Below are 465,328 nucleotides of genomic sequence, written 5' to 3' on the forward strand. Positions count from 1 at the left end.
ATGTTGCGAAATTTGGGGTGGGAAGAACTGGGAGAAAGGAGACGAGCTGCTCGACTGAGTGGTATATTCCGAGCTGTCAGTGGAGAAATGGCGTGGAATGACATTAGTAGACCAATACGTTTGAGAGGCGTCTTTAAAAGTAGGAAAGATCAAAATATGAAGATAAAGTTGGAATAGAAGAGGTCAAATTGGGGCAAATATTCATTTATAGGAAGGGGAGTTAGGGAATAACTTATCAAGGGAGATATTCAATAAATTTCCAATGTCATTGAAATCATTTAAGGAAAGGCCTGGAAAACAACAGATAGGGAATCTGCCACCTGGGCTACTGCCCTAAATACAGACTAGTATTGATTGATTGATTGATTGATTGATTGATTGATTGATTGATTGATTGATTGATTGATTGATTGATCATTACCTCCATCCTTCAATGAATGCGACGCCAGCGATTCGTTGACCATTGTAGGCCTACGTTTGTTACCGCTGTTCAAACTGCACTCGCCATAGCTCACACAGGTCCAAGACAGAGGTGTACAAACTCCGCAGTTAACTTGCCCTTGCTTGCTTGGAGAGCAGCACGTAAACAACTGTACAGGCAGGCTGCTTCACTCCTGGCCAGGTCAAGCTCAGCCCAACTTGGGAAGGCTACAGGTTAGCTTGCTTGCTTGCTTGCTTGCTTTCTTCTTCATGTTGCGTTAATCGATGTGTGCTCGTTCATTGTGCTGATATGAGACTCGCGTGAATGCAGGCAGGAAAAGGGTTGTTACATGACAGAATTTGTATAGGATTCAACACAAATATTATTTTATGTGGTTATTTAGTATTATGTTAATAATTACAAAGTCATGTTTAAATTCGTTTCGCAATTCAGACGTCTTATGTAACTAATTAACATACCGGTATAGTATTTCTCTCTGTCAAAAATAGTTACTTAATAAAAAGTATGTTCTCTGTACGAAATGTTTGAATATTTAAATAAACATAATGACAGTTGATGGAAATATGATCATAAATATAATGTATTATTTATTATTCGAGAAGATTAGATGCAAAGATATCCATAATGTAGGTAAAGGTCATAAATATATGTAAAAGGCTAATTTTATAGGTAATCTTTTTGAAATACGTTAAATAATTTAGGAACACCTTCCCCACAAAAACAAAAGAAATTATTATAATCCTAATCAGTTCAGAAGTGTAATTTTACCACTTGTTCCCTTAGTTCGTGGTCGCCTGATACTATGGATACGAACCAAACCAAACCAAACCCCATGGCACTACAGCCCTTGAAGGGCCTTGGCCTACCAAGCGACCGCTGCTCAGCCCGAGGGCCTGCAGATTACGAGGTGTCGTGTGGTCAACACGACGAATCCTCTCGGCCGTTATTCTTGGCTTTCTAGACCGGGGCCGCCATCTCACCGTCAGATAGCTCCTCAATTCTAATCACGTAGGCTGAGTGGACCTCGAACCAGCCCTCAGGTCCAGGTAAAAATCCCTGACCTGGCCGGGAATCGAACCCGGGGCCTCCGGGTAAGAGGCAGGCACGTTACCCCTACACCACGGGGCCGGCAGTATGGATACGGCATACCAATATTTAATGCATGGACACATTAACGTTTGTGTGTATTACTGTGAGGTCATTAAGTCTTTGCGCATGAAGGCGGGAACATTTTTCGCTGATTAAATTTCCCGAGCAACTGAAGACCCTCTCGCCTGGAGGCACTCGTAGCGTGTATGTTAAGCGATTTTTTCGCAACACAGGCATTATGCGAATTATTTTTCCACCACCGCAGAATATTTTCGTCACTAATAAACCCTTCTTGCAAGTACCTACTGACCTCCTCATGTACCATTGGCGAATTTTCTGCCCAATCGTCAAATTCCGCTTTCTTACGGTGCACTGAATTTTCTTCATTTGAAGGAGATGGGACTTCTTGTCTATTTTGATTGGTAGCTGCTCTGAAAATACATATGCCCAATATCTAATTTGCATAGGTATAATACATCATCATCATAATAATGAAGAAATAACCACAGAATCTTACCTTCAGCACACATTTCTCGAGCTGCCTCAAAAACAGGCATTTGTTCTCCTGCATTCAGTTTCTTTAATGTGATATTTAGGCACAAAAATGTAGCAGTTTTGTGTAACATAGTGACTTCCAATTTCTGCTCCAGGAATACACCACTGGTTTGTTTCAAAAGCTTCAAGTATTGGAAATTAATTTAGTATGAAAACATGTTTACATATAAATATCAGGAAACTCGCATTAAAATTTAAAAGAAATGAAATATTACCTGTTCATCGTCATCATGTAGAGTGCAATGGGCTTTTAAGGCATAAAACCGCGGGTGGACCAGATGTAAATTCGGCTCCTCATCACCATCAAGATCAATTGTGGCTTCCTTAAATGGCTTAAGAAATGTTATAAGCAGGCCAGTAATGTCCTATTCATAACCGAGCATTTTATCAGAGGCACCCTCCTTCTCTAAAATAATTCTCACGGCATGTATCTAGGAGTGAACTGATTGCAGCATGTCAAAATAACTGTTCCACCGAGTGGAAACATACCGTTTCAAAGATGATTGTAACCTCACACATAGGCCACTTCTCTTAAAGTACGAAACCAGAGATTTCACTGAATGGATAACCGCTAACACATTAGGAACACTTTCTTTCAAAAGGGGTTCGCTCAGAACATGCGCCAAGACCGTATTTATAATATGAGACATGTATGGAAGACGCTTGTATATGCTGAGGGCCTTAACAATATTGCTTCCCTGGTCTGTTACAAATGTAATTTTGCAAACATCTTCATGAGAAACGCCAAGTCCTTTCAAACGATCTTTCAATTCACTTCGAATATTTTCACCAGTTTTTGGACAGTCAGGGAAGGCCGAACACGTTAATATATACTTAATGAGAGACCAATCTGCATTTATATAATAAATTGTGACAGACATATACGTAGCTACACTAAAAACTTTAAGAGAAGTGGCCTATGTGTGAGGTTACAATCATCTTTGAAACGGTATGTTTCCACTCAGTGGAACAGTTATTTTGACATGCTGCAATCAGTTCACTCCTAGATACATGCTGTGAGAATTATTTTAGAGAAGGATGGTGCCTCTGACAAAATGCTCGGTTATGAAAAGGACATTGTAATTATCTGTCCACAGGTCAGAGGTACTCGGACAGATACCAGATTTAATAGCATGTGCTATATCGGGAAGCGTTTTACTGCGCACTTTGTCCGCGGAAGTTTGTACCTTCCTAGCAACTGCGCTTCGAGTGGGTATAACATTTTTAATATCCACCGAGCCATACTTTTTGCCCATTTCTATCAGCGTTTGCAATAAATTTAAACATTCTTCACCCTCAATAATTTTAAACGGTCTCAAGTCTTTGGCACACGTTTTTACGCACTTGTCAGTCACCAAGCCCTTGTCCTCTTTCAAAATATTTTTAGACTGTGGAAAAGTTGGGAAAATTTGCAGATATGTCGCAACATACTTGAGGTCCCTGAATGGGTGCTGAGTAGCTTTTTGCATAAATTGCAATGCGAGTAACCTACTGGCTTATTTGATACCTGTTCATAAACACATGAAAATTTTTCCCATGCTAGACTTGAGCCCTGTTTTAATGCTGGAATAAATTCACCACTTTTTAATTTTTCTTCGATTTCCTTTACGGTTGATTTGTTCATTTTCCTTCTGGTTGCACCTCTAACTACAACAGAGCTGCATTCGGCGCAATACGTAGCTACACTAACATACGGGGTCTTCATTTATGCTTGGCAGGGATTTTCTCGCTCAACCTTGGACGCCAGTGACGGTTTAGTTGCCGGTTACCACCCGTGCGTATGTACGGCAGAATACGGTGCTCAAAATCATGATCATGCATTTTATTCACCATGTTTAAAGTTTATGCTCAAAGTCATTATCATGCATTTATCATGCTGAAAATGTTCCCCATGCACTGCCAAGCATAATCGGCATCCCCCAATGAAGTTTTCGGTTGCTCTACCAAGTTCTTCAGCACTGATGGGTGCAATTGCAGCTCTTATATTGTCTTTAAGTTCATCTAGTGTGTGAGGGTTGCTCCCATAAACTAAATTGTTGAATATTTCCCACAAAAAATCACATGCCGTTAAATCTGGGCTACGAGGGGGCCACAGATTTTTATTATGATCCTCGTACCAAACACGCTTCAGTAAGGAGATAACGAACTTTATGTCTATTATTATTGTTTGCTGAACCTGTACGCTCGAATCTCTCGGCCAGTTGTTTTATTGTCCGATTGATAGGAATGGGTCTCCCTAGAAATTTTGCTCGAAAAGTTTGTCTTGTCCTAGCGCACGATTTTCTGCACTTAATGTAAGTATTGTGCAGATATACACGTTCACATAACGAATATTACACATACATTACAGCACTATACACAATCACAATAAACTACTATACAATACGACATACAGTACGCAGGTAGCTTCATTGAACACCCTACTATCACGGAGCTCAGCTCTCAGCAACTGCACTACTGCAGGAAATGCCGGAAACCGCGCGCGCCAGCGGTCGTTTATTGGTGGCCAAGGTCGAGCGAGAAAGTCCCTGCCAAACATAAATAAAGACCCTGTATAACGGCACATTCACGTCGCATCGACAGCAAACTTCACGTTCACACTTGTCTAGTCCGGCGGTCCGAAAGTGTCCCAGGCAACCTGTCAGGCTTAGGTAAACCCTGGTTTTGGTTTGATATGACTAACGCACTCTTGCTTCGCTGACGCTCAAGTTAAGCTGCTTTGCTTGTTGCAGAGCACCTTGGGGCAGGCAAGCCTGAAGCACAATTTGTGCACCTTCAGTCCAAGTATCTTTATTTTCAAAATAAACCCTTTTCACACTGGATACAATTCTTTACTCGCATCTTGTTTACACTACACTTATTTCCTATTATTACACAAGAGAACGGGGAGCTGTCTTCGCCTAAATCCTTCACTGACTCCATTTTCATGTTTTCTGCCTACGTTTCCCTTTAAGAAGGGAATTCCTTGAAGCAGTATTATTGGACTTTATGTTTTCTTGTATATGTATAAATGATATGAGTAAAGAACTGAAATCAGAGACAAGGCTTTTGCGGATGATATTATACTGTATAGAGTACCCTAATAAATAAGTTACAAGATACCGGTAGTGAGCAACTGCGAAAAGACCTCGCCGATATGAAGTGGGCAGCAGGCAATGGTAGGATGATAAAAGGCGTAAAAATTCAGGTTGTAGTTTCACTAATAGGAAAAGTCCTCTCGGTTTTAATTACTGTGTTGATGGGGTAAACGTTGCTTAAGGGGGTCACTGTAGTTGTTGTAATAAACTCGATCTGACTCCATACATTCAATATATTTACTATTTAAACTCAATAACAGCACATAATCGTGATAGATTACAGACTTAGACAACAACAATAATTCACTTCACTGGTCCAAGAGTCGCCATGACATGATACACAACCAAAAACAAAAGAGCGTCAAAATACTACACTGTTCAAAACAATTTAAATTCGCATCATTTCTCCCACCCTGAAATTGTGGGAATCATTTCAGTCACTTTGATATCACAAATAACTTATGCCTGCAAATATCACAGGACCGTTTCCCTAGACAGTCATTCAGTGAAACACGTTCTTCTGTCTTGCAGGATGCGTCGAAGACTGGACGAACAGGAGTTGCATTGCCAACTATAATTACAAGCCGGTGTCATGTAAGTTTGGCAACGTCCAGTGGAGGCCAAGGCGAAAGCGCGGGATCTATCCGTTTATGTTGATGTCTAGTGAACTTCATCTCGTGTTCCTTTTTTCACGGATAAGTTCGAGTAAATATAACAAGATAAGTGATAGAATAAGCATACGTAGAGCCTATTATCGAAATAATGTGAAGGCTAAGCAGGGCTCAGTAGCTTGGACTGCAGAGCTGGCTTCCTAAGCCTAGCTCTATCCGGTGATATTTGAAGGTGCTCAAATACGGTAAGTCAGCCACATGTCGGTAGATTAACTGGCACGTTAAAGACCTCCTCCGGGACTAAAACAGGATTCCTTGCGTCTCCCAAAAACCGTAAAAGTTGTTAGTGGGACGTTAAATCAATAACGTTATTATTCTTGAAGTTACGGACTGAATTTGTCTTATTAATACAATGTTTAGTGTATTTGTAGATGCCCAGAAAATGTTGTGTTCCCATGTATCGTAAAAACTATAGCATTAAGAAAGTTTTGTTACCTCGTTTAGCTTTCCTTCAGACGAGGAATTAAAACAAAAATGGATTTGTCATTTTAAACGGGATAATTGGGAACCTGGGAAGGATTCAGTCGTATGCATAAAACATGTCACACACGAAAGTTTTTCAGCAGGGGTAAAATTTGTGGTAGTATAGTCAACGTAACTTCACTACCACCTAAACCTAGTGAGCTTCTCCCTGATGCATGTCCAATTATTTTCCCAAATTTGCCAAAATATTTTTCATCGAAAGGTGTTAAAAGAAAAGATCCTGAAGGTAGGAGCCTGCAAGTAGAGAGTAGGGTAAACAAGAAGATGGATGATAAGCCAAATGTAACCCATTTACTCAAAATTCACTAAGATATGAATGTCGCAGTATATGTTAAAATATCAGGTGTTGGCAAACGAAATGACATGTTTAGCAGATGAAAAAATATCAAAGTGATCTCAACTAAATGGATATTTATTAAATTACATAGGAACCACTTCTTGTAGTGTGAGTGTTTAATGTGTACAAATAAATACACAAAATGCTTCACAATCTCATAGAGTATCGTGAGGTAAGCAGTGAAAGCACTCTCTTTGTCTTGCGTCATATTTTTAGGGGAACAATTCGAACTTTGGATTAAAAGGGCCGGGCTGAGTGGCTCAGACGGTTAAGGCACTGGCCTTAGGACCCCAGCTTGGCAGGTTCGATCCTGGCACAGTCCGGTAGTATTTGAAGGTGCAGAAATACGTCAGCCTCATGTCGGTCGATTTACTGGTACCTAAAGGAACTCCTGAGGGACTTAATTCCGGTACCTCGGCGTAAAACCATAAATGCAGTTAGTGGGACGTAATGTAAATAAAATTATTATTATTATTATTATTATTATTATTATTATTATTATTATTATTATTATTATTATTATTATTATTATTATTATTATTATTATTATTATTATTATTATTTGCACTAAAAGGAAGAAGAGTTAGGGCCTACTCAAGAAGTTTCGTTTGGAACTGTGAAAGCAAATTATTTACTGTCAAGAACGTTTCAAAGTGATAACTTAAAAAGAAGGTTTAGTCAGTAGGTACTTACAGCTTATTGGTTGTAACTTCAATGTTACTGCACTTCAAGTCATAGAACCGGAATGTGAGATGAAAATTAGATTAAGGGTGTTCTAGGGTTGCGGAGGTGGTGGTTATGGTATGGAAAAGTGACGCTTGGCTGTAGCCAATTAGAAATGTCTGATTCCATCAAGACAGATGTTATTGGGCTTAATATGGAAGTAGTAAACAAGTCAGACTCACACTTATCATGTTAATTTTTTGGTGGGCATTTTGAGATGTCAGGGGTAATATGCTGTGTATTTCTGGGTATACACTAAGGACAATATCCGAAAGGATAAGCTGTGACACTTGTTTAGGTCTCCTGCAAAGTAATGAAACAGGTGATCCCTATGTTGAAGCACTTCAGAGAGGTGTTGTGTTTTGTGTGTGTCTGCAGGACAGTGGATTGTGAAATTATAAAAAATTTCTGTTCTCTCTATCCTGAGATGCTGTAGGAAGAGATGGCAATCAATAGTTCTGGTTTGAACGCCGTTATTGTGGGCGTGACAATAATGGTGCGATAGACTGTTTATTGTCTATATTTTCCAATGTCGTGTTAAATATGTGCTGAAAGCAGGTGAAGAATACAAGCACTAATCGGAGGAAGCTGTCAACGCTCCACAATAATTGAGCTTGTGAGTACTGTTCATGAAGTGTTTTGTTTTAGTTCTTGTAAAATGTGTATTTCTAACTTCAGTGAATGCATTTACTGATGTATGTGTTTCTTAGTACCATTTTACGAAGAGTGTGCATTTATCATAATCATCGTGTTGGTCTAAGTGTAGTGAATATGGGTGAAGCCATTCAAAATAGAACACGCCCCCGTTTCCCTCGGCTTCCGCTTGACAGATAGATACAGCGTTGCCAAGCGTACCTTCCGATTTTAAGTGTACATGGCTCTGGGAGTTGTCAAGCTTGTTAATTTAATTACTGGCCAATGAGGAAGATAATGACAGCATCTTTCTAATTCTTCATTCGGTACCTCTTCTATGAATCTTTCTCTTTCACTCAGTGAAAATCTGATCGTAACTGGTGAATAGGTTTGCCTTCATTAGCTTGTCAGTTGTAGATTCAAGTCTTTTCTCTGCAATATGCTTATTGCAACCGATCTCGGGGTGACCATTTCTCCATGGGAGGTTTATTATATAGCGACCACTGCCATCTCTTTTAAAAGTGGTAAGGAGATTCTGTTTGACCTCTTCAGTCGTTTTGTCTTCTACCTTATCATAGATACCAATAGTCTCCAGGTTCCAGAGCTCAGATATGGTTCGCATATCATCACAAGCCATTGAGATGGTGAGGTTACTCAGATTAACATCAACAGATTGGTCTTGCCTCTCACCAGCCAAAGTCCATCCGAGTTTCGTTTCCAAGGCTAGGAGTCCTTTCTTCAATTGAACTGCCTTTCCTGTGAGAATCTTGGCGTATACATCCATTCCTATGAGGACCTCAATCTCGGGAAAATCATCACCCAGGTCACTAATCCATATCCTCTTCATTTTCAACACTTGCAACAAGACCGAATATCTTGACACTCGTGGAATCGGCTGACAAATTCTAGGATGATCCCGTAACTCTATTTCACAATTGAATTGTCCATCATTTCTTCCTATGTTGATTTTGTATCTTTTGTGTTTAATGCTAGAAGTTTGATCTCCACCAAACAAACCATGGGTTACTATTTCTTCTGCACAAGGTTCTAGCCTCAACTCTTTAACTGTACTCTGAAGGAGGTAACTTCGTTGCGAGCCACAGTCTAAGAATGCTCGTACTGTTTTCTGTTTACCATTCCCTTGTAATTTGACCATCAGTGTTTGTAGGACAACTTCATTTATACATGTATGGTTAGTTAGGTCGGATGTAACTTGAGATGGCTGCGTTTCCTTCTCAATCTTAGATTCACTCTTCTCAGCTCGTGATAAATCAGGACACATAACAGTAATGTGCTTATTTCCACAAAGTAAGCAGTGAACGGAAGACTTGCAGTACTTAGCTAAGTGGTTAGGTTTTGTACACAAAGAGCAACCACCTTTTCCTTTCATTTTTGATCTTCGGTCTTCTATACTCATCTTCCGAGTAAAAGAACCTTTATCACTTTCATGAGATTTACTACAGAAAATGCATGACACTGAAGATCTGTTGTTGTAAAGGGCGGCAACAGTACGAACGGGTCTATCTACAGGGTCTTTATTATGTTTCTTCTCCGACCTGGTAGAACCTAACCTCTTCTCATTCTTACTTTTCACAGCCATATTACTAAATCCTGCTTGAACTAATAGAATCTGCTGCTCGTTTTGGACTCCAGTACGTAGAAATTCCATGAGGCACTCAAGTCGAGGCCCAATTTCTCCATTTGTACTTCCTTCTTGTTTCGGGAGCCGACTTCTTTGCCAGGCTCGTAATGTCTCTTCTGCGAGGCTAGATTCGACTAATGGAAAGAGCCATGTACTTGGGTCTGCAGATGCTAGATTCAAACTACTGAGGGATCGAAGGTGAGACTCTGTCTTGATTAACAAGGTGGGTAATGGAAGCTTGTCCTCTTGCGTTGCATTTGAAATCACTAACTTCAGTAATTCCCTAACATACACTTGTAATAGAAGATCCGCTCTTCCAAACCGTTCTTGTAGATTCTGAATGACCTTCGGGTAATTTTCTGACGTCTGTGGATAACTAAGTACAATTTCATGAGGGTCAGTTCCTATTTCCATAACTTGCAATAAATACTGAAATTTGTCACTACCATGCAGACTATCATCTTCGTGAATCTTCCGAAATTGCGACCAAATATTTAACCACTCACGTAAATCACCATTAAATTTCTTAATTTCAATCTTAGGAAGTTTATAAGTTCTCCTCCTATCCTGACTATGACATGGCCTCTTCATGTGCCTAACTTAAAGAACTCTCTGATCTACGGTGCGTCAAAACATTATTCACCTGTACACGTATAACCTCTAATTCGTCGAAATACTTCTCGGAAGTTTCTTTTTCTGATACAATTACAGTCATATCATCAATGCCATCTAAAATGCATCCATTATTTTGCTGTCTAATTCACGAAGCTCCGACATTAATGCCTATAAATGACTGAAATTTGAAGGAAGTGCATCATTAGAATTGGGAGACGTGCCTGTTGCGAGAATTCCCTTTATATCGTTTATCTTCTTTGTTAAGCATTTTCTTACAGGTATCCTACCTTTCTTCAGTTTCTCCATATTTATTCCTTCTCGACTTGGAAGAAATAGTAACTCGGGACCACATGCTGTTGTACTTCAAATTCCTTCTCTTCTAGGACAGGAATAAACTCACAGCATCCATCACGTCGGGGGTCACCACTATGTTGTAATAAACTCGATCTGACTCCATACATTCAATATATTTACTATTTAAACTCAATAACAAAACATAATCGTGATGGATTACAGACTTAAACAACACTAATTCACTTCACTGGTCCAAGAGTCGCCATGACATGACACATAACCAAAAACAAAAGAGGGTCAAAATACTACACAGTCGTTGCCTACGCTATAATAGAAGGCCTGGACAAGCCGACACATTTCTGGGCGAACAAAGTAGTTCAGGCAATGGCCGCTTGGATCGCGTTTATGTTCTGTTGTTCTCATGTTTTGTCTAAATCCTTACATTGAAAATTCATACAATTACGTGAAATAATACATTTTATAATCATTATGTCCGGTGAGAATCAGATATAAATATATAAAACAACTTAGAACACACTACATATATTTCTTTCATTTTGCACTTGATTATCACACAAGAATAAAGAATAGGGAAATAGGCCTAAATAGAAGTAATCACACGACTTTTCCCTATTTCTATAATTTCAACACTTTTCTGCTCAGAGGCTCTCTCTTGAATTTGTGTAATAATTCACAGTCTTTAGTCACTTTCTTTGCATTAGTATCAAGAACAGGCCTGAAAATTTTTGTAAGTATAACGCATGTGATGTGTGCTTGATCACAGTCTCGGCACTGAAACGTCTCTTTAAACTTTGGAGCGGTACGGAATTTCAGCTTTCGGACAAGGTTACATTTTCCGAGATATTCTAACGCCTGCGTTGTAAATATTAATACATCTTTAAGAAGAAGACGAATTTGCGTCGGCACTTTGTCAGCGAGCAGAATTCCCCTCACTGTACTTACACTGTAATCTGATTCGACAAAGTGCAAGCTACATATTCTGGAGTTATCATTAGGAGCTCAAAGAATTCCTTTTCTGCTGCCGTGACGAGACATGGCAAGCCTCCATATGTCCCCTAAACTCGGATCTGTAGGAAAAAGATGAAAATTTATATTTGTGTATATTTCTTTGCTGTGTCAGATGTGCAGTTAGGCACGCAACAATAAACCACCTTAACCTACAGAATGGAAAGAGAAACTTGACGGCAATTGGACCCAGGGGCTCTGAAATTTGGAGCGTGGGTTGGCGACCACGGGGCACTTAGCTGAGTCCTGGAATTTCTTCCACTTACTTGTGCCAGGCTCCTAACTTTCATGTATCCTATCCGACCTTCCTTGGTCAACTCTGGTTCATTGCCGACCCTGACGCTATTAGGTTTCCGAAGGGTAGGGAGTCTCATTTTCACGCCCTTTGTGGCCTTGTCTTCCTTTGGCTGATACTTTCATTTTTCGAAGTGTCTGGTCCCTTCCAGTTTCTCTCTCTGATTAGTGTTATATAGAGAATGGTTGCCTAGTTGTACTTCCTCTTAAAACAATAATCACCACAACCACCTTGATGGTAATTTGGAAGCACATAACTAAACAAGTGTTAAGTGCATCTCAGCAACCATCCATATATAGCATATCGTGAGACCAAATAAATTAAAAAGGGACAAAACTCTTCATATTTCATGTTAGATAAGCCCTAGCCTTATAAAACGAATTTTAATATGTCATTTCTTCTCATAAAACACGTTGCAGTAACACACGTAATCATAGAATTCGCGTCAAACAACATAACATAAACGCTAACCTAGCGGTGGGAAAGAGAAAAACTAATATCCCGCTTTTAGTGAAAGAAATTGGCTCTCTGTCCAGGCCTTCTAGAATCTAGTAGGCTTTGACACAGTTCAAAATAATTTAAATTCCCAACATTAGAGAACGGGGAGCTTTCTTCGCCTAAATCCTTCACTGACGCCATCTTCATGTTTTCTGCCTACGTCTCCCTTTAAGAAGGGAATTCCTCGAAGCAGTATAATTGGACCTTTATGTTTTCTTGTATATGTATAAATGATATGTGTAAAGAACTGAAATCAGAGACAAGGCTTTTGCGGATGATATTATACTGTGTAGAGTACCCTAATAAATAAGTTACAAGATAGTGAGCAACTGCGAAAAAGACCTCGCCGATATGAAATGGGCAGCAGGCAATGGTAGGATGATAAACGGTGTTAAAATTCAGTTTCACTAATAGGAAAAGTCCTCTCGGTTTTAATTACTGCGTTGATGGGGTAAAAGTTGCTTAAGTGGGTACTGTAGTCCCTAGGTGTTAACATAAGGAAAGATCTTCTTTGGGGTAATCACAGACGGGATTTTAAGTAAATGGTACAAATCTCTGCAAATGGTAATGAGGGTATTTAGGGGTTGTAGTGAGGATGTAAACGAGAGGGTGCATAATTCTCTGGTAAGATCCCACTAGAGTATGGTTCCAGTGTATGGGACCCTCACCAGGAGTACTTGATTCGAGAAATGGAAAACATCCAATGAAAACCAACTCGAATTGTCGATGATTTTCGACAAAATAGTAGCAATTCTGCAAAGTTATTTCTGGGAAGATTTGTGTAGAAAGGAGACGAGCTGCGCGATTAAGTGGCATGTTCCGAGCTGTTAGTGGAGAGATGGCGTGGAATGACATTCGTAGACGAAGAAATTTGAGTGTTTTTTAAAAAGTAGAACAAATAACAATATGAATGTGCAGTTGAATTCAAGAGAACAAATTGGGAATGATGTTCGTTTATAGGAAGAGGAGTTGTGGATTGGAATAATTTACCAAGGGAGACGTTCAATAAATTTCGAAATTCTTTTCAATTCTTTAAGAAAGGACTGCCTGCGTAAAAGCTTATAAGAACCATGCCATGTGGGTGACTGTCCTAAACGCAAATTAGTGGTGATTGGTTAATTGATATACATACTCTAACTGAGACTTATCTGCCCTCTCCTCTACATTATTACTACATCCCCTATATACCCTCATTGCCATGCAAAGGGATTTGTAACCTTTCTTTAAATCAAATCAAATCAAATCAAATCAAATCAAATCAAATCAAATCAAATCAAATCAAATCAAATCAAATCAAATCAAATCAAATCAAATCAAATCAAATCAAATCAAATCAAATCAAATCAAATCAAATCAAATCAAATCAAATCAAATCAAATCAAATCAAATCAAATCAAATCAAATCAAATCAAATCAAATCTCTTTATTTGCAAATGAAGTGTCTACCTTGGTGGCAAATGGTACACTAAAATACATTATTGTCAAGCGCTAAATTTCAAATTAACAAGAGACGAAGAAAATTTTCCTAGAATACAATATTATAAAACTTACACTAATAATTTTTTCTACTAAACACACACATCATCGTTAATAAATTTATATTGTTTAAAAACTCTACTTAAAATATCTCCTGTACTTACAAACTCATATACAGTATGTGAAATTACTTCTAATAATACTATACAACTGGTATAAGATTAAAATGAACATTGTATTTATTTACATATTTATATTTTACCAATTTTGGAACTTAAGTAGCATAACGACCTGCTGCGTCTTAACCAGAGCCCCTTTTCCACCAATTTTCAGAGTTTCTGAAGGGCCTTCACAGCTACCGCAGCGGTCCCAGTGCCCTCGAAGTCCCCACTGTACTTCACCCCTACAGGCAGTCCCCTACTTGGGCTGTCCAAACTCCATAGGCCAGGGGATGGAATTAATTTAATCACACACATTTTTTATTTACAATATCCTGCACTGGTCGAATGCCCTCTAACATTTCATTTATTTCCTCTGTTGCTGTTCATTCTCTTCTTGAATATCTGTACAGATTTTGGAAAAGGATCAAACACTACCCCTGGTAAACTGTTCCACTCCTTCACTCCCTTCCCAATGAATGAAAATTTACCCCAATCGCTTCGGCTAAAATTCCTTCTAATTTTGTACTTGTGGTCAGGTCTGCCAATATAATTATTTTCCAACCGAAGCCTCTCACGGATTTCTCTCCATGCTTCTTCTCCTGTATAGGCTCTGTATAACCCTATAAGTCTGGTTTTCTCCCTTCTCTTACTTAAAGTTTCCCACCCAAGTTCCTTTAACATTTCTGATACGCTACTCTTTCTCCTGAAATCCCCTGTTACAAATCTTGCTGCTTTCCTCTGCACACCATCTAGTTCTTTTATTAGGTATTCTTGGTGAGGATCCCAAACACTGTTTGCATATTCCAATAATGGACGAACCATACTTAAGTAACTTTCTTCTTTTAATTCTTTGTTGCACCCTTTAAGTAGCCTCATTATGACATGTAACTATCTGTATGCTTTCCCAACAATGTCATCAACATGACCCTTCCAGTGCAAATTACTTTCAAAACTCAAACCTAAGTATTTGCACTTGCCATCTTTTGGGATAACTACCTCATCCAAAGTATATTCAAATTCAGTTTTAAAACTCCGGTTTGTAAATGTTGTAACAGTTGATTTGCGTCCATTAACCTTCATATTATTTTCTTCAACCCACTGTTGGATACTCTCAAGGTCCCTTTGTAATTCTGAACAATCCTCAATGTTATTTATTTTCCTATAAACAATTATGTCATCTGCATACAAACTTATTTTCGATGTTATATTGTTCCCTAAATAATTTGTATATACTAAGAAAAGTAACGGACCGATTATACTACCCTGTGCAATTCCCTTCCAAACTTTCTCTTCTGCGCCCTGGTGGGGGTGTGATAAGCGTCATGCAATTGTAATTATGATGAATTATTGAGGAATATATATTTCATTGTCAGAATAAATAGTATCCTACTGTACATACAGTAAGGACAGGCCAGGCCGAGATGGCAGGTTTCACCATACCACAGACTATTGTCTCCATTGAGATTAACAAACACAATGAGTGACAGAATTAGGATTCTCAGAAATTGTGACAACGAGGAAAGAGAGAGGATAACTTGTTGCCAAAGTTTTCATAGCCCCGGGCAGACTTGGTAGTAGCAACAGCGCAGAGAGCCGAGTGCAAATTTCTGAGAAATGACGTAGGGGTATCTCCATGTAACTAGCGGGAGTTGAACGCGGGGTTGGCACTGGAAGAAAAAAATATGAGCCTTCCCGGTCACGTGGTTTAGGTGGACCAATGGAAAAATTCACTTGACCAAAGCAAGGCGACAACTTCGTATTGTAAGAAGCACTAGCGAGGCTAACTCCGTGGATTAAACTGATAGAAGGAAGTGAAGTATCGATTCAGAATAAAGTGGAATTTAGGAGCCTTACTATACCATAACATTTATAAAATGTTTATAATTGCGGGAGATGGCATGGTGTAATTCTGAGAATTCACGGACGCTATTCGCTGATTGGCTAAAGGCAAAGGAAGCCACAAAAGAGCGCGAAACCCCGAGCCGGGATACGGCAGCTAAATTCGCGAATATATCCATTACCAGCGAACGATAATAGTTGAGAATTGGTATAGAGCATTTGAGAACAAAATTACATCATTGGATCATATATTAAAGCCACGGGCCAAAACGCAAAGTGTCGTATGAAGATATCGGGACTGCGCGTCCGAAGATGAACTCCGTTGAACTCGGAAGAGAGGGGATACAAGTATAAATATGAGGTCGTGGAAAAGGATTGGTAACTACTTTTGACAGTGTGTTCGAGCTGATAGCATGCCCGGGGTGCGCAACTACTTCTGACAAAATGTTCGAGCGGATACCACGCCAGTGGTGCGTAACTACTTTTGACAGTGTGTTCGAGCTGATAGCACGCCCGGCGTGCGCAACTACTTCTGACAAAGTGTTCGGGCGGATACCACGCCAGTGGTGCGTAACTACTTTTGACAGGGTGTTCGAGCTGATAGCACGCCCGGGGTGCGCAACTACTTCTGACAAAGTGTTCGGGCGGTCACCACGCCAGTGGTACGTAACTACTTTTGACAAAGCGTTCGAGCCGTGATTACGCCAGGGGTGCGAGTGTGTACTTACTCGTGGAGTAGGGTTCGAAGTATTATATTGTTACATAGTACAGTGATTTATGACGTGATGTAGCTCATATTACAGTTTTGAGCAGTATACTAGTATGAAGTGTTTCAAATAGACAGGACTCAGTAAAGCATAACTTACGGAGTGTGAGATTCTACCAACAGATTAGGAAGTGCGTTACATGAGAACGGTCACGAGTGTTTATGTCACCTAGTAAACAGTCGATTCTAAACTGATACCTGGTCAGCTACACGAACGTGAGACGGGAAATTCAAGTGCGCGCACGGGCCGTTGTAAAGGGAATCCCGAGGTATCCCATGTTCCTAGTGTCCGGGAAAGCAATGAAGAATGTATATCTACATTAAGTTGGCTAGATACAAGGCCGAGAGTGTAAAATTTGTGAATAGAATTTAGGGTGGAAATTATTCCAAAGTGCAACAGTTAATTTATTTGTTTTTATTCAAAATGTGTAAAGTTGAAAAGGGTCAAGGATCAATTCTTCAAGCTGGCATGAATACCAGTGGAATGCATTGCTAAAAACCGGAGGGGCTATGGCTTCTCGTCCGGTTTTAGCAGACTACAATGGCAGAGTTGAGTAACCTTTTAACATATTTGTAGATTGCTATCGTTAGGGGGAGGAAATCATATTAATTTATCATGGTAACTTGATTGTGAAACGAGCCGTTTACGGCTCGTATAAATTCAAAGATAGATAGACAAAGGGACAAATTAATATGTAGATTAGATCGAGCACTCATCATAATTTTGATTATTAAATAGAGTATAGTAGGGTTGAGTTGTTCATTCAAGTGCTTGAGTTGTTTGATATGATATGGAGCACGTTTCACGTAAGGATAATGTTAATATTGATTTAGAATTGCTTCCAAAGTGTTTTTCCGTTATCGGAACTTTTATAGATATTAAGGCATGTTGTTAAGATAATCCAGAGGTAGGATTGCCAAGTGATTTAAATTGTTGTGGGACGGAATGAAGTCCATTGATTTGTTTGTAAATATCGCGAAGTTCGCCAGTGGACAACATAATAATAATCTGTACAAGTGTCGAAGTAGTACATTAAAATTTGGTAATGTGTAAAGGCGTGTTTAATAATAATTTTTGAGAATAAAGGCACGGGCCTAGTTGGATAGAATGATTGCAAATTAAAGTAATTTAAATGTGGAGATCACATGTGCCGTGAATAATTAATTTGGGCATTGAATCCGATTTTAACACTAAGTTTTGATTTAACGTTTTTGGACTCCATAATAATCATAAAATAAATTGTGGTAGAAACGAGATAGGCATTTTGATAATATGGTCACGCCGTGTTTGAAGCCCAGAGTGATTTGAGCCAAAGATTTAGATTTGGAGTTTGTGGGACAGAAATCCGGCCCGAAATGAAAGTGAATTGTACTGATGTTGATGAAGAAATAGATGGATCTTAAGGCCCACATAGAGGTTGTATTTATATACCGGTGTCTTGAGTGGCAGAATAGAGTCCACACACCGAGGGTTAATTAGTGAAAATGTTTTGAAGAGTTCCAATGGACAAATGGACTTCAAAATGGAAAAGGAAGGAATAATTTAACACTTGCAGAGATTGGAGGTATTTGCCCAACTGCGAGGTGTTTTGGGATTTGAGAATTGTCTTAGGAGCATATGGTCTCCATGAATTGACGACAGTACGAAAATAAGGTTGCGGGTTAGAACACTATTATGTCCCGACCGATGTGAATTCGGATCTTGGTGATTTCTGTTTGGGAGAGAACGTATGTGACTAAATTATAAAGATGGGGAATAAAAATAAAGATTCTCGAAAGAATAATAATACTATTAATAATAATAATAATAATAATAATAATAATAATAATATTCCAAGTAAATCATATCTGGATTGATTAGTGCCAAAATAAATTGTAATTGTAAAAGGGGTTATGCGTTAAACATATTAAGAGTGGACTACCGTGAAACAGGCGAAAGTAATTTTTTAAAATTAATAATAATAATAAAAAACTACTTTTTTGAAGAAGAATTTACTTTTTTTTATAATTTGGGCATAATAATGATGTTGGGAGTTGAAATGAAAAATTTGAGATTTTTACCTATAATAATAATAATGAGAATATTTGAAGAAGGAGAAGAAGAATAATCAAAGAAGCTACTTTTATTTATTTCAGATGAAAAATAAAAATCGCGAAAAGTTGAAATATTATTCCGATGATGATTACGGGTTACGATAATCATGATCTCCACAAAACATAATGATAATAATAATAATAATAATAATAATAATAATAATAATAATAATAATAATAATAATATTTAATAAAATATTTTTTTATTTTATTTATTTTTCTTATTATTTCGGATGCTGATGATGGATGATACTAGGGAAGTCAGCTGGCGAATTAACGTAATAATGTCAATTGGTTGTAAATAACAAGTTAAGTTAATATTGGTAAAATTAAGGCAAATCCCTACATCTGGACCATTAGGTTAGAGTCCCTTTGTCGTATTCCTTCAACTAACGATTAGCGTATCTTGGTTAGGAACCCGGGGAGAGTTTGTAGTTTCCCGGGTTGGTCTCATCTCAATCAAAGTGGAGGCGATAACTTGGTCCATGTGATCGCGCCTACTTAGCCAACAGGTAATTGGTCCATGATCAAATAGGGTCATGGTGTTAACGAAGGTAAATCTGATACCTTCAGATATCAACGGTTCCACCACCCAAATGGAAGGGTGGTCAAAAGTGATAAATATTATATAATCATTTTTCAGGAATAATTTGCCAAATTACCGGCAAATCAAGGGTCAACAGATTTTGATTGTGTGTAAAATTTCATTTGTTTACTTAAATAAAATGCTCCTTTAGCATTTGCAAGGAAACAGTTCCAGGTTCTTGTTCTTGTAGAATAGTAAACCCTTGGTGACCGTTTAAATATCCGTCCCCATTCCTAGGACCGAGCCTTCATAATTTCCCTTTGATCTGAATATATATAATTTGTGTGTTTTATGATGAGTCTTAAAGATAAAGATTAGAGTGTCCCGTTCAACCCTGTAGTACTGATTGGATGGCGCCCTTACATTTAGTTTGAGACCTTATATCTCAAAATATTTTTTTTATTGAGTATTAGTTGCGATGGATTCGGACCGTAACACTCCCTGAGATAAATGCTGGTTGGGACTCAGACTTTGAGCGGGTACACTTCCTGTGCTATATTATTTCCTACTTTGACTTTCTGAACCCTTGAATTTAGAAATGTTCTTATCCAACGTATAACCTTTACGTCCAATCCTATTCCCTCCAATTTTTAAAATAATATTCCATGTTCCACTCTATCAAAGGCTTTGGCAAGATCTATGGCTATGCAATCTAACTGGCCTCCTGAATCCAACTGATCTGATATGTCCTGCTGCAATCCCACCAGTTGTGCCTCACAAGAAAATTTCTTTCTAAATCCATACTGGCTCCTCATGAACCAATTTTTATCATCACATATCCCTCTGATGTACTTTGCTATTAAACTCTCCAGTATTTTACAAACTATACTGGTCAGGCTGATTGGTCAGTAGTTATCTGGTTTCCTTTTATCACCCTTTCCTTTATAAATTGGTATTATTATAGATTCCTTCTATTCCTTTGGTATTACACTATTATTTATGACATAGTCAAAGAGAAATTTTAAATAAGGCACTATGTACCACCCCATTGTCTTTAACACCTCCCCAGTAATTTGATCACTTCCTGCTGCTTTTCCTTGCCGAAGCAGTTGGATTTCTCTGAAAATATCTTCATTTGTGAAAGAGAAGCTTCTTGTTTCCCTGCGTGTCTCTCCCTCTCTACCTTCTGCTACGGTTTCCAACTCCTGACAATCTTCTACTGAATCTCTGAATTCCCTACTGAATATATTTGCTTTCTCAGTATCTGTTAAATAGTGTTCACCCCCTTCTCCCACCATTGTAGGAATTTGGATTCCTTTTCCTTTTTGATTCCTAATATATGAATACAGCTTTTTCCATTTCCATTTGTGGTCATTACCCCCTTGAAGTATGCCATTAATATAATTCTCTTTTGCTTCCTTTTTCACTCTATGCAGTTCCCTCATTAGTTGTTTTCTAGTTTCTCTATTCTCCCTACCCTCTTTGATTTTTCTGTTTACTATTCTACATTTTCTTTTTAATTTTCTTATTTCCCTTGTATAATAAACAGGGTCTGAGGTCATTTTACCCTTCTTAACAGGTACAAATCTCTTCTCTCCTTCCCAAATGATTCCTTTAAATTTAGCCCAAAATGTATCCACATTATTCCCTTCACTTATCCAACAACTGAATTGTGATTTATGGTAAGTCCCAAATTCATCAACTTTAGTTTTTCTGTATAATTTCTTGTCTTGTGTGACCCTCTTATTAAGCATTTTTGGTACGAGTCCTACATCCATTATTACAGCCTTATGGTCACCTATTCCTTCAATTACCTCAGTTTTATCAAGAATTTCCCATGGTTTATCCAAAAATACATCTAGCAAGTTATTGAGACGAGTCGGTTCTTGTACTACTTGTGTAAATCCTCCCTCCCAAATTAACTTATTTGCCAGTTTCTGTTCATGGGCCTCACTTGCAGCGCCATTCCATTCAACTTCAGTCAAGTTTAGATCTTCCCCAATTATTACCATGTCATTTTTGTTTTTATGAGTATAATCTATTATTTCCTCAAATATTTCCATGTCTCTTTCCTCTCTTCCAGGCCTATACGTTCCTATAACTCTCACCTCCTTCATATTATCACAAACTAATTTTATCCCTAATATTTCATCCCTTTCATCAGTAAACCATTCATGCGAACAATAAGTTTCCTTCACCAGAATAAACACCCCCCTCCCTTTTTATCTCCTCGGTCTCTACGAGAGACTGTATATCCTTCTGGAAATACTTCTCTATTACCCACCCCTTCTCTCAACCACGAGTCCACTGCTATCACCACATCAGTATCATAAGATTCCATCAATGTGCCGAATTTTAATTGTTTATTTACTATACTCTGACAGTTTACCAAGAGCAATCTCAGACCCCCTTTCTCCCTAAAACTTGAATGTTGCAATTGGGTAACATTTGACTCATGAGTTGAGAACTTCCCTGGAACCTAGATCCTTGTACATAGATCTTGATTTAAGGATCTGGGTTTTCTGGCAAGTTTCCCTGTATGTGCCAGTTTAGTGATATGTGTTTTCTTAAGTACAGATTAGTTTGCAAATCTCTGTTGATAATTGTAGCAATTTGTCTACAGAGAGTTGCTTTTCTATTACCATTCAGATGTAATCCGTGCCTAGTGAACATTTGCCTGCCAAGACCTAAAGTATCTACTACATAGACATTTCTAAAACTCTTACATAATCTCTTGATTTTTATATTTACATCATGTACAGCTTTGTTCACACACGAGTCCTCTAAAAGGTCATACCTGGGTGGCACATTAACTACAATTACTTTTGAGTCAGATAGTTTGGAAATCTTACCTCTGAGGGTCGTAATTAGTTCCTCACCTTCATTTGCAGCAATGTCATTTGTACCACTCACAATCACCACATAATTGTCCTTCTCAAACTCAGGATCACAACTTGAAAGGAAGTCTTCAGTTTTTGCACCTGGTTTTATTAGTCCTAAGACCTCAGTTTCTTGATTCTGCAGCTCATCCTTGATGCCTTCTTCCACACCCCGCCCTTGGCTGTCTGCGTAGAGATGAATTTTTGGCGATCTTGACTTTCGGTTGGTTTTCTTTTTCTGTAGGTTACCTCCACTGGATTTCAAATTATTTGGAAAACTTGGTGCGTCTTCTTCTGGAACTCGTTGCAATAACTGAAATCTATTTTGGGACTGCAAAGAGTTTTTTCCCGGTTTTAAGTCGTACGTAGTTTCTCCCATATGTTAACATTAGACCTAAAATGGCTACGCGTCACTTCCGTCCACGGCGATCTTTCTTCTCCAATGTCTTTTTTATCTTCCAGTTTCTTTATTCTGTCCTTTAAGCTTTCATTTTCATGTTTCAGAGCGTATAAGTCTTCTTGTAGCACTCCTAAAATCTTAATTATAGTTTTGTACGTCTCTCTTTCTTGTTGTTCTGCCTCACTATCAATTTGTTTACACTCGGGACACAGCCACACACTTTCTTCAATATCAGTCCTAGTTACAGTATTTGCACAACGAAAATGGTACCATTCATCACACTTACGACACAGAATCCCATTTTTAACTACTCTTCTGCATTTGCCACAATTTGCACTGCATTTTACACCATTATCCACTACGGATGTCACAGACTTACACACAGTAGTCGCCATCTTGTCTCTTAAATCTCGTTAACGTCATTACCCTCATTGAAGATCATTTCATATATTTAGACCTAGTTACTTACCGTAAAATGGGGTGAATAGGAACATGGGGGTGAAAGGGAACACACAGTAGGGAATTTATTTTATGGAAGGTTTGCATCGTATGTAAGGCAATTCAGTGGGATTTTTTTCACCCAAAATATTCCCTATGCTTATTTCCCGCCATTTCTATGTGCTCTGAAAGGATAACAATAACTTTTAGCAACAATAGTGCCCAATAACGAAACCTTGAATTTTTTATAGCTATTAAAGACCATAAAATCTTCTTCTGGATTAGAAAATCACGTGGAGGTAAGTGCTTTTAATGTCTAGAATAAGTAACTATGCCATGTTTTGATACAATTAAACATAATTTTACCATGACATACAAGCACACTTTTCTACGTTAACACTATGCACAATTAATGAACAAAATCATTGAAAAATGGGGTGAATGGGAACACAGAGATGATGTGTAAAATGAGCTTAATTGTGAATACAGTCTTCATATAAATACTATTCGGTAATTCTATCCCTTATTTTATCTGTATTCCAGTTGATGAAGAAAGATGCCAAGGCAATATAAACCAGATCAGAGGGGCAAAATCCACAGGAAAGACCCACCGGAAACACTTACTGCTGCATTAGAGGATATTAAAAGAGGATTATCATACAGAAAATGTTCAGAGAAGTATGCCATTCCTACAACAGTGTTAAACAGACGTATGAAATATAATAAAAGTGAAGGAGGAATAGAAATATAGCCAAAAGTTGGACAGACATTGTTTAGATACTGAAAAGCATTTGGTTGATCAGCTGGTGATGTGTTCTCCTCTGATTACCTATTTGATGCATAACGACCTCCGCTGTATTGTTAAGGCTTACCTTGATAGAATGTGAGTCACTGTGAAGAGGTTCAGAAACAATATGCCAGGTTATGACTTTGCACTCAGTTTCCTTAATCGTCATGGAAATGTTTTATCTCAACGAATGTGTCTAAACAGAACAGAGACCGTATTCTAAGTCGCTTGCCCCGTTCATCAGCAGAAGAAACGGTGGATGATGTTGAAGAAAACAATGGTATCACTGATGACTGCATTGTTTCTGTATTCAATGATATGAGGTTCAGTCCTGGGACAGTAAAAAATAGAAAGAGAAAGCTAAACATTCCTCCTTGTCAGAGTGTGAAAGCTGACGACTTGGAAAATGATAGCCAAGAAGGACATCTGTCAGATGATTAGCAACAGCAGAAGGAGATCTCAAAATAAAATGAAGTTCCTACTGATAAACATGCTAGTAAAAGAAAGTTGCCAATCCCAACTAAAGGACGCCAGAATCAGAACCCCAAATCACACCTAAGGCAGGACTGCAACTGAGAACTACATCCGGTTGAAAAAATAATGAGAGGTGTGTACAAGAAAGCACGAATTGAAGAAGGTGTCTGGGTTATGGTAGATTTTACTTCTCCATCCAGATCATTAATCAAATCACCCAAATTCTTCAGAGTAATCCTATTTCATTGAAACAGTCACCAGTGTTGGACTATGAATGCTTCACAGTAACGTTTCTGAAGTAGGCCTACTGTATGTGCCAACTAAAGTTGAGAGCAGACAAATTTTTAAGTGGTCCGAACATGAATATGTCTGTGAAATTGATAAGGCAAGCGTTGTTGGTGTGGTACACCACCCTAATCGTTTTAGAAAGGGACTCCTGAAATTCGATGTAAATTTCCACGTATGGTAACATTTTGGAGCATGTTTTAGGTTGATAATTACCTTATTGTATTAGTTCTTACTGTTTATGCATTTTTCAGATCTTAAGTAACATTTTTAAAGGTTTTCAGTGTTCCTTTTCACCCCAGTATGAGGAGAATAGGTTTAGACGGGACACTTAAGTATCTGTTCCTATTGACCCCATATTTGGGGTGAATGGGAACACTAATTTTTCAGTCAATATCACGTAACTTTTTGTACCAATCTGTTCATTTCATGTACCATAACTAGCTATCTGACCTTATCAATACTGCTACACGAAGAAATTTATTAAATTATCTAAATCAAGAAAACAGCGACAGAAAATACTATCAAACCGTTCCCATTCACCCCATTTTACGGTACAGTGTTCTTCATGAGATACTATCACCCCACCAACATAGTAATTAAAACCGAGAACAGTGTTGGTGAAACTTACAGCCTGACTTTTCGTCCCATTTACCACCTGCTGTTCATCTCACACAGTGTCTTGGTCATTTTGTATTCTTTCACAATAATTCTGTATCATATTTTTTACTCTAAATTTAGTCATATTTATTTAGCAGAGGAGCACGAGGTTCTACATTTTACGCCTGTGTGATCTAACACGGCGTCTTACGTGGTCTTACCAAAGACACACAATAGTATATTTGGTCTTATTCCTGATCACGAGATCTTTTGTAAGGTTTGTTCTTACTCCTGATCACGAGGTCTTTCGTATGATCACAATGGCAGTGGCGTAAGTGACATTTGTAGTGGTGTTTAGTTTAGTATTCTATGGTTTGAGTGGTTTGTTTGTTTTTATATGTGTAAGTATTGTTATTTACTGAGGGATTGCTGTTGAGACGACTTGTAAGTGTCATTTGAGATTTTAGTTGCAGAATGCACCGTCAACGTTTCTATTTTATGTAGGTGCAGTGAATGATCTCCGTACGTATTTCCCCTTATCTCTTTAGTAATTAATAACCTGACGCTCCGTGTTGTCACATGACGGGCATGCCTGTGTTATGAAGTGTTCCCAGACACAGTGAATTCTGCAGTGATTCTAACATTTTGTTTATGCAAATAGATGTATGTGAATAACGAATAACGTTCAGTTCAACAACTAAATTGAGGTATTGATTGGATGATTTACAAACTATTTTTTGAAGTTTTGTTTACAGTTGTATTTGTCACAGTACTTATATAACACTTCATGTCATACTCGTGGTTAATTTATGGCTGTAGATATCTATATGATCGACTTGACATTTTGTATTAGACATCTTGTTTTATGTCTGAATTTGAGTGATGTAGGATAAGCATAAGCTTGCTTGTTGTTTAAAGGGTCTTAACATCTAAGGTCATCGGCCCATAAGTATGTCTTTGAGATGGTTTTAAATGTGCCGGTGGAAGTTAATGCTATGTACTTTTTTAATCATTCAGAATAGTCTGACTTGCAGTTTCGAAAAATTCGTAGTGTAGTCTTCACTTAGCCTATATGGCTATCCGTTTCATGAACTGTCCATGGGTATTGTAGAAGATATTGACAGAAATGCCTGATATTCCATTTCTAGTAGCTACTCCTCTTTCTGTTTGAATGTGTATTATATATATATATATACACTGTACTTATCCCTTAAAGTTGAACTTTCACCTGCTTATTCAGAAACAGGTGTCCGTGTTTGGAATGGAGTCAGTTTGAGAAAGTTTTTCACCTCGTAACAGTGACAGTTTCCTTTCTTTTTCAAATCAAAATATCCTTATTTGCAAATGAGGTGTCTACCTCGGTGGCAAATGGTACACAAAAATACATTATTGTCAAGCACTAAATATTAAATTAACCAGAGAAGAAAATTTTCCTATAATACAATATTTAATACAATACATTTATATTGTTTACAAAATTCTACTTATAATATCTCCTGTACTACTTTACAATATTTAATACAATACATTTATATTGTTTACAAAATTCTACTTATAATATCTCCTGTACTACTTACAAATATAGTCAACTGATATACAGTATGTGGAATTACTTCAAATGATACTATACAACTGGTATAAGATTAAACTTTACATTGCATTTATTTACTTTTTTTTTTTTTTACCCATTCTGGAACCTAAGTAGCATAACGACCTGCTGCGTCTTAACCAGAGCCAGGGTTGTTTTCTATCCCTTTATGGGACAGGATTGCTTTCTCATTTTCTATAAATCTTTTGGGAGAGGTTTCTTAACATACTATAGATTATATGTCACTGGTTATTTAGAATTGTTCAACAACGGGGTACTTTGTATGGTTAGCAACACACAGATGACTTAGGCTAAGCAGCAAATGTACCGTTTCCTGAAGGAGCTCCGTAACTGCTGACCTGTATGGGACTCTTAAGCAATGTAAGCTACACACTAAGAATTTATATACAGTAGAAGTTTGGGTGTTGTTACACCCAAGGCACCTAATAAATTGTGTTATTATAAATGAGTGTTGTAATTGAAAATTATGCTCAGTCGATTGAGGTGGAAAGTGATATAGAACAAAATGCATTTAAGCTTATTTAAATTGTTCATACTGTATTTACTTTAAGCTCTTAACAAAACTACTTACAAAGAGATTGACATATCTAACAGAATGCTAAATTCCTGAGGAACAGTTTGAATTTCGAAGAGGATGCTCAGCAATACACACAATCAAATAAATCCAAGACGATATTAAGGAAGCCTTAAGGGATGAAAGAGGCAAGCTAATGTGATATTTATTGACTATTCTAAAGCCTTTGACTAGTAAAAAAGAAGAATAATGCTAGGGAAGCTTGATTCTTTATTAGGGCAACAGAACTACATAAAAAGACTGATAAGGAATAACTTAGTATGAATCGACAAGAACAGAATAGAATATACGCACCTCAAAGAAAGGTTTTGCACCACATGGAGTTCGGAGTTTCTAGGTTGCTGATGACCCCAGGGTATCTGTGGGAAGCAAATACACGTTTTATATTAGGCATAACATGATTGATGTAAAGAAAAAGCGATGTCAGATGCTTCTTCGGCAACATGCATTCGCCTATCGAACATGGGAATCTGATTCAGCCTCTCAGTATGGTGTTACTCCATCCCATGCAGTGAAGCATAATTGAATCCATCGTGATATACTGTCCAAAAGGTAGTTGGGGCTGTCCTGGTTAATCCTGTCCCACTCTTCGACAGCAGCCCTCTGGAGGCGGCCAAAGTGAGCGGTGGATTCGTTTGTTGTCACACTGTCTGTTTTAACATATTCCAGGCATGTTCAATTTGATTCATATCCAGATGCACCGCAGGTCAGTCCATCCGATGGATGTGGGCTTCCCTGAGGAAGAGGTTCACAACATCGGAGCGGTACGGGCACGCATTGTCATCTGGCAGAATGACTCTATCGCTAAAATGTTGTCGGTATAGTTGAACAATATGCCCGAGTATTTTGTTCCGGTGTTGTGTACCAGCCCTGTACGACGATGTGTGGCGTCTGATGTCCATACATAATGCCGTCCCAAAACATGCCGTGGGATGGCGTACAGGACTTGTCTGGCGTTACCCTTGCTCTTTGCAAACTGTCCTCTGATAATTATTCAGCGTCAGAAAAATTCGGCACTCATCTGTGAAGAGGACCGGCCGCCATTTTTCCAGAGTCCAGTCCATCTGCTCCCTTGCTCATGTCTACCTGGCACCACGGTGTTGGGGTGTGCGTGCAGGTGTTCGCCAAGAAACTCTTGAGTATAGGTGGTCCCTATGGATATGATTTCTGATTGTCTACATAGACACAGCCCAATTATTTGCCTGCCGTAAGGCATTACGCAGTTCTGTTGTGGTATCTGCCGGGTTCCTGCGAGCCAGGATTTACACAAAACTGTTTTCACCCGCTGTTTTTGACCATGGACGACCACTGTGAGGACGATCTTCAACATTTTGAGTCACACATCACTATGTTGTACACCAACCAGGCTGCCAATTGTCCTCACAGAGAGACCTTACTGACACAGTGTTACATGTGCCTACGATCAGAAACTGTAATGACTCGTCAAGGCATGTTTAGATACTGAACAGGACACTAATGTGCTCTTGTCATGTTGTGTCCATAGGTGACATTAACAGCATACACTTCTGGACTGTTCTGAGACTACATGTATTACCTCCACGTCCACTAACTGGTAGTATTACATGTCATTCAGATGTCTGTTTGTCATGCAACAACTCTTACAGTGAATATCTTTCACGAACACAAAATATGCAGGTGGCGCAAAACTTTTTTGAGGTGTGTAATTATATTGAGCAAATGATTGTGGAGTGCTACAGGGGGGCCCAAAGAGCACCCATAGCAACCATCGATGTGACTATAATTATAGAAAATAAAGATGTCTCTATCTGCATGTACACAGATGGCATGGTGTTGACTCCACTTCAGTTGATAAGTTACATGCAACTTTTAACAGACTTGCAAGCTGGGCTGACAAAAATGAAATCAAATTGAACAAAGCTAAAACAGTGTTAATGACCTTTAGAAGAGGAAGCAGACTACTGATCAATAATCTATTAGGAAACAAAGGAAAAAGGCTAAAATCAGTCAATAACTTCAAGTATTTAGGGGTATTCTTCCAAATGCAAGGAGTCGTATTTACAAGGCATGTGCAAGACAAAGTTAACAGAGTGATGGGATAAGGAATGATATCGACAAATTGGAAAACTGTTGCCAGACACAGCAATGGCACTCTTCAAGCTGAAAATTTCACCAATAGTAGAATACACATTGGAAAATATTTGGGACAAACTGACCAAGAAGGACGTGATAAGAATTGAAATAGTGAAGACAGTGTTCTTAAAGAGGCTACTCGACCTCTCAAAATGAATTAGCTAAACAACAGTGTTAACTTATATAGAAGATTTAAGAAGTCTATGGATGCTGCTCTGTACTAGAGCATGTGATGAACTACTGAGAGAACTGCACGACTAGAGGAAGGATATATGGAGTGATTTTTCCAACACAGATACCATGATGACCAGTGAGTGGATGAACGTAAATTATGAACTCTGCCATACGATTATGTGACTAGCAGTGTAAGCCTATGGCTTTCATCATGAGGTCTGCACAGAAAAGAAGTACCACCAACTACATTTTAACTGCTTGTGTATATTGTGTGAGAGATATCGCGTTAGTTTGTAGTGAATGTAAGATGTCTCGAACAAAATTCTATACCAATTAATGCACGGTGTGCGATATCATTATTATATTTACTTTTTAAGCCTGACATTTAGGTTCAAAATTAGAGTGTGTACACAATAGAAAATACAGCATTAAATTTCATCAAGGGATGGGGGCAGGGGGTTATGTGTTGGGGAGATCTTGTCTTCAGCAATTTTTTAAATGTAGTAGACGGGGGGACTAATGAATCTATCCGGACACAAATCACCCAGCCCCAACTTATGAATGCTCAAGTGACAATAGAGGGCTTAAAATACTTTGGTTCTTATAAAATCCTAATCCAAACTGGGATTTAAAATGACTTTATGTATGAGGTATTTATTTGATGCATTAACATAGACTGAAAAACATTTACCTTGTGAGGAATATGTTAGTAGGCTACCACTGAATCCCTGACGCTATAGATGAGGTGTCACTACAACCGGAAACAGAGTTCTAAGGATTAATACTGACATCACTGCTGTCATATTACAGTAAATGGAGCACTTTCAGCTACTCTTTGAATGGCTGTCATTAGCAGCTGTCTTTTGGGGTCAGATTATATTGTGCATTTTAGTCTGTTAACCTACGTTGAAGTTAGCAGAACAGCTATATATGATGTGGTTATATTATGTGTCAGATTGTGTCTATTCATTGAGAATTGTCGTGCTTGGAGATTATATATACCATTGTGTTGATATATAGGCCTAATGCAAACATTACCAAAGAATTCTCAACATTTTTATGCAACTACAGAGAGAGTTTTTTCTTTCCATGTACCATATTCATAAATCCTAACACCCAGTATGAATATATTTATTTCTTTGTGGGTCTAAACAAATAATTTGAGAGATTTGGTGTGGAGTTTTAGAATATCAGCCGTTCTTCCTATTCACAATGTTTGTAGTCTCATATAGTAGTTCTGTTTCCGCAACATATTGTTCTAGGGATGGTGCTCCAATAGTTTCTGCTTCTATGCTTCAGGCAGACACCGCTATAACTCAAGTCTGCAAAGAACGAAGCCATTCCATCTAATCATTCGAGTACACCAGCTTTTACTGGCATTCATCTTCTATCGACTTTCCATTAGTAGCTCCATTTTGATCATTAACTCTTTACCTTTGATGCTAATTACACCCCATGAAATGGAAATGTAATTTTTTTCTCTCAGCTTCTGAATACCTTTCCTATAGAATTCGCCCTTAAAGCTAGCCATACACGCACAGGAAATCCTCAAAGAAAAAGCCTCCAGGATTTCCTTGAGATTTTCGGTGAGGAAATCCTCAAGGAAAAGGCCTTGGGGATTTTCTCAAGGTTCATCTCCAGGTCAACACAACAGTTCTGTTGACTGGTGATGGTTGTTTGTTTACATGGTGTTGTAAATAGTTTTCATCATGGCATCAATGGATGCTGATATTTTAGTGGCTGTCAGTTGTGTGATTACACGGGACTGCGTTCGCAAGAAAAGGCACAAAAGATGTGTATGGTGCAAGGAGTAGCTTTTGTAGAGAAGTATGTATTCCCACAAGAATTTAATTACTGAACTGGAGGTCTTCCCAAAAGATTTCCAGAATTACTTGAGGATGGACCACGATACATATTTGCATCTGCTTTTGTTGGTCACCCCTTTTATCACTAAAGAAGATATGGTTATGAGGCAAGCCATCTCCCCTCACGTAGGACTCATTGCAACACTGAGGTTTCTGGCGACTAGAAGGAGTTACGAAGACCTCAAGTATCCAACAATAATTTCTCGTAAGGCACTTGGTTGCATTACACCAGAAACCTGTGAAGCTATTTACAAAGTCCTACGAAAGTATTATTTGAAGGTGAGTTGAATACGGTAATTATAGAAATCTATAGATTTTATTTGACTTTACTTCAGCTTAAATTTTACATTTTCATGGATTAACATGAACATATTCACATTATACGTTTCCATCAAAGCGTGATAAATAAGGTGAAGCTGTATCATTGCCTTGTGGCACAAAACTGTACTGTACATTTGGATGAGAATCCTCATTGGGTCCAAGCTTTTGTTGAGGTACATGAGCCTCCTGGTTTTCAGTAGTTGCAGGGCTGGGGCAGGACAGTGAAGTGTAAGTGTAACTAATCACAGGGGAACCTTGGTGGGACACTGAAGAAAAGTACCTTGATGAAGGGTTTGCCCCCTTCAGCTTGAAACAATGTATCGTTCATTAGTTTTTCAGCTAAAAGCATTTGATCTTTGGGAAGGGCACGTAACTTAATAGCAAAACCTTTGCCGATCACAAAGAAACGGTCTTCATCATTTCGGGGCTTCTTGAAATAATCATGCACCTGTACCAACACATCCTTCACCATCCCTTCCGTGCCATCTTTTTTATAGCCACTCTTGTACAGTTGCCTTCGAGGAGTTGATGGTGCAGAAGTACTGGCACTTCCGACTGAATGACTTGAAATCCCTAAACAATTTTGAGTGGATTCATCCTGTTCCATCATTTCTTGTGTATTTGGCATCTGCAAAAAAAAAAAAAAAAAAAAAAAAAAAGTTTGGTTGAAATATTATATTAGATTAGAATTTTCCACAGTCTACAATGAACATGTACATGTATGTATGAATGTATGTAGAATTTTTTAATATTAGATATTTTTCTTTTAATCTGCTTGTAGTTTCCTAAAACCAAAGAAGAGTGGAAGGAAATAGCGAAAAGTTTCAAAATGAATCGGAACTTCCCTCACTGCCTTGCAGCTATGGACGGGAAACATATCACCATTGTACCTCCAGCAGATAGTGGATTGGAGTACTTTAATTACGAGGGCAGATACAGCATGGTACTACTCGGCATCACCAATGCAAACTATAGATTTATAATGTGCGGTTTCGGTACAAATGGCAGAGTTTCAGATGGTGGTGTTCTGAAGAACTTTTTTTTTTTTTTAGAAACTTGACAATAGTTTCCTCAGTATTCCTACAGCTGATAACATCAGAATGTCCTACGTATTTGTGGCGGACGATGCTTTCCCTTTGAGAGATGACCTGTTGAAACCATTCAGGCAAGTTGACACTACCTCACAAAAACAGAGAATATACAACTATCGCTTGTTGAGAGCAAGACATATTATAGAAAATGTCTTTGGTATTCTCGTTGCGCGATTCAGGGTATTCAGCACGGCTATAAACTTGAAACCACGTAACGTTGAATCCATAGTTATGGCCTGCTGTGTACTGCACAATTTTTTAATGAAATAGGTTCCTAGTGTTTACGCTCCTTCAGAATGCTTTGACCACGAAAATACAGACGAAGGTACAATATCTGAAGGAGGGTACGGTGCTGATAATGATCATAAATATGGCTTACAACGAAGCAATAGAGGAAACACAACCGTCTCAGCAAAACAAATAAGAGATGAGTTTGTCAACTACTTGTCCAATGAGAGGCAGGTTCCTTGGCAAATGAGCTTCATATGAAATGCTTACAGTAAAGATGGCGCCAGCTGCTGCTGTTGTGTGAAACGCCTCTCCAGTAAATCTCGTCAATTAGTAAGATTAACAGCCAACAAGTGCCATTTGTGACATTCTCAGTGTAACTAATGTCATTGACCTGAAGCATCTTTCAGTATGTCCGCTAAAGAAGCTATTCGTCGTGTAGCGTCTATTGAAGATGTTACGAAGGACTTCCAAGGCCGCTTGGAACACGTCGCAAGCTGCACCTGCCGCGTGGAAGAGCTGCAGCGGCTAAAGGCTGAGTTCTCCCAGTTCCAAGAAAGGGTGTCTAGTGAGCTGAAAGACATAACAAAAAAACTGGAATATACTGAACAGCGCCTCGAACAACAGGCTGAACTGCTTGATGAAGCTGAACAGTACAGCTGGCGGAACTGCTTAATGCTGCACGGTATTCCAGAGGAGCCGGCAGAGAACATTTACAATAAAGTTATCGGCACAATGAAGGGCAAGTTAAATGTAGATATAACTATGTCTGATGTAGATCATTGCCATCGATTAGGGGTGCTAAAATGAACCACAGCTCAGGTTGTTGCTACGGGTAAACACCCTATAATCATAAAGTTTGTGCGTTATCATGACTGGGACAGAGTTTGGATGGCTAAGCGGCTGTTAAAAGGAACTAGCCTTCTACTGACAGAATCTCGGACAGGTATCAGGAAAACTATTTTAAACAGGGCACATGATCACTTCGGGCTCCGACGGGTGTGGACACAGGACGGCTGCATTGTTGTTTTGAAAGACAATGGACAGAAAAGCTTTGTTAGCAGCATGGCACAATTAATAAGCCTTATGCGAGCGACGAGATTGACTGGGAAAATAACAATGAGTGGTATAATAGTGTATAAGTATAATGTTTGTGTATGTGAAAGTGATAGTGTGTGTGCGAGAGTGATTGTGTAAATATTTCTGGAGGTGCTTATGAAACAACTAGGGTGAGTAGTTTGAATTTTTCTGTTGACAATGGCTAACGTAAATGAGTCGGTTATTTATACCGAACAGCATGTCCGTGATGTCATTGACCATATCCCTCTTCATTGTTGACCGCCTTCACCCTTACCTTCCCCTTCACCAGCTGTGGCAGGAGACATTCTTAAGGAAAGGTTAGCTCCCCACCAACAATATTTTCAGTGTTGTCACATCAATGCACAATTGCTTCTTTGTCACTTTGACAAAATACAGGCTCTATTTAGAAACAGTAACTTGCATTGTATTTGTGTAACAGAGACATGGTTACAGCAGTCACTCAAATCTGATCTCGTTAAACTGAATGACATGACGTTCCATCGCCTAGATCGTTTAAATCGTGTAGGGGGCGATTGCGCTATATATTGCCGTATCGACTTAAAAAGTAAAATAATAATGACCTCAGATCCTAAGATTCCATTTCGGCCTGAATTCATGTTTGTTGAACTCTTGGTTAATAATCAAAAACTACTGATCAGAGTGGTATACAAGGCACCGGACGTACGACACATATCTGACCTAGAGGTGTCATTATCGAAGTTAACTCCACTGTACGAAAACATAATCATTCTTGGTGACTTCAATACTAATCTCCTAGTTACAAGTAACGAATCACCGGGCGAGTTGGCCGTGCACGTAGAGGCGCGCGGCTGTGAGCTTGCATCCGGGAGATAGTAGGTTCGAATCCCACTATCGGCAGCCCTGAAAATGGTTTTCCGTGGTTTCCCATTTTCACACCAGGCAAATGCTGCGGCTGTACCTTAATTAAGGCCACGGCCGCTTCCTTCCAACTCCTAGGCCTTTCCTATCCCATCGTCGCCATAAGACCTATCTGTGTCGGTGCAACGTAAAGCCCCTAGCAAAAAAAAAAAAAAGAAGTAACAAATCAACATACTTACAAAACTTATTCCATGGCATGGATTACAATATACTGACACTAGACGCGACTAATCACGTTCACAAAATAAACCACACGTCTTAAACACTGATTGACCTTATTATAACAAACAATCCGCAGAAAGTGGTAAAACATGGACAGCTTGCTGTACCAGGTATTTCCACCCACGATCTCGTATACTTATGTTACTCTCTCAAGGTACCAAAGTACAAAACCAGGTACATAATGCGAAGGGACTTCAAGCATTTTAATACTGAGATAATACGAAATGAAGCATATCAGCTGCCATGGAATGACATTCTACTGACTAATAACATTGATGATAAGGTTGACAGACTGAACTCTTTAATATTAGGACTGTATGACAAACACGCTCCGAAGAAGCAAATTCGAGTTTCTCACCCTTCGCCTCCTTGGCTAACAAATGAAATTAAGTCGGTCATGGCAAATCGTGATGCATGGTACAGGCGATTTAGGCGAACTGAAAGCACTAGTGATTTCGAAAATTACCGTATTCTTCAAAATCAAGTTAAGCAATTAATTCGTAACAGCAAGTATAAATATATTCAAGAGATAACAAACAGACGAAGTTCAGCACTAATATGGAAACATTTGCATCAGATGGCTATAGGTTGCAGCCTGACCAAGCAGGCACCCAGTATACCGCTTGATGATCTAAATTCTCATTTTACGAAAGCAGCATACACTAATAATGATATTACTAACAATAATGACTATGATAATAACTATCCTAATAATGATAATAATAATAATAATGATAATCATCTACCAGTTGATGACCTAACTGATGATGATGATATTAACACCATAAATACTCATTCCCGAGTAAATTAAGTAAAATTCACATTCAAAAACGTTGGTGCGAACGATGTGAAGCGTGTAATTTACTCCCTCAAGTCAGATGCTCCGGGTAATGGCGACATACCATTATCTTTCATAAAAATTATTATTGGTGCAATATTACCTATTCTGACGCATATATTTAATCATTGCCTCGTACAGGGAGTATTCCCAACTGTGTGGATGTACGGTATCGTCATTCCCATTCCTAAGAAGAATTCTCCTAGTTTACCATCAGATTATCGCCCTATATCCATTCTCCCACTCCTTTACAAAGTGTTGAAACGCTTGATACATGAACAAGTCCTCACTTTCTTGACTAACTACTCACTGCTTGACCCTTACCAATCTGGTTTCAAGAAAGGACACAGCACAACGACTGCCTTACTGAAAGTAAGTGCTGATATCCGACACGCAGTGGACACTCGACAAGTGACTGTACTAGTGTTGGCTACTGAATCCATGATTCGAAGCAGTGTATCGATTCATTCAAGTGTCCGAGTGAATCGATTCACGGGAACGGCGAGCTCACGGCACATTATTCAGCTTACTCCCAGCGGACAGTGCTGAGTGGCGCACTCACTGGACGTTGACGGGGAGCCGAGTTTCCGGTGCAGCGAGACAGTGAATCATGGCGCATCGAAAGAATCGTGAACGAGTGCGGCTCAGTGAGACACAAGATACGCACGGCTGCTTATCGACTCACTGGACACTGGCATAGAGCCGAGCTTCTGCTGCAGCGAGACATACAGTGAGCCATAGTACACTGAAAGAATCGTATGCTATACTGGACTCTCGAGCTCAGCTCATTTGAAAATAATACCCATTTGTATTCACTGTCCTCTTCTTACAGGGAGGTTTAAATAATAGATGGATTTATTTGCAGTGTTAAAAAGGTAGTCAAAACATTATTCTGAAGTAGGTAGTAACTTATTTGACATTTGGCAATTAAACTCGACTAGCCTGCCCTGTGCCTATGAGTCATGCTCATGACCACTCAAAAGTACCTGTTTTATATTGGAAAGAACGGCTCAATATTCTCTCAGTTCATATGTCACATCGTTGCACAAGACTTCAATCATATGTGGACAGATGCAATAACTTAACCAACAGTGTGTTGAATCAGAAAACCAGCGGGCTGCTGTACATCTTGGGTAGCCTATACAAAATATGATGATTTAAAAAAATCCTCAGCTGATAGAAAAATACATATTTTCAAAAATGACTGAGCGAGTTGTCGCGCAGTTAGTATCACGTAGCTATGCGCTTGCATTCGGGGGATGGTGGGTTCGAATCACACCCTCAGCAGCCGTTAAGATGGGTTTCCGTAGTTTCCCCATTTTCACACCAGGAAATGCTGGGACTGTACCTTAATTCAGGCCATGGCTGCTACCTTCCTTATCCTAACCTTTCCCACCCTGCGTCGCCAGAAACCTTCGATGTATTAGAGTAACTAGCATTTTTTTCTAAGAAAGGAGTTCATAGTATGAAGACCAGATGGCAGCAGCAAGCACTGAATGCTGTTGCTGCTGTCTTACCAGCACATACTACACAGATGCAGTAGGAGCGGTGACTAATGTGCCGTGAATCGGATCACTGTATCGATTCAGTAACGTGAACGGAATCAAATGAATCGAATGTCCCATCACTAGACTGTACTGGTTCTACTTGATTTTTCTAGTGCTTTTTATACTGTTGTTCCTCAACTGCTACTTTTAAAATTGGATTCATTAAATTTCAGCAAGACGGCAATAAACTTTTTCAGTTCGTACCTCAAAAATCGCCGTCAGTGTGTCAAAGTAAATAATAGCAGATCTGAGTGGCTTAATAAACCCCTCGGTGTCCCCCAAGGATCTGTACTTGGAACATTGCTGTTTGCAATTTACTTACACGATGTTGTCAGATCGATTACACATTGCAAGTATCATCTTTATACTGATGATCTGCAGATCTACTACCACTCAAGAACTGATAAAATTCAGAGTGCTGTACAACAAGTTAACGCAGATTTAAGTCTCATAAGTAATTTTGCATTGAGTAACAATCTCAAAATTAATCCTCTTAAAACGCAAGCAATAATCATTGGTACTTCAAAAAACTTACACGTCTTAAAACAATACGAAATTCCTCCTGTAGCACGAAACAATACCATTATTCCATATTGTGAAACAGTTATGAATCTCGGTGTGGCTATAAGCGAAACATTGAACTGGTCGCAAGATGTGACAAAAGTGTGCCAAAAGATATATCAAAGTCTGCATCCCCTGAAGCGGTTTAGAAATATATTTCTTTTGGTCTCTGAAAATAAAGCTCATTCAATCACTTTTGTTTCCAGTTCTCGAATAGTGTGATACAGTTTTTATTGATATCAATAACAAGCAAGGCATGAGACTGCAACGTGCCCAAAATGCATACATCAGGTATGCATTCGACATACGACCATATGCCCACGTATCCCCATACTATGGACAATTATCTTGGTTACAACTGAATGACAGATGTAGACTCCATGCAACTACTTTGGTGTATCAAGTGCTTTCCGAAAACACTCCTCCTTACCTATTCACCAGATTTCGCTACCTTAGTTCCCTACACCTGTTCAATACCCGGTCAGGCTGTACACTAGAAATTCCTGTGCATCAAACCGCAACCTACAGCAGATCGTTCACGATCACTGCCATGAGCTGGTGGAATGAACTCCCCAATGACATCAGGGAAGCTAAATCTAAGATAAAATTTAAAATCCTTTGCCAGCTTCATCTTATAAGCACTTCCAGTCTTTCTTGAGTGTGAATGGGATGCATGAATGAGAGCGAATATCGTTGTTTATTGTAATGTGTTCCTGTTTATACTTTAGTTATACTTTACTCACTTTAGTTAGTTTAGTTAGTGATACTTTAGTTGCTTTAGTTATACTTTATGTTGTAAAGACTTCATATGTTTAAATTTAATGTAAAAATTATATTGTATATACATGAAGTGGTTAAGTGCAAGAAAGGGCCAGCAGCCCTAACTTCGCCACAATAAAGACTCTTTAATAATAATAATAATAATAAATGCATTATTTTTTGTGCATACATTGATCCTATAATTTGTATCTAACAAGTTTCAGTAGTAAGTTCTCTGAACTTTAGTACTAATTACATAATTACTAATGTTTATTGAAAGGTTGTTATGTTACCAAATAATATATAATAAATATTACATCTGTCTCAAAAGTTTCTTCTTCATCTATACTATCGTCATCACTGTCCACGTTTGAATGAGACATTTGAGGAATGTCCTGATCAGACAGAAAACTAAAAAGAAATACAACATACGTTGAAACATTAATAAATAATAGTAAATCTTTATACAAAAAATAAATTGATGCGTTTAAATTAATGAACCCTTACCTCAACATTGAGAAGTACCACAATCTAGGCTTGTACACTGAATGAGCAGATGCTCCTGACTTCAGTGATTCCTTAATTTTTTTCTTTTCTTTTCGGAAAGCGCTTCTCATATTGTTAATTTTTTAATAACGTCGACTTTTGTTGCCTTTACTTTCACTTTTTCTAACAGTTTCGTGTACGTGGACTCCTTTTTATTTCTATCATGGTAATGTTTTGAACTCACTTGCCACGAGCAAGGTTCATTCTGGTGTATTTGTATAAATTCTGTTGAAAATTCTCTATACAAAATGAAATAGGACACTCCTGACAATCACTTTATTTCACAGATCCTCAAGGCCTACTGTTGTCAACACGTACACACAGCAAGAGACTAGGAAAATCCGGCCTGCTTGGCCTCAAGGCAGAAAAGAATTGAATTTTGTTTGTGATTTTTGGATCTCTTGCACCCAGCGCAGCCTTTAGGATGCTGCCACACACATTGGGAAATTCCTCAAGGATTGGACTTTTCAGACAGAACCTTGAGGAAATCATGCTCGTGTATGGCCATCTTTAGAAAGTTTCCTTGTCCAGCCATCAGCACAATACATTAGCTTTCATAATTCTGCATTTTCTAGTGGTGACTCAGTTTTGTGTTTTCTCAGCGTTATGTATTACCTCAAGTTTAAAACCTGAAGTGTGGTAGTTTCCTGGTCAACTCTGAATTTGTTTACCCAACGATGCACGCCATTCAGCACCACCCATTCTATTCAGTTGCGACCCCTCTCCAGCTCCTCGACTGAGTGTTTGGGGTCTTGGCCTTCAATTCTTGGGGCTCTGGGTTTGATTGCCATTCGGGTTCAGGGATTTTAATCTTAAACAAGTAATTCCATTGTTTGGGGGCTGGGTGTTTGTGCCATCTCCAGGAGTCTTGCATCTCGTGCATCACACGCAACACTATTATCACCACACAAACCCGGAGTATCCTATACACGGCAGATGCCATCCACTCTCATCAGAGGGTCTGCCTTATAAGGGTTGCACCAGGCTACCAATAGCTGCACTAACTTATTATTATTATTAGCTGTGACTCATGTGACCACCTAATCAAATTCTCTTTTCATCTGCCACAATACCTCCTACATGCAGTAAAAAGAAAAAAGTAGACGGGGGCAAAATCCACGTGCACTACTGATACTCTCTCGTGATGTTCGCCATACAGCATTATAAAAATCACTCACCTATGATAATTTAAATTGACCAAGCAAGTTGTCTGTGCAGTTTGAGCTATATAGCTGTTAGCTTGCATTCAGAAGGCGGTATGTTCAAACCCCTCTGCTTGCAACCCTGAAGATGGTTTTCCATGGTTTCCCATTCGCACATGAGGCAAATGCTGGGTGGGTACCTTACTTGACATCATGGTTAGTTCCTTCCCAGTCCTAGCCCTGTCCTATCCCATTGTCACCATAAGATTTATCTGATTCGGTGTGGTCTAAAAACCAATAAGCAAATTAAATAATTTTAAAAATGTACATTAAGCTTATACGTACCCTATAGTGCCAATACCGAAGTCTAGGGGTAGAGAGCCTTCCTCTTATCCAGATCCTCCGGGTTCGATTCTTGGCCAGCTCAGGGATGTTTACCATGGACTGAGGGCTAGTTTGATATGTACTCAGCCTACACAAGAACAGTTGAAGAACTAGCTGATGGTCCCTGCCTAGAAAATCAAGAATAACAACTGAGAGGATTTGTTGTTCTGACAAACTGTAACCTCTTAATCTGCAGGCCTTTGGGATGAGCAGCAATCACTTGGTAGGCCAAGGCCGTACCGGCGTAACACAACACACACACAACCCGAAACATGCAGCCTACTCACTCAGTGATGAAAAAATATGTCGTCTTTCAAAGAGTCACGTTCCCCGCCTTGAATCCCTGTACATTTGATACTAGATACCTTGAATATGCGTACAATAACTTTGATTCCAGTTGATTCCCCCATAAACAGATTTAATGTTGAAGCAATATGTTGTATGGTTCTTGGCAATATAAATAGGCTCCTTACTGGCATTTTCCCCTACAACTTTTCAAATTCTTAGTTTTTCAGCAACAATATGCACCCTCTCTCTTTTGTCCATTTTTACTGTTTACTCAAAAACGATCTAAACGATTCGAGAAACAAGGGCAGTGAACAAAAGTACACCTCAGGGTACCTAAGGTATTTCATGATTAAAGATCAATGTTAATAATGTTATTGGCTTTACGTCCCACTAACTACTTTTACGGCTTTCGGAGATGCTGAGGTGCAGGAATTTAGTCCCGCAGGAGTTCTTTTACGTGCCAGTAAATCTACCAACACAAGGCTGACGTATTTGAGCACCTTCAAATACCACTGGACAGAGCTAGGATTGAACCTGCCAAGCTGGAGCCAGAAAGCCAGCGCTTCAGCTGCCTGCGCCACTCAGCCCGGCAAAGTTCAGTGTTAGGATAGCTTGAAGATAGGAAACTTAAAAGGGTCCACCTTTTCAATATTTGTATTGAAAAGGTGGACCCTTTTAAGTTTCCTATCTTCCATTCTGGAGTGAGGTTGTCAGTACCAGGCATAGTCCTATATCTTCCTAGGAGCTGTAATAATGCCTGATCCTTGGCTAAAGCTGAAGATACGGCTTTCTTCATGTTTTTCTTGAAAGTTTGTATAAAACGTTCAGCTTCACCATTGGATTGTGGGTGAAAAGGCGGTGCCAAAATATGCCGAATACCATTATGAGTGCAGAAGTTCTGGAAGTTAGTGGCAGTAAATTGAGGTCCATTGTCGGAAGTGAGCACCTGAGGTAAACCTTCAGTAGTAAAACAACATAGGACGTTCTTGTCCGTGGCAAACCTTCTGGGAGAGAACGGCGCCGATTCCATAATCAGACGCGTTCGTGGCGAGAGTGAGTACCTTACCGGGCTGAAAATGAGTAAGCTTGACAGCGTGGACAAGGGCCTTGTTGATGGTCTGCCAGGCATGCTGACATTGCTGAGACCAATGAAATTTAGCACCTTTCTTGCGTATGGCATTCAGAGGAGCTGCTACGGAAGCGAAGCATGGAATGAACTTGCTGTAATAGTTAGCTTTTCCGATGAAGGAGTGTAGCTGTTTGATGTTCTGCGGTGCGGGCATGTTGACAATGGCAGAGACGTTCTGTTCGCTAGGTTGAATGCCATGCTTATCGATGATATGACCTAGGTATTGAACTTGAGGTTGAAAGAAGGTGCACTTAGCAAGGTTGGCACGTAGGCCATTTTCTTTCAGTTTGGTGAGGAGCAGGCGCAGATTATTCAGGTGATCATGATGATCTTTGCCGGTCACAATAATTGCAAGTTATGAATCTCATTCCGTATTGACGGTTATCACTTTACAAAAGAAAATATTTATAAAATCCTCCTATCAATACATTTCAAGTCATCTGTTAGATGAAGCAAAGTCTATACATGTTTCAGCCTAATCTCAAGGCCATCTTCAGTAGTAAAACAATTATTACATAATATACAAACAAATTTAAAAATGTAATGATGTGAAGTGACAGTGATCATGATAAGTGAGTTAAAAACACATTGAGGTGCAAAGTCCTCTCGTCTAATAGATCTTGCTGGCTGTTAAATAAAACATTATGCTGAGGAGTGTAGTGAGACCGTCAATACTACGAATAAAACGTGTAACATTTGTAACTAAAAGTTGTTGTCTCGAATGGAGATGTGACATTGACAAGTTCCTCATCTAATAATAGCTGTGGATATGCTTCTTTGAGATCCACTTTAGAGAAGAACTGTCCACCGGCTAAACGGCGAAATAAGTCTTCAGGACGGGGAATTGGAAAAACGTTGGTTTCAATCTGGGAGTTGATTGTAGAGCGAAAATCACCACAAATGTGGATATTGCCATTAGCTTTTTTAACTACGATGAGCGGAGTAGCCCATTTACTGGAATTGACTGGAGCTACGATACCGGCTGCTAGCCATCTCTGTAGTTCTTGTGTAACTTGATCCTGAAGTGCAAGTGGGACTGGACGTGCTTTGAAAAAGCAAGGCTTGGCATCTGATTTCAGCTGGATATGAGCTGTGTAGTCTTTAGCTGTGCCTAGGGTAGAGTCGAAAACTTCTGGAAATTGCTCTAGGAGATTAGTGACATCAGAGGTAGGTTGCAAGGCGGAGACTACATTGACGTCATGTACTTGAAATCCAAATAAATTGAAAAGATCCATGCCTAGAATGTTGGATGCAGTGTAGTTATTGACAACCAGTAAGGTAACTACCTTATGAATATCTTTATATCTTGCTGGAACAGTGATTTTGCCTTTAATATAAATTTTCTTCTTGTTAAAAGTAACAAGCTGAACATCAGCAGGAGAGAAGGACAGCAATCCTAAGCTGTGATATGTAGCAAGATTGATGATGGAGACAGGCGATCCAGTATCTAATTGAAAGTCAGTTGAATGATCTGGGAAAGCGATCTTACTAGAATTTCTTGTAGGAAGAGTGAGGTTGATTTGATCAACTTCCATGTCCTGTCGTGTCTTCTGAATAGTGTTCTTCACAGGAGGAGTACGGGCAGAGAGGGGCGAACTTTGACAGACAGTCTTGATATGCCCTATTTTATGTCAGCGATCACAGGTGGACTTGAAGAAGCGGCAGTCACGGCGTTCGTGATGCTTGAAACATCCACTGCAGGAAGGCAGGAGCTGAGGAGCTTTCTTAGGAATGCGTGTCTTCGTAGAAGAGCGAGAATGAACCTGTTGGGAACGCTTCGAAGTGAGTGAGCTGACCTGGCGGTTCGAAGGAGCAGCGTGCTTGCTGGCCGTATGAGATACGTGATCGACTTCATGATTGGTAGCAATTTCAGCTGCAGTCTTAGTAGTCATTTCATAGACCGTGGCAATACGCTGTACTTCTTCTAAAGAAGGTTACTACTTTTTACAGCGTCGAAACGGACCATGTCTCGAGGAGTATGGAGAATGACCATGTCCCGAATGAGCGAATCAGTGTAGGGCGTGCTACAACCATCCCTAGAACAGATAAACTTGCAACTCTTGGCGAGACCACATAATTCCGCAATTCATTCAGTGTGAGTCTGATGTGGTTTCATTCTACATTGAAAAAACTTATAGCTAGCTGCTACAATGTGAGGATCCTTAGCATAATGTTCATTTATGCGAGCTAGGAGCTGAGCGAAAGGAACTTCCGATATCTGCTCTTCTGGGCTTAATTTCTGAAGTAATTTGCAGGTTGCATTTCCTACAGAACTGAGAAAAAGAGCTTGTTGGCGCTTCTCGTCCGAAATGGAGTGACAGATAAAGTGCTGTTGAAGGCGAGTTAAATATACCAACCATTCTCCTTTCTCTGGGTTAAAGGCAGAAAAGGCTGGAACGGTAGTGTGCTGTGCGGATGAAGAGAGAGCCTGAATGGCTGTAAGCAAGGCTGACTGCTGCTGTTGCAAAGTCTGCAATATAGCTGCTATTTGTTCCGTACTAGCCAGGCTTGCGGATGACACAGTAAGCACAACATGTAGAGCAGGTTGTAGCAGAACCAGCTGGAAGCTTGACCTTCAGCGTGCGCCTGGGAGCGAGAGAGAGAGAGAGAGAGACTGTGTGGAGAGAGACTGTGTGGAGAACAGGTGCTGTCTCCGTGACGTGAACTGTTGGCCTGGTGTCCGCGGTTCGAACGGGGCGTACCGCTGGGAAGAATGCCACTGCACAAATGTGAAGTGTTGGCGATAGAATATCGTCCTAGTGAGCTGAGGAAATAATTAAGTTCTGTGAGAATGTTGTTGTACGGCGGTACTAACTTGTCCTGTTGCCAGATTGTTGGCGTGCCTAACTTGTTTCTCATCGCCAATGTTGTTGATATGGCATAACTTACTTTTTCCTCGTCGCCATATTGTTGATACGGCATAACTACTTTACCTCGTCGCCATATTGTTGTGTTGTATACAAGGAACTTGATATACAAAGCACAACATAAAAGTTTATTATTTAGAAATGTTCATACAGTATGTACATAAAAGAAACAAAATCTTTCTTGATGTTTGTACTGCTGCACACATTAATTGATAACTTAAATTAGCAGACTGATGGTCTGGGAATTATTTACAATTATATACACTAATACTTGTATGTACATTGAGTTCTATCTTGATCAGATAGGCTGCTCGAATGAATGATTGTCCGTGATAGCTGCGGACTATCTGTAGTACGTAGAATTACAAGTGGAACTTGTAGTAAAGTCTGTAGTAGCAGAATGCTAGTAGAAGTTGAGGAAATTGCAAGGAACTTGCGGTAAAGTTCATGAATTGCAGATTGCTAGGATTGAAGTCTGAGAACTTGCAGGGAACTTGTGCTAAAGTTCATGAGTAGCAGAATGCTAGGACGGGGTGCACGTCAGTGATACAGGAGGTAGCATACTTGAGGCGATGTCCTGAGGTGACACCTCCCGATCAGAGTTAGTCCACCTGTTCAGAACACTTATTTAAGAGGGTACCTCCGTGTCTGACATACGGTGTAGTCTTATCGCTGGACACTGTGGGTGTGCCTGGAGAGGAGAAATCGTCGCCCAATATATTGCGCTGGCTGACGTCACAGACAATTACGTCAGTGCTCTGCAGTCCACCTTGTGGTCTCTCGAAGTGTCGATGCTGTGCGGGCTGCGGAGCTTGCAGGCGGCGTAGGACACACACAACAGTATGTGTGAGTTTGCATTCGAGAGATGGTGAATTTGAATCCCACCCTTCACAACCTGAAGAAGTTCCAGCAGCACAAAACGTGAAGTAGTGTATTCCCATTAGTGTTTGTTTGCTCTGCAAAGAAAGTCAACCATCAACCAAGCTGGGTATTAAAGTTTTCATGTCTCTTTGGACTAACTATACTAGTCTAAGGTCAAGCATGAGATTGTAATCCGATATTTGTAAGAATGATCATGTTAGATTTGGTATGAGAGTAAATCAGCCAACCTGAATCATTTAGTGTGAGAGGTATTTCTTTCAAGCACTGGTCCACAACTCAAAAATATTTTAATATGCTTATTGTTTGAATTAATAAAAAATGATCACGTAAAATTAACTAATCATCATCATTTCCCCTTATCTAGCTCCTGCTGGGTCGGGGTATTTATGGCACTTCTCCATCTTCCTCTTTTGTTCCACCATTCCCCTTCCTCGATCTTGTCCCAGTGTAAATTTCATCTTCTTATGCCGCTCTTCACTGATTCAATCCACCTTGTTCTAGGTCTTCCTCTTGCTCTCTTGCCCTCGCACTTTATACTTTACATGTCCAAATCACCTTAGTTTATTCTTTTCAACTCAAAATTAACTAACTTAAATGTACAGTAATACAAAGCTTTATAATCATGGGGATGTGATAGCTGAGTAGCCTTATCATTGACTTCCCATCATGGTGGCTGTGCTTTGAATCCCGTCCAATGCATATGATATTTTTGAAATGAAAAATTCACGTCCCTGTAGTTCAGGTTCCACGTAAAACTAGAGATCCCATCCCTACAATCAAGATATCAAAAGTCGTATAAAACTGTGAGCTTGCATGCATTTGCTTTATAATCTGTACACGTCAGTTTTGCTACTCTATTCAATAAATTCACCAATCTACTCCCCCATATAGCCATGACTTGGATATTAGGACACTCAGCACATCAGTGGGTAGGCAGCAGCCAAGCAGTCTACACACCTGATTACTGTTTACGGAATATTCATGGTTGGAAACAATTATAAAAAACAATTAGCAGATTATAACCTCAAGAAACTGAAATATCATAACCTTCTCTTCAGTTAACTGAGCCCTTTGTAGTATACGTGGTGTGCCCTGTCTAAATGGCAGCATGGTACAGGTGCGCACGCTTGCTCATGGCTCTTCAGAGACATGGCAAGAAGTGCCACCTAGTGTGGAGTACATGTAACTGGCAGGGGCTGCGGGGCCGGAACACGTATTGATGATGATGATGCTTGTTGTTTACCCCAACACCTAAGGTCATCGGCCCCAGAAAACACACACATATTCTTTGGCCAGTAGAACATAGTCAGTGTGAGAGGTAGCATCACAGCACAGTGGAATGATGTGTGAAAATCAAGTTCTGCCACAAGTAGGGGAACATGGTGGCTATTTGCATGAAATGTTGGTGCAAGTTTTTGGGAAGGGTGGCGTGAGCAGAAAGTTTGTTTACAAGTGGAACAAACGCTTTCACAAAAGGAAGAAAATGACGTGAGGATGAACCACGTTTGGTTGGCTGTCAACAAGCAGTATCTCAGGAATGATCGAGCAAGGGCGACAAATGTTGGCACAACCTTGGTGACTGATTCTACGATCGATGGTGGGGCATTCGCTAGAACACAGTGTACACCGTCGTTCGCGATGATTTGGATAGGTGTAAGAGGGCGTTAGCAAGGACACAGTGTGTACCATCGACCGTAATGATTTGGGTAAACAGAAGACCAGTTACCGGTTTTTGCTGCATAAGCCGACAACTGACAGCTCCCCTGTGAATAGTGTGACCTTGCTGTGGTGGGGTGGCTTGTGCTTCCCAATGAAACAGACGTGGGTGCAGCCATATCGGATGGGTATTTGTCAGGCGGCCAGACTAACAAATGATTCATCGAAAGGCGTTAGCATCCTTTTGGAAGTTGCTAAGGCGGCAGTCTGGATGATTTGAGTTATATGGCCTTGTAATAGTATGTAACATTACTTAACTATGTGGATATTGCTACACGTCTGAAAGTAATGGGAAACTACAACTGTAACAAACACCCAAGTACATGCAGCTCTCTCTGTATGAATGATGTACTGATGATGGCTGCATGCCAGGTAAAATATTCCAGAGATAAAATATTCCCTCATTCGGATCTCTGGGTAAGGACTACACAAGAGGTGGAAATTATCAGGAAGATGGATACTGACATTCTGTGAGTCAGAGCGTTGAATGTTAGTAGCTTGAATCGTTGTGGAAGGTTAGAGAATCTGAAAGGGAAATGATAGACTACACCTCGTATAAGTGAAGTGCGTTGGCAGGAAGAGCAGAATTTTTGGTCAGGCGACTACACAATTATCAACACAAAATCAAACTGGAAAATGCAAGAGTTGGTGTAATAATGAATATGAAAATAGCGCAGCGGGTGAGCTACTATGAATAGCACAGTGAAAGGATTATTGTTGTCAAGATAGACACCAAGCCATTGAATGCCCAACACAGTAATGCAGGTCTAATGATTTGTATTCAGCAGATGATGATGATGAAATTGAAAGGATATATGGAGATAGAGAAGATCTAATACAATATGTAAAAGGTTATATTTAAGTTAATTGTGATGGAAGACTGGAATGCAGTGGTAGGCCAAGGAAGGGAAAGTAATGCCATAGGAGAATTCGGACTGGGACAAAAGAATGAAAGAAGAAGTCGGCTGGTTGAATTCTACACTGATCATAATTTAGTCCTTGCTAATATGTGGCTCAAACACCACAAACGATGGCTGTATATGTGGACGAGACCTGGAGACACTGGAATTCATCAAATAGACTTCATTATGATTGGGCAGAGATTCAGAAACCATGATTTGGATTGCAAGACTTTCCCTGGAGCAGACGTGGACTCTGATTCCAGTTTGTTGGTCATGAAATGCCATCTGAAGTTGTAAAAATTGAAAAAAGGAAGGAATGCAAGGAGATAAGATCTAGACAAATTGAAAGAAAAGAGTATGAGAGATTGTTTCGAGGAACATGTTTACACAAGGACTAAATGAAAAGGCTGAAGGAAACACAATAGATGAAGAATGGATTGTTGTAAATGATGAGATCAGTCGGGCTACTGAAGAAAAGTGAGGAAGAAAGGAAAGATCAACTAAGAATCAGTGGATAACTCAGGGATACTAGACCTGATTAACGAACGGTGTAAGCACAAGAATGAAGAAAATGAGGAGAGTGGAAAAGAATTCAGGTGATTAATGAATGAAGTAGATAGAAAGTGCAGGACAGCTAAGGAAGAATGGCTGAAAGAGAAGTGTAAGGATGTTGAAGGTTATATGGTAATAGGAAAGGTAGATGTTGCATAGTGGAAAATCAAGGAAAACTTTGAGGATGTATGAATATTAAGAGCTCAGATGGAAAACCACTTCTAGCGAAAGATAACAAGGCAGAAAGATCGCAGGAGCATGTCCAACAGTTTTCTCAAAGGAAAAAAGTACATGACAAGGTTCTGGGACAAGAAGAGTTTGTTGATGCTTTTAAAATGGGAGACTCAGTTTTTAAGTCAGAATTCAACAGAAATTTGAGAGACCTAAACAGGAACAAGGCACGTGGAATTTACTGCTGTGATTTCTTGATGGATACAGTACTTTTGTATCTGTCTCTTGGCACAGGCCAGAGCAAATTGTAGCTTCCACCGAAGTCCCAGTCTCATCCATGGCTGTAACAATATGGAAGCTGCTGGTGTGTGGGTGGTGCTGAGTAATGACTTTCAGAGTATAACCAATGTGTCTGAGTGTCATGAAAGGTGTTGCTCATAGGGTTAGTCGTGCTGCAATAGCGCTGTCTGGCCCAATGAGGAAAGAAATGGCAAACTACCTCACTCCTCGTCTTGCCTAGTACGCCTCATTTTGGTATTGCCATTGGTTTTTGTGGTTTCCCTATAACTGCATAGCCTTTGGTGGTGCTATTTGAGGATCCAACCAGCCTCTCGGCTGATGACATAACACAGACACCCTGAGAATTACTGATTGCCTTAGGAGAAACCTGCATGGCAAGTTTATTCCATTTATTATTATTATTATTATTATTATTATTATTATTATTATTATTATTATTATTATTATTATTATTATTATTAACAAATACATCACAATAGGGAAATATCCCAGTGGCAATGGTCACTTACAGTAGAGTGAAATAAATTAAAGTTAAAACATAATCACACAACAACAACAACAACAAAAGTACAACAAGCAATTCCATGGAAAGAAAATAATAGAAGAAATACTACTAGTTTAACATTCTAAATCCAGCATCATCGTATACAAATTCACACACAGCTCAAGTATTTTCAGTGCTTAACACTACGGCTTACAATACTATAGGTTGTGCTTACTACCAGCTTAACATTACAAGTGATAATAAAGTAAAGTTAAAAACATAATTTGCCAACAACAAGTGTACATGCACGCATATTAATGGTGTCCCGACATAAACAATCAACACTGCCTCACTCCAGTACTGAAAAGGAAGGGAGAGAGTAAAGGGATAGTGTTGAAGGCCACTGCAGTACTGAAAAGGAGGGGAAGGGAGTGAACAGGTAGTGCTGAATACACAGTGTGTGTATTCCGGCGTTATACTGTAACATTGTAATAAGATGGCTCCTATCCTATCACAGGTGAATCGAGGCCGTATTATTGGCATGTGTGAGGCTCACATGGTCCCCCAAGCAATAGCACAAGCAATACCATGCAGTCTTTAGACAGTTTGGAGATGGATAGAAATATGGCAAGAACGAGGTGAAGAAGGATTGGTAGGTCCAATATAACGCAGCTACAAAATATTCCTAACTAGTATAAAATACTTTTCGGTTAAAAACCTCCTTTACCTCTTAATACTGTAATTAACAGAGTAGGCTACTTTTTAATTTTTTAATGTTAAAATGCTATTTGTTTGGGGCGTCGACCTATAGAGTTCTTTTGCCCCTACTTGCACAACATATGAACCTGCATGTAATTGGAATTGCGGAAGTGTTGAGTGTTGAATGTGAGAAACGTTAAGGACGACACAAACACGCAGTCCCCAGGCCAGGGATATATTCATTTACAATTAAAACCCCCTGACCCGGCCGGGAATCGAACCCGGGGCGGCCGGACGCGTTGCCCTGTATACCGCGGGGCCGGACGAGTAGGTAACCTAATGCTGTACTTCAATACATCTGCCACTGTGCCCATTTCGATCACAATGAAGTCTTGTAGCGGGCTGTCTGCTGCATGCAGTCAATGCAGCAATGCGTTAAGCGAGAAGGTGAGTCATTGTGCCTTCGACACTACCCCTTCACTCTCTCCCCTTCTTTTCAGTACTGGAGTGGGGCAGTGTTGATTATGTCGGGACACCATTAATGTGCACATCTGTACAACAAGCAATTCCATGGAAAGAAAATATTACAAGAAATACTACTGGTTTAACATTGTAAATCCAGTATCATATACAAATTCACACACAACTTAAGAATTTCCAGTGCTTAGCACAATGGTTTACAATACTCTAGGTTGACTGAGCTCGATAGCTGCAGTCGCGTAAGTGCGGCCAGTATTCGGGCGATAGTGGGTTCGAATCCCACTGTTGCCAGCCCTGGAGATGGTTTTCCATGGTTTCCCATTTTCACACCAGGCAAATGCTGGGGCTGTACCTTAATTAATACAATGGTCGCTTCCATCCCACTCCTAGCCCTTTCCTGTTCCATCATCACCGTAAGACCTATCTGATTGCAAGTGACTAATCTCATGTTTTAATCCGTATTGAAATCTGTTGATATACAATAATAAAGTTTTATTATGAATCCACCTGTTCAATACATTATAATGTTGTTACATTTAAAATAACTTCATTAGTTAAAAAACTTATAACTTTTTAAAAAACTTATAACTTTTTAACTAATGAAGTTATTTTAAATGTATCAACATTATAATGTATTGAACAGGTGGATTCATAATAAAACTTTATTATTGTAGACCTATCTGAGTCGGAGCGAGGTAAAATATAGGTTGAGCTTACTACTTTATTATCACTTGTAACGTTAACGTTACAAGTGATAATAAAGTAAAGTTAAAACACAACTACAACAACAACAGGAATACAACAAGCAATTCCATGGAAAGGAAATACTACAAATTCGCACACAGCTTGAGTATTTCTAGTGTTTAACACCACGGCTTACAATGCTGTAGGTTGAGCTTACTACTAGCTTAACGATACAAGTGATAATAAAGTAAAGTTAAAACCTAACTACCCAACAACAAGAGTACAACAAGCAATTCCATGGAAAGAAAATACGACAAGAAATACTACTAGTTTAACATTCTGAATCCAGCATCATCATTTACAATTTCATGCACAGCTCAAGTATTTCCAGTGCTTAATACTACAGCTTAGAATACTATAGGTTGAGCTTACTACTACTTTAACATTACAAGTGGTGATAAAGTAAAAAACATAGTTAATTACCCAACAACAAGAATTACTATTACAACACAAGTATAACAAGCAATTCCATGGATAGAGAATATTACAAGAAATACCACTAGTTTAACATTCTAAGTCAAGCAGAAAATCACAAATTCATTGTTCATTTACAATTTTTACTTTTCACTTTACACTAGCACTAATGATCTTCTTAAATGTAATTTAGTGTGTAAGATGTATGGTACAGAAGAAGTGCCTTCCAATTTTAGATAGAATGTTATACCTGTTCCCAAGAATGTGGGTGCTGACAGGTGTGAAAACTACCACACCTTTAGTATCTCATGCCTGCAAAATTTTTCACATGGATTATTTACAGAAGAATGGAAAAGCAAGTTGACTTTGAGTTGGGAGAAGATCAGTTTGGCTTTAGAAGAAATGTAGAACAATGTGAAGCAATCCTGACTTTGATCTTAGACGATCAAATTAAGAAGGATAAACCTATGTATTACTCGCACACTTTTTAGTGATAGATGGACACCCTAGTTATGAATTGGTCGACCTCGGCAATCTTCGAGATTCATATTGGCAACCTTTGAAACACAAACTATGATTCACTTATGTATCGCTGTGTGACATCTGGCGTACTCTTTACATACTAGTACTGGTGTTGTTTACACAGCAAAGCCAAACTATAGAATTCATGCTAGGAACAAGATTTGAATCAAGAAATGTTATATAATAATGTGTGTGTGACACAGTTGTTGGCTTAAGATAATAAAGGTTTAGAGAATTTATATCGATCCATCATATTATCGATTCAATTCAGATTTCATTTCCATTCAGTTACCAGTATTACCGGAACCGGGAGAGCTCCCTCCTTGCTCCTCAAGCCGTACACAAATCTATCACTAAAAAGCGTGTGAGTAATATATGGCATTCATAGCTCTAGAAAAAGCATTCAATAATGTAGATTGGACCAAGGTCTTTGAGGTTCTGAAAGTGATTGGGATCAGATACCGAGAAAGAATAATTGTCTACAATCTGTACAAAATTACAGTTTATAAATTTCATTTCGGCTTCTGTATTGACATTGATGAGACTCATTTCTGTAAAAAGCTTTATTAAACAGTTCCACTTATTCAATAGGCCTACTTTGACCATAATGAATATATTAAAAGTTCATTTTCAATTTCTACATTATGAATAAATTACACATTAAAAACACATATAATTACAAATTAAAATGAAGAGCCACTTTTAAGACATTGCTTGATGTTTGTTGGCTTGAAAATGTTCTAATATAGTCTTTGGTGAAATTGAAAAGTTAATGTGAAAGTGCCACTGGTTGTTTACTGCATGTATTGTGGTGAATGCTGGTTAAAATGTGCTGGAACAGGAGGAATTGCACTTCTTTGAAATATTGTCATTCTTGTGTATGACAATGTAAGTTATTTAGCTTGTCAGTATGGAAAATGTTGAAGTTTAACATATACTGGAAAAACTCATAAAAATCTTTGTAAAGATTCAAGTAAGAACAATTTTTGACCGGCATTCACCTCAATACAAGTCGTAAATGAACAGTAGCGTCTTCTCATCAATTTTAATTCTATTTCACCAAAGACTATATTTGAACAGGTTCAAGGCAACAAACATCGAGCAACGTCTTAAAATCAGCACTCTATTTTAATTTGTAATTACATGCATTTTTAATGTTTATGCTTTAATGTGTATTTTGTTCATAACGTTCACTTTTCTAAGTGACCAAACAATTTTGATTTACCAAGCGATTTGGCTGTGTGGATAGGGCGCGCAGCTGTGTGCTTGCATTTGGGTGACAGTGGGTTTGCACCCCACTTTTGGCAGCCCTAAAGATGGTTTTCCATTGTTTCCCATTTTACACCATGCAAATGCTGGGGCTGTACCTTAATTAAAGCCACGGCTACTTCCTTCCCACTCCTAGCTCTTCCCTGTTCCATCGTCACCATAAGACTGATCTGTGTTGGTGTGACGTAAAGCAAATTGTAAAAAAAAAATAATAATAATTTAAAAAAATTGTTTTAGCTGAAGGTGGCCACAAAAAAGCCAAAACATGTTCTAGAAATTTAAAATGTAATTTAATATAATCATTACGATCAAGTATTTAATAGGCAGAACTGTTTAGTAACTTGTTTTGAAGAATTGGGTATCATCATCATCTGTACAAAAATCTGTCTGCAGTGATTAAGATTTGAGGGCTTTGAAAAAGAAGCAGCAATCCAGAAAGAAATGAGGCATGTCTGCATTTTGTCCAATCTTCTTTTAACTGTTTATATAAAACAGGCAGTAAAGGAAATCAAAGAAGAATTTGAAAAGGGAATTTCAATCCAAGGAGAGGAAATCAAAATTATGAATTTGCCAATGATATGATATTTTATTGGAGTCTGCAGGAGATCGAGAGAAATTCCTGAATGGTATGGACAGTCTTGGAGAAGGGGTACAAGATGAAAATATTTAAATCCAAAACAAAAGTAATGGAGTGCAGTCGAACAGTCAGGTGATGCAGGAAATATTAGATTAGGAAATGAAGTCATAAAGGAAGGCATAAAATGCAGACTAGCACAGGCAAAGATGGCCTTTCTTAAGAAAAGAAATTTGCTCTCATTGAACATTTATGTAGGATTTGGAAAGATGTTTTGAAGACTTCTGTCTGAAGCGTGGAAATGAAACATGGATGACACCTAGCTCAGAGAGAATAGAAGCTTTTGAAATGCTTTGTTACAGAAGAATGCTGAAGGCGGGATGGTGAGATACTAAGTCGAATTGGTGAGAGATCAATCGTTTTGGCTAAATTTGACCAGGAGAAGAGATAGAATGATACATCCTAGGACACCCACAACTTGTTCAGTTGGATTTTGAGGGAAGTGTTGGCAGTAAAAATGGCAGGGGTAGGAGTAGACCAAGGCATGAATGTGACAAGCAGATTCAAGTGGATGTAGGATGTAGTTTTTATGTAAAAATGGAAAGATTAGCACAGGATAGGGTGGCATGGAGAGCTGCATCAAATCAGTCTATGGACGGATGATGCAAACAACAATAACAACAACAGAAGCTGACAGATGAGTAGAAAGCTGAACGTATGAAAACGTTTGGAGATTTTGTTACCATGCGTGATCAGGATCGATTCTTTCTGCAAAACATCGTAACGGGGAATGAGAACTTGTGCTATTCGTTCATCCTTGAATCGAAGCAGCAATCAGTGGAATGGTTTTCACCGTCTTTCCTATGACCGGGGGGGGGGGGGGGGGAAAGAAAAAATATCGCCCGCAAAAGTATAAGGTAAAAACACTGTTGATTGCTGAGGTGGCACCTCTCCAAGTTTCTGCAAACCATCAAAACGGGGGGTGAGATCTTGTGCTACTGGTTTACCCTGGAATCGAAGCGGCAATCAGTGAGATGGTTTTCACCGACTACTCCATGGAAAAAAAAAAAAAAAAGTCTCCTACAAAAGTCTAAAGTCAAAACACTGTTGATTGCTGAGGTGGCAGCTCTCCAAGTTTGTGTGACAGCTGTTCTGTATTTGATTCCTAAAGAGGCCTTTGCTGACAGTTTCCAGAAGGTGTGTGAAATGTTGTCAAACGTAATGGAAGGTAATTATTTTGAAGGACAATAAAGGAAATTTATTTGTATCTTCTGTTTTGTTTGTTTTCCGATATTCACCAAACCTTGTAGACACACCACGTATAATGTGTATAAGATTAAGGTCTTCATATAATTATTTTGTTAGGAAAGAAATTATAGTTCTCACTGTAGAGATAGGTGTTGGGGTATTTTCAAGCCGCTTTACTGGGAAGTAGGATGTCTGAAGACTATGGAAAGTCCAAGCTGTCTTTTATAGGGAGGCCAGGCCTTCCAGATACTTCGTCAGAATAGAAACATCTAATTCTCCAGTTTTCTCTCATAACAATGGGGAGGCCAGCACTGAGATCACATGGTGACGTCCATAGTGGGGTCTCAGGGCTGACCAATGCACGATTGACTCGTTTCTGACTGGCTGATAGCAGAAGCGATAGGGCAGGGTACGACTTGGTTATGCTGCTCGCGGTTAGAGCTCACTAGCTTTCTCCCTCCTGTAGCTCTACTTTGAGATGGCAGATTCATCACAATAATAATCTGATTACACATGGGCGTATTTACATATTTTTTTTTTTACCTTGAAAGCTTCAAATAGAAAACTGGTAATAGTCTGAGTGACATCAGAAGGAAGCCACAGATATCTGACCATACATGGCAGAAGATTGAAGAGAGAAGATGGGTAAAGGCCTTGATTAACCAATGCGCAGACGAAGAACAGAAACAACAAAGTTCATCGGCAGGTGAAGAGGTGCGCAAGAGCTGATATAAGAAATCAGGTGGAACAGCTTGCAGAAAGGGCTCAGAAGGCAGCAGAAAGGGGTGACTCGAAAGAGCTGTATGGTATCACCAAACAGCTGTCCCGGAAATGTAAGCCATTGAAGTCGAAAGAGTTTGAGCAGTTGACTAATAGCGAGGAACATAGAAACCATCCCAGAAGATTGGAGGAAGGGAATCCTTATCAAGTTGCCCAAGAAAGGAGACCTAATGAAGTGCAGTTAATTGGCATAGCATCACACTTTTGTCAGTACCTAGTAAAATATTCTCAAGAGTTGTTCTCAACCATCTTAGAGGGCCAATAGATAGTAAGCTCAGGAGGGAACAGGCTGGTTTCAGAGAAAGCAGATCATGCACGGATCAAATCAACACCTTGAGGATTATTACTGAGCAATCCATGGAATACTGGTCTCCACTATATCTGGCTTTTGTCGACTTTGAAAGAGCCTTTGGCAGGGTGCAGCAAGAAGCCATGTGGAAAACAATGCAGAGCTATGGAGTACATTCAAAAATCATCAGTATTGTGAAGATGATGTACAGAGAATATACTTGCCAAGTGAAACATGATGGCAACCACTCAGAATCATTTAATATAGATTCTGGAGTAAGGCAGGGATGTCTGCTCTCACCGCTGCTGTTTTTACTGACGTGGGGAAGGTGACTCAACACAAAAGGAGAGGTACACAATGGATTCTAACTGACTGCCTGGAGGATTTGGATTTTGCAGATGACATGTGCATTCTGATCCCACACTTTTAAGGATATGAGTGAGAAGCTGAAGGAATTGGAAATAGAAGCTCAGAGAGTAGCATTAAAAATTAACACAGCCAAGACTAAAGAGCTTAGACTAGCGAAAATAAGAATGTATTGGCCATGAAAGAAGATGGGATTGAGCAGGTGGAAACCTTTTGCTACCTGGAAAGTATTGTTTCCAACAATGGAGGGGCAACAGAGGATGTTGTAAATAGGATCAAAAAGGCAAAAGAAGCCTTTGCGCTGTTGCGACCAATGTGGAGATCTTGTGAAAAATTATTGAAGACAAAGCTAAGGATCTTTGACTCAAATGTGAAATCAGTTCTATTTTATGGGTGTGAGACGTGCAAGGTGACAGTAGAGATTACAAAAAGAATCCAAACCTTCATCAATAAGTGCTTGAGGACTATAGTGGGAGTACGCTGACCAGAAGTTATCTCCAATGAAGAACTTTGGCAGCGCACCCAACAACACAAAGCTGAGTTATTCATAAAAGAAAGGAAATGAAGACGGATCAGACACACTTTGAGAAGAGGCCCACAACATATTCCAAAGCAGGCGCTGGAATGGAACCCTCAAGGGCAAGGCAGAGAGGTAGCCTGAGGACGACCTGGCGCAGGACCATTGAAGTAGAGGTGACAGCCATTGGGTACTCCTGGACTACCATCAAGAAGATGGCAACGAACAGAGTCAGATGGAGAGCTCTAACATGTGCCCTATGCTCCACACTGAAGTGAAAGGAATTAAGTCAAGTTAAGTCACTAGTCTGAGTACATATATGCCTTTTTACATAATAATTTATATTTGCAAATTTGGTTTCATGGTTTGAGGCAGATTTAGCTTGCATCCACATAAGGGTGGGTTTGAACCCCACTGTTGAAAACCCTGAAGGTGTTTTATTGTTACTTCCTATTTACACACCAGGCAAATGTTGGGGCTGTGCCTTAATTATGGTCATGGTCACTTCCAATTTCTCACCCTGTTCTATCCCATCATCACCATAAGACTTACTTAAGTTGGTGCAACAAAGAGCAAAATGATGTTAATAATAATATCAATAACCTGAGTATACAGGGCCTCTTCACATCATATTTTATCTCAGTAATGTACATAACGAAAGGTCTATCCCAGTTCCTCCCAAACATGAAACTTTCCTCAGAAAAACACTCAGTATATAAATAACTGTGGTGAGTTGGTTTACAAATCATTATTCTTACAGCTACTGTAAACTTCATTAAAACCTCTGGGCATTCGAAAGGAACTCTGTACGGTCTGTACCTAACATTGTGACATATCAATGTAAACATGTTCTTTATCAACTGATATAACAGTAAATTCTCCCTTAACAGATTCACAGGAATATGATGAATGAGAGTGATGAGTAAAATAAAACTGGATTAAAATATTCAAGTTCGAATGCAAATGACATGAAAGTAGAATGAATGTTGAATGACTACCCTGTGGAGGTGAATTTTCTTACCAATGTTTTCTTCAGTTTTCTTCTGCATCCTGTTCGTGCAGACTCTGCACAGCATAAAATTGTCATTTTCAGTCACAAGAGATGAATTTATTAATATACTCTTAACTCTTTTACTCATTTCCACTTAATGGCAGTGTAGCCAATACCGTATTTATAAACACGTGCTGGCATTCGTAGCTGCCATACTCACCTGGCATAACTAGTTTCACAGTGAGGCTTCACTTTTTGAAGCAACTTATAATGTCAGCAGTTCTTCCAGTTTACTGAAGAGTAAACAAGTAAACAAGACACACTCATAGTCTGATATTCACAAGAAGGAACACTATAAATTTGGCAGGAGTTGATAAAATGGCTGCTTGTTTGGTTCCTATAGGCTGTCAGGTGACACTGAGATGCCAGTTAATGCTGCTGGTATCACACAATCACTTTGTAATGTGCTAAAATTAGTACAGTAATAAATATGTAATTACTGGTCTGTCAATGTGGAAGGAAATTCCACCGGTTCTTCATAGTGAGCCTATACTTTTGGGCTAGCATTTGATTTGTTTCTATTATTAGTTCATTATATGTTATTACAGTATATTTTTAAATACCAATTACTATTGTGTGACTTGTAATGATGGCTATTCACAGAGAGATGCCTAGAATTCATCTCTACATGAGAGATTCTATTTATGGCCATGGTATCCAGATAATTCACACATCTTTTTTTTTCTTTCAGTTCCCCCAGTGTGTGAGGATTTGTTTGATACACTTTATCTTTCAGTTTACCCCACAAGTAAAAATCACACACTGTTAGATCTGGAGAATGAGGGGAGGAAATAGACCAGCATTGATCACTCTGTGTGCAAACACTTCTGAGATTGTAAAAAAAAGAATCATCTGCTGTATGGGCAGAGGCTGAATCTTGTTGAAACCGGCCACATGATTTTTTTTCTTCCATTAATTGATCGAAGAGCGGCGTCAAAATATCATCTTGGTACCCCTCTGCATTTACTGTTGTCTCGAAAAAAAATAGACCCAATTATTCATTTTGCACTAACAGCACACCAAACACCAATATTCCTACCATAATGAAGGACTTCATAAATTTTATAATTTTCTGCACACCAATAGTGAGAGTTATGACTGTTCACATGACCATTAAGATGAAACCAGTCCTCATCCAAAAAGAATAAGCTGTGGGTCGAATAAACAATCATTGATTGATTCAAGATACCACTCACAACATCTCAGTCTTATGGCTGGATCAGCAGGTTTTAAACAGTGGGCCCGTGCAGAGTTGTATGGTTTGATGTGTAACAGCTTTGTAGCTCTGTGTGCAGAAGAAACCGAAACCCCTACTTGTTGTGCTAATTTTGTGAGTGATTTATTCGGTGACCGTTCAAGTTTCGCACCAATTTCATCTAGCTTTTCCTGTGTTAAAACTGTTTGTATGTATGCATGTTTTTTATTGAGCGCTGAGCCAGTAGTTTCAAATTTATTTACAATTATGTGAATCTGTGCTCATGAAGGTAATTGCCAGGACATTGCTGAAAATATGCATCGCATTCCCGTCAACGGGACTCGTACTTAAAATAACTTTTACATACAAAAATACTGTGTTGCAACGATAACTATCTCACCATGTTAACAGCTGAGATTCAGACTGACAACTAATGCTTGCAAAGTCGAACACATGCACGCTGCTTGCAAGGTCAAGAACTATGCGTGCGCCTCCAATACTGCAGCTTACATATCGGAGAGTAAAAACGCCGCTTGGACAGTCCAGTAGCGTAGCCAGGATTTCAGTTTGGGGGGGGCCCATTCATCCAGAATTTTATTTTGATAGGTGTCCAAACTTCCATAGTTTAGGTGGTGTAGAATACCGAAAAAGGAAATGAGTGTCCTTGGATCCAAGTAAGAGTGGTGGATTCGTGCAGATTCCGGAAGCTAATAGTAATTTCCTTCTTCTTCTTCCCCCCTTTTCGCACATCTGTGGGGTCGCGAGTGCGAAGTATGTCGCACATGTGGATTTGGTCCTGTTTTACGGCCGGATGTCCTTCCCGACGCAACCCTATATAGAGGGATGTAATCAGTGTTGTGTGTTTATTTGGTGGTTGGTAATGTAGTATGTTGTCTGAATATGGATATGTTGGGACAAACACCCAGTCCCAAGCCAGAAGAATTATTCAGACGCGATTAAAATCCCCGACCCAGCCGGGAATCGAACCCGGAACCGTCTGAACCGAAGGCCTCAACACTGATCATTCAGCCAATGAGTCGGACTCCGGAAGCTAATATTAATGCACATTATATATAAAATACTCAATAAAAGAACTTTCGTTAAAACTCCTGGGGTGTCTGGAATACTTGGACGACAAACCCCTCGCCCCCTCGCCAACCTCTCTTACTCTCATCCCAGCATAACTGCAGTATTTCATATATTACGAGTACAAGTGAAATGAATGCAAGAATAAACACTTTGAGTAAAGATGCAATATTCTGGTTTAGAATAAATACGGTAATGTTATTATAATAATGGTAATGGGATAAGCAATAAATAAGTGACATTGTATACAAATAATGAGGCAAAGAAATATATGTACACACACACACACACGTCGAATACAGGTTTCTCGTCCTTCTTGTCCATGGCTAGATGATGAAACCAAGAGAATGATGGCCCACCGTGACTCGTTATTTCGACATTATAAACAAACCTTAGATGACACAGACTTCGAATCTAACCGCATCTTAAGAAATCGCACAAAGCAGTTAATCAGAAATTTAAAAAATGCATATATTTTCGGATTTCAGCTAACAACTTAAATTCTAATCGCGCATGGGACCAACTTAGAGCTCTGGAAATAGGAAAACATCAACAGAGACAGACAACTCCTGACATTCCACTTGACGAACTGAACGATTACTTTAGTAGAATAAATATTCAACCTACCCAAATTAACTGCACCGACTCACCGCCCTCCCCTCCAGCTAATCCGCCATTCACATTTCACAGTGTCACAGAAAATCAGGTTAAAAGGCTTTGTACTCGATTAAATCAAAGACTACAGGTGTATATGATATTCCTATTACTTTTATACATAACATTATGAGTAACCGTCAACAGCGTGTAACAGTAAACGACAAGACCTCTAAATGAAAAATGAAACTTAGTGTTGCCCCACAGGGCAGTATTCTACGGCCCCTAAGTTTTTGTATTTATATCAATGACATACCATCTGTGACAGGAAATAACACACATGACATCTGTGCTGACGATCTTTAAATAGGCTATATCGACACTGCAAGACAAGATATTAACAGGGACCTCCGACGACTCAGAGTATATGCACAACGAAGCTCTCTTATACTAAACTGCAAAAAAAAATCAGACAATTATAATTGGATCACGAAAATTACTGAGCTTCTCAAACAATGTCGCAATCCCGCCTATCCTACTGAATGGTAACATTATTCTCTACAGTAAAACGGTTAAAAATCCCGGCGTAATGATGAATGTAACAGTTGATTGGTCTGATCAAACGAAATACGTAAAAAGATTTTTGGAGTACTTCACCCTCTTAAACGACAGAGGAATGTATTTCCATTTGAGCTACAGGCCAAGAGACACTCATTCTCCCTATTCTTGATTATTGTGACGTTGTTTTAGTTGAGATGACGAGAGAAGAAACACTTAAACTTCAACGAGCACTGAATTCCTGCCTGCGATTTATTTACAATATCGAGTACCGTACGATTTTCATATCACCCCATACTATCAGGCTGTCTCATGGCTGATGTCTGATAAACGTCGGCAGCTGCACACTTTAACGATGGTGATCAGAGTGGTAGCTGAAAGTCAGCCAATGTATATTTCTTCTAAATTCGTCTTTTTATCATCATTTCACAACATTAATGCACGTTCTAGATCCATTCTTTCTATTCCACTGCACCGCACAAATAAAATTATTAGATCATTTGTGGTGACTGTCGCCAGATTATGGAATTCCCTGCCAGTTCAGGTCAGAGAAACTAGCTTTTTCAAATCACGATTTAAGGTCACCTGCCGAGACTACCTGCTGAGGACAGCTGACTGAATGGTTGAAATATGAATGTGTGCGTTCCTGAGGAATAGCCATGTTTAAGAGTTTTTAATATTAATTAGTTCTTATATTAATTTACATACATACATTATCATTATAGACTGTTATGCCTTTCAGCGTTCAGTCTGCAAGCCTCTGTGAATTTACTAAACGTCGCCACAATCCTCGATTTGCAACTAGTGTTGTGGTCTATACCTCTTATCTTTAAATCGTTAGAAACCGAGTCTAACCATCGTCGTCTTGGTCTACCTCTACTTCTTTTACCCTCCATAGCAGAGTCCATTATTCTCCTAGGTAACCTATCCTCCTCCATTCGGCTCACATGACCCCACCACTGAATATTTAGTACCTAAGTAATTTATTTAAATGTATTTTAAATTCTATTAATTTATGTAGTTTTAACTATTTTAAGAATCTCAGTATTTTATTTAAGATTTTGATTAGTATGTGGTTAAGTGTACAAGAGGGTCTGGAGCCCTAACTTCGCCACTGTACTGAAGGCACTAATAAACAGACAAATAAATAAATAAATAATAAATAAATAAATAAATAAATAAATAAATAATGTAAAGCGTATGGGTATAGATATTTTGTTAGTTGGTAAAGAAAAATACACGTTACAACAAATGCTATGTAGGATTTACCTTGTCCTGTTAGTTTCCAACGCGGTTAGGGCCACGCAGCTGTGAGCTTGCATCCGGGAGATAGTGGATTCGAACCCCACTGTCGGCAGCCCTGAAAATGTTTTCCCGTGGTTTCCCATTTTCACACCAAGCAAATGCTGGGGCCGTACCTTAATTAAGGCCACGGCCGCTTCCTTCCCACTCCTAGGCATTTCCTATCCCGACGTCGCCATAAGACCTATCTGTGTCGGTGTGACGTAAAGTAAATTGTTAATTACTTTTCCACACAAGTCTGGGATACAGAATATAGTAGTATAAAGTTAGAGTTTCGTGACGCTAATATTCGTATCTATAATTTTTATTAACGCGCCAGAAATCAACGACACTGAGCTGTTGCCATTTTAACACCCTTTTAAGGGTTACCGATCCAATCCGGGATTTGAACCTGCGAACTCAGACTCAGAAGGACAGCGACTCAACCAACTGAGCCACATGAAAAGGAGGCGTTTGTGATTATTGTTACAAATAGATGCAGCTAGTATTTTTACAAAGGTTTTATGAGGAGCATTTATTAAGGCGTACGTTTTCTTACTGTCCTAAACGCACGAGGCCGGACAGAAGAACTAGCTGGAAGCTAAGGAACCTTGCAGGGGTGTCGCTTCCTTCTCTGTTCACTTTTCCAAATTAAACTCCATGACGTAACAGCCCCGAAGCGCCATCGCCTACCAAGCGACGGCTGTTCAGCCCGGAGGCCTGCAGATTACGAGGTGTTGTGTGGTCAGCACGACGAATCCTCTCCGCTGTTATTCCTGGCTTTCTAGACCGGGGCCGCCATCTCACCGTTAGATAGCTCCTCAGTTATAAACACGTGGGCTGAGTGTACCTCGAGCCAGCCCTCAGATCCAGGTAAAAGTCCCTGACCTGGCTGGGAATAGAACCCGGGGCCTCCGGTAAGAGGCAGGTACGCTACCCGTACACTGTGGGGCCGGCTGGTACTTTTAGGTCTCCTTACTTTCGAATTTCACTTAAGACATCCTGCATTTGATTCCCGGCACTGACAGAGTGAAGAAAGGCATGGGGTGGGGAGGATACAGCCTTGTTTTTGGGTGCAGTAGAGTTTTCCTTGAGTCTCTCGTAATCGAAATATATACGGCCTGGAAGGTAGTCACCTTCACGGGGTGTAGTACCAAAGTAGTTCCTTTTTTTAAGAAGACAAATTAAATAAAGATTCTTCTTCCTCACAAACGAAGAACGATATTATCAATTTTACGAACAGTTTCAATAATGCAGCCGGTTTATGTAAAAAGTACAAAAGCTATGATTGTACATGGTAACAATCAAAACCAACAATATCTACTAAAGATCCGTCACCGCACTCGGTAGGACCGGCTTTCTTTTCATATTACCGGGCGAGTTGGCCGTGCAGTTAGGGGGGCACAGCTGTGTGCTTGCATCCGGGAGATAGTGGGTTCAAACACCTCTGTCGGCAGCCCTAAATATGGTTTTCTGTGGTTTCCCATTTTCACACCAGGCAAATGCTGGGGCTGTGCCTTAATTAAGGCCACGGCCGCTTCTCCCCACTCTCAGCCCTTTCCTTTCCCATCGTCGCCATTGAAGACCTACGGTGCGATGTAAAGCAAATTCTAAAAAATATATATATATATATCTTTTCACAACCCCTTCCAAGGGAAAGTTGTATCCACACTACTGGGCTGGACTTACACCCCACCCACTGAAATTATTTTGTGGGTACGCCACTGCATCCACTCACCATTTAAGGTACAAGGTAAGTCCGAAGAATGGTTGGATACTCAAAATACACCACCATAAATGATGCGGTTCTGGCTCAAAAGTATAAAGAAAGGTAAGGGACGGGATCTAGTGTTTTAAGTAGAATTCGTATCAATAGAACATGACTACCCATTTTAAAAATGTTTCATGTATCGACTGCGATTCAAGCCTGGGCCGTCCTGATGTGAAGATAGAAGCATTGGAACTGAGTTATCATGCCCGCCAATTATAAAGTATTTACCCGCACTTTTGATGGTGCCATTTGAGGTTCCAATCAGTCCCCGGGCATTTGACAAAATATATAGGCCTACCTATCGAACTTAGGCACACATCCGCGATTGTCTTGGCACTGTAAGAATTAAAAAAAAAAAAAACTTTTTCATAACTTACCGAGGATGCACATAGTGCTGGCTTTTCAGTGACAAAACGGTCCCTCTTCAAAAAATGTTACTTATATGGCACAAAATGAGGAACTAACGAGCAGATCACAATCCTGCCACAGTCTTCCCAACGCTGCAACTCAAACACAACACATCTCTCAACCACGGTGCAACCCGAGGATCCCTAGGACATTGTTGTTTCCTGGAACCGATCTGCAAAAGCTGACACGATGTTGTAAGCTTGCAGCTGTTTCTGGACGTGGCCCCCGTTATCTCGGTGGTAACGTTCCGGCCCCCTACTGAGTAATCCCTTGCTAATTGTCCCTTTCATCATGTCTTGACATTTGTCAATACACGGTTTCATTCCCAATACTGAGGCCTCTACAGGAATATATCCTCGCGCATCACAATCCTAAGTGTCTTCCTTTCATTCAAGCAGTACAAATATGGAGAATTATGTATGTCCCTATTGAGCCCTACTAATAGATTCTTGTCGCTACGTTAATTTAACATTTTGGCGTACTTTTTAAGTTGTTCGTACCGTACGTAAAACAACGGCTAATCCTCGCTCTAGTTTCAGGAAATATTTTGGGGGGGGCCCGGCCCCCTTGGGCCCCCTCCCTGGCTACGCCAGTGGGACAGTCTTAGTTTACGTGGGAGACTCTGTATGTTGTATTTAATTAAAAGTGTAATCATAATAAATCGATTTACCTGTCTATTAGTCTATTTGTCATCTTTCAACATTCTTCATAGAATAAAAATAATTTCCTTTTGTATGACCCATATTTTCATAAGGTATGAATTTCATTATGGTCTGTATTGACAATTGATCACTATCAAAGGGTAGAGAAGGGTCCTCCTATTCAATACCATTAGCTTGTATAGTGTCCTATATAACTTGGACTTGGGTCATCTTCAACCACTATCCAATTGGAAAACATGTGCTCACATTCAACCAATATTAAGAAAACAATCTGGTATGTCTGAACTTAAAATCCAAATTTAAAACATTGATGAAGTCCAACAACACATCCAAAATTGAAACCAAATGACATTAAAACTGCTGCAGTTGGTGCCGAACTATGTCGTCGCTCCTACAGCAACCAGATATTCCCGAGTTGATCTGGGAGTTGGCATTCCCCATATGTATAGATGAGCTAACTTGATTTATAAACTATGTTTTGTTCACTAGTAATTTTGTGTAATGGTTTGTATGTAGCTTAAAGGGGAACATTCATAACTTGAATGAATATTCCTTTTCATGTATCTGTATCTATATAGGACAAAACTAATGGTATTGAATAGGTGGACACTTCTCTACTCTTTGATAGAGACCCATATTTGTAATTGAGTAGACATGAAACATTGTCCTAATTCAATCCAAAATATGAAAAATAGGCGTAAGTGAATAAAATGTGATGAGGACTGCAATGAATGTCAATTTATCTGTTTAAGCACTTTTGTTATAAAAGATCAGTGTTTGGTTATTTTGAAATTATGCATCCTGCTGTGGATCTCCCCATAAGCACTTTGCATGTTTCTGCCCTGCAACACTATACTTGACTGCTCTGTGAGAGGCTTCACTTCTCTCCTGCCCAGCAGTTGTTCCGGTTTTCCTTGTCTAGTTCAGCGGAGCATGTATGGTGAAAGCAATGAGTATTGACATCAGCTCTGTAAGTGGGAAATTGATCTCTTGAAAGAACTTCCATTGAAGTACACTTCTAACAAGATTGGTCTGTTCTTTAATAAATACCACCGAATTGAAGAATGACATGCATAGGGGAGAATTGTTGTAGTGAAAAACGCAACACCAATGGGACAGAAAACTTCCTCCTTTACTTGTGCACAATTCATGAAGCTGCGATGTTTTCAAAATGTTGCAGCAATTTCTACAAAATATACGAACAGTAAGAAATTGTAGGTCATGGTAAGTGAAGATTGATTAAATGTCTAGGCAAGTTATTTTGGAGTTTAATTTTCTTAACTCATTGAATGCAAAATTAAATTTTAATTAGTGTGATGAAAACACTGTGGCATTATTTTAGTTTGTTCATGAGATATAAGCAGAAAACAACCACAGCGCTTGAGCGAGTGGCATCATTGTCAGCAAAATGCCTCCTGTGCGTCATTAGTAGATGTAACAGAATCGGCTAGAAGAAAGGGACCGATAGAAATGGGGAATGTAGAGCACAGGATAGGAAGAGGGAGAGGTGGAACAGGGTAGTGAGAGTGAGAAAAGGGAAGAGGAAGTGAGTTCTGCAGGCCTCAGGGAAATAAAGGGAGACTAGGTGTGGACAGGGTCTAATGAGGGGTGGGGTTGAGGCTCTCGTCATGGGTGACTCAAATGTCAGGCATGTGGATGAAATAGAACCAGGGTAGAATGTTATCCAGGAATCAGGTTAAGGCAGATGTTCAGGAAAATAGAAGAGAAGGAGGAGGGTAAGGAGAAGGTGGTAATGTTTCATGTTGGTACCAACAACGTGAAGTAAGCAGGAATTCTTACTAACATAGTTGGAGATGTTTGGGATGTGGTTACGGCAGCACGGAAGAAGTTTAAGGAAGCAGCGATTGTTATCACTGGGATACTGTGTAGGCGGGATACTGAATGGAGGGTAATTGGGGATTTAAATGAGACTTGGAATGGGTTTGTGGGAAATTGGGAGCGAGATTTGTAGATCCTAATGGGTGAGTAGGAGATGGGGATCTACACTCAGATGGCCTTCACTTGAACCGCAATGGTACATGTAAGTTAGGAGGTTTGTTTGGAAGAGTTATAGGGATGTACATTCAGGGAAACGGGGTGGACCAGGGAGCGGTGATGACAGTGTAGGAAGCATGAAGTCAAGTGAGAATGACATAAAATTGTTAGTGTGAAACTGTAGAAGTATTATAAAGAAAAGAATAGAATTAAGTAATTTGATAGATATATATTTACCAGATATTGTAATAGGAATTGAATCATGGCTGTGAAGTGATATTATGGATGCGGAAATTTTCTCACGGAACTAGAGTGTTTATCGTAGAAACAGGTTAGGAACGATCGGAGGGGGAGTATTTATACTGATGAAAGAAGAATTTGTAAGCTACGAAAAAGTTAAGGATGAGGAACATGAAATATTAGGTGTAAAACTCATCTCTAAAGACAATAGGCAACTTAATGTTTTTGGGGTGTACAGACCTGGCAAGGCTGGCACTGACGTTGATGCAGAATTATTTGATAAGGTAATCAGGTATGTGGGGAACGATACAGTTAGGAACATTATTGTAGCAGGTGATCTGAACTTGCCAAATGTTAACTGGAAAGGGAATGCGAATGACAGAATGCATGACGAACAAATGGTGAATAAGTTATTATGGGAAGGACAGGTGAATCAGAAAGTGATGGAACCAACTAGAGGGAAGAATATTCTAGACATGTTGCTGATAAAACCAGATGAACTCTGTAGGGAAACTAAAGTGATAGGTTGTATAAGTGATCATGAAGCTGTATTTGTCAGAGTTAAAAATAAATGTGTTAGAAAGGAATGCTGTAAAAGTAGGACTATTAGGCAATACCATATAGCTGATAAGAGTGGAATGGGGAAATTTAAAAAAAGCAATTATGATAAATGGAGAAAGGTAAATAAAAACGTAAACAGTCTATGGCAGGGATGGCGAACCTATGTCACGCGTCACTAGGTGACATATGAACACGATTTTGGTGGCATGCCACATGCGCATATTAACGTTTCTATATACGTCTTTTACTGTAGACTATACATATCTCGTGCATCGTATAGTCATAGTGTTTCAGGTTAAAGAAATAAACACTGAAAATCTAAATTCTAGTTCCGTTTCAACGTGCATTATAGCAACACTGAAACACTGATAGGTCCGGAAGTCAAGGAGATGAATGTCAGATGTGGTCGATGAGCCATTCGCTCACCCACATCCAGGGTGTGAAATCAGAAAGAAATGGTGAAGCGGGGGGAGAGGAACATAGTGCTTAACTAATATTGTTTATTTCAGGCAGTATCCGCTGGGAGAGGGATATAAAATTCTGCTGTAAGTAAATTACCCCCTCCCTCAGAAAAATGTAAATTTTAAATCTTTTTGTTAGAATTTTGTTGTTGTAACAAGAATGATAAACATTGGAATGTTATTGCAATCAGCTGAGTTTATGAGAAACTGTCCCTTTCTTAAGAAAGGCCAGATGAGGCAAGATTTTTTGTCCTGATTTATTGCTTTATTAGTGGAAATTTCCTCTACCAGGGCTATGTGCTTACTGAACAAATTTGTCAGTTTGTACACACCTTAAGTTAATATTGTCCTATTGACTACCTGTTGGAAACACACCCTCTTCAAGAAGTACAGGAGTGGTGTAAGCTCGAGCTACTTAGAGCGATGACAAGGGAGGAGGGCTTCAAATAATTTACATTTTTGCCCGGGCTTCAGTTGGACCTGCCAGAGTGAAACATGAACAATAGGCTGCAGGTGCGGTGTTGCCACCAGTACGTTGTTTTATTGCTCAAGGTCTGGCAGTCATTTGAATTATTGCTGATGTTTTTATGAAAATATGCACAGTAAAAATAATCAATTTCAGTAATAAATTACATGTGTTCTACATTTTCCTCATTATTTTATAATGAAGGAATTTCCCCCGCCCCCCCGTGGGCAATTTTAGTGGCGGGAGGAACCTTTGAGATAAAATCGTTGGTGCCTTCGCGATTTTGCACCTTGCCCAGATCAGTCAATTAGTGAAGTTTGGTTTGTGTGTGGTTGCCAGCATCACGTAATTATTCTTAGTGAGTAACTTTTTATTGTTTTGAATTTTATAAGACAAATGGTTGGCAAGAGATTATCACAAATTTGAGATTTGGAGAAATTATGGCACTTTATTTCAAAACCTCATATTGCACAAATGAGTGATATCAAGGTCAGTTATTTTGAGTGGTTAGATATTGACAGTTTAGAAATGGAGTTGACTGGATTTCAGGAAAGCAGTTCATGGATAAACAGAGTCATAGAACATGGTGAAGCACTGGTGAAAATCAAGTCTGCTGTTTATGGTGAATACTCTCTCCAGAAGCTGGGGAACTTAATATTTGAACAGTAGAGCAGCCTCGGCCATGAAGAAACTTACTATAGCGCTACATACTTTGTTGCAAGCAGCTGTCTTCTACAATGAACATCAACAGTTAGAAAATGTCTTGGTTCAGTTCTAAGCATTTCTCATGTGTTATTGAAGACAACAACTTACGAACCTAACATAAATGACATGACTATTAAGTATTTTTGCGGTATTGGCAAAATACGACCACGAAACATGCAGTCAAATGTATTAGTTTACAATGTATATTATTATTTTTATTATTATTAATAACTTTATTGGCCACACTGGACCACTTGAGTCTTCCATGTACACTTTTTATTTGAAGGTTGTACTGTTTTATTCTTCTTATTTGCTCAGTACTTCTTCGTTTGTTCTGATCACAGTGTTCTTAATTCGTCTGAAATATCTACAGGCCTTCTGTGCATCATTTCAGATGAAAACTTGTGATTGTTAAGAAGGGTGGTCATTTTATTCTTGTTCTCTGCATCTGTAATTTCGAGTCCAACTGTTTTCAACTCCTCTTGAATTTCTGTGATCCAATGCCCTCCTGTCTTCTTTCCCAGATTTCTCATCACTAGTTGTCGTAAAATCCTGTTTTCTGGTAATCGTAAGATGTAAAAGAAATAAGAGATTCTTTTCTTCTTCATTGTGCTGGTAACTGGGACAATCTCTCGATAGACAGATTCATTGGGAAGGATTCTCCAGAGCAGCTGTTTTCTACAATGAACATCAACAGTTAGAAAACGTCTTGGTTCACATTGAAGTGCTTCTCGTGTGTTGTTGAAGACAACAAGTTATGAACCTAACATAAATGACATGATTATTAAGTGTTTCTGCGGTATTGGCAAAATACGATCACGAAACATGCAATCAAATGTACATATATACATGTAATAACATATTATGAAAAGATGAAACATAATTTGGAATTAGCAATGGATGTCGGTGGTAGCGGGGGTGAAGGGGGTGTAGCCATTGCAAACGAAAATAACAACTGGCACAGTAGACAGTTGATATTAATAAAACCAGACTTAAAATGGCACACTAGTTGGAAAAGGTTTGCCATCCCTGGTCTATGGGATGGGTTTAAAGTAATTGTTGAGGGGTGTAAAAACAGATATGTACCTTCAAAAGGAGTAAGGAATAGTAAGGACCCATTATCTTATAACAGGGAAATAGACAGATTAAGAAGGAAGTGCAGATTAGAAAGAAATAGAGTTAGGAATGGATGCGGGAGTAAGGAGAGATTGAAGGAGCTTGCTAGGCAGTTGAATTCAGCAAAAAAATCAGCTAAGGATAACATGATGGCAAACGTAATTGGGAGCCACATGAATTTTAGGGAGCAGTGGAAGGACATGTATAGATACTTTAAGGTAGAAACAGGTTCCCAGAAGGACATTCCTGGGATCATTGATGAACAAGGGGAGTATATATGTGAGGACTTACAGAAGGAAGAATTCAGTCAGCATATCATTTACTGGTATATATATAAGAAAATACAAAGGTCCAATAATACTGTCCTATGGGACCCTCCTCTCCTGACAGAGGAGGCGACTGATAATGGTGAAATACTGAAATTTACCTATGATAATAAGGACATTTATAAAAAGATACAAAAGTTAAAAGTTAGAAAGGCAGCTGGAGTTGATGAGATTTTTGGGGATATGTTAAAGGCTATAGGTTGTGATATAGTGCCATATCTGAAATACTTATTTGATTACTGTTTGCATGAAGGAGCTATACCAAATGAATGGAGAGTTGCAATAGTAACCCCAGTGTACAAGGGAAAGGGTTACAAACATAAAGCAGAAAATTACAGGCCAGTCAGCTTGGTATGTGTAGTTTGTAAGCTCTGGGAAAGCATTCTTTCTGATTATATTAGACATGTTTGCAAAATTATGAACTGGTTCGATTAGAAGGCACTTCAGGTTTAGGAAAAAATATTCCACTGAAGCTCAGCTTGTAGGATTCCAGGAAGATTTAATAGATATTCAAGGTTCAGGAGGTCAAATGGACTGTATTGCTGTTGACCTATCCAAGGCTTTTGATGGGTAGATCATGGGAGATTACTGACAAAAATGAGGTCATTTGGACTAGACAAAAGAGTGGTTAAATAGGTGGCTATAATTCTAGAAAATAGAACTTGGAGAATTAGAGTAGGTGAAGCATTATCTGATCTTGTAATGATTAAGAGGAGGGTCCCATAGGACAGTATTATTGGACCTTTGTATTTTCTTATATATATATATACCAGTAAATGATATGAGCAAAGATCTGGAATCACAGATAAGAATATTTGCAGATAATGTTGTACTGTATAGAGTAGTAAATGAGTTGCAGGTTTGTGAGCAACTGCAGGAGGATTTCAACAATGTAGAGTGAGATGAACAGCAGACAATGGTATGATAGTAAATGGGATGAAAATTCAAGTTGTAAGATTTATCAAGAGGGGAAGTCCCCTCAGTTTTAATTATTGTGTTGATAGGCTGATAAGTATCTTATGGGGAACAATATAAGTGCCTAGGTGTTAATATAAGAAATGCTCTTCATTCTGGTAATCACATTAACGAGGTAGTAGAGAAAGGTTACAGATCTCTTCACAAGGTTATGATGGTTTGTAGGGGTTGTAGGAAGGATGTAAAGGAAATGGTGTACAAGTCTCTGGTAAGACCGCAGTTAGATTATGGTTCCAGTGTATGGGACCCTCACCAGGACTACTTGATACGAGGACTAGAAAAAATTCAAAGGAAAGCAGCATGATTTGTACTGGGAGATTTACGGCAAATGAGTAGTGTTAATAAAATGTTGCAAACTTTGGGGTGGGAAGACTTGGGAGTAAGGAGACAAGATGCTCGACTATGCAGTATGTGATAAACATGTTGACTCCCATAGGGAACCTGAAATGTTTGTTCCGAATGAGTAAATTTATAATACCAATATAGTTGGTCCATTATTAGACATTATAAATTTTCCAGCTAACTCATTCCTGGTTGCCAGCGTTTCGCCCCACTGTGCTAAGTTGGGTTCATCAGTTGGTAAATAGCACACCTAGCAAGACGCATGGCTTGTGCACAAGGTCACTGCGTAGGCTACTTGGAGCCACCGGCAGTGCCAATGCACTATAAGAGACTTTGTCTCATTTTCAAAAATTGATGCCTGCCTGGCAATCAGATGAAAAAGATGTTGATTCCCATAGGAAACCTGAAATATTTGTTCTGAATGAGTAAATTTATAATACCAATATAGTTGGTCGGTTATTGGACATTATAAATAAACGCTGGCAACCAGGAATGAGTTAGCTGGAAAATTTATGATGTCCAATAACGGACCAAGTATATTGATATTATGCAGTATGTTTCGAGCTGTCAGTGGTGAGTTGGCGTGGATTGACTTAAGTAGAAGAATGAACTTCAGTGGAGCTTTTAAAAGTAGGGAAACCGAGCTCGAGAGCTGTAGTCGCTAAAGTGCGGCCAGTATCTAGTATTCGGGAGATAGTGGGTTCGAACCCCACTGTCGGGTAGTCCTGAAGATGGTTTTCCGTGGTTTCCCATTTTTACACCAGGCAAATGCTGGGGCTGTACCTTAATTAAGGCCACGGCCACTTCCTTCCCACTCCTAGCTCGTTCCTGCCCCATCGTCGCCATAAGACCTATCTGTGTCGGTGCGACGTAAAACAACTTGTAAAAAAAATAACGTAGGAAAGATCATAATATGCAAATAAAACTGGAATTCAAGAGGACAGATTGGGGCAAATATTCATTTACAAGACGAGGAATAAGGGATTGGAATGAATTATCAAGGGAAATGTTCAATAAATTTCCAAGTTTGTTGAAAATATTTAATGAAAAGCTAGATAAGCAATTATAAATATGAGGTAAACAATTGATAGGGAATCTGGCACCTGAGTGACCACCCTAAATGCAGATCATTGATGATTGATACTACTCCTACAGAAGGACCTGCTCCGAGTGTCCAGATGACTTGCATAGCAGGCCATACTCTCATATGGAGATCCCAAAGAAATGTTAACAAAATTCTCCATGTTATCAGTTACATTAGCTAGGATGTACATAATGTGAGTGGGTTTTCCATTACTGATATCTTTGACATAGTGCATTGATTTATGAGCCAGACAACATTTTACAAAATTGTGGAAAGGTTCATTCGTTACCCCTGCTATTAGGCATTCGTGGGCTTTGCATCAAAGTAATAACGTCAAGCATTTTGTCATCTAATGATAAAGTGAGGATTGCAAGCGATGGCCAATAAGACAATCCAGGTTTTTGTGCAAAATGTGTAACGTATTCTGTGATGGACATCAGCTCGGAGGAAATTATTCACTTTGTTGTTCTGCAATGGATCCAAGTTTCTGGTGAGTGGTAAAAGTCTGTATGTGATGTATTATAAACATTTTTTGTCAGAAGGACTAAATATAGAACTACAGTTAAACTTCTATAACTCAAATGTCGGAAACTCAAATGTAAATTTTGTTTCCCAGTGGAATCATATATAATTCATGTGTTATATCTTTTCTATTACTCGAATTCTTTGATATCTCGAGTGATATTTCAAGGCCAGGTGTGAAACCTTTTTCTGTAACTTGAAGTATATGCAAAACATTACACTTATGCATACTTGATTATCCCCAGATACACTTAGTTCCTGTGGGAGAAACCTAAGTCAGATTGTCTCCTTAAAATACAAAATTAAATACACTCTACATTTTAGTCCGAGTGTATTATTTGTCTAGCCATATACACTTTGCAACCTTGAGTAGCCACATGCCAGAGTAGCTTAAAACCCTCCTTTCAGGCCACTTTGCAACCACCAGCAAGTGCTTTACAGTACAGGAAGACAGTCCTAAGTTGGTGAGGATGCACATAGTGCTGTTAGAGAATGTTCTAGAGGGCACATGACAGATTTCTTTCAAAAAATATGAATTTTAAAGTATTCTAAAATGAGAATAGATTCTTATGACAACATTTTTATTATGATAAAGAATATTATTAGATAATATAATTTGAGATGTTCACGAAAAGAACAGTGTAAAAAATTAGGAAGTAAATAACAGTACAGCTGATATTTTTTGCTGGAGCTGTAGTGGTATGTAGGTATTTCTGTACCTCGAATTTTTGATAGCTCAAAATATTTTCAGCCTCCGCAGGCACTGCGAGATATCAAGATACCGACAAGTCCATGCTGAGTTCAGTACCAAGAATGGATTTAGCAGGTAGCTGGGTTTGCACAGTAGTTACAGTAACTGTCTCTCCAGTCCAGGCAATGTTTATTGTTTGCTGCTACGTGCCACTGGACAAAGTGAAGAATCGGGTTAGTGACCTTCATAAGACTTTAAATAGAGTTACAACTGCTGCTAATATCCAAGACAGTATTGTGTTGTGTAGGGACTTCAATATTAGTCAATTAGAGTGGTCTCCAGACAGAACAGCATTGCACAACCAGTTATTAGGAGAGAGTAAAACTGTTTTGTATTTCTTGGTTGTTATCAGTGAAAATAATCTGCGTCAGGTATGTTGCTTCCCAACTGGGGAAAATAATTTTCTCGACTTAGTTTTTATTTCTGAACTTCAGGGCGGCAATATCTATTGCACAGAAACAGAAAAGGTTGTGAAATCTGATCACCGGGCAGTGGATTTTAACATCTCTCTGCCTAACAGAATAGTACCGAAGCCACCCAGAAGGACTGTATTTTTATGGAATAAGGTTGACTTTAGTCACATGCGGAAGTTGTTTCCTTTACTTCCATGGAAACTGATACATGAGTGTACTTCAGTAGCCGAAGTGCAGGGCTATTCTATGATTTATTTTATGCTGCTATCATTTCGAAGCTCGTAAATTCCTACTCTAGTACGACAGTGAGTTAAAAGTTAAACTGAAAGAGAAGGAAAAGGCAAGGAAATACTTTTGTGCATCAGCTCAGCCAAGCGATTACATACATTTCTCCACTTTGCGTAAAGAATTCAAAGCACTCCAGGCATTTAAATGTAGGGAATATGTTAAATCAGTCGAGGAGGACATACGTACCCATCCCAAGCAGTTCTGGAACTATATAAACAATAAAAGAAAGTCAAATCGTCTTCCGTTTAGGATGTTTAATGGCGATCAAGAAGTGAGTAATACTCAAGATATCCTGAATATTTTTGCAGACACTTTCAGTAAATACCACGCCCCATACGACTTGTAATTCACCGTTTGAATTTCTCAGTAACTCTGCGCTGGAAACCGTAGTGACATCTGCCAGTGAGGTTATGGAAATTCTTTCAGCAGTTATCAAGAATTCATATAGACTGGATAATATCCCTGGTGTTGTTAAAAATGTGTGCTCTGGAGTTAGCTATCCCACTAATCAGCCTACTGAACAAGTCTTTTCAAGCTGGATATTTCCCCTCCGAATGGAAGAGAGCCTATGTTTTTCCAGTGTTTAAAAAAGGGGATAATCGTAAATTTGAAAATTATAGGTCTGTTGTTTTGCAATCACTGTTTTCAAACGTGGCTGAGAGAATAGTGTATAGGAGGCTATAACCTGCTTGAACCAATATCTTTCGAATGAACAGCATGGTTTTATACATAAGCATTCCACGGTGTCAAACCTTGGCTTATATTGTAACTACATCTCCCAATCTTTGGACAGTGGCTCACAGTTAGACTCCATATTATACTGATCACTCAAAAGCTTTCAACACAGTACAACACAGCTCCCTGATTCTTAAATTATATGCGTATGGGGTGCATGGAGGGGTCCTAGAATGGCTGAAATCTTATCTATCCAGTAGAACTTGTCTTGTAAAATCTGAAGGATTTCTATCTTTTCCATACCACCCCAACCTTCTATTTACTTTGCTGATTAATAATTTGCCTTCTGTCTTTCAGTCATGCAAGTGTGTCTTATACACAGATGATTTAAAAATCTTTAAGATAATAGTGTCTGAAAACGACTGCAGACTTTTGGAATCAGATGCCGTTCGTATGAGTGAGTGGTGTAAAATTGGATGTTGCAGGTCAATGTCTCAAAGTGCAGTGAAATCAGCTTCACTCGTAACAAATCCCCTGTCGAGTATAATTACACTTTCAATGGCATATATTTAAACCACGTAGATATGATCAATGATTTAGGGTATGATATTAAGCAATGCAAATGGCCTCTCCTTCCAGGACCATATTGGTTATATAACAAGGAAATCTCTTAGGTTTCTGAGTTTCTTATGAGAAATTGTAGGGATTTTGTTTCTGTTTGAACCCTGAAAACTCTATACAGCCTATTATCTATATTAGGTCGGTTAGAATATAGTACCAAGATCTGGATACCATCCCAACAGTATTTAATTGACTCACTAGAGAGAGTACAGGTAAAATTTATGAAGTGGGTGAGTTACAGGGGCTTCGGAATTAAGACTATGTCTTCATTATATGATGAGTTTTGCCAACAGCTGCAAATGGAGAATTACTGCTGTATCGCAAATGTGCTAATGCAGTGTTCACAATAAAATGCAAAACAAATACAATAGATGGTCTGGAGCTTCTGCAGCTAATACCACTTTACTTTCCGGCACGAAACACGTGACACAGAGTCACCTTTCATGAGATCAAGTGTAGAACTGAACACCACAGGAGTTCGTGGATAGTTCAGTCACTGCAGACACTGAACAATGTTGCGGAATCTGTGGATTGCTTCTGTTCCGATATAAAGACAATTAGAAAGGCAGTATTACATATGGCAAAATAATAGATCTCTATGTAGTATTGTAAACTGTTAATATTTGAACATTATATTTTGTGATTATTTGTAAATAATAAGTTAGTTGTAGGAAATAGATTATAGGTGTCATACGCCGTCTGTAATTGGGTGTTGGTGGTTAATAAATCTATCTATTTATCCATCTATCAGGGAATTCAAAAACTTTTACGAACAAAGTGCCCTGGAGTCATTCATGAGTTTGATGTGTGGCACCTTGCAAAAAAGGTTAGGTTAAAAGCTGAAAGCAGTAGCAACCAAGGCATCTGCAATATTAGAATGGAAACACAGTATTATTAATCATCTTTGGTGGTCGGCTGTGACGTGAGAATGAAGAGCTTCTTGTTGAGGAATTTTTATCTCTTCTGAACCATATTTGTGACACACATTCATGGTTAGTAAACACTCAAATCTAAGCAGGAAGAAGTAATCAAAAATCCTGCAAAAAAACAAAGGGACTCAATAAGAATTCTCTAGACTGTGGTATCATAGCCAGCATTCTCAAAGATAAGCATTTTGTACAAGACTTGAAGAACACAAAATATTACTGTTACACTGGCTCCCTTGAAACTTACCATAACATCCAACTGAAGTACATGCCAGAAAGATCAGTTTCTCATTTCACAGAAAGGTAAATCAATCTTTGTTAGCAGTTATGGGTCACAACAACCACATCAACAACAATAATAAACATGATCAAATCAGTAAAACACTTAGATACTCTAAAGCATCAAAAAAAGTAGATAAACATCAAGGTCTACCATGAGAAAGAATATGGCTGGAGAACAGATATACTTCTCGAGGTAATTAAAATCTCAAATGGACAAAAGCTCATCACTCCCTTATAACAAGAACGCTGTTATGAGCCGGAGCTACTACAGTACATTGCCTCTGACCCTAGGTCCATGGTTAGAGTGCTGTGAGCTTGCACCCGGGAGATAGTGGGTTCGAACCCCACTGTTGGCAGCCCTGAAAATGGTTTTCCATGGTTTCCCATTTTCACACCAGGCAAATGCTGGGGCTGTACCCTAATTAAGGCCATGGCCGCTTCCTTCCCATTCCTAGGCCTTTCCTATTCCATCGTCGCCATAAGACCTATCTGTGTCGGTGCAACGTAAAACGAATAGCAAAATAAAAGGCATGGATAGAGTGTTCTCCCATTTCACCAGCTTTCATCAGCTATAAACATTACATAATACCATCATCTGTTAAAAATAACTGTATGTAAAATATGTAATTTAATGTAGATTTTTATTTTATATGTATCGGTATTCAGTTGTTGTAGGAAGTTTGTTTCACTTTGTAGTGTTCCTAACTCCTTTACTAACTTTACAAACATATAAATCTGCATTGAAAATGAAAACTATGAAAATTAATATTCGTCGGACCTTGTACTCACACTTAGTTCTTACCTGATTACTTACACATACGTTATTTGAAGGGTGCCAGCTACAACTCAGTGCAGCAATAAGAGAATGAGATTCTTGAATAGCTCTAGGGTGTGGGGTAATAAGCTTACTTTTGACAACATACCATAATAAGTTCTGAGAAAAGGAGATTGGCGTTCGGTTTCCCCATTAAATTTGAGATTAAGTAATTCTACTCTAGAAATGAAACGATAAATTAATTTGATAGAACAAAATATATTCTTGAAATAATTTCAATAAAAATAGTAAGAACTGTTGCAATAAAACAGATTAGAATATAAAATTATGACATTGCAACTGAAAGAAACTCGGCATTAAATTTGAATTCTTCTTGACCGGACATTTAACAATTATACATGAAATTTATCCCTCACTGGTTCACTTGACTGTACCTTCAACACTTTGAGTGTAATTACGATGTATTCCTTTGATGTGGTGTTTACTGTAGATGTATCAAGCCTACTACACCCTACTACAGTGGAGAACATGACGAAACTAGAGAGAGTTCAACGCCGAGCAGAACGACTAATTACTCAACACGGTCATTTAAATACAGCCAGGTCACTGCCCTCCATAACATCCCTCTGTAAACAAATAGATATTACTTTCCTGAGAAAATCCCTCTCAGGTAACATTCATATAAACCCTTTCAACCGCTTACAGCTGAACTATCGGTCCGCTCAAAGAGGTGGAGGTGTGTCCCTTTTCCCTCCATTTGCAAGAACAGCATCATCTTATATCTCTCTCTCTCTCTCTCTCTCTCTCTCTCTCTCTCTCTCATAGTTTATTATAATTTTAAGTGGTGATGGAGGCACTTTTGTGTATGTGGGGCTATGTCCTTTCTCCATTCGCCATCCCTAAATTGTTACTGCAATTAGTGGAAAATAAATAATAATAATGTGGTGATATATCCTTTTTGTTTCACTGACAACTAAGTATCCATGTGACTGCTTCTTGTCCATCCAGATGACTTCTTGGAAAGTCTGTCCTATACGACTTCATGGCAAGTTTATCCCTCAGTGTTCACTTATCCATTTGACTTCTTCACTGTTCACCCTCCGTTCTCTGTCTTTCCGAAATAACCGATGTTGGTGGTTCATTTTCTAGTTGAGATGTTGTGCTGTTTCGTTCATATTAATAAGGCTTCACTTTTTTGGACATACCTATTCATTCCAAACAATGTGTTAACACTGAGAAATACTCATAGATGGATGGAATTGGTGTATGAAATGCTATCGTCACTTCATTATTTCTTCATGATAAATTTGGAATGTTCTTCGAGATTGTTATCCAACTTTCGATGACTTTCTTGTTGGAAGAACACGTTTAAATTAGAATAGGATGACGTTCTTTCTTAAATCTGCTGACGGGGAATTGTATTGGATGAGCATTTAATTCGTGTGGTGTATGACTGTGTAAATATTGTAGAATGCTGTACATATTCTGTAGAAATTAGAACTTTGGTTTTGGTAGACGGTGATTGATTTTGATTTCCTTGATTGTTCCAGTCATTTCATATATGTTATTTTTGAAATAGTCAGCATCATTTTTACTTTTCCGCGTTTCAGATTATTTACTGTTGTGTTGTGAGAGCTGAGATTTTCCTTTAATTTATGATGGACCATTTGAATTGATATTTCACAACTTAAGTTTATGTTTTTTGATTTAATTGGACTAGAGGTGACTATAGTCATGAACAGATACTTATTCCTTTTGCGCTGATTCAGTTTTGGAATAAATTAACTCACCATTTATGTTTCTTAAATAATTATTGTAAATTAAAATCTCAGTAAGAGGGATTGAGAAAAGAATTTCGTACCGATTTTATTAATTTATATTTTCCAGATTTGATCAAGGGAACACAGATCTTTCACAATTAGATTGAATGAAAATTGTTCACTTAAATCTCAAGATGCAAAACATTGTATTTATTGATTTGTTAGGGTGAGATAGGGAAAAATTCGTCTGTACCATCCCATCTTGATATTTTTTCTTTGTACTTCAAGAGCAAGAATTAATTTTATGTTAATGATTATTTTCCATCATTGATAGCGTGGATGACAAATACATTTTATTTAAATAAACCATGCTATTATTCAAGTTTTATTAATTTTTCTTCTTATATGGCAAATCCTACGTTATTTCTATCAAGTATGCTAAATCATTACTGAGCACCCCTGAGGTGTCTCAATGTTCTATGACTGATGTTCTAACAGGTGTACTGGAAGTAGTAATAGTAGTAACAGTGTTTATGTCCCAGTTTAATATTACATAAAATTCACTCACATAATGAGTGCCCTGGTAATACAAGCATTGATGGTGACAGAAATTATATTTTATCACTAGTAGAATGAACTTCATCTTGCCTCCTGATTGTAATATTTGTTTATCACTCAACTCGCCTGCTGAACTTGACATAGGCAGTGTTAGCATATTGTTTTCAACCCTCTCGTAACTTTGATCGTAATCATCTCTTTTCCTTTTTACAAACGAGTTTATGTATTTGCCACCGACACAGCTCTATAATCTTGCGGCAGAGATCAGATAACCAGGAAGAAAATAAAAACAAAAAATGACAGCTCACCAAACGAGGGTGACACGTGTGCAAGGCCAGCTAACATGAAGGTATAACACTCTGTCCAAAGCACTCCATCAGACGTAACGAAACTGTCACATACACCCCCTAGGCGTATGCATTGGACGATATAAAAAGGACAAAATGTACTTATTATCTGAACAGTCAGGATGTTACATCATAATTCTTATATCCTTATGTGATAATTATGTAACTATTTTTCAATTTCAAAAATACCGCATGTGTAATGTTACAAAACACCATATGTTTTATTACTCTAATATATTTCAGGATGACCCAGTAAATGGACACACACACAATTCTATTCAACCATGGATGGCCACACTTACTAATTGCTGTCTATTTACAAGTCTCTCACAGCAGGACTCCAGCTGGGCAGTCTTTACCTAAAGGGTGCTATAAGCCTGATTGACGGACCTTTCACTTGCGTTCACCAGTCCAGTCACCCCAAACAGCAACTGTGTACAGTTGAGAGTTTGAACACTGGGCTACTCACCACACAACACACAAGAACTGTTCCTTGGTTCATCTCCAGAGACAGTCCAGTAAATCACACAGTCAAACGCAATGAACAACTAAACAGCAACAATTCAACCGTGCTAAACAGCAGGACAGTTCATCCCATAAAATGACCATTAACACTGCTCTAATTACAATCATGATGGCTGCTCCCATTGCTGACTCTACGACGATCCTCAGCACACTCACACACACTCACTCACTCTCTCTCTCTCTCTCTCTCTCTCTCTCTCTCTCTCTCTCTCTCTCTCCGTCACACTCAGCCCAGCCACCGAACCCCAACGCACCGAGTCTCAAGGTGACTCTGGCACTGACTGTCCATGGCTAGCCTGCCTTTTTATAGCTCGGATGATGTGTACCAGGATTTTCACGACATGGCTAGAGACAGAACATTATCGTTGCATCTCCCAGAAACTCACAGGTAAACCAGCCAACGAGAAAACACATGGAAAGGCCGGCCTCACTCTACAGGCTGGCTGGAAGATTCCTGGTCATTTGACTCACTAGCCCCTTCCAGGAAGTACCGAAAGGGACTTCCAAAGGGCTGGCACACAACAATGTCAAAAATTAATTTCCTAAAAGGAAACCATAATTTCATTTCATCAATTGCAAATGTTAAAAGCATTTAAGCTCTTTAATCATGAAATTACCAGCGTTTCGCCCCAATGTAGCAGTGGGCTGGCAGCTAGTGTGCTGTTGAGACACCACTGCAAGCCTCCTGTGTAGGACAATGCTCTGACAGTGCACTTGGGGAAGCATGTACCTCCCTTCACTTGTATAAATGCCTGCTTTTGGCCTTTATATATATATGTAATTGTATTGACCTTTTCTTCCTTTGCAAAAGAAAAATGTGATGAAAGCCATAAAGAATCTGTTGTAAAAATTCTCAAAAAAAGGATGTTTATGTACAATTGTGTATTTTAATATTAAGCCTAGTTTTAAAATAATTCAGGGTCTGTTTTGACAAGCACGCTGAGCATTTTGGAATCCAGTAACAGGCTGGCTATTGTCCAAGAAGTAAGGAAAGGAAGAAAATGGAAGTACAGTGTTAAATATACTGGTTTTACCTCTTACAGCAGATGCTGACCATATGCACTGCTGGTGTATCTGCAAGTAAAATTTCCTTAACTCAGCACAGTTAATCCTTATAAATCATTATTTCATGGTGACTAGTTTGTCTTTGTAACCTTAACTACGGTGGTTACACAAACAAGTACTAAACACAATAAAGGAGGGAAGTAAGAGCAACTACACCACTATCAGGAAACACCATACACACAGAGAAACATCAGCTGGCCTACGCAGGTCTCAGCCAACAACAACATAATACGAAATATCAGTAGGGCCAACTAGTGGATAATAAACCAGGAAAGTGGAAACAGGCAGGACCTACCGAGGGCATGGACATGGCTTAGATTGCAAATTCCAAAATAAATCGCTGTGATCCTTAAATTTGACAAATATTGTTTACAAGTGAAATTTTACAAGTACATTCCGAACAAAATCCACCAAATAACAACTTACGAACTATAAGCTCCGTAATACACATATCTTAAAGGTTCTTTGATAATGGGCTTCACTACGAGTTTCAAACTTCAAACCAACTATACAACTAGTTACAAATACAGGAGTACAATGCAAGTTAGTAGGTTAAAAGCAACGTAAAAACAATTACAATTGATCATGAAGTGAATGTACTCTCCTAAACTCTAGCGTATATCAAGTGACACTGAACTACAAGAGGCAAACCCCAAGGTAAATGTATTAAATCTCAATCTACATATTTAGTGAAATAAGAAATGGGAATGCCTCGAAAACAAATAGGGAACCCCAGCAGAAAAGCGAAGGCTTCGTAAATAATTCATTTGGCGAATCTAGGTTAGGCTAGGGCAGACTCCTATACGAAATAGCAACCGAACATTACGTAAATTTTAACCGGAACGGAAAGTAAGGGTGCTTACCCGAGGGTGCCCCATTCCGGAAGCGATGCTTAGCACACGACGCAGACCAACACAGACTAAAGGCAGATCAGGCCAAGACAAGACCGAATTATAGCGAACGCAGCCTCGCTCACTTTATATAGGAAAACTTTGGTCTTGGAGTAGCCAATCAGAATGCATGGGTCCGCCCATCCCCTCCTAGGTTCACCAATCACAATTCCTACTTCCGTCGCGAACTTTAACTAACATTCTCGAATACACACGTTCACGAATCTTCCATTTCCAGAATAGTTAGAAAATTCCTTCTAGAAAACATAACCCACAAAAGGCACACGTCCTGTTCAACAATTTTCTAGATACTTCCAGTAAGTACAGAATAGAAATCTACTATTTACAAATACATATGTTACAAATATTACACAGTACAGGTTAGGTCATTAGAAATAAAACATTATATCATACTTTACAAATAAAGTCTTCAAAAACACTTTCCACTTTATTGTTCACCTGTGACAGTCTTAATGATCATGCACAGGCTTTCATAGCTTGTGTCATTACTAGCCTCCCTTTTTATAGTTTGGGTGATGTGCTGGATAGATTTACACAACTTGAATGTATTATCTGCAGCATTCAAGAAGTGGTTCATTAAGTGCCCAGAAATATGTTTTTTGAAAAAGACTGATATCCATTTTTATTTGTCACCTTTCATCAAGACGGACACTTTTTATATGAACAAATTTTTGTCAACTTTTATATTATTTTCAATTTTACATCATATGTTTCTTTCCATTTTATTCCATTTCATTGTTTTAATATGTAGCTGAAGAAGGCCTAAATATTGGCCAAAACATGTTCCAGAGTTTTTAATCGTGACCTTTTTAAGTGTTTTTTAAAATATATTTTGTATTGACTATGGTGGATTTTAAATTTTTCTCATTTTTTTAAGGGAATTTTGTGTGTTACACATCGTCAATATGGAACATTGTATATATGAGATTCATAAACTGCTGTATCATTACTGTCGTCAAACCAGTTTATAAACAGTCAATTTCTTTACAATGTGTATGCTGTCAGATGTTTCACCATTGCTATGATGTTGCATTTCCAGTGCCACTGCAATTTTCCTCACAGGTCCAATGGATAATATTGGGGTTGTATTTTGGCTCTATTTTATATTTGTAATGACCCTGTCTTCTTACTTTCTCTGCTGCTTTTCCCACACTCTAATAAGTTACTGTTACTGTACATGTTTTTGCAGTGGTTGGCGGTGTTATGTTTAAATGAAGAGGTCCATATTAATACAAGTACCCAGTCCTTGAACTGCAGGAATTGACCAGATGCAACTAAATTCCCCAGCCCAGCTGGAAATCAAATCCAGGACAATCTGAATTGAAGGTTAGTGACCATTCAGCTAAGAATGTGGACATCACATCCCAGGTATTTCTGGGGTTGCTGGACCCACTCTGGCTCACTCTTCTTCTTTTCCTCTTTTTGCTATCGGTATAATATTGCACTAACACTTCGAAGATTTTTGGAGACGTATGTATGGGGAAGTGCTAAGATTAGGAAGGTAGCATCCATGGCTTAGGGTACAGCCTGAGTATTTGCCTGGTGTGAAAATGGGAAACCACAGAAAACCATCTTTAGGCTGCTGGTAGTGGTATTCGAACCCACTATCTCCTGAATGCAAGCCAACAGCTATGCGACCCTAACCCGCTCGGCCAACTTGCTTGGTTTTCTCTTCTTCTTTTTTTTCTTTCTTTTTTTCTGGCTGAAGGCTTAAAGTTTGTTTCATTTCCTGATGCCACATGATTTTTCGGGTGACCTTTACCTTAATTAAGTCGACGACAGCTACCTTCCCAATCCTAGACCTTTCCCATCCTTGCATCACCTAAAATCTTAGATATATTAGTGCAATGTTAAACTACATTTTCGGGTGAAAATTTTAACCCTCTGATCACTAGGGTTCGAACCTTACTGTCTGTGTGAAAACGAGCAGCTAATCCATTGTGCCTATCACATTAATCCCTATCTTCAAAATCTTCATATAACTGCCTTACATTCACATGCCTTGTGAACCGTCATGAATTTTTGATGGGACCATGTGTAGGCATCATTTCCTCTTCATCTCTTAGCTCCTCTTGAAATGTTTTTGAAAACAAGATCAATTGTATAATGCAGTTTTCACGAACAACAGACAATACACCCACTTTAATGCCACAAAGTGGAATTTTGTGCAAGAGTCTAGGATTTGTAGGTGATCAGTTTCTATTGGTTTGAGAATTCACTGTCTCACTTAGACTAAACCTGGTCTTGTTGGGAACTAAATTTTGGTGATCCTCTGACAGTTTGAACAGTATTGGACATACTCCAGTCTGCTGAGTTGTACAGCTGAGAGATTTCTGATGAGAACATTCATTCAAAGTTTGCACAGATTTCAGCCAACTTTGCACTTAATTTGCCACTTAAATCGTTCTTCCTTGCTGGGCCAAGTGGCTCAGATGGTTGAGGCCTTCTGATCCCACCTTCACAGGTTTGATCCTGGCTCAGTGTAGTGTTATTTGAAGGTGCTTAAATATGTTAGCCTTGTGTCGGTAGATTTACTGGCATGTAAAAGAACTCCTGCGGGAATAAATTCTGGCACCCCGGCACCTCCAAAAACCATAAAAGTAGTTAATGGGACATAAAGCCAATAACATTATTATATGTCCTTCCTTCTCAGAAAATGTTCCCGTTTCTTTTAGTTCCCTTGCAATTGTGCTCTTGGTTGGAATTCGAACATCCATAAATTTCAGGATGAATTTCTTTTACACAGATCCAGCATTCTTATTTTTTCACATAACAACCATGCTTGGATATTACGCACAGATGTCAATAATGTACTCATTGCCAGTTCTAACTAAAATTTTCACAGAATTAGAATGGTATTGACAGCTGCTTCAACACAAGTTCTCCAGCTGTAATACGGGTGGAGCAGGGAATGAGTTAGCAAGTTGTCATTGGCCATCACATATCACTAGCCACAGAAGAGTGCAAGTGAGAAAATAGAAGAAAGGGAAATGTGAAGACCATGTTCCTGTTCACCTCACGTGTGCTGCACGAGATTACTAGCTTTTGTCAGCAGTCTTTATTTTAGTATATCAATTTCTTAACAGTGAAGATCGCTTTGTATTAATGTCTCTGTGGCCACGTGTTTAATAGTAGTTGTTTCATTTCTAATAGTTATTATTTATGAAGGTTTTCTCTTAAAATATGTACGTTTGTTCAGTATAATAATTTATAGTTAATTTTTGGGTATTGTTTGTGTATATATGCCTATTTTAAAATTTTGATTCAGTGCCAGAAAATGAAGAGAGAAAATGTTTCGGCAAAGGCATTCCTATAAAGCAGCAAACTCAGGACGTTATTAGTTATGAACGAGAGTACTTTGAACTGGAGAAGGCTAATAATGGTCCTTTCATTCTGTAAATAAAGTGAAAAATAGAACTGCAGCTGTGGTTAGAGTAATCGAAAACAGTGTACTTTAAATAGGAAAAGACAGGTACGATTTAGAGTTAATCCAGCAAGGAACATCAGGTTAGGAGGACAGGGATAGAAACTCAAAATGGAGAAGAGTGTTACGAACATAGACTTTCCAACAGGATGCTGTATTACAAGATATTAGAATCATTCCGTATTGACGGTTTTCACTGTACACAGGTGAAAAAATGAGTGTGTCCTCCTAATTCAATTGACATTTATAAATATTTACTCTTCCTGCAAATCATATTTTTTATTTTGCTTTGAATATCTGGCTGAATTCTTTAAAATACATCCCTCTTATCTACTTCACTTCGCTAGAAGGAGGCCTTAGTTGGGTAACACAGAGTGGCAACGCCAAGCATCTCACTCTCTTGAATGCCAGTCCCATTCTAGTTTTGCATGGACTTTAGAGCACAGCTACTAAAAATGCCTTTTATCTCATCATGTGACAAATGTACCATGTTGTTTGGCCACACTTTGCAGCTTTGTCCTTGCAGGATATTCTGCACTTGTTGCAATTGCCAGAATTGACCATTTGCATAATGCCTAAGATGTTTCATTTTGTAAGGCAAAAAATAAAATGTAAAGTTTTTGTAGTCTTTGCTTACACCCCAAGTCTCAGTGATGGGAAGATATATATGCCAAATTTCAAGAAGATTGGCTAATATTTAAAGGTCGCATACTTGATTAGTTTAGTAAAAGTAGACACACACAAAAAAAAGCAATTATTCAATCATTATTTTTATTAAGAAAACTAGAGATCACAAACTTAAAATTAGACACTAAGATTACAATATAGTTTGATAGGCAAAACATGTGTTATATTAATCAACTTTGAACGATGCAATCCCTTCTTTTGTTCACTTGGTGATGACTAGACAGCGGAAGTTTAGACTCCAAAAGGTAATGTTTCAGACGCCTAAAATAGGCTCCTTAACTGCTATATTTAGGAAGCAGACCCAGCCAACAGCTGGAAACTGCAGATCATGATGATGATGATGATGATGATGATGATGATGATGATGATGATGATGATGATGATGATGATGATGGTGGTGGTGATGAGCTGCTATATTTAAGCACTGAAATGAATAATAGGCAGATATATAACTGAGCAGATATCAAGAAAACATTAAAACAATGACGTAAACAACCTTAACTTAATTTTAACGTGCAATATCGGTATTAAAAGAAACCAAATACATTTCACAATCGGCACGTATAGGCCTAACTCACAATTACAGACTGAGGTTAAACATCATGTCCGTAGTTGGCTTCACAGTAAATTGTCCATGGGAAAATTATGGCGTTTGTCACTAAGTATTAATTTGTATGCTGAGAAAGAGCGTTCAACGTCAACTGAAGACACAGGGCAATATTTTTTTTTTTTATGTGATGAACGGGGATTTCATTTCACCTTTCACTTTAGATGATTTTATTTTATGCATTACGTTTCCTTCAAGTAAACACGTTGAGCTCTAAAGACCAACATGTACCAGATGTGCATCTGTTGTTCTAGTGAAAGATGAAATTCCAAGATTTGACAAGGTTTTATTTATAAAGGTAAAGAGACTGGGACGTTCGTATTGTGTCACTAATTGCTGGGCTTACCAAAGCTGGGAAGGAGGAAGGGATTGCTCTTTGTCCTTGCAGTGTTTAACGAGGCTCATAAGAATCATAGTTGACCTTTAAGCTACAGGCTCTTTAAAAATAATGGTACAGTAGGCCATTATTATGAATAGTGTAAAATATCAAAATTGAAGAGGAAATTCAAATCTAACAAAGAAAAACTAGTCAGCCGGAAAGATTGACACTAAAAATAGACTTAGAATGGAAAATATGCACTAATGTCAAAATAGGCATTTTTAGGCATTGAGCTCTAGACGCCTAAAATAGGCTCCTTAACTGCTATATTTAGGCACTAAAATGAATAATAGGCAGATATATATATAACTGACCAGATATCAAGAAAACATTAAAACAGTGATGTAAACGACCTTAACTTAATTTTAACGTGCAATATCAGTGTTAAGAAAACCAAATACATTTCACAATCGGCACATATGGGCCTGACTCACAATTACAGACTGAGGTTAAACATCATATATTTTTACCTACTTTTACAAAACTGATCAAAGTATGCAACCTCTAAATATTATCCAGTCTTCTTGAAATTTGCTTTATATAGATCTTAATGTTCATGAAACATGTAAATTTAAAAGGTCAAGCATGTAGATGTTAAGGGAAAAAAATAGGCATTTGTCTACTTTTACAAAACTGATCAAAGTGTGTAACCTCTAAATATTATCCAATCTTCTTGAAATTTGCTTTATATAGACCTAAAGGTTCATGAAACATGTCAATTTAAAAGGTGATGCATGTAGATGTTAAGGAAAAAAATAGGCATTTGCCTAAAATACACTGTCTAGTGATGACTTTTCTGTGATGTTCGACTACACTCAACAAGAGTTTTTTTTTTTTTTTGTTCGTCCCTGTCCGATTCATTAAACTTTATCAGAGCAGTTCCTCTTTCTGTGGTATCATAGACCACCTGAAGAGTGTTCAGATGGCTTCTCATAGAATCACTGCAGTATTCTGTCATAGCGTTGATCCCAAACAATTCAAAGAACATCTTTGTTTTATTAGTAACGAAATGGCACAGTTCCTATCCTTCAAAAACTAGGTTTTTACCCTCTAATCATTTTATTTCCTTTTTCTTTGCACTAAACAGTTGAATATTCCTCAACGAGAATCGAAAGGAATGAAACAGGTTGCACATGTTGTCAGCATCATATATGTTCACTTTCAGCATGAGGCAAATCTAAGTCAATGGGCTGCAAAGAATGATTTGGATATGCTACATCTCCTGAGCACTGACCCAGATGCAGACTTCAAAAAAAGTGCTCTCACAGTTGGTAAGAGATACCATTGGTATCTGTCAGAAAGAAACATAGGATTGGCTTTTTTAGACGAATGTACTACTCATATTGTTAAGGAAAATATGACTAAAAATTTAGAATCCAAACCTGCAAAGAAAAAGGAAATTAAATGATCAGAGGGTAAAAACAAAGTTTTTGAAGGAAAAGTCCTGAGCCATTTTCTTACTAATAAAACAAAGACGTTCTTTGAATTGTTTGTGATCCACGATGTGACAGAATACATTACAAGTAATAAGCTTTAACAGCTTCAGAATATTGCAATGATTTTCTAAGAAGCCATCTGAATGCACTTCAGGTGGTCAATGATGCTGCAGAAAGAGGAATGGCTCTTATAAAGTTTAACAAATCAGTCAGGGACAAACAACAAAAACAATTCTAGTTGAGGGTAGTTGAGTAGCACAGAAAAGTCGTCACCAAGCAAACAAAACAAGGGATTGCATCGTTCAGAATTGATTAATATAACACATGTTTTGACTATCAAACTACATTTTAATCTTAGTGTCTAGTTTTAATATTATTTTAAAGTTGTGATTTCTAGTTTTGCTAATAAAAATTAGTAGTGAAAAATCATATTTTTTTGCCTACCTTTACAAAACTGATCAAAGTGTGCAACTTCTAAATATTATCCAATCTTCTTGAAATTTGGCATATATATCTTTTACATTGCTAAGACTCGGAGCATAAGCAAAGTCATATGAAAATCACATCTTTGGAGAAATGAAACAGCCTAATAATGCCTGATTCTCTCCTTCTAGGCAGTGCACTTTATCTACCAAAATGTAATTGTGCATGTATGATGGTAGATAATTTGGCTTGTATAGCCTTCATGTGTCTGAGCATTACCTGGAAAGACTTAACAGAACTGTAAAGTTGTACAACATTGCTCTTCTTCCTTTGCAATTTAGGATTCAAAGAAGTGAGATGCGACGTCAGATTCATCAAAAATACTAGATCAGCCAATAAGGTTTCAAAGAAATCTGCGTTGTGACCCGTACTCCATAAAAAGACTACTATTTCCCTCATATTGGTGGAATCATTTGATTATTCCTATAGTTTTTGTTATTGCCCCAATTGCGCCTGTTAAGGGTCAAGGTCTAGGGTTAATTAAGTGATAAGGGTGATTTGAATGTGGTACCATAATTTACTTCTCTAGGAATTTGTCATGTAATCGATAGTACATGTTATATTTGACTTAGGGTTGACTAAGTGATAAGGGTGATTTGAATGTGTTAACATAATTTACTTCTCTAGGAATTTGTCCTGTAATCGATTGTACACGTTATGTTCAAATTGGTTTTGTTTTCAGTTTGTATACTGCTGTCGTAAGATTTTATTTTTTATTTTTAGAATGATAATTTTCTTAATTTCATACTAGAATTTATGTCATGACAAAACTGTTCGCTTGCTAAGCCACCAGACTTCTGAATAGTTTTAGCAGCTATCTACATAACTTTGATAACTTTTAATCCTTAAGCACATAAGGCCTCTTGATAAATGATGCAATGAAGCTTAATGTGCAGTCCATCCTCTTATTTCACCATGTTGCTGATTAATTGTAATTGAGCAAAACCACATTTTGAACCACTTATCTAAGGAGCACTACTGGTAGTCGCACCATATGGATGGTTCCATTTGATCAACACCACAAACATACCCTGATGGAAAAAGAAATCCAAACAACAAGAAGACATTAGTTTAGAGGAGTGCAAATTGGGCTAAGCAACTGTCTACGTAACTTATTTAATTAAAGTTTCCAGGTCACAGGTTCAAGTACGTGCGAGAAGACATGTGACATGGTGGTACGTTAATAACCGCTGTAGTCGCCACAATCTTGAATGCAAGCATGCCAATGTGCATGCATTGTGTTGTATATGTGCCGTATGTCCTTTTGTGGGATGAAGTTCCACGTCTGTTACACTTGGTCAGTCAAATCAGCAACGCTTCATGCTGGTATTGGATAGTGCTAGAATTGTCGTCCGATTATCTATATATATAAAATAACTTGTCCTGACAGATTCATCATCGCCGAGCCGAAACTACTGGACATACAGAAATGAAATTTTGGGGATACATTCATATTAACGTGCAAGTGCTCGCTAAGGGCGGATTTTTTGATATTTCGTCGCTAAGGGGGTGAAAAGGGGGGTTAATTTTTAAAATGAGAATATCTAAATCTCAAAAACTTAAAGGTTTATAGTAATAAAAATTGGTATTTGGAATCTCCTTTAAAAATAAACAACGTATTTTTTTTGTTTTCGGAAAATACCATGAAGGGGGGGGGGAGGGGGTTGAGCACCTTTTATGAGGAAACTTATATCTCAAAAACTGAAGATGTTATAGTCATAAAAATTTAAATTTGGAACCTCCTTTAAAAATAAAGAAACACATTATTTTTGTTTTTGGAAAATCCAAATAATGGGGAGTGAAAAGGGGGGGGGGTGAATTTTTAAAATGATTGCATCTATATCTCGAAACTGTAAAAGTTTTCAGACGTAGAAATTAGTATTTAGAATCTCCTTTCAAAATAAAGAAACACATATTTTTTTTGTTTTGAAAAATCCCAATGGGAGGGGTGATAAGGAGTGAAAAATGGGTTGAATGCCTTTAATGAGGATACTTATATCTCAGAAACTGAAGATATTACAGACCTGAAAAAGGTATTTGGGATCTCCTTTAAAAATAAAGAAACGTTATTTTTTGTTTTTGGAAAATCCAAATAGTGGGGTGTGAAAGGGGGGGGGTGTATTTTAAAAATGAGTGTATCTATATCTCAAAACTTTAAAAGTTTGCGGATGTAAAAATAAAAGAACATGTATTTTTTTGTTTTTTGTAAATCCCAATAGGAGGGGTGAAAAGTGTGAATAAGGGGTTGAATGTCTTTAATGAGGATACTTTGAAACTGAAGATATTACAGACCTAAAAATTAGTATATGGAATCTCCTTTAAAAATAAATATATATTTATTTTTTGTTTTTGGAAAATCTAATTAATGGGGGTTAAACAGGAGTGACAAATTGGGGTGAATTTTTAGAAAGACTATATCTACAGTATATCTCAGAAACGTAAAATGTTACAGACGTAAATACTGGTATATGGAATTTCCTGTTAAAGTAAAGAAACAGGTATTCTTGGAAAATCAAATGAAGGGAGGGGGGAGGTGAAAAAATTGAAAAATTAATTGACTTAATTGTATGAGGATACTTACAACTAACAAAAACTAAAATTGTTACAGACGTGAAAATTGGTATTTAAATCTTCTTTAAAAATAAAACAACGTGTTTTGGGGGGGGAGGGTAGTCATCTTTGGGGGCAGATGTGAAAAGGAGTTGAATTTGTTTCATGAGGTCACATATCTCATTTACTATTTAAGAAACAAATATTTTTTGCCAGAAAATTCACTTGGGGGGGGGGGGGGGGGGAAGTGTGGAGAAAGCGTATGACAGGGTACCGACGGAAAAGATGTTCGCCATACTGGGGGTCTATGAAATTAAAGGTAGATTATTAAAATCAATCAAAGGCATTAATGTTGACAACTGAGCTTCAGTGAGAATTCATGGTAGATTGAGTTCTTGGTTCAGGGTACTTACAGGGTTTAGACAAGGCTGTAATCTTTCACCTTTCCTTTTCGTAGTTTACATGGATCATCTGCTGAAAGGTATAAAATGGCAGGGAGGGATTCAGTTAGGTGGAAATGTAATAAGCAGTCCAGCCTATGCTGACGACTTGGTCTTAATGGCAGATTGTACTGAAAGCCTGCAGTCTAATATCTTGAACTTGAAAATAGGTACAATGAGTATGGTATGTAAATTAGCCTTTCGAAGACTAAATGGATGTCAGTAGGTAAGAAATTCAACAGAATTGAATGTCAGATTGGTGATACAAAGCTAGAACATTTCAATAATTTCAAGTATTTAGGTTGTGTATCCTCCCAGGATGGTAGTATAGTAAGTGAGATTGAATTAAGGTGTAGTTAAGCTAATGCAGTGAGCTCACAGTTGCGATCAACAGTATTCTGTAAGAAGGAAGTCAGCTCCCAGATGAAACTATCTTTACTTCGGTCTGTTTTCAGACCAACTTTGCTTTACAGGAGCGAAAGCTGGGTGGACTCACGATATCTTATTCATTAGTTAGAAGTAACAGACATGAAAGTAGCGAGAATGATTGCTGGAAAGAGGTGGGAATAATGGCAGGAGGGTACTCAGAATGAGGAGATAAAGGCTAATTTAGGAATGAACTCTTTGGATGAAGCTGCACCCATAAACCGGCTTCGGTGGTGGGGTCATGTGAGGCGAATGGAGGAGGGTAGGTTACCTAGGAGAATAATGGACTCTGTTATGGAGTATAAGAGAAGTAGAGGTAGACCAAGACGACGATGGTTAGACTCAGTTTCTAACGATTTAAGGATAAGAGGTATAGAACTAAATGAGGCCACAGCACTAGTTGCAAATAGAGGATTGTGGCAACGTTTAGTAAATTCACAGAGGCTTACACACTGAACGTTGAAAGGCATAACAGTCTATAATGATAATGTATGTATGTATGTATTGTACCCTGATGAGATAGGCCCTAGTTTCATGATTTGATTTTGATATGAGAAATACAGATATATAGAAATATTAAATGAAATACAGTGTCAGTTTTGTGTGGACGGGATAATTTCAACATAGCTAGACATATCGCGACTCCCAGTCGCCACAGTAAGCTTGTCATTAAGGGGAAAATGTTTCTTGGCCAGAAGATAAGAGGATTAAATCTAGAGCTCACAACAACAGAATAATGACTTCGAGGAAGTGAAAGAGTATATATTTCGGACCAAGGGCGAGTAGATGTATCACCAATACCGAGAATGTGACGTGCCAGTTTTTCCACGCCCGAGGCATTTGGTGTTGTCAACGTTACAGGGAAGAGATTTCAAACTAACCGAAGCGGTGTTGACCAATGAGAAAATATATCACAGGCCCGCAGATAAACCAACATAAGAAAAACTCAGAGTGAACTCCAGTTAGCTTCTCCGATAACAATAATTAAATTATTCCAACCACATAATTGAATAGAGGGGATTTTTGTGATATCGTTCCCATGTTGAATAATTGTAATCGTAATAAATTAAAGTAATGAATTCGTGGAAATGACCCACGCTATCTCGCCATTGGTCGAGATGAGCACGCCATCAGGGACGCCGAGTTAGCGCGTGAAAGGTGGAGGACAGAAATTAAGTGATATTTCCATGATCACCGAACGATAGGAGTTCAGAATACGACACATGAATGTGTATCACCAGTGTATTAAGTAGGATAAAGCAAGAGATCCAAATCCACCTGCATATGCCGATTTAGGATAACCAACCCCCCTCTCCAGGAGTTGACCGCGGATGACCCCGGCGGGAAACCGTATCGTCCATAAAAGTCCAGAAGCGGACCTCACATCACTCAGTTCTTACCAGTACTCAGTTCTTACCAGTCACCAGTTGTTATCGGTCACCAGTCGTGTCAGTCGTAATGGAGTAGTTGAGACTCTGACACGTTGACTCTGTCAGTACCTCGGGACGCATTCGAAGTCAGTTAGAGCTGAAAGTACGTGAATTATTAGGAGAATGAATACGAACAGTGAAATTATAAATAGTACCGAGTGTGTATAATCAGTATAATGTTGAATTTAATGAATGTCATGTGTTTAAATAATAAATAACTAACGGAACGCCGATAGTACCTTTGGAAGGCAGTGTGCGGAGCCTGAAGTAAACACCTCAAGATAGACGGTGAATAACTATCCGAGCAGGGAATTATAGGAGCTAGGCGATTATCAAGACGGCTTAGAAATAAACCAGGAAGTGCCGATTGAAGACGCGATACGCGCCGGTTCAAATGAACGACATTTCGTCGTAATGTGCCACGACGTGTGTTTCGGGCGTATATGAAGATTATATTGTGCGAGTGTCAGGGGTCTAGGAGCACCTATAAGTGTTTTTTTTTTGTTATTAGTATTCCTGTGTAAAATAGTGTAATAAGGTATTAATCATGGGTAGTCACCCAGAAGTGTTTTATGGTGTTAAATTTGTATTGTGCGGCATGATGGACGAGTAGATCACCATGGGGCCGTAAGGCCTATATCTCCTCCGCTACGAGACAATGGAATTCTACATAGGAATGAGTACACAATTTTGATATTGGGGAATGTTATCGCGACTAAACGGGGTTCAGTGTAAATTAATTATGGTTACTTAACATGGTCCGCTTCCCGAGTCCATGATTTTTTTTGTTAGACGGACGAATTAATTTATATTAACGTAATAATGGGTTAGATTAATTAATTTGAGTATTTGTTTGTTGTATATAATGTAAATATGGGATATATTTCTTTCAATTAATGCATGCTGTTTGTAATACTTTGAATTAAGTTCATTTCAAGTGTTAAATTCTTTTTTTGTGCTAACCCATTTATTTGAATTTCATTCACTGCGGTGATCATTTGTATTTTAATTAGGAATAATTTCTATTAGACAGCCAGATTATGAAAGAGCCAGAGTATGTAAAATTTGTGTTGCGTACGGAAGGTCATTAAAATACTAATAATAATAATGTTTGTGAGTTGACAAAGGAAAGTAAAGTAATAATAATAATAATATTTATGCGTTTGCGAGTTAAAGTCTAATAATAATAATGACAGTGCTTCGTGAGTTAGCCAGTGCAAATATAATAATCAATGTGGAGATGACATGTAGCGTTAATGACTTCATTCGCGTAATCAGTTTGAGTTTACGTAAATTTTTGATTTTACGTTTTTGGGACTTTATTTTAACCATTAAATTTTGTTTAAAAGCGATAAAGGCACGTGAATTAGAATGGTCACGATATGTTAAAAGCCCAGAATGATTTGAGCCCATATTTAGAGTTGGAAGTCATGAGGGACGAATATCCGGCGTGAAATAAATTGAGCCGTATTGTTAGTAATGATGAAATAGATGAATCTCAAGGCCTAAGATGATATAAAATACAGATGCCGGTGTTATTAGTGGTAGAATCCACGCACCGAGGATTAATTTATGAATTAAATGTTTGAAGAGTTCCGATGAAAGGAAATGGACTTCAAATTTGAAGGAATAGTTTACCGGGCGAGTTGGCCGTGCGCGTAGAGGCACGCGGCTGTGAGCTTGCATCCGGGAGATAGTAGGTTCGAATCCCACTATCGGCAGCCCTGAAAATGGTTTTCCGTGGTTTCCCATTTTCACACCAGGCAAATGCTGGGGCTGTACCTTAATTAAGGCCACGGCCGCTTCCTTCCAACTCCTAGGCCTTTCCTATCCCATCGTCGCCATAAGACCTATCTGTGTCGGTGCGACGTAAAGCCCCTAGCATTATTGAAGGAATAGTTTAGCAATCGCCGGCATTGGAGGTATTTGCCCAGCCGCGATGTGCCATAGGTTGTGAGATGTGTCTTGGGAGGACAGGTGTCCCCATATAAAATTAACGCCAGTACGAAGTTGAAGGTACGGTCCCGAATACCGTGTTGTCCCGACCGATATAAAGCAGATCTTAGTGGTTCATAACGGGATTTAACATATGTGACTAAATTCTAAAGAGTGGAAATTAAAATATCATCTTTCCATTTTTAATAATAATAATAACAATAATCATACTCCAAGTGAATCTTGTCTTAAATCAAGTGCTTAGTGCCAAGATAAATCGGAATTGTAAAAGGGGTTATGCGTTAAACATATTAAGAGTGAACTACCGTGTAACAGGCGAAATTAAGTTTTTTTAAATAATAATAATAATAATAATAAAAACTAAGCTACTTTTTTTTTTTTTTAAGAATTAATTTTTTTATATTTTGGACATAATAATGATGTTGGGAGATGAAATGAAAGATTTGAGATTTTTAACTAATAATAATAATAAATAAAATATTTGAAGAAGGAGAAGAAGAATAACCAATGAAGGTACTTTTTTTTAATTTTTCTTTTTGATGAAAATAATAAGAGCGAGAAGTTGAAGTATTATAGCGAGGATGATTACGGGTTACGATAATCACGATTTCCACTATTAATAATAATAATAATGATAATAATAATAATAATAATAATAATAATAATGAAAAGTTGAAGGAGCAGAAGAAAAAGAACTTGCAATAGTAATTTGAGAATGATAATTATGATGAAAGGAAATTAAGATATTTAATGGGCGATGATTCATTGTTACGAATATAATAATAATAATAATAATAATAATAATAATAATAATATATTTATGAGGAAGCTGATCATTATATTGTGCGGATAATAATTAGGAGGAAGAACGACCCTTCGTTTGAAACGTCGGCAAGGGTTGGCATATAATCATCCCGGATGACAAACGATAATAATCAAATACCGGATTATAATTGAAATTAATGATAATAAGAAAATTAATTGATGGTAGTCAAAGTATATGCTAATGATCAGATAGAGAATGGTAATGATATTATTTGATAATCATAGGAGGATATGCTAGGGACAGTCATCCTGTGTCGAACTGCTCCGAACCACATGTTGGGTTTTCACGGGGAGATAGCGGTAGATACGTAAATAACCCACGGACGGCACATGTTTTCATGGTCAGAGCAGAGTAATGAACCTTTCCGTACGTCTTGTCGTATTGACAAGTGTAAATATTAAAGTAGCTTTTGAGTTAATGAACTCTACCTGGTGTGTTTGTGAATCTGGAAATAATAGGCTAGAGTTTGTCCGTATTATAAATTCCCGTTTTTTTTGAGGCGATAACATTTTTCAAGGTGGGTGTCCGGCTCACCAGAATGTACATACCGGAAGTGTCTCGTGTCCAAACGGAACGAGGAAACGACAGTAAAAAGTTACTGTCGTGCCTTCGTCTCCGAAAGAAGATCTCCAGCGGTGAAACGTCCAATCATACGGATGTGAATTCGATCCCCAGTAACCAATTGGGGCGAATTCACCAAATGTTTTACACTACCAGAGTAGTGAGGTAAAATCCAAGTATTATGTCATTTATTTTTCAGGATTAAAGTGTCCCAATGTAAAATTGTCATCATGTGTAGTATGCAAAATAAGTGAATAAATTGCTCTTCATTGCAATTTCAATAGGAAACAGTTTCCATATCTTTTCATTGTAGTTAGTCCAGTATGCCCATGGAATTTAAGTTGTCACTTCCCAGTCCTATTGTGGAGTCAAAAATTTGTATCCATGAATGAGTCGTCCCCCGTAACCTTAAATTTTCATGCCCCGTTCATCCCTGTGTTCATTTGATGCGCCGATATATATTTTTTTGATTATCTTTATATAAATTTTTTATCGTTTTCGAACTGATCACCCCTGAGATAAATGCTAGTCTGGGACTCAGGAGGTCGGCGGGTGCAGTATGTGTCTATGTATGTATGTATGTATGTATGTGTGTATGTATGTATCTACGTATTATATGCATATTACACACACATTAATGAACCGCCATTTTGACAAACATTTGGCTGCTTCATTAGCATGTCAACGTATTACCAACACAACAAAATAACAACACGAGTTCACTTGACTAACGACTTTTACTAGCAACTCTCACTAACAACTCTACTCCAACTCCCAAGACCGCTTCTTTATATACATTGCCTGGCCAGGCTTCTAGAAAAGTATGACACAACATGCTTTCTCGTAATTTCTAGATTCTACAGTAACCTATTTACAAATGGATCGATAGTTCTGTAACTCTCTGGTGACAAAGATACGTTGTTCCAGATTGTTACCTTGTGTTGGACAACATTACATTGGATTTATACATCATATTTACAGGTAATAATAAATGATACACTATTAACCCTTAACACTCATGCGGTGGGCCATGCTCGACAATGAGAATATCTCGCATAGATCCTATGTCGAGCAATGCCCAACGTGATTTTCTTCCCTATATAACTCCTTTGGCGGGTTACGTGTCCATGAATTACAGGTACAGTAAGCTACTGCAATCCTTTGACGACAAATTGAAGCCATGTATAGCTGTAATCTCTTTGAAATCAGGCTTTGTGCGCATTCTTTGAAGACCATGTGAGTTTGTAAACAAACGTTGCTTAGCAACATGGTGGCGTTCGAACAGCATGAGAAAGAAACAGCTAGACTTTTAGGTGAAAATGACGTTGATTTCAGCGATAGTGAGAGTGATTTTCAATTAACTGGTGAGGAAGATATTGCGGAACAAGATGGTGTTGGTGAGTTGAGTGATGAAAATCCTGATAATGAGAAAATTATGCTAACTGGCAATGCTGGTACCTCTGCTGATGGCTGGAGGAAATACCATGACACTGACTTGTACTTGAAAAGTCCATTCACAGATACGTCAGGTTATAAACCACCGCAAGGTTGAATGAACTTGACTTTTTCCAATTATTATTCTTGACTGATGAGTTATTGTTGGAAATTGTGCGGGAGACTAACCGGTATACTAGTGTAAACATTCAAAAGGTCACGCTCCTCACACGTGAGTCTATAAGGAGGTCGTGGATAGATGTTACTCTTCCCGAATTCAGAGCATTTTTAGGCGTATCCTAAATATGCCAATAAACAGTAAGCTTAAATTATGACGTTAGACTGTGTTTTTCAGCAATACTTGCAGAAAGAAGCCTGGGTTACATCCCGGCGAGTGTTTGGGAAGTTCCACACAATGCACTATTACAGGAAAAAAGTGACTGTCTGAGATAACTTCAGTTTTGAAAATGCTGAACATAGCATTTGAATACCATATTGTACTTGTATTATGTTTATTTTGTATTTGCTTTAGTTGTTTTTTATAAATATTCTGTCAATATGTTTGTACTCTCTATTATCCCTCTGCAAGCAAGCAGATTCTTAAATGGAGCTGGAGAGGCAGGAGTGTTCAGAAGAAGAGAAGGGCTAAGGGTTAATTGCGTGTTCTTAAATAAACTCTAATATACATACAGCAAACGTGCCGTGACTTTACCTCACATGTTTTGTTACACAAGACACAAATGATAAATGATATGACCACGATTTATACCAAATAAAGTCTGTACATAACTACATAAATAATAATAATTATAATAATAGATGTAATCTACTTCATAACCACACCTGACAAGTCATAATAATAACACCACCACCTGCTAATCGAGTTCGATATTTCTGTTTACCCATGGGTTTAAGAGAATTGTTATACTAGTCCATTACACTTGCATCAATATCCACCTTATAACTTGGAAACAATTTCAACTATTACACTTGTCGACTTGTCTTGGTCGTAGATTATATCTTCTTTCTTCCTCGACGTCGCTGAATGTGCTCTCGACCGGATCGTGCCTTGTCGGAGGTCGGTGTCACCTCGCTGCCAGCTTCCTCGTCGGTGGTAGTCGATGCGTTCTCCTGCTCATGACCAGATTATGCTGTGTCATCAGTAGCCTCTCCTCCAGGTGGGCCCGTGGCAGTATCAGGCTTACACTGTATGCGCAGCGGTTGGGTGACCCGCCACAATTCTGATGTGTGGACCTTGACAGGAGGGTTGGTCTTTCATAAGTAGACCCCGTGGCCAAGCTGCTTATCGACCTTTATGGTAACAACCCACTTAGGTGCGAGACCTGCATGAAACCCTCCAATCTTATTACTGACTGGGTGGTTACTTCGCAGCACTTGTTGGTCTGGTAGGAAGATCGGAGTCTCTGACATCTTGAGCCTTGGCCTGGGTAAGAGATCTCTTCTCAGCCAAAGCTTGCTTTTCCTTGATGTCCTGCTGCTGCTTATGCTGCCACTCTGCTAGGGAAACAGCTTTTTCATCTTGACCAGAAGTAGGTGGTGACGAATCTCCAAATCCCTGGTGCCGTATAGCTGTCGAACTAGGAAGAGCTCCGCTGGGGAATAGCCAGCGACATGGTTGATGCGTCGTTGCAGGGCAAAGTGTGACTGCAGTATCTGACGGTCCCACAGTCGATGTTCCTTGTCTATCAGGTGGCCCCGTAGAATCCTTTTTAGCTCCTGGTTCCGTCATTCATTTGGATTGGTCCTTGGGTTGTAGATAGGGGTTGTCCAGTGCTCCACACACCATTCAGTCATCATTTGCTGCCACTTCCTTGACGTGAACTGACTCCCGTTGTCTGACAGAATGCACCATGGATAACCATAGCAGCTGAATACCTCATCCTGTAGAAGCCTGGTGATGCGTCCCGTCGTTGGTTCAATCCATCTTGTGAAGAGGTCGGTGATTACTAGGAGCCCTGTTTTACATCTTGGTGTTCTATGGTAAAGACCCACCAAGTCCAGGGGTGTGACCTCCCAAGATCGTTGCGGCCGTCTTCCTCGCTGACTGGAATCTGCCTTCCTGCTGCTCGCGTTGGTGCAGGCACAGATGTAATACCCTTTCACATAGTCAGGGATGTCTTTCCGCATGTTAACCCAGAAGAATGTTCGTCGAATAGACTGATATGTCTCTTCACCTCCTGGATGTTCGGCTTTAGTGCTGTCGTGGAACTTCTCGAGGATGTCCGTCGTGTGCTGTCTAGGGGTCACCACTATTGCAGGCGTGTTGGAGAGGTGAGATTTGTACATCAAGAGTCCTCTGTCAACCAAGAAGTTCTTGTAGCACCTCTTGAATTCCCTTGGGAGGAGTCTACAATCGGTGTGCTGTCTCCTAATCCACTGCATCATGGTCCTACAGGGCTTGTCTTGTTGCCATTGCTTGATTACTCCCAGATCAAGTTCTTTCTTGATAATCATAAGAACAGATTCACTGGATTCGCTCTGGTGTTTTTGTGGAAACTCCCTCTTGACAATGTTGCTCCTGGCTTCAGGTTCCATCGTCGGGTACATAGATAAGCTGTCTGCTCATATGTTCATCGATCCTGGGACGTGACTCACATCAAAATCAAATTCTGCGATTAACAGATCCCATCACATCAGTTTAAATTTTGAGCTGGAGACCGAGTTCAACCATTTGAGAGATGCATTATCGGTGTAACTTCCCTCCAAGTAGCCTCTAAATTTGCCCATGGCCCGCACCACGGCTAAGGCTTCCTTCTCGGCAGTGCAGTAGCTTTGTTCAATGGGAGATAACTTTCTGCTGGCATACTCGATGTCCCTTCCGCCGTCACTCCTTTCCTGGAATAACACTGCTCCTAGGCCGGAGTTGCTTGCTGGCGTCCTTCTACTGGCACATCTTCTGTTGAGGGTTGGGATGGGCTAGACCGGGAGCGTTGCATATCTCAGCCTTAATGCCTTGGAATGCTGCCTCTTCCTTTCATCGAAATGGGCGGTGGTTGTGTAGTAGATCGGTGTGTGGTATTGCCTTCTCTTGAAAGTGTGGCACGAAACTGCTATACCATCCACACAAGCCAAGGAACTGATGTACTTGTCACTTGGTCCACGGGCGTTCAGCTTCCTTGATGGCTCAATTCTTCTCCGGTTGCTTTTCCAAGCCTTCAGATGTTAAGTCATGGCCAAGATATTCTGTGTGAGACTGGTTGAAGTGGCACTTCTCTAGTTGGCAGGTCAGTCCATGAATATTCAGTTGTTCCAGCACTTTCTTCAGATGCATAAGGTGTTCTTGAAAATTCTTGCTGTGGATTAAGATGTCGTCGAGATACACGTGGCAGAAATCTCCAACATATCCTGACAATACATTATCCATCAGTTGCATGAAGTTTGCTGGAGCATTCTTCAGTCCAAAAAGTATTACTGTATACTGGTACAATCCTCTCGGTGTCATGAAGGCGGTCAGTAGCCTAGAACATTCTTCGACCTCCACTTGCCATTATCTTGAGTTGAGATCCAGTCTGCTGAAAATCCTATACCCACTTACTTGTTTCAGCGAGTCTTTCAGATCAGGCATGGGGTAGGCGTCACTAACAATCTTCTCGTTCAGCTTGCGGAAGTCCACACATAGTCGATACTCCCCATTCTCCTTCTTCTTCGGTAGGACGATAGGCAAAGCCCAACAGGATGTAGAGTGTTTGATGAGACCTTGCCCTTTCATCTCTTGAATCTTCTGAATGACGAAGTTGCACTTATCCGGGTTGATTGGATATGGACGTTGCTTGATGGGCGAGGAAGTGCTGCATTCATTGGTGTGTGTTACAGTGATAGTCCATCCTATTTTATTGGTGATGACTTCTGGAAAGTCCTTAAAGGCGTATCTTAGCTCTTCTTCTTCATTTGGTTGAAGATGTGTTAACTGGATATCTCCCAGGTCTACATCGACTTCCACATCATTGCGAGTCCAGAGATTTCCATCATGCCAGGCGACTCTCAGACGTTTGTCTTTTCCTCAAAACACTTCATGAGCTGCATAGTCTAGGATCACCTTGTATTCTACCAAAAGTCATGACCTAATATAATATCAGATATTAGGTTCCAAATCACCGCAGCGTTCATTACAATAGGCAGGTCCATGCATTTAGCGGTTAGGTTAGTCTATCCTTGGATGGAATAGGTTACCCCGTCCGCTGCTCCTACTACTCTTCCGAGATAGTGAGACTTCATAGGCGGTAGTAATCCGGCAACAGTCCCACTTACGATTGAGTGGCTTGCTTGGCTGTCGAGTATGGCTGAAAAATTCTTGTTGCCTAGCCTCAAGATGATAGCTGGGGGAGGTTCGTCTGTTCTGCTCACAATCTGACCAATCCCTTTCCTACTTTTCCGGGGCTGCTTGTCTGTCCCGTCTTTAGGCACATTCCTGTTCCCTGTCCCATCCCTCCTCAATCCAGAATGGGCCTGACCTAGTTTTCCGTCGTCAAAGTTGGACATTTGTTCTTCAGGTGTCCCATTCTTCCACCCTGGTAGCATTTTCTAACCAAGCTGATCTCTTCCGTGGCTTTATTTTGTGTTCTTCTGCCAACTGGGCAATTATTCTATGCAGATCATCAAAGGATCTTGTTTGCGATACCTCAGTTAGGGGTCTAATCTTATCGTGGAGTAGCTCTACGATGTCTGGTAAGATCTCATTGTCGCTTTCTTCAGGATGCAACCGCTTGAAGAGCTACTACTTCTGGAGGATGAATTCGCTAGCTCTCATGCTGGTAGGTTGTGCATCAGTCAGTAGCTTCCTTTTCACAGAACTCTTCTCCCCTTCGGAATTAAACCTAGCAAGGAATTCCCTCTTGAAATCATTCCAGTTTAAGCCCTTCAAGTTATTCCACCAAGTAGCGGCTTGCTCCTTTAACTGCAGTGTGACGAATTGAACGAAGATGTCCTCCAGCAGATTAGTCCTTCCTAGTAGACTGACCAATCCCTCGATGAAGCTAGTCAGGTTTTCTTCCAGTCGCCCGTGGAATTCTGGAAGGCTCTCTATAATCACCTTAGGGTCTAGGTGTCCTGCATTGCCGGTTAGGTTTGAGGGTTTTGAAGGCATGGAAATAGGTCCTGTTTGAGTTTATCTATCTTCTACCGCGTGAAGGATGCTCGCTCTCATATTCTGCACATCTCCATTGATGGTCAAGATCTGGTTTTCTAACCTTCCTTCAACGGCAGAAATATGGCTCCCAAAATTTCCTTAAACGGCAAAGACACGGCTTCCAAAATTTCCCTCGACAGTAGAAGGCCTCCCCTCAACCTGTTGTTTGATGTCAGAAACCTGGGTTTCCACTTCCTCCTTGAGGTTCAAGATATCCCCTTCCAGCTGGCTTACCCTACTATCGATCTGCTCAACCCGCTCCAGTTTTGACCTGATGTCCGATATCTGCTGTGTTAATTGGTTGGTAAAGTCATTAATTTAGGATGAAATTTTATCATCTACTGTTGAAATTTTTGATTCTAGACACTGTTCTACTTTGTAAACCTGCATGTACATTTGAGATACTTGTCCGGATAAAACTATATTAGCTTGAGAAATTTTGTCATTTACCCTTCGAGTTTGTTCTGATAAGGTGGAATTGAGTGACTGTATCATGCTCATTAGGTTCGAACACATTGTAATCATATTTACCTCCTCTTCAAATGACGAGTTTTTAATGAGGTCTTCTCATAGCCGTTTCTTCAATGATCTCTTACTGCCGTTCGTCGGAAGATTTCATTTGCGAGTTTGTCTTGAAGTTGTTGTACAGACATATTTTCCAGTATCACGTGCGGTTTGTTCTGATTCCCACTACACTCTGATTCACTACCCAAATTTATTCTCACATCCTGTCACGGTCGCCAGTTATTGTAACCACAAAGATGCACACATGGGATGCTGTCAATTGTGTACACTATTTTATTTGCAAATTACATACACATTACACACACACACACACACATTAATGAACCGCCATTTTGACAAACATTTGACTGCTACATTAGCATGTCAACCGATTACCAACACAACAAAATCACAACATGAGTTCACTTGACTAACGACTTTCACTAGCAACTCTTGCTAACAACTCTACTCCAACTCCCAAGACCGGCTCTTTATATACTGCTTGGCCAGGCTTCTAAAAAGGTATGACACAACATGTTTTCTTGTAATTGCTAGAGTCTCCAATAACCTATTTACAAATGAATCTAATGTTCTGTAACTCTAGTGAAAAAGTTATGTTGTTCTGGACTATTACCCTGTGTTGCACAACATTACATTGGATTTATACGTCATATTTACAAGGTCCTCCCCTGCAAACCATGTGACCTTGCCACGGTGGGGAGGCTTGCGTGTCCCAATGAAGCAGATAGCCGAGCCGCAGGTGCAACCATATCGGATGGGTATCTGTTGAGAGACCAGACTAAGGAATGGTTCATCGAAAGGGGGGTAGCAGCCTTTCGGAAGTTGCAAGGGAAGCAGTCTGGATGATTGACTGATATGGCTTTGTAATAATACTCAACATGGCTTAGCTGTGTTGATACTGCTACACGGCTGAAAGCAATGGGAAACTACAGCCATAACTAACTCCCGAGGACATGCAGCTCTCTCTATATGAATGATGTACTGATGATGGCTTCCTCCCGGGTAAAATATTCCAGAGGTAAACTAATCTCCCATTCTGATCTCCGGGTGGAGACTACACGAGAGGGGGCAATCATCAGGAAGAGGGATACTAACATTCTGCGAGTCGGAGAGTGGAATGTTGGAAGTTTGAATCGTTGTGGTAGATTAGAGAATCTGAAAAGGGAGATGGATAGACTAAAGTTAGATGTAGTTGGTATAAGTGAAGTACGTTGGCAGGAAGAACAGGATTTTTGGTCAGGCGACTACCGAATTATCAACACAAAATCAAACAGAGGAAATGCAGGAGTTGTTTTAATAATGAAAGAATTATTGTCGTCAAGATAGACACCAAACCAATGCCCACCACAATAGTGCAGGTCTATATGCCTACTAGCTCAGTGGATGATGAGGAAATCAAAAGAACATATGAAGAGATAGAAGATTTAATATAATATGTAAAAGGTGAAAAGAATCTAATTGTGATGGGAGACTGGAATGCAGTGGTAGGGCAAGGAAGAGAAGGTAATACAGTAGGAGAATTCGGATTGGGACAAAGGTACGAAAGAGGAAGTGGCTGGTTGAATTCTGCACTGATCATAATTTAGTCCTTGCCAATACATGGTTCAAACACCACAAACGATGGCTTTATACGTGGATGAGACCTGGAGACACTGGAAGGTATCAAATAGACTTCATTATGATTAGGCAGAGATTAAGAAACCAGGTGTTGGATTGCAAAACCTTCCCAGGAGGAGACGTGGACTCTGACCACAACTTGTTGGTCATGAAATGCCATCTGAAGCTGAAGAAATCGAAGAAAGGAAAGAATGCAAAAAGATGGGATCTGGACAAGTTGAAAGAAAAGAGTGTGAGGGATTGTTTCAAGGAACATGTTACAAAAGGACTAAATGAAAAGGCTGAAGGAAACACAATAGAAGAAGAGTGGATAGTCATGAAAAATGAAGTCGGCAGGGCTGCTGAAGAAATGTTAGGAAGGAAGAAAAGATCAACTAAGAATAAGTGGATAACTCAGGAGATACTAGACCTGATTGATGAACGATGAAAATACAAGAATGCTAGAAATGAAGAGGGCAGAAAAGAATACAGGCGATTAAAGATTGAAGTGGATAGAATGTGCAAGGTAGCTAAGGAAGACTGGCTGAAGGAGAAGTGCAAGGATGTCGAAGGTTGTTTGATCCTAGGAAAGGTATATGCTGCATACAGGAAAATCAAGGAAACCTTTGGAGAAAGGAAATCTAGGTGTATGAATATTAAGAGCTCAGATGGAAAGCCACTTCTAGGGAAAAAAGACAAAGCAGAAGGATGGCAGGAATATATCCAGCAGTTGTATCAAGGTGAAGATGTAGATAATTTGGTTCTGGAACAAGAAGAGGCTGTTGATGCTGATGAAATGGGAGACCCAATTTTGAGGTCAGAGTTTGACAGAGCTGTGAGCGACCTAAATAGGAACAAGACACCTGGAATTGATGACATTCCCTCTGAATTACTGACTGCCTTAGGAGAAACCAGCATGGCAAGGTTATTCCATCTAGTGTGTAAGATGTATGAGACAGGAGAAGTCCCATCCGATTTTTGGCAGAATGTTGTTATACCTATTACCAAGAAAGCCGGTTCTGACAGGTGTGAAAACTATTGCACCGTTAGTTTAGTATCTCATGCCTGCAAAATCTTAACACGTGTTATTTACAGAAGAATGGAAAAACAGGTTGAATCTGAGTTGGGAGAAGATCAGTTTAGCTTTAGAAGAAATGTAGGAACACGTGAAGCAATCCTGACTTTACATCTGATCTTAGAGCATCGAATCAAGAAGAACAAGCCCACGTACATGGCATTCGTAGATCTAGAAAAGGCATTCAGTAATGTTGATTGGACCAAGCTATATAAGATTTTGAAGGTGATTGGGATCAGATACCGAGAACGAAGAATTATCTGCAATCTGTATAAAAATCAGTCTGCAGTGATAAGAATCGAGGGCTTTGAAAAAGAAGCAGCAATCCAGAAAGGAGTGAGGCAAGGCTGCAATTTGTCCCCCATCCTTTTCAGTGTTTACATAGAACAGGCTGTAAAGGAAATCAAAGAGGAATTTGGAAAGGGAATCACAATCCAAGGAGAGGAAATCAAAACCCTTGAGAGTTGCCCATGATATTGTTATTTTATCTGAGACTGCAGAAGATCTTGAAGCTGCTGAATGGTATGGACGAAGTCTTGGGTAGGGAGTACAAGATGAAAATAAATAAGTCAAAAACAAAAGTAATGGAGTGCAGTCGAACGAAGGCAGGTGATGCAGGAAATATTAAATTAGGGAATGAAGTCTTAAAGGAAGTAGATGAATATTGTTACTTGGGTAGTAAAATAACTAACGATGGCAGAAGTAAGGAGGACATAAAATGCAGATTAGCACAAGCAAGGAAGAGCTTTCTTAAGAAAGGAAATTTGCTCTTCAAACATTGATATAGGAATTAGAAAAATGTTTTTGAAGACTTTTGTGTGGAGCGTGGCATTGTATGGAAGTGAAACATGGACGATAACTTGCTCAGAAAGAAAGAGACTAGAAGCTTTTGAAATGTGATGTTACAGAAGAATGCTGAAGTTGAGATGGATAGATCGAATCACAAATGAAGAGATACTGAATCGAATTGGCGAGAGGAGATCGATTTGGCTAAATTTGATGAGAAGAAGAGATAGAATGATAGGACAGATCTTAAGACACCGAGGACTTGTTCAGTTGGTTTTTGAAGGCAGTGTAGGTGGTAAGAACGGTAGGGGTAGACCAAGGTATGAATATGACAAGCAGATTAGAGCAGATGTAGGATTCAGTAGATACGTAGAAATGAAAAGGTTAGCACAGGATACGGTGGCATGGAGGGCTGCATCAAACCAGTCTATGGACTGATGACTCAACATACATACATTTACAATGTAGTAATAAATTACATACTATTAATTACGTGTTCTTACGTTAAATAAACTCTTACTAATATGCACACAGCAGACGTGTCGTGATATAACCTCTCATGTTTTGTTACACAAGGCACAAATGATAAATGATATGGCCACGATTTATACCAAATAAAGTCTGTACATAACTATATAATAATAATAATAATAATAATAATAGGCATAAACGACTTCATAACCACACCTCACAGGTCATAATAATAATAATGATAATAATAATAATAACAACACCTACTAATTGAGTTTGATATTCTTACTCTTTACCCATGGGTTTAGAGGATTGTTTCCAAGTTATACTAGTCCATTGTACTTGTATCACCGTGAAACGCGTCTCTGGTCCCTCTCAGTCAGGATCTTTTTCCAACCTCAATTCTGACATTGTTTTTCATGGCCACGTGTAGTACACCACTGCTTGTAGACACATTGAACAGTCCGTTGCGAAACACCATCAAATCCAGCAACTTCACGCACCGTATGGCCGTGGGCATGGCCAAACACGATTGGCCCTTTTTGCCATTCTGTCACGTCCTCACATCTACCCACATTGACATACACTGTCCGCATGAAACATCGATGTCTCACTGATCGCTACTGCCTTATGCTCGCGTAGAGGGAGGGCACATATGGTTTAGCACGGGATTCGTTTGCTGCACCATCTATACTGGCTTAACAATCCATCTGTGCATGTGCACGAAGGTGACTAATTTTTTGTCTGGTGAGCTTAGTTTTCATGTACATAGATCGACACTTTCAGGTTACAGCAATTAATATCACTGCGTGCTAGCTTCATTTCATTAGCACATGTAGGCCTTCATATATTCCTGACTGTCAGTTAAATGTTGCTGGAAGCTACAGTCAAATAAAATATTACAGTAAAATAAGTTTATGTGGACATAAATGAAGTTGCTTTCACAGGAACCACAAAATCTTTAATTTGATAAGGAAACTCAGTCTAAGTTGATAAGTGGATAAATTGTGACACAGATACCATCACCAAGGAAACGAGAACATTTTAATGCATTTATTGATTAAAATATTTTAACTGACAACACATCTCACTTATTACTTGTGTTTACAATCGGCTGTCATGGTGGACATACTAGCGCCGCTGGAACGTATGAAACAATCTCAGTCAGCACACTTTCTCTTCTATTCATCATGCTTCTGACTTCAGCAATGAAATTTTAAACTACTTGGAATTGCTGAGGCAATTGACAATAATGGCTCAATAGCTCAGCATGTCATCGGCTAATTAGCTAGCCTGTCCATCACAGTTATAATTGTAGGTAGGTGAGGGAGCCAGGTGAAAGCTCTTGAACTGGATAACTTGTTGCAACACCGCACATCACATCCCGCAGAATGCTTTGCACACAAAAAGTAAAATGAGTACCCTTCATGTTATACAGTCCTTCAGGTCATCCTGTCTGGCCTATGGACCGTAGTTTGGGCATCCCTGGTGTAGACCATAGAGGCAACAGCTTTCCACTGAGTGTTGGAATAAGGTAAATAACTAAAGTTTGTAGAGGGCCAATGACGATTGGCTGTGAAGCTCTTAGTGTTGGATTAATGGCCGCTCATTGGATAAAATGATAGTGAAATCTATCATGCACTACAGTTTAACCTGTGTTATACTTATATCAACAGGTAACAGGCAGGGACCCTGTTAGAGGCAAGCCCTGCTCAGGGGTGCACCACTGCCTATGTAAGTCCTGGAGCATATTGACCCGGTGTGTAACATCTGGTAATGGATCCCAGCTCAAGGTAACGAGTGAAGACCTCAACGGCAGCAAAAGCGGAGAATATGATTTGGTACGGTGGAGCTGGCGGAGGAGGCAATCCGTTCCTCTGGGGGTAGTACAGATGGTATGTCTTTAAAATACTGGGACACCCTCTCTCCAGAGTACATAAATATAGAGGACCCTAACACAGGGTAATGTGCCTAATGGCAAAACAGGCAGAAGAGGATCCATTTCCAATGTTATGGTTTCTCAATGGCTGTGGAGGCGGAAGAGGATAAAGCCAGGCGGACTGGCTATAAAGGTGCTACTCAACTAATTTGGAGTCTGTGGCAGTCTGTTGCAGTTTTGGAGCTACTGCCTGTCTCATACTACATGTGCCGCGGTGAAATGTTTGGAAATCATAGTGTATGGGCCTGCTCCCTGCAAGTTGAGGTCCACCTTAAAGTCATGCTTATGGCATTTTCTCCTGCTTCTCCTACAAAGACCAATGGCGATGGGATAAGAATGGCGTCGAAGCAGATTTAGGGTGAAATCGTAAGCTTCTAGTCTGGACCTGTACATTGCCGGCAGAGGTGCGATGGTCGTCTTTCCTGAGACTTAGTGGCTACTCAGGGATCCGGTCCTGCATCTGTGTCTGGGCAGGCCTATTTAGGATCACCACTGCCCACCCCGAATGGGGAGGGCCCTAGAAAATGTGGGCTAAACATCGGTAGCCACACTCAGATCCCGGCTGGGAAACTGCACCCAGAGGGACACCCCAATTTTGCGGTCGTAAACATGAGAGAACTTTGATTATAGGATCGTGGAATATCAGAACTTTACTAGACAGTAATACCAGACCTGAAAAACGGCTCTTGTCACTCGTGACCTAGCAAGCTGCAGTCGCGTAAGTACGGTCAGTATCCAGTATTCGGGAGAGAGTGGGTTCGAACTCCACTGTCAGCAGCCCTGAAGATGGTTTTCCATGGTTTCCCATTTTTCACACCAGGCAAATGCTGGGGCTGTACCTTAATTAAGGCTACGGCCGCTTCCTTCCCATTCCTATCCCTTTCCTGTCCCATCTTCGCCATAAGACCTATCTGTGTCAGTGCGACGTAAACTGTTACCTCTACAACAGTGGTAACACCAAACAAGGCACAAACACAGTTTAAAAGGGGAAGGTAAGAGTACAATACACAATATAAGAAAACACTACACACTCGGAAAAACAGTAGCTAGCATACACGGATCACCAACAAAACAAGTACGTAACTATCAGTAGGGCCAACTAGTGAACGACAAAATAGGAAGATGGAAGGGCTGGGAACCTACCAAAGGCATGGACATGGCTTAGATAGCGGATTCCGAAATGAATCACCGTGATCCTTAGTTTAAAAAATATTATTTACAAGATAATTCTACATATACATTCCAAGTTATGAGCTATAAGTTCAGTGATATACACAGGTTGTTCGTAGCAGTGTAATTTCAAAATTACAAATCAACTGTACATCTAGTTACCAAGGAAATACTATTAAACTACAATATACATATTTTAGTGAAACAAAACGGGAATGACTCGGAAACGAACAGGTAAGTCTAGCAGAAAAACTAAGGCGTCATAAGTAACTAATTTGGTGAATCTAGGCGAGGTAGGGCAGACTCCTGTATGAAAAGCAAATCGGAACATTACGGAAATTTATTCAGGAACGGAATTCAAGAGTGCTTACCCGAGGAGTGTGCCATCCCGAAAACCGGAGGGACGTCATCCAGATAGGCTGCTCACAGACAGATAAACTGAGACCGACAGAATTCAGGGTACAGAATTTTTTCGAACACTACCTCGCTCACTATATATAGGAATTACTGGCCTTGGAGGCAACCAATCAGCATGCACGTGTTCCCTATCGCCACCTAGACTCACCAATCACAATCTTACTTTCGATCGAGAACTTAGGCTAACCTTCTAGAATACGCATGATCGCGAAAGTCGTATTTTTCCAGAATAAACAGAACACACTTTCTAGAACACATACCAACAAAGTAACACACCCAGTACAAAAGTTATGTAACTTTCTAGATCTTTCCAGGAACTATAGACAGAATTCTACTATTTACAAATGCCTATGTTACAACATTATACAGTACAGGTTAGGTCATTAAATTATCTTATGCTCTACAAATAACAGTACAGGTTAGGTCATGATAAATACAACATTATATGATACTTCGCCAATAAAGTCTTTAAAAAAATTACATTCCACTCATCCTACATAGTTCACTTGTAACATAAACCAACTTGCGGAAATAAAAAGACTTAACATCGACGTTGCCGCATTAAGTGAAACAAGATTACTGACTGAGGGAAAACTTACTGAATCTAGTTCAGGCTATACCATCTTCTGGAAAGGGAAAAATAAAGGTGAACATTGAATTCATGGTGTTGGATTTGCAGTGAAAACTAAACTGGTAAACAAGCTTAGGTTAAGACCTACTGCAGTTAATGAAAGACTCAAACCCTCCGCATACCACTCTATGGAGATATATTCATCACTCTCATCTCTGCTTATGCCCCTACTTTGGACAGCTCTGAAAATTCTAAGAATCAATTCTACCATCAACTGAATACAATACTTTCCAAAGTGCCCACCATGGATAAATTATTATTACTTCGTGTCTTCAATGCTAGAGTGGGTAGAGATAATCGGCTATGGGGTAATGTCATGGGCGGCAATCAAGGCATAAGAAACTGCAATGCAAATGGATTACTTTTTCTTGGTCTCTGTGCTGAGCATGAACTCTTCATCACCAACACACAATTCCGTTTACCAACCAGATACAAGCCTGCATGGATGCACCCACGTTCAAAACACTGGCACCTCATTGATTACATCATAACCCAACGTGACAAGAAAGACAGCTAGAAACATTGATGGCTGTTGGATGGATCATAGACTTCTTATCAGCCGACTCAGAATTTTGGTGCGCCAGAAACCACACACTCGTTTCACAAACCCTTCAAGGAAGATATTTAATACCTCCAGACCTCAAAATGGAACTGTTGCTAAAGAATTCCAAAATGCCATAACAGAGCAGCTGACTTCCAATCCAATCAAGACCAACGATGTGGAGCTGAAATGGGTCACACTTCAAACTATCATCAAAGATTCGGCAGAAATAACAACTGGCTACGAGAAAAGGAAGAGAAATGACTGGTTTGATGATAATAATGGAAACATTCTGAAACTAATTAGTAAAAAATGAGAAGCCTACTTATTCCTTAGACAAGACCTTTCGTCTGTAGTGAAGAAAGCACATTTCCAAGAGCTTAAAATAAAATGTCGGGCTGATATAAGACAGATAAAAAAATGAATGGTGGCAACAGAAATCCAAGGAACTCCAGACTTTGTCCGATACCAGAGACTTTCGGAATTTTTACAAAAAACTAAAGGGAATTTTTATGCCCCCTCACTTTTCATCAGGTGCGCTGAAAGCCATTGACAATGACACCATCCTTACAGACAGTGAAGACATATTAAGACACTGGAAGGAACACTTTAGCCTACTTTTGAATCGAAGTTCAACTGTTGCCGAAGACTTCCTCCAACATGTGCCACAATATCCTCCGCAACTGTGGATGGCAGTCCAGCGAACCTTCCATGAATTCACCAAAGCCCTCAAAAGTATGAAACCAAGAAAATCTCCCGGACCAGATAACATCTCTCTAGAACTTATTCAAAGTGGAGAACTATCTTTGAAGACCAGGATTTTCTCCCTAATTCTATTAATTTCGGAAACACAGAAGGTGCCTTCCGACATGAAAAATGCCACCATAGTAACCATTTTCAAGAAAGGTGATCGAGGTGTCTGTGGCAATTATTGTGCATTTCCCTCCTATCCATAGCAGGAAAAGTTCTGGCAAGGATTTTGTTGAACCATCTTCAGACTGTCTACGAAAAGGTACTCCCTAAGTCTCAAGCTGCGTTTTGGGCCTCAAGAGGTACCATTGACATGATCTTTTGTGGTAGATAAATCCAAGAGAAATGCAGAAAAAAAACAAGTCCCGCTTCTTTTGGTATTTTATGATCTAGAAAAGGCCTTTGATTCTTTTCCTAGAGAAGCTATGTGGATGGTATTACGGTGCTTTGGCTGTCCTGACCGTTTTGTAGGCTTAATCCAGGCTCTTCATGATGGAATGGTTGGACGAGTTCTTCACCAGATTGAGCTATCAGGAGAATTTCCTATCACAAATGGGCTTAAGCAAAGCTGCATGCTTGCCCCCACTCTTTTCGCCCTGTACTTGGCATTGCACGTTATAAATTTCATATTAGAGCAAGTATTGTCAAAGTATCAACTTGTGAAAATTTAGATGTAGTCTTTGTAATAAAGACAATTACAGTATTGTGTTACATGTGAAGTATGTAGTGCGAGTGGTATGTCCTTTTTTGAAGACTTTATTGGTAAAATACAATATGATGTTTTATTTTTATTGACCTAACATGTACTGTATAATGTTGTAACATAGGCATTTGTAAATAGTAGAATTCTGTCTATAGTTCCTGGAAAGATCTAGAAAGTTACATAACTTTTGTACAGGGTGTGTTACTTTGTTGGTATGTGTTCTAGAAAGTGTGTTCTGTCTATTCTGGAAAAATATGACTTTCGCGATCATGCGTATTCTAGAATGTTAGTCAAAGTTCTCGATCGAAAGTAAGGTTGTGATTGGTGAGTCTAGGTGGCGATAGGGAACTCGTGCACGGTGATTGGCTGCCTCCAAGGCCAGTAATTCCTATATATAGTGAGCGAGGCAGTGTTCAAATGAATTCTGTATCCTGAATTCTGTCGGTCTTGGTCTATCTGTCTGCGAGCAGCCTATCTGGTTGACGTCCCCCGGTTTCGGGATGGCACTCTCCTCGGGTAAGCACTCTTGAATTCCGTCCTGCTAAAATTTCCGTAATGTTCCGATTTGCTTTTCATACAGGAGTCTGCCCTAACCTCGCCTAGATTCACCAAATTAGTTACTTATGACGCCTTAGTTTTTCAGCTTGACTTACCTGTTCGTTTCCGAGGCATTCCCACTTCTTGTTTCACTAAAATATGTAGAATGTATTTTAATAGTATTTCCCTTTGGGGTTTGCCTCTGGTAGTTCTGTATTACTTTAGGGACGCTAAGTTTTGGATAACCTTTTTCACATCACTGTATATTGCATTGAACAACTACATTGGTAAATAGATGTATAGTTGATTTGAAATTTGAATTTACACTGGTACGAAATAACCTATGTATATCACTGAACTTATAGCTCATAACTTGGAATGTATTTGTAAAATTATCTTGTAAATAATATTTTTAAAATCTAAGGATCACGGTGATTTATTCGGAATCCGCTATCTAAGCCATGTCCATGCCTTTGGTAGGTTCCCAGCCTTTTCACCTTCCCGGTTTGTTGTTCACTAGTTGGCCCTACTGATGTTTACATACAGGTTTTGTTGGAGACCCGCGTGATGCCAGCTACTGTTTTTCCGAGTGTGTAGTGTTTTCTTATATTGTGTATTGTACTCTTACCTTCCCTTTTAACTGTGTTTGTGCCTTGTTTGTGTTACCACTGTAGTCTGAGGTAGCATATTGTAAAGGTGGAATTATAAAATCTAATATTTCACAAGCTGTACTTGGCAGCCATGCTTCACGAGACTTCTACTGTCGACCATGTGGGTGTGGAAATTAAGTTTCGGTATGCTGGCGAACTGTTCAACCAAACCAAGCTCCGTTCTCAGAGATTGACTCATAATACTTGGATAATGAAGCTTCAATATGCTGATGACAATGCAACACCTGCCCATACACCTGAGGAGCTTCAAACATCCATCAACTGTTTTAAGGAAGCTTATGAACAATTTGACCATCAACACCCTGTCCCTGAACTAAATGTCACCATAGCAGGAACACCTCTTGAACAGGTAGACCAATTCACCTAACTTGGTAGTATTCTAACTACACATTACAACTTAGAAAAGGATGTGGAAAATAGAATATGCTCTGCCCATGCAGCTTACGGCCGCCTCTCCCACCGAGTTTTCTTGAATAAGGATCTCAAATTATATACTGAACTAATGGTGTACCGAGCTGTAGTCATAACAACATTACTATATGGATGTGAAACTTGGACACTTTATTGTCGTGACATAAAGAAACTGGAACGCTTCTATCAGCAGAAACTTAGATCCATCATGAACATCAAATGGGATGACTACATAAGTAGTGTGGCAGTTCTTGACAAGGCACATGTGAACAGCATAGAAGCCTTTATCATCACTCATCGGCTTAGATGCGTTGGTCACATCCAGCCTATGAATGATAGCAGACTGCCTAAACAACTTCTGCTCTTCACCTTGATATAAGTATTGTCGGCCGCTACTCGTTTCCAAGAATGTGTTTTTCTCCTGCAGTTCCTCTTATGTTCAACTTCACATGACATTAAAACTCTACAGCGTATTTTCAACAAGATTAAAGAACTAAAGACATATAAAAGCTGGACAAACCACCATGTGTATAAAACAATGGAGTCATCATCATTTTTAAGAGGATTTTATACTAAAGTGCAATATCATCATGTACCATATTTTATTTAATACTCATTTATGCAGGTGTTAATGTGTGTTTTAAAATTGTTTGTTTGCCTGATTTGAATCGGCTGATGATGGCACGAGTTAAGTGCCGAAACTAGTACAACATGTGAACGACATGTGATCAATTCACATTAATAAATGTCTTTGTATTGAATAGGAGGACGCCTAATAATTTCAGTTACTGTAATACCACTTCAATACGGATCATGAAATTTCTAAATATCAATGTCACGAGTCTCCGCTACTTTTGATTAGTACCGTAACATGACAAATACCATGGTTCTACTTTCCTAGCGATAAGTACCATTATGAGGAGCCGATGACTTGGATTTTGGACCCCTTTAAACTAAAAACATCATCGATTCAGTATTACTGTTGTTTCACGTCAGTTTCTGTGAATGTGAGACATTGCGGGTCAGATCCACTGATTGTTTTAAATTCATAACCATCCATTCATTCTTCGTCCTCACGTTTTGAATTCTGGTCAGTGGAGGATTTTGGACTTTTACTTTGTCATTCCATTTCGTCACATCTTGTACCATTAGGGGCTGATGACCTAAATGTTAGGCCCCTTTAAACAAAAGAATCATCATCACAATTCCTATCCTCACCGCAAGATGGGGGCTTCATTCATTCCATCCCTGACCCAGTCACTGACTGGAAAACAGGTTGTAGATTTTCATTTTCATATATAATGCATGAGAAACTGTACCTGACGGATGGAGTTCTTGTCCTCATATCGGGTAGTGACTTTGAAGAAAATAAAGCCAGGAAAGATTTAACTCTGCCAATGCTGTGTCCAAATCCATAGATCTGAAAGGAGCTTGGGAAGCTCCGCATGAATGAAAACGACTGCTTTTCATTTCTTTCCTGCTTTTATAAAAATGATACTGGGGCTGTTTTCTAATTCCTTCTTGTTGAAGAGAACGGTGGCTTTCTCCAGCAGGAAGGACTGGTACTGGTCTGGGTTAATACAGCCTGTCCTTCCCATCAGCTTGCTATGCGCACCTCGCGTGAATTTCCCGTAAACTCTTGTTTGGTGGTTACTGTATGTTTTCCAGTATTTCTCCTGCTTTCTGGTATGAAACAATGCAGGGATTGTTGGCTGATGTATCCAACAACATTTGTTGTGTACTGAGTGCCTATGAATTTTGGTCATTGTGGGCATATAAAACATTAGCGTGTTCTGAGTGACATACAGTTGACCACAAGAATGTGCTAAATTCTTGGTAGCAGATCAGACATATATCTGTGCATTTGACCTTGGATTTTGAAACAGTGTGGGCCGTTGCTGGGAATCTGTTGCCGAGATGGAGAACATGAAGCAATCAACGTATAGGATCTAATATGCATGATAAATTGTTTATCATGTCCGGCTCCATGGCTAAGTGGTTAGCAATCTGGCCTTTGGTCACAGGGGTCCCGGGTTCGATTCCCGGCAGGGTTGGGAATTTTAATCTTAATTGGTTAATTTCGCTGGCACGGGTGCTGGGTTTATGTGTCGTCTTCATCATAATTTCATCCTCATCACAACTCGCAGGTCGCCTACGGGCGTCACATCAAAAGACCTGCATCTGGCAAGCCGAACTTATCCTCGGACACAGCCGGCGCTAAAAACCATACGAAATTTCATTGTTTATCATTAAATATTGTTTGTTTACTGCCGGCCCCATGGTGTAGGGGTAGCGTGCCTGCCTCTTACCCGGAGGCCCCGGGTTCGATTCCCGGCCAGGTCAGGGATTTTTACCTGGACCTGAGGGCTGGTTCGAGGTCCACTCAGCCTACGTGATTAGAATTGAGGAGCTATCTGATGGTGAGATGGCGGCCCCGGTCTAGAAAGCCAAGAATAACGGCCGAGAGGGTTCGTCGTGCTGACCCCACGGCACCTCGTAATCTGCAGGCCTTCTGGCTGAGCAGCGGTCGCTTGGTGGGCCAAGGCCCTTCAAGGGCTGTAGTGCCATGGGGTTTGGTTTGGTTTGGATTGTTTGTTTAAGTTGGTCATTCGTTCCTCTTGACGGAAAGTAAACCAATCTATTGTGATAGCAAGAGATGAGATGGCCTGATGTTCTCCCTGCTGAACATTTGGCAGCGGTCATAAATTTGAACCAATAGACTTGCGCAATGAGTGTTGACGAAGATGAGTGCCTTCCTTGACACAAACAGCTCTGAAAATGTACATGGGCAAAAGTGATCTCGAGACTATATCTCCGAGTCTCTGTAGGAACAGTAGTGTCTGTGGGGATCCCCCCACCAGAAGATATGGTCCAATATTGATTTGTATAGCAAATGTAACTTCCTAAGTTTGTAACATATATCTTCAAGCCATCAAGAAGTAGTCATTATCTCACCTGTAACACAACTACAAAATGTGTGATTTCAGACTTAGACTGTCATTCTTCTCATTGGTTTTAAGAAAAATGTAAGACAAGACTGGTTTGATGATAACAAAGATCCCTTGTTCAGGATCCATCTTCAGACGCAAAGAAAGACATAAAGAACAGCTTGTGGCAGCAGAAAGCTCAGGAACTGCAAAGTATGTCTGATGCCCGAGACCTGCATAACTTCTATGCAGGAATAAAGGAGTTATATGACCCAACTCGCTCCTCCTCCAGGACACTGAAAGCTGTTGGTAATGCTATAGATGGGAGCTGAAGAGAAGAGTTTCGCTAGGAATGTCGCCGGGAATGCGTTAGCCCTCGCTTCTCCCCTCGCCCCTGGCTTCTCGTCTCCAAGCTTGTGTATGTACTTGCATTTCTGAAAACGTTCGCCCTCGTAGTCGCAGTGTCCTCGGGTGGTCACTTCCTGCAAGGCACTCGATGTATTTTTGTATATCGCAGCTGGGTAACATTATTCATCTCTTAATAGACTACATCTGAACAGCGAAATATTAAGACAACGCAGTTTCCAACTAATAGTAATCTAGGCCTAGGTTATTTTACACTGACACTGGGAATTTATGCCATCTTCAATGTTAGATTTAATCACGGGCAGAGTCCATCCTCAAGGTGCAAATCAAAAGAGCTTCTGTTATTATTTTAATTTTCATATATATGCACTGTATTAATTATTATGATATTTTTTACATAGTTTTACAAAATTATCGCCAGTGTCCTATGCCGGTTACAGTACTAGAAGAAGACGATATTTATTTCCTATATTTCAAATGTAGTAAGTTACATGAAGTGAGCTAGGCAGGTCAATTTCGTTCGTCAGTGTGCCGAGTTACGAATGCATTCTCTCACACCATGTCCCGGCGTGTTCATTACGTGAAGATAATAATAATAATAATAATAATAATAATAATAATAATAATAATAATAATAATAATAAACCAGATTGAATATGTGCGCGTATAACAATTTTATGATTACGATCCAATCATGCAACTCATCCAGACATGCAGTCATTCACTCATTCAGCCATTCAGTTAATTTATAATGTCTATTGTAAGCTAAGGAAAAATCTGTTCGGACTCTTAAAAAACTTACACTAATTAATAATAAGAGTACCGGTAAGATACATGTTGTCCTAGACAATATAACACTGTTAATGTCTAGGACGAAAAGAAAAAAAAAAAAAAGAAAAAACTGCAGTTTAGAGATTGGGTGTAAATAGTGATTAAGAGTAATTATAATGTTATAATGTTGAGATTGTTGAGAACTATAAACGAGAGCTTGAGGTCTTGGAATCTTCGAATTGGGCCAAAATGGCAAGGAGGATACAAGAAGCAGCTGAAAAGACTATAATGATCGCCAAAAAGAAGAAACATCCATGGTGGAATGACGATTGTGAAGTAGCCTTACGGGAAAGGTCTAAAGCGTGGAATAAATGGTGTACTAATCACTAGAATTTCGAAGACTTCAAGGAACAACGGAAACACACAGCAAAAATTCTTCGGAATACGAAAAGAAAGTACGAGAAAGAACAGCTGCACAACATAGAAGAAGATTTCAAGAGAAACAACACAAGAGATTTCTATAGAACAGGGTCAGCCAACTGCGAGTACGTGTGATGTCAGGTAACACGTTACACACTCTGCTCGGGCAGCGAAACGAAGTACTTAGTACTGTAACTGAGAAGTGAAGGCTAGAGGGGCGAGGGGAAATGCAACTTAATTCGTAGAGGGAGGCCCAAGGGCTGCAGGTAGTACAATGCGGTATGTGTAGTACATATTTCTCTCCACATAATTTATTGTAACGTAACTTTGTTATGAATTAATATAAAAGTTATAAAGCAACTTTATTTCTACATATACAAATTAAACTAACTTTTTCCGGTGAATCTTCGGAACTGATATTGAACACAAAATTGCTGTGTTTTACAATATCACCCACTGTAAAAAATAGTGCTAATAGTAACAAACAGCACAGTTTTACAACAAAAATAGTACAGAGAGTAATCTGTAAACTCGAAACATACGTTTTATCTCATGATATCGATACTCAGTTGCCACTCGTTGGTTTCTTTGATTTTTGTAGTCTTGTTTCGTTTATTAGTTTTGCAATATTTGGAGTTAATGTTTGAGGAAAAACTAAGTTTAAGAGCACACTTCAAATCGTGATCTGACAACTGACTTCAATATTTTGGTTTTGTTGATTTAAAATAAGATTCGTTCACAGGCATACGTGGAGCCTAATATACTCAACATTCCCGCTGCAAACCTATGCAATCGGGGAAACCTTTCGTTTTAATATTATGAGCCCAACTACTCCAGAATTGCGCCCTACCATAGAAGGTGCACCATCTGTTGCTATTGAAACTAGTTTGTTCCATGACAAAGAAGCATTTTCAACAACACTTACAATGCAGTTGAGAATGTCGATGCCTTTCGTGGTGTTCTTCATAGGCACTAAATCCAGTATTTCCTCCCAAATTGTTAAGTTTTTGTCAACCCCTCGTATGAAAACGGCTAGCTGGGCCATGTCAGAAATATCTTTGCCCTCGTCAATTGCTAAGGAGTATGCCCGGAAGCTTTTTGTCAGTTCTGATAATTGTAGGTGGACATCATCAGATAGGTCTTGAATTTTTGTCGACACTGTGTGCACGGACAAGCTGGTAGCTTCGAACTCTTGAATGATATTTAGACATAACTCCTCACCTGCTAGAATTAAACATTCCTTTACGAATTCACCACCACTGAACGGTGTAAGTTTATTTGTAATTAAATATGAAATTTTATAACTCAGTTGAACTGCTGACTCACTGATCGAATGCTCGACATGGTTATTTATTTTACCTTTTAGTTCTGTAATTACACGTACCCTTTCCTCGCCTTGATACTGATCATAATCTGCAGCGTGATACAAACTTTTAACCACGTCATTTTCAGTTGTAGATAACGTTGATCTAGACCTAGAGTTAGATTTACAGTGTGATAGAGAACTACGAGATAAATTTTTAAATAAGAAGGATTTGTGTGGCTTTTTGTGAAAAGTGTCTATAAAAGCCATAGCCACCAGCATGTATGGCACTTCACGTGTTTACTACAAAGCGAGGCTGTCTCTTCGTCTCCAGTCTACGACAGCGGCCCCCCACTTTCTGCGCTCTTACGTCACATGGTCTCTCTACGACGTCACACGGTCTCTCTTACATCACATGCCAGCCAGTTGGCCGAGCCTGCTATAGAAGGTTTAAAAACAAAATCAAAAAATTCTCCCCTGGTAATCTATGTTTTAAAAGTGAACAAGGGAAACTCATTATTAGTGACAAGAAGAATTGCGAGTATCTGGCCAACTATTTCCAGAATCTTCTGAACTGTGAACCTCCCGAAGATGGATTGCTGTTTGGAGAGCCTCAATTCAAGTTGAAGGATTCATTACCACCAAATAAGGAAGAAATTAGGGACATCATTAAGCAACTAAAAAACAGCAAAGCTCCTGGGAAAGATTCAATTACTGCAGAGTTATTCAAATTTGCAGGTGAAAATATAGTGGAAAAACTAGATGAATTATTCGCTTTTATTTGGGAAAAAGAAGAAATACCAAGTGATTGGAAAAATGCACTCATTCATCCTTTACACAAAAAAGGGGACCAAACTAACGTCAACAACTACAGAGGTATCTCTCTTCTTCCTATAGCATACAAAATTCTATCCAAAGCATTACAGCGGAGGCTTGAAACAGATCTAGATAAACAAATTGGTGAATACCAGGCAGGGTTCAGGAAAGGGCGTTCATGTGCTGAGCAGATTTATATTCTAAAATCACTTATAAAAATAAGATCAATGAGAAATCAGAAGAGGACAATCATAACCTTCGTTGATTTCAAAAAGGCATATGATTCCATAGATCGTGGAGTGCTCATGAACGTTCTGCAGGAGTTTGGAGTGGATGAGAAATCTCTGGCCATAATTCGGCAATCTCTTACAAACACTTTTTCCCCGAGTCAAATTTATGGGCGAACTCTCAAATCCATTTGAGATAAAAACGGGTTTGAGGCAAGGAGACAGCCTTTCTCCACTACTCTTTAATTGCATTTTAGAAAAAGTTATTAGGGAATGGAGGCTGAGAATGACTGAAAATGGAATGAAGAATGGGGTCAAGTTAGGTTGTGGAAAAAATGCGATGATGTTGGATTGCCTTGCCTTCGCAGACGATGTCGATCTTATTACAGACAACTGTCAAACAGCCAAGAGACAAGTTGAAGAACTACAAAATGTTGCAGTCAAAACAGGGTTAAGAATCTCTTTCGAAAAAACAGCATTCATGGATTCTATAAAAAAAGGCGACACGGACAGACTTGTTACATTGTGTGGTGATATTCAGCGTGTGCAAAAATTTAAATACCTGGGAGAAATACTCACCCCCAATGGAGATGAAAAGGAGGGATTAAAGGAGAGGGTGAGAAGGATGGAGTTGGCATTCAGACTATGTCATGACACGTATAAGTCCAAGTCTCTCAATTCAGGCCAAGTTAAAACATTACTGCACAGTGGTTAGAACAGAGTAACTTTATGGAGCAGAAACCTTGACGAGGATGGCTGATCCAGTCCTTGAAAAAAAAGAAAGAAGATTCTTGCAAAAAATCTTAGGCCCTAGAAAGTCGACGAGTGACCCAAACACATTCCGGTTAAGATCGAATTTGGAGCTCTACAAGACAGTAGAAAGAATCACAATTGTGATGAGAAAAAGGAGACTGACCTTTTATGGACATATCAAAAGAATGAACCCTGAGAGATTGGCCAACAGGATACTTCTGCAGGAAAGGTGGAAAAAACAGCCGGGATGGCTTACACACGTGCACAATGACTTGGCAGAAATAGGTATCAAGGAGGAGGATATAAAAGAAAGGACATCATTTAGGAAGAAGGTTGCGGGATTGAGGGATGCGTCTGAAGAGCAACATGCGAAGCCGCGGTGGAAGAATGAGCAAGAAGAAGTCAAAACTCAAGAATATTTGGCGAGAGTGTAAAGAGAAGGGTATCAGTCTACGTGACAGAAGGAAGATTGTGTAAACGTGGCCCACAGGTGGCCGTATCGATTAATAATAATAATAATAATAATAATGTTTAATGTAGTAATAGATAAAAGAAAAGCATTCATATAAAAAATAGCAATAAATGATTACTCTGTCCCCAGTTCCAGGCGATCCGGAACTCGGGGATGGGAGTATTCTATTCAACTATTCTGTATAACAATGTTCTCGCTTGTGCGTCACGAATTCTGTGCCGCAAGGGTTATTTTACGTGTCGATAAAGCTGTCCACATGACGCTGACATAGTTCAGCACCTTGAAATACCATTGCACTTAGACGAAATCGAACCCACCAACTTAAGCTCAGAAAACCAGTGCTGTACCGTCTGAAAAGGTGGAGAGAGGAGGGAATTTATTCATTATTCGATGAGTTGGTTTACTGAAGAACTCAATTTTATAGAATTTTATTTAATCACAAAATATTTAAAAATACTGTAGGCCTATGTTATTAGTGGAATACTGTGTAGAAGGGATACTGACTGGAGGGTGATAGGGGATTTAAATGAGACTATGGAGTGGGTATGTGGGAAACTGGGAGTGAAATTTCTAGATCCTAATGGGTGGGTAGGAGATAGGGATCTGCGCTCAGATGGCCTTCATTTAAACCGCAGTGGTACGTATAAGTTAGGAAATTTGTTTGGAAGGGTAATAGGGAGGTACATTCAGGGAAACGGGATGGCCTAGGGAGCGGTGATAAGGGAACAGGGAACTGGAAATCAAGTAGGGATGACATAAAATTGTTAGTGTTGAACTGTAGAAGTATTGTAAGGAAAGGAATAGAATTAAGTAATTTAATAGATATATATTTACCAGATATTGTAATAGGAGTTGAATCATGGCTGAGAAATGATATAATGGATGCAAAAATTTTCTCACGGCACTGGAGTGTGTTATAATCTATTAGCTTCATTTCCGTATTGATTAGTATCACAGTATAAAGATAATTTAAAAGTCACCACCTTATCAATACACAGATTTATTTACTTCAAAATAGGTAAATTAGGTCAAGACCGGTTTCGACCTAATTTACCAATTTTGAAGTAAATAAATCTGTGTATTGATAAGGTGGTGACTTTTAAATTATCTTTATACTGGAGTGTGTATCGTAGAGATAGGATAGGAAGGGTGGGATGGGGAGTATTCATTCTGGTGAAAGAAGAATTTGTAAGCTACGAAAAAGTTAAAGATGAGATACATGAAATTCTAGGGGTAAAGCTCATTCCTAAAGATAATAGGCAACTTGATATATTTGGAGTGTACAAATCGGGAAAGGGTAGCACTGACGTGGATTCGGAATTATTTGATAGGATAGTCAGCTATGTGGGAAACGACATGGAAAGAAATGTGATTGTAGCGGGAGATCTGAATTTGCCAGATGTCAATTGGGAAGGAAATGCGAACGACAGGAAGCATGACCAACAAATGGCAAATAAGTTAATATGGGAAGGACAGCTGATTCAGAAAGTGATGGAACCAACCAGAGGGAAAAATATCCTGGATGTGGTGCTGATAAAACCAGATGAGCTCTATGGGGAAACTGAAGTAATAGATGGTATTAGTGATCATGAAGCTGTTTTTGTGGTAGTTAAGAATAAATGTGATAGAAAGGAAGGTCTTAAAAGTAGGACTGTTAGGCAGTACCATATGGCTGATAAAGCAGGCATGAGGCAGTTTCTAAAAAGTAACTATGATCGGTGGAAAACGGTAAATAAAAATGTAAACAGACTCTGGGATGGGTTTAAAGAAATTGTTGAGGAATGCGAAAACAGGTTTGTGCCATTAAGGGTGGTAAGGAATGGTTAGACCCACCTTATTATAATAGAGAAATAAAGAGACTAAAAAGGAGGTGCAGACTGGAAAGAAATAGAGTTAGAAATGGCTGTGGAAGTAAGGAGAAATTGAAGGAACTTACTAGAAAATTGAATCTAGCAAAGAAGGCAGCTAAGGATAACATGATGGCAAGCATAATTGGCAGTCATACGAATTTTAGTGAAAAATGGAAGGGTATGTATAGGTATTTTAAGGCAGAAACAGGTTCCAAGAAGGACATTCCAAGAATAATTAATGAACAAGGGGAGTGTGTAAGTGAGGATCTTCAAAAGGCAGAAGTATTCAGTCAGCAGTATGTAAAGATTGTTGGTTACAAGGATAATGTCGAGATAGAGGAGGAGACTAAGGCCAAAGAAGTAATAAAATTTACATATGATAACAATGACATTTACAATAAGATACAAAAGTTGAAAACTAGAAAAGTGGCTGGAATTGATCAGATTTCTGGGGATATACTAAAGACATTTGGTTGGGATATAGTACCATATCTGAAGTACTTATTTGATTATTGTTTGGTCGGAGGAGCTATACCAGATGAATGGAGAGTTGCTATAGTAGCTCCTGTGTATAAAGGAAAGGGTGATAGACATAAAGCTGAAAATTACAGGCCAGTAAGTTTGACATGCATTGTATGTAAGCTTTGGGAAGGCATTCTTTCTGATTATATTAGACATGTTTGTGAAATTAATAACTGGTTCGATAGAAGGCAATTCGGTTTTAGGAAAGGTTATTCCACTGAAGCTCAACTTGTAGGATTCCAGCAAGATACAGCAGATATCTTGGATTCTGGAGGTCAAATGGACTGTATCGCGATTGACCTGTCTAAAGCATTTGATAGGGTGGATCATGGGAAACTACTGGCAAAAATGAGTGCAATTGGACTAGACAAAAGAGTGACTGAATGGGTTGCTATATTTCTAGAAAATAGATCTCAGAGAATTAGAGTAGGTGAAGCTTTATCTGACCCTGCAATAATTAAGAGGGGAATTCCTCAAGCCAGTATTATCGGACCTTTATGTTTTCTTATATATATAAATGATATGAGTAAAGGAGTGGAATCGGAGGTAAGGCTTTTTGCGGATGATGTTATTCTCTATAGAGTGATAAATAAGTTACAAGATTGTGAGCAACTGCAACGTGACCTCGAAAATGTTGTGAGATGGACAGCAGGCAATGGTATGTTGATAAACGGGGTTAAAAGTCAGGTTGTGAGTTTCACAAATAGGAAAAGTCCTCTTAGTTTTAATTACTGCGTTGATGGGGTGAAAGTTCCTTTTGGGGATCATTGTAAGTATCTAGGTGTTAATATAAAGAAAGATCTTCATGGGGGTAATCACATAAATGGGATTGTAAATAAAGGGTACAGATCTCTGCACGTGGTTATGAGGGTGTTTAGGGGTTGTAGTAAGGATGTAAAGGAGAGTGCGTATAAGTCTCTGGTTAGACCCCAACTAGAGTATGGTTCCAGTGTATGGGACGCTCACCAGGATTACCTGATTCAAGAACTGGAAATAATCCAAAGAAAAGCAGCTCGATTTGTTCTGGGTGATTTCCGACAAAAGAGTAGCATTGCAAAAATGTTGCAATGTTTGTGTTGGGAAGAATTGAGAGAAAGAAGAAGAGCTGCTCGACTAAGTGGTATGTCAGATCAAAAATTGGATGAATTGGACGAATAAGTTTGAATGGCGTTTATAAAAGTAGGAAAGATCACAATATGAAGATAAAGTTGGAATTCAAGAGGACAAACTGGGACAAATATTCATTTATAGGAAGGGGAGTTAGGGATTGGAATAACTTACCAAGGGAGAGGTTCAATAAATTTCCAATTTCTTTGAAATCATTTAGGAAAAGGCTAGGAAAGCAAAAGATAGGGAATCTGCCACCTGGGTGACTGCCCTAAATGCAGATCAGTATTGATTGATTGATTGATTGATTGATTGATTGATTGATTGATTGATTGATTGATTGATTGATTGATTGTCACATTTTTTGATGATACACTAAACTGTGAAATAAAATAGCATTTAAAAAATTAGACTGTAGGCCTAAATTAGCTTCACTGATCCTTGTGTCCCTATGTCTCTTTTCTTGATACACAAAACTATAAAATAACATAACATTTAAAAGAATAGACTGTAGGCCCAATTAGCTTCATCAGTCCTTGTGCCCCGATGTCACTTTTCTTGATGATACACAAAACAATGAAATAAAATAACATTTAAAACAATAGATTATAGGCCTAAATTAGCATCATCAATCCTTGTGTCCCTATGTCACTTTCCTTGATGATACACAAAACTGAAATAAAATAACATTTAAAACAACAGACTGTAGGCCTAAATTAGCTTCATCAATCCTTGTGTCCCTATGTCACTTTTCTTGATACACAAAACTATGAAATAAAATAACATTTAAAACAATAGACTGTAGGCCTAAATTAGCTTCATCAATCCTTGTGTCCCTTTGTCACTTTTTTTGATACACAAAACTATGAAATAAAATAACATTTAAAACAACAGACTGTAGGCCTAATTAGCTCCATCAATCCTTGTGTCTCTGTCACATTTTTTGATGATACACTAAACTATGAAATAAAATAGCATTTAAAATAGACTGTAGGTCTAAATTCGCTTCATCAATCGTTGTGTCCCTATGTCACTTTTCTTGGTACACAAAACTATGAAATAAAATAACATTTGAAACAATAGACTTTAGGCCTAATTAGCTTCATCAATCCTGTGTCCCTATGTCTCTTTTCTTGATACACAAAACTATGGAATAAAGTAACATTTAAAAGAATATACTGTAAGCCCAAATAGCTTCATCAATCCTTGTGCCCCTATGTCACTTTTCTTGATGATACACAAAACTATGAAATAAAATAACATTTAAAACAATAGACTGTAGGCCTAAATTAGCATCATCAGTCCTTGTGTCCCTATGTCAATTTTCTTGATGATACACAAAACTATGAAATAAAATAATATTTAAAACAATAGACAGTAGGCCTAATTAGCTACATCAATCCTTGTGTCCCTATGTCACTTTTCTTGATGATGCACAAAATAATGAATTAAAATAACATTATAAACAATATTTCCTAAGGTGGGGACGGAGTTAACGTTACGTTTCTACACGAACGAATAACCAGAAACTCTAGGAAGAAGTGCTTGAAGAGCATCTTCGATGGGTCACTCACTGTCTGTTAGGGGATGAGCAAGTTCGGATTCGGACGAGGAAAACTGGTCATCACTAGATTCATTGGAGTCACTATCCAGAGATATAATGAATTCTTTGAGCATGCCTTCCATCAGTCCATAGTTCTGCCAGTACTCTTCCTCACTGTTACGAATGTGGGAACAATATCCTTCCCAGTCTTCTTTGCTAATAAGAGAAATTGCAGTTCTCATTACGGCTTCGAGCTTTGTCATGGAAATATCATCGGTAACATTGCTTTCCCATACAATACTCTTTGCCTTCGCCCAAGCCAGTTCAATGGCATTAAAACCCGTACATGTAAGGCGGCAAACGAATTACGTTATGCCCATGTGACCTTAAAAGCTCATCAATTCGGAAGATTTTCTCGGGACCTTTATTAATTTCAATCAAATGAAAGAGTTCCGTTTTTCTCATGTCCTCACCGTATGGCACATTGTTCCTTTCTAGCCAGCTTTTCATTTCCTTCTTAACAGCATACTTCGTGGGGGGTTTGTTCTGTTGCACACAATTATACAAAGCATTATCTAACACTATAAGGCTGTTCTTAGGGAGGTTAGGCAACAGCTTCTCACGAATCCACTTCTCAAAATTCTCTCCGTTCATCTGGCCATGATAATCTCCTGACGATTTCCCGGCCTTAAAAAGAAGCAACGCTCCTTCCAGGAACCCATCTTCACATCCCGCGTGTACAATTATTAAGCGGTTCGATGAGCTTCTGTTGGTCATAACACCAGGTTGATTGTCACTTTGCCAACACTTATTAAATGTTAAATTATTATCTACCCATGTTTCATCTATATGAACAATGGAATGATTATTTCTTCTGTAACACCGCATAGCTCTTAAATACCTGCAGCACCAACTGATGATGTTTGGGCGCTCCACCAAAATTTTTCTGAAATTCTGACACTTCTTCCATTTAAATCCCATATCTCTTAAAATTCGCCTCAAAGTATGAGCGCCCCACGGAAATTCGATTTTCTCCTTGATGGCACTCAAAAGCTTGGGGCATGTAGGCACTTTCTTCTGGACTACATAAAAGTCTTGAATTACTTCCCTTATTACCCCTCTGTTAAACCCATCACACTGCACTTTTCTTTCTTCGGACTGTGGGCGATGTTTCTCTGGTGTTAATAGTGACGTATTGCCAGCTGCTGTACTTTCCTTGCGAATTCTTCTCACTGTGCTGACTGAAATGCCTGTATAATTACATACACGCAAATTAGTTTGCCTCAGTAAGTGTTTCAGTTGCCCCTCTCGTGCCTCTTCATCACATTCTTGGATAACATGTCTGATAACCTCCCTAGCTCCGCTGTGGATAGTCTTTCCTCTCTTCCGGCAGGTTTCCATTCTAGTAATACAAAGTAGCACTATAATAACATAAATGTTTTATAACACAGTTATGTAAGTCTCAATATATAAATCGCTGTTCAACACTTACAACACACAGACAAGATCAACACTACCGAACTGTTGTATCATCAAAGGGAGACTGGCTGCTGGCTGGCTGACGATACTTTTAGGAAGAGCCATAGCCGAGACGACAGAGAGAGAAAGCTGCTCCCCCGTGTCCCACCTCACGTCCCGCTAGTCTTCTCTTCAGCTCGCATCTATACCACTATTACTGATAGTCAAGAAATCCTAGAACATTGGAAAGAACATTTCTCCACTCTTCTCAATCGGAGTTCAAGTGCTGCTGAAGACTTTCTTGATGATGTGCCTCAGCATCTACAACAACCATGGATGGCTCTTCCACCAACATTCAAGGAATTCAATGCTGCTCTCAGTAAATTGAAATCTGGCAAGGCTCCTGGCCCAGATAACATTCTTCTGGAACTGATTCAAAGTGGAGGTCTACTTCTAAAGACCAGACTTCATACTCTTTATCCTCTTAATATGGGAAACATGCAAAGTACCTGGTGACCTTAAAAATGCCACTATCGTTACTCTTTTCAAAAAAGGTGATTGTAGTATTTGTGCAACCATCGCAGTATATCATTGCTACCTATAGCAGGCAAAATTCCTTGCTAGAATTTTGCTCCATTGGCTGCAGATTATTTCCAAGGGGATCCTACCCGAGTTGCAGTGTGGTTTTCGGACGTCCAGAGGCACAACAGGTATGATCTTCTGTGCAAGGCATATCCAGGAAAAATCCAGAGAGCAACACACTCCTTTATACCTAGTGTTCTATGATCTGGAAAAGGCTTTCAACTCAGTTCTGAGACCAGCTATGTGGACAGTACTGAAACACTTTGGCTGTCTACAGCATTTTTAGATCTAGTCAAGGCTCTTCATAATAACACGTCTGGCAAAGTCTTTCATCAAAATATTATCTCTGATCCGTTTCCAGTCACTCACGGATTGAAACAAGGATGTATGCTTGCTCCAACACTCTTCGCTCTTTACCTAGCTGCCATGCTATATGGAACATCTACAGGCAACCAAGTTGTAAGGTCAGTTATCGCTTCGATGGGGGAGTGTTCAGTCTGGCTAGACTTTGCTCCCAAAAGCTTACTAAGATTCCCTCCGTTATGGAATTATGCTGCCGCACCTGCTCTCACACCTGAGAAGCTGCAACAGTCAGTCAGTTGTTTCAAGAGTGCTTGAGATTGTTTTGGTCTCTCCATTAATGTTCAGAAAATCAAAGTACTCTCACAGCCTGCACCTGGATCAAACCTCCCACCTTTCAGTATCTCCATTGCGGAGACTCCACTTGAACAGATCGACCACTTTCTATATCTAGGAAGTATCCTCTCAACAAATGCCTACTGCTCACAAGAAGTTGATAGGAGAATTGGTGCTGCCAACTCAGCAGTTGGACATTTATCCCATCGTGTGTTTATGAATAAGGACCGTACATTGCATACCAAGATCATGGTTTACCATGCTGTTGTTATATCAATACTACTTTACGGTTGTGAAACGTGGACTCTCTACCGTTACGATGCCAAAAAGCTAGAGCGCTTCCATCTGCAAAAACTTAAATCCAGCTTGAACATCAAATGGATGCACTTCTTGAGAAAGCACATGCTATAAGCATTGAGGCTACCATCATTGGCCATTCTCTCAGATGGATAGGGCACATTCATCGCATGAGTGAACCCAGTAGTATTGATTGGCTGATTAAATATTAACTTTTATTTGATATTAACACATAACCATGTTAATCAGGAAAATGTATTTTCTACTTAAATCATACTGTTGTCCTTGTAATAAATTTTAATTCATATTCATAAGAAAGAGAGGATAATGGGTGTTGTATGTATTTAATTCTTGGTACTTTTCTTTTCAGATCATATTTTGTGGAACGTAAAACCCAGCAAAAATGGTTGATATGAATAGCATTCCAGACGCCCCGTTAAAAGTAAGAAAAAATTGTTATAGTATATGAAGTAATTATTTAAACTATCTGAAACCGTAATGGATTTCTACAGTTCGGTCCAAAAAAATATCCCCCACCTACAAATTTTACTTTATGCATGTCAAAACAACAACAAATAGGCTATTTTGGATCGGTTTACTAAACATTTTTAGTTTCAAAGTTAAATTAAGTTGTACAGAACATATTACATCAAAATCAACTTACAATAATATTTTGTGTGTCCACATCGTGCCTTTTTACGGGCCTAAACCTGATGTGTCATTGACTCAACAAGTTTTTCACATGTACCAGGTGGAATTTCATGGTACCAGATTTGAACAATTTTCTCAGTTTACGCTACTCTACTTGTACAACAATATTTACTTCGTTTTTGAAACATACTTGCCCACAAATTCTCAATAGGGTTCATTTCAGGAGAATTTGGGGCCCAGCATAACCTCTCAATATCCAGATCTGCGCAACACTCCTGGACAATCCTGGCACGCTGACAGCTAGCACTGCCATATTGGAAAATGAAAGGCCCAAGATTTTTTCCACTGAAATGATCCCTTGCTGTAGTTAATACCTCAATGGATATCACAGTATTTTAACCCTTTAATTGAACCTGTGCAAACCTTAATTCTTCCCACTCCTTTAGCAGTAATTGCTCCCTCAGCATTACACTTTCACTGAACTTCTTCGTTTCCACTACACAGTCTTCCTTTAATTCCTCTCCTGGCTCCATCTACAGTTTCATACTACTGTCATTGCCATACACATTAAGTTTCTTCTCATCCGAAAAAGTCACTCTCTTCCAGGCCTCGGATGTCCAGTGTTGATACAGATCGACAAAACTTTTTCTTTCTTCAACTTTTTTTTGGTGTTAGGATGGCTTTCTTTGCAGGCTTTTTCTTCTTCAGTTTGAGTTCAGAAAGGCGTCTTAGCGCTGTTTGATGGGAAGTTGAGGTCCCAAACTCCTGCTCAATCTTCAAAACCAATCTGCATTGAACTCAGTTTTCTGTCTTGCTTTGCCATCATTTTCATTGCCCTGCACAATCTGGGACTGGAGATTTTCTTCTGACCACATTTGTACCTCAAACTTGACTTTCCAGTTTCAGATTGTTTCTTCAATATATTTCCCACAGTTTTGTGGTCAATTGATCCTTTACTAGCAACTTCCCTATTCGAGAATCCTTCTGCTTTGAGTCCCAAAACCATCCCTAGCTTCCTTGGGGAAAAGTCTTTTCTCTTTCCCATAACCTGTGAAACCAAATATTTGTATGAATAACCATGGAAACACAAAGTCATTGTTATTTATGCGTTAAATAGCACAATAAATTAAAAAACTGTCTGTATACTTACGATATTAGGTTTTCATTTTTCATTTTCTTCATAAAATGCACACCATTCAGCTTAACAAACAACAGCTGACAGAAAATTGGAGGGAAGACAAACTAGAGACAACTCGTGGACTGAAATGAAACTTCCAAGTATGTAAATGCCATCTAGTATCAATTTTTGTTACTAACTGATGTATGTTTCATTTCAGAAAACTTGTCGAGTCAATGACCCATCGAGTTCAAGCACTTAAGAAAGCACGAGGTGGACACACAAAATATTAACTTTTTTTCCTGCTAGTTGCTTTACGTCGCACTGACACAAATAGGTCTTATGGCGACAATGAAACAGGAAAGGCCTAGGAATGGGAAGAAAGCGGCCGTGGCCTTAATTAAGGTACAGCCCCAGCATTTGCCTGGTGTGAAAATGGGAAACCACGGAAAAACATCTTCAGGGCTTCTGACAGTGGGGTTCGAACCCACTATCTCCCGGATGCGAGCGCACAGCCAACTCGCCCGGTAAAATATTAATGCCAGCTGATTTTGATGCAATATGTTCTGTACAGCTTAATTTAACTTTTAAACAAAAAAAAAGTTTAGTAAACCAGTGAAATATAGCTTCTTTGCTGTTGTTTTGACATGCGTTAAGTAAAATTTGTAGGTGTGGATATTATTTTGGACCGAACTGTGGTTAGGTTGTCTGCTTTATGTTAAGTTTAGGCTTTATATACACTGCTAAGCTACTGTGTTGTTCATGTGGAAATATTCCTGGAATTTCTGTTACTGCTGTCATCAGGCAATTTTTCTAAATATCTGAAGATGGCTCATGGTGCAGGTTCTTGTAGTACTAATTAATGTAGATTAGTACTTCATTGCATTTTCTATCACAGCTGAGTGGTCAGCTGAGTAATCAGGTTTGTGGAATTTGTGTTCTGATATTCGGCTATTTTTTGTGCTCTAGTGGTTGGGACCACCAAAACCATTGTTGGACCATTCAATTTCAAAAATTATCTTGGATTGTATATAACTAAGGCCACTGCTCTGCATCACGAAAATTCTCTGAAAGATGCTGATAATATTTTCAGCAACTGTTTGGTTTATTTTATTATAAAGGCATGTTGCTTCATCAGCTTGCACCGGAAGTGAGTACCAGATTAATTCCCGAGGTCAAAGACCGACTGGCATAGGACCAGCCACTCTATGCCATGTAGTGCCCAAGTTTCATATTGTGTAAACCTTTGCTTTCCACTTCTCTGGAGACGTTCATGGCCTTGGGCCCTGAGACAGCTATCTGATGCATAAGCTGGAGGTAACAAGCATAGAAGTAACAGTAATTAACATCAACATCCTTGCACTTCTCTTTCAGCCATTCTTCCTTAGCTGACCTGCACTTTCTATCTACTTCATTCTTTAATTGCCTGTATACTTTTCTGCCCTTATCATTTTTTGCATTCTTGTATTTTTGCCGTTCAGGATAATGTCCAGATAGAGGAAGTGACTAATACTAAAGAAGTATTAAAATTTACCTATGACAGCAATGACATTTACAGTAAGATACAAAAGTTGAAAACTAGAAAAGCAGTTGGAATTGATAAGGTTTTGGGGGATATACTAAAGACAGTGGGTTAGGATATTGTACCATATCTGAAGCACTTGTTTGATTTTTGTTTGCATGAAGGAACTTTACCAAATGAATGGAGAGTTGCTATAGTAGCCCCTGTATATAAAGGAAAGGGTGATAGGCATAAAGCTGAAAATTACAGGCCAGTCAGTTTGACATGCATTGTATGTAAGCTTTGGGAACGCATTATTTCTGATTATATAAGACATGTTTGCAAAATTAATAAATGGTTTGACAGAAGGCAGTTTGGGTTTAGGAAAGGTTATTCCACTGAAGCCAAACTTGTAGGATTCCAGCAAGATATAGCAGATATCCTGGATTCAGGAAGTCAATTGGACTGTATTGCGATTGACTTATCTAAGGCATTTGATAAGGTAGATCATGGGAGACTACTGGCAAAAATGAGTACAATTGGACTTGACAAAAGAGTGACTGAATGGGTGGCTCTGTTTCTAGAAAATAGAACTCAGAGAATTAGAGTAGGTGAAGCTTTATCTGTCCCTGTAAAAATTAAGAGGGGAATTCCTCAAGGCAGTATAATTGGACCTTTATGTTTTCTTATGTATATCAATGATATGTGTAAAGAAGTGGAATCAGAGATAAGGCTTTTTGCAGATGATATTATTCTGTACAGAGTAATAAATAAGTTACAAGATTGTGAGCAACTGCAAAATGACCTCGATAATGTTGTGAGATGGACAGTAGGCAATGGCATGATGATAAACGGGGATAAAAGTCAGGTTGTGAGTTTCACAAATAGGAAAAGTCCTCTCAGTTTAAATTACTGTGTTGATGGGGTGAAAGTTCCCTTTGGGGATTGTACCGGGCGGTACACCTCCGCTCCGCTAATTCAAACATTGCGCCAGTTGAAACTCCTCTACTGGAGGAAGCCTGAACTTTAACTACTGTGTTAATTCTCAAGTTTCTCAGAAGATGTCCCTACTTGTAAATTTTGAAGTTTTCTGAACTGTGTCGTTTTCGATGTATTTTTGTTTTGCCTGTAGTAAGAAGTGTGGACATTCTTTTCTAGATGGCACTACTGTAGGACTACAATTATGCACCCTAGTGCGAAGTGAACGAACTGTGTTTTTGGAGAAATTTTGGGGTCATAAGTTTGTTCTTTGTTAAATTTCTTTCAGTCATTGTTTAAGTTGGCAATATTAACCCTTTCTTTCTGCCAGTTTTGAATTTGACCAATAAGGAATTTCTGTAATTAATTTTCCACCAATAAGGTGTTTCTTCTTCGTCTAGTGTAGTAGTTTTTGCCATTATCCAATAAAATGCTTGTGGGCGGGTGTTATCATTCACGAAACGCCTCGAACTTTCCACGAGGGTATATAAACTGCTGATTTTCGGGTCTCTGCGCCACTTCAGTAACATCCATCTGTGTGTAGTACGTAGCAGGGGGCAGGAAGCGCCTCTTTCTTCGGGCAGCAGTTCAACCAACAGGTAATGGCCGTTTTATAACTTATTTTCTTGCCAGCTCAGCAGTTTAACCCTCGGGGCGGGTTCGAAACCTTTTACCATGTAACTTTCCTCTAAAATGTAATAGACTCTTGGTATAAATTCTACCTCCTTAAACTACAAATTGGGATAGAGAGTGCTTAACCCTCTCGAGCTCCCACTCATATTGCTTTGAGGTGAACTTATTTTCACAACCGTTTCTTCCCTTCTAATGTAATGTAAATCGTTTTCTTATATAAGTCACCTCTTTAGTATGGGATTAGCCCTTGCATTTGCGGCCTAGTGCCAAGTAGGTTTTAAGGAAATATATTAGGAGTGCAGTTTCGCCTCCTCTCAAGTTGGTATTTTGGAGGCCATGTGATTGACCTGTTTCTTTACTTAATAGGCCTCAGTAGGTTGGGTATTTTTACCCCTGTTTTCATGTACTTGGAGGACAGCTTGAAAGTAGAATTTGGTGTGGCCTTTGATAGGCTTGAACTTTATAAGCGGGTTGCTCTTTCTTAAAATTTTGATTTCTGCGTGCCTCGAGGAGGCTTTACTGTGTAATTGGGAGCAAGAGCTCCTGGGCATGATTGGGGTCTTCTGCCCCTTTGTTGAATCTCGTATATGTGTCAAGTTGGGCTTACTGCTCAAGAATTGTGTGTCTGGCTCTCGGAGCCCAAATCCTATAACACTGTAATTGTACATTCTCGATTTGTTGTTAGGCTACTGAGTACCTGTTATATTTGTTATTTCTTGATCTTGAAAAGAAAAATATAACCTTGTTAAATTTTAAAATTAACTTTAATTTCGTAGATTGAGACCCGTTCATCCCAGCACCTTCTTTCACCTCTGCTAATCCACCAAACCACGGTAACAGGGATCATTGTAAAAACCTAGGTATAAATATAAGGAAAGATCTTCATTGGGGTAATCACATAAATATGATTGTAAATGAAGGGTACAGATCTCTGCACATGGGTATGAGAGTATTTAGGGATTGTAGTAAGGATGTAAAGGAGAGAGCATATTTGTTCTGGTGAGACCTCAACTTGAGTATGGTTCCAGTGTATGGGACCCTTACCAGGATTACTTGATTCAGGAACTGGAAAAAATCCAAAGAAAAGCAGCTCGATTTGTTCTGGGCGATTTCCGACAAAAGAGTAGCGTTACAAAAATGTAAGCAATGTTTGGGCTGGGAAGACTAGGGAGAAAGGAGACGAGCTGCTCGACTAAGTGGTATGTTTCGAGCTGTCAGTGGAGAGATGGCGTGGGAGGACATCAGTAGACGAATAAGTTTGAATGGCGTTTATAAAAGTAGGAAAGATCACAATATGAAGATGAAGTTGGAATTCAAGAGGACAAATTGGGGCAAATATTTGTTTATAGGAAGGGGAGTTAGGGTTTCTTTGCAATCACTTAAGAAAAGGCTAGGAAAACAACAGATAGGGAATCTCCCACCTGGGCGACTGCCCTATATGCAGATCAGTAGTGATTGATTGATTGATTGATTGATTGATTGATTGATTGATTGATTGATTGATTGATTGATTGATTGATTGATTGATTGATTGATTGATTGATTGATTGATTGATTGATTGATTGATTGATTGATTGATTGATTGATTGATTGATTGAGGTTTAATATCCCCTGAATTATCCACTGATTCTTAGTTGATCTTACCTTTCTTCCTATCTTTTCTTCAGCAGCCCTACTGATCTCATTCTTCATGACTGTCCACTCTTCATCTATTGTGTTTCCTTCAGCCTTTTCATTTAATCCTTGTGCAGCATGTTCCTTGAAACAATCCCTCACACTGTTTTCTTTTAACTTATCTGGGTAGCATCTTTTTGCATTCTTTCTTTTCTTCAATTTCTTCAACTTCAGATGACATTCCATGATCACCACATTGTGGTCAGTATCTATGTCTGCTGCTGGGAACATCTTGCAATCCAGCACCTGTTTTCTGAATCTCTGCCTAATCATATTGAAGTCTATTTGATAACTTCCTGTGTCTCCAGGTCTTGTTCATATGTGCAGCCGTCATTTGTGGTGTTTGAACCAGGTATTAGGAAGGACTAAATTATGATCGGTGCAGAATTCAACCAGCTGACTTCTTTTGTCCCAGTCCAAATTCTTCTACAGCATTACCTTCCCTTCCTTGGCCTACCACTGCATTCCAATCTCCCATCTATCCATTTCCCTCTTCAGATTTTCTAACCTACCACAATGATTCAGACTCCTAATATTCTACGCTGCAACTTGCAGAATTCATCTCCCAGATGGTTGCCCCTTCCTGTGTAGTCCCCACCCTGAGATCCAAATGGGGGACTATTTTACATCCAGAATATTTTACCCAGGAGGTAGCCATCATCAGTACATCATTCATACAGAGAGAGCTGTATGTCCTGTAGTATCCCGTTGCTTTCAGCCATATAGCACTGTCAACATAGCTAAGCCATGTTAAATATTATTACAAGGCCATATCAGTCAATTATCCAGACTCTCGCCCTTGCAACTTCCAAAAGGCTGTTATCCCCCCCCTCCTATGATGAACCATTCGTTACTCTGGTCTCTCGACAGATACCCCTCTGATATGGTTGCACCTACGGTTCACCTGTCTGCTTTATTGGGGCGCGCTAGCCTCCCCATTGCAACAAGGTCTCATGGTTCACAGGGGAGGTGTGAAGTTGTAATAAGTACAGTACATATAAAACGCCCACCCCTTATCATTCTCACTGCCCACATGTGTGGGCATGTAAATTCTAAGTTTAATTTTTAAAATATTATTTTGTTATGTTGTTATTGGAATCTAACTAGATGTTAATATGTAACATTTAAAAAAAATGTATGTACATACTTCCTGTTAATATAATTTTAAAATATTGAAAATGCATATCCTGTGTTAGGACACACGGTAGACGAAACAAGCTTCTATTTCCATTTGCTGCTGACACTCGAGTACTCATTTTATTTAGACATTATGGTCATGCATTGTTGTCTCAGTTTACTAAATGTCACTCAATAACTGAAATACAAGGGCGAATCAAGAAGTAAGTTACACTAGCTTGCCGCTAGAGCGCGCTGTGTGTTGTGAACGTGGCCAATGTGAAGCAATCTACATTAACTGCTGGCAAGTCCGATAGGAAGGTTGGTGTGGTATCCCGCCGTGTTGTGTGTGCAGAGTGGGCTAGGCTCAATGGCACGTCAACTGGGTGTTCATTCCAAATTGGAGGTGTGTGCAACGATCAGATTTCAATGGGCTAAATGGCTCAATTGCACGGACATTCATCGTGAAATCACTGCTGTGTATGGTGAGCATGCAATTTCTCGCCGAGGTATTGTAACGTGGTGTAAGCAATTGGACGCCGGACACATGAATCTCACAGACGAACATCGCGAAGGCAGGCCCGCAACGTCCAGTGCCGTTGCAAATGTTGAACGTGTAGATGGGATTATTAGAGAGAATCGGTGCATAACACTGCAGGAAATAGCCAGCATGCTGAACATTTCATATTGCAGTGTGTTCTCCATTGTTCAGCAGAACCTTGGATTTTTTAAACTGCGTCAAAGATGGGTCCCATGTCTACTCACCGATGTTTACAAGGGTCAAAGTTTCCATTCTTCACTGGCATTTTTGCAATGGTATTCTGTGGAGGGTGACGAATTTCTGTTGCGAATCATCACCGGGGATGAAACGTGGGTCCACCACTTCACCCCTGAAACAAAGAGAACATCGATGGAATGGGTGTACACCTCATCACCACCACGAAAGAAGGCCAAGGTCAAACCTTCAGCAGGAAAGGTAATGGCGGCTGTGTTCTTTGACATGGAGGCTGTGGTGCACGTGGAATTTATGCCAAAAGGTACAACAATCATTTCGGCTTCGTATTCAAACATTGAAATGGTTGTGTAAGGCAATTAAAGAAAAGCGGCGGGAAAAATTGAGCGCCAGTGTGATTTTGTTGCACAATAACACACCTCACGCGGCCCGTCAAACGTCTGAACTGGTGCAGCAATTTAAGTGGGAGGTATGGCAGACTTAGCGCAATGCAATTATCATGTGTTTGGTAAGCTGAAAAAGGATCTCGGTGGATGATGATTCCGAAACGATGAGGAGGTGAAAACAGCTGTCTCCAGGTGGTTACATAGCACTGGAGGTGATTTTTACTTATCCGGAATCGGAAAGTTGGTCGACCATTCCAAGAAATGTCTACAGTCTCTTGGGGACTATGTGGAAAAGTGAACTTACATTTTATGTCGTCATAGCCATGGTGTTGCCTATGTGTAGATGGTTTCATAAATGGCCATAACTTGGAAGTGTAACTTGCTTTTTGATTTGCCCTCATATTTCATTATTGGCTTATGCAGGGTCAGTTGGAATTAAAATGTGCAGTGCCCACAAATGTGGGCAATGGGCAGTAACGGGGTATATTTGCCACAGGTCCAAACCACGTGGCCTTTACATAAGTCCCTGCAATAAATGTCTGTGTACCGAGCTCGATAGCTGCAGTCGCTTAAGTGCGGCGAGTATCCAGTATTCGGGAGACAGTAGGTTCAAACCCCACTGTCGGCAGCCCTGAAAATGGTTTTCAGTGGTTTCCCATTTTCACACCATGCAAATGCTGGTGCTGTATCTCAATTAAGGCCACGGCAGCTTCCTTCCCACTCCTAGCCCTTTCCTGTCCCATCGTCGCCTTAAGACCTATCTGTGTCGGTGCGACATAAAGCAACTAGCAAAAAAAAAGTCTGTGTTGACAGTCTAGTGAGCTTCTATTCTGTGGTGCACAATGCAGAAATGTAAAAAAAATCCTTAAGTCCTACTTGACACAAGTCATATTTTCGGTCTCATAGCAACCTTGGACATGATGACACACTGGGATTTCAGGAATCTATTTATGTTCCCAAGGGACAAAGTTGTTTATACAAAGCTTATCCAGATTGTACAAGTCTCACTAGCCTGACATTTAATTTACGTAAAACCTAAAATTAATTAATAGAATACCCATATCAAATGCAATTGGTGAATTTATAAATATGTCACAAGATACCTATCCCAATAACTGCTGTTTACATCAGATAAATTACAAATAGCAATTACAAATGATAATTTTTACACTTGGGTTTTGGAATTCAGTTTCTGTACAGTTTACAGTCCTCCCCTTGATTTGTAAAGATTAATTTACAAATACATCTGAGCAAATCACAATTTAGTCAGAGTGCAAACATAGACCTGCAAATGAACCTCCAAGGCCTCTCAAATTACAGTCTACATTTACTGGCAGAATAAAAATATGCAAACACCAAGAAGGGGTTGTGCTAGTTTAATGAGCGTTGGTAAGAGTGTTTATATATATGAAAGATGACGTTGCTTCAAATTTCCCACAAATCCCATTAGCGTGGCGCTAGTAGCGGCCCCATGACTTTGCACATCAGGTTTGCTTTAAATACGGACGGTACGGTGCGAGAGCATTAGTTTCCTGTGAGATTGGACGGAGTGACTGTGAGTGGGTCAAGAATGCCTTTATGACGACGAAGAGGCTAGTATGAACAGCTCACTGCGGTTGAACGAGACTCCGTGAAAGTGGATTTTCTTTCTGCGCTATTACAGAATGACTTGACAGGAATGTCTCGACTGTGCATGCGTGCTGGCAGCAGTGGTCATGAGAAGGTACGCTCGCAAGAAGACCGGGCTCTGGACGTCCCCATGGCACCACCGAAAGGGAGGACTGCCGTATTCGGCGTACGGCTGTGGCGCAGCGGACTGCACCCGGCATTTGGCACCACAGTGATGTAGTGAACTGTTCGAAATTGGTTACTTGAAGGACAACTCCGAGCCAGACGTCCTGCAGCGTGCATTCCACTTACCCCAAACCACCACCATCTGCAACTTCGGTGGTGTCAAGCGAGAGCTCATAGGAGGATGGAGTGGAGCTCCGTTGTGTTTTCTGTTGAAAGCCGGTTCTGCCTTGGTGCCAGTGATGGCCGTGTGATGGTTAGGAGGAGGCCAGGTGAGTGCCTGCATTCCACCTGTCTGCGGCATCGATACACCGGACTGAGCCAGGATCGAACCTGCCAAGTTGGGGTTAGAAGGCCAGCGCCTTAACCGTCTGAGCCACTCAGCCCGCCCAATGTGCTTTTCTCATGGACGGCACTGTAATGATATTGCTTTCATAATTCTATGTTTAGGATTCAAATATTTCTTGATATGTCTGTTAATTTATTTACAAAGCCTCATTCCCAGCATTGCATCTTAGATTTGAAAAAACTGCAAAAGTTGCAAAAATTGTTGGAAAAAATTTTTGGAGGTTTTTCTGTTCAAGAACATAGTGAACAGGTATTTGAAGTGTGTGTGTGTGTTTCTGCATGTGTATTACTGTGTGTCATAATAATGAATTACTTTTTCTTTTACAGATCATCCTTGTGATACACTTCTTCCTGTCAACTTGGTGAGTGTAAATATTATTTTTAAAATATACACAAGTTATTTGTCCCTCAAATCTATATACATAACATAAGTGGCATTTTACATTTCTCAGAATTTAAAAAAAAAGGTATTTTTGTATCGGTCGTGTCCACATTAAGAAGGAAATGCAAATTTTATTTTTCCGTCACCTCTGTACGTATGTATGTATGTATGTAGGCCCTCTGCATGCACATCGCAAGAAAATGGATAAATAGAATGTTCATAAGGGAATAAAGCACGACAGTTTAGGCTGTACATAATTTTACTTACCCAGGATGAAATTGCAGTTCAGGGGAAGGTCTAAAATTCTGTTCTCAAATATCTAAGTTATTCGTGTTCCTGTTGATGAGTACTACATAAGAATTGTTGTAGAGAATATAATTTATGATCATTTATGTCTCATAGATTTTTACCCTACGAGCTATGATAACGGAGATATTCATGGAATTAGACTTTTTCTGCTTAGTCCATATCAAAGCTGAGCCACAAGAAAATGAGTGAACAGAATTTAATGGAACTCGACATGCATGTAAAGTAGAGGCTGTACCTTAATTAAGGCCACGGCCGCTTCCTTCCCACTCCCAGCCCTTCCCTGTCCCATCGTCGCCATAAGACCTATCTGTGTCGGTGCGACGTAAAGCAACTAGCCAAAGTAGAGGAATAAGGCATAGCAGTCTAGGCTATAAATAATTTTATTTATCTTTAATGAAATAGTAGTGTAGGGGAAGGCCTAAAATGTTATTTCACTGTCGGCAGCCCTGAAGATGGTTTTCCGTGGTTTCCCATTTTCACACCATGTAAATGAGCCTTAATTAAGGCCACAGTCACTTCTTTCCCTCTCCAGAACTTTCCTAACCCATTGTCACCAATAAGACCTGCGGACCTGTGTCAGAACGACTGAAATCAAATTGTAGGTAAAAATAAAATAATTCTTAGATATTTATGTTATTAGTATTCCTATTGATAAATGCTACGTAACAAAAGTTATACCAAACCCCACGGCATTTAATGCCCTTGAAAGGGCTCTGGCCTGCCCAGTGACCGCTGCTCATCCTGAAGGCCTGCAGATTACAAGGGGCCGTGTGGTCAGCACGACGCATCCTCTTGGCCGTTATTCTGGGCTTTCGAGACCGGGGCCGCCATCTCACCATCAGATAGCTCCTCAATTCTAATCACGTAGGCTGAGTGGACCTCGAACCAGCCCTCAGGTCGAGAGAAAAATCCCTGACCTGGCCGGGAATCGAACCCGGGGCCTCCGGGCGATAGGCAGGCACGCTACCCCTACATCACGAGGCCAGCTAACAAAAGTTATACCGAGCTCGATAGCTGCAGTCGCTTAAGTGCGGCCAGTATCCAGTAATCGGGAGATAGTGGGTTCGAGCCCCACTGTCGGCAGCCCTGAAGATGGTTTTCCATGGTTTCCCATTTTCATACCAGGCAAATGCCGGGGCTGTACCTTAATTACGGCCACGGCCGCTTCCTTCCAATTCCTGGGCCTTTCCTATCCCATCGTCGCCATAAGACCTATCTGTGTCGGTGCGACGTCAAGCAGAAAAAAAAAGTTATAGAGAATACAATTTAAGATAATTTATGTTTTATTATATAGTTTTACTGTACCGGCTATGATAACAGATATATTAATGAATGTAGACTTTCCTTGCTTAATCAGTATCAATGCAGAGAGCATCGTTAACTTGGTAATAATTTCAGTCATGTTAACTGGCATTGGTGGTGGTTTCTTTCATAATTATCGTATGGTGAAAAGCTGCGTGGTCATCACCTCATATCGACGAGAAGGATTATAAAGATGACTTTAAAAATGAGAAGAAAAAATATGTGGAGGAATATTCGCTTAAAGAATAAAACTAGAAGGAGAAAGGAGGAAGAAGAACTCCTTTACATTGGATGCCATAATATTACAGAGACTGAAGAAAACTGGATGTGAAGGCCTACAACATCAAAAGCCCTTAAAATTGACTATTGTTTGCTGTGATGTGCTTTGGCTCTTCTGCTGCTGCATCTACAGTAGAAGGCATTACCGCCAGGTCGTCGGCAGTGGCCGATACTTGTTTCAGAGTTTTCGTTTCTCGCCTGCAGTTCCATAATCCTTAGTCCACACGATGAATGTGGCGCTGATGGTTTATCAGACCAGTTCTTGCATAAAACATGCGGCCACACATTTCATCCGATGGAAGGTGAGGGACGTGGCAGTGTTTGACGTAGCTTCTTTCTCTGGTGAGTTTCCTCTTCCTGTCTTTGACGTTCCTGCTCAAACCGTGCAACTGCAGTTGAGATGGTAGCACGCCAGTGAGAGTGATCCAATCCGAGAGTATACCAACTATTTGTGTTTATATCTACTCTTCTCATTGTCTGCTTAAGTTGGTCTTTATATCGCTTCAAAAGAGCACCACAAGTCCTCTTGCCATTGCTGAGTTCACCATACAGGATTTGCTGAGGGAGTCTGTCACTCATACGATGGATATGGCCTACCCATCTAAGCCGATGACCAACGATGGTGGCTTCGATACTGTGTACTTAGCTTTCTCGAGAACTGCTATGTTAGTTATGTAGTCATCCCATTTGATGTTCATGATGGATCTAAGTTTGCATTGATGAAAGCATTCCAGTTTCTTGATGTCCCGGCGATATAGGGTTCAGGTTTCACACCCGTAGAGTAATGTAGAAATAGCACATCTTGGTATATCTTTTTTTTCGTGCGGATACTTAGATCTTTGTTCTGAAATACATGGTTTGAGAGACGTCTAGAGGCCACATGGGCAGCCTGCATTCTGTTTTTCATGTCCTTCTGACAGGTGCAGTGCGTTGAGGGAATACTCCCAAGGTATGAGATGTGCTCCACCTTTTCCAGAGCTGTGCCAGATATGGTGATATCAACATTTGGTGGAGGTGGGTTCCAAGAGCAGGCCGAGTAAGCACTTTGGTCTTCTGAATGTTGACAGTCAGGCCAAAACGTTCATAAGCTCTGTTGAAGCATATGACAGATTGTTGAAACTGTTCTGGTGTGTGGGCTGGAGAAACATTGTCATCTGCATATTGCAATTCTGTGATCCGGGTGGAATAGGTTAATATTTTGGAGCAAAGTCTGGTGTGATTGAAAAGTACCACTGTCATACTGATATTTAATTTCCACACCTGTGTTATTTGTGGGCATCTCATAAAGCGCTGCCAGGTACAGGGTGAAAAGTGTAGGTGCAAGTACACATCCTTGCACGAGTCCATTTGTGATTGGAAAGTCTTCTGAGATATCATTCTGTTACAGTACCTGATTAACCATACCATCATGGAAAGCTTGGATCAGACCAACAAAATGATCGGGGCATCCAAAGCGCCTCAAAACCACCCACATAGCATTTCGAGGAACCGTATCAAAGGTGTTTTCAAGGTCATGGAACACTAAGAACAGAGGTGTCATTTGTTCTTTGCATTTCTCCTGGAGTTGTCTTGTGCAGAATATCATGTCAATTGTACCACGAGAGGCATGAAACCCACACTGAGATTCAGAAACAACCTGAAGTCGATTCAGTAAGATTATAGCAAATATTTCTCCAGCTATGATATACCATGGTAGTTTCCACAGATACTGCAATCACCTTTCCTGAAGATTGTAACTATTCTGGAATTTTTTCATGGCAGCAAGAACATATTTGTTTTCCCAGATTAGGAGAATCAGATAGAAAAGCCTGGCTTTTAGAGGTGAGCCTCTACTTTGAATAAGTTCAAGAGGAATGTTGTCTGATCCAGGAGCCTTCCCTGTTTTCATTCTGTTGAGAGCTTTGATAAACTCTTGGAAGGTTGGAGGAGTGTCCATCCAAGGTTGGAGAGTATGTTAAAGAACATGTTGAAGAAAATCTTCAGCAGCAGCAGAATTACAGTTCAAGAGTGAGCTGAAGTGCTCTTTCCATCGTTTCAAGATGTCTTGCCTGTCTGTAAGAAAGGTAGTATTATAAACAGCTTTCAGAGTTGCTGATGATGAGCAGATAGGACCATACAGATCCTTCTGTCCTGCGTAAAAGTTGCGTAAGTCCCTGATATCTGAGAATTTCTGAAGTTCCTTGGCTTTTTGCTGCCATCAGTTGTTCTTTATTTCCCTGTTTTCAGACAGGCACTTCTGTTTTAGTTCTTGAAAACGCATTTTGTTTTCTCTGGAGGATGGATCTTGAGAAACAGATAGATAGGCATGCTGTTTAGCCTTGATGAGGTTCAAGATTTCTTCATTGTTATTATCAAACCAGTCTTGTCTCTTCCTTTCCTCATAGCCACTGACTTTCTTGTGCAGACTCTGTAATGATATTCTGAAGTGTGGTACATTCACAGTCTACATCATTTGTGTTGATTGGATTGTGAGTGTAGTTGTTCTGGAACAGAGTTTTGGCTTTCTGTGGGAACACTATCAAGTGGAAGCTTAGAGTTGTTGAACGTTTTCCTTGTTGGATTCGTGAAGTGGGTTCATGGCTTTATATGGATGGTAATCCTGAATCGACTAATAAGAAATTAAATAACACTAGTATGTTTTTATTGTTCTCCCATGTATTCAATACAATACAATCTTAAAAGTTAGGACTTTGTCCTTATCAAAATGTTAACATAAAATTAATACATTGAATGCTACATGTTTTGCCTATCAATTGTAGGCATCATCAGCCATTATTTACCTTAGGAATAGATCAGGTACCTGATTGGCAATGACTTGAATACTGTTAAAAATTGTCTTGTAAAATTACAAAATAAAATGTTGTATATTGTGTTAATATTTGAGTCTAAAAACATGACAATTATTTGAAGATTACAACATAGGTGGTTGGTTCTTGATATTAAAAGATATTACAATAAAGATAAAAATCAGAAAGCACATTCCATTTAATTATCAAATGGCATGTTGTTAAAAACTTGAGGAAAGTTGAGCATTGGTAATGGTCGTTGTTTAACGATCTCCAATCCATTTTTCAAGACATAGTTTTTAACAGTATTCAGAAGTCATTCCCAATCAGCTACCTGATCTATTCCTAAGGTAAATAATGGCTGATGATGCCTACTATTGATAGGCAAAACATGTACCATCCAATGTATTAATTTTATGTTAACATTTTGATAAGGACAAAGTCCTAACTTTTAACCCATGAACGCCCAGCGTTGCATATGTGCAACGGCGTGCGGGTGCTCATTTCTTTTAATATATGAAGTTGTTTTCCAGTAAAAGAATGAAAATTGCACCCGTATTTGGTAAAGGGAAGTGTTGTGCTTTGTTACGAGTCAGTTAATCAATAGTCACCGCTTGATTGTTGATGAGGTGTATGTTTGAAGTTCGCCGTGTGTTCCAGCTATCACAATGGCATACCGTAAGAGATAAGATTCGCCATATAATTTTATGAATGAGAAATAATTAACCTCTTTTAGGAAATCCAGAAAATAAATTCATCAGTTTGAATGTAGCACAATTCCTTTTATAATTAATAACTCGTGGACGAGTGAGATCCACATATCCCCGGGGTTGCATATTCTCAACGCTTGGCGGATCCATTGTCAAATCACTTCCTTATGTACCAATTTGGTATTGAAGGGTTTGTTATTGAAGTAACAACCCTTCGTTGCTGTGCATGCAATTCAAACTCATATACCAGTTTTGTGATGCATATTATTATTATTATTATTATTATTATTGTTATTGTTGTTATAAGTGGTGGTAGGAAATTTTATCTCGTATATATGAGGAAATCATAGTTGATTAGCGCCATTTATTCGATTCACATTTATTTCAGGGGCTTGATATTAGCAGAAATTCTCAAGGAGGTAGAGAAGCGAGATGGAGTAGGTACTATTTATATAGAACCTCAAGAGCCTGCACCCCTTTCGGATGAAGACTCGGCAGATGAGGACGAGGGAGGGCTTATTGACAACCTGAGTCATCAATCAATCAATCAATCAATACTGATCTGCATTTAGGGCAGTCGCCCAGGTGGCAGATTCCCTATCTGTTGCTTTCCTAACCTTTTCCTAAATGATTTCAAAGAAATTGGAAATTTATTGAACATCTCCCTTGGTAAGTTATTCCAATCCCTAACTCCCCTTCCTATAAATGAATATTTGCCCCAGTTTGTCCTCTTGAATTCCAACTTTATCTTCATATTGTGATCTTTCCTACTTTTATAAACGCCATTCAAACTTATTCGTCTACTAATGTCATTCCACGCCATCTCTCCGCTGACAGCTCGGAACATACCACTTAGTCGAGCAGCTCTTCTTCTTTCTCTCAATTCTTCCCAACCCAAACATTGCAACATTTTTGTAACGCTACTCTTTTGTCGGAAATCACCCAGAACAAATCGAGCTGCTTTTCTTTGGATTTTTTCCAGTTCTTGAATCAGGTAATCCTGGTGAGGGTCCCATACACTGGAACCATACTCTAGTTGGGGTCTTACCAGAGACTTATATTGCTTCTGCAGCTGCTCCTACCTCAAGTTACACGAAACTGGACACTAAGAGACTTTTCACCTCCTTCCGGTATCTTTCCTGATAGTGACTTTGCGAAGTTTAGTGACTTTTCCCCTGTTGAACTATTCGAATTGTTCTTGGAGGCGCAATAGTACATCAAATCCTACGACACGGAGCCCAGGGGAGTGGGGCGCCGATCGCTCTCACGCACGGGGGAAGGTCCCGTACATGAAGTTGTACAGTACGACGGGCGAGACCATCTTGTAATGTATATCCCAGGCAATAAAAGAAGATGGTGTGCATATGAAAAACGCTCTAGCATAGTCCGTACAGCGTGTGTAAAGTGTGACGTTGGGCTCTGCATAAGTTTCTTCATTCCGTTCCACACAAAGGGACATACAGATCACTGAGTCTTCGGAGAAACCCACAGAAAATGATCACACCAGTAAACTGAAGAACTCTGAATACCCTGTCTGTTTTCAATATAATTTTCCAATAAATATATTTATTTTGATTACCATATATATAATAAGTACTGTAAATAATGTCTTATTGTATATAAACTATTTTATTTTGTCTCTTAGTATATAATCAACTCAACAATAACTTATATCTTCTTCTCCACGCTCATTGTCCTCTTATTTTCATTATTTTCTCGAATAAAACAACATATGTGTTGGTACCTTGCAGACTACTACTAAAGCGCCTAGCGTTGCATATATGCAACACCCTATATCTCCGAAACTAAACATGTCTGCTTCAAAATAATGGATCTTCCTTGAATAATACCCTATCCTAAGAATGTTTATTAAGAAAAATTGAATATTTCAAAAAATAAAAAATTCGGGCGTTCAAGGGTTAAGATTGTATTGTATTGAATAGGTGGGAGAACAGTAAAAACATACCAGTGTTATTTAATACAAATACTTTCAGTACGGACCCAAAAATTAATTTTATCACATGTAATAATAAGTCTACGATCTGTCCAGCAGTCATCAATATTCCAGGCTGTTTTTGCGATTAGGACATCAGAGTCGTCTTCAGGCAACAGAAATGAAGTTCATCCATTTTTGTCTACAAAAAATAAAAATGGATAAAATAAGGAATGTGGATATCCGAGTCCTCAAGCATAATTTGACTGCAGTGTTCCTGCAAAGAGACCAAGAGGAAGACCGTGTGATGTTTGGGAGAAGCAGATTTTCAAGGACCTTGAAACCAGAGATGTAAATTGGCGTCGCATGTATGAACATCTGTGGATGGACAGGACAAAATGGAGGAGGATCATACTCAACAGCACCCGGTTTGCTGGAGTGAAGAAATAATAATGATGATGATGGTGGTGGTGATGATTTAGTAGTATGAAAATCCACAGCCTGTTTCCAGTCATTTGACCAGGTCAGGAATGGAATGAATGAAACCCCCATCTAGTGGCGAGGATAGGAATCTTGATTGAAATAATAACATTAAGTTATTTATTAGACCACCTAATCAATACAAAATCGTCTTGGATGATTTACATAAATTTGTTAGCTAATAGTGGGACATGTTTCGCCTTCCCTGAAGGCATCATCAGCCACAGTCTTAACCTTAAATTAAAAATAAGCGTCTAAATAAGATGTAGTGATGAAATGAATTTTAAAATCTTGAATAGATTTGAAGTAAAATAACATTAAAAATAACAATGATGGTTTGAAAATACAATGTGATGAGATACAATAGTGGAAGTATTAACAAAATTAACATTAGAAGGCTGTTAAAATAAGTACAATGGATAAAACAACAGATTGTTATACAACAAGTAGTAAGATTGCATAAAAGTAAAGTTGATAGTCATGGCGGTTATAATTAGACGATGGCGAAAAATCTTATATAATCAAAGTAAAGAGGAGAGAATAAAAGTCAAAGTTAGTTGAGAGATCCGAAGTTAATCATGATCTTGAAGATAAAAGAACGAAAATCAGATGCATATGGTGAAGTTGTAGAACACGTTGAGGATATGAAGTTGGTGAATAGAAGTTGAAGAACAGTTTCAAATAGGATCACTATGGACCATCTTAAAATTTGAAGTGATGTTCAAATGTTGTAAATTGTGAGTTTGTAGATATTCTAGTTGAAAAAGCATATACAAGTGGAATCATTTGACGGTGACAAAGATAGCTTGTAATATTATGAGTTAGAAGTATTTGCAACAGTAGACTTCTTGCTACGTGTGTTATAACTGAAGTTATTTATTTATTACATGTAATAGGAATCTTGTCGGCTGCCGAAGCCTGTTGCACTCCTCTGGGACAATGATTAATGATGACAGATGAAATGATATTGGACAGTGTTGCTGGAATGAATTATGACAGGGAAAACCGGAGTACCCGGAGAAAAACCTGTCCCACCTCCGCTTTGTCCACCACAAATCTCACATGGAGTGACCGGGATTTGAACCACGGAACCCAGCAGTGAGAGGCCGGCGTGCTGCCGCCTGAGCCACAGAGGCTGTATGATTTAGTAGTAGTAGTAGTAGTAGTAGTAGTAGTAGTAGTATTCTATGTTTGATAGGGAAAATGATGAGGTGGAATATCAGTGGCATTTGGATTTAATTCTAGCAAAGGAAAGTCATCAGAGAGAGTAGCCATAATGTTTGTATGAAGCAAACAGGGAAATGTGTAATAAAAGAGGTAGCTTTGTTACCATGCAACATGATTAGTGATTACCAACTACATATAATCTTAGTCTGTCCATTTCCCTCTTCAGATTCTCTAACCTACCACAGCAATTTGGACTTCTAATATTCATTGCTCTGACTCACAAAATGTCAGTATTCATCTTCCTGATGACTGTCCCCTCCCGTAGTCCTCACCCGGAGATCCGAATGGGGGACTATTTTACCTCCGGAATATTTTACCTGGGAGTAAGCCATCATCAGTATATCACTCATTCATACAGAGAGAGCTGCTTCACCTCAGGTGTTAGTTACGGCCGTAGTTTCCCATTGTTCTCAGCCATGTAGCACAGCTAAGCCATTTTGTACGTTATCTCTTAACACTTCCTTGGTATTTATTCCAGGCAGGGGTTTCTTACACTGTGGAAGAATGCATTGCCCTGCTGTTCTGTCTTGCTAATATCCATATCCAGCCTTGTATTCTGCATTAAATCACTCCCTAGATATTTGAAACTGTCACAATTTCAAGGCTTTTTTCATTTTCATGATGCCTTTCGCTTGTTTTTCTCCTCTTGATATCAATAGGGTCTTCCTACTCTCTGCGCTGATATTCATGCCATACTTCTCAATTTTCTCTTTCATTCTATCGAGTTGTTCTTGTACTTCTTTGCTACATGTTCCCCAGACCACAATTTCATGCATAACCATTAGAAAAGGAAAAAAAAAGTGACAGCACACTCCCGTCTTAGTCCAGTTTCATTCTACACCATTCTGTCTTTCCAAACAAAGTCTGTACGATTTGTCCCCGTTTCTGCCATCACGGTAATTTGCCCCAGACTAGTCTCTGCACAGTATTTAAAATACAATTTACCGTTGGTCTTTATAGCTATTGTTGAGAGTGAAGGAGAATTTCCTGTTGTGTATGTTTATCAGGAACTCAAGGGAGACTTCATTAGTTAGTCGGAACATAGAAAAAATGATGAACTCTTCTCAGAAGAACTCTTAAGGTTTCACTTTACTTTTTCCTGCCTGCTGGCTCTTCAGAAATGTGTGTGCGTGCGTTTTGTATTCAGGAATCATTCAAGGCGAATATTTTCGCACTGCAAGATGTGTGGTTAAGGTTATTTTTAATATTTATAACTTTTGCTTTCTCAACGATTCATTTGTTTCTATATTCGTCCCTGTTTTTATCTCCTCGTAAGATGTGTATTGTTTAATGTAACGCCTTGTGTAATATAAATGTCTACATGCTAGCCTATTTCCCACATTTTGGCTGAAGATGACGCCAAACGGCGTCGAAACTAGTTCCAAGTGTAAATATATGTTGTAAATAAACTATAACATTTTTGTATTGAAAAGGTGGACCCTTTTAAGTTTCCTATCTTACATTCTCAGTTCAATAGGGACAAAAATGAAATTCTTAGATTTAAACCAGACTAGTCAGCCGCTCTAATAACACTTACAAACACTCATACTAGGCATAGCCTTCCGTATGGTAAAGGTGAAATGGTTTTATTTACTGTGCTTAATATGAATTTACATTTTACTTTCACCTTTTGCTTGTCCATATTTTGGATAACGTGGATTCTACTTTCAAACCTAACTTTACTTTAATTAATTTCCACATTCCTTGCAGTGTTCACATCCGATAAAAATGGATACTTTGACTACATCAAAATACAAAAAACAATAACCTCACACACTGGGCAAGCAATTTGTATAACCACCATGTCCAAAATACCAAAAGGGTGTGAGAAACAAAACAAAAGCCACACGTTGGCTGTGCCACTTATATGTACCCATTTCTACCATCAAGGTAATTTGCCCCAGACTAGTCAGCCGCTCCCAAGGGTGCTAAGTTTGAACTATGATAAAAAAAAATGCCCTAAAATTACATACACCCTGGATTTAGATGGGGAACATATAACTAATATGGACACGGTGAACTAACAGCTACAAATAAACAAAGGCGAAGCACGACGTCAGTTTTGGAGGAAAATTTGTTTATTAAAATAAACAAGAAAAATAGCCAAAAAATAGCAAAAAGTATCAAATGATCCAGAATGTTTCTTTCAGCTTGATAAAGTCCATCTTGAGAATCAAAAATATATTACAAATATACAATGTATGCCGACACACATACTTAACATTCCTCATCAAATCTTGAAGTTTCATTATATTACCGGGCGAGTTGGCCGTGCGGGTAGGAGCGCGCAGCTGTGAGCTCGCATCCGGGAGATAGTGGGTTCGAATCCCACTGCCGGCAGCCCTGAAGATGGTTTTCCGTGGTTTCCCATTTTCACACCAGGCAAATGCTGGGACTGTACCTTAATTAAGGCCACGGCCGCTTCCTTCCCATTCCCAGGCCTTTCCTGTCCCATCGTCGCCATAAGACCTATCTGTGTCGGTGCTCACACCACGCTCCTGGCTTTACTTTTGTTAACACCTTCAACCATAGATGAGTACATTTCCCTTTCCTGCACACTTGACATTGCAGTGGGGATCCCTAACCTTAAGGAAAGACGTGATTTAATGCGCAAAAGGGGGATACAACAACTAACCTAACTATACAATATTTAACACCATGAGTTGTAAAACATCCTACCAAAATATATACACCTCAAATCATGAGCAACCTCATGAGCACAACAGAACACTGTGGGTCAGAACCACACACAATAAAATTACAAAAATGGCAAATATACACAATCAAAGAAACAAAAACATGATGTCATATTTTCCAGGACTCACCAAGAAAGCATGCGGCATTCACGCGACTCTCATTCACTCAAAGCCTCGATGGAAAAAATAAGGAAACATCATTTTACACTTTAAGCAACACATCCTATTCAATGCAGGTTCCTGAAATAAATTATATGACATAAAAGCAATCAACTGGTGGACTTTATAACGAAACGCACAAATCAATGTGGATTCCTGAATAAATTACATGACACAAATTCATAAACACTAACAGAGGAGGCTTTAACTTTCAACACATAATTCAACGTTGGTTCCTGAAATAAATCACATGACACAAATGTTCCTCAGCGCCGTAATATCATGAAAGAATAACCAAACAAAACGTCACGATATAAAAACATCTCGTCTACTGCAACACGTAGGGACATGGACAGAAACCAATAAAATCATCACGTATAGGCCGCTAAAATAAACTCTCCTCGGTAGACGCACATATCACCCTCGCCAACACACGACGGAATGACCGAAAAGTGGAGATTCAGTCTTCCAAAATAATGCAGCAATCATCAAAACACAGGGTCCAGCCCTTTAAACGCTGCTCAGCAGTCTACCTGAGGCAAGTCACACAAACATGAAAAATGCAGGCCTTTCAAATGAGGAACATGTCCTCTTACTCAAAATCACACTAAGCCATGTCACATGTCCTAAAGTTGCCAAAAACTGGAAAAGTATATAAAATGATGTCGTCTAACATTTGCTCGCATGAAAAGAAACAGGACTGCACTGGTCACAAATCAGAGCACTCGCACTCATAAAGCTAAACTTGAATGATAAAGTGGCCAACTCTGTAATAAAGATCATAATCTGAAACTAGGAAATTGCCACATAGACAGTTGATCATGTCTGAACATCTGAAAGTTACTGAAATATCTTGTCCTCACAACATAAGAAACTCGCATTGATGATAATAATAGAATTTTACAGAGAAATTGATTCTAACTGTTCGAACTCGGGAAACGAATCTGGGTTCGAGGAACTCGTGAATCAATTAGTAATTTACACTCATCTTGATATTCAAATAGTCATGACGATGACGCTGTCAAAATTTGTGGATCCAAAATTCACCATCTCACACCCTCTCATTCACACATGCAATAAATCCCGGAAAGCGTGACGGCATGTTTCCGTACACTTTTGAGCTCCCATTAATACTTTAATCTAGTCCTTCCTGGCTTTAATTTGAATCTTTATTTACATTTAAGCTCCGGGACGTACACTGCGTGTCAAACATCAAAGCAAAACAAATCAAAATAAATGAGCCTAAAATAAGAAACTGACTCATAAAAGAAATGACGTTAACCACTCTGATAAAAATCTGCAAGAAATGGAAACAAAGCAAGCTGTGACCTTATGCAAACGGTCCACATTTACGTTACAATACTATTTACATTAACAAGCTTCCTAGCATTTACTTTAAATACGACGTAGTCCCTCCAAACAAAGAAAAATTTACTGAAATTAAATATTAAAACTAACCTATACCCTTTTGCAACATTAAAACTCGTTCACACTCACATAATTACATTGAAAATTCTGCACTCACCTATTTCATTGATTTATCGCCGCCAGCCTTTCGGGACAGCCGGCACCCCATCGTTTTATCTAGCCATCACTAAGTTTTACAATATTTAAAATTCTTCCACTGTTTTGATACTTTTCTTGCCTTTTGGCAAATTTTTTATTTATCAACAGTACATGTTTCGTTCCTTATTTGGGAACATCCTCAGCTGTTATTGTAGCTTAGGTGAATTGCTAAGATTTTAAACACGTTAATTTGCAGGTAGATTGATTCACTTAAAAACTACTAAAAATACCAATTAAATTAAATGATATTAAAAACAATGTAGGGGTTAGTGTGTTAATGATATGAGAACAGATGATTACATAGTTGGTCAGCTTAAAAACTATGTCTATTCATTTGAATAGTTGTTAAAAATTTCATTTTGTTACATTAGAATGTCTGTTTGCGGTTAAAAGTTTTAAAAAATGTTTGACTTTGTAACACTGTTCAAATTATTGAATGTTTTACCTTCTGTTCCTTCCAGATAAGTTGTTATATATTATGAGTTTGCTTATGGTGCCTTTGATTGAGTCTAATATGGAACTTTGAAGCTGATTGCTGATCAATTTTTGTGAAGGGAGCTTCGTTTCAATTTCTGAAATAAAATAAAATAAGGAAATGGGAATTTGTTTAAAAACCGTGTGTCTTTACGTAATAACTAAATGTATAAAAAAGTTCTTTACCTTGCTATTGTTAGACTCCAATTCTACTGTGACCCTGGAGGGACGTTTGTTGCTGCTTTGCGTCTTGTATAGTAATGGTGTGTGCGTTCCGTTGTATGCTCCTCCTTACGGGGAGGCAAGGTTGCGGAGAGGGGAGGGGACGTGTCGGTTACTCTCACGGCATCAACTTGATAAGGGCTAGGGAGAGGGGATGTACAAAATGGCGGAGTTTCGGTCTTATTTATCCTTTTACTATTTGTATTGCGTCTTTTGCCTAAAATTTCAAGACTTGATAGTGTCCCTTCAAATATAGGGTTTCTAATGTCAATAGTTTCATTTAGGTTATTGTCCTGATTGATTTTTTGCTCTAAATAAATGTATAGATTTTCTAATGTATTAAGGAGAGCTCCTTTGTTTATTTTATGCAATATAGTTAAATCCTGCTCTATGGTTGTGAATTGATGTCCGGTTGAACTCATGTGTTGGCCCATCGCGGAAATTTTTTTATGTCTTTCAGCGTTGACATGCTCCTGGTATCTTACAGTAAAACTGCGCCCTGTTTGTCCGACATAACTTTTTTTTACATTGGTGACACTTCAATTTATAAACTCCTGATTCCGAATGTTTGTTTTTTCCCAGGGAATTAACACTATTGTAATTAAATAATTTATGCTTTGTGTTATTGCTGGTTGAATATGCGATCTTATAATTATATTTTCTAAACAAATTGGTTACTGTGTATAAGTTAGGGTTATTGAATGTGAACTTGGCGTATTTGTCTTTCTTTTTTGTTTCGGGTTTTAGGTTAGTTTGTAATTTGTTTGAATTTACCGATTATTTTGTTTATTATTTTTGGTTCAAAATTGTTGTATTGGGCTTGTTTGCAAATAAAGAGCAGTTCCTTTTCTCTTTCTGTGTGTGTAAGGGGTATATTAAACGCTCTATATATGTAACTGTAATAAGCTGACCTTTTTTGCGATTCTGGGTGCAATGAGTAGTTCTTTATTGTAATGGGAGTAAAAGTGGGTTTTCTGTGTACCTTGAAGACAAATTCTTCCTTTTTCCGTGTTACATTTATGTCTAGAAAGTTAATGGAGCTTTATTTTTCTTTCTCTAATGTAAACTTTATTCTGGAATCAAGTGTATTTAATTTATTGAGGATATCATCACTGTTATTCTCTCTTCGATCTATTATGACAAAAGTGTCGTCCACAAAGCGTATCCATAAATTGAGACCTTCTGTTTGTCCTATTATTTTGGTATGTTCGAGGTAATCAAGATAAATATTGGCTAAAATGCCCGAAGCGGGAGCACCCATTGGGAGGCCTTCTTGTCTATATATTTTATTATTGAAAGTGAAGTAATTGTGTTTAGTAACGAATTTAAGTATATTAATGAAATCTTCTACTTCTGGTATGCCGAGTTGTTTATGTTCTATAAGATTCTTCCTGATAATTTTTATTGTTTCGTCCACTGGAATATTTGTATCATGTCCTTGATATCATAAGACCAATAATAAACTTCCGCAACAGCCCTACTTATAAAACATCGCAATACATACATACATACATTCCTAACCAAACATTACATTTTTCACAACAAGACACCAATAAAAAATTCAGTAGACTTTTGCAAAGTACTCAAAAACTTTAAATTAACACCACATCAAGTAACATGTTCCTTTGATATCAAGGACATGTATACAAATTTTTATCTTGATTACCTCGAACATACCAAAATAATAGGACAAATAGAAGGTCTCAGTTTATGGATACGCTTTGTGGACGACACTTTTGCCGTAATAGATTGAAGAGAGAATAACAGTGACGATATCCTCAATAAATTAAATACACTTGATCCCAGAATAAAGTTTACATTAGAGAAAGAAAGAGAAAGCTCCATTAACATTTTAGACATAAATGTAACACGGAAAAAGGAAGAGTTTGTCTTCAAGATACACAGAAAACCCACTTTTACTCCCATTATAATAAAGAACTACTCATTGCACCCAGAATTGCAAAAAAGGTCAGCTTATTACAGTTACATATATAGAGCGTTTAATATACCCCTTACACACACAGAAAGAGAAAAGGAACTGCTCTTTATTTGCAAACAAGCCCAATACAACGATTTTGAACTAAAAATAATAAACAAAATAATCGGTAAATTCAAACAAATTACAAACTAACCTAAAACCCGAAACAAAAAAGAAAGACAAATACGCCAAGTTCACGTTCAATAACCCTAACTTATACACAGTAACCAATTTGTTTAGAAAATATAATTATAAGATCGCATATTCAACCAGCAATAACACAAAGCATAAATTATTTAATTACAATAGTGTTAATTCCCTGGGAAAAAACAAACATTCGGAATCAGGAGTTTATAAATTGAAGTGTCACCAATGTAAAAAAAAGTTATGTCGGACAAACAGGGCGCAGTTTTATTGTAAGATACCAGGAGCATGTCAACGCTGAAAGACATAAAAAAATTTCCGCGATGGGCCAACACATGAGTTCAACCGGACATCAATTCACAACCGTAGAGCAGGATTTAACTATATTGCATAAAATAAACAAAGGAGCTCTCCTTAATACATTAGAAAATCTATACATTTATTTAGAACAAAAAATCAATCAGGACAATAACCTAAATGAAACTATTGACATTAGAAACCCTATATTTGAAGGGACACTATCAAGTCTTGAAATTTTAGGCAAAAGACGCAATACAAATAGTAAAAGGATAAATAAGACCGAAACTCCGCCATTTTGTACATCCCCTCTCCCTAGCCCTTCTAAAGTTGATGCCGTGACAGTAACCGACACGCCCCCTCCCCTCTCCGCAACCTTGCCTCCCCATAAGGAGGAGCATACAACGGAACGCACACACCATTACTATACAAGACGCAAACAGCAACAAACGTTCCTCCAGGGTCACAGTAGAATTGGAGTCTAACAATAGCAAGGTAAATAACTTTTTTATACATTTAGTTATTACGTAAAGACACATGTTTTTTAAACAAATTCCCATTTCCTTATTTTATTTTATTTCAGAAATTGAAACGAAGCTCCCTTCACAAAAATTGATCAGCAATCAGCTTCAAAGTTCCACATTAGACTCAATCAAAGGCACCATAAGCAAACTCATAATATATAACAACTTACCTGGAAGGAACAGAAGATAAAACATTCAATAATTTGAACAGTGTTACGAAGTCAAACATTTTTTAAAACTTTTAACTGCAAACAGACATTCTAAGGTAACAAAATGAAATTTTTAACAACTATTCAAATGAATAGACATAGTTTTTAAGCTGACCAACTATGTAATCATCCGTTCTCATATCATTAACACACTAACCCCTACATTGTTTTTAATATCATTTAATTTAATTGGTATTTTTAGTAGTTTTTAAGTGAATCAATCTACCTGCAAATTAACGTGTTTAAAATCTTAGCAATTCACCTAAGCTACAATAACAGCTGAGGATGTTCCTAAATAAGGAACGAAACATGTACTGTTGACAAATAAAAAATTTGCCAAAAGGCAAAAAAAGTATCAAAACGGTGGAAGAATTTTAAATATTGTAAAACTTAGTGATTAAATTTTGATACGGAAAATGAAGTTGATTAGTTGCAATTATCTAGCCATATCGAAAGTGGTGCCTTCAGTAAAGAACTGGGTCAGCCCTTGGGTCTCCATCCTCATGGCGTTGAAGTGGTGATCTTGTAGTCTCCGTCGCTGCTCCTGGATGTTATTCTTAAAACATCCCGTAATCCATGACGTAGAAAACTAGGTCAAGATTAACCCACCAGTTACTAGAATACTACAGCCTGGGTAATTTCCACTGACTGTGAAACCAGTTCCCATTCAGTCGCAGAACAACTTCTCTTATCTAATCCCATAACTAGGTCAAATATTTTCCATTGAAATGCTGGACTGGAAATTACTGAGTTTGATGTCCTCATAAAATCTGTTTACACCGGCAAGCTACTAAACATTGAATGACTATCTGGAAACTGTTCTTCCCTCGGGAAATCAAAAAATAAGAGCAATTCTCTAAAGTTTAAAATCTTGAATAATTGAAATGCAGACTGAGCATCTTAAACCAAAGTTCAAGTCCCCACACGATCAAGAAACGTAAGTTCTGACCTGCACTCGCATAAATAATACTTCTCTCAATGTTACCTGCACAGAATCTCGCCGAATAATAGGGTAGCTAGCCCACGCGCTCATCGCTTTTATCAATTCATCCTCTAAGACGCTGTTGTATCCTCGATCGGGGCCATCACTCGCATAGACCGATGCCTAGCCAAATTGACTGTGGCTCTATTATTTCATTGGCTCAACACATGGCGTACCCGACGCTTACTTCAAACGTATATTTGCAGCTCCTCTAGCCTCTCACTGGGCCTCCAAAATGTTGTCTGTTGGTCTGGCCGTTAGAGTTCTGTTGTTTCCTTGTTTTGCTTTGTGTACGTCTTGTCGAAATTCCCCCTTCTAAACTTAGCTGGCTAGCAAACAAACTTGAGCCCCAAGCTCCCTGCAGAAATTTCGACATCTGCTGCTGAATGTAGATGTTCCCTGCCAGTTACTAGTACTTAATAAAATAAAGTATTCATTATATGTTTGAATAGATGACTGATTAATTAAATGAGCACTTCAATAAGGGCTCAGCTGCTGACACAGTTTTTGTACATTGCTTGCACCTTTTCTATGGTTTGTATACCCAGTCTCCTTTAGACCATGGTTTCCTACACCTTCTTCCTGGGAACACTGTCGTATGCCTTTGTTAGATCTATGAATATCATGGTCATAGGATATAAACTTCATGGTTCTGATCCGTATTGAATTGTAATCACAATAATAATTATTACATTAGTGTTGTAATGGTCCACCTTTCAATACTATATATGTAATATTTTGATTTACATTAACTAGTGACTAGTTTCGGTCTGGGCTGGCCATCTTCAGCCTTAATATGAAACATCTAATAACTAAACAAATGTACGAATACATACACAAAATCGACATAAAACAAATGAATAAATATATACAATTGACATTAAAAACTGGGTGGAAATTGTGAGAATAAACTAGGCTCTAAATTCTTAGCATCCTGAGTATGCTCATCATCGAGACTCTTTTACGCACTAATATTCACAGAACTATTAGGTCCATCACTGCTAATCATTGCAATTTCAATTGTAAACCAGGAACTGGTAAATTTTGATCCTGTAGTCAATCACCAAATTTACTTGAGTGGTGTTAGCCGTATGCAAGTCACTGAACGCCGCTGTAAACAACCACCAGCTGACGCAGAACTGCTAGATGGTGTTTCAACATCAGTCAAATGAAATGCTCTCGTAGTGCTTGTTAAAATCATGCTTAAATGTTGTTTGATACTGTCAAGACGGCATATAAATGTGTGGTTGAAACAGATACATTTTGTCTGGTATAAAATTTGCAATTCATTGCGGTGTCCATGAAGTTAACCTGAATAAAATTAGATAAAATTTAATTAATGAATTGAAGGAGAGAGCGTGTTAGTTAAATGGCATAGGTTATATGCGACTTACCTCTCAATGCGGCATGTGGTGTGTGGCCTATTGTTGTGTGTGCTTCGTACTAACCGTTGTGAGATTTAAAGGACAAGGAGGAAGAGGCGGAGCATGGGAAGAGGAGTGGGGCAAGGCGAGAGGTCGCAAAGGAGAGGGGGTAGATTAAGTAGTGAAAGTTGCTGTGAATATTATGGTAAACTGAATTATGACTTGTTAGTTTGACATTTCTAAAAACGGGAATTAGAAGGTCAAAAAGGATATTTGGCTTTTCTGAAATTTCATTGAGATTATGATTCAGGTTGAAATATTGATCTATATGTATGAAGCAGCTTTCGGTAGTGTTAAGGAGGGGGTCCTTTGTTGATGGTTTTGAGAATTTCCATATCTTGTTTTATGTCTGAATTTGTGATTATAATCATTCATATGCTGGCCTACAGCTGAAAATTTATTGTACATCAGGGCATTGGTGTGTTCCGAGTACCTTATATTAAAATTCCTCTCAGTCTTCCGACGTAAGAAGAATTACAACTGTTGCAAATAATCCTGTATACTCCTGATTTTGAATAACTATAGAACTTGTTTATAGATGCGGCATTATGTAAGACTAACAGTTCTGTGAATATTAGTGCATAAAAGAGTCTCGATGATGAGCATACTCAAGATGCTAAGAATTTAGAGCCTAGTTTATTCTCATAATTTCATCCCAGTTTTTAATGTCAATTGTATATATTTGCTCATTTGTTTTATGTCAATTGTGTGTATGTACATTTGTTTAGTTATTAGATGTTTCATATTAAGGCTGAAGATGGCCAGCCCAGGCCAAAACTACTCCCTAATTAATGAAAATCAAAATATTGCATATATAGTATTGAAAGGTGGACTATTACAGCATTAATTTAATAATTATTATTATGAATATCATGACCAGATCCTTTCCATATTCCCAACTCTTTTTCCATTAATTGTCTCATGCTGAAGATTGGGTCCTCTGTAGATCTTCCACTTCTAAAGCCATCCTGTTTCTCTTGAAACTCTCCGTACCCATTTACAAATGAGTGGCTTGCTTGCCTTTCGGGAATGGCTGAAAAATTTTTGTTGCCTATCCTCAAGATGATAGCTGGGGGAAGTTGGTCTGTTCTGCTCACAATCTGACCAATCCCTTTCCTACTTGTTCAGGGCTGCTTGTCTGCCGGGTACTGAGGCACATTCCTGTTCTCGGTTCCATCCCCCTCAATCTAGAATGGGCTGTACCTAGTTTTTTCGACGTCAAAGGTGGGCATTTGTTCTTCAGGTGTCCCGTTATTCCACACTGGTAACATTTCCTAACCGAGCTGGTCTCTTCCATGGCTTTTTTCTTGAGTTCTTCTTCTAACTGGACGATGATGCTACACAGATCATCAACGGATTGCGATACCTTCACTGGTGGTATAATGTTGTCTAGTATCATAGTGTGTACTTTAACAGGTATGTTTATAGTGTTATAATGTATATTGTAATTGCTGTGAGTTTGACAGACTGAAAAGTTTTTTATTACATTTAATTAAGTCCACACTGATAAATACGGCTTCATTCCTAACAAACGATTAATTATGCACATACAAATTTAATTCACATTTTAACTTGCTCCTTGGCGAGGGATGGTGCTCCAAAATTCACTGTTATCAAATCCCTAATATCTCTATAAAATACATGGTCGCACCATGTTGTGTCACAACCAGACACCCAGATATACAGTTACTTTATTAATTAATTAATTAATTAATTAATTGAAATTATGTAGAATATTGTTCCACTGAACTGCAATATTTATAAAGTGTAATAAAAAATTGAGTTTACATTTAAGTCAATACAAAAATAGTCAGACTCCTGGCCGGGTCAGGTTTTTTTATTTTAAATGATTAATATCGCTGGCCTGGGGATTGGGTGTTTGTGTCGTCCTTAACGTTCCTTTCCTCATATTCAACACTACACTTCTGCAATTTCAATTACACGCAGGTTCATATCATATGGTGCAAGTAGTGGCAAAAGATCTCTTGAGGTCGACAACATGAACAAGTATCATTAAAAACATACACAAATGTCTTTCAGGTTATGTTATTTTATAATAAACCAGTTTAAATTGAATACCAATAAACTCGGGTTTCAGAAATTAATCTTATTGTTTCACTGAATAATAATTAAATTAATTTAATCCGACCGTCTATGAACAGTACCAAGAAACTAATCTGAAGCAGTAACGCCAATGTACGGTGTTGTAATAATTATTACCATGCTATCAACAGCAACCTTTTTTTTTTTTTTTTTGCTAGTTGCTTTACGTCGCACTGACACAGATAGGTCTTATGGTGACTCAACAGCAACTAACGTGAACTTATTAAACCACTGGTCTTCATCATAATGTAGAAAACATATTCATTACAATAATCATGTCCACTACTGTGGTAATGAACACGGATATTTGTCTCTCATATAGAAAACTATTTGTTATTTATTTCAGTAATCACAGCCGTCATCTTGACTATTGAATAAATGTGCTACTCAAAAACTATGACCAGTGCTATCATGAACCTAAAATAAATTCTTATCACAAACACTTTAGTGATCAACACCAATACAATTTAGCTGATGCACTATCATCGCATATTTAACTGATTGCATAATGATTATCCACAAATATTAATTTTCACTAGAATAAACTAATCACAAGTCCTCGCAGACTGAACTAACCATCTGACTTGGATAATGAATATTAAAAATAAACCAGATACTGACCATTGCAGACTGAACTAACCATCTAGCCTAATTCATGAATCTAATTGATTTTATGAATGTTGAAAATAAACTGGACACTGATCATTGCAGACTGAACTATCTAAATGATTTTATGAATGTTGAAAATAAAGTGGACACTAATCATTGCAGACTGAACTATCTAACTGATTACATGAATGTTGGAAAAAACTGGGCACAAATCATTGCAGACTGAACTATCTGACTGATTTCATTAATGTTGGAAATAAACTGGACACTGATCTTAGCAGACTGAACTATCTAATTGATTTCATGAATGTCAGAAATAAACTGGGCACTGATCATTGCAGACTGAACTATCTATTTTTTTAAGTATTTAGTATATTTATTTTCCTCCAGATCTTACAGTATTCTAACCTAATAGATCACAGCGGAGAAAAATAACAACATAAACCCAAGCAAAACCAGGGAAAAAATTACAAGTTACATAAAAAAATTAAACAATAAACACAAACTGAATACAAAAGACCATTCTCCTATTCAGAGAAAGAATGTTACTGGCAAGACTGCAACACAAAAACAAAGAATGAACAAAGAATAAAAAAACAAAAACCTACCTCTCTGATCCTGGTCGAATCCTCAAGTCTTGATCTATTTACATTCCGTTCCACATGCAAGAGCACAGCAGTGTACAAGACTTGCTGATTCACCCTCATCATTTCTTTACTTTACTGACTCTCGTGCCTGTCTTTCTCTTTACTTTTACTCACTACTTAGGTACTCAATATCGACAACACAAAATATTACACACATTGTCCTACTCGTTTAATTTCATTTTCAATTGTCTCGTACATGAATACCAATTTAAATTCCCTACCCTAAATGTATTTATACAGACTTCTTTTAATTCTTTAACACATAATTTTTTACAGCACATAAACTGTGAAAAATGGGCAACCAGCACCAAACTACATCAAAATTGCAACAGTTAATGTACTGACACTGACGGGAAAGACAGAAGAACTGGTTGACTTCATGATAGAAAAAGATATAGCCATACTTGGACTGTGCGAGACCAAGAAGAGGGGTACAGGGTAGATCCCTCTGAGAGAAGGATACAGGCTGTATTACAGCGAAGGACCTGAAGCAAAAAATGGAGTGGCCATCATACTTAGAAGAGAAATCCAAGAATATCTGGAATATACAAAGTACGTCAGCGATAGGATGATGATGATGATGATGATGATGATGATGAGACTCCAGTTTGAAAATGGCGTGAAAGATCTATTTCAGTTGTATGCCCCACAAACTGGTTGCATAGATGAACATCTAGAGGACTTCTTAGAGGAAGTGGAGAGACAGATAGAAGATAAGGAAGTACTATTGATGGGAGATCTAAATGCACAAGTTGGAATGGAAAGATAAGGAAAGGAAGATGTTATAGGGCCCTTTGGATATGGACATGTAAATACAGAAGGCGAGTTGTTGGTGGATTTTTGCATGAGGAATCAAATGATTGTTGGAAACACCTGGTTTAGGAAGAAGAACAGTCAGAAGATTACAAGGTATGGCTGGGGAGACAGACGAACAAAGACCATGATTGATTATATAATCGTAGAGAAAGAACACCGGAAGAACCTTGTAGATGTAACAGCCATGCCTGAAGAAGCCTTTGGTGGAGATCATAGAGTTGTGATAGGAAAATTGAAAGTTAGAAAGATTGAAAAACCCCAATTAAGAAGAGAGAAAATTAAAGTATGGAAGTTGAAGGAGAAAAGCATACAAGAAGAATTTCAAAGGGAAATAATACCCTTGGTACCCAGGACAGAGGTGGGGAATGTTGAAGAGGAATGGAAAATATTTAAGGAAGCACTGGTTGGATGTGCAGAAAAGGTGTGTGGTAGAACATCAGGAAATGTGAAAGACAAAGAAACACACTGGTGGAATGATAGGGTAAAGATTAAAGTGAAGGAAAAGAAAATGGCATGGAAAGCATGGAAAACATCTAAGACTGAAGAAAGTAGAAGAAAATATGTGGAGGCAAAGAATTTGGCCAAGAAAGTAGTGGAGGAAGAAAAGAGGAAAAGCTGGACCTTATTCACACAGAAATTGAGAGATGATACGCAGGGCAGCAAGAAATTACTGTATGGTATCTTAAGAAACAAAAAGAGAGATCAAGTAAACACCAGATTTGTGAAGGATGAAGGTGGCATAATTTTAACAAAGCCAGGAGAAATAAGAAATAGATGGAGAGAGTATTTTCAGAAGCTGCTGAACATAAGAACGGATGACAGTCATTCAATGGACGACCAAGAAAGGCAATTAGTTGACGAAGAAATGGATAAAGAAATTACAATGAATGAAATTGAAATGGCAGTAAGAAAGATGAAGAATGGAAAAACTGCTGGAATAGATGAAATTTCAGTGGAGATGATAAAGGCAGCTGGAGCTGTAGGCCTGCAGTGGACATATCAGGTTCTCAGGAATGTCTGGGAGAATAAGGAGGTCCCTGAGGATAAATAATCATCCCAATTTTCAAGAAAGGTGATAAGAAAGTTTTGAAGAACTACAGGGGAATTACTCTAATATCCCATGTTGCTAAGATAATGGAAAGGATACTGGAAAGTAGAATAAGGTTGAGGGTTGAGAAGCAGATACAGGAAAATCAGTTTGGTTTCAGAAGTGGAAGATCAACAATAGAGCCCATTTTCATTATGAGACAACTAATGGAAAAGCATTGGGAGTACGGGAATGATATGGTGATGACATTCATTGATATTGAAAAGGCATATGACAGTGTCCCTAGGACGAAAGTTTGGGACAGTCTGGTGCAAAAAGGAATTGGACAGGGATTAATAAAAATGATCATGGCATTGTATAAGGAATGTTGTAGTTGCGTGCAAACACAAGTTGGCAGGACAAGTTGGTTCAAAATAACTAGTGGGCTGAGACAAGGAAGTGTTCTATCACCAATCCTGTTTACAATAGTAATGGATGACATCATGAGAACAGCAAAAGCAGCATATGGAGGAAGAGAAATGAACATGATGTTATTTGCAGATGATATTGTGATTTGGGGAGAAGATGACAGAAAGGTTCAAGAACAATTGAATGTGGTGAATGGGAAGATTGAAGAATGTGGATTGAAAATAAGTGTAGAAAAGAGTAAAACTCTTGTTATGACTAGAGGGGAGAAAGAAGGGAAAGGTCAGATTAGATTTGCAGACAAGCCCCTGGAAGTAGTGGAAACGTTTAAATACCTGGGGAGTGAATTAATGGAGAATGCTCGACTGGATGCTGAGATTAGTAAAAGGATTCAAGCTGGAAGTTGTTTCTATCATAGTGTAAGAAATATGTTATGGGACAAAGATGTGCCAATGGAAGCAAAGGATACTATGTACAGGATGTATTACGTACCCATAACAACTTACGGAGCAGAAACTTGGACAATGACAAAGAAGGATGAGAGTCGAATACAGGCAGCCGAAATGAAATTCTTGAGGAGTACGATACAGAAGAGTAGACGAGACAAAATAAGGAATGAGAAAATCCGGGAAGAAATTGGAGTCAAAAAAATGAATGATAGAATAGAGAAGAGCCGACTAAGATGGTTTGGGCACATAAAGCGAATGAGCGACGAAAGAATGCCAAAAAAAGGTGATGGAAATGCAAATCCAAGGAAGGAGAGGCCGTGGACGACCACGATTGAGATGGAAGGATACCATCCAACGCAGCATTATAGAAAGAAACCTGGACTGGGACACAGTGTTGGAGGAGGAGTGGTGGAAAGACCGAAGAAAGTGGAGAGGAACCATATTTGCCCCTACCCGGCTACAGCTGGATAAAGGGAAATGATGATGATGATGATGATGATGATGATGATGATGATGATGATGATAAATACCAATTCACATTTCCCACTCTATTCCATTCTTTAATCACCCACCCAATAGTTTTCTGCTCATAACTCTGTTTTAGTTGCTCTTGCTGCCTTGCACTAACAAGTGCATATCCTCATTCACTTCTCCACACAATACTGTTCTATCCACACTACCAATATTAATCCTTGTTACTTGGCTTACCTTGTTAAATATGCTTAGAGATGCTCTCTTCGTACATTCCTCCATCTGTCGTTGCATCTGTATATCCTTTACCCTCCTTAAAATCATTCTCCAACTGCTGCTACACCTTTTATTCCAAACCACATGCCATATGTATCCCATGCCAAACCTTTCCACATACATTTTAATCTTCGACAGCCAGCTTCCGGCATACATACTTTTCAGCTGTTGCTGGTAGGCCGATTGTAATACTATATACCCATCCCCTCTCTTTAATTGCATCCAATAGTTAAGAACCCTCATCACACATTCAACTTCTGTATACTCCCCACAAATGAATATTGCCGCCACATTTGCAGTACACTGCGGGATTTGCATCAAGGTTTTACTAAATTTACAAATAATCTGATTTGGCATGGCTCTTCTTCTAGACTCCATAGTTCACCTCCATACAATACTCTGCTCAGCACTCATGACTTTAACACCATCTTTTGAATACTATACTCTATACCAATTCAGAATCTTTACCACTGAGAGAGCCGCCGCTCCCTTCCATTTCGCCCTCTTAATTTGATCCTCCCATCCCCCTCTTTTGTTTAATGGCACTCCAAGATATTCCAACTTATCTACCTCTTCGATCTTCTCACCCTGGACCATCCATTTCTTCTCCTTTCTCGCCCTCTTCTTTCGGACTACCATCACCTTCGATTGATTACAGTTAATTTTCAGGGACCACATTCTAGCATATTCGGAGACCGCCTTTAAACTTCTTTGTAAACCCCAGCTTGTTAAGGTCATTAAAATCACATCATCGGCAAAAATCAGTCCTGGGATCTCTACATCGTTTACAAGCGGTGATGCCTAGTTACCGGGCAAGTTGGCCGTACGGTTAGGGGCGTGCGGCTGTGAGCTTGCGGCCGGGAGATATTGGGTTCAAATCCCACTGTCGGCAGCCCTGAAGATGGTTTTCCATGGTTTCCCATCTTCATACCAGGCAAATGCTGGGGGTGCACCTGAATTAAGGCCACGGCCGCTTCCAACTCCTAGGCCTTTCCTATCCCTTCGTCGCCATAAGACCTATCTGTGTCAGTGAGACGTCAAGCAACTAGCAAAAAAAATTATGCCCAGTTATTCTCTCTGTGACCTTGCAAGTTGACATTTATGAATAATAGAAATAAAATTGAAGCTTACAACCCTGTTTTAATCCCATCTTACAGTCAATCAGACTGCTTACTAAATTTTCTTCCAATTTAATACAGCAGTATACTTTATCATATATGGCCTCAATCGCTTGGATAATCTTTCCTGAAACTCGCACCCTTCCTAATTTTTCTACTAGTGCGCTTCTACTCACCGTATCGAACGTTCTATCAAAATCAATAGCAGCTAGATATACTTTACCTCATTCCGTACTCAAATATTTCTCCAGAATCATCTTGACTGTCAATATATTATCTGTTGTTCTTCTACCCTTTCTGAATCCACCCTGAAAAATTGACAGTGTCAACTGCTCTTCTGCTTAGTCCCTCAGCCTGTTTGCCAGTACAGCTGTAGAAATCTTGCTCAAGGAGTCCAGTAAGGTTATACATCTATAGTTATTTGGGAGGTTCCTCTCACCCTTCTTTTTGTATATTGGGCATATAATCCCTGTTTGCCCCTCTTTTGGACACCTGCCACCCTCGAAAATCTCATTAAATAGTTTTACTAAGCCCTCTATCATCAGACTAAATTTACATATTTCTTTCTGAAACAAGTTACTGATACCATTGCTTCCACCCGCCGACCTACCCTTAAGTTTTCTTATCACCCCTACTTCTTTTTCCGATATTTCTTTATCAAGCTCATACATCTGTATGTTGACACCTCTCCATATGGCCGTTCACCCCCCCCCCCCGTATCTTTCCATCTATCCTTCCCACCTAATAATTCTCGGAAGTAGTCCACCCATTGATCTTAGTCAATACTCGGCTTACCAACCCTCTTCCCCCCCGCCTTATTAATTCTGTTAACTCTGTCCCACACCCTTTCAGGCTGCTTCACCTTGCACTCCCTATTTATTGACTCTACTTCTTGTTCTCTCATCCATATCTTCTTCCTCTAAGCAATTTTAAGCTTGTATTCTTTTCTTAATTTACAAAAAACTTCTCTTTCTGCACTCCCACAGTTTTTTCTATAATCTTTTAGAGACTTCATGACTGTTTTCCTCATTACTTTTCACTGTTTGTTATACCACCCTTCTTTCCCTCCCATCTTTCTTCTCTTACATCTGTCTATCTGGGCTACCCTCTTAATTGGGTATTCAATTAATTCCAGCGCTCTGTCCACATTGCCTACTCTCAAGGCTACCTCCCATCCACACTTAATTAATTGCAGTTCATTTTCTATGAGGGCATCAAAATCCTGTTTTACATTTTCTGACCATTTATATTTAATGTATCTTCTACCCTTACCAACACTCCTCTTTTCCCTCCTTCCTTTTCTTCTCCCACTTCTTTCCATTATCACCTAAACTGGGGCATGGTGGGATTTAACCCAGTCCCCTATTTCAATTCTCTTAATCCTCCGTAACATATCTTCCGAGCTAATTACTAAATTCATAACGTTTCCACCTGGCAATGTAACATACGTCAACTTCCCTTTCCTATCCCCTTCCTACCAACCATTCAAAATATAACATTTGCCTGCGGCACATAATTCTAAGAGTTTTAATCCATAACTATTTCTTTATCTTCGCTACAACTCCGTACCTTCACCTTTACCATTCACGTGCACACTGATGGCTGGACTTGCAAATTCTTGACTTTCTCCCTCCACCAACACCTGCTGAATCCTCGTTTCCGTTCCTGGACTACACTGGACACTGACCTCTGCCCTATGCTCACCTCTTGCGTCGTCATGTCCCTCTGTTCGCACCGCGGCCTGCCTGTCATCTTGGCTTGTCACCATGCACTCCTCCCGCTTGAGCTTCTCATCACTTCCTTGAAGCTAAGCTACTGTCCACGTTCTCACCCATCTACAATTGGACACAACCAGCTGTTGGCCCCTGACATGTGTCCTCAGTCCTTGGTGCCTGGCTTTCATTAGATGTCTCCTCAAAATTTTCATGCTCTTGCTACCTTCACTTCCCAAGTCTCTTTTCACCCATACTTTCTCTCCTTGTAAATTGCCAGCGTTTCTCACAAAAAGTTGGCCATCGGGGTAGATAATAACCTGACCTTAATTGGCCTGTGCCCTCTCACTTCGCCTACCCTTTCTACCTCCAACACTTTGTATACTATGTCCACTTTATCTTATTTCCCACCCTCCTGGACACCTTAAATAAATATACATTTCCTCAAATGTTCTTGACTACTGATTGCTTCCTCTTTCTTCAATTTAACCACCTCCTCTTCCAAATTTTTTTACCTTTTTCCTCACAAGTGCAATATCTTCCTCATTACTTCAGGTCTTGAACAGTGAATCATCCATTTTTTCTTGGATCCACTTCTTCATGTTTTCAAACTCTTTTGATTGATCCTGGATCATTTCCTTAATCTGGTCCAAGAGCATTCGTCTTTCACCACATCCTTCACCTACTTAATGACTTCAATGTCGTCCCAGCCGATATTTCCGCTTGAATTCAGGCCGGGATTCAATTCCACACCCCCAATCATTAGTAACACTGTCACCACAGCTGCCACCGAAACCAACTCACTCATACTACACCGATCACCCTCTTCCTTTTCCTCTTCACACTCATCTGCCATCTTCTAATTGCGGCTCGATATTGCTCCACTGCAATCATTTCTTGGCACTCACCACTCAGCACATCCACTTTCACTGCTTGCTTAGGCTAGACTGATTCATGAATGTTGAAAATAAACGGGACACTAATCTTTGCAGCTTGAACTACCTAATTGATTTCATGAATGTCGGAAATTAACCAGACACTGATCATTGCAGACTGAACTATCTAATTGATTTCATGGATGTTGGAAATAAATTGGACAATGATCAGTGCAGATTGAACTGACCATCTAAATTCATGGCTGGACACTGATCTTTGCAGACTGAATGATCTAATTGATTTCATGAATGTCAGAAATAAACTGGACACTGATCATTGCAGACTGAAGTAACTAATTGATTTCATGAATGTTAGAAATAAACTGGAAACTGATCATTGCAGACTGAACTGACTATCTAATTGCTTTCATGAATGTTGAAAATAAATTAGACACTGATCATTGCAGACTGAACTAACCATCTAATTGATTTCATGAATGTTGGAAATATACTGGACACTGATCATTGCAGACTTTATAACTAGTGATATCTCTCTCTCTCTCTCTCTCTCTCTTTAAGTGGATGTCTTTATACGTTGTTACAAGAAAAACATGGAATATAATGATATGAGATAATCATTCTGTATCGTTACATTCCTTTGACCCTAAAATTATTTACATTACTCCCAACTATCCGTGTGATCCACTAACCAACTAATAAAAATGCAAACTAGTCTAGCTGCAATCGTTACGTCTTTAACAGATCACTACCAACCCCCTGATTCTCACTCAGACAACCAGAACTCAGGCCATCTAAAATTTAAACCAAAATTCCAATTGTGGGTGTGCGACAGACGAGTGTCGTCATTTACTCGTACCATTCGATAAATTCTCCACAACACACATTAAGAAGTTACTGCCACATCAACTAACTTGTGTCAAGATTTTGCTGTAATGAACTCTTCCATGTCTCAAAAACCATTAATCGAGTATACAAAATATCATCTCTATAAGTTACGAGGTTTACATAATATTATTACTTCTTTGACCCTTTCAAATCTCCCAGACATTAGTCTGATAAGGAGCTCATAGTATCCTAAAAATATCTCGCCCTTCCGCCTACAATCATCCTGTACCACCTGTCAGTTTTCTACCTTCGAAGCATCTGCGTGGAAAGAGAATCACTTTGAAACAAGCCAGATTATAATATACTCCTTTCAGTTGAATTTATCTCTCATAACATCTAACTTTCTGAGATCACATGATTCCTAAAACCAACAATTCTTGAACCCTGGACATTGCACATGCCTCCCACAGCATTCTAACACACATTATTTCTTCGGGGCATTTCCATCCGGGAATTACTCGTATAACACATTATTCCCTCGGGGCATTACATCTTCCCTGCATCTACACATCCTATCCCATCGTCGCCATAAGTAATCACCAACCTCTTCACAAGATGGATTGAACCCTTTCCGATACCAGAAGCCACAACGGGATGCATCACCAATCTTCTACAGGATGAGATATTCAGTCACTACGGTTATCCGTGGTGCATTCTGTCAGACAACGGGAGTCGGTTCACGTCAAGGAAGTGGCAGCAAATGATGACTGAATGGGGTGTGGAACACTGAACCACCCCTATGCACAACCGAAGGGCCAATCCAATGGAACAACAGAACCAGGTGTTAAAAAACGATGCTACGGATCCGCCTAATAGACAAGGAACATCGACTGTGGGACTGTCGGATACCGCAGTCACTCTTTGCCCTGCGACGACGCATCAACCGTGTCACTGGCTATTCCCCAGCGGAGCTGTTCCTTGGTTGACAGCTATACGGCACCAGGGATTGGGAGATTCGTCCACCACCCACTTCTGGTCAAGATGATTCAGCTGTTTCCCTAGCAGAGTGGCAGCATAAGCAGCAGCAGGACATCAAGGAAAAGCAAGCTTTGGCCAAGAAGAGATCCCTTACCCAGACCAAGGCTCAGGATGTCAAAGTGACCCAGATCTTCCTACCAGGTCAACAAGTACTGCGACGTAACCACCCAGTCAGTATAAGTTTGGAGGGTTTCGCGCAGGTCTCGCACCTAAGTGGGTTGGTCCCGTCGAGGTCAATAAGCACCTGGGCCGTGGGGTCTACTTACTAAAAACCAACCCTCCTGTCAAGGTCCACGCATCGGAATTGCGGCAAGTCATCCAACTGCTGCGCATACAGAGTAAGCCTGGTAGTGCCACGGGTCCACCTGGAGGCGAGGCTAGTAATGACACGACACAGTCTGGTCATGAGGAGGAGAATACATCGATTACCACCGAGGAGGTGGCTGGCAGCAAGGCGACACCGACCCCCGACACGGCACAATCCGGTGAAAAGGAGGAGATGTAATAGACAAGAAAAATGTTCCACCGATCAATACATTTATTGTGAACTAGCGAATGTACCCGTGCTTCGCTACGGTATTCTACATTGTATTCGGTTATCGAAGTAAATAGTGTACATGCAGTAAATAAGATTGTTTTAAAATTGCATGTCTCTTAGTGTTATCCGAGAAAGAGCATGGGGAGTTCCCCGTACGTTGTTTCCAATGTAAAGTGTTTGTTACGGATTTGTGATATAGCGGCAGACTCACTTGCCTACTGCCATTCACAATCGAGTTGGGATGATTACGTAATAATTGCAGGCCCCATTGCCTACTACGCGGACAAAATCGATTTGGGGAGTTTTCGTTAATATGGCAGCCCCCTTCCTACTTCCAGACAGATTTCAGTTGAGTTTTTATTATAATGGCAGGCAATTACCCTACTATCACTCGAAATTGAGTTGTGCCAGGCCCATTTTCCTACTGCCAGCCAGCTTACTGCCAGTCACACCAAGTTGGTGAGTTTCCATCAAAATAGCAGGCCACTATGCCTAATGCCAGTCACATTTTAGATGAGGACATTTCTTTATAATGATAGGCACCCTTGCCTACTGCCAAACACAATCGGGTAGGGGAGTTTTAAACAAAACTGCATGCTCACTTGCCTTCTGCAAGTCAAATCGAGAAGGGAACTATTCATTATAATTGTAGGCTTTCCTTACTAATGACAGTTACACAGGAGTTGGAGAAGGAACCCTTTCCTACTGCCAGTCAAAGTCGGTGTGGGGAGTACTTATTACAATAGCAGACCCACCCTTTCTCGATCGCTAAAAATCGACATCAGTGAATATATATAGATCGACATACGAAAGTATATGCGTATTTACAATATTGAAGACCTTCATTTACAGATTAACTGCTACTAAACGTACGTCATATCGACAAAGGATTATACCATAAGACACGCCGGATTTAGTGGCCTAAATGGCTGGTCCTATGATATGTCATCTATTCTTGGGTCAGATTGAATTAGAAACGTGGAACAGGGTAAAGGTTTTGTAAGATTATCTCACATTACATTACTTTTCGGATTCATACATAGCATTTGGCTCACATATGGCTACTGGGTGGGCCAATTTTCGTGAAGAGTTTAATGATTCTGTATTTCATATAAGTAATTGAAAGTATGAATTATGCATGTGAAAATTCCAAATTGACTTAACATCGATTAAAGAGAAAAATCAAACGTAAAAGGGATACAGATACGGCAAAAAGTCATAAGACCACGGTTGTAGATCATTCCAAATTGAACGGAGATTGTGCAATCCGTTATAGGATAGGAATTTCCGAAGGTCTGCACCATCATTAAAATTGCCTGCGTATTTCGATATTCTTCGGGGATTCAAAGTGAAAAATTTAATGATCTAGGAAGTTTTCCGTTCGTTACAGGCTTAAACGTATAATTTTGTCAAATTTCAATTATCTTCTTTTTCTTCTGGCAGATTATGGCGCAATTTGGATTTTGGGCGAGGCGGGTAAAAATTAGTACTTTCAGGAAACTAAACCAAAAATTATGGAGATGGTCATTATTACCCCTTAAACGGAAAGCTGTACGAAAATTTCGCCAAAATAGTCAGTGTAGAGGCACACAGTCGTTACGATTTGATTTATATAGATAAGGAATCTGCTCCATGTAAAACACCTTTTGGGCTATGTCCGCTGGACTTAACCTGCAAAAGTGACCATTCATGATATCTCCCTTAGTAATCCTCCTGACGAAAGAATGCACATGAAAAAAAGGTTTAGAGGTGGAATTCCATCACGTTTGGTCGATTTCCAGTCAGGTTGGTCTTGTTCTGTATATGTTGTGGAAGAGTAAAATTACCATTTCGGTTCCCTATAAACCGCCAGTCCATTCCGGAACATGAAATGTTATTTACGTTTAAAACCTACCTTTGGACAGGTGGATGCTAAATATAAATTTTGGTTCGAATGTCTTCAGTAGTTTTCAAATTGTAAGGAGTACGCTTTACACGCACCCGCTCGGGAGTTAAGTCCGATGGGACTTGTACAGAAAAACGGTCCGTTAATGATATCTCCCTTATTAATCCTCGTATCGAAATGATGCACATGAGAAAAAAGGTTTAGAAATTATTATCTACCAAGGTAGGTAGATTTCCATTAAGTTTGGTTGTGTATATTTTGTGGAAGTGCAAAATCACTGTTTCGGTTTCGTATAAACCCCCAGTCAGTTCAGGGATTTAGAAACAATATTTGCCCAAAACCTATCAAGGACAGGTGTATTCTAAATATGAGTCTTGGTGGAAATACATCCAGTAGTTTGTAGCACTCGCGTACATACGGCGTAATTAAGGAAGAAATAATACAGTTAAGAAAGTTGAAAGTAATAGAAAATGGATTATAACTGCGGACAGCCGGATAACGACAAATATGTAAATGCCAAGTGAATGTGTTGGAAAATCAAATGCCCCGCAATAAATTATGCTAGTGTGAGTAATGGATATAATAAAGCGGTAACAGAGGAGAAATTTAGGTCAGTGATTCTTAGGTAAACAAATAATAAGAAGATGACTAATGGTGTTATTACTTAATCTATTCGAGGGCGGTTTTAATATCCAACGATATTCCGCCAATATCCCGCAGATAGGCCGATTGACGCCTCTCTTGCCTTCTACCCAAGGAACAACCACGAATTTAAAAGCATGATGAGGAAAATGGCAATACGTTACTTCCCTGCTGGCATGCAGTCAGAGACGTTGCCATGGTAACCTGTAGTTTCGTTGTCGGTCTGTCGGTCACTCAATGCAGAGCATGATACCAGCGGAAAATTGTAAATTTCTCCGTCATGTGAAGAGTAAGGTAAATTATGAACATAACGAAAGTTGTTTATAATGAAGAGACGTTTCACGTACGGTAAACGAAGTTTACAGAAAATCAATAGTATAAGAGAAAATGGAGGAAACCCATTCTGGTTTTCCTATAAACCACCCGTCTATTCGACGATTGTAAAATAATGTGCATATAGAAACCTTTCCCGAGATGAGTATTCTCTAAATATGAAGTTTGGTTGAGATCTTTCCAGCCGTTTCGAAGTGATGGTGGAAAAACCATTCAGGTTTTCCTATAAACCCCCGTCTGTTGAAAGATTTTAAAATGATATGCATATCGAAACCTTCCCCGGGATGAGTATACTCTAAATATGAAGTTTGGTTGAGATCTATCCAGCCGTTTCGAAGTGATGGTGGAAAAACCATTCTGGTTTTCCTATAAACCCCCGGTCTATTCAAAGATTTTAAAATAATATGCATATCGAAACCTTCCCCGAGATGAGTATACTCTAGATATGAAGTTTAGTTGAGATCTATCCAGCCGTTTCAACGTGATGGTGGAAAAACCATTCTGGTTTTCCTATAAACCCCCCGAGTATTGAAAGATTTTAAAATGATATGCATATCGAAACCATCCCCGGGATGAGTTTACTCTAAATATGAAGTTTGGTTGAGATCTATCCAGCCGTTTCGACGTGATGGTGGAACAGACAAACAAACAGACAGACAAACAGACAAACAGACAAACACGAAACGTAAAAACCACCGATTCGGTCTTGAGTTGACCTAAAACGGATAAATATCTGAAAAATTGGCAAAACAAAAGAAATTACAGACAGCGGACCCCCTACAATTTTATTTATATAGATGAATTATTGCACTAGTACCAGTTTCGACCTATCTTGGCCATCATCAGCTAGCACACAAATTTACAGTCATAGGACAAAATTACAAAGATGTTACGTAAGAGCATCCGGATGTCTGATGAAAAATGGAAGTAAAATATATTGCAGTATGTTGCGTTAAAATATCTCTGATTAAAAGTGGTAATGGTTAGAATAAACTAAAACCTATTGATTGAGCATGGACATGAGTACATAAACACATTAAAATATATATGCCACATCATAAGACACTAAAAAATATAGCATCATCCTATCAGAATATTATAACTGCCGTTACCGAAACAGAACTCGCTTTACAGAAAATTCCGTACGATATACGAGACGAAGTTAGACACGAAATCAATAGAAAGATCCCGCAATATATCAATAATGTTCACAATAATAACCTAAACATGAATACCACCAATAAATCGAACCTAAACAAACTCAAAAACAAAATAAAACAGAACAATCTACTAATAACAAAAGCCGACAAAGGCAACACTACGGTCATTATGGATAAGAATGAATACATAACAAAGACTAAAGAATGTTTCCAGGACAACACTTTTTCAATTAAACGTCGAGATCCAACCAATAATATACAAAGAAATTTAAAAAATCTACTCAAGAACACATACTTTATTCTCACCGAAACAGAATCTGCTAAACTTATAACTATGAACCCCCAATTACCATCCGCAAGGGCCTACCCTAAAATACACAAAGAAAATGTACCCATGAGACTGATTATAAACTATAAAGCCAGTCCAACCTATAAGTTATCACAATTCATTCAGAAATTTTTGAAAAAGCATCATTCATTTTTAGCAAACAAAACAATACAAAACTCAATAGATTTTTGCAACAGAACCAAAGAACTAAAGATTGAAAAACATCATACCCTTACTTCATTTGATATAACAAACATGTACCCTAACATTCCTATTAAACAAACAGTCAAAATAATTGAATCTAACCTAAAAAACCATAGTAAATTGAGCACCTTAGAAATAGAAGAATTCGTGATTCTGCTTAAATTCGCCTTAAACAATAACTACTTCAAATTTCATGATACCATATATCAGCAACAAGGATTACCTATGGGATCTCCTGCTTTCGGAATATTAGCAGAAATATATATCGACCACCTAGAACACACGTCAATTAATAAAATAGATAATATATATTTTTGGTGTAGATTTGTCGACAATATCTTCGTAATTATAGATAATAGATTCACTGATGCAGATACTATACTAGACAAACTTTACAATTTAGACCCCCAAATTAAATTTACTAAAGAAACAGAAAATAACCGTACCTTAAATTACTTGGACTTAACAATAACCAGACATGACACTCACTTATCTTACAAGATCTATAGGAAACTCACACACACTTTAAATACCATAAAAAATGACTCCGTTCATCCTAACACACATAAAAGAGCAGCCTATTATAGTATGATACATAGAGCTTTCAATATCCCAATGACAATAGAAGATCGAAATAATGAATTAAAATTAATCCACGACATAGCCAAATACAATGGATACAGCAAAGAAATGGTCAACAAAATCATCCACAAAATAAAATCCCAACCTAAAACTAAATTAATCAAAACAGCCAAACCGAAAAAAGATTATGTCCTATTTACCTTCAACAACACCAATATATATACTATAACTAATATCTTTAAGAAGCACAACCTGAAAATAGCATTCAAAACCACACACAACAGCACCAACACTATACACAACACCAAAACAGTCAATAATAATAATAAATACAACCAATCAGGTGTCTACCGCATCAAATGTAACAGCTGTGACACAGGCTACATTGGACGTACAGGTAGAAACTTCACCGTCCGTTATAATGAACATATAAATGCAGTAAAGCACAACCATTTCTCATCAATAGGCCAACATGTAGAAGAATCTAAGCACAACTTCACAGACATCAATAATGACATGAAGATATTAAACATAAACTCTAAGGGCCCCCTGCTCAACATAACCGAAGATTTCTATATTTCTTTGGATCAATACGCTAACCCCAATCATAACATTAACGACATTACAGAGAAAATCAGTATCATTTTTGACAAAGTCATTCCTGCAATAAAAAATGACTATCTCAAATTAGTAAACACACATCATAACAAACCGACGAATCACAAACCTAACCCCGCCCCTACCTTCATAATAGCCACTCCTCCATCCCCTCCACACAGCTCACATGAGCCCCAGACGTACTCGCAGCAGAACACAACAAATCTCCAAACATATCGGTACACAACCTCCACGGCAACAACAGTAAGTACTTTTTTCATTTCACACATACATCCAGGCATTCCTTCATACATACGCTATACTCATATTAGCTTTTCTTTACAGATAACAACCATATAACGTGCATAGACGAGAGAAGTGTCGCCATCAACTGCTCTAAAATTAAACCCTATCTTGCTGTATATATAAATCTTACCTGACTACATCAACAGTTGAATTGCACAGTACTCAATTTTCAAATTTTAATGACAAGAGTTCTTATAACATACCAATACAAAGTATATCAGCCATAGAACATTCTCGATATTCAACTTAATCAACACAAGAACTACAAGAGGATTGACGAATGAATGCAACGCAACATGAACTCAAATTTTAATAGACGTTTTTAAAATATACCATGTTTTAATGTGTTTAATGTGCTATATTTTTTAGTGTCTTATGATGTAGCATATATATTTTAATGTGTTTATGTACTCATGTCCATGCTCAATCAATAGGTTTTAGTTTATTCTAACCATCACCACTTTTAATCAGAGATATTTTAACGCAACATACTGCAATATATTTTACTTCCATTTTTCATCAGACATCCGGATGCTCTTACGTAACATCTTTGTAATTTTGTCCTATGACTGTAAATTTGTGTGCTAGCTGATGATGGCCAAGATAGGTCGAAACCGGTACTAGTGCAATAATTCATTCACAATAAATGTATTGATCGGTGGAACATTTTTCTTGTCTATTACATTGAATCCAATCAATACGGAATATGAAACTTATAAATAATAATAGAAAAGGAGGAGAGCACATCCAGTGACGTTAAGGAAGAGAGAAGATATAATCTACAACCAAGGCAAAGTTGACAAGTGTGATAGACTGATGAAATTGTTTCAAGTAATGGGGAGGACATTGATGCAATAGTAATGGACTAGTATAACTAGGAAACAATTCTCTAAACCCATGGGAAAATAGTAGAAATATCAAGCTCGATTAGTAGGTGTTGTTATTATTATGACTTGTGAGGTGTGGCTATAAGGTGCTTAGTCTATTATTATTATTATTATTATTATTATTATTATTATTATTATTATTATTATTATTATTATTATTATTATTATTATTATTTACATACTTATGTACAGACTTTATCTGGTATAAATCATGGTTGTATCATTTATTATTTGTGTGTTGTATGATCTGTCTTTTATAACAAAACATGAAGTTATGTCACAATACGTCTGCTGTTTGTATATAATACGACTTTATTTAATGTAAGAACACGTAATTAATAGTATGTAATTTATTATTACCTTAAAACATGTAGTATAAATCCAATGTAATGTTGTGCAACACAGGGTAATACTCCAGAACTATGCATCTTTGTCACTAGAGTTCAATAGAACATTCTTTCCATTTGTACATAGGTTATGGGAGACTTGAGAAGATACGAGAAAAACATATTGTGTCATACTTTTCTAGAAGCCTGGCCAGGCAAGGTATATAAAGGACAGTCTTGGGAGCCGAGTTGAGTTGTGAGTGCAAGTTGTTAGCCAAGTGTATGAACTCATGTTGTTATTTTGTTGTGTTGGTAATTGGTTGACATGGTAATGTGGCAGTCTTCTTCTTTTTCTTCATCTTAATATACTGTTCTTTTTCTTCTTCTAGTCAAGTGTTTTGTTCAAGATGGCAATTCATTAGTGTGTGTTTATGATATGTATATAATTTTTTAATAAAACTTTGTACACAATTGACAGCATCGCATCTTTATGATCATGATAATGTACCATCCCTTCTAAACAACAGAGTGCAGATCCGTATCTCCAATGCACCCATTAGGATTTACAAACCTGACTCCCAGTTTCCTGCATACAGACTCCATATTCTCATTTAAATCCCTTATCACTCTCAAATTCAGTATCCCTCCTACAAGTATCCCACTGATTACCTCTTCCTTTAAACTCCTCCCACACATTTTCATTTCCTGCTTGCATTACGTTGTTGGTACTGGCATGAAAAGCTATTACCTTCTTCTTATCCTTCCTCTTTCCCTTGTGCTTTCTTCAGCATCATTCTTAACCTCATTCCTGGATAACACTCTACTGTGGTTCTCTTTCCTCCACACACTTTCCCCACATGCCTAACAATAGATTGCCCCATGACCAGAGCCTCAACCCCATCCACCTCATTAGATCTGCTCCCCTCCTGGTCGCCCTTATCTTCCCTGATGGCTGCAGAATCTACTTCCCACTCCCTTTTCTCCCTCTCTATGCTTTCCCTCCTCCTCCTTCCTATCCCCTACTCTACGTTTCCCTTTCGTCATACCTCCCTCTCTCCTCCCCAACACTTCACCGTTCCCCTCTGCTGTTCTACCTGCAGTTACACTGATTTCTCAACAATATTCTCCTGAACTCCCCCCTCTTGACTAGAGCCCTTAACATGTTCACTGCATATTAGTAGAACATGCATAACATACCCACCAACCTGAGCAAAATATTTGCGTGGAACTCTTTAAAAGTTGTAATAATTGTTTTTTTGTATGGTGATAGGACGAGTTATGTCGAACTTATGGACTTACCCCACTCACACGCCTGATGCGTGACCCGCATGGTGGTTGAAATCCAGAGGTAATACTGTTATTTACCGTGGATAACAAACAAATGCATAACGTATGGTTACAAACATAAATGTATTCATATTTACACTTCTCTATTATATAATTTTACGTCACAATCTTTTTATCTTTGCGAAACTGCCAAGGCATTATTTCTTCTTTCAAAGCCCATCTTTTATTGGGTGGGCCTCGTGATGTTGAAGGAATTTCATTGTCGGCCATCTGAATAAAATATAAATAAAATTATAACATAAGCATCATGACACTATAAAAAATGATTACTACAAGTTCTCTCATGTTACTCATAAATATGATGCAAGAATAAAAGACAATTACAAGTTCAGTCCTTTCACTGAACTTATTGCATTAGTGGAATTTATTTCAAAAGCAGAATCACTTGTAGTTCTCTTGAAGTACTAATAAACAGAAAATTCAATGTCTTACCTTGCTCTGAAGTTGTGTTACTGCTCAAAGATCCCCTAAAAGAATGATGAGGTATGACAAAAACTGTGGAGAGGAAATACGCGGGAAACGGAATACGCATGTTCAAATCTGGCTATAGAGGAACCTGCTAGTAGATTGGACTTACATGATGTGCGGGATGACAAGGAAAATGTTTCTTAGCATGCGAGAAACTTGCAATTCACATTTTCTCGCACCCGCCCTAGGACACACTAGGTGCGTGCTCCGCACATGCTTGTAAACTTGTGTCACGTACCCAGCGCGTGATCCGCACTGAACATGATAACCCTCAATTTGCTTCCCCTTAAGGGGGGACCAACACCTTTGACTGGCCAAAAATGCAATTTTTTCTCATTTATTTTACATGTAAAACTGAACTTTTCTTTTTATAACAATACAAAAGTTTTGTTAATATCTCCCATTACTTTTGGAGTTATGACCAGAAACATGAAGCCCTGTCACCCAAGCAAGCCCTTTATTGGTCAGTATCAATCAATACTGATCTGCATTTAGGGCAGTCGCCCTGGTGGCAAATTCCCTATCTGTTGCTTTCCTAGCCTGTTCCAAAATGATTTCAAAGAAATGGGAAATTTATTGAACATCTCCCTTGGTAAGTTATTCCAATCCCTAACTCCCCTTCCTATAAATGAATATTTGCCCCAGTTTGTCCTCTTGAATTCCAACTTTATCTTCATATTGTGATCTTTCCTACTTTTATAAACGCCATTCAAACTTATTCGTCTACTAATGTCATTCCACGCCATCTCTCCGCTGACAGCTGGGAACATACCACTTAGTCGAGCAGCTCTTCTTCTTTCTCTCAATTCTTCCCAACCCAAACATTGCAACATTTTTGTAACGCTACTCTTTTGTCGGAAATCACTCAGAACAAATCGAGCTGCTTTTCTTTGGATTTTTTCCAGTTCTTGAATCAGGTAATCCTGGTGAGGGTCCCATACACTGGAACCATACTCTAGTTGGGGTCTTACCAGAGACTTATATGCACTCTCCTTTACATCCTTACTACAACCCCTAAACACCCTCATAACCATGTGCAGAGATCGGTACCCTTTATTTACAATCCCATTTATGTGATTACCCCAGTGAAAAATCTTTCCTTATATTAACACCTAGATACTTACAATGATCCCCAAAAGGAACTTTCACCCCATCAACGCAGTAATTAAAACTGAGAGGACTTTTCCTATTTGCGAAACTCACAACCTGACTTTTAGGCCCGTTTATCAACATACCATTGCCTGCTGTCCATCTCAGAACATTTTCGAGGTCACGTTGCAGTTGCTCACAATCTTGTAACTTATTTATCACTCTATAGAGAATAACATCATCCGCAAAAAGCCTTACCTCCGATTCCACTCCTTTACTCATATCATTTATATATATAAGAAAACATAAAGGTCCGATAACACTGCCCTGAGGAACTCCCCTCTCAACTATTACATGGTCAGACAAAGCTTCACCTACTCTAACTCTCTGAGATCTATTTTCTAGAAATATAGCAACCCATTCAGTCACTCTTTTGTCTAGTCCAATTGCACTCATTTTTGCCAGTAGTTTCCCATGATCTACCCTATCAAATGCTTTAGACAGGTCAATCGCGATACAGTCCATTTGACCTCCAGAATCCAAGATATCTGCTATATCTTGCTGGAATCCTACAAGTTGAGCTTCAGTGGAATAACCTTTCCTAAAACCGAATTGCCTTCTGTCAAACCAGTTATTAATTTCACAAACATGTCTAATGTAATCAGAAAGAATGCCTTCCCAAAGCTTAGATACAATGCATGTCAAACTTACTGGCCTGTAATTTTCAGCTTTATGTCTATCACCCTTTCCTTTATACACAGGGGCTACTATAGCAACTCTCCATTCATCTGGTATAGCTACTTCGACCAAACAATAATCAAATAAGTACTTCAGATATGGTACTATATCCCAACCCATTGTCTTCAGTATATCCCCAGAAATCTGATCAATTCCAGTCGCTTTTCTAGTTTTCAACTTTTGTATCTTATTGTAAATGTCATTGTTATCATATGTAAATTTTATTACTTCTTTGGCCTTAGTCTCCTCCTCTATCTCGACATTATCCTTGTAACCAACAATCTTTACATACTGCTGACTGAATACTTCTGCCTTTTGAAGATCCTCACATACACACTCCCCTTGTTCATTAATTATTCCTGGAATGTCCTTCTTGGAACCTGTTTCTGCCTTAAAATACCTATACATACCCTTCCATTTTTCACTAAAATTTGTATGACTGCCAATTATGCTTGCCATCATGTTATCCTTAGCTGCCTTCTTTGCTAGATTCAATTTTCTAGTAAGTTCCTTCAATTTCTCCTTACTTCCACAGCCATTTCTAACTCTATTTCTTTCCAGTCTGCACCTCCTTCTTAGTCTCTTTATTTCTCTATTATAATAAGGTGGGTCCTTACCATCCCTTACCACCCTTAAAGGTACAAACCTGTTTTCGCATTCCTCAACAATTTCTTTAAACCCATCCCAGAGTCTGTTTACATTTTTATTTACCGTTTTCCACCGATCATAGTTACTTTTTAGAAACTGCCTCATGCCTGCTTTATCAGCCATATGGTACTGCTTAACAGTCCTACTTTTTAAGACCTTCCTTTCTATCACATTTATTTTGAACTATGACAAAAACAGCTTCATGATCACTAATACCATCTATTACTTCAGTTTCCCTATAGAGCTCATCTGGTTTTATCAACACCACATCCAGGATATTTTTCCCTCTGGTTGGTTCCATCACTTTCTGAATCAGCTGTCCTTCCCATATTAACTTGTTTGCCATTTGTTAGTCATGTATCCTGTTGTTCGCATTTCCTTCCCAATTTACACCTGGCAAATTCAGATCTCCCGCTACAATCACATTTCTTTCCATGTCGTTTCCCACATAGCTGACTATCCTATCAAATAATTCCGAATCCGCATCAGTGCTACCCTTTCCCGATCTGTACACTCCAAATAATCAAGTTGCCTATTATCTTTAGAAATGAGCCTTACACCTAGAATTGCATGTGTCTCATCTTTAACTTTTTCGTAGCTTACAAATTCTTCTTTCACCAGAATGAACACTCCCCCTCCCACCATTCCTATCCTATCTCTACGATACACACTCCAGTGCCGTGAGAAAATTTCTGCATCCATTATATCATTTCTCAGCCATGATTCAACTCCTATTACAATATCTGGTAAATGTATATCTATTAAATTACTTAATTCTATTCCTTTCTTTACAATACTTCTACAGTTCAACACTAACAATTTTATGTCATCTCTACTTGATTTCCAGTTCCCTGTTCCCTTATCACCGCTCCCTAGGCCATCCCGTTTCCCTGAATGTACCTCCGTATTACCCTTCCAAACAAATTTCCTAACTTATACGTACCACTGCAGTTTAAATGAAGGCCATCCGAGCGCAGATCCCTATCTCATTGCTTGTTTCCCGTAACGTTTGCTTTTCAGAACCATTTCCCTGATTACTCTGGAAGTTTTTATGATATTAAGATAACGTTTTGCATGCATGTATATTTCATAGAGAAGAAGAAGATGTAATAGAATTAATAGAATCGGTGGTTAATAGAATCGGTGGTTAAGTTGAAAAAAAAATTTTGAATGAAAATTAGTGAAAAGATTGATTACATGAAAATAATTTCATGAAAAAATAATTATACTTGATGAACTTCACTGATTCTAGTACATGTTGTAGCTATAGCATTACTAATTGTAATAAAAAGATTCATAGAAAAATATTCATGTGTTTGAAAATGATCCTGGAACGGCAAAATAGTGGCCTTGATACACCATCATTTTGAATAATTAATTATGTATATAATGGCAAAGGTTTATATGATTTCTAAATATGTATGGATATTATTAAGGAATAATGTGTTTGTAATGCCAAGTTTCCTCTTAGTATTTATTTTCATTGCTGCGGAAAAAAGAGTTTAACACACCCCATTTTTCTTACATTAGCCAATGTGTCTTCCACAACTTCTCCTCATCCCTCCCCTCCCTTTTGTCTACAACTTACTGCAACCTGTAGATTGTTTTAGGGAGACCTACCTTCATTCTTGCCCTCCTGTATAAACCTAATTTTCTCCCTCAAACCCTCTATCTCCTCCTTCTTCCAGAAACAGTTCATAGTTGTTTGAGGACATCCATGTGACAGGGTAAGACATAAAATTAATTTTAAATGGTATACCAATGACCTTAATGTTAGGCCCCTTAAAACTACAATTATCATAAAAAGGTAATTTCTTACTTCACTGTTAACATTACACATGCATATGCATGTACATCCAACACATTGTTCAAAGAGAAAACACGTTTCTAATTTGGAGAACAAAATTTCCATATATTTACTTCTCATGCAAGCAAAAACAAATTTGTTGCACTAGATTCTTAACATTTATGTTCAGGATCATTTTGTCATGCAACAGCTCATTTCATGTTTATTCCTTTAGGGCATAATGCTTCAAAGTAATTACTCCTGTGCATTATTTTTTGTGTGGAAATATCATTTGGGTTAGATCAGGTCTGGCCAAACAGTACTCCTTGAGCATGAGGACTCTGACTGCACTTGCGTGCACAGCCATGGCGTGGTGTTGATGGGAGAGGAGGAGGGAAAGGTTTAGCTATTACACAGACAAGCTGCTGAAGTTGTTTCACGGTTCAGTTCCAGCGATCTGTACTAATTTTTTTTCCCCTTTCTTTCTCATGAAATTGGTCGAGTCCAGACAGTGTGCATGTTTATCATTTAAGAAAAGGCTAGGAAAACAACAGATAGGGAATCTGCCACCTGGGCAACTGCCCTAAATGCAGATCAGTAGTGATTGATTGATTGATTGATTGATTGATTGATTGATTGATTGATTGATTGATTGATTGATTGATTGATTGATTGATTGATAATGGACTTTAACCTGCACAACTCTGTATGATTGACTATATCGCAAATTGTTTTTTGAAACATAGAACGTATTGTACAGTCCAACCGTACACAGAGTTCACAGTGTTCTTTGTTTAATTGAAAAGAGATAATGCAAGTGCCTGTGTGCAAAGTATTTTTATTTTTGTCATTAGTATTATCTGTGTCTTCTAACAAAAATGTTTGATTACGAAGTCCGTGAATGCTTATTTTGCTTCGTCAATCTGATTTCACTACAAACACTCCTTCCACTGACCTTGCCTGCCATCGCTGTCTGCAGACATGTGAGGAGTGCTTTATAGCTTGTTAGAGCATGTTGTGAAAGTTTCATGAAATGAAAAGTGCTCATTTTCTTTTTTATTGATTTATTTGGTGTTAACTGTGAACATGTTATTGTGGACAATGTAATGTTAAGTGTCCTGGAATTAATCTTTTCTAATGAGAAATAATTTCTGCATATGCTCTAGGGGTATGCAAGGTGACTGGAGCACAAATTCCTACCTTTTCTACAACCTGTTGTTCTTTATAACATTACTGTGGGCAATTCACCAGAGAGAAGCACAAGAACCCATCGAAATAGTAAGTAAACTGTACACTGGTTTCTTCTAAAGTTGCACACCATTATGCTTCTAATAATGGTAGCCATTAACATGCTTAAAATAAACCTGCCATTGCATCAATTGTTGTAGAACTGCTAACATTGTCTTATTTTAGTATTATCTGTGTCTTCTAACAAAAATGTAACATTTGCTCTTGAAATTTCCTCGTGTATAAGCCTATCATTGTAGTTAATTTCCAATATGTATCATTCACTTCTTGCATGGTGGAATTAAGCTTCAGCCAGTAAAGTTTACTTCTGTGAGAAAATAGAACCAATTCCACATTTCAGTATTTCAAACAGCAATTTGTGACAAGACTGTTTCAATAACATACTAGATTAACCAGCATTTCAGATATAATCAGAGGGATATGATAGCTAAGGGGCATCATCATCACTGGCTTCTTAACAAGGCAGCCATGGTTTGAATCCCAGCCAATGCATGTGCGGTTTTTTTAATTTGCACTTACGCCCATATGGTTCGGGTTATATACAAAATTGAAGTTCCCTTGCCTGTGATCACAATACCAACAGTCACTTAAAACCACAAGCTTGCTTTTTGAGGTATGATCACTCAGCTACCTTCAGATAGAGAATTATTGACTGCTTCTACCCTGATGGCCATGTTCCTTTCCTTGCTCCTCCAGTCATAAGCACCTATGGTGTTAACTTCTACTACCTCTTTTTTCCTCATATTAACCACCAATTTGTTATCGGTCTCTTCTGTGATCAACTGGGTTGGGATATAGTACTATATCGGAAGTACTTATTTGATTATTCTTTGCATAATGAATGGAGAGTTGCTATAGTAGACCTTGAGTATAAAGGAAAGGGTGATAGACATAAAGCCGAAAATTACAGGCCAATAAGTTTGACATGCGTTGCATGTAAGCTTTGGGAAGGCATTCTAAGGTTGGAACTTAAATAGTAGCAACTATTTATTTACAACAGATACAAAAGAGTTACATGTTAGCAACCTTTACTGTCCTTCAATGTAGTCACCAGTGTTGTGTATGACCCGTTGCCAGTGATGAGGAAGTCATAGTATACCTTTAGCAGAGCCTGTTCTTTTGATGGTGCGAATGGAGCTGTCTACTGCCTGTCGAATCTCTGCAACAGTTCTGAAGCGAATGCTCACGAATCGTCTGGTTTCGATCACTGTCCAGTAACGCGGCAAGAGCAGGCATTTCTTCTTCACTCGTAGGACGACCTGCCCGATGAATGTCCGCCACAGTTTGCCGACCATCGTTGAGGCTTTTACCCAACGTGCCACTGTTCTGTAAGGCAATGCAGATTCCCCGCAAGCCTCTTGAAGACCTTGATGACACTGTCTTGCTGCATGACCTATGGCACATTCAATCTTTATCCAACTCCGTTGTTCCTGGTTGGAAAACAGAGTGACAACATTACGTTAGACCGCTAACTCACATGTGACTGTGTTTCTCTCACTTGTTCGCACGCAGTGATGTGGGAAGGGCGAGTCCGTTTGCTCTGAGGTAAGGTAGGTATATAATCAACGTGTGCTATCAGTGACAATATTAGATTCTGTTGCATAGCGTCTCCACATCAGTGTTGCCACTATTTAAGTTTCAACCCTCGTATTAGACATGTTTGCGAAATTAATAACTGGTTCGATAGAAGGCAGTTCACGTTTAGGAAAGGTTATTCCACTGAAACTCAACCTGTAGGATTCCAGCAAGATATAGCAGATATCTTGGATTCAGCAGGTCAAATGGACTGTATCGCGATTGACCTCTCTAAGGCATTTGATAGGGTGGATCATATGAGACTACTGGCAAAAATGAGTGCAATTTGACTAGACAAAGGGTGACTGAATGGATTGCTATATTTCTAGAAAATAGATCTCGGAGAATTAGAGTAGGCGAAGCTTTATCTGACCCTGGAGTAATTAAGAGGGGAATTCCTCGAGGCAGTATTATTGGACCTTTATATTTTCTTATGTATATAAATGATATGGGTAAAGAAGTGGAATCAGAGATAAGGCTTTTTTGCAGATGATGTTATTCTGTATAGAGTAATAAATAAGTTTCAAGATTGTGAGCAACTGTTACCTCAATAATGTTGTGAGATGGACAGCAGGCAATGGTATGATGATAAACAGGGTTAAAAGTTGGGTTGTGAGTTTTGCAAATAGGAAAAGTCCTCTCAGTTTTAATTACTCCGTTGATGGTGTGAAAGTTCCTTACGGGGATCACTGTAAGTACCTAGGTGTTAATATAAGGAGAGATCTTCATTGGGGTAATCACGTAAAAGTAATTGTAAATAAAGGGTTCAGATCTCTGCACATGGTTATGAGGGTGTTTAGGGGTTGTAGTAAGGATGTAAAGGAGGGGGCATATAAATAGACTCTGGTAAGACCCCAACTACAGTATGATTCCAGTGTATGGAACCCTCACCGGGATACTTGATTCAAGAACGGAAAAAATCCAACGAAGAGCAGCTCAATTTGTTCTGGGTGATTTCCAACAAAAGAATAGCGTAACAAGAATTTTGCGAAGTTTGGGCTGGGAAGACTTGGGAGAAAGAAGACGAGCTGCTCGACTAAGTGGTATGTAATACCAATATAGTTGGTCCGTTATTGGACATTATAAATTTTCCAGTGAACTCATTCCTGGTTGCCTGCGTTTTGCCCCAGTGTGCTAAGTTGGGCTCATCAGTTGGTAAATAGCATACCTACCAAGACGCATGGCTGGTGCATACCATGGAGGCCACTGTGTAGGCTACTTGGAGCCACCGGCAGTGCCAGTGTACTATGAGAGACTTTGTCTCATTTTCAAAAATTGATACATGCCTTGCCATCAGTTGCGAGCTGACAACGGAGAGATGGCATGAAATGACATTAGTTGACGAATAAGTGTTGAGCGGTGTCTTTAAAAGTAGGAAAGACCACAACATGAAGATAAAGTTGGAATTCAGGAGGACAAATTGGGGCAAATATTTGTTTATAGGAACGGGAGTTAGGGATTGGAATAACTTACCAAGGGAGTTGTTCAATAAATATCCAATTTCTTTGAAATCATTTAAGAAAATGCTACGAAAGCAACAGATAGGAAATCTGCCAGCTGGGCAACTGTCCTAAATGCAGATCAGGATTGATTGATTGATTGATTGATTGATTGATTGATTGATTGATTGATTGATTGATTGATTGATTGATTGATTGATTGATTGATTAATCAAACTGAAATTTATTGTAATTGGCCTCAGGTTTTTAAATTTATGTATTTTGGGACAGCTGTTTCACTGGTTCTTTGAGTCTCAAAATAGTAAATCTCATATATCAGTAACTACAATACTTTCTGTTCAGCATTACTCTAACTCAGGTAGGTATTGGCAACTTTGTGATAGGAGAAGGCTAGGACTGAATGAGTTTCAGCCAAGGTTATAATTAAGATCCAGAAGAAGGAGATAAAGAAAAATACTTCAGAGATAATAAATAAAATTATACCTCATCGTAATCCTTTACTTACTGGTAAGGTATGAAGGCCCTGATATGTCCCCTCTCGTGTAATATCACGTCATCATTGAATTATAGTAAACAGGTGAGGTCTTACCTTGACAAGCCAATGTCGTAATTTGTGTAATATGAAAATGAAAAACCACAGAAAACCATCTACTGAACAGTTGCTCAAGCCCAATGTCTCTCAGATGAAGCTTACATGTATATAACCCACACTACATAGCCAAATGTAGATATCTCCAGAGAAAATAATCCCTAGATCCTTTGTTTATTTCAAAATTACCGTGGTGGGATCTGGTTAGTCACAACAATGGAAGAACATCCTAAATTTCTCTATGAAAGAGATGAATATGAGATAGTGAGCGAGGGACTTTATTTGTGATTTACCCAGAAAAGTAATAAAGGAACACCTCTGTAAACAGGTGAGGTCTTACCTTGACAAGCCAATGTTGTAATTCTATTTCTAGAATTTCTGATTCGTGACCTGTGTGACCAGCATCTTGCGATGCTCTTAGAAGTTGTAATCGTTCAGCGGGTAAGTTAGGGTCATTCCAGTATCTTTCGTCTACATACAGCAACAAAGGCGTGTAGATAACCTTAAGACCACGTGCAGTTGGTTGATGTGACCGAAACAGCTTAGAAGTAAACTCTCGATACTTGTGACTCTTATTTGCGTTTACATCTTCTGTCCCCTTGTAATTACGTCGTGTTGTGTCAGTAGCAAAAAGTATTGCTTTATATTTTTTAAGATCATCTTGTAAAATTATGTCCTTGTCAGGTATTCATGAGAAAAGAAGTTCTAAGAGTCCTCTAGTAGATTTATAGGTAACACCTTATACAATAAGTCTGTTGCTATTAATCTTAACATTTGCATTACCTATCCAGAAACAGTTGTCTTCATAGCGAATACTGTAGGTTGTGTCAGTTTGACCTCTAAAAAGTTTTTCTATATAAGGAGCAAAGAGAGAACCATAGGTATTTCGAATAAAAGTCCTAAACTGATTATGATATTCTGGCATGATCATAACCTCAGACAAAGAAGGTGATCTTGTGTTGATGTTGTAGGTGTTTCAGCAATAACATCTGTAGTTAAAAACTTAACACACTTAGATGGTGAAGTATTGTTTAAGTTCTTCTTCCTCATCCTCTTCTTCCTTATCCTCTTCTTCATCCATATCCTGTTTCTCCTCTTCCTCTTCCTCATCCTGCTTCTCTTCTTCTTCATGCTTCTCTTTATCATGTGATGTTTGCATGGAAAAATAATTGTAGTAGACTGCAGCAGTGAAGTAGAATTAAAATTTTCTTTCTGTGGTGTACCTAGTTGCGTTTTCAAAAATAAATCCATGTCTGCTTGAATACATTTAAGGTCATTAAATTTCCATCGAATATTGTTTCAAGCACTGATTATATGTTTTGTAATCTCCTTGTTGGATGTTAACATAATGGTGGTTTTTGATCAAGTGGTGACTGTAAGTCTGTGTTAATGCATATTAAATGATCAAAACCCATGCGATATCGTCCATATTGAACATCACTTTCTTATCAATAACTAAAAAGCCGTAATGATGTAATGACCAACATGTAGCACACATACGTTTAAAGTCATTGAATGTCATATCAGTGTTAACATGATCATTCTACACATGCCACATGTTGTGCTCATCTTGCCGAAGAAGCACAATAATATTTGCATTGTCGCGTATAAACTGCTTAGGCACACGAGAATAGGTTTGACATAAATAGATGCAATCTACATATTTATGTTGCCCCATACTAAAGTATGCATGAATAATGTTTTTCTGTTCTGTTGGACATCGTCAAAAATCATATGGGAATTGGGAAGCACATCATCCATTGATATATTAAAATATTTCATTCCATCTTTAACCAGATTGTGCATTGAAATTTGTAGAATAGTATATAGCGGTTGATAGAGTGACTTGGTGAAAACGTAAATATTCTCGAAGTGTATGCCATTTAATGAGGTAATGAGTGTAAGTAAAATATTTGTCTTTCCACATCCCGATGGGCAAGATATAATACGAGGACGGTTTGAAAAGTTCTAAGAATCACCACTAGATGTCGGTGCTATAGCAACGAGGTTCCCGCGCAATAATCACACATCCTTTGTGAGTGAACACGTGGCGCGTCAGTTCTCTAGCTGCAGGAGTGTGGTAGTGACGACTCTTTGTTGTTGTTCCCGCGTAGTGATTTGTGACAATGGAAAAAACTGAGATTCGAGCAGTGATTAAATACCTTGTAAAGAAAGGTATGAAAGCAAAGGAAATTCATGCTGACTTTCAGAACACACTGGGGGACTCTGCTTCTTCATTTTCAACTGTTGCCAAGTGGGCCAGCGAGTTTAAATTTGGTCGGGAGAGCTTGGATGATGATCCGCGTAGTGGACGGCCAAAAAGTGTTACAACCACAGAATTTATTGCAAAAATGCATAAAATGGTCAAGGAGGATCGTCGACTGAAAGTGCAGGAGATTGCTGAAGCTGTAGGGATGTCTTCTGAATGGGTATATTATATTTTAACCGAAGAATTGGGTATGAAAAAATTATCCGCAAGATGGGTGCCGCGGCTCTTGACATTGGACAATAAACACACCAGATTGGAAATGTCTGAACAAAGTCTGGCCCGTTTTCAGTGCAACCAACAAGATTTTTTGCGCCAGTTTCTGACTACAGATGAAACTTGGGTCCACTACTATACCCCAGAGACAAAACAGCAGTCAAAGCAGTGGAAACATGCTGATTCACCACCACCAAAGAAAGCAAAGGCAGTGCGTTCGGCCGGAAAGGTCATGGCCTCAGTTTTCTGGCATGCAAAAGGCATTCTGCTGATAGATTATATTCCTACTGGCCAAACAATTACGGGGCAATACTATGCAAACCTCCTAGACCAACTACAGGAAGAGATACGCGAAACAAGGCCTGGTTTTGCAAGGAAAAAGATCATCTTTCATCAGGACAATGCTCCGCCGCACACAAGTGTTATTGCCATGGCAAAACTTCATGAACTGGGGTACGAATTGTTGCCACGTCCACCTTGTTCACCTGATTTGGCACAATCAGACTTTCATCTATTCCCCAAGCTGAAAATTTTCCTCGGTGGACAGAGATTTTCTACAAGGGAAGAACTGACAGCCGAATTGGAGAGGTATTTTGCAGGCCTGGAGGAATCTCATTTTTGAGATGGGATCAAGGCATTGGAACATCGCTAGACCAAATGCATTAGTCTACAGGAAGACTATGTTGAAAAATAAAATCAGTTCCACCTAGGTAAGATACTTAATTCTAGTACATTCCGAGAACTTTTCAAACCACCTACGTACATCAAATAGTAAAAGGAAACAACGTTCCGTGACGTCTTTTTTTGTTATACTAGAACTATGTAAGAGATGCTGCTCGATGTCACTAACAGGTAGTGTGTCTTGTTGCTTTATAATCTTCATGGTAACTGAACAATTAAGTAGGCAATAGTAATATATATATTAAACGAAACAACAAGTAACTGTCAGTTCATAATTTGCTCTTCTCGAGTAAAGCCGTGTACAGAATGGTGAAACAACGATATCCAAATAAAATGAAGAAGAAAACTAAAACTGTTGGATGGAAAGGTGTTGTAAAGGTTGCACGAAAAGCTATTTGTGGGGAATGCAATCCGCGTGCAGCTATTACTCGGGCACTTCGCGCAGCAAGAGCGAGAATTTCTCCAAAGTGCAGAGCAATGTTTTGTAAATGTGCACAAATTATTCCTGTACCAAAACGAGGAGGATTTCTTCCTGCGCTGTTTGCTGGACTAGTAACTTTAGGGTCTTTGTTGGGTGGTACTAGTGCTGTAGCAAGGACTGTTAAGGCAGTAGAATAAGCGAAGCAACAGTTGAAAGAATGAAAGAATGTCATAACAAGACTATGGAGGCAATTGCATTAGAAGGCAAAGGCGTACACATGAAGCTTGCATCATATAAAAAAGGGCTTGGCATCTACATATCTCCAAAAAACATCTACTGAATGCACTGCCACATTGAGCTCTAACCCACAAGGAAGTTTTTACGTTTGCGAAACAACTTGGAATTCATTATTTTCCAGGCATGTATATGCGTGATCAACTACCAGCGTGCCCACATGAACACGAGAGCGCTGTAATTAACTTAGACAACAGTCGCTAACCTGGAACTCATTACGTTGCCTACATAAAACATAAATTTAAAGTTTGATATTTCGATAGCTATGGAGACTTACCTCCTCCACTTGAGCTTACACGTTATTTCGTAAGCAGTGTAGACATTGTTTACAATAAAAACCGTGTGCAAAAATTCAGTACACGCATGTGCGGACGATTATGTCTTATATTCTTATAACAAACCCAGACAATAGAAAAAGAGCAATAGTGTGCATGTGATGACCAACGGTGAAAGAACGTTCGCTGTACGTGGATAAGGACCTGAAACAACAGTCTACTTTAATCCACCAATCGAACTCGGTCATCAGCCACATAGTCTTGGACTGGTGTCGCTTGAAAGCTACAATAAAATCTATAATGTGCGTGATGGCATAAACAAGTTCTGTTACGATGAGTATGTGCTAACGCTACCATCGGGCAGTTATTCAGTAGCCGATATTCATGACTACATTCAAAGTATGTTAATTGATCAGTTTAGTGAAGAGAGTTTTAGTAATAATAATTACAAGTTCTCAATTACAGTGAGCAACATCACACATAAATGTGTTATTGAGTCATCATTCAAGATTGACTTCAAATCACAACCTGATTCGCCACGAACCTGCTACACTGGAGTAGCAGTGGGAGAGGTGATACTCCCACGTGGCGCGTCCCAGGTGGCAGATAGGGGGTTCCTAACCGGCTTGCCGGCGGACTTGAGGGAAATAAAATACCTCTTGCGGACCAAACACACACACCCTGTGGGTGGGGGACGTAGACGAAGAATTCACACATGGTATCCCCTGCCTGTCGTAAGAGGTGACTAAAAGGGGCGACCAAGGGATGATCCAATTAGAACCTTGAAACTACTTGTAATTAGTACCATCACGCAGGACACACCATGGGTTGCATTTACTTGCGCGTAGTACCACTATGTTAGGTACGCAATAGGTTTGTGATTAGTACTGACAGTGTGTGAATCAGGAGGTTGGTCCTACAGTACCTGTGATTTGTACCCCTATATGAGCGACGCCATGGTTCTGCCTTACCTTTGCTCAGTTCCCATTATGCGAGGAATTCCACGGGATAGTACGAGTCCCTGTGGTTAGTCCACTTATTTGAGGAATGCCATAGGTTTGCGTTGCCTTGATAGGTTTGCGTTGCCTGCAAATAGTGCCACAATGTGCGAAACACCATAGGTCTGTGTTACATGTGCGCATTACACTACTTGTGAATAGTACCATAATGTGTGGAATACCGCGAGTCTCCACTACTTTTGATTAGTACTGCAACATTACACATAGCATGGTTCTACTTTCATAGCAGTAAATACCATTATGAGGGGCTGATGACCTGGATTTTGGACCCGTTTCGACTACAAGCATAATCGGTTCAGCATTGTGCTATAGAAGCAGTCCCTTGGTCAGTAATACTATTGTTTTGTGCCAGCTTCTGTACATGTGAGGCACTGTCGATCAGATCCACTGATCGTTTTAAATTCATATCCGCCCATCCATTCATTCTTTGTCCTCATGCTTTGAATTCTGGTCAGTGGAGGATTTTGGACTTTTAAGTTGTCATTTTATTTTGTCTCCTTTCGTTCCATTAGGGGCCAATGACCTCGATGTTAGGCCCCTTTAAACAACAAACATCAATCATCAATCAACCTGATTCGATTGGACCATTGCTTGGATTTTCACCAAGAGAGCTCATACCGAACGTATGTTACGAGTCTGATCAACCTATAACACTCTTCGATGATCATCACATAAAGATAACTTGTAATATTATTACAGAGTGGAATAGTAATCAACAGCCTTCACACGTCCTGCACGACTTCATTATTACAGAGGAAAGTGGTTATACTATTCGTGAGAGACAGTCAGTAGTTCTTTGTCATCCTGTGTCTGTAAAACGCATTAGTAACATCACTCTTAGGCTTGTGAATAAACATATTCAGCTTATTAATTTACAAGATCGACACAGTATGTAGCTTACAAACTTCATCTTTGTCCAGTATGAAAAAATCTATAAATCATGGTCTGGACCAATGACCTAGATGTTAGGCCCCTTTCAACAACAAGCAACAACAACAAAACATGGTGTTCATTGTGAAGACATACTACATGTTTGCAAAGACTCAACGAGTTAACCCTTATGCACCCGTAAGCAGACTGGTACGCGCTCGAGCGTCTGGGCCAGGACTCCACAAGCGGACTGGTACGCCGGGATGCAAGGTCGCATATTGGAGACATTTGTGACATCTGCGTTTTTTTTCCGGAAATATTTCTAATTGAAATCTTTCCTTGGTGTCTCAAAATGTCACCAGAGTGCTCTGGTATGTTTCTTTGGCAAAGAGAATTTATTAAAATAACGATCGAGAAATCTGTATTCTGTTGTTGACAAGATGGCTGAGAAGGAAGTTGCTTGCTCGCACAAAATGCTCAGTAACAACGAAATTCAAAGCATATTTGATGTTTTAGGCTCTGATTTCAGCAGTGTTAGTGGAGAAGAAGTTATTAGTGATCCTGCGCATGAATGAACACGAAGTATATCACCAGAGATCTTTCGCTTAGTAATATCGTACGACATGGAATGCCGAATGAATTTTCTCCCGCCCCTCATGATCCGATTGCGACTGCCGGATTTGAAACTACGATCTTGGTACCTGGATATGAACACTTTACCACTGATCCTCAGACTGAATGTTAATAATAATAATAATAATAATAATAATAATACACCGAGTGAGACATACGGCTGTAAGTTCGTATTTGGGATATAGGTTCGAATCTCATCTTTCGCTTACTCGTGATTTGTTTCCCATTAGTTCCTTATTTCCAAATCAGGCAAATGTTAGGCTCATGTCGTATTGGTTTTCTATTATTTCCTTATTTCAAAATCAGGCAAATGTTAGGCTCGTTTCGTATAATTAGGGCCATGACACTCTAAAGAACTTCCGAGATGAGATAGGTTAATGAAAAATTTAAGATTTCAAAGGTATTTTTTTTTTATATTTCTAAATTGTTCTGTTTTTTGTATCACGAGCAATAGCGTGGAATTTCTCACTAATATAAAACAGGTCCTGTGATAAAACGCGCAGTCGATCACCTACCATACTGTTTTAATCGAAAGCTTGCAACATCCATGTTGCATACTAATAAGTTGGCGGATTCCTAGCAATGTCGGAGCAAAGGGCGGGTGGGTGCATATGGGTTAACAGATGCCCATCAGCAGATTCTCCAAGATTTTGGTTATACGCTACAACAACAAAATGGAAAAAATGCTAGACGTTATGAACACAGTAGATACACATGAAGGTGTAGTACAAAGTGAGCTTCATTCTTATCATCCTTTTACATTTGGTCTCAATAACAATGATCAAATTCGCTTTATCATTAATCAGCAAAATGTATACACCCTACCAGACGAAAGTTACCTCTCTATATTGATGGATGCCTAGCTAAGGACAAAGCACATCACAACTAAACAACCATTGTCTAGTTTTTCTCTTTTCTGAAGCGCGTTATGAAGTAAATAATGTGGAAATAGATTGAAGAATGTTGGTATTAAAAGTGCAATGAAACTCTAACCTTCTCATAGTCGTGAAGAAAGTCATATTTTACGGATGGCAGGATGGTGGTGTCCGAAAGCTACTAACAACCGGATGATTAATCAGGACGGTACTTTTTCTGGTATGTTACCCTTAAAACATGTTCTCGGCTTTGCAGATGATTTTAGACGTATTATAATCAACACAAAACCAGAGCTAATTCTGATCTGTGATCGAAGTGATTACAATTCTCTTAAAGCAGTAGAAACTCCAGTAGACTTGAAAATTACACTTCATTGTATATTGTGGAGGATTCCACATGTAACATTATCTGATCGAGGAAAACTTCGATTGCTCAAGATACTGGAAAATGGTACACTATTACCTATGGGTTTTCGAAGTTGGGAGCTGCATGAATATCCTGTGTTACCACCTACAAAAAAGCATAGCTGGGCTGTTAAAACGTCACGTTTTACTGAAAAGCCGTTGTAAATTATTTGTAGATTATTATTATTATTATTATTATTATTATTATTATTATTATTATTATTATTATTATTATTATATATATAATTCGCTGGGGCCATCAAGGATCACGTTAAGTCTTGTTGCATTTGACACTGAACTTCGCCTTCTTTAGAGCCCAAATTTCCCTCATTCTTTGTGAGTGGGCCTGCTTATTATTATTATTATTATTATTATTATTTGTAGATTTCAAACCCATCGTAAATTCAACCTTGAAAAAGATAGCTTTTGATCACTGTAAATTAAGAAATATTGTATCTCAGTGGAATTACATATCCATACGAAAACATGGACATAAATTTTGACAAAAATAAACTGGAGTTGCTCTAAGACATGTTTTGTAATTTCTAATCATCGTATTATCAGAAAGATGATCATCTGCTATTTTTCCTGAAGAATTTAAAAATAAAGCATGAAGAATCTATAAAAGAATCTCCTGTCAATATTCATTTAGAATTTGAAACATCTGAAAAAAATTCCTACTAACACAACAGCCTATTATCTTATTATTCATATGACTGATGTCACTTACCATCCACTAGCGAATATTGTTACAAGACTATAAAAATAAATACGTCTTTATCATGATCAATAGGGCGTGCTTTTACACTGTACACTATGGAACAGAAAGAAGAAGAAGAAGAAGACTACACGGTTACAGACAATCATCTTGATAACAAACAAAACTGTGAATGTGCATCCTGTCCGCCTACCAGTGTAACTAATAGGCAACATCTTAATTATCTCTCACAAGTGAGACTATTAAGATATTCTATGAACATATAACCTTATATCAGATGCCAAAACATCTGATACAATGTTTACCACCAGGATTATTATCTACGTATGCTGCTCCTTTCATAGATGCTTTTTGGAACATCCTTCCTTTCCACAGTAAGATGTCAATCGATGTACCTTTATGCAGACCCTGTCGACGTCATTACAAGCATCGAGGTAAAAATGGTTCGGATGATTGGGATGGACCTAATCCGAAGATGTAAACTGTACCTAGTGCATGGATGAACTTTCCCCCTTCTTTACAGTACCTGATAATAATTCAGAAAGGAACAAAACACATGAATAACAACAAGGTAAGAACTGCATTAACTTCTCTGTAAAGTATAATATATTTTGAAAACTAAATTTCATAAACAATAAATATTTTGTGTAATTTGAATGTTGCAGGGGGATTACAATTTTGGAAGCATGCTACCTCTTTGCAGTAAGCTGTTAAGGAGTACAGCAAACTTGTCGGCATCATAACAAAGACTACCGGGCGAGTTGCCATGCGGTTAGGGGCGCACAGCTGTGAGCTCGCATCCGGGAGATAGTGGGTTCTAATCCCACTGTCAGCAGCCCTCAAGATGGTTTTCCATGGTTTCCCATTTTCACACCAGGCAAATGCTGGGGCTGTGCCTTAATTAAGGCCATGGCCGCTTCCTTCCCATTCCTAGGCTGTTCCTGTCCCATCGTCGCCATAAGACCTATCTGTGTTGGTGCGACGTAAAGCAAATTTGTGACTTATCTACTGTACTCCCTACTTTCAAAATAATATCAAATAGCAGTAAAATAAAAAATATAAAATTGATATTCATTAAATAAAATGCTCAATCTTCAGACCTTGTACTCACACTTAGTTCTTACACATACAATATTTGATGGGCACTAGCTACAACTCAATGCAGCAATAAGAGAATGAGATTCTTGAATATCTCTAGGGTGTGGGATAATAAGCTTACTTTTGACAACATACCATATAGGTTCTGGGGAAAGGAGATTGTTGTTTTGTTTCCCCATTAAATTTGAGGTTATCTCAGTCTACCATTGAAATAAAACAATAAATTAATATGATAGAACAAAATATATTCTTTAAATTATTTCACAAAATAGTAAGAACTGCTGCAATAAAACAGATGAGAATATAAAAGTATGACACAACTGGAAGAAACTAGGCATTAAATTTGAATTCTCCTTGACCGGACATTTAAAAATTGTACAAGAAATTTATCCCTCACTGGTTCACTTGACTACCTTCAACATTTTGAGTGTAATTACGAAGTATTCCTTTGAGTTGGTGTCTGATGTAGGCGTCTCAATCCCAATTTGGTGATGTATCCTTTTTGCTTCACTGACGAGATATAGCGTGGCTTGAAATTAGATACACACTCCGAACATTTAATCCATATGGTGACTGGCAACTAAGTATCCATGTGACTGCTGCTTCTCCATCCAGATGACTGACTACTATCATCTCAGTACAACACTCCTCTGCAAATGTCTCCTTCCATATGACTTTATGGCAAGTCTCTCCTTCTATATGACTTCATGGCAAGTGTCTCCGTTCATTTGACTTCATGGTAAGCCTTTCCCTCCAACTGAACTGACCGACTGAGGTCTCACCTTCCAGTTGACTATCTCACTGTTCACCATCCATTTGACTGACTCTATAAGACACTGGTCCAAGTATATATAGCCTTAGCTGACACACCTATGCCATCTCCAGAAATAACTATAATATTACTCCCACCCGGCGACATATGTTACATACAATGGTGAAATTGTCCGACTCGTTGGCTGAATGGTCAGCGTACTGGCCTTCGGTTCAGAGGGTCCCGGGTTCGATTCCCGGCCGAGTCAGGGATTTTAACCTTAATTGGTTAATTCCAATGGCCCGGGGGCTGGGTGTATGTGCTGTTCCCAACATTCCTGCAATTCACACACCACACTTAACACTATCCTCCACCACAACAACACACAGTTACCTACACATGGCAGATGCCGCCCACCCTCATCGGAGGGTCTGCCTTACAAGGGCTGCACTCGGCTAGAAATAGCCACACGAAATTATTATTATTAATGGTGAAATTGCCTGGGGCACTCTAGGTTTCTCCAAAAAATGAGCTCATCGCTAAATGCACACAATGACAGAGCGATGACTCGGCAGTTACGCTAGCAGTATTGCACAATGTTGCAATGTCACAAGTTATTTCACATAATACCTCCACATCCGATATCATACAGCAACTCTCACTGTACATGTCTTGAATGTTAATCTACACACACATATACATAAGAATTTAACTACAATCACACAAGCGATAATCATTTCAGAATTGAATTGAATAATAATAATAATAATAATAATAATAATAATAATAATAATAATAATAATATTGCAGATAAAATAATAATAATAATATTGCAGATAAAATAAAATAATAATAATAATAATAATACAGATACCATATTGTAACAGGATTTGAACCGTTACAGTGCGATGTAAAGCAAATAGCAAAAAAATAACGAAGACTGTTGTATAACTGGTAGTAGATTGTTTAATTTTTTAAATAATTACAAAATAATTATGTCATTAAATTCAAAATGTTCTACTTATTGCATTTCCTTTACCTACTTTCACCTATCAAAAATATTCACACTTTTATCATCTATAAAGGCGTGAGTTTACTGGTGAGTGACATTGATAATGAACAAGTCTAAACATGCATAACCATGTTGACATAATTGCGGCATGTTATAACAGAATGGCCTAAAACTAGGGCCAAATGAGAGGGAGGGAAGGGCATCTGACCGTAAAACTGGGCCAGATCAGGAGGAGGACACTACTGGGATGATGAGGTGGAAGGAAGGGCATCTGACCATAAAACTGGGGCCAGGTGAGGAGAAGGGAAGGACATCTGACCGTAAAACTGGGCCAGATGAGTAGGAGGAAAGGGCATCTGGCTGTAAAACTGAACAAGATCAGGAGAAGTACACTATTAGGATGATGTTGTGGACGAGGGTAGAGCATCCTACCGTAAAACTAGACCAGATTAAGAGGAGGGAAGGGGAACTGACTGTAAAACGGGGCCAGATGAGGAGGGAAGGGCATCTGGCCGTAAAACTGAGCCAGATCAGGAGGAGTTCACTATTAGGATGATGTGGAGGAGGGAAGAACATCTGACCGTAAAATCAGGCCAGATGAGGAGGGATGGGGATCTAGCAGTAAAACTAGATCAGATGAGGATAGGGCATCTGGCCGTAAAACTGGCGCCTGTAAGGTTAGGTCCCTCCACGTACGAAAAATCCGCTAAGAGGGAAGGGCATCTGACCGTATAACTGAGCCCAAGGAGCGAGGGGCATTTAGCCTAAAACTAGGTCGGGGAGGCCATCTGATTGTAAAACTGGGCCCCCTCCAAAATGGTGTCTATGAGGTTAGGCGCCTCCAAGATGGAGACTGTGAGGTTAGGCCCCTCCAAAATGGCGTCTGTGAGGTTAGGCCCGTCCAAAATGGCGACTGTGATATCAGGCTTGCTCTCGTACGCAAAATCCGCGAACCACCGAAGCCATACTACTCAACTAGGGGCCAGTGACCTCAGGTCAGAACCCCTAGCCATACTACTAGTGGTCAATGACCTCGGGTGCTGACTCAGTTCTGACTAAGTGATTTAGAATCAGCCTTGCCCTACTACTATTTTGCACAGCAGAAGTATTTATCAGGTCCTATAGTGTTCACATCCACCTATTCCTTGTTCGTATCTCCAGATGTTCTCGTTCTAGCTAATTTCATGTAGTGTAGGAGCTCTGAGCATTTAGATGCATATTTAGGCTTTTTCTTATTTTTGTGGCATATTTTGGTAATTTTCATTCGAATTTCATTTTATAAAAATCAAAATAAGCTCTAGAAAATATTTTTGAGGATAGACTGGAATATACATCTACTGAAGAACCATTGAAAATTAGTGTATGGAATGTTGCTAGTAGGTGAGATCTCTTGTTTGCTGGTTGGGTAAATTCCTGGAAACCGGGCTATTGTTTACATAGAAGCAGATGAAATTCTGCAGTTATTTGTTATTGTTCACATCTGTAAATTGTGAGAAGTAAAAGTTATTGCAGAAAAACACTTAACTGTGCTGCAACACTGTAATACTACGAGACATACCAATTGTGTAACTAAACATCGAGTACTCAAAAATAGGCAACGTCTGCGTTGCGAAACCCCGACATCAAGTTCACAGTGTTCACAATTTTTGCATGATTTCTGCACGATTATGGTTTCATCTAACATTCCTTTAAAGAAACTTAACAACAGAAGTTTCAGACAGTTTCTTGAAAAATATACAAAGCATACTGTTCCCAACAAATCTACTCTCAGAAAGGAGATACGTTTGTCCCGACATGTGAAGTGCTAGGGAAGACAAGTTATTCCATCATTGCAGTTCTCTTTGATAATTCAAAGAATTTGTTATGGCCAAATGGGGCAAAGAGAGAGCACATTTTTCTTTGTGTAAATGATGCTGCTCTGTATATGGTGAAGGCAGCCAAGGGATTCAAAATGCTATATCCAAAAAGTTACATGGACATGTCTTGTATATGGCTTGCATAGGGTGGCTATAGAAGTTAGAAGTAGCTATTATGAAATAGATAAATTAATATCCAACTGTAAAAAAGTGTATGTCAAAGCTCCATTTTGCATTCAGGAAAAGCAACTTCATTACCCCTACCTCGCTAGCCTATTATAACGTGTTGGGGGACTTGGCTTGATGCCCCAGTGTACTATTACAACAACTTAGACGTCGTGGAGAAGATCGTAAAGTCTTTTGATGCTGCAGAATTGTCCTCCATAAAAACTAATCAAGATTTCTTTTCAAGCGCTACATTAAAAGTGGACCTGGCTTACATAAATTTTAAATATTTATCTGGAGCAATCTCGCAAATGGAAGTTTCAGGTGCAGAACTAAGCAATGCATTGGATGTTGTAAAGTGCATTGAATAGGAATTAAAGCATGCGAAAGGAACAGTAGCATCTAGGGTGTACAGAAAATTAGAAAATATACTGGAAAAGAATAACGGACTTTTGTACCTGCATGGAATAAGCTACATTCGTTGTGGAAACCCTTCATCTGCAGATTTCCAGGAATTTTCTCCAAGTGATTTAACTCTATTCAAGTACGCTCCTGTTACATCATGCGATGTCGAAAAAAGTTTCATTCAAATAACATGTATTTTGTGTTTAACAAAAAACTGATTGAATATTGATCAGTGAAAGTAACTGTAGAGTATGTCTGTTAGGTCATCAGCCCAGAGGCTGTTTGGATCCTCAAATAGCACCACCAAAGGTTATGCGGTTATAAGGAAACCCCAAAAACCAATGGCAGCACCAAAATATGGCGTACTAGGCAAGATGAGGAGTGAGGTAGAGTTTGCCATTGCTTTCCTCACTGGGTCAGAAAGTACTATTGCAGCACGACTGACCCTATGAGCAGCACCTTTCATAACACTCAGATACACTAGTCGTGCTGTGAATGTCATTACTTAGCACTACCCATACCCCAGCAGCTTCCATATTGTCACAGCCATGGATGTGGACTGGGACTTCGGTGGAAGCTACACTTTACTCTGGCCTGTGCCAAGAGATGGATGCAGAAGTACTGTATCCATCAAGAAATGACAGCAGGCAGGACTGTAGTATATATAACTTCTGTTTACAATTGACTTTACTTTATTTATAAGAGTAGGGGTTTCTGTTTCACCTAATCAGTACGTTAATTTGATATAATTTTCATTAAATCATTCAAGAAACTTTTAGACTAGTTTTGATTGTAAAAACGATCATCTTCAGCAATTTAACAAGACAAAATCTACCTTAGAATGAGAAATAGCTATCTTAACCATAACATAAAATGTCATTCAAAAAGTCAAATGGGACTGTAAAAATCTTTCAAAGATTGAACACAATGAATCAGAACACATATATACGATGGGTTAAAAATTTTGAATGCTGTGTGTAGGTCCATAATTATATGCTGTCTTGATTTCTTGATGCACAATTGATAATTAAAATAACACATTCACTCAAATTAGTCCACTGAACATCTATACTATTGTATAAAAACGTGTGCCCAGGCACACAAAATTTGTGAATGTACAAGGTTGTACTCTTCTGTGAAAGTTTACAATGACATCCAATACTGCTTCATTAGTCCTGGTGTTGAGTAGAAATATAAAACCATATCGATCAGGGTGTTGAATGATGTATATGCTAGGATATCTAAAAAGAAAGAATGAAAAAGGCCGTGTGAATGGTGTATATACTAGGATATCTTCTAAAAAAATGAATGAAAAAGGCTGTGTATTAGAACAGTTAATCATGAAAACAGATATGGAGACAGAAAAGGAAAAGTAAGAGATGAAATTAACAAGCTTACCCCTTGGTGCTCCAGTGGGAGCATAGCAGCACAGCTGGTAGTGTTCTGACAGCTTGGTGAAGGTTCAGGCTCAAGGCGACGGCACGGAGTGGTAGGGGGAGAAGGAAGAGGGTTGAGGAAAATTGTATGAATGATTACTAGTGTGAAAGTTATTGAATTTCTTATCATAATATTCGGCGACTATGGGATTATATACTCCAAAAGAATATTATTATTTTTGGACATTTCATTAATATTCAAAGTAAGATTGGTAAACTGGTCAAGAGATATGAAGTACTCTTCAGTAATGTTAAGGAGGGGGCCCTCTCTGATTGAAACTAATTATTATTATGTTTAAATCCTACTGAATATTGGTGAAGTGATTATTGAAATCTTTGACATGCTGACCCATAGTGGAAAAATTATTGTGCTTTATGGCGTTGACATGCCTGAGATAGCGTACATTAAATTTCCTCCCGGTTTGACCTACATAGGTGGTTTTACAGTCAGGGCATTTTAGTCTGTATATGCCTGAACATCAAATTTATTGGGTATGTTTATGGAGTTAGAATTATGGAGCATACAAGAATTGTTGTTGGTAGTTCTAAATGCTACATGAATGTTATATTTCTTAAAATTACGTTAGTAATATGATAAATGCTGTTACTGTCATACATAAAAGTGGCATACTTTCATTGTGGTTTGGATTCTCTAATGAGATTGGATTTAAATTTATGTCTGATTTTATAAATAAAGCTATTTATATAGTGGAGACTGAAACCAATTGCTTAACGCTATTTTAGGGATTGTATATAATGGCGGACAGTGCATAGTCGGACAAGGCAAGGCTCCTGATTAACGTTAAGTTTGAAGGTGTACTTTCGCAGTGTAAACGATTTGTGATGCTAATACTTTTTCCTAGCATTATTGTGCGTATACAGAAGTGTTAGTGACGTGATACGTGTGATTAACATCTACCAGCCGACAAAAATATCATCCCACGCAAAGTGAAGCAAGTGCTGATGGAGAACTTGGTGAAGCAAGCCATCCAGGATGCGCTGTGTAGCAAGGACATCTTGAGCACGCTTGCCAACCTAATACAGGAGCAAGTGACAAAGGTAGTAGTAGAACAATTGCAGAAGTCTATAGACTTCAATACCAAGGTAATTGAAGACTTGCAGAGTGCTCTCGAAGATAGCGACAAAATCATAAAGAGACTAGAGTCCCAGTTACAGGAGAAGACTGATGATCTGGAACAGTACACGAGGCGCCAGTGCTTGCGAGTGTTCGGTGTAGCAGAGTGCGCACATGAGAACACGGAAGACATAATTTTAAATATCGCTGAGGAAATTCGGGTCGATCTCAGTCTAGAAGACATTGATAGGTCACACAGGGGGAAGAGGAATGCAATGTTCACAAAGAAGGAAAAACTGAAGGGCACAAACAAAACTATCCAAGAAGATCTCACTCCCCTGAGGCTACAGCTTCTCCAGGAGACAATTTTGAAGTACGGCGTAAAAAATACGTGGTCTAAGGACGGTACAGTGATAGTGAAACGAGGTGACAGGAAAATTCGGGTCACAAATCGCCAAGAACTAAACAGCATTAGTTAATTATGAGCCTAAGCTAAAACTAGGCGATAACTGTAATTCAATAGGAAAATACCTAGATTTGTAAATATCTGTTAAATTTAATTGATAACTTAGATTAGGCTTAACTAAATTCCAGGGAACTAGTTCAGTTAGCATTTAGAAACTAAGTTGGCTTTTTTTAGGTTAAAGGAAACAAATGTCTCTAATTACAGCCTGCAAACCTCCCCTCCCCAAACACAGACCGGTCAAACTACTACCACCCCTTCCCAAACCACTGCTGGCTGTCCCAGCAACATTCCTCCTGTACCTCCAGGCTCTTCTTTCCCATTTCACTGAATACTCAACATATTCTCTAACAACAACTTCCATGCCATTATCTGAGTCGTGGTTGAAACCAAGTATCCCGTCTTCACTAGTACATATGGAGGGTTACACGCTGGTAAGAAACGATAGAGTAGGAAAAGGTGGGGCAGGTGTAGGGTATGAAATTCACAGAATTACGCAAAACACCAAGTGAATTTCACAACGGGTCGGAGTTCCTATTTATTGAATTACAAATTTGCAGTGTTAAATGTTTACTGGGTGTTGTGTATCGTGCACCGAAGACGAGATATATCTAAGACCTGGGGGAAGCACTACAGGACCTATTACCCAGGTATGAGCATGTTGTTTTAATGGGTGAGTTTAATTCTGACATGATAAAATGTGACTCTGCCGAATCCAGACAACTCAAAAGCATGCTTACCTCACTCAATAGGACGATCCTTCCCCTAAATCTGACACACCACACAGCTACTTCCCATACACTACTGGATTTAATTATTACAAACAATACTGATAGAATGCAGACCTATGGACAACCTCCCGGACTTACCCAACAGGACTTTATTTACGGAACTTACTCACTGAAATGCCCCAAATATGAGCCTAAATTAATTTCTTATCGAGACTTCATTGAGGACGCACTCAAAACACCGTGACACAACATACAGCTCGTACATGACATTAACGACAAAATAACCTTGTTTAACGAACTACTTTTAGAACTGTATGACAAACACGCCCCCATACGGACAGCACGAGTGAAATGAAAACCATCACCTTGGCTGACGCAAGACATGCGGACAAAAATGGAGGAAAGAAATGCAGCTTATAAATATAGAAAAAATCCAACCCCAGACAATTTCAAAAAGTACAAAAAATTGCGTAACACAACAGTTCAGACCATCAGGAATGCTAAGATACGCCACACACATGAAATCTTAAAAAATAACAATTCTGACAATGTTTGGAAAATTCTTTGGAACATTGTTTGACAAAAAATAAAACCGACGAAAACAACACTGACTTCCCATTAGACGAATAAAATAAATATTTCTGCTCACAAAATTCACACACAGATGAACAACTAAAAGGGAAACACTTGACAGACTACATACGAAAAGAAAACACGGTGGAGAAGAATTTTATTTTTTACGTGTTACTCTTAATGACGCCAGAGAAGCAATTCATGAAATAAAGTCAGAGGCTACAGGATGTGACGGAATAAATTTGACATTAATTAAAAGACTCTCTGAAATTGTTCTCCCAACAATTACACACATAATAAATACCTCACTCATGACAGGAATCTTTCCCAATATATGGAAAAGTGCCATAATACGACCGATAAGAAAAATCGATAATCCAACCAAACCCGAAGACTTTCGACCAATTTGCATACTTCCTTGTCTTAGTAAAATACTAGAAAAGGTCGTTCACAACAAATTACCTTAACAAACACAATTTACTCAACAAATACCAGTCAGGATTTAGACCTAACCACAGCACAACCACAGCACCACTAAAAGTTACAAATGACATTCAAGCAGGCATGGACAACGGACAAATGACTATCCTTGTACTTTTAGACCTAAGTAAAACATTTGAGTGTGTGGACAGGGAAATAATATTAGCTAAGCTACAAGCACGAAAAATTTTTCAAGCGCACTGGCGTGGCTGCACTCTTATTTAATTGGGCGGCAGCAGTGCGTCAGCAGGTACGAAAGTATCACACTGGCAACAAACTGAAGTTGGCGTAGTTCAGGGCAGTGTTCTAGCGCCACTGCTATTCTCATTGTACTTAAATGACCTACCAGAACATATAAAAACGTTTAAATACCATTTCTACACAGATGACATTCAACTTTATATACATACAAATCCGAAAGACATCCAACTGAACATTAACAAACTAAACGATGACCTGGAAAATATAAAAGACTGGACTAAAAATAATTCTCTTAAAGTCAATCCATTCAAATCGCAAGCAATCATAATAGGATCCAAAAATAATCATACCAAACTGAAAAGTGTTAAAATCCCCCCAATCCTATTCCACGCAACACCAATACAAATAAACGAAACTGTAAAAAAACCTTGGCCTCATTTTTGATAAGTACTTAAACTGAACGGAGCACATAACGAAAATATGCCATTGAGTATTCTTTTCTTTGCACTCTCTTAAACGTTTACAGGATCTCCTTTCACTAAATACAAGAAAGTTACTTGTTCAAAGCTTAATTCTACCCATCTTTGATTATGGTGACATAATATACAACAACCTAAACACCACACTTAATGCTAAACATCAGCAGGCTTATAATACATGCATCCGTTTTTTATTAAATATGCCCAGGTATTGTCATATATCACCTTGTCTTGAACAGCTGTCCTGGTTATATTTGACGGAGAGAAGAAACCTTCACTCTGTTTCGCTTGTTCACAACATTCTCCGTACACACACACCAAGTTATCTGAGAATGGATCTTAAATACTTGTCATCTCCAAACAGTATACCTACAAGGTCAGAAACCTCTTCCCTGCTGAGCTTCCCAATTTACCGCACGACCGGTTACGGCAACTCATTCATACGTGCAACCATACGCTCTTGGAATTCCCTTCCGGCTGTAATTAGAGACATACATAGTAGAAATGTATTTTAAAAAATATGTTATAAATGGTACATAGACTTAAGAAATTAGTATTTAATGTTTTTTTAATAGTGACTCTCAGAAATTTACCTTTTGTTTATAACTATCATTTAAGTTTAATTTTATAATTAATTATATGTAATTAGAAATCTTAATACTCTGTAGTTTGTACAATGTAGCACATATAAGATGGTTTGGCATAACAGCAGGCTTCAAAGCCTGAGCCACGCTATGTAAAACAAGTCAATAAATAAATAAATAAATAAATAAATAAATAAATGATAAATAAATAAATAAATAAAAAATAATTTTTTATTAAGATCAGATTGAGACGAGGGAATGTTGTAAGCTCTGTTAATCATACTGCGATATGTGCCTTCTTATAGGAACTGGGGTGTATGGAGTCTGCCCTTATGGTGGTGGAAGTCTGCGTGGGTTTAAATATTTTCAAAATGAGATGGTCATCCTTTCTAAATATCATAAGGTTCAGGAAATTGATGGAATTATTCTTTTCTTTCTCTAATGTAAACTTAATGTAAGGGTCTAAGTCATTAAGCAATGGCGGTATCATTTCACTATTAGTTGAGTGTTCATGCAGCACCATAAGGACATCGTCGGCATACCTCAGCCAATACTCAATGATGTTTATATTACTAATACTTGTGTATTCGAGATGTTCAATATAAATCTCGGCCAACATCCCTGAATCCGGCGAACCCATTGATGATGTTTATTGTAAGTGAAATAATTGTTATTCAGAATGAACTCTAAAATATTTATGAATGTTTCGGTTACAAGAATGCCTAAATTACTCTGCTGTCTTAGGTTATTATTGACATTAGCTATTGTCTCTTTAATAGGAATACTTGGATACATATTAGTTATATCAAAGGAAGATGAGGTATGGTGTAAAGCAATTTTTAGATTTTTCATGATCTTGCAGAGCTGAATGAAATTTTTGATTGACTTATTAGCAAGAAATTTATAATGGTTAGTTAAAAAGTTTTGAATAAATTTTGAAAATTTGTATATTGGAGTACCGGGCGAGTTGGCCGTGCGCATAGAGGCGCGCGGCTGTGAGCTTGCATCCGGGAGATAGTAGGTTCGAATCCCACTATCGGCAGCCCTGAAAATGGTTTTCCGTGGTTTCCCATTTTCACACCAGGCAAATGCTGGGGCTGTACCTTAATTAAGGCCACGGCCGCTTCCTTCCAACTCCTAGCCCTTTCCTATCCCATCGTCGCCATAAGACCTATCTGTGTCGGTGCGACGTAAAGCCCCTAGCAAAAAAAAAAATGTATATTGGAGTGGGTCTACAGGTCTCATGGGAATGTTGGGCTTATGAATCATGGAGAGATCTCTAGATTTTGGAAGTTTTGGATTCATATGAATTAATTTCTGCATTTCAGAAACTGTAAAAACGGAGGTACTATGTGTAAGAATTTGTTTTAGAACTCTTTGAAGCTTAGTAGTAGGATATTACTTTTACGAATTATTTATCTGAAAAAGTTCTTCCGATTTTGTAATTTAGACTGATTGCTTAAGGAAGTGTTAACCTTATCAGCTTTAGTTACAATCAGGTTATTAGTTTCAATTTTTGTTTTTAGTTTGTGGAGTTGTTTTTGCACGGTAATGTTCTATGTTTTTAGGTTATGGATGAAAGTTGGGATTCTCTTTTTTTATTTTGAATCGAAATTCTTCTTGTTGTTCAGGGTTGAGATTGTTGATGGCCAGTTTTGTTTCAGTTACTGCTGTCATGAGGTCATTGAAAAGAGAAGTGTGAGCCCAATTATCCTTTATCACTATTAACTTTTCTAAGACACGGTCTTTTTCATTCCTTCTTTTTAGATATCGTACTATGTACATCGTTCAACACCCTGATCGATATGGCTTTATACACTGCTTGACAAGAAAAAAGGTAAGCACCCAGAAGTAGTGGTTGAAAGTGAATGAAACTACATATGCTGAAAGACATATGCCTTTATTGAACTGAAAGAAATAAGGCCGTTGGCAGTTACAGGTGGAATGTTGGCACCAGGTCAGTAGGGTGTCGCAACAACCCCCTGGTCGCAATGTATACCCTTATGTGGTTCAGAATGGTGTCAAACAGCTTTTGGATCCTCTCCTGAGGCAAGTTCATCCACAGTTGTTACAGCTGTCCCTCCAGATCCCGCAGATTGATACTGGAACGGAGTCCCCTTCCAATGTCATCCTACACGTGTTCAAAGATAGAGAGGTCCGGGAATCTTGCTGGCCACGGGAGGACCTCAACATGCTCTAGAACGGAGGTGCTCACTCTGGGCATTCTGTCCCGTGGGCGTCCAGCACTGTAAGCGGGCAGGCAGACAGGCGATGAGCATATGCTAGTCGACCACAGTGATGATGTGGCTATGTCAAAGGCCATAAAGGTTGGGTGAAGTTCTCCCAGTCACTCTCGATCACTGCAGCATTACCCGAGTTTGAAATGGAAGTAGGAAAAAAATGAAAGAAAGAGGGCAGAAATCCACATCTATTTCAATTTATGTTGTTTTTTTTTTTTGCTAGGGGCTTTACGTCGCACCGACACAGATAGGTCTTATGGCGACGATGGGATAGGAAAGGCCTAGGAGTTGGAAGGAAGCGGCCGTGGCCTTAATTAAGGTACAGCCCCAGCATTTGCCTGGTGTGAAAATGGGAAACCACGGAAAACCATCTTCAGGGCTGCCGATAGTGGGATTCGAACCTACTATCTCCCGGATGCAAGCTCACAGCCGCGTGCCTCTACGCGCACGGCCAACTCGCCCAGTAATTTATGTTGTAAGAAATATGCAATTGCAGTTTATGTATTTTGACTGGATACCATACAGAGTTATATTTTTATAATGTACGTAATGAATTACAATTTTCACTATTAAATTTAGAAACATTTCTAATATAATATGGAGTTAAGGTGGATAAGCTGTGGTGGTTGTTTGGGTTTAAATTATCTGATAAACTCACCAACAATCCTATCATGCTTACTGGGAATAACATCAGTTAGGTACTTTATCTGAAGGCATATATCTGTCTGGCAGATAGATTTACATTGTTGTTGTACTTTAATCTTGGATAGTAAATATCTATGTCCCCACTCATGATAAAACTCCCTCTTGCCATTTAGAGGCTGACTATTACCATCGGACGCCTGTTAAAATTTAAATAACCAAGCTCAATGGCTGCAGTCCCTTAAGTGTGGCCAGTATCCAGCATTCGGGAGATAGTGTGATCGAACCCCTCTGTCGGCAGACCTGAAGCTGGTTTTCCATTGTTTCCCATTTTTACACCAGGCAAATGCTGGGGCTGTACCTTAATTGAGGCCATGGCCACTTCCTTCCCATTCCTAGCCCTTACCTCTCCCATCGTCGCCATAAGACCTATCTGTGTGTGTTAGTGCAACGTAAAGCAACTTGTAAAAAAAAAAAGAAAAAAAATATTACATACTACTTTCAGAAATTCAGTGAACAGAGTAAGTCACACAACACTAAAACGCTGCAAAATCAAGCAGTAAACTTGTTGAATTATATATTACTCTTTGCTTAGAAAAACAGGATTTTTTAAAAATGGAAATACTGTCGTGTCCATCCAAGGACGTATAAATCGTAGCTTGTACGCTTAAACCCTGTACCATTGTTGATTGTAAAAAAAAAAAATTATAATTTGTCAGTTTTCTTTGAATGAATGAATAAATATAAAAAAATAAAACTGACTGTTTATATCGAGCGCAGTCAGTATAAATCAATCCGGAATATCTTGAAAAGGTGTTTTTTTCTTTGCGATTATAGTATTTTATTTCAAATACTGCATTTCGTTGACTAGAGGAAGAGAGCTTAGTAATCACAACAATGTCAATGCTCCTTTTCTGTAAAGTGTGTGTGTAAAGTGTGTTCACTCTCGCTTCACTGTGACGTATGCTTGTTACGTAAGCTGCCTGCATTTAAGTCACGCCAGCCTGCCCACACTGGGCTAGCCTCAACAGACACCCAACTGAGCACCTCTGCTCTAGACAGTCCATAGACACATGCTGTGTGTGGACGTGCATTATCTTGTTGGAACACTGTCCCAGGGTGCTGTGCCATAAGGGGTAGGACATGCGGACGCAGAATGCCTGTGACGTATCGCTGTGCCGTCAAAAACCTCCTGAAGCACTATTAGGGGTGACCTTAACGCACATCCTATGGCTCCATTATGCCTGAATTACGCTTATGTGTCTTTTCACAATGTGGGCAGGATCTGCCCTCGACGCCGCCAAACCCGCACTCGATGGTCACCGGAGGTTATGGAGAAGCGGGAGACTCATCTCTGAACTTGTTGCGAAGCCAATCGCCCTCTGTCCATGCCTCCCGGGCAAGGCACAACTCCAAATGCAGGCGTTGGTGTTCTGGTGTCAATGGGAACTGACGCATGAGGCGGTACGACCCCAATCCGGTGGATGTGAGTCGCCGAGATACTGTGCGGGAACTCGCAGGATGTTGTAGAGTCTCCAGTACAAGTTTGCGGATGGCGGGTGCCGAAGTTATGGGATTCCACAATGCTTGGCTCACTATACGACGGTCCTCCCTCGGGGTGGTGTTGGTCAACCCGAACCTGAACGACGTATTCGGGTGCCCTCATGTAGGCTACTCCTTGACTCCAACATCGGGCCACTGTGACATCTGAAAGGCCCACATGCCTGGCAATTGCACGATATGACCAACCAGCCTCATGCAGTCCCACAATGCGGCCTCTGGCAAATGCTGTCATTTGGTGAGTAGGCTGTCTAACGCATCTGCAAGGCATCGCGGGTGCTTTGTAGTGTACGTCGTCCTCTCTACATGTCTTGCTTAACTGTCTGACTCACAGCAGTTGACTGGTAACAACTTATCAACAACAGGATTGTGCCATCACAAATGCACCTTGGTGGACGTCCTATACGTTACAGATTCTTGTAAATTTAATCATTTAATCGCACATCAAGGGAATGCATGTATACCGAAATGGGATAATATTGGACCACTCCTTCTGGATGCGTAACAACAAGAGAACAGTTTTGACTTGTCTATAACAGGAGATATCTTTGTCATGTATTTAGTTGCGCTGCAATTCTGTAGTACGGAAGAATACAAGTGTATTTTCTCCATGAACGTAACCCAAGGTGGTTTTGATATTGAAATTAGGGCTCATTACAACATTATATAATGAGTATTATAGGAAGTGTTTAAGTCAGGAAAGCCATTATCCAATTAGTGGGCAATGCACGAATCAGAAATAGGACTGGTACCTACTATGAGAGACGACCACGGCAGAACGAAAGGATCTTCAACCAGCTCCTGCATCATTGAACGTGTCTAGATAACAGAGTCTACAAATGGTAAGCTAATGGCATAAATTAGGCTGCAAGATTCTGCGTAACAGTTCATTTTATTAAATTTTATTTCATTCAATTTTTCTTTTGTTTCCGTAAGTTCAGTGTTCGTAAATACGCCGTCACGTTTATCATCCTAATAAATAGTTATTTTAATTTGTACTTTCATAAATTCTTATTAATGATTCTTAGTTTCCAAGTTAGTGTGTACTTAATGGTATACTCTGGGAGTATTTAGAGTCTCATTACCTATTATTATTATTATTATTATTATTATTATTATTATTATTATTATTATTATTATTATTATTATTATTATTATTATTATTATTATTATTATTAATTATCGACTATCGTCTTCAAGTCATAAGTTTGAATACTGGCACCCAAGGGATATTGTTTATCGAGAGGGAAATAAGCGAGTATTTATTAATATTAAAATTAAGATGACCTGCCACGTCACATATTGTCGCAGATCCGTGGTGCACATGCGGGTACGTCACAAAGGGTCAAACTTCTAAGGGGACCAGTGTGAGTGATTTCAACAGCTCAGTGGACACTGTTGAGTCTAATACAGTTTGAATGGATCCTACAGAGATAAGAAGTGGAACAGATCATAATGCTCACTACTCTGAAGGAAAAAAAAGAAAGAAAAGAAGTTTGCTGTCTGGTACAGTTGTTGATAGTTTCCTTGCAAATGGTGATTACAAAAGCCTTGAATATGGTAGTGTTGCTTGCACAAGTGTGCTGAACACATCCAAAATGGTTTATGTATCTCTGGCAGACTTAAGAGCTGATGTGTAGGGGATGGATTTCTATAAGTCATATTTTTTTCTTAACTATATCACATAGTCTTGTAATTTCAACTTGTTTGCAAGTATGATAATCAAAATTAAATTTTATTGGGCATTTAGATGCATATTTAAGCTTCTTCTTAGTTTTGTGGCATATTTTGTACAAAATCATTATAATGACATATTTTGGTAATTTTCATTCAAATTTCCTTTTATAAAAATCAAAATAAGCTCTAGAAAATATTTTTGAGGATAGACTGGAATATACTTCTACTGAAGAACCATTGAAAATTAGTGTATGGAATGTTGCTAGTAGGTAAGATGTTTATTTATTTATTTATTTATTTATTTAGTTATGTATGTATGTATTGCCCCCATTTTACCGGGCAACTCAGCCGGTGAGCGATAGTCCCAGAGGCGGAACGTTCGCTTACAGGCAATGCAAAAATTTTTAAGGGCAGGGATAACCTAAGGACTGGCGACAAATGAGAAACACTGAAAAATGGGTTTTAACATTTATTTAAAAATAAGCACTTTCCATAAGATATCAAAAATTTCCAAAATCTTGAAATAAAATAAAATGTTTCTTCCCAGCCGGTTCCTAGTTCAACGGGATTTCTTCCTCAAAAATTACGTTCTGTAAATATATGAAATAAAATTAGCTTGATTGTTGTTTTAAGAAATTAATCATTTCGTTATTTGAGATAACCCTATCTCAATTTTTCAAAACCTGATTTTTAAATCAATTAATTGAGTCGACAGTAATTTATCATTTACACTTGATTAATTGAATTTCCCTCTTCAAAAAAAATTCAATAATTATTTCTTCTGATGAAATATTCCTACAATTAATTATTTAAACTCTAAATTATTTAACTGAAATAGTTTTGAGACTCACATTTATCATATTTTAAACTTTGCGTAAATCAACGCAATGTTGTGCACAACTCACAATTCAATATCTTAAATTTTTCGACACGTAAGGTTATTCATTTACATTCAGTGAAATCAACCCATGGACGTGGCCCTTGCCTATCTATTTTTATTTGAAGCAATAGACCCAAATCTATCTTATTTCACCGTAAAAAATGCTTAAAGGTTCATAACCGAGTCAAATATACTCGTCTCAAACAACATGGAATCGAAGAAAATTTACGCGCATAGCGTACAAAACATCATGACGAAAAATCACCATGAAAAATCATAGTCATAAAATATTATCCAATCATCCATCTCACATTCATGCTTAGGCCCACGGCAACATTAATAAATAATTTTAACGAAATCTAGTCCTTGGTTTTTATTTTTAATGCTTATTCGAAATTGGAGAAATTTTCCCGATGACGGTATCAGCTAATGACTACTATTCCGATCATTTGATATGTGATGGTATCAGGATTATCACTTTCACAATGAAATAAAATTCACAACTATGTTCCAGGGAAATTTTAAAATAGAATTCATCACACATAATTCCATAAAATTGCATACAGCATCGGATGAATAAACATTCGTGTATGCGGTCTATGAGTCACGTCGTCATTATTATTATTCTCCTACTATCTCAAAAATCTCAATTAATATGTGCTCCGCATGAAGAAACTATGTTCAGAGACATACTCTCTTCCAAAATTGTCTCATATAATGGACTCACAAATAAATACCCATCATCCGATCCATTTCCAAGTCTAAAATATCCAATAACACAGTAAATGCAAATAAGTGAACATTCAAAACACGACCGTATCCCAGGCCTACATTTACTCAAATTTGAGCACACATTAACCTCTTATAAGCTCAATAATAATTATACTCATGACCATAAATTATCCTTTAGACCGGAGTGATGTTAAATTATTATTATTATTATTATTATTATTATTATTATTATTATTATTATTATTATTATTATTATTATGCGCGCGATCACGTCCTCGTAGGCTATAGCTTAATAAATCATAGATGACTCTATCATATCCCGAATCCATAACAGACCACAAATCATCTGGGAAAAATCTTAAAATAATAGAACACGTCAATATTCTGTCCCATTCAACTCAAAAATTATTTTTAAATTATTTAATAAATTAATAATTATTTTCGCATGGGTCATATAATTTTAGCAATCTCCTATGCTTATTCTGGGACAGTGAGAACCCGTCTCGAAGATATTCACTCAAGTAGAACAAATTAATAGGTCCCAAGTACACTCTCACACTCATCTCAAATTCTACCAACACCAAGGAAAGAAGAATGAAATTTCTAACTACGAAGACTAATAGAAATTATTGCAAATAGATAAACAAGGACTACGATTACAATAATATTACAAAAGTGTGATAGAAAATAATTTAAAATCTTATCTGAAGTGGACATGGTTCTGGACTTGGCGGATGATCAAGGAAATTGGATCAGTCACCCATCTCGAATAATATTCTCCCCTCGGCTGAAGTACGCCTTACATTTTAATAATTCATGGCTGCAGTGAGGGTAGACATGGAACAGCTGCTGTCTCCTTTATACTGTTGAGGTTTCATCCTTGGAAAATTTTCTGGACTGGTTGCAATCTTCCGTCTTCTGGTAAATAGCTGAAACTAATAAATCAGTCTTAATAATAGTTCCAAACACACACACGATGAGTTAGGATGGAAACGATTACGTACTTTACTGTTTCTTTATTTCGTAGAATAAATGAAATCTGAACTGCTGTATTTCAGAAATTTTTGCAAACTAAAATTTCCTCAGAAGCAGAAATATTGCCGTACGGTATCAGATAAGTGCTTATAGCTGCTAAAATCAAGTAGATCGCCTCCAAATGAAATCAAGGAATGACGGAGAATGCAATAAGGGAATGCGACGGCGAGAATGTTACAAATTTCCCCAGATGCACAAGTATTTAATATTCTTGAGACGTAAGTGTGTCTTCAAATCGTACGCTATTGGTTGAAATCTTGCGATCAGGCGAAACTTCCAATTCTATTGGTGAAACATTTTGACATACAAGTCCAGGAAGTATTGATCGCCCTAGACCTGGTAATTCCGTGGTCACGTGTTACACAGCTGGAGTCGAGGACACGGCACAAAAAACCCAAGGGCACTGCTTGCTTGTCGGCAAAAAGAAAAAAAAAAAAACGTTTCTGCTGCACGCTCGCGGAGATACTGTAGAGTTGAAATCTCCGTTCTGACTGGCAATATAATGCATTAGTCCACCCTGATAATAAAATATTCTTCTCAAATAAACCAATTACCAATTTTCAAGGGTACAGTATGTATGTATGTATGTGTTTATTTGGCTAACACCACTCAAATAGATTTGGTGATGAACTACGGGATCGACATTTACCAGCTCCAGTTTACAATTGAATTTGTAATGATTAGCAGTATTAGAACTAACAGTTCCGTGTATATTAATAAATGAAAGAGTCTTGATGATGAGTATACTTGTTATGTTAGAACCTAATTTTCAAATTTACTCATAATTTCATCCCAGTTTTTAATGTCAGTTTGTATATATTTGTTTTATGTCAATTGTGTGCATGTACATTTGTTTAGTTATTAGATGTTTTACATTAAGGGTGAAGATGGCGAGCCCCGGCCGAAACTAGTCCCTAATTAATGTAATTTAGAATATTGCTTATTATAGTATTGAAAGGTGGACCATTACTACATTAATTTAATAATTATATTGTAATTACAATTCAATACAGATCAGAACCATGAAGTTTATAACGTATGAACACTACTCTTTTGACGGAAATCACCCAGAACAAATCAATCTACTTTTGTTTGGATTGTTTCCAGTTCTTCAATCACGTAATCCTGGTGAGGATCCCATTCACTGGAACCATACTCTATTCAGGGTCTTACCAGAGACTTATGTGCCCTTTCCTTTACATCCCTACTACAACCCCTAAACACCCTCATAACCAAGTGCAGAGATCTGTACCCTTTATTTACAATCCCATTTATGTGATTACCCCAGTGAAGATCTTTCCCTATATTAACACTTGGGTTCTTACAGTGATCCCCATAAGGAACTTTCACCCCATCAACGCAGCAATTAAAACAGAGGATTTTTCTTATATGTGGAACTCACAACTTGACTTTTAACCCTGTTTATCATCGTAGCATTGCCTGCTATCCATCTCACAACATTATTAAGGTCACTTTGCAGTTGCTCACAATCTTGTAACTTATTTATTACTCTATACAGAATAACATCATCCACAAAATGCTTTATCTCTGATCCCACTCCTTTACTCATATCATTTATATAATATATATATAAGAAAACATAAGGGTCCAATAATCGTGCCTTGAGGAATTCCCCTCTTAATTATTACAAGGTTAGATAAACCTTTGTGTGCTATAACTTTCTGAGATCTATTTTCCAGAAATATAGCAACCCATTCAGTCACTATTTAGACTAGTTCAATTGCACTCATTTTTACCAGTAGTCCCCCATGATCCACCTAATCAAATACCTTAGACAGGTCAATAGCAATACAGTCTATTTGACCTCCTGAATCCAAGATATCTGCTATATCTTGCCGGAGTCCTACAAGTTGAGCTTCCGTGGAGTAACCTTTTCTAAACCCGAACAGCCTTCTATCAAATCAGTTATTAATTTTGTGTACAAGTCTAATATAATCAGAAAGAATGCTTTCCCAAAGCTTACATGCAATGCTTGTCAAACTTACTTATCTGTAATTTTCAGCTTTATGTCCTATCACCATTTTCTTTATACACAAGGGCTACTATAGCAACTCTCCATTCATTTGGTATAGCTCCTTCATGCAAACAATAATCAAATAAGTTCTTCAGATATGATACTTTATCCCAACCCATTGTCTTTAGTGTATCCCCAGAAATTTTATTAATTCCAGCCGTTTTTCTAGTTTTCAACTTGTGTATCTTATTGTGAATGTCATTGTTATCTAGTCACCTCCTCTATCTGGACATGATCCTTGTAACCAACAATCTTTACATACTGCTGACTGAATACTTCTGCCTTTTGAAGATCCTCACATACACACTCCCCTTGTTCATTAATTATTCCTGGAATGTCCTTCTTGGAACCTGTTTCTGCCTTAAAGTACCTATACATACCCTTCCTGTTTTCACTAAAATTTGTATGACTACCAATTATGCTTGCCATCATGTTATCCTTAGCTGACTTCTTTGCTAGATTCAATTTCTTAGTAAGTTCCTTCAATTTCTCTGTACTTCTACAGCCATTTCTAACTCTCTTTCTTTCCAACCTGCACCTCTTTCTTGGTCTCTCTATTTCTTTGTTACAATAAAGTGGGTCTTTACCATTTCTTACCAACTTTAAAGGTACAAACCCATTTTCACATTCCTCAACAATTGCTTTAAACCCATCTCAGAGTCTGTTTACATTTTTATTTACCTTTTTCCACCAATCATACTTTTTAAAAACTCCCTCATGCGTGCTTTATCGGCCATATGGTACTGCCTAATAGTCCTAGTTTTAAAATCTCCCTTTCTATCACATTATTTTTAACTACGACAAAAAAAGCTTTGTGATCATTAATACCATCTATTACTTTGGTTTCTCTATAGAGCTTATCTGGTTTTACCAACACCACGTCCAGAATATTCTTCCCTCTAGTTGGTTCCATCACCTTCTGAATCAGCTGTCCTTCCCATATTAACTTATTTGCCATTTGTTGGTCATACATCATGTCGTTCACATTACCTTCCCAGTTGACATTTGGTAAATTGAGATTTCCCGCTACAATCACATTCCTTTCCATATCGTTTCTCACATAGCTGTAGGTCCCAGTGTTTAAAAAAATTGACAATCTTGAATGTTGAAAATTTTTAATTTAACACTCATACCATGTCACACAAATGATATTGGAGGGGTTGCAGGAATGGTTGAAGCAGTATATTCCAAGTGCTGAAGCTATATTTGGTACAAATAGATAAAAGAGAATGCTTTGAAATTGAATTTGAACTAGGAGAAAGAAATGTGTAGTCACCTTTTCTGTTTTATAATTATGATGAATGACATTTGGGTAACAAAAGAGGCATATGGAGTTACAAGAATTTAAAGATCAAGCGTAGGCACTACCCCAGGTGTTAACCAATCCACCTTTGTCAAGGATGTCAGTGAGTCTTTGGATTTTGGGCAACTTGCACCGACCTACAAGAGATTAAAGAGCAAGAGAGTAACTCACTTTGCAACATTCCTGAAAATTGGAAAGCTCAAACATCTCACTAGTACCTTGTTGAAACAAGTCATCCTAATGACAACGTTACAGGAGACCAAGTTCACAGATGAGCCAGCTTTTGAATCAGAAGGGTATAGGATTTTGAAAGTGATGGAAAAATGTTCCTCAGTTGGGAATGAGTTTTATAGTCAGTCAGCAAATTCTAGGAGCAGTCACCAATTTGACTTCCACAAACGGCAGGATTTCTACCCTTTCCTTCAGAGGAGTCAGTAAGCTCTACACACTAGTCAAAGCACACATGCCCACGAATGGAGAGCAACAAGAAAAACCTGGAGAGGCTAGAGAGGAATTCTGCAAAGATTTGGAGGAAACAATATCCAAGATATCAACCAAAAATGTGATCATACACCTTGGAGATTTTAATGCACAACTGGGAAAGAAGTGAAATTAGGGACATCATTGGTGACTATCCAACCCACAAGAGGATGAAGCGAAATGGAGAGTGATTCATAGAATTATGTAAGACCTTCAATCTGGTCATGAAATAGCTTTCAGGCACCTCCCGAGAAGACATGGATGTCACAAGTGTAAAAAAGGTATTGAAAGTGGAAAGTGTTTATTAAAGACTTTATTTGTAAACCTTCCATAGTACTTACTGTATGATCTGAAGTGTGGTATTATGTTTTATTTGTAACGACGTAACCTGTACAGTGTAATATTTCATAACATATGGTATTTGTAAATAGTAGATTTCAGTTCTGTACTTACTGGAAGTATCCAGAAATGTTACATGAATTTTTGAACAGGGTGTGTTGCATTTTGTTGGTTATGTCTTCTAGAATATATTTTCTGACTGTTCTGGAAATGGAAGGTTCGCGAGCGCGTGTATTTGAGAAACTTATTTAAAGTTCGCGACTGGAGTAGGAATTGTGATTGGTGAATCTGGGTGGCAATAGGCGGACTCGTGCATTCTGATTGGCTACTCCAAGGCCAGGGTTTACCTTTATAAAGAAAGCGAGGCAGCATTTCGTGGTCTGACTAGGCTGTCTTGGTCTGTCTTGGTCTGTCTGAAGTTTGACGTCGTCTCGCTACCGGGATGGGCCACCTTCGGGTAAACACTCTGATTTCCAATCCAGCCTAAAATTTCCGTAATGTTCGCCTGCTATTTCATATAGGAGTCTGCCCTAACCTCACCTAGATTCGCCACTCAATTATTTCAGAGGCCTTAGCTTTTCAGCTGGGCTTGCCTGTTCGTTTTCGAGGCATTCCCCGTTCCTTGTTTCGATAAATATGTAAAGTGTAGTTTAATATATTTACCTTGGGGTTTTGTCGCCGGTAGTTCAGTGTCACTTGATGTATGTCAGAGTTTTGAAAGGTACATTTAACTTCACTGTAGATGGTAATACTGTAATAGTGTTTCTTCTCACTTACTAATTTGCATTATACAACTAGATTTGTAACTAGATGTATAGTTTGTTTGAATCTTTGAACTTGTAGGAAGCTATTGTCAAAGAACATGTATTAATAATTGGTGTGTGTCAGCCGAACACGTAGGTTGTATTTTATTATCGTTACGTGTCAGTTACCTTCCGCATGGCGGAATTTGTTCGGAATTTATTTGTAAAATCCATTTGTAAATAATATTTTGAAAATTAAGGATCACGGTTGATTGTTTCTGAATCTGCGACCTAAGCCATATCCATGCCTTTGGTAGGTTCCTAGCCTCTTCCCACCTTCCTAGTTTATTGTCATCTAGTTGGCCTTACTGATATTTACTAAAGTTGTTATCGGCGGAGATCCGCGTAGTTTCAGCTGATGTTTCACTGAGTGTGTAGTGGTTTTGGTATTGTGTAGTTGCTCTTACTTTCCTCCCTTTATTGTGTTTAGTGCTTTGTTTTGTGTAACCACTGTAGAAGCAGTGACAGTGGATATCTTCCAACCCCAACCTGGGAGAGTTCCCGATTGATCACATAGGGTTCTCAAAACATGGAAGGAAGGAGATCCAGAATGTCAAAGTCCTGAGGGGTGCAAACCTGGATTCAGATTACTTCCTATCCAAGATCAAAGTCAGGATCATTCCAAAATCCCAAAAAAGCAGGAGAAAACAGCTCAAATGACTAAGCTAGCCACAAGAACACCCAGAACACACAAGGATTTTGAAATCGAATTGAACAAAAGTCTGTACTAAGAACAGGAAAAGTTGAAAGAGGCTATGATCAATCCTGCAGGAGTCGCAGTTCTTTTAGAGAAAATGAGGATATATGCATGGTGGTCATCATAGGTTGATGAGGCAATTGAACTGGTGAATTGGTGTTCCTGGAAAACACAAAAAAAAAAAAAAAAAATGACGAGTAGAGTCAGGAAACAAAGAAAAGAACTGCCATGACCATCACGAATCTCAAGAGAAAACATGATTGAGATCAAACAGGACTTTCAAAAAATAATACCCAGGAGTTACATAAAACATTCAAAATACCTTTAGTAAATGTGATCCGCCAAGCCTCAAATTCAGAAACCAGGAAGGAAAGGTAGCACACAGTGATGTGGAGAACAGTGAGATTCTGGCAGACAACTTCATAAAACTCCTAAATTGTGAACTGCCATCTCAGAAATTTTACTAGAATCACAAGGAACCAAAGCCAGACTCAGAACCTTCAACTGTGGAACCACAAGCATCATTAAAACCTTGCACAATAACAAAGCGCTTGGAAAAGATGGAATTGTTCTGGAACTTTGAAAATACGCCAGCGACAGAGTGATCATTGAACTGACAAGAATCTTGAACAAAATTTGGGAAGAGGAGAAGGTGCCAGTTGGATGGACATCAGCATTGATACATCTGCTTCATAAGAAAGGAGGCAAAGGCAGATGTCAACAATTACAGGGGAATATTGCTACTGCCAGAGACATATGCGATTTTTCATATGCACTGCTACATAGAGCAGAAAAACAATTTGAACTGCAAATTGGTATCAAGAAGAATTTAGAAAGGGTAGGTCATGTGTGGAGCAGGTTCTGAACCTGACGTTGAACACTGCGTATCAGAACCAGAGGAAACCAAGCTCGATGGCTGCAGTCGCTTAAGTGCGGCCAGTATCCAGTAATCGGGAGATAGTGGGTTCGAGCCCCACTGTCGGCAGCCCTGAAGATGGTTTAACGTGATTTCCCATTTTCACACCAGGCAAATGCCGGGGCTGTACCTTAATTAAGGCCACGGCCGCTTCCTTCCCATTTCTAGGCCTTTCCTATCCCATTGTCGCCATAACACATATCTGCATCGGTGCGATGTAAAGCATATAAAAGAAAAAAAAGAACCAGAGGAACAAGAAATTTGTGCTCATATTTGTAGACTTCAAGAAGGCCTACAATTTAGTAGATAGAGAAACATTGATCCATATCCTAAAAGAAACGGGTCTATGTAGGAAGACCAGAAATCTCATTAAACAGTCAGTGACTGACACAACGTCTAGTGTTAAATTCAGAATGATATTATCTTTGGAATTCAAACAGGAGGAAATTGCAGAGTGAATGAATGAAGGAATATACTTGGTGAAAGTTTGGGAAAGGATAAGATAAGGTTTGAAGAGCAACCGGATGTAATACATGGGAAGACTGAATGATGACAAATGAGAATCATTATGAAGGAAAGCAATACTGATTACACAAGGAAAGAGCGAAGCTAATTGAACAATAAACATCTTGCATGTAGATGTTGATATAATTGAGATCAAGTTCTCATTATCTAAATTAATGTACACTCCAGAAGTAATGGTAAAAGGATGCAACTTGGGTGTATTTTTATTACAAGATGGTGAATCTATTTGGAATCCTATTGCTTGGTGGAGCCTTTTCATTACTGCCTTATCAGTATGCTTCACTATTCCTGATCAAATTTTGTCTGCTCCTGCTGCTTCATCACACTAAAGTTCTACGATTATTTTAAATTCTTTAGATATGATTCTATTGCTGATGTCATTCTCATCATAGTAAATACTGTAATTACTTTGTGCAATAGATTCCCTTTCACATTTAGCAGGTTTTAGAAATATTCCTGCCATCTCTCCGGTACAGTGCCTTACTTAATAGCATTTTGGTTAATACCTTCGTCCGACAATCTAGGATTCTATATATTGCACTTTCAAAGGAATTCCCTAGTGTCTGACCTTACATTTCCTTGCGTTTGCAGTCTTCATAATGATTTCCTTTTGAACTTGACAAAGGAGTGTTTGGCTTTATTTATTTCCTACCGAGCGAGTTGGCTGTGCAGTTAGGGTGATGTGGCTGTGAGCTTGCATTCAGGAGATGGTGGGTTCATATTCCACCGTTGGCAACTCTGAAGATGATTTTCCATGGTTTCCCATTTTCACACTAGGCTGTACCTTAATTAAGGCCACGTCCTTCCCAACCCTAGGCCCTTTTCCATCCTTGTTTTGCCGAAAACCATTCATGTGTTAGTGTGACGTTAAATCTCTACCATAAACATATTATATATTTATTTCCTGTGCATATTTTTCCCTGACCAAGCATTCATAGTTTGAAATTGCTTTTATTTTATTTTTTACATTTACATGCCTCCTCAGCCAGCAGGATGTACACTTTTTCCCATCTTTACACACAGTTGTTCCAGAACACTTTATTTCTGTTTCTGCTACAGCATCCTGGTTTGCCACTCGCTTTCTTTCATTATCTTTCATTCAGACTGTTGATCATCTTCATGTACAATTCTCCAGTGAATCTTTTTTTTCCCAACTTTTCTTCAAACAGACATTACTTTCTGTATTGTAGACTAATAATATTTAGTAGTCATATTTATCATAAAATTCGCTAAAACCTGGATATTCTTTACATATTTCTTCATTTCTAAGTTGCTTACAATATTGCGTGTCATGGGTCTATGGATCATGTACCCCTGCCCTCCCAAGTGTAGCAATGAATAGCTTTATGCTGAAAGGAGTGCTAGCATGATCATTTACTGTGCAATCCAGAATTCTGGAAAATTTAATCTGTGGTCAGGCTGATGCCTGTTTCTGAATACTGGGATCCAGACTTGTTTGGAAGTACAAGCCTTCTTCCTTGTGATTAAAGTTATTTAATAACCTCCTGCATGGAACTTGTGGATGGTACGTCAGCATATCAGTTTACTCAAATTTTATTTTGTAATCTAAATGAGTGCTCTGCTGGTTGGTTCATTGCTTGCATTCCTTTATTCTGGTGTTAAAAGTGCATGCAACAGATCTTGCTTGGACTGCAGCTCAGTCATGGTATCATTTCCCCACAATTATGGCCTGTGCAGTGCACGCCCATGCCTCATCATTTTTCATCTCTACAATATCTCTCTAATTATTCTTCATGTTTTAGGCACTCTTCATTGGTGTGAGCAGCATCCTGCTTGACATAATTGTTCTCACTGTCCGCTTCCCATCAAGCTTGGCTCGTAAGTATTGAAATATGTGTTATAGTTAACTAAATATACACCATAATTGTGGATATTGTAAACCTAGTTGCTCAAATTCTGTTTCCAAAACTTAATATGTTTGTTGTATACTTTTATGTTAGAATAAGAGTGGGTACTGTGGGATGGGTAAAGTGTACTTATTAACTGAGGGAATTTAGGAAAGGTAGCCAGTTCATTACTTGCACTCTTAATTTTGGACACTTATCGTCATGTGTGAGAGAGAATTTAGTGATACTTTTATGTTGTTTCATATGTGTTGAAGTCTAACACATTTTATATCATAAGTAACAGTGTTCTCCCTAGGACCATTTTACTGGGTGCACCGCCTGCCGTTTTTACAGATCGCCCAGCTAACATAACCTAGATACATGCTAGTTATGTAATATGAATATATATTTGAGAAATTGCGTGCTCCAAATTAAAAATGTAATTATTGTAAGACATTAATTTAAATGTTAAATCTTCATTATTGTCAGCATAATTGCATCAATTGCATTGGAGTTTAAATGTTTAGGTTGACTATAATGTAGTGTCATGCGCGAGTAGTATCTGGATTAGTGTGGAATCGCACGAGAGCACTCGATTCCTCATGATGTCACAAACCCGTATGGTAAGCCCTGGTGTTTGGTTGTGAACGAGCAGTAGTACACTAGAACATTTTGTTCGTGATAATAACACTAAAATAGTTTACCTGTCTGATATTACTGTTAACACCCTCTGTGGATCATTACTAGAGATATAGGGTTCGAACTCGGCAGAGGTCATCGGATTTTTGAAGGGCGACGCTCCGTGTTGTATGATGTCGGCCTGTAAAAGATCTCTAGTGACATATTTGGTGTTCACCCTACAAAATTCACTAAAATTCAGCCTTAGACGCCCAAGAGAGATGTGGTTTACTCTGCCATCTAGTAGGTCTACAGTACAACGGAACACCGAAATCGACTAGCAACCAGCCAGGTGGCGTCAAATTAAGGTGTTTACACACGGTCACTGAGGCCATATTATTATTATTATTATTATTATTATTATTATTATTATTATTATTATTATTATTATTATTATTATCGTTAATGCCCTGAGGGGAATAAATTGAAATTTCACCTTATTCATTTTTTACGTAGTATTCCCCACCCGGCTACTCATTCCTGCCACCCGGCTGACAAAAATTTCTGGGGAGAACACTGAGTAGCTTCTTGTTTTTTAGGTATATGGATCAGACATATGCATATGTAATTTTGGGCAGTCTTCATTAATTCTTGTTGTTAGGATTAAATTATAATGTAATTTTTCTCACATATTATTAATCGTCCTCATCTTTTATCTGTATTTTCTGTTTCTTTTGTCTTAATTAAATTCAGAAAAATCTATACGTGTAAAATAACAGTTTTGTCTGTACATTGCTCTAATTTAAAAAGAATGATATTTCCATATCAGTCTTGTCCATAGTAAGAAGGAAATTCAATTTTTAATTTTCTATCATCTCTGTATGTATGTATGTATGTATGTATGTATGTATGTATGTATGTACACACATCAATAGAAAATTCTGAACAAAATTTAATGTAAATCATTACATAATGTTGGAAAATAAGGCACTACGGTCTAGCCAGTAAGTAATTTTATTCACACTGGGTGAAATGGTGATTTAGGGGAAGGCCTTTAATGTAATTCTCAAATATCTATGTTATTAATGGTCCTATCAATAAATACAAGGTTCATACCCCACTGTTGGCAGCCCTGAAGATGGTTTTTCATGGTTTCCCTTTTCGCTCCAGGCAAATGCTGGGGCTGTATCTTAATTAAGGCCACGGTCGCTTCGTTCCCACTGTTAGCACTTTCCTATCCCATCGTCACCATAAGATCCATCTGTTTCTGTGCGACGTAAAGCAGCTTTACAAACTATTATTCCGCATTGAAAAATAGCTGATCACAAAGTTTATACAAGGAGTAATTTTAATACCACCTATTCAATACAAATTTATTCCACTATAGTGTGGTTAAATACACATGGAAATTTGAAGTACATGTTTCGCCCACTATTTATTGGGCATCATCAGCTTCAATCAATCTTAAAACACACATGGTCTAAGGAGTCATAATAACTTATGTAGAAAATTGATGAATATTTACAAGTGTTAATACTGTGGATGCAAAATGTTTACAGTAAAAAAAAGTATTAAAACAGAACTTATACTAAAATCACTTTGAAAAAATGATGTGTTCACCTAAAAGTAATAGTCATATATTGTTTTTAAAAAATAATCCATGTCTGACACTGAAATGGATCTTCTTGATGAGAAGTTTAAGCAATATATATTACACTAGGAAACAGAATATAAAAAATAAGGCGTCAACAGGATAAAAACAAAATGGTTAAAAGATGCAGTAAAAGTTCATATTTGAGGCCAATATTTAAAATAAGGATGAAAAGATGTAGTTGCATTGAAGGCAGTGTATTGGAAAATTGGATTAAAATAGTGGTATGTCGTGAAGAACATCGAAGAGTTTGCCATAAAACGCTGCTAAAATATTGAATAAAAGAAGGTAGGCTGGACGACAAATTCGTGTAACAAAAAATGCCTCTTGTAGATGTGGATGTCCATAGTAGACAATGTTGTCAATTTATTCTCAAGATGTAATGTATGTATGTATGTATGTATGTATGTATGTATGTATGTATGTTTCCTAGTGTAATATATATATTGCTTGAACTTCTCATCAAGAAGAAGATCCATTTCAGTGTCAGACATGGATTATTTTTTAAAAACAATATATGACTATTACTTTTAGATGAACACATCATTTTTTCAAAGTGATTTTAGTATAAGTTCTGTTTTAATACTTTTTTTTTAACTGTAAACATTTTGCATCCACAGTATTAACACTTGTAAATATTCATCAATTTTTTACATAAGTTATTATGACTCCTTAGACCATGTGTGTTTTAAGATTGATTGAAGCTGATGATGCCCAATAAATAGTGGGCGAAACATGTAGTTCAAATTTTTGATAATTTCCATGTGTATTTAACAACACTGTAGTGGAATAAATTTGTATTGAATAGGTGGTATTAAAATTACTCCTTGTATAAACTTTGTGGTATAGCAGCTTGTAAAAAGAAAAAAATAATAGAATGCAATAAAAGTTATCCATTATATAGGATACAGTTTTCCATCATTTACGTCTTATAGAGTTTTACCGTTTTACCCATTGGCTATGAAAACAGAGATATTCATAATTTAGTATTTACCGGGCGAGTTGGCCGTGCGCGTAGAGGCGCGCGGCTGTGAGCTTGCATCCGGGAGGTTCGAATCCCACTATCGGCAGCCCTGAAGATGGTTTTCCGTGGTTTCCCATTTTCACACCAGGCAAATGCTGGGGCTGTACCTTAATTAAGGCCACGGCCGCTTCCTTCCAACTCTTAGGCCTTTCCTATCCCATCGTCGCCATAAGACCTATCTGTGTCGGTGCGACGTAAAGCCCCTAGCAAAAAAAAAAAAATTAGTATTTTATTGCTTAGCTCGTGTCAATGCTGAGCATCACTGACATGGAAATATTGATCAATCATGTTAACTGATGATGGTGGTGGTTTCAGTCGTGATTGTCTTAAGGTGACAAACCATGTGGTCATCAGTCCATATTGGTAAGAAAAATTGTAAAGATGACTAACAAAATGGGGGAAAATGTATGAAGGAACGTCATGAAAGGAGAAAGTAGGACTCCCTGTACATTGGATGTTGTAACATCACAGAGTCAGAAGAAAACCTCAATATCGAAAGCCCGTAAAATTGGTTAACAGTAACATTATATTGACTATTGCTTGTTGTGGTGTGCTTTGTCTCTCTTGTTGCCACTCATCTCTGATAGATGGTATTACTGCTGCTTGCCCATCAGAACATCTTTCCTCAGAATTATTGGTGGGAAGTAGCTGTTGGCGTTAGACAACTTTATTTTTTAGCGTGACATCTCTCTGGTTCATTCATGCTCTGATAACTACTGGTACGTCACACACTGGCTCGTCATAATATTCCAGTTATTCAGTCCCTGTTAGGAGGCGCTGATAGGAATGAGGAGCCTGCAGACTTAAAGGAAAATGGCAGAGCAATGTCCATCGCTGTCTGTGGCTGGGTCATTCCAATTCAGGAACTTGGCATTATTAGAATGTTACCGTATGTGATAGTAGACTGTACTACCTGTGACTGTCGGGCCAAGGGTCAGGTGGGCAGTGCCACTTATTATTATTATTATTATTGTTATTATTATTATTATTATTATTATTATTATTATTATTATTAATAAAACTAGCTGATGTACCCGTGCTTCGCTACAGGATTCTCAGAAAGTCTGACCTTCTGGTTTTCCTCACTGAAGTAAACAAAGGCCATTACAAAAACTTCAGTAGGTACTGTAAGTAGCGATTAAAAGCAATGCTATCATATAAAATACTCGATCAAATGAAAAACCACACATTTTCTCACTTTTAATGAACAGTACTATGGTTAAAAGGAGAACAATAAAACTTTGATTACCACCTGTTCAATACGGAAAAATTGAGGATGGTCTCTTGCTGTACTACGGTGCCGATCTAACAGTCCAAAGTTCCAGAGCTGGAATCACCAGACCGCAGACAGCCGTGAACACTCCTCTGCCATAATTCCCTTAAATATGCACACTGCTCATTCCAATCAGTGTCTCAGAGTAGGGATTGAATAGCTCGAATGCTATAATGAACCAGTGTGTTACGTACCAGTAGTATCAGAAAATTTATGAACCAGAGAAATGGCATGCTTAAGAAGAAAGTTATCTAACTCCCCAGTTACTTCCTGCCAATATTCAAGCAGGCTGTTACACTCGGTACAACCGGGCGAGTTGGCCGTGCGGTTAGGGGCACGCAGCTATGAGCTTGCATCCGGTGGATTTGAACCCCACTGTTGGCAGACCTGAAAATGGTATTCCGTGGTTTCCCATTTTCACATCAGGCTATCTGTGTCGGTGTGACGTAAGGTAAATTAAAAAAATACTCGGTACACAGCAGTAATCCTATATATCGTAGATGAGTGGGGACAGAAGACACAAAGTCCACCACAACAAACAATGGTCAATGTAATGTTATTGTTGATCAGTTTTATGAGCTATATTGTAGGCCATAACATCTAGTTTTGTTTCAACTCTGTAATATTAGGGCGTCTTATAAATTATTATTATATCGTAGACTGTAGTTCCTTATTCTCTGGCTTCACATACTGATTGTCATTAAATTCTGTTTACCCATGTTCTCTTGACTTGGCGCTGATATGGACTTGATAACAAAAATCCAAATTCATGAATATCTCTATGATCATAGCCGGTACGCTAACAATGCATAAGATAAAAATGATCGGATATTTAAAACTGTATAACTTTAGTTATGTAGTATTTATCAAAACGTCCATTAATAGCATAAATATTTGAGAATTACATTTTAGGCCTTCCCCTAAACTACCATTTCATTCAGCGTGAATAAAATTAATTATGGCGTAGATTATAGCGACCTACTTCCCGACTTTTCATACCGATTTTCATTGAGATAGGACCACTAATAACGAATAGTTGAGAATTTAATTTTAGGTTTTCCCCTAAACTACCATTTTTCTCAGTGTGAGTACAATTATTTATGGCCTAGATTGTAGCGACTTATTCCTCAATTTCCCGTACCGATTTTTGTTAAGATACGACTATTAATAACAAATATTTGAGGATTAAATTTTAGGCCTTCCCCATAACTACAATTTCACTCAGTGTGAGTAAAATTGTTTATGGCCCAGATTATAGCAACTTATTCCCCAACTCTGTATACCGATTTTCATTAAAATATGGCCACTAATAATTTAAATATGTGAGAATTAAATTTTAGGTTTTCCCCTAAGCTACCATTTCAGTTGGTATGAATAAAATTATTTATGGCCTAGATTATAGCGACTCATTACCCGACTTTGTATACCGATTTTCAATAAATTCTCTTCAGCCGTTTTCTCGTGATGCGTGTACATACATGCATACAGACAGACAGACAGACAGACAGACAGACAGAAATTACGGAAAAGTAAAAAGTGCATTTCCTCGTTACTGTGGGCACAACAGATACAGAAATACCATCCTTTTTAAATTCTGAGCAATGTACAGACAAAACTCTTATTTTATATATATAGATGTTATTTTTTTAGCATCCCACTAACTACTTTTGAAGGTTTTTGGAGAGGCCAAGGTGCCATAATTTTGTCCTGCAGGAGTTCTTTCAAGTGCCAGTAATTCTACCAACACGAGGCTGATGTATTTGAGCCCCTTCAAATACCACCGGACTGAGCCAGGATCAAACCTGCCAAGTTGCGGTCAGAAGGCCAGCGCCTCAAGCATCTGAGCTACTCAGCCCAGCATTATTATTATTATTATTATTATTATTATTATTATTATTATTATTAATAATACATACATATATACATTATCATTATAGACTGTGCCCGACTCGTTAGCTGAATGGTCAGCGTACTGGCCTTCGGTTCAGAGAACCCGGGTTCGATTCTCGGCCGGGTCGGGGATTTTAACCTTCATTGGTTAATTCCAATGGCCCGGGGGCTGGGTGTTTATGCTGTCCCCAACATCCCTGCAACTCACACTCCACACATAACACTATCCTCCACAACAATAACTCGCAGTTACCTACACATGGCAGATGCCGCCCACCCTCATCGGAGGGTCTGCCTTACAAGGGCTGCACTCGGCTAGAAATAGCCACACGAAGTTATATATTATTATAGACTGTTATGCCTTTCAGCATTCAGTCTGCAAGCCTCTGCGAATTTACTAAACGTCGCCACAATCCTCGATTTGAAAACTAGTTTTGTGGCCTCATTTAGTTCTATACCTCATATCTTTAAATCGTTAGAAACTGAGTCTAACCATCGTCATATTGGTCTACCCCTACTTCTCTTACCCTCCATAACAGAGTCCATTATTCTCCTAGGTAACCTACCCTCCTCCATTCGCCTCACATGACCTCACAACTGAAGCCGGTTTATGCGTACGGCATCATTCATTGAGTTCATTCCTAAATTAGCCTTTGTCTCCTTGTTCCGAGTACCCTCCTGCCATTGTTCCCACCTGTTGGTACCAGCAATCATTCTTGCTATTTTCATGTCTGTTACTTCTAACTTATGAATAAGATATCCTGAGTCCACCCAGCTTTCGCTCCCATAAAGCAAAGTTGGTCTGAAAACAGACCGATGTAAAGATAGTTTCGTCTGGGAGCTGACTTCCATCTTACAGAATACTGTTGATCGCAACCGCGGGGTCACTGCATTAGATTTGATTCAATCTCACTTACTATATTACCATCCTGGGAGAACACACAACCTAAATACTTGAAATTATCGACCTGTTCTAGCTTTGTATCACCAATCTGACATTCAATTCTGTTGAATTTCTTACCTACTGACATCAATTTAGTCTTTGAGAGGCTAATTTTCATACCATACTCATTACACCTATTTTCAAGTTCCAAGATATTAGACTGCAGGCTTTCGGCACAATCTGCCATTAAGACCAAGTCGTCAGCATAGGCCACACTGCTTACTACATTTCCACCTAACTGAATCCCTCCCTGCCATTTTACTGTATACCTTTCAGCAGATGATCCATGTAAACTATGAACAGCAAAGGTGAAAGATTACAGCCTTGTCTAACCCCTGTAAGTACCTGAACCAAGAACTCATTCTACCATCAATTCTCATTGAAGCCCAATTGTCAACATAAATGCCTTTGATTGATTTTAATAATCTACCTTTAATTCCATAGTCCCCCAGTATAGCGAACATCTTTTCCCTCTGTACCCTGTCATATGCTTTCTCTAGATCTACGAAACATAAACACAACTGCCTATTCCTCTCGTAGCATTTTTCAATTACCTGGCGCATACTGAAAATCTGATCCTGACAGCCTCTCTGTGGTCTGAAACCACACTGGTTTCCATCCAACTTCCTCTCAACAACTGATCGCACCCTCCCTTCCAAGATGCCAGTGAATACTTTGTCTAATCAATGAGATACCTTGATAGTTGTTGCAATCCTTCCTGTTCCCTTGCTTATAGATAGGTGCAATTATTGCTTTTGTCCAATCTGAAGGTACCTTACCGACATTCCATACTAATCTTACTACTCTGTGAAGCCATTTCATCCCTGCCTTCCCACTATACTTCACCATTTCAGGTCTAATTTCATCTATTCCTGCTGCTTTATGACAATGGAGTTTATTTACCATCCTTTCCACTTCCTCAAGCGTAATTTCACCAACATCATTTTCCTCCTCCCCATGAGCTTGGCTATTCGCAACACCACCAGGATGATTTCCTTTTACATTGAGATGATGTTCAAAATATTCCCACCACCTCTCCAGTGATTCCCTGGGATCTATTATGAGTTCACCTGAATTACTAAAAACACTGTTCATTTCCTTTTTCCCTCCCTTCCTAAGATTATTACTGTCCAGAAAGGTTTCCCTGCTGCTTGACCTAACCTTTCCAGGTTATTACCAAAATCTTCCCACGACTTCTTTTTTGGTTCAAGAACTATTTGTTTCGCTCTGTTTCTTTCATCTACGTACAAATTCCTGTCTGCCTCGGCCCTTGTTTGGAGCTATTTCTGATAAGCCTTCTTTTTACGTTTACAAGCTGCTGTCACTTCATCATTCCACCAAGATGTTTGCCTTTTCCCATCTTTACACACAGTTGTTCCTAGGCATTCCCTTGCAGTTTCTATTACAGCATACCTGTACGCCACCCATTCACTTTCTATATCCTGAACGTGCTTACTGTCTACTGTTGGAAACTTATCCCTAATCATATCCATGTACTTCTGTCTAATTTCCTTGTCCTGGAGATTTTCTACCCTTATTCGTTTGCAGACAGATTTCACTTTCTCTACCCTAGGCCTAGAGATACTTAGTTCACTACAGATCAGATAGTGGTCTCTATCGACAAGAAATGTGTTTTTCCACCAATCAATACTTAATTTATTGTAAATAGATTACACTAGTACCGGTTTCGGCCCCTTTACGGCCATCATCAGCTAGTACATGATTAATTTCCAGCCATTAGACAAAATCACGAGTTGTTATTATGTTAGACATCCGGATGTCTAATGGGGGATGGAAATACAATATACAGTAGCGTGAAGTTAAAATATCTGTGGTCAAAGGTGAAGGTTACAATAAGTTAGGACATGAGTATACTGAACACATTAAAACATATGGGCCACAATATAAAACACTTAAAAAGTTTTAACACATTCAAATTTGGTATGTATAAGTTAGACACTTATTAAAATTGAAGTTTGTAATCCTTAAATTCCATTCTTCTACCTTCTGTGTGGTTCCTTTGCTTCTATGTCATGTTGATTAGCTGTATGAGGTAATCTTCAAAATTGTTCTGAGGCTGATATGTGTCATATTGGTATGGACCTTTGTCATGATTTTTTGTAGTCCAACTGTGATGTACTCCAGTGAATTTTTTTTGTAATAAACTGCAGGTATTGAGTTTGAATTTAGGAGCTGTTGGTGGCAACACCTCTCTTGTCTATGTTCATTATGTGGTTGTAGTTATTGTTGTTGTGGAGGTCTTGTACCAATATGTCTGAAGGCTTGTGTGTTCTACTACGAGTGCCATATATATATATATATATATATATATATATTGTGGCCATTATGTTTTAATGTGTTCAGTATACTCATGTCCTAACTTATTATAATCTTCACCTTTGACCACAGATATTTTAACTTGCTACTGTATATTGTATTTCCATCCCCCATTAGACATCCGGATGTCTAACATAACAACAACTTGTGATTTTGTCTAATGGCTGGAAATTAATCATGTACTAGATGATGATGGCCGTAAAGGGACCGAAACCGGTACTAGTGTAATCTATTTACAATAAATTAAGTATTTATTGGTGGAAAAACACGTTTCTTGTCTATACATTGAATCTGTCAATACAGAAAATGAAATTTCTAAATAATAAAGTGGTCTGTATCATCGAAAAATCCCCGGAAAACTCGTACAATCGTAACAGATTTCCTGAATTCAAAGTTGGTTAAGATATAGTCTATTATGGATGTGGTACCCCTACCTTCCCATGTGTAGCGGTGAATAGCCTTATGCTTGAAGAATGCATTCGTAACTGCTAAACCCATACTAGCACAGAAGTCCAGCAAACGCTTCCCATTCCCATTAGCTTCCATATCTTCCCCACATTTACCAATCACCCTTTCGTATCCTTCAGTCCTATTCCCAATTCTCGCATTGAAATCGCCCATTAGCACTATTCTATTCTTGCTGTTGACCCTGACCACGATGTCACTCAATGCTTCATGAAACTTGTCAACTTCATCCTCATCTGCACCCTCACATGGTGAATACACGAGACAATTCTATTCCTAATTCCTCCAACTGACAAATCTATCCACATCATTCGCTCATTTATGTGCCTAACAGAAACTATGTTGCGTGCAATGGTATTCCTGATAAAGAGCCCTGTCCCAGACTTCCCTTTCTATCACCCGTCAATTCCACTTTATAATCTCCTCTCTCTTCCTCGTTATCTCCCCTTACCCGAATATCACTTATTCCTAGCACATGCAGATGCATCCTCTTTGCTGACTCAGCCAGTTCTACTTTCTTTCTTCCATAAGCCCCATTAATATTGATAGCTCCCCATCGAATTCCATTTTGTTCGCCAAGTTGTTTCCAAGGAGTCCCTCGCCTGTCAAATGGAAGTGGGACTCCGTTACTCCCATAGGTCCGAGGGTTGCTTAAAATGTTCTGAGCTCGGTAAATTCATGAAGTAGGATGCTACCCTACTTACACACAGTCCAAGTGAGGATATCTCCTCTAACGGGTTATGGACCACCGGTGAATTGTATAGTCCTAGCCGCCTGAGCACAAGAAAGGCCATGACTTAGTATATGTCCGAGATGCCCACTACCATTCCATAGCAACTGGTATCCCAACACTCAGGACCACTTACTAGGCCACTCAGCCGTTGCCCTTGGTTCGTGAACTAGGACATGACTACAGTAACCCACGCCATGAACCATTATTATTATTATTATTATTATTATTATTATTATTATTATTATTATTATTATTATTGTTGTTGTTGTTGTTGTTGTTGTTGTTGTTGTTGTTGTTGTTGTCGTCGTCGTCGTCGTCGTCGTCGTCGTCACAATTGGGAAATATCCTGGTGGCAATGATCACTTACAGTAGTGTGTAAAGGAAAGGGTGATAAACATAAAGCTGAAAAATTACAGGCCAGTCAGTTTGACATGCATTGCATGTAAGCTTTGGAAAAGCATTCTCTCTAATTATATTAGACATGTTTGCAAAATTAATAACTGGTTTGATAGAAGGCAGTTTGTGTTTAGGAAAGGTTATTACACTGAAGCTCAACTTGTGGGATTCCAGCAAGATGTAGCAGATACCCTGGATTCAGGAGGTCAAATGGACTGAATCATGATCGACCTTTCTAAGGCATTTGATAGGGTAGATCATGGGAGACTACTGGCAGAAATTAGTGCGATTGGACTAGAAAAAAGAGTGACTGAATGGGTTGCTATATTTCTAGAAAATAGAACTCCGAGTAGGTGAAGCTTTATCTGACTCTGTAATAATTAAGAGGGGAATTCCTCACGGTAGTATTTTTGGACCCTTATGTTTTCTTATATATATCAATGATATGTGTAAAGAAGTGGAATCAGAGATAAGGCTTGTTGCAGATGATATTCTGTACAGAGTAATAAATAAGTTACAAGATTGTGAGCAACTGCAAAATGACCTCGATAATGTTGTGAGATGGACATTAGTCATTGGTATGATCCTAGAACATGTGGAACTTGTATATTCTTGAATATGTAATTCCAAGAAAGTCACAAACGATCTTGCCTACTTTAAAGTTCATGTGTTCAAACTGAATAAAGATCATTGAATTTGTACAAGAACGTAAATTTTTGAGTGTGTTGTAAAATACGTAGTTCGTGCTATCGTAAATAATATAACAGGTAAGTATGCAAAGTTTGTCAATAGAGGCAGTTATAAAATAAGGCATTAGCTGGAATCGCTGCTAAGAATATCATAAAGGTGAACCGAAGATAACCGTGTAGTCACATTGGATGTAAGGCCCTTCGTAGAGAGTACTAGATAGTTGAATGGACTGTCGTTTCTCTGGAATGAAACGAAAAGGAAAAAAATGTTTTAAAACCCTTGGAAGCGCTAAAGGATCCCCTATTTAGCTGGACTAGAACTAGTACTTACATGTAAAACTAGATGTTATACACGTCCTCCCGTTACAGCAGTGTTAGCTTGTCTGTTGGTCCTAATCCTAGTGTTATATCTATGTGGTAGAGGCACTGGGAAACATGGAGTGGGAGGGGTTAAGGAACGTGGAGGGGAATAGGGGGTAGGAGGATCTTTATGCGTCAGAGCTGTTAAAGGAGGGGAGCTACTATGATTGGCAGGAGCGGGTCTGATATTTGGAGAGCTGGAGGGAGTCCTTGAAGGTATAGAAATGAATACACAAGGGGACTTATCTTTACTTGATCTAACCATATTCAGTAACTCGGGTGTCAACTCATGTAATGAGCTTTTGATGTCCGTGAAGTCCTTGTATATTCAATTCTATACGTTCAAAGACTCCTTCCAGCTCTCCAAATATCAGACCCACTCCTGCCAATCATACTAACTCCTCTCCTTTAACAGCTCTGATGCATAAAGCTTCCACCTACCCCTTCTTCCCCTCCACATTCCTTAACCCCTCCCACTCCATGTTTCCCACTGCTTCTGCCACATAGATATAACACTAGGAGTAGGACCAACAGACAAGCTAACACTGCTGTAACGGGAGGACGTGTATAACATCTAGATTTTCATGTAAGTACTAGTTCTAGTCCAGCTAAATAGGGGATCCTTAAGCTCTTCCAGGGTTTTTTTTTTTTTTTTTTCCCTTTCCGTCTTTTTCCAGAGAAATGACAGTCCATTCTACTATCTAGTACTCTCTACAAAGGGCCTTACTTACATCCAATGTGACTACACAGTTATCTTCAGTTCACCATTATGATTTTCTTAGCAGCGATTCCAGCTAATGCCTTATTTTATAACTGTCTCTATTGACAAACTTTGCATACTTACCCGTTATATTATTTACAATAGCACTAACTACGTATTTCATAACTCACTCAAAAAGTTACATTTTTGTACAAATGCAATCGTCTTTATTCAGTTTGAACACACGAACTTTAACGTAGGCAAGATCGTTTGTGACTTTCTTGGAATTACATATTCGAGAATATACAAGTTCCACGCGTTCTAGAAAGATGAATATCTAGTTTTAGCTTCAGACGCATGGTTTTAGACTGATGTTGAGATAGTTTCAATCTGTTATGTTATCACAGTTTTAATGTAGGATTGTCCATATTTTAAATGACTTAGTATACTAGTTTTAGCTTTACAATGTTAATTATCTAGCTTCTTGTTTCACATTTTACTTAATATTTAAGTTCAACATATTAAGATTGACTAAAGGCTGAAGATGCCCTCTAGAAAGGGCAAAGCATTACCGTAAAACTCTACAGCTGTATATAAATGTAACCACATAAAAGTGGATAGTATAATAGGTGGAACAGTAAAATACCTTTGTTATTTCTTGTATAATAACTTTCAATACAGAAAGATCATGAGGATAATAACTTGTAACTCACCAAGAGGGCGAGACAAATTTGTGAGCCATCAGATATCCAGGTGGAGATGGACACACTCAAAGTCACATTCAAGGGTAATGGTTACAGTGATTTGCAGATGCATAGAGCTCTGCATCCCAGAGAAACGACCAAGCAAAGCTCACAGAAGGAAGAAGTGAAGGGAACTGCCTACCTGCCTTACATTCACAACACCACAGATCAAACTGCCAAGGTCCTCCGCAAACACAATATAAAAACCGTGTTTGGCACTATCGCTAAAATTGCTCAATGTCTGGGTAAAACCAAGGACACATTTTCCCCACTTTTACATCCTGGGGTATACAAATTTCCCTGTACTTGCGGCAAGGTATACATTGGCCAAACATGCCGGTCCATTGGTACTCGTGTCAAGGAACATGAACAGAATATTCATCTCAACCAGCCAGACAAATCAGCTATAGTTGAGTACACACTATCGTCGGGTCATGATGTCGTGTTCCAAGATGTTTGAGCTCTTACCCACACTAGACATTACAGGTGCAGGATTATACGGGAAGCTGTGGAAATACGTAGAAATCCTAACAATTTCAACAGGAACACCGGCTGTCAATTAAGTAATACATGGTTGCCAGCCATTAAGGATTTACATAGGTAGTTCCCTTCCCTGTCCCTTCACTATTGTTATTTCATTTTGGTGTTTTCCAAATTCATATGTTCCTCATCGCCAGATGTTTCATTCCAGGCTTGTGTCAATGTCATACTTTTATATGTGTGTACACCTGTTATGTTATGTGACCCTCTCAGACTGATTCTGATGGTTCCGTCAGCTTCCGCTTTGAACGCTAGTGCTGTACCACGTCCGGTGAGCCCTCTGGCGACGAATAAACATACCAATTCCACTTCTATTATAACGTCAAAATTCAAACCTCATTGTTTGAGGAGCCTTTCGCGTGAACAGTTGAAATTTGTTTCTGAAGATGCAGAGCAAAGTTCTCTGGGAAACGTAAAGAAAATCACTGTATTTTCTTGACACGGCTTAAGCCCAAAATCCTATATCATGTCTATAAGTTGTTTCTTTTTCAGGTGTTTTCTGAGTTTTCTTTATTCATAAATTAGTTTTGACAGACTGAAGAACCTAACGTGAAAATATAATTGAGTTGAAACTGAGAAGTAATGGTTCCCATTATAACAAATTTATAACTTTTGTCAGTGCTTTAGTAAATTATTTGCTTGCACTGGAATACTTTGGAGACTCAGTGACTCACCAAGACAAAGGTGTTATTCAGTACAATGTAACTCTGAGCTTACTTTGCTAAACTTGATGCAAGTGTAATGGACTAGTATAACTTGGAAACAATATTCTCTAACCCATGGGTAAAGAATGGAAATATCGAGCTTTTTTATTATTATTATTATTATTATTATTATTATTATTATTATTATTATTATTATTATTATTATTATTATTTAGTTTTGTTCAGACTTTATTTGGTATAAATCATGATCGTATCATTCCTGAGGTTATGTCATGAATCATCTGCTGTATGTGTATTAATGCAAGTTCATTTAATGTAAGACATAATTTATAGTAAATAATTTATTATTTACCTGCACATATGATGTATAAATCCAATGCAATATTGTGCAACACATGGTAGTAGTCCAGAACAACGTATCTTTGGCTCTAGAGAGTTACAGAAAATTCCTTTCATTGTAAATAGGTTATTGGAGACTCTCAAAATTACAAGAAAGCATGTTGTGTCATATTCTTTTAGAAGCCTGCCCAGGCAACATACATAAAGAGGCAGTCTTGAGGATTGAGGGGAGTTGTTTAACAAGAGTTGTGAGTGCAAGTTGTTAATCGTGTATGTGAATTCATGTTGTGATTGGTAGTACGTTCACATGCTATTGTGGCAGTCTTCTCCTTCCTTATTCTTCGTAACAGTGTTTTGTTTGAGAGCGTAGTAGTCAAGTGTTCAAAATGGTGGTTTATTGGTGTGTATGTATAATGTGTATATAGTTTGTAAATAAAATAGTGTACACAATTGGCATCTTTATGGATAAAACAAACTATGATCCACTTTTTTTTTTCAAATTACCAGTATATTACCATGGAAGAATACATAGCCTAAGTTACTAAGTTGAGGTCAGTGACATTGAATTTATGTCCCTTAAAATAATCATAATCATCTTTTTACCAAAAAATATATATACAGATAGTTATTTGTACTTCATGGTTCTTTGACTTGTAAAGTTGTCAGTTCAACTAAAAGTAACGTGAAATTCAGATTGCCTTAAGCTATAAACATGGAATAGGGCGATAAAGAAAAACATATTGCACATAGCCTATCTAAGAAATCAAAAAAACCAAAGACATAAAGTAGCAATAAAAGAAAAACATAATTGAGAATTGACAGCAAACTTATGATTCCACTGAATGAATACTAGAAGAGGTGATTAATATTCTAAGAGCTATCTGGGTCATCAGCTTTGTTTTATTCTCTGGACTGTTTATTATTTTTAATTTCTCCTGTCTTTTAATAGGAACAGGAGAGAGATTTAGTGCTGGTATGGCCATCCTAAATCTGTTAATTCGACCTGTGACCTCTATGGTGCTCTATCGTATTCATGCTGACCGTACTGGCACTTCTGGTGCATTTTCAAATAATTTTGGTGGTCTTTTTGGTAAGTATTTAAGTTATTAATTTTATATTAAAAATTAAAAGTTCTGTCTCTGATTTCTGCTGTCTATCAGTGTGCATTTTGTCAAATTATTATAGCTAAGAAAGCTGCTTGCTAGTAAGCAATGAGAAATTCAGCTCTAACTATTGTTCCTTTAGCATACTAAACATTACTACACTGTTGAGCAAGTCAATAAATTTTATATTGTTTCTTTTCATTTTATGCATAAGAAAGATGTGTGACCATCAGATGCCATGAAGTTTTATAAGCATGTATGTATTAAAACTGTAGCAGGAAAGAAGGTGTGGGCCTCAGGTCTGGAAAAAATACTTCAAATAACAAACAGGAAATATCAACAGATATTATGTTTTATAAAATTTTTCAACATTTAACCAAGGTCAAAGAGATACATTTATGACCAATAAAATAACATCGTCTTCAAAATAAACTTTAAAATCCTTTAAAAATGATAATAAACACAAATATATATATATAGATATCAGTATAAATTCATTAAATATAAGTACCTTCAGGAAGTACACTGTCTCAAAGGGTCAAACAGAAAAATAACATATTTCCTAAACACAGGCATAGGCCTAAATCTTTTATATAGTAAGGGCATCAGTTACGTAGGCCAAGAAAACTTACTCAAGGATGGAAGATCCCCAATGAAACAAGGACTGTTCCTGAACTATTAAGTAACCAATCAAAAAGAAAATTCTTTAATAAGATTAAGTAAATCTTAAAGAGAAATACACTGAAAAATCAACAAAAACATCCCATTGGGACATAATTTTCCAGTTACACGTGGGCTAGTCCCATATTATGAAGTGGCTGAAAAACTTGAACATATCACTAGTGAAGAAGAAGAAGAAGAAGAAGAAGAAGAAGAAGAAGAAGAAGGGGGTTTTGAGAGCAAATAACACAGAAATCTTAACCTAAATACACAGTTCAGAGTCCTAAGGGGGAACAGCTGCCCAGTAATACAAGGGATAATCCCATATTAAATGTGACCAAATAGAAATAGAAATCCAAACACAAGGAGGTAATAACTTTAAAAAGTTTGCAGTCAGATGAAGTGCAAGGGATTCTGAGAGAAAGCACACAAAATCCCAACAAGCATATATTACATGGAATACATCCTATTGGGGTATAACTGCCTGACAATACGGGCTGAGCCCATGTTACCTTGCAGTAGGAAAGCATGTTAGAAAACTGAAATTAAGGAGAAAATTATTTGGAGAAACAAGTCGCAGTCAGCCATGAAGGAACAGATTCTGAGGAAATATTCTCCAACCATCTCCACAAGAGAATATTACAATAGGGAGAAAATCTTACTAAAAACTTACATAAAACATTGTGTGTCAACCCTAACTCACTGGCCCTGTTAGAAATGTAATGGGCCTCATCAAGAGGAATACAGAATTTCAAAACAACATCTTTAAAATATGTTGCATCAAAAAATTCTGTTACATGATGAGCTTGAAATGTAAAATAACATCTGCACACGAAGGGATGAAATGAGAGAGCTTAGCTCAATTGTCCATTTTCTTCATTCTTACCTGCCTACCAGGACCAGTTGCGTGACTCAAGAAGTCGCACCACATACACTTACACACTCGCTAGCAGGCAGGCAAGCTTCAACCAATATCTATGTCATCTGATCATCTGATGGCTTAGCAGGCATCAATTTTTGTAAAGGAGACCAAGTCTCTCATAGTGCATTAGCACTGCCTGTGGCTCCAAGTAGCCTATACAGCGGCCTCCACTCTATGTACTAGCCATATGTCTTCATAGGTGTGCTAGTTACCAACTGATGAGTCCAAATTGGCACATTGGGGTGAAATGCTGGCAACCAATATTGATTTAGCTGGAAAATTTATCATTTCCAATAATGGACCCTGTATATTGGGACATTCTGTAATGGTTATAGTGTCCGCCATGCCAACTGGCTATGGGCCCGGCCCGGCACTGCACTGTATACGCCCACCCCTTACGCTTTAACCGCGCCAATCACAAGCAGCGCTTAAGTGCTAGGCCAGCCCCACTCGCTTCCGCTCGTGGGCCCGTAGCAGAGGAGTATGGAAATGACTCCACGATTAATCTGGAGTCTTTCATCTCGCGATGTTCCTGGATTCATCGAGCATCCGGACAATTCTAGAAGGGCCAGCGCAGGTATATAAGAGAGGAACGACCTGCCTGCAGGAGTGAGAGTTGGACTGAGTTAGAAGTTGGTGTGGTTCAGTTGTGAGCGACTGCCAGTGTAGTGAAGTATGTGAACTGCCGTGATTATCGGACTAGTGTGCTACAGTGCGGACTGTCGGCAAAGGAGAGAACATGTAGCCATATGACGTGGGATCTTGTGTGTGGGAGTAAAACTGTGTAGTGTGTGAACAAGTGAGAAACTAAGGGAGAGAGAGCGCGCGAACTGTGTAAGTGTGTGTTATGAGCAAATGTTGTGTGTAGTCTGGTGTAGTTTAGCGCGTAGCTAATAAATCTTAGTATTGAAGCTGCCAGTCTAGTGTTAATTGATCCTACTACCCCGCCAACTCGCTACAATACCACTTATTACAAGATATTAAAATCATTCCGTATTGACAGTTTTCACTTTACAAAGGAAAGGATTTATTGCATCCTCCTATTCAATACATATATATCCATCTTTAGATGGAATAATTCTAATCATTTTAACACATTTTGGTTCATTTTTGAGCCATTTTCAGTGAAATAGTTAAAAACTACACGATTAATGTCAAAAGGATGTTATTAAAAAACACAGTGAGAAAGAATGTTCGAGGAGTGATCAACAAAAACTGAGACTGATTTTTTCCTGTAACTTCCATGATAGTTTCCTGTTTGTAACATAAATATTTGAAAAGTGTGGGTTTTTTTTGTATAATGTCCATAGGCAATGGAGGTGACGCGAGAGGAGCAGTAGAATGTAATCAAATTCTGTTTTTGTTTAAACCATACAGCCACTGAAACTTGCAAAAAGCTGAAGCATCATTATGATCCTGAAGGAAAACAAGCCAGCACAGTGTGGAAATCGCCAAAAAAGGCAAAAGTTGTTCCATCTGCAGGGAAAGTGATGGTGATCACATTCTTTTACCGTAATGGAATGATTTACCAGCATGCAGTTCCCCCTCACACTACTGTTACTACACGTCACTATTGGCTACAATGAGGAAGGACATTGCAAAGAAACAACCAGAGCTTTCTCGGACTGGATGGCAACTTTTTCATGACAATGCACGGCCTCACGTCGCAAATCAAGTCGTGCAGTTTCTGGTTCGATTCAATATTACCTGTGTACCGCATCCGCCTTATAGCCCTGATCTTGTACCCTGTGACTTTTTTTTATTCCCATCACTAAAGGCAAAGCTTAGGGGCATTCGATTTGAGAACTCTGAAGCAGTGCTCAAGAAAAGTGAGGCGGTTCTCAAGGACCTGACAAAGAATGGTCTGCAGCATGTGTTCAAGGACTGGCAGAGACGCAATAAAAATTGCATTGAAGTAGGAAGGTACTACTTTGAAAAAGATCATGTAAGCATTGAAATGGAGTAATAAATATCTGTGGAAAAATATCAGTCTCAGTCTTTGTTGATTAGCCTTCATATAAAAACATTTGCAACATTTGAGGTAGTAGCAAGGTTGAGAACCTCTTAGTCTGAAAGTACAGTATGTCGTACTAAAAAACGAGGACGAAATCACAAAAATTACAAGAATTACTCCATCTAAAGATGGATATATGTATTGAATAGGAGAATGCAATAAATACTCTCCTTTGTAAAGTAAAAACATACCCCTTAGTCGAGCAGCTCGTCACATTCTCCCAAATCTTCCCAGTCAAAACTTCGTAACATTTTTGTAACGCTACTCTTTTGTCGGAAATCATCCTGAACAAATCAAGCTGCTTTTCTTTGGATTTCTTCCAGTTCTTGAATCAAGTACCGGTAATCCTGATGAGGGTCCCATACCCTGGAACCATACTATCAGAGACTTATATGCTCTCTCCGTTACAGCCTTACTACAACCCCTAAATACCCTCAAACCATGTGCAGAGATCTCTACCCTTTATTTACAATACCATTTATGTAATGACCCCAATGAAGATCTTTCCTTATATTATCACCTATGTAATCACATAAGGAACTTTCACCCCATCAATGCAGTAATTAAAACTGAGAGGACTTCTCCTATTCGTGAAACTAACAACCTGACTTTTAACCCCGTTTATCATCATACCATTGCCTGCTGTCCATCTCACAAAGTTGCCGAGGTCCTTTTTGCAGTTGCTCACAATCTTGTAACTTATTTATTACTCTGTACAGTATAACATCATCTGCAAAAAGCCTTACCTCTGTCAAATGCCTTAGGTAGATCAACTGTGATAAAGTCTCTTTGACCTGAATCTAGGATATCTGCTATATCTTGCTGGAATCCTACAAGTTGAGCTTCAGTGGAATTACCTCTCCTAAACCCAAACTGCCTTCTATTGAACCAGTTATTCATTTTGCAAACATGTCTAATATAATCAGAAATAATTCTTTCCCAAAGCTTTACATGTAACACATGTCAAACTGATTGGCCTGTAATATTTGGCTTTATGTTTATCACCCTTTCCTTTATACACAGGAGTTACCAGACAACAAGAACTTCACCTTAGTATGTGTCAGAGGCACAAGAGGATCACATGTTACAGAAACAGTTATATCTTTGTATACATTCCCATACTTTAGCTTCATCTTCTAACTGAATGCTTGGTTGGAAAGGAGCTTGTATTTTCTCATGACTGTAGATATTATGAACATAGCGATGTTACATCCAGTTTTATGTTGAATCCAAACCATAGGGACATGATTGTTTATCTTTAAGAATCCCACATGCATTGACTGGGTTTCAAACGGTGACCACAATGGTGAAAAGTCTTTAACTGTGGACAATGCTGCGCAGCTATAACGTGCAATAATCACCACCACCACCACCACCACCACCACCACCACCACCCTCTCATTTGATCAAAATCAGGTGGAATTTATCGTCGTGTTTGAAGTGAAGCTTCAACAGTCTGTTAAATAACTATTACATTCTTTTTCTTGGTAGGACCATGTGATGGTGTTTTATGTACCTTATGTACAGGTTGCCGATGTTTCCAATACATTTCAGTATTTTTTTTATCAGGAACCCTCCGTGGCTCAGACGGCAGTGCATCGGCCTCTCACCACTGGGTTCCATGGTTCAAATCCCAGTCACTCCATGTGAGATTTTGCTGGACAAAGCAGAGGTGGGACAGGTTTTTCTCCGGGTACTCCAGTTTTCCCTGTCATCTTTCATTCCAGCAACACTTTTCACTATCATTTCATTTCATCTGTCAGTCATTAATCATTGCCCCAGAGGAGTGCGACAGGCTTCAGCAGCCAGCACAATTCCTATCCTTGCCGCAAGATGGGGGCTTCATTCATTCCATCCCTGACCTGGTCATTGACTGGAAAACAGGTTGTAGGTTTTCATTCTTTATCAGGGAGACTGATTTACCCCTACTCAATCTGAGGCAATCTATCTCCTCAAGCATCTAAAATCTACTATCGATCATCATCATCATCATCATCATCATCATCATCATTGAAATAGATGTTCCAGGACTTCAAATAATATAAATAGAAACAAAACAATTGCGAATTTAGGGAAAGATGGTGATGCCACAGAATTTTTGAACAAGGTAAGTTTTGAAAAGAGAGAATATTATATACCAGAAATCAGTCTTGTTCTTCCCACTACAGTATGTAGAATAATGCTATCTTCTTTGTGAACTACTAGGCTAAATTTGTGGACGTGACTAGTGTACTACCGGGTGAGTTGTCAGTGCGACGTAAAACAAATTCTAAAAATAAAAAATTGGCTAGTGCACTGAGATAAAAGATTAATTACACCAGTTTTCTTCTTAATAGAAATCCTAAATTCTTCAGCTGTATATGTTAAGAAAACAGTACTGCTCTTATGGACCTACAAGGAGTGAACACACACCTTTTTTGATGCCTATAATTCCTTGTGGTTAAGGAATACTGTATTTATATTGTATTGTGAAAGTAAGAAGAAGTTTTTTTTTTTTTCCCTGTGAGTTATTAAAATAACTGCTTAACATTCTCTGTTTCTTAAATGGATTTGCAGAGAGGAAGAACAATGGCAGGAACAGCCATTGCTTTGTTGCCTTGCTTCATTTTCCTTCAGAGTTGCTCCAGTATATGTAACGCTTAATCTGTTACCTGTGAATCACCCGGTAGCTTATCACTATTGAAGAGAAGTCATCGTGTCTGTGTGGGTTCTTTTTCTCGTAGTGTACAGCAGTTTTTACTGAAGATTTTGATGCTGTGGTGTGCAGCGATACATCAGAGCATGATTTGTACTGATACAGAAATTTGCTTTAATTTTTATCTGTGCTTGGTTTTATTTACCTGTTGTTTCTTAAGCGCATTCTATTTTTACCTTTTTTCACAAGCATATTTAATTTCTACCATTCTTTTCATGGGGCGATATAATAGCACAGTAGTACCCGGTATTGACTGGGGAAATTTATTAAATGCTATTAACTGGATTCCCCAACCCTAAGCCTATTAAAAATATCTGTTGTCCATTTCCTCCCCCATTTTGCCTTGAACTTCAATACTGAGGTATTGTAGGGGCAGTATTTTACCCTTGTTGCTGTAAAAACCACTGGGCTGAGTGGCTCAGATGGTTCAGGCTCTGGCGCTCTGACCCCAACTTCACAGGTTCAATCCTGCTTCAGTCTGTTGGTATTTAAAGGTGCTCAAATACATCAGTGCATGCTTAGTTTACCTGGAAGGACGTGGGTTCGATTCAATGTTAGGAAGTCGAAAAATTTAAGAAACGAGATCTCCACTTCCAGAGGTGCATATGATCTTTAGGTTCACTCAGCCTACACCAAAAATGAGTACCAGGTTAATTCGTGGGGGCAAAGGCAGCCGGGGCGTAGAGCTTGCCTTCCACCACTCCAAGGGCCTTAATAGCCTGTATGCAGATGACTTTGTGTTGCTTTTGCAAATACGCCAGCCTTGTGTGGATAGATTTACTGGCATGTAAAAGAACTTTGCAGGACAAAATTCTGTCACCTTGGTGTCTCCAAAAACCATAAAAGTAATTAGTGGGATGTAAAGCCGATAATAATAATAATAATAATATTATTATTGTTGTTGTTGTTGTTGTTGTTATTATTATTATTATTATTATTATTATTATTATTATTATTATTATTATTATTATTATTATTATTTTGTGTAAAAACCTCAATAAGCCCCCCTCTGCAACCTCTGTACCCTATATTTCATAAAAATAATTAATTTGCAGCTCAGTTTCTTCCCCCTTTTATCTTGAAACTTAAATCCGAATCCACAGATGCATGCACTGCCGTTTACCCATTCCGCCCTGGAAATCAAAATTATCTGCTTCTAAATCACCTGTCTGCTTGAGTTCATAAAAGTAATTTGCATCTTAGTTTCTTCCTCCTTTTATCTTGAAATCAAATACTGAGTTTTACAAATTTTTGTGCCACTGTTTTCTCATTATGCTGTGAAAACCAAACCAAAATGAGCCCCTCTAAAACCCCCATCCCGTTGAGTCCATAAAAATAATTTTCAGCTTAGTTTCTTCCCCCTTTGATCTTGAACTTGAATACAGATTTCACAAATTTATGCACCACCGTTTTCTCATATTAGTGTGAAAACCAAAACCCCACTAAACACCGTCTCCCTCACAATCCCCTTGAGTTAAAAAATAATCATTTTCAGCTTAGTCTCTTCCCCCTTTCATCTTGAACTTAAAAGTTGAGTTTCAGAAATTTGTGTGCCACCATTTTCCTGTATTGCTATGAAAATTCTTCAGCACACAATGATGGGGCACTATATTCATACATGAAATTTACATACATTTTCTCCAAGTCTGGAAATATTGTAAATTTATTTTCAATGTGTTTGAGCCTTTTAACATCATTCTGTTTAGATTCAGCTTCAGGAGACAATTCGGGATTAATTGGAGGTTTGACAATGAACCTATCAGAATCATCACTTTGAACATTATTCACAAAATGTTCTTCACAAACCCTTTTGCTGGGAGTAAGAACTGGTTGATTGATGAAGTTCTTTGAGTTCCCATAATCATTGCAGTTTTGTGTCAAGAGAGTTAGGCTCCTTTCACCCGATCCACTTGCTTTCCTCACCGTGCCATGCCACTCCACTCCACTTTTCAGACACTCTGTTTTTCCTTGCTGTCCACTTCCGGCAACTTGCCAGCAACTTCTAGTCCCCACAACATCTTTAGCATCTCAGTCTGACTTTGGACAATGGACGCCAACATTATCCATGGGATTTATATTCTTATGAAAAGAAGATTGTGGAGAAAAAGAAGTACTAGGGTTCATTATCCATTGAATTCATATCACCTAGAACGAGGAGCTCATTGTTTTCTTCTAGATGAACGTACCAGTGATCCAAAAATGTTTTTTAATTACTTTTGTATGAGTAGGAATTCATTTGATGTATTGTTGTCAATCCTTGAAGCATGTTTACAGCATCAGGACACGAACATGAGAAAATGTATTCCACTGATACTTGGAGACAAAAACTTCGAACTTGTGACGCACACAATGTTGACAGTCCGAACGACTTATTTAGTGAGCTACCAGTTTGGCTTTACTACCTATACCTAACTTCTGTAAATAAAACACTGGTAGTTCTCACAAAAAAGAAAATGTTACTATGTAATTTAATTGAAAGCAATTCTTTTGAAATAAAGATGGCTAAAAACTTTGATTAATCATCTTTTTCAATGAGCTATGTTACTGTAATATTGAACAAATAGTTAACATATAACACATACAGTATTATTGTACTTACTAACTTCTCTCTATTTGGAGTCGTCCAGTTCGGCAAAATTTGGTATCACTTCTTAGGAAACTTCATTCCACATTTGAAGCATTTAAATTGTATTTGAATAGTCTGTCATTCTTAAATCCCACAGGAAAGGACGATGTTGTATTTCTATTATTAACTTTTCAGCATTTATGAAAGGAACCGACATTTTGAAACAAAAACTTCAAACTTGTGGCGCTCTCAATGTTGACTGTCTGAACGAACTAATGTGATTTAATGAGCTTCCGGTCACCAAGAGTGGAAGGAGTCTTAAGTTTCACAAGATTTGCAAGACAAGCCTTGGCATTATTCTTAATGGATGATTCAGGAAAGGTGCCTGACAGTATCCAACCAAATTAGGTATCTAACAAAGTGTGGTAGCCTTTCCTATGCAAAGCATTAGAAGACATGATTTCATAGTCAACATAAGCTCCTAGCAAAATAATGATAGGGGAAGACTGATCAAATAATGTATAATCATTTAGTATGATATCATGAGGAATATTCCAAGTAGACCAATCCATTCTCTCTGTAGGAAGTGGATTTGTGATTGTGTTTACAACTGCACAGTTCAATGTTAATGTATAATCTGACACTTGAGGAGAGATATTGGCATTGTCTATACCAACAATAGGTAGACTACAATATTTTGTACGTATACCAAGTTTCTTAACAAGACAAGGGATAACTGACTCGCAGAATCCAACAAAGCTTTAACCAGTACATTTTCTCCTGAAGTATTTTTTACTCCAAAGCTGTGTTTAGCAAAACATTTGAGCCTAGCCGTGATATGGCCTTCATAGCAGTAGGTGAAACAATTGCAGAACTTCCAATGTTTACTTTATCATTGGGAGTTGTCTGTTCCTTACAAATCAGTAAGTTGTGGGTGCCCATTACACTGGGGACACTTCTGTTGCTTATACTGTTTAGAAACATGAGAAGCAGAGAAACACAGACTACTAAGTTTATTTTCCTTAACAAATTTATGGAGTTGATCAATATTTAGTTTCTTGAACCTTCTACAATCAGAAATGTTATAATTATCAAGTTTGCAAAACCTACAACTCAAGGAGGGGCTGTTGCTGGTAGTGTGAAGCACCTTTAGTTCGGATTTTGGCACTCGTGTCTGTTCAGTAACGGATTTCTTTAATTCTTTCAATTCCTAATGCCTGACGTTTTCCTTCCAAAAAAAATCGGTTGCCAGTCTGAGTGGCTCAGCTGATTGAGGCATTAATCTTCTTACCCCAACTTGGGAGGTTTGATCCTGGCTCAGTCCAGTGGTATTTGAAGGTGCTCAAATACATCAACCTCATTTGTATAGATTTACTGGCATGTAAAGGAACTCCTACAGGACAAAACTCTGGCACCTCAGCATCTCCGAAAACCGTCAGATGTAGTTAGTGGGATGTAAAAACAATAACATTATTAAAAAGTCTGTCAAACTATTTAGGGTTGGGATATCAGTAGAGGTAAATTTGTTTTCCCATTCACTCCTATGGTTGGACTTGATTTTATTTAGAATCAGTTCCTGTAACAAGATTTCATGAAGTGGAACTTTACTTCTCAAGTTGTCAATAACACTAAGGATGGATTTTACTTGATTTATCAATTTGCGATAGTCGGAAGAGAATCCACTAGTACAGTTATTGAAATAAGCAGATGCATTATATGTTGTGAAACAATCAAGCCTTCATTATTGTACCTTTCATTAATTCAGTTCCAAGCAGCAGTGTTCATCACATATGACTAGGTTATCTAACAATTCCCTGGTTTGCCTTGAAGATATGACAATATGTAGTGTAATCTTTGTACATTGTCATTGCCATTGTTCTTAACAACTACGCTTTCAAAGGTGTTCTTAAAACTCACATATTTTGTCAAACCTCCCTTAAAGATAGGCAATTCAATGAGTGGGAGTTTCAGGCTAGAGCTGCATTATGTAAAGATATCAGAAAGAATGGATGCGTTACTAGGACTCTAGGGTCTTTCAAAGAAGTTAAGCTATTCTTGAATCCTACCAACAATTGCATGATACCTATTTTCAAAATCATCATTCTTTCCAAAGTGAGCTTCACTAGATTTTGAGTCTAATTCACATTCTAGATATTCCTTAACATTACTGAATTCCTTCCAAATTTCTGGCAGCCTATTTTGCCTGGAAATCAGTTTGTCATGAAAGATATTTCTTGCTGCAAATAATTTTCATGATAAGTTACTGACCTCTAAAGCAAGCCATGTTTTAGAACAGCCTTTGCTTTGGATTTGAATACCATGATGAATAGTTCTGGTAATTACTGACAAGATAATAAGATACATCAGTATTGCAACTATGGCCAATGTGCCAACAATAAGCTCTATACCAAATACAGCATGTAAATTGTACACTGTTGAAATGACTGACAGTGTTTGTAGCTTCCCAACAGTATAAATAAATACAAGCATGAAAATAATTTTATCTAAGTCACATAACTTCTAAAATATGCAAAACACACTCAGCAGAACAGTAAAATGTTACTTCTTTGCTTATAAAATGCCCATGAGAAATCAGAACCAATCTCAGTTATAGACATGATACTGTATCGGCTTTTGGGCTTATGCCGTGACAAGTTATTTTCTTGACACGGCATAAGCCCAAAAGCCTATACAGTATCGTGTCTATAAGTACGGGCCGTGAAAGCATCAATGGCAATCTCAGTTATTTCTCTATGTAGTAAGTGCTAGTAGTTGTGCTGCATCATTACTGAGGCCAAACAGCATTCAACATCTCCAACTTCAGGGTGTCAGGTATTTGCAGTGACGTAATCAGTTCATAAAAGTCGCTGCATTATCGTGTGGGAAATATTCCACAGGTTGCATCTCAACACAATTCCATAGCAATGCAAACTTCATTGAAATCTCAAATGTGATAGGTATCTCCATTCTATGTAGTAATTCATTTAGGCACCAAATCTTTGTCAGTGAATCAGTACAATAACTGTTCAGCGATGCACAGTGGCTTATGCATCAAGACCTTTCCAGGTTTGAATGGCGGCTGAAGCAGCAATACGTCAGATGTTTAACAGTACTTAGCACTGAAATCAAAGATGCACAAAGTTCAAATTTCACAGTTCAAAATGATTCTCATCCGGCACGGTTGGACCAAATTTTTTTACATAGTTACTGATGAAACAAACCATACCGGAGCACGTACAAGCAAATATTACCATAGGTGCATATGCAAAAATATCACTTGATTGGAGGACCAGACTGCCCTATATTGACAGACACAGAACACTGAATCTCTGACATTACTACATATTAATAGTACTTGCACTAAATGTATTAAATACATATAATTTACACATCATTTACAAGTATTTTACAACAAATTTTGGCAGCGCATAAAACACGTTTGCCCCATTGAAACGTGTTCTTAACACTCAAGATACATTTTTTTCTTTTTTTATCTCTGTTCCATTCTTGCCATCCTTTCTTCTTTTCTTTCACTGCTTCTCTCATCTTCTTGTTCCACCATGATGTCTCCTTTTCTTTCACTCTTGTCAATGTTCTATCACAGGCACACACTGCGCAACTTACTAATGTCCTTTTGATTTTGGGCCATTCATCTTTCACATTTCCTACTTCAGTAACTGCCGGGCTGAGTGGCTCAGATGGTTAAGGCGCTGGCCTTCTAACCCCAACTTGGCAGGTTCGATCCTGGCTCAGTCCGGTGGTATTTGAAGGTGCTCAAATACGACAGCCCCGTGTCGGTAGAATTGCTGGCACGTAAAAGAACTCCTGCGGGACTAAATTCCGGCACCTTGACGTCTTGGAAGACCTTAAAAAGTAGTTAGCGGGACATAAAGCAAATAACATTATTATTAGCTTCAGTAACTGGAATTTGTTGTTTCAGTCTCTCCAGAAATTCTTCCTGTACATTGTTATCTTTTAATTTCCACACTTTTATTGTACTATCTCTTATCTCCTTTAATTTTTCAGTTTTCCCCACTCTCACTTTTTCTATCTCTCTATGATCTCCATCGAATGCTTCTCCTGGTAAAGCAGTTACATCCATCAACTGTTGGCGATTTACCATTTCTACTAGAAAGTAATCAATTACTAATTTTTATTCTTCTGTCACCCCAGCCATATCTTGTAGTTTTCCTTCTTTTCTTTCTTCCAAAACCATGTGTTGCCCACAGTGATTCCATTCCTCTCACAAACTCAACTAGTTTCTCTCCTTCATTCCTTTTCACATATACATATGGTTCGATTACTCCTTCCTATCCATGTATTTCGTTTTCCACCTGAATTTAATTTTCCCACATCAGTTATCTCCTGCTAGTATGGGTTTAGCTGTTACGAATACATTCTTCAAGCATAAGGCTATTCACCGGTACACATGGGAGGCTAGGGGTACCATATCCATAATAGACTATATCTTAACCAACTTCGAATTCAGGAAATCTGTTAGGAATGTACTAGTTTTCCGGGGATTTTTCGATGATACAGACTACTATCTGATCTGTAGTGAACTAAGTATCTCTAGGCCTAGGGTAGAGAAAACGAAATCTGTCTGCAAACGAATAAGGGTAGAAAATCTCCAGGACAAGGAAATTAGACAGAAGTACATGGATATGAGTAGTGAGAAGTTTCGAACAGTAGACAGTAAGCAGGTTCAGGATATAGAAAGTGAATGGGTGGCATACAGGGATGCTGTAGTAGAAACAGCAAGGGAATGCCTAGGAACAACTGTGTGTAAAGATGGGAAAAGGCAAACATCTTGGTGGAATGATGAAGTGAGAGCAGCCTGTAAATATAAAAAGAAGGCTTATCAGAAATGACTCCAAACAAGGGCCGAGGCAGACAGGGATTTGTACGTAGATGAAAGAAACAGAGCGAAACAAATAGTTGTTGAATCCAAAAAGAAGTCATGGGAAGATTTTGGTAATAACCTGGAAAGGCTAGGTCAAGCAACAGGGAAACCTTTCTGGACAGTAATAAAGAATCTTAGGTAGGGAGGGAAAAATGAAATGAACAGTGTTTTGAGTAATTCAGGTGAACTCATAATAGATCCCAGGGAATCACTGGAGAGATGGAGGAAATATTTTGAACATCTTTTCAATGTAAAAGGAAATCATCCTGGTGGTGTTGCAAACAGCCAAGCTCATGGGGAGGAGGAAAATTATGTTGGTGAAATTATGCTTGAGGAAGTGTAAAGGATGGTAAATAAACTCCATTGTCATAAGGCAGCAGGAATAGATGAAATTAGACCTGAAGTGGTGAAGTATAGTGGGAAGGCAGGGATGAAGTGGCTTCATAGAGTAGTAAAATTAGCGTGGAGTGTTGGTAAGGTACCTTCAGATTGGACAAAAGCAGTAATTGCACCTATCCATAAGCAAGGGAACAGGAAGGATTGCAACAACTATCAAGGTATCTCATTGATTAGTATACCAAGCAAAGTATTCACTGGCATCTTGGTAGGGAGGGTGCTATCAGTCGTTGAGAGGAAGTTGGATGAAAACCAGTGTGGTTTCAGACCTCAGAGAGGCTGTCAGGATCAGATTTTCAGTATGCGCCAGGTAATTGAAAAATGCTACGAGAGGAATAGGCAGTTGTGTTTATGTTTCGTAGATCTAGAGAAAGCATATGACAGGGTACCGAGGGAAAAGATGTCTGGGGGACTATGGAATTAAAGGTAGATTGTTAAAATCAATCAAAGGCATTTACATTGACAATTGGGCTTCAGTGAGAATTGATGGTAGAATGAGTTCTTGGTTCAGGGTAGTGTACCCGCTCAAAGCCTGAGTCCCAACCAGCATTTATCTCAGGGAGTGTTACGGTCCAAATCTATCACAACAAATAAACAATAAAATTTAATATAGAGATATAAGATCTCAAACTAAATGTATGGGCGCCATCCAATCAGTACTACAGGGTTGAACGGGACATTCTAATCATTAACTTTAAGGCTCATTATAAAACACACAAAATATATTAAAAATCAGATCAAAGGGAAATTATGAAGGCTCCGTCCTAGGAATGGGGACGGATATTTAAACGGTCACCAAGGGCTTACTATTCTACAAGAACAAGAACCTGGAACTGTTTCCTTGCAAATGCCAAAGGAGCATTTTATTTAAGTAAAACAAAATTTTTTTTACACACAACCAAAATCTGTTGATCCTTCTTAATTTGCCGGTATTAGCAAATTATTCCTGAAATTTTTTTACATAATATTTGACACTTTTGACCACCCATCCATTTGGGTGGTGGAACCGTTGATATCTGAAGGTATCAGATTTACCCTCGCTGAGCACAGTTCCTAGAGGGTCGTTGAGAGAGGACAGTGTGTTACATTGTGTTCCAGTTTTTACAGTTACCGTCCGCAATCTATTGACCGCTTACAAAGACTGAGTTATTGTGTCCGTCGCGGCTGTGAATTATAAAAGTCTTGTGAAGTGTAGGTGGGAAGTCAAGTAATAGCCAAGCGAGCCTAGGCAAATGTCTCAGTGCCGCGTGTCAATTAATTAGGCAGCAAGCATATTGTGGACCAGTAGCAGGAGTCGACTGTGAACAATGCCAGTCTAAATGAGTACGTGGTATCAGTAAATTTGTATCATCCAAACCGCTACTCCGAGTCAGGATTCTCAAGTACTGTGAGCCACCCGATTCATGCTGTGAATGCGCGCCGCTTGTGATTAGAATGACCTGCTTGCTCAACGAAATATATTGTACCCGCTCAAAGCCTGAGTCCCAACCAGCATTTATCTCAGGGAGTGTTACGGTCCGAATCTGTCGCAACTAATAAACAAAAAAATATATATTTTGAGATATAAGATCTCAAACTAAATGTAAGGGCGCCATCCAATCAGTACTACAGGGTTGAACGGGACACTCTAATCTTTAACTTTAAGGCTCATCATAAAACACACAAAATATATATATATATTCAGATCAGAGGAAACTTATGAAGGCTCCGTCCTAGGAATGGGGACGGACATTTAAACGGTCACCGAGGGTTTACTATTCTACAAGAACAAGAACCTGGAACTGTTTCCTTGCAAATGCTAAAGGAGCATTTTATTTAAGTAAACAAAATAGATTTTTACACACAGTCAAAATCTGTTGACCCTTGATTTGCCGGTAATTTGGCAATTTATTCCTGAAAAATGATTACATAATATTTATCACTTTTGACCACCCTTCCATTTGGGTGGTGGAACCGTTGATATCTGAAGGTATCAGATTTACCTTTGTTAACACCATGACCATATTTGGTCGTGGACCAATTACCTGTTGGCCAAGTGGGCGCGATCACATGACCCATGTCATCGCCTCCACTATTATTGAGATGAGACCAACCAGGGCACTACACACTCTCTCCGGGTCCCTATCCAAGATATGCTGATCGTTAGGAAATGACAAAGGGACTCTAACCTAATAGTCCAGATGTAGGGATTTGCCTTCATATTACAAATATTAACTGAACTTATTATTTACAACAACCTGACATTATTACGTTATTTCGCCAGCTGACTTCCCTAGTATCATTCATAATCATCATCCGAAATAATATAAAAAATATATTAAAAACATATTTTATTATTATTATTATTATTATTATTATTATTAACATTATTATTAATAGTAGAGATCATGATTATCGTAACCCGTAATCATCCTCGCTCTAATATTTCAACTTTTCACTCTTATTATTATCATCATCTGAAATTAAAAAGAAGTAGGTTCTTCTTCTTCTTCTTCTTCTTCTTCTTCTTCTTCTTCTTCTTCTTCTTCTTCTTCTTCTTCTTCTTCTTCTTCTTCTTCTGATTCTTCAAAGATTATTAATTTTATAGTAGTTTGAAAATTTCAATATTTTCATTTCAACTCCCACCATTATTATTATTATTATTATTATTATTATTATTATTATTATTATTATTATTATTATTATTATTAGTTTGAAAATTTCAATACTTTAATTTTAATTGTTACGTGGCAGTTACCTATTATTATGTTTAACGCATAACCCCTTTTACAATTCCAGTCTAGTTTGGCACTTCATCAATTAAGACGAGATTTACTTGGAATATTATTATTGTTGTTGTTATTATTATTATTTCGAAAATTTATATTTTAATTTCGATCTTTAGAACTTAAGTCACATATGTTAACTTCCAAATATGAACCACCCAGATCCGATTTCATATCGCTCAGGACATAATAACAGTATTCGAACCCGCAACCTTATTTTCGTACTGTCGTTAATTTATGGGAACACCATGTCCTCCCAAGACAAATCTCAAATCCCATGGCACCTCACAGTTGGGCAAATACATCGAAATGTGTGCAAGTGCTAAATTATTCCTTCCATTTCATTTTGAAGTTCATATTCCACTGGAACTCTTCAAAACATTTAATTAATTAACCCTCGGTGGACTCTAATTCTGCCACTCATAACACCAGTCTCGGCATACGACCTCAATGTCGGCCTTAAGATCCATCTATTTCTTTATCAACATCAGTACAATTCACTTTCATCTCGTGCCGGATTTCTGTCTCACACGACTTCCGACCTCAACTTTTGGCTCAAATCACTCTAGGCTTCCAACATAGCGTGACCATCTTATACAAGTACCTCTACCGTTTCTACAAAATTATTTATGATTATTATGGAGTCCAAAGAAAACGTTAAATCAACCATTAGTGTTAAAATCGGATTTACTGCCCGAATTAAAATATTCCCGCCACATGTTATCTCTACATTTTAATTACTTTAATTTGCAATCGTTCTATCAAATTAGACCCGTGCCTTTATTTGCAAAGCATTATTATTAAACGCATTTACACATTACCCATATTAATTGATTACTCCGACACTTCTACTGATTGTTATTATTTCTGTCCACTGGCGAAACTTTGTGGCAAAATAATCATCGATATTTACAGACAATTCAATGGACTTCATTCCGTCCCACAACCATTTATGTCACTTGGCAACCCTCTACTTCCGGAAAATCTTACAACAAGCCTTAATATCTATAAAGTTTCCGTTAACTGAAAACCACAGTTGAACACTTCTAGAATGAATATTAATCTTATCTTTACGTGAAACGTGCTCCATATAATTTCAAACAATTCAAGCACTTGAATAAACAAATCCACCCTACTCTACTCTATTAAATAAACAAAATTATGATGAGTGCTTGATCTAATTATGTACATATTAATTTGTCCCTTTGTCTATCTATCTCTGAATTTATACAAGCCGGAAATGGTTCGTTTCACAATCAAGTTACCATAATGAAAGAATATGATTTCTTCCCGCTAACGATAGCAATCTACAAATGTATATTAATGGGTATTCATCTCAGCCTGTAGTTTGCTAAACCGGACAAGGAGCACAGGCCACGTCCAGTTTAGCACTGCATCCTACTAGTTTTCATGCCAGCTTGAAGAGGTAATCCAATGCAACTTTCAGATTTACACATATTAAATTTCAAGTTTTAAAATTTTAACATTTTAACAATTTTACACACACTAATATTGAACTGAAACTTTACATTTCTGGCCTTTTATCTAGCCCACTTAAAATTATATACATTCTTCGTTCCTTTCCCGGACACTAGGAACATGGGATACCTCGGGATCCCCTTTACAATGGCCCGGACGCGCACTCGATTTCCCGTCGCGTGTTCGCGCAGCTGACCAGGTATCAGCTGATGATTGACTGTTTACTGGGTGAAATACACCGAGCACCCGTGATCGTTCTCACGTCACGTACTTCCTAATTTCTTGTTGTAGAATCTCACACTCCTATCCATAGGTTTTAATTTAATTAGTCCTGTAAATATTGGAACTCTTCTTGCTAGTAGACTGTTCAAGACTGTAATATGAACTACTACACGTCACGAATCACTGTGCTACGTAACATTCTAACACTTCGAACACTACTCCACGAGTAAATACACACATGCTCCCTGGCGTAGTAACAGCACGGAATATTCACAAGTTACGCCCCCCTGGCATTGTAACAGCTCGAACACATTATCAGAAGTAAGTAAGTCCGTCTCCACGACCCTATATTTATATTTGTCTCCCCTCTCCTCCGAGTTCACGGGAGGTCATCTTAGGGCATGCAGATCCAATATCCTCATACCACTATTTGCGGCCCATCCAGTGGCTTAAACTTGGAATCCACTGATGTAATTATGTTCTCAAAGGCTCTATGCCAATTCTCAACTAATATCATTTGCTGGTAATTGATATAATTGCGAATTTAGCTCTTGTATCCCGGCCTGGGATTTTGCGCTCTTTTGCAGCGTCTCTTGCCTGCAGCCAATCAACAGATAGCGTCCATGAATTCTCAGAATTACGCCAATCAATCTCCCGCAGTTAATAACTTCTAATAACTTTTATTATATGGTTAGGCTTCTAAATTTCACCTTATCCCGAATTTATAACACACTTCCTTCTATAAATTTAATCCGTGGAGTTAAGGTTGCTAGTGCTTCTTACAATACGAAGTTGGCGTACCTGCTACCGGTCTATGAATTTTACGATTGGTCCAAGCTCTCGCGGGACAGAGAAGTTTCATTGCTAGTAACTTGGACCTCCTTTAACATCTTTTCTAGGAATTTTGCACACGGCTCTTGCGGGGTTTCCACTGCAAATTTCGCTCGCGGCGATGAATCTTTCCACTAACTTGTCAACAACTCTTGCCTCTCTCTTTCCCCTTCATCACCATTTCTGAGAATTCTAATTCTGCTGGCCATTGTAATTCTTAATCTTAGTGGAGACAACAGTCTGTGGCTGGTTGCACAATACCATCTCGGCCTGTCCTGCACTTCCAAATATGTAAAGTAAGATTTTCTTGCTTCTGAAACTGAAATATATATTCCTCATTAATTAATTACAATTGAATGATGCCTATCACACCCCCACCACGGCGCAGTACTTACAGGGGTTAGACAAGGCTGTAATCTTTCACCTTTGCTGTTCGTAGTTTACATGGATCATCTGCTGAAAGGTATAAAATGGCAGGGAGGGATTCAGTTAGGTGGAAATGTAGTAAGCAGTTTGGCCTATGCTGACGACTTGGTCTTAATGGCAGATTGTGCCGAAAGCCTGCAGTTTTATATCTTGGAACTTGAAAATAGGTGCAATGAGTATGGTATGAAAATTAGCCTCTCGAAGACTAAATTGATGTCAGTAGGTAAGAAATTCAACAGAATTGAATGTCAGATTGGTGATACAAAGCTAGAACGGGTCGATAATTTCAAGTATTTAGGTTGTGTGTTCTCCCAGGATGGTAATAGTTTAAGTGAGATTGAATCAAGGTGTAGTATAGCTAATGCAGTGAGCTCGCAGTTGCGATCAGCAGTATTCTGTAAGAAGAAAGTCAGCTTCCAGACGAAACTATCTTTACATCATATAATAAAATTCTTCCGGGCTGTTATGCCGTGGTCCACTCCTCTCGCTTCTCCCAGACGTTTCGACTACTGCTGCGGTAGTCATCTTCTGTGGCGTCGTGTAGATACGCTCTCCTGTATCCCGCTGGCGACTGCGAAAGTTGTTTGGGAAGCAGCTGTATTTATATGTAAGTGTTTGGCCTCCAATTGGTTCGCGCTGTGCAATCCGACATCTGATTGACTATCTGAAAGCACGACCTCCGATTGGGTCGCACCGAGCAGCTTGACGTTTGGTTGGCTATCTGAGCACACGACCTCTCATTGGTTCGCGCCGGGCACGGATTCTGACTGGGTCGCTCCGAGAAGTCTGTCGTCTGATTTGGATCTCGGAGTGCACGACCTCCGATTGGGTCGTGCCGAGCAATGGATCCTCTGGTTGGTTGACTGTAATGTCCCTGATCTTAGTAAACTTCGGCCGTACGTTATATAAAGGGGTGTACCAGGCCTTGCTGAGTTTCAGTCCTTCCTCCTTTCTATTAAAGTTATCCGGATGTTTATGTATTTCGATTGCTTCCCTGTAGAGACGGGCGTGAAAGTGGGATGTTGTGGCCAGTATGTCAGTATCCTCGTAACGGATCTCATGATTTCCGTCAAGCAGTGCATGCTCCGCTACTGCTGATCTGTCGTATTACCCCAAGCGACAATTCCTTTTGTGCTCCGTCAGGCAAGTATTGACACTTCTGCCAGTCGTGCCAATATAAACAGCTCCACAGCTGCACGGTATCCTATAGACCCCAGTAGATGTTAGAGGGTCACGTGGATCTTTGGCAGAACGTAACATGTTTCGTAGCTGTTGGGTCGGCTGAAAAATGGTTTTAACTTCGTGACGTTCAAGGAGCCTTCCAATACGATCCGTGACGTCCCGTATATACGGCAAATAAGCGATACCTTTCTTCCTGGGTTCTTCTCGCTTACTATTCGCTGGCTATCTTCTGGGGTGGAGTGCTCTCCTGACCTCTTGTACCGTGTAGCCATTGGTTTGTAAGGCTAGATCAAGATGCCGTAGTTCCTTCTCGATGTACTCTGGTTCACAGACACGAAGGGCGCGATCCACCAAAGTCTTCATCATGGCGCGCTTCTGCCCAGGATGATGATTCGAATTTTTGTTTAAGTATCGGTCTGTGTGTGTTGGTTTTCGGTATACTTGATGCCCTAGGGATCCATCATTCTTCCTCTTCACCAGCACGTCCAGGAAAGCTAATTCTCCATCCTTTTCCTTCTCCACAGTGAATTGTATACGAGGATGAATACTTTTCAGATGTGTAAGAAAACCGTCAAGTGCCTCCTCTCCATGTCCCCATATTACAAAAGTGTCATCAACAAAGCGGAACCAACAGCTGGGTTTATTTACAGCAGTCTGCAGGGCTTCCTCTTCAAAGAACTCCATATAAAAATTAGCAATAACAGGGCTAAGTGGGCTTCCCATGGCAACACCGTCTGTCTGTTCATAAAATTCATGTTTCCATTGGAAAAATGTCGTCGTAAGTACATGTTCAAATAAAACTATTGTCTCCTCTGCAAAGAGATGTTGAATATGTTCAAGAGTGTCCTTGATTGGTACCATAGTGAACAGCGAGATGACGTCAAAACTAACGAGTATATCCCCCGGTTGTACTCGCAAGTGTCGCAATCTGTTTATGAAATGGGCCGAGTCTCTGATGTGTGAGTCCTTAGTCCCTACGTAAGGTTTCAGTAAATTGCTTAAATATTTTGCAACTTCATAAGTTGGAGAGCCAGTGGTACTAACGATGGGACGAAGAGGGACGTCTGACTTATGGACCTTAGGAAGACCATATAGTCTTGGACACAAGGCTTCTGATTTCTTCAGCTTCTTCTGTTCTTCTGGTGAAATAGAAGATTTCTTAATCAGAGTATTGGTCTTGCGCAGGATACTCATAGTCGGATCACGGGGAAGTTTTTTGTAGATCGATGGATCAAGAAGTTCTTTGATCTTATGTTCATAATCCACGGTGTTCAAGATAACAGTAGCATTACCTTTGTCAGCTGCTAATATGATAATACTTTCGTCGGCTTTTAAATTCTCTAGAGTAATCCCCAATACCCAACAGCTACGAAACATGTTACGTTCTGCCAAAGATCCACGTGACCCTCTAACATCTACTGGGGTCTATAGGATACCGTGCAGCTGTGGAGCTGTTTATATTGGCACGACTGGCAGAAGTGTCAATACTCGCCTGACGGAGCACAAAAGGAATTGTCGCTTGGGGCAATACGACAAATCAGCAGTAGCGGAGCATGCACTGCTTGACGGAAATCATGAGATCCGTTACGAGGATACTGACATACTGGCCACAACATCCCACTTTCACGCCCGTCTCTACAGGGAAACAATCAAAATACATAAACATCCGGATAACTTTAATAGAAAGGAGGAAGGACTGAAACTCAGCAAGGCCTGGTACACCCCTTTATATAACGTACGGCCGAAGTTTACTAAGATCAGGGACATTACAGTCAACCAACCAGAGGATCCATTGCTCGGCACGACCCAATCGGAGGCCGTGCACTCCGAGATCCAAATCAGACGACAGACTTCTCGGAGCGACCCAGTCAGAATCCGTGCCCGGCGCGAACCAATGAGAGGTCGTGTGCTCAGATAGCCAACCAAACGTCAAGCTGCTCGGTGCGACCCAATCGGAGGTCGTGCTTTCAGATAGTCAATCAGATGTCGGATTGCACAGCGCGAACCAATTGGAGGCCACACACTTACATATAAATACAGCTGCTTCCCAAACAACTTTCGCAGTCGCCAGCAGGATACAGGAGAGCGTATCTACACGACACCACAGAAGATGACTACCGCAGCAGTAGTCGAAACGTCTGGGAGAAGCGAGAGGAGTGGACCACGGCATAACAGCCCGGAAGAATTTTATTATATTGACACCGGCCGTGAAAGCCTTCATACTTAAATATCTTTACATCGGTCTGTTTTCAGACCAACTTTACTTTATGGGAGCGAAAGCTGGGTGGACTCAAGATATCTTATTCATAAGGTAGAATTAACAGACAGGAAAGTAGCAAGAATGATTACTGGTACAAACAGGTGGGAACAATGGCAGGAGGTTACTTGGAATGAGGATATAAAGGCTAATTTAGTAATGAACTCGATGGATGAAGCTGTACGTATAAACTGGCTTCGGTGGTGGGGTCATGTGAGGTGAATGGAGGAGGATGGGCTACCTAGGAGAATAATGGACTCTGCTATGGAGGGTAAGAGAAGCAGAGGGAGACCAAGACAACGTTGGTTAGACTCGGTTTCTAACGATTTAAAGATAAGAGGTATAGAAGTAAATGAGGCCACAACACTAGCTGCAAATCGAGGATTGTGGAGACATTTAGTAAATTCACAGAGGCTTGCAGACTGAATGCTGAAAGGCATAACAGTCTATAATGATAATGAATGTATGTATGTAGTATGGTATGAAAATTAGCCTCTCGAAGACTAAATTGATCAGAAAAATTAGATGCATGGCTATTCAGGCGTTTGCTCTATTAACCAGCGTTTCGTCATAAGTCTGACACTAGACTCTTCAGAGTGGGATGTGTCAGACCCTACCCACTGACGCTGGGGGAATAACTAAATTGATGTCAGTAGGTAAGAAATTCAACAGAATTCAATGTCAGATTGGTGATACAAAGCTAGAAGGGGTCGATAATTTCAAGTATTTAGGTTGTGTGTTCTCCCAGGATGGTAATATTGTAAGTGAGATTGAATCAAGGTGTCATAAAGCTAATGCAGTGAGCTCGCAGTTGCGATCAACAGTATTCTGTAAGAAGGAAATCAGCTACCAGACGAAACTATCTTTGCATCGGTCTGTTTTCAGACAAACTTTGCTTTACGAGAGCGAAAGCTGGGTGGACACAGGATATCTTATTAAGTTAGAATTAACAGACAGGAAAGTAGCAAGATTGATTGCTGGTACAAACAGGTGGAAACAATGGCAGGAGGGTACTCGGAATGAGTATATAAAGGCTAATTTAGGAATGAACTCGATGGATGAAGCTGTATGCATAAACCAGCTTCGATGTAGGGGTCATGTGAGGCGAATGGAGGAGGATAGGTTACCTAGCAGAATAATGGACTCCGTTATGGAGGGTAAGAGAAGTAGAGGCAGACCAAGACGACGATGGTTAGACTCAGTTTCTAACGATTTAAAGATAAGAGGTAATGAACTAAATGAGGCCACAACACTAGTTGCAAATCGAGGATTGTGGCGATGTTTAGTAAATTCACAGAGGCTTGCAGACTGAATGCTGAAAGGCATAACAGTCTATAAGGATAATGTAAGTATGTATGTATGCATGTATGTATGTAGTTATCTCCTTTTCTAGTTTCTCCAAGAATTCCTCAATATCCTCCTCTTGTTCCCTGTCTGTGGTGCATACACTTGTGTGAAGTCCTTCAATTGATTCCTGATTCTTAATTTAATTTTCGTTATCCTGTCACTGATTTACTCTACCATATCCACATACTTCTCCAGCTGTTTTGAAATTATCAGGCCCGCTCCATTTTTCACCTCTAGGTCACCACTCCAGTATAGTGTATATCCATTTCCCTTCCATTTAACTTTGCTTAATCCCATGATTTCTATACCCTCTTTCTCTATAAAATCCACCGCTTCTGCCTTTCCTGCCTTTCCTGCCTTTCCTGTCGGTGCCATAAGGTTGATTATGCCCACCTTCATGATGTTGGCTACTGGTTGCTCATTTTTCACAGTTCCTCCACCACCCAAGGAACTGCAAGTCACTTGCAGGGGCCATCCTAACATTTCTGAGTAGAGTTTAGAAGTACCATATTCAAATTCTTCAGATTAATAACAGTGTCCCTGTAACAGAGTTTTTGTCCATATAAATAATATAGAGGACAAATTAAATTACATGGTCACTAACAGTGAAAAAAGACCATAGATGACTTGTTTCCTGTCTTTTGCTCATCATTCACAAAACAACGTGAAACATGTAATATAACGTGGAAAGACCACGCGGATCTGTTTCAAGGAACTACACTACTGTAAGCATTACCACCAGTAAGCCTAATACAAGGTGCTTCAAATAACTAAATAATATCTGTAACTGGCTATGAGTACTGCCCTTAAACAGTTACAAAATTATCACTCGTACCTGCACAGGAATGCACTCTTAAATGAGCTCCTGTGCTTCCTTCGAATGCCTAATATCCATCAGCTAATCAGAAACTCCCTTCTGTTGATTATGCTAAGACAGTTATTTTTGTATTAGGGTTTCCGATGGAATGTAACATTTTTGGATCAGCTTACTATAATGGAAAAGGATATATTATCATGTTACGATACTTAACTCCCATTTCTACTGTGGCGACTGAACAATATTTTCATGTCACAACTCTCGCCGTTGATGGACTTAACAATGGAAATCTACAACTGAATTTCCGGAAATAAACATTAGAAATAGGTTTTCTGCCCTAAATAATTTAATCCTGGAAGAAAGTGATCGCGCGCGTGAAACCAAATCATCGCGATCCGTTGCCGTGCCGAGTTTAAAATTTAGGCCTAGAATTCAGATTCAAGACCCAGTTAGGCCTAAATCAGCGAAGGTAGCTGTGTTTGGTGATAGCCAAGGAAGGGGAATTGCGGGAGTGATTAACGACGAGAATATAGCAGCAACCGGAGAAATATATCCAGGAGCTTCTATCAGCAGTGTTGTGGAAAACGTAGAAGCAGCAACTAGGAACTTCGGGAGCGGCGATGCAGTGCTTATCATCGGTGGGACGAACGACGTAGCTCGCGACGACGCCAAGAATGTAAGATCACAACTTAAACATACACTAGGGAAGCTGACCTACACTAACGTTTTTGTAGTGAACGTGCCCCACAGGCATGATTTGAGTAGAGACTCGTGTGTGAACATTGAAGTGGACAAGGTCAATACAGATATTGTTAAAATTTGTAAACATTTTCGGAATACTCAGGTTATTGAATGCAGCAGTTTTGAGAGATACAGTTATACAAAACATGGCCTCCATCTAAACAATTCAGGTAAACGAAAGATAGCAAATATTGTTCTAGATTTTATCAATCTTAAGATATGTACTGTAAAACAGGCAACTCCCTTGAGTTATAATACTGACCAGGAAAACTAGTAGAAAGAGCCAGCTGTACTTCAAGCTGGCTCAGTCAACTAGAAAAAGAAACTCAGGATAGTAAGGAATTTATAGTTACCCTATTGCAACAGTCAAGTTTTAGGGAGGAAGGGGGTCTGAGATTGCTCTTGGTAAACTGTCAAAGTGTAGTAAATAAACAATTAAAATTCGGTACATTGATGGAATCTTATGAGACTGATGTGGTGATAGGAGTGGAATCGTGGTTGAAAGAAGGGGTGGGTAATAGAGAAGTATTTCCAGAAGGGTACACAGTCTATCGTAGAGACCGAGGAGATAAAAAGGGAGGGGGGGGGTGTTTATTCTGGTGAAGGAAACTTACTGTTCACATGAATGGTTTACCGATGAAAGGGATGAAATATTAGGGATAAAATTAGTTTGTGATAATATGAAGGAGGTGGGAATTATAGGAACATACAGGCCTGGAAGAGAGGAAAGAGACATGGAAATCTTTGAAAAAAGTAATAGATTATACTCATAAAAACAATAATAATGATATGGTAATAATTGGGGGAGATCTAAATTTGCCTGAAGTTGAATGGAAAGGAGCTGCAAGTGAAGCCCATGAACAGAAACTTGCAAATAAGTTAATTTGGGAAGGAGGATTTACACAAGTAGTACAAGAACCGACTCGTCTCAATAACTTACTAGATGTATTCTTGGTTAAACCATGGGAAATTGTTGATAAAACTGAGGTAATTGAAGGAATAGGAGACCATAAGGCTGTAATAATGGATGTAGGACTCGTACCAAAAAGGCTTAATAAGAGGGTTACACAAGACAAGAAATTGTACAGAAAAACTAAAGTTGATGAATTTGGGACTTATCTTAAATCACAATTCAGTTGTTGGATAAGTGAAGGGAGTAACGTGGATACACTTTGGGCTAAATTTAAAGGAATTATTTGGGAAGGAGAGAAGAGATTTGTACCTGTTAAGAAGGGTAAAATGACCTCAGACCCTGTTTATTATACAAGGGAAATAAGAAAATTAAAAAGAAAATGTAGAATAGTAAACAGGAAAATCAAAGAGGGTAGGGAGAGTAGAGAAACTAGAAAACAGCTAATGAGGGAACTGGATAGAGTGAAAAAGGAAGCAAAAGAGAATTATATGAATGGCATACTTCAAGAGGGTAATGACCATAAAGGGAAATGGAAAAAGCTGTATTCATATATCAGGAATCAAAAAGGAAAAGGAGTCCAAATTCCTACAGTGGTGGGAGAAGGGGGTGAACACTATTTAACAGATACTGAGAAAGCAAACCTATTTAGTAGGGAATTTAGAGATTCAGTAGATGATTGTCAAGAGTTGGAAACCGAAACAGAAGATAGAGAGGGAGAGACACAGAGGGAAACAAGAAGCTTCTCATTCACAAACGAAGATATTTTCAGAGAAATCCAACTGCTTCAGCAAGGAAAAGCTGCAGGAAGTGATCAAATTACTGGGGAGGTATTAAAGACAATGGGGTGGTACATAGTGCCTTATTTAAAATTTCTCTTTGACTATGTCATAAATAATAGTGTAATACCAAAGGAATGGAAGGAATCTATAATAATACCAATTTATAAAGGAAAGGGTGATAAAAGGAAACCAGAGAACTACAGACCAATCAGCCTGACCAGTATAGTTTGTAAAATTCTGGAGAGTTTAATATCGAAGTACATCAGAGGGATATGTGATGATAAAAATTGGTTCATAAGGAGCCAGTATGGATTTAGAAAGAAATTTTCTTGTGAGGCACAACTGGTGGGATTTCAGCAGGACATATCAGATCAGTTGGATTCAGGAGGTCAGTTAGATTGCATAGCCATAGATCTTTCCAAAGCCTTTGATAGAGTGGAACATGGAATATTATTAAAGAAATTGGAGGGAATAGGATTGGACGTAAGGGTTACACGTTGGATAAAAGCATTTCTAAATTCAAGGGTTCAGAAAGTCAAAGTAGGAAATAATGTATCTCAGGAAGAGAAAGTTTGGAAGGGAATTGCACAGGGTAGTATAATCGGTCCGTTACTTTTCTTAATATACGCAAATGATTTAGGGAACAATATAACATCAAAAATAAGATTGTATGCAGATGACATAATTGTTTATAGAGAAATAAACAACATTGAGGATTGTTCAGAATTACAAAGGGACCTTGAAAGTATCCAACAATGGGTTGAAGAAAATAATATGAAGGTTAATGGAGGCAAATCAACTGTTACAACTTTTACAAACAGGAGCTTTAAAACTGAATTTGAATATACTTTGGATGAGGTAGTTATCCCAAAAGATGGCAAGTGCAAATACTTAGGTGTGAGATTTGAAAGTAATTTGCACTGGAAGGGTCATATTGATGACATTGTTGGGAAAGCATACAGATCATTACATGTCATAATGAGGCTACTTAAAGGATGCAACAAAGAATTAAAAGAAAATAGTTACTTGAGTATGGTTCGTCCATTATTGGAATATGCAAACAGTGTTTGGGATCCTCACCAAGAATACCTAATAAAAGAAATAGATAGTGTGCAGAGGAAAGCAGCAAGATTTGTAACAGGGGATTTCAGGAGAAAGAGTAGTGTATCAGAAATGTTAAAGGAACTTGGGTGGGAAACATTAAGTAAGAGAAGGGAGAAAACTAGACTTACAGGATTATATAGAGCCTATACAGGAGAAGAAGCCTGGGGAGATATCCGTGAGAGGCTTCAGTTGGAAAATAATTATATCGGCAGGACTGACCACAAATATAAAATTAGAAGGAATTTTAGCAGAAGCGATTGGGGTAAATTTTCATTCATTGGGAAGGGTGTGAAGGAGTGGAACAGTTTACCTTTGATCCTTTTCCAAAATCTGTACAGATATTCAAGAAGAGAATAAACAGCAACAGAGAAAATAAATGAAGTGTTAGAGGGCATTCGACCGGTGCAGGTTATTGTAAATAAAAAAATGTGTGTGAATAAATTAATTCCATCCCCTGGTCTAAGGAGTTTGGACAGCCAAAGTAGGGGACTGCCTGTAGGGTTGAAGTACAGCGGGGACTTCGAGGGCCCTGGGACCGCTACGGTAGCTGTGAAGGCCCTTCAGGAACTCTGAAAAGTGGTGGCAAAAGGGGCTCTAGTTAAGACGCAGCAGGTCGTTATGCTACTTAGGATCCAGAACGGGTAAAAAAAAAAATAGTAAATAAATAAATGCAATGTAAATATTAATGTTATACCAGTTTTATAGTATCATTTGAAGCAATTCCACATACTGTATATCAGTTGACTATATTTGTAAGTAGTGTAGGAGATATTATAATTAGAATTTTGTAAACAATATAAATTTATTAAGGATGAGCTGTGTGTTTAATAGAAAACATTGTTAGCGTAAATTGTATAATATTGTATTATAGGAAAATTTTCTTCTCTTGTTAATTTAATATTTAGTGCTTGACAATAATGTACTTTAGTGTACCATTTGCCACCGAGGTAGACACCTCATTTGCAAATAAAGAGGTTTTGATTTGATTTGATTTTGAATAGAAATCTAAATTAGGGAACATCTCCTTTTATCATTGCTTATATGGTAAAATTGAAAGAGATATAAAAGATTGTAGATGGATATTTCTATAATTTTTGTTATGTGCACATTTTAGAGAAAACTGATATTTCTGAAGATTGGACTGTATGTACCGTACCTTATCACCCATCCTAAATTTTGCTTGGCTAACTAGTCGGTAGAGAACGTGGAACATTCAGAGTGGGTCGTGAAATTTATCTAAATAAATGACTATAAATTATCTAAATATGTAATCATGAATCAAACTCAATAGATATGGGATAGATTGAATTTATTGGTCCAAAACATAAGTATCGGATGAAGGAAAATCCCCATTGAAATCAACACAAACAATGATATATTAATTTACAAATAGTCAAGGTGTGACTTCGGGTTACTCACCCGACTACAAATGAAATGTCAACATGGAATATGAGCTGAGTATGCTGGACACGATATTGTTTTAAGTGCAACTAACTTGGCCATATGCCTCGATCTAAATTGTCCTGATTCATGAAATTAAAATTAGAAAGATTCAGACTCAATCAGTAAGTTAAGTAACTCCCAATAAACAGGAACACGTGAAAATATTCAAATAACACTGGTTTAGGACTGGGCCTACATTACCCCAGAATGATACAGATTCTAACATGGAACCCAACCCATAATCATTAGAATGAGGGCAGAATCTCTTGCCCCAGAATAGTTCACAGGCTAGTATCTCTTAATCGAACGACAACATTATGACACAATAAAATCAAGACACATGAACATCAACAAACAATCATATCATCACAAAAATAATACACTGAACCTGTAAAAGAAATAATATGTACACTGGTTTTGATGGTAGGAGCGGGCTTCACTCCGATATCCTCCCAGGCGTAGGCACGGTCGTTAGACTGAGCTTACCTATCCCGCAAGTATTTCCTCCGGCTTTCCATTATCAAAGCATGAATCAGCTGACTGCAGAGAAAAATATTCTAACTTTGTGTGCATGTGGCAAGGCAACCCATAATAGCTCTTCACTCCCCTGAGTAACGGGACTAGGTGTAGTCTGCTCGTCAAGACTTCTTTACTCAGCTGAGACCGTTACAATCACCCTCTTGCTTATGACAGACTTTCACTGCATAGCGGAACAAAGACTCGGCGCTGCGGCCGTTCATAAAGAATCACTTTACAGTTCGTTGTCTGGGGTACACACTCACACAGACTATAAAACCTCATTAGGTAAACCTCTATGCTTCTTCTTTTTATCAGGCTACCCATAATTTTCTCAGCACATCTTGGGCGGCCTCATATGTCGCAGACCCCTATTCAGTTCACCAGCATGGTCAAAGTTAGCATGCCACTTTTCTTAGAAGACCCTTTTAAATACAACGATGGGGAAAAACACATCCCTCTGCTATTCACTGGCCAGCTGTAAAAACATAGTAGTACATGCACACTCTATTCTTCGGTCAGTTATATATTCCTATTCACTAGATCCCGGTGCGAAAGCTTGTGAGATACTCCATCAGACGATGACCCTTGCTTCACAACACCCATGTGTCACATTGCGACACTAATAGTCCTACATAAATTGTACAGAAAGAACTCATAACTGGTTACCCTCAAATCCTAACTAAAATCAAACAAAGCTGTCTAAATCGCTTCCAGTCCTAAACATATTTACATATACACAATGAAACTTGCCTCATGGGCTTATTTAAATCTATTATTTACATAATACATTGGTTTGAATCTTTCTACTCCCAATCCATGCATAAATTAGTTCCACGTATCTGGTCTCCATTACGTGCCTCAGCTCCCCATCCAGGCCGTCATGATAGTTTAGCACATAATTGTACTACTGAATTCCAGGGCTGAAGACTGCTGGTTCATTCCCGTGCTGTGCATGGTCTGATACCATCTGCTGGATTGAGACGTCCGGATAGTTTCTGCAACTTGCGTAGACAATTATGCAGATTGTCTCTGATTCTGATTAACTGCACTTGCATTAATTGTAACATGACCTAGGAACTGGATAGGACTTTGCCATACCTGCTATACAGGCGGTAGTCCAGCCTTAGTGGCTCCTAATTAAGGGATGGTTACCCAGTCACGTGCGAGTCTGTTCTGCGGTTTACCAGTTCCTTGCACACACTCTGTGCACACTGTTTAATTGAAAGGTAACTGCTTGTCTACCATGACACTAGTTAATCTTTCTACTTGTTCAGGATGAGCTGTTAATGCACTTCCCATTCTCAACTGGAATGATTTCCCTGTGCTGCTTGGTCTCTCTACTACAGCATAGTGATACCTACTGTATGCCGTCCAAACTTCTATAGCAGAGACTGACTCTAGTAGCTACCCTCTTTTATAGGCATGGCCAACCCACGCCACTTGCGGGAAAGTACCACCAGACACACACTACTTCTTTGTGCAGAGTTCTGCTTCCACTCTAATGGACATTCAAAACATTGATAAGTTATAAACGAGGCACAGTTATAGAAATTTAATCAATCAATCAATCAATCAATACTGATCTGCATTTAGGGCAGTCGCCCAGTTGGCAGATTCCCTATCTGTTCTATTCCTAGCCTTTTCATGATTTCAAAGAAATTGAAAATTTATTGAACATCTCGCTTGGTAAGTTATTCCAATCCCTATCTCCCCTTCCTATAAATGAATATTTGCCCCAATTTGTCCTCTTTAATTCCAACTTTATCTTCATATTATGATCTTTCCTGCTTTTTAAAAACGCCACTCAAATTTATTCGTCTACTAATGTCATTCCTCACCATCTCTCCACTGACATCTCGGAACATACCACTTATTTAATAACACTAGTATGTTTTAATTGTTTACCCACCTATTCAATACAATACAATCTTAAAAATTAGAACTTCATCCTTATCAAAATTGTCAACATAGAATTAGTACATTGGATGGTACATGTTTCGCCTATCAATAGTAGGCATCATCAGCCATATTTTACCTTAGGAATAGATCAGGTACCTGATTGGAAATGACTTGTGAATACTGTTGAAAAGTGACTATGTCTTGTAAAATGGATTAGAAATCATTAAACAACTATTACAAGATGAAATGTAGTATACTATTTGCTTAACAATGTTTGTGCTAATATTTGAGTCTAAAAACATGACAATTATTCAAGAATTATGACAGGTGGTTGATTCATGATATTAAAAGATATTACAATAAAGCTAAAAATCGGAAAGCACATTCCAATTAATTGTCAAATGGCGTGTTGTTAAAAACTTTCAGAATGTTGAGCATTAAAATTATCTGGTAACAGTCCTTGGTTTTTGAAGTTGATAAGAATTAATTTTTCATTTATGTGCTTATAAATTTGAAGAATTTTCATATGGCGTGGTTCATTTTGAGAAAATATTAGTTTGAATGCTGAATGCCATAGCTCATATTAAAGTTTATGTAGACGTCATTAGGCCGTCTTCTTTGATGTGGTATTTGTTTTGTTTTGTAACGTTTCTAAATAATTTAGACAAAAATATAAAGTTCAAAAAGGAAAACCAAATCAACAATTCAATCAATTTTCTAGACATCAAAATTACACGAGTTGCAGACATATTTGATTTCCAAATTTACCGCAAGCCTTCATTTACTTCAATAACTATAAAAAACGAATCATTACATCCAAATTCAGTAAGCTACATATTACAGTTTAGTATACAGGGCATTAAAAAATCCCTCTTTCACCAAATAATTTTTTTTAAAGAATTAGATTTCGTAAGAGAAATAGCCAGATACAACGGTTTCAATCCAGATATGATCAACAAAATCATTAATAAAATTTAACTAAAATTAACCACAAACCTTTGTCCAAGAAAACCCAACAAACAAAAATTCGCAAAGTTCACATTTAGCAACCTAAAAATCCATCTAATTACCAATCCTTAAAAAAAAAAAAAAAAAACACGAGGTAAAAATCGCTTACACTACGCAGAATACAAATCGAAATTTATTTTTTATTCATAACTCAGTCAATTCAACTAATAATAAATATTCAAGCTCAGGTATATATAGACTCAGATGCTCAGTATGTAATTTTTCTTATGTTGGCCAAACTGGCCGCAGTTTCTCAACTAGATAACAGAACATTACAATGCCCAGAAACATAATAAGTTCTCTGCGATGATTAACCACATGAAGGCCACAGGCCACGAATTTCCTACAATAGATCAGGATTTACAATTCATTAAAAAAATTTGGAAAAGGTAAGCTCATGACGGAATATGAAAACTTATACATCTTCCTAGGCCAACAATTGAACAAAGACAAAAACTTAAATGACATAATAGATAACAAAAGTCCTCTTTACGAACAGATCCCAATTCTATTACAAAAATTATCCCTTCAGAATAGTAATTTTTTATAAAATATTTAGCACTAAATCAGTATACACTCCCATCAATCCAACACACACACACCACCCCCTTCCCTCCTCCCGCTGCCGACAACTCCCCCTTATGCGCAACGAATAAGCCCTTAGCCACACCTTCTCAAGCTCAACCCCTTCCACCAATACTTCACAAATACAACACGCTAAGTAAGAGCTCGGCGACGGCCAGTAGCTCTAAAGTTCTCAACATGATAAGTTAACATCTCAGCGGTCGAAGGGGTAAGTGTCAACACTTTTCATTCATCTTCCACTATTTAGCCCCCTCATTCCAATTATGGTTCTTCATTAAATTCTCAAATTAACTTTTTAATTTCAGAATTTCATCACACACTTGGCGACCTACCGATTGACAACAACTTTTACTACAAGAACATTCCCTTTCGACTAGTACGCTTACTTCAGCACGTCCAACAATGAAGAGCTACGCCTATCTCAAACTCTTCCCACAAATACCACATCAAAGAAGATGCCCTAATGACGTCTACATAAACTTTAATATGACCTAAGGCGTTCAGCATTCAGACTAATATTGTCTCAAAAAGAACCACGCCATATGAAAATTCTTCAAATTTATACGCACATAAATGAAAAATTAAATCTTAACAACTTCAAGAACCAAGGACTATTACCAGATAATTTTAATGCTCAACATAAAGTTTTTAACAACACGCCATTTGACAATTAATTGGAATGGGCTTTCCAATTTTTAACTTTATTGTAATATCTTTTAATATCATGAATCAACCACCTATGTCATAATTCTTAAATAATTTCATGTTTTTAGACTCGATTATTAACACAAACATTGTTAAGCAAATAGTATACCACATTTCATATTGTAATAGTTGTTTAACGATCTCTAATCCATTTTACAGGACTTAGTCACATTTCAACAGTATTCATAAGTCATTTCCAATCAGGTACCTGATCTATTCCTAAGGTAAAATATGGCTGACGATGCCTACTATTGATAGGCGAAACATGTACCATCCAATGTACTAATTTTATGTTGACAATTTCAATAAGGACAAAGTCCTAATTTTTAAGATTGTATTGAATAGGTAGGTAAACAATAAAAACATACTAGTGTTATTTAATACAAATACTTACAAATCATTTTTGGATCCGAATTGAATCACGTGTAGCGTACCGATTAGTCCAGCAGCTCGCCTTCTTTCTCCCAATTCTTTCCAACCCAAACTTTGCAACAAATTTGTGACACTACTCTTTTGTCGAAAATCACCCAGAAAAAATCGAGCTGCTCTTCTTTGGATTTTTTCCAGTTCTTGAATCAAGTAATCCTGGTGAGTGTCCCATACACTGGAACCGTACTCTAGTTGGGGTCTTACCAGAGACTTATATGCCCTCTCCTTTACATCCTTACTACAACCCCTAAACACCCTCATAACCTTATGCAGATAACCTTGTGCAGAGATCTGTACCCTTTATTTACAATCCCATTTATGTGATTACCCCAATGAAGATCTTCCTTATAATAACACCTTTGCTGGCGAGATGTAGTGTTTACAGTGCACTATGTCTTCTGGTATGGGCTATATCAAATTTGTTACTTTCATTGACCTGTCTCAGTCTCATCCTTGGCTTTGACAATATGAAAGTGACTTGAGTTATGAGTGATGCTAGTAATACCATTGCTTATGCAGCCAGTCCCTGTTATGAATGGTGTGAAAATATCACTCATAGGGTCAGTTAGTGCATGCATTTCAGTGGGCTTGGCAGATTGATATGTAATAGCAACGGCTGGCTTGATGAGGAAAGCAACGGGAAACCACCTCACTCCTCATTTCCTTAGTACACCTCTTCAGTGATGCCTAGGCTATTTATGACAGCTGTTGGCTGGAGCTGTTGAGGATCAAACCAGCCTTCGGGCTGAATACCCAACATACATACATTCAACACCTAGATACCTACAATGATCCTCAAGAGGAACTTTCACCCCATCAATGCAGTAATTAAAACTGAGAGGACTTTTCCTATTTGTGAAACTCACAACCTGACTTCTAACCCCATTTATCATCATAGCATTGCCTACTGTCCATTTCACATTATCAAGGTCATGTTGCAGTTGCTCACAATCTTGTAACTTTTATTACTCTATACAGAATAACATCATCCGCAAAAAGCCTTATCTCTGATTCAACTTCTTTACACATATCATTTATATATAAATAAGAAAACATAAAAGTCCAATAATACTGCCTTGAGGAATTCCCGTCTTAATTATAACAGGGTCAGATAAAGCTTCGCCTACATTAATTCTCTGAGATCTATTTTCTATAAATATAGCAACCCATTAAGTCGCTCTTTTGTCTAGTCCAATTGCACTCATTTTTGCCAGTAGTCTCCCATGATACACCCTATTAAATGCTTTAGACAGGTCAGTCGCGATACAGTCCATTTGACCTCCTGAATCCAGTATATCTTGCTGGAATCCTACAAGTTGAGCTTTCCTAAAACCAAACTGCCTTCTATCGAACCAGTTATTAACATTGCAAACATGTCTAATATAATCAGAAAGAGATATGCTAATTTTAAAAATTCACCCCCTTTTTCAGTTCCCCTTAAGTGGATTTTCCAAACAAAAAAAAACATGTTTTTTACTTTTACAGGGAATTCCAAATACCAGTTTTCAAATCTGTAATATGTTACGTTTCTGAGATAATTTTCAGATATAGTCTTTTTAAAAATTCACCCCATTTGTCACTCCTGTTCACCCCCTGTTCATCGGATTATCCAAAAACACAAAAATAACTTAGTTGTTTCTTTATTTTTAAAGGAGATTCCAAATACCAATGTTTACATCTGTAAACTTTTAAGTTTTTGAGATATAGATATCCTCATTTTAAAAATACACACACACGCGCGCGCACGCGCCTTTTCACCCCCTTAGGGATAGAATATCCAAAAATCCTCAGTGAGCACCTACACCCTAATATAAATGCATCCCCAAAATTTAATTTCTTGATGTCCAGTAGTTGGGCTCGGCGATGATGAATCAGTCAGTCAGGACATGTTATATTATATATATAGATATATAGATTTTTTTTGTTTTTTTGTTAGGGGCTTTACGTCGCACCGACACAGATAGGTCTTATGGCGACGATGGGATAGGAAAGGCCTAGGAGTTGGAAGGAAGCGGCCATGGCCTTAATTAAGGTACAGCCCCAGCATTTGCCTGGTGTGAAAATGGGAAACCACGAAAAACCATCCTCAGGGCTGCCGATAGTGGGATTCGAACCTACTATCTCCCGGATGCAAGCTCACAGCCGCGCACCTCTACGCGCACGGCCAACTCACCCGATATATAGATTATTATGAAAAAGGCTATTGCACTTGTTGCTTAATGTTAAATAAATGATTCAATGATTGACTCTTATCCATTTACCTATTCGCTGGAGCGTTTCTGTTTCTTTGATTTTCTCTCATCACATTCCTGCAATAGTCTGCAAGCATAGACGAGTTCAATTGCCCTCGTGCCTCCTTTTAGTCACAAAAATGTCTCGATTGAAATGCTCCCATTGTCGTCACTCAAAGTACCACAATTGCTTGAGAAGAAAACAAGATTACAGTGAAGAAAGTGAATCTTCAGTGACATATTTCAACGTAACTCTTGGGATGTCCTCAACAAACCACGGAGATTTACTGCACATAAATTACAGCAAATGTGTGGTACCTAGAGTTTATCCTTATTTATTTTACACTCAAAGTAATGGTGATCTCCCATCTTTATTAATAGATTCAGTTCACATTTCTGAGATGAAAAAGTCACTTCACTGCCTACATAATAAATGTTATCCATACTATTTACACATTTACTTGGCATCTTGAAGTCTAAAAAATCTGGTTTGAAAACCAAGTACACAAGATCCTCGTTTATCTGGATTAAGTGGGACCGGAACTGATCCGGATTATTGAAAATCCGGATAATGCAGAACAACTAAAAAACAAATACAGTACATGTTATATAATTTATTAACATAATTTTTACAGTAATACCTTTTTTCAATTGTACAAGAAAATATCAGAACACTTTTCGTACATTTACGACTCGTGTTTTTGGCACTAAAATAATGTGTGATTTCTTTTCTGTTTTACACTTGTATAGCGTTTGCATGCTGCATAATCTCAAAGACGTTTTACTAACAACAGTTCTTTCTTGAATAAAATTACTGTGTCCACCTATTCAATACAATTATATTTTTTAGTGATTAATTTCTATATGAAATATAAACACTTGTAATTAGTTACTTGTAACAACAGTTCTGTCGGTGTGGTTTCAGTCAAGGATTCTAAATAGGCCATCAGTTTGTCCAGCTGCATTGTTGCCTCTCCATGAGTCATTGTTTCTTCTGATGAAGCGCTGGTTTCATTTTCAAATTCACCATCAGTGAGTTAATAGTGTGTTGCATTCAGAAGAGTGTGGGTTCAAATCCCACCTCAGCTGAACTGGGAATGGTTTACCACGGTTTCCCATTCTTAATTCCAGGCAGATGCCGGGACAGTACCTTTGACAGACTGTGGCCGAATTACTTCCAAATCCTGTCCTTAACTATCCTTGGCGGATATATTCAAGAAGAGCCGACGCCGTAAAAGGAATACTGTACAAGTAAAAATAAATTTTTATTATTTTCGATCCAGATAAACCGGATTAATGAGGTCCAGATAAATGAGGTTCTTGTATACCGTAACAAATTAGCTTAAGATACCAGTAATTTAGATTATGAGTACGGTAGGTATTATGCACCCCTGAAAATAAATCAAGGTTTATGCTAGGGTTTTTCATTTATTATTTACCTCTGAAAATTGAGTCTTCTTAGAACTCCATATGCAGAAAATGATACTGAAAAATAACAGCAAATAGGTTTCCCTAACCACAACAAATGTAATTTGTGTAATTCTGCAGGAATAAAATATAGTTTACTCAGTATTGACAACCTATATTTGAAACAAAAGTTATTTACAAGAATTAGACAATGTCGATGCATCATAAAACAAATTCCCGTTTCTCAAGAGAATGAGAGGTAAGTATTTCAAACATATTTGCTTTGCTTATTTTGCATCAAAATGATTAGGAATTGACAGTTCTTAATTCAAAAACATCTTCACTGTTGACCAGTGTAATAAATGATAGTTAACTTTCATGAAGTATCTGGGAAATTTTGCTAAGTGATTCAGTTATATTTTTGATGACTCTGGCTTTCATTTCTGCAGCAATATGATTTATTATATTAACGTATGCCAGCCTGGAATGCAGAATATATCCCATGTCGAGTCCATTTAGTTCCTGAACAACTATTTGTGACTCAAAGTAATTGAATGGCGGTGAGTGTTCTTTTAAGGCTGGACTGAAAACATTAACTGTTGCTGCTGACTTCTCATTCTTTAGTGCTTTGACACACGTAGATTCCAAAGATTTCAAAGATTTTGCACTTGCAGCAATTAATATTTTCAAAGCAGTTTGATGAGCTTAACATTCTTTGAGTGTGAAGATTTGCTTTTGAAGTGATCTGATCAGTTATCTCCAAAGCATTACATTGAAACTGTTGACCGGTGTTAAGAAATATCAATTCCTTGTTTAGTTCTTTCTGACTCCAGTTTTCAAACTTCTGTACAACTATTGCACACTATTTTATTGTTTTGCTCTATTAACCACTTATTCTTAGGACAGAAATCTTCTTTCACTTCTATTTCCCAGCAGTCAAAAAGATCATTATCAAGACTATTTTCAGTTGTACATGTAAATGGCACATTCTCAGCACACGCAATTTCATTTCCACATTTGTCTTTACATTCATGACTTTTCAAATCTCTAGACCTACTGTTTTCACCATTATCTTCAGACAAGTTTATTTTTGTTATTTGCTGGGGATGCAAAATACTGTGTAATCTAATGATTCATTTAGATTTTGTTAGGGCTCCACATTTCAACTTAACCTTTTACAAATCACATATGAAAGACGAAATGATATTACTGTATCATCTACTCAAAATGTGTTTTAAAATGTGACTGGACATGACTCTACTGTACATCTATAGTTTAGAGCATTTAGAAGTTCAGCCATTGTAACATTGTACATATCATTATTCAAGTTATGGCTTTGGCTGCCATAACACCTCAACGTACTGCCAACGTACATCTATATAAATTTCCCAGATGTTGATGAATTTTAATAAATATTAAGTTTTTACTAATAATCCCATTGCTATCTGAATTTTTTTCATCATAGTATACCTAAAATGCATTTTTTCCCCTGAGCATTGAAATAGGTAAATGGTATGCACCTTGGAGCATACCACCAGAAAATCTGAACCGGATTAAATATTCATTTACTTCAAAATACATTCAGTAATTATTAGTTGGAAGAACTTTGATCTATCCAGTGGAATTTATTTTTTCTAGTGTCACTTACCTGGTATGTATGAGTTGATTGCAGAACTGATGGGAACATTGATGTGATTGTATTGCTCTTTTAATATTCTTTACAGGAGCAAGCAATGCTCAGAATGCTCCATATGAAGATATCGATCGTGGTGTTCACCAGATAGTTCCGGGAGTTCATCAGAGTGGAATGCACAATGATAGAAGTAGCAGTCCAGCTATGTTTGCTCCTTCTGGAATGGATAGAGAAAATAAGATGCCTCCTCCTTACCATTGCTAGGATTTTATTCTTTGCTTGCTTGGCCACAGATACAATTTTTCTTGGGAACATTTTTCAGTTCTATATTTTATTCTTAAATTTGCTTATTTTTCAAATACTATAATAATATTTTCATATACTTTTCAGATTATTTTTCCTTCCAAGAATCCTCATAACCTGAACATTTGTTATTACTTTATATAATATGGACTACATTAATAAAGTGATTTCATTGTAGGAAGTCTCTCCATTATGCAGATAACTTTTGAATTGCATTAATTTTTCATTATTTGGACTACAGAAATAATATTTAAGTAAGAAGTAAGAATTATATTATTTTTTAATTAAAGAATACTTAGATATAAGAACAAACATATAATTTCAGAGAAAATTATTTTGATACAGTGCAGTTTGCTCTAAAACTTTACAGTAGTTTCAGCTGCATACATTTCAGCTCTATAGCAAATTTTTTGAAATGGAACACCAGAATTTTTTTATGCGCAATGTATATAAGTATGATTGCATGTATGTTTGTACGTATGTTGTGATATATGAATTCCCATAATATGTAGTAAATGAAGCCCACTTGCCATTCCATGTAAATGATTAAATTAGTAATAGGTGATGTTATTTCTTGTTCATGCTCTCTGGGCAATTTTTTAAATTTTTTTTATTACTGTTAGACCTTGATTTTTATTGCATATACTTTTAATACTTTATATATCAAATGTATTAATCTAGTTAGACTGAATGTTGTAAAAGAGCAATACAAATGAATGAGAATAAAGTAATCTGGCATGTGTTTAATTTGAACAACAGAAGTACTCCAAAAAAAAAAAAAAAATTAAAGACATTGTCTTTGTTGTTGTATTAGCCATTGTGAATTGTCTTTCAGTAGGTATAGTCATATTTGTTTGTGGTAGTGAAAATGACGAGAATACTGGCATGAGGTACAGTATATCATAATGTTGCAGAGGTTACCGTAAGTTCCTTTTATTTACTAAAATTGATCTGATATGTCAGCTTAGTTTGAAGATTGCTGATTGGCTCAGTAGCAGTGTTTTTGCAAAGGTGCCATGTTCAAAAACCTGATCAATGTAAACAGGATAGTCTGCAAGTCACATTTCATCTGTTGGTGATAAAGAGTATATTCATATATAATTTACAAGTATGCTTATGCCATCATCATAGGCACTAATTTATCTACATTTTTGTATGTAGTATTCTGGTTTTTAACAAATATGCAAAGTAAGATACTACCTACAGATAGCCAACGGCTGTAGCTGTGTTGAAACACTGGATCCTGAGAGATCTCCGAAGTTAAGCAACATTGGGCGTGATTAAGATTTGGATGGGTTGCCACGAGCTGTTGGTGGGGAGTAAGGGAATGGAGGAGCGGAAAGAAACTGGCCACCCTACCATATGTAAGCTCTGGCTCAGGCACACCGCGGAATTTCAGACCTGCCTTCGGGCAGAATACACCCTTACCTTTACCTACTGATACAGAATAAATGGCTTGCGTCTTATCAGGTAGCACATATTTGTGAATTCTGTTGTATACTTATTTACTGCCTGCATTACCTTAATTCCATATATATGATTTTCAGTAAGAATTCATTATACTTTTTCTTGTACCTGCAGTTATTGTTTTAAAAAAGACATATGCTATGCAGAAGAGATAGGACACATGGTAGATGGCTGTTAGATTTTCAGTTTGATAAAAAATGTGTTAAAAATTGAACTTTGGATGCCTGGAAGCACAGTTAGTTGTTCAGAGTACATGGTTAATGAATTCCATCTGAAACTCGTCAAATAGGTCAAAAGTACTTTGCACTCAAGTAGTTACATACCTGTTGCAGCTACGAGGTCCTGACTAGTGATGCAAATTCCAGTGCCTCTGCTGACACTGGTGTGCACAGTGCCAGTGCCAAGCGCGTCACCGTGCCAAAACACTGGTGCTGCGGCACTGTCAGTGCCAAAATTACTACTTATTCATTGGACTTGTATAAAAACTTTTATGCTTCATGTATTAAAAAAAGGAACTACACATAGATATACCGTAATTTATATTAATATTTACATGGAAAATACTACAAAATAACCTTCAAATAAGTTTTCCATTCACATTCAAGAAAAGCATCTTTTTAAACTTTATTCGCTGACAGTCTGTTTCCTTTGTTAGTCAAAATCTGCATGCAAAATACATTAAAATAACCCTCAAGTAAATTTTCCATTCACATTCATGAACAGTATTTTTTTTCACTTCATTCGCTGACAGTCTGTTAGTGAAAATTTGACCAGCTTTCGAAAACACACATTCGGCAGGTGCGGATGTTGCAGCAACACACAACTTCTGGACAGCTAAATAGTAAAGGTTGGGATACTGAAGCTTTCTTTCCAACCGCCATTTTAACGGATCTGCCTGCCTAGCTATTAAGGAGTCTTCCAGGGACGATGAAGCATATGCCGTTTTAAACATGTTATCGTCGATTTGAACGATATACAAGATTTACAAATATCTCGCACTGCTATGTACTGGTTTTTATCATCTGGAGTGATATAACTCCACAAAGGGCTAGATTTTCATCTATCTGCCATTGACACGGAATTCAAGACAATGGATAATATAACAAAAGAGAATAAAGCATAGCGTGGCACGGTCCGGCAGCACTTGGTAGGACGGGGTGACCAGTAGGTACTGTAGAAGCAATCTGTCCTGGCGCCGTTGGCACGAGGCTGTCACGTGGCCACACACAATAATGCTTCGTTCGGTAACAGAGCCAGCCGCCAGTGCCCGCCATACTGTTCGATGTACTCATGGAAAAGCAGACTTGATTGATGGTTCTTGTCCGTACTAACGGTATAAATGAGGTCAATATTCCCGTCACAAACATTTTTATTCTTGTAAGCGTTTCACAGATTTATTTTTATGGCAATGTCACTGGCACCGGTTCATTTTAAATCGTGGCACTGTGCCAGTGCCTTCCTTACATCACTAGTCCTGACGTTATGGTAGAGGATGTTTATTTTACTCACTTGAGGATAAGCTAGATGGGCAGATTGTCTTGAGACAGAATTAGAGGCATCATAGTGGCCGAGTGAGAACTTTCGCAGGAGAAGGGCAAGATTCTATGCCATAAATTAAAGCCTCATCAGTGGGGCTAGGTTATGTAGATTGAGTGGGAAGTCTAAACTAGCAGAGCAAGATCATGTACCACATTGAGATTTCTTTTCCTGTCGCTAGCTGTATCATGTAGGTATCTGTTAGAGATCTGTGTAGCCCTTGGGCCAGGCTCAGACTGAACTCTCCCTGAAGATACCATGTTGGGGTCAGAAGCAGTCTTTCAGAATATTTTTGCCTTTTGTTCTCTTTGTAATACAAAATGTAATTTTAAAAAGTCATTGTTATCCATGACAATAAACAAACATGTTAGCCTCACTTAATGCCCTTGAAACCTTTGTTCTGAATATTGTACATAATGTTACACTTGTAGTAGTAGTAGTAGTAGTAGTAGTAGTTAGTCATCTTGATTTCACAGTTTTAGGCTTTAAATATTCAAGTTTAAGGTGTTTCAAATGGCTTACCTAAGTACTAAATCAGACAGTAAAAATGAAAAATATGCTTTAAAAATTTCACAATAAAAATACATTTTTTTTATAACAGCGCCGGGCTGAGTGGCTCAGATGGTTAAGGGGCTGGCCTTCTGACCCCAACTTGGCAGGTTCAATCCTGGCTCAGTCCGGTGGTATTTGAAGGTGCTCAAATACATCAGCCTTGTGTCGGTAGATTTACTGGCACGTAAAAGAACTCCTGCGGAACTAAATTCCGGCACCTCGGCGTCTCCGAAAACCGTAAAAGAGTAGTTAGTGGGACGTAAAACAAATAACATTAATTATTAACATTAGCAGCACAGTAAATTTGCAGAATGAGACAATTGGTACCACAGTAAATTCACTTTTGTCGCATGAATAAATCAGCATCACACTAAATATGGGCCATGAACAATTTAGTATGGGAAATATCACTTTGTGGTATGATCAAATTATGAGCACAGAAAATTTACCCCAAGGACAAACTTAAATCAGGGGAAATTTGCATCCCAGTAAATGTCCCGTATGTAGTATCAACAAATTAGCAATATACTGTAGGAGATTTTTGCATGGACAAAATAGCACCAAAGTAAATTTGCAGCTTGAACAAATTAGCAGAACAAAATTTGCGCCATTTGTTAAGTCTTTCGACATTGTATCCTTATCCTAAACATTGTTATATAATATAAATGAGTACTTCTGAACACACCACCACACACACATATTATATTGGATATGATACTTAAACTTAATGGCGTAGTGCAGTTCACCAATAAGCGCTGATTCACTGGATATTACCCAATTTATTCCTTAACTTAAATACAAGTATTTACATGATTACAATACAACAGCTTCAAGACCCATGATGAATAATTTCTGGTCTTCCCAACCTTAACCCTGCAACCATTGACTGTATTACCTCCAACTGCTAACTATTTCTGGGAGTTTTGCAAGCAAATTTTCAGATAATCACACAAAGGAAAATAGTTGACTAATAATTAAGTATTACATGTCATTTTATTCAGAAAAAAATACAGAAAAATATAGTAAGAAATAAAACTCACCCATATAATATTTTAAGGGTGTATTGATGAAATATTTCACACAAAAGAAAAACGTCTAAATAGACCATGAAGTTCTAGAAAACACAGGGGTAAAAAAAAGCATTATCACTTTTATATTATATACAAAATGTGTGCTATTTTATGCTGATCAAGAATATACAGTATATACTTTTCACTATCCTGAACTCTTGTAAAGGTAAGAGAAATAAAAAAGTACTGAATAATATAATGCATGCACATCATTCCAAAACACGGACCGCTTAGTTGGCCTCATCCTCGGCATCTTCAGGGTGACTTCTCTTTCTCCCTGCCTTCATAGGTCTCCAGTATTTTCTAATTTGATAGCAGTGTTGCTGGACCCCCACAATTACATCCTGTGCACCAGAAGTGGCTGTGTGTTTTTTTCTGCGCGGTTGAACACACAGGGCACAAGCGTAGTTTCTTTCCTGGGGGGGTGGGGGGTGTACCAGCTGATGTCAGAATCATCATTTCCTTCTTCCGGAACGACATCACTACCTTCTTTGCCTTCCAAATCTAATACAGTCAGGAATTTCACTGCTTCGTGACAATTCACTCATTGTAGATACAAATACCCTGGAAACATCCACTAGGCAACCACAACAAACAAGATGGCTGTCTGCAATATGTTCTTTTTCCGTGCATATACCAATCTTCTCCATGATTCTAAATTACTTTACAGATGTGTTATAATAACAGACTTTCCTTTTTTAAAATGATATATAATATCTGATCAGTACATTGACAATAAAGGAGCTATCGCGAGATTAGTAAGCGCTGACATAATGAGTCGTGATCTTGACTTTTGCGGTAGAGCTACACGGAAATACGTTGCAATCACAATGTTAACCAATTATAGGGTTAACGTAACAAAATACCAAAAAAGACACAAGCTTACTACATCTGTCCAAAACTTCTCATATCTTGTCCATCCTGCCGCCCTTGATCTGTCAAGATCAACTACTCATCTTGTGGGATGTGGTACTAATTTACTTAATTAACATTTGAAAATCCCCTTGGAAGTTTAACATCCACTGCACACACGAGTCCATCACTACCAGGATAGGTCTTGACCACAATAGCCATCTTCCACTGGAGTGGTGGGGTGTTCTCTTTCTTAATGAGCATGAGCACCAACAGGAACATTGGTTTTCACAGTTTTCCATTTTTGGCATTGCTGAAGGCTGCTGAAGTAGCTGGTGGACCATCTCTTCCATATATGCTGCAAGAAATACTGTAGCATCTCCCATCTCCTTAACTGGGACAGTGAGACATTGCTTAAGTCTGGCTCAAGAAAGGAAACAAGTGGGGAACCAATTAGGAAATGCCCAGGTGTTAATGGGTAGGGGATCATCAGGATTTCTGGAAAACACAATTAAAGGCCTCAAATTCAAACAAGCTTCTATTGGACATAGTAAGGAACTTAACTCTTCATAGGTAAGTACATGTCGCTTAAGTGCAGCCAGTATCCAGTAATCGGGAGATCGTGGGTTCGAGCCCCACTGTCGGCAGCCCTGAAGATGGTTTTCCGTGGTTTCCCATTTTCACACCAGGCAAATGCCGGGGCTGTACCTTAATTAAGGCCACGGCCGCATCCTTCCATTTCATAGGCATTTCCCATCCTATCGTCGCCATAAGACCTATCTGTGTCGGTGCGACGTAAAGCAAATAGCCAAAAAAAAAAAGGTAAGTACATGTGTACCCAGTGTGCATCTGAGGTGATATTTCAAACACTTTATGTTCGATTCCCAGAGGCCTCCAAAATGTGGAGTTCCTGGAGGTATAAAATGCCACTTGAACTGTTCGCTAGTTGCAAAGGTTTCTAATTCTTCCTTGAATGATACAAAAGATAACACTTTATGAAGCTCTTGCAGTTCCTTAGTAGCCTTAACAAAATTAGTCCCATTATCGGAATACACATGGGAACATTTGCCTCTACTAACTGTAAATCGTTTCATCATTAAAGGTCCATTGTATTCTACACCAACATTCGAAAAGGAACGAGCAGGCTGGAGACGAATATCAGGGTACTGTCTCATTAACTGTATCCTCACTGCGCCTTTCAGGTTAACACACTGCAAGCATCTGTGACGAATCCAGTACTGCCGTTGTAAACTGGAGATGATAAGCTCAGATCCTGCATGTAGGAGACAAAGGTGTTCTGCTCTTATAACAAGTGTAATCAGGTGATGTCCAGCAAGCAAGATCATTCACTGTATTGTTTCGTAAGGTAACACTCGCTGATTCAACCTTCCCCTTACTCTTAAAACTTCTTCACCCAGAAATGGATGGAGACTGAGAAAACTGCTACTCGATGAGATCGGTTTCTTCCTCTTCAGTGTTTCAAACTCCTTATTATAAACAGAATGTTGTGCTATCTTGACACAAGTGCTCAGCCCTATCCTTAATTTGTTGGTGTCCATAGTAAAATCATTTTGTCAGAATACCTGGAGTTATACGAGGATTGGGGCAAAAGTCATGGCAACTATTTTTTTTCTTGTAGATATGTGAACGGATCACAAACATGTGTGTCATGTGGAAGTTCTGCAGGCATAGTGTGTATGCAAAACAACAGATGGCTCTGTGATAGCTGGTAGTAGCGCGGTGAGGGCTGTGAAATCAGTCAGTTGGTAAGTGTCGTGCGAGATGGAAGTAACCCGTGTTGAGCAGCGCACTTACGTCAAAATAGCCGTTCTCTGAGGGAGAAATGCAATGGAATGTCACAGTGAATTAGTGGAAGCCCTTAGAAATAATGCCCTACCATACCGTACAGTAGCATGGTGGGTAGGAAAGTTTCAGCAAGGACATGTGTCAACCAGTGATGAGGAACTTTCGGGACGACCTTTCAGTGTGCGGACCAAGTGGCACGTGCAGTCATCGAGCAGCTCCTGCATGAAGACAGATGATGGACGCTACTGGAGTTAGAGAGGCCAAGTGGCATCAAGGAACGCACCATCCACAGGACATTGCGTAATGAGCTACAACTGCACAAAATCGCATCGCAGTGGGTACCGCATGCACTGACGGAAGTTCAAAGTTGGGTTCCCCTATGCAATATGATCCGACCACCTTGCACTCTGGCAAGAGTACGGCGATATATTCTTGTCACGAATAATCATCATCGATGAATTTTGGCCCAGGGCATACGAACCAGAACTGAAACGTCAGTCCACGGAGTGGCAACATGCTGCATCACCAAGGAGGCAGAAGGTCCGTCAGAATCCTTCCCCAGTCAAATTGATGGTGATTGTTGCGTATGATGTTAGGAGTGTCATTGCCACTTTGTTCCACAAGGCAGAACAGTGACCGCACAGTACTACAGGGACTTCCTGGTGCGACAGGTACAACGTGGCATTCGGGAGAAACGTCTGGATCTTATGGACAGTGCAATAATCCTGCATGACAATGCAAAACCACATAAAGCAGAGTGTGTAGGGCAGCTACTGTGACGTTGGGGATGGGAAGAATTGGAGCACCCACTGTACTCTCCCGACATTTCCCCTGTGACTTTGATCTCGTTCGAAAGATTAAGGAACCACTACGTGGTAGGCAGTTTGCAATGCAAGAGGACATTGCTAATTCTGTGCGCCAACAGGTGACCCGATTCACACATGGTGCGGCAAATGCTGAGACAGATAGTATTCAGCGCCTCCCACATCGTTGGCAGCATGTGGTGTAGTAGCAGGGAACTACTTTGAGGGACTTTAGGCCCAGGTTTGTCATGTCAACTTTATGTGTACTGTGTTGTCATTCTTTTGCACCGGGAAGGCCATATTGCCCTGTGTACTACCGTAATATATTAGAGTGTTACGATATTTTAGTGCTATTCATTGTCCACACATGTAGTTAACACCTTGTCCTTTCATCTGTATATGTCACATTTTCCAACCGGACTGGTATCTTCAAGAAGAAAATAGTTGCCATGACATTTGCCCCAACCCTCGTAGATGAATCTGCGACAGTAAGCCATAACTCTAACGAGTTTATCGAGACTTAAAAAATGCTCAGTAATTGTATCACAGTCTGTTGATGATATCAAGTTTTTTAACTGTGGTAATGTGTTCTTCTGGCATAGACTCTTTTGGGCTGATGTGAATTTTCTCAGGCCAGTCTGACTGAGGATGCTTCAACCATGAAGCACCTTGCTACCATAATGTGGATTGCTAAAGATGTTTCATCTTCATACCTCGTGATGTTTTATCCACTGGGTTATCTTGGGACGATACATGTCTCCAGTAATTGCCTTCACTCAGCTGTTGAATCTGTGACACACGATTTCCAACAAATGTTTTCCAGCATGAGACTGGGGAAGATAACCAACATAACACCACCATCGCGTCTGTCGAATAAGAGATGCTGAAAATGTCAAGCTCCAAGCTCCATGTTGTTTTCTTAACAAGTTTGGCCAAAGAACAGCTGCACACAGCTCTAGTCTAGGAAGAGTAATTTTCTTTATGGTCCAACTCAGGATTTGGCACACAGTGATCTAACAAATATCTTACCAGCATTGTTTAAAGTTCTGAGGAAAATGCAGCAACTGTAAGCCTTCTTACTCACATCACAAAATGCATGCATTTGTATTTCCTTAATATCTGGAAAACTTAAAAATTATCAGTTTATGTCAACGTTCCTGACATCAGACAGCTGACCGCAATTCTTACATAAACATTTTAAGGCAAATGACATAACAGCCAATGATACCAAGTGGATCAAACAACAAAGCAGTTGTTGAGATCACGTGTTGTTTTGTCAAGTTATTCTCCTTTACTGCAATAAAGAAACTTGTCAGCCGTAGGATGCCTGAGTACTCCCAAAGTATTAACACTAAATACCTGGTGACAGTTTCCCTGCAGTTTAGAGGCACAGCTTCTTTAAGAGCAGGATGATTTGAGGAGAATTTTCTTAAGGGGAATACAGCATTCAAAAGAACATGAGCCAAATTTTGCTGTAATCGTATTGCCTCATTAACATTTCTCGCTCCTGTCAGTGCATCGTCCATGTACAAATCTTCCTTCAATGTTCTCGACACAGGAGGGTTTCTTTCTTCATATGAGAGCATGTTGTAGCCACAAAGACACACACATGAAATGCTGTAAATTGTGTACACTATTTTATTTCCCCATTATACACACACACACACATACACACAAAATATTCTGCTGTCATGAACACTTGACTACTGTGCTCTCGAACAAAACACTGTTACCAAGAACAAGAGGAAGACTGCTCCATTACCCTGTCAACAGAATCACAACACGAGTTCAGGACTTTCACCAGCAGCTCATTAAAAACTCTCAAGACTGCCTCTTTATATAAGATGCCTGGCCAGGTATCTAGAAGAATATGACACAACATGTTTTCTCGTAATTTAGAGTCACCAATGTAAGGAATTTTCTACACAATTCCAGTCGCACATTGTGTTGTTCTGGACTTACAGTGTGTTGCACAACGTTGCATTGAATATATACAGGTAATAGTAAACTACATACTATTAATTAGGTGTTCTTATATTAAATAAACTCATATTATTACACATACAGCAGATGTTTCATGACATAACCTCACAAATGATACTAGTAGATGTAAACAAATTCATAGGAATACTTCACAAGTCATAATAATATTAATAATAATAAATCGAGCTCAATACATCCATTATTTACCCATGGGTTAAAGAATATTGTCCCCAAGTTATACTAGTCTATTCCCCCTATAACTTGAAACAATGTCAACAGTCTATCACACTTGTCGACTTTGCCTTTGTCGTAGAAATCTTCCTCGACGTCGCTGGATGTGTTCTCCTCCCCTTGACCGGATCGTGCCGTGTCGGGAGTCAGTGTCGCCTCGCCGCCACCCTCTTCCTCAGTGGCAGTTGATGCATTCTCCTCGTGACCAGAATGGCTGTGTCATTAGTAGCCTCTCCTCCAGATGGATCCGTGGCAGTACCAGGCTTACTCTGTTTACAAAGCGGTTGGGTGACTCGCCGCAACTCCGATGCGTGGACCTTGACAGGAGGGTTGGTCGTTAGTAAATAGACCCCACGGCCCAGGTGCTTATCCACCTCGATGGGACCAACCTACTTAGGTGTGAGACCTGCGTGAAACATTCCAATCTTATTACTGGCTTGGTGGTTACGTCACAGTACTTGTTGACCTGGTAGGAAGATCTGTGTCTCTTCAACATCTTGGCCTGGGTGAGGGATCTCTTCTCGGCCAAAACTTGCTTTTCCTTGATGTCCTGCTGCTGCTTATGCTGCCACTCTGCTAGGGAAACAGCTGCATCATCTTGACCAAAAGTGGGTGGTGGACTAATCTCCCAATCCCCTGTGCCGTATAGCTGTCGATCAAGAAACAGCTCCGCTGGAGAATAGCCAGTGACATGCTTGATGCGTCGTGGCAGGGTAAAGAGCGACTGCGTATCTGACGGTCCCACAGTTGATGTTCCTTGTCTATTAGGTGGACCCGTAGCATCCTTTTTAGCTCCTGGTTCTGTCGTTCCGTTTGATTGGCCCTTGGGTTGTAGGTAGGAGTGGTCCAGTGCTCCACACCCCATTCATTCATCATTTGCTGCCACTTCCTTGACGTGAACTGACTCCCGTTGTCTGACAGAATGCACCGTAGATACCTCATCTTGTAGAAGACTGGTGATGCGTCCCGTCATGGCTTCTGGTATCGGAAAGGCCTTAGTCCATCTTCCGAAGAGGTCGGTGATTACTAGGAGTCCTGTTTTACCACGTGGTGTTCTAGGGTAAGGCCCATCATGTCCAGGGCTATGACCTCCCAAGGGTGTTGCGCCCGTCTTCCTCGCTGGCTGGAATCTGTCTTCCTGTTGCTCGCCTTGGTGTAGGCGCAGATGTAGCACCCTTTCACATAGTCAAGAATGTCTTCCCGCATGTTGACCCAGAAGAACCTTCGTCGGATAGACTGATATGCCTCTTCATTTCCTGGATGTCTGGCTACAGTACTGTCGTAGAACTTCTCGAGAATGTCCGTCGTGTGCTGTTTAGGGATCACCATTACTGCAGGCTTGTCGGAGAGTTGAGATCTGTACATCAAAAGTCAGCCCGGAAGTTCTTGTAGCACATTTTGAATTCCCTCGGGATGAACCGACTATCGGTATTCTGTCTCCTAATCCACTGGATCATGCTCCCACAGGGCTCGTCTTGTTCTTGCCATTGCTTGATTACTCCCAGATGAAGTTCCTTCTTGATGAGCATAAGAACAGGTTCACTGGGTTCGCTCTGGTGTTTTGTGGAAACTCCCTCTTGACAATGGTGCTCCTAACTTCAGGTTCCATCGCTGGGTTCCTAGATAAACTGTCTGCTCCTTTGTTTATCGGTCCTGGAACGTGACACACATCAAAATCAAATTCTGCGATTAACAGAATCCATCGCATCAGTTTAGATTTTGAGTCAGACCAAATTCAACCATTTGAGAGCTGCGTTATCGGTGTACAGCTGGAACTTCCTTCCCTCCAAGTAGCCTTTGTATTTGCCCATGGCCCACACCACAGCTAAGGCTTCTTCTCGGCAGTGCAGTAGTGTTGTTCGGTGGAAAGATAGCTTTCTGCTAGCACACTCGATGATGTCCCTTCCGCAGTCACTCCTCTCCTGGAATAACAATGCCCCTAGGCCGGAATCGCTGGCGTTCGTCTGCAGGTACATCTTCCGTTGAGGGTCGGAATGGGCTAAACCGGGAGCATTGCATATCGCAGCCTTAATGTCTTGGAATGCTGCCTCTCCCTTGCTGGTTCATCGAAACGGGCGGTTGTTATGGAGTAGATCGGTGAGTGGTATTGCCTTCTCTTCAAAGTGTGGCACGAAACTGCTATAGCATCCACACAAGCCAAGGAACTGACGTACTTGTCGCTTGGTCCACGGGCGTTCAGCTTCCTCGATAGCTCGATTCTTCTCCGGTTGCCTTTCTAAGCCTTCAGATGTTAGGACATGGCTAAGGTATTCTACGCGGGACTGGGGAAGTGGCACTTCTCCAGTTGGCAGGTCAGTCCATGAACTTTCAGTCGTTCCAGCATTTTCTTCAGATGCACAAGGTGTTTGAACGTTCTTGCTGTGGTTTAAGATATCGTCAAGATAAACTTGGTAGAAATTTCCAACATATCCTGACAATACCTTATCCATCAGTCGCACGAAAGTTCCAGGAGCATTCTTCAGTCAAAAAGGCAACATTTCTGTAAACTGGTACAATCCTCTCGGTGTCATGAAGGCGGTCAATAGCCTAGAAATTTCCTCGTCCTCCACTTGCCAGTATCAGGAGTTGAGATCTAGCTTGCTGAAAATTCTAGACCCTCTTGTTTTAGTGAGTCTTTCAGGTCAGGCATGGGGTAGGCGTCACTGACGCTCTTCTCGTTCAACTTACGGAAGTCCACACAGAGTCAATACACCCCATATTTATTTTTTCCGTAGGATGATAGGCGAAGCCCAACAGGGTGTAGAGGGTTCGATGAAACTTTGCCGTTCCATCTCTTGAATCTTCTGAAGGACGAAGTTGCAAGGGTAGTCCTTATTTTATTGGTGATGACTTCCGGAAAGTCCCTTAAGGCGCGTCTCACCTCCTCTTCACATGGTTGAAGATGCGTTAACTGGATATCTCCTAGGTGTACGTCGTCTTCTTCTTTTCCCACACCTGCGGGGTCGCGGGTGCGAACTGCGTAGCACATGTTGATTTGGCCCTGTTTTACGGCCGGATACCATTGCTGACGCCAACCCTATCTGGAGGGATGTAATCACTATTGCGTGGTTCTGTAGTGGTTGGTAGTGTGGTATGTTGTCTGAATATGAAGAGGAGAGTGTTGGGACAGACACAAATATCCAGTCCCCGACCCAGAAGAATTAATCAGAAGCGATTAAAATAACCGACCCGGCCGGGAAGCGAACCCGGGACCCTCTGAACCGAAGGCCAGTACGCTGACCATTCAGCCAACGAATCGGACGACCCTCAGACGTCTGTCTTTTCCCAAAAAGACTTCATGAGCTGCATAGTCTAGGATCACTTTGTATTCTACAAGAAAGTCATGACCTAATATGATGTCAGGTATTAGGTTCTGAATCACTGCAACGTTAATTAAAATAGGCAGGTCCATGCATTTAGCTGTTAGGATAGTTTGTCCTTGGTTGGAATAGGTTATCCCGTCCGCTGCTCCCACTACCCTTCCGAGATGGTGAGACTTCATAGCGGCTAGTAATTTGGCAACAGTCCCATTTACAAACGAATGCCTGGCTTGGGAGTCGAGTATGGCTGAAAAATTCTCGTTGCCTATTCTCAAGGTGATAGCTGGGCGAGGTTGGCCTGTTCTGCTCACAATCTGACCAATCCCTTTCCTACTTGACCAGGGTTGCTTGTCTGTCGGAACTTGAGGCGCATTCCTGTTCCCGGTCCCATCCCCCCCCCTCAATCCAGAATGGACCGGACCTAGTTTTCCGACGCCAAAGTTGGGCGTTTGTTTTTCAGGTGTCCCGTTCTTCCACACTGGTAGCATTTCCTAACGGAGCAGGTCTCTTCCATGGCTTTGCTCTTGTGTTCTTCCAACTGTGTGATGATTCTACGCAGATCATGAAAGGATCTCGCTTGTGATCCCTTCACTAGGTGTCTAATCTTATTGTGGAGTAGCTCTGCGATGTCTGGTAAGATCTCGTTCTCACGCCCTTCCGGGTGCAGGCACTTGAAGAGCTGTTACTTCTGGAGGACGAACGCGCTAGCTCTCATGCCGATGAGTTGCGCCTCGGTAGGTTGTGCATGTCAGTAGCTTCCTTTTCACAGAGCCCTTCACCCCTTCGGAATTAAACCTAGCAAGAAATTCCCTCTTGAAATCAGTTTAAGTTTAAGCCCTTCAAGTTATTCCACCAAGTAGCGGCTTGCACTTTTAACCGCGGTGTGATGAGTTGAGCGAAGATGTCCCACTGTAGATTAGTCATTTTTAGTAGACAGACCGAGTCCTCGATGAGGCTAGTCGGTTTGTCTTCCAGTCGCCCGTGGAATTCCGGAAGGCTCTGTATAATCACCTTCGGGCCTAGATGTCCTGGATGGCCGGTTATCTTTGAGGGGGTTGAGGACGTGGTTATAGGTCCTGTTTGAGTTAATCTATCTTCTACCGCGTGAAGGATGCTTTCTCTCATATTCTGCACATCTCTCTTGATGGTCAAAATTCTGTTTTCTAACCTTCCTTCAATGGCAGTAATACGGTTCCCAAAATTTCCCTCAGAAGCAGAGATACGGCTTTCAAAATTTCCCTCCACGGTAGACATTCTCCCCTCAACCTGTTGTTTTATGCCGGAAACCTGGATTTCCACCACCTTCCAGCTGGCTTATCCTACTATCGATCTGCTCAACCTTACCCAGGTTTGACCAGATGTCCGATATCTGCTGTGTTAATTGATGGTGACGTCGCTAATTTCGGATGAAAATTTATCATCTACGGTTCAAATTTTCTATCCTAGGCACTGTTCTACTTTGTAAACCTGGCTGAACACTTGTGATATTTGTCCGGTGAAAACTGAATTAGCTTGAGAAATTTTGTCTGAAAGTTTGTCATTTACTTTCGAAATTTGGTCTGTTAAGTTGGAATTGAGTGTCTGTATCATGCTCATGAAGTTGGAATACATTGTAGTCATACTTGCCTCCTCTTCTGATGACGAGTCCGGATGTTCGTCCACCTCGATAGAAAAACTTTTGGGAATCTTCGCCGTTTCTATGAGATCGTCTGATAACCGCGTTTTCAATGACTTCCTACTGCCGCCCGTCGGAAGATTTCTCTTTGCGAGTTCGTCTTTAAGTTGTTGTACGGACATATTTTCCAGTACCACTTGCAATTTGTTCAGATACACTTACACTCATATTACGAAAGTTTATTCTTCAGTAATCCTGTCACTGTCGCCAGTGTTGTAGCCACAAAGACGCACACAGAAAATACTGTCAGTTGTGTACCGTACACTTTTATTTACAAGTTATTTACACATTATACGAACACAAACTAATAATCTGCCATCATGATCGCTTGACATCTAAGCTCTCGAACAAAACTCTGTTACGAAGAATAAGAAGAAGATTGCTCCATTAGCATATCAACAGAATCACAGCATGAGTTCACGACTTTCACTAGCAGCTCGTTAACAACTCTCAACTCAAGTCTCAAGACTGCCTCTTTATGTACGTTGCCTGGCCAGACTTCTGGAAGAATATGACACAATATGTTTTCTCGTAATTTCGAGAGTCTCCAGAAGACTATTACAATGTAGGGAAATTTTTACACATTTTCAGTCGCACATTGCGTTGTTCTGGACTTGTGACAGTGTGTTGCGCAACGTTGCATTGGATATATACATCATATATACAGGTAATAATAAATGTAATATTATTAATTAAGTGTATTTACATTAAATAAACTCATATTAATATACATACAGCAGATGGTTCATGTTGTAACCTCACAAATAATACGATCACGATGTATACCAAATAAAGTTCGTACACAACTACATAAACAATACTAATAGATGAAAACAACTTCATAGCCACGCCTCACAAGTCATCATAATAATCATAATAAATACATCGAGCTCGATATTTCCATTATTTACCCATGGGTTAGAGAATATTGTTTCCAAGTTATACTAGTCTATTACACTTGCGTCAAGCTGTAGAAGACATCTTGTTGCCAGGAAAGAGCTTGGTACAATTTCACACGTCACTGTTCTCAGCTAGTACATGTGAATAGCCTCCTGGGGATTTGGTTGCCACAAGATGTGTTGGAAGTACCTATGATCCGGGCGTACTAATATATTCCTATACACCTTCTCTATATCGGCGGTGAAAACAACTGGATGAGCTCTAAATCTTAGGACTATGGAGTACAAATCTTGTTGAATTGTAGATCCTATTAGCAACAAATCATTCAGAGAACAACCCCTAGTAGTTTAACTTCAGCAATCAAAGACTACTAGTAATTTAGTTGTTGTGCTTGACAGTATGGTGGAGAATGTAATAAATGGTTCGCAAATTCCCACTTTGAATCTCCCTCCTTTCCTCCATGTGATTTAGTCTTTCATACTTATTCAGCAAGAACTGATTGCCTTGCAAAGCGCTCCTCAAGAAAATAAAAGCGATTGAGCGCAAGCTGGAAAGACACTCCAAGGTTACTTGGGCCCTGCTTAAAGGGAAGACTGACAACAAATCATCCATCTGCATCATGTGATCTAGTTTTCTGGAAATGTTTGTCACAAACATCATGCTTAAAAGTATTGGATATATCCTCCAGCTCCTAGAATCTTGTTCACTAACGATCAAGTTCAGCTTCATTGCGTAGAAAGAAGTTTTGCGATATCCCATGCACATGTGAAGAGGAGGACTGATATCTACCAGCCAGGATGTAACCTAAAATGTGTTTCCTGTAGAACTGGCCTGGACCTATGATCACTCTTCATGATTTCGTAGAACACTTCTGTGCCTAACAAGACGTCAACATATCCTGGGATATGAAATTCAGAATCTATTTCTTTTGCTATTTTGTTTTACGTCGCACCGACACAGATATGTCTTATGGCAACGATGGGAGAGAAAAGGCCTAGGAAGAGGAAGGAAGCGGCCGTGGCATTAATTAAGGTACAGACCCGGCATTTGCCTGGTGTGAAAATGGGAAACCACGGAAAACCATCTTCAGGGCTGCCGACAGTGGGGCTCGAACCCACTATCTCCCGATTACTGGATACTGGCCGCACTTAAGTGACTGCAGCTATCTAGCTCTAACATGGATTTAATCAATTTGGCGACGGTTTTACTCACCTTGCTCTTTTCCAATGCTTTGATTATAAAGTCATAGGATGTATTGCTGAAGGCTACTTCTATATCTAGAAATGCTGCCAGTGCAATTTTTCATATTCTACGCTTTGCTTTAGTTTACAAGCCAACTGGTGGAGTGCTACTTCAGTGGATCTGCCAAGTCTATATGCAAACTGATTTTCATATAACGTTGAGTTCAGTTGCACCGTTCTTCTGATATATTTATCCAGAATTTTCTCCATTGCCTCAGCATGAAGGAGGTTAAACATAATGGTCTGTATGCTTTGGCTTGGGCATAGTTTGCCCTTCCAGGTTTAGGTATGAATACGGCTTTTTCTTCTGACCATTATTTCGACACGTACCCTAAAGCTAGACTAGCTTTGAAGAGGTCCGTCAGGGCGTTGACGAGTATCTCCCGTCCTTCCTGTAGGAGTATCCAAAGTATCTCATGTGGCCTCGGAGCCTTTACAGGGTGAAACGTGTCGATTGCCCATTTTACATGGTTGTGTTTTATTATTCTGTTAGCACAGTTCCAGTCTGTTCTTCGAGCTCTGGTCTCTGTTCCAACCGCTTCTTCTTCTGTCACCTCCTCAGCCTCAGGAAAGTGACACGCCATTAGCATCTCCAGGTTGTCCTTCCCCGCCTGAGTAAAAGACCCATCTGGTTTCTCCCACCTGATTTATATGGGTTGCTTTAAGAACCTTCTGGAGCCTTGCTGTTTCGGCGTGTGATTCCACTTTCTCACAGAACAGTCTTCAAGATTTTATTTTTGTTTTCCGTATCTCTAGGTTATACTCACTGAGTTTCCTATGATAAACGTCCCACATACCATTTTTAGGTGATATTCTATACAACATCCAAACCAATTTTTTTCTCATTTTAGCTAGTTTGTTGTTCCACCACCTTACATTTTTAGTGTTTTTCATTTCCTTGAAAGGACAGTTTTCATGGAATGAGTCTATACAGGCGTCTTCTAATAGTTCCACTGCCTCATCCAATACTTTCTCTCCTCTCACGTCAGTTGGAGAATTTGTACAGTCTTCCATAGAACTTCTGTGTATCTATCCCACTTAGTTCTTCTTGGGACTGTGTACATCTCAATTCCACATAGTCTCGCATCTATTGCAAATTGGATGTGCTGATGGTCTGCCAATGATGGATCCTCCAGCACCTTCCAGATTTTAATAAAGTTTGCAATATGCGTAGTGCTTAGTGTAATGTCTATTACCTCGCTACGATATTTATTTTTAAATGTAGGCTTGTTTCCTAGGTTTAGTATCATCAACTCAGTTCCAATAATAAACTCTAGTATAGACTCACTTCTTGCATTGCTTTTCCTGCTGCCCCATGCCGTGTGGTGTGAATTTGCACCAGCTCCAAGGACTAGGTGTTCGCCTTTCTTCTTTGCGTTGCAAATTAGGTACTCAACTTCTTCTGATGGGAGCAGATCAGTTAAGTCATATGGGAGGTATGTAGAGCCTATGGTTATTTCTCTGGGACCTTCCCAATTTCCAAGTTTTATCTTGGCCGCCTCTAAGTCCTTTGAACAATGTTCCTGCAACAGAAGGCATTTCAGTTTTCTGCTCACAAGTAAACATGTAGGCATGTTCATAGTAGTATCGTATATTGGCTTATCTCCAGATTCCGCCAGTCCTGCTACTCTGCCCTTAACTACCCATGGCTCTTGTGTAAGAGCCACATCGATAGCCTCGGACTTCAACTTCCTGACGAAATTGGCCACAGCTGATTTTTTATGTTATAGGTTGGCCTGTATAACTTTCAGTAACATTCTGGCCAACGCTAGGTTTTGTTTCTCCCTTAATTACTTGAAATTGGATCTGCCGAATCCCAAGCTTGGCCTGAAGGCCTCTCTTCTTGAGTTCTTCAAAACCTCTTTCATTAAGGGCCAAAACAATTGTCCTTCCTGTGTCATCAATAATTGTTGCATTCAGCGCTCTGTGGTACATGTACTATACTTTCAAGTTTACCAACGAAGTTTTGATCCCTTTCACCCCACTGATCCTATTCACCTTGTTTTACGATATCCTTGAAACTAATCAAATCCTTGAAGTCACCAGAAAACTGAGGAACTGATGTTTTTGCAACTGTATACTGCTGACATCCTATATGCTTAACCAGACCCTTACCTGTGTTAGGATCCATGATAACAATGAAAGGAGCAAGGATATTAATAGGAAACTTAACCTAAAGCAGATGCTAATAATCTGGAACAGATGTTTCCCACGTCGATTCCGATCCGCTACATAGTGGTACGGTACAGTTTTAGCGAACGCGAGATAGAGTCGGCCATGAAAGATTATGTTTGCAACTTAATTCAATATTCCGTAGGCTATAACAAATAGATACGTTCTCTCCAACCATCACCATATTCAATGAAATTTCGCGATGTACACAGAATATCCTCTCGTCACATCGAATGATGGCCAGCCACTAAAGTCATTCACCACGTGTTGCGAAGTGCGCCTTGAAATGAGCTATAGTTTTAACGATCATAAACCAGTCTCCGGTGTTTAAGAAGTGAGCACGCAGGTGAATGTTTTTACAATGCGCACTAACACAAATAGTTTAGATAGTTTATTGCTTCCACCATCAAGTACAGGAAATGTACACTAGGTATTGTCAGTATTAATAAAAATAATCTATGGACAATATCTCAGCCATAATTGTTTTAGCTGCCTATATTAGGTCAGTTTTGAAATACCACCTTCTAGATACTCTTCTACACTATTAAATGCATTTTCCTTAAAAATTGTGACAGTACCCTGTTAAATGCACTGTTGTCTAATGTTCGAATTGGTTGTCGAAGCTTATTGTACATTTTAAGCTGTTGATAAGTGTCTATTTGTGCTATTACTAAGCCTGGAGTGAGGAGTATCCAGACCGTTCTTGTATCTTGCATCGTGCATGTGAACTGTAGATCTTTCTTTAAATTCGGGAAGATTCTCTTTCACATGCATAATATTTGTAAGAATATATAAACAGAGAACTGTCATAATTTTTAGGCTCACAAAGGAAGATCTACAGGGGTCTCTAAATTCTAATCCAGCAATTAGACCGACTGCCTTCTTCTGCCAAATAAATACATTATTTGATGTAGGACAATTGCCCCATAACCTAATCCCATACAGTATATGAGGGTGAAAGAAAGCATGATAGGATGCATGTAGCATATCCCGACTGATGCAGGTTTTCAGTTTTCGCAACAGATACCACACCCTGGCTAATCTCTTACAGAGTTCTGATGTATGTATTTCCCAGGTAAGTCTTGGATCTACATGTAGGCCTAATAATTTAACAGAATTACGGCAGCCGTTATTTACAGTGTGATCCAAGGTAAATAGGATATTTTCTGTTTTAGTGACATTAATAGTTAATTTATTGTAATGAAACCAGTTTTCAGTAATGTTAACAGATGTGTTGACTTGGTTTTGTAGTGTTGTGAATCAACATTACTATTTAGGAAAGTTGTATCATCAGCACATAGAATTGATGTGCAGGGAGCATTATATGCTAGGCCATTGATATAGACAAAAACAGGAAAGGTCCCAAGACAGATTCTTACGGGACACCTGCTTTAATCGCGTCCATGCCAGATATTTTTATCGCTTATTACCACCATCTGTTTCCTTTGATGAAGGTAGGATGTCATTTATTTCAGTTCATGACCCCTTACTCCATAATAACTGAGCTTATGAATTAAGATTACAAGTGAACTTCAAAAGAGTTCAAGTGTTCACCTCCTAACATTGTGGTTTACTGCCGACAATATTAAATCTTTTCTTTTTCCACTAAGGCCATGTAGAATAGGCACATTTTGCCTCTGATAAACGTTTATCTATTTAAATATAACGTAGACTGTCGAGTGGGTTAGACAGTGGAAACAGTTTGTATTAATCTAGTGTTAAAATGTAGATTGTGCCTTGGAGAGCGTTGATTGTAATAAGTCTGATTGTAGTCTCCTAGGAATTAATCGTGTGGAGCAAAGACGCTCTTTCTAATGTACATTTTGGTGCCCCGTCCCCTTACGTGTAATTGATTGGAGCAGTAGTGCTCTTGGAAATTGTGTAACGTTTGAGCTATCTAACTTGCCTCTTTATTGTACCTGATTATTTACTATAATTTAACAAAGATTAAAATCTGAAAAGAAACATTAAACCAAAGAAAGAAGTAAAATTTCGTATTTTAGAGTTTTAAATCATACTTTAATCTTTTCTCTGTTCCACAGACTCCCCGGTACAAGTGGTGGCAGAGCGTGGTTGAATGGGTCTGGACACAGCCCTTTTTTGACGACTGTTCATAGAATTTTAAACCGAACTCTAACAAATGTTCCGTTACTGAAATTTTCCAAATGTTGTCACTTTTCCTTCCCTAGGGAAGTCCTTGCACCGTGGTATCTGCGCAAGGAAGAGCTTATTTAAGAACTTTTTATTATAAAATTCCAATCTGGTTTCACGGTTGCGATAGATGCAGCTAAACTTAATGAATCGTTAGAGTTTCCCGTCTGTTTTCCGGTTTATGGGGACAAGGAAATTGATGAGGCTCTGTCCACCATCACAGAAAATACTACTGAGCTTGCCTCTGTTTTAAGCTTTTTGTAGTGGGCGAACCCTCTGGAAATCAACTCAAGCGTGTTCAAGCTAGATTTTCCATTTTACAATAGGACTAGGGACCTATTTTCTCTAAAACGGAAGCACGATCACGCTAGGTTGAACATATTTCTAAATTGTCAAATAAGGTTAATCAATTGTGGTCTGGAGCCGCTAGTGATAAGGGTGATTATCTTCCTCTTGTAAATGTACAAACTGAGGGGTCTTCTGAAAGTAGGGAATCTGTTGACCCTCAACTACAAACTTCTGTTCCATCTGAACAAGTAGTTGGTCATCCACAATAACTTCCACACGTTATCATCAGTAATGCAGCCTTTGAACCAATTCAACCGCCAATGCCGTCTCCGATTATTTCGCCAGGTCTCAGTAGCTTGCCTCACTCCTTAGCAATGTTGCTTGAGGGCATTTCTGAGTTTTCTGTAAATTCAAATAAAGTTGTGATCATCTTCCTAAGCCTTCCGGTGGCATTTCAGGATCATGGTTTAGTGTTTTCTCTGTCTCTCATTCTCAAATTCTCCAAATCATTTACCCATATTCTGTTGGCGTCCTCTCTGACAAAATTGTAAAGGCAAAAGCTGATAGAAGCTCTTTAGTAGATTTCCATACTCAATTTTTAGTTAATTTCCTTCCTGCAAAAGCTATGTCCTCGTTGATACAAAAGTACTATTTCCGAGTCCAAAGACTGGATGAAAATTTAGCTGACTTCATTCAAGATATAAAGTTTTATATAAGAGTGTTCGCCTTTCATTACTCAGAAGATCAGATTGCACAGACCATTGTCTAAGGGATTTCCCCATCGTACAGGTCTTTTTTTTTCGCTTCACCAACTCAGACTTTTCTGAACTCGAGGCTATGGCATTGTAAGCGGAGACACCGTACGAGTCACTAAGGAGCCTCCGCTGTCACCTAGTAGTTCACGGCCACCCCGTCGCCGAACTTTCTCTCCACGCAAGTGTAATGCGTGCGGATCAGCGGACCACCCGCGAAATAAGTGTCCCTTGGTAAAATCTAGTGGAGCTAGGAACGGAGCAAGGCCATCCCATGGATGTTTTAAGTATGGAGCATTTTCATATCTTGCCAAAAACTGTACTTCACGTAACAGCACTCATTCCTGTTCTACTTCTGGAGCTACCTCGACTAACTTAGGCGATAGGAAGTGACTAGCGCACCCGGCTGAGTCACCAAGTTCAGCTTCTCAAAGCTCAGCCCAGGTTGAATCGGGCACCGAACTCTCTGCGGAGGAAACACCCTCTACTTTATCTTTTGAAGGCCCAAAGGAATGTCTTAAAATCGCCTCTGAGACCCCAGGATTTGTGCCTTTCCTCAAAATCGAAATTAATTATGAACCAGTCATGGCCTTGTTAGACTCAGGAAGTGTTAGCTCTATAATTTCTGAGGAGTGGTATTCTAAATAGAAAGTTTGTTGTAAATTTCCCGATTATTGTTTATCTTCTGTCAAATGTGTTTCGGCGAATTCTTCACCCTTTGGAATTTTAGGATTTATTCATGCTAAAGTACGCATTTCTAAATTTACCTGGAAAATGAAGTTGTATTCTGCCAAACAGTTTGTCATGCCCTGTGATACTGGGGGCAGACTTAATGTCACATTCTAGTCTCGTGCTCGACATTCAGAGCAAGACTTGCACATTCAAGTTTGAAAGTAATTTACATATCCCCGTCTAAAACGTAATTCTTCTTCAACCTCTTCAATTTCGCCTACCCAGAGTGAGATGTCGTTAGACCTTAGACAATTGCCTGAGGACCAGGCTGAGAGTATTCGAAATTTATGTCAGTCTTTTCCCGATGTATTTTCGGAAACCCTTGGTGTTACTGACCTAATTGAATACAAGATTGAGGTAACTGATTTGATCCCAGTAACGTTTCCTCCATATAGGCTATCTCCACCTAAGATGAAGACTCTTAAGGATATCATTGATCAAATATTGAAGGATGGCATTATTCGACATTCAAAATGACGTGTTCATCGCCCATTTTTGCACCAAAACCCCCAATATAGTTTCAGGCCTGTCATTGATTATAGGGCGTTAAACTCTAAGGTCGTATTACAATAATTTCCCGTTCCTGAACCTCATTCATGTTTCTCTTGGTTTCGTAAGGCTAAATTCATCACCATCCCAGATCATAACCAAGAGTATAACCAGCCCCTCTGGCGGAAGAATCGAAACATCTGACTGCTTTCGCTACAGATTTGAACTGGTACGAATACAACCGCGTGCCTTTCGCGCTCCCCACGGGCGCTGCTGTTCTTACCAGACTGCTAGATAGGGTCTACTCCGACATCAAATTAGTATATTTTTACCAATGCCTTGACGTTGTCGTGTTTTTTTCTTAAACCTTTGAAGAACACTTTGATCATCTGAAGGAAGTCTTAAATCACCTCCGTAAGGCCGGGTTAACAGTAAAGTTATATAAGGTAGCTTTTGCCAAGTCGTCTATGTCCTTAGGGCACATTGTGTCGCCCGATGGAGTTTCAATCTATCATTCCAGAACGCAGGCAATTCGTGACTTCAAGCCTCCTAAAGTTGTTAAAGGAATCGCTAGGTCCATCGGTATGGTGAATTTCTTCAGAAAATTTATTTCCAACCTTGCTAATAGAGCGGCGCCCCTAAACCTACTTCGTAGGAAAGGTGGCAAGTTCGAATGAGGGCCATCGCAGCAAGCTGCGTTCGAAGACTTTAAGTTAGCTGTCTGTAACGCTCCAGCCTTAGCTATGCCATATTTCTCTAAGAAATTCATCAATCAAACAGACGCCTCATCATGTGCAGATGCTGCTGTTCTTCTTGAATAAACCGAACTAGAAAGGCGGGCTATTACCTATGCGTCTAGGACCTTATCGGCTCAAGAATCCAATTACTCCATTTATGGGTTAGAGGGATATGCGATCCTGTTTGCCTTGGAAAAATTCCGCCTGTATCTCGAACACGTTAAGTTCGAATATGAAACCAACAATCAGGCTCTAAGTTGGGTTTTAGCTAGGCCCCGTCATACAGGACGTATCGCCCGTTGGGCCATACGCATCTCGGTGTATCAATTTGACGTGCGACACAATCGGAGATTAGAGAATGTGGTCGTAGTTGGGTTAAGCCGCATGTTTTCTGGTGGCGTTGATTCAATTGAGCAGGCGGAAAGTTATTCTCCTTCTATTTTCATACCTTCTGGTGTTGGTCGTATTTTGACTGATGCCCCTATGTTATTCCGCGACATTGAAAAAAATCAACGGGAAGATCCAGTGCTGGCTCCTATTATGGAAACCCCTTCCTCTGGGGAGCATGTTGTCAGTTATGTGCTGAGGAATGGGTTTCTGAGTTGCCCTTCGAGGCATTCTTCAAAAGATGAAAGTCGTTATTCCAGCTGTTCTTGTGCCCGTGATCTTCATGTACTACCATGAGACCCCATTCGGGGGACATTTAGGCATCTTAAAAACAAGAGAAAAGAATAGAGAGATGTTCATCTGGAAGAGTAAGGGCGGTGAAATCAGGGAAATGGTTAAAGCCTGTAAATCTTGCTTGCTTAGTACGCCCACCCTGTCCACTAAGCTAGGATATTGTCATCTCATCAAGCATTTCGCATTATGCAACGCTTATATATAGATTACATAGGACCCTTCCCTCAATCTAAAGTGAACGGGAACAAATTCATCCTCGTTGTGTGTAGATGATTTCACTAGGTTCTCATAGCTATTTCCGACTAAGATGGCCACCTCTCAGTCTACCATTTCTTGCCTTAATTCTATTTGTGTCTCTTTTCGTCCTTGTCAATACATAGTCTCCGATAATGCCATGGCATTCACCTCAAATTTATACCGCAAATTTTGTTTTGACCTATCCATCTCACATGTAACAACATCTGCCTGTTACCCACAACCATCTCTTGCTGAACGTATTAACCGTAATTTTCGATCTGCCTTAATCGCTTCTCACCACGAAGACCATTCTATGTGGGATACTTCTCTGCATTGATTATCTTTTTGCGTTCAACTCGGCTGTTCACGAGTCACACAAGTTTACACCTGCATCTCTCATGTTTAAGTTCGTTCGTAACAAGCCGTTGTCTAATCTATGATCAAACAATGAGATTTTACCAGAGACAATAGATCCCGATAATATCAGGGACCTATGGAGGAAGGCCAAAGATAACTTTAAAGCTTCCCGTGAGAAACTGAAAGAAAGATATGATAGTGGACGGAGACCCAACAATTTAAAGTTTGAAGGCCAAGTCATGGTAAAATAATGTTGTCCCTGCAGGCAAACTTGCCCCCAGATTTCATGAACCGTGCATTTTTCTGGATTTCCTAACGCCGGCCACCCTCTTGTGGAGCAATCCAGACAGCGATATAATTTTTAGGGTTCATCAGTCTGAAGCGAAACCTGCATGATCTTTCTTTTTCAGTGTAGGCCACCAAGTGATGGCGTTGTTAATTTAAATCTATTTCTTTCCTCAGCAGCTTAGTATCTTAAGGTTAAAAGTGGAGGCCTTCTGCCCTTGTTAACTATAAGAATGTTTCAATGATATTTTTGGTGCTACCTTTTGTGAAAACCTTCCCTTCAGTAAAACTTGTTTTCCTTTCTCCTCCTCGCCTGCCATTCCCTTGCCCCTGCGTCCAAGCGAGAGCCTGGATTCCACACACTAATCCTCGACGTAGCCTGTCTTAACAGCACCACCAACCGAAAAGAAACTTTCTCTCCAAAAAATATTAAAATCAATCACTGTTGCACAGAAAATTATTGTTGCAGTGCCCGTAATCTGAGGCCTTCTCATAACTGGTGAGAGGTGCCGGCGCGGGGTAAGGGCTCACACTGTTCCGGCCCAGTCTCCTCCATTATGGCGAAATTGGACACCATCATTAGCGGCAAGGCCTGAGATGCGGTTCCACAACCATCATTGGGCAGAACTTCAATATTTGGTACTAGGCGAACATCACCATGGCTACCCCTCACAAGGTAGCGGTAGAGACGTATCTGAGGGTACTGGGGAGGTCCGGCGGAACCCACCCTGGCATCGGCAGTGGCAGTCGTTCTTGCGGTCAACCCTGGATATAACTGACCGGCCTTATACAACATCATAAAAATTTCAAGAATTATTTTACTCAAACTACCTTGTGAATGAACTCATCAAGAAATTTTCTGACTTTGATATCTAAGATTAAGATTTTCTCAAATGCTAAAATTAAAAACTGCATCAACCGTGGAAGAACTTTAGAGGGTCGAGGTCTCTACCGGAGGTACACCAACTCCGTATATTTAAACTAAGTGCCTCTTAAGAGGCCATCTGTAAAACGAACAGTGAAACCTCTAAGGGAAGAATTTGACCGTTTATCGTCTGATGTGTCTACTTTCGTTTTATTTGCTCCCTCTTGTGAGAGGATGGAGAATTAAATTTCAAGAGTATTTTTGTATTTATTGGTTGCTTAAACTGAATTGTTTGTAGATTGTTTTTGGTGTTCTAAGGTTACTCGCAGATCTATCTCTTCCCGTCTGTTTAAAATTGTAGCCAATCAAGAATTTTTTATACCTATTTAATCACCCAATAATATTTGTGACTGTATCCAGGACTTCGTCCCAGAGAATTCTGGAACATACCTCTCCGCTATAAAATCTGGGACACTTTGAGCCATATTGTCTTTCGATTCCTCCTGTCAAGAGGTTTAGAGTGTGTTCATAGAGGAGGCAGGGGCTTGCCCCGTCCATCTGCGGAAGGCCCACCAGATCAAGGTAATGGCGAACATCTTTTCATCATGTAATAGCCTCAGAAATCTGGTTTGAGGTAAAGGTTTCAAAATAATTTCTTAATGTAAATCTTTCAATCTAAATCTTTACACAAGTCTAAAGGCCTTAATCTAACTTAGGGAATAAAGAGTGTGAACCCTCTTTTATTCCCCCTTCAACTTGGTATTGAGGTGACTATGATTTCGTAAACTTTAAAATTGATCCCTTCTTTTTGTAATTTAAAATTTTCTCTCCATGTAGTCACCTCCGTAGGATAGGTTTAGCCTCTGAAACTTTGGGCCATAAGCCACATAGGGTTTTTAGAATTTTCGAGTGAACTTCAAAGGAGTGCAAATGTTCGCCTCCTAATATTTTGGTTTACGGCCGACAATATTAAATCTCTTCTTTTTCCACTAAGGCCATGTAGAATAGGCACATTTTGCTTCTGTTAAACGTTTATCTACTTAAATGTAACTTAGAATGTCGAGCGGGTTAGACAGTGGAAACTGTTTGTTCTAATGTAGTGTTAAAATTTAGATTGTGCCTTGGAGAGGCTTGATTGTAATAAGTGTGGAGGGTAGTCTCCTAGAGAGTAATCGGATGAAGCAAAGACGCTCTTTCTAATGTTGTAAAGTTTGGAGCCCCATGTCCTTACGTGTACTTGACGAGAGAAGTAGTGCTCTTGGTATTTAGTAAGGTTTGAGCTATCTAACTCACCTCGTTATTGTACCTCATTATTTGCTATGGTTTAACAAAGTTTAAAATCTGAAAAGAAACGAAAAACCAAGGAAAGAAGTAAAATTTGGAATTTTAGAGTTTTAAATTATACTTTGATCTTTTGTATGTCCACTAATTTATGCTCGCACCTTCTTACACCTCTGCGCTCCACAGATTCCCCGAATTAATAATAATAATAATAATAATAATAATAATAATAATAATAATAATAATAATTTAAAGATTTCTGACAGGATATAATATGATAAAATTTACAATTGAACACAGCAATGTTTGCACGACCTCACAATAAGGCAAAAGATATTTTAAAAACCTCACACACGATACTTTAACTTGAAAAAATGACTTACTCCTACATGAAAAAAGGTGAAACCTGCCCTGAAAGTAGGAACTTTAACTTAACAAAGCACATATTTACATTAGAATACAAGTACAAAATGACATAAATTATTTTGCAAGTGATCCTGGTCTTCATTTTCAATCCACCAGCGACTTTGGGGTTATTTTACTCCATATTGGACATCAGGGTAACAATCAGGTATATTGTTGTAAGCACATTGTGGATGTCTTCATAATTGCTTTACATTTTATAATAAGAATGTGAATGAGAGATTTTTACACTGAATGGTACACCGCTCTAAAATACACGTATTACTAAAAAACATTCGCCCACACGAAACACTGAATATATATTGTGATATCTGAATCCATTCCTTTTCGGTTTCGAATCAGTTAATTTATAACTGAGGTTTTTTGGTCTGGCAAAACAATTTTTTAAATAAATAAATGTATAACCTGCCTGCAAAAGAAAACATATGGTAACAGAATTATACCAGAAAAATAAACAAGTTAATCAGTATAGAATAACATGTTTTATCTTGAAAGAACGTCATCATATTAAATCAAATCACACTCAAAAATATTTAGAAATATATAAACATGTACGTTTAAATTCTGTTCAATATTTAAAAACTTGAAATTTGTTGTAACACCGGTACTCTGTCTTGGCGTGAGTCCAGCCAGCTAGTTAGTCCATCAATCCTCCACCGCGCGATACCCCTCGCCTTGGCTAGGTCATGATATGCCGTACAGAAATTTTAGGTGCTTTTTTTCTTAGTGCTACCCCTATTATTTTCATAATTATGGCATTAAAATTGTTTCTTTAATTACGCAACGGTTATTGTTTGTTTTTTGTTTTTAACATTTTTATTCACAATATCTTACATATACATACAGAGGTAGTAAAATATACAGTGTGAATCCCACATTAGGTAAACTTGTGTGTGGGCTTCAAAAATACAATAGCTAGATTATGTACATCAAGACATCTAGTCAATATAATTTACTCCATTATCATTTTGGTGATATTTGACTACAGTAATTTTATGAACTGTTTCTCTGCATTTGGTGTAATAAACAGGAAGCTGGAAAGGAGGGACATGGGTTAAGGAGAAGGTTGGTTCCATAGTAGAGAGGAGTATTGTGCTAGTTGATTTAAATATTATAATGGAGATTTATAAGTTTATCTACTTTGTAATAATTGTTAATGAGCCATGTGAATAGCCTTTTCTTCAGGGTATTCTGATTTCCACTAATCACGTCTACAGGTCAAAGACCCTGGACAACTTAGATTTCTTTGTCCAAGTAAAGTGTTCCGGCGTGGTATACTAATTCCAGTTCTGTCTTGCAGCCTAGTGCAAATTTTTGACTTGTGTTCTTTGCAAAAGAGCTTTACATTTTTATGCATGTATAGGGTCACTGACTGCACAAATAGCTTCCGTATGTCAAGTAACATGCTTTGCTGGAACAGTTCATATGTTGGAAACATCAGTAGCTTTTTGTACATGACTTTCAGTATGTATTTCTGGCATGTATTTACCTGAGCCAAGTGTGAATCAAGTATTCCACCCCAGTTCTGTCTTGCAGCCTAGTGAAAATTTTTGACTTGTGTTCTTTGCAAAAGAGCTTTACATTTTCATGCATGTATAGGGTCACTGACTGCACAAATAGCTTCCGTATGTCAAGTAACATGCTTTGCTGGAACAGTTCATATGTTGGAAACATCAGTGGCTTTTTGTACATGACTTTCAGTATGTATTTCTGGCATGTATTTACCTGAGCCAAGTGTGAATCAAGTATTCCACCCCAACTGTTAATTCCATATTGCAGTTGCGATTGAACTAAGGCAAAGTAGACAGACTTCAAGGCTTTTGTTGAAATAACGTTTCTAATTCTGTAAAGTATATAAATAAGTTTATGAAGTTTAATGATCAAATTTGATGTATGAAAATTTGATTTCAGATAACTATCTGTAATTATCCCTAGGTATGAAACATTTATTGATTTCTGTAAAGTACAACAGTTGCAGCTTTCAATATTTTTGCAAGTTGGTGTGTGGAGTTTTAGTGTTAAAGTTGTCTGAGGGTTGCAATATTTTATTATGCGAGAAGCAGTGGAATTTCGTTTTATTTTCATTTAAAGTAAGTAGGTGGTGTTTTAGCCATTTCTAAAATATGACTAGGGTTTCTTGAGCTCTGTTGAAGGTGTCCTCCCAAGTTTCACCCGTGTCTGTGTATACCGTGTCATCAGCATATGAGTTAATTTTTGCATTACAGTTTAGCTCACACAGATCATTGATATATAACAGAAAAGGAATTGGTCTTAACACTGTTCCTTGGGGTACTCCGATTTTTACTTGAGCACTTTTACTTAGACTATCGTTGATCTTACCTTTTGTATTCTGTTAGAAAGAAAGCTCTTAATTAGGTTTTGAGGAATTCCACGAATGCCTACTTTTTCAAGTTTTCGAAGGAGTATATTGTGGTCTACGGTATCAAATGGCTTTGTTAAATCCAAAAATATATAAATACTCCTTTTGGAGCTATCAATGGTTTATGCAAATTATCAGTTAAGGAGAATATTGCATCTTGAGCGCTAATTTTTGGTCTAAAACCAAACTGATTTGGAGACAATATGTTATACTTATTCAGGTAATTAAGTAGTCTGGTTATAATGCATTTCTCTACTAATTTTGAAAGGTGGGTTATGAGAGAAATTGGGCGATAATTGTTCAACACTCTCTTATTGCCTGATTTATGGTTTGGTACTATGATAGCAATTTTGAATGGGTGTGGAAATTGTCCTTTCACTAGTGAAAGATAAAAAATATATTGCAGAGGATGTAGATATGTGAACTAATTGTTTTAAGTGTTTTACTTGAGATATTGTCGTAGCCATTGGCTGAGTTATCTTCTAGTGCAGCTATGTGATTCATTATTTCTTTCTCTGTTATGGGAAGAAAAAAGATTGATTGTGGTTGAGGTATTGCATGAATGTCATATCTACATGTGTCATTAGGTTATTTGCTGGTATTCATTATATTGTCAGCAAGTTCTAAACCTATACCACTGAAATAATCTACAAATTTGTTTGCAATGATAGTTGGTTGGGTTGTTTCTTGTGAGTCTGTAAGATCTATGCTGCCTATATCTGAATCCTTTCTACATGTTGTATCATTTATGCTATTCCATAGGATTTTAGAATTGTTTGAGCTTGACATAATTTTATTAGAATAGTACTCTTTTGCTACATTAATGAGCCTGTTTATCCAGTTCCGGTATGTTTTATGTTTCTTAATAGTGTTTGTGATCTCGACATTATTTGAGGACCTCATCTTTTCTTTTATAACTGTCTGGTGTGATTTGTCCCTTATTCTAATGGAAGTTAGGATTCCAGTTGTGATCCATGGTGTTATCTTTCTGAATTTTGATAATACATGTCTTGTGTTAGTAGGGTATTCAGAGATATGTTGATTTAATACCCGCATAAAACTACCGGTGGACATCATGTTCATTCAGGACAGATTCCCAATTTTCCTTTTTAAGGCTTTATTTAAAGATTCATAATTTATTCTGGCATTGTTCAGTATTTTTCCTTCCATTTGTGGTATATGATGTATCTGGGGTTGTTTTTGTATGAGAAAAATAGGACTGTGATTTGTGATATGTAGAACATATGACTCAAAATTGTTATTTCTATGGGATTTAACATGTATGTGATCTATACATGTTCTGGATTTTGGGGGTTATCCTTGTTGAAGAGTTGATATATGAAATAAAACCATTAGCACTTAATGTGTTTATGTATTCATTTTTAAATTTTTCAGCGTACTGACCAGTTCGGTTTAAAATGTCTATGTTAATATCTCCTATATATTATATATAATGTGTGGCTGCAGGTAGATGCTGAAGTTTATTTCCTAGTTCTTCTATGAATATTTTTGGGCTTGTGGAGGGTGATCTGTATATAGCAAGTGTCAAGTAACTTTCTTTATTACATTTTATTTTGAGTAGGCTACCACTGGCTGTTTTTAGGGTTTTCACTGTAGATATTGCAACATTTTATATGAAGGTTACATGTGTGTATATCTTTAAACTGTCATGTATAGAATGTTGTGGGGGTTTGAAGTACTCATTATATCCTAAAATAGAGAATGGTATATCCCTAATGAGTTGGGTTTCAGATAGTATTATAATGTCTGGTTTATGGTCCAGTTGATTCAACATGCTTTCAAAATTTGTTATCATGCGACTTATATTCAGGTGCATAATTGTCAATCCTACCGTTTAGTTGATTAATTTGTTCAAGTCTTGAGGGGTGTTGACAATGCCTGTGGTGATATCATCTTGTAAGGTAAACCCTAACTCATGATATGGTTTCATATCCATAGCATAATGTGTAGTATTACTATTTGTAATTGCTTGGTGCACACTTCGAGAGCGAACTTCAATGTAAGTATATTTATGAATCACATACCCTAACTTGAATCCTCAGTCTCTCTGCTTCGTAGGAGCTGCTGGTAAGTCACCTACAGTCTTGATTTGCAGTATGAGGCTGTCCTCATTTTTCCTCATGAAGATCTTCCCGTTCTTGGTCCAAGCGAATTTGTAGTTCATGGAGTGTTTCGTACTTCTGGCTAGCCAATATAGATTTTGGTTCTGTCTTGTTAGGTGTTCATTTAAATAGACAGTTGGGTCCCCACTGACGTTAATATCTGCACAGAGAAGTTTCCCATGCTTTCTTTTTTGTCCATGCTCATGTTTTTTGTTTACGCGAATAGAATTTCGCAATTATGAGAGGAATCTTCTTCTTCCAGTCCTTATCTATAGCCGCTGAGAGTCGGTGGTAATATTAAATGTCCCGGTGATGTTGAATGTCCACTCCAACTGCACCAGCAACTTGAGTTACTATGTCATACACATTCTCATCCTTAGAGACTGGTATGCCGGCGATTTCTAAATTATAATTCTTAGAATACTGTTCAAGATCATTGATTTGATCCTTCAAATTATTATTTTGTTCTTTGAGAGCACTATTTTCAGCCTTGCTATTGTTCACTTCGCTGGTTAAATGGTCTATGCACTTTTTAAGTTCACTGTTTTGCTGTAGCAGTTCATCAAATGTTCTGGACTGAAACTCCAGTGAGTTGCAGACATCTTTCAGGATTTGCTGAATTTTGTTCACAGCTTCACATAGGCTTGTATTGTCCACTATCAATATATTCTGCTGAAAAGAGTATGAAGGCGGTTTAGACGAAGTAGGGTTTTGTTTGCTTTGTTTACAATACCACAAAATTTCCCCGGGATTTGACAGCATTGCCTAAAAACAGCATTTGTGTCGCTCCTTGAGCGAAACTTTGTAGGAACTGCACATACAATTGCTGGTATTGGGCGCCATGTTTTCAAATTAATGAGCAATTGATTGGCTGACTATTGTACCGATAATTTTTTGTTGTGCTATTAATAATATAAAATATTATTATTAATAATAATAAAACTATATGTACAGTTCCGAAAGAGTTGAGGTCAGCGGAAAATGATATGACGAAAAACCGGTGTAATAGGCAGACCATTATATGCTCATTAAGAATAAACAGTTAACAGAAACATTTTAATACAATAATAATAACAGTAATAGAAAAGGAAGCACTAAGAGAACAAACACCTAAAAGTTCTGATCATCTTGTCATCGACCTAGCCAGGGCCGGGCGCGTGGCGGAGTGTTAATGGACCAAGTAGCCAGCTGGACTTCACCAATAACAGAGTACCCATGTTACACCAACTTGCATTCAATGCTACAATCGAGGGAAAGGAGGACTTCGTTAAGATGAGTTCCAAACATCAAGATTTCAGGGATTTAAACAGAATTTAAACATTAATATTCATACAATTCTAAATAAGCTTTAGTATGATTTGATAACATCTGATGTTTATTCAAGAACAAAAAATGTCATTCAATTTTAATGAACTTGTTTCTTTTCAGGTAATATTCTGTTAACATACCGGTATGTCTTATTTTAAGGAAGTTTATATATTTTAATTAAACATTAGTTTTGGCTGACTAAAGAAACTAAAGTTGTAAAGAACACTGAAGACTTCCAAATATATATGGCCACATGTTATGTCTGTCCCTGAAGGCGAAAGAACGTTTATAACGCCCGATCACACTCTTAATGCAGCAGCCTACACGCACATGATGAAATACAGCCAATTATCTATGCGAAACTGGGCCTGTCTCAAATAATTTTACTGTAATATATCCCTATCTGTACACCTCCAACATAAACTAAGATAAATGTGACAATATTTTTTGCAGTCCCGTCTCTCTTGAAATATTCGTTCAGCTTTGTGGCTCGATTTGTAAGTTCGTTGAAGTAATTTATGTTTCCACTTAGGTAGATATTAAAATATGGAAGACGACGTACAAAATATTCTGAGTTACTAACCCAGGTAGAGATACAATCCATATTCTCACCTAAAGAAAATTTCCAATTAGTGGAATGACCTGAATATATATAGTCTTTGCATTCAGTACACGTACATTTTCTAAGTTCATATGATACTACTTGAAAATATTACTATGTTCTATGGTAACAAAACCTGATGCAGAACAACAGAGAGACAACCTTGCTCTCCGTAAGAAATTATGATAGAGCCTCTCAGCATCTTAGTATCTCAGAGCCAGACTGACTTCAGAAATAACTGTGGTCAACAACATTCCAATACCTAATTTTCTATCATCTACAGAAGTTCATAGTAAAATGTACATAAAATGTTCAGAACATTTCCGCCATCCTAAATTGAATATTTAAATACTTTTTACGATATTATTTCAGGTAGTAATGCTCAAAATGTTACTTGGACTAACTCGTATCCCATTGCAACTGAAACATTCTCATGACCGCTTCATGGTGTGTACGTGACCTTTCATATTGTTTCAGATTTAAGTGTCATTCCACACTAGAGAATTCACTTATTTCTTTAGCTTTCTTCTGTTTAGTTAGGGACTTCATGTATGCCACAAGGGCTGAAATATTAAAGGAGAGAGTTCTCCAAAATTATACGAACTTGCGAGGTGTTACGAACATCATAGCTTGCTCCAGAGGAGGAGATTGTAATTCGGGGATTTGTCACACATCCCAAGTGATTGGTGCTAATGCAATCCATGTGCCATGAATATCAGCCAGATATCAATCGCTTTTTCCTCATGCTCGCAGGCTACACTATGTATGCAAAATAGCAAACTATTTTAGAGACTAGATACAATGGATTCAGTAGCCAAAAACATTTTATTTGTCGAAATAATAGAAATAATTGCCCAACTACAAACAAATCTTTATCAACACAAATAAAGAACATCATTATTAAGTATCCGCATTGACGCTATCTAATTAAAATTAAGAAATTTTCACCTTCCAATGCATTAATTATGTTGTCAAAGAATGACACTTGTTTATAAGAACATGTTTCATCTCTTAATATGAGACATCTTCAGCTTAGTAATACATAAAAGTGACAAGAGACACATTAATTAAAACACGTGTAATGAATTGATAAAGTCTTTAAAATATATGCTGTGGTTGCCTTCTTCTTCCTTAGAAAAAGCACTATCTATGTATTTTATATCATATTCATTGGCAAGTGATGAAAAGTCTTTAAAAATAACATTAAGACATGTACTGCATGTATTTCCTATCTTCAAAGGAAAAGATAACCCAGGGGAACTCCTCTCGATTATAAACTGTAGCTCAGTACGGAATTTCTAGATCGTATATCTCCGGTGTAATAGATGTTATGGGAGTCAAGAAAGAAAGAAAGAAAGAAAGGAAGGAAGGAAGGAAGGAAGGAAGGAAGGAAGGAAGGAAGAAATAAAAAATAAATAAATAAAGAATGAAAGAAAGGAGGAATAATTTACATTTATTGAAACTGAAAGATGTATGAACTTTGGTGTGTTATAATAAGATGTCAAGTACTCAGTACGCCACTGGTCCGTTTCGAATGAGTGTTGCTTCGATTTGCTGTTGACTGACGCCTAATGTCAGGCAGGTGATCGGGTACGGCCGCAGACAGTGCATTGGGAACGGGAGATGTTATGGTAGGTGAAACGTTCTGTTAATTGGAGTGTCGTATTACCGGTAATATTCCTTTTACGTTCCTTTTCCGTGAGATGTTATTGCTAAAATTTCATCTAATAATATATGTGTGCTGTCTGTAACTTCATTTATGTATAATTTCATTTACATTATACCTAATGAGGATTCGATTTCTGATCAATTTCAATATAGACTGTTTTAGGTACGTTTATCTGGGTATCTTTATTTACTATGTGTCGAATTGTTAAGGCATGGTCAATAGTGGTAAACATATGGTGAAAATCACTCATATGCATACTCATTGCTGAATATCTATTGTATTTCTCTGCATTTGTATGCTGAAGTTACTGAACGAGTAAGGGACAAACAACTATGAACTTGCATTTCGGGGATAGTGGATTCGAAATACACTGTCGACAGTACTGAAGATGCTTTTCCGTGGTTTCCCTTTGCACACCAGGCAAATGCTGGGACTGTACCTTAATTCAGAGCAAGGCCGTTTCCTTCTTTCTTCCCACTCCTATCCCATCGTCGCCATAAAACATATCTCTATCAGTGTGTCGTAAAGCAACTTATAAAGAAATGTATATATTCAAGGTATCGTGTTACGAAGTTCCTTCCAGTTTGACCTCCGTAAGATGTTTTGCATTGTGAACATTTTAATTTGTAAATACCTGAATTTAGATATCTGTTGTTTTGTGTAACATTATAGTGGTTTTATATTATTTGGCTACTCGTGTTGTTTGTCTGGAGTGCTAATTCATACTTGTGTTTTAAAAATATATTTGTGATTTAATAAATATTGTTGTTGTTGTTGAAGGTGGAGATTGAAAATTTCTTCTTGTTATTGTTATTGTCTTTTCGAAGTTGCGTTTTTATCTTATTTTTTATATTGATGATAATTTTTGCCTATGTAATTGATTGTCTATCCATGATTAGTTGCTTTTCCGTAAATAGCATTTATTTGTTATTCAAAATCTTCCTGGGACATGGGTGCGTTATAGGCTATATTAATCATATTGCGGAACAATTTTATGGATTCATGGATAATGTAAATCTTTTCATGCAATGTTAATAGTTCGAGTTGGTTTATTGTATATGTTGTACGACTGGTGATCTGCTTCCCTTTCTACTGTAGTCTAAAAAGGTAGTTTTCGTTCATTTTCTACTTCTGGTGTAAATATTATGTACGGATCTATTTCATTTAGTTGATTTAATGTTCTAGAACTGTTATTAGTTCATACACGAATAAATGGCATTTTGTGCAACATTAATGCAACAAGAATAATGAGGCCAATTGTTTCTTTCAACAGACCATAAATTCTGAGTTGACTTTGATATTGTTTTCCCCCACATCTTGCTGAAGAGGAAAGGGCACTTGGATACTTTAAACAAGTATGGCATGCAGTTTAGCGACTAAAGTGAGTAACAATTTCAGGAAACGAGTAATTAGAACACGTTTGTGGCCAGGCTACAGTTCCGATTTAACACACTGTGACTTCTACTTGTGGGTTAGTTTAAAGGATGGTATACAGAAATATCAATCAATCAATCAATCAATCAATCAATCAATCAATCAATCAATCAATCAATCAATCAATCAATCAATCAATCAATCAATCAATCAATCAATCAATCAATCAATCAATCAATCAATCAATCAATCAATCAATCAATAACTACTATTCTGCATTTAGGGCAGTCGCCCAGGTGGCAGATTCCCTATCCGTTGTTTTCCTAGCGTTTTTTAAATGATTGCAAAGAAATTGGAAATGTATTGAACATCTCCCTTGGTAAGTTATTCCAATCCCTAACTCCCCTTCCGATAAACGAATATTATCCCCAATTTGTCCTCTTGAATTCCAATTTTATCTTCATATTGTGATCTTTCCTACTTTTAAAGACACCACTCAAACTTATTCGTCTACTGATGCCATTCCACGCCATCTTTCCACTGACAGCTCGGAACATACCACTTAGTCGAGCAGCTCGTCTCCCTTCTCCCAAGTCTTCCCGCCCAAACTTTGCAACATTATTGTAATGCTACTCTTTTGTCGGAAATCACCAAGAACAAATCGAGCTGCTTTTCTTTGGACTTTTTCCAGTTCTTGAATCAAGTAATCCTGGTGAGGGTCCCATACACTGGAACCATACTCTAGTTGGGACCTTACCAGAGAATTATATGCCCACTCATTTACATCCTTACTTAGCCGTATCCTGCCGGCCCATAATAATAATTAGAGTATTATTTGACCCAATATGTAAAATTAATTCATAAAAGTTACAGTCTAACATGTTAAAGCATCGTATCCCCAGATAGTTGATAACGGATGTTGAGCAAGACAGTGAGTCGCTGGACATTGCTTCATATTTCCGTATGACCGTGAGAAAGGGTGGCGTAACCAAGCGTTGGCAAGGATCGACACGTATATTAGATGCTGACCAAGCAAGATATTTCAGCCAATGGGAACTTAAGGATTTGGCAAACATGGAGGCCACACCGCGCCAAATCTTAATTCCAGTATAACCAACGTGTTCAGTTGCTAAAGTCAGTTTCTGTCGGTAATCGGTTTTCCACAGTTTCAGATGTCAGATATATTTGGAAATGAAATATAAAAATTGGTGGAAGAGATTTGCTAGAGTTTTTGAGCTGTGTTATGTAAATATATCACAATAAATATTGTGTCATCATATACGACGAATTTTCTGATTGGTGGTTGGTTCAGACACCCGGGAACCCCAGTATTGAAATGGCGTCACTGAAGCCTCCTCAGTAACCCAAGCTCTGGAGAGCGTCACTCTGTGTTAAATGCTTGGATAGTGCGGAAGCACAAACTTTGATTGGTGATCGTGATTACCGTAGTGTTATTACAGTAACAGTAACTGGTTCTAAATTATATTTTAAAATGTGCAGTTGGAAGATTTTACTGTTCTTGAGTAAATGGAAGAGTATATTTTGGCAGAGTTTACTTTCAATATATAAAGACGGTGTTTAGTGACCGCTGTGTAGCAAGTGGAGTGGAGACGTGCTATTGTTTCACTACTTCGCGACGGGCGCGTTTCGCGAGGAACTTCCGTAGCGAACCGTGTGCTGCTTTTCAAACTGTATTCTCACCCTTTAAGTGGAGTGTGTATTATATATGTATCAGTGTGTTTAGCTGATCTTGTAAAGAGAAAGGGTATTTCGGCTCGTAGCATTAAGCAGCGAAGATATTGTCAACCAAAGTCTTCTATGTTCCAGTTAATTATTTCCAGCAAGATGATGGCTATGCATGCAGAAAAAGGAAGTGAAATCCCACATGTTAATGCTGTGATTAACCTGGAGTAAATCCCTCAATCAGCGGGGATGAAAGCTGCTATCCTGGTATCTCGAGAGTCGTCGGATGGAATTCAGTTAAGACGCATGTGTTATTTATGGCATGATATGTAAATTATGTTAAGGTACTAGGGCAGTCTAGATAGGATTTTTAATTTTATGTAAAGTAAGCCTGACGGCATGTGTTTGTTTGATTTTGTTACTATGATAGATTCGGATACGAGAATAATGCATGTTTATTTTACTTTCACTTTGCTTTATGATTAGATGATTGGGAAAATGAGGGATTGATAGGCTTAGTTGTTGTTTATTTATGCATGTTACTTAGTGTAGGATATTCCGAGTTTTCCTTATATATACATGCTAGAAGGGCTAGATTGACAGTTTCATCTTTATACAACGTTAAATACGTATTCTTTCATTTTATTTCGGTTATTCAGAGAGACAGGTATAGCGATTCTGCATGATGCATGATTTTACAGAAGCTGACTGAAGGAGCTGCAGAACGTCGTTGTTAGAATAAGATCTTTGAAGTTAAGTTGGATTCTGTTTTGCCTGATGGTCTGCAAAGGACACGAATTGAGTCTCATAATGTGAAAGGCCAATGGGATTTACGAGGAATAATGAGATAAAGATTGTATGCTGAATTATAATGTATTGGTGCAGGCTGATTGTATGCCTGACAAGAGAAAGAATATTGTGCAGATGTGTGTGCCTGCCAAGTGTCTTCTGAGTGTATATTGTGATCAGAATGGACAGTATTAATTCCAGACTATTGAGTCTGATGTTGTTAAATGGCACAAGCATGCTAAGAAGGAATGAATATACGTGAGTTTCCGTGTAGCCGGCGAAAGACGTTATCTCAAGGCAAGCTGATTTCTGGCCTGTGTTTATCTGTAGGCGTGAATGAGACGATATTTCCTTGTGACAGCCTCGGGAGACAGAATCCAAACTTTGGCATAGTGTTGTGTTCAATATTTCTTTTCAGCTTGTAATCTACCCGGAAGTACATGAGGGATGACCGCGCTATTGAGCGCTCAAATGCAGCAGAAGGAGGCAATGTTGCCCATTGCTTTCTTCATGATATCAAGGGATATTTATATGTTTTTCCCTTACAGGATGATGTTTTACATTGTTATTTGTGGTTGTATACCTTGTCTCGTTGTTTTAATAGGGAACAGCCCGAGTGCTGAAGTATTGGTGGTTTATCTAGTTCTGTCTAGATCTTTTGCAGTGAACCGGGTTTCACATTAGTATCTGTGTAGCATTTAAGATATTACTCGATATCCGATGTATATGTATGTGTTTAGTTTGATTATCTGAATTGTTGTAAATATAGTATAGGATATGCCCCTAGTATTTTGCATAACTTACATAGCGTCCATTGCGTATTAATTATTTTTCTTTTCGTCGTAGCTTTTCTTTATAATGTAACTTTTATTTAAAGGTAACATTTCGGCGAATCTCGAATTAACTTAACTTTGGAAACCGTATAGTTGTGATGCGATAGTGTGTAACTCCATACGAAAATACCACATCTCAGTGTTTGCGTACACTTGTTGCCATACAATATAAACAATAGACTATAAGAAGAAGCTCAGTCTTGATGTATATAAGCGTTCTTTTTTGAACTTGACTTTTGATTTCAAATTTTGTATTATCATTCAAGTAACGTTTTAATTTCCATTTATTTTCTATATTTTGAGTTTATTTTGACATATTATTATTCCTTGATTTAATTGTTTTCTCGTAATATGATCGGGGATATTTATCAATAAATCCATCTTACCCCCTATGATTGTTTCTCATTCGTGTTACACCTCAATTTCCTGTCATTGAGTGATATTTTAGAGTAGAAGTTCGACTTTTATCCTGACCCAACCCACAACCAACCCACACTCTGCCCAACCCTGAGTTAGTCGGATGTTCATACAGGAATGGAGGCATCGTCCTAGAGGGTATTTACTCTTCGGTACGGTACATTACTACAACCCCTAAATGCCCTTATAACCATGTGCAGAGATCTGTACCCTTTATTTACAATCATATTTATGTGATTACCCCAATGAAGATCTTTCCTTATATTAAAACCTAGGTACTTACAATGATCCCCAAAGGGAACTTTCACAAAATCAATGCAGTAATTAAAACTGAGAGGACTTTTCCTATTTGTGAGACTCACAACCCGACATTTAAACCCGTTTATCATCATACCCATGCCTACTGTCCATCTCACAACATTATCGAGGTCATTTTTCAGTTGCTCACAAACTAGTAACTTATTTATTACTCTGTACAGTATAAGATCATCTGCAAAAAGCCTTATCTCTGATTCCACTCTTTTACACATATCATTGATATATATAAGAAAACATAATGGTCCAATAACACTCCCTTGAGGAATTCTTAATTATTACAGGGACAGATGAAGCTTCGCCTACTCTAATTCTCTGAGATATATTTTCCCAAAAACTTAGCCACCCCTTCTGTCACTCTTTTGTCAAGTCCAATTGCACTCATTTCTGCCAGTAGTCTCCCATGATCTACCCTATCAAATGCCTTAGATAGGTCAATCGCAATGCAGTCCATTTGACCTCCTGAATCCAGGATATCTGCTATATCTTGCTGGAATCCTACAAGCTGAGCTTCAGTGGAATAACCTTTCCTAAACCCAAACCGCCTTTTATCAAACCAACTCTTAATTTTGCAAACATGCCTAATATAATCAGAAAGAATGCTATCCCAAAGCTTACATGCAATGCATGTCAAACTGACTGGCCTGTAATTTTCAGCTTTATGTCTATCACCATTTCCTTTATACACAAGGGCAACTATAGCAACTCTCCATTAATTTGGTATAGCTCATTCATGCAAACAATAATCAAACAGGTACTTCAGATATTGTACTATATCCCAACCCATTGTCTTTAGTATATCAACCGAAACCTTATCAATTCCAGCTGCTTTTCTAGTTTTCTACTTTTGAAGCTTACTGTTAATGCCATTGCTGCCGTAGGTAAATTTTAATACTTCCTGGGCATTAGTCACCTTCTCTATCTGGATATTACGCTTGTAACCAACAATCTTTACATACTGCTGACTGAATACTTCTGCCTTTTGAAGATCCTCGCATACACACTCCCCGTGTTCATTAATTATTACTGGAATGTCCTTCTTGGAACCTGTTTCTGCCTTAAAGTACCTATATATACTCTTCCATTTTTCACTAAAATTGTTATGCCATTATGCCTGCCATCATGTTATCCTTAGCTGACTTACTTGCTAGATTCGATTTCATAGTACGTTCCTTCAATTTCACCTTACTTCCATAGCTATTTCTAACACTATTTCTTTCCAACCTCCTTCGTATGTTTACTTCTCTGTTATAATATATAATATAATATATTGGATCATTACCCTTTACAGGTACAAACCTTGTTTCACATTCCTCGACAATTGCTTTAAACCAATCCCAGAGTCTGTTTACATTTTTATTTACATTTACCAGCGATCGTACTTACTTTTTAAAAACTCCCTCATGCCTGTTTCATTAGCCATATGGTACTGCCTAATAGTCCTAATTTTAATACCCTCCTTTCTTTCACATATATTTTTAACTACGACAGAAACAGCTTCGTGATCACGAATACCATCTATTACTTCGGTTTCTCTATAGAGCTTATCTGGTTTTACCAGCACCCCATGCAGAATATTCCTCCATCTAGCTGTTTCCCTCACTTTCTGAATCGGATATCCTTTGGCATTTGTTGGTCGTGCTTCCTCTCTTTCGCATTACCTTCCCAATTGACATTTGGTAAATTGAGATCACCCGCTACAATCATGTTCTTTTCCTTATCGTTTCCCACATTGCTGATTATCTCATCAAATAGTTCTGAATCTGCGTCTGCTCTACCTTTTCCCGGTCTCTACACTTCAAAGAAATCAAGTTGCCTATTATCTATAGAGATGAGCCTTTCAACTAGAATTTCATGTTTGTCATCTTTAACTTTTCGCAGCTAACAAATTTTTTCTTTCACCATGATGAACACACCCCCTCCGACCATTCCTATCTCTACGATACGCCCTCCAGTTCCGTGGGAATATTTCTCATCCATTATATCATTTCCCAGCCATGATTCAATTCCTATTGCAATATCTGCTAAGTATATATCTATTAAATTATGTAATTGTATTACTTTCTTTATAACACTGTCTTCTACAGTTGAGCACTAAGATTTTTGTCATCCCTACTTGATTTCCAGTTCCGCGTTCGCTTATCACCACTCCCTAGGCCACCCCTTTTCCCTGAATCCTCACACAAAAGGAACATGCAACGGGGTGCAGTTTGGCAATACGACATATATTCGGATAAGTCCTACTTTAACTTGTACTACAATGAGGGATATATATACATCAGATAATATCGTGGTGATATCATCCAGAATGTATTGTCCAGTGTCACAGTCAGTGAATGTCACGCGCGATGATGTTTGGAACCGCTGGATGCCACAATACCAACTCCAATACTCAGACCATAATGCAAAAAATCATGGCTGCTGTACCGTTCCAAAGATGACATGGCGATGAATAACCTGATAATAGCCGTAAGTAATTTTTAGTACGAAAATTTTTTTCTAGTGGCTTTTACGTCGCACCGACACAGATATGTCTTATGGCGACGGTGGGATAGGAAAGGCCCAGGAGTTGGAAGGAAACGGCCGTGGCCTTAATTAATGTACATCTCCAGCATTTGCCTGGTATGAAAATGGGAAATCACGGAAAACCATCTTCAGGGCTGCCGACAGTGGGATTTGAACCCTCTATCTCCCGGAGGCAAGCTCACAGCCGCGCGCCCCTAACCGCACGGCCAACTCGCCCGGTACCATAATGTTTATCCATGATTATCAAACACGCAATATTTGAAATATAAAATAACAGTTGTAATTTAAATTGCACTTTATGAAAGTATGTCACATAGAGTGGATTTGAAGCCTTTACAACAAACTGTAAGTTATAAGTACGATTCCATTTAAATGTAAACACATATTCAAGAAAATTAAAGACTAGGCTAAATAACATAGTACTAACAAAAAATTCAGTTTTCCTTCTCTTAACACTAGCACAACATACCTATTAGGTCATTATTCACCCTTCACCAAAATATTGCAGTCGAAAAAACTAGCAGTGTACACTTCCAACAAACGAAATACAGACTAAGCAAATTAACACCAAGCACAGAAAAAATCAGTTTTCCTCCTAACTTATTAACACTAACACAACATATTCATTAGTTTGTTATTCACCCTTCACCAAAATATTGCAGTCGGACAAAACTAGTAGAGCAAACATTAAACATATAAATTAGTCCTACAGACTAAGCAATAAACACCAAGCGGAGAAAAAAACAGTTTTCCTCCTAACTTCCTAACTTAATAACACTAACACAACATACCCATTAGCTTATTATATACCCTTCACCAAAATATTGCAGTCGAACAAACCTAGCACTGTGCACATCCAACAAACAAATTTTCTACAACAAAAAATAAATATTGATTAATGACTCAAAATTAATTAATTTATTACCGTAAAGTTACTTGCTGGTGAGTTTCAATTCTTTCCTAATGTGCTGTGTCTGCCTGAGAGTTGCTTCATCTGTCTTATTATTGGCACCCTGCTTTCTAAGTGTCTTGGCAATTTCTTGGGAGATTTCTTTTAATTCAAGACCTTTGTGTAATTGTTAATAAAAATATTGGCCAGAATTTTCACACACTTCTTCATAATTCTGGTCAAAGGACACCACACTTGCATACTTCACTCGCATTATCAACACTACTTTCAAAGGCTTCAACTCCTAAAGCAACTATTGCATCCCTTTGGTTTTCTAATTTTGAAAATTCTGCTTCCTAAGCACTACTTATGGACCTGAAAGAGCATGAATATTTTACAACACATAGAAACAATGATCGGTGATGGGCACCTCAAGCCACCTTTGTTAAACTTCCTAAAATATGAGAATATTTTGGACACATCACAGCGTATCACCATTTCTTCTTTGGAATGTAGCATCTCAACACAATCAGCACAGATGTTATACTTCTTAAGCTTCTCAATAACATTCATACTAGTATAGCTGGCAATACAAATGAGAAACCTCTGTGAGTGGGGCGGGATTGTTACACACTCTATGCCACCTAATGCAAAATCTGTGTTGTCTAAATTCTGAACTTGTTTCTTTTGGATATTGTATAGTTAAGTTGAAAAATCATCGAGTGTGAATTCACCAAGTTTACAGGATTGCATTTTGAGTACGCTCAACACTTTCTATTTTCTCTCTGACTCAAGAATCTGTTCAACTGAAACATTATAAGAACACCTACTTAACCTTTTATTAGCTCCAAACCTTCCTTCCAAACAATCAGTCTGTAACATTGCTGTAGGTATATATGACCAGTTAAAGTTACTAAAAAGTACCTACACGACCGAACTAATGCTGTAAAAGTATGAGTCAAAGGTAGGTAAATTTCATTACTCAGTTTCCCTGAAGCACACAAAGATAAACAAACACATAACCTATACGTGACCACGTGTAAACAGATACTTAGTATATTAAACTTCCAGAAGAAAAGAACCGGACGATTCGTATACTTGCTTATCACTATTGAGAGGTATTAAACGCAGCCACAAAAGCAGACCCGAAATACTTCAGTCGCAACGATTACTTTAAACTGGCATTCATGAACACAAGAATTCATTTATGGCCCGCGCTCACAGCCATCTTGCCAATAATCGAAACCTGCCTTGAAGTCTGACAAGACCAACTACATTGTAGCCAGACCTTATTGCAGCTATCGATATTAGCTAAAATTGCGCCCCGATCGGTTTGTTCAAATGTAAACATGAGCATGTGCGTGTTTAGTTCTTTCTGTTGGTTTGGTTTCATTAGAAAGCATCAGTGTAGTGATGTTTTTACTGAAATTTGGTTTTAAAACTAGTTTGATATTCAGATTAGAAAATAAGATCTATTAGAACGTGTCAATTGTATTGCATGCCTGAATGTAATTCATATTACGGCAGATGCACTTACATTCAGATCAAGTGTACTTAATGCATCGTGACAATTTCGTAGTTACAAGTAACTTATTAGGGTGCATTAAACATTCGAGGATATTTTTTTCAAAAGAGAGGATGTATTCCATGTACTTAATGAGCTGTTTTTTCGGATAAGGCCAAAACTCTGTGTTGGTGCCAATCCTAGTACATTTCTCAATTACTACACCTTTTGAAGATTTTAAAAGTGAGGTTATAAAAAGTGATAAAGCTATTTATTTCAAAATCAAATCAAATCTCTTTATTTGCAAATGAGGTGTCTACCTCGTTGGCAAATGGTACACTAAAATACATTATTGTCAAGCACTAAATTTTAAATTAACATGAGACGAAGAAAATTTTCCTAGAATACAATATTATACAATTTACGCTAATAATTTGTTCTATTAAACACACACATCATCCTTAATAAATTTATATTGTTTAAAAAATTCTACTTATAATATCTTAGAAACATGGTCAACTCATACACAGTATGTGAAATTACTTCTAATAATAATATACAACTGGTATAAGATTAAAATTAACATTGAATTTATTTACATATTTATATTTTACCCATTTCAGAACGTAAGTAGCATAACGACCTGCTGCATCTTAACCAGAGCCCCTTTTGCCACCACTTTTCAGAGTTCCTGAAGGGCTTTCACGGCTACCGTAGCGGTCCCAGGGCCCTCGAAGTCCCCACTGTACTTCACCCCTACAGGCAGTCCCCTACTTGGGCTGTCTAAACTCTATAGATCAGGGGATGGAATTAATTTAATCACACACATTTTTTATTTACAATATCCTGCACTGGTCGAATGCCCTCTAACATTTCATTTATTTTCTCTGTTGTTTATTCTCTTCTTGAATATCTGTACAGATTTTGGAAAAGGATCAAACACTACCCCTGGTAAACTGTTCCACTCCTTCACGCCCTTCCCAATGAATGAAAATTTACCCCAATCGCTTGTGCTAAAATTCCTTCTAATTTGTACTTGTGGTCAGTTCTACCAATATAGTTATTTTCCAACTGAAGCCTCTCACGGATATCTCTCCATACTTCTTCTCCTGTATAGGCTCTATATAATCCTATAAGTCTAGTTTTCTCCCTTCTCTTACTTAAAGTTTCCCAACCAAGTTCCTTTAACATTTCTGATACACTACTCTTTCTCCTGAAATCCCCTGTTACAAATCTTGCTGCTTTCCTCTGCACACTATCTATTTCTTTTATTAGGTATTCTTGGTGAGGATCCCAAACACTGTTTGCATATTCCAATAATGGACGAACCATACTTAAGTAACTTTTCTCTTTTAATTCTTTGTTGCATCCTTTAAGTAGCCTAATTATGACATGTAACGATCTGTATGCTTTCCCAACAATGTCATCAACATGACCCTTCCAGTGCAAATTACTTTCAAATCTCACACCTAAGTATTTGCACTTGCCATCTTTTGGGATAACTACCTCATCCAAAGTATATTCAAATTCAGTTTTAAAGCTCCTGTTTGTAAATGTTGTAACAGTTGATTTGCCTCCATTAATCTTCATATTATTTTCTTCAACCCATTCTTGGATACTCTCAAGGTCCCTTTGTAATTCTGAGCAATCCTCAATGTAATTTATTTCCCTATAAACAATTATGTCATCTGCATACAATCTTATTTTCGATGTTATATTGTTCCCTAAATCATTTGCGTATATTAAGAAAAGTAACGGACCGATTATACTACCCTGTGCAATTCCCTTCCAAACTTTCTCTTCCTGTGATATATTATTTCCTACTTTGACTTTCTGAACCCTTGAATTTAGAAATGTTCTTATCCAACGTATAACCCTTACGTCCAATCCTATTCCCTCCAATTTCTTTGATAATATTCCATGTTCCACTCTATCAAAGGCTTTGGAAAGATCTATGGCTATGCAATCTAACTGGCCTCCTGAATCCAGCTGATCTGATATGTCCTGCTGTAATCCCACCAGTTGTGCCTCACAAGAAATTTTCTTTCTAAATCCATACTGGCTCCTCATGAACCAATTTTTATCATCACATATCCCTCTGGTGTACTTTGCTATTAAACTCTCCAGTATTTTACAAACTATACTGGTCAGGCTGATTTGTCTGTAGTTCTCTGGTTTCCTTTTATCACCCTCTCCTTTACAAATTGGTATTATTATAGATTCCTTCCATTCCTTTTGGTATTACACTATTATTTATGACATAGTCAAAGAGAAATTTTAAATAAGGCACTATGTACCACCCCATTGTCTTTATCACCTCCCCAGTAATTTGATCACTTCCTGCTGCTTTTCCTTGCTGAAGCAGTTGGATTTCTCTGAAAATATCTTCATTTGTGAATGAGAAGCTTCTTGTTTCCCTCTGTGCGTCTCTCTCTCTGTATCTTCTGTTTCGGTTTCCACCTCCTGACAATCATCTGCTGAATCTCTGAATTCCCTACTAAAGAGGTTTGCTTTCTCAGTATCTGTTAAATAGTGTTCACCCCCTTCTCCCACCATTGTAGGGATTTGGATTCCTTTTCCTTTTTGATTCCTAATATATGAATACAGCTTTTTCCATTTCCCTTTGTGGTCATTACCATCTTGAAGTATGCCATTCATATAATTCGCTTTTGCTTCCTTTTTCACTCTATTCAGTTCCCTCATTAGCTGTTTTCTAGTTTCTCTATTCTCCCTACCCTCTTTGATTTTCCTGTTTACTATTCTACATTTTTTTAATTTTCTTATTTCCCTTGTATAATAAACAGGGTCTGAGGTCATTTTACCCTTCTTAACAGGTACAAATCTCTTCTCTCCTTCCCAAATGATTCCTTTAAATTTAGCCCAAAGTGTATCCACATTACTCCCTTCACTTATCCAACAACTGAATTGTGATTTAAGGTAAGTCCCAAATTCATCAACTTTAGTTTTTCTGTACAATTTCTTGTCTTGTGTGACCCTCTGATTAAGGTTTTTTGGTACCAGTCCTACATCCATTATTACAGCCTTATGGTCACCTATTCCTTCAATTACCTTAGTTTTATTAACAATTTCCCATGGTTTAACCAAGAATACATCTAGTAAGTTATTGAGACGAGTCGGTTATTGTACTACTTGTGTAAATCCTCCCTCCGAAATTAACTTATTTACCATTTTCTGTTCATGGGCTTCACTTGCAGCTCCATTCCATTCAACTTCAGGCAAGTTTAGATCTCCCCCAATTATTACCATATCATTATTACTGTTTTTATGAGTATAATCTATTATTTTCTCAAATATTTCCATGTCTCTTTCCTCTCTTCCAGGCCTGTATGTTCCTATAATTCCCACCTCCTTCATATTATCACAAACTAATTTTATCCCTAACATTTCATCCCTTTCATCGGTAAACCATTCATGTGAACAATAAGTTTCCTTCACCAGAATAAACACCCCCCTCCCTTTTTATCTCCTCGGTCTCTACGATAGACTGTGTACCCTTCTGGAAATACTTCTCTATTACCCACCCCTTCTCTCAACCACGATTCCACTCCTATCACCACATCAGTCTCATAAGATTCCATCAATGTACCGAATTTTAATTGTTTATTTACTACACTCTGACAGTGTATTTTATCTGTAAGTGAAGATTACATTCTCTTTGTTAAATTAGAGGACAAGTATCAACTGATATACTGTCACTTACAGTACGTATTTATGTTGCCAACGATTTGGGTGTTAGAGTGTTTTATGCTACCAGAGAATTTCAAATTGATTCTCCTATTGATTAACTGAAGTGAAACAGATGGAGCAATTTGGTGGATCATTATCAGAATCATTGTTATGAGAGAATTGAAATTCGCGACAAGGTTATGTCTCTTATCAAATTTCTTGAACGAGGTAGGTTAGTATATTTAAAAGCGTATGGTAATAGAATGGTCATTCAAATAAATGTACTTCTGAAACAAGTACTGATTTAGAGGAAGACGAATTACGGTCCGGAATAATTTACCAATGGTGCCCCTACTATATCTACACCAATTAGATACATTTCCAACTTCTTGGAAATCACTTAAGAAAAAACTAGGTAGACAATTGATACGTAATCTTCCACTTGGACGACGGCCCTAAATTCGGATCACTGGTGATTGATTAATTAATTGACTGAATTGAAACGCATCAAATATTCCCCAGGACTGTTATTTTAGAATGCAATCCTATATTACCTATTTCTTTTACCATAACTAGTTCATAGAAAATATGTGTATTTTGAATAATCCACATATTGCTTATCAAAATATAGGGTATTTCTAAATAGTATTGGTGTATTACACAAAGTGAAGTATTCTGTTCGTTATTATTGACAGCTTAGCAACTCAATACGATAATCACAAGGTTATGTTTATGTATCACAGGCGAGTTTACATGGAACCGATGCGTCGGCCATGTTGTTTTTGTATTAAGGTCTGATATTATTGTAGATGGTCTTGGGTCTGAGTATTGGAGTTGGTCTTGGATGCCACTGGACTTTGTTCATCATCTTGGCTGCTATGTACCGAGAATGACCTTGTCAGCTTATGGTCTATCAGTGGAGTAGTAAAAGCAGATGTCGTAATCATCCTTCAGAGCGTCTCCTCCAATAAGACACAGCCTGAGCGCACTTTGAAAGGAATGCTCAAACTTCCTTCGGAGCACGCTAGATACTCCACAATCTCATACAGAAAATACAGGCACATTTGTTAGCTTTACGGACCAGAGAAAAACAATTTTTGATAATGGTTTTAATTCAACAGTTCGGAAACCAGCTCTACTAATAGTTAAAAGCACTTTAAAATACCATGGATGGTACGTTAATTACACCGTATTTAGAGGAATGATAGGCAAGACAGTAAAGGAAATATACTAGGATGTGACTACAGTAACCCACAAAACGAACCACCATTTGCGAAATGTTAGTATAAATATGGTCACTAATATGTATTGTTTAAATTGGGAAAATATGGAGCTTTTCCTCCTATAGCAAACATTTTGGCGAGAATGAGTTAAAATTACATGAACTGTGTACACATATAGAAGAATTATTATTCAGCAAATTAAACTTTCAGATTAAGTCTATATATATATTGCTGCAAAAAAATCTGCTTAAATTCTATTCATCCTCACACTCCAATAAACTATAACCCAAATCAACCATATAAATGTTCAAATTATTTATTTACTTATTTACTTATTTATTTATTTATTTATTTATTTATTTATTTATTTATTTATTTATTTATTTATTTATTTATTTATTTATTTATTTATTTATTTATTTATTTTATAGTAAGTTTTCATAAAACCTGTGGATCTGTTGTAACATGCGAGATCACAATCAAATTCACAATTAAAAAGCTGACTGGAAGTCGAAAGAATGCGATGGTGAGACTCAGTAGCGTAGCCAGGATTTCAGTTGGGGTGGGCATTCATCCAGAATTTTATTTTCATAGGTGCCCAAACTTCCAGAATTTAGGTGTTGTAGAATACCTAAAAAGGAAATGAATGCCCTTGGATCCATGTGTGTGTGGCGGATTCGTGCGGGATCCGGAAGCTGAAGTAATCTTCTTCTTCCCGGGCTTTTCCCACACCTGTGGGGTCGTGGGTGCGAACTGTGTCGCATATATGGATTTGCCCTGTTTTACGGCTGGATGTCCTTCCCTACGCCAACGCTATATGGAGTGATATCAACACTATTGTATCTTTCTTTGGTGATTGTTAGTGTAGTATGCTGTCTGAATATGAAGAGGAATGTGTTGGGACAAACACCCAGTCCCAGAGCCAGAATAATTCATCAGACGCGATTAAAATCCCCGACCTGGCCGGGAATCGAACCCGGGACCTTCTGAACCGAAGGCCTTAACACTGATCATTCCGCCAATGAGTCGGACTCCGGAAACTAATATTAATATACATTATATATAAAATGCTTAATAAAAGTGCATTCATGAAAACTCCTGGGATGTCTGGACTCCTTGGACGACAACCCCCCTCCCCAGACTACCTCGGTTGCTCCCATCCCAACATAACTGCAGCATTTCATATATTCCGAGTACAAGTGATATGAATGCAGGAATAAACAGTTTGAGTAAAGATGCAATATACTGGTTTAGAATAAATACGGTAATGTTATTACAATAATGGTCATGTGATAAGCAATAAAGGAGTGACATTTTATACAAATAATGCGGCAAAGAATTACACACACACACGCACGCGCGCGCGTCGGATACAGGTTTCTCGCCCTTGTTGTCCATGGCTAGATGATGAAGCCAAGAGAATGATGGCCCACCGTGACTCGTTATTTCTGCATTGTAAACAAACCCTAGATGACACAGACTTCGAATCTTACCGCATTTTAAGAAATCGCACAAAGCAGTTAATCAGAAATTTAAAAAAATGTATTTATTTCTGGAATTTAGCTAACAATTTAAATTCTAATCACGCATGGGACCAACTTAGAGCTTTGGGAATAGGAAAACATCAACAAAGACAGACAACATCTGACATTCCACTTGACGAACTGAACGATTACTTTAGTAGAATAAATATGCAACCTACCCAAATTAACTGCACCGACTCCCGCCCATCTCTCCTGCCAATCCACCATTCACATGTCATAGTGTCACAGAAAATCAGGTTAAAACGCATTGTACTCGATTAAATCAAAGATATGTGGTGTAGATGATATTCCTATTACTTTTATACATAACATTATGGGCGCTGTCCTGCCTGTACTGACGCGCATACTGAACTAATGTTTACTAAACGGAACTTTCCTTCCTGTCTGGAAAACAGTCAATATTATACCGGTACCTAAGAGTTTAGGCCCACAATCACCCTCTGACTATCGTCCTATGTCCATACTCCCTGCGCTTTCTAAAGCCTTTGGACGTTTTGTATACGAGCAAGATCTGGAATACTTAAATAAAAATGCTCTTTTGGATCCTTTGCAATCTGGATTTAAGAAGGGTCACAGTACCGCGACAGCATTTTTGAAGGTTATTGAAGACATTAGAAACGCTATGGACAAACGACTGCTCACTATACTTATCCTTCTTGACTTCAGCAGCGCCTTTGACACTATATTAATTCCGACTATGATAAAGAAAATCGAACTGCTAAATTTCGACCTGGCTGCGCTTAAGGTTTTTAGTTCTTATTTGAGTAACTGTCAACAGTGTGTAACAGTAAATGACAAGGCCTCTATATGGAAAATGAAACTTAGTGTTGTCACACAGGGCAGTATTCCAGGGCCCCTAATTTTATGACATACCATCTGTGACAGAAAATATCACACATGACCTCTATGCTGACGATCTTGAAATATATCGACACTACGAAACAAGATATTAACAGTGACCTCCGACGACTCAGTGTATCTATACTAAACTGCACACAATCTCAGGCAATCATAATTGGTTCACGAAAATTAGTCAGCTGCTCAAACAATATCGCAATCACGCCTATCCTACTGAATGGTATCATTATTCCGTACAGTAAAACGGTTAAAAATCTCGGCGTAATGATTAATGAACCAGTTGACTGGTCTGATCACACGAAAGAAATACGTAAAAATATTTTTGGAGTTCTTCACCCTTTTAAACGGCAGAGGGATGTATCTCCATTTGAGCTACATGCCTAACTAATACAGACACTCATTCTCCCTATGCTTGATTATTGTGACGTTGTTTTAGTTGACATGACTGGAGAAGACACATTTAAACTTCAACGAGCACTGAATTCCTGCCTGCGATTTATTTACAACATCGGGTACGATGTTCATAAAACCCCATACTACCAGGCTGTTTCATGGCTGATGTGTGATAAACGTCGGCATCTACACAATTTAACGATGGTGTTTAGAGTGGTAGCTGTAAGTCAAACACTGTAAATATCTTCTAAATTCATCTTTTTATCATCAATTCGCAACTTAAATACACGTTCTAGATTCATTCTTTCTGTTTCACTGCACCGCACAAATAAAATTAATAGATCGTCTGTGGTGACTGTAGCCAGATTATGGAATACCCTGCCAGCTCAGGTCAGAGAAACTAGCTTTTTTAAATGACGATTTAAGGTCACCTGCCGGGACTACCTGCTGAGCACAGCTGACTGAATGGTTGAAGTATGAATGTGTGCGTGCCTGAGGATTAGTCATTTTAAGAGTTTTTAATATTAGTTAGTTTTAATAATAATTTAGTTAGTAATTTATTATATTTATATTCAATTCTATTAACGTATGTAGTTTTAACTATTTTCAGTATCTCAGTATTTTATTTTTCTGATTAGTATGTGGTTAAGTGTACGAGGGGGCCTGAAGCCCTAGCTTTGCCACTGCACAGAAGGCAGTAATAAATAAATAAACAAATAAATATAAAATGTAATGCGTATGGGTATAGATATTTTGTTAGTTGGTAAAGAAAAATACACGTCACAACATATGCTAGGTAGGATTTAGCTTGTCATATTAGTTTCCATCGCGGTTAGGGCCACGCAGCTGTGAGCTTGCATCCGGGAGATAGAGGATACCAACCCCACTGTCGGCAACCCTGAAAATGGTTTCCCGAAGATACCCATTTTCACACCGAGCAAATGCTGTGGCTATACCTTAATTATTAAGGCAAAGGCCGCTTCCTTCCCACTCCTAGGCGTTTCCTAACCCACCGTCGCTTTAAGACCTATCTGCGTCGGTGCGACGTAAACCAAATTATTACTTACTTTCACTCGCAAGCCTGGGATACAGAATATAGTACCGTAGTATAAAGTTACAGTTTTGTGACGCTAATATTCGTATGTATAATTTTTATTAACGTGCCAGAATACAACGACACGGAGCTGTTGCCATTTCAACAGCGTTTTAAGGGCCACCCACCAAAGCTGGGATTTGAACCTGCGAACTCGGACTCAGAAGGACAGCGACTCAACCAATTGAGCCACATGAAAAAGAGGCGTTTGTGATTATTGTTTAAATAGATGCAGTTAGTATTTTTACAAAGGTTTTATGGGGAGCATTTATTAAGGCGTACGTTTTTCAACTGTCCTAAATGCACGAGATCGGACGGAGGAACTAGTTGGAAGTTAAAGAGCCTTGCAGGGATGTCGCTTCCTTCTCTGTTCACTTTTCCAAACCAAACTCCATGGTATAACAGCCCCGAAGGGCCATCGCCTACCAAGCGACCGCTGTTCAGGCCGGAGGCCTGCAGATTAAAGGCGTCGTGTGGTCAGCACGACGAATACTCTCCGCCGTTATTCTTGGCTTTCTAGACCGGGGCCGCAATCTCACTGTCAGATAGCTCCTCAATTATAAACACGTGGACTGAGTGTACCTCTAACCAGCTCTCAGTCCATGTAAAAATCCCTGACCTGGCCAGGAAACGAACCAGGGGCCTCCGGTAAGAGGTAGGCACGCTACCCCTACTCCGCGGGGCCGGCTGGTTACTTTTAGGTCTCCCTATTTCAGAATTTGACTTAAGGCATCTTGCATTCGATTACCGGCACTGACAGAGTTAAGAAATGCATGGGATGGGGAAGATAGAGTTGGCCTTGACTCTCCCGTAATCGAAATATCTACGACATGGAAGGTAGTCACCTTCACGGGGTGTAGTACCAAAGTGGTTCCTTTTTATAAGAAGAAAAATTAAATGAAGATTCTATTTCCTCACAAACGAAGAACGATATTAACAATTTTACGAACAGATTCAATAATGAAGCCGGTTTATGTTAAGAGTACTGAACCCTTGACTTACCGTTCCATCGTTGGTCGGCCACAGCTGCTACAGTAGAGCAATATTGAACTCTTAAATTTTGGGGTCGTTGCGGGAAGAAATTCGGTCACGATCTTAACCAAACGATGGGGTTCAGAAGAGAGCCTAACTACTTGAAATGAGGAGCAAATATGTGCTTACTAACTTTTATTAAATTCTTAATGGCACACCAAGTTCCTTTTATATAAATCCTTGATCAACAATTAATTATTAATTATGAAATGTTTCAACGCAGTCACATTGCATAGCGTCTATATTTTCTTTTACAATATTGAAGAATTTGCTTCGGTGAAAGTAGGAATATCATAAATTAGTGGACGGCGAAACAAAAAAAAGTGAAAGGAAAACCTGAAAAAAATCGGGCACCTATTAATCCAAACGATAACTGAGAATTAATCCACATGATCCGTGGAAAATCTTACCTTCAGCAAATAGAACGGCTGATTTACTCTCAATTAAGGTAATCCACCAGTCGAATACCCTTTCGGATACGGAACACCCGCCGAATGGACCCTTAATCGAACCAAATTGACTATCAGTTGCTTTGGATAGGTTGCGAAATATTATTGGAAAGCATGGTGTTCACTACAAGTTAACAGCAGCATTCACAATGGAAACAAAATTCCACCATGTATTTGTCATTTCATGACACCCTTAAGTGATAAAATAAACCCGATGCTAAACGTGCATCACCCAACCAGCTGTTCAGAAGGAACCAACAACAACACGATTTTACGTTACGTCGTTCTGAAGGAACAAATCTGCGAAATGCAGGAAATACTTATTCATCACGCATTTAGAAGAAATGCCAAACACTGAAGTTAATTAAAAAGTGGTAAATCACATGAAAAATATTACTATAAAACCGACTTTCAGGTTATGAATAGTTACGTTACGCTTAATACAATTACAAGTCCACAAAGAAAAAATACACAAATTACAGAATTCCTTCCTACTCAACAATGACTACCATCACAGATCCATCTACTTATTGTTTGTCCCAACACACTACCTACAAGTTATCAATTTATCGAACTCAACTACGTATAAAATGAAAGAACGACAAAGATCGATAATAAAACATATTACTGGCTGACGAATCGAATCCACATTCGTAACTCAAGTCTCATACTAATACGTTGAATGTCAAATGCACACTGCCAAAGCAAAAAATGGACATCATAACTACAAAACAATTAGGTCCATAAAATAAAGTAAAATAATACCGAAGTTATTTGAACTCAACACGCATGGAGAAATGCAGTAAAATATTCAATCACCGTTAGCTCAGTACCCAATTTTGGACAACCCTCATTATGCACGCCGTCAGTGATTCTATAATCTTGAATAAACACATTAAAGCGGTTGAGGGCTGCGCGCAAGTTCGGCCTCATTATTACCGATCTAACACTCTTCCCATTTCGTATTTTATTGTAGACACTACCTTTGCCCAGGTCACTTCGCAAAAACATTTAATCTAAGACTTGAGTATGTACAACTGTCCTCCCAGACCTATCGTCGGACCTACTTAACATCTGTACACCCTAACACTAATCTCTATGTACACGTACCTTCCTAATTCTATCGTTGAGCGTGAACTAGGACGTCTCATCATCAGTATACTACTAGGATAACATGTGACGTCCTAAGTCTATTGTCGGGCGGAAACTGGGTCGTATACGCTTCCCCTAGCATATTAGGCGAAATCGTAACTTCAAACAAACTCTGATATCTTTAGCTGTAAATCTGGTCGAAACGAATAACACACAACGAAACAACTCTTGCCACAGAACGAACGCAAGTCGAAAAATGCAATAAGTTTCTATTGTGTTACAAAAAACGTGAGCTTAAAAATAAATATCGCGTGGCGAACAATCCCCCAACTCAAACACGGCCTCAGCACGCGCATTGAAGTTTAGGAAAGAATAATACCTTCCAACACACGTCTAACATTTAGTGGATGTCGTCAAAAACAATAATCATCACCACCACAGGGATCCGTACTATAATTTTAGGGTGAGGTCCTCAGATCGCCTACCGTCATTTTTCCAAACATACATATCCATGAGTATCCAGTGAAACATAACCCAATGAATCTACACAGCCAAACATATCGCTTTAAAACGTCCAATATCTCATTTCACAAATGCTCCGATTTACTGATAAATTACCGCCTTGTAATTTATGAACTTTACTAATTGGAAACTCGGCATTACAGTCAAACGACACCAACCGTGTACACAAAAGGCTCTTTTATCATTGAGGTCATATTATTCTAATATTCATTACTGACTTTACGTAACTAGTCACTTGAAATTTTACTACCAAGAGTTACCCACCAAAATCGTTTTTCACTTGGGATCTTATTTGACATTTACTGTGCTTCACACAATAATTATCTCGGACCAACCTTCTCCAGGTCCCAGCTTTCGGATTGTTAGCGGAACATTAATCTCGCATTTAATATACAGCCTGTCTGAAAAATCCTTCCTCGGCAAACATAGCCTGTCTCAAAAACTCTTCCTCGGCAAATATAGATTATCTCAAAAATTCATTCTCCTCGCCTTCTCATGGCGGTATTACGTAAAATCCAGGCTCCCTTTTGCCTTCAACATTTCTACCACTCTCATCTCCACATATATAAATTCTTCGCTCTCAATCCATCTTTCTTATATTTCAAGACCCTTTTCAAAACTCAATCCTTTTGTGAAAAACAACAAATTTTTATAAAATACACCTTTTTATTTTTACTGTTACTACAACTTTCGGACCTCGAGAATACAACAACACACCGTGATTTTCCATATTATCGACATACACGATGTCACAAAATTTTACTTCCCATGAATAAAACAAGTTTACCAAATTTCACTGGATTTTTTCTAAACGCCCGCAATCCTTGTAGAACATACTTGTTAAATCCACTGTTAACATAAGAAATTTTTATCCCGCGGTATACATTATTATTATTATTATTATTATTATTATTATTATTATTATTATTATTATTATTATTATTATTATTATTTCGACAAAAAAATTCTGAATTCAAACGATATTCGAAATTAAGACATTCGCCAGGACTACTTCATCATGATCACCTTCTTAATTTTCCTCACTTCGGACAATATCTCGAAGAACATTAACACAAGATTTAAACGTCGCATTTTATAGTTTCTTGATGTGAATTTTACAAAACTAAAACTTTTCACACGCTGACCAAAATTATAATACCTTTCCTGATTATTACAAAATATCAACCCGACACACGCAATGAAAAATTTGGTTGGGACAAACAACATTCTAACTACAACATTGATTAAAACTTACAGACCTGTGATCTTAGCCGTCCTCCTTGGAATTCTGGCTGCATTTAGCCAGCAAACCTCTCGTCTAGCCTACCATAGCTAGGTTATACATCTTCTTTATAAATATAACTTAAATTACACAACACTTTCCAACGCTCTTTCAAACGTTTAGCAAGCGACGAACACTCCGCTCAAATGACCACATCTACTGTGTTCACAAGACTGTTTCTCGCCCGACTGCGGCCAGGTGTTCCAACAGATAAAAACCAGACACAGTAGCTATCTTCAAACTCCTCTTTAACAGACACACACTGAATATCGAGAGAAATTCAATTACTTCTAAACCTTCAAAGTTTCACTAGTGGCAGCTCAGAAAATTTCTATCATCTTCCATTCCTAACAGTAGATCCGAACCATAGCCACGAACATCTAGTAAGTTATTTGGAGATCAACTTTTTACACTTTTCTGCCGACGATGGGCGTGGGCTCCGCTACTCCAGAAACCAGACAGACACTGAGAAATATACGGAGAGTGGTTTCTTTTATACTCTATGGGGTGACGCCACTCACAGCATGGAGCTTGGTTATGCAATATGCTAATTCCGCATCCAATAGACCGATTTTTCTGAAATTTGTTCCATAACTTCGGACAGACTTACAATTGATTTCTATGTCAATCTCATAATTTTCCCATACTCGCAACATGCGAAATAAATTATTTCTGCCCGGGCGTTTCGCGGGTTTTCTTCATTCATTGACCTTGGCACGTGTAGGTAGTCCGCGGATCTTACGCGGATTTGTCTCTAGGCTTAACTGCATTTATATTTACCCTGGGGGTTCAGTTTTCCCATTGGGTTTAAGAATAATTTAGATTCTTTATTTCAGGATTTACTGTGTTGCCAAAATATCTCGTTACGAAGAATTCCTTGAATATGAAAAATTGTTGAATATTCGAAGTCCACCGAAGTGTCACGGTATTTCACGAGCTTGCGGTTCGACTCGACCCTGTGAGGTCGCTCCCACGAGACAGCCAGACTCATGAAATGGCCGCTCTCAAACAAGTAACTTTTATTTGAAATAAATATTGAGAAAATATAAAAATAATTTTCTCATCGTAGAATTATGGGTTCAGTACAGAAGCTATGATTGTGCATGGTAACAATCAAAACCATCAATATCTACTGAAGATCCGTCACCGCACTCGGTAGGGCCGGCTTTCTTTTCATATCCACGGGGCGAGTTGGCCGTGCGGTCAGGGGCGCACAGCTGTGTGCTTGCATCCGGAAGATAGTGTGTTCAAACCACACTGTCGGCAGCCCTAAAATGGTTTTCCGTGGTTTCCCATTTACGCACCAGGCAAATGCTGGGGCTGTACATTAATTAATGCCACGGTCGCTTCCTTTTCACTCTTAGCCCTTTCCTTTCCCATCGTCGCCTTAAGACCTACGGTGCGAAGTAAAGCAAATTCTAAATAATAATTTAAAAATATTTTCACAACCCATTCCATGGAAAAGTTGTAGACACGCTACTGGTCTGGATCCACTGAAATTATTGTGTGAGTACGCCACTACATCCACTCACCATTTAAGGTACAAGTTAAGCCCGAAGAATGGTTGGATACTCAAAATACATCACCATAAGTGATGCGGTTATGGCTCAAAAGTATAAAGAAAGGTAAGGGACGGTATCACTTTTTTCAACTAGAATCCGTATCAACAGAACGTGACATCCCATTTAAAAATGTTTCATGCATAGACTGTGATTCAAGTCTGGGCCATCCTGATGAGAAGATAGAACCATTGGAACTGAGTTATCACGCCCGCCAATTACAAAATAATTTTGATGGTGCCATTTGAGGTTCCAATCAGTTCCCTGGCATTTGACAAAATGTATAGGCCTACCTATCGAACTTAGGAACGCATCCGCGATTGTCTTGCTACTGTTAGAATTTTTAAAAAACTTTTTTCATAACTTACCGAGGATGCACATAGTTTTGGCTTCTCAGTGACAAAACGGTCCCTCCTCAAAAAGATACTTATATGGCACAAAATGAGGAACTGACTCCAGCTCACAATCCTGTCAGTCTTCTCAACGCTGCAACTTAAATACAGCACATCACTTAACCGCGGTACAACCCGAGGATCCTTAGGACATTGTTGTTTCCGGGAACCGATGTGCAAAAGCTGACACAATGTTGTAAGCTTGCAACTGTTTTTGGCCGTGGCCCCAGTTATTTTGGCCATCACGTTCCGGCCCTCTACCGAGTAATCCCTTGCTAATTGCCCCTTTCCTCATGTCTTGGCATTTGTCAACACACCGTTGCATTCCCAATACTGAGGCCTCTACAGGGAAATATCCCCACGCATCTCAATCCTAAGTGTTTTCCTTTCATTCAAGCAGTACAAATATGGAGAATTATGTATGGCCCTATTGAGTAGATTCTTTGTCGCTTTGCTTTTAACATTTCGGCGTAAGTTTTTAAGTTGTTCGTACTGTACGTTAAAGAACAGCTGATACTCGCTCTAGTTCCAGGAAACATTTTGGGGGTGACACGGCCCCCCTGCACATCCTTGGCTACGCCAATGGTGAGACTTGTAGTAATCGAATATGATCTAAGGTAAACTAACTGTGCTTCATTTCTCCATTTATATACTGAAAAGATGAACCTTTATATGGGGAAAACAACTAGAACCGAGCCTCTAAAAGCGTACTAAATCTGTTTGGTTTTCCTCGTGTTAGAGATTCTCTCTGCAAGCTTTTTTCATGCTACTGATTCAGGATTTAGCCTTTTGATAATCAGCTGATTAGACAAGTGTTTTACAAATGTAATCACTCAAGGGAAAATTCAAAACGATGAAAAAATAATTTGCTTTAATAGTCAACATGAACTATTTAAAGTAACAGATTTGAATTTATAAACATTAGTGCAACAGCTATTTGGGACGATGACTAGAAGGACACTGAATAACTGGAGACTACAAACTGCATATATTGTTTAAGAGCAAATCTGTTATTTGTATTCGTTACTACAGATTATGGAAAGTAACTCATTTTTTCAGACTCTACTGTATACCTGATATATGGTCCACAGATAACAAATGTGAAAAAATGAAGAGAAGGATGATCACAAATGTTTAGGCTTATAACCATTCAAATATATAGCATATGTATTTCAACACTCACAGTATTAAGAAAATAGATATTAACATTAACAACAGGCTGAAACAAAAAATGGTAGACATGAACAAATTGGTCTGGAGAGTAAATAATTGCATAATGTAATGCCGGCCCCGTGGTGTAGGGGTAGCGTGCCTGCCTCTTAACTGGACCCCCCGAGTTCGATTCCCGGCCAGGTCAGTGCTTTTACCTGGATCTGAGGGCTAGTTAGAGGTCCACTCAGTCTCCATGATTGGAATTGAGGAGTTATATGACGGTGAGATAGCGGCCTCGGTCTGGAAAGCCAAGAATAACGGCCGAGAGGATTCGTCATGCTGACCACACGACACCTCGTAATCTGAAGGCCTTCAGGCTGAGCAGCGGTCACTTGGTAGGCCAAGGCCTTTCAAGCGCTATAGTGCCATGGAGTTTGTATTTTTCCATAATAAAACAAAAATTAACAGTCTACATTTTCACGAACGTTAAATATTTTCATTTACTTTTTCAGTAAAAATGTTAAATTTTCAAAAAACTCTGTGCTATTTAAATTTGTCAAGTTCCCTTTTGATTTCAAGAGGGAAGGAAGTGTTAGAGTAAACTAACTTGACTCGTGCTCTTAAACTGCTATTCAAGAATGAAAAATGTAAAAAGCAATGATTTATTGTTAACATAGCACTACACATAATTAACAACCAGGTATAAACAAACCCACATAAACATACATTCCACAAGGAGGTTATACAAACTTAAAAGGAGCAAAGCGAGAATGTAAAGATTGGTCACTAAATCTTTGGAGTCGTTTTGATGTAGATGGAGCCACCACATACTCCCTCCCCAGTGATAACGGAGAGGTATTTAGCTGGAAAGCGAACAGTTCGTCCAGAACGGGTACACTTCTCTTCTACTGCAGGAGCTGGAAAGCGAACAGTTCGTCCAGACCGGGTACACTTCTTTTCTACTGCAGGAGCTGGAGGATTGGTCTGTAGTTCTTGGTAGGTAGGCTATTGATTTTCATTTTGTGAAGTAAATTTGTCATCTAGAAGGAAAGCAGGTTTCAGTCTGTCTATTGATACAGTCTGTTCACCGTTGGGTAATTGAATCACAAAATGTTTCTCTCTTCTAGTAAGCACTTTGAATGGTCCGTCGTAGATTGGCTGTAATGGTTTCCGAACTGCGTCATGACGAACTAATACATGGGAACAAGTTGGAAGTTCAGAGGTTATGAATGCCTTCCTCACTGAGTGGTGTATTGGTTGAACTGCACCTAAGGACTTGATGTGCTCTTTGAGTTTCAAACAAAGGAAGGTACATCTGCCATTGGTGGCGTCTCCTCCACGTAGTCTGCTGGTAACTTCACTGGTTCTCCATAGACAAGTACAGCAGGAGTAGAACATAAGTGAGGTATGATGATAGATCGGAGACCAAGAAGAACTAGGGGAAGTTGGGGCAGCCAGTTGCTGGGGAGTTGTGTACGTAGTGCAGCTTTTAGTTGACGATGCCAACGTTCGATCTTCCCGTTAGCAGCAGGGCGATACGCAGTTGTTTTGATGTGGTGAATGCCTAGGTGTTTCATCAAGTTACTGAGAGAGAACAGTCGAACTGTTTGCCTCGGTCAGTGGTGATAACAGATGGTATGCCGTATCGAGCTATCCATGTGTGCAGCAGGGCATATGCAACTGTTTCAGCGATTATATCCATCGGGGGCGTAGCTTCTGGCCGGCTTGAAAAATGATCAATTATAATAAGGATGTAGGTGTATCCTTCAGATGGAGGAAGAGGGCCGACGGTGTCTACATTAATATGCGAAAAAACGGCGGTCCACTGGTTCATAGGTGCCTATAGGGCTGGTAGTATGCCTCGTGACATACATTCCACAAGGAGGTTATACAAAAGTAAAAGGAGCAAAGAGAGAATTTAAAGATTGGTCACTAAGTCTTTGGAGTCGTTTTGATGTAGATGGAGCCACCACATACTCCCTGGCAGGCTACACAGGATTTAGCCCACAATTTAATGTCCTGTTTCATTGACGGCCACTCATATCGTTGTTGTACAAGTTTGGTAGATCCATTAATACATGGGTGAGCCATATTGTGTAATGCATCAAATGCAAATTTACGGAACTGACTTGGCAAATTGGTCGGAGTTGCCCTGTAGAAACATCAACAATTAATTCATCTCCTGATGGTAATGTAATGGTCTTGAACTTGAGTGTTGTCTCTGTGGATTGTTGTAGTTGGTAAAGTTCATCATCAGGCGTTGTTGAAAAGTAAATGTCAAAGGTTTGTGGTCAGTGTAGATGGTAAAATTTCTGCCTTCTAGTAAGTGACGAAGGTCTGCAGATTCCCAAGTCGATCATTTTCTGGAACTCCATCTTCGCTTGAGCAAGTTTATCGGGGAGGCAGTCTTCTCGCTTTGGCAGCGACTGGTGGGCCGATTGTAGAGATGGTGTGGAAAAAATGCATGTCGGTTGCAGTAAATGCTGGATTGTCCCGAAGTAGTAGAACAGAGTATTTGTTGTGAGGGTCAAGTAAATGAACACTTCCTGAGACAGGGGCCGATACTGGTAGTCCGTGGGTTGATAAATTAGTTGTGCCATCTATGAGACGTTTGTGTTTTATATCAACTAACAACCCATAGTTATTAAGAAAGTCAACACCGAGGAGAGATTGCTGAATATCAGCTATTGTGAATGGCCACAAAAATGATCGTCTCAAACTAAAGTCAAGTGGAATTAAGCGCTCGCCATACGTTTTGATTGGTATCCCGTTAGCTGCATATAGCAGGTGATCGCAAGCACGCTTTTTATCTTGTGATGTGGAAGGAAGAACGGACAAATCCGCCCCTGAATCGATCAGAAATCGCCTGCCAGATGAGCTGTCTGTAATGAATAAGCGGCGAGAATTTATATGGCCTACGTCACTATTTGCCGCCTCTAGCGAGGAGCCTGAGCATTTCCCGAATCAGAAGAAGTAAGAGTAAAACTGCATGGGGGAGTACACTTCTGCGCCTTTTGTCTGTGTGTGAAATGGTACCAGCATAATGAACCACGTGGTTGATAATGTTTACGGTGAGGTGAACGGGACATTGAGCGAGAACGATACTGTGGTCGATGGAGAACAATATTTATTGATAATGTTAATTGTTCAGTCTGTTCTTCAAGCCTAGAAATCCTATCGGTGGGTGATGCTGACGGTTGCGAATGAATAGCAGATATGCTAGGGCTCGAGTAATCAAATATTCGGCCTGCTATTGTTTCTAGGTTGTCCATTGTACCACTGGAAGGTGCTAATATAGACCTTAATTGTACTGGTAGCCTTTGCATGAAAATAGTTCTTAAATGTCGTCCTGAACTTGTGTTCCAGCAAGGATTCGCATTTCTCTGAGTAACTGACTAGGCTTCTTATCACCAAGTTCGATTTCTGTTAAAAGTTTGGGTACCCTGGTCCTTCTGATTCCTCGAATTCAGTTATAAGGCGAGACTTTAGGTCTGTAAAAGGTGTGTTGGATAATGGTCGATTCAGAAATTCACGTACAAGCTCTGCGAAATCAGGCTCGACCGATCCTATTATGTAATTAAATTTGGTCAATTCTGCCGTAATACCGGCCGTAGCGAATTGTGCTTCAATTTACATTAGCCATAATTTTACGTTATTTCGCCAAATGGGTGGTAGTTTTACAGAGACGTGTGCGATATGTGCCTTTCTGTCCTCGTAAATATCTGTTGATAGTGTTCCTTCCGTATTCTCAGTGTTAGGCATGTTTACAGGAACACAATAGTCAACGGTTACACTGCACAACACTCGAATGCACATGTTTTTATTTCATCACGTCGGGGTCACCACTGTTAGAGTAAGCTAACTTGATTCGTGATCTTAAATTGCTATTCAAGGATGAAAACTGTAAAAAGCAATGATTTATTGTTAAAACAGCACCACATACAATTAACAACCAGGTATAAACAAACCCACATAAACATACATTCCACAAGGAGGTTATACAAACTTAAAAGGAGCAAAGAGAGAATGTAAAGATTGGTCACTAAGTCTTTGGAGTCGTTTTGATGTAGATGGAGCCACCACAGAAGTAAACCCCTCTCTTAGGATGGTCTTTTTGTACTATATATACGTAAGCTTGTTGGAAACACCCGGGGAAATATTTCTTATTTATCTCCACTCTTTCTCTTTCTTTTGGTCTAGAAAGACAAGAGCAACGGCTGAGAAGATTCGTCATGCCGACCACACGTCAACTATTAATCTGCAGGTCATCAGGTTGGACAGCCCTCACTTGATATGCCATGGTCCTTAGGTTCTGTTGCGCCATGGGGGTTGGTTTAGTTTTTCTCTTTATTCAAGTGGCTTTTTCCTAGATATCTTTACATTTTGAGTTGACCTACAAAGCCAGAGAATATTAATTTATCATACCAATTCTCAATTAAAACCTGTGTACTTCATAAACCAATTGTACACCACAACATGTGACTTCACTCAGAATTTCTTGGGAGGGTCTTCCAGTTTCCTCAAGGATTATCAAAACACTGCCCAAACCTATTACATTTAGAGGCACGAAAATCAACTCGGAACATTAGCCTACTCAAGATGTCAACAATATTTCTTCCTAGCACTGAAGCTAAATTTATCTCACCAGCCAGCAAACGCAGTATGTCAGATAAATAAAGAAAATAATCGATATTACCAGATATTACTTAAATGAGTGCATATCAATACTGTACCCTTACGGGCCTCGAATGGGCGACGGACGCATAATAATGTCTCAGCGTAACCTGGTAACAACCACGGATGATACTAGAGTGAAGAGCGGCCCGAACTGCCGAACAAGTTTCGAACCGCGCCCCTTCTACTTTTTGTGCTGGCCTCGGCAGCTCGAGCACTTGGGGCTGGACACGTTCGTAAGAAGAAAAACAAATACTTAAGATGGAGCTTCAGATAAATATGAAAGTAGGATCTCTGTGTTCAACAGTCTACTGGATACTGCTTAGCACTACTACAAATGACAATAATCATGTAATAGGGATTACGAAGACTAATTTATTCCGAATTATGACATAAAAGAAAACAACCCTATACTATGAATTCTCCGCATACGGGAGGAAAAGGAAAGAATTAACACTTCAAATTGACTCGCCTGAGGGCGTTCATTTAGCACAAAGGTATCATTGAGGTTTTGCGACTAATATCGTCTATCTGTCCCTCATTTATTTCGTACCATTGTCGTTAATTTTATTCTTCTGTCGATCACACCGTGTAATATGAGATGATGTCCCCTTACATAATACATTCTATCCTTAGCACGTAATTAACCGGTCCCTACGCTACATAATTGACGTATTAAAAAGATATTTACATAATACACAAACAAAAACACACATACCACTGAGCTAAACCCCCGGAATCCCTAATCTGGCACCAAGACGAACAACGTTGGGCATCGGTTCTGTTTGAACTCAAAGTAATGCACACTAAACTGAATCATACGTACACATCATATATAAATGGGGCCATTCCTGTAAGAAAAATATAGTTAACAATATCTTCTGCCCCAGCGCAAGATTAATGGAAGCTCGCACAAGGCGGTCTATTCTGACCTGGGCTCGAACTGGACGCCTTCCGACTGAGAGGTACATGTCTGAAAATCCCTAGATTATCCACGGCTTCATACTACCGGAAACTGGGGGATCTATAATCATTTATTAATTACCTTCTAAATCACCGTGATATTCTCAGCTACACAAGTGTTCTTAACCGAACCATTGAAAACAAACAAACAGGCACAGTGTGACATCCAGAGTCCCAAGTCTTTGACTTCAGTAACACGGTGGGGACGCTTTGTTGCTAGGAGAGAGGAAGCGAACGGGGCTGTCATTGTGCGCTACTACTTTCACACATTCATTGGCTACGCGGGGTTCCTGACCCCTTTTCAATGACAACGACCAGCTCTCCTTCCGCCGGATACACATATTTCTGGCCACTTCATTTGTTTATTCCATCTAACCGCAGATTTCCCAAGAAATACTCATTTATTCTCTACCCTCTCATTCTTATCGTTGAGCGCCGAATGTGGGGCAACATAACATCCGAATTATCTCATCGTAGACCATCTGGGCATTTGGCCCTCTCACTACATCGCATATCGCGTTCCCTAAATCCTCGGGGGATGGGGTTCTCATGATTCCTTTCTCGACCCTTCTTAGTTCTCCTTGCACATCGCAATATATATATATATTACCGTCCATTAAGACCTCTATGTATCCCACACTGGTAGCGAAGAACAAAAAACTCCAGACAAATTCTGGTCAAATAATCAATAATCACGGATCTTGCATATTGTCCCTCACATAATTTCCCTAAATAACACAGTTCTGTACCTCTCTCAGTCGGGACTTCTTCTCTCTTGCTGTTCATGCCTTAATTGTACGTATTAGCTAAGCATGCATCATCTAACTGACCCATGAGCTCCCCCAGCATATGCGATAGCCATATTGGACATTAAATAACAACCTTGGGACATGGTCTTCCCTGCTCATCAACACTACTGCTCCAACCACCCCTAGGGGAACTCGAAATACTCTTCTATCCTTGTTTCCCATACTTGCTAAGATATTATACATATTACTGCTAATTACTCCTCAAGAAAACTAATCACTAAGAAAGGAACGGGTTGTCCGGAGAGTTAGCTCCCTTGAATTTACGTTATCATGATAAAGAACACTAAAATTTCCATATTAGGACATGCATTATTTAAACATTTAGTTTTTACAAAAGAAGAAGCTCATCCTATGTTCCCGGTTATACATTATCGTGCTAAGGCATTAAATGTTGACATCACATATCTGTTTGGTGGCCGTGTTTTTCCTTCCACGGGAGACCCATGGTGGAGCTTACTGCCGCATCGCCTCGGCGCTGGAAACGAGCGTGTTGTCCTTCGATCCTGGTCTGCAAAGGTCCGTCTTCCTGGTTGGCTCGTTCACTGCTACAATCTTAAAGTAATCCAAAAGGGTGACACTCCACAACTCGTCACACGTTCCTCTGTTTACAGTGACACGCACACAGAATTTACACAATATTGCGCCCTGGTGGGGGTGTGATAAGCGTCATGCAATTATGATGAATTATTGAGGAATATATATTTCATTTTCAGAATAAAGAATATCTTACTGTACATACAGTAAGAGCAGGCCAGGCCGAGATGGTATGGTGAAACATGCACAGACTATTGTCTCCACTGAGATTAACAAACACAATGAACGGCAGAATTAGAATTCTCAGAAATTGTGACGAAGGGGGAAAGAGAAAGGCACGAGTTGTTGACAAGTTGCGGAAAGTTTTCATAGCCCCGGGCAGAATATTTAGTGGCAACAGCGCAAAGAGCTGGGTGCAAATTTCTGAGAAATGATGGCAGGGTATCTCCATGTACTAGCGGGAGTTGAACGCGGGGTTCGCACTGGAAGAAAAAATATGAGCCTTCCCGGTCCCGTGGTTTATGTGGACCAATAGAAAATTTCATCGACCAGTCGCAGGTACGCCAACTTCGTATTGTAAGAAGCACTAGCGAGGCTAACTCCGCGGATTAAATTGATAGAAGGAAGTGAGATATCAATTTAGAATAAGGTGGAATTTAGGAGCCTTACTATATTATACAACTTATAAAAAGTTAATAATTGCGGGAGATTGCATGGTGTAATTCTGAGAATTAATGAATGCTATCCGATGATTGGCTGGAGGCAAAGGACGCCACAATATAGCGCGAAATCCCAGGCCGGGATACGGCAGCTAAATTCGCAAATGTATCCATTACCAGCGAACGATAATAGTTGAGAATTGGTATAGAGCCTTTGAGAACATAATTACATCATTGGATATCATATTTAAGCCACGGGCCGAACCCCAAATTGTCGTATGAAAATATCGGGACTGCGCGTCCCAAGATGAACTCCGGTGAACTCGGAAGAGAACAAGGACTGACAACTACTTTTGACAAAGCGTTCGAGCGGATACCACGCCTGGGGTGCGTGACAACTTCTGATATTTTGTTCGAGCCGTGATTACGCCAAGGGTGCATGTGTGTACTTACTCGTGGAGTAGGGTTCGAAGTATTATATTGTTACATAGTACAGTGATTCATGACGTGATGTAGCTCATATTACAGTTTTGAGCAGTATACTAGTATGAAGTGTTTCAAATAGACAGGACTCAGTAAAGCATAACTTACGGAGTGTGAGATTCTACCAACAGATTAGGAAGTACGTTACGTGAGAACGATCATGAGTGTTTGATGTATTTCACCTAGTAAACAGTCGATTATAAACTGATACCTGGTCAGCTGTGTGAACGCGTGACGGAAATTCAAGTGCGCGCACGGGCCGTTGTAAAGGGGATCCCGAGGTATCCCATGTTCCTAGTGTCCGGGAAAGGAATGAAGAATGTATATCTACATTAAGTGGGCTAGATACAAGGCCGAGAGTGTAAAATTTGTGAGTAGAATTTAGGGTGGAAATGATTCCAGAGTGCAACAGTTATTTTATTTGTTTTTATTCAAAATGTGTAAAGTTGAAAAGGGTCAAGGATTAATTCTTCAAGCTGGCATGAATACCAGTGGAATGCAGTGCTAAAAACCGGAGGGGCTAGGCTCCTTGTCCGGTTTTAGCAGACTACAAGGGCAGAGATGAGTAACCATTTAAAATATTTATAGTTTGCTATCGTTAGGGGGAGGAAATCATATTAATTTATCATGACACATAATTTGTGAAACGAGCCGCTTCCGGCTCGTATAAATTCAAAGATAGATAGACAAAGGGACAAATTAATATGTACATAATTAGATCAAGCACTCATCATAATTTTGATTATTAAATAGAGTAGAGTAGTGTTTATTTGTTCATTCAAGTGCTTGAGTTGTTTGATATGATATGGAGCACGTTTCACGTAAAGATAACGTTAATATTCATTTAGAAGTGCTTCCAAAGTGTTTTTCCGTTATCGGATGTTTTATAGATATTAAGGCATGTTGTTAAGGTAATCCAGAGGTAGGGTTGCCAAGTGATTTAAATTGTTGTGGGACGGAATGGAGTCCATTGATTTGTTTGTAAATAACGCGAAGTTCGCCAGTGGACAAAATAATAATCTGTAGAAGTGTCGGAGTAGTTACATTAATGTTGGGTAATGTGTAAAAGCGTGTTTAATAATAATCTTTGAGAATAAAGGCACGGGCCTAGTTGGATAGAATGATTGCAAATTAAAGTAATTTAAATGTGGAGATATGATGTGGCATGGACTTCAAAATGGAAAAGGAAGGAATAATTTAACACTTACAGAGATTGGAGGTATTTGCCCAACTGCGAGGTGTTATGGGATTTGAGCATTGTCTTAGGAGCATATGGTCTCCATGAATTAACGACAGTACGAAAATAAGGTTGCGGGTTCGAACACTATTATGTCCCGACCGATGTGAATTCGGATCTTGGTGATTTCTGTTTGGGAGAGAACGTATGTGACTAAATTATAAAGATGGGGAATAAAAATAAAGATTCTCGAAAGCATAAGAATATTAATAATAATAATATTCCAAGAAAATCATGTCTGGATTGATTAGTGCCAAAATAAATCGGAATTGTAAAAGGGGTTATGCGTTAAACATATTAAGAGTGGACTACCGTGTAACAAGAGAAATTATTTTTAAATTAATAATAATAATAATAATAATAATAATAATAATAATAATAATAATTTTAAGTAGAAGAAGAAGAATTTACTTTTTATATTTTGGACATAATAATGATGTTGGGAGTTGAAATGAAAAATTTGAGATTTTTAACTAATAATAATAATAATAATAATAATAATAATAATGAGAATATTTGAAGTAGGAGAAGAAGAATAAAAAGGAAGCTACTTTTTTATTTTTAATTTTTTGATGAGAATAATAAGAGCGAGAAGTTGAAGTATTATAGCGAGGATGATTACGGGTTACGATAATCACGATTTCCACTATTAATAATAATAATAATAATAATAATCATATTTTTTAAAATATTTTATTTTATTTTATTATTTCGGATGCTGATGATGAATGATACTAGGGAAGTCAGCTGGCGAATTAACGTAATAATGTCAAGTTGTTGTGAATAATAAGTTAAGTTAATAGTTGTAAAATGAAGGCAAATCCCTACATCTGGACCATTAGGTTAGAGTCTCTTTGTCGTTTCCTTCAACTAATGATTAGCATATCTTGGTTAGGAACCCGCGGAGAGTTTGTAGTTTCCCGGGTTGGTCTCATCTCAATCAAAGTGGAGGCGATAACATAGTCCATGTGATCGCGCCCACTTAGCCAACAGGTAATTGGTCCACGACCAAATATGGTCATGGTGTTAACAAAGGTAAATCTGATACCTTCAGATATCAACGGTTCCACCACCCAAATGGAAGGGTGGTCAAAAGTGGTAAATATTATGTAATCATTTTTCAGGAATAATTTCCCAAATTACCGGCAAATCAAGGGTCAACAGATTTTGACTGTGTGTAAAAATCTATTTTGTTTGCTTAAATAAAATGCTCCTTTAGCATTTGCAAGGAAACAGTTCCAGGTTCTTGTTCTTGTAGAATAGTAAACCCTCGGTGACCGTTTAAATGTCCGTCCCCATTCCTAGGACGGAGCCTTCATAAGTTTCCTCTGATTTGAATATATATATATAATTTGTGTGTTTTATGATGAACCTTAAAGTTAAAGATTAGAGTGTCCCGTTCAACCCTGTAGTACTGATTGGATGGCGCCCTTACATTTAGTTTGAGATCTTATATCTCAAAATATATATATTTTTTGTTTATTAGTTGCGATAGATTCGGACCGTAACACTCCCTGAGATAAATGCTGGTTGGGACTCAGGCTTTGAGCGGGTACAATATATTTCGTTGAGCAAGCAGGTCATTCTAATCACAAGCGGCGCGCATTCACAGCATGAATCGGGTGGCTCACAGTACTTGAGAATCCTGACTCGGAGTAGCGGTTTGGATGATACAAATTTACTGATACCACGTACTCATTTAGACTGGCATTGTTCACAGTCGACTCCTGCTACTCGTCCACAAATTATGCTTGCTGCCTAATTAATTGACACGCGGCACTGAGACATTTGCCTAGGCTCGCTTGGCTATTACTTGACTTCCCACCTACACTTCACAAGACTTTTATAATTCACAGCCGCGACGGACACAATAACTCAGTCTTTGTAAGCGGTCAATTGATTGCGGACGGTACTGTGAAAACTGGAACACAATGTAACACAGTGTCCTCTCTCAACGACCCTCTAGGAACTGTGCTCAGCGAGGGCCCGTCCAGCTTTTATTATTTCCACGCCGGAAGACTGGGGCCGTAGGCCTTTCACGGTTCATTAAAGACACCAGCTCCTTTCATCCCGGGAAATCAAGACATTTAAATGGTGCGTATTGTAACCCTATACTTCCTCTTTCATTTGAGCCAGGTGTGATCGAACTGCGATCGGCAGTTCTCACGTGATTAGGCTCCCGGCATTAATGCTCTACATTCACATTTCTTAGTAATACATTACAGCTGGATATCTAGTGAACTCATTTCGCCCCTTGAATAAAGTATTCCATATTTTAAGTCTGGGATACGCAGTAAATTCAGCTCTATTCATTGGTGTGCCTCCCATAATTTTCCCATGTCTGGATCTAAATATCATATAAGTTTTACGCGCCAAAATTCGACGTTGGAATCCGTGGAACGTGCATAAAAAACCGGAAGTTCCTTCTGTTAGTTTGGAACCCTGGGAAACTAGGCCACACCTCTGGGCGTATTAGACTACCGTAGCGTCGCGTCGCATTTCCAACTCTGTCTTCAAGTTGAGAGGGCTTTTTCACGAGGGCTTGGCTCCAGCCCAAACTTTCCTTTGTTTTCCAGGCGATCTATCACGGGTCCCGTTCTGGCCACACGCCGCTCGATCCCTTCTCCCATCATCCTACAAATGACGCGACTTTTGAACTGATTTTAATAGGTAGAAAGGCACCTATGGTCTCAATGAGCTGTGCAGGACACTATACGGTTTCAATACTTGGGGTTGATATCAGAAGAACTAGTGTAAAAATGTAACTGGTCAGCAGAGACAGACATGTGGTCGGCGAGCAATCGCCTGGCTGCTAGGCAGGACTGCAATTAATGAATTTATTTGATATAGTTTTACATATCGTCAGTACAATATGTGAACATATTAATTACTCCTTGATAAAGATTAATCGTTTTTCTTTTGATTGCACGTAATTAGCATCGTTCAATCACTATTACTTTGATCATTGCGATAATATATCGCGTCCAAATGCCTGATATAAGGTGCTGCCACTGGAGGTGTGGATAAAACGCCTGATTGCTTGCCAGTTCGAGGGTTAAGAAAGTTTATCGCTATTGAGAAAAAATAAGATTGATATCACCGTTTCACATAAAGTAAGGCAACCATTCCATTAGTGCTGAAGGTGAGTGAATAATTTAATGTTGCTGAGTAAAATTAAAAATTGTAATTGCAACTGCAATATAAATAAATTACTTGGACCTAAGATATGGTCACTCTGAGTGTACCAGTCCACAGCAAATTTTGGTACCAGGTTATATACCTCTCAGAACAACGTTGTATGTTTGTCGAATAACAATGCTATAGTCGTTTTACTGTATTTGAAACTGTGATAGCAGGACCATGTAAATTAACTTTTTCTTGAATTTCTTGTGCACGTTGATGATGTAATATTTCTTCACTTTTTATCGTCTTGACCTTACTGTTGAGAAAACTTATGTTAGGATCTCCCGTAGGCTGGCAGCACAGGGCGATTTCAATCTGCGAATGAGAATTAACGGCTGCACTTAACTGTGTTCTTTTGTGAGAAAGTACAGTAGTACGTTTTCCCCTCCCTGCAGCATTTTATTATCGTGCTCAGACATTTGCATGAATTTTTAAAATCAATACTTGGCGTATGTTCAAATTTTACGTCATCTGGAATATCTTCAGCGCTATATCACTTAGCAACGTATTTATAATCTCGCTCTTTCTGTTTTTCTCTCAAAACCATGTGACATGCAATGGCAACAGGAGTGGTAATAAATCATCATCTACAGAATCCATTGCAATTTTAACATTATCTTTGCTCATGAATGGCGCAGAAAATTAATATGCTAAATTAACTATTGTGAATTGTAAACAAATGTTCACCTGTTTATTTCACAAATTTTGAGGACACTTTGCCCATAATTCTTTCTCGGCAGATAATTCGTCCACACTTCTTTGGTCCACAGTCACTTGGACCATCCATCATAAATCCAAACAATTCCTTGCACATAGGCACTATAGAAACATTCAGAGAACTGGGCCAAATCCATTTGACCCATTTTAGTCCACAAGTACAGATGGCATTTCATTTCATGAAAATACGAATATCATAATATTTAAAGAACAGTGTGGAGTGGACGCAGGTGTTAATGCACTACGGTACGGAACCAAACTCTGCATTCAGAAGATGCGTGTAGGTTCGGGCCCCACAGTCAGCTATCTTGAAAATGCTTTTCGTTGGTATTCCATTTTCACATCCACACATAATCCGAGACAGTTCCTATGCATAAGCCACAGCAGATTCCTTCCACCTCCTTACCCAATTTCAATTAACATGTGATTAGAAACAACAGAACTTTCCACCTTGCGGAAGTAAGAGAACGGTTGCTGGAAGGGATTGAACTAGTGACCCCTCAACGTTGGGGAATGTATATAAAATATGTCATCAAGACGGAAAATAAACTAATATGGGATATAGACAAGTTAGTAGACGATGCCATTGAATGTATAGTGATAAATGCAAATGAATCCGACACTGATGACGAGACGACGATATGGAGGAAATTGAATAAACTAGCTTTCTTCCGCTGGTGACATTGGTGAGTACACAAGAGCCTCGTTTATGCGGCCCTCATTGATCCGGATATCCGGTTTATCCGGATCAAAAATAATAAAACATTATTTTACTTTTAAAGTATTTCTTTTACGGCGTCGACTCTTCTTGAATGTCTTTTCCGGCAAGGATAATTAAGGACTGGAAATGGAAGTAACTCGGCCACGGTCTATCAGAGGTACCGTCCCGGCGCTCGCCCGGAATTGAGAATGGGAAACAGTGGAAAACCATTAACAGGCTGGCCGATGTTGGGTTCGAACCTACGCTCTTCTGAATGCAACGCACTATTAATTCAGTGATGGTGATTTCGAAAATGAACCCGGCACTCCATCAGAAGAAACAATGACTCATGGAGAGGCAACAATGCAGCTGGACAAACTGATGGCCTGTTAAGAATCCTTGACTCATACCATACCGGCAGAACTGTTGTTAGTAAAACGTCTTCGTGATCGTGCTGCGCTGCGCTCAAACGCTATACAAATGTAAAACAAAGAAACTCGTAAATTATTTTAGTGCATAAAACGAAGTCATAAATGTACGAAAAATGTTATTATACTTTTTGTACAACTGAAAAAAGTATTAGTGTACAACTTACGGTAATAGATTATATAACATGTACTGTATTTGTTTTTTTAGTTTTTTCCCGGATTATCGGGATTTTCGATAATCTGGATCAGTTCTGGTCCCACTCAATCCGGATAAACGAGGTTCTTGTGTACATTAACCTTCAGAATTGTGTTGAATATCGTCTTAATTCATTCCGGTGAGTGTATAGATGATGCATTCTTCTTATAACATGTTAGTTACAGATTATTTGAACCAGTTATCGATCTCACGGTTTCTTGACTGATGTTTTGAAAACCAGCACTGCAATGCGCATATGCCCGGACTTGTTATTACTATCTCCCAGGTAATTTGAGATAGGGTATGACTTGGCGAACTTTTCACACATTGTATGATAATGATGATGCTAGTTTTTTAAGGGGCCTAACATTTAAGTTCATCGGCCCCTAATGGAACGAGATTGAGATCATGATATGATAATTAAAGTTTTAAAATGTATCCACTGACAGGAGTTAAAAAATGGCGATGAAAATGATTATGAGAATAATAATAATAATAATAATAATAATAATAATAATAATAATAATAATAATAATAATAATAATAATAATAATAATAACAATAATAATAATAATAATAATAATAATAATAATAATGTTATTTGCTTTACGTCTCACTAACTACTTTTTAAGGTATTCGGAGACGCCGAGGTGCCGGAATTTAGTCCCGCAGGAGTTCTTTTTACGTGCCAGTAAATCTACTGACACGGTGCTGTCGTATTTGAGCACCTTCAAATACCACTGGACTGAGCCAGGATCGAACCTGCCAAGTTGGGGTTAGAAGGCCAGCGCCTTAACCGTCTGAGCCACTCAGCCCGGCATTTTGAGATTAAAACAATCGGTGGATCTAATTCGCATTGCCTTATTTTCTAATAAAATAATAGAAAATACAGGTGGAAACGGAATAAGGCACTGCCTGGAAGTACAGATATAAATATATATAATTCAAGTTATAAGTTAAAATAACACATTAAAATACGCAAACTCGAACTAAAATAAAGTAAATTGGGTAAAAGCGCAGTTAACACATATACACTAGGACAAAGGAAGTGTGTGGAGGAAAGGGAACCAGGGTAGAGTGTTATCCAGGAATCAGGTTGAGGCAGATGTTGAGGAAAGTAGAAGAGAAGGAAGAGGGAAATGAGAAGGTGGTAGTGTTTCACGTTGGTACTAACAACGTCAGGCAAGCAGGTATAAGTACCAACATAGTTGGGGATGTATGGGATCTGGTAAATGCAGCACGGATGAAGTTTAAGGAAGAGGAGATTGTTATCAGTGGAATACTGTGTGGGAGGGATACTCCCTGGAAGGTGATTTGGGATTTAAATGAGTCTATGGAGTGTGTATGTGGGAAACTGGGAGTGAGATTTCTAGACCCTAATGGGTGGGTAGGAGACAGAGATCTGCGCTCAGATGGCCGTCACTTAAACCGTAATGGTACATACAAGTTAGGAAACTTGTTTAGAAGGGTTATAGGCAGGTACATTCAGGGAAACGGGGTGGGACTAGGGAGCGGTGTTAAGCGAACAGGGAACTGCAAATCAAGTAGGGATGACATAAGAATGTTAGTGCTCAATTGTAGAAGCATTGTAAACAAAGGAGTCGAATGATGTAATTTAATAGATATATACTTACCAGATATTGTAATAGGAGTTCAATCGTGTCTGAGAAATGATATAATGGATGCAGAAATATTCTCACGGAACTGGAGTGTGTATCGTAGAGATAGGATAGAAATGGTAGGAGGGGGAGTATTCATTCTGGTAAAAGAAGAATTTGTAAGCTACGAAAAAGTTAAGGATGAAAAACACGAAATTCTGAGTGTAAGGCTCTTCTCTAAAGATAATAGGCAGCTTGATGTCTTTGGAATGTACAGACCGGGAAAGTGTAGCGCTGACGCAGATTCAGAATTATTTGATAAGATAATCAGCTATGTGGGAAACGAAAAGGAAAGGAACGTGATTGTAGTGGGTGATCTCAATTTACCAAATGTCAATTGGGAAGGTAATGCGAACGACAGGAAGCATGAAAAACAAATGGCAAATAAGTTAATATGGGAAGGACAGTTGATTCAGAAAGTGATGGAACCAACTAGAGGGAAGAATATTTTGGATGTGGTGCTGATGAAACCAGATGAGCTCTACAGAGAAACCGAAGAAATAGATGGTATTAGTGATCACGAAGCTGTTTTGTCGTAGTTATGAAATAAATGACAGAAAGAGCTTACGATAAATCGAAGGGTCCGTGTTTTCCTTCGAGCCAATGTGCAGATCCGGGATTATTTCAGGTCGTCGTATTATCCACGGAGGTACCTCACTTGGTTGTCTGACGAGGCAGGGAACCGAAGGTACATCAAGCACTCTGTGACTGCTATCCAAGCGTATACCAACCGGCCGCGTTGCTCGAGAATGAGCATCGTACAACGGACGGATTCCATTGTGAAATACTCAAAGATAGCTTGGGTGAAGTGGCATCTGTCGCATATTTTCAGCATAGGACAGAAGCACTTGCTGGATCCTCAAGCGTAAAGACGGCACACCAGATTCAGCGAGCAGCCTAGCAATGGGGCTTGTACGAAAAGCACCCGTCGCCAATATAGCACCGCTGTTGTGGATGCTATTCAGTTTCGCAAGGACACTTTGCCTTCCTGAACCATATGCTGCTCTTCTGTAGTCTAACCTGGATAATATACTGTATGTGACCTATAAAATCGTAGGAGCACCGTGCGGTCTGCACCCCAATTTGTGCTGCTAAGGAACTGCAAGATATTCAAATTCTTGGTGCATTGCAATTTCGACTGCCGCACATTTGGTTCCCACGATAATTAGCTATCGAAAAGGAGCCCAAGAAATCGGTAAGTGTCAACTACAGGAAGAGCAACATTTACTAAGAAAAGCTCAGGATCCTCATGAAGACTGCGCTTCCGGTAAACGTGGACAGCAGTGATCTCCTTGCTTGAAAACCGAAAGCAATGTTCTAAAATCCACCGTTCCACTCTCCTAATAGCTTGCTGTAATTGCCGCTCTGCGACTGCCATATTTTTTGCTTTGCTAGAGGCTTTACGTCGCACCGACACAGATAGGTCTTATGGCGACGATGGGATAGGAAAGGCCTAGGAGTTGGAATGAAGCGGCCGTGGCCTTAATTAAGGTACAACCCCAGCATTTGCCTGGTGTGAAAATGGGAAACCACGGAAAACCATCTTCAGGGCTGCCGATAGTGGGATTCGAACCTACTATCTCCCGGATGCAAGCTCACAGCCGCGCGCCTCAACTGCCATATTATACGAGCTATAATGCAGAGCAAAATCGTCGACATATAGCTACGGTATTACTGCTGAACCAGCAGCAGTGACAATACCGTTTATGGCAATCGCAAATAGAGTGACACTAGGAACCGATCCCTGTGGGACTCCATTTTCTTGAACGTGGTATTGCGAATATGCCCTTTCAACTCGGACACGGAAGAGACGGAGGGACAAAAAATTCGCAATAAATACCGGTAAGTTACCTCGGAATCTCCATTGATGCAGGACTGAAAGGATACCATATCGCCATGTGGTGTCATAGGCCTTTTCTAAGTCGAAGAACACAGCCACCAAATGCTGTTTGCAGGGAAATGCATTCTGGATAGAACTCTGCAGGCGTACCAGGTGGTCAGTGGTTGAACTAGCGGCTCGAAAACCACATTGGTACTCGGACAAAAGTCCTTGTTTATCCAGACACCCCACTAGTCGGCGATTTACCATCCTCTCAAATAGCTTACACAAACAGTTAGTGAGACAAATAGGTCTATAGCTTTCTGCATACTTAGGATTTTTGTCAGGCTTGAGGACATGAATAACTATGCCCTCTCGCCACTGAGACGGAAACTCACCCTCTATCCAGATTCGGTTGAACACTCGAAGGGGATATAATAGACTATCCTCACTAAGGTGTTTCAGCATCTGGTTATGGACATTGCCTGGCCAAGGAGACGTGTCCTTGCAAAGCGCCAAGGCGCTACGGAGTTCCCACTCCGTAAAGTCTACGTCATAATCCTCTGAAGCTTGAGTGGCAAAAGTAAGGTGATGGCGTTCTGCCTCCCGCTTCAGAGCGAGAAAGTCGGGATGGTAATTCCCGGAGCCAGACACATCCGCAAAATCGCTAGCTACATGGTTAGCAATCGAAAGTGATTCAGTGACGATACTGGCTGCAATGGAAATTCACGGTACAGAGGATAATCCTTGGATACCCGAAATACGTCGAAGTTTAGTCCACACTTGAGATAATGGAGTATGTGACGTCATATACGGCACATATCTCTCCCACGCAGCCTTCTTACTTTGGCGAATAAGAACTCGCGCCTTAGCGCGGAGTTCTTTTTATGTAACTAAGTGCCACAGTAGGCTGCCTACGATAACGTTTATGAGCGCGACGGCGTTCTTTGATACCTAGCTGCTGCAATTTCTTCGTTCCACCAAGGAACGACTTTTCGGCGAGGAGTCCCTGGGAAGGAGGTAATGGACTCCAAAGCAGCAGCAAGGATAACTTGTGTTATATAAGTTATTTCGCCGTCTACAGTCCGCCTTAGGGATGTAAACTTTGGCCAATCGGCATGCTTAAGAATACATCGACGGATTTTTGTTTTAACAAAGGAAGAATAATGGGAAAATGGTCACTGCCACAGAGGTCGTCGTGTGTATTCCACCGAAACAGTGGAACCAACGTTCGGCTGCATAGACTTAATTCTATGCGAGAGTATGTACTGTAACGTACACTGAAATGAGTTGATTTATCTGTGTTCAAAAGACATTAATCCAGCTCTGTTACTAATGTTTCCAACAACTTCCTCCTGGGGCAACGCGCTTCAGAGCCCCATATGGGGTGACGAGCGTTAAAATTGCCCAGTATGAGGAAGGGAGGGGGAAGCTGATATAGAAGATCAGTGACATAATTTGTGCTAAGGGGGTGGCCTGATGTAAAAAAACATTACACACTGTTGCTATGACAGAGAGCGGAACGCGAACTGCTACAGCCTCCACCGGGGTTCTTAGTGGAATCTTCTGTGTAGGTATCAGAACGGACAAAAATGTCAGCGCCACCGGAAGTCCGGTCAGATAATGTCGTTCTGTCGAGTATAGTCCAAAATTTCACAAGACCGTATGATGACCTGGTCTGAAATTTGTTATCTGAATATAGACTATACTCATTGAATACTCGCTAATGAGCTGGCGCAGCTCACCAAGATGCCTATCATAACCGTTACAATTCCATTGTAACAGTGCCATAGTGTGTGAGTGTGTGTGTGTATGTGTGTGTCTGTGTGGACTTCTGAGGTTTATGTTAGAAGCAGCGTGATGCTACCTAACCTACACTCCGAAGATGGAGATAAATGTGCCATGTGCATCTCCTCGTCTGCCTTGTGACGTAGTCCGGGGGTGGGGTTTCGTCCTACGAGGGGAGCGCGCAGGTTTCCCAGGAGGAAAACCCGCTGGCGCAGACTCAGACCCTCCGGGTGGAGGGTGCGAGGTCCCATTCGTAGGAGAAGTGGAAGAGCGCCTTGTAAATGCGCTCTTCTTCCCCACCGTCGATTCTTGTTTAGACGGGTTGGGAGATGATTTCCCAGCCCTGGTCAACGAAGCCGCCTCTGCCGGCTTAGGCGCGGATTTCGCCGACTTCATGAGGGAAGGAAACGTTATCTTCCTCCCCTGCTGTGCAGGCGTAGGTTTCTTAGCCGGCATAGGCTTATTGGTGGTCGAAGCCCGGGATGGACCGGCCTTCGATTTCTTTCTCTTTACGGCGTTACTCAAACGAGCAACTGCCGCGTTGGGCGCAGCGATCTTCTGGGAAGGTGTTCCAGTAGAAAAGGACGAACCTGGGAGAGACTGTACTATCATGCTGAAGTCCAGTGTCTTAGCCGGTGCATTCGGAGAATTAAACTTACGGCGCGCTTCCTGGTAGGAAAGACCATCCAGGGTCTTAATCCGCTGGATCTTCTTCTCATTCAGGTATACCGGACATTTCCGATCTCGAGGAGAATGGAGACCAGGGCAGTTAGCGCACCTATATTGAGTTGTGCACTCTTCCGCGCCATGAGCTTCTCTACCACACGTACCACACATAGAGGGATTCGAACAACGTGATACCATGTGACCGAATCTCTGGCATTGATAGCATCGCATGGGAGGCGGGATGAACGGCCTCACATCGCAACGATATGTTATTACCTTGACTTTCTCTGGCAACACTGACAATTTGAAGGAGACTATGAACGCACCCGTGGCAACGTCTTCACCGTTGACTTGCGCGTAATACGCCGGACATGTGTCACGCCACGGTGCTTCATGTCTTCCATCAATTAATCGTCAGTGTTCAGAATATACGTATAATTTATTAAACACATTGTGTACAAGGTATTAATTAATTAAACGAAATTAGCATCATTTGCATAAAGTGACAAGGTCAATGTCTTGTCTTTGCACTCAATGATATGATACGCGTTGCATGGTCCTCCACATACGGTGTACTGACATCTGTCGGTGGGACTGTGGTATCCCTTGGGTGAACATATTCGGTGATGTAGTCCGTAGGCTGCCACTCTCGTATATAAATGGCGCAGTTGGTAGTTGGCCTTTTTTCCATTCGTTACGTGTTATCGCTGGTGGTGAGTCCGGGATTGACGTCCCTCGCTTTCTGTCGCCTGTCTTTTAGGAATCTGGCGCTTTGTGGTGTTGTATCAGATTATGAGCCTTCATCAGGTATTCTATAAAGAAGGTTGTGTCTGCCAGGATATACGTTATTCTGTTTTGCGTGTATTTTGAGACACAGAGCATTCTTTTCAGGTAGGCTGTTTTAATTCCCTCTAATCGCTTCAGATTCCAGTATGTGAGGTGGTTCCATGTAAGCCGTATGCCGTATATGGCAATGGGAGCAATCTTTATGTCGAATAGTCTCAGGGCTGTTGTGACGCATAGTAGAATCAGTTTCTTTATCTGAAAAGTCGTCTTTATTGCTCTTACAGCTCTGTCTTCAATGTGCTTGGAAACGGCATGTCTTGTCACTTGCAGTGTGAGTCCTAAGTACTTGTATCTTTTGACTATTTCTAGTACTTCTTCCCCGCAAGTGAATCTATCAGTGTTCGCCAAATATCCTCCTTTTCTGAATTTCATTATTTTTGTCTTTTCCCTATTTATAACTGGGTCATTTTCTTGGGACCACTCTTCCAATTTGTTTAAGGTTTCTTGCAGGGGCTGTCTTCTTTCTGAGAGCAGGATCATGTCATCGGCGTACAACCACACCCTCAATTTTCTGTTTATATCATTTGTATCACATCATGGGTAAGTACGTTAAACATAATGGGGCTTACAGTTCCCTGGAGTACTCCGTTTGTTTGCTGGATTCCTTAGGACTGGATTAGGCCATCGAGGATTCTGTTTGTATTTTCTCGGAGGATGCTTGCTATGAACTTAAAGATCTGACTTACTTCGTCTAACAGAGGCTTTAGTTTTACCAGTATTCTATCCCTGTTTACCCCGTCAAAAGCTTGTTTGTAATCAACGAATGCTGCACATGCATGGCCTTTGGGTTTAGCCAGGGCTTCGCTTATGAACTGGAGTACGTGTCCCACCGCTTGTATAGTTGATCTTCCGTGAGTAAAGCCGTGCTGTTCCCGAGGTATAACTGCCATTATGTTGTCATGGATCTTTTTAAGTAAGATGTTGTTCATTATCTTGAATGGTGCACATTCCAGGGCTATACCTCTGTAGTATTCTGGGGTGTTCTGTGGTCCTTTCCCTTTGTAGAACACTTTGACCGTCGATTCTCTTCATACTGCAGGGGTGTCCTTGATTTCTAGGCGCTTGTTGTATAGGGCTGTCCATAACTTAATGGTATATATAAATGATCCTTTCATCAGCTCGTTCAAGATATTGTCTGGGCCAGCTGCCTTTCGAGGTTTGCTCTTTTCATATGCTTGCCAAACTTCGTCTTCTGTTAATCTTTCTTTTTCCGTTAGCGGGGTACTTCCTTTGGCATGGTATTGCATTTTCTTCTTCTGAAGTATATTTGCGAAGTGGTTTTCCCATATTGTCATTGAGATACTTGGGGTCACCTTGGTTCTCCGTGGCTCTAGGACTTTGTAGGGTTTTGCTTCTGTTTCTCGTATTAATTCCTCTTCTTCGGCCTGGGTAAATATCACGGTGGAAAATAACTCCACGAGCCAGATTCAATGTTTTGTGCTCTTCCACTTTGACGGGGATGTCGCAAAAGTGGTAGAACTTAAGCAACCGATCTGCTTGGAGCGCAGTGCTCGTCTTCAGAAGCAAGCCACCATTTTCTTTAGATCCTCAAGTTCACCGTATACACCTTGGATGTGTCGACTGAAAAGAATCGATTTGACCAACTTTAAATCTTGCAAATCGGTTCTGGTAGCAACCAGGAACCTAGGGAAGCTGGAACTCAGTTTAACACGCTGCGCTTGTTCCCAAGGGGTTGCTCCCGTTCCCAAGGGGTTGCTCCCGTTAAGGAATCAAATGTTAAAAACTTGGGTAACGAACTACCCGAGGAGGCAGGCGGAAGTTGTTTCGACGCCATGCCCGAAATCATCCACCCCGAATGCCACCCGCTCCGATCAGGGGTCTTTGTAGCCGAACCAAGGAGCCACGGCAATACCCTCCTGGTCATAGCCCGTACTGCCCGGGGTCCGATGTTGGACGATGCCTAATACGGGATGACTGAGGCAACGAGCACTAGGACTCCTTTTCTCAAGTCACCCGCAATAGCATGTACCCCCATAGACTGTACAGAGCACTAAATATAGAGAAAAATAATAAATAATAATATGTCCTTCTGGCATTCGGCTTTGCGGGGACCTGTGTGGTCAGGGGGATACTACTGCAAGGGTACATGACGCTCCCATCCGCAAGATCCCTGGGTGGTCAGATGCGGGCTTTTGGGCGTAACCGCACACGTAAGATGGCAATCTCCGAGCAGCACGCACATCAACATTTTGAAATGGTTTACAACTAACCCGCAAAAAACAATGAAAATAAAGAGGGGACCATGGCCACATGACCCTTTTAGTCGCCTTCTACGACAGGCAGGGATTACCTGTGAATGTATTCAACCCCTCCCATCCACAGCAGGTCCAACACATTGTACCAAACCGCAATCCATGTCCGCGCGTAGGTCGCCCCTTTTAGTCTCCTCTTACGACAGGCAGGAGATACCGCGGGTGCATTCTACATGTGCGTCCCCCACCCGCAGGGGGTTCACGCAATGTATTCGAAACAAATACGGCCATTAATATGACGGGGGACAATAAATAAGTAAATAATACACACCGGTACATTATATATATTTTAATGAATGATAGGCCTATATTAAATACTTAAGTAATGTTTTATTGACTTTGAATTTACTTAACCCTTTAAGTTGCAAAAGACTGGGAGACTGAAAAAAATCAATTTTATTGCATGTTCAGAATCAAATACAATAGACTATCATACACACATGTTTATTTTACAAAATCACATTCATTTAGTGATATTTTTTTGGTGGGAAATATATATCCCACTGCCACTTCCCGACAGCTGACATTCTTGGGGTGTTCATTGGGATAATAATTTCCCACCTAGTAAATTATGTAGTATTTTGCAGAAGTAGCATAACTTTCTGGCTGAGGCTTTTGTTCTCCAGTATTTCTCATAGCAATGTCGCTGTTGAGTAATTAGTCTTCTGAATAAAGGATTGAGTCGCTGTCTGACACAACAGCAGGGAATAACGGACGTCTTTCTGCTGTTGGAGAAGCAGGTATGAAGTCTGGATCGGCCAGCGAGATGTCAGATAATCCTAATTCAGAATCATCAGAATCAGGTCGTTCTAATAATAGAGACATACAGTATTTCCTCTTCGCTCTTCCTTCACCACTGGTGGAAGGTTCCATTTCTGGCTGTGAATTAGATCTCCTCCCTAAGAGAAAGAAAATATAAAGCTTATAACTCAAGTTTTCATCCATCAACAGCATGTCTCCAAATCCCATCACTGCAATTGTTGGCACTATACAGTAATAATATTTTAATAGTCAAGCTAACTTCTAAATAAACTTACCAGAACTGAGTGAGCAATCTTCAGTACCACTAGCATCACTATTGCTCGCTCATCTGTAATTTCCTCTTCCAGCCACTTAGCAATATTCTCCATATTCCTTGGTAATAAATACAAATCTACAAAATAAGCGTGTAAACACGTTCATTTGTACCATACCACAAATTAGATCATATACCCAGATGCTAAAGTATACCTAACAGCCTTCAAATGAACACCAATGTGTGTATGCTGATAAACTGGTGTGAAAAATCTGCATACATGACTTCAAGTTGGTATAACAACATGGCCAAGATAGATAACAACAAAATATTGCATACACAAACAAATATATATGTAATTCACTGATATGCAGTCCGAAACTTGTGATCTGTGGCACCCGAATTTATTTCTGAAACATCAAAATTTGTAAACAAAAATATAACCTGAATCATTACTTGACATTTAACATTTATAACTGTAAATCAATGCATCAAGGCACAAAACTAAAGCATAATATTAGTTGTGTACATGTTACAGGAAACTATTCTTACCAATTAGACTTCCTCCTTGGCTCAGGTTTTCAATAAATTGCTTCAAACTCGCCTATTACAACACAACGTCGTCTGTAAAGAACTTCAAGTAACCAGAGGGATATATATTTCCCACCTAGTAACATCTGACTTGCTGGTCAAAGAGTAAATATATGACTGAGGCAATTTATGCACTCCCTGTGTCCAGCACATGAAACTACATAATCCTTGCACGGTGGGAACTAGATATCTCTCTGGAGCACTCGCTTATACTAGGTGGGAAGAATATATCCCAAAGAAATTTAAAGGGTTTTAATACTGACTATATTTAACCCATTTGTATGCTAATTTTAATCTCCGTCAAATTGGCTGAATGATCAGCGTTGAGGCCTTCGGTTCAGAGGGTCCCGGGTTCGATTCCCGGCCGGGTCGGGGATTTTAGTCGCCCCTGATTAATTCTTCTTGCCCGGGGACTGGGTGTTTGTGTTTGTCTCAACACTTCCCTCTTCATATTCATACAACACCCTGCACTACCAACCACCACAGAAACACGCAATAGTGATTACAACCTTCCATATAGGGTTGGCGTCAGGTGGTACATCCGGCCATAAAACAGGGCCAAATATAATAGAATAGAACATCTCTTTATTGCCCACCCTAGTATACAACATCGGCTTACAGGCAATAAATACAGCGAAACATACAGAAAAAACAATATCTACTACCGGTATATATCCCTTAAAACTACATACTCTAACTAATTTAGTGGCGCCCCGCACAGGCGGAATACCAGACCCTTGCACTGCTCCACCCTTCACTAAAACTACTGAACTGCCTCTAACATGGGTGGATCTCCTAACCGCATGTTAGGACACCCCTACATCAACTCTATCGTGCTAACTATTTATTCTACTACCTACAACTAATTAACAGAAAAAAGAAAAACTGGCTGGTCGCGGTATCGCCCTGGTAAGGAGAGAGCCCGTACAGCCCGTGATACCACGATCAGCAACACCCCGTGGGTCAGATGTCTTCCCCCACCTACACCTCGTTGGCAATGTGCTTCCCTCCCATTCTTTGCGTGGCGAATCACAAGAGGCGGAAACCAGTCCATCACGCGACCCGTCACGCTCTTATCTACTGTCCCGCCTGCTGATCCGAGTCGTCTTACTTACACATTGCCTGCTCCCATCTTTGACTCTCCTGTTCCTGCATGTGCGGACATGCTTATTCTTTTCACCTTGGGATGGGTCTGTCCCACCCCACCCTTCCACCTCTTATACCTCCCCCTCCCTCTTCCATAAGTTTCAATCTCTCTTTCTCACTTACACCCTGTTCATCTACCTTAATTTAACTTATACTCTGTAGTTTACACACTTCTTGCTCAGTTTCATCCATTATGTCCTAGAGTTAATATTTAAACACTTTTAGCAACACCGAACTTGCCAACAATTCTACAGTTTCCTTATTCCTCACAGTTCATCAATCTTATTTACGTCTCTTAGTCTGAAAAACCACTCACTAATTGCACATTTCTTTACATTACCAATTCAATTATTATAGCATCTCTTTACAGGTCCTCTCCCAACTTAATTTCATCTATCTAATTACTTTAGGACAAGGTTTTCCTACCTCACCCTTATCTAGCAATTACCTACTCATCACTTATTAGAATCTTTTATCAATAAATACAAGCTTCTTCTATTGTATCTAGATTATCTATCATATTTTTTTGCTAGTTGCTTTACGTCGCACCGACACAGATAGGTCTTATGGCGACGATGGGACAAGGAAGGGCTAGGAGTGGGAAGGAAGCGGCCGTGGCCTTGATTAAGGTACAGCCCCAGCATTTGCCTGGTGTGAAAATGGGAACCACGGAAAACCATTTTCGGGGCTGCCGACAGTGGGGTTCGAACAAACTATATCCCGAATATTGGATACTGGCCGCACTTAAGCGACTGCAGCTATCGAGCTCGGTTATCTATCATATAACACATTTATCAACTCATCTTCTCGTCCCTATCTAGCTATTACCAACTCATTTCTTAATACTAATATCTACAATCTCTTCTTCTTGTCACTACATTAACTGAAACATGACACATTCGACAACATAATACAATCTTCTTCCAATATCTACAATTTTCTTTTTATAATGCGTTTTTTTCAGTATATCCAGATCTCTTCTAATTATATTTACATTATATATAATCTAACAGTTTCGTCTACATGTTTCTTCCCATTCCTCTAAAACACCATTCTATATGTTATTCCCGTAATTTCCTTAAAAATCTAGCTCTAACCAAATTTAAATATTTTCATATATTTTTTCCTCTTTCCCAATCTCTGCACAGCCATGATGTCATCTTATAACCCTTCTCTACTTATTCTATCCTTTTCTTATTCAACACTTTCTTTTTATTCTCCTCTAACGCACTACACTGGTGAAATATATGCAGGTCCGACCATCCCTTCCCGCATAAAATACATCTATCCTCATTTTCTTGACCTACCCATCCCCTATTTTTTGGAACTCCCATAACTCTCCAGTTTAAACCTCTTTTACCCCTCCTGTCCTCCAAGTCGGTATCGGGTTCGTTGTTTCCAGCCATTTGTTTAATACTGATAGTAAGTCTCCTTCCCTACATTCCATTATTAAACTCTGTCTTTCTATAGCTGCCACTCTCGCTTTTACCCTTTTCCATACCCATTCTCTCCTCTCTCCCCATCCGTCACACCCAAGATCTCCTAACCCTAAATTTCGTAATTTATTTTTACACTTATTTACCCAGTACCCTTCGTTCTCCATATTTTTCTGGAACCTATACACCTCTTGTAATAAATCCCCTCCCTTCCCTTCCTCCAATCTCATCCAATACTTCATCACCCTCTTAGCTATTGTAATGCCTATCGATTCTTTACATACTAATCTAGTCCCCACATTTGCAGTACAGTCTGGAACCCCCATCATAATATTACTATATTTCGCCACCACTTGGTTTAGTTCCTTTCTACTCTCCTCCAATCCACACACTTCTACCCCATGTAACATTTTTCCTTTAACCAGTGATTGGAACACCATTCTCTGAATTTTATACTTTATATCCGTTAATTTATTTTCTAATACTCCCACTGCGGCTAGTGCTCCTCTCCCCTTAAATTTGGCCCTTCTGCTCTGATCCTTCGAAGATCCGTTACTACTAATTAATACACCTAAATACTCATTTTTTCTGGTCTGATTTCTTCCTGCTCTACTATCCAAAATTTCTTTTCTTTCCTGGCTTTCCTTTTCCTACATACCATTATCTGCGTCTTCTGTACATTTATTCTAAGTGCCCATCTTATTGTATATTCCACAACCTCTTCTAACCCTCTTTGCAATCCACTTGCTGTTAGTGCCAAGATCAATAAATCGTCTGCAAATAGCAAACCCGGGATATCCCGCTTCCCTATCCAAGGACATTGCCATCTCTCACCTCCATGTCTGTCTAATATATTATTTATAGGCAATAAAAATAATATCGGTGACAGCTTACAACTTTGTCTCACACCCCTTTTCGATTCAATACACTTACTCAACCCACCCCCTGTAATTTAATCATCACCATTACTTTCTCATATATTCCTCCTATTGCCATCATCATTTTCTTCGATAACCCAATACCCCTTAATCTAGTAAATAACGCCTCCGTATTCACTGCATCGAAGGCTTTCTCTAAATCTATTGCTGCTACATATAATCTCATCCCTGCTATCTTCACATACTTCGTAGTTAAAGTATCCAAAATCCACACATTATCCACCGTGTTTCTCTTTTTTCTAAACACATTTGATACTCCGATACCCTTCCATACTTCTCTGCCCAATTTTTAATTCCATTGGCTAGAATTCCTGTATATACCTTCGACAACGAGGCAAGGAGTGTTATACCTTTATAATTATTAGGATCACTTCGACTCCCTTTATTCTTGTATATTGGACATAATACCCCTTTTCTCCACTCGCTAGGAAATTTCCCAATTTCCCATATCTTGTTAAAAAATTTAACCATCACCTTGAACATCGGTTCATTTGCCCCTACTTCCTTCCATACCATGTTAATAATAACATTCGGCCCACACGCTGCTTTAGTTTTTGCTTTACTTAACACCCTAATTACTTCCGGTCTTGTTATCTCCTCATCTAGTAACTGTACTCCTGCCTGTAATTCTCTTACAATATAAGTCTTGCCCATATCCCCATGCCAGTCTACCCTCCCACCCAAAAGACCTGTAAAATATCCTACCCAATAATTTCCCCCTATATTTGTTCCCTTCCCCGTAGGCCTAGTTCTCTTTCTCTTATTTATAGCTTCCCAAATCCTCTCAAATCTTTTCTCTTTGCAATATCTGTTCACTCTTCCAGCTGCCGCCTCTTTCCAGCATTTCTTTTCCTTGTTCAGTAACTTCTTGTAATCTCTTCTTAATTCGCAACATTCCTCCCATTTTTCTTGTTTCCCTCCCTTCTTAAACTCTGCTAGAGCTGTCATTACAACCTTTCGTTTCCTCTTACAGTCTTCATCAAACCACCCCATGACACTGTTTTGTCTCTATTCTCATCTTCACTTTCTTTCCCACCTTCCATACTGGGAGTTCTATTAATTTTAAAACTGTATCCATATCCTATCCTTCCAGCGCCCTTTCAATTTCTACCCTTATACAATCTCCCCTCTCTTTTAACTCTGATCTCAATTTCTCACTCGTAGTATCATTCCAGATATACTTCCATCCCTCCTTATACCTCACCCTTTTTCCTACACCTCTCTCTATTTCACCATTATCATCTCTTATTTTTATGTAAATGGGCATGTGTTCTGTTGTCCCACATTCTGCCACCTCAAAACGTATTATTTTACTTAAAGCTGTTTCCGTGCTTACTCCTATATCTACCAGACTCCCTCCCTTCGATGTGATGAATGTCAATTTCCCCTTACTGTCTCCCTTCATCCATCCGTTTAAAATATATAACTTTCCTATAGCACATAACTCTAACAACCTTACTCCATAACTATGTATACCTTTGTCTTTACTGCTTCTTCTATACCCTCTCACTTCGGTATCCTCCCTCCCATTATCTGGTATCCTATTACTCACTCTTGCATTGCAATCCCCCATTAATATCATTCCATCTTCCACATACAAGCCTTTAATTTTGTTTATTTCTTCAATCAGTTCTTCAAAAAATTTATTCGCATAAACTGAAGCCTTAGCATGATTATACACTGACTGACAGAGCAAATGCAACACCAAGAAGGAGTGGTTCGAAAGGGATGAAAGTTGGGAAAAAAACAGAGACGGCACGGACGAATAATTGATGTTTATTTCAAACCGATATGCAGGTTACACAATGCGCACGGCATCGACTCAGTAGGATGTAGGACCACCGCGAGCGGCGATGCACGCAGAAACACGTCGAGGTACAGAGTCAATAAGAGTGCGGATGGTGTCCTGAGGGATGGTTCTCCATTCTCTGTCAACCATTTGCCACAGTTGGTCGTCCGTACGAGGCTGGGGCAGAGTTTGCAAACGGCGTCCAATGAGATCCCACACGTGTTCGATTGGTGAGAGATCCGGAGAGTACGCTGGCCACGGAAGCATCTGTACACCTCGTAGAGCCTGTTGGGAGATGCGAGCAGTGTGTGGGCGGGCATTATCCTGCTGAAACAGAGCATTGGGCAGCCCCTGAAGGTACGGGAGTGCCACCGGCCGCAGCACATGCTGCACGTAGCGGTGGGCATTTAACGTGCCTTGAATACGCACTAGAGGTGACGTGGAATCATACGCAATAGCGCCCCAAACCATGATGCCGCGTTGTCTAGCGGTAGGGCGCTCCACAGTTACTGCCGGATTTGACCTTTCTCCACGCCGACGCCACACTCGTCTGCGGTGACTATCACTGACAGAACAGAAGCGTGACTCATTGGAGAACACGACGTTCCGCCATTCCCTCATCGAAGTCGCTCTAGCCCGGCACCATGCCAGGCGTGCACGTTTATGCTGTGGAGTCAATGGTAGTCTTCTGAGCGGACGCCGGGAGTGCAGGCCTCCGTCAACCAATCGACGGGAAATTGTTCTGGTCGATATTGGAACAGCCAGGGTGTCTTGCACATGCTGAAGAATGGCGGTTGACGTGGCGTGCGGGGCTGCCACCGCTTGGCGGCGGATGCGCCGATCCTCGCGTGCTGACGTCACTCGGGCTGCGCCTGGTCCCCTCGCACGTGCCACATGTCCCTGCGCCAACCATCTTCGCCACAGGCGCTGCACCGTGGACACATCCCTATGGGTATCGGCTGCGATTTGACGAAGCGACCAACCTGCCCTTCTCAGCCCGATCACCATACCCCTCGTAAAGTCGTCTGTCTGCTGGAAATGCCTCCGTTGACGGCGGCCTGGCATTCTTAGCTATACACGTGTCCTGTGGCACACGACAACACGTTCTACAATGACTGTCGGCTGAGAAATCACGGTACGAAGTGGGCCATTCGCCAACGCCGTGTCCCATTTATCGTTCGCTACGTGCGCAGCACAGCGGCGCGTTTCACATCATGAGCATACCTCAGTGACGTCAGTCTACCCTGCAATTGGCATAAAGTTCTGACCACTCCTTCTTGGTGTTGCATTTGCTCTGTCAGTCAGTGTATAATAGAGCCAGACAAATTGCCTCCTTCGCGTCAATTCCCATTTTAATTCTAAACCACACCACCCCTTCTACCTCATTCTGTATTCTCTCTACCCTCCCTGCTATCTCATTTTTATTAAAACTGTTATCCCACCATAGTTTCTTCCCATCTTCCCCATTTTTTCCTTATCACGTTGCCTACTCTATACCCATCCCATTCAATTTCTACTCCTTTCCCTAACCAAGGCTCTACTTGGACAATGATCTCAAACTCCTTTACTAATTTCTCAATTTCTTTATCCCCTTGCTTCCCCATCAACACCTCAATATTCCACAACACTATCGTCATATCTAGTTATTTACTCCCTCCCCCTCTCTGCTTCTGTGCTTCTCCACTTCCACCCATACTCCTTGTCACACTTCCTTGCAAGTCTTCTCCATCTCTCTCCTCTTCTTCCTTTCTCTCCTCCTCTTTCCCTTTCTCCATACCTACGCCTTTTTCTTTCCGCATAAATCTTTCAAAATGATCTTTCCTTATTTAGCACCTGACTTCTCTCCATTTTACTTTCTGTGTTCCTTTTACTTGGTGAGGATGAATCATTACCCTGTCTCCTATTACCTTCATTCACACCTTTCACTTCATTTCGCACCACTCGTGACACATTACTTACTTCATCCACCTCTGCGCTGTGCTGGCTCTTCAAGGTCTTTGCATTCCCGACCATCTGGTTGCTGGCACTGCTGTTCAGCAGTTCTCTACTTCCTGCACCTGATATGATGTTGACTTCGCTCACTTCCGTAATATCACCTCACTGCCACTTCTCCTTGTGCCCTTCGTTGCTACTCCTTCTGACGTCAAAGTCTCCTTCTGCTGCTGTTGGTGTTCCTCATCAAGTTTTTTTAGCCGGCCCACCACTCATATACGTGTCCATCTGCTGTCTCCAACCACCAATTGCTGCCCTCTAATATATGCTTTAAGGCCTTGTTTTTTTGCCTCTCTTAGATGTCTCTTCAGGATTCTGTTCTCCTAGGTGGCTTCCCTGTTCATCTCCCTTCTTATCCACCCATTCTCTCCTTTTAAATTGTTCGAATTCCTTATCACGATGTCAGCCATAAATGTAGATAATAATCTCAATCTGATGGGCATCCTTCCCTTAACTTTCCCCACTCGGTGCACATCGTCTATATCAACTTCACTAAAGTTTATCTTCATCCTATTCTGGACCACTTCCACCACTTTGTACACTAGTTCCACTTTAGTCTCTTTTCCCTCTTCTTGCACACCATATATGAAAATATTCTTTCTCACACTTTCTTGCACACCCCTCTCTACTACTCTCATCGTTTCTCTCAGGTCCAGCTCCAAACTTCTTACTTCTGTTTCAACAGATCCAGCTCATCTTTATTACACCCCTCCTCTTCTAATATCGTCTTTACATCCTCCTTAATACTCAACTTTAGGTCCATAAACTCCTTGGATAACTCTCAAAACATTTCTCTTATATCCTCCGTCTGACAAGCCTCTCTTATCATCTCTCTTATCGCTTCGAACTCTTCCTATCCAATGGAACCCACTGGACCTGGACCAGGATTAACTTCCACTCCTCCTATTATCAACAGCACCATCACCACCGCCACCACTAATAGAGAAGCCACCATCCCAGTTTTATCACCCTTCAGCTCCATTCTTGTCTACATTCTTCATCCATTTTCACAGTTCCAGCTACCAATTGCTATCCTGTATTGTGTCAACGTGTTGCCCATTGCTCCGCGCTCCACTCAGCACATCCGCACTCCTGGCTGACTCAAAGACGACCGACAGGGCCAAATCCACATGTGGAACACTGTTCGCACCCACAACCCTACAGGTGTGGGAAGAGCGGCAGAAAAAGAAGTATGCTAATTTTAATGTGCTGAGCATGCACGTATATACCTTTTGATTTTTCATGAGTAAGATACAGTTTTACATAATTAGAATTTCTAAATGTATGTTAATCCGCAAAGTACTGAATTTTAATCACACTTTTGTTTGATATGATAATGAAGTGCACTCTCAAGAACAATATAAGAGATTTTAATGGTGTGAAACACCCCAAAACTCTCCAGGAAAAGCAAAGCCACCAAACACTTTTCATACCCATATCTTGCACTTTTTCCTGCCAGCCGTGCATGCAACACAGCCACAGCTTGATGTCTTTCTTCCAGGTTTGTGTGTATAAACCTTGCGAAATGGGCCCACTAAGCACATAAAGGCACGATTGAATTGTTTTTGTGGAAAATCTATTGGCAAAATGGTTTCTTTCGGTTGCTATCTAATGAAATGAATACTACACACAGACGACTAATTCTTCCATTATCTGCCAATTTCTTTCTTCTGGACAGACATGCTTCTTCACTCTACGACAACTCAGCCATCATTTTTCAGCTGATGCAATCTTTGAAGCTTCAGTGACATCACTTACAATTATTCTACAATGTTCTTCCGGCGTCTACTGTATTCTTCCCCGCCTTTTATGCATTTACGTGCGTGTATTTTCTCTACGCTTCGCGTCCTCTCCAATGAATATTTATTCGGTCTCGAGCCGTGTACTCATCGGAAACTATTTCCCGGGCCTAACATATTTGTACGAGTGTTACTATGTTGGTGTTCATAAACTTCCTTCGGGAAGAATCAATCATGTGTTATGAACATTTATTCCTACGGGGAGTTTGATTTTCCTTGTCTTGGAATAGATTGCCTTGTACCTTGAAACTGAACTTCATTTCTAACTAAGAGTTGTTCCTGGACGGACATATTCGTGAAATTATTCTTCTTCGTTACCTAACCTTGAACTCAACTTCCGGTTTTATGGATGATTATCTGAGTAAGATCAAGTATTTCAACGCAGACGAACTTTGCAACACACTCTACGTTTGTCCCTTTGAATCACCCTTCACATTTGTACCTTCCCTATCTCTTGTTCGTGTGATATTTCTATTTTATCTATGTTATTTTCCCATGGTGTTTTCTGAGTATCTTTGTGAGTTATGTTATAGTAGTTTCTCATCTACATCTTCACGGTTGGGAAGTCTGTATGACTTCAAAATATTCAAACTTTATGAGCGTTGACTGCTCGCTAATGTTTAACCTTAGTAGTATAAGTCAGGGATTCGGCCGCCTCCTCCTCCTCAGGCCCTACGCAGAGGCCTCCTGCTCCCGCGAGAAATTTGAATTTTGGCGGGAGATTTGTATATTGGCGTGAGATTAGAATTTGTAAACAAAGCCATGTGATTTTTGACAGCTGTCATCCGCCATCTTTAAACAACAACGCATCGCTAACCTCAGTGCTGCCATCTTGACGCGGATAAACCTCAGTGCTGCCATCTTTACGGCACTAAACGTTACGGGCGGGAAATTTGAATCTTATCGCGAGATTTGAATTTGTAAACAAAGCCACGTGATTTCTTTGACAGCCACGTGCTTTTTTGACAGCTGCCATCCGCCATGATGCATCGCTAACCTCAGTGCTGCCATCTTAACGGCACTGAACCTTATAGGCACGTGGTGGCGGGCAATTTGAAAAATTCTACGTGCTTTTTTGACAGCTGTCATCCGCCATCTTGCATCGCTTACCTTAGTGCTGCTATATTTACGGTACTAAACTTTACAAGTGGGTAATTTAAAATCCATGTGCTTTTTGACAGCTGTCATCCTCCATCTTGCATTGAAAAACCTCAGTGCTGCCCCCTCTAGCTACTACCTTTGAAATGTGGTTGACCGAGCTCGATAGTTGTAGTCGCTAAAGTGCGGCCAGCATCCAGTGATCGGGAGATAGTGGGTTCGAACCGCACTGTCGGCAGCCCTGAAGATGGTTTTCCGTGGTTTCCCATTTTCACACCAGGCAAATGCCGGGGCTGTGCCATATTTAAGGCCATGGACGCTTCCTTCCCATTCCTAGATCATCCCATCCCATCGTTGCCATAAGACATGTCTGTGTCAGTGCGACGTAAAGCAAATAGCAAGAAATGAAATGTGGTGGTGGGTAATTTGAAATCCACGTGCTTTTTGACAGCTGACATCCGCCATCTTTAATCAAGAGAGCATCGTGCTGTTATCTTTACGGCACTGTGGGCAATTTGAAAAGTTTCACGTGCTTTTTTAACAGCTGTCATCCGCCATCTCTAATGAACAGAGCACCGTGCTGCTTTCTTTACGACACTGCGGGCAATTTGAAAAAATCCGTCAACTGTCATCCGCCACATAATTTAACAGAGCATCGTGCTGCTATCTTTATCGTAGTAGCGGGCAATTTAAAAAATTCCACGTGCAGCTGCGACCAACTTCAATGAACAAAACATCGTGCTGCTATCTTTAGCTACATGCCTTTAATATGTGGTGACGGCAATTTGAAATTCTGTGTGTTTTTTAACAAGCTGCCATCTTTAACCAACAGAGCACCGTTCAATCGCGGTATCCATAATTATTTTTTCTAGTAGTGTCTGACTTGCGTGCATGCAGGAACAAGGTAATGTGCATTTTTGTTGAGATAACATGTCACTTCCGTTCACGTTTTCGCAAGCCGTAGCAGAAACTCACAGTACTGCTCCCATTTGGCCTTACAACTTGGAGGAGACAACATGCATACAAAAAATTTAAGATATATTATTTTTCCTCTTCCCTTTTTTACATGTAACTATCTTAGGTGCAGTATCTCACAACATTCTTGTCCGTGTTTTGAAAACGAGTGACGTGTATGCGTATATCAGTGTTCTGGTCGATAACCCGTGTTGTGAGGGTCTCGGGTTCGGTTCCCGGCCGGGCCGGGGATTTTAACCTTAATTGGTTAATTCTAATTGCTCTGGGACTGGGTGTGTGTGGCGTATTCAACGTTAGAAATCATCCTAGGTAGGGCCCTCATCTTCACAAGCATGCAGGTCGCCTAATAGGCCGTTCACTAGGAAAAAGACCTGCACCAGGCCCCTCCGGAGGCCATACGCCATTAATTAATTAATTTGGATAATTCTCAGGATATTAGGTCGTCACATGTTTCCCAGTTGAAAACTTACTACTGCTATTTCAACTTAAATTTTTTCTTGTTCTGCCTCATGTGCCCTTCCCACTCTCGATCTCCCAAACCCGTCTGGCACGTCCTCCCTTCCAAGCTTTATGCAAAAAGTAAAGGGAGTCTTCGTTTTTTCGCATCACTTACAAACCATATTATTATTTTATGGTACTATAAATATTTATTATATCTTTATCTTGATGAGTGTGGTGGACTAGTGAAACTTGGAAACAATTCTCCAAACCTATGGGTAAATGGTGAAAATTTCGAGCACGATTAGTAGGTGGTGTTATTATCATCATTATGACTTGTGAGGTGTGCCTATATGCGCTGGTATTTCAATTTATGAAGTTGCTTATGTCTATTATTATTATTATTATCTACGTATACATCATATTTACAGGTAATAATACATTATATACTATCAATTTCGTGTTCTTACATTAACGGACTTTATTTGGTAGAAATCGTGGTCGTATAATTTATTATTTGTGTGTTGTATGGTCTGTCTTGTGCAACAGAACATGTGAGGTTATTTCACGATACTTCTGCTATATGTTTAATGCGACTTTATTTCATGTAAGAACACGTAATTAATAGTATATAATTTATTATTACCTGTAAATATGATGTATAAATCGATGTAATGTTGTGCAACACAGGGTAAATATCTAGAACAACGCACCTTTGTCCTGATGTCACTCGAGTTTTACAGAATGTTCTATTCGTTTGTATACAGATTATTGGAGACTCGAAAAAATACGAGAAAGCATGTTGTGTCACACATTTCTGGAAGTGTGGCCAGGCAAGGAATATAAAGAACAGTCTTGGGTTGTTTAGTCAAGATGTTAGTGAGAGTCATTAGTCGAGTTAAGTAGGTGAAATCTTGTGAACTTGTCAAGTGTTCCGCAGTTGGTTGACATACTAATGTGGCTATCGATTGAGTTCAAAATGGCGGTTCATTTGATGTGCAACTATTAATGTGTATATAATTTGTAAATAAAACCGTGTACACAATTGACAGCATCTCGTGTGCGCGTCTTTGTGAATAAAACAAGTGGAGACCGTGACAGGATATGAGAATAATTATCGGTAGTGAATAAGATTGGACGTGGAAACCAGAATAAAGTGAAAGTGAAACTGGAAAACATGTCTGTAAAACAACTTCAAAACGAACTCGCAAAAGGAAATCTTCCGACGAACGGCAGTAAGACACCGATAAGAGAACCCGAAAGTATTTTCATCGAGGTGGACGAACAACCGGACTCGCCATCGGAAGATGAGGTAAATATGACCACAATGTGTTAAAACATAATGAGCATGATACACTCAATAGAATGATTTCCGAAGATAATTTCACGTTAACAGAACAGATTTCACGAATTAATTCCGCCTTAACGGAACAGATTTCTGACAACATTTCGAATGTAAATGACAAACTTTCAGACGAAATTCCACAAGTTTATTCCACCTTAACACAACAGATTTCATAACAAATTTCGAAGGTAGATGACAAGATTTCTCAAGCTAATGCAATTTTAACCTGCAGAATAAAAATTTCAACCGTAGATGATAAATTTTCGCAGATCAGTTCCCAAATTAGCGACGTCACCAACCATTTAACGCAGCAGATATCGGATATCAGGTCAACACTGAGGCAGGTTGAGCACATCGATAGTAGGGTAGGGCAGCTGGAAGGGGACATCTCGAACCTCAAGGAGGTGGAAATCCACGTTTCCTACATAAAACAACGGATTGAACGGAGAATTTCTGCCGTTGAGGGAAATTTTGGAAGCTGTATCTCTGCCGTTGAGGGAAATTTTGGGAGTTGTACTTCTGCCATTGAAGGAACGTTAGAAAATCGGATCCCGACCATCAAGGGAGATGTTCAGAACATGAGAGCGTCCATCTTTCACGCGGCTGAAAATAGATCGATTCGAACAGGACCTATCAACGGCAATACAGGACACCTATACCCGAAGGTTATTAAAGGGAGCCTTGCGGTATTCCACGGGAGACTGGAAGAGAACCGACTAGCTTCATCGTGGGATCGGTCACTCTACTAGGAAGGACTAATCCACCGGAGGGCATCTTCGTTCAACTTTTCACACCGCAGTTAAGGGGGAAAGCCGCCACTTGGAAGAGTAACTTGAAGGGCTTGAACTTAAACTTGTCTGACTTCGAGAGGGAATCCTTTGCTAGGTTTAATTCCGAAGGGGTGAAGAGCTCTGGGAAAAGGAAGCTACTGACTGATGAACAACCCACCGACATGACAACTAGCGCGTTCGTCCTCCAGAAGTACCAGCTCTTCAAGCGGCTGCATCCTAAAGGAAACGAGAACGAGATCCTACCAGACATCGTAGAGCTACTGCACAATAAGATTAGACCCCTAGTGAAGGTATCGTAACCGAGATCCTTTGATGATATGCGTAGAATCATCCCCCAGTTGGAAGAAGAACACAAGAGCAAAGCCAAGGAAGAGACCAGGTCCGTTAGGAAATGCTACCAGTGTGGAAGAACGGGACACCTGAAGAACAAACGCCCAACTTCGCCGTCGGGAAACTAGGTCCGGTCCATTCTGGATTGAGGGGGGGGGGGTGGGACGGGGAACAGTAATGCGCCTCAAGTTCCGACAGACAAGCAACCCTGGCCAAGTAGGAAAGGGATTGGTCAGATTGTGAGCAGAACAGGCGAACCTCGCCCAGCTATCATCTTGAGAATAAGCAAAGATAATTTTTCAGCCATACTCGACTCCCAAGCCTGGCATTCGTTTGTAAATGGGACTATTGCCAGATTGATAACGCCTATGAAATCTCACCATCTCGGTAGGGTAGTGGGAGCAGGGGACGGGGTAACCTATTCCATCCAAGGATAGACTAACCTAACCGCTAAATGCATGGACCTGCCCATTGTAATGAAAGCTGGCGTGATTCAGAACCTAATGCCTGACTTATTACGTCATGACTTTTTGGTAGAATACAAGGTGATCCTAGGCTATGCAGATCATGAAGACTTTTTGGGAAAAGACAGACGTTTGAGAGTCGCCCGGCACGATGGAAATCTGCGGACTTGCAACGATGTGGAAGTCGATGTAAACACATCTTCAACCAAGTGAAGAAAAGAAGCTGAGACACGCCTTAAAGGACTTTCCGGAAGTCATCACCAATAAAATAGGAAGGACTACCACGAATACTGCACTTCCTCGCCCATCAAGTAACGCCCATATCCAATCAACCCGGATAAGCGCAACTTCGTCATTCAGAAGATTGGAGAGGCGGAAGGGCAAGGTCTCATCGAACCCTCTACATCTTGTTGGGTTTCGCCTATCATCCTACCGAAGAAGAAGAGGTTGTATCGACTGTGTGATATTCCGTAAGTTGAAGAGCGTTAATGACGCCTACCCTATGCCTGACCGGAAAGCCTCACTGAAACAAGTAATTGGATCTAGGTCTTTTTGAGCACACTGGATCTATCTCAAATCTAGATACTGGCAAGTGGACATCGAGGAACGTTCTAGGCCAGTGACACGCTTCATGACACCGAGAGGATTGTACCAGTTTACAGTAATGCATTTTGAACTGAAGAATGCTCCTTCAACCTTCGAGCGACTGATACATAAACTATTGTCAGGATATATTGGAGATTTCTGCTAAGTGTATCTCAATGATGACGTAATCTACAGCAAAAATGTTCAAGAACACCTTGTACATCTGAAGAAAGTGCTGGAACAACTGAAAATTAATGGACTGACATGCCAACTGGAGAAGTGTCACTTCGCCCAGTACTGTGTAGTATATCCTGGCCATGTCCTAACATCTGAAGGTTTAAAAAGGCAACCGGAGAAGAATCGAGCTATCGAATATGCTGAACGCCTGCGCACCAAGCGACAAGTAAGTCAATTCCTTGACTAGTATAGATGGTATAGCAGCTTCATGCCACACTTTGAAGAGAAGGCAATACCACTCACCGATCTACTCCATAACAACCATCCGTTCCGAAGGACCAGCAAGGAAGAGTCAGCATTCCAAGGCATTAAGGCTGTGATATGCAACGCTCCCGGTCTAGCTCATCCCGACCCACAACGGAAGATGTGCCTGCAGACGGACGCCAGCGACTCCAGCTTAAGAACAGTGTTATTCCAGGGAAAGAGTGACGGCGGAAGGGACATCATAAGGTATGCCAGCAGAAAGCTATCTCCCACCAAACAACGCTACTGCACTGCCGAGAAGGAAGCCTTAGCCGTCATGTGGGCCATCGGCAAATTCTAAGGCTAATTCGAGGGAAAGAATTTCCAGCTGTACACCGATAACGCATCTCCCAAATGGAGGAACTCTATCTCTGGCTCAAAATCTAAACTGATATGATGGGCTCTGTTAATCGTAGAATTGGATTTTGATGTGTGTCACGTCCCAAGATCGACCAACAAAGGAGCAGACAGTTCATCCAGGCACCCGGCGAAGGAACCTAAAGCTAGGAGCACCACTATCGAGAGGGAGTTTCAACAAAAACACAGCTAACCCAACGAAACTGTTCTTATTCTCATCAAGAAGGAACTTGATCTGGGAGTAATCAAGCAATGGCGAAAACAAGACATGTCCTGTAGGACCATAACGGAGTGGATCAGGCGACAGAACACCGATAGTCGGCTCGTCCCGATGGAATTCAAGATGTGCTACAAGAACTTCCGGGTTGACGGAGGAATCTTAATGAACAGATCTCACTTCTCCGGCACACCTGCAGTTGTGGCGATCCCTAGAGAGCACACGCCGGACATCCTCGGGAAGTTCCACAACAGCACTGAAGCGGGGCATCCAGGAGGTGAAGAGACATATCAGTCTATCCGACGAAGATTCTTCTGGGTCAACATACGGAAAGACATCCTTGACTATGTGAAAGTGTTCTACATCTGCGCCTGCACCAAGGCGAGCAACAGGAAGGCAGATTCCAGTCAGCAAGGAAGACGGCTGCATCGTCCTTGAGAGGTCATAGCCCTGGGCTTGATGGGTCAATACCCTAGAACACTGAGGCGTAAAACAGGACTGTTAGTAATCACCGACCTCTGCACACGATGGACTGAAGCCTTTCAGATACTCGAAGCCACGACGGGAAGCATCACCAGTCCTCTATAGGATGAGGTATTCATCCGCTCCGGTTATCCACGGTGCATTCTATCAGACAACGTTTACGTCAAAGAAGTGGCAGTAAAATGATGACTGAATGGGATGTGGAACACTGGACCACCCCTATCTACAACCCAATGGCCAATCCAACGGGACGACAGGACCAGGAGCTAAAAAGATGCTACGGGTCCACCTAACAGACAAGGAACATCGACTGTGAGACCGTCAGATACCGCAGTCATTCTCTGCCATGCGACGACGCATCAACCATGTCACTGGCGATTTGCCAGTGGAGCTGTTCCTTGGTCGACAGCTGTACGGCACCGGAGATTGGGAGATTCGCCCCCAACCCACTTCTAGTCAAGATGATGCAGCTGTTTCCCTAGGAGAGTGGCAGCATAAGCAGCAGCAGTAGGACATCAAGGAAAAGCAAGCATTGGCCGAGAAGAGATACCTTACCCAGGCCAAGGCTCAAGATGTCGAAGAGACCCAGATATTCCTACCAGGCCAACAAGTACTGCGACGTTAACAACCCAGTCAGTAATAAGATTGGAGGGTTTAACGCAGGTCTCACACTAAGTGGGTTGGTCCAGTCGAGGTCGATAAGCAGCTGGGCTATGGTGTCTACTTGCTAAAGACCAACCTTTCTGTCAAGGTCCACTCATCAGAATTGCGGCGAATCACCCAACCGCTTCACATACAGGGTAAACATGGTACTGCCACGGGTCCACCTGGAGTAGAGGCTACTGATGACACAACACTATCTGGTCGTGAGGATAACGCATAAACTAACACCGAGGAGGAAGTTCGCGGGTGAGGAGACACTGACCCCCGACACGGCACGATCCGGTGAGGAGGAGGAGAGCACATCCAGCAACGTCGAGGAAGAGAGAAGATATAATCTATGACCTAGGCAAAGTCGACGAGTGTGATAGGCTGTTGAAATTGTAATAATAAATAATGCTATTCGCTCTTTATGTCCCACTAACTACTTTTACGGTTTTCGAAGATGACGCGGTGCCGAATTTAGTCCGCAGGAGTTCTTTTACGTGCCAGTAAATCTACCGACACGAGGCCGACGTATTTGGGCACCTTCAAATACCACCGGACTGAGACGTGGTCAGAAGGCCAGCGCCTCAACTGTCTGAGCCAGTCAGCCCGGCTGTTGAAATTGTTTCAAGTTACAGGGGTGATATTGATGCAAGTGTGTAATGGACTAGTATAAAAATTATCTAAACCCACGGGTAAATCGTGAAAATATCAGGCTCGATTAGTAGGTGGTGTTATTATTATCATTATGACTTGTGAAGTGTGGCTATATATGCAGGTATTTCGATTTATGAAGTGTTTACGTCTATTATTATTATTATTATTATTATTATTATTATTATTATTATTATTATTATTATTATTATTATTATTATTATTATTATTATTATTATTATTATTATTATTATTGTACCGGGCGGTACACCTCCACGCCGCGAATTCAAATGTTGCTCCAGTTGAAACCTCTCTACAGGAGAAACTCTGAACTTTAAAATCTGTATTAAATCAAAAGTTTCTCGGAAGATGTCTCTACTGTAAATTTTGAAGTGTTCTGAACTATGTCTATTTCTATTTGTATTTGTTTGCTCTGTAGCAAGAAGTGTGGACATTCTCTTCTAGATGGCACTACTTAAGAACTATAATTATGCACCCTAGTGCGAAGTGAAGGAACTGTTTTTTGAAGAAATTTGGTATTCATAAGTTTGTTCTTTGTTAAATTTCTTTCATTCATTTTTGGGTTGGCAGTATAACCCTTCTCTTTCCGCCTGTTTTGAATTTAACCAATCAGTAATTCCTGTAATTAATTTTCCTCCAATCATAGCTTTCTTCCTCAGGTTTCCATGTGTAATTCCTAGTCTACCAATAAAGTTGAAGGAGTATGCCTATTCATTCTTGAAAGGTCTCGAATTTTCCACGAGGGTATAAAAACTGCTGATTTTCTTGTCTCCGGGCCACTTCAGTAACATCTTTCGCAGCGTGTGAATATATATAGCAGGGGGCGGGAAGCGCCTCTTTCTCCAAGCAGCAGTTCATCTACAAGGTAATGGCCTGTTAACATCTTCATTTCTTGCTAGCTCAGCAGTTTAACGCTCGGGGAGGATTCGAAACCTTTAGCATGTAAACTACCCTTTTAAAATGTAAATTCTTTTCTGTCTATCTATAAATTACAAATCTGTAAAGCGGGGATAGAGAGTGCTTCACACTCTCGAACTCCCCTTCATTTTGAATTTGAGGTGACTATGTTTTCGTAACCGTTTTTCTCTTCCTTAAACCTTTTTGCCAACTAGTCACCTCCCTAGTATGGGATTAGCCCCTGTATAACTGGCCGAGTGCCACCTAGGTTTTAAGAAGTTTCATGTCGGAGTGCAAGCTACGCCTCCAGTCAATTTGGTTTTTTGGGCCATTTAATTAATCCAGAGTTGGTTTTCTTCATGTGAAGGCCCTGTAGGTTGGGTACAAGATACCCCTGTTTCACTGTATGTGTGCCTTAAGGGCAGTTAGGAATGAAGTTTGTTGTAGCCTTTGATAGACTTGTAAAATTGAGAGCGGGTCTGCTCTTTTCCTCTTAACATTGTAATTAGGAGCAAGTGCTCCTCGTACTTAGGGGTTTTCTGCCCTTTAGCTATTGTGCTGGTGAGCTGAGAGCTCAGAAATTAATCTTAGGGCTCGAAGCCAAAAATCTTGTAACTAATGTAATTTCTTAATTTGTTTTCCTGCTACTTGGTACCTGTTACTCTGTTGTTGTTATTTGTTGATTTTGGAAAAGAAAATATAACCTTGGTTAAAGTTTTAAATTAACTTTAATTCTGTAGTTGAGACCTATTCCAGCCCGCAACTTCTTTCACCTCTAACTACCACGGATAACTCCGTAACAAGTGGTAGCAGAGCGTGGTTGAATGGGTCTCAATTTAGCCCCTTTTGATGGCTAAACATTGTTTTCGTTTCGAACTCTAACAATTTTTTCAGTTGCTGGAATTTTTTTCTAAAATTTTTCTGTCATCATGTCCGGCTCTCGCGACGTCCTCCATCCCGGCTATTTGCGCAAGGAGGAATTGATCTATGAATTAACGATTAGAAATGTTCAATCTGGAGGCACGGTTGCGATAGACACCAATAAGTTAAAAGATTCCCTTGATTTGCCTATTACCATCCCGACTTTGGGAGAAAAAGAGATCGATGACGCTCTCTCCACGATCACTGATAATGCTACTGAGCTAGCATCTGTAGTTAGTTTTTTTGAAGTAAGTCATCCATCTCCTAATCAACTCAAAAGAGTACAGGCCAGATTGTACCACTTTTATAATAGGGTATGTGATCTATTGTCCCTGAAGTTAAATGACCTTCAGGGTAAGGAAGCTAGTGATGTTGCTGAAAACCTGTCTAAAATATCTAGTAAAGTTAGCCATTTGTTATCTGGATCTGCTATTCCAAAAAGCGACTAGCCTATGGTAGTAAATATCGTAAGTGGGGAGGATTCCTCTAAAGAGGAAGGAGGTAGTACTGCGGAGGCTACCCAACGAACATCTGCCCCATTAGAAACTGTGTCCGATCGTCGCACGTCCATTCCACCCTTCGTGTTAAATAATGCTCCTTCTGAATCTGCTTCTCCGCCACTTAGGCCCCTTCCTACTACGTCCCCGGGTTTCAGCAGTTTGCCCCATCCTTTAGCAATGTTGCTCAGAGGTATTTCTAAGTTTTCTGTTAACTCTACCAGTGACGTAATTTCATTCTTAAGGTTTTTAGTTGAGTTTCAGGATCATGCCCTGGTTTTTCCCTTTCTCCGTGTCAAATTTTGCAGATCATTTATCCCTATGCAATTGGTGTTCTCTGAGACAAGATAGTTAGGGCAATTGCTGAACAGTCATCCATAGAAGACTTCCACGCCCACCTGTTAGCTAATTTAATTCCAGCTCGAGCTAGGTCATCTCTAATTCAAAAGTACTATTATAGAGTGCAGCGACTTGATGAAAACCTGGCAGACTTCATACAAGACATCAAATTCTATACTAGGGTATTCGCCCTTCATTTTCCCGAAGATCAAATCGTTCAAGCCATTGTGGAAGGAATTTCACCACCTTACAGATCATACTTGTGTTCTGCGTCGCGTCGGCAAACTTTTGCCGAGTTAGAGGCTATGGCTGTCTCAGCCGAAGGAGTTAGATACGCCGATACATTGCGTGCCGCGAAAGAACCCCTTCCATCCTCTAGTAGTTTTCGGCCTCCACCTCGCCGACCCGTCACACCCCGTAAATGTTACGCTTGCGGGTCGCCTGACCATCTTCGCAATAAATGTCCATTGATCAAATCTAGTAGGACAAGTAATGGAGCAGGTTCATCCCAAGGCTGCTTTAAATGCAGCGCCTTCTCTCATATTGCCAAGAACTGCCCTAATACTAGCAGCACACCCTCCTGCTCAACTTCGGGTGCAACTTCCACCAACAATCAAAAATGACTAGTGGCTCCGGCTGAGTCGGTAGATTCATCCTTTCAAGGCTCAGCACAAATTAAATCTGACGAAAATGCAGGAAAAAGTCAGAACTATTCTACATTCCCATTTGAATGTCCCAATGAATGTCATAGGATTGCGGCGGATTCACCCGCACCTGTTCCATTTCTCAAAATTGAGTTGAATAATGAGCCCGTAACTGCTCTTTTAGATTCAGGCAGTGTTTGTTCAATTATTTCGGCTGAGTGGTATTCCAAATTAAAATCTATTTGTAAACTTCCTGATTTTTGCTCGTCTTCGGTTCAATATGTTTCGGCTAATTCTTCTTCATTAGAAATCTTAGGTTCCGTAAAGGCCAAAATTCGTATTTCTAAATTTACTTGGAAGGTTAAACTATTGGTGGCAAAGCACTTGTCTTGCCTCATTATATTGGGAGCAGACTTCATGTCCTATACTAGTCTAGTGCTCGATCTTCAGAGCAAGTCGTGCACTTTCAAATTTGACAGTAATTCCAAAATCCCTTTGCTAAAATGTAGTTCTGTGTCATGTTCATCTATTTCGCCTACCCAGGATGAGATGTTGTTTGATCTTAGACATCTACCTGAGTATTCGTAAGCTGTGTCAGTCGTTTCCAGAGGTTTTCTCGGATACTCTTGGTGTTACTGACCTTATTGAATACAAGATTCAGGTTACGGATTCCATCCCCGTCAGAGTTCCACCTTATAGACTATCTCCGCCTAAAATGAAGGCCCTGAAGGAGATCATTGATCAGATGTTGAAGGATGGCATTATTCGGCCCTCTAAGTCGGCGTATTCATCGCCTATTTTCCTTGTTCCGAAACCGCAAGGTGGCTTCAGGACCGTGATTGATTATAGGACTCTCAATCAGAAGGTGGTGTTACAATCTGTGCCCCTTCCCGACCTTCATTCTTGTTTTTCATGGTTTCGTAAAGCTAAGTTCTTCACCATCCTAGACCTCAATCAGGCTTATAACCAGATTCCGCTAGCAGAGGAATCCAAACACCTGACAGCTTTTGCCACAGATTGGAACTTGTACGAATACAACCGCGTGCCTTTCTCACTAGACTGCTAGACAGGGTCTTCTCCGACATCAAGTTTGAGTACTTGTACCACTATCTTGATGATGTCGCCGTATTTTCGGAGACCTTCGAAGAACACCTAGATCATCTGAGAGAAGTTCTCAATCGCCTTCGTAAGGCTGGGTTAACTGTGAAGTTGTCCAAGGTCGCCTTCGCTAAGCCTTCCATGTCATTCCTAGGGCATATTGTGTCGCCCGATGGTGTTGCAGTCGATCACTCTAGAACACAGGCCATCCGTGACTTCAAGCCTCCCAAGGACATCAAAGGTATTGCTAGGTTCATTGGTATGGTGAATTTCTTCAGGAAATTTATTCCAAATTTCGCCAATAGAGCGGCGCCCTTGAACTTACTACGTAGGAAAGGCGTCAAATTTGAGTGGGGACCTTCTCAACAAGCCGCTTTTGAAGATCTCAAATTAGCTCTGTGTAATGCCCCTGTTCTGGCTATGCCGGATTTCTCGAAGAAATTCATCGTCCAAACCGACGCGTCGTCGTCGGCAGTGGCTGCGGTCCTTCTTCAAGAGACCGAACTAGGGAGGCGACCAATCGCCTATGCATCTAGGACTCTTTCGGCTCAAGAAGCCAAGTATTCCATCTACGAAGTTGAGGGTTTGGCTGTCTTGTTTGCGCTAGAAAAGTTCCGCCTTTATCTGGAACATGTCAAGTTCGACTTGGAGACTGATAACCAAGCCTTAAGCTCGGTCTTAGGTAGGCCGCGTAGTACTGGTCGTATAGCCCGGTGGGCCATCCTATTTTCTGCCTTCCAATTTGATGTTAGGCATATCAGAGGTACTGAAAATGTTGTGGCAGACGGACTCAGCCGTATGTTTTCCAATGATGTAGAGACCCATGAACTGGTCGATAGTTCTTCACCTCCCGTGTCCATACGACCTGAGGTTAACGCCATTTTAATTGATGCTCCCATGTTGTTTAGGGATCTTGAGAAATATCAACGTGAAGATCCGACGCTGGCCCCTATCATGGAAACCCTTTCTTCTGGGGAACATGTTGTCCCTTATGTGCTGAGGAATGGTGTTTTATGTTGCCCGTGAGGCATGATAATAAGATGAAGGTTGTGGTTCCAGCTGTTCTCATGCCCATGATCTTCAAGTACTATCATGAGACCCCATTAGGGGGCATTTAGATATCTTCAAAAACCGTGAAAAGATCCGGGAGATGTTTATTTGGAAAGTTATGGACGGTGAAATTCGTGAACTAGTTAAAGCTTGTAAATCTTGCTTGCTTAGTAAACCCACCATGTCCACCAAGGTAGGCCTATTGTCTTCTCATCAAGTATCGCGCCCTATGGAACGTCTGTATATCGACTACGTCGGACCCTTCCCCCAGTCAAAGGGGAATGCCAACAAGTTCATCCTTGTGTGTGTAGATGGCTTCACTAGATTCTCATGGTTGTTTCCGACTAAGCTAGCTACCGCTCAGTCCACCATTTCCTGTTTAAATTCTATCTTTGCTTCTTTTGGTCCGTGTCAATACACTGACTGACAGAGCAAATGCAGCACCAAGAAGGAGTGGTCAGAACTTTATGCCAATTGCAGGGTAGACTGACGTCACTGAGGTATGCTCATGATGTGAAATGCGCCGCTGTGCTGCGCACGTAGCGAACGATAAATGGGACACGGCGTTGGCGAATGCCCCTCTTCGTACCGTGATTTCTCAGCCGACAGTCATTGTAGAACGTGTTGTCGTGTGCCACAGGACACGTGTATAGCTAAGAATGCCAGGCCGCCGTCAATGGAGGCATTTCCAGCAGACAGACGACTTTACGAGGGGTATGGTGATCGGGCTGAGAAGGGCAGGTTGGTCGCTTCGTCAAATCGCAGCCGATACCCATAGGGATGTATCCACGGTGCAGCGCCTGTGGCGAAGATGGTTGGCGCAGGGACATGTGGCACGTGCGAGGGGTCCAGGCGCAGCCCGAGTGACGTCAGCACACGAGGATCGGCGCATCCGCCGCCAAGCGGTGGCAGCCCCGCACGCCACGTCAACCGCCATTCTTCAGCATGTGCAAGACACCCTGGCTGTTCCGATATCGACCAGAACAATTTCCCGTCGATTGGTTGAAGGAGGCCTGCACTCCCGGCGTCCGCTCAGAAGACTACCATTGACTCCACAGCATAGACGTGCACGCCTGGCACGGTGCTGGGCTAGAGCGACTTGGATGAGGGAATGGCGGAACGTCGTGTTCTCCGATGAGTCACGCTTCTGTTCTGTCAGTGATAGTCACCGCAGACGAGTGTGGCGTCGGCGTGGAGAAAGGTCAAATCCGGCAGTAACTGTGGAGCGCCCTACCGCTAGACAACGCGGCATCATGGTTTGAGGCGCTATTGCGTATGATTCCACGTCACCTCTAGTGCTGCGGCCGGTGGCACTCCCGTACCTTCAGGGGCTGCCCAATGCTCTGTTTCAGCAGGATAATGCCCGCCCACACACTGCTCGCATCTCCCAACAGGCTCTACGAGGTATACAGATGCTTCCGTGGCCAGCGTACTCTCCGGATCTCTCACCAATCGAACACGTGTGGGATCTCATTGGACGCCGTTTGCAAACTCTGCCCCACCCTCGTACGGACGACCAACTGTGGCAAATGGTTGACAGAGAATGGAGAACCATCCCTCAGGACACCATCTGCACTCTTATTGACTCTGTACCTCGACGTGTTTCTGCGTGCATCGCCGCTCGCGGTGGTCCTACATCCTACTGAGTCGATGCCGTGCGCATTGTGTAACCTGCATATCGGTTTGAAATAAACATCAATTATTCGTCCGTGCCGTCTCTGTTTTTTCCCCAACTTTCATCCCTTTCGAACCACTCCTTCTTGATGTTGCATTTGCTCTGTCAGTCAGTGTATATTGTGTCCGATAATGCGAAAGCTTTCACATCCAATCTCTTTCGTAAATTTTGTTTTGATTTGTCCATCTCTCATGTAACTACTTCTGCTTATTATCCTCAACCGTCTTTAGCTGAACGGGTCAATCGTAACCTGAGGTCGGCTCTCATTCCCTATCATCATGAAGATCATTCTAGGTGGGACTCGTCCCTGCATTAGTTAGCTTTTGTTTTGAATTCGGCGGTTCACGAATCTCATAAATTTACTCCAGCTTCTTTGATGTTCAAGTTTGTTCCCAACACGCTGCTCTCTAACCTTTGCTCTCTTAGTGACATTCTACCCGAGACAATAGATCCCGATAACATTAAAGATCTTTGGAAGAAGGCTAAGGCCAACCTTAAAGTGTCTCATGAAAAGGTTAGGGAAAGATATGATCGTGGACGGAGACCCACCCATTTGAAGGTAGGCGACCAGGTTATGGTCAAGAATTTTGTTCCCGCGGGCAAGCTTGCCCCCAGATTTCATGGGCCGTGTGTCATTTTAGATTTCCTTACCCCGGTGACGTTGTTACTAAGCAATCCAGCCACCGAGAGGATATTTAGGGTTCACCTGTCGCAGGTGAAACCTGTGCAATTTCCGTGCTAACTTGGTCCTTATAATTTTGTAAGAATCCTGAAGGTTATATTTTTAAGTTCATTTTAAGGCCTTCTGCCCCTTGTTGTTTTACATTTGGTTGAATCTGCCTTGTATAAATTGTGTAAAACCTTCCCTCAGGTTACTCTGCTGTCCTCTCCGTAAGGCCATTACCAAGCTCCCGTCTCCTGCTAAACCACACCAGTGGCTAATTAAAATGAAATAAAAAATTCCACGCCTTACCACAAAGATTGTAGCCTAAAATCATTATGGTCCAACAAAATTCTGAAGCCGAGATCTTAATGTTTCAGTGCCCCCGCAGCCGTGCGGCGCCGTACCGCCACTGTGGTGGAGTACGAGCCCGCTCTACTCCAGTGAGGTCAACCAGTGTACGGCGAGTCGGAGTCCTCCTTCCGGCCAAGGCTGATGTGCGGCGCACCACCTGCTACCTGCCTGCGGACTGTAAACAATCGTCGCGTGTGCGGCGTGCTTCACCACCACTACCCCTCTCATAGTAGCGGGAGAGGTGTATCTCAGGGTACTTGATGGGTCCGAGCGGCCTCCTCTGAACACAAGCAGCGGCGGCTGGTCTGGCCGTCAAACTTAATCAACAAATAATGTACTGATTCAGCTACATGGACATTCCATATCCACAATTACGGCGTTTTTGGATTCAACATCAACATCTGGTGGACTTAGAAAATTTTTTTTCTTCCTCTTCCAAGAATTAAAGTTTTCCTTTGGAATTCAACTACTACAACCATAGAGACCTTTCATCAAAAACTGCTACAAAGAAATTCCAAAACTGGATTTTATTTAACCCAACTTATATCAAACTAACTTCTGATTTTCTCTTCTAAATTCTTCAACTCCTCAGCAAAACTTGGACTTTTTAAAAAAAACATATTTTTGTTTTCTCCTGTGTCACCCCTTGGAAGAACTTTGGGGGGGGAGGTCTGTACCGGGCGGTACACGTCCACGCCGCGAATTCAAATGTTGCTCCAGTTGAAACCTCTCTACAGGAGAAACTCTGAACTTTAAAATCTGTATTAAATCAAAAGTTTCTCGGAAGATGTCTCTACTATAAATTTTTGAAGTGTTCTGAACTATGTCCATTTCTATTTGTATTTGTTTGCTCTGTAGCAAGAAGTGTGGACATTCTCCTCTAGATGGCACCACTTAAGAACTATAATTATGCACCCTAGTGCGAAGTGAAGGAACTGTTTTTTGAAGAAATTTGGTATTCATAAGTTTGTTCTTTGTTAAATTCCTTTCATTCATTTTTGGGTTGGCAGTATAACCCTTCTCTTTCCACCAGTTTTGAATTTAACCAATCAGTAATTTCTGTAATTAATTTTCTTCCAATCATAGCTTTCTTCCTCAGGTTTCCATGTGTAATTCCTAGTCTACCAATAAAGTTGAAGGAGTGTGCCTATTCATTCTTGAAAGGTCTCGAATTTTCCACGAGGGTACAAAAACTGCTGATTTTCTTGTCTCCGGGCCACTTCAGTAACATCTTTCGCAGCGTGTGAATATATATAGCAGGGGGCGGGAAGCGCCTCTTTCTCCAAGCAGCAGTTCATCTACAAGGTAATGGCCTGTTAACATCTTCATTTCTTGCTAGCTCAGCAGTTTAACTCTCGGGGAGGGTTCGAAACCTTTAGTATGTAAACTACCCTTTTAAAATGTAAATTCTTTTCTGTCTATCTATAAATTACAAATCTGTAAAGCGGGGATAGAGAGTGCTTCACACTCTCGAACTCCCCTTCATTTTGAATTTGAGGTGACTATGTTTTCGTAAACGTTTTTCTCTTCCTTAAACCTTTTTGCCAACTAGTCACCTCCCTAGTATGGGATTAGCGCCTGTATAACTGGCCGAGTGCCACCTAGGTTTTAAGAAGTTTCATGTCGGAGTGCAAGCTACGCCTCCAGTCAATTTGGTTTTTTGGGCCATTTAATTAATCCAGAGTTGGTTTTCTTCATGTGAAGGCCCTGTAGGTTGGGTACAAGATACCCCTGTTTCACTGTATGTGTGCCTTAAGGGCAGTTAGGAATGAAATATTGTGGTAACCTTTGATAGGCTTGTAAAATTGAGAGCGGGTCTGCTCTTTTCCTCTTAACATTGTAATTAGGAGCAAGTGCTCCTCGTACTTAGGGGTTTTCTGCCCTTTAGCTATTGTGCTGGTGAGCTGAGAGCTCAGAAATTAATCTTGGGGCTCGAAGCCCAAAATCTTGTAACTATTGTAATTTCTTAACTTGTTTTCCTGCTACTTGGTACCTGTTACTCTGTTGTTGTTATTTGTTGATTTTGGAAAAGAAAATATAACCTTTGTTAAAGTTTTAAATTAACTTTAATTCTGTAGTTGAGACCTATTCCAGCCCGCACCTTCTTTCACCTCTAACTACCACGGATAACTCCGTAACAATTATTATCATTATTATTATTATTATTATTATTATTATTATTATTATTATTATTATTATTATTATTATTATTATTATTATTATTATTACTATTATTATTTACGTAGTTATGTACGTGGTTGTACATGGCCGGACTTTACTAAGGCCGTGACATTGGAGATCCGACAACGTCGCTTGGAGTCAAGCATGTGACTTCTCTGTTCGTAATTTGTGAACAAGTCTAACGTGGTGTATCATTATATTTTGTGTTGAGCGTGAATTAACTTGATGGGATTGTTTGAAATACAAAATATACTGAAGATATTTTATGTGTTATAGTTTAAAACATTAATCTACGCGCTATTTGGCATCCTGGAACGGCATTAATTACGACAAAGATGAGCTTTCTCATGTTGCAGTATCTATAAGTGTAACAATCCACACCGCTTTTTAAGCCATTCGGTGTTTGTATTTTTGAAATTGAGTAGTTTGAAATAGCAGAATGATTGTATTTTAATTTACGTTGCACAAGTATGACAAGTATGACAATAACAACTAAAGCTAGGCTTAATTTCAGATGCCAAGGCATTGCTGTGTTCCTTCATGCTTCAGCAACTATGATACTAATAGACAGTTGTGTGGTGCCAATTATAATGAATCTGTTTTACAAGTTTTTGAAGCTGAGAAGAAGATAAGAGTGCAGTGTTTGCTAGGATTAACGTCTTCAAAATATAAAGAAATATATTTAAGCAAGGACATGTTTGAATTAGATTCTGATTCATTGAACATAACTGACTATACATATATATGCAGTGAATTTTCCAGTGTGCTAGTGAAAGTAAATGAAATAGAAGTAGACTTTGATAACATGTTTCCTGTCGTTTACATTTCAGTTTATGTAGCTTTTAAGCTAGCCAATAAACTTAATTGCAGGTACTGTATCTCGAACATATCAAATGAAACAATGGAAGATGGCATGTTTAATAAACAGAGGTGAGTTATCGGTTCCATCAGAATTGCTCTTAAATATGTGTACAAGTATATATAAGATCATGCAGATTTTAATCTCTGAGGAATACGAAGGTCCGCCTCTGTGGTGTAGTGGTTAGTGTGATTAGCTGCCACCCCCGGAGGCCCGGGTTCGATTCCAGGCTCTGCCACGAAATTTAAAAATGGGTACGAGGGCTGGAACGGGGTCCACTCGGCCTCGGGAGGTCAACTGAGTAGAGGTGGGATCGATTCCCACCTCAGCCATCCTGGAAGTGGTTTTCCGTGGTTTCCCACTTCTCCTCCAGGCAAATGCCGGGATGGTACCTAACTTAAGGCCACGGCCGCTTCCTTCCAACTTCCTTGTCTATCCCTTCCAATCTTCCCATCCCCCTGCAAGGCCCCTGTTCAGCATAGCAGGTGAGGCCGCCTGGGCGAGGCACTGGTCATCCCCCCAGTTGTATCCCTGACCCAATGTCTCACGCTCCAGGACACAGCCCTTGAGGCGGTAGAGGTGGGATTCCTCGCCAAGTCCGAGGGAAAACCAACCCAGAAGAAGAAGAAGAAGAAGAAGAAGTAATACGAAGTAGCATCCTTTCAGAGACGACGACGACGAAAATATTTTCATTCCCCACCCGAAGGGCGGGGCGGGCCCCCCAGATCGATACGCGATCTTTCGGACCAAGAGAAGTGAAGATAACTGAGTGATGTGGTAAATGAAGAAGGTGGGTAATCGATTTGACAGATTGAATGAGTGGGAATGACTGCAGTGACAGGAAGAAGAGAGGTTTTGCTTGGGAGTGAAGTTTTAGAGCGGGGAACGAGGATGCAAATGGAGGGTTAGGAGATGCAGCGACGTTGTCATATTGAGGGTGGAAGATGTTTAGGATCGTAGGATTTCAAGCATCGAAGGTGGATATCGGATGTAACTAGGTGGGGAAGGGGTGGACTGACGAATTGGTGAGGTTGAAAAGACGTGGCTGGCCGGGTGCGACGATGAGAATTGTTGTTGTGATGGCGAACAGGTTGGGGTGGAGAGATGGAGGGTTCCACTTTATGGCGATGGCGATAGATGTGAACTCCGTTGTTAATTAGGTGCTGGGCATCGGCGGCGCTCGGGGCGTGTAGACGAACCATATTGACGTCCAAAACGGGGGAAGAGCTTACGGTCAGCTGTTTCCAATATGGCGGCGAGATAGTGACGGGAAGTAAACACGACAGTGAACGGGTGTGCGTCTGTAGGATTTATAAAGTGTTCAAAATGTCTTTGGTGTCGTATGCGCAACTGTTGAGAGTTGTCGGAGGAGAGTTCACGCGTCCATTAGTGGAAGGGGAAGAAATATTCAAGCGTAATTACTTGATATGTGTAAGTAAAAAGTTTGAAACAGAAGATGAAACCGGTGTTGTAGCATTGTGTTTACAATCATCCCACATCGATTCCAAACCCCACAAAGTTAATATAGTCTTGAACAAAGGGAGTGAAAATGTGTAGTGCAACAGTACATGTAAAGCGGGTTTGTCAGAGAAATGTTACTGTTGACACACTAATTCACCTTAACAGTTAAGCTACTGTAATTTTCCACTATTAGAGGTTATGGAGTAATTTCTTGTTGATTTGGTCCATGCCAAAGCCTTAGCCAGGTGACGGGGAGTTATCTGTCTTGTAAACTGTAATCTTGGGGAAGAAATAAAATAATAATTCTACTAAGTAAATGTTGTAAAGCAAATAAATCCTAGGCTTTATACAGACTTGTGTTGGAACAGCCCACATCCTAATCTTAATATTCTTCCATTTTTACCATCAGCACAAAAGTTAGAACTTAGAACCGACAATAATAAGTATAAAAATTATAACTACCTACAGAATATGCAGAACAAAGTTTGAAAATTATAATTTAAGAGTACTCTAACCTCTACAGTTACAGCTGTTTGGGGTTGAAGAGTACTTGGTTTGTCCAATTCTACCAAATAATTAGGTTATGGCTTCTAATTTATGATGACCTGGCGAGTTGGCCGTGCGGTTAGGAGCGTGCAGCTGTGAGCTCGCATCCGGGAGATAGTGGGTTCGAACCCCAATGTCGGCAGCCCTGAAGATGGTTTTCCGTGGTTTTCCAAATGCTGGGGCTGTACCTTAATTAAGGTCACGGCCGCTTCCGTCCCATTCCTAGACCGTTCTTGTCCCATCGCCACCATAAGACCTATCTGTGTCGGTGTGACGTAAAACAAATAGCAAAAAAAGCTAATTTATGATGGCAAAATACTACATATTTTCTTTCATTTATAGAAGTATTTTATAGGCAATTTAAATGCAGTGCTTAATTACTACCAGTTAAAGATATTACTCACATGTAGATAGTTAATTTACTGTCTGCTGTTACACATATGAAGAAGTTTACAAAGAGCGGATTACATTCTATGTGCGGCACAGAAGTATTAGGCTACAAGTTTATCAGTATTTTTGATGTAGCTAAATCTTTGTGAATATAAATTCGAGACAATAACTATCAATGAGAACAATAAACAGTACCGGTACCTACGCTGTGGAAAGAAGTCGTCTTCACGAGAATGCAGACTGCACACTGTCATGTATCGCGTAACGCGTTTTTCAATTGACAGCGCGGAAGCCCATCTTTCTCTCTAAACTTTTTGTACAGGGAAGTAGTGAAGAGATTTCGCATCCGTTTTATACGATTTGCAACCGTATACAGAGCAGTGCCTCCTCAAATTTGACAATTTTCTTTCTGTTTCCATCACGACGTCAATGCTTCGCCATGTAAATAAACGTCACCAGTCACTATGTTGCAGCTTCAACATTCTACCGCGTGGCTGCGCCATCCAACTTTTCTGACGTCTATAGGTTGGGCCAGATGGGTTCTTAATTCGGAAGACGCGACGGACTGGGACGCCTTCAGCTTGGAGTTGACGGAGAATGGCCCGTTCTGAGAGGGCAGGATTCACACCGCGGATCACACAGCCGGGCATAGTGTGACGAGTTAAAGGAGGCTGTGTCAGCGATGATGGTGCGGAGGATGCTAGTTCATCGGCAGGTGGAGATAACAAAGGCGGTGCTGCGGTTGTAGACCCTGATGATTCAGCTGGTGGGTATTGATGCGGGGGTTGTTCAGAAATGGAGGAGAGATGGAGGGAAGAACTCATGAGTGGGGAAGGATGGCAGGTGGCAACAGTTGTAATTGGAACAGAGGAAGAAAAATGGGTGGAAGTTGTGGTGGTCGTAGTAACGGGAGTAGTGATGGTGGTGGTGGCGGTGATGGGAGGAGGGGAGAACGGGAACAATAACGGTTGTTGGGATTGTTGTGGTGTGGTTGTTGCGTCGTCAACATCCGGAAGAATTGGTTCCACTCGGTGGTGCTGGCCGTTGAGGTAGACTCCGTTGCCGAGGATGTGTTGAAGGTGGCCTGGCCTGTAGATTTGAACAAAAACACAACGTGTGGGAACGTTGCCTTGCAGTATTCGGGAAACGCTGTCAGCTGCGACGCCTTTCCGTTGGAGTTGAGTTAGGACGGCGTGGTCTTGGAGAGCAGAGTCTACGTCAAGGATCACACGGTTATCTATGATATTGGGGAGGCCGACTTCCCACTTGGTGTCTGGCCGATATGCTTTATTGGGTCGGCTTGGTGCGATGTTAGAGTTGCGGCGCCACCCGGCCGAATCAAAAATAATTTGGGATGAGGTAAGGAGTGCACAGTCCACTGTACAGACGGTGAAAAAACATTGTGCAGCTCGTATCCTGAGATGTGTATATATCCCCCCTCGTTTTTAACTTTCAGAGTAAGAATCAGAAATGTGTATTTATTCAGCTTGCTAGGCAAGTGTAAGTGATACAAGGGAGAGCTGCTCATATTGTGAAAAACCTCTATTTTAACTTCTCTGCCTTTCTTTGCCCTATTTTGCAAATATTTGATCAACAAATTTTTTTGCTAGTTGCTTTACGTCGCACCGACACAGATCGGTCTTATGGCGACGATGGGACAGGGAAGAGCTAGGAGTGGGAAGGAAGCGGCCGTGCCCTTAATTAAGGTACAGCCCCAGCATTTGCTGGTGTGAAAATGGGAAACCACGGAAAACCATCTTCAGGGCTGCCGATAGTGGAATTCGAACCTACTATCTCCCGAATACTGGATACTGGCCGCACCTAAGCGGCTGCAGCTATCGAGCTCGGTGAGATCAACAAATACACGAAACATGTTAATGATGCTGATGACATGGTTAAGAGTTCTGGCAAAAAAAGAAAACTGATGACCCGGGAGTGATTTGATTCCCAATGTTAGAAATGTATTTTGATGGATGTTATATCCTACTAGAATGCGCACATGTCGACCACAGCATTTATATAGAAACTGTGTTATTCTTTGTAGAGGTTTTTTATGTCAGTGTATCATGAGGCACTTTTCAATACAGTATTTGTGTAAGCAAGGTGAAGCAAGGTGTTCGTGTTTAATTATAAATGTAATTCGTGTATGGTCATAACAATTAGCGACGAGGAAAACTTTAAAACTTCAGAGGAAAATGATAATATTGTTTCTGAATACAAATATGTTCTGCGATTAGTGACTGAACGGGTATACGACGGTCGTATTACGTATATAACCTCAACTACGTGAATATCATATTCCTAACTTTCAATTATTTTTGTGGGAGACATAACTCAAACATTCCTACATGGATGCAGACAAGTTTAAGCAATTTTTGGCAGCAATGCATGCCAATCAACAGGCACTCTTAGATCAACTGAGAAGTCCAGCACCAGTTCAATCTACTCAACCTATTATTAATTCCAATACATTTCTAATTCCACCCTTCGAATGTTTCAACCCACAAGCAGAGAACTTTCGAAATTACCGGCAACGTTTTGAAAACTATCTACAATTGAAAAATGTGTTCACCAACAAGAAATACGCCGCTCAGATGCTACTTAGTTCGATTGGATCTACGAGTTATAACCCATTATCTGCATTAGTGGCACAAAAAACACCTAGTGATTTCGATTATGACAATTTAATTGAAACCTTAGAAAAACATCTTTGTCCTAGGAATAATGTTCTTGTAGCCCAACATAGGTTTTTATCCACTTACCAGCATGAAAATCAACCTATCGCTGACTGTGTTGCTACATTAGGGCGTGCTACAATTGACTGCGACTTCAATTCTACATGTGAATGTAAGGTAAGCATTGCAGATGTATTTCCAAGAGCACAATTCATTAGGGGAATTTATGACAGTTCAATTCGTGAACAATTACTCCAGGTAAATGTTCAAGAATTTAAGGAAATTGTAACAAAAGCTATCGCTCTTGAGGCATGTTAGTTAGACAGCAAGGAACTATCACCATCAGCTGTATACAAGGGTACTTATAATGATTATGTTCAAAAAATCAATCACAAATCAAGGCAGGATGTATCTCACGATGATCAAAGCCAAGCAACACCGGTAAACAAGGCCAGATCAAAAACTGACTGCAAGGAATTGGGAATTCAAAATACGTGTTTACGTTGTGGTAGAGACAATCATCTAGCGAAGGACTGTAGGACTGATTTTAAAAATCTGAAATGCAGTTCATGTGGGAAACTCGGCCATATTAAGAAAGTGTGCATACGTACTTTTCTTAGCAACGAGAAGGAGTTCCAAAATCGACTCTCATTTTCTTCAGGAAGAAGATATTACTCAAACATTCGGTGTTAGCCATATAATAGACATTTTCAATATCCCGACTATCCACATGCGAAGAAATTTTATGCTACAGTTCTTATAGAAGGAATACCCCAGGTATTTGAAGTAGACTCTGGGGCGGATTTTACCTTGCTATCACGTTCTAGTTTCAAAGCGCTTGACTAACGTGTACAACTCCAGAAATCGTATGTTGTATTTCGTTCTTATACTAAGAATGTGTTTTTACCTGATGGCAAGGTTAACGTTACTGTTTCTTATCAGAATAGAACTTCATCTGAAGAGTTATATGTAGTACCGCACGACTTCGAACCGCTTCTGGGGAGTGTCTGGATCCGTTACCTTGGTATTAATCTTCAAGAAATTGACCGTGAAGCGGAATCAAATACTCCGTAAGGATGCCAAGCCAGTCTTTCATAAAGAACGTGATGTTCCATATACCTTACGGGAGAAAGAAGAAAAAGAAATAGACGAGTTAGAAGCAGGTGGGATAATCTCAAAAATCAATTACAGTGATTGGGGTTCGCCACTAGTAGTGATTCCAAAGTCCGATGGCGGAGTTCGACTTTGCATTGATTACAAGGTAGGCGTCAATGACAAATTAGTAGCAGCAAACTACCCAATTCGGAAAGTGGATGACATCCTAAATAGCTTGAGAAACTCGAGGTACTTTTGCCGCCTGGACATATATAAAGGATATCTTCATCTCCAGGTTGATGAAGAGAGCAGCAAGATCCAAACCATATCAACACATCGAGGTACATATCGCATGCTTCGTCTTTCCTTTGGTATAAAAACAGCTCCGTCCGAATTTAATAGAATCATCGATCAAGTTTTATCTGGACTATCAAAAATTTGACATTATTATTCATGGTTTTACAAACACAGAATGTCAACAAAACCTATTTGCCTGCCTTCAAAGGCTCAAAGAGTTCGACTTACATCTAAATCAAAGGAAGTGTGCTTTCTTTGAAACCAGCATCGAATATCTGGACCATGTTACTGAATATAATAAAATCATGAAGTCACCAGCAAAAGTTAAAGCAATACTTGAAATACATCGTCCGGTCAATACAGACGATGTTCAAAGATTTCTTGGAATGATAACATATCATTCAAGATTCATTCCAAATACTTCAACTATGACCTACCCCTTGAGGCAGCTTCTCCGCAAGAATAAGAAGTTTCATTGGACTAGTTCTTGTGAATCAGCATTTGCCAGACTAAATGACGAGATTGCAAGTGATCGAGTGCTGACACCTTATAATGCAGATCTACCACTGGTTCTAGCTTGTGACGCCAGTCCAACAGGTATTGCTGGAGTCCTGTCACACATTGTTGATGATGTTGAAAAGCCTATCGCATTTGCTTCAAGGTCCTTGTCTTCAGCTGAACGTAACTACAGCCAGCTGGATCGTGAGGCTCTAGCAATTATGTTCGTTGTCAACTATTTTTATATCTATCTATCTGGACGCAAGTTTAAGTTGATAACAGACAATAGCCCACTTACCAGAATCTTCCATCAGAATTCATGATTACCAGCTATGACTTCTGGTAGATTGTTAAGGTATGCATCCTTTCTTTCGGGATTTGACTATGAAGTTGAGTATAAAAAGGTTCAGAACATACCAACGTTGACTGCTTGCCAAGAGCAGCGATCATTCAATCACACATTTCAAAAGATATAGTGTTCAATGAAGAAGTTCGTAAACTCTGTTATTCAACTATCGCTGAAATAGCAACTACGGAATTAAATTCTGACAGTATTCTAATTTCAACAGAAAAAGATGAATTGTTATCAAAAATCAAAGCAGAGCTCATGTCATCTGAATCCATAGACAATTAATCCTCACTAGAAGATGGAATCTTATTCAAGGGTCAAAGAGTCGTCATTCCGCCAAAACTCCAGCCATTAGTCCTGAAGGAATTACATAGCACACACATAGGGATTACAAAAATGAAACAATTAGCAAGGCGTTATTACTACTGGAAGAATATCGATAAGGATATTGAGAAAATGGTAAAATCTTGTCAGGCCTGCGCTGACATTCGATCCTCTCCAGCGAAAGCACCGGTTCACCATTGGGACGTACCTACAGACAACTGGAGCCGCGTCCACATGGATTATGCAGGTCCATTTCAAGGTTTCTACTTCCTTCTAATTGTTGATGCAAAATCCAGGTGGGCAGAAATGAAAGTAATTCGAGAAGCTCCGACACCTGCGAAGAAAATTGAGCTATTAAGAGAAATATTTTCGTTTCATGGATTTCCAATAGCGATAGTCTCTGATAACACTACAATATTTGTAAGTGACCAATTCAAATCCTTCTGTAGAGGACACGGTATATTCCAAATATTCACAGCTCCTGGACATCCAGCAACTAACGGAATGGCTGAACGAAACATCCTGACCCTAAAACGTCGACTAAAAGCTATGTCGAATGAGCCCTTGTCTATATCCAGAAAAGTGCATGAGATCCTTCTGAAATATCGTGCCACACCTCTAGATTGTGGAAAATCACCAGCTTAACTGTATCAAAATCTCTTTGTTTGCAAATGAGGTGTCTACCTCGGTGGCAAATGGTACACTAAAATACATTTTTGTCAAGCACTAAATATTAAATTAACAAGAGAAGAAAAATTTCCTATAATACAATATTATATAATTTACGCTAACAATTTTTTTTCCATTAAACACACAGCTCATCCTTAATAAATTTACATTATTTACAAAATTCTACTTATAATATCTCTTGTACTAACAAATATAGTCAACTGATATACAGTATGTGAAATTACTTCAAATGATACTGTACAACTGGTATAAGATTAAAATTTACATTGCATTTATTTACTTTTTCTTTCCTTTACCCATTCTGGAACCTAAGTAGCATAACTACCTGCTGCGTCTTAACCAGAGCCCACTTTGCCACCACTTTTCAGAGTTCCTGAAGGGCCTTCACAGCTACCGTAGCGGTCCCAAGGCCCTCGAAGTCCCCACTGTACTTCACCCCTACAGGCAGTCCCCTACTTTGGCTGTCCAAACTCCTTAGACCAGGGGATGGAATTAATTTAGTCACACACATTTTTTATTTACATTAACTGCACTGGTCGAATGCCCTCTAAGATTTCATTTATTTTCTCTGTAGCTGTTTATTCTCTTTTTGAATATCTGTACAGATTTTGGAAAAGGATCAAACACTACCCCCTGGTAAACTGTTCCACTCCTTCACACCCTTCACAATGAATGAAAATTTACCCCAATCGCTTCGGCTATAATTCCTTCTAATTTTATATTTGTGGTCAGTCCTGCCAATATAATTATTTTCCAACTGAAGCCTCTCACGGATATCTCCCCATGCTTCTTCTCCTGTATAGGCTCTATATAATCCTATAAGTCTACTTTTCTCCCTTCTCTTACTTAAAGTTTCCCACATTAGTTCCTTTAACATTTCTGATACACTACTCTTTCTCCTGAAATCCACTGTTACAAATCTTGCTGCTTTCCTCTGCACACTATCTATTTCTTTTATTAGGTATTCTTGGTGAGGATCCCAAACACTGTTTGCATATTCCAATAATGGACGAACCATACTAAAGTAACTTTTCTCTTTTAATTCTATGTTGCATCCTTTAAGTAGCCTCATTATGACATGTAACGATCTGTACGCTTTCCCAACAATGCCATCCACATGACCCTTCCAGTGCAAATTACTTTCAAATCTTACACCTAAGTATTTGCACTTGCTATCTTTTGGGATAACTACATCCAAAGTATATTCAAATTCAGTTTTAAAACTCCTGTTTGTAAATGTTGTAACAGTTGATTTGCCTCCATTAACCTTCATGTTATTCTCTTCGACCCATTGTTGGATACTCTCAAGGTCCCTTTGTAATTCTGAACAATCCTCAATGGTATTTATTTCCCTATAAACAATTATGTCATCTGCATACAATCGTATTTTTGATGTCATATTGTTCCCTAAATCATTTATGTATATTAAGAAAAGTAACGGACCGATTATACTACCCTGTGCAATTCCCTTCCAAACTTTCTCTTCCTGCGATACGTTGATTCCTACTTTGACTTTCTGAAACGTTGAATTTAGAAATGTTTTTACCCAACGTGTAACCCTTACGTCCAATCATATTCCCTCCAATTTATTTAATAATATTCCATGTTCCACTCTATCAAAGGCTTTGGAAAGATCTATGGCTATGCAATCTAACTGGTCTCCTGAATCCAATTGATCTGATATGTCCTGCTGAAATCCCACCAGTAGTGCCTCCCAAGAAATTTTCTTTCTAAATCCATATTGGCTCCTCATGAACCAATTTTTATCATCACGTATCCCTCTGATGTACTTTGATATTAAACTCTCCAGTATTTTACAAACTATACTGGTCAGGCTGATTGGTCTGTAGTTATCTGGTTTCCTTTTATCACCCTCTCCTTTATAAATTGGTATTATTATAGATTCCTTCCATTCCTTTTGGTATTACACTATTATTTATGACATAGTCAAAGAGAAATTTTAAATAAGGCACTATGTACCACCCCATTGTCTTTATCACCTCCCCAGTAATTTGATCACTTCCTGCTACTTTTCCTTGCTGAAGCAATTGGAATTCTCTGAAGATATCTCCATTTGTGAATGAGAAGCTTATTGTTTCCCTCTGTGCGTCTCTCTCTCTGTATCTTCTGTTTCGGTTTCCACCTCCTGACAATCATCTGCTGAATCTCTGAATTCCCTACTAAAGAGGTTTGCTTTCTCAGTATCTGTTAAATAGTGTTCACCCCCTTCTCCCACCATTGTAGGAATTTGGATTCCTTTTCCTTTTTGATTCCTCATATATGAATACAGCTTTTTGCATTCCCCTTTGTGGTCATTATGCTCTTGAAGAATGCCATTCATATAATTCTCTTTTACTTCCGTTTTCACTCTATTCAGTTCCCTCATTAGCTGTTTTCTTGTTTTTCTACTCTCCCTACCTTCTTTGATTTTCCTGTTTACTATTCTACATTTTCTTTTTAATTTTCTTATTTCCCTTGTATGATAAACAGGGTCTTAACAGGTACAAATCTCTTATCTCCTTCCCAAACGATTCCTTTGAATTTAGACCATAGTGTATCCACATCACTCCCTTCACTTATCCAACAACTGAATTGTGATTTAAGATAAGTCCCAAATTCATCAACTTTAGTTTTTCTGTACAATTTCTTGTCTTGTGTGACCCTCTGATTAAGCCTTTTTGGTACCAGTCCTACATCCATTATTACAGCCTTATGGTCACCTATTCCTTCAATTACCTCAGTTTTATCAAAAATTTCCCATGATTTAACCAAGAATACATCTAGTAAGTTATTGAGACGAGTCGGTTCTTGTACTACTTGTGTAAATTCTCCCTCCCAAATTAACTTATTTGCCAGTTTCTGTTCATGGGCTTCACTTGCAGCTCCATTCCATTCAACCTCAGGCAAGTTTAGATCTCCCCCAATTATTACCACATCATTATTATTGTTTTTATGAGTATAATCTATTATTTTATCAAATATTTCCATGTCTCTTTCCTCTCTTCCAGGCCTGTATGTTCCTATAATTCCCACCTCCTTCATATTATCACAAATTAATTTTATCCCTAATATTTCATCCCTTTCATCGGTGAACCATTCATGTGAACAATAAGTTTCCTTCACCAGAATAAACTCGCCCCTCCCTTTTTATCTCCTCGGTCTCTATGATAGACTGTGTACCCTGCTGGAAATACTTCTCTATTACCCACCCCTTCTCTCAACCACGATTCCACTCCTATCACCACATCAGTCTCATAAGATTCCATCAATGTACCGAATTTTAATTGTTTATATACTACACTCTGACAGTTTACCAAGAGCAATCTCAGACCCCTCTCCTGTATCTGAACAGACCATTACGGATCAAACTAGACGTTATTCGCCGAATCAAACAGGAAAGAAATCAAGAGGAGACTCATGGAAATCGCAATCTAAGCGTGGGAGACAGAGTCCAAGTGAAATTCTATGAAGGGAATAAAATGTCATGGAAGTATGGAGTAGTCATTGAAAAGGTCGGTCATTTACATTACCGGATTCAGCTAGACGATGGTTATAGCCTCAAACGACATATTGACCAAATACATAGGACGGAGGTTCCAAAGAAGAAGACGGGAACAATCACTGATCAGAAATTAGGCCCAAGTCAACAAGCAGAACATCCTGAATATAAACAACCTTTCATCTTCACTGACTGGACGAATGAGCCAATCCCTGGGAGTAATCAAGGAGTAATCAGAAGAAGACATGCAAAATCGAAGACTTGAAGCAGAAGTAAACGGACCTCCACCCCAAACCTAACCTGCCGACCAGATAGGACACGCCGTGCGCCGCAGTACCTTAAGGACTATGTTACTTAAATGATCACCAAATTCTCTTCTTCAAAATAAGCGTGGGAGACTGTTATATCCCAGAAGAATGCGCGCATGTCGACCACAGCATTTATGTAGAAACTGTGGTAACCATTGTAGAGGTTTTTTTATGTCAGTGTATCATGAGACACTTTTCAATACAGTATTTGTGTAAGCAAGTTGTTCGTGTTTAATTATAAATGTAATTCGTGTATGGTCATAACAATGGACATAGGATAGTATTGTTTTTTCTAGTTGTAGCCATGTGTTTGTTCTCATCTTTACATTGACGTATTTATTTCAATTTTCACCTTGTGTTATGTGTATCCAATGAAAACTGCTCTTCCAGCAACGTCTTATTTGAGGAAACATAATTGAAGGTTAACTTCCCATATGTTACAAGTAAGACTCCAAGGAGTAACAGTACAGTGTTGCCAAGTGTCAGTGTCACGGCCTTTAGTGTAGTCTGGCCATGGGTTGTATCATTTGTGTTTTGTACGATCTGTCATTTATAACCGAACATGTTAGGTTATGTCACGATACTTCTGCTGAATGTTTATTAATACGACGTAATCTAATGTAAGAACTCATAATTAATAGTATATAATTTATTATTACCTGTAAATATGTAAATCCAATGTAATATTGTGCAGCACAGGGTAAGAGTCTAGAACAATGCGCATTTGTCCTTATGTTACTTGAGTTTTACAAAATGTTCTATTAATTTGTATATATGTTATTGGAGACTCGAGAAGATATGAGAAAGCATGTTGTGTCATACTTTTCTGGAAGCCTGGCCAGGCAAAGAATATAATGGACAGTCTTGGGTTGTTTAGTCGAGTTGAGTATGTGAAGTAATGTGAACTGTCAAGTGTTCTGTAGTTAGTTGACATGCTAATGTGGCCGTTGATTGAGTTCAAGATGGTGGTTCATTTAATGTTCAACTATTAATGTGTATATAATTTGTAAATAAAGCAGTGTACACAACGAACAGCATCTCGTGTGTGCATCATTGAATACAATAATCTTAATATGTAACTACCCTCCCCCATTTTTCTTGAGTACTCTATTCTCTTCAGTTACCCTCTCCCTTCCTATTCTTCTACCTGTATCATATTTTCTCTCTCTCTCTCTCTCTCTCTCTCTCTCTCTCACACACACACACACATTTGTAATGTTTTCGTAGTCCACTGTCTCTGCATTGCTATGCTTGTTTCTTCTAGATTTTGCTCTTCATTCTTTTAAATGCCCATCTTGAATTGACAGCCTGGTTGGATCTCTTCGGGAGGGCCTCCCACAGTGTGTCCCTAGAGTGCCGTTTGCTTCTGTGTTCCTGATTCCATGACCAAAAAATCCTGGGGCAGCAGCCAGATGGTGAAATGAACACTACTCACAAACTGTGAATTCTACCATCATCTGCCCATTTTTTCCTGGACTGCCTTGTTTCTTCCCTTTAGGACCACTCGGCCATCACTATTCAGCTGATGCTTTTTTCGAAGCTTCAGTGACGTCACTGCAATTATTCTACAATGTTCTTCCAGCATATACTCTATTCTTCCACACCTTTTACACATGTGCGTGAGTGTGTTTTCTCTTCCTCTCCAATGGCTATTTATTTGGCCTCGAGCATAGTACTTATCAGAGACTATTTCCTGGGCCTGTTGGAGGAAGAGCTGATGCATTACAGTGCCTAACATATTCGTACAAGTGTTACTTTGTTGGTGTACATAAACTTTCTTCGGGACGAAGCGATCAAGAGGTATGGGCATTTCTAGAACTTTTATTATTTCCACGAAGAGTCTGATTTCCCTTGTCTTGTAATAGAGTGCCTTGCCTTGTATCTTGAAACAGAACTTCACTTCGAACTCTGTGTTGTCCCTGGACGGACATGTTCATGAAATTATTCTACTAATGTATTCTACTACATTACCTAACCTAAATTTGGACTCAACTTCCACTTTTATGGATGATTATCTGAGTAATGCCCGAGTGCACCAAGCTCGGTAATTATCAGCCTTTACGAAACCGTGGTAAAACTTTTACCGTGGTATTGTCGTAAAAGCAGTGCACCATTACTATCGCCCGGTTTCGTTACCGCGGTTTCTTGACGCTTGATTTTCTCACTATTATTCCCCTCGGAAGAAATTCGAAGTGGTATTCAGGAAGCAGTGATCATTTCGATAGTCACTTGTCTTTAGTTTATCCAGCCGGCAGTGATCGTTTCGACAGTCACTTGTCCCTCGTGTTTACATTTTGTGACAGCGCAAGCAAGTTATCAACTCCTTAAAATGGAAAATAATGTTCGACATGTTTTGAATGTTACATCGAAGTCCTAAAGGCATGGAAGGGAACCTTTTTTTTCCACACACAATATTGTCTCTCGACAACATTCCTTGTGGCAATATGGGTTCTGTTATATCGTTGTTCTGCTGGCGAGGTGGGATTCTGAACAGGTGTAAGGAGGAAGGATTTACATGGGTAACCTCTACCACCCAAAAGATAGCCATTAGCTATTTCTCTCGTCTCGAGACGCGCTCTCAGCCGAGAAATGTGAAATATTGAGCTATCATGAGTCGACCCTGGCCATCTTGCTACAATATCTCGTATCGTGTGGTTCGAGTCGCTCACAGTTTGCACGTTTAGCGAGAAATAACCTTTCCTATTTCTAAATACCTCCCCATTTTCACCTCCGGGAGACTGTATTCGCACATGAGTGCAGTCCAGCGCACCCAATACACCAAGGAACCCAGCTATTGTATGAAACCCTTCCATAACCTCTCTTTGTTCCCGCTGCGTAATTGGAAGTTGAATGAACTGTGGCGATAACGACGCAAGTAGATCAGAAACCTTGTGTATTATGCGGCATACAGTTGTTCTGTCAACATCACAGACGTCACCGATCATTCCTTGAAATGTTCCAGTTGCATAGAACCGCTGCGCTATTAAAAGACGATTTCTAGGCGATATAGGACAGTTTCTCCCAGTCGGGCATTCCAATATTGTTCACCATTTAAATCTAAAATGTAATTCACAGTTTCCTTACGCAATCTAGAGGATGGTTGCCAAGTTGAACTTCCTCTTAAAACAATAATCACCACCACCACCTTACGCAATCTATCTTCTCTGGAACGAAACATCGCTTAATTCTTAAAATAAATCGCGTCTCTCTTCTATAATTTCCCCTTCATTTCTTTCAAACTGATTAAGATACTGGAGATATGACCTATAGTTGTTAAGCTCCATCTTGGAATCTTTAACCACAGAGCACAAATACAACTTTACCGCGGTTTTCTTAGTTAACCGCTCGCTCACGGGCGGTAAACATTATACCGCGCTAAAATGTCGGTAAACTCGAAACCAAGCTTGGTGCAACAGAAATACGACTTTACCCTGGTAAAATTGTGAAGTTTACCGTGGTATTCTCTTTACCGAGGTTGATGCACTCGGGCATTATTTCAAAGCAGACGAACACTGCTACCCTCCCTCTCTTTGTCCCTTTGAAACTTTCTTCACATTTGTATCTATTTCTTGTTCGTGTGATATTTATATTTTATCGATGTATTTGCCCTTGGTATTTTCTGAGTGTCTTTGTAAGTTACATTATAGTTGTTTCTCATCTAAAAATTCAAGGTTGGCAAGTCTGTATCACTACTAGAAATTCAAACTTTATGAGCGCTGACTGGTCGCTAATTTTTAAGTTGTAACTACTTGTCGTTTAGAGATTCCTGGTTTTCATTGTATGTCTTGTTTTGACTTAAACTTGTTGAGGTTATGTTGTTAAACATATATTCATTTTGGAGTTTAGTTCTTCTTGACATGGGAAACTTCCCCCAATCCTGGCTCTATGGAATTATTTCTTTCCTCTTTGTTCCCTCCGTTTTGTAAACGAGCATAATTGAAGAGATGTTGGCATATCATACCTTATTTAACTCTTATGTACCATCCATTCCAGACCTCCATCACCTTTCCACTTCCTGTCTAGTCTTGGACTATATTTATTGTGTAGCCATTTTAAATACTTTACCTGTGGGCAAGTATACATTATTTCATTACCAAATATATACGATTATAGTACTTTATGTTCGAGCTTGGTTTCGTCAACATTGCAAACTTGGTGTCAAGCTATTTGGGGAAATCTGTTCTTTGGCATTTATTATAACGCAGTGATGAGTAACTAAGCGCTGTGTCATTTTTCTGATGTTAGTACGACCGTGTGTGAATCTTTATGCTCGTATGATATTTAGGCAACCGAGGTAGTTTACCTGATGATGCCACCAGCAACCAAACCCCATAATACATTCATGTTACGTGGTGAGTATAAACCCGTCACGTTCACGAACCATGCACTGAAAAATGTCTTGAGGGGAGGGATCTGAATGTAGCTTCCCATTTATGATTAATTTATTCAAGAATTTCCTGTACAACCATATTTGGATGGTTTAAGGCCTGTTTTACTCCATTCCCAACCATCTCCCGTTGTCATCTTTGTCTTTCTGGAGGCAGGCTGGACCTCTTCATCAGTGCAGTTTTCATCATCAATGTCACATTTTTACACAAACTTTTAATCACACTGCTATCACTTTCACCGCAAGTAAATAAAATGGTATCACTAACTTCCTGAACTACAACATATCACTGCCCAATTCACTCTGTCAATACTGCAATATACGTACGATTTCATTCCTTATAATTCAAGGTTTACTAGGGCTGGTCATTTCTGCTGATTACCAAGCGGGGAATCGTTCTATTTTGAGAATGAATGAATTCATGTTACATGATGCATCTACGATGTTCATTCCACTCCAAGAGAGCATATTCTCAGCTTTCAAATGGTGTTCTGTATGTCATGCTATTTATGGACAGAAGGCTTAAACTAATTGCAGAAAACTACCATGTAGTGACCGCCTGCCAAACGTCTATGTATAAAAGGTCACAGTGTGCGCGGTCACCTAGCAGGTGGCTACGTATGCTACATCCTTCAGATTAACTGCATTTACAGTAGTATGTGTTTCCAATTCATCTTCAGATTCTTCATATTGTCATTTTAGTTTGCAACTTATAGCCTGAAAATAATACTGTACAGTCTTGTCATTTGTATACTATCAGGGGTTCTCATTTTGAAAGTGGATGATATTTTTCAGTATTGAATTTCTTTCAGGCAGGTGTTATTGCGCCTCTTCACTTCCGGTTGCCTGCCCTGCTGATATACTGTATATATATAATTATTATGCACACCATTATTATACAGATTCCACTATCAATGTTGTTTTTTAGTATGCCAATACTTCTTAGTTTTTTATTTTTGCAACTTGCTTTACGTCGCACCAACACAGATAGGTCTTATGGCGACGATGGGATAGGAGAGGGCTAGAAGTGGGAAGGAAGCGGCCGTGGCCTTATTTCAGGTATAGCCAGAGCATTTGACTGTTGTGAAAATGGGAAACCACGGAAAACCATCTTCAAGGCTGCTGACAGTTGGGATCGAACCCACTATATTTCGAATACTGGATACTTAAGCGACTGCAGCTATCGAGCCCAGTAAAGTATATTAGTTTTTATCCTACTTGATGAATACAAATGGTATATGTAATTTTTGTATTCGGGAATGTCCTGGCCTTTAGCTGAAGGTACAAATCTTACCATTTTGTTTCCAATAATAAATGTCCTGGATCAGAAATTTTTAGTTCACATTATGAAGGAATTTTGACTACTGCTGAAGCTAAGCCAACATCATGGAAAAAAAAATTGTCATATTGTTTCTGTGGACGATATGTATACTAACAAAATATCCGTTTACGAAATTTCAGTGCTCAAATAATTAATGTGAATGAAGTGTTGGTATGAATGAAATGTCTTGCGGTTATTATTACCGTGGACATTACGTCCCTGCACTCTCCAAACCATTTGTCAATTCAACATATGTTGAACTGTTAATCCCTTGACGCCGACGTCATATAGACCATCTTTTGTTCACATGCATTCGACCTCCATGTGTGGTGTAGACCCCTGTAGGCCTAACTTCATTTTGTTCTAGCTTGTAAAGTTATCGAGATGAAAATGTTATATCTTTCTTGTATGTACGAATCAGCCCAAATCAGTGTTTCTTTTTATTTATTTCTAAAGTGTTTGAAATAGTGTGACCTCTTTCTGCTTGAGAGCAGATAGACTTAAATTACTGCCGCATTCTAGCGAATGTATGTTTCATTATGCAGATTGACAGTATAAATTACCATCTCTTCACTGACATGAATGTTGACATGATCTGGTGAGAAATTCTGTAATTCTTATGACACCTTGTAATCTTTTATTCACTGTCACTTTGAAATACGATATTGTGTGGCGCAGAAGCATGGCACGGTGCAGTTTGAATGAAAGAGAAGTAATTAAGTTTTAATAAATCAGATGATAAGAGCACTACACCAGCCTGAACTGAGCAAAAGTGAGAGTGGAAGCAATAATATAAGGAATGGGAGGGTATTGTGCACACGGGCAAGTATACCAAAGTATACGCCCTCTTTCTCATGAATTAATCGTCCCATTAACCTGGCATTTGTGCTAAATTGAATCCTTGAACTATTATTCCCGGTTCTTCCTCTCAAAGCTCACAAGGTAACAATTACCCTAGTTTTCACTGGATTGTAAAACAACCCAGGCAAATACAAGAACGCTGCTTTCATTCCATACAAAGTATGAAAGATCTCTTCTCTATTACTACATGATACGGTAAATATAAACTTAATGAATGTAAACAACGTTTTTTTAAGTCTGTACTGTAAACATTTGAAAATAATCTGAGCTAAATGGTTGTAACAGGGAATTTTTAAAGAGATCGCTGCATTTTCTCAGTGCTCCCATCTGAATCACCTGCGTCCGCTGGGTATAGGGCACTGATCTCTATACATGGATGGCTGGTGGCTTCGGTAGCAGTAAGCCGAATAGAAGATGACTGGCGTAGTACGATGGCAGCGAGCGCACGGTTCAGCAGACCACGAGGAACGCGCTTGCTTTGTTTAGGCTTAGCTCAGTGACGCCAGATCTCCTGATTGTAGTTCCATGGGTGTTCTGTGCTGTTTTATTGCAATACCCCACACGTTTACAAAGGAATTAAGATGAAATACATCCATGAAAAATCACTAGTTTAAATATTTCACTCGCTGAATTGGAACCACATGTTACTTCTGCATGTTAGTAAAATATAAACAAACAAGCAAGCCATGCTGGTACTACTACAATTAACACAAATACTGTACCATTTTATTGCCCTAATAAATAAAAAACGGAGAGTTGAAATCGTCATTTGCTGAGAATAACGGTAAAGTTTTGTAAACCATGCGGCAGAAAATTCGAAGTAAGGAAATACAGATTAATGGAATCCATGTGGACGTTAATATAAGGTAAGAGATACAGACAAACGGAATCCAAGTGGCCGTGACGTAAGAAAAATGCACTACAAATCAACAGTAGGAACATTCGAGGATCGCATAAAAAAGGAAAATTCTCGGAAAGTTACAAGAAGTTAATAATACAATGAAATAGCAGATTTTAGGGAGAAGATACGAAATTATCGAAGAATTTAACTAAAATTCGAAGTCCAAACGCTATATTTCTCGTAAATGTATAAGATCATAGGCAAAATACTCTGCACGAAATGAAGAAGATGACTGAACGGAAAGCAGGGTTGAGTTAAAGATCGATGAAAGTTTATTGAAGAAGACTTCCAAAATCGAAATCTTGAAGCAATTTTAATATAAACCTGACAGTATTTAAGCCACCACTCGTGTTATTAAAACTGCAATAGTTGAATTTAGGTCATCATATTCTACCCATAAGAACGTAGAGATAATTTAGGAAAAGGCTTTATAACTAAGGAGATGATGGAATTAATGATGTATTTGTCTATGTTTCTCATGTATGTACGTGAAAACGCTGTAATGGCCTACTAGACCGGAGATAGGATTGGCGAGAGACGGGAACCGAACCGGCTTTGCCCGACAACAGAAGTCCTGCGACCATGACTCGGAGATGCCACAGACATAAACCAGAAATGATCACCGCATAAAGGACGAAACTACAGCAGCCCCAGCCCCAAAACACAGGCAGAATAAGATGAGTTTAAAAGCTTTATTTCAAAATTAGACATTAGTGAAGTATCATGTAGTAATTTGTTGATTGTATTGATATAAGGAATAGATCGATATATCTTTGAGAGATGACTTATAAAGATAGTTTCACCGCGAATGTATTAATAGTGCTGTTCAAATGAAGTTTTCAGGTAGTCCTCGAAGCATACAAGAACTTCCATATGTAGGAAATGTCGTATTCGCCAATGAAGCATTATACTAATATCTTGTCAGTCGATCTTCAGAGAGTTATGCCATAAACAATCTGTTCTAATGTACCGGTACTTGGAGTGCATAATTGGTGTGTATCGAATTATAGGTTACCAAGATCATAATTAACATCAACATTTTGCCAAACGTGAGTAAACATAGGTTATATATGTGTATATTTTGACAAGTGAAGTGCATATTGTCAGAAAAAGTAGTTGTTGACCCATAAAATTATAATTTTATTGGGATGTGGAATTATACAAGTCGAGCGTTACATTGAGTAGACCAAATGAAGTTTATATATGTGGCAATGTAAATATATGGTGGAAATATGAGATAGGGAGTGCGAATGATAAATAATAGATATCCTTGAATATTATTTGAGGAATTATAATAAATGTGAGGACGTATGAGGAAAGAATTTCGCGCATAATTAATTAATGTAATTGTGTGTAACGCAGTGTAGGATTATGTTTTTATTTGACGCCTATAGCGACGTAATCTCGAATAACCTATGTGAGGTAATGGCAAATTGAAAATGGACTTACAGGATGTTAATGGAGTATGGTCATCGAAAATATTCTCAATTAACCTATTACTCAGACTATTATGGCAACCTCGAAGAAAATTTCACATGCTATTTAGTTTCAGTTGATTTAAGCTGAAAAACTAGATTGTTGTTGGCAGGTATGATATTAGTGTCATCGCAATGTTAGCTTGTCACTATTAATGGATTAGGAACTGTCATCTATGGTATTCCTTGACTAATTGCGAACATATAATTGAATTTATTAAGCGGTGCGACATATTATAACCTGAATGCAAAGCTGTTGTGTCTATCTTGGAGATTTTAGATTTCATAGGGATATTTTGATTATATCTAGTCGTGATTAATGATATATTTGTTTATATATTAAGATAGGTAGCTATTAAGAGCAACAGTCATGAAACATTTCTTATTCTGCGTGTGTTTTTTTAGATGATAAAGTTATTTGAAGAAAGCCTAGACAGATAATTACTAAAAAAAAATATTCTCAGATTCTTAAATTTGAAACTTTGTAATATATCAATACTAGATAAACAATCAAAACTGGAATTCATGTCAGAACTTAACATTCTCCTGAAACGCGACAATTACTTAGAATCTAATAATTCATGAGAAGTTGATTTTATCCATAAAAGATTGTCATTTTTATTTTACTCTTGTTATGCCATTTACATAATTTGAAGATAATTCATTAATTTAATTAATTCCTTAATGTCAATCTAAAGAATTATTTTTTAAGGGGATGAAAATATGAAGATACATTGTAATTCATAATAGGTCAGGATTAAAACATCGAATAATTTTAATCCAGGAAGTATTTTAGAAGAATTTCTTATAAAGTGAGACCTTAGGTAATAATGAGATAGTTGTTGATTGATGATCATAGATCGAAGGTTTCGATAAACGCACGACTTCATGACATTTTTTGTTTGGATGAAATACCAATGTACCGGTACATAAAAAATAGTTTTGGAAAACATTTAGCTCATCTGAAAATAAGATATAAATTTGAATAAATATTAAGAATTTAAGCGATTTTATATTATTTATAGATTATAAGATTAACTTAAGGTAATATCTTACCTGATGTTGGTAATTAATTGAGTTTAAAACTAAGTCTTTATGTCCTAATGACCCAATCGATGTTCGCGTATAATGAAAAGATAAGAAAGGTAATCTCGGTCGGATTCACGTTAAAAATGCTGACATAACTTATTCCTTGAGATATTATTCGACGTTAGCCGTCGATTTTCTTGAATGCCAAGGGTGACCAAAAAGTGAGATGGCATTGCAGCGTGGCGCAAGAAAAATGTTACCCAAATATGGCGCAATACGAATTCCTAAATGTAAATACAAATACATAATATATTTAAACTATCAAAGTATACAAGTGTGACAGATATAAATTGAGTACTATTTGGAAGAGGTACAACATTCTCTCCGTCAGTTCAAATTACAATATTTCCTAACATAACGTAATTGTATTGATTACGTAGTAAACAAGTGACTGTCAGCATGACGAAGTGCACTTCTACGGCAAATACGCCGCGAAATACTTTAATATCCAGCGAAAAACACGCCGCAAACTATCATAATGCCGTTACAGGAGAAGTGGGTGTGGTTCTGGGCCTTTAAATGTCCTGCAGGCTCATATTAAATGGCTTCGACAAGCTTTAAACAAGCCGGAATTACTAAAATAAAAAAATCTGAAAGAGGAAGAATAGGGCTATTTTTTATAAATAAAAAGAAAAACCGAGTTTTTGGCTCAAATACGAAAAAATCAGTCATACCTCCCCTTAAGAATGCGTAATTTCGTGGCATACATGTATAAAATTTACAGCAATGTTTCCAGAAACTGTCTTTCACTCGTATTGTATTAATGATCGCTAATTGCATGTATTCAGCACCTAAGTTAATATTTGTCGGCCGTCATTATACACTCATTTTTATTGTTATCCCGGAGATTTACTGACTTCGGAATGATGTATCGGTGTCCCCAATGTCCTTATGCTTTGAGTGACCATGTCCCTATATTTTAATTATTACAATGCGCCATTAATTGCAATTTAAAATTGATTATATTATCATTACTTCCCCATAAGGAGAGCTCTAGGATGGGTACACCAACATGGCGGACCGCGCGCTCAACTTGGCGTACTTTCTCCTGCAGCGGAGAGCTGCCATCAGCGATCCATGTATAGAGATCGTGATGATGATGCTTGTTGTTTTAAGGGGCCTAACATCTAGGTCATCGGCCCCTGATGGTACGAAATGAGACGAAATGCAATGAAAAAATAAAATCCAAAAGCCTCCACTGACTAGAATTCAAAGCGTGAGGACGAGAAATGTTGCTTTCCTAGCCTTTACCTAAATGATTTCGAAGAAATTGGAAATTTATTGAACGTCTCCCTTGGTAAGTTATTCCAATCCCTAACTCCCCTTCCTATAAATGAATATTTGCCCCAGTTTGTCCTCAAAATACATCCACCATTTCCTTAAAAGACACTACACTTATAACACCAAATCCCCTCTAAAGAACTCTGTTGATTTTTGCGATTTTTAAAGAAATTTAACTTACTACCTAACCACATCATGTGCTCCTACGATATCGCGAACATGTATTCTAACGTACCAACAAAACAAACAGTAAACATTATCAAGGACAACCTATCCAAACATAGCAATCTTAGCACCCCTGAAATAGACGAATTCATCAACATTCTAAACTTCGTACTAAAGAACAACTATTTCACTTTCAATGGCAAAATTTACCACCAAGAAGGCCTGGCAATGGGAGATCCCTTATCAGGCATCTTAGTAGATATTTTATGGTGTTCTAACGAGTCCATGTATATAACTTCTAAAATAAAAGGACTCGGCCTGTGGCTCAGATACGTAGATGACACATTTTCAATAATCGACAGTAATCTCAACAATAGCAACGATATTTTAGATTTTTTAAACACCCTTGATCAAAATATCAAGTTTACCAAGGAGGACGAGGTCAACAGATCCATTAACTTTTTATACTTAACAATAACACGCGACAAGAACACATTTGATTTCCAAATTTACAGAAAACCCACCCACACTCCAATAACAATCAAAAATTCATCTATACACCCCAACTCCCATCAACAAGCTACTTTTTACAGTTTAATTTACAGAGCTTTAAAAATCCCACTATCACCAGAGTCTAAAAACAGAAATTCATTATATTAAAAGCTTAGCAAAATTCAACGGTTTTAAAATAGAAATAATCAAACTAATAATAAATAAAATCAAATATAAACTAGCAACAAACCTCGTCCCTGACAAACCTAAAAAATCTAAATTCGCCACTTTTACATACAATAATCCAGGCATCTACCAAGCAACAAACCCTCTAAAAAACAAACATTAACATTGCCTTCAAGACGACAAACACAAACCGCAGCTTGTTTTTTAATCACAATACACATAACATAAACAATAGTAGTTACTCAAACTCAGGCATATACAGGCTGAAATGCATGCAATGTGAAAAATTGGGCAAACAGGCCGGAGCTTCCTTACTAGAGTAGAACGCAGCCCGGAAGGCGGTTTCGTTGCGCAGAGAGAGACAGAAGTATGAGGTGCGGTGATGCCAATTTGGCTACCCATAACAGCATGTATGTGTAAACATTTTTTCATCCAGTTATATCTTGAATTCCAAAGCGATGACCTATATTTTTTGCGGGCTTAAAAGTTTCCTGAAAGTCCAAATTAATTTTTAACATCAAACCTCGAGAAAGTGTTGAGGGAAATTTTCGAGATATTAAAGAAGTTAAATGGAATTTGAGAGAAATGAAGGCGAAGTGCAGAGAGCATAACAGCATGAATGTGTAAACATTTTTTCATCCAGTTATATCTTGAATTCCAAAGCGATGACCTATATTTTTTGTGGGCTTAAACGTTTCCTGAAAGTCCAATTTAATTTTTAACATCAAACCCCGCGAAAGTGTTGAGGGAAATTTTCGAGATATTAAAAAAGTTAAATGGAAGTTGAGAGAAATGAAGGCGAAGGGCAGAGAGCATAACAGCATGAACGTGTAAACATTTTTATAAATCTTTATTGCAACCAATGGTCAAATAAAAGTATAGAATACATAGCACTATTCACTACAGAGACTTTTCAGAGAGTAGGCTCTCTTTGGACACTCCAAAGCGTGGTAACGGCCACAAAGTCTATTGCACCATCGACATACACAGTCACTATTCGGATCGTGAAAGCGGAGAGTAGCACAAGCGTTGTGGTGAAATCCGTGGACCGCTGCACATGTCACCGCGTGTCTCAGTTCAAAACAACTTCGTTGCCAGTCAGTTGTAGTCATTGCGTCGGTTGTGTAGAAGTCACTCCATATTTCGGTCTTTTTAAATTTCAAATTATGCAGGAAGTCTTGGTATTCTGTCGTCGATTGCAGGGTCATAGAAAACCGTAGGTCTTCGATGAAAAACAGTTCTCTTGTCAGTTCGTAAACAAGTCTCGAAGGCGTGTATTTAGACACACAAAGGATTCGTTTAAGGAAGGTAGCTTTAACCCTTTCTAATTCCTTTAGGTCTTTCTTTTTCAAGAAGGTCCATATTAGTTCTAAACCGTAAGTTGCAATTGGAGTAATCTTTAGATGAAACAGTTTCATTGCTGTCTCAATTGATAATTGATCGATGTGCTCTATATCATTTATTGCTATTATTGCTGCAAGAGATCTTTCTTTCACGTGAGCTGAGAATGTTTTGCCGTTCATTTGGAGAGTTATCCCAAGGTATTTGAAAGAGTTCACAGAATTTAGAAGAGAATCTTCAAAATAGAAAGTATCTGCAGCCGCTCGTTTTCCTCCTCTTCTAAAAACCATCACTACTGTTTTCTCTTTGTTAACTTCCAAACCGGCCTCTTCACACCATTTTGACAGTCTATCAAGTGCTGTTTGTAGTTCTTCTCTACAAGACGCGACAATAACCATGTCGTCTGCGTATAGATAGATACTTGTCTGCTCTGTAACGATGGCTTTCGTTATGTCATATGTTGCGACATTAAAGAGTAGTGGACTCAAAGGATCTCCTTGAAGAACTCCTATAGTCTGTAGGATTGGCTTAGACTTTGTTAAGTCATCATCAATTCTTACATAATTTTCCGATAATATATTTTTTATCAATTTTATGTAACAGTTTTCACCGCAAATCTCTCTTAATTTCTGGAGGATCAATTTCCTACTTGTAGAATCGAATGCTTTGCGAAAGTCAACAAACACTGCATACAATTTTCCTTTCTGTACTTTAAGTGCCTCTTGAATGTCTTCCATCAAACAATGTACTGCCTGCAAAGTTGAACGACCTCTTCTGAACCCGAATTGTTCTTCCGGTAATTTGTCATCTAGTAGATCATTCAGACGGTTTGCTAGAGCCTTCGTTAATATCTTCAAAAGTGTACACTCTAAAGCAATTCCTCGGTATGAATCTGGGTTGTTCACATCTCCTTTGCCTTTATACATCACCTTTATAGTTGATTCTCTCCACTTATCTGGAATTTTCCCTTGTCTGAGACATTGATTCAAGAGTTCTGTAATTGAGTCCTTTAGTATAGCCCAGCTGTCTTTAATATGTTCGTAAAATATATTATCAGGTCCCCCTGCTTTACCGTTTTTACTGTTCCGGACGATGTCTTCTAATTCATCTGTCGTAAAAAGTTTGATTGGAGCTCTGTCATTGCCGTCTTCGTCGATCAAGTCTCGCGTCTCTTTTGCTTGGAGTAGTGAGGTGAAGTGATCTTCCCAGACTTCCAATGGGATCTGTCTTGTGAATTTCGGCTGCCTCTGCTTCAGAATTGAAAAAGGCTCTTCTTCGGCTTTCTTTAGTAGATTTTCCTCAGATATTTTCTGGAACTGTTTCTTTGCTTCTTTAACTACCCTTTTGTATTCTTTTCTTCTTACTGCATATTCTGTGAGTCTTTCCTGAGTTTGGCTTTCCATTACTTGATGAAGGGCCCGTATCGTTTCCTTCCTTTTAATGTAGCAAGTTCGGTTAAATCAGGGCTTAGCTTTCCTTTCCTGCAAACTTCTTGGTATAACAGAATCCTTGATGATATCTTCTATAGCTCGAAGGGATCCATTCAGGTCGCCGAGATGTATTATTTCCATAATCGCTTTCACCGAATCAGAGTAAGCCTCCAGTTTGAACAAATCCAGTTTCCGCACCGGTGGTTTCAGGGGGGCGATGATGATAGGTGGGTCGATGAAGCCTGAGAGAGTAATTTCTACAGGCAGGTGTTTCCTAATTGCCACATCTCTTAATACTGAGGGTCTTATTGTTCTTGGTCCAATCCTGTTACTGAAAATCAGGTCGATCGTGCTACTTCCACTGGGGAAAAAGTATGTTTTCTCGGTCCGTTCATTGAGTAGTGAGAAACCTTCCGACTCCAAATAGGATATTACAGCATCTGCTTTTTTATTTGAGATATCAATCCGACAGTTGAGATCGCCAGCAAGAATAAGATGATCTGTTTTCCTTATTTTGGATAACCCTGGCATCAGCTCACTAATAATGTCATAGTCTTTCCACTCAGGTTGAAAATACACACACATAACTGCGAGAAGCACTGTTTGGATGACTAACACATTGTCCGACTTATATAATAGCTTAAAAGGAGAAATTCTCGTTGACAATAGGCAAGAAAGACCACCCTTTGGCCTCCCCAAATCACCCTTTGTAGCTAGCACATGAACTGCGTATCTCATATTAATACATGGATCCTTGATTGCAAGAGTCTCTGAAAGCAACACTATATCATACATAGAAAAAATGTCGAATGGCAGTGCTCCAAGTACACTTTCCAGTCCTTCTACGTTCCATACTAAGCATTTTATGTCAGATCCTGCATCATTTGTCTTGCTTGTTGCCATGTCTTTTATTATTGTTCCATGTCTTCTATCTTCAATAGAATCTATAGGGACGAAAAGTCACTCCTTCTGGCCAAAAATCTTCATTATCGAGCTTATCCTTGTCGGAAAACGGAATTCCAATTCGGAAAGCTTTCGTTGTTGTAGACCTGGAGTTCAGGAGTGTGCATTCCCTGATGTCTGCAATTCTGTTTTCTTCTAGGTAGGATATTAAGTCTTCTCTTGTTGCAGCCGTGTTCACTTTTCCGACATAGAACCATGCCAGACGTTCTGCTGCACATAATTTCCCAACATTCTTTTTGGTACCTATACCATGTCTCTTTTCCCTCAGTTGTTGCTGTTCCCCGCCTTGATCATACCTTTTCTCGGACGATGTATGTTCGTATCCTCTATTTTGAAAACTACCTTCTGAATGTTGTATTCGCTCCTTATTTTTTATTATTACTGTTTCGGTATCTACCGATCTATCTGTTCTTGACGAAAGCTGCCTGCGACTTTTCATCTCAGGTTGGATTTGGGCTGTCTGGGTAGAGGTAAGATTTGCGTAAGTTATTTCTTTCCTGTGAGTTGATAGACATTCGGTTTGTTGGAGTTGTGCCTCGAGGATAAGGGACATTTTTGACATAAGGACTTCACTCAGTTCTTCCAACTTCCCTTTCAAGGATTCACAAGACAATTTGTTCTCTGTTACGATTTGTATTATTTCACGATCTTCTGGCGGGGACGTATTCACTCCGTAGGACTCTAGTTGGGTTCTACAGATATTACACATCCATAACAGATTGCCTTTCTTCACTTTCAACGCATTATATTCCGTAGAAGTCAATTGTGTACATTCTTTGTGAAACCATAGTTTACAGTTCCCCTCACAGCAAACAGCGCTACCTATGTTGTCAAAATCTCCGCTACATTTCCCACAGCGCTGGAGGCTATTGTTACTGCTTGTATCTTTAAGTGAAACAGGCATGATATCTTTCAGCTTACCCTCTTTGCGTCCAAGATGTCTCCTCTAAAATCTTAAAGACGCGCGGATTAACTCCCCGAAAACATCAAGAAATAGCTCAAGCACCTACGAGATAACACCTTAACACAATCACTATAACACAATGTTAAAATATATACAACTGAAAATGTATATTTAGCGACACTTCTCTAGCATCATTCACCAACCCACAACACACGCTACATTCGACATTCGACATCTTTTTCTTCCAGTTATATCTTGAATTCCAAAGCGATGACCTATATTTTTCGTGGGTTTAAACGTTTCCTTAAAGTTCAAATTAATTTTTAACATCAAACCCCGTGAATGTGTTGAGGAAAATTTTCGAGATATTAAGGAAGGTAAATGGACGGTCCAGTTTCAATGCCGTAGGATATTCGCCGTTTTTGTACATATCAAATATTGTTGTACGCAGAACATTTTTATAGAAATCATCGAGGTCACTGGCTTCTTCCTCTAAGGGTTCCTCTCTGGCGACCTGAATACCGCATTATTTTTTATTTCCGAAGCTTCTTTGATCCTCTGTACTGTTCGCAGGCCGATACCACACGCGAGTGCTGTCTTCTTTTGAAGCGTGGCAGCATGGCGTTTCTCACCTTCTCCGCCTATGAACGCCTGCTGCTGCATGCTTACAAAATGCAAATACACTTTAAACACTATTTCCCTCGCCTGTCGACGGAATACTGGTCTTTCTGCTCTTCCTGGATCTACCGTACACACGCAAACAGTTCCCTGAATTCGTTGATTATGATATTTACAAATAAAACTCGAACATTCACTCGTGACCCGCACAAACAAGCACCTCTTACTGAAAGGAATCTATTGGCTCAGCGGAAAACACGTCATACTACAAAGCGCGCGAATGTTACTGCGCAACCCTCTTCAAACCGCCTTCCGGGCTGCGTTCTACTTTAGATACCAGGAGCACTATAATGCCAATAGACATAATAAATTTTCAGCCATGAGCTCTCATATGAAAGATACAGGTCATCATTTCACAACTATCGAACAGGACCTAACAATCATCAAAATAGTAGGAAAAAGAAAATTAATGAACGAATTAGAAAACATTTACATATATCTGGATCAACATTACAACAAAGACCTAAATCTTAATGATCCCGTCGAAATAAAAAATCCCTTATACGAGACTTTACCCAATTTATTACAATCTTTAAATCCAAATTTAAATAAAATCCTTAAAAATCTTAAACCAACTTCCAATAAAGATCCCAACTTCCCATTAAAGGTAACTCCCTCTGTCCCCGCCCTAGCTAATCTTCCACAGCCAATAGCCCGTAAGCTCTACCCTCCGTCCACCTACGCTTCTCCATCACACCCTCTTTCTCAATTCCACATCTCCAACAGCCAATAGCGCACAAGCTCAACGCTCCGCCCATTTCCTTCCCTCCATTACACCCCCCTCCATCAGTTCCACACAGATACAACACACGACATTCAAATCTTACTCGTTCCAAGACCATACAGACAACCAGTTCATACTGCAAAAATCGAAAATGTAAGTAATTGAATATACATAATTTCGCCTAATTAACCGGTTTTTTCCCTCTAAACTTCATATCTTTCATTTTCTTTTCATTACAGATTCTTCACCATATATTCGTTAATAGGCCTGGTTAGTCTATATTCAAAACTACAGCCAACAACAAGTCAGAATGTTCCCATTTTACTATCAGTATACAAATTAACAAAGATCTATACGGCAACATTCAATTATGAACTCTTTATAACTCCTTCAACAAGATTACGGAGACCGTGAACCCACTACGTAAATAACGAGGCTAATGGATTAGTTGGATCCAACTTTATAATCTACATAGCGCCATACTACAGTTAAATATCACGACATTTCAACAAGAATGTTTCAATGTCATCTCAAGCGGCTACTAAGTTCCATTAACCTTCTCTTCAACATGTAAGTCAAGTTGCTTCCAGCCGAATTTCACTCGAACATTGATACGGCAACTTTAGCCATAGACCTTCTTGTTATTATGTGGTTAAAGCCTAGTTTGTCTAATTTTTAAAATCATTTTTAAAATTACTAGTGCAATATCATACCAACTTCAAATTTTTTCTTCACAAACATTTTAAATGAAGTTTTAATTGTAAATTATTATTTAATGAACTCATAACAATTTCTCACATTGTATAATTTCACTCTAATCTTATATTCTCATTTTATATTTTTTACCATGACAATCAGGATCCTGATTTTTATCTTTAAGTATGAGTGTAAAAAGGCTGATGATGCCCTTTTATAGGTGGGCCGGCACAAGGTTGCACTTGACAGTTGTAAGTCATGTTGGCACCACTACAAAAATGAAATGAAGAACGTCACCCGTCAGTCAGAATCACCAATCCACTACTTTTTATGTCAGATACAGTTACGCATTTTATTCATGTTAATTCGTATTTAATTCCGTATAGTGTTCATAATCTTTTAATTGCCTACACAAATATGAGCATTTAAAATATATTATAAGGTTTAAGCGAGCTACAAAATAAATACGAACTATTTTCAGTTGATTGTTGTTGGCAATATAGGTAGTATAGTGGTGCCATCTATAAGTAGCTTGACTACTGTATTGAAGTGTTGCCGTTTTGTCTGTCGCCGCTAGCACGTGGTCAGGTGTGATTCACACGTTTATGAAAGTTTTGTTTTCATTTTGAGATAATTGTGAAATTTTATTTTAACGAATGCAGTGCGATGTCTCGGAAATGACAACATAGTCATGAAGCGCGAAGTGATAATCCTTTGAGCTGCGGAGTGTCCCTTAATAGTCAGGCATTAGAATTAGTGCGGAGAGCTCGTGAGTTTTACGAGAGGGAGACGAAATTCGTACGCTTGTATAGCCGTCTCTCCGTTCCTGTAGATCATGTTGTGGATCGCATATCTCAAACATTAGGGCTTTCAAAGCGTACTGTCATTCAAACAGGTGTTCGCCTCCAAGAACAGAAGGAAAATGTGACGGGGGTACATAGCAATAGCGAAAACGGGGCTGATAGTAGGGACTTGTTTCACAGCACTCCGGGAAAGAAACGAATTAAGCTATCTCCTGTAATAGGAATTAATTCTTTCCAGGCTGATGCAATACGAAGACACGAGTACGATTTTTACAGCTCAAAGTCCCTTCTGTCATTGTTATGGACAATGCACGTTACCACTCCGTAATAATGGACAAGACCCCTTCTTCGAGCGCCCGTAAAGAACTGTAAGTGGAATGGCTGCAGTAAAGAAATATCCCAGCGCATATGTGTACGACTAAATTAGTCAACACCGGGCGAGTTGGCCTGCGGTTAGGGGCGCGCAGCTGTGAGCTCGCATCCGGGAGATAGAGGGTTCGAATTCCACTGTCGGCAGTCCTGAAGATGGTTTTCCGTCGTTTCCCATTTTCACTCCAGCAAAATGCTGGGGGTGTACCTTAATTAAGACAACGGTCACTTCCTTCCCATTCCTGTCCCATCGTCGCTATAAAACCTATCTGTGTCGGTGCGATGTAAAGCAAATAGAAAAAAAATAGTCGACGAGGTAGCGAAGGAACAAGGGCACGAGGTTATTAGGTTGCCGCCGTACCACTGTCACTTCAACCTCACTGAGTTGGTACGGTATAGGGTGAAGTAAAACATTACGACGCACTTATAAAACGTCCTTCACAGTTACTGAAGTGGAAGGACTGTTCCGGGAGAGTATTGCTCCAATGGATGCGGCTTTGTGTAGGAAGAAATTTAGCCATGTCGCAGCATTCATTAATTCGGCAATGGCAATACATGGCATCATCAGTGACTCTCAGGAGTTGATGATCTGCCTAGACGATGATGACAGTTACAACGAAGGCGACGGTAGTGATGGAGGGTATCGACCCTCTGCCTTTGTGAATCAGGTATGAAAATAAGGTTTCTGAATTTTCGTAAATTTTATAGAATTTACTTGAAACATTTTGTGTTAGCACCGGTGTATATTATTCTAACATTTATTGGTGAAGGTGTACATGAAGTGAGATCCTTGTTGGCCGATTTCTTCCGTGTTTTCTAACATCGCGATAATAAGAACTTCGTAGTATAATTATCTCGTATAATTTTGTGCGATGAATAATCGGTGAGTTGAAAGTTCAATTTTTGTCGGCAGATTTCATTTGTATTGTGTATCATCGCGATGACATTAAAAACATTTCTCCCATGTTTTTAAAAACACATGTGTCGTGCAATCAGCTGTTGTTACAGCGGCAACATCGCTTCGTGCGCCATTGCAGTGTGACCAATATTGTGCGCAGCTGTCATGTGCAACCTTACGCCGGCCCACCTATAAAGGGCGAAACATGTCCCTTCAAATTTTAATTTAATAGGACGTAAGTCCTAATTTTGTAAATTCTATTGTATTGAATAGGTTGATCCTAATAAATTTTAGTAATATCTTAAATTGACATACCACTTAGTCGAGCAGCTCTTCTTATTTCTCTCAGTTCTTCCCAATCCAAACATTGCAAACTTTTTGTAACGCTACTCTTTTGTCGGAAATCACCCAGAACAAATCGAGCTGCTTTTCTTTGGATTTTTTCCAGTTCTTGAATCAGGTAATCCTGGTGAGGGTCCCATACACTGGAACCATACTCTAGTTGGGGTCTTACCAGAGACTTACATGCCCTCTCCTTTACATCCTTACTACAACCCGTAAACACCCTCATAACCATAACCCTTTATTTACAATCCCATTTATGCGATTACCCCAATGAAGATCTTTCCGTATATTAACACCCAAATACCTACAATGATCCCCAAAAGGAACTTTCACCCCATCAACACAGTAATTAAAACTGAGAGGACTTTTCCTATTTGTGAAACTCACAACCTGACTTTTAACCCCGTTTATCAACATACCATTGCCTGCTGTCCATCTCAACATTTTCAAGGTCACGTTGCAGTTGCTCACAATCTTGTAACTTATTTATCACTCTATAGAGAATAACATCATCCGCAAAAAGCCTTACTTCCGATTCCACTCCTTTACACATATCATTTATATATATAAGAAAACATATACGCCCGATAATACTGCCTTGAGGAATCCCCCTCTTAATTATTACAGGGTCAGATAAAGCTTCAGCTACTCTAATTCTCTGAGATCTATTTTCTAGAATTATAGCAAACCATTCAGTCACTCTTTTGTCTAGTCCAATTGCACTCATTTTTGCCAGTAGTCTCCCATGATCCACACTATCAAATGCTTTAGACAGGTCACTCGCGATACAGTCCATTTGACCTCCAGAATCCAAGATATCTGCTATATCCTACAAGTTGAGCTTCAGTGGAATAACCTTTCCTAAAACCGAACTGCCTTCTATCGAACCAGTTATTAATTTCACAAACATGTCTAATATAATCAGAAAGAATGCCTTTCCCAAAGCTTACATACTGCACCCTTGAAAATTGGTTATTTTTGTATGGGAAGAATATTTTATTACTTGGGTGGAACCATGCATAAAATTGTCGTCCAGGAAGGTGAGTTCAACTCTGCACTATCTGCTAGCCAGCAGGAAAACAGGTTTTCCCCGTGCCGTGTGTGCGAGTCTGGTTTTTTTGTGCCTTGTTGAAGACATCAGAAGGGTGGCACGTGGACAGGAACCCGACCAGATTAAAAGCGATCAACACTTTGAGATTTTGACGTCATGATATTTAACCAATTGGACCGCAAGGTTAGCCTGATCGCAAAATCACAGCCAATAACAACTAATTAACAAACACACCTACGTCTTGAAGAAATAAATACCCATGTACTTGGGGAAATCTTTCTCTTTGCTCATTTTCATTCGCTCAGTGCTCATTTGGTCTTTGCTCATTTGCATTCTGTTCTGCTCAGTTGCTCAGTTGTCTACGGGAATAATTGTTCGAGCACATGTGCTATTGGAAACGACGTATCCGACGTGGGACATTTCCAGCATTTATTTGATGGAAAGACGATAAATTTTCTGCTTCTGAGGAAATTTTACGACATAGAAATATCGGAAACGCCGCAGTTCAGATTTCTTTAACTTTATAAATCTGAAGAAAATTTTAAAGTAGGTAAAAACTGTGCCATCTTGAAGAATCGAGTGTGTGTTGAGTACTTTTTCTAAGACGGATCTTTTAGTTTCAGCTTACGCCAGAAGACGCAAGATTCCTAGCAGTCCTGAAATACTTTGGAAGAATGGAACTTCAGCATTTCGACGGAGTTTGTAATTGTCCTGAGCCCTCGCCTGCTGCAGCCATGTATCATTAAAATGTGAGGCATAATTCAGCCCGGGAGAGAATAACATCGGAGATGGAGTTTGGTTAAATATTCACTGATCATCAACCGAGTCCAGAAGCCAAGTCTACTACAGCTAAGATTTTAAATTATATTTTTCTCTGTTTTCTGTTGTAATAATTATGTAGACGTAGTCCTTGCTTGAATATTTGAGATCATTTCTAATAGTCTTTGTAGCTAGGAATTTCACTCTTCTTTCACTGGTGTTGGTAGATTTGATGTGTGTGAGAGTGTATTTGGGACCTATAATTTGTTCTATTTGAGTGAGTGCTTCGTGACATGTTCTCACTGTCCCATGATAAGTCTAGGAAAGTGTTAAAATATTTGACCCACGCGATAATAATTATTAATTTATAAAATAATTGTGGAGTAATTATTTTGAATTATTTGGGACAGAATATCGACGTGTTCTGTGAATTTAGGATTTTCCCTTGATGTTTTGTGGTTTACCATAGATTCGAGATAGAATAGAGTCATCTATGATTTCATTAAACCATAGCCTGCGGTGACGCGACCGCGCGCGTATAATAATAATAATAATAATAATAATAATAATAATAATAATAATAATAATAATAATAATAATAATAATTGACATTATTACGGTCTAATAGAATGTTTAAAGGTCATGAGTGTAATTATTTCTGTGCTTATAAGTGATTAATGTGTGCTATATTGAAGTAGATGTTGGCCTGGAATATTGGTCGTGGCTTGGATGTCCACAAATTTTGCATTTACTGTTATCGGTATTTTTGAGACTTGTAAATGGATCTTAAGATAGGATTTTATTTGTGTGTCCATTACATGAGTCAGTTAAGGAAGAGAGTATGTCTTTGAACATAATTTCTTCTTATGCAGCACATGCTGATCAATAATTTGTGATAATAAGGGATTAAAATAACGCAGTCGTGACTCATAGACCGTATGCGCGAATGTTTATTTATCTGTGACTGTAGGCAGTTCTATGGAATTTTTAGTGACGATTTCTACTGTAAAATTATCCTGGAACATCGTTGTGGAATTTATTTCATTGGAAAAGTGATAATCCTATCACAATCACACGTCAGACGATCGAAATGGTAGCCCTTGTCTGATATTGTCATCGAGAGAAGCTCTCATATTTCAAATAAAATTCAAAACTAAAAATCAAGAGATAGGATTCGATAAATTTGTTTAATAATATTACCGTGGACCAAAGCTTGAATGTGAGATGGATGAATGACTGATTTTACTTGTAATTGTGATTTCCATGGTTATATTTCGTCATGTTATGTGTACGCTGAGCGCGTAAAGTCTCGATTTTTTTTGTTGTTTTGTGGCGAGCATATTTGGCTCAATTATGAATCTTTAAGTGATTTTATGACGGAATAAGATAGATTAGGATCTTTGCTTCGAGGGAAAATACTTAAGCAAGGATCGCGTCAATGAACTAAGCTCACAAAATGTAAAATGTTTAACGCTACAATGCGAGAAATTTAAGTCTTTATTGTGAGTTGTGCACAACACTAGGACAATTGACATAAAAATAAGAATTAAATGAGTTGGATATTGGATTTCAAAATAATTTTATTATATAATTTGAAGCTTAAATAATTAATTGAAATAATATTTAATTAATAGAAATGAGTAATTGGATTTTTCGTGTGAGGTAGAATTTTGACTCACGGTTAAATGAATCGCAGAGTATTGTCAATTTAAATTATAATTCAAAAAGAAAGATATAATTCAGAATTTTTATATTTTGAGATAGGATTTTCTCAAATAATAATTTATTTAATTTCTTAGGACGATTTATTAAGACTTAATTTCGTATTTTTACAGAATGAAATTTAATGGAGAACTGTGAGGTGCATTCCAGCAGGGAAGAGATAAATAATTTATTTCAAGATTTTGGAAAATATTTATTGAATCTGGAGAGTGCTAATATTTTATTTAATAAATGTTAAAACCCATTTCTTTTTAGTGTTTTCATTTGTCGTCAGTCCTTAGATTGTCCCTGTCCCCTATAATTTAGCGTCGCCTGTAAGCGAACGTTCCGCCTCTAGGAACTTTTGCTTACCGGCTGGGCTGCCCGGCAAAACGGGGGCAGGTAGTACAAATTTGGCGCCCGTAACGTGCTTGGCCCGAATTTCATCGACGACGCCAATCTAAGGACTCGATCTTGTAGTCCAAAATTTGGACATAAGCAAGATGCGGCGACAATAGGATTTTTGGGTTATTTGATAACATTTATTAGCCCAGATCTCTGTGGCAGAGTGCACTTTAGTTAAAGTTAGGAAGGGCCATGTTGAATGCTTGAAACAAAATCTTGGAGATTAGGAAAATTTCATATTTTTTTATGCGACTGCATTTGCGCAACATTTCGGATTTTAATAGTTAGATATTATTGAAATGATATACAAATCTTCCCCTAAGGAGGTGAGCTTAATTCATTAGTAGACGTGGCACTGGACTCTGGTTTATACTCTGATATTATTCTCCCCGAGGTCTGAACTGCCGTTTCTTTAAAAAGTTTATTATTATGGATGAATAGCGTGCATTTTTAGAGAATGCGTTAGGAAATCTGAAAGATAGTTTGAAGCAGGACCTAAGTGAAAATAGTGCTAAATTAAAACAAGAATTAAAACAGGAACTTAGTGAAAATCAGGAGCAACTGAAACAGGATCTTAGTGAAAATCAGGAGCGATTGAAACAGGATCTTAGTGAAAATCAGGCTAAATTTGAGCTTAAACTGACCGAGAACAGTGATAAATTAAAACAGGAACTTAGTGCTGAATTTAGTGAAAATCAGGAGCGATTGAGGCAGGAACTAAGTGAAAATAATGAAAAACTGAAATTAGAACTGAACGAGGGACAGGATAAATTTAAATCCGATCTTAAAAGTGCATTGGAAGAAATACAGAATAGGACGGATGAAAACATTAATAAACTACACATGGATGTGAAATTATTTAATGGAAAAATAGCATCCATTCAAAGTGAGCTTGTAGCAGTTAAACAGAACTTCTCAGACTTTAAAGGTGAAATACAGGCGGGTATTACAAGTTCCTTAGCTGATATGTCGAACGAAGTTAGTGAGAGACTCGCTAAAGTCCAGACAGACGTACTAGAGGGGCTTGATAAATACAAAAACGAGGTGGAGAAAAACTTTCAGAATATTGAGGAGAAAATTGTGGACAATGCAGAGGACCTTACAGCGACTAAGGCAGCATGGAGTAAAAAGTTTACCGGCCTTTAGGAAACTTTGAAACAGGTGGAAAAGGGAGTCATAGCAGAAATAAAAGTTTCCCAAGTAACCACGTCAGAAAGGCTAGAATATTTCTATGACACTATCGAAGAGACACAGACAGGTCTTAAAGAAATAAAAACGAAAGTGGACAAGGAAATTAGCGAAGTAAAAGCTGCGTCCGAAGCATCGAAGCGTGAACTTCAGGACGGAATTAAGAAACTTGTTGAAGAGCTTAAGATAATTAAACTTCAGGGCGAGAGTCATAATATTGTCACTTCAACATTATTGGAAAGGCAAGGTCAATTGGAGAAGCGGATGTCTGGTGAAGTCCCGTCTTCAACTCCAAAGGTGGTGGACATGGCTAATCCCATAAATAACACCAATCCTTACATAAATCAGGACAGTAGTGGGATAAATTCAGCAAATGTTTCAGGTCAGACTCAAATTGTAAATATTATTAAACTTCATGAGGAACAGCCAAAGAAGTTCAATAATGTTAAAGGCGTTACTCCTAAAAGCTTCATTCGTGAACTTCAGGAATACTTCAGAGATAATAAGATACCTCCTGAACGCCAACTAAGGGTGACTGAACGCTATTTGGAGAATTCAGTATTAACATGGTATGAAGCGTTCAAGTATTCATTTGAAGATTTTGAAGGATTTAAGAAAGCATTTCTGGAGAGATATTGGAATAGTGACTTACAGCATAATTTGAAAACAGAACTCTACGCTAAGAGGTACGCTTCTTCTACGCCCACACGCTACGCTGATTATTTTTCGGCTCAATTACGTAAACTAAAGGAGCTTGATATGCCACCCTCAGAAGTTGAAGTAGTCCGTGTAATAATAAGGCAACTTCCAGCGGACATTCAACGTATAATGATTGCTTCGAACGCGCAGACCGCAATTCAGGCTGAAGCCGTGCTTCGTCAACTCGATCTAACTTCGAGAGAGCAACCACGACGTAACCAAGGTCAAGAGCAACAGGTGTTGCAAGCTACAGTCATCCGAGCCGACAGTGGAGCTTCGTTCAACCAAGGGAGACCTAGCGGTCGAACTACAAAGGAAATGTCACCGAGAGACCGTTCTCCAAGGTCAGGACACAAAAGTGACGAGGAGAGAGATTATTATCGAAGGAATGTACGACGCAGACACTATGAAAATATTCGAGGAAGGTGGAGAAGAAATAGTGAAACTAACTATACGGGAGGAAGAAAAAGAAACTGGAGGCAAGAAGAGAGAGAGAAATACATCCAGGAATTACGCAAGGAAAATCAGGAGAAATCCAAGTGGCGTCACGCGATTCAGGACCAGGACGTGAACCCAGATATAGTAGGAGCAGAAAGCTTAGAATACCAAAGAGCTAAGCAAGAAGAGAATCGTCAGCGCTATGAAAAGGAAGATTATAGCCAAGGGGCTATTAAAAAAAAATCCATCCAACTAGAAAATGATAGTACGAATCCTAACTCTTGTAATTCAGAGGTCCCAAAGGAATGGATTGTAGTTCGGATTGATTCATGGGTTACTAAATCTGATGATCTGTTAGAAGAAAATCATGAGACTAGTAGAAATAATGCAAGGACATTACCAATAATATTAGCTAGAATTTGTGGCGTGAGAGTTAAATGCTTAGTTGACACCGGCTCCACTATTAGTGTAATATCAACTTCATTTATGAATGACTTGAGAGAAAGGCATGAAATACCCATCATTCCAGTCTCACATGTTAAAATTAAAGGAATTATCCCTGACAAGATTGTAACTTGCAAGCAGCAGACATTTCTCGATGTGGAAATCGGAAACACCAAGTTCCCTAATATATTTTTGGCTATGACAAATATCAAATTTAATATCATTCTTGGAATGGATTTTCTTACATCATACCACGCAGACATTAGTTTGGACTCCAACTAAATAGTATTTCGTCTGGAGGAATTTTCAGAAATTGCAGTCATGAATCCTGTTGATGTAACCGACCAAGAGGTGTTCCACATAAATTTCGCCTTAACATCGAGGGAGAAAGAAGACCATGAGGCCTTAGAAGAAATTCATCAGGTTCTGGATGACATCATTGAAGAGGGCGAAAATAGAACACATCCCTTGGATCTTATAAATCAGAAGGTGAATTCAGCTCAGGGAACTGATAAGGAAAAGGAACAACTTCGAAATTTATTATTAAAATATAAGAACTTGTTTGATGACAAACCGGGACAAATTCCAGATTTTAAATATTCATTGGTGGCAACTGACTGGACTCCTTTCAAGAAGAAGCCATACCCGATCCCGGAGAAATTCCATTCTAGAGTGGAAAAATTAATCGAAGGCATGGAGAAAGATGGGATTATAATGAAAGCTAGTACACCTTTTCTTAGTTCTTTGGTCATCGTAAGCAAGCCAGACGGATCCCTTCGTTTGTGTTTAGACGCTCGGGAGATAAACCGGAAGTTGATCCCTGAAAGAGACCAGGCACCAGGAAGTTCTAAGGAAATTTCGAGGGATGAATCTCTTTACGTCAGTCGACTTCACTTCTTCATATTATCACATTCTCCTGGAAGCGTGAACTTCAGGACGGAATTAAGAAACTTGTTGAAGAGCTTAAGATAATTAAACTTCAGGGCGAGAATCATAATATTGTCACTTCAACATTATTGGAAAGGCAAGGTCAATTGGAGAAGCGGATGTCTGGTGAAGTCCCGTCTTCAACTCCAAAGGTGGTGGACATGGCTAATCCCATAAATAACACCAATCCTTACATAAATCAGGACAGTAGTGGGATAAATTCAGCAAATGTTTCAGGTCAGACTCAAATTGTAAATATTATTAAACTTCATGAGGAACAGCCAAAGAAGTTCAATAATGTTAAAGGCGTTACTCCTAAAAGCTTCATTCGTGAACTTCAGGAATACTTCAGAGATAATAAGATACCTCCTGAACGCCAACTAAGGGTGACTGAACGCTATTTGGAGAATTCAGTATTAACATGGTATGAAGCGTTCAAGTATTCATTTGAAGATTTTGAAGGATTTAAGAAAGCATTTCTGGAGAGATATTGGAATAGTGACTTACAGCATAATTTGAAAACAGAACTCTACGCTAAGAGGTACGCTTCTTCTACGCCCACACGCTACGCTGATTATTTTTCGGCTCAATTACGTAAACTAAAGGAGCTTGATATGCCACCCTCAGAAGTTGAAGTAGTCCGTGTAATAATAAGGCAACTTCCAGCGGACATTCAACGTATAATGATTGCTTCGAACGCGCAGACCGCAATTCAGGCTGAAGCCGTGCTTCGTCAACTCGATCTAACTTCGAGAGAGCAACCACGACGTAACCAAGGTCAAGAGCAACAGGTGTTGCAAGCTACAGTCATCCGAGCCGACAGTGGAGCTTCGTTCAACCAAGGGAGACCTAGCGGTCGAACTACAAAGGAAATGTCACCGAGAGACCGTTCTCCAAGGTCAGGACACAAAAGTGACGAGGAGAGAGATTATTATCGAAGGAATGTACGACGCAGACCCTATGAAAATATTCGAGGAAGGTGGAGAAGAAATAGTGAAACTAACTATACGGGAGGAAGAAAAAGAAACTGGAGGCAAGAAGAGAGAGAGAAATACATCCAGGAATTACGCAAGGAAAATCAGGAGAAATCCAAGTGGCGTCACGCGATTCAGGACCAGGACGTGAACCCAGATATAGTAGGAGCAGAAAGCTTAGAATACCAAAGAGCTAAGCAAGAAGAGAATCGTCAGCGCTATGAAAAGGAAGATTATAGCCAAGGGGCTATTAAAAAAATCCATCCAACTAGAAAATGATAGTACGAATCCTAACTCTTGTAATTCAGAGGTCCCAAAGGAATGGATTGTAGTTCGGATTGATTCATGGGTTACTAAATCTGATGATCTGTTAGAAGAAACTCATGAGACTAGTAGAAATAATGCAAGGACATTACCAATAATATTAGCTAGAATTTGTGGCGTGAGAGTTAAATGCTTAGTTGACACCGGCTCCACTATTAATGTAATATCAACATCATTTATGAATGACTTGAGAGAAAGGCATGAAATACCCATCATTCCAGTCTCACATGTTAAAATTAAAGGAATTATCCCTGACAAGATTGTAACTTGCAAGCAGCAGACATTTCTCGATGTGGAAATCGGAAACACCAAGTTCCCTAATATATTTTTGGCTATGACAAATATCAAATTTAATATCATTCTTGGAATGGATTTTCTTACATCATACCACGCAGACATTAGTTTGGACTCCAACCAAATAGTATTTCGTCTGGAGGAATTTTCAGAAATTGCAGTCATGAATCCTGTTGATGTAACCGACCAAGAGGTGTTCCACATAAATTTCGCCTTAACATCGAGGGAGAAAGAAGACCATGAGGCCTTAGAAGAAATTCATCAGGTTCTGGATGACATCATTGAAGAGGGCGAAAATAGAACACATCCCTTGGATCTTATAAATCAGAAGGTGAATTCAGCTCAGGGAACTGATAAGGAAAAGGAACAACTTCGAAATTTATTATTAAAATATAAGAACTTGTTTGATGACAAACCGGGACAAATTCCAGATTTTAAATATTCATTGGTGGCAACTGACTGGACTCCTTTCAAGAAGAAGCCATACCCGATCCCGGAGAAATTCCATTCTAGAGTGGAAAAATTAATCGAAGGCATGGAGAAAGATGGGATTATAATGAAAGCTAGTACACCTTTTCTTAGTTCTTTGGTCATCGTAAGCAAGCCAGATGGATCCCTTCGTTTGTGTTTAGACGCTCGGGAGATAAACCGGAAGTTGATCCCTGAAAGAGACCAGGCACCTGCTATTAAGGAAGTTCTAAGGAAATTTCGAGAGATGAATCTCTTTACGTCAGTCGACTTCACTTCTTCATATTATCACATTCTCCTGGAAGCGTGAACTTCAGGACGGAATTAAGAAACTTGTTGAAGAGCTTAAGATAATTAAACTTCAGGGCGAGAGTCATAATATTGTCACTTCAACATTATTGGAAAGGCAAGGTCAATTGGAGAAGCGGATGTCTGGTGAAGTCCCGTCTTCAACTCCAAAGGTGGTGGACATGGCTAATCCCATAAATAACACCAATCCTTACATAAATCAGGACAGTAGTGGGATAAATTCAGCAAATGTTTCAGGTCAGACTCAAATTGTAAATATTATTAAACTTCATGAGGAACAGCCAAAGAAGTTCAATAATGTTAAAGGCGTTACTCCTAAAAGCTTCATTCGTGAACTTCAGGAATACTTCAGAGATAATAAGATACCTCCTGAACGCCAACTAAGGGTGACTGAACGCTATTTGGAGAATTCAGTATTAACATGGTATGAAGCGTTCAAGTATTCATTTGAAGATTTTGAAGGATTTAAGAAAGCATTTCTGGAGAGATATTGGAATAGTGACTTACAGCATAATTTGAAAACAGAACTCTACGCTAAGAGGTACGCTTCTTCTACGCCCACACGCTACGCTGATTATTTTTCGGCTCAATTACGTAAACTAAAGGAGCTTGATATGCCACCCTCAGAAGTTGAAGTAGTCCGTGTAATAATAAGGCAACTTCCAGCGGACATTCAACGTATAATGATTGCTTCGAACGCGCAGACCGCAATTCAGGCTGAAGCCGTGCTTCGTCAACTCGATCTAACTTCGAGAGAGCAACCACGACGTAACCAAGGTCAAGAGCAACAGGTGTTGCAAGCTACAGTCATCCGAGCCGACAGTGGAGCTTCGTTCAACCAAGGGAGACCTAGCGGTCGAACTACAAAGGAAATGTCACCGAGAGACCGTTCTCCAAGGTCAGGACACAAAAGTGACGAGGAGAGAGATTATTATCGAAGGAATGTACGACGCAGACCCTATGAAAATATTCGAGGAAGGTGGAGAAGAAATAGTGAAACTAACTATACGGGAGGAAGAAAAAGAAACTGGAGGCAAGAAGAGAGAGAGAAATACATCCAGGAATTACGCAAGGAAAATCAGGAGAAATCCAAGTGGCGTCACGCGATTCAGGACCAGGACGTGAACCCAGATATAGTAGGAGCAGAAAGCTTAGAATACCAAAGAGCTAAGCAAGAAGAGAATCGTCAGCGCTATGAAAAGGAAGATTATAGCCAAGGGGCTATTAAAAAAAAAATCCATCCAACTAGAAAATGATAGTACGAATCCTAACTCTTGTAATTCAGAGGTCCCAAAGGAATGGATTGTAGTTCGGATTGATTCATGGGTTACTAAATCTGATGATCTGTTAGAAGAAAATCATGAGACTAGTAGAAATAATGCAAGGACATTACCAATAATATTAACTAGAATTTGTGGCGTGAGAGTTAAATGCTTAGTTGACACCGGCTCCACTATTAGTGTAATATCAACTTCATTTATGAATGACTTGAGAGAAAGGCATGAAATACCCATCATTCCAGTCTCACATGTTAAAATTAAAGGAATTATCCCTGACAAGATTGTAACTTGCAAGCAGCAGACATTTCTCGATGTGGAAATCGGAAACACCAAGTTCCCTAATATATTTTTGGCTATGACAAATATCAAATTTAATATCATTCTTGGAATGGATTTTCTTACATCATACCACGCAGACATTAGTTTGGACTCCAACTAAATAGTATTTCGTCTGGAGGAATTTTCAGAAATTGCAGTCATGAATCCTGTTGATGTAACCGACCAAGAGGTGTTCCACATAAATTTCGCCTTAACATCGAGGGAGAAAGAAGACCATGAGGCCTTAGAAGAAATTCATCAGGTTCTGGATGACATCATTGAAGAGGGCGAAAATAGAACACATCCCTTGGATCTTATAAATCAGAAGGTGAATTCAGCTCAGGGAACTGATAAGGAAAAGGAACAACTTCGAAATTTATTATTAAAATATAAGAACTTGTTTGATGACAAACCGGGACAAATTCCAGATTTTAAATATTCATTGGTGGCAACTGACTGGACTCCTTTCAAGAAGAAGCCATACCCGATCCCGGAGAAATTCCATTCTAGAGTGGAAAAATTAATCGAAGGCATGGAGAAAGATGGGATTATAATGAAAGCTAGTACACCTTTTCTTAGTTCTTTGGTCATCGTAAGCAAGCCAGATGGATCCCTTCGTTTGTGTTTAGACGCTCGGGAGATAAACCGGAAGTTGATCCCTGAAAGAGACCAGGCACCTGCTATTAAGGAAGTTCTAAGGAAATTTCGAGGGATGAATCTCTTTACGTCAGTCGACTTCACTTCTTCATATTATCACATTCTCCTGGAAGCGTGAACTTCAGGACGGAATTAAGAAACTTGTTGAAGAGCTTAAGATAATTAAACTTCAGGGCGGGAGTCATAATATTGTCACTTCAACATTATTGGAAAGGCAAGGTCAATTGGAGAAGCGGATGTCTGGTGAAGTCCCGTCTTCAACTCCAAAGGTGGTGGACATGGCTAATCCCATAAATAACACCAATCCTTACATAAATCAGGACAGTAGTGGGATAAATTCAGCAAATGTTTCAGGTCAGACTCAAATTGTAAATATTATTAAACTTCATGAGGAACAGCCAAAGAAGTTCAATAATGTTAAAGGCGTTACTCCTAAAAGCTTCATTCGTGAACTTCAGGAATACTTCAGAGATAATAAGATACCTCCTGAACGCCAACTAAGGGTGACTGAACGCTATTTGGAGAATTCAGTATTAACATGGTATGAAGCGCTCAAGTATTCATTTGAAGATTTTGAAGGATTTAAGAAAGCATTTCTGGAGAGATATTGGAATAGTGACTTACAGCATAATTTGAAAACAGAACTCTACGCTAAGAGGTACGCTTCTTCTACGCCCACACGCTACGCTGATTATTTTTCGGCTCAATTACGTAAACTAAAGGAGCTTGATATGCCACCCTCAGAAGTTGAAGTAGTCCGTGTAATAATAAGGCAACTTCCAGCGGACATTCAACGTATAATGATTGCTTCGAACGCGCAGACCGCAATTCAGGCTGAAGCCGTGCTTCGTCAACTCGATCTAACTTCGAGAGAGCAACCACGACGTAACCAAGGTCAAGAGCAACAGGTGTTGCAAGCTACAGTCATCCGAGCCGACAGTGGAGCTTCGTTCAACCAAGGGAGACCTAGCGGTCGAACTACAAAGGAAATGTCACCGAGAGACCGTTCTCCAAGGTCAGGACACAAAAGTGACGAGGAGAGAGATTATTATCGAAGGAATGTACGACGCAGACCCTATGAAAATATTCGAGGAAGGTGGAGAAGAAATAGTGAAACTAACTATACGGGAGGAAGAAAAGGAAACTGGAGGCAAGAAGAGAGAGAGAAATACATCCAGGAATTACGCAAGGAAAATCAGGAGAAATCCAAGTGGCGTCACGCGATTCAGGACCAGGACGTGAACCCAGATATAGTAGGAGCAGAAAGCTTAGAATACCAAAGAGCTAAGCAAGAAGAGAATCGTCAGCGCTATGAAAAGGAAGATTATAGCCAAGGGGCTATTAAAAAAAATCCATCCAACTAGAAAATGATAGTACGAATCCTAACTCTTGTAATTCAGAGGTCCCAAAGGAATGGATTGTAGTTCGGATTGATTCATGGGTTACTAAATCTGATGATCTGTTAGAAGAAAATCATGAGACTAGTAGAAATAATGCAAGGACATTACCAATAATATTAGCTAGAATTTGTGGCGTGAGAGTTAAATGCTTAGTTGACACCGGCTCCACTATTAGTGTAATATCAACTTCATTTATGAATGACTTGAGAGAAAGGCATGAAATACCCATCATTCCAGTCTCACATGTTAAAATTAAAGGAATTATCCCTGACAAGATTGTAACTTGCAAGCAGCAGACATTTCTCGATGTGGAAATCGGAAACACCAAGTTCCCTAATATATTTTTGGCTATGACAAATATCAAATTTAATATCATTCTTGGAATGGATTTTCTTACATCATACCACGCAGACATTAGTTTGGACTCCAACCAAATAGTATTTCGTCTGGAGGAATTTTCAGAAATTGCAGTTATGAATCCTGTTGATGTAACCGACCAAGAGGTGTTCCACATAAATTTCGCCTTAGCATCGAGGGAGAAAGAAGACCATGAGGCCTTAGTAGAAGTTCATCAGGTTCTGGATGACATCATTGAAGAGGGCGAAAATAGAACACATCCCTTGGATCTTATAAATCAGAAGGTGAATTCAGCTCAGGGAACTGATAAGGAAAAGGAACAACTTCGAAATTTATTATTAAAATATAAGAACTTGTTTGATGACAAACCGGGACGAATTCCAGATTTTAAATATTCATTGGTGGCAACTGACTGGACTCCTTTCAAGAAGAAGCCATACCCGATCCCGGAGAAATTCCATTCTAGAGTGGAAAAATTAATCGAAGGCATGGAGAAAGATGGGATTATAATGAAAGCTAGTACACCTTTTCTTAGTTCTTTGGTCATCGTAAGCAAGCCAGATGGATCCCTTCGTTTGTGTTTAGACGCTCGGGAGATAAACCGGAAGTTGATCCCTGAAAGAGACCAGGCACCTGCTATTAAGGAAGTTCTAAGGAAATTTCGAGGGATGAATCTCTTTACGTCAGTCGACTTCACTTCTTCATATTATCACATTCTCCTGGAGGGAAAATCTAGACTCCTAACTGGATTCATGTTTAACCAACAGACCTACGTCTTCCGAAAATTGCCCTTTGGTATATGTAACGCAGGAAGCGCTCTTATTCGAGCATTGGATCGATGTCTTACGGAGGAAGTAAAGAGCTTCACGACTAAGTACATTGACGATTTACTTTTTGCCAGTGAAACCTTCGAAGATCACTTATCTAAACTGGAGAAATTGCTGGAGAATCTTTCTAGAACGGGATTCCACATAAATCTAGCCAAGTCAAAATTCTGTCAGGCTGAAATTTTATTTTTAGGACATATAATAGATGGTGAGGGAATCAGACCTAATCCGGTCAAGATTGAAGCCATAAGTAAATTTCCAAGGCCCTTAAGAGTAAAACATGTAAGGCAATTTTTAGGGATGGCCAACTTTTTCGCCAACCATCGCCCTAATTTTACGCAGACTGTCGCACCTTTACAGGATATGCTAAAAAAGGGGAACAGATGGAAATGGAATGATGAATGTGAGACAGCATTTAATAAGACCAAGGAAATGCTGATACAACACGTCAAATTGGGATATCCAGACTTCGGAAAACCGTTCATATTGCAAACAGACGCATCAGGTATTGGAATTGGAGCTGTGTTATTCCAAGAAAATAAGGAAGACCCTGAAAGGAGAATTTATCTTGCCTTCGTCAGCAGGAAATTGAGAAATCACGAAAAGCACTATACGGTTACTGAATTGGAGATGTTGTCAATAGTTTATGCCCTCAAATACTGGCAGAAGATAATATATGGTTATCAAATTATTATCAGGACTGATCACAAAGCTTTGACGTTCATGTTGAAAACTACCATGGCATCCGAACGAATATTCAGGTGGACGATGTTTGTCCAGCAATTTGACATCAAACTGGAGCACTGTACTGGAAAAAGCAATTTGTTAGCTGACTGTTTCAGTCGTAACCCGAATGCCGATACTGAGGAAATACATCAGATTGAATTAGTTCCAGAGGACCACGAATTTTTAAGAAAATTACGTTATATCCGGCAAGCCCAGAAAAGAGACAAAGATTTAAGAAACATCATAGACTTTTTGGAGAAGAGAATCAAACCTGGAGAATCTAATTACAGAAGATGTAAGAGGAAAGCTTCACGTTACCAATATTTGGATGGAATATTATTTAAATTCATTGATTCTGCAAAATCTGAACTTAGAGTTGTGGTGCCTCCAAAATTACAGGAATCCCTTATCTGGCATACGCACAGAATAACTGGTCATGGTGGTATTGACAAGACGGTTGCCACTATTCAAGAGAAATTCACTTGGGAGAAACTTCGAACCATTGTTCGTAATGTAGTCCGCACTTGTGATACTTGTCAGCGAGTGAAACCTAGCTCTCATCTGCTTCAGCACAGTCCTATTCCCATAATACCTACAGGGCCTAAACAGTTATATGCAATGGACCTATTTGGACCAGTCCCGATCTCTAGGAGGGGAAACCGACATGTAAGTCACTATCGACGTGTTTTCTAAGTATATTGCCTTGTATCCTATCCAAAAGGCGAATTCAAAATCTGTAATCCGTCGGATAATCCGCATTCTGATACCTCATATGGGCAAGCCAAAGGCCATATTGACTGATCACGGATCACAGTTTACCTCCGCTGAATTTCGTCAAGCTATGGAACAATTGGGCATTAAGCATATATTGAATTCTGTCCGCCATCCATCGAGCAATCCAGCTGAAAGAGTAATGCAGGAACTGTCAAAAATTCTGCCGTATTTTCTGCGGAAATACACATTGGTTATGGGTAGATGTGTTACCAATTATGATGGAATGCTTAAATAACACTATACACGAGGCAACATCTCAGATTCCAGTTGTTCTTCATTTTGACAGACGACCTTACCGACCTTGGGATAGTATCATTCAATGCCCAGGAAATGTAAAACCTACCCTGGAGGAGAATATTGAGAAGGCAGCTAAATCTCTGAAGGAACAAGCTGAGAGAAGGCAAAGACGTGTCAGAAACAAGAAGTTTCGTCGTCCATTAAAATTACATGAGCTTGTGTTACTCAAGAAACCAGCTTCCTCAGAAACCACAAGTAAATTTTATGCCAAGTTTGCACCGTTATTTATTGGGCCGTACAAAATTATTAAAGTCTATGGGAACAATGCCTATCGCATACAAAGTCTTGATCAATCATATGAAGGAGTTCATAATGGTTCAAATCTGAAGAGTTATAACTGTCCTAAACAATCTGCTATAAATCAAATAAACGTCATCTTTGAAGAAGAAACGTCATGGAACGAGGATGAGGATCCAATCTACCTTCATGCTTCAACGCAGGTCGATATGACGGAAGAAGTATGCAAAGAGTGTCAGGAGTTACAAGATTCCGCCATGAGTCAATTACGCTTGCTTTGTGCTGCGCTGGAACTGGACAATAGTAGGCTACGTGCTGGAACGTCATCTGGAATAATTATGGAATAGTGTGACACATAACTGTACTTCAAAATTTTCAAGGGACATGTTAATTATATTTCCAGATAATAATGATTTAATCTGCCCATCAAATCATTTTTTCAGCCACGGGAGAATATGCACCCTTGAAAATTGGTTATTTTTGTATGGGAAGAATATTTTATTACTTGGGTGGAACCATGCATAAAATAGTCGTCCAGGAAGGTGAGTTCAACTCTGCACTATCTGCTAGCCAGCAGGAAAACAGGTTTTCCCCGTGCCGTGTGTGCGAGTCTGGTTTTTTTGTGCCTTGTTGAAGACATCAGAAGGGTGGCACGTGGACAGGAACCCGACCAGATTAAAAGCGATCAATACTTTGAGATTTTGACGTCATGATATTTAACCAATTGGACCGCAAGGTTAGCCTGATCGCAAAATCTCAGCCAATAAAAACTAATTAACAAACACACCTACGTCTTGAAGAAATAAATACCCATGTACTTGGGGAAATCTTTCTCTTTGCTCATTTTCATTCGCTCAGTGCTCATTTGGTCTTTGCTCATTTGCATTCTGTTCTGCTCAGTTGCTCAGTTGTCTACGGGAATAATTGTTCGAGCACATGTGCTATTGGAAACGACGTATCCGACGTGGGACATTTCCAGCATTTATTTGATGGAAAGACGATAAATTTTCTGCTTCTGAGGAAATTTTACGACATAGAAATATCGGAAACGCCGCAGTTCAGATTTCTTTAACTTTATAAATCTGAAGAAAATTTTAAAGTAGGTAAAAACTGTGCCATCTTGAAGAATCGAGTGTGTGTTGAGTACTTTTTCTAAGACGGATCTTTTAGTTTCAGCTTACGCCAGAAGACGCAAGATTCCTAGCAGTCCTGAAATACTTTGGAAGAATGGAACTTCAGCATTTCGACGGAGTTTGTAATTGTCCTGAGTCCTCGCCTGCTGCAGCCATGTATCATTAAAATGTGAGGCATAATTCAGCCCGGGAGAGAATAACATCGGAGATGGAGTTTGGTTAAATATTCACTGATCATCAACCGAGTCCAGAAGCCAAGTCTACTACAGCTAAGATTTTAAATTATATTTTTCTCTGTTTTCTGTTGTAATAATTATGTAGACGTAGTCCTTGCTTGAATATTTGAGATCATTTCTAATAGTCTTTGTAGCTAGGAATTTCACTCTTCTTTCACTGGTGTTGGTAGATTTGATGTGTGTGAGAGTGTATTTGGGACCTATAATTTGTTCTATTTGAGTGAGTGCTTCGTGACATGTTCTCACTGTCCCATGATAAGTCTAGGAAAGTGTTAAAATATTTGACCCACGCGATAATAATTATTAATTTATAAAATAATTGTGGAGTAATTATTTTGAATTATTTGGGACAGAATATCGACGTGTTCTGTGAATTTAGGATTTTCCCTTGATGTTTTGTGGTTTACCATAGATTCGAGATAGAATAGAGTCATCTATGATTTCATTAAACCATAGCCTGCGGTGACGCGACCGCGCGCGTATAATAATAATAATAATAATAATAATAATAATAATAATAATAATAATAATTGACATTATTACGGTCTAATAGAATGTTTAAAGGTCATGAGTGTAATTATTTCTGTGCTTATAAGTGATTAATGTGTGCTATATTGAAGTAGATGTTGGCCTGGAATATTGGTCGTGGCTTGGATGTCCACAAATTTTGCATTTACTGTTATCGGTATTTTTGAGACTTGTAAATGGATCTTAAGATAGGATTTTATTTGTGTGTCCATTACATGAGTCAGTTAAGGAAGAGAGTATGTCTTTGAACATAATTTCTTCTTATGCAGCACATGCTGATCAATAATTTGTGATAATAAGGGATTAAATAACGCAGTCGTGACTCATAGACCGTATGCGCGAATGTTTATTTATCTGTGACTGTAGGCAGTTCTATGGAATTTTTAGTGACGATTTCTACTGTAAAATTATCCTGGAACATCGTTGTGGAATTTATTTCATTGGAAAAGTGATAATCCTATCACAATCACACGTCAGACGATCGAAATGGTAGCCCTTGTCTGATATTGTCATCGAGAGAAGCTCTCATATTTCAAATAAAATTCAAAACTAAAAATCAAGAGATAGGATTCGATAAATTTGTTTAATAATATTACCGTGGACCAAAGCTTGAATGTGAGATGGATGAATGACTGATTTTACTTGTAATTGTGATTTCCATGGTTATATTTCGTCATGTTATGTGTACGCTGAGCGCGTAAAGTCTCGATTTTTTTTTGTTGTTTTGTGGCGAGCATATTTGGCTCAATTATGAATCTTTAAGTGATTTTATGACGGAATAAGATAGATTAGGATCTTTGCTTCGAGGGAAAATACTTAAGCAAGGATCGCGTCAATGAACTAAGCTCACAAAATGTAAAATGTTTAACGCTACAATGCGAGAAATTTAAGTCTTTATTGTGAGTTGTGCACAACACTAGGACAATTGACATAAAAATAAGAATTAAATGAGTTGGATATTGGATTTCAAAATAATTTTATTATATAATTTGAAGCTTAAATAATTAATTGAAATAATATTTAATTAATAGAAATGAGTTATTGGATTTTTCGTGTGAGGTAGAATTTTGACTCACGGTTAAATGAATCGCAGAGTATTGTTAATTTAAATTATAATTCAAAAAGAAAGATATAATTCAGAATTTTTATATTTTGAGATAGGATTTTCTCAAATAATTTATTTAATTTCTTAGGACGATTTATTAAGACTTAATTTCGTATTTTTACAGAATGAAATTTAATGGAGAACTGTGAGGTGCATTCCAGCAGGGAAGAGATAAATAATTTATTTCAAGATTTTGGAAAATATTTATTGAATCTGGAGAGTGCTAATATTTTATTTAATAAATGTTAAAACCCATTTCTTTTTAGTGTTTTCATTTGTCGTCAGTCCTTAGATTGTCCCTGTCCCCTATAATTTAGCGTCGCCTGTAAGCGAACGTTCCGCCCCTGGGAACTTTTGCTTACCGGCTGAGCTGCCCGGCAAAACGGGGGCAATACAATGCATGTCAAACTTACTGGCCTGTAATTTTCAGCTCCAACGGACTGCTTCTATAGCTCAATACTGAATTGGTGATGCTTGCAAGTTAAAGGGGTCCAAAATATAGGTTATCAGCCTCTCATAGTGGTACTTATCGCTTGGAAAGTAGAACCATGGTATTTGTTATGGTGCGGTACTAATCAAAAGTATCGTAGACTCGCGGTATTCCACACATTATGGTACTGCTGACAGGTTATGAAATTCGCACATGTAATACAGATCTATGGTGTTCCGCACATAGCGGCGCCAGTTACAGGCAACGCAAACCTATTGTAATAGCGACCCATGGTGTTCTCCGCGTGGTGGTACTAATCGCAAGTAGTTTCATGGTTCTAATCCAAACATCTCTTGGTCACCCCTTTTAGTCGCCTCTTACGACAGGCAGAGGATACCGTGGGTGTATTCTTCGTCTGGGTCCCCCACCCACAGGGGGTTGTGTGTTTGGTCCGCGAGAGGTATTTAATTTCCCTCAAGTCCGCCGGCAAGCCGGTTAGGATCCCCCTATCTGCCACCT

At 39.1% G+C, this 465,328-nt stretch overlaps 1 protein-coding gene across 4 annotated transcripts; it reads left to right on the forward strand.

The window, feature by feature from the left end:
* Positions 1–25,434: 25,434 nt before the first annotated feature.
* On the forward strand, positions 25,435–293,841 carry LOC136864062 (type-1 angiotensin II receptor-associated protein). 4 transcript variants are annotated; one of them, XM_067140601.2, is made up of 8 exons: positions 25,435–25,506; positions 86,737–86,873; positions 135,976–136,047; positions 146,862–146,896; positions 194,061–194,172; positions 235,376–235,451; positions 251,775–251,915; positions 292,898–293,841. In XM_067140601.2, the coding sequence occupies exons 3-8, from the start codon at positions 136,009–136,011 to the stop codon at positions 293,068–293,070; spliced, it is 576 nt and encodes a 191-aa protein (XP_066996702.1). In that variant the 5' UTR covers positions 25,435–25,506; positions 86,737–86,873; positions 135,976–136,008; the 3' UTR covers positions 293,071–293,841. The 4 variants fall into 4 exon arrangements, with proteins under 4 accessions (XP_066996702.1, XP_066996701.1, XP_066996703.1 ...); XM_067140600.2 differs by having other exon boundaries at positions 25,491–25,627; XM_067140602.2 differs by lacking the exon at positions 25,435–25,506 and adding an exon at positions 25,507–25,605.
* Positions 293,842–465,328: the final 171,487 nt, after the last annotated feature.

Source organism: Anabrus simplex, chromosome 2 (assembly GCF_040414725.1).
Source record: "Anabrus simplex isolate iqAnaSimp1 chromosome 2, ASM4041472v1, whole genome shotgun sequence".
Lineage (NCBI taxonomy): Eukaryota > Metazoa > Arthropoda > Insecta > Orthoptera > Tettigoniidae > Anabrus > Anabrus simplex.

Bases quoted from the DNA above. Each gene is read 5' to 3' on its own strand.
- LOC136864062 (XM_067140601.2), top strand. From the start codon at position 136,009: ATGGTTGATATGAATAGCATTCCAGACGCCCCGTTAAAA. The intron at 136,048-146,861 runs GTAAGAAAAAAT...TTTCTTTTACAG, and splicing joins TTCCAGACGCCCCGTTAAAA to ATCATCCTTGTGATACACTT. The intron at 194,173-235,375 runs GTAAGTAAACTG...TTCATGTTTTAG, and splicing joins CACAAGAACCCATCGAAATA to GCACTCTTCATTGGTGTGAG.